The sequence below is a fragment of the Chiloscyllium punctatum genome, chromosome 1 (assembly GCF_047496795.1).
Source record: "Chiloscyllium punctatum isolate Juve2018m chromosome 1, sChiPun1.3, whole genome shotgun sequence".
Taxonomy (NCBI): domain Eukaryota; kingdom Metazoa; phylum Chordata; class Chondrichthyes; order Orectolobiformes; family Hemiscylliidae; genus Chiloscyllium; species Chiloscyllium punctatum.
The window spans coordinates 66,562,700-67,139,415 of NC_092739.1; the positions used below are offsets into that span (position 1 = coordinate 66,562,700).

A 576,716-nucleotide genomic window follows, 5' to 3' on the forward strand; every position below is an offset into this window, starting at 1 on the left:
AGGAAGATGGATTGGTAAGTCAGGTCAAGAGGGTGGAGCCGAGTGGGAGGGTTAGATCTTAATGGGGTGGGGGGAGGGGAGATTTGGAAACTGGTGAATTCAATGTTAAGGCTGTGTAATTGTAGGCTCCCGAGGCAGAAGATGAGATGTTCCTCCTCTAATTTGCAGGTGACCTTTTTTAGGTGGTGGAGGACATGTCTTCAAATGGAGGAGGAACACCTCATCTTCTGTCTCGGAGAGGGTGCAAAGGAGATTTACTTGGATGATGCCTGGGCTGGAGAGTTTTAGTTATGAACAGAGATTGGATAGACTGAGGTTGTTTGCCTTGGAGCACAGGAGACTGTAGGGTAACATTACTGAGATGTATAAAATTATGAGGGGCATAGACAGGGTAGACAACCTTACCCCTTAAGGAAAAAGACCTTACCCCTTGCTCGAGGGATCAATGACCAAGGGTCATAGATTTAATATACAAGGCAGAAGGTATAAAGGGGATGGGAGGAAAAATGCTTTCAATCAGACAGTGGTAAGAATTTGGAATTCACTTTATACTTGCCTCAATTAGCCAAGGCACAGAGTTTAAGAGCAGGGAGGTTATGCTGGAAATGTATAAAATATTGGTTAGGGCACAGTTGGAGCATTGTGTGTAGTTCTGGAATCCACATTATAGGAGGAATGTGATTGCATTGGAGAAAGTGCTGAGGAGATTTACCAGGATACATGTGGGTCTAGATTAACATCACAGGTTATAAGGCTTTTAACAGAAACACGTTGGGTAAAAAGGGAGGAGGTGTAGCAGTCTTGGTCAAAGACAGTATCATTGCCCTTGAATGAGATGTAGTTCCTAAATTAGAATCTATATGGTTGGAGGTGAGAAACAGGAAAGGAACAGTGACTTTGTTGAGTAGTTATTAGTACTCTCTAAATAGTGGGTAGGAAGCAGAAACAGTAGTTGTAGGCAGATTGTGGAAATCTTCAGGACAAGTAGGGTTGTGACAGTTAGTGATTTCAATTACTCAGGGTAGACTTGGAAAAAGGTAGAGTGGGGGGCATGGAAGAGGAGAAAGTCCTGCGATGTGTGCAAGAGAACTTTCTGGAACAGTAGATTTCCAGTCCTACCAGTGAAGGAGCTATGCTGAATCTGGTCCTGGGAAATGAGGCAGACCAAGTGGAGAATGTCAGAGTGAGGAGCGTTTGAGAAATAGCAATCATAGCACAATAAGGTTCAAATGGCTAAAAATCAGTCTGATTAAGATTCCAGACTGGAAAAGGGCAGTTTTGAACTGAGCACGTTGGATTGGAAATGATTTTGGTATATAAAACAGTGGATGAAAAACTGTGGAATTTTAAAAGAAAGATGAATAGGGTGCAAGCTAGGTACATACCCATGAGAAATAATTACGGGGTATCCAAAGCTACAATACGTTAGATGACTAAAGATATTGATGGGAAAATAAAGAAGAAAAAGCAGTCACATGATGCAAGTGAAAGCGAATACTGCAGATGCTGGAGATTAGAGTCAAGAGTGTGGTGCTGGAAAAGCATAACTAGTAAGGCAGCATCCAAGCAGCAGGAAAATCGACATTTCGGGCAAAAGCCCTTCATCAGGAATGAGGCTGGGAGCCTCGGGGGTAGAGAGATAAATGGGAGGGGGTGGGCTGGGAGGAAGGAAACTGAGAGTGCAATAGATGGATGGAGGTGGGGGTAAAGGTGATAGGTCTGAGGGGAGGGTGGAGTGGATGGGGGGAAGGAGGATGGATAGGGTCATGAGGACGGTGCTGAGCTGGACGGTTGGAACTGGGGTAAGGTGGGGGAGGGGAAATGAGGAAACTTGTGAAATCTACATTGATGCCATGGGGTTGGAGGGTCCCAAGGCAGAAGATGAGGTGTTCTTCATGCATACTGGAATAATAATAGCAATAGAGATCAGGAAGAGTATCTCAAATGCAGAAGACTAAAGCTAGAATAAGGAAGTCTATAAGAGGAAGCATGAGGGAAGTATGGCAGGTTGCGCTAAAACAAGTAGTAAAATGTTTTTCAAACATATTAATAATGAAAGATTAGTGAAGAATAGAATGGCGCCCCATAAGGAACAGGTGGGTAAGCTGCTCACTGCAGCAAAGGATATGGCAGAGATACTAAATGAGGGTGGACTTGATTGAGATGTATAAACCTTTGAGGACCATAGACAGGGTAGACAGGAAGAAACATTTCGTTTTGGTGAAGGGACCAATAATCGAGGGTAAAGGTTTCAGATATGGGACAGGAGGTTTAGAGGGAATGTGAGAAAAAAAGAAATTTACTCAGAAGGAGTTGTGAATCTGGAACTGACAGCATGTAAGGATGGGAGAGACAGAAACCCTGAAAACAGTTAAGAAGCGTTTTGATATATACTTGCAATGCCAAGCATACAAGGCTATAGGCTAAGTGCCGGAAAGTGGGATTAGAATAGTTAGGTGGTTGTTATTGACTAGTACAGACTCGATGGGCTAAAGGACCTTTTGCGTGCTGTAAATCTCTATAACTTAACACATAATGCCACTGATGCAGAAGTTATGTTTCTGTTTTCTGCTTTGTCAATGTAAGTGCCAGTGATTTGACTCATATGCTGGCTAACATTGACAATAGACAAATCAAAAACAATATTTCCACATATAGTAGTATTCTGCAAACCCACCCAATATCTGGTTCTGGGCTCCCTGATATCTGTATTTACTGGCATACAAGAAAAGTGGCTTCCAGAGCTATTATTTTCTGGTTCTTTAACATAGTTCCTAACAATATTTGATAGAAAACATTTACATATACAGAGTCTTTATGATGGATAAAAATGCTGGAAATAACAGTACAGAATGCAGCGGCCATCTGAGTGTCACATGCTACAACTCCAGCTGCTTCTAGAGGGAGCTATATGCTGCCCCCCAGACTAAGAATGGCATTCATACAGGGGTTGCTACAGGTGTTAGAAGCCTCTGCACTGGTACTCCCAGAATATCACTCAGCCATACTGGCTTTTTTTGGCTCTATATGAACTTGGGCCACATAAGCCGATTCAACATATTTGCTTGCCTCTGCTGGGAACATACATTCAGCTGCAAGAGGGGCTGATCACTTGCCTTATTTAATGAGGCAGGCCCAAACTTAATAAAGCACTCTTGTTGTTGCAAAATTTGTATTCTTGGAAATGCAATGGTGAATTGCTGAACTTATCAGTGCATCTTTACAATGAGGGCAGAAAAATGGGTGACCTGTACAAAGCAGGCACAAGGAGCATAGCAGCAGTACCTCTGGGTCTGTAACATGACAAGGAGATGGAACAAACACTGCAGAAAAGACAAGTTCTGCACGATGTCCTCTGTCAAGTTAGAGCAGCACTCCTCCTTGTTCCTGACAGTGAAAGGATACTGTCTTGCAGGCTAGGCAACAAAGTCAGCATCTCAGTGTGCATCCTCATTAGTGTTCTCCAGCATACTGTCCCGCTGAGGTCCTCATCTGAGCCTTGGTAGCAGAATTCACCTGCAACTTCTTCATCAGATGAGCTGGTACATGATTTTTTTTTGTTTTTTTCTGATCTCAATACAGCCCATTTATGTCCAGGGGATCAGCTTGCACAGATTCCAACCTTAGCCCCTAAGCTTAGCACAAGTGGAAGAATAGCATTGTATTTTCTACTTACGGACCCTGCAGCCTTCAGGATTCCATAATGAGTTCAATAATTTTAGGGCTGAGCACTTCATTCCATGTCTTTCCTCAATCCCACACACCAGGCCTTATCTTCATATGGGCTGCTTTCACCACAGCCAACCAGTTTTCACCCATGAATGATCTCATTAGCAGCATTTTTTTCCCTCCATTATTTGTTCCTTTGTCTGACCAACTATGTTCTCTCTCTCTGGGCTCCATTTCTAGCTATTGTTTATTCCATCCCCCTCCCCCAACCTACCCACCAAGATCTGATTACAGTCAGTTCTGAAGAAGGATCACTGGCCCTGAAATACTGACTCTGCTTTCTCTCCATAGATAACGCCAGACTTGCTGAGTTTCTCCAGTAATTCATTTTTGTTTCGGGGACCAGGCTATTTTGAATCTGGAAATGAATAATGAGGCTGATTTAATAAATGACATCAGTGTAAAAGATCGCACTCATGAACAGTGAATATAACCTGGTAGAGTTCAGCATTCAGTTTGAAAGTGAGAAAACCAGAAACAGGAACAATTGCGTTAAACTTAACTAAGTCAGTTACATAGGGGTGAGGGCAGAGTTGGTTGGGGTTGCCTGGGAAAGGCGCTTAGCAGAAAAGATGGTGAGGAATAGTGGTAGGTGTTTAAGAAGATAGTCCGTGACTCACAGCAAAGATACATCCCAGTGAGGAGAAGAATTCTAGGAAGGGTTAACCAATGAAAGATTGTATATATTTTTTTCAGTTAGATACTATGTGACAAATCAGGCATTTGGAAAAAACACAACAAAATAATCATAAAAAAGAGTGAAAGTAAACTGAGAGTAAACTATCAAGCACTAATAATACAAGATAATAATAAGAGCCCATGGAGTGGGAGATTTATATTAGCATGGTTAGAGAATTAGCTTATTAATAGACGACAAAGTTGGGATAAAGGGGACATTTTCAGCATGGCAACTTTTAACTAGTGGAGTGTCGTAGGGATAAGTGCTGGGCCACAATTAATTATAACATAATTAATTATTTGGATAACAGAAGTGAATGTATTATCTCCAAGTTTGCAGATGACACAAAAGTAAGTTGGAATGCAAATAACAAGAATGAAATAAAAAGTCTACAGAGGGATATAGACAGGTTAAGTAAGTGAACAAAAACTTAGCAGATGAAATATAATGTGGAAAAGAGTGAAGTTATATACTTTGGCAGAAAAAGTAGAAGAGCTGAATATTATTTAAATGGACAAATGATGCAGAAAGCAACAGCATAGAGAGATTTGGGGGTGAATCATAAAAAGCTAGCATCCAAAGCTCAGCAAGTAATAGGGAACACAAATAAACAATAGGCCTGTATTTCAAAGGGAATGAAGTGTACAATTAGGGAAGTCTTGTCTGAACTATACAATGCACAAGTTAGGAGGATTGGGGAGGGTAGAGTGGAAGACATGATCTATATGGACTTCACTAAGGCGTTCGACAATGTTCGAACTGGGGCTGTTTGCCCTGGAGCGTCAGAGGCTGATGGGTGACCTGATGGAGGTTTATAAAATTATGAGGGGAATGGATAGGATAAATAGACAAAACATTTTTCCCTGGGGTGGGGGAGTCTAGAAATAGAGGGCAAAGGTTTAGGGTGAGAGGGGAAAGATATAAAAGTGACCTAAGGGGCAATTTTTTCACGCAGAGGATGGTACATGTATGGAATGAGCTGCCAGGGGAAGTGGTGGAGGCTAGTACAATTGCAACATCTTGGTCGGCATGAATGAGTTGGACCAAGGGGTCTGTTTCCGTGCTGTACATCTCTATGACTTTATGACCACATCTAGAACTATAGTGAAGTTTTGGTCTCCTTAACTTAAAACAAAGTATACTGACATTGGACTCATACAGAGAAGTTTCACCAGGTTGATCCCTGACATAGACGATTTTCTTAGAAGGACAGTTTGAGCACGTTGGGTTTAGACTCACTGGTGTTTTGAAAAGTGAGGGAACAACTTATGGAAATATACAAGATTCTTAGGGACTTGACAGGCAGATGTGGAGAGGTTGTTTCTCCTTATGGACGAGTCTAGAACCAGAACTGAGAGACCCCCTCTGACAACTCACGTGGCTTGGAGAACAGAGTTTCTTCTCCAAACTGGCTCTTATAGACAAAGATTCTTGGTTCCAGCTCAATTTCTATAGCCATCCCATCATGTTCTCAACTCAGTTGAGTATGTGCCAGAAGGCCACAGGTTTATTTTGTGTTTTAACTTTTGTAGTTAAGATCAAACAAAGAATTACTTTTAATAAAGAAAGAGTATGCAATCATTTTTAAGCAGAAGTGTCACTGTGATATAACAGTAATGAATCTTGGTAACCTTTTCCCACGGGATTGGCTTGTGTTGGCTTTGTGGCTTCCATAGTGCTTGTTTAAGCACTATGTACAATGAGTTTGCACATCAAGTACAATATCATCATATCTACGACTCCCCATTAAACTACATATCACCCAAAAATGGTCGTAAGAGATTAAAACAATACATTTTTTTTTATTCTACACCTCTGAATGGAAACATTCAGGTCACAATATAATTACTCTCCTCTTGAAGCCAGTGTGATGTATTTTTCAGGTTTTCTGTTTGAATTCTCTACATACAAGAAAAATCTTTCAAAATGTACCCTATCTACTTACATGGAACAGACCATATTTAAGATCAAATACACCTTGATATTGCAATTGTTCAGTGGAGTGATAAATGATTGATGTAATACATTGAGGTTAAATTTCAAGTGAAGTTTGGCAGATTCTAAAATTGATTTAAAGGTTGTGTTGCAATCGCTGAGATCATTCAGTCTCACAAAGTAAGTACAATATTTCAGTGTTGACACTGGCTTTAAGGTCCTTTCAGCTTTGTATAATACGGTCATAACTTATAAATGCCTCAGTCCCCTTTTCAACTTTTTTCTCTATCCATAGTACCTTTAAAAACATCTCAGAATAGACAAAAGGGCAGGAACAATATGGAATCACTTGTAGGTTAGATCAGGTAACAATGACAGTTTCCTTCCCTAAAGGACTTTAATAAACCAGATGGATTCAGATATTTAAATTTGTGCAAAAACCTTATTAACTTTGTTTGTCCTTTGAAGATTATTTGGGGTGTTTGACAGTGCTCCGTTAGATATATAAAGTCTCATGTCAGGTTCTGGTCTTGGTCTGAAATCTTGGGCTTCGTACAAGGTTTTTCATGTAGCAGGGTGCTACTTTTCTTCAATCACCTTAGTGCTCATTTTAATGCCAAAACCTTATTAAATTTCATCTATAACCTGAAAGAAACCAAGCATAGAAAAAGGAGTGTGCAACATTTGTTTTTCAGGGATCATTTGGGCCCCCAGTCTTTCAATGTGACAAGCAAGATGTGCAAGTTCATGAACAACTGAAAGCATATATTACCCATTGTATTAGGGTAAGTTAGTCTCTTGGCACTAGGACAGCACTTCAGGAATAATTGAACATGCCAATCAGTTTACTTGCAATTCGGGATGGTCAACAAATTCTGGCCTTGCTAGTGACATGAAAGACAAAAAAAGGCAAAGACAAACCACTAAAGTATTTTGCCCACATGTGTGGGCCAATTCAATGGACATCCAAATATTCTGGGAAATAGGCAGAAAAAGTGGATAGCAAATGAAGTCTTACTATACTATGGCAACTATAAAAGAAAGGAATGGCTTGGCTTTCTTCAATATTCTTTCGTTACAAAAGTGGACTCCAAAGACAGGCACACTCATATTTCAGAGGAGGCTGCATTTGGAAGGCCCAGCCAGAAATATAGAGCTCTTCATAGCATAAAAATGTTTATCAGGAGAAGCAACCTGGCAGTGATTACCACTTCCAGAGGATTTGGGCCAATACTCTTTGAATAGTGAGAGCTTGAGTCAAATTTAAATTTAGGAGGCATAGGTGTCTAGTAAATGAACCTTAGAGGGTTTACATATAGGTACAGCAAGCAGGTACAAATGTGATGGGACATTTTTTTTTTAAATTCGGCATCACTGGCTTTTATTGTCCGTCACTAATTACCTGGGAGGAAGTCATAGTGAGTTGCATTCTTGAACCCCTGCAGTCCTTGGTGTGTAGAAGCATTCGTTGTGATGTTACAAAGGGAGTTCCAGGATATTGACCCTGCAATAGTGGAAGAACAACAAGATAGTTCCAAGTCAGGATGATGCGGCTCGGAGTAGAACTTGCAGGTAGTGATGTTCTGACGCATCTGCTGCACTTGCCATTCTAGGTGAGTCATGGATTTGGAAGATGTTGTCAAAGGAAGCTCGGTGAGTTACCACAGAACATTTTCTGGATGGTACACAATGCTGCCACTCTGCCTTTGTAGTGAAGGGAGTTAACATTAAAGTGGTGAATGGGTGCCAATCAAGCAAGCTGCTTTGTCCTGGATAGTGCCGACCTTCTTGAGTCATGTTGCATCTTTAAACAGGCAGATGGGGATTATTCTACTATGTACTGGATTAGTGGTGCTGGAAGAGCACAGCAGTTCAGGCAGCATCCAACGAGCAGCGAAATCGACGTTTCAGGCAAAAGCCCTTCATCAGGAATAAAGGCAGTGAGCCTGAAGCGTGGAGAGTAAGCTAGAGAAGGGTGGGGGTGGGGAGAGAGTAGCATAGAGTACAATGGGTGAGTGGGGGAGGAGATGAAGGTGATAGGTCAAGGAGGAGAGGGTGGAGTGGATAGGTGGAAAAGGAGATAGGCAGGTCGGACAAGTCCGGACAAGTCAAGGAGACAGTGCTGAGCTGGAAGTTTGAAACTAGGATGAGGTGGGGGAAGGGGAAATGAGGAAGCTGTTGAAGTCCACATTGATGCCCTGGGGTTGAAGTGTCCCGAGGCGGAAGATGAGGCGTTCTTCCTCCAGGCATCTGGTGGTGAGGGACCGGCGGTGAAGGAGGCCCAGGACCTCCATGTCCTCGGCAGAGTGGGAGGGGGAGTTGAAATGTTGGGCCACGGGGCGGTTTGGTTGATTGGTGCGGGTGTCTCGGAGATGTTCCCTAAAGCACTCTGCTAGGAGGCGCCCAGTCTCCCCAATGTAGAGGAGACCACATCGGGAGCAACGGATACAATAAATGATATTGGTGGATGTGCAGGTGAAACTTTGATGGATGTGGAAGGCTCCTTTAGGGCCTTGGATAGAGGTGAGGGAGGAGGTGTGGGCACAGGTTTTACAGTTCCTGCGGTGGCAGGGGAAAGTGCCAGAATGGGAGGGTGGGTCGTAGGGGGGTGTGGACCTGACCAGGTAGTCATGGAGGGAACGGTCTTTGCGGAAGGCGGAAAGGGGTGGGTTTGTAGGGTGGAAGGTGAGCACCAGGGGTGTTCTGTCCTTGTTACGGTTGGAGGGGTGGGGTCTGAGGGTGGAGGTGCGTGATGTGGACAAGATGTGTTGGAGGGCATCTTTAACCACGTGGGAAGGGAAATTGCGGTCTCTAAAGAAGGAGGCCATCTGGTGTGTTCTATGGTGGAACTGATCCTCCTGGGAGCAGATACGGCAAACCTTCGCATAAACCAAATCATCCGCCGACATTTCCGCCACCTCCAAACAAACTCCACCACCAGGGATATATTTCCCTCCCCACCTCTTTCCGCCTTCCGCAAAGACCGTTCCCTCCATGACTACCTGGTCAGGTCCACGCCCCCCTACGACCCACCCTCCCATTCTGGCACTTTCCCCTGCCACCGCAGGAACTGTAAAACCTGTGCCCACACCTTCTCCCTCACCTCTATCCAAGGCCCTAAAGGAGCCTTCCACATCCATCAAAGTTTTACCTGCACATCCACTAATATCATTTATTGTATCCGTTGCTCCCGATGCGGTCTCCTCTACATTGGGGAGACTGGGCACCTCCTAGCAGAGCGCTTTAGGGAACATCTCCAAGACACCCGCACCAATCAACCAAACCGCCCCGTGGCCCAACATTTCAACTCCCCCTCCCACTCTGCCGAGGACATGGAGGTCCTGGGCCTCCTTCACCGCCGGTCCCTCACCACCAGACGCCTGGAGGAAGAACGCCTCATCTTCCGCCTCGGGACACTTCAACCCCAGGGCATCAATGTGGACTTCAACAGCTTCCTCATTTCCCCTTCCCCCACCTCATCCTAGTTTCAAACTTCCAGCTCAGCACTGTCTCCTTGACTTGTCCGGACTTGTCCGACCTGCCTATCTCCTTTTCCACCTATGCACTCCACCCTCTCCTCCTTGACCTATCACCTTCATCTCCTCCCCCACTCACCCATTGTACTTTATGCTACTCTCTCCACACCCCCACCCTCCTCTAGCTTATCTCTCCACGCTTCAGGCTCACTGCCTTTATTCCTGATGAAGGGCTTTTGCCTGAAACGTCGATTTCGCTGCTCGTTGGATGCTGCCTGAACTGCTGTGCTCTTCCAGCACCACTAATCCAGTATTTGGTTTCCAGCATCTGCAGTTATTGTTTTTACCTCATTATTCTACTATGCTCATGACTCACGCCTTGTAGATAATAGATAGGCTTTGGGGAATCAGGAGGTGAGAGTTACTTATTGCTTAATTCCCAGCTTCTGACCTGCTCTTATATCCACAGTGCTTACATATGGGTGCTCCAGTTCGGTATCTGATCAATGGTAACCTCAAGGATGTTGATTACAGAGAAAAGAATTCTTGAAAAGTTAAGGTAATATTACCTGAAGAATACAAGAATGATTTGTTTGAGATATAATTCTTCTTTAAGGGGATTGACAGGTTAACTGCTGAGAAAATGCTTCCCCGCGGGGCTGGGGAATTCACAGTAGAGCGCCACAACCTCAGAACAAGGAGCTGGCCATTCAGGACTGAAATTGGGAGAAATTTCTTCACTTAATTTTGAATCTTTGGAACTTTGTATCCACAGAGCATTAAATTTGCAGATTTTGGCTATAATCAGGATGTAAGATATCAATGGACTATTAGGTATTATGGAAATTAAGAGATACGGGAAAGTGCAGGTAGCTGAAATTAACTTAGATCAACCACGATCCTAATGAATAATAGGGCAGGATTGAAGAACCTTATGTCTCCACTAGTTTCCATTTCTTACATTCTACTGCTTGAATGGTTTCTTGATTTCTCAAATGATAGTAGTCTCTCTTTTCTCATCGATTATCTCCACCAATGACCTCCAAGATAGCATCAGAGAATGATGAGCTCTCCCCAGAACCTTTTGCAGCCATTCTTGGAAATTAAGTGTTTACTTCCTTCAGCAGCAAGATGGTTATTAAAGAGATATTAAAGATGCCCACATTAACTCACAATTAGCATGTAAAGCACAGATGAGAAACCTGCATGATTCTAACTGGCTGATACCATAAATGTAAAAATGCTGCCAGTATCAACAGTTTTCAGCCTTGTACCCTGTGCCACCATTTACAAGTTTCTAGTTTGTGACTTTCAAATTTGCAAATATACAAATTTGCAGCACCCAGGGCAAAACATTAAAAATAAAGTTAATAGCCTTGACACTGAACCTTTCACATCTAATGCAGATGCTTGATAAACACTGTCACTTGAGCGAGCTCCAGAGCATTTTAAACAGATTAATCTAATATAAGTCACCTAGCTGCATAATAATTTAACAATTCACTCCTACAATAAATCAATTGAAGCTGTTAAAAATCACGCTGATTAGTAAACGAGAATATTAATTACAACGCAGTCAAAGGCATCTGGAATCAAGAAGATTAATATTTTAATGGGAATTTGTACCAAATCTTCAAAGATGAAAAATGACTGGAGGAGAAGGAATGACAATCTCCTTCCCTCATGTACACATGATGAAAACTGCTTCATTTTGTTAATTAAACCATTCTAATTGTTATATGTTGCTAGCTGAAATAACTCCATCTACAGTGTCTGCAGTTTTATTCGACAAAATCTTACAATATATTGTCTTCAAAGACTAAGTGTAACTTAAACTAAAGTTTATCACCTTAAGTGAATTCCAGACTAATTTATTTTCCATGTTTTTCTTACAATCATTAAAATGTAACTATTGACCAGATTATTAATTAGACTGCAATCCTATTTGCATCCAATAATTACAGGAAACAATGAAGCACATCACAATGCAGTTTCTATTTCATTCTGTTAACAAATGACCTATTGGAGTACTGCATGTACAGGGGATCAACTTGAAGACTAGCTATAAATAAGAATAGGCTGATGGAATGTGTTCCTCTACGTGGCAACTTCTGAATTAAACAAGTTTGGATAGTGTCAATCTAATTCCTAGAGGAAAAAGACGCAAAAATTAAAAAATGCTAATTCTTAATTAATCAAAAGATTCCTTATCTAGAACTTATGAATAAGCAAACCTGGAGTGGCCAGTTCAAAAACAGACTTGAATGTCAGAAAAGGGCATCAAACCACATTCAAATTGCCAGGGAACAGAACTTGATATCATTGAAACTACAAGGACCCAACTTTTTCTTTACTGATTCAAAACCTATCTATCTCAGAATTGAACCTAAATAACAAACCAGCCTCTACAGCCCTCTGTGGTAAAGAATTCCACAGATTCACTATACTTTGAGAGAAGAAATTCCTCCTCATCTGTCTCATGCAGGCGACCCCTTATTCTGATATTATGGCTTCTGGTTCTATATTCTCCCATAAGGGGATACAATCTCTGTATCCAGGTTCTGGATTAGTGGTGCTGGAAGAGCACAGCAGTTCAGGCAGCATCCAACGAGCAGCGAAATCAACGTTTCGGGCAAAAGCCCTTCATCAGGAATAAAGGCAGTGAGCCTGAAGCGTGGAGAGATAAGCTAGAGGAGGGTGGGGGTGGGGAGAAAGTAGCATAGAGTACAATGGGTGAGTGGGGAAGGGGATGAAGGTGATAGGTCAAGGAGGAGAGGGTGGAGTGGATAGGTGGAAAAGAAGATAGGCAGGTAGGACAAGTCCGGACAAGTCATGGGGACAGTTACTGAGCTGGAAGTTTAGAACTAGGGTGAGGTGGGGGAAGGGGAAATGAGGAAGCTGTTGAAGTCCACATTGATGCCCTGGGGTTGAAGTGTTCCGAGGCGGAAGATGAGGCGTTCTTCCTCCAGGCGTCTGGTGGTGAGGGACCGGCGGTGAAGGAGGCCCAGGACCTCCATGTCCTCGGCAGAGTGGGAGGGGGAGTTGAAATGTTGGGCCACAGGGCGATGTGGTTGATTGGTGCGGGTGTCCCGGAAATGTTCGCTAAAGCGCTCTGCTAGGAAGCGCCCAGTCTCCCCAATGTAGAGGAGACCGCATCGGGAGCAACGGATACAATAAATGATATTAGTGGATGTGCAAGTAAAACTTTGATGGATGTGCAAGTAAAACTTTGATGGATGTGGAAGGCTCCTTTTGGGCCTTGGATAAAGGTGAGAGAGGAGGTGTGGGAGCAGGTTTTACAGTTCCTGCGGTGGCAGGGGCAAGTGCCAGGATTGGAGAGTGGGCTGTTTGGGGGCGTGGATCTGACCAGGTAGTCACGGAGGGAACGGTCTTTGCGGAAGGCGGAAAGGGGTGGGGAGGGAAATATATCCTTGGTAGTGGGGTCTGTTTGGAGGTGGCGGAAATGTCGGCGGATGATTTGGTTTATGCGAAGGTTTGTAGGGTGGAAGGTGAGCACCAGGGGCGTTCTGTCCTTGTTGCGGTTGGAGGGGTGGGGTCTGAGGGCAGAGGTGTGGGATGTAGACGAGATGCGTTGGAGGGCATCTTTAACCACGTGGGAAGGGAAATTGCGATCTCTAAAGAAGGAGGCCATCTGGTGTGTTCTGTAGTGGAACTGGTCCTCCTGGGAGCAGATCCGGCGGAGGCGGAGGAATTGGGAATACGGGATGGCATTTTTGCAAGAGGTAGGGTGGGAAGAGGTGTAATCCAGGTAGCTGTGGGAGTCGGTGGGTTTGTAAAAAATATCAGTGTCGAGTCAGTCGTCATTAATGGAGATGGAGAGGTCCAGGAATGGGAGGGAGGTGTCAGAGATGGTCACGTAAATTTAAGGTCAGGGTGGAATGTGTTGGTGAAGTTGATGAATAGCTCAACCTCCTCACGGGAGCACGAGGTGGCGCCAATGCAGTCATCAATGTAGCGGAGGAAGAGGTGGGGAGTGGTGCCGGTGTAATTACGGAAGATCAACTGCTCTACGTAGCCAACAAAGAGCCAGGCATAGCTGGGGCCCATACGTGTGCCCATGGCTACCCCTTTGGTCTGGAGGAAGTGGGAGTATTCAAAGGAGAAATTGTTAAGGGTAAGGACCAGTTCGGCCAAACGAATGAGAGTGTCAGTGGAAGGGTACTGTTGGAGATGTCTGGAGAGAGAAAAACGGAGGGCTTGGAGGCTCTTGTCATGGCGAATGGAGGTGTAGAGGGATTGGATATCCATGGTGATGATGAGGCGTTGGGGGCCAGGGAAACGGAAGTCTTGGAGTATCCACCCTATCAAGTCCATTGTATGTTTCCAGTCATCTCTCATTCTTATGAACTCCAATGAGTACAGGTTCAGCATTCTCAACCGCTCCCCATAAAACAGTCTTTCAACACTCAGGATCAATTTAGTGAATGTTCTCTAACTGGCCCCAATGTAAGTATATCTTTCATTAGATAAGGGGACCAAAACAGTTTTTCAGGTGTAGTCTAACTAGTACCTTGTGTAGTTTTACCAAGACTTTGTTATTTTTATACTCCATCCCCTTGAAATAAAGGCCAACAGTCCATTTGCCTTCCACATTACCCCATTGAACTTGGATGCTAGTAAATTTGTGTTTTATGTACAAGGACTCCCAAATCTCTCTGTATTGTAGCCTACAATCTGTAGTCTGTTTTCTCCAGTCTTTCTCTATTTAAATAATATTCAGCCTCTCTATTTTCTCTGCCACATATTTAACCTCACATTTTCCCACAGTATATTCTCAAGTTTTTGCCCACTTGCTTAAACTGCCTGTATCCCTTTGCACACTCCATGTGTCATTTTCACTACTTTCTTTCCCACCTATTTTATGTCATCCGCAAAAGTGCTTTGCTCAAAGTCATTCATACATATTGTAAATAATTTAGGCCCCAGTACTGATTTCTGTCGCACACCACCAGTTAAAGGTTGCCAATTAAAAATACTCCCTTTATCTCAACTGTCTATAATTTCAGTTACATCACACTGTAAACTTTTGCTATAAATTCTGTGTCTTACAATTGTGTACACCACAACCACCTGATGAAGGAGCAGCGCTCCGAAAGTTAGTGCTTCCAATTAAAATCTGTTGGACTATAACCTGGTGTTGTGTGATTTTTAACTTTGTACACCCCAGTCCAACACCGGCATGTCCAAATCTTCACTTTCTCTGTAACCATGTCCTTTAATATTCTAGGGTGCATCCTAGCCGGTCCAAGGGCTAATCTGTCTTTAGTGAAAGTAATGGACATGAGATAAATAATATCTGTTGAACTGAATGGGGAAAAGGGGAAAAGTGGCAGGTTTAACTATGAGGGTGCAGAAAAAAATTCTTTCTTCAGCAGGATAGTGGGAAATTGAATGGCTCTCAGTGAAATTTGATTACAATGAGGGTGGATGAGAGAATGTGACTGGATATCTTTTGAGAAATAGCTGGCAAGTTAGTTTGCGAAAATAAAAATGTCACTGTTTTAAAATTTCACATACGTCATTGTAAAGTGCAAACATGTTTCATTTCTTACATAAAGGATCCCTTTTCTTCTCCAGGAAAGTATTACCCTGAGCCTCACAACTCCATCGCTAGTTTTTCACAATATGTTTCACTGACGTAGTACCTTGTCATAGTAAAACATCCTAAGGTACTTCACAGAATCACTCTCAAATTAAGTTTGATACCAAGCCATACAATAATATAATAGTTTAGATAATCAAACGTTTGCTTAAATAGATAGATTCCAAGGAACATACATTTGGATGAAAGAGAGGTGGTGATGTGAATACAATTAGGGTGAAATTTCCAGATAATTGCAGTGGCTTTCACAACTGATGGTGTGGTGACCAATTATGGACCAAAAAAAATCAAACTCAAATGAGTTGCAAATTGATGAAGTGCAGTTACCTTGGAGAACTGTGGGGTTTATGGTGATCACATGTGAGTATACCCAATGAGGCACATGGTGAAAGTTGGGATTCAGGCAGGAAAAGTTCAGATGAGCTCATGTTTATGTAGGTGGGAAGCTTTCTAACAGAGTGCATTGGATCAGTCAATTCTAGAAGCAAAAGTCGTCCTCATATGACCACTTTAAGGTGATACAAAAGGATATGTACATAACAAAATATCAGATTAATAGATTGGAGGAACGCTGACTTGGAGGGACGGAAAATATAATTTAGGAAAGTAAAATGTGCACCGATATTGGCAAACAATGTAGAACAACATTGGTATTGAACAGAATGCAGGAAAACATATATTCTGCAATTTTAATCTCCCAGTTATGAGAACACTAGACAAAATAGATTTTAATTATATGGTTTGATAGACCATAACTTTTTAAAGATTTGAATGTGAAAGAACCAAGAGTAAGAAAATAAGTTTCAGAATTCCAGGGTTGAATTGAAACACCAAAATAAAATTCTTTATTATACAATCTTGAAGAAAACACACATAAGCAACTAATAGGTATCTTGAACAGGTAAGAAAATGAATCTAGACCATTTACACTATATACACACAACTTAGATTTTGATTTGCAGGATTAACATGAGATAAATATACAAAATTATTTATGATTTTCGAGAAGACTTGTAGCTCAGGTTGTACGTTTGCACGCTGAGCTGGTAGATTTGTTCTCAGACGGTGCATCACCATATTAGGAAACATCATTAGTGACCCTCTGATGAAGCATTGGTATTCTGTCCTGCTTGCTATTTGTGTGTCTTAGTCTGTTGCAGTGGGTTATATCACTTCCAGTTCTTTTTCAAAGAGGTTGGTAAATGGCGTCCAAGGCAAAAATCACACAACACCAGGTTATAGTCCAACATAAGTATTTGAAAGCACTAGTTTTTGGAGTGCTGCTCCTTCATCAGGTGGTTGTGGAGTATAAGATTGTAAGACACAGAATTCATAGCAAAAGTTTACAGTGTGATGGAACTGAAATTATATACTGAAAAAAGACTTGGATTGTTTGTTAAGTCTCTCATCTCTTAGAATGACCATGTTGAATTCAGTTCTTTCATATGTAAATTGCAAAACCTTTTTAAAAGTTACATTCCCAAGTGAACTGTAACAACTGGTGTCATGTCAGCCCAGATAATGCATTTAAGGTGTGAGCTGCCCTGTGTGAGGCTGTCTTTGCCACTATGGTCAGACTGATTCTAATATAAAAATTTGATTTACACAATTTGGTTTCATGCAGTTTTTGAGCAAAGTAAAATGTAATTCTGCAAGTACAAATTCACCCCACAAACTGATATGTGTATGTGTGCAAGTGGGTGTGTGTGTGTGCTATGTGTGTGAGTGTGAGTGTAAAGGGGTGAGAGGGTGCATGTGAGAGTGTGGGAATGTATGTGAGAGTGTATGAGAGACGGTCTGAATGAGCGTATGGATCTGTAGGAGTGTGTGTGCGTAGGAGTGTCTGGGTGTCTGCATCTGTCTCTATGTGTGTGTCTGTCTGTGTATAGTGTGTATAGTGCAATGGGGTCACCTGTAGTGTGACATGAACCCAAGGTCCCAGTTGAGGCCATTCTCATGGGTACCAAACTTGGCTATCAGCCTCTACTTGACCACTTTTCGTTGTTGCCTGTCCCGAAGTCCGAGACCAAGTCAATATGTTCGTTAATGGAATTCCAATTTGAATGCCAGACCTCTAAGAATTCCTGTGCATGTCTTTGTTTAGCCTTTCCCAGGAAGGATGCTTTGTCCCAGTCGAACTGGTGTCCCTCTTCAACTCTGTGTATAATACTAGTGATAATTGATCATGTCTTTTGGTGGCTAAGTTCCTGCCCGTTTGTACCATGTAATGTTTGTTGCAGTCCTTGCAGGGTATTTTGTATATGACGTTTGTTCTGCTGGTTGTTTGTACGGGGTCCTTTAAATTCATCAGGAGCTGTTTCAGTGTGGTGATAGGTTTGCGGGCTACCATGATTCTTATGACTGGAGTAGTCTGGTTGTCATCTCTGAGATGTCTTTGATGTATGACAGGGTGACTAGAATCTCTAGGTATGTTGTCACTTCTTGTGTAGGAATTGGCAAAACTGCGCTTATCGGGTACCTGTTGTTCCTAAATATGGTGTATAGATTATATACAACATATTCAGGAACAACGGGTACCTGATAAGCACAGTCCGCAGATTCCTACACAACAGACCTAAATAATACCTCAAACTGCATTGAACACCACTCTTATCTTAGTAAATAAAGTCACACAACACCAGGTTATATTTTAACAGGTTAATTTGAAAATACAAGGTTTTGGAGCACTGTAAATTTTACTATAAATTCTGTGTCCTATGATCCTGCCCCACTAGCCATCTGATGAAGGACCAGCACTGGTGCTGTGTGTTGTGTGATTTTTAACTTTGAATTATCAGTGGCTCTCAAAGCTTCTTCTTAGCCCTAACCTTTATTCCATATTACAGAGTCACCACTCCATAGAACTTCACCTGAGACTTAATTATTTGGAGTCTGCTAACAGCAGCAATCATTCTGCCTGGAGTCACTCCTTCTACTTCATCTCTTCCCAAGCTCAAAACACCAGATATCTTCCCTCAGCAAACATACACCCAGATAAAACAATAAATCTTTCTTAAGCTTCAGCCATCTCCATGATCAGATAGCCTGCTGCAGACAGTCCTTAATCTGGGTTTTAGAGTTTACTAAACAATCCTAAACTGATTTAGCTCTAACTCCCTCTGAATTCCATTACCTCAAGCTTTGCAGATGAGGATCGAAAATTTGCATTTAGGCTGTTGTCAGGAGCAATCATTTAATGTATGCTTTTATTAACTACAAAATGGCTTCTTAATGCAAGTAACATACAATAACATCACAAAATGGCTTCAAGGAGCAAATTAACAGTTTTGTTTATAATGGCATCTAACTCTACTGAAAACTGCATTCCTGAATTAATTGAAAGAGATTAGCAAACAATGCCCTGTTCATAAAATGAATTAACTAAGTAAGATATGACAGTATTGAAGTATCCTAATCTGACCTTGGAAACCAGGTGTCCCAGAGATAAAGACATGCAAAACAAGTCAGTTCAAAGGAAATATCACTGGCTTAATTTTATGTCTATTTGTCATTTTATTAGATTAATTTTGTAATTAACACTGTTCTGTTTGTTAAGATACCTATGAAGTCTGTGTTTTAAACTAAAGCACACAGCTTTTTCAGACTACACAGAGGTGCTTAACCCATATTGCTGGATAACCTATGCCTGGCATTGTAATAAATTATTAAATCTTGCTGAACCAGACCGAGCTGCTAATGTTTATTTGACTGATTGCAGAACTGAGAGGCTCCTCCCGGGGGTCTAGATCTTCACAGAAACCATGTCTCCAGTCAAGTGAGCCCATCTGCTATTTTAAAGTTTTAACTATTCTATTCTGATTCTATTAAAAACAAGTGGGTAACTTTCTAAACTGCCATTTGTTAACGGTGTTCTAGCAATCATTAAAGTCCTATTTTAATTATACAATTTTCTTAGGTGTTATCTTAAAGAAACATGAGCCCAATCTTTTAAATTCACTAGATTACAATATCCTTCAATTGTATTTATCATAATTACTACTGTTAAACTTTAATTCTTAAAATTAAATATTATACACCAAAACATATGAACTAGATATTCACAACACCTTGTCCAATCCCAAGTTAGTTCTCCACATTTGCAACAATATGCTTCAGATGTCCTTTCTGATGTCAAAAATATCAATTATAATAGTTATTCCCCAGATTGTCTTTTTCACTACTCTGAGGAATATCTATCTTTTTATTGCAACCACCTGGTTCATTGTAACCGGCATTCTATCATCGTATCATTTATCTCTACAGTGTTTCCATGAGTTTGCAAACAGTTGTCTGCTACTACTCACACATTTGTTTGACAACTCAGTCATCACCATAATTGCAGTGATCCTTACAAACTTTATGGGCTTTAAGGATACTGAGAGGATGATTCCTCTTGTTGAGGAGTCTAGAATTAAGAGACATGGTTTACAAATTATGAGTCACCAAGTTATGACAGTGGGGAGGAGAAATTGTGGAATTATTTTCCTTAGGCAGTAGTGGAGGTTGGGTCATTGAATATAAATCTGAATTAAACCGATTTTTGATTGTCAAGGGTGGAGACAGGCCAGTGAAATTGAGGCCACATTATTAGTCAGATTATCCATGATCTTACTGAATGGCAAAGAAGGCTAAAAGTACTGAATAGTCTACTCCTATTCCTAACTTGTGTATTTGTCTCAGAAGTGGAACCTTACTCCCAAAGAGAGGATTTTACAATAAATTCATTAGCACTACACCTTTCTACAGTTTCAAAATCTAACTTAATTTTCACTGCCTTTTAGCATCTATCAAGTATCATTTGTTATTCTCTCGTATGTCCAGCAAGTGTCTGATTCTCTCTTTAAGTTCAAAACTTTTAACAGCCAGCTTTTGGCTTATATGTGGAGAAAGTGAGGACTGCAGATGCTGGAGATCAGAGCTGAAAATGTGTTGCTGGAAAAGCGCAGCAGGTCAGGCAGCATCAAAGGAGCAGGAGAATCGACGTTTCGGGCATGAGCCCTTCTTCAGGAATCATTCCTGAAGAAAGGCTCATGCCCGAGACGTCGATTCTCATGCTCCTTGGATGCTGCCTGTCCTGCTGTGCTTTTCCAGCAACATATTTTCAGCTTTGGCTTATATGTGCCCTCCGCTCATATGCATTGACAACAGCATTCTTCAGTGTGCCATAAAATTAGATATTGCATCTGAAAGTAATGAGTACATTTCTAGTGTTTTCCCCACAAAAATGTTTGGAATAAGATGGTCCAGTTTTTCTTCAATTATTGCAACTCCATAGTAATTTTTTTTTCAAATGGCAAGAATACATTTCAATTCCTTCCAAAATAAGTGAATACTCATTGTTAAAATCAAAACCATGAGTTAAATCTAATTCGTCGAGTTTCCTTGCAATTGCCTATTTGGGAAATGAAACCTTTTCTTTGCCAAGATCCAAATTTCATTGTATCTTTTCTGTTTGGAATTTAAGCTTTGCCCTTTCAAGTTTTTCTCTTTTCCTTTATCTCCTTTTCCATTAAACTGGGGTTCAAGTTCTTATCATTTTCTCTTCTTCTCCTCCTTTTACCTCTCATTCCCTTTGAAATTCTATCTTTTTCCCATTTTTCCTTTTCCTAAATTCAGGTATTTTATTTTTTTCTAATTTCAATTGTTTAATTTGCAATTTAAGATTTAGCACACTATCCTAGCTAACTCACCATGCATGCTATTGGGAACACTATTTTCCTTCTCATTGTTCAAATGTTGAGCTAATGCTTCAAAAATTTCTACATTTTAGCACCTATCTTATTAATTAGTTTAATTTTTTTTAACACCATCTTTAAATTAACATTAATCATGTGACATTCAGAGATATATCCTTTTATTTGAGAAATGCTTCAACAATATTCATAGACATATTACATTTTCAAACGATACAGCAAAAGAAATTCTAAACATCTTCTTTGTTTAAAATCTGTCAATCTTCAACTCAGCCACAGCCACAACAGCCCCCAATTTGTCAAGAGCCCTGTAGTTACTGATAACTTTTAAGGCGGTGAGCTGGTGAGAATAACTGCTGTACAGGGGGACAGATGTCTGCCTCATCAGCCTGGACCAGGAGAAGGCCTTTGACAGGATATCACACATGTAATGTGGGACTTGCTCTCCAAAAAGGATTTTGGGTAGCGAATCTGCAATTGGATCAGACTGCCCTACACCAAAAGTGTTAGTGCAGTCTCAATCACCAGGTGGATATCAAAAGGTTTCCCAATCAGATCTGGAGACAGGCATGGCTTCCCACTCTCTTCTGTCTTGTTTGCATGGTGTATGTAGGCCTTTGCTGAGCCCATCAGGAAGTATGCGAGCCTGAAAGAAATGACTGTTCCAGGCAGGGAAAGCCTGCAAGGTCAACACCTCCCTGTACATGGATGACATCACCGTTTTCTGCTCAAATCCGATATCAGTGCACAGACTCATTAGAATTTGAACTGACCTCAGGAGCCAAGGTAAATCGAGGCAAGAGTGAGGCCATATTCTTTGGGAACTGGGCTGACCAGCCCTTTATTCCCTTCACCATCAGGACAGATTACCTGAATGTATTGGGATTATGGTTCAGAGGGGCTGGGGTATGCACAAAATCTTGGAAGGAACACATCACCAAAGTGAATCAGAAACTGGTCTTTTAGGAGCACTGCTGCCTCTCCATTGCAGCTCTCTCTGTTGTTGCATGTGGCAAAGGTCTGGCCCTTCCTCCAAAACTACTCTGTTTCAGTGGCCCAAGCCATCTTCCACTTAATCTGCAGGTCTAAGATGGACCGTGTCTGTAAGGACTCCAGGTTCAAAACTCTGGATAAGCAGACGGGGTGGGTGGGGGGAGGGAGGAAGAGGAGAACATCCCCAACATCATCCTTATCCTGATGGTCACCTTTGTATGCAGTTGCATCAAGTCATAAATAAATACCAAGTCTCATTGCTTACTGAGGTTCTACCTGTTCTTGGTGTTGTGAAGGATGAAATTGGTCTTGCTACCGCAGAATGCTCCAAGTAGTTAGACCATTCCATATCACCTATCCTTTGTAGAAAAATTTGCAAAGAAAATTACCTTTGATCACCAGTCCGTCAGGAAGTGGTCAGCACACAGTGTCCTTGAGATCCTGAAGGAAATGGAGAGGGTGGGGCCTGTTGCATGGTTCCCTGAATAGACTATCAAAGTCATTTTGCAGAATGCCTCATCACCAGAACATTCCAACATGTACAAAGACAACACTTGGCTAAAAGGGTGAAAAGGGCTTGAAATCCTTCATGTATGCCCAGTTGGTCTGTGTCACTGTACGCTGCCCTTAAAGCAGCTGTGGGGTGATTGAAACTGTCACACATCTCCTGCTGGAACGTGCCTTTGCAAAGGAAGTCTGGAGAAAGATGCAGTGGTTTTTGTCGAGGTTCATCCCAAGCAGCTCCATGTCATGGGACTCTGTGCTCTGCAGTATGTTCCCCATTGCACCTGGAGGACCATCAAATCAGTGAATGAGGCTCTTTGGTCTGCCCAAAACTTGTTGGTCTTCCAGAACAAGGAGTTGACCTTGACCCAATGTTGCAGACTGGCACATTCCAAGATCCAGGGCTATGTGCTGAGGAACACTCTAAAGCTTAGGGTAGCTGCTGCCAAGGCACAATGTGGAAAGACTACTGTCTGAGGTTTTCTGTTGAAGGTAAATGGGGATGTGTTCAGTTACTGGACCTTCCTAGTACCTTAAATATATGTAAATATTAGCATTGTATGTATAGGAGAGTGTTTGTTTGTTTGTTTGTTTACTTGATACGTAACTCTACAGAACCGATCTGTGTTTGTGATAATGTATGCGTATAAAGAGATTTTTTATTAATAAAATACATTTTTGAAAGATAATAAAAGCTGTTACCAACATAGCCACATTTTACTAAGTGTGGCATCAAGGAGCCTTAGCTGAATTAGAGTCAACAGGGATTGGGGGAAAACTCTCTTCTGGATGGAGTCATATTTAGCACAAAGTAAGATGGTTCTGAGTTTTGGAGGTCAGTAATCTCAACTCCAGGATATCTCTGCAGGGGTTTATCAGGTTAGTACCCTTGGTTCAACCATCTTCAGCTGCTTCACCAATGACCTTTCCTCCATAATAAGTGGGGATATTTGATAATGATTGCAGAAAGTTCAGCATCATTTATGACTATTCATGTACTGAAACAGTCCATGGCCCAAGCACTAAGGACTGGATAATATCCTGGCTTGGGCTGACAACTGGCCAGTAACATTCACATCACACAAGTGCCAGGCATGACCATTTCCAACAAGGAACAAACTATTTCCCATAAAAATTCAATTGAATTGTATTGAATTCCCCCCCATCAATATCCTGGAGGTTACCTCTACAGATCATGTAAGGAGCTCAGAATACTGCAGCAAGAACCTCACCTCCTGACTCCCAAAACTTGTCCACCATCAAAGTACAATTTTGGAGTGTGATGGAATATTCCCCACTTGTCTGATTGAGTGCAGCTCAAATAATATTCAAGACTCTATTCAGGACACTTGACATTAGCCAGAACAAAAGCAGCCAGCTTGATTGGTACAACATCCTCAAACATTCACTCCTTCCACTACTAGCAGCTGTGTATACCATCTACAAGATAAATTCAACAAGGTTCCCCAGAGAGCACCCTCCAAACACACAAATGCTACCATCTAGCAGGACAAGGCAGAAGATATAGCCAACACTGTCACCTGCGAGTTCCTCTCAAATTCAGTATCCTGACTTGAAATATATCACTGTTCCTTCACTATCGCTGGTTCAATATTCTGGAACTTCTTTCCCAGTGACAGTCTACATGAAATTTCACTAAATGGACTGCGGCAGCTGAAAGCAGCTGAAACTACTACCCAATCAAGGGCAACTAAGGATGGGCAGTAAATGCTGGCACAGTCAGCAACCACCAACACCTGGATGAATTTTTAAAAATCCTGTAAAATCCTTTTGGAATTGCAAGACAAAATTTCAAGTTTTAATTTTTTTCAGTAATTAACATTCTAAAAGCAATATTTATAAGCCCCAAGTAGGCCACTAATGCTCTAAACTGCAGAAAAGGTAATTTTTAATTTTTAACACAATGCAAAACCCCATGGCAGTTATACATCACTGCCCAATGGCTGCAGAATTACAGCATTTATAGCAAGCAGTTAAACTTCACTCCTAATTTCCAATAGGTTTGCTTCTCCACATTTTGCTGAGTCATAACATCAATTGATCATTAACAAGAACTGACTGCCACAATAAGCTCCTTACTGCCAGTAATTCATTCTATTATCCTTGGATTGTCTCTTTGATCAGACAGCATATTCCCTCCTATATTCTGCCTGGTAGTCCATGGAAAGATGACGCCTTCCTTTCTGCTGACTATACTGGCAGCTGACTTCTCTTTGCAAGACCTCTCTTCAGACAGAGGCCTGGATTTCCACTTCACATTCATGTAATGAGAGTTGTAAAATTTCCAAGCTTACCATAGCACCTTAGGAGAAAATATCCTGAATAGTTGAATTTTCGTTCTTGGGGTGAGGAGGAGCAGGTGTGGTCACCACCTCTCGACGCAATCCAGAAGCAGTCATAGGAGTTCCAAGTGCGAAACCATGTTATTTAAAATGCTTGCCTCTGTTCTCAAGAGACATTATCCTAGTTGTTTCCTTAACTATTAAAGGACTGTGGCTGCCACCCACTCTCCATAACCCTTCATGACATCTCATGGCAACCATGCGCCCATCTATGGTTCTACCTACCCCCCACAGCTATCCATGTACCTCACCCCACTGCCAAATGGCTCCTCATACTCTGCATGACAGCCCAGGCCTTCCACCTAACCCCATTGACCCTTGTGTTCCGGATGACAACTCAGTGGTCATTCATGAATCCCAACTCAATACCTCTTTTTTTCTTAAATTCTCTAAATCAATTCAGCTAGAGCCCACCATTGGCAGGCTTCAGGATCAAAGATGAGAAGAAATAAAATGAATGCCCAAATACCTATTAACACAATATTAAAAGTGTGCATGGGTACTAGTGGATACTTCAAGCAAAAGCCCTTCATCAGGAAGGGCTCAATTCCTGATGAAGGGCTTTTGCCCGAAACATCGATTTTCCTGCTCCTCGGATGCTGCCTGACCAGCTGTGCTTTTCCAGCACCGCTCTGATCTAAACTCTGGTTTCCAGCATCTGCAGTCCTCACTTTTGCCTACTAGTGGATACTTGCCAAGTTAACAATAGAGGAAGGGGGAAAGATGGAACTATTCATTGACACTAAGTTAGCATATGGGCATGAATGGATTGGGGAGGGTCAAGGGATTTAGGGTGGCATAGGGAGTGTAAAGAATTATGGAGAATGCATAAAGAGCATTATGTGGCAGAGGTTTCAATAGATAAGGCACAGGGAGCATGTGGGGTGAGAAGGAGTGAGAGGGCATGTAAACTGGGGAAATATTTTATATTTTATTCTTTCATTTTAACCTTAGGTCAAAGTGCCATATGCTGGAGACAGTTTTTTCTGCTTAGGTTAGCTTGCTTCAGAATACTGCAGCCTTCTCAATTTTTCCCCGAGTCATCTGGCCCAAATTCCAAACTAGCCTGCCATCCTGGGCTGATAATGGGGAGTGCATGTGGACGTTTTTAAAGTTCCGTGGACATTAACTCTGTTCCACAGTAGCCTGCTAAGTTGCTCTAGATCATGTCAATTTAATCATTCTACAGGCATTAGCCATCCTTCAGGAATGCCTACGACAATTCTAAAGATTTGCAAAACCTAACTGTGGAATAAGACATGTGTTACAGCAGAAATAAGGTCCATATGAACTCAGCATAGAGTCGAGATGGCTCTCTTAAATTTGGTTCCATATGTGGAGGCCTGGCCAGGGCTGAAACATTGCTATAATCACTCGTAAAGATAGCTCCTGCCAGATATGGTGATGGAACGTCTGGATCCAGCATGCATTTGTTATTTTGGATGCTTTGCAGTGTCTCCACAGCTATGCAGAATTCCGTTTATTCCATTTTACCTTAAGGGGATAGTTTAAACATAACAATCTTAATAAACACATTTGTAACATAAGTTCAACATAGATAACTGTGAGATAGTACAAATTGCTACTTAGAAAGTACTAATCCAGTTGCAGTGGAGGACCAAAGGGACTTCAGAGTGCAAATACTGCAATCACCAAAAATGGTGCCAAAGTTAAGCAATGTCATAAAACAAGTAGACCAAGCACAAGGCTTGTCTCTAGAAAGATAGAATTGAAAGTGAGGAAAGTTATGATAAACTTGTAGCCAACATTGGTGTAGATCACACAGTATTGCATGCAGTTTTAATCATTGGATATAAAAAGGTATATATACAGAAAGGCCAGGTTTCTGTACTTAACAAAAAAATACTATTACAAACAGATACTCTGGATACAGATAAATATGAACTGTCAACAGTGGGTACAATTACATCATTTAAAAGAATTTGGATAGATACATGAATAGGAAAGGCTTGGAGGGATATGGGCCAGAAGCAGACAGGTGGGACTAGTTCGGGATTATGTTCGGCTTGGACTGAAAAGTCTGTTTCCATGCCATATGCCTTTATACAGTATTACTGTATTAAAACCCTACATTTCTTGCAAAACCTCTTCTACATACATGCAGACAGACCCAAAAACATTGTTGTTATGGATAGAGAGAAATATTAAGAATGCAGTTTAATGGTTTCTATTCACAATGCTTGCTGAAATAGTCCTTTTGGCTGCTCCTCCATCTCTATCTTCCAGGTAATTTGCCCGCAGGAGGCACTGGGTGACTGGTTCACAACTTTATATACTCTTTGACTTATTGGTTAAAAACAATAGCTTATATCAACTGGTAAGGGGAAAGTAAACTTGTCTTTCTTCAAGCTTTAAGTCTTGTTTTTAAACCAGACACAAGGACACTCCCTCCCCTTTCAGAGGTCCGAACACTTCTGGCCATCTTGTTCACACCCACAAGCTGTTCAGCTCACTGGGAGCCAGGCTCATAGTTGTTGGCCTTTGTCATCAACAACTGCTCACCATTTCACTAACCAAACAGCTAGTTCTTGCCCTCAAATTTCCTTTGGTACAAACATATTGGTTCTCGTTTAGCTCCAATAACCTGTTCCCACTGGTTGAAAAGTTGAAACAGCACATACAATAAGGTTTAATATCATTAACTGTGGCGCTAAGTTTGTGATCCAAATTACCTATTTTTCCGTATATTTACTTAATCCTATGTATTTGAAGGTATTTCGAAAATGTTGAAGTGTATTGATGTATATCAAAAGTGATGGATCACAATCCTGCCAAAAATGTACAGCCACATAGGCTCTGAGTGAGACTTATTGCATTTAAGATGAGACAATCAATCACTGCGATTCCTATTTTCTACATAACTCTTCAGTTAATCACCAAACGGCAGTGTCCTTTTTACTGAATACGCACGCGCGCACGAAGCTGCGGCCATACGTCAGCGCAGGAGCAGCGGCGGAAGTGAGCGGCGGGTGCCGTGAGTCGCCGAGTTTGGCTTTTGCTGGATGCGGCGGATTTGAACGTGTTTTCCAACGGTCCAAAACGAAACGGCCGATCCCGCAGTCCACGGCCGTTGCTAAGTGCATGACGTAAGCGCGGTGAGTGCACGGGACGTCGGCGGCTGACGCTCAGTATGAGGGAAATGGGAGTGGGGAGGGGCAAAAGTTGGGCGAGGTGCGGGAGTAATTTTGACTTTGGGCGAGTTTAAATGGGACGTATCAGTTAAAGTCGGAATTATCCCCTATGCTGCTGTTTGCTGCGTGCGGATTGAAGTATGTGTTCACTGACCTGTTTTGAAATGTATTTGTCTCTGTTGGAATGTAAGAGTTCGACAGTTCGCGATTAGGGCGGGACACACTTCGCTGACCAGGACTATAGCGGTGCAGCATCTCCGTCCAAGTCAGGTACTCAGCCCAACGTTGGTGTATTCCTACCTAGAGGCATGCCCTTGTCACCCTGCAGCAACTGAACCCCCGAACACAACCAAACCTTGCAGGAACTTATCCGAGTCTTGCAGCAGTTCTGCCGAACCCAACTTCAACCCAACCTGAACCAGCATCACACCTCAAACCTGCAACATCTCAACCCAAGTCCATACTTGCAGCATCTCAACCCAAATCAGATTACTCGCCATTTCAATTTCCCTAACACCTTCCAGAGTCAAAGACCTCAGTGATCAAACATTTTTTTTAAACAACCGTAGGAGTCCTATAGCAAAAATGGTTATAAATTGTGTTCTGCTGTCGCTAATGCAGTGACTCTTAGTTTCTGTTTGTAACTCCTGAGGTAACTGTTAGCCCGGCTCTAACCGATGCTAATTGTACTTCAGGGCATCGAGTCATTCATAATCAAAAATAAGATGCTGCCAATCTGATATAAAAATGCAAGATAGTGAAATCATAATGATATTTCGCTTAGGTGGTTGGTAGTTGTTATACAGGATTAGTGGTGCTGGAAGAGCACAGAAGTTCAGGCAGCATCCAACGAGCAGCGAAATCAACGTTTCGGGCAAAAGCCCTTCATCAGGAATAAAGGCAGTGAGCCTGCAGCATGGAGAGATAAGCTAGAGGAGGGTGGGAGTGGGGAGAGAGTAGCATAGAGTACAATGGGTGAGTGGGGGAGGGGATGAAGGTGATAGGTCAAAGAGAAGAGGGTGGAGTGGATATGTGGAAAAGAAGATAGGCAGGTCGGACAAGTCAAGGAGACAGTAACTGAGCTATGTAGTTGTTATACAAGTGACTGGTGGAGAATATGCCAGAATATGTGTACTTATTTAAAAGAAGATATAAATATATAATTGTGAAGAGAAAAACTAATTTTCTGTACAAAGTTAGTCCTTGTTTGATTTTTAACAAAATAATATTTGGAATAATTTTGTATGGGTTACATTAGCATGCAACACCCAGGTTATAGTCCAACGGGCTTATTTGGAAGTACAAGCTTTCGGAGTGCTGCTCCCTCATGAGTTAGCGAGTGGGGCAGGATCATAGGATACAGAGTTTACAGTAAAAGTTCAAAGTGCCATACAAACTGATGTGATGTATTAGACAAACCTAGAGTGCTGTTAATTTTTTAATCAATTAGAATGAGGATGTAGGTTTTGATTTGATTATATCGACTGTGACTTGAAAGAATTTCTGCAATTTACATATTAATCAATTGAAACCGGCACCCCATTAAAGACTTAACAGTAATCTAGGTTTGTTCAATACATTGCATCAGTTGTACGACACTTCGACCTTTCACCATAAACTATGCCCTGTGATCCTGCCCACTATATACCTGACGAAGGAACAGCACTCCAAAAGCTTGCTCTTCCAAATAAACCTGTTGGACTATAACCTGGTGTTCTGAGATTTTTAACTTTGCCGACCCAGTCCAACGCTGGCACCTCTATCATGTAATAGTATGGATGGGCAATCATGGCCATGGAAGCTTGGTCAGTTATATTCTTTATAGAACAGATATGTTTCCCATGCCAGCGCTCAGATGTTTAATGTCTAAGTACATTAAAAGTAAATACTGTTTTTTCCATTTCACTATCAATTTCAGCTGATGTTATTCTTCTATGGTCTTAACCAAGTGTAGCCTTACTAACTTTAGGTAGACCCCACCCCAACAAGCTGGCAGGGAGATGTTCATTTTTTAAACTCTGGGATACATTCAAAAAATATTCTTTGGTGTGAAATACAACGTATGGTCCATCATCTTGGGCAATCCCTTGAGAGCAAAGATGGCTTTCTTTCTCTCTGGAATTATAGATTCTGACGTGAGTAAACTATCCACAGCTGATTTGCACAACTGCTGCTGTTGGGAAAGGTGGTATTTGAAGAGATGGTTGGGTGGGATATTCTCATTTTGCATGCTTCTTTCACTGTTTGCACTTGCTCTCCAACTAGACTTATCAGAGATACTCAAGATGGTCGGCATCCTCATCTTCCGTTGGGGAGTATAAGGCAGGAGATTTCCATGAGTCACTGGGGATATTACATATTTTCATGGAGGGTTTGAGGACATCCTTGAAGTGTTTTCTGTGCCTTTTGATGTAAAGGCTTGCTGTGACAAAGGTCTGGGTTAAGACATTTTGAAAGTCTTGTGAGAGGCAGTGTAGAGAATTGAGGCCCTACACAACACAGCTAATTGAGGCCCTGATTATGATAATGCTGGGAGTGTTGGCCTGAGAGATTTTATGCGGGAATTGCTGGTGATATTTCTCTGATGGTATGTACAGAAAATGACATATGACCAGATCATATGACTTGGATGCTTACAGAACGACAGATAGCACTACTGCCCTGTAGACCTAGAGTTTGGTGCCAGATTACAGTACTTCCAACAAAGAATACACTTTATTGAGTCTTATTCTGAAGCCTGTTTGTGCAGGCATGCAAACAATTGGCTGGCTGCTTTTTGACAAATTATAATTGCCTTTGCAAAAAGGAAATTGCAGCCCTGACAGATTCAATTTCATTGGAATTGCACTAATTCCATCAATATTTTTAAGTGGCTGATTTTTTTTATCGAACTTCAAACACTTACATGCTGAACATTTCTGATAGTCTTTCTATAACATCTAGGTCATTCTTGATTGGCAAGCTAACAGCAGAAATGAGAGACTAATCCCCAACAGAGTTTCATGTTATTTCTTTTATTTTCTAGTTCATTTTGCTCTTCTGATGGTTGTACATCAGCGTTTTCTGTCTTTTTTTTGTCTGAGCTTTTAAAGAAAACTTGAGACTCTTGATATGCATGTTGGAAAGTTTCCAGTGCTGACTAAATCTTGGTAACATTTACATTTAAAGGTAATTTTGACTCTTGGGAGGCTAGAGAAGTGATTGCTGGGCCTCTTGCTGAGATATTTGTATCATCGATAGTCGCAGGTGAGGTGCCGGAAGACTGAAGATTGGCTAACATGGTGCCACTCTTTAAGAAGGGTAGTAAGGACAAGCCAGGGAACTATAGACCAGTGAGCTTGACGTCGGTGGTGGGCAAGTTGTTGGAGGGAATCCTGAGGGGCAGGATGTACATGTATTTGGAAAGGCAAGGACTGATTCGGGATAGTCAACATGGCTTTGTGCGTGGGAAATCATGTCTCACAAACTTGGTTGAGTTTTTTTGAGGAAGTAATAAAGAGGATTGAGGGCAGAGTGTTAGATGTGAACTATATGTATTTCAGTAAGGCGTTCGACAAGGTTCCCCATGGGAGACTGGTTAGCAAGGTTAGTTCTCACAGAATAAAGGGAGAATTAGCCATTTGGATACAGAACTGGCTCAAAGGTTGAAGACCATGGTGGTGGAGGGTTGTTTTCAGGCTGGAGGCCTGTGACTCTCTAGCTAATGGCAATAATTTCTCCTATTCTGCCATATCTGTTCTCTTTGGAAATATTGCAAGCCTTGATTAAATAATTCGTTAACCTTCTGAATTTCAGGGACGATAACTCTCATTTATGTAATCAGTCTAATTTAACTTTTGGAATTCATGTGTCATTCTCGTAAATCTAGTGTATCCTTCCTTGTTGTGATGCCCAGGATTTCTCATAGTACTTGTGGCCTGACCACAGCTTTGTATAGCTCTATCATAACTTCTAAGTTCTAAAAGCCAAATGCTATCATTCCAATAGCCAGTTGATAACTTTCTATACTTGCTCATGATTATTAATGATTCATGTACTTGGACCCCCAAGTCGCTCTTGAAAATCCACTGATTCTAGCTTTTCACCATTTAAAAAATACCTAGGTATATCTTGTTTTGTGAATGATATCATGTTTTCCTGCATTAAAATCCATTTGCAGTTAGTTTGCTCAGTCCCTTAATATTTATCAGTATGTCTTTGTACAGTATATTGAAGTATAAAATTACATTGTGTCATAAGCAAGTTTGAATTTGCAGCTTTCTATTCCAATCTGTTGTTTATAAATAGTGGGTAGTTAAGGCCTCAGGTCCGATTCTCGCAGAACACTACTATTTGAATCCTATTAATTAGAATATCTACCTTACTCTCCCCAACATCTGTCTCCTTCCACTCAGCCAATTTTCAAACGTGATCACGAATATACTATCAGTTTCTTGAGCTTCTGCTTCAATCACTTTTGAGGGACTTTATCGAATAACTGCTATAAATTTATATAGATGATGTAAATGCATACATTACCATTCCTTCATGCAGTACTTTCATCACCTCTTCATAAAAATTCAATCAGGTTCATCGGACATGACATGTGCTTTAACCTCTCTGATCAGCTAAAAAAAAATCAATATTTTGAGTACCTCTACCATAACTATGGTCTTGTCTAATTTTCCAAAGCAAAATATTGCAAATTCTGGAAATCTGAAATAAAAACAGAAAATGTTGGACATGGTTCAATGATATGGCAGCATTTGTGAAAAGTTAACATTGTGCTGAAATATCATTGACTTGAAACATTAACTCTGCTTTCTTCTTATGCTGCCAGACTGCTGAATGTTTCCAGTGTTTTCTATAATGAGTTACCAATGATAGATGTTAGGCAAACTAGTCAATATTTCCCTGGGTCCTCTCTTTGAACTTTCTTAAATAGTACAGTGATAATTTACTAGAATGAAACCAGGAATGAAGCACTTTAGATGCAAAGAAAGGTCTGACAGATTGGGCTTATTCTCCTCGGATCAGCAAAGATTAAGAGCTGACCTTATTGAGTTATTCAAAATTATGAACAATTTTGACAGTGTAGAGGAGGATATTCTATTTCCACTAGTTGGTGTGTGAGTAACTAGGGTTACACTTTCAAGATTGTCAGCAAGAGAGCTAGGAGTGAGATGGGGGAAAAAACCTTCTCTACTAGGAGCTGTTTGGATTTGGAATGCGCTGCCTGGGACAGTGGTTGAGGTGGATTCCTTAGGAGGTTTCTTAAGAGAGCTGGATATGTATTTGAATGTGATATGGAGATAGTTCCACCCTCCAGCCCTGTCTGGGTAGCTGTTTCAGGAGCTGGTACAAATACAATAGTTTAAATGGCCTCCTTCTGTACTGTCAGATTCTATAATTCAATATATGCACTTTTCTAACCTGAACAATGGCTCTTGAATCAAAAGAATCTATGGAAGGTAATGTTTGAAGGATCTGCCATGTTCCCAATTAATCTTAAAATCCTGCATATTTGACCTTGTTTAGTGCCATTAATTTCTCAATTACTGTTTTCAGTAATTAATTTTCTAGGTCTTTGTCCTTTATTCAGTAATGGTGCATATGGAATGTCAGCATGCTAACTGACCAATAAAATAATATTTAAAGCAAACATTCTATGTAGTAAAAGGAGGAATTATCCTCTCTGCCATTCCCTGTAATACAATGTTGTACTAAACAGATGATTGGGAAGGAGATTTCAGCTCTTTCTATTTCAGAATGTCTCATAGGTGAAAGGGTAGTAGTTTAAAATTGCAAGTGACCATGTGCTTAACAGACAGATGGTTTCTTGACAGCTAAGAAATCAAACAGGCATCATTAAAAATGTAGAATTGTTTCACATTGCTAATGGAGGAGGATAGACCTCTGGAATAGAAAGTAAAAAGAAAAGTAGTTGACAATGTCAAAAGAAAGACAGATACAAATAAATGGCAACAATTAGAAATGGGGAAATTCTAAATATTTTTTTGAAAAGAAATGGAGTTGAAAATGAAAAGCTGGGGAGCAATCAAATTGGATAACCCTGCAATTGGCACAAGTTTTGAGACTTAATTTTGTTTGTGGGATGTGAACATTGTTGGCAAGTCCAGTATTTATTGGCCTTGAACAGATGGTGATGAGCCACTTTGAATGGCTGCAGTCCATGCAATGTAGATACGCCCACTATGCTGTTAGGGAGAATGTTACAGACTTTTGATAAGATGAACAGGCAGTAATATAGCTCCTAGTCACGATGGTTTTTTGGCTGTTAAGAAACTTACTGGTGGTGGTGTTCCTATGTGTCTGCTATGTTATTCTTTTATTTTGGAAGATGCTGTTGAAAGTTACTGAAGAGCAGTGTAAGTGAAAATGAGAGCTCATTGTAAAGTGAAGCAGAAAGCTGATCCTCTGTCCAACATGTCAGTGAATTACAAGACAGTCGAGAGCTATCCGGCTAAAGAAGAAAGTGATATTGAGGCAATAATCCAATCAGCCACTATCATGTCTAATGGCGGAGAATCTTTAAAGGGCTAACTGGCCTCATACAATGCCTAATTCAGTATATGTATGTATGCAGTCCTCACTTTCTCCTAGTATATATGTATATGTACATGTACCACACATTTCCCAGTGCTATTTTAAAAACTGAAGCAGAGGGCAAAAAAAATACTAATTATGAACAAAATAAATTGCTTCCCAAAATAAATTGTAAAAACATTTGCTGACTCAGTACTGAGCTTAGTTAAATTAGCTAATAGCTTTGTTTCCAAAAGTACAACTTTGCTTACACACCATTTGGACCATATGCTTTTTTTGTACTGATATTTATAGATACTAAAAATACTATGTCTTTAAAGACCTGAGCAGTTTTGATTGCTATGGAAACTGAAAGATTTAAGCCTATAGCTGCTGAGCACTTACCCCTACACTTATAAGGCTGTCATTGGCGTTAAGATTTTGAAAAGACCTTGCAGCTGATTTTTCTTTCAACTTTAATCTTTCCAGTGATGAGTGCATTCTGCTTTGGAAAGACTCAAGGCAACTATAATAATGCTTTTCTCTTGCTGATAACATTGAAATGAAAATTCTGTGTTTTCCTTCCAATCTCTGTAGAATGGTTAGACCTTTATTTAACAATATGTGGATCATTATGTAACTTCTGGTCATGGTTGACAAAGAAGATATTTTTATCTAACTTCTAGGTTGTGCAGTAAATAATTCCTTTGATAGGTATTGATACACTGCATGTATTCATGATTTTCACTTGATATTTGATAAAGTTATGACTTAGCTATTTTTGAAAGCGTCTGGAATGTTGCTAAATGCACTACCACCCTATACCATGTTTTTAAAAACTAAGTTAGTATATGATATTATTCATTTGTTTCTGGATGATATGGAGGATTATAGTTTCCTTTGGTCAGAAAGTATCAATAAGAAAATGCTCCAGTTTATTGAAAATCAATTTCATGCTCACCTTTTGATGAGTAGGGCCCATTTGGTAATATGCAGATTTATATGGCTGCCTTAAAGGTGTATTTTACATTTTATTGACCATCCAGAATGGAAGAACTTGATAAATTGCCTTCTTTAATCACTCTTGTCTGTGTGCTGAAGGTGCTCTTACAATGACAATAAATTATGGCATGTGAATTTGAGGAAACTTGATGTTCCTACAGCATAGCTATTGATATCCTTCTTGATGTAGAGATCTGTAGGACTAGATAATCTTGGTGAATTGAGACTGCGCATCCTATAGCTAATATGAACTACTGTACTTTGGAGGAGATGAACATTTTCACCTCTTTTAGTCAGAAAGATATCTCTGAATTGGAGGCTGTCCAATATATGCCCATGTAGACAAATAGTGAGAATTTAATCAAGCTCCTGATTTGATAGTCATAGATTGTGGATGTTGGAGATGCATTTATGCTCTGGGACCCAGTTATTAGAGTATTGAATCTTACTGCTCCAAACTTCTTGGGACTGCCAACATTTAAATAGAAATTTTCACGAAGTAATCCTCCAAATTCTCTTTAAAGCAACTGTAGACTCTTCTCAAAATTAGGCTTCACTGTATTCCCCAAGCTAGTTGCTGGTTTTCGCAATGTGAGTTACTGTAGATTTCTTCCTTTAGCTCTAAACTAATCAAATCTCCCAGGTTGTTTACCGCTACCACCACTATGATGTTAATTATCTTTCACTGCAACAACCACTGAAGGATTTGTCCTCCTAATTTCAAACTGGGCAAACTTCCAGCTGCATTTTCCCCCCTCAAATCCACACTGAATTTAAGTCTCATGGACTCAGACAGCTCAGAATATTGAAGCACAGGAACAGGCTCTTCAACCCATGATGTCTGAGTTGATCATGATGCAATTCTAAATTAATGCCATCTTCTTGTAAGTGGTTCATATCCCTCTAATTCCTCTTAAATATTGCTATTGTATCTGCTTCTACCACCTCCCCGGGCAATGTTCCAGGCACCTACCACCCTCTGCTTGAAAAAAACTTGCCTCTCACATCTCCTTAAACTTTTCCTCCTCTCACCTTAACCCTATGCCCCTAATATTTGACATTTCCGCCCCGGGAAAAACACTATGCCCCTAATATTTGACATTTCCGCCCCGGGAAAAACACACTGACTATCCACCCTATCCTTGCTTCTCATAATTTTATATACATCTATCAGGTTGCCCCTCAGCCTACAAACATTCTAACAAAAACAATCTAAGTTTGTCCAACCTCTCCTTGTAACAATAAACTCCAATCCAGATAACATCTGGGTAAATGTCTTTTGCACCTTCTCCAGAGCCTCCACATCCTTCCTATAGTGTGGTGACCAGAACTGCACAAAATACTCCAAATATGGCCAAACTCCAGTTTTATGCGCTACAACATGATTTCCCAACTTAGTAGCCAACTGAAGAAGGCAAGAATGTATGATTTGGAGATGCCGATGTTGGACTGGGGTGTACAAAGTTAAAAATCACACAACACCAGGTTATAGTCCAACAAGTTTAATTGGAAGCACACTAGCTTTCGGAACGCAGCTCCTTCATCAGGTGATTGTTGTATGCCTTCTTTAATGCCTTATTTCACTTGTGTTATCACTTTCAGGGAGCTGTGGACTTGCACCCCAATACCCCTCTACATTGGGGCTCCAAAGGGTCCTTCAATTTACTCTATACTTTTCTATTGTTTTTTTAGATTAATCTAATCTAATAATCTAATCTACTTAGTGTGGAAACAGGCCCTTCGGCCCAACAAGTCCACACTGACCCTCCGAAGAGCAACCCACCCAGACCCATTCCCCTACATTTACCCCTTCACCTAACACTACGGGCAATTTAGCATGGCCAATTCACCTAACCTGCACATTTTTGGACTGTGGGAGGAAACCGGAGTACCCAGAGGAAACCCACGCAGACACTGGGAGAAAGGCAACTCTCTGTGTGGAGTTTGCACAGAGGCAGAAATTGAACCTGGGTCCTGGAAAGATGTTGTGAAACTTGAAAGGGTTCAGAAAAGATTTACAAGGATGTTGCCAGGGTTGGAGGATCTGAGCTACAGGGAGAGGCTGAACAGGCTGGGGCTGTTTTCCCTGGAGCGTCAGAGGCTGAGGGGTGACCTTCTAGAGGTTTACAAAATTGAGAGGCATGGATAGGGTAAATAGGCAAAGTCTTTTCCCTGGGGTTGGGGAGTCCAGAACTAGAGGGCATAGGTTTAAGGTGAGAGGGGAAATATATAAAGGAGACTTAAGGCGCAACTTTTTCATGCAGAGGGTGGTACGTGTATGGAATGAGCTGCCAGAGGATGTGGTGGAGGCTGGTACAATTGCAACATTGAAGAGGCATTTGGATGAATATATGAATAGGAAGGGTTTGGAGGGATATGGGCCAGGTGCTGGCAGGTGGGACTAGATATCTGGTTGGGATATCTGGTCGGCATGGACAGGTTGGACCGAAGGGTCTGTTTCCATGCTGTACATCTCTATGACTCTGGCGCTGTGTGGCAGCTGTGCTAACCACTGTGACCTCCCAAAATGCATCACCTCACACCTGTCAAAATTAAACTCCACTGCCATTTATCCACCCAACTTTCTAACTGATTTATATCCTGCTGTATCCTTTTGAGAATCTCCCTAAACTTCTCCAATTTGCCAGTCCTACCTTTTATTCCACACAAGTACAACAAACTTAGCACTGTTTAAGCTGAAGGCCTGACTAACAATTATCTCTTAATGGTTTTCTCAACCCAGTGAGATGTATTTACATCAAAGCAAGACTGCAATTATCTGCTTTCTGTGCAAACATTCAGATAACTTAAGCAAAAGAACCTTCTAACCCCATAACCCGTCTCTGAAAACATGAAAGACTCTAGGATTTTCTCAGAAAGAAATGTAAATTACTAACTTTACCTTCAGTATAATTTTGATTCTCCATTCTATATGGATAATTTATATTGTTAATTAAAGTTACAAACCTTTTACCAGAATTAATCTCTATCAAGGAACTCTACTTTGACCAACTGCCCCAACCCCTCTTATTCAAGAACTATGTATTTGATTTGAAAATGCTTTATTGAGGTAAACAGCAATCTATTGGTTCCAGCACAAGTTTAATGACTAGTCAACTGTTGTTCAGGTATTTCCACTATCAACTTTAACTATATTGAATAAAAGCTGGATTATTTGAACTGCATTTACATCAGAGTCGTGTTTGTCAGTTTCTGAACTAGATGCTTCATTTATCCACGGTTAAAATTTAGACTGCTAAAATTATATTCTGAAACATGTGAATAATTATGAATTAGATATTTACAAGTTGTATTTGTTTCAAATTTACCCTTCACTTTTTAAATTCTTGCTCAGGCAACATTTCTCTGTTTTGAGTTACCCAAAGTAAAATGCTTCAGGCCAGGAAGGAAGTACAACTTGCTCTGTTCTAAATGCATTTTCAGCAAAGAAGGCATTTTCTAAACAGCTCAATTTGTTTCTTACATCCCATTTCTTGCCGCCCTTTTTTAAAAGCATTTTTATGGCCTCTCTGACATGACTATATGAAAAGAGATTAAAACTATTAAATATTGATATATTGTTGCCTGTGGAGCTATTGCCCATTCCTATCTGAAAACTTCAACTGTATGAAAGGTTGATAAATACTTAATAAGGGGAAGATATACTATCAAACATGATAGATGTTAATTTTATGTTTGGGTCAAAGATTTACTGTTTTAAAAATCTGATGTGAAAGGTACTACTATTACATGAATTCTGATGTCTTTTGTTCATAAAAAGACTAGGTGGTATTTTTCTGCTTTTCCAAATAAAATCAATCTGGCAGTGAATGCAATTAATTAGATATTGACATAGGGGAAAAACATGAGATCTGTTTGGTAATGCAGAGAAACTGAATAAAGAATGAGCTGTGACAATTGAAGGGACTGCTTTTTGAACTCTGGAAAAGCCATTTATCAGTGAGTTGAAGGAAGATTGAATTTCAAAAGCATAGCATTTAAGGGCTGATTTGACTAAGGGTTAAATTGACTATGCGAATTGAAAGAAAGCGTTATGCCAATGATGGGAGGTCAATTGAAAGGGAAATAATTTCCTGAATTACAATGGAGGAATTCTTAAACATTTTTTCACATATACAGTCCACTAGATATATGTACTGTACCTCAAACTAAGCATCATAAAAACTGAATATTTTTCTCCCACCATACAGAATGCAATGAATAGAGAAAATAAATTAATAATTGCAGACTCTTGACAGTTTTGTGAAGTTTATTTAAATCACATCATTGAAATAATTGGAACAATTGAACGGTATTCTTAATACCCTCACTCTGAAGCCTAGGCAATAAATATAGGGATTAAATTCAAGGAGTTTGCCTCAGCAAGAATATCTCTTGTTAGTACAGGTGTCCTGGAGGATTTGCCAAACTTAAAACATCAGATAGAACAGCCTCAGTCCATTTAGAAGCTTTGAAGTAAAACTCTTTCTTAATCACCTGCTTGTTCCCATCTGATCCACCACTTAATCCAAAAATAGGGGAAAATCTGAAACTCAGCATGGTGTTTGTCCTGAGGATGCTGAATTTTGAACATCGGACCTGTATGGTATAATTTTAACATTCAAAAGTTTAATGTACTACAGCATCCACCTTTTTCCTTTGTTAGAATACAAGATGCAATGTGGCAATATTGTAAATCCACTAATGTTTTAGATCTGTTTCTCTTTAAGTTATATCAGCTATTGGTTAATGTGAGATGCTATAATTGTTAACTAGGCTTGGAAACCGTGAAATATCAAAACAATAAGAAAAGGGACAGTGACACATACCACTCTCAAAGATACTAATGTATCATGGCATAGTTAAATCAATAGTATTTTTATGACCCCTCTAACTGAAACAAATGTATCCAATTATCACAAGAATAAAGTTTTTATATATCTGTTAAAATGGGTGAAAGTTTATAGGAAGAAGCAGTTTATGTGAGGAATCATGTTTATTGGTTAGGAATAATTTAGGTAGATGTAAACTTTCAGCTGCAATAGCTTTACACTTCCAGTAAGTCTATATAGGCTTTCAAACATAAGATTTCCCATAGTTTGTAGACAAGGGCATGCTTGTAGCATTTTAACTACAGTGTGTGCTCGTTCATGTGCAAATATATTTCAGTGGAACCTGATCAACACAGTTTGAACCCAAATTTCTGACTCGGCCCAAAGTGAGAAAAATTTGCCCAAATGTGTTTGTCCCCCACCACATTTTTTTTCCACTCCCTCTCAACACTGCTTTAACTCCTTAAATCAGGTTTTTACTCCTCCCAAAGCGCACACATGTCCAAATTCACGAGTGACATTTTCTATCCCTCTTTTTTTTTTCTGGAGATCTTTGCCAACTGCATACAACCAATCACCCCTCAGCCTTTTTATGACTTTTTTTTCTGTTAAGCAGTTCAATTAGTATTGCCCTCACATTACATAATTCAGCATTTATCTATTGAAACAGTAAAAGCATATCTTATGATGGCTTCTCCTCTTTATCTCCTTGTCCCATTATTTTGGAAATCTCTAAGGATTCCCCTCCTCTTGTCATTTACTAGCTTCCCCTTGGTGAAATCTTTGCAAATATGTGGCCATATCACAGGTAGGCAGTTGACAGCTAGCTCTGTTTCTCCATAATGTCATCGAGATGTACAGCATGGAAACAGACCCTTTGGTCCAACTCATCCATGCGGACCAGATATCCTAAATTAATCTAGTCCCATTTGCCAGCACTTGGCCCATATCCCTGTAAATCCTTGCTATTCATATATACATCTAGATGCCTTTTAAATGTTGCAATTGTACCAGCCTCCACCACTTCCTCAGGCAGCTTCATTTCATACATGTACCACCCTCTGCCTGAAAAAATTGCCCCTTAGGACCCTTTTAAATTTTTCCACTCTCACCCAAAACCTATACCCTTTAGATCTGGACTCCCCCACCCCAGGGAAAAGACCTTGTCTATTTATCCTATCTGTGCCCCTCGTGATTTTATAAACCTCTATAAGGTCACCCCTCAGGCTCTGATACTCCAGGGATAACAGTCCCAACCTAGTCAGCCTCTCCCTTTAGCTCAAATCCTCCAACCCTAGCAACATCCCTTTTTAAGTTTCACAACATCCTTCAAATAGGAGGGGAAAGAGAATTGCACACAATATTCCACTAGCTCTTCTGACTCCTTAATTACTTCTGTACTTTCAGAGACTTCGCTGACATATGTCTTCCATGAATATTGTTTTCTTCATGACAAAAATAGACAATTTTACATTTTCCTATATTATAACTCATTTGTCATATCTACGCCCATTTACTTAGCCTATCCCTTTGTAGCCTCCTTCAGTACTGCTCACAGCTGACTTTTCTACCTCTGTGTCACTAGCAAATTTAGGAACCATGCCTTCAGACCCTTCATCGAAGTAATTTACATAAATTATAAAATGTTGAGGCACCAATGTTGATGCCTGTATCTCTCCACTCATTACTTATTGCTAATCAAGAAAAAGATCGATTTGTCCATTCTGTTCATTTCCTGTTATTTGAAATCTCAAACTTTGAGAGCTGCTCCTTTGTCAGGTGAAGTCTTCTGACTTGTCCTGCAGCCAGTGAGGAAGTAAAAATTCTTGCCAGTGTCCTGGCTATTTCCTCCTCTGCCGCACTCATCAGCTTGGATAAATTTCATCCGACCCTGGAGATTTAACAGTTTTTAAGCCTGCCAGACAATTCGGAACCTCCTCTCTGTCTATGCTAATTCTTTAAGTATATCACAGTCCTTCTCCCTGGATTCTATACCTATATCATGCCTGTCACTAAATAAAATAATCATTTAGAATCCTGTCCATGTCTCTGGCTCCATGCACAATTACAAGATGGTCCATAGACAATCTTAGTTATCATTTTGCCTTTAATGTATTTGTAAAATAACTGAGGATTTTCTTTTATTTTATCTACCATTATCTTTTCTTGCACCCTTTTTTTGCTATCTTAATTTCCCTTTTATGTTGCTTCTTGCACATTTTGTACTCTCCTGGGGCTGTGCCTTTTTGAGTCCTTTGTATATGCCATAAGCCCCTCTTGTTCTCTTTATTCCCAGAGTATGCTGGATCTGTTAGTCTTGCCTTTAATCTTTATTGAAACATGTTGGCCCTGTGCTCTCCCCATTTCCTTCTTGAGTAATCTGATAATCCTAAACACCACGTTCCTGCCTTTTCTCTACAACCCTTGATTGCCTTACTGATGGAAAATCTGTCTGTCTCAGCCTTGAATATACTTAATGACCACATTCTTCTGTGGTAAAGAATTCTAGATTCACTCCACTGTAAGAAATTCCTGTTCATCTTTATCTTAAATGTGTGACACCTTATTCTGAGATCATGCCAACTGGTCCTAGACACTCTCACAAAGGGAAACAACCTTTCCACATCAACTCTGTCAAGTCTCTAAAGAATCTTATGTTTCAGTAAGGTCATCTCTTATTTTTCTATATTCCAACAAGTATTGTAATCTACATGAACTCTCCCCATAAGACAGCCCCTCTATAACTAGTATCAGCCTTGTTTTTTCAATTCAATCACAGGATGTAGACATTGTTGGCTATGCCAGAATCTGTTACGCAAACCTAATTAACCAGAGGGCAGTTAAGAGTCAACCACACTGTGTGTCTGGAGTCTCAAAGACCAGACTAGATAAGGACAGCAGATTTACTTCCCTAAAGAACATTAATGAACCTTCTATGGACTGCCTTCAATGCTAGCATGTCTTTGCTTTTTTAATGGCACAGAACTGTTGACAATGTTGCAGCTGTGGTCTGACAAGTGCCTTGCTCTGGATGTTCTAGGAAGGATTTGAATAGGAAAGGTCTATGCTTGTTTGATCAAACCTGGTCTCCCCTTCCACATCTCCCTTTCTTAATGAACAACAATAATGCACATTACCTGTGCTGTACTTTCAATCCTGACAACTTTGAGGCATTTGTGTTGAAGTGACTGGAATGAAGCAGAGGTCCAGGAGAAGTACTCAATATTCCTAGTACCAAAGCTTTGTCTGTGTTTGTACGTGCAATATATACATGATCAACTCGAAGGATTCATTTGGAATTTATTTGAATACTTCTGATATAAAGCATATGCAAGAGACTTTATTGCCTTCAATGGAAATTATATAGCTGTAGGTTGTGGAGTTTGTGGAATTTTGGGTTGTAAATTTGCTTGTTGAACCATTAGACTTGTTCTCGGACATTTCGTCACCATGCAAGGTAACATCGTCAGCCTCTGATGAAGCGCTGGGGTTCTGTCCTGCTTGCTATTTATGTATCTTGATCTGTTGTGGCAGATGATACCACTTCCAGTTCTGTTTCTGAGAGGCTGGGAAATAGGGTCCAAATCTATATGTTTGTTTATGGAGTTCCGGTTTGAATGCTGAGTCTCTAGGAATTCCCGTGCGTGTCTTTGTTTAGCCTGTCCCACGACGGATGTATCAGTCCCAGTCAAACTGGTGTCCCTCTTCGTCTGTGTCTCTGGATACTACTGATAGTTGATGTCTTTGGCTAGTTGGTGCTTTTATATCCTGGTGGCTAGTTTCCTACCCATTTATCCAAGGTAATGTTTGTTGCAGTCATAGAGATGTACAGCATGGAAACAGACCCTTTGGTCCAACACGTCCATGCTGACCAGATATCCCAACCCAATCTAGTCCCACCTGCCAGCACCTGGCCCATATCGCTCCAAACCCTTTCTATTCATATACCCATCCAAATCTCTCTTCAATGTTGCAATTGTACCAGCCTCCACCACTTCCTCTGGCAGCTCATTCCATACATGTACCACCCTCTGTGTGAAAACATTGCCCCTTAGGTCCCTTTTATTATCTTTCCCTCTCACCCTAAACCTATGCCCTCCAGTTCTGGACTCCCTGACCCCAGGGAAAAGACTATCTATGCCCCTCGTAATTTTGTAAACCTCTATAAGGTCACCCCACAGCGTCCGACGCTCCAGGGAAAACAGCCCCAGCCTGTTCAGCCTCTCCCTATAGCTCAAATCCTCCAACCCTGGCAACATCCTTGTAAATCTTTTCTGAACCCTTTCAAGTTTCACAACATCTTTCCAATAGGAAGGAGACCAGAATTGCACACAATATTCCAACAGTGGCCTAACCAATTTCCTGTACAGACGCAACATGACCTCCCAATTCCTGTACTCCATACTCTTGACCAATAAAGGAAAGCATATCAAACGCCTTCTATGCAACACGACGGCTGGAGGAAGAGCGCCTCATCTTCCGCCTAGGAACCCTCCAACCACCAGGGATGAACTCCGATTTCTCCAGTTTCCTCATTTTCTCCTCCCTCCACCTTGTCTCAGTCCCAACCCTCGAACTCAGCACCGCCTTCCTAACCTGCAGTCTTCTTCCTGCCTCTCCGCCTCCGCCCCCACCCCCACTCCAGCCTATCACCCTCACCTTGACCTCCTTCCATCTATCGCATTTCCAACGCCCCTCCCCCCTACCTTTTATCTTAGCCTGCTGGACACACTTTCCTCATTCCTGAAGAAGGGCTTGTGCCCGAAACGTTGATTCTCCTGCTCCTGGGATGCTGCCTGACCTGCTACGCTTTTCCAACAACACATTTTCAGTTCTGATCTCCAGCATCTGCAGTCCTCACTTTCTCCTCTAAATTGGAGAAAGCCCAATTTTGAAGGTATTAGGCCAGAACATTTGAAAGATGATTGAAGGCAGATGTTCTTAGGTAAAGGGACGGCTGGAGATGGGAAAGCTTCAGAAATGAGATAACAAGAATCCAGAGAAAGTATATTCCTGTCAGGGTGAAAGGAAAGGCTGGTAGGTATAGGGAATGCTGGATGACTAAAGAAATTGAGGGTTTGGTTAAGAAGAAGGAAGCATATGCCAGTTATAGACAGGATAGATCGAGTGAATCCTTAGAGTATAAAGAAAGTAGGAGTATACATAAGAGGGAAATCAGGAGGACAAAACGGGGACATGAGATAGCTTTGGCAAATAGAATTAAGGAGAATCCAAAGGGTTTTTACAAATCTATTAAGGACAAAAGGTAACTAGGGAGAGAATAGGGCCACTCAAAGATCAGCAAGGCGGCCTTTGTGTGAAGACACAGAAAATGGGGGAGATACTAAATGAATAATTTGCATTTGTATTTACTGTGTAAAAGGATATGGAAGATATTGACTGTAGGGAAATAGATGGTGACATCTTGCAAAATGTGCAGATTACAGAGGAGGGAGCGCTGGAGGCCTTGAAATGTGTAAAGGTGGATAAATTCCCCAGACCTCATCAGGTGTACCCAAGTACTCTGTGGGAAGCCAGAGAAGTGATTGCTGGGCCTCTTGCTGAGATATTTGTATCATCGATTGTCACAGGTGAGGTGCCAGAAGACTGGAGGTTAGCAAATGTGGTGCTGCTGTTAAAGAAGGGCAGTAAAGACAAGCCAGGGAACTATAGACCGGTGAGTCTGACATCTGTGGTGGGCAAGTTGTTGGAGGGAATCCTGAGGGACAGGATGTACATGTATTTGGAAAGGCCAGGACTGATTAGGGATAGTCAACATGGCTTTGTGCGTGGTAAATCATGTCTCACAAACTGTATTGAGTTTTTTGAGGAAGTAACAAAGAGGATTGATGAGGAGAGAGGGGTAGATGTGATCTATATGGACTTCAGTAAGGCATTCGACAAGGTTCCCCATGGGGGACTGATTAGCAAGGTTAGATCTCATGGAATACAGGGAGAACTAGCCATTTGGATACAGAACTGGCTCAAAGGTAGAAGACGGAGGGTGGTGGTGGAGGGTTGTTTTTCAGACTGGAGGCCTGTGACCAGTGGAGTGTCACATGGATCGGTGCTGGGTCTTCTACTTTTTTGTCATTTACATAAATGATTTGGATGCGAGCATAAGAGAGGTACAGTTAGTAAGTTTGCAGAAGACACCAAAATTGGAGGTGTAGTGGACAGCGAAGAGGGTTACCTGAAATTACAACAGGATCTTGATCAGATGGGCTAATGGGCTGAGAAGTGGCAAATGAAGTTTAATTCAGATAAATGCGAGGTGCTGCATTTTGTGAAAGCAAATCTTAGCAGGACTTATACACTTAATGGTAAGGTCTTAGGGAGTGTTGCTGAACAAAGAGACCTTGGAGTGCAGGTTCATAGCTCCTTGCTAGTTGCAGGTAGATAGGATAATGAAGAAGGAGTTTGGTATGCTTTCCTTTATTGGTCAGAGTATTGAGTACAGGAGTTAGGAGGTCATGTTGTGGCTGTACAGGACATTGGTTAGGCCACTGTTGGAATATTGTGTGCAATTCTGGTCTCCTTCCTATTGGAAAGGTGTTGTGAAACTTGAAAGGGTTCAGAAAAGATTTACAAGGATGTTGCCAGGGTTGGAGGATTTGAGCTATAGAGAGAGGCTGAACAGGCTGGGGCTGTTTTCCCTGGAGCATCGGACGCTGAGGGGTGACCTTATAGAGGTTTACAAAATTGAGGGGCATGGATAGTCTTTTTTTCCCCTGGGGTCGGGGAGTCCAGAATTGGAGGGCATAGGTTTAGGGTTAGAGGGGAAAGATATAAAAGAGACCTATGAGGCAACCTTTTCATGCAGAGGGTGGTGCATGTATGGAATGAGTTGCCAGAGGAAGTGGTGGAGGCTGGTACAATTGCAACATTGAAGAGGCATTTGGATGGGTATATGAATATGAATTGGAGGGATATGAGCCGGGTCCTGTCAGGTTGGACTAGATTGGGTTGGGATATCTGATAGGCATGGATGGGTTGGACCAAAGGGTCTGTTTCCATGCTGTACATCTCTATGACTCTATACCTTTCTTCACTATCATATCTACCTGCAACTCCACTTTCAAGGAACTTTGAACCTGCACTCCAAGGTCTTTGTTCAGCAACACTCCCTAGGACCTTACATTAGGTCTATAAGTCCTGCTAAGATTTGCTTTCCCAAAATGCAGCACCTCGCATTTATCTGAATTAAACTCCATCTTCCACTTCTAGGCCCATTGGCCCATCTGGTCCAGATCCTGTTGTAATTTGAGGTAACCCTCTTCACTGTCCACTACACCTCCAATTTTGGTGTCATCTGCAAACTTATTGACTTATGCTCGCATCCAAATCATTCATGTAAATGACAAAAAGTAGAGGACCCAGCATCGATCCTTCCTTGCAGGGTATTTTGCATATGATGTTTGTTCTGCTGGTTGTTGGTGTGGGGTCCTTTTAAATTCATAGGAGCTATTTCAGTGTGGTGGTAGGTTTGTGGGCTACCATGATTCCCCAGGGGCTGGAGTCGTCTGGATGTCTTTGATATATGGCAGTGTGATTAGAGTCTCTGGGTGTGTTGTGCCTTCTTGTTTAGGTCTGATGTGCAGGAGTCGCTGTCTGCACTTATTGGGTATCCATTGTTCCTGAAGATATCTCGGAGGTGATGATCAGACTACTCCAGCATCTAGGTATCACGGTAGCCTATTACCACAATGAAACAGCTCCTGATGAATTTAAAGGATCCCATACCAACAACCAGCAGAATGAACGTCCTATACAAAATACCCTCCAAGGGTTGCAATAAACATTACATTGGACAAACGGGCAGGAAACTAGCCACCAGGATACATGAGCACCAATTAACCACCAAAAGACATGACTACCTATCCCTGGTATCCATTCACACAGACAAAGGAGGGATACCAGTTTGACTGGGACAATCTATCAATCTTGGGGCAGGCTAAATGAAGACACGCACGGGAATTCCTAGAGGCCTGGCATTCAAATCGGAACTCCGTTAACAAATATAGATTTGGATCCCATTTACCAACCTCTCAGAAACAGAAACAGAACCAGAATTGATATCACCCACCACAACAAGATTCAGTATGCTTTTCACATGCTTCAGACACACATGTAAAATCTTTTGGCATTTAGACTGAAAATTTGCATTCCCAATCCATTGGTTTTAACCTCAGGGCAAAAAAAAAATTGAGAAGGCACTGCTTATCTTTAATGCATTGGTATTGCTTTAAATGCAAGTGATTTTATTTTTATTTTGGGGGGAAAAAATTCTTTCCAGCTGCTGTTTTAGGTCAAACTAATTTGAGTCATTTTTGCTGTGTCCCCATGCGTATTGACAAACCAGTCTCAGGCAGGGAAGGAAATTAATCTATTAGACATCAGGGCCTACATCAATGAAGGATGGTTGGCTTTCTTTGTGGCAGCTGAAGACACTTTTTGAATCCTTTGGTCAGGAAATTTTAAAAATAAATGTTATTCCCCTGCTCAGTACAACAGCATTGTACTGCCAGGAATTCATTGCTGTTCTAGTTAATGGCAGGAAATACTTTGTATGTTTTTAACTATAATTAACATGTTAATTCCCCTTCACTCCCTTGTGTCACAGCATAATTTTGCTTTCGGGGTTTGGAGCAACTACAAATTTGAAGTCAGACTAGTGAGGATTCTTATACTCTTTTAATTTTGTGTACATATATGTATATGTGTGCATATATGCCACACAGTAGTGGCTCAATTACTTCAGCCTTCGCATAGTAATAGGAATTATCATTATCCCTTAAGTTTGCATCCCTTCGAAGAAAGCGATGTGCTTAATAACCTTTGATGGGTTTCTGCTTCAGAAAATGTCTTATCCATGAGATCTGGCCGGTTGCAGTTACCACAATGTTCAGATACAATAACATGATAAATGCTTAAACAATCATAATGAAAATCTTGATGTTTTGACATAGGGATGCACAATGCCAAATTAATTTGAGAAATGAAATGATTTCAAGACCGGTCTAATATGTGTTGCCAATTAATGCTTTCCTGTGTCCTTATACAGTTTTGTTTGAATAAGTCAGCAGTATTCAGAAGGTTGCCGCTGATATGCATTTGAGGTTCTACTCTACCAGCAGGATATTTATGAAATGAAAAGGGTATGGCTTAATATATGGCAACAAAGATATCATAAACAACATTACACTTCAGGCTGTTTTCATTAGAACAGAGAATGAAACCATTAGAGAGTGCATAGGAGATTTCCAAGAATGGTTCCGACAATGAGGGCTTTCAGTTCTGAAGAGACATTGGAGAAGCTCGCACTGTTCTTGAAAAAGAGAAGACAGAGAGGAGATCTCAAAGTTTTCAAATCCGTGATAGATTGTGACAAAGAAAATAGGGAAAAAATGTTGCCAGTCATGAAATGATCATGAATGTGAGGACATAGATTTAAAGCAATTTGCAAAAGAATCCAAGTACTTTGAGGGAAAGTTTTTTTTTCATAAAGTGAGTGAATAATGTCTAAAGTGCACTTTGTGTGATGGAGGAACTTTCAGTCAAGACTTTCACAGGGGGCTTAGATAGTTCCTTGAATTGAAAATATGTGCACTGTTATGGGGACAACATAGCAGAATGGTAGTAGATGGTTTGCTTATTTGGATATCTATTGGCAGAGACAATAGATTAAAGAGCCTCCCTCTGCACTGTAACAATTCTGATATTTACTTAATATGAATGATTTGTTAGAGATGTTTTAAAATTGTTTCAATCTTTTCATTGGTTTACAAACTTATTAGTGATTAGTGAATCTGTAAAAAGGGATTTGGATATAAGACTAAATGCAAGTTTTAGAACTGAGAACATGAATTTTACACAAAAGGCTATCAGGCTGTGATGTGCACTTCAAGAGTTGGAATTGAAGCAGGAACCATGTCAACAGTTAAGTATGGTTCAAGATGGATGGATGGTTCAAGAAAAAGAGAGCAAAGGGATTTGAGATCAGTGCAGACAACTTTGATAGAGCTACAACTTGAATGGAAGACAAGTAGATTGTTGGTGAAATAACCTGTTTCTATATCATAATTTCTAAGTAATTCTATTCTGACAAGACTTGATTAGTGTCAGGATCAATGCTTACAGGGAGAAGGCAGAGAATTGAGTTAAGAATAATTAGACATGATCAAATTGAGGAACTGACTTGATGGGGTGAATGGTCTAATTTTGCTACTGTATCTTATGGTCTTATATAAATAACAATACTATATATAAAGAAAGGCATTTTTTAAAAAAATCAACCTGAGCCATAATATTAAATTTAGTTAAGCAGCAGCAGTAGGCTTAGTGTACCTGTATAGGTACGAATGTACGTCTGTTTGTGTCCTTTTCATCATGTATGGTTTGATCTGCAAACTTTTGTGAGGCATACTAATTTAATTCTAACTGAAGACCCATATTCCTGTCAGTAAACAGTATTCAAACTTAATTTGGTTTTCTCCTATGAAAACTGGCTGTTCACTATATATTAGTTATACTTGAAGGCTTTTAGACTACCAAAGCCGATGTTCTAGGCACATAGGTTCTAATCTCATTATGGTAGATGGTGAAATTTTAATTCAATCAAATCTGGAATTAAGTCTAATGGTGACCATGTAACAATTTTTGATTGTCATTATGGTTCCCTAAATGCTCTTCAGGGAGGGAAATTTGCCATCCTTACTTGGTCTGACCTATAGCTGACTCCAAATCCACAGCAATGGGTGACTCTTAATTACCTCCTGAAAAAGTCCAGAGACCAAATTTGTTCAACGTTTTATTACAAAGGAATGGAATATAAAAGTTGGAATACTGTGAACAGTTTTGAGCCTCTTCTATAAAGGAGGTGTTGGAAGCAGTCCAGATAAGGTTTACTAAGCTGATGCAAGCATGGAGGGACTGTCTTTGGAGGAGAGATTGAGTATTTTAGGCCTGTACTTTGTTGGTATATAGAAGAATGAGAAGTGACTTTATTTAAATATGATTCTTAGGGGACTTGACAAGGTGGATGCAGAAAAATTATTTTCCTTTCTGGGAATACCATGATGTCTAGCAAAGTAGTATACAGCTGTAACGTTAGCAGAGGGTATGATCTTCAAAGGATTGCATATTTAAGACAGATGAGGAGGAATTTCTTCTCTCAGAAGGTAGTAGATATTTGGAATTTACTGCAAAGTACTGCCGAGATTGGATCATTAAATATCTTCAAGACTGAGTTAGATTTCCAGTCACTAAGGGAATGCCACCCCTTCTATCTACCATGGAAATTTACTGTTGCTGTACTAACTGCTGTGTACATACCGCCACAAGAAATGGTTGAGGAAGCTCTGGATATGATGTACTCCACCACTAAACCCTGGAGACGGAACACCCCGAGGCCCTGTTTACTGTAACTGGCGACTTCAGTCAAGCCAATCTAAGGAAGCTGTTGCCCAAGTACCTCTAGAACATTACCTGCCCCACTAGGGGCCCCAAACCTTTTTGGACCACTGCTACACCATTGTGAAAGATGCTTGCACCCCTTGCCCTCATTTCAGGAACTCCAACCACAAAGCCATGTTTTTTCTCCCAGCTTACAGACAACAGCTCAAGTCTAAATGACTACCACCCAGTGGCCCTAACTTTGGTGGTCATGAAGTGCTTTGAAAGGCTGGTCATGGTATTAATCGTTCCTGATAAAGAGCTTTTGCCCGAAACGTCGGATGTTGCTTGACCTGCTGTATTTTTCCAGCACCACCCTAATCTTGACATTAATCCACGCCAGCCTCCCCACTACTCTTGACCCACTACAATTTGCCTATTGGACCAACAGATCCACATCAGATGCCATATCACTTGCCCTTCACCCCTCCCTAGAACATCTTGACACCAAGAACAGCTACGTAAGAATCGTACTCATTGACCACAGTTCAGCCTTCAACACTATTATCCCCTCGAGACTGATCACTAAACTTAGTGATCTCGGACTAAGCCTCAGTTTCCTGCCCACAGGCCATAATCAGTGAAGATTCAGGACAATATTTCATCCTCACTAACACTCAACACTGGAGCTCCTCAGGGGTGTATACTCAGCCCCCTACTGTACTCACTGTATACCCATGACTGCGTTGCCAAATATCAGACTGATGCCACTTACAAGTTCACTGATGACACTACTATAGTCAGTCGAATCTCAGATGGCGGCAAAACAGACTACAGACGGGAGGTGGAAAACCTGGAAAAATGGTGCACTGAGAACAACTTAGCTCTCAATGCTGGCAAAACGAAGGAACTCATTATTGACTTTCATGGGATGTTACCCATGCCCCCCTACACATTAACAGCATAAAGGTGGAATGAGCGCAGAGAGTCAAGCTGCAGGGAGTGGTCATCAACAACAAGCTTTCTTGGACTGTTCATGTGGACGCATTGGTTACAAAGGCTCAACAACGTCTTTTCTTCCTCGGGCAGCTGTGGAAATTTGGCATGACAGCGAATACCCTTTCCAACCTTTATAGGTGCGCCAACGCGAGCATTCTGTCTGGATGTATTACTACCTGGTATGGCACTGTACCATTCAAGATTGGAGATGGTTACAGAGAGTGGTAAACTCTGCCCGGGCAATCACAAAGGCCAACCTCCCATCTGTAGGATCCATCTACCAGGCCCGCTGTGAAGGAAAGGCCGCCAGCATTCTCAAAAATACATCCTATCCTGGCAATGTTTTTCTGCAACCTCTATAATCGGGGAGACAGTACAGAAGTCTGAACACACGCACTAGACTGTTTCAAAACAGTTTCTACCCTACTGTTAGAATACTGAATGGACTCACAAACTCTTAACATTTGCCTGTACCTGTGTTTCTTTTTGTTTTTGCCACTGTTTACCTGTCATTTACTTATCTATGCTACTTAACTCTGTGATCTGCCTGCATTGCTCACAAGACAAAGCTTTTCACTGTGCCTCTGTACACGTGACAAATGCAGTTCGATTCAATTCATAGGACTGGGGTTGAGGATGATTAGATCAGCCATGATTTTATTGAATGGTGGAACAGTTTTGATGATCTGAATGGCCTACTTCTACACCTATGTCTTATTGTCTTAACAAGAGGTAGTCAACAAATGCCATCCTTGCCATTGATGCCCATTCAAAATTTATTTTAAAATCCCACTGTGCATTCTAACCATTTTTTCCTTTTATGAAAGGATGTGACCTGATTCAAAATAGAATCAGAGGCAGTGTTAACTTGCAAACATTCAGAGTACAGTGACAAGTTAGAGGTTGTTATGATGATTTGCTAATATTATGGCTGTGTACTACTATTTTATACATCCAAGGTATAAACCTTTGAGGTTTTCTGCCACCCTCCTGATTTTTAATCACTCTGGGAAGAAGAGATACGGGTTATGTGTTCCTACCTTCTTTTTCTATCAGAAATTCATGCAAGCCTTTTGTATATGTATTTGATGACAATGACAAGTTTAATTTAGATCAATGTGAGGTGCTGCATTTTGGAAAGGCAAATCAGAACAGGACTTGTACACATAATGGTAAGGTCCTGGGGAGCGTTGCTGAACAAAGAGACCTTGGAGTGCAGGTTCATAGCTCTTTGAAAGTGGAGTTGCAGGTAAATAGGATAGTGAAGAAGACATTTACTATGCTTTCCTTTATTAGACAGAGATTGAGTACAGAAGTTAGGAGGTCATGTTGGGGTTGTACAGGACATTTGTTAGACTAATTTTGGAGTATTGTGTGCAATTCTGATCTCCATCCTATTGGAAGAGTGTTGTGAAACTTGAAAGGGTTCAGAAAAGATTAACAAGGATGTTGCCAGGGTTGGAGGATTTGAGCTACGAGGAGAGGCTAAATAGGTTGGGCCTGTTTTCCCTAGAGTATTGGCGGCTGAATGGTGACTTGATAGATTTATAAGATCATGAACGGCATGGATAGGTTAAATAGACAAGGTCTTTTCCCTGGGATGGGGGTGTCCAGATCTAGAGGGCCTAGGTTTAAGGTGAGAAGGGAAAAATATAAAAGGGACCTCAGGGGCAACCTTTTCACGCAGAGGGTGGCATGTGTATGGAATGAGCTGCCAGAGGAAGTGGTGGAGGCTGGTACAAATACAGCATTTAATAGGCATCTGGATGGGTTTATGAATAGGAAGCATTGACAGGGATATGGGCCAAGTGCTGGCAAGTGGGGACTGGATTAGGTAAGGATGTCTAGTCAGCACGGATGAGTTGGATCAAAGGGTCTGTTTCTGTGCTGTACATCTCTGACTCTTTGACAAAATACTACATTTGCTATGTACCAAGTACCAAAGAATTGCAAATGCTGGAATTCTGAAGAAATATTAGAAATAGCTGAAAAAACTCAGCAGGTCTGGCAGCATATATGGAGAGAACCTGCTTTTGTCCCTGCTACATCCCTCTTCTCCAGCATTCAGGCATCATCACAGGAGGCCTTGGTGCTTCTGAATAATAGGAGATTATACAAGCACTCTCAAAGTAGAATTTGAGTTGCATCAGCAAACATTTTAAGATTTTATTTTCAAACAGCTCAGCTAACATCTCCTGTTCTAGCTGTCATAAGTTTCTAATCGGTCGTGGATGTCCCTAGTTGGGTAACCTTAGCCTATTTCTAGTTATAGTTAATGTGAGACCTTTTGTGCAAAATGCACAATGACATCCTGAAACCATAAATCTGTAGTATTCTCTTCGTATGATTTACAGTTTAATTTCTTTTTGAAGCAATCTTGTGTTTCAGATACTTCCTGCTCCCAGAGATTTAATTTCAGATCCATTTCAATTTTGATACATAGATTATTGGAAATATAAACTGTGCTAAATTGGACCCGATGGTCAATTCAAAGAAGCATCCTGAGAGAAAACATATAAACAAGGCTTCATGGCAACTATAACTTATGTCAAAGGTGACCATAACAAGACTGCAGAGCATTGAATCACTGGATTTAGAGAACAAAAAGTTCCCCTTCAAATACTGTCTGTACCAGTGATTCTTAAAACTGCTTTCTATGCATTCCTAATTGACTGCCTCATCGCTGTACTCTTTTAAACGTTTTCTTTTTAACTATGAGTTTGATAAATATTTGAAGACAATGGGCAAAATTTATTGTCCACAATGGAATGCCTATCAACCTGATAAATTGGTGGTAACCATATGTCAGCCATTTTTGCGAGGCCCAAAGTGATTAGGTCTTGATTGGGTATTTTCCTTGGCACTATTGGTCAGACTGGTGTCAACGGAGGGATTTTTTTCTCCCCAGAGATCTAGTGTGCAAGAAAAGTGCCCTAATCTCAGAGCTGCCAGGCAGCAACTTCCCAGTGTCAGCATAAGAACGGTAATTATTTCTGGTTCTGTAGAACAGTCCAGACTGAGGATCAGCGCTGGGGTAAGGCCAATGGAGCTTGGAGGGCAGGCAGAGTTCTTCATCCATGTGTGGCCCATGATTTCAATTGCTGGCCAAGCAGGAGGGACACCCTTTATTAGACAGACATACCCACCAAGATTTATCTGGTAGGTTGTTCATGTGTTGGAACCCCTCACTGGCCTCTGTAAACAGAGGTGGCAATGACTTCCAAGATGGAAGACTGTCCTTGGACCTATTTGCCTGGACTTAATTTAGCTCAGGTGTGAAGGCAGCTGGGTGTTTCCCCTGCACCTGCCTGCCAAAGAAAATAGTGTCCCAACTTCCTGCTTTCCCAACCCCTCTCTTGGAACCTGCCTCTTGGATCGGGATGGACATACAATGCTGCATTATTAATCTGCATCCATCATTGATTAGGCTGTGATAACAACAGTATGCCGCACATCCCTTATTTGATATTTTGTTAATTAGCTTTAGTTTATTCTTTCATAACTAACTCATTGTCCAATGAATAGGGGTATTTTCTGCAGTAAAAACCCTCCTAATTTTGCATATTCTATCAAATTTCTTATCAGTAATCTGTTATTTTAACAACAAATGCTGGCGATTACAATCAGTCAGACATCATCCGTGGAGAGAGAGCAAGCTAGCATTTCGAGTCGCAATGACTCTTCATCAGACTCATTAGAGTCATCTACACTTAAATCGTTAGCTTGCTGTCTCTCTGTAGATGCTGTCTAACCTGCTATGATCTCCAGCATTTTCTGTTTTCAGTATTGAGTCCAGCATATGCAGTAATTTACTCCTACATCTGTGATTTTTACCTTTTTTATAACCTTTCTATACGTGCTACCACATTCCCTTTAATTCCATGAAGGTGGTCAAGGACGCATTTTATCAACTTCAATCAGTCAGATTTCTATATGATTTGAGTATTTTTCAAATTTCATTAGTCTCCTGACCCACCTAGGGCTTTTTCATTTTTCACTCTGAAAAATTAGCTCTCTGTAAATAGCATGTTACTTTTAATTTTGATTAATGTGTAGAGGCAAGAGTAAGCCATTGATTATGATTGATCTAAACTGTAACTCTAAATTACTGGCCTTTGGTCCGTATCCTTTAATATCTTTTTATAACAAAATCCATAATCTCACTTTAGAAAAATGCATTGACTGCGTATTCTGAGTTTTTGGGGAAGGTATTTTCAGATTTTGCGTTGGGGAAAATTCATCCTGTTTTCATTGCTGACTTTCTCTTTTGGTTTCCTCTGCCAGAGAAAATAGCTCGGCTCAGGGTCTTTCCTATCAAATCAGTTGCTCACTTTAAACACCTCAATTACATTACTTTGTAATTTTCTAAAGTTAAGGCAATTAGAGCTGTGTATGAAACCTGTCCTTTAAAGGTTAAATCAGATGGGGTATTAGAATTAGAATTAGAATCCCTTCAGTATGGAAACAGGCCCAACAAGTCCACGTAGACCTGCCGAAGAGTAACCCATTCCCCTACCCTACATTTAACCCTGACTAATACACCTATCCTATACATCCTTGAACACCTAAGGGCATTTTAGCATGGCCAATTCACCTCACCTGCACATCCCAGTGCCTGCACCCAGAGGAAACCCACGCAGGCACTAGGAGAATGTGCAAACTCCGCACAGACAGTTGCCCAAGGCTGGAATCGAACCCAGACCCCTGGTGCTGTGAGGCAGCAGTGCTAACCACTGAGCCCCCACCTCCATTCCTGAAGAAAGGCTATATCCAAAATGTTGATTTCTCCATCTTCCGATGCTGCCTGGCTTGCTGTGTTCTTCCAGCCTCCTGCTTGTTTACTGCTGAGTTTAACAATTTCTGGTTATGTTTCTATTCTTGGCATCCACAGTCCTTTCAGTTTTTTGTTTTAGACTTTGACTTTCTGCCCTCTGAAGTGGCCTTCTGAGGCACTTGGCAAATTAAACCTGCTATAAAAAAGTTGATCACCCAGTATTAATCTAGGCCCCAGAAATGTCAAAGATACACCTGCCTTGTCAACCCTGCAAATTACACCTCTCTAACCTCTGGCCCTTGTGCCCCACATCCACTAAACCATGCCTGTAAGCCATGGCCTAGACTCAACTATCATCATCTCTGAATGTGCCCAGTTCACAGCAGGACAGTCAGTGGAGATGTTGGCTCAGTGATTTGTACTCAGAAGGGGGGACTTCTGGGAATCTTCAACATTGACTCCAGACCTCATAAAGTTTCAAGGCATTTGGTCAAATGTGGACAAGGAAGCTACCTACCAATACTACTTATTGCCAACCCTCAGCTGATGAATCAATGTCCTTTCAAGTTTAATAGCATTTGGAAGAGGCACTGAAGATAACAAGGGCCCAGTTTGGCTGTGAATACTCCCACCCAATACTGACCAAACCAGCTGAGGTTTGAAGGAATCAGCACCAAGATTAAGTCTGTGCTTGCTGAAAGAACCAGCAATGTGGAGAAACCTGCTTGACTTCATCCTCCCCAATCTGCTCGTCACTGATGTATTTGTGTATGTCTTTGATAGCAAGGATCTCTAGTAAAGTCAATGGGAACAATTGGGAAAACCCCACCAGCCCTTATGGGTGGCACACAGGATGGCTGTGATTATCAAAGGCCAATCATTCAAACCCCAGAACATGGGTTTCTTGGTGTATCCTGGTCAAACTATCTCTAGCTGCTTCATTAATGATCTTCTCTCTGTCATAAAGTCTAAAATGAGGATGTTTGGTGAAGACTGCAGTGTGTAGTATCTTCATATCTCTTGAGATACAGAAGTATTGTGCCCTAAGGCAGTGAGGCCTGGACAGCATTCAGGTTTGGGCTGATAAGTAACAAGTAATGTTTGTGCCATCAAAGTGCCCAACATTTAACTTTTTCCCCAGACATTCAGTGACATGATCATCACTGAATTCCCTATCAGCAATAACCTGGGGTTACCATTGACCAGAAATTGAACTGGAGCAAATACTGTAGATCCAAGAATAAGTCAGAAGCTGGGGCCTCTGACTCCTCAAAGCCTGTTCACCATTGGAAGGCACAAGACAAGAATTTGATGGAGTACTCCCTACTTGCCTAGAGGAGTGCAGCTCCAACAAAGCTCACCAATTTCGACACCATCTAGGCCAAAGCAACCTGCTTCATCAGCATCTCTTCCATCACTTTAATCATTCATTCTTTCTAATACTGACATGCTGTGGCATCTATAAAATATTCCATAACTATTTGTCATAACCAACTAACAAGGTTGCTTTGACAGCAATTTCCAAATGCATCATCTAGAAGCATAACAGCAACAGATACACCATGACCTGCAAATTTCTGTCCAAACCCCACACTGTCCTGACTTGGAACTATATCCATGTTCACACACTGACAATAAAGTACAATTAGAAGTTTCAACAAAGTGACAATCCTATCCCATCCTATGAATGAACAGAAAGCAAAGACCTGGTGTTATGCTGAATCTGCTCTGTGCATCCTTGAGATGGTTACATAGTCATTATGCAGAAGCCAGTAATATTGTGGAGCATGGGTTCAAATCCCAGCTGGTGAAATTTTAAATTCAGTTAATAATCCTGTAATTGAAAACTAGTTTTTGTCGTTCTCATCATGAAACTGTCATCAATTGTCATTAAACCTATCCGGTTTACAATTATCCTTTTTGGGAAAGGAAATCTGCTGTCCCTCCATAATCTCCAGACCTGCAGCTATATGACCGACTTTTAATTGAGTCTCTCCATCTTATTTTCTGTGATATTTTTGTTTATTTAACATGATTTTTTAAAACTGAAACAAAATTACACAAGGCTGTAGATTTGATTTTAATAATAAAACAAGATTATTACTCAAAATTGTTTTAAAAGTAACCTATCTATGTGTAACTCCATTAGAAAGTTTTGAAAACACATGGCAAAACAAAATCCTATCTGCTCTCCACCATCATCATCATCATGCAGTTACTCAAAAATCCAAGGAAGTTCCTTCCTTATCGAATCTTTTAGGTTTGACTTAACTGCTTCTTCTTGGCTGTGATTCTGAGAGCTGTAAGTCCGTGACCTTTTCACACAACTGAAAGCTTAGACACTATCATTTAATAATCTGCATTTAATAATGAACTAATAAATGCCCTTTATTTGAAAGTTTCACAAAACTACTGTCTTTGAGATGACTTACTTCAACTGCTTTGTACAAGAAGAGTCAATACTTGCTTCTGACACTATTCGGACATCCTTTGAACTGGTCAAAGCTTTTGACTCAAATTAAAAAAAAAATTCTACTCCACCTAGATGAGTAATGGCTTAATGTTTTCTCTGTCTGATTGTAACACCTCACAATTTAACAAGCTTCCAATAACACCTCAGGAGACACATCATGATTTAAAGTCATAGCTCTGGAAAGACTGACTTAGTTGATTTTTAAATCCTTTTACAGAAATAAACCAAGATTTATAAGCCACTAGTTTAGTACTTTTTAAATAAGGAAATGTATATGAATCTCCAATCTTTCATCATACCTTCCCACAAGGAGAGAATGAAAATGTATCTTTAAGAGAGATCTTCATTCCCAACAAAAGTCCTTTTCAAAACTATTTCTTTGTCAAAGTAACAATAATACCACAGTGACATTAAACGCATGGTTTTCATGGCAACCAGATTTACAAGTCTATTTGCATCATGATTTTTTTTTCATATCTCCCCTTGAAGGATTGATTATAATATTCCCTTTTCCAGGCACATGAATTATTTTTAAATTGTATGGTTGAATGTTTGAGCTCCTTATGTTCTAGTTTCAAAAGTTTCTGAAACATTTAAAAAAAAATTGTGGTCCATATAAGTAACAGTTTCTTCAGTGTTGCTAATGGAAATTTCAGAATGGTGTGGAACCATTGCAAGACATTGATGTCCTCCTTCACTGTTGCATATTTGTACTGACTTGCAGTCAGTTTCTTAAAAAAAAAACTGGTGAGCTGCTTGATCCCCATCTTATTTTGTAGTAAAATGGCACCCTAACTGATGATTCTGGCACCAACACCAATTTGAATCACTTCTCATAATTTAGAACTGCTAAAACCAATGGGTTTGTTAATACAGCCTTAAAGTTGTCAAAGTCTCTGTGGCATTCTTGTATCTATTCAAATTTCTTGCCTTCCTTATTAAGTTTGTTAGACTTAGCACAAGTGCTGAAGTTTGGAATAACTTTCTAATAAAACCCACTCATGCCAACATGTCTTGCGTTTTGTCCTCAGTATGGGAAAATCCAAAATAGGACTGACTTCACTTCTGTATGTGCTACTTCTCCCTGTGGCCTAAATAAGTCAATTTGACTTTAGAAAATTTAATTTCTGGCCAGATTTATACACACATTGGCCATTTTTGTACTTGATTCTGATGTTAACCAGGGCCCTTTCAAACTGCTAAAAGCTTTTGAAGTAAAATATAAAAGAAAATCTGCTGATCCTAGACTCTGATAGGCTATTCATGTGATTTTGTTTTCTTTCCAATCATTGAGACCCTCCAGTAAAAACCATTTCATTCGCACTCCAGGAGAGACATACTTGTTAAAAATCATGTTTCCAGAAAACTGACATAGTTAATCTTTAAACCTCTTCACAAAAATAGATTAACATGCTGTTAGTTCAAAATCAAATCTCCTATTTATACAAAAAGTATTTATAAATCAGATGCCTTTGGCCTCAACTGGTAGAATGTTTGGTGACTTGAGATAATTAGCAATGGATCCAATAGGAAGTGAAGAGATTGCAGTGAGTTGTTGTGACCTTGAATGCACTTTCTAAAAATGTGCTGGAAGCAGATTTGGTAGTAACTGTAGAGTGGGAATTTATGTAGTTGGAACGGATAACCTAGCAAAGAGCAGGAGAAATGAATTAATTTGGTAGTTCTTGCTAAGGGAACTCACAAATGATTTCTTTCTATTCTTTATAATTCTACATCTCTGATTTGAGATTTGCTCGTTTTCTTCTGTAGTGCTTTGGTTTTCTCATTAATTTTGTTAACCTCTGCATTATCCATACCATCCAGTAACCTTTAAATTATTCATACAGAATCCTGATGGAAGTCCTCTACCCTTAGAAATGTTGAGTTAGATATTGGAAAAATCAGAATATCATCGAAAAATTAAGATGAAACAGATGTTCAAAAGCTACCAGATCATACGTAATGTTCCTATATTGGCTAAAGACTGGTTTGAGAAACATCTAGGAATATTTCTGTTGTATTTGATGCCTTTTTTAGTTGTTTTAATTCTTGTTACTTTTCAGGTATTTAGTCATTGAAGAGTGCCCAAGTTATCAGAGTTCTGAATCATACTGAAGTAGTTGTACTGTTTTGAGAGACTTCATATGAAATTTTCTGTTTTTCAGAATGACTGAAATGATTGCATTAATTTGGGATGCATTTTCTCACATTAAGCTGGAGGAAATTTAAAACCTGAATGTCGGTAAGTGATCTCACCTTTTTTAGTTGAATTGCTTATTTTGTAAGGGCAGTTGTTTATGACTGCATATAGAAAATGTAGTTCTTCTGCAGAATTATCTGAGGGGAGAAAAATCAGGTGAACAAAATCTGAATGCCTGATGAGTCAAACATTGGAAAAATCAAACTTGCTCCAGGACATGGGAGAAACATTTAAAAAGGACGAAGAGCAGGAGCAGTTTTATTTACAGTGGTGTGTGTGTGTGTGTGTATGTATGTGTGGAGTGAACGACCAGAGGAAGTGGGGAATGCAAGTACAGTTACAATATTTAAAAGACATTTGGCTATGTTATGGACCAGACCAGACCCCCTCAACATATTTTAAGAAGGTAGCCCACACCCTGACGTTTGTTATTTTAAAGGTAGATGGGAAGTATGTGTTTCTGATGGGATGTGACTGATCAAGCTCCTCTATGATAAGCAAAGCACTATTTAAACACTATAGTTAAAATACAAACAAAAGAAAGAGAAATTTAGAATAACTTAACTATTGGAGTACCTAACAATAATAGATAAAGTACCTGTTACTAATTAACTATTCCAATATAGTAACATCTCATAAATACACTCCTTGGCAAAAAGGCAAGTTCAGATCTCCAATCCAGGTGGAAAGAACACCGAGAGATTTCAGCGAAAGTAGCAGCTCGGAATCATTCTCTGAAGCTTCCAACACATTCTGAGACCTCATACAGCTGCTGACTGCTGAAAACCCCAGAAATCCTTAGCTACGAGAGCTGGTCACATCCATTCGGGCTGTTAAATAGAAACAAGGCTTCAAGTTTATTTACTTAAGTGGTTCTGATAGACTGCTTGGTACCTCTGCCTTTACAACCTCTCTTCAAAAACAAAAATACCAGGACAAAATAACTCTTTAAAGTGACAGCATCATTACAGATAAGTACGTGAATAGAAAAGGTCTGGGGGGATATGGGCCAAAAGCAGGCAGGTTGGATAAGTTTAATTCGGGAACGTGGCTTAGTTGGACGAAAGAGTCTGTTTCCATTCTGTATGACTCTATGACAGAATTTAAGGTACACGTTAAAAGACAACACAGAGTTGGACAGGTTTAGGGAAGGAATTCCATGCATGGCTGCCAATGACAGAATGGTTAAAATTGGGGCTGCATAAAAGATCTGGCTTGGAGGAGCGCAGCCTATGAAAGAATTTGAAAACTAGGATGAAAGTTTTAATATTGAGACATTGGCCTGATTAAGTAATGTAAGTCAGCATGACAAGTGTGATATGTGAATGAAATTTGATGAAAGTTACGATGTTTTTTTTGAGGATAGAGCAAAACATTGTTTAAAGAAAGTCCCAAGACTGTTGTCATCTGCTTCTACAATTGCTTTCCATTAACAAAAACATTTCCAGCCACGAAGTGCAGAATTTACCACCTTCACTTGCCTCATGTCTCCATCTTCCCCAATTTGAGCTTACCACAGATTTTAAATGGCAAGTTATGCATTGGCTAATCTTAAACTTATGGATAATGGAAGATGATAGCTGGCATGGAGAGCAATGGCATAGTTTTGTCCAAAGTAAACAAAGAGTCATGGATGAGAGTTTCAGTTGCAGAGGTGATGATAAAGGGTCTGAATTGGACCATAGATGTGGATTTGAAACCAGGTGATCTTAGTAATATGGATATGTGGTTCATTTCAATTGCCAAGATTATGAAAAATCAAGTTCAGCTGGAGCAAGCTAGCATAGGGAGGCACAAGGCCCAAAATAGAGATGGTTAGCATTTGTTGTTTGTACTACAGGTGTCAGTTTTGACAAAAATTTGTATCCAGTGCTTTTTCAGTCTTACCATAATTCATGGCTCTATTCCTAATGAAGGGCTTTTGCCCAAAACGTCGATTTTCCTGCTTCTGTGATGCTGCCTAACCTGCTGGGCATTTCCAGCACTACTCTGATATAACCTCATGGCAGAGGTTACCTTTACCTGCATCTTAAGCAGGCAGTAAACATCTTCATTTGTCCATGTAAATAGACTAATGCCTGTTTCTGATTCCTCCTCCAATTTGGTTTACATTCAAGCAGTCAATACTCAGTCTCTGAGAAAACCAATTAACATGTACAATATCCCATAATTTACAATAAATTGAAAGCATTTACCCCATTCACCATCACACCCAGTCGTGAACTCTTCAACTATATTCCTCATTCTGACCTCAAAGCTCCATCCAGATTTCTGCCCCCATGAGGCCATGAGTCATTAGAACCCCTCCTTACACCCCACCACCACTTTGCAATCTTCTTATTTGATTGTGGGTAAGACTAGGTTATGTTGACATAATGATTCCATTATTTGACTAATAATTCCAATCTGTGGACAAATGACTTGATGACATGGATTCAAATTCCACCACAGCGGCTGGGAAGTTCACATTCTATTGATAATTATATCCACAATAAAACAATCATTGTGGTAGTGGTGCTATTGGAACTGCCACTGTTTGTTGCAAATTCATTTCATTTACTCATGTCCTTTTAGGAAAGGAGATCTGCCATCTTTACCCAGTCTGGCCTCTGGTTGTCTCTGGCAAGGAATAGGGAGAGAGGGGAGTTGAACACGTGGCTACAGGGATGGTGTAGGAAGGAGGGTTTTGGATCTTGGATAATTGGGGCTCTTTCTGGGGTAGGTGGAACCTCTATAAGCAAGATGGTCTTCATCTGAACTAGAGGGCTACCAATATTCTGGGGGAGAAATTCATTTAAGGCTATTGGGGTGGGTTTAAACTAATCCAGGAGGGGGATGGGAACCAAAATTATAGTTAGAGTATAGAAAAAGTTGAGATTAGGGAGGTCCGAAATCAAGTTTCAGGGACGCAAGATGGCACTGGCAAGCAAGATGTTGGTTTGAAGTGTGTCTACTTCAATGTCAGGTGTATCCAGAATAAGGTGGGTGAACTTGCAGCATGGGTTGGTACCTGAGAATTCGATGTTGTGGCCATTTCAGAGACCTGGATAGAGCAGAGACAGGAATGGTTGTTGCAGGTTCCAGGATTTAGATGTTTCAGTAAGAACAGAGAAGATGGTAAAAGAGGAAGAGGTATGGCATTGTTGGTCAAGAACAGTATTACAGTTGCAGAAAGGATGTTTGGGGACTCGTCAACTGAGGTAGTATGGGCTGAGGTTGGAAACAGGAAAGGAGAGGTTACCCTGTTTGGGAGTTTTCTATAGGCCTCTGAATAGTTTCAGAGATATAGAGGAAAGGATAGCAAAGATGATTCTCAATAGGAGTGAGAGACAGGGTAGTTGTCATGAGGGCCTTCAACTTTCCAAATATTGATTGGGAACACTCTTGTACGAGTACTATAGATGGGTCAGTTTTTGTCCAGTGTATGCAGGAGGGCGAAGCCACATTAGATTTGGTACTGGGTAATGAGCCTGGCCAGGTATTGGACTTGGAAGTAGGTGAGCACTTTGGTGATAGCAATCACAATTCTGTTATGTTTACTTTAGTGATAGAAAGGGATAGGTGTATACCACTGGGCAAGAGTTACAGCTGGGAGAAAGGCAATAACGCTGCAATTAGGCAAGATTTAGGAAGCATAGGATGGGAAAGGAAACTGCAGGGGATGGGCACATTAGAAATGTGGAACTTATTCAAGGAAAAGCTACTGTGTGTCCGAGATAAGTATGTACCTGTCATGCAGGGAGGAAGCTGTAGAGCGCAGGAGCCGTGGTTTACGAAGGATGTTGAATCTCTGGTCAAGAGGAAGAAGGCGGCTTATGTTAGGATGAGATGTGAAGGCTCAGTTAGGGCGCTTGAGGGTTACAAGGTAGCCAGGAAAGACCTAAAGAGAGAGCTCAGAAGAGCCGGGAGGAGACTTGAGAAGTTGTTGGCGGATAGGATCAGGGTAAACCCTAAGGCTTTCTATAGGTACTTAAGGAATAAAAGAATGATGAGAGTAAAATTATGGCCAATCAGGAATAGTAGTGAGAAGTTGTGTGTGGAGTCAGAGAAGATAGGGGAAGTACTAAATGAATATTTTTCGACAATATTCACTCTAGAAAGCGACAATATTGTCGAGGAGAATACTGAGATATAGGTTACTAGACTAGGTGGGATTGAGGTTCACAAGGATGAGGTATTAGAAATCCTGCAGAGTGTGAAAACAGATAAGTCCCCTGTTCCGAATGGGATTTGTCCTATTTCCTCTGGGAAGCCAGGGAAGAGATTGCCAAGCCTTTGGCATTGATCTTTAAATCGTCATTGTCTACAGGAATAGTGCCGGAAGACTGGAGGATAGCAAATGTGGTTCCCCTATTCAAGAAGGGGAGTAGAGACAACCCTGGTAATTATAGACCAGTGAGCCTTCCTTCAGTTGTTGGTAAAGTGTTGGAAAAGGTTATAAGAGATAAGATTTATAATCATCTAGAAAAGAATAATTTGATTAGGGATAGTCAGCACAGTTTTGTGAAGGGTAGGTCGTGCCTCACAAACCTTATTGAGTTCTTTGAGAAGGTGACCAAACAAGTAGACGAAAGTAAACCGGTTGATGTGGTGTATATTGATTTCAGCAAGGCGTTCGATAAGGTTTCCCACAGTAGGCTATTGTACAAAATGCGGAGGAATGGGATTGCGGGAGATATAGCAGTTTGGTTCAGGAATTGGCTTGCTGAAAGAAGCCAGAGGGTGGTGGTTGATGGGAAATGTTCATCCTGGAGTCCAGTTACCAGTGGTGTACCACAAGGGTCGGTGGTGGGTCCACTGCTGTTTGTTATTTTTACAAACTACCTGGATGGGGGTGTAGAAGGGTGGGTTATTAAATTTGCAGACGACACTAAGGTCAGTGAAGATGTGGATAATGACAAAGGATGTTGTAGGTTATAGAGAGACATAGATAAGCTGCAGAGCTGGGCTGAGAGTGGCGAATGGAGTTTAATGCGGACAAGTGTGAGGTGATTCACTTTGGTCGGAGTAATCGGAATGCAAAGTACTGGGCTAATGGTAAGATTCTTGGTCGTGTAGATGAGCAGAGAGATCTTGGTGTCCAGGTGCACAGATCCTTGAAAGTTGCCACGCAGTTGACAGTGTTGTTAAGAAGGCATACAGTGTTTTTAGCTTTTATTAATAGAGGGATCGAGTTCCAGAACCATGAGGTTATGCTACAGCTGTACAAAATTCTGGTGTGGCCGCACTTGGAGTGTTGTGTACAGTTCTGGTCACCGCATTATAAGAAGGATGTGGAAGCTTTGGAAAGGGTGCAAAGGAGATTTACTAGAGTGTTGCCTGGTATGGAGGGAAGGTCTTATGAGGAAAGGCTGAGGGACTTGAGGCTGCTTTCGTTAGAGAGAAGAAGGTTGAGATGTGACTTAATAGAGACATATAAGATAATCAGAGGGTTAGATAGGGTGGACAGGGAGAGCCTTTTTCCAAGTATGGTGACAGCGAGCATGAGGGGGCATAGCTTTAAATTGAGGGGTGATAGATATAGGACAGATGCCAGAGGTAGTTTCTTTACTCAGAGTAGTAAGGGTATGGAATGCTTTGCCTGCAACGGTAGTAGATTCGTCAACTTTAAGTACATTTAAGTCGTCATTGGACATGCATATGGACGTACATGGAATAGTGTAGGTTAAATGGACTTCAGATTGGTATGACAGGTCGGCGCAACATCAAGGGCCGAAGGGCCTGTACTGTACTGTTATGTTCTATGGCCTAATTATGGCTTCAGACCAAGAGCAACATGGCCTACTCCAACCTGTTGCCTGAAGTGGCATAGCCACTCCACTAATATCAGTTAGGAATGGGGAATAATTGCGAGTCTTATCAGAGAATCCTACATCTCAAATTTAAACAAATTCCCAAAACCGACTAAAGTTTCTACAATATGAGGTATGTGTCGTCTTACTTGATTGTGGGCACTGAAGCACTTCTGTTCCTTCCAGATCCCAAATTTGGAACTTGAAACACTGACCTGTGTAACATCCTACCATAGTATAGATAAGATGTTCAGGAATTTCAAGCTCATTGACTTGGATATACCATTAGGAAAAACGTTAAAATGACTGTTCCAGCAAGGGCCCTAAGGATATGAAACATGAAATATTGAGATTCATTGCACCTATTGTTTGGAGGAGATGGGATTACAATTGTGTTTAGAATTTCAAAATATCAATTGCAGCAGGCACACATTTATGGGCACATTGTGCAAGGTGCCATATTGGTGTGGCATTAGTCACCACTCAGTGAGTATCCACCATAAGAATGGTGAGAAGGCAGAAAATGAGGTCATCTGTGTCACATTTTGGAACTTCATTTTCTAGCTTATTTATGTCTGCTCTTGATAGGAGTTCAGGAGCATGTGGAATTTAACCAGACCATCCAGAAATCTTTAAATTATTCATACAGAATCATGATGGAAGTCCTCTACCTTTAGAAATGTTGAGTTAGATATTGGAAAAATCAGAATATCATTGAGAAATTAAGATGAAACAGATGTTCAAAAGCTACCTGATCATATGTAATGTTTCTATATTGGCTAAAGACTGGTTTGAGAAACATCTAGGCATATTTCTGTGGTAATTGATGCCTTTTTAGTTGTTTTGATTCTTGTTACTTTTCAGGTATTTAGTCATTGAAGAATGCCCAAGTTATCAGAGTTCTGAATCATACTGTAGTAGGTGTACTGTTTTGAGAGACTTCCTATGAATTTTTCTGTTTTTCAGAATCACTGAAATGCCTCATCAGTTCAATTTAAAGGGATTATCATTTTGCATTTTATTTTTTATTGTTGGCTTTTGTTTTGACGCAGAAATTGTTCAGCGTTTTCAATATATGTCTCATGTTATATAAGTGTGCAAGGAGCAGTTTGGTAGGTGCTGAAGAACCTTTGTAATTTCAAGACCTCTGCCCATGTCTGTTGCTCCTGACATGGATGCACAGGAATATGTTTGTCTTAGAATACAATATGTCTTGGGGAATGAACAGAGGTTACATAGCGCTAATCAAATTGTGGGAAGAGGGAGGAGGTGAGGGAGCAAGTCTCTCAGTAGGAGACCATAACCACCCATAGTAGTCATGAAGCAAATCTCAGCAAAGAATTATGCACAAGACTTTTTCACTCCAGTAGGGATGTTAGCTGATACAATCACAAGTGCATCCTCAAAGTGTGGCTAAGACCCCGTTGCTAGTGGCTGTAACATAACTATGTTAGTGCATCAGATTCTTTTCAGGTTGGAGCTGGAGATATTTGGATGAATTCAGCTTGTTAACAATTGATGCATAAGCAAGGTTCTCTGTTCATTTGAAAGTAATTTTTTCATTCTTTTGGATGGAGGTTTGCTCGCTGAGCTGGAAGGTTCATTTTCAGACGTTTCATCACCATATTAGGTAACATCTTGAGTGAGCCTTCGGATGAAGCACTGCTGACGATTCCTGCTTTCTATTTATATGTTTGGGTTTCTTTGGGTTTTATAAATAGAAAGCAAGAGTCATCAGCAGTGTTTCGTTTGGAGGCTCACTCAAGATGTTACCTAGTATGGTGACAAAACATCTAAAAATGAACTTTCCAGCTCAGCGAGCAAACCTACATCCAGAACCTCAACCTGAGCTACAAATCTTCTCCAAAACTCGTTTTCATTCTTTCTCTTGCCAGAGAAGAGTTGCTTAAGTGAGCATGTGGTTTTGTGAGGATTGCATGGTTCCCTGTGATGCAAGATATCATTGATTGTCTGTGCACCACTTTCTGAGCGCTGCACGTCAACTCTTTCTTGCTGGAACCTTAAAGGAATTCTGCTCTCTGAATATCCAGTTATTGTATAACCATAAGCAGACTTACCTAATGGACACCCAATACATTGCCTCCCAAGGTCAATCCCTCCAACACTGACATACAGTGGCAGCAGTACGTAGTATCGACAAGCCTCCTCCGATACCAATTTTTAAACATGCAACCCATACCATCTAGAAAGTTATGGGCAACAGATACATGGGAACATAACTATCTTCCAGTTCCCAACCAAGCAACGCACCATCTTGATTTGGATCCATCTCACTGTTCCATCACTGCTGTGGATCAAAATCCTGGACCATGCTTCCTTGTAACACCGTGAATGCACAAGAGGTACCATGTCCTCAAATGCTGAACTCATTAGTGATACCTGTATTCCATAAGAGGACAAGAATATTTTGTTGTGAGTCTTCATTTCACCATTGGTCCTAGTATGTGCTGATCTCAGTGCTTGATAGCAAAAACTTGTGGTCTCTCACTTTGGTATGCTGAACTTGTAATATGTTTTCCAGGCTTCAGGCCACTTTTATGCCAGAGTCTCACCACAGATCCCACATTGAAATTACATGCAGTATCAGTGTCTGACCTTGTAACTGTGTGTGAAGTTGATGCTGCATTTTCTTCAATACTGTTTCACTAGTACCTGATCAAGATATACATGTTTAAGATCTGAAAGGAGGAAAGCATGAGTAAGTCTTTGGAACAAGGCGGAAGGGAAAATTAAGAGATCATACTTGCACTATCTGTAGTCTATACATTAGATATCAATGTGCGATGAGGGTGAGGTGTGAGAGAGAGAATTAAGTATATATGGATACTTTCGTTTTCAATGCTTTGGCCCCACCACTGACCACAGCTTCAGTCATAAATGTACCAAGAATGACCAGTACAGTCTATATTGAGAGATTTGGAGTGTTTAGCTGTGTCTGACTCTCCAGTTAAGTGTTACTGCCTCCTGGTGTCCTTCAAGAGAGATTTAAGTGTATATTTGAATGATGTGTCATTTCTTTGGCTAATTTGACAGTTAAGGTTGAACAGTTGACAATGCATAGAGGTTGTGAGATGTAGATGATGAGACTTACAGCAGTGCTAAACTTTGGTTGATTGGAGCATTCAAGGAAAAGATCCGAGTGATAGAGTTGGTACATGAGTGTTGGGTATGTAGTAATTTTAGTATTTATCGGAGACTAGTGGTGTAGCTCATGGGACATTACATTTGAAAAAAATTCACTGTCCTTGAGATAATTGCATATTTTATGGCATTTCATATTGGTTCTTGGTCTTGATTGCCATGTCTCTCATCATCTTTTGAACATGTATGGAAGGCGAGTTTTGAGAAGATTTGTAGCTCAGGTTGAGGTTCTGAATGTAGGCATGCTCGCTGAGCTGCAAGGTTCGTTTTCAGACGTTTTGTCACCATACTAGGTAACATCTTCAGTGAGCCTCCGAATGGAGCACTGGTGGTGTAGCTGACTTTCTATTTATATGTTAGGGTTTCCTTGGGTTCGTGACGTCATTTCCTGTGGTGGTGTCATTTCCTGTTCTTTTTAACCACCCCCTGAGAAAAAAACAGGAAATGACCACCATAGGAAATGATGTCACCACAGGAAATTACATCATCAACCCAAGGAAACCCAAATATATAAATAGAAAGTGGGATACACCACCAGTGCTTCATTTGGTGGCTTACTGAAGATGTTACCTAGTATGGTGATGAAACATCAGAAAAAGAGCCTTCCAATTCAGCGAGCAATCCTACATTCATGTATTTAAGGCATCCTGTCCCACCCCTGCTTCCACCACTTTCACAAGGCCTCCAGTAAACACTCCAAAAATCTTGAAACCCACTATCTCTCAGGTTATGTCATTCTTCAGTGTTTCCCAAAAATGAATAATTTCCTCCATGATTACCCACACTGCCGCAACTTTAATGCACTTCCCCTTTTAGAGGGACAGGCTGACTTTGAATGGTGCTAGGAATTTATAGTATTAACTCCATGCTGAGGCATGTAAACAGTGCAATCAACAGAACCTTTTGGGGTTGGCTTGATTCTCAGGTTGTTGAACATGTAACACAAGTCAGCATGCTGCCAGTATTGATATCATCAGGCCTGTGTTAATTGTGGATTGAAATCTCCATGTACTTTTCCAGAAGCCATCGAATTTAGATTTCAGAATTATTTTACTACATGTGGTAACTGAAGTATGTACTATTCAATTTATCAAATTGAACAGTTATTTGTTAGGGAGGAGAGTAAATTAAAATTAGAAGGGCTCAGTAAAGGTATTAAATTGATAGCTTCAGCTTAAAAAAAACAATATTGCAGAGGTGTGATGGACTGAATAGCCTCCAGCTATGTTGTAATTTCTGATTATTGTGCTAGCTGTTTTAATAGTTATTCAACACCCTAGAGGGGATAAATGCTTAACTTTTTCAGCCAGGATTATGAAGAAGCAGAAGCATTGATATCAGTGGCAGTCAAAATATATCAAATAAATCAGTAGTACCTGCAATGGTTTTGGAAGTGGGTTGAAACTGATCAAAATAGCTTTCAATAGACCTCATACTAAGCTCTCGAACTCCCCACTCCAACTATATTCCCCCAGACTTTGACCTGGAACACCCCCCAGGACCTGAACAATTTACCCCTCACCCAAAATCTTCCTCCCCCCCCCCCCCCCCCCCCCCACCACCTTCCTTACCCCACCACTGCACTTGACCCCATTCAGTAGAAAATATGGCAACTGACTGCTGTGAAAAGAGGGCATGGTTTGTCTTCCCCAACTATTCTGTACTACAAGAGAACTGTTGGAATGGAAATGTGTCGCCACATCTCTGAAGGAGCTATGACCAGAATATCCTCTTCTGAATGTAGAGCTCCCTTCTTTCATGAAAGTGAGGGCCAGAGTGGCAATGTGCCACTCCTCAGAAAATCCAGCCCATAATGTTGTGATTTGTTTTTTAATCTAAACTTTATAAGGTCACACCTTAGCTTACGACACTATAGGGAAAATAACCCAGCCTATTCAACATTTCCCTATAGCTCAAACCCTCCAACCCTGGCAGCATTTCTTGTAAATCTTTTTTGAGCCCTTTCAAGTTTAACAACACTTTCCGACAGCAGGGAGACCAGAATTGAATACAGTATTCCAAAGGTAGCCTTACCGATATCCTGTACAGCTGCAACATGACCCCCCAACCCCTACACTCAATGCTGCAACCAATAAAGGCAAGCGTACCAAACGCCTCCTTCACTACCCTGTCTACCTGTGACTCCACTTTCAAGGAACTGTGAACCTGCATTTCAAGTTCTCTTTGTTCGGCAATACTCCCCAGGACCTTACCACCAAGAGTATAAGTCCCGCCCTGATTTGCCCTAGCAAAATGTAGTACCTCACATTTATCTAGATTAAACTCCAACTGTCCCTCCTTGACCCACTGGCCTATTTGATCAAGGTTGCGGAGGATAGCCAAGGTCTTTTCCCCGGGATAGGGGAATCCAAAAGCAGAGGGTGTAGTTTTAAGGTGAGAGGGGAAACATTGAAAAAGGACATGAGGCAATCTTTTCACGCAGAGGGTGGTGCGTATATGGAATGAGCTGTCGGAGAAACTGGGTGGAGGCTGGTACAATTACAACATTTAAAATGCATCTGGATGGATATGAGTAGGAAGGATTTAGAGGGACATGGGCCAAATTAATTTAGGATATCTGTTCGAGTTGGATCAAGGGTCTGTTTCTGTGCTGTACATCTCTATGACTCTGTGTAGGGCTTCCAAAAACTGAAGCACTTTCCACACGCAATTCTAACATTTTGTTTCACCCTGTACAGCTTGTTTACCTTATAACGTTTTCACTTCTACAATATTAAACAAATTTTTATTATACTTCAAAATGCAAAAAATTTGATTACTTAATTTTGAAAGATGCACAAAAACCTGACATTAGTTTTATTGTGTATGTTGCAGTAAAGTAAGGTGGCAAGGAGCATAATCAAAGTGTTAATATAACAGAGATGGGAGTGTGATTGGAAATGATTGTGATAGGTTGCTACATACAAGTTGCTCTTGCATTCATTTGTGGTTCAGAGGAAGGGGAGTGGTGGTGTTCAGCTTTCAAAAAGGGTTTAATGAATGCTGTCACTGTTCTTGAAAGCAGCTGGTCGGGTTATAGAGATGAAGGCGACTTGAAGTGCAATTGATTGTCGTAGTACAGGTTGATTAAGAGTTACATTTGATTGAAGACAGAGGTTTGTCCCTGCCTCCTCTTCACATTATCCTCATCATCATTGTCATTAGTTGATATTCTGGTGGAGCTTTAAGAAGACTTTATTTCCATGTGAAAGCAATCTTGTTTCAGTCAGCCAGAAGCAGGAAGCTGGAAAGCATATCTGTTTAGAGAGAGCTGTGGTATATACTGCTGCTGTCTTACGGTACAGCAGAGCTGCTCTGTTGCCTTGACAATTGTTTAGGTGAACAGAGAATGTCTGTTTCTCGCAAAGAATTTGATGTGAAGCAAATTTTACGCATTCGTTGGCGGTGGTTTGGTCACCCTGCATCCCAGCCTACTACATCCAGTGACAGTCGTCGGGGAGATTTTTGGAACAAAGAGCAAGGCACATCAAATATTGGAAGGAAATTCTTAGACCCTGGGCGCTTGCCTTTACCATTGGCTTCCATTAACCACCAGAGACCTAGCCAACAGGAAATTCAAAATTCACCACCTTGGCATACTCCCAGTGCTCCAGATCTTCATGTCTTTGAGTTTACTACTGACAGTTGTGAGGGCATACATTGGCACAAGAAACATGAAGCTGAGGATGAAGGGAGTGAAGAAGAGAATGAAACAGACAGCAGTTCCTGCAGGTTAGGAATCAAAATTTAAACGAAACAAGTGCCAGTAATGCTAAAAATGTGTTTTATCGTTTTCATCCCATTGTTCTGGAAACCTATAAAATATCCTTTTTTAATACTAGTGTTGTGTTTGCCATGTACCAATATAAAAGCTGAGCTTATACTGAACATTTTCATCTGCCTTTGTTTTTATGGTATTTTATTATGTACATAACCTTATGAATGTACTGTGTTAAATATAATCTTTTATAGCTTGCAAATAAAAATTCAGTTAAATATTTGAACAGTTGTCTGGTACATGAATAATAATTGGCTGTAAATTATATGTATGACAGTAAATAGTTTCTTTTTTAAACTGAGACTACAGTGCAGCAAAAAAAGTGATCTTTTTACTATAGCATATTCGCACCCCATTCTGTGTGTCAGGTGTTAACTATTGTACAGAGAACAATGCATGACTACAATATAGTGCAGAGTTGGGAAATGTCATACAATTTTTATCTAAATGAAATAAACATTTTTCAAGAAATAGATGTAAATGAACACAAGTTCAATTTTATTTACCTTCTTAATACTATATTTTCCCCTGTCTTACAGCAAGAATCTTTTAAAAAATTCTTTGGCTCTAATTTTATAAAGAAAAATAACAGCAGCTTTCCCAAAGTTACCTTGAAATGATGTATAATAGCCATATGTGTTGTGCTGCTTCGATTTTTTTTTTCCCCAAGTGATGTGGGCATTTATTTCCAATCCCTGATTGTCATGACTGAGTGACTTGTTGGGCCATTTCAGAGGGCAGTTCAGGATCAACCACATTGCTGTGGGTTTGGAGTCCCATGTAGGCTAGACTAGGTAAGGACAGCTGATTTCCTCCCATAAAAACGCATTTAATGAATCCAGTGGATTTTTATCATACTTGCTCATATCATGGTCTCCATTTCTGAGACTAGCTTTCAATTCTAAATTTAATAATTGAATTCAAATTACAATGGCTATTGTGCTGGGATTTGAATCCCCAGAGCAATGGCTTGAGCCTCTAGATTACTAGTCCAGTGACATTACCACTGCAGCACCATTTCCCCTAAATTGTGAAATTGTATAGGAAATTATACTTTTTAATAGATATATTTCTCTTTTTAAAACTTGTTCTTTATCTGTTGTTTGAGGCTTGTTGATATACTGTGCATAATGTTAATAATATTACACATAGTGTGTATAGATTTTGAATAAAAATGTGTTGTGTACTTTTAAAAGAATATCTGATTTGTTGAATTAACATGCATAAATTATGCAGGTGGCTTGATGCACTAACTTGGTAACCACTGTAGTGTGATATTTCAGCTCTTCAATCAGTTTCTATTAGTCATTCATTAGACTGTGCAATAGATTTTTGAGACAATTAAAACATATTTTTTAAATCTGTTTCTTTAAAGGAACACATTATTTTAGAGAGAAAAGGTACCAAACATAATTTTCATCATTGCTTTGCCTATGCATTGCCTTATAAAGAACAGATTGCTGTTTTTGAAATACATATTTTCCAAAACGATTGATCTAAATATTGCATTGATCCGCTGTATGAACAACTTTATCAATGCTGTTACTTTTAGAATTGTTTACATGGGCAAGGCTTCAGATGTAAAACAAAGGTTTTTCTCTTCAGTAATTACTGCAATACCTTTTGAATAAGTTTTGCATTTTCATTATTATTTCATAATAATCTGTGGTTGGAATAGTATATTTAGTAAAATGTTAAAAATCAGATATGCTGGTCCAGATATTGTCCTCAATAGTATAGTACTACAAAACCTATTTCATTTTTTATGTTTCAGTGTAGCCTTTGTTTCTGAAAATCATAAATATTTGCAGATCCAAAGACGCACATGATATCAAACAGCTCATAATAGCACAAAATTTAAAGATAACTATATACAAATATGTTTATAGAAGAAATATTTACAATAGTTAAATAATTGGCACTGTAAAATCAATTGTAGTTTTAAGTGATAAGTAGTTATTGGCACAAAACCAGTTTTCTTCAGTTATGTTTCAGACACCGATTTATACTGATTTTCTGATCCATTAGGGCATATGACATATCAATTTATTAAAGTTGATGAATTCATAATTAAGGTCTGCATTGCTATTTTCCAAATCTAATTTCCCCATGATGTAATTCCTGATTTTAAGCCTTTTGATTAAAAATGTAAATACTATTTTTAGTTTGTAGCATACTTGATTTTTGCAAGTCTAGTTATGCTCCAAAACTCTCTCGAACAAAAGTGTTATTTTGTCAGTGGTGGTTTTTGTGTTGTGTTTATTAGTGCAGTGTTGTGGGCAGTCAGCGAAATGTGTCAAGACTGTAGGGAAACGTGCAACTATAGTAATTCCATACCGGTGCAAATAGGCAGTCTAAAATACATGGGGACAGCAGGTGAATATGTCCTAAGAAGTCCCTAAATCATCTGGGAAAATTTTGCTCTCGGGAGCTTCCAGTCAAAGAGAAGTCACCCCCAAAATTAGAATGGAATGAGATGGTGAGGAGCTGCTCATTTAGCCAGAGGCTAGTTTTCTCCTATACATATTACTAAAATATTAATTTATATATGCTGTTTTGTGCCAGTTTAAATTATGTGGTGTCTAGGAATTGAATGCTTTCCTTGTGTGTTATAACTTTAAGTTTTTAATGGACAGTTGATGGATAATTGGGGATTTTGATGAATTATTCTCATTCTTATTTGAGAGTCCAAATATCCCACATACCAATACAAATACAAGAGATATTGTCACTGCATGACTGCATCACATGGTAAATGAGTTAGTTAAAAAGAAAAGGTCGCTTCAAAAACCAAAATGTGGCCCTTGAGAGGGTCTAAAGAGCCTTTTGAGAGGGGAAAAAAATTAATCTTGACCTCCAATGCGAATTTAAGATTGTGTTTTTGGGAGATGCTGTTTTTTTTCTTAGAAAAAACATAATTCATAGAAGTTCATAGAATCCCTACAGAGTGGAAACAGACCACTTGGCCCAACAAGTCCACCAACCCTCCGAAGAATAACCCACCCAGACCCATTCCCCTAGTCTATTACTCTACATTTACTCTTGACTAATGCACCTAAACTACACATTCCTGAATACTATGGGCAATTTAGCAGGGCCAATTCACCTAACCTGCACATCTTTGGAGGAAACCAGAGCGCCCGGAGGAAAACCAGACATGGGGAGAATGTGCAAACTTCACATAGACAGTTGCCTGAAGTTGGAATCGAGCCTGGGTCCTTGGCGATGTGAGACAGCAGTGTGAACCATTGTGCCACCCCCCAATAACCTACCAAAATGCTTAGCTAGTCATCATGTTCAATTGCCTTTTAAGCAAAAAAAGCTTTACCAAGCCCCTTAAAATGTAACACTTTGTAAAATAGACAAAATTGGTCAATTTTCTTCAAGCACATGATCTTAATTATTCATGGGGGAAAGAGCAAATCTAGATTTTGAGTGCTTCAACTATCTTTATGATTCTGTTGCTAACCTTGTCCTAAATGGAACATGGATTTTTGTCATGACTGTTGGTCACTGTGGGACATTTCGAGGATACTATATAAGTAAATGCATTGTTTTAAGTTAGGGTCAAGGTTCAGGGCTAGTGAATATTGACTGGAAATATATAACTTTAACTTTTAATATTTTTCATCTTGTCAATTTTATTGTAATTTTGATCAACACCTTTTTTTAAAAAAACTAATTAAAAATAAGGGTATTGTGTATGAGTTGAGGAATTATCTTCAGTTGAAGTTGCCTCAGTCCTCACTACAATTTAGAAGCAGCAGTCAATTTTAAATCATCTTTAGCCTTAAAATTTTACTCTTTGAAGTGAAATTTTGCGGACAGATTTTGCCATCGGAGCAAGATCAGAACGGGGCTTTCAGTTGCCACCCATCCCCAAATGACCCAACCTAACAACATATTAATTATATAAGGTGGGCTACTGCTACAACCTCCACTACCAAAACAGAATCAGAAGCTCTTGAAAGCCGATAAGACACCTGCCACTGCACCAGAAGGGAAGTCGGACATGATTAAAGGAATATAAATGCTAATAAACCGCTTGGCCAGGAAGATGTGAATAAGGTTTTGGAAAAGCAAGGAGACAAATCTACTACTGAGCCTTGTATCTCCAGAAAACTTTTGGCATTGTACCAGAGTATGCTGCCAATTCCCACCACGCAGTCTTTCCCAATAACTTATGAGTTTGTGCCTTAAAGCTCTGCAAGCAGCTGTACCTTAGGGATCCAGTTAGATAAATGGTATTCAGGCAAAGAACATCTATCCTGTACTAGTTAGATATTAAAAGATTTCCCAGATCAAAAATATGTATTTCTAGTGCTAATGTGTGTCACTTTTGTATGCAGTTTGACCAGTAGCAATGCTTCTTACGAACAGGATCTTCTTTTCTGTGTTTGTACAAAATGGTTTTTGTTTAGGTAGGTGTTTATTTAAAATACCTAAAATGCAAAATGCTTTGGATAACATAAGTATTGGAAAGATTGCACAACATGTGTCAATCAACTTAAGTAAAAGCATGGTTGAATAAGTAACAGATATTTTGAACTTTGCTTTGTTTCCTACAAGGTAACCACCCTTGTCCACACTATTGCCATTATTTCCAAATAATTGTCTCTTGTTGATCAATGAATTCATTAACTTTTTTGTAGGATTTCATTGATCTATTCCATATCTATATCTTTGTGCACTTCACAATTCTCTTATTTTGTCAGGTTGTTGAAATGCCAGTGTTTCACTAGGCTATACGTAGTGTTCCATGATTCGCAACTCTGTCAGTCATTTTTCAATTTCGTGCAGAATATAGCATATATACTTGCCTATAGAGATGGAGGGAAACTTGGTCATTTTTCGTTCATTCTTATGCACATCTTAGTAACTGACTTCAGTATTAGTTGGAGAGGTTAACCGATAGAAACTACCAAAAAGAAACAAAATAAAGGGCGAGAGGTTTAAAATTAATACATTGTGATGTTTGGACAAATCTTGGCCACAAAATTTGATAGCACCATAAACAGGAGGCCGAGATCAGTCATAACTGGTGGACAATTTAAGGATGGCAAAGCCAGAGATGCCCAAATCCCACGAGTGAATTTTTAAAAATGTAATGAGTGATATGCCACAAAGATCAATGCTGGGATTTTTGCTATTTGTTTAAACTATTTGGATGAACCAACCAAAGGTATGGTTGTGAAATTTGCTGTTGATGCTGAGATAGTCAGGAAAAATAACTTATAAAGAGCATGTAAGCAAACAACAAAAAATGTAGATAGCTTAAATGAATGACAAGAATCTGGCAAATATAAGTATGTATGGAATATAATGTGGGAACATGTTAAGTTCTTCATTTTGGCATGAAGAATAAATAAAGCATATTATTTAAATGACGAGAAATTGCTCTGACGTAGAGGGATTTGGGATTCTTGTGCACAAATTGCAAAAGGTTAGTATGCAGAATAAAGCATGTAATTAGGAAAGTTAATAGAGTACTGTTGTTTGTTGTGAGGGGCTTTGAATCAAACGAAGGGAGGTTATACTTCAGTTATACAGTACATTGGTGACTCCAGATCTGGAATGCTGTCTACAGTATCAGTCACCTTTATTTTTAATTTGAGTTATTATTGTCTCACAAACTTTAGTGCAGTGAAAAGTTTTGTTTTGCGTGCAGTACAGGCAGATCATACCATATAAAGTGCATTAAAGCAGTATAGCAGAATACAATGTTATGGCTGCCAAGAAGGTGCACAAAGAGAAGGATGTAAGTGTGGTGGAAGCAGAAAAGATGTACCAGACCAATATTTGGAACACATGGATTATTTATTGGGGAAAGTTTGGACAGACTAGATATTTATCTACTGGAGTTCAGTAAAGTAAGATGTGACTTGATTGAAATACGTAAGATCCTGGGAGTTCTTGACCAGTTGGAACGGGAAAGGATTTTTCTTCTTTGGTGAGAGACCCTAGAATTAGGGATCATCGTTACAGAGATGTGGAGAAGGTTTTCTGAGTATCATGAGTCTTTGGAACTTTCTTCAAAAGGTGTTGGAAGCAGTGTCTTTGAGCATTTTTGAGGGAGAGGTAGATAGAATCTTGATAGGCAAGGGGTTGAAATGTTATCGAGGTGTGCGGGAATGAATGAATTGAATGAATGTATTAGCTTTATTGTCACATACTGAAATGTGTATGTGAAAATGGGAGTAATCAGATCAGCCATGATGTTTATTGAATGAATGTCTCAGGAGGCTAGATCTGCTGAGCAGCCTATTCCTGCTTCTAATTTCTATGTTTGTGTACTCATCACTTGTGATGGAACTATTTCCTATTAGAAAACTGGCCTGTGTCTCCAAATAGGCACAACTTTTGGGGCCTGCCATGAGCTTTAGAGGCAGTGAACAGTTGTCTGTACTGATGGCTGAAATGATCTTGTCAACTGGCAATTCCTCCTCCTGGCTCTGGATGGCGATCCAGCATGTGAAAATAAAATTCTGGGTCAGTGACACAGTTTAGTGAAAACAGACAGTGTCCAGTTTCTAGTTGGGCACCAAAGAAGCATCTCCAATCACACCTGTATCTATCTGCCAGTGTCATGCAAATGTGGTATTCTTCAGTTGTCTGCACCAACATTGCTAGGGTGTTGGCATTATTTGGGACTGTGTAAGGAAAGTTGTGTTGTGATCCTAGCATGACCTCTGTGGAAGTGTTGAAGCATTTAAGGATGTAGACAAGTAGGTTGTCTTGTTGCTTTAAATAGTGAATATATAACTGGGAGATAGAACCACTTAAAAAAAATTTAAAGTATTTTGGATTTTATAATTAAATACTTGAGTGACTTTTTATACCCAACATGGTATATTTAAAGATAGCCATTGCCTCCCAGCCGCACTGACTTGTCCCCCATTGAAAACCACAGCCTTCCTGTCCTTAGCCAATGAGGCCCTTTAAAAGGGCAGTTATTCCAACTTGACTGCAATTTTTTGGCTAAAGGACAGCAGTCAGCCGAACAGCTTTGAGAGCATGGGCAGTTGTCAGGAGGAAGAGGGGTACCTCCTCTACTCAAATCTCATGTGTCCATCATAGAACTTGCCCTTCACCTGTGCTGCCTATTCACTGCTTCTGTAATTATATTAATTACAATCTGATTTAAATCTCAAACATTTTTAAACTATTCCCTTTCACTTTAAGGGAGCCACTTTTACTGGTCTAGCCTTGTTCTGTTGAACAGATAGATTTAAAGTGTTGGAAAATTTGGTTTCTTACAGTAAACTTATAAGTTATCAAAATGCTTATCCAGCATTCAGTATCAAATGAACAAAAATCTTTTCCAATTAAACATTGGAAGACTGAAGCCTCGTTTACTGTTTTCCCCCTCCATGCTTCATTCCCCGACAATCAACTTCGGGGAAGATTCTAAGATTATGCCAATCTTTTTACAATCTTGGCACATTTAACATTTGATTCTGAAATGAACTTCTAACATCATTTGTACTAGGCTATGATCACCTATTTGCACCTCCATAATTTTGCTGACTTCACCCCCTTCCAGTTTATCGCTAAGGAACCAATCATCGTGCCTTTGTTACTTTTAGACTCAATTATTTTCTCTTGATTGCTCTCATACTAACCTCTGTATGCTTAAGAGCATCCAAAACTCCAAATCCGAGCTAACTAACCAATTTCAAACAAGCCTTTTCTCACCAAGTTCACTAATTGGACAGGTACATCGATAGGAAGAGGTTGGAGCGATATAAGTCAAATGCAGGCAAAGGGGACTAGTCTCATTTGGGAAACTTGCTCGGCATGGGCAAATTGGACCACAAGGTCTGTTTCCACGCTGTACGACTCTATATCCAGGGCCTTGCCTCCCGCCTGCAAACATCTGTAATCTGCTCGACACCATAACCTTTCTGAGATATCTATGCTCCTCTAGTTTTGGCTCCTTGTACATTCCTAATCATAGTTGCTCCACTGTTGATGACTATACCTTCAGGTGTCTAGGCTCCAGATCACCACCTCCTAATGCCTCTCTTCCTTTCTAACTCATTCTCCTTTATGACACTAAGTAAAATCTGTTTTGACCAAAGCTTCGGTCTTATGACATGATACTTATTTCTGCAATTTGGTGCAACATGTTTAATAATGCACCTGTGAAGCCTCTTGGGATGTATCATCATGTTAAAGACATTATATAAATTGTTGTTTTTAGGAAGTACAATAATAATTTTTCACTGTTGCTATTGATGAGTAATAAGAGCCACTTAACCACTGTTAAGGAAATTAAGAATATAGAAGTAATTTGGCTGAGGTTTAAAACATGCAAAAAGTGCATGTGTAGCACGGTAAAACAGTCTGCAAATGAGCTTGTTTATTATTTATTATTTCAGTCACAAGATTATAGTAGTGTTAATATCTGGTTTCTTCATAGCAGGACTTCAAACAGCAGCCAGACCTTGTCCTCGTGCCATACAATGGATCCTTCTGCTCCTGAAGAGTGTTTTCAGGCACTAAACCATGCAGAACAGACTTTTAAGAAGATGGAGAACTACCTTCGACACAAGCAATTATGTGATGTAGTATTGCTAGCCGGAGACCGGAGGATTCCAGCTCACAGGTGAATAGGAAATGTATCAATATCCTCACTGTTGGAAAGTCAATATTAGATCTAATCACTACATTTTGCACTAATATAAGCATTGTGTTTTTCAATCTTTCTGGAATTTGTAGCACTCAGTTGATGTTTGTTGAAATATATCATAAAGGCCATTGCAAACATTTAATAAAGTGCCTTTTGAGAAATAAGTCACTAATAATAAATAGAAGGAGGTTATGATTTTCCTGATCATTTTTATAGAATGTGTCAACAAGCAACCAATTACATTTTTGGAAAGTAGCATTTTACTTTGTGTTCGTAATAGTTCCCTAGACACACATACAACCCTTGTAATCATCACTCTTTTCTAAGTTCTCAAATCCTGTTTTCTTATTTTCTCATTCGTATTCTGTATTTTATTTTGCCACTGTTGTGCTATGTCTATATTGAAAGAAAGCATTTAATATTCGGTTTTTCTTTCCCGTTGGCAATGAGAGGAAAAGATATCTGAAAAATGCATAAATGCTCTGCAGCTTGACACTTCATTTAAGATGGAAGGCTTCACTATAGATAAACCTATAGCTGGAAATTATAAATAGGTTTTCTTCTTGTATTCCCAGGTTGGTTCTATCCTCTGTTTCAGACTACTTTGCTGCAATGTTCACAAATGACGTAAGGGAGGCTAAACAAGAAGAGATAAAGATAGAAGGCGTCGACTCAAATGCATTGTGGGCATTAGTTCAATATGCATATACAGGTGACTACAAGCTACTGGATAAAGTTGAAGTGTCATGTTTGATAATTTTGTAGAATTCTCAGTTTGCACATTCTGGGTGAAATAACTGTCACTATTTTTAGTTTTAAAAATTTTCTGTACAACAAATTTAGTACTGATGGTTTTATATCTTTTGGATAGACGTATTAAAGAAATTGAACAGAAGTTCCCTTTTGTGAAAATATATTAGGAAAAAGAACCAAAGGAGCATATTAGTAAACAAAATCACATTGAAAGCCTATAATTACATCTGACTGAGACCTATATTGCCGATGCCTTTAAGTTCCAAAGAAGTGTCACCTTGGACTCAAAACATTGACTTTCTATCTCCCCTCACAGATACTGCCACACCTACTGAGTTTGTCCAGCATTTTCTGTTTGTATTTTAGATCTCTTACATCTGCGGTACTTTGTAATCTCAGCAATAAAGGTAGTCAATGCAAATGTAATTAGCATCAGGGATTTCCTTATATTTTCATCTGATAGTCTACAATTTATGATAGCAGATTAGAAACTTACTGGTCATGAACTTAAACCTCACCATAATTAGTTGTGAAATTAAATGCATTGGATTTCATAATTTTAGGCATACAGCGCAATATGACTTTTAAAGCAGACGGCTTATCCTTCAGGGAAAGGAACTGTCTGCCACTATTTGGGACTCCGTGCAACCCCAGCCCTATATTGTTTTGTGGACAGATACCCTTACCCTTAAGGGTAGCTATGGTTGGGCAATTAATTTTACTCACCAATATCATTGTATCAAAAGAGCAAAGTTATTTTGAAAACACATAAGGGTCAATGCCTTCTTAAAGCCAACTTCAGGTAAAACTCCTGTAAAATCAAATTCAATAGACTGTATTCAGATGGCTGAAAAGCAGTCCCACGCCAGGTCCTGTTTTCGCAACTCCCAAATGTCCAAAATTTAAGAGGAGATTAATAAATATGTGTCAAAGGTACTCTGAATTTCTTCTTGAAGCATGGGTCCATAAATAGTAATAATTTGGAGGAACCTGTTATCGGTTGTTCAAAATGCCCATTAACTGCATCAAGCTATGAATCCAAATGCCTTAATGATAAAGCAGAGTAGTGGCAGAGAAAGAACAAAATTCCTGTATCATGCAATCCACTACATGCTATGACATCCCGTCTAATGGGCACAAAGATGTGTATTGAGAATTGGCCTGTTCAGTTAGATTAAAACCCAGGAGAGAGTTGATGTCATTCTTAAATTGAGGGATAGTTGGCGATGGGGTCTACTGCCATCATAGCCATTCTGATTTTAAATGGGAGATGAGGAAACAAAATGAGTTTTGTAGAGTCTTTAGAGTTTCTTGAAAGTCAGTCTCACAAACTCCATTTGACCATTCAAGCAGTCAACATATTTTACAATGAGATGGGAGCAGTGTACTGTTGCTGTGGTTCCATTACTCTGTGGCTTTCAACATTAAAGGAAAATAATATATCGAAGTCCCAATATGGCTAATGGCATGCTTTCTCTATAATAGACTTAGAATGAAATGACCAATTAACAAGATTTATTTAATAAACATATAATTATCAACTTGTATGAATAAAACTCTTTCAAGGAAAATTGTGAATTTATCAATACGCACAGTTCTAAATATGAAAATATAAATGCTTATCCCCCTCTAAGTAGCCCAAAATATACATACACACACACACACACACACACACACACACACACACACACACACACACACACTCTGCAGGTAAAGGTAAATAAAATAGATTTCTTCTTCAATTGATATTTAATAAAAAATCAGACAAAATGTTAAGGCAGTGAATGTTTCAAAGTCTTTAAATCCTACAGATATGGTCAACTCACTAATCCTGCATGTTGTCTCTGGGATCTTGGCAGAAACAGCTTGATTAAGAAATACAATATTGATAAGTTCTTTCTGCCACTCTTCCAGAAGAACAACCAAACTTCATCCTGATCTTACAGCAAAGGTATTTCAGAATGAGGAGACAGGAGCTGAGCAGCTTGTTCTGTAGCATGTTTTCTCCAACTGAAATCCAATGATAAAATTTCCTTTAAGGAAGGAAAACTACCATCCTTCCCTTTCTATCCTATGTGTGACTGCAGACCCTGCGAATGTGGTTGACTGCCTGTTATCAATCTAGGAAACAGAAATGGCAACGACAAACGCAGTGCCATCAACCTGCTTCCTTGTACTTTCTGAAGAATTTTATTTCAAATACATCTTGAAAAATCCAGTAGATAATGTTTGTTGTCCAACAATTTGGATGCCAAGACATATTTTTAAAATTAATATCGGTGGATATAAAACTAATTTCTGTTGGCAATGCATTGCAGAATCGAGTTGATGCTGGAAAAGCACAGCTGGTCAGGCAACATTCATGGAACAGGAGAATTGACATTTCCAACATAAGCTCTTCATCTTCCTGATGAAGAGCTTATGCTTGAAACGTCGATTCCCTTGCTCTTCGGATATTGCCTGACCAGTTGTGCTTTTCCAGCACCATACTCTCAACTCTGATCTCCAGCATCTGCAGTCCTCATTTTCTCCTAATGCATTACAAACCCATATCAGCATTGAAGCTCGCTCCTTCAGCATTAACATTTAGGATTAAAACTTGAACATGATATTGTATCAAGTAAAGCTGTTCCCTCTGATTATGATTGAATTTATCGTGTCAAAAATCATCAACAATGAATTGGCTTCCAGCTCCTTCCATAATGTACGTACATTGTGGTTGGCTGCAAGAGTATCCAATAAAAACAGCACCCAGGATATTGTAGAGCAATCAATTTTCAGATAAAACGTTTGAAGGCTTGTGCCAAAAAATAATCTTTGGTTTCATTTTACTCCATTAAGTAGCCAAAACAAAAATCATGAGCAAAAAATGTGTCTAGATTAGCATATGCCTTTGGTAAGACAAGTTAAATATAAGCAATTGAATGCAATACCAATATTTTAAGAATGCTATATAAACTAAAACTATTTCTGGTACCTGTACAACATGTCACTGTATGGAGCCACTGCTGCTTGACACTCAAAATCTGGTTTATTTTTCTTTCCCACTGAGACTAAGGAAGAGCAATGAGCTTTGGAGAGAGAAAATAAGAGATTGATGATAAGCTAGGTATGGCAGACAACAAAGGGATTCAAACATAATGATGAATAGAACGTGCAAGGCACTCATTTAGGGCCAGGGCATGAGCAAGCAAGCTATTACTGAGAGGAGAGGGAATGTAGTGACTAAGAATATACTGGATAGCTGATATGGGAAAAGGGCAACTAATGAGAGTGAGAGAATGTATGTTCAAGTATTGTCAGTAGCAGAAAAAAAGCTGTAATGGAAGATGCAAAGTGAACAGAACATCTGTGGTTAAAATGATATTTGATAAACCTTTTGTAAACATAATGGACCCCTCAAATTTCAAATCTAATATTGATTTTCCTTTTTTTACACCTTCTTTGCAGCCATAACTTTTTATACCTCACTGTGTTCAATCACTGGATGATCTTCATGTCTTTGTATGTTATGATCTGCTGTATTACTCTCAAAACAATCTTTTCACTGTACCTAGCTGCAGGTGACAATAATAATAAATCAAATCAACTTGAACGTCTTAAAAGGTAGATGATTAAAAAGTGCTGATGTTGAAAAGGAACTGTGTCCCCTTATTCATGAGCATCTAAATGCTTGCATGCAGGTTCAGCAAGATAAATTCTATCAAGTAAACCCAAAAAAAAACTGCAGATGCTGTAGAAATTCAACTGGTCTGGCAGCAACTGTGGAGAGAAAAACAGTTACAATTTTGAATCCAGTGATGTATTCTTTTATTAGGCCATTATTACAAAGGGATTTGCGTGCAGCTGTAAAGTGGTCCTGCTGCAATTGTATACTGTCTTAGTTTCCAACTGGAGTATTGTGTACAGTTGTTGCTTCCTTGTCTGAGAGAGAATATACTTTCTATAAGGTGAATACATTTGGAAATCCACTAATCTCTGGGATGGTAGGATTGTTTTGAGAGAGAGACTGAGGACACTGGACTTACATTGACTAGAGTTTTGAAGAATGAGATGATTTCATTGAAACTTAGAAACTTATCAGATATGACAGGATGAATGCAGAAGGAATATTTTCCCTGGCTGTGTATCTAGAACCAGGGGACTGTATCTCTAGAATTGTGACATCATTCAAACTGAGTGAAGAAATTGCTTGTCATGAGTGGTGAATCTCAGAATTATTTAATTAAAGAGGGCTGTGGAAGCTCAGTTATTAGGTATATTCAAAACAGAAATTAATAGATATCTGGAACATATTGACATCAAGGATTTATGGCTAATGCAGGGACAGTGATGAGGTAAATGATCTGGTTGAATGTTGGTGCAGCCTGCTTGGGATGAATAGCCTACCCTTGTTCTTATTCGTCCAGAATAAAGTGATACAAAGAAGCATATTAACAATTGCTGAGTAAATGCACAATCTACATTAAGGTTAAAACCGTATTATGTGCCTTTGAAAAATAGACATTTTGCCACCGATACCACAATATATCCTCAGACATTTTCAGACACTTCCTTCCCATCTTCTACCATTACACGTACTTATTGATGTTTTCATATGTGTTCAGATTAATTCTGCATACTGTTTACAAAAAAAGGCTGTTTACTGAAAAAACAGTTTTTAAAAATATCTTTACTCAGCTGCAATTATGAATTCATGAATGTCGAGATATTTATATTCTGAAGAAGTAAACTAAAGAGGCAACTGCTAAACAAAGTGCTGTAAAATTTATTTTGCATGTGCTGAAATAATTTTGTTACAGTAACACAAATATATCATATATCTAACAAAGAAATTATATTATTTGTTTCTTTTAGGTCGTCTAGAATTGAAAGAAGACAATATTGAGTGCCTATTGTCCACAGCCTGCCTATTGCAACTCTCTCAAGTTGTAGAGGCATGTTGTGGATTCCTGATGAAACAACTGCATCCATCCAACTGTCTTGGAATTCGATCATTTGCAGATGCTCAGGGTTGCACTGACCTGCATAAAGTTGCACACAACTACACTATGGTATGTATCTAGGCTGGATAGTTACTGATAGTCCGTAATTATGGATTAGATAAATCATGGTTTAGTGAAGGAAGCATTTTATTTTAAATGTTATAATTTTGGAATATATTAATCCCTGGGTAGTTTTGCAATCAACAGTTCTTTTGGCACAGCATAATAATAGTTTTAGAACATAAACTACAGTTTAAAGTTAACTAATGTGAAAATTAACCTACTTATGAAATTATTACAATGTTGTTTGAAATTCATATTTTAATCAATAGCTAAAATTAAAATATAATTAAAGGCATCTGCAAGAAATGGTAATGAAAAGTGTCATATTTCTGTCAAAAAGGTATTTGTAAACATATTATACATGTACAATGTCAAATTGCAATTGTGTAATACCCTTAAAATATTCCAAGCCACCTCAAAGGGATATTTTAAACGAAAATGTGACAATAAACTGCCACAGGAGATATTAAGTCAGATTATCAAAATTATTAGGTAGGTTTTAAGTTGTGTCTTAAAGGAGGACAGTAAAATAAAGAAGTGGAGAGGTGTAGGCAGGGAAGGGCATGGGGCCCTGGCAGCTAAAGACATGGGCATTAATGATAGAGCTATTAAAATGTGGGATGCTCAGAGGCCAGATTTAGAGGAGCAACAATATCTTTTAAGTATTGTGGTCTTAAGATTATTAAAATGAGACTGAAATAATGTTAAAAAAGACATGTGCAACCATGGAGGACCTTGAAATCAATGATCAGAATTTTTTTTCAACTTGATAAGGAGGTGACGTAAATCAGTGTGCACAAGGTGATAGGTGACTAGGACTTGCTGTGTGATTTAGGGAAACTGCAGTTCTTGGGGGTAAAATGTGGCAGTCAGTAGTGCATTGAAATTGTCAAGTTTATAAGTAATAAAATGTTGTATGTAAGTCACCACAACTTGCCTTTAATTGCTACTTTTTAATAAATCTCACAGACAACCAAGTACTGAAACAATGAATTAAACTTTATTGCATGTAGCAGTCGAAATAAAACCCCTGAAGCAAGTTAAGCCTCGTAACTCAACTTGGCTATTACTTGATTAATGGTGGAATTTAGCTAAGTTTCCAACTAACAGTGTCTGTCTCTGGAAGTGTCCAGGGTTCAATCCTTGTGCAATGTTGTTCCTTGAAGTTCTGCTGCTGAATTGTTCTGGTATTGGATTCTCATACAGATTTTTATCCTTCATGTCTATGATGTGATATTGATGATTCTTTCATCCACAATGTTACAATTCTGCAGCTTGCCGCCTTATCAGAAGTAAATTCCTTTTGTTCCTTGTTACATTTGGTATTTACTGTTGTTTGATGACACCATGTCCTATGATTAACTCCTTAAGTTCTCCTGTAGGGTAATCAGTTATGTTTGTGGCATAAAGCAGCCAGTTATCAAGCAGATGTCAAAACAGTTTGTTCACATAGTTTCAACATCCTCTTTTCCCAGACATGGCTAATTGCTGTCAATTCCTGTATAAGTTGGTCCCTGTCCATTAATAGTTTATTCCAGATAGAGTTATTGCTGCTTCTTTTCATGAGTAATGGTTTATCTTTGTTTCTTTCAATCCATGGACAGTTATTAAAATTCTGAAATTTATAATATCACAAAAGGCTTTCAGCAGCTGACGAACTGTGACAGGCAAAGTTAACCATTGTCACTGAAGTGGAAAACTTGGCATTAGTGCTGGCATGAATGCATTGTTGGAAGCTTATCTTCAAGTTAAATGTGACATCAAGCTTCTAAACAGACTGGAGAAGATTAATTTTGGTAATTAGGTACCAGAGTTTGGAGCTGGCATCAAAAACAATTGTATCAGTTTCCCCAGTATTTAATTAAAGGAAATCTCTGCTTATCCAGTACTGAAAGTCAGACAAGCAGCCTGGTAATTTCAAGATAACAGAGGAGTCAAGAGAGAAGGTGGTGAGGTAGAGACGTGTTGTCAGCAAACAAACTAAAATTCAGTTTGTGTCACCAAGGGGCAACGTATAGGTGAAAAGTTCAATGAACCAAGGATGCATCCTTGGAAGATCAATGCCAGAGATAATTCTATTGTAGCAGGAATTGAACACATTGCAAGTGATACTCTGCTACTTGCTTGTCATTTGGACATTTAATAAACCAAATGATTAGATTAATCCATTTCTGTTGTACAGAACCTATAGATTGAACAATTAAGGTTGTGTGTCAGATAATTTTTTCAATTGAGAATCAAGCCAAATATAATAACTTGAAAGAGAAAGTAATGAGAAAATTTTGACCAGCAAGAGAGAACACGGAAATAGAATGATATAGAACATAGAACATTACAGCACAGTACAGGCCCTTTGGCCCTCAAAGCTGCGCCAACCTGTGAAACCAATCTGAAGCCCATCTCACCAACAGTATTCCATTTTCATCTATATACCTATCCATTGACCATTTAAATGCCCTTAAAGTCGGCGAGTCTACTACTATTGCAGGCAGGCTGTTCCACACATCTTCTACACTCTGAATAAATAAACTACATCTGACATCTGTCCTATATCTATCACCCCTCAATTTAAAGCTATGTCCCCTCATGCTAGCCATCACCATCCGAAGAAAAAAGCTCTCCCTGTCCCACCCTATCTAGCACTCTGTTCATCTTGTATGTCTCAATAAAGTCACCTCTCAACCTTCTTTTCTCTAATGAAAACAGCTTCAAGTCCCTCAACCTTTCCTCGTAAGGCCTTATTCCATACCAGGCAACATCCTAGTAAATCTCCTCTGAACCCTTTCCAAAGTTTCCATATCCTTCCTATGTTGCGATGACCAGAACTGTATCCAATACTCCAAGTGCGGCTGCACCAGAATTTTGTGCAGCTGAGTTTTGTATACAATATGGTGATCGTCAACTCAGAAACAATAAAAGTAATGAAATTTGTAATACTTCATGATGTTCATTGTATCAGTGATTGTTTTTATGAATGTTTGAAACTGACTGTCAACAGTTTGCATTAATTGTAAACATATTGATTTCAATTTTCTTGAATAACAACTGCTGGTTCATTTGACCTGACATTCTTTAATCTGGAGGCAGTACCACCAAGAAGAACATCTTGGCTAATAGAGTGCAAAGACACTGGCAAGGCAGGAAAGCAGGAGACAGAAGGTTACTAGCACACAAATATGGAAAGAAAGAGAAGCAGATGTGCAAGAGTTGGAAAGAAGTTAAGTAGGAGTCATGACAGAACCCTGTATATGCAGAAATTGCTGTTGTGTGGAATTGATTGACTTCTGAAGATATTGATGTTAAACTCAGAAGATGTGTTTAGATTAAACAGGAACCTACGGACAAACTGGCCTACTAACTCCATTAAGATTTTGTTATTTTTGTAGTCTCCCATGGAATTTATAGTTTGTATTGATTATGATTCACCTAGTTAACATTACTTCTGATTCACATTAATGTAAAACTTGCAAAAAGTGATGGAGGTGGACAGTTCTTAATCGATAAAGAGATCAAGGGTATGAGAAAAGGCAGGAGAATGAGGTTTGAGAATCTTATCAACCATGATCAAGTAGTGGATAAGTATGAGGTCTTGCATTTTGCAAAATCAAATCAAGATAGGAATTTCATGGTGAATGATAGGACCTAAAGAGTGTAGTGGAATACAGGGACCTTAGAGTTCTGGTTCACAGTTCTCTGAAAGTGGAGTCAAAAATACACATGACAGTGAAGTAGGCTATTGGCACACTGGTCTTCATCAGTCACGGGCATTGAGCCTGGAAGCTGGGAAGTTATGTTGCAGTTGTACAGCACATTGGTGAGGCTGCACCTGGGAGTAGTGTGTTCAGTTTTGGTCACCATTTGCCACTTCTTGGCCCACTTACCCAACTGATCAAGCTCCTGCTGCAATTTCTGATAACCTTCCTCACTTAAGTCATTTTAAGAATGCTTGGATAGGACTTTGAAGTTGGAAAGAAATAATTTGTGAATTTTTTGTCACTTGAAAAGCTTGCAAACTGCTGAAACAAGTGACTAGTTGCCAAAGATTTTCATCTTACATTCTTCAGGACAAATACAAGAATGCTAAATTTCAACAATTTATGCTATAGGAGGAATGGGTTGTGATTGTTTGACATATCAATTTTGGATGTAGGTTTGCGTGCTGAGTTGGAAGGTTCATTTTCAGACATTTTGTCACCACAGTAGGTAACATCATCTTCAGTGAGCCTCCACACTAAGCACTGCTGATGTTTCCTGCTTTCTATTTATATGTTTAGGTTTCTTTGGGTTGGTGATGTCATTTCCTGTGGTGATGACATTTACTGTTCTTTTTCTCAGGGGATGGTAAATGGGGTCCAAGGCCATGTGTTTGTTGATGGAGTTCCAGTTGGAATGCCATGCTTCTAGGAATTCTCGTGCGTGTCTCTATTTGGCTTGCCCTAGGATGGATGTATTGTCCCAGTCAACGTGGTGTCCTTCCTTATCTGTACGTAAGGATGCTAGTGGGAGAGGGTCATGTTTTTTTTGTGGCTAGTTGATGTTCAATTAGCCACAAAAAAAATGACCCCCTCCCACAAGTATACTTTCATACAGATAAGGAAGGACACCACTTCAACAGGGACAACACATCCATCCTAGGTCAAGCTAAACCGAGACATGCACGCGAATTCCTAGACGCATGGCATTCTTACTGGAATTCTATTAATAAACACATTGACTTGAACCCCATTTACCACGCCCTCAGAAAAAGAACAGGAAGTGATGTCACCACCAGCAGGAATCACCAGCAGTGCTTCGTCCAGAGGCTCACTGAAGGTATTACGTAGTATGGTGACGAAACATCTGAAAATGAACCTTCTAGCTCAGCGAGCAAAACCTACACCCAGGACCTCAACCTGAACTACAAATCTTCTCAAAATTTGCTAATGTCAATTTTTATTGACTGAGGCATTACAGTGGAGAAAGCAATGGGAACTAGAAGTTCCACAAGCTCCATGATAATTCCAAAAAGCCGCATGGTTTGAGCATGCATCTTTTGTTTGTTGTGAAGGAGACCCTCTGTGTGAATGTATGTCACATGTAGTGTACATAAATGAGCCAATTTACGAGCACAGTGTTTGTCTTTAATTAGCATTAGCAAGTATGTAACCCTATCGTGTGATCATACTTTAAAGTAAAGGCTTTGTTTTGGGTTTTCTAAGTGCAGGCTGGCTGAGTATCGTCTATACTCTGCCCATTGAAAACAACCAAAGGAACATGCATTTGGTCGTTAACAACTCATGATTGAGTTTAGTTTTAAGTTTATAGGTTCAGTGAATACGAATTCAGTAAATGGTCACCTGTCTTTTTTATTGTGATGCAATGCTATGTTAATAGTGTCCGTCAATGGCATGTTTGCAAATGTGGTCACCTGATAGTGAATCTATTTCAAATTACCTGGGAAAAGCAAAGTAGACGGCATTTATACACTTAATGGTATGGACCTGGGGAGTGCTGCTGAGCAAAGAGACCTTGGAGTGCAGGTTCATATTTCCTTGAAAGTGGAGTCGCAGGTAGATAGGATAGTGAAGAGGGTGATTGGTATGCTTTCCTTTATTGGTCAGAATGTTTGAGTACAGGAGTTGGGAGATCATGTGGCTAAACAGAGGCATGCATGAGAATTCCGAGAAGCATGGCATTCCAAGACTTTTGGAATATTGTGTGCAATTCTGGTCTCCTTCCTCTCTGAAGGATGTCGTAAAACTTGAAAGGGTTCAGAAAAGATTTACAAGGATGTTGCCAGGGTTGACGATTTGAGCTACAGGGAGAGGCTGAATAGGCTGAGGCTGTTTTCCCTGAAGCATTAGAGGCTAAGTGGTGACCTTGTAGAGGTTTATAAAATCATGAGGGGCATGTATTGGGTAAATTGACAAGGTCTTTTCCTGGGGCTGGGAGAGTCCAGGACTAGAGTGGATAGGTTTAGGGTGAAAGGGGAAAAATTCAAAAGGGATCTAAGGGGCAACTTTTTCATGTAGAGGTTGGTGCATGTGTGGAATGAGCTGCCATAGGAAGTAGTGAAGGCTGGTGCAATTGCAGCATTTAAGAGGCTTCTGAATGGGTATCTGAATAAAAACGTTTAGAGGGATATGGGCCAAGTGCTGGCAAATGAGACCAGATTAGGTTAGGATATCTGGTTGGTGTGGGAGAGTTGGACCGAAGGGTCTGTTACCGTGAGGTAGATCTCTATGATTCTCTGTTTCTATCTCAAAAATTTGAACAGTAAATTAAGGAAGTAGTTTTGTGCTTCTACTATGCAGTGGCTACACGAGTGGGATTTTCACAAACAGAATGTTGCTATTGGTTGAAAAAGAGCTTCTACCTTCCAAACAGTAACATTATGTATGAATTTGTATCAGTATGAGTGAATCATACAATATGTTCCTTCAGTTGCTCATAACAGCATGATTATTAAACATATTGAACTTGCCCCTGATTGTAATGCCCAAAACTAAATGTCCACTGTTCGATGTGATTCCATAATTGGCAGCACCTACTGAACAAACTTGTGTGCTAAAGCTACACAAACAACAAATTCAAGATAATCAGTCAATCTCCTAAAGTGGGCCATTTATGCTTGCTAAAAGTGACATACAGTCACATGCAGGAATGCATTGGTTGCAAGCAAAAGGTATATATTCAACCTTGGAGCTTTTCTGAACTACCAGGCAGCTTGTGAAATCTATAGTTTGTGTTTTTCCCATGGCAACACCTCAACCAAGCAGAGTAAATTTGCCAGCCAGTCAGCACACACTTTTCTCCTGTAGTTTGAATTGTGATCATTTGAAATTTGGCATTCACGCATGATGAATACAGAACAAGAATATCACGTCGACCAATGTATCTCCTTATATGGGGGAGTGACAAGCTAGTGGTATTATCACTGGATTGTTAATACAGAGACCCAGGGATTTCAATCAGGCCTTGGCAGATGGTAGAATTCCAATTCAATAAAAATCCAGAACTGAGAGTCTAAATGAATCTATGAATCCATTGTCAATTGTTAGAAAAACGCTTCTGGTTCATTAACGCCGTTTAGAGAAGGAAACTGTCATATTTACCTGGTCTGGCCTACATGTGATTACACTACAGCAATGTGGTTGACTCTTGCCCCTCTGGACATACAGGAATACTGGCCCAGCTAGCAATATCGTAATCCTGTGAATGATTTCAGCAATATACTACAAAATATAGGTTCATTTGTTCTGTGCACCTCTGAGCTGTGCTATGACAAATCTCCCAGTGAGGTTGCTCAGTTTGTTTCACTTACCTCAAATCATTAACCTGTCAGGTAAGGAACGATGAACTAGCTCCCTTTCTTTATTCACTCATTCTCTTGTTTGTTCACAACAAGGTTGGTTGACAACTGATCCCTTGTTCTTTCTCCTACATTCTGAATGTACCTTTTTTGAAAGAACCAATTTAACCAGTCCTGAATTGACACAGGAATGAGTTCATTAGTTATTAAACATAAGAGGAAATAACACCACCCCCCCCCCCCCCCCCATACACACACACACACACACGTTCAAACAAAAAGAAAAGAAAAAAGGATCAGTCTGAGTCATTCCTAAAGTGTAGATCTTAGAATATTGCAACCATTACATTGGATGGTATTGGTAACATTTTGAGATTCTTGGCTTTGTAGGTTGATTGAAATTCTTTTATTCCTGTCTGTTTCAATGGTGGATTCCTGCCAGCATTGAGTGAGCAATTGGTATTGCTCTTTGACCTGCAATGCAGGGGTAGATAATGGCAATCCTCAAGCTATGACCTTCATGATAGACTTCACGAGTTTACACACCAGTGTGTTGGGTCACTAACACACAGGTTGTCACTTTGTTTTTAACCTTTATTCTATATACCAGAAGGGTAAAGCACAAATGTGTTCAGGCGATGACTTCCTGCTGCAAAAGAGCTAGTCAGTCTCTTGTTTTTTTTTGTCTTTCTGTTTGATATTTCCATGACTCTGTACAGGTGTGAAATTCCATGGTACCACACAAGACTCTGTCAGTCACTAAATTTATATCCATAATCCTCTTTTGGTAATAGCAGCCACCTTTTGAAAAAGGGAAGAGCTCTTGAGATCACTGTGTGAGCTGGTTAAGAAGTTGGAAATCTGGAAGGCTTTGTGAATAGTTCAGGGATGCAAAATAATTGGGTATTTTACCAGAAATGCCGAAATCAAGAATGAGGATGTTAGCGGTTGGTTAAAAAGGAACACTGGGAAGCTGTATCATCAGCACTGTTTAGACAAGAGGGAGCGGGGCTTCATAGAAATGTGCTTTACTTATGTAATTACACCTGTAAAATGTGATGGTGAAAGCCATTATTGTTTTGACTCTTGACCCAGATTCCATGATTAAAGAACAGCATATTGTGACCAGCTATGTAGTGCCACTTATATGCAGAGAGTGAGTTAGGTGTTCTGTAGTTGTGTATCTTTGTTGTATTGACTTTAAAATGAAATTTACCTTTTTATTTGAAATATCATTTGTCTGTCAATCTGTGCATAATTTATGTTGACTCTGATTCCTATTTCTGTCAATGTTGCAAAAAGTAAAATCTTGTTGGTAACTCTTTCATTTTTGCATCGTTTTGATCGATTTGGTTATTTTGGATTTCACATTCTACCACAGGGATTGTAATACTGTAAACTTCCAATCATCCCTGATGGAAGAAGATGCCAGAAGTCTGGACAGTGACAAATTCAACATCCTTTATTTAAAAAATGGTGTAAGGATTTTCTTCATAATCACAGGTCGATCAGTTTACGTTTAGCAGTGGATGCTTGGATTAAAAAATGGCTTAAGGCCGTAAAACAATGACTTGTGGTAAAATGTTGTTTTCAGACTGGAGGGTGGTAGAACATCATATTCCTAAAGATTTAATACTTTGATATTTCCTTGATCATTGGATATTGGAGTCAAATTTTAAAATTTGACTATGGTACCAAGATGCTGTAGACCACTCAACTAAAGTAGCACATAGATTCATATAGCTCAAAAACAGACCCTTTGGTTCAACCAGTCCATGCCGAATATAATTCCAAACTAAACTAGTCCCACCTGCCTGCCCATGACCCATATTCCATAATCTTTCCTATTCGTGTACTTATCCAAATGTCCTTTAAATGTTGTAATTGTACCCACATCCACCACTTTCTCCGAAAGTTCATTCCACATATAAGCATGTAAAACATTAACACCTTATGTCTTTTTTTACATCTCTCTCCTGTCACTAAAAATGTGTCCACTCATCTTGAAATCCCTCCCATCCTAATGAAAAGACACCTATCATTAACCCAGTCTATACCCTTCATGATTTTATAAGGTCACCTCTCAACCTCCTACATTCCAGTGAAAAAACTCCCAACCTATCTAGCCTTTCTTTATAACTCATACCCAGCAACATCCTGGTGAATCTCTTCTGATCCCTCTTCAGTTAATAAAGTACTTTCTGTAACTGAGCGACCAGAATGGGCAGACAAGTGCACATTAAATGTCTTGCAGAGAAGTGTGATATGATGTGTTTTGGAATAAGGAGAGGCAATATTGGCTAAATAATGAGTGCAGGGACAGAAGGACCTGGGATTCCTGATTATAGATCTTTAAAGGTAACAGAGCATATTGTGAGAGCTGTTAGCAAAGCATGTGGGATCTTGCAAATAGAGGTATTGAATACAAAAGTAAACATGTTATGTTGAAACTTTATAAAGCTGTGGTTAAGCCACATTCCGAGGAATATGTTCAATTAGGAAGAATGCAGAGGTCCTTGAAAGGGAGCAGTAAAAGGATATTAGAATGCCTACAGCTGTAATACATTATAGTGGCAATATTGTTAGAGATGGAGGGGAGTTGTCAGTTGAGGATGTAGTAACATGATTATTTTACTGAAACCAAGGACTTCAAGGGGAATTTCAACAGAAATCTGGAATTGATTCAGATAAGGTAGATGAAAATTTTCCCATTGGCTGATGGTACAAGGACTAGTGGGCACAATATAAGGAATTGGGCAAGAGATTGAAGCGGAATACACAACAAAGACATTTTTTAATAAGAGGTAATGACCTGCAACTTGCTGTCTATGATGGGGTATTGAAGTGGAAATGTAAAGAAAATTAGAAGGAGAGTTGAGGAAAATAAGCTTGCAAGGCTACTAGGATTGACTGGATTAATTTACAGAGAACCAGCATGGGCTTATGGGCAGTATGAATGCTGCTGTGCTGTAATGACTCTGTACAGCTCCAATTATTTTCATAAAGTTGGCTGCGGCAAAATAGGTGCCAAATAGTTTCTTGCTATACAGAGGAACCTCGATTATCCAAACGAGATGGGTGGGCACTATTTCGTTCGGATAATTGATTATTCGGTTAATTGATTCAATGCCTTTCCTCTGGAGCTTTTTGATAAGTCTGCTCCCTGTTCAGGAAACTAGGCAGCAGCACACCGCTTGTGACCACACCCCCTCCAACTCTCTAACACCGCACCCTCCCACTGCCCCCAACCCTTATAGTACTGCCACCCCCCAACCCTGTCTACCACCGCCCCCATCCAACACACCTGCCCCAACTCTGTCCAACACTCCTCCTGCTTGCCCAAACCCTGTCCAACACTGCCCACTGCCTGACCCCACAACCCCATCCAACACTGCCTCACCCACCCCCCAAGCATATCCAACACTGCCCCCCAACCCCCTCCAACCGAGTCCAACACTGCCCCCCTTCCTGTCCACCCAAACCCCTCCAGTGCCCAAAGTTTGTGCGAAGATTTGTACCTCGGGTGCTCGTTGTTGTGGTTCTGTTCGGTGAACAGAACCACAACCCTCCAGTACCGCCCACCTCCAACACCGACCCGATCCGCTCCCCGTCTGCCCCCGTCCCCTCTCTGGGGCAGCCGAACTGGACACCAACAACAAGACTGCTGCTGCTGCTGTTGCCTTTTAGGGGGTGAGTCTCTAAATAGCGCACGCACACAGCCCCGCCCACAACGTTTTACTGTAACGTTTTGACAAGTTCCACCCTTGCCCTGTACAGGACAACGCTGGAGAGATTATCTGGGGAAGCGGGGGGGGGGGGGGGGGGGGGGGGGTTAGGGTATACCCCTGTGTAGAACTCCAGGGAAGGTGGGGTGGGGGCGGGGAGCAGGCTGTCAGTCATTTGGAGAAGGTGCCTGGGCTCCCATCGATGTCTAGGACTCTGTTCAGCGGCATTTCAGTGAGCCAAGTTCATTTTTAATCCCTGTAAACAAAAGACGCAATCGGTGTTGAAAACACGTCTTTGATGTAATGTTTCTATCGAAACCTTGATCTCCTTTGGGTAATCCGATGCTCAGATAATCGAGGTTCCTCTGTTGGTATGCAAGGATATGGGGACAAGGTGGGAGACTGGCATAGCTAATAAAACTGGTGCAGGCAGAATGCATCGAATGGCCTCCTGCATCATAACCATTCTGTGATGTCACTCACATTTGATTCGATCTGACTTTGAGTAATGCAGAAAAAAAGGAATGTTCTGTCAGCTCTTTGTCTTGCATACTATTAAGGCATTTTTCAAGAATACAAATTCAAGGGGAAAACCAACATTACTGCAAGAAAGGAAAATGCTGATAGTTTGATAAGTGGTCTCTGGTAAACGCATTGCCATAGAGGTATACCCATTAATGCTGATCAACCATTAAGAGTGTGGCTTTGTGGGCAACACGGTGGCACAGTGGTTAGCACTGCTGCCTCACAGCGCCAGAGACCCGGGTTCAATTCCCGCCTCAGTCGACTGACTGTGTGGAGTTTGCACATTCTCCCTGTGACTGCGTGGGTTTCCTCCGGGTGCTCCGGTTTCCTCCCACAGTCCAAAGATGTGCAGCTCAGGTGAATTGACCATGCTAAATTGCCCGTAGTATTAGGTAAGGGGTAAATGTAGGGATATGGGTGGGTTACGCTTCGGTGGGTCGGTGTGGACTTGTTGGGCCGAAGGGTCTGTTTCCACACTGTAATGTAATCTAATCTAATCTTGTTAAATTTTAAAACAGACAGATTGATTCTGACTAATCAGAATCATTGTCCTGAGAAATGATTTGATTTATTATTGTCACATATCTAGGTACAGCGAAAACTTTAACGTGCAGTACAGGCAGATCATATCACACAAAGTGCCTAAGGATAACAACAGAGCGGACTACAATGTTACGGTCACAGTGAAAGCGCACAAAGAGCGAGGTCAACATTAAATTTGAAAGGCCCACTCAGAATTCTAACAGTGGGGGTGAAGCTGTTCTTGAATCTGTTGGTCTGTGTTTAAGTTTTGTATCTTCTTCCCAACATAAGGGGTTGGAAGAGATTATAACCGGGATAGGAGGGGTCTTTGAATATGTTAGCTGCTTTTGAGGTAGTAAGATATAGATGAAGTCAAAGGATGAAAGGTTGGCTTGCATGGTGGACTCTGCTTTGTTCACAGCTCTCTCAAGTTTATTACGGTCCTGGGCAGAGCAGTTGCCATATCAAGGCAAAGAGCATCTTTTGTACTTAAAGGTAGCTTTATGCTAGTGGCAATCACCAATACTGGTCTTACTCTATTCTAGCACCATGAAACAGCTAGCTCACCTGTTACTCAAACTCCTGAGAGACCTTACCCTTGCAGAGTAATCTGAGGGAGACTGGGCACTTTTAAGGACTAAAAGTAATCTTGCAGCTTTCCATGCGTTTGCATGATGTTCTGTGATTGATTTTGGTATATACACCAACTAATTAAGACAGGTTTGTGGTAGACACTAATGGAGAATCCCCAGACCAATTTCTCAAATAGGACATCAAAGAAAGGGAGCTCATTTCACTGTTCCACCTCAAACATGGTTAAAAATCATGCAACACCAGGTTATAACCCAACAGGTTTATTTGGAAGTACAAGTTTTTGCGGCTAGTGCTTCCAAATAAACCTGTTGGACTATAACCTGGTGTTGCATGATTTTTTAACTTTGTCCACCCCAGTCCGACACTGGCACCTCCAAATCATGGCCTCAAATTTGAATTTGAACACAAAACGGAACCTATTTTGTGCAGCTTTGCAATGCAGAATGACACCACCAGCGTGGGTTCAATTCCCACACCAGCTGAGGTTACCCTGAAGAACTCTCCTCCATGACCGTTCCCCTCATCTGAGGCATGATGCTTCTCGGGTTAAACTGTCACCAGTCGTCTTTATCTAATGAGAGAGCAGCCCTATACTCAGGTAAGACTATGGCAGGCTACTTGACCTTATATTGGAAGTATTCAAGGAATGGAAAGTTAGGTTTCATACAATCAAAGGCATGTTTCTCATGAAATCCAACAAAGAATTTTATGAGCACTGGACCTAGGGGAGGTCCTACAGCAACCTCATCTATGTGGACATATGTGTTGTTGCAACTGATTCCATCTGCATGAGTTTTAAGTTCATAAGTTCAACAAATACTGATTCATGCAATAGTGGCAGGTCTGGATTGCCAAGATATAGTGCTGCAGTTCACATTTTATGGCTTCTTTGTGTAGTACATTGATAACTGAGCTATCAATGTCAAAGAAACACATGGACAATGCTTTGCTGTTCATAATCAAGTCCAGTATGGTACTTGCAAAAGGCAAGGAATCATTCTGCATTTAAGTGGCAACACCTTTACCAGTCAGTGTCCACTTCCCAAAAATCAGCACTTCCCTCTCATACAGTATAAATGTTGGTTTTTGTTTCAATTTCTATTCTTTCAAAATATTTCACTGAGTGCAAGACGAGAAGCTTTTTAAAAATGTCTTTTTCAGTAATATTCAAGTTCTATATTACCAAATTACTATTTCATTTTAGAGCTCAGCAAAAATGTCGATAATGTGGTGCCACTGTAAATTAAGTGTCTTCAACTCCAAGTTGAATGCTTTCATTCAGTGAGTGGGCCATATAAAAATCCTAAGTAGAAATGTATTTTTAGAAACTCATTTCCACAAATAATTACCCTTGTCAGATGGGTTCTTCTTGGAGCCTAGTCTCCAATCGTGATTCGAAATTGCTTTCCCTAGTAGTCTTCAATATGTAGTCAGAGCTATTCCTTTACAGCAGCGGTTGCTATGGAAACTGCTTGAACCTAGCTATTCGAGTTCATTTAAATTGCATTAATCTCTCAATAATTAAATCAATTGATAGGGATTCTGTAATAAGATGTGTAGTGTTTCTTTCAAACAAATGAAGGAAAACTAAATGTCCACTTGCAGTACTTTATATTGGGACCAATATGTCAAATATAAATATAAAATTATAATTAGAAACATTTTCAATTATTTTATGGACTGTTTCACTTTTACATTAAGCTTATTGTTCAGGACTCCACCAGTTCAAAGCTACTTTTATCTTTTCACGACCTGCTAAATCTTGGAATGATTCCATTCATCTTAGTGAGGGCCAGAATACCAGATTGGCCTAGAAGCCACCTGACTCCAACAAATGTGATGCCAATTAGAAAAAGTCATTTTTTTTTCTGCTTTTTTTTCACTTCAGATAATGATCCAGTTGCCATTTGAAAGCCATGATTGAACCTGCTTCCACCACACTCTCTGGCAGCACATTCCAGGTCCAACCAGTTGCTGCATGAAAAGTTGTTCCATGAAAACCATTGACTCTATTGTCAATTGTCTTAAATTTATGTCCTCTTCTTACCCCCTTTACAATGTGATTTGTTCCTCTGTATCTATTCTGTCCAAATTTATCATCATTCTGAACCCTTTTCAAATTACCTCTTAATCTTCTCCGTAGAGAACAGCCTCTAGTGTCTACAATTTGTCAACTTAACTGAAGTCATTCACTCCAGGGACTATTCTCATAAGTTGTTCTGTACCACCTATGATACCTACATAAAGTCTAATGTACAGGGTAGGTTTACTTTTCAACAATCAGCACATCACTTGCACAAAAGGAAACAAAATAAAATCACGATCATAGAGAAAATGTTGTGTTCAGTTTCGCTCTTAGTTGATGAAGCCTATTGTCTTTGGTTGTCAGGCATTTTAAAAAGTAACCAGTAAATAACTGCAATGCATGAGAGCTGGAACATTCTATGAAAAAAATACATTTTCTGGATTTGTGTTTCTGTTGGGTTATTGCACAGAGCTTGAAGCTGTTACTTTTATTAAAACTATTCGTTTTTACAAAAACATGTTAAGCTGAATTCCCTAAATGAACGCTCCAGTTGTTAAGGCTGCATAACAAAGATAGATCAACAAAGCTGCAATGCTTTCACCAGTTTGGTCTGAGTTACCTGGTCTTAGCCACTGCAGTTAGTTGGGCAATACAACTACACTCTCAGGATTGAGAGGGGGAAAAGTCCAGCGATATCCCCATCTGTAGGCTGATTTGAGCGCACTCCTATCTCAATGTAAGGCTATCAGTTAGACATTCCACTGGTCCTACCACTTTCATTTGCTTCAAGTCTGCCTATCCATATCCTCACAGACTGACTGGCAAGTGAGGTTAATTAAGAGTCTTTCCTCCATCCTATAACCTTTGACTTCTGAATCACATGTTCTCACCTTCTGATACTGTCTTTTGTGGGTTCTGGGACTGTATCTGGTCTTTGCTTTCAATGCTTCTTACTCCAGGATAATCAGCTTCTCCCCTCACTGTCCAGTGTAATGCACAGGCCATTCCATATAGGTACATAGCTTTCCATAGAAGGGAACCGATGAATCAAGGAAATGGATCAACACAGGAGTGACAGAAACTATGATTACAAGAGCACCTCCTCACAGATTCTGTCTCCAGCATTTCTGTTCCTCCATCTAACACACAGGGTGACAATACATGAGCTTTTCACTGTTATCATTGTGGTTTTTTTTAGATTAGACTTAGTGTAGAAACAGGCCCTTCGGCCCAACAAGTCCACACCGACCCCCCCGAAGCGCAGCCCACCCATTCCCCTTACGTTTACCCGTTAACTAACACTATGGGCAATTTAGCATGGCCAATTCACCTGACCCTGCACATCTTTGGACTGTTGGAGGAAACCGGAGCACCTGGAGGAAACCCACGCAGACACGGGGAGAACGTGCAAACTCCACACAGTCAGTCGCCTAAGGCGGGAACTGAACCCGGGTCTCTGACGCTGTGAGGTAGCAGTGCTAACCACCGTGCCATTTACTGTGGCTGCTTGTGAGAATTTTAGGGCAAATTCACCTGCCCCTTGTATTTTGAACAATTGTTGGAATGCAATGTGCTCAGATTATAGTTCAGGGGATCTGCATGTTTAGGTCAAAACTGTCCAGGTTATTTAGAGTCATAGAGTCATAGAGATGTACAGCATGGAAACAGATCCTTTGGTCCAACCCGTCCATGCCGACCAGATATCCCAACCCAATCTAGTCCCACCTGCCAGCACCCAGCCCATATCCCTCCAAACCCTTCCAATTCATATACCCATCCAAATGCCTCTTAAATGTTGCAATTGTACCAGCCTCCACCACATCCTCTGGCAGCTCATTCCATACACATACCACCCTCTGCGTGAAAATGTTGCCCCTTAGGTCTCTTTTATATCTTTCTCCCCTCACCCTAAACCTATGCCCTCTAGTTCTGGACTCCCCCACCCCAGGGAAAAGACTTTGCCTATTTATCCTATAAATTAAAAAAAATTTTTTAAACCTCTATAAGGTCACCCCTCAGCCTCCGACGCTCCAGGGAAAACAACCCCAGCATGTTCAGCCTCTCCCTCTAGCTCAGATCCTCCAACCCTGGCAACATTCTTGTAAATCTTTTCTGAACCCTTTTCAAGTTTCACAACATCTTTCCGATAGGCAGGAGACCAGAGCTGCATTCAATATTCCAACAGTGGCCTAACCAATGTCCTGTACAGCCGCAACATGACCTCCCAACTTCTGTACACAATACTCTGACCAATAAAGGAAAGCATATCAAACGCCGCCTTCACTATCCTATCTACTTGCGACTCCACTTTCAAGGAGCTATGAACCTGCACTGCAAGGTCTCCTTGTTCAGCAACACTCCCTAGGACCTTACCATTAAGTGTACAAGTCCTGCTAAAGTCCCAAAATGCAGCACCTCGCATTTATCTGAATTAAACTCCATCTGCCACTTCTCAGCCCATTGGCCCATCTGATCAAGATCCCATTGTAATCTGAGGTAACCCTCTTCGCTGTCCACTACACCTCCAATTTTGGTGTCATCTGCAAACTTACTAACTGTACCTCTTATGTTAGCATCCAAATCATTTATGTAAATGACAAAAAGTAGAGGACCCAGCACCGATCCTTGTGGCACTCCACTGATCACAGCCCTCCATTCTGAAAAACAACCCTCCACCACCACCCTCTGTCTTCTACCTTTGAGCCAGTTCTGTATCCAAATAGCTAGTTCTCCCTGTATTCCATGAGATCTAACCTTGCTTATCAGTCTCCCATGGGGAACCTTGTCGAACGCCTTACTGAAGTCCATATAGATCACATCTACTGCTCTGCCCTCATCAATCTTCTTTGTTACTTCTTCAAAAAACTCAATCAAGTTTGTGAGACATGATTTCCCACGCACAAAGCCATGTTGACTATCCCTAATCAGTCCTGGCCTTTCCAAATACATGTACATCCTGTCTCTCAGGATTCCCTCCAACAACTTGCCCACCACTGAGGTCAGGCTCACTGGTCTATAGTTCCCTGGCTTGTCCTTACCATCCTTCTTAAACAGTGGCACCACATTTGCCAACCTCCAATCTTCCGGTACCTCACCTGTGACTATCGATGATACAAATATCTCAGCAAGAGGCTCAGCAATCCCTTCTCTAGCTTCCCACAGAGTTCTCGGATACACCTGATCAGTTCCTGGGGATTTATCCACCTTTAACCGTTTCAAGACATCCAGCACTTCCTCCTCTGTAATCTGGACATTTTGCAAGATGTCACCATCTATTTCCCTACAGTCTATATCTTCCATATCCTTTTCCACAGTAAATACTGATGCAAAATATTCATTTAGTATCTCCCCCGTTTTCTGTGGCTCCACACAAAGGCCGCCTTGCTGATCTTTGAGGGGTCCTATTCTCTCCCTAGTTACCCTTTTGACCTTAATATATTTGTAAAACCCCTTTGGATTCTCCTTAATTCTATTTGCCAAAGCTCTCTCATGTCCCCGTTTTGCCCTCCTGATTTCCCTCTTAAGTATACTCCTACTTTCTTTATACCCTTCTAAGGATTCACTTGATCTATCCTGACTGTACCTGACCTATGCTTCTTTCTTTTTCTTAACTAAACCCTCAATTTCTTTAGTCATCCAGCATTCCCTATAGTTACCAGCCTTCCCTTTCACCCTGACACGGATATACTTTCTCTGGATTCTTGTTATCTCATTTCTGAAGGCTTCCCATTTTCCAGCCGTCCCTTTACCTGCGAACATCTGCCTCCAATCAGCTTTTGAAAGTTCTTGCCTAATACCCGTCAAAATTGGCCTTTCTCCAATTTAGAACTGCAACTTTTAGATCTGGTCTATCCTTTTCCATCACTATTTTAAAACTAATACAATTATGGTCACTGGCCCCAAAGTGCTCCCCCACTGACACCTCCGTCACCTGCCCTGCCTTATTTCCCAAGAGTAGGTCAAGTGTTGCACCTTCTCTAGTAGGTACATCCACATACTGAATCAGAAAATTGTCTTGTACACACTTAAGAAATTCCTCTCCATCAAAACCTTTAACATTATGGCATTCCCAGTCTATGTTTGGAAAGTTAAAATCCCCTACCATAACCAGCCTATTATTCTTACAGATAGCTGAGATCTCCTCACAAGTTTGTTTCTCAATTTCCCTCTGACTACAATCCCAATAAGGTGATCATCCCTTCCTTATTTCTCAGTTCCACCCAAATAACTTCCCTGGATGTATTTCCAGGAATATCCTCCCTCATTACATCTGTAATGCTATCCCTTATGAAAAATGCCACTCCCCCTCTTCTTTTGCCTCCCTTTCTATCTTAGCATTTGTATCCTGGAACATTAAGCTGCCACTCCTGCCCATCCCTGAGCCATGTTTCTGTAATTGCCATGATATCCCAGTCCCATGTTCCTAACCATGCCCTGAGTTCATCTGCCTTCCCTGTGAGGCCCCTTGCATTGAAATAAATGCAGTTTAATTTATTAGTCCTACCTTGTCCCTGCCTGCCCTGACTGTTTGTTTGACTCCCTTCTGTTCTCAGCTGTACCCGTCTCGGATTGATCTCTTTCCTCACTATCTCCCTGGGTCCCGGTCCCCCCCCCACCTCCCCCCAACCTTACTAGTTTAAATCCTCCCAAGCAGTTCTAGCAAATTTCCCTGCCAGTATATTAGTCCCCTTCTAAGTTAGGTGCAATCCGTCTTTTGTATACAGGTCACTTCTACCCCAAAAGAGATTCCAATGATCCAAAAATGTGAATCCTTCTCCCATACACCAGCTCCTCAGCCATGCATTCATCTGCTCTATCCTCCTATTCCTGCCCTCACTAGCTCGTAGCACTGGGAGTAATCCAGATATTACTACCCTTGAAGACCTGAATCCTGTCAGAAAAAATGATTACAATTTCTCCCAACAAGACACTGGTTCTTAATGTTAGACCTCCAAAGGTAGTATGCCTTGAAGAATCTAACAAAAGTATGTCATTCCATGTAAAATGTGTTTACTGTTTGACCTCATTAACTGTCAGATTTCATTTTACAAGTACTTGTAAGGTCTTGAAATGGTAACAGCCATTTCAGGAGCCCATTTTAAAGGAGTCCTCCTTCTGAACAGGTGAGGAAATCACAATATGATTCTTCGAATCCATGACTTGGAACTGCTACTCAAATCCCCATCCCCCTGCATTTTTTTCCACGTCCAGGCAAACCTGTTCGGAGTTTTCTGAATCTTGCTAATGGTAATTTTCTTTTAAAGGCAGTTTTCTTTAACAGCTCATGTTCCTCCAAGCCCCAGAGCAGATAAGACGGCTGCTGTGACGCAATTCCCAGGAGGGCAAGTCTACAATTCGCCCTGATTCTTCACCCCTCTGGTTGAAAACCCTGAAGAGGAGCTATGTTCACAAGTGACATATAGTCTATGATCTTCCGCTGTTAGACATGGCCTCCAAGCTGTTTGATTTTTGTTCTTCTCTAGCTCTTACTGTCCATTGCACACTGCCAGGAAGCTGATCAGAAGGATCCAACTTGCACACCTACGTGTATTTGCAGTTTGCTTCCATCATCCTCCTGCCAAAAGTTACAATTGATCCAAAGTCTACCCAATGATAAATCCCTATCACTTGAAGAAATAGAAATTGAGACTGAAATCCCTTGGTTACTGATTCACAAATTAGTGGAAACAATTTGTTACTGTTGACCTTTAAAATCAAATCTGAGAGCAGTCGCCAGCTCTGTTTCAAAGTGAATTTGAGCATAGGAAGAATCACGTTAAAGGGTATAAGGAGATATTTCTAGTAGATATATTCATGAGCATTAATCTGCAGCTGCCTGTGATGATTTCTTTACCTACGACTAACTTTCATCAGCACTTTCTGGTGCCAACCCATAAATTATCAGTGAATTCAATTTCGCAATCAGCATGCTGCAATTTTAACTTGGAAGTTCCAGATTGCTCACTCCATTCCGTATCCACTATTTATGTTTCTCTGGGCCTATATTTTCTCCCACTGTCAACTCTGTTTACTGTGAATCTAAAAACAGTTCTCAAAGTGAGTTAGTCAGCCAAGTTATAAACAATAGCTGTATGTCCTTGTGTGCAAAAGAGCAGGCGCCTAAATGTAAGATCGAATTTCTTTCATAACCCAAATCAGATAATGCGTAACTTCGTTTTGATAGATTAAATTTATCAGCTGAATTCTCCTATCAAAAATGGAACATTTTCCACCATTAACTAATTATCGTGATCGCAACTGCATTAAAAAATCTCTCACCTTTGGCCATGGTTCCATTACAGACTTATTTAAACATAGAAGATTTGATTCAATCAATCACTGTGCTGCTGACAATCTCAAACAGCCAAAGATTGATAGAGATGCAACGTCCGCAGCTGTTTCCAAATAAATGGGGCACATGTTGGTATTTCATCACTTTTCTTGTTTGAGTTAACCCTGATTTACTGGCACTCTGCTTCTCCTTTTAAAAGGAGCGATGTCTAAGCTTGCAGCCAAAGATTTTTAATTGCATGCCACCCATTTCCTGCATATACAGTGATGGTCAGCAATTGACCAAAGGATTCATGAGTAGGCTTTTGGCCCAAAAAATCTGTCCTGCCACTTAGTGAAATCATAGCTGATCTGATCATCCTCAACTCCAGTTTTCTGTATTTTTCCCATGTCCCTTACAGGAAGGGACACTACGTTGTGAAAACAAGTGCATCTTCTAATTGAGATTCATTAGTAGTTCACCCTCTATTATCGTTAACTAAATAGGCGCTTAGACTGGGCAAATGGGACGGGTTGGCCTAGTGGTAATGACACCAGACTCATAATCCGGAACCCTTAGCTGATGTCATTATAGATCGTGAGTTTTTACTGCACGGAAGGAGGCTCTTTAAGCCCATGTCCACACTAGTCCATTTTTCAGCAATTGGCCAGTAAAATTGAAAGCTGTTATTTCAGGCATTCAATGAAATAGTCTTTAAATGTCTTGACTGTTTGTCTCTACAGTGAGTTCCAGGTACCCACAATTATCTGAGTAATAAAGTATTTTTCTCAAATCCCATCTGAGCTGCATACTCCTTATATTTTAAACTGTCTCAGTTATTAACCTCTTTAAAAAGGGAAACAATTCTCTCCATCTCCTGTACGCCCCAGTCGGTTCTCCCCTCAGCCTTCTCTGCTGTAAGGAGAACAACCCCAGCTTATCTATTCTGTTTTCATGGCTGAATTGCTCCAGTTCGAGGCAACGTTCTGATCTGTACCCTCCTCCATAACCCTTCCTAGTGCAATCACATCCTTCCTTTTGTGTGGTGACCAGAACTGCACATCGTCCTCCAGCTGTGGCTGAACAGTACATACACCATCATCTCTTTGTTCTTCTATTCAGTGCCTTGTCCAGTAAGGTCCCATATGTCTCTTAGCCACCATATCTAGCTGCCTTCTAGGATCTGTGGACAAGCATACCGAGGTCCGTCTGATCTTCGACATTTCCTGTGATCTTACCTTTCAATGTGTACTCCTTTGCCTTGCTAGCCCTCCTGGCTTACATCAGGAGGCTAATTTGACAACAATTTAAACATACAAATCAAATTCTTCCACTGTTTTGGGCAAAAACAAAAGACCCACCTAAATATATCTTTCTCACCAATATGTAGTAAAGATGCTGGCTCTGCAAAATTGCTTACATATTCTTCTTTTTTAAAATATTCATAAATCTTTTCTGGAGACATGTAGTACTGTATTTGTGATGAGTAGGCAGAATATATTGAAGCATATTCTGCAATATAATTATCTTTTGTAATCAACAATATAATATGAAAGCTTTGAGGAATAAAATGGAAGATGTTCCGGCTGTAATTTTCATACCTCTTTATATGATTTTAATTTAAAACCAATCTCAAATTGTCACTTTTTCATGTTGCGAATTTTCTATGTGTAAAGTTGATGGGATCAGAGCAGAGGGATTTTTTTTTCAGGCACTGTCAGCATCAAGTATTAGTTACAGAACAACAAAAACTAGATGTATGGTAACACTTTCTCTACATAATCTTTAGGTAACTTTACTCAGCTTTCACCTTCAGAAGACCATTTACAAATCTGCAAATTTCACACTTCTTTTTATAATGACAGGCATTCTTGTGCCATGAGAGTTGAGGCATCGACTAATGTCAAATTCTAATACTATTGGCTCCTGCCTAGTAGTAATTGGTAGAAAATTTGAATAAACATTTGTATTATTTTTTCCTTAATATATAAATAAATCTTAGTATATCTCTGTCACACAAGTTTTCTTTTCCTCCTTTAAAACTGCTGGCAGATGAGGCATAGGGCCAGACATTTGCAACACTTTCTGGAACACCATCCAGCAGGAGTCCATCAGAGCAGATACAAGTTTGTTCATTTCCTGAAAATGTACGTAGTTTCGGGAAGGTCAAAGCCTCTATCCACCCATATAGAGCTCTTACAATTCAGAAAGTGGACATTCAGCCCATTGTATCTGCACTGATCCTCCAAAGAGCATCCCATCAGTTCCCACACCCTACCATATGCCGAATCCCCACATTTATTAAGGCTAATCCACCTAGTCTGCACAGCCAGGGAGACTATGGGGCATTTTTGCATGGCCAATCCACGCAGGTTGCACATCCTTGGAGTGTGGGAGGAATCTGGAGCACCTGGTGGAAACTCAGAGACATGAGAAGAACACGCACATTCCCCACAGATAGTGACCCAAGGCTGGAATTGCACCTGGGTCCCTGCAATGAGGCAGCAGTACTAACCACTGAGCCCAGTTACTATTACTCAGTAGCTTTTTCAGAAGGTGCTCAACCAAGACTTGCAAGAAAAAAAACAAGAGTTTCCCATTGTTGTGCTTTTCTTTTTCTTTTTTTCTCATCACCAGGAAGATAGGAAAACACCCGAGTGGCCAGTGAAAAGCAGTGCCCTTCACAAAAGGGCAATGCTGTGTGATCAACTCCTGTTTATTTTTTTTTTAAACCCCCCCCCCCCACACTACCACCTAACTGCGGTAGTGCTTATTTTTCCCCAGCACCCATGTTGTGTGCGTGTGTGCAGGTCATTGCTGTGCTATTATTCAACTTCCAGCAATGAATTCGTGCGGAAATGTCTGGTCTTAGAAATTAGGTAGGGAGGTTGATCACGCTAATGATGATCATCGGTGATCACTAGCTAACAAGTATCATTCTCCATCCAGGAAATTCCATGTCACTGGGTTCTGGGCCTGTAGGTCCTTGCATGGTTGATGACCCCGATCCTGCAACCGCATATGTGGCAGGTGTTTGTAGGAGGTGGGATTGCACATTGGGCTCAAGATCACCGACATTCCTTTCTCAGGCTCCTTTTCCATACCTTGCCTTGACGATGGGTAGTCGCAAAGAATTGTATCCCTTTGAATATCCTCCAAATCGGATTCTTCTGAGCAAGGATCTCCCAGCTACTGATGGCACTTGAGGCAATTTTTCAGGGAGGAGATTTTGAAGCACTTCCTTCGTCCTTCTCTTGCTAGAGTACTTTCCTTGAGCTGGACGAAGAAGACTTGCTTTGGTAGTCAGAACTTGGGTTTCCTAAGCATGTGGTCAGCCCGATGAAGTTGGCGCTGAATGATCATGGCCCTTACGCTGGTGCTGTTGGCTCCATCAAAGTTGCTGATGTTAGTAGACCTGTCCTCCCAGGTGATGTGGAGAATCCATTTCGAACAGCATTGGTGATACTTCTTTAGGACCTTGAGGTGGTGTCTATACATGGTGCAAGTTTCTGAGCCAAATTGAGACTTATATATGTGGATCTTCATAACAGCACAGCTGTTGCCATTGTTGAAAACTCTAATTCTTTAGATGTTCAACTCACAGATTGGATCTCCGCATCATAGTCAGCTTTAGATGAGTGATGGCACCCTAGTTAGGGAAAATGTTCTCCATTTGGGTGAATTCCTCTGTTGATTTTAATGGATGAATAGACTGAAACTTGTCTTGGGATGAGTTGCTAAAGTACTGGAGTCTTCTTGAGTTTAGGGCTGAGACCAATTCTTTAGTATGTTTCTACAAAAGGCTTTAAGCGAGGCTTGAAGATTGACTTTTTTTGAGCACAGAGATGACTTTCTCATCCACATACTGAAGTTCCACAAACTGTATCAGTGTTGTTTTCTTCTCTGATTTCAGCAGGTTGAAGTTGAAAAATTTTCCATCCATCCTGTAGACAATGTCCACACCTCTGGGAAGCTTTACTTGGAAAAAATTTTCAGTCTGCTGATGTTATAGTCTTGTAGAAGTGTACTATGAAATTGGGCAGTCATGTTTGTAATTCCAACATATACATATATTGCATGAACATCAATTATTTGTATATGATTTCAGGTAACAAAATATGGCAGAAGACCTTTTCAATACATTTTAGATGCAGTGACTCCTGCATTTCACATTTTTAGTGTAAAATGCTGATATATCCCTGTTAATCCAATCGTAAAATAATTGCAGACAGTTGACCTTGGGAGAAATGTCAAATGATATTTCTTCTTTTGTTCTAGGAGCACTTCATGGATGTGATAAGGAATCAGGAGTTTCTACTGCTGCCAGCAAATGAGATAGTTAAACTGTTGGCTAGTGATGACATGAATATACCAAATGAAGAAACCATATTGAATGCACTGCTTAGCTGGGTTCGGCATGATGCAGATAACAGACAAAAAGACCTTAGCAAATTGCTGGCTTACATCAGACTTCCTCTGCTGTGCCCTCAGGTAAATTACATATTTCTTTAAACTATCACTTAGTTGATTCCGTTAATTCATGGCAAAGATATTTGGCAAACCTTTCATTTCAGAACGAAGAAGAACCATTAACAGATTTATCATGAGAACATCCACAAGTGACACGTGGTGTATTAATTTGACTTGAGTCATGGAATCTGTGGGGCTGCTGTTCATTTGAATTTTCATCATTCTCTTCCCTGGAGAGACAACTCAGATGTCTGGCACACCTCTTCTAGGTGTACTCCAGAAGTCCACCTGGTCTTCTGGGATGCAGGCTGTATGGCTGCATGTCCAATAAGGAATTCTCCAGGGATACAATCTCAGGCAATTACGTTCCCTAAACCCAAAAGTGGGGAAAAAGTGGTACCCTGGCGTCACATAGCCCAACTGGCTAATATTTTATAAGTTCATCTACGGAATGAAAGTACATATGAATAATTGATGTTCATGTAATATATGTCCATGTTGGTATTCCAAATTTGGACAACATGGGTCTCGCCAGTAATGTCACCGTCTGGTCTTGTTAAAAGTATAAACCAGCAAGAAGCATCCTACAGTAGCAAAAACAGAAGTTGCTGGAAAAGCTGAGCTGGTCTGGCAGCATCTATGTAAAAAGAATTAGTTAACATTTTGGGTCCAGGTGACCCTTCCTCAGTTTTGAAAAAAGATCATCGGACCTGAAGGATTAATTCTGATTTCTCTTCACAGATGCTGCCAGACCTGCTGAGTTTTTCAAGCAATTTATGTTTTTGTTTCTGATTTACAGCATTGCAGTTCTTTTGGATTTTATCATAGAGTAGCATCCTGATTTCAGATAAGTTAAGATTATGGATTTTTAAACATTGTATATATCTGAATATTTGCGTTCAGCAATTTCTAAAATGTTGCTAAATCTTCTCAGGGTTTGAGGAGTTTTTTTTATTGGTTTAGGGGATATGGTCTTCTTTGGCTATGCCAGAATTTATTGCCCATTCCTAATTAGTCTGGAGAATATGCTGGTGATCTGCTTGAAACATTGCAGTCTTTGGGCTGTAAGGAAGTCACAAGGCTGTCCGGAAGGGCATTACAGGACTTTGATCCAATGGCGTCGAAAGAGTAGTAGTATAGTTCTATGTCAGGATGGTGAGTGACTTGAAGGGTAATTTGTAGGTAGTGATGTTATCATGCATCTGCTGCCCTTGACTGTGCCCTTGAGTGTTAAGGTAGGAACATATAGCAGGAGCATATCCTCATTCTCATTGTGATCAATGAAATTCAATGCTGCAGGCCCATTGTAACCATATTGTGATGCAGGGACCATTCCATTCTAGGTAGCTAAAGTGATGCAAGTTTCCTTTATCTGCTAGTTTTACTCTGCCTCCTCTACTGTGTGCCATTTTGTCCTGCAAGAATAAGAGAACAGAATGTCAGAGAATTGGTAGCACCATGTTCTGCCTCGGTCAAGTAGCATGAAATATATGAAGACAGAAAATGGTATGTGTGAGAAGGAGTGTTGGGATATATAAGAGAGTGAGGTGGAGTATACAGATACCTGCAGGAAAACTCATTTCTAGGGAATGCTGCTGGATGACTGATGCAGTGATGATGCACTTAGCAGCATGAGAGGATGATGATGTAGCAATTAGACATCATATGAAGATGTACCACTTACCTTTGACCACTTGCTTGAACTCATTAGACCTAAACTTTGTTTGATGGTTTTCATGGTGAGGCCATGAACCTTGAGTAGGATTTTATTTTTGTGGTCACAGAATATAAAATTTGCTCTGAAAAGAGTCCATCAAAAAACTGAGCCACCTGATTTGTGTAGTGTTCTCTTGCCCATCCTCTGGAGAAACACCTGGAATAGGTGAAAGAGACCAATATAGATAACTGGTTAATAGGAAAGTCACTGGGTCAAAATCCCACAACCCCTTTCCTAACACCCATTACTGAAGCAATTGAAGAAGGCAGCTCATGATCATTTAAGGGAAGTTAGGGATCTGCAGTAAATACTGACCTGGCCTGTGTTGCCCACATTCATTGAACTGAACAAAAATAGATGGGATCTTACTGCTGATTGTGCAAGCTATTGTGGTTGTAATAGATCAGTGCATCGTAATATTCTTACTGCTGGTTTGTTGTCTGCTTAGAATTAGTGGGGTTTTTTTTTGCAGAAGTTATCCAGGAGGCTGCTGTTTTGGTGAATGATTGTGTCTTAGTAGCCTCCTTGATGTGTTTGTGCCAGTGCATGATGGATGGGATGAAACTAGAGATGAGTCACTGGGTTTGGTGATTATTGAGTTGAGCATGTTTGACAATAAGGGAAAGTGAGGACTGCAGATGCTGGAGATCAGAGTTAAAAAGTGTGGCACTGGAAAAGCACAACAGATTAGGCAGTATCAAGGAGCAGGAGAATTGATGTTTCAGGAATTTGGTGGTGGGAAAGGGGCTGAGAGATAAATAGGAGGGGGGGGATCTGGGGAAAGTAGGTAGGAAGGCAATAGGTAGATACAGCTGGGGGATGATGGTGATAGGTCTGAGGGGAGGGTGGAGTGGATAGACAGGAAGGAAGATGGGCAAGTAGGACAATTCAAGAGTGTGGTGCCAAGTTTAGGATTGGATCTGGGATAAGGTGGGGGGAAGGGGAGATGAGGAAACTGGTGAAATCACTGTTGATGCCATGGGGATGGAGAGTCCGCAGCAGAAGATCAAGCGGTCTTTCTCCAGGCATCTGGTGAGTTGGATTTGATGGTGGAAGAAGCCCAGGACTTGCATGTCCTTGGCAGAGTGGGGGGAGTTGTAGTGGTCGGCCACAGGGCAGTGGGATTGTTTAGCACATGTGCCCCAGATGTTCCTTGAAACATTCCGTGAGTTGGTGTTCTGTCTCCCCAGTGTAGTGGAGACCACATCGAGAGCAACGGACGCAGTAGTTGAGGTTTTTTTGATGTACAGGAAAATCTCAGCCAGATGTGGAAGGATCCTTTTGGGTGGTATGTTGATAAAGGTGGGGAGGGAAGTAAAACTCTGCGGAATGCTGATAGAGGTGGAAAGATGGCCTACTATTTCAAGGACTGCAGTTTCCCCTCCCACATGGTCAACAATGCCCTCCAGTGCAGCATCTCCTCCTCTTTCCGCACCTCCGCCCTTGAACCCCACTCCTTCAACTGCAATATGGTAAACCCCCCCCCCCCCCCCCCCCCCCCCAACACCGGTCCTCACCTTCCACCCTACTAATCTCCAGATGCAGCGCGTTATCCTCTGCCATTTCTGCCACCTACAATAGGACTGCACCACCAGAGGTATATTTCTCTCCCTTTCCTATCAGAGACCATTCCCCCACGACTCCCTCATTAGGTCCATGTGCTGCCCCCCACCCCCACCAACGCATCCTTACTCCTAGCACTTTCCCATGTCGCTGTAGGAGATGGAAAACCTGCACCCATACCTGCCCCCTCACTTCCAGGTAAAAACAATGACTGCAGATGCTGGAAAGCAAATACTGGATTAGTGGTGCCGGAAGAGCACAGCAGTTCAAGCAGCATCCAACGAGCAGCGAAATCAATGTTTCGGGCAAAAGCCCTTCATCAGGAATCAAGGCCCTACCTACTTATTATGGCACAATTCCTCCTGATTGCAGGCAGATTATGTTGCCCAAAGTGTCATGGTCTATGAATCGTTCTAAACAGTATTTTGAAGATAACAAGTATAGTGTAATAGTAAAATAATTTTAATGTTTTCATTTGGTCACTTCTGACACTGCTACCAGCTCATCAGATCCAGACTCCAATAATTAACCTTCCTGGTAATCTGTTTCCACTGCCTTCACAAGGTGATCACTGAGGGCCTTCTATTCTATCAACATACTAGGACATCTCTTTTCCTGCCTACCTGCACCATCTTTCATCAGTCACTATGGAACCTCTGTCTGCCTTAGTGTTCAGTTTCCAGAGAATTTCAATGCAGCAATGTTTTTGTCCAGCTTCTGTTTAAGAGATGTACTGTTTTTAAGAAACAGCAGGCTGCTTATATCATACAATCAGCAAGTGATGTTGCAGGGGCTTCCTGCTGTGTAAATAGGGCTCTAGATTTCTCCAAGATCAGAAAAGCAGTCAGACAGCTGCTTGGCGCAACACTACAATTGAGGAAATGAGGTGAATGCATCAGAATTGCATTGTTCCTAATTCATACACTTTCCTTCCTTCTTTGCGGGCACAGCATGTGGGAGGTGGGGTATCTCTTGGTTCATTATTTACCTACGTCAGAAAGCAAGTTACATTTCTAGGCACTTTGTATTACTATATAAAGAGCATTCTAACTGGGGATGCTGCTCAGCCTGTGAACGTAATGAACACTTCTGCAGGCGAGTGAAGTGTCGGGTTAAAGAGAATCCACACATAAAGGATAGAATTATCATAATATTTAAGTGAAGTAAGACTTTTTCCAGCCTTTATGCCAGGTACCACACCAACTCCAATTTATGCCCATATAAATGGGTGTCCAGGATTACTAAGCACTGAACTATTATGTAGAAAGAAATTTAAAAGGCTAATTGGAAGATCTGAATGAAATTAATTGACACTTGTTTTATACACAGTTGCTATTCTTGGCATAGTTGTCAATACTTAACCATTCAACGTGGCTCACAGCAGCAAAAGAAATTCAGCTGCTGTGTCCTCTCTCTTGATTGATATGTGTCTGATACTGGAGTTGTTTGCCTCATAAAAGTAAGTAAATATGGGCTCTGTTAGTTGCTATCTTTAGCTTTACCTAGACAGTTGTAATTCACATTGACTGCAGTCTATGGACGATTAAAGGTCATATTCAAAGTTGTATCCTTTATGTCTAATGGTAAGCAGACTGTTTGATTTAAGTAACCTCAAAGTTTAGCCTGATGCTGTCTTGGTATACACTAAAATGGACACAAATTTACAACTTGTTTATGCTGTATATTTGTCATATGAGATTTTAGCTAGATTGTGTATTGGAAATCTAACCTGAGTTCTATTTGCACTGTTTGAGAAAATAAATGTTGCTTTTGTGCATGGAAGAAGCGAGGCAAATGGACAAAGTTTGTCTCAAAGCGTTGGTTTCGCTTCAAGAAAACGGAGGTCACATCTGTGTCATTACTATGAAGAAGTCGTATCAATGCACAGTTTTCTAACTATTGCCTCAGGTCTCTCTAAATGTAATTTACTTAAGTTTGGTGCTGTGATGGGAAATGCAGTTCATAAACTGTGATTGTCAATAACATTGAAGCTATTGTAGGACAGTTAGAGGCTCCAAAGCAGTTATGTCTTGCATTCTTGAGAAAACTAAATTGGGGTGATTTGAAGATATCTGACATCGTTGCCATTTTCTTCAGTGTCCAGAATGACTTATCATGGCAGTTTTTAATCTTGAAGCATGCTAAACCAATCCATTGGTAAGATCATAAATTGCTGTTTACAGGCAGCATGTAAAAATAAAAATGAAGATTCTAATGTCCCTCAGCTGGTCAGGCAGCATTTGAGAAGGGAGAAACAGGGTTAACATTTTAAATCAGTGACCGTTGTTTGACAAAAGGTCATCAACCTGAAATGTTACAAATAATGTTAAGCCTGCTGAGTATATGAGTTATTTCAAGGTTCAGGTGGTAGTATTTTGCTTGCTTTTGTAGACAGCATTGAAATGTAAATGAGAATTGTTTTATTGTGAGCAATTAAATAGGGTTTGGGAAAATCCTTAATTTTAACTACATACTTTCCAGAGAAATTTTGAATAAGAGTAGGAACTCAGTTTGATTTTTTTTAAAACCTTCTGTTAGCCAGGGAGCACTGGAGCTAACTTAGTAACCCCACAGCTACACCAGGTAAGATCAGTAATTTAAAATAAAACTGGCAATGGAACATAATAGAACATAGAACATAGAAGAATACAGCGCAGTACAGGCCCTTCGGCCCTCGATGTTGCGCCGATCAAAGCCCACCTAACCTACACTAACCCACTTTCCTCCATATACCTATCCAATGCCCGCTTAAATACCCATAAAGAGGGAGAGTCCACTACTGCTACTGGCAGGGCATTCCATGAACTTACGACTCGCTGAGTGAAGAACCTACCCCTAACATCAGTCCTATATCTACCCCCCCTTAATTTAAAGCTATGCCCCCTTGTAATAGCTGACTCCATACGTGGAAAAAGGTTCTCACTGTCAACCCTATCTAACCCCCTATCTAGCTATTAATGGTTAGATGTTTAGTTATGAGCTACTTTCTGGTAAATCTGCTTTAGCAGACCAATCAGGTCCCAAGATAAATTGGGAGGAAATAACATGCAATTCCAAAAATAAAACAAAAACAAGTTGCATTTATTTCCATTCTTATCACTTCCTCAGGACACCCTGAAGGTGTTTTACATTAGTAGGTTAATGTTGAAAGTTGTTCTGTAGATACATACTGCATCAGACAACAGAACCCCACAAACAGAAAATGAATGATCATCTAGTAAATTTATTTTGTAAGTCAGAAGTGTGTGAAGAAGGAATGTTGAAAGCTCATAGAGCAACAAGTTCTCTTTGCTCTTCGAGCAATAAGACCATAAGTTGTTCAAGCAGTGGGTCATTCAGCCCATTGAGGTTGCTTCACCATTCGATGAGACCATGACTAATCTGATCATCCTCATCTTGACTTCCCAGCCTTTTTGCAATAGCCCTGGATTCCCTTAAGTATTAAAACTCTGACTATCTCATCTTTGAATAAACCTAATGACCCAGCTTTTACAGACTTCTGTACTAAAAAAACACATTGATTCACTGCAGTTTAACCAAAAACAATCCTCCCAGTCTCTGTCTTAAATCAATGCCTCCCCCACCCCTGAGATTTTGCCCTCTGGTCAGAGACTCTCCCATAACGGGATACAAACTATGTTTACTTACCCTGTCAGGACCCCTAATAATATTCCTTATTTCAACAAGGTCACTACTTATTCTTCCTCACTGTAATGAATACAACTCAAGTCTATAAGTGTCTGAGGATCAGGTGTGTCCATTTGAAGAGGCAAAATAAGAGTTCAGTTCGCCATCTCAACTAACAATGCAACATTTCCTCAGTTCTACATTGGATTTTCAGTATAGATTAGTGCAAGACTTTGAGCAAGAATTCCCTCTCAAATCTGCTGTACCCTTAGTGGATTTCTGATGTTTCCACCTAATGGCAAACTGAATTTATTCAGTCAGTACACAATTGCTGCCTTTGGTGTTTGAATTCATGTATCGCTGGAGATCAGAGTGTGTCTGGAAAAATTAACAAAGTGAAATTCACAACTGATCTTGGAGGAACCTGTTTGGGAGAGGTCACAGCACAGAGACAGATAAGTGGATGTTTTAAGCATGGCCTTACAGTAAGGCTACAGTAAGAGTAGAATGGGTTCTTTCTTTATTAAATGTTTTATTATGATATTTCTCTTGATTAAACTTAAAATATAAGCCATAAGTATTTTGTAGAGGGATAGGACAGTGCTATTTTCTGGATCTGTAGATTGAAAGAAGTAAAAAGTGGCCTTAAGTAGAGTAATATGCTCTTCGTGTCAGATGGGAGAGTTTACGGGTTACTGAGGATTTTATCTGCAATAAATGCCATTGTTGCAAATCCTGTCAGATCGAATGGATCAGTTGGAGAGACAGTTAGAGGCAATGAGGAATTTACAAGAGCATGGGGATATGATGGATGGCAGTTATAGGAAGGAGGAAAAGTCGCAGATACAGTCACAAAGATGGGTTAACTCTAGGAAAGGTAAGAAAGGTAGGTAGTTATGCAGAAGTCTTCTGTGGCTATCCCCATCTCCAACAAATATGCTGTTTGGAAAATGTAGGGGGTGATGGATTCTCAGGGAACATAGCACAAACAGCGAAGTTTATGGTGTTGAGACTGGCTCTAATGCAGTGAGAGGTACGTCGGGTTACAAGAGATTGATTGTGTTAGGGGACTATCTAGTCCGAGGTACGGATAGATGTTTCTGTGGCCAGCAGCAAAAAAGCAGAATGGTGTGTTGCTTCCCTGATGCCAGGATCAAGAATGTCACTAGAGAGTGTACAGAATGTTCTGAAGGGGGAGAGTGGCCAACAGGAGGTCATTGTACACACTGGAGCCAATGACGTAGGAAGGGAAAAGGTTGAGATTCTGAAGGGAGATTACGGAGAATTAAGCAGAAATTTAAAAAGGAAATCTCAGAGAGTAGTAATATCTGGATTACTCCCGGTGCTACGAGCTAGTGAGGGCAGGAATAGGAAGATAGGGCAGTTGAATGCATGGCTGAGGAGCTGGTGTATGGGAGAAGGATTCACATTTTTGGATCATTGGAAGCTCTTTTGGGGGAGATATGACTCAATTTAGGATTGCACCTCAATTGGAAGGAGACTAATATACTGACAGGAGGATTTGCTAGAGCTGTCGGGAGGATTTAAATTAGTAAGGCGAGGGGGTACGACCCAGATAGTGAGGATGGACAGGACTGGCAGTTTAATGTTCGCGGATACAAATGCTACAGGAAGGACAGAAAGGGAGGCAATAGGAGAGTGGCATTTTTGATAAGGGATAGCATTACAGATGTACTGAGGGAAGATATTCCCGGAAATACATCCAGGGAAGTAATTTGTGTAGAACTGAGAAATAAGAAAGGGGTGATCACCTTTTTAGGATTGTATTATAGACCCCTTAACAGTCAGAGAGAAATTGGGAAACACATTTATAAGGAGATCTCAGTTAACTGTAAGGATAATAGGGCGGTTATGGGAGGGGATTTTAATTGCCAAACATAGACTGGGACTGCCATAGTGTTAAGAGTTTAAATGGAGAGGAATTTGTTAAGTGTGGACAAGAAAATTTTCTGATTCAGTATGTGGATGTACCTACTACAGAAGGTGCAAAACTTGACCTACTCTTGGGAAATAAGGCAGGGCGGGTGACTGAGGTGTCAGTGGGGGAGCACTTTGGGGCCAGCGACCATAATTCTATTAGATTTAAAATAGTGATGGAAAAGCATAGACCAGATCTAAAAGTTGAAGTTCTGAATTGAAGAAAGGCCAATTTTGACAGTATTAGGCAAGAACTTTAAAAGCTGATTGGGGGCAGATGTTCGCAGGTAAAGGGACGGCTGGAAAATGGGAAGCCTTCAGAAATGAGATAATGAGAATCCAGAGAAAGTATATTCCTGTTAGGGTGAAAGGAAAGGCTGGTAGGTATAGGGAATGCTGGATAACTAAAGAAATTGAAATCTTGGTTATGAAAAAGAAAGATGCATGTGTCAGGTATAGACAGGATAGATTGAGTGAATCCTTAAAAGATTTTAAGGAAGTAGGAGTATACTTAAGAGAGAAATCAGGTGAGCAAAGAGGGGAAGTGAGATAGCTTTGGCAAATAGAATTAAGAAGAATCCAAAGTGTTTTTACAAATCTATTAAGGACAAAAGGGTAACTAGGGAAAAAAATTGGGCTCCTCAAAGAACAGCAAGGCAGCCTTTGGAGCCATAGGAGACAGGGGAGATACTAAACAAATATTTTGCATCAGTGTTAAGTGTGGAAAAGGATATGAAAGATATAGAATGTAGGGAAATAGATGGTGACATTTTGAAAAATGTCTATATTAGAGAGGAGGAAGTGCTGGATGTCTTGAAACGCATAAAAGTGGATAAATCCCCAGGACCTGATCAGGTGTACCCTAGAACTCTGTGGGAAGCTAGGAATGTGATTGCTGGGCCTCTTGCTGAGATATTTGCATCATCGATAGTCACAGGTGAGGTGGCAGAAGACTGGAGGTTGGTCAACGTGGTGCCACTGTTTAAGAACAGTGGCAAGGACAAGCTAGGGAACTGTAGACCAGTGAGCCTGACATTGATGGTGGGCAAGTTGTTGGAGGGAATCTTGAGGGACAGGATGTACATGTATTTGGAAAGGCAAAGATTGATTAGGGATAGTCAACATGGTTTTGTGTGTGGGAAATCATGTCTCTCAAACTTGATAGAGTTTTTTGAGGAAGTAACAAAGAGGATTGATGAGGGCAGAGCGGTAGATTTGATCTGTATGGACTTCAGTAAGGTATTCGACAAGGTTCCTCATGGGAAACTGGTTAGCAAGGTTAGATCTCACGGAATATAGGGAGAACTAGCCATTTGGATACAGAACTGGTTCAAAGGTAGAAGACAGAGGGTGGTGGTGGAGAGTTGTTTTTCAGATTGGAGGCCTGTGACCAGTGGAGTGCCACAAGGATCATGCTGAATCCACTACTTTTCACCATTTATGTAAATGATTTGGATGTGAGCATAAGAGGTATAGTTAGTAAGTTTGCAGATGACCCCAAAATTGGAGGTGTAGTGGACAGCAAAGAAGGTTACCTCAGATTACAACGGGATCTTGATCAAATGGGCCAATGGGATGAGAAGTGGCAGATGGAGTTTAATTTAGATAAATGTGAGGTGCTGCATTTTGGGAAAGCAAACCTTAGCAGGACTTGTACTTAATGGTAAGGTCTTAGGGAGTGTTGCTGAACAAAGAGACCTTGGAGTGCAGGTTCATATTTCCTTGAAAGTGGAGTCGCGGGTAAATAGGATAGTGAAGAGGGTGTTTGGTATGCTTTCCTTTATTGGACAGAGTATTGAGTACAGGAGTTGGGAGGTCATGTTGCAGCTGTACAGGTCATTGGTTCAGCCCTTGTTGGAATATTGCATGCAATTCTGGTCTCCTTCCTATGTGAAAGATGTTGTGAAACCTAAGGGTTCAGAAAAGATTTACAAGAATAGAGGATTTGAGCTATAGGGAGAGGTTAAATAGGCTGGGGCTGTTTTCCCTGTCAGAGGCTGAGGGTGTCTTTATAGAGGTTTATAAATTCATGAGGGACATGGATAGCGCAAATGGACAAAGTATTTTTCTTGGGGTTTGGGAGTCCAGAACTAGAGGGCATAGGTTTAGGGTGAGAGGGGAAAGATATAAAAGACGCCTACGGGGCAACTTTTTCAAGCAGGGGGTGGTACGTGTATGGAATGAGCTGCAAGAGGAAGTGGTGGAGGCTAGTACAATTGCAACATTTAAAAGACATTTGGATGGGTATATGAATAGGAAGGGTTTGGAGGGATATGAGCTGGGTGCTGGCAGGTGGGACTAGATTGGGTTGGGATATCTGGTTGGCATGGACAAATTGAACCGAAGTGTCTGTTTCCACACTGTACATCTCAATGACTCTATGACTGTCTTGTATCTGACTGAAATAACTCCATGGAGGCTGGTGTCTCGACACCAGGTCACCCTTTATTTGCACGATTTGGAGATGCCGGTGTTGGACTGGGGTGTACAAAGTTTTAAAATCACACAACACCAGGTTATAGTCCAACCGGTTTAATTGGAAGCACATTAGCTTTCGGAACAACGCTCCTTCATCAGGTGATAGTGATGAAGGAGCGTCGCTCCGAAAGCTAGTGTGCTTCCAATTAAACCGGTTGGACTATAACCTGGTGTTGTGTGATTTTTAACTTTATTTACATGAGGATAGTATGTGGACTCTGATCAGCTTGCCTAGAGCTTGTCCCTAGAATGAGGAGAATCCCTGTCACTCCTGTTTTTTTTTTTAAAATCTTCATTGTGAAGCACTCCAATTATGGACAAATTCTGTTGATGTTGTTATGTTAAACAATTGGTATCACTGTCCCAGATCCAGGCTTTTCTTTCATTTAACCTACTCTCTTAATCTGTTCAGAGATGTTATTACACACCTCTGGGGCAGGTAGGACTTGAACCTAGGCCTCCTGGTCCAGCGGTAAGGATTGTCCCACAAGAGGGCCCCAATTTAACAGAACATGCAACCGCACTTTCCACGACTGGGTCGTGGTGGTGAAAGCATTGAATCCTAACCACTGGATCACCAGGGAAGCTGAGAATTCTGCTTATATCTGTAAACCAGAGTACCCTGATTGGGACTATTATCCTGGGACAGTCAAGGAACTCCTACTCAATGCTATCCACGAGGCCAACCTCATTCCAATCACCACATTGACATCAGTGAGGATTAACTTGACTAATGTTTGGTGAAACTGGCTGTTTTTTTTTATTGGAGGTGTCCATTGTTCACTTGCTGCTTATCAGGCCAGTCTGTGAATGGTGACAATGTCCTGCTGCAACGTGTCCTACACTGTTTCTTCATAAGACCTAGTTGGTACAGTTATTATAAAGTGATCAAACCAGCCACTTGTGTTAAACAAGGATCAATTATTATTAAGGTAGCTAAAGGTAGTTGTGTTGAGTTTTAACCTGAGAAATTCCAGTAGCCATGTCCAAAGGACACTGGTAATTGGTGGCTGGTAATAATATTCACCTTCCTGTTAGTCATGTGTGTGGGTTTGATAACTATACTGTCTACTTCTTAACATTGCCCTCTTTTTTTTTCTGCCATTGATCTAATTTCAAGCTTCTTGAAGCCATACTTGTGGAATATTTCTTGATTTGGAGACAAAGTTCTTCACTATTCCTTTTTTGTCAATGTCAGGATTAAGGTAATGATGATGTCTGAAGTTGAGTGGCAGTGGCAGAACCTAACTGAGTGCACTGTTGATTCCTTCTGTCACTTTGATTGGGAGAAGGTTGATAAGTTGGTCAATAATGTTAAATGTATGCTATATCTTGTACAATGGAAAATAACTGGATATTTTCCAAATTATAGAGCATTTTACATATATATTCAGTGCAAAGGAAGCACATATATATGTAACCAATAGAATGTAACTATTTAGGAATTAGGAGTTCCTTGAGCCCCTCCCTGTCGTCTTCATGTGGACCTTCAAAGATAGCCTGTCAAACCCATTGATATTCCCACTGGGTATATCAATCCAGATTATGAGAGAAGGCTGTGATAATTGATAGAATTCTTAATCACAATACAATCAGTTGTTACAGCAGTAATCAGTGAAAATTAGCCATTAAAACTGAAATTCATGGTCACAGATGCCCCTTGCACATTCCAGCTCTGATTAATGGGTTTATGTTGAAGAAAATTTATTTTTGAACAAGTTGCGACTTTTTTCTGAAGTTGTTTTTAACCTGCAATTATTCTGACAAAGATGATAATGCCAAATTTCATATACCATTGCAAGTTATCCATTAGGAGAAAAACTTCTGATTGGCTGAAAATAACCTAGTGAGTGTGGCTTCTCAAGGTCTAGGGTAATTATTTTTTACATGCGCAGGCTTGAACATATGCCTTCTGTTTGTAATATGAGCGTATGCTGCTTATAGAAACCCCTGACAAACCCAGACTGGAGTTTTACTGATGATCTTGAATTGCTTGATAGTGAATGCACTCAACAATGTTTGGCAAGTGTTGCCCAACCACAAAATCACATCTAACTGTAAGTGTTTTATTTTGGACTTGTCATGAGCAGATAGGCCGAGTATAATCTGTACTTTGATCAAATTTTTCCTTTGATTGTTCATAATAAGCAATCTGTCAGTACCTGTCGTACTAGCACTGAAATTCATTCATAACGTTGCCAGATCGTACACTGAGGAGAATGTGTGTTGGATTACAAGCAACATTGTATTGATGGAAAATGCCACACATGTAGTTGTGTATTGTAGTGGTGCGAAATGGCTTCTCTTTAACCTGTTGTTGAAATTTTTGAGATACGTTATCTTTCCAGGGTATTCTGAGGTAGACTTTTTAAAAATGTAATATTAAAGTTTAACCAGGTTCTGCCTCAAATTCTGAACATCACCACTGCAGCCCTATCTAACCTAGAGATTTGGGACACTATATCTAGTCTTGTAGTATGATCCATGAGTGCACAGATGCTCAGTGGAAAAAATTCAACTCATAAACAGATTGGATCCAGCTACTGAAATTTTCAGAAAATCCTTTCTGCTGATGCATGACAAAAACAAGGCATCCTGGGCTTGAAGTGTGAATGACGTGACAGGTGAGTTATTGTTAAACTCCAAATTGACAGTTTAGCAGGTAATTAAAGCTCTAAATGCAGACTTTAAGTCAGCTAGCTGCATTTATTCCAAAATCAATCTCTGGGTTTCCTAAATGTGACAATAATCAGCACCATTACAAACAGAAGCCACAGCTTTTGGCTCAAACTATTGCATATTTCAGGAGGTTAAATATGAAACAAAGCCATTTAAAAGCAATCACCAAGACAAGTAGCAGTTTGGCAATGCATGTGAAATAGTTTAATAAAGACTCAGGCCAATGTGCACTATGACAAGATTTGTGGCAGAATCAGATGAGAAGTCCAGTAAGGCCTATCATGATGTCAGGAGCATCTCACTCCATCTTTTATGCATTTGATTTGCGGTGTGGTGAGTAGCCAATTAAGGGGGTAATTGATTGTTAAACACTTGGCTAACAGGCCAACTCACCTCATTAATATTCAACTTGCTGTTTTACCAAATGTGCCAAAAATGCTAAATGCCGAGCAAACTCGACCTGAAAATCAGAGCGATTACCTGGCAAATTAAAGCAAAATACAGCAGATACTAAAAATCTAAAAGAGACACAATGCTGAAGAAACTCCACAGATCTGGCAGCATCTGCAGAGAGGCATGAAGTTACCATTTTAAGCTGTTATGAAGCTTCTTTAGCACTCTGTTTCTGGAGAACTCAAATTCAGTTTGTCACTTGCTCCAAAAGACCTTTGTGTCTGCTCGGACTAAACTACATCTTGGCACAATCCATGTGCATCAGCCACATGCACTCTCGTCTACAGACATTAACATCCAGCATTTGCCAACCATCATGACCATTCTGGTGCCTCTCCGACACACTGGCAGGCCTCTTAGGAAGCAAAGGCCCATATTACTGGGACAAACATTGAAAGGCTGCAACAAGGAAATTCTGCATGTAGGGGCAGGCACCAAGCTGGTGGACTCAGCTTCATCTCAGAGCTATTCACTGGCTGTTGTCACGCACTGTCATTTAATGTCCACCTGTAAGTTCACAGGATCCATGCCTTGTATTGCCTGGCCATGTCATGCCTGTTAGCATATTTGTGCTTCGGGCAGAGTCAGATGCTATTGGTATTGCTGCTTAGCACATCAAAACCTCAGTCTTTACACCTGCAGCATTTGCCAACTGTCTGCATGGCAAACATACTGTACATTTATTCAACCAACTGGCCATGTTGGAAATGAATGTGGGCGAGTTCTAAGTTCAATAAAGGGGCCACTGGTCAGGGATCCTGGTACCGGTCAGACTCTGCACACAGTCGAGAGTTTTGGCTGTAGTCAGTCGTCCACTTCAGCTGCTCACGATGGAGGGACTTGTAAGGTCAGCAGTGAGATCACTGCCAAAAGGGGTCGGGAGTCAAGTGGGGACTGGTGGAATCTCAAGGTAAATTGAGTATGCATAGAAAAGCATCCGATGGCATGGTAAGCTACAGGAATGGGGTTACTGACAGTGACCACCACTTTTCCCTCAACAGACGGAATACAGAGTGAAAGAGTGTACATCATAAAGTCTAATGCTGGGGTTCAGGGGGCAAGAATAGTTGTCCATGATGTTCAATGTGGTGGTCTCTATAGAGGGAGGGGGTGGAATGAGTTGAAATGGGCTGTCAGGATAGTGTGATGTAAAAGGGGAGATAGTTGGGCTATCTGTCAATCACACAGGGTGCAATGCTGACATTGTTCACTGTGGACTGCATTTCCTGTCATTACCTTTGGTTCTCTAGGCATGAAATATGACTAGAAGATGCTTGGGACAATGCCCAAGATGGGGAGATTCACTGCCAGTTTGATGGGCGAAAGCATGGGATCCACATTTGCCGGACATTGAAGGAACAAATAAATGTAGCTGAGGTGTGCAAATGTTTTTTTTACGTAAACTACAATTATTTCATCACTCATTTACTATGCATACAGAGTGAAGATGCACAGGAGTTGGATGCTGGGCAAAGGCGATTTGCGTCGTGAAGTTGGTGTTTGCATCTTGAACATAGGCATCTCAATGATGTTGAGGTTAGCAGCAATAGCATTACAGAAAACCCTTGCAACTTTCGAGGGTGTGGGAGCTGTACACCATCATTTTATCATCTGATGTGCAAGTGTATTTATGGTCTGTATTGAATGCACTGAGAAGCAGAAGGGTTAATGTTGATCTTATTGTGGCTCTGAGATAAGGGTCTCGGATCAATGCAGGCAGTCCCTTTTGAGGCATGTGGTCACTGTCAGTGGAGCTCCTTTAAATTGCTGTCCATTCTGAACATTAAGGTGGCTGGATGATGGAGACATGTTCCCTGTTATCAGAGTGCTGGAATATGCCATGCGATTGAGGATTGTGCTCAAGTCTTACCTACAGGGTATGCCACCACCAAAAGTTCTGAGATCTAAGAACCTCTTTTGCTGCTTGTATCCCTAGTTTAGGTCATTTCCAGTGAACATGCTGGGCTCTACCCTGGTGGGATGTTGGGTCTACTCTTCCCTCTCCACCAACCTATCACAATCACCTCTCATCTGCATCCACGTATTGCCATGCCACTTAGCTTCCCTGCCCCAGGCCCACGCCCACCACCCAAGTATTTTTCTGTCTCCTTCCCCCTCTGCATTACTGATGAAGGGCTTATGCCTGAAATATCGACTCTCCTTCTCCTCGGATGCTGCCTGACCTGCTGTGCTTTTTCCAGTGCCACACTTTTCGACCCTGCCTGTGTGGTCGCTTACCTAAGAAGGTGAAGGTGGATACAGGATGTGCACAGCCAACAGCAAACCCAGGAACTGCAGCAGCAGCAGGCCTTGGGATGAGGAGCACCCAGCACCTCCCTGGATGTGTGGAAGGCCCAATGTTTTTTGACTCCTTCTCCATTTCCTGGCCATGGGTGAGGCATAGTTTTGGCTTCGGCTCCATATGTTCCGGGGCATGGTGACTGAGTTATACTGGAATGGAATGCTGTTCTCTCCCAGGGATTGAGAAGGTGACAGCCTATGTTCCTTCTAGAGAGTGATGGGTGAGCTGTGTGGGATATCTCTGTTGTGCACCACAAATAGATTAGGACAGTGACCAATGCCATTTGTGAGGTTGCACTGGATCATTTCATTCCCCAAGATGAGATCAGTGCTACAAGCCAGGCAGTCGGATTTGCAACCTCACTAGGTCCCCCCATGTGCGGCATTCCATTGACTGTATACATGTGACACTGAAAATCTTGTACCTCAACACTGCAGAATTCATCAACAGGGAGGGCTTCCATTCGATTAATGTCCTTGTGATCTGTGATCACTGTTACCACTTGGTGGTGTGTGCTCTGATATTCACAATCACAATGGCAATCTTTGTACCTCTAAACTCAACATGAGCAAATTTCCCTTTTTTTTTCAGTTAGAAACGTGCTGGTGCCACAAATCCACTCCCTATCAATTTTTCAATTATTTTATCTACGGTAAAGGATGTTTCACCCTTGCCATGTACTACTATAGAGAAACAAAATCTGGATGCCAGTCTATAGCATAGAATTAAAGTACTTCTGTCTTTATCCGATAACTTTACATCCATGACAAGCTTGTGAAAATCATGTGCCATTGAAAAACTTAACATAGGATGTCATGACATCATTCAAAACTTTTCACATATGTTATATTTTGTACTTTATCTCTGTGCCTTTATACTCCGCGTCAAGCAAAAAAGTAGGATCATTAATCTGCAGCTTGAAATCGATTTAATTGTAAAGATAAATATTGGCATATGTACAGGAAATTTATTGGGTTAAAGGTGCCTGGGCTAATCAGTTTATTCTTGCATCCTACAGATCATAGAATCCCTAGAGTGTAGAAACAGGCCATTTGGCCCAACAAATCCACATCTATCCTCCAAAGGGTAACTCACCCAGACCCAATCCCCTACATTTCCTCTAACTAATGCATCTAACCCACACACCTCTAAACTCTATGGGCAATTGAGTATGGCCAATTCACCTAACCTGCATATCGTTGGACTGTGGGAGGAAACCCAAACTGACACTGGGTGAATGTGCAAACTGTGCACAGACAGTCACCTGAGGCTGGAATTGAACCCTGGTGCTGTGAGGCAGCAGTACTAACCACTGAGCCACCGTGCCGCCCAATATCTATCTATCCTATATCTATTGTTATATTTTTTCTGAAATTGCTACAGCAAAGTGCAATCAAAAACAGTTTGGGTAGTCAAATTGCATAAAACAAACTAATTTATTATAGGCTCCAATATGTCACATGATGCCAGTTGACCACATTTCAGTAAAGTAGATCAACAAAAGCTTGCCTTATCCTCCAGAAATATCACACTCCTTGCTTTTCGTAGACATTTTAGTCAAGCCACAGAAAGGAACTGAAGATGTGATACCTATGCCAACCAGTTCTGAACTAAGGAGGAGCTATTGAAGCTGCTTATGTCTGAGATTGCACTATGACCCTGCAGTTATCTGTTATGACAAAATAGTTTTTCACCAGATTCATCAAAGCTGGCTTGTTAACTAAATAATTCAGTCAGCAGCCCCAATTCACACAACTAAAACAACTGGCTTTTAAAAAGATAATTTTGTAGATATGACCTCGTTCCTCGATCTGATTTTTCCATGGCTACAGTCCAACAACATACCAGCTCCAAGCTTAGCTACAGCCTGCCTCCTGACCTCTCTAAGTCTTACTTCTAGATAGAGTTATGTCTTTCACTAAAAAAGTTCCCAACCTTGAATTATATGATTAGATTAGATTCCCTACAATATTGCTGCATCTCCAACTACAGTCCACCTTCATCTAAACTACTCAAAGGAATTCTGCCAGACCAGCCAAATGCAAAACTTGACTGGATGTTAACTTAGTAGATTCAAAATTATGTGAATGAAGTGCTGATATCTTTGCCTTTGAATTAATTTATGATAGCAACTGCTTTTTTATTTCCTTTATTCTCTGTATGCTTGTGTGTATAAATGTGCATTGAAAGGCATTTCCATGGATTTTGAATGCGCGAATAAACCTTTATTAGCTTTAACCCTAAAGAACGTACCGGGGTCATTTTCCAATTAGACTTCACAAATATGGTTTGTGGAAAACAGACCAGCGTCTAGATTTTGTAAGGGAAAAGAAACAAATTTTAAAATTACTTCTGTTTTGTGCCGGAGGGAAGAACGTTAAATTAATGAAACTCACTTTTCTGTCTTTTCTGTGACAAATAGTGAAATATTTTACCTTTACTATCAAATTTATTTGATTCAAGATCATCCCGCTTCCACTTGTTTATGCCACTTTTGTTTTCTTTGAGGAGCATAAGATTTGCTAGGCAAAAAGGACATCAACTCCATCTAGGTCATTTAATATCTTTCTGATAGCCATGTGATCAAATGCCTACTAACTAGTTTGCAAGTACCGAGGCCTGAGGAAAGAAAACTTTCAGATGTGGAAATCTTTAGGAACTGTCGGTTCAAAGTCCTTCTAAATACATTTTAAACATTCTGCACTTCGAATGTATTTTGTCACAACTTACACATGTACTGTAATCAAACCTTTCTTTACAAAAGGAAGATGTCTTATTTGCATTGATTAAATAAATCAAGCCTCTATGTTCCCTCAGTAACCTAACCCATAAGTTTGCCGCTCACTTAGTGAAATAATAGGAGTGATTTTAAACCAACCCAACATCAGGAAATTGGCAAACCGAGTGAAAAGTTTTACACTGATCCTGATTTCACTGACTGTTGAAATGAATTGTATCCTTGAATGTATGTAAGTCCCAGCTTCTACAGCCCTGGGCAGTAAAGAGTTCCACAAATTCATTACCATCTGAAAAAATAATTTTTTCCTCATCTGACTTGAAAAATGATCCCTTGTTCAAAGAATATGCCCTCTGGTCTAGACTCTCCCATGAGGGGAAAGAATCTATCAAGAGTCTCTCATTCTTCTACATTCTAATGAATACAGGCCCAACCTACTTACCCTTTCCTCATCAGACAGTCTCTCTATACCCAACATCAGTGAATAGTCTCTGAACTGTCTGCAATGGCAGTATGTCTTTCATTAGGTAAGGGACCTAAAATTGTTCTCAGTATTCCAGCAGTATGTAGTTTGACTAGTGTCTTGCATGATTTTAGCAAGACTTCCCTACTCTTTTATATTCCACTCTTTTAGAAATACAGGGCAACATTCCATTTGCCTTTCTCTTACCTGCTGAACTTGTATACCAGCTTTTTGAGAAATGTAGGAACATAGAACATAGAAAAAGTAGTGTGCTATTCAACCCTTTGAGCCTGCTCTGCCATTCATATGATATTGCAATCATCCAACTCTCAGTACTCTGTTCCTGCTTTTCCCCATACTCTTTGATCCCTTTAGTTCTGGGAACTATATCTCCTTTTTGTAAACATTAAATGTTTTGGCCTCAACTGCTTTTTCAGTGGCAGAGAATTCCACAGGCTCGCCACTCCGTGGGTGAAGAAGTTTCTCCTCAACTCAGTCCTAAATGGCCTTCCCCATATCCTCAGTCTGTGACTCATGGTTCCGGACTCCCCAGTTATTTGAAGCATCCTTGCTGTGTTTATTCTGTCTAGTTCTGTTAGAATTCATGTATGTGGACTCTCAAATCCCTCTGTGCTGCAGCTTTATGCAGTTGTCCTTTAGTTAACTAATAATCAGCTTCATTATTCTTCCTGCCAAAGTGCATACCTGACATTTTCCCATATAACTTTCCATCTGCCAAGTTTTTGCCCAATGGATTAACCTGTCTGTATGCATACCTCTGTACACTCTTTCTGCCGTCTTCAACACTTGCCACCTATTTTGTCATTTGCAAACTTGCCTACAGTCATTAACTTTGTTCATCCAAGTCATTAATGTACATTGTAAGTAATTGGGGCCCCCAGCACTGATCCCTGTGTGGCACACCATTAGTTACAGGTTGCCATCCTGAAAATGTTCCCCTTATCCATACTGTCTGTCTTCTATTAGTTATGATGTGGAAGTGCTGGTGTTGGATTGGAGTGGACAAAGTCAGAAATCACACGACACTAGGTTATAGTCCCAATGGGTTTATTTGAAATCACAAGCTTTTGGAGCATAATCCCTTCGTTAGGTGAGGTGAGAGGAAAACACACAGAACACAGAATTTATAAGAAGAGAGACCAAGGGCAAAGAGATGAAAAGATCATACAACCGATGTGAGCGGAGTGTCAAATAATAAGTCTCTTCAGATGACCAAGAGTATCAGACAGTGAATGTAAAGTGTCAACAGCTGAATAACTAGTGAAAGGATGACCTATAATCCAATTAAATGAGGCAGAGAGATAATTACAAACTATTAAAAATAAGGTGGTGTTGGACTCGAACTAAATTACTGGAATAACATGATACGTGTAAGATTTGCATGCCAAGCGTCTAACCAAAGTAATAAGTAATGCAAAACTGTACAAACTAATTAAGGTAGTGAGATCATAACAATTTATCAAGGTGATGGTGTCAAAACAGGACAGTAAGGAAGATTTTACAGATACACAACAGAGTGGTGGTGCAACATGAATCCAAGATCAGGTTTGTAGCCGTCTTCATGGGTACAGAACTTGGCTATCAGTTTCTGCTCAGCAATTCTGCATTGTGTTTCTCAAAGTCCACCTTGGGGGATGCTTGCCTGAAGATCGGCGGCTGAATGTCCTTGACCGCTGAAGTGTTCCCCAAATGGGAGGGGGCATTCTTGTCTGGCTATGGTTGCATGGTATCCATTCATCCATTTTTTTTAATATAGCATCTGCATGGTCAAGATTGCCTCCTTAAAGTATTCTAATACATTTGTCAGTTGTGTTTCCCTTTGAAGTCATGCTGACTCTGCTTGACCATTTTATGTATTTCTAAATGCTCTGCTCTTACAACCTTTAAACATCCTTAATACTGTACTCCAACATTTTCCCAACAACAGATGTTAAGCAATCTGGCCTATTTTCTTGTCTGCTTCTCTTTTTAAATAAAGATATTACCAAGGTAATTTTCCAATTCTCTAGATTCTGGAAAAGTCCCAATATAAGAATTCTTGGATGATTTCATTCGTTCATGGGATGTGGCTATCATTGGCAAGACCAGCATTGGTTCCCTAATTGATCTTGCAAATGTGGTAGTGAATCACCATCCTAAACTTCTGCAGTCTTCCATGTGGTATTTAAGAAGGAATTTCATGACTTTGGTCCAGTCATATTGAAGGAATATACTTCAAAGTAAGAACAGTGTGATTTGCAGAACTTATAGCTGGTAATGCATGTTTGTTTTGTCCTTTTGTGTGAAAGAAGTCACAGATTTGGAAGGTACTGACAGACAAGACAGGTCAGTAGCACAGGTCTGATAGGAGCTAAGTTTCTTTTAATGAATTTTAATGTTTTTCACAAGGTTGTTTGCTTTCTTTCATTCATTGGTTTAGAATTTGTCTTTTCATTATTGTTGAGGGCATTTTAACCCTCCATTAACAGGAGATTTAAAATGTGAATGGAAGCTATTTAGCTGTTACTGGAGACATTCTGGTATCTTCACACAGCGGAGAGATCCTCTTTGCAGGCTACGTATTTTTCAGCTGCACTGGCCACACTCAAGCCCATGGCCTCTTAGAGTCATAGAGATGTACAGCATGGAAACAGACCCTTTGGTCCAACTCATCCATGCTGACCAGAAATCCCAACCTAACCTAGTCCCACTTGCCAGCACCCAGCCCATATTCCTCTAAACCCTTCCTATTCATATACCCATCCAAATGCCCTTTTAAATGTTGCAGTCATATCAACCTCCACCACGTCCTCTGGCAGCTCATTCCATATACGTACCACCCTCTGCGTGAAAACGTTGTACTTTAGGTCTATTTTAAGTCTTTCCTCTCTCACCCTAAACCTATGCCCTCTAGTTCTGGACTCCCCCACACCAGGGAAAATACTTTGTCTATTTGACTTTTCCATGCCCCTCATGATTTTATAAACCTCTATAAGGTCATTCCTCAGCCTCCAGCGCTCCAAGGAAAACCGTCCCAGACTATTCAGACTCCCCCACAGCTCCCCCTTTTTTCACTGTCCACTACACCTCCAATTTTGGTTTCATCTGCAAACTTACTGACTGTACCTCCTATGTTCACATCCATATCACTTCAATAAATAACAAAAAGTAGTGGACCAAGTACCAATCCTTGTGGCACTTCACTGGTTAAAAATGTGTTGCTGGAAAAGCGCAGCAGTTCAGGCAGCATCAAAGGAGAAGGAGAATTGACGTTTCGGGCATAAGCCCTTCTTCAGGAATCCACTGATCACAGGCTTCCAGTCTGAAAAACAACCCTCCACCACTACCCTCTGTCTTCTACCTTTGAGCCAGTTCTGCATCCAAATGGCTAGTTCTCCCTGTATTCCATGAGATCTAACCTTTGCTAATCAGTCTCCCATGGTGAACCTTTTCAAATGCCTTACTGAAGTCCATATAGATCACATCTACCACTCTGCCCTCATCAATCCTCTTTGTTACTTCTTAAAAAAAACTCAATCTAGTTCCTAAGACATGATTTCCTATGTACAAAGCCATGTAGCCTATCCCTAATCAGTCCTTGCCTTTTCAAATACGTGTACATCCTGTCCCTCAGGATTCCCTCCAACAACTTGCCCACCACCAACATGCCCACCACCAACATCAGACTCACTGGTCTATAGTTCCATGGCTTGTCCTTACCACCTTTCTTAAACATGGCACCACATTAGCCATCCTCCAGTCTTCTGGCATCTTACCTGTGACTGTTGATATTTTGATTGGCTGAGATATTTGTATCAATGTGAAGCAATTGTTTCCCTAGTTACTTATCAGCTCTGTGGTGTCTGCTTTTTCTGTTACTGTTTCAGTGAAAAGTGACGTTGCTTACAACTCACAATGTACTCCACTTAGTAGGATAAAACTGCAGCCATTTCTTTGCACTTTGCCACTCAGTTCAAGGACATATAAGCTCAGCAATAATTCTGTGTCTTGCCAGAGATACCCACATACCATGAAAAAGATTTAAAAGAAACAAAGCATAATGATTGAGGATCAAGTTTTATTCTTCAGTTTTTAATAGCATTTTGATACAACAGAATAGTTTTCTAGGCCAATACAAAAATCAGTTAAGAATCAAGAAAATTACAATGGGTCTGGAGTTATATAAAGGTCAGACTGGATGAAGGCACAACACTCCGAAAGCTCGTGCTTCCAAATAGACCTGTTGGCCTATAACCTGGTGTTGTGATTTTTAATTTTGTCCACCCCAGTCCAACACCAGGACCTCCTCCTCAAAGGCAGTAATAAACCAGATGAGTTTTGACAATAGTCCAGTAGTTTCATGATCACCATTATAGATACCACCATTTATTCATTCCTGCTTTTCTGAATTAATTGAATTTAAATTTCCCAGTTGCCATGGAACTGGGTACAAAGACATCATTCCCCTTCAAGTGTACTCTGGTTGCTAGTTTCTCTATTTAAGTGTAATAGCCCCAGGGCTATTCTAAATGTTCACTGTTCAGTGTACTGTATCTCTCTTGTGAATCATCTGCTGATTGTTTACCTCCTTTTCTGACAAGCATCACAGCCCGTGCTCTATTTTCTTTTGCTTCCCTTTCTTGCTAGCTGTTTTGAGCTTGATTCTCAGCTGTCCCCTTATGTGTTGTAAACAAGTTTAAAATGACCATGTATTTTCTTCATCGTCTTAAGCAGACATCTGGAGAGTCCTTTAAAACTTTATCCTTTATTATTTCACACAAGTGATCTCTTAAGATGGACATAAGTGTGTTCCAGTACAAAGCAAAAATGCATTATTTCATCCATCAACAAGCTATTTTTACTTTGCATGTGAAGAGTGCATTTTCCATAGGAGAATTGGCAAAACTGAACATTTTTTATGCTTTTGATCATTCATCTGCAAGAATGATTAGGAGACAAAGTTGATAGTTTCATGCCCTCCAAATCTTGCTGTAACTCGAGAGCTGAGAATCTGTTTTCCTAATAGAATTGGGTTAAATTTTCATCTCTTTTGACATGTGATGTTTAAAGTAACATTTGGAAGCACATACTGGAAATCCATAGTGCTAGATCACTCTATATATTTGATTTATTACACCCAGGATGAGAAGTGACAACAATCATCCATCACATTCTTTCGATCTGTAAGGCAGATTTCAAATGCAGCTTAAAAGTTTCCTTTCATTTTCATTTTGTTTTTTAGTAGACATGTCCAACATTGTGCTTTCGGCAACAGACTATATGCAATGATCTGGTTCATTGGCTGCTTGAAGCTTCAGTAATGGTCCACTGGCCAATGTCAATGTCAGCTATTCATTAAAGATTTTAATTAAAATTGAGAAAGTAAAAGCTGCATGTCCTTAAACTGAACTTCAGCTTTATTTTAATTGTGTTGCAAAATAGTTTAATCATAGTTACAAAGAATAACTCTGCTTTCAGCTTCTGACTGTAATTTATTATTGCAAAGATTAAAGAAGACTTATTTGGTTATTGACAATATTCTAAAAATATTTAACTTTGTTGTATCTAGATTTTGCTGAAACTAAGAAATTGTTTTGAAACAACGTAAAATTATTTACCTTACAGTTTAAGTTAAAAGTTTGCATGTGTTTTAGGTCACACCTGAAGTTTGTTGAATTTGAATTGGTCCTGGTAGTTTCTTGCAGATATGGAGAACAATATGCTATTTAGAGATGATATTGAATGCCAAAAACTTATCATGGAAGCAATGAAATATCACCTGCTACCAGAGCGACGAAACATGCTGCAGAGTCCTCGGACTAAACCTAGGAAGTCTACAGTAGGTGTGCTGTTTGCAGTAGGAGGAATGGATGCAACAAAAGGTATTGAGTATTAAATAAACTTGACTTAAGATAAAATTGTAAATCTTATATAGATGTTCAATATCCTGTCCAATATTGGGATGCATCTGAGAGAAGTGCTGCTGATTACAGCACCATATGCTACCAATCACCTTATCCCTCAAATATTTACTGTACCTAAGTATTGAGCCATAAATATTACTTTAGTGTAAGCTGAACCCACTCAGTACACGAATCACAAAAGAAAAACATATGCACTCTGGTTCAGCGGGTAATAGGAAAGGTAAATGGAATATTGGCCTTTATTTCTAAGTAGCTGAAATTTGAAAGGTGGGAGGTCTTGCTAAATCTATTATGCAAGGCACTTGTCAGACCACAACTTGAATGCTGTGAATAGGTTTGGCCCCTTATTAAAGAAAGACATACTGGCATTGGAGGAAGTCCAGAGAAGGTTCACAAGAATGGTTCCAGGTTTAGAAGGATTTTCTAATGAGAAGTTGAGAATGTTGGGTGTGTATTAATTGGATATTAGAAGAGTAACAGGTGACTTCATTAAAACATTTTAGGTTCTTAAGGGGCTTAACAGGGCAAGTGCAGAGAGGTTTTGTTTCCTGCTGGGAGGATCTTAGACCAGAGGGCATATTCCTCAAAGTAAGGGACTACCCATTTACTACTGAGAAGAGGAAAAAATTTGTATCTCTCAAAGGAAAGTGAATCAGTGGAATTCTTTACTGCAGAGATCTGTCAAGTCTGGTTCACTAAGTATATTCAAGGCTGAAATGGACAGATTTTTAAGCAGTAAGGAAATCAAGCATTACAGGGCAAAGACGTGAAAGTGGAGTTGAGGATTATCAGATCAGCCATGATCTCATTGAATGGTGGAGCAAACACAATGGACCAAATGGTTACTTCTGCTCCTATATCTTATGTACTTTGGTCTATCAAAACATAGGAATGGAGCTGTACAGTAAGCAATCAGAAGCCTCAATTTAGCAACTGCAAAACCTTGAACGATGGTATATCTTTCATTTGGGCTGTTTAAAGGATTTTTTTTGATGTACAGTTAAAATGTACTATATTTGACCTGGAACTGCTCATTGCCTGCAGTTGATGCCAGAAATGAGAAGCTAGTTCTATTCTTCAATGTCCCATTTTTGAAGAATGCAAGATTTACTGTAGGAGAAAACAGTAGTGCCATTTAGCAACAAAGCAGTTTGCACTACTTTATCAGTCTGCAATAAGGTGTGTCCTAATAGTGGGTAGCAATTTCAGCAGGTACTGAGCTAATACTTCAAAATGAACAAAACGTCACTGAAAGTAGCCAACTTGTAGCACTTTTGTTGGATTTATGTCTATTTTCTACCAAAAACCATCAGCATAATAAAATAATGAAATTTGAAGTAAACAGTTTGGCGATATTAGTTAAACTGCAAAGACTTGTGGTTAAACAATATATTTATCCACTTCTGTTTGTTAAACTAGAAGGAATATTTAATTTCTCAATGCACAGAAAGATGCCACAAGATTTAAAGTAAGAGGCAGGAGGCTTAGAGGGATGAGAAGAAAATATTTTCATCATGATGGGCATCTGTAACTCACTGCCTGTAAGCATGGTAGTGGCAGGAATGCTCATAACATCTAAAATTTATTTACATTTACACTTGCGATGCCAAGACAAAAATGGCTATAGCCAAGTTCTGGAAATGGGATTAGAATGGCTAATTGGTTGTGTTTACTGGCGCTGATTTGATGAGCTGAAAGGTTTTTGCCGTGCTGTAGACCTCTGTTACTGATTACTAGCTTCACAGATCTGAGTTCTGATAAAGGACCTGCAAAGGTTATCTTTTCAATTTGGAAAAGAGATATATTACATTAAACCATGTAGGAAATGTACATATAGAACACTGAAACACCACCGAGAATGCTGAAGAAACTCATCAAGTCTGCGACACCTGTAGAGAAACAGAGTTGATATTTTGAATCTAGCTTGACCCTTCAGAATTGACCAGTTGTGAAGAAGAATCATACCAGACACAAAACATTAATTCTTTTTCTCTCTGTTTTCAATTTTTTGTGTATTGATTTAGATGTATTCAATTTGTTGTTTTACAGGTGCCACAAGCATTGAAAAATATGATCTACGTTCCAATACATGGACACATGTAGCAAATATGAATGGGAGACGACTTCAGTTTGGTGTGGCAGTGCTAGATGACAAACTTTATGTTGTGGGTGGTAGAGATGGATTGAAGACATTAAATACAGTAGAGTGCTACAATCCAAGGAATAAAACCTGGAGTGTAATGCCTCCTATGTCTACACATAGACATGGCCTTGGTAAGTCACACAAGTCATAGAACACTGGAAAGGACTTAAAAGCAATCAGTTTTCCAACCAATTTGGACAACTTTGTTTTATTTCAACTACTTTATCCTCCCGGTCAAGTAATTGATTTTAGCAAGAGGGAAAGAATGTCAAGAGGGAGAACTAATTCAAAGTTTGGTAGAAGATTTGTAGCTCGGGTGCTCGTTGTTGTGGTTCTGTTCGCCGAGCTGGGAATTTGTCTTGCAAACGTTTCGTCCCCTGTCTAGGTGACATCCTCAGTGCTTGGGAGCCTCCTGTGAAGCGCTTCTGTGCTGTTTCCTCCGGCATTTATAGTGGCCTGTCTCTGCCGCTTCCGGTTGTCAGTTCGAGCTGTCCACTGCAGTGGCCGGTATATTGGGTCCAGGTCGATGTGTTTGTTGATAGAGTCTGTGGATGAGTGCCATGCCTCTAGGAATTCCCTGCCTGTTCTCTGTTTGGCTTGCCCTATAATGGTAGTGTTGTCCCAGTCGAATTCATGTTGCTTGTCATCTGTGTGTGTGGCTACTAAGGATAGCTGGTCGTGTCATTTAGTGGCTAGTTGGTGTTCGTGTATACGGATCGTTAACTGTCTTCCTGTTTGTCTGAGCATGGCTGTTGGTTTGTGTGCTGTTATGAGTCCTAGTGGTCGCAGTAGTCTGGATAAACAACACACTGAGGAATCTTTTAAAAAAAACGGACAGATAACCAGGTTTGACCTACAAAGAATGAAACCTGATAGCAACACCACCCCCAGATTCTATGGACTACCCAAAGTGCACAAACCAGACATCCCACTCAGACCCATAGTATCACTACCAGGGACACCATCACACAAACTGGCTAAAGAACTACAGCAGAAACTGAAACATCTGATCAGCGGATCCAGACAATCTATACAATCGACACAGGAATTCTTGGACATCATCAGAAATATACACATAGACAAGGAAGAAACTATGGTCTCATTCGATGTAACAGCACTATTCACCTCCATCGACAAAACACTAGCCAAAGAAACAATAGCCAACTTGCTGGACAGACATAACAGACAACAGGACGTTGAACCTATCAACAAAGATGGCATATTTAAACTACTGGACTTGTGCCTCACAACACACTTCACATTCAATAACCAAATATACGAACAAATCAACGGAACACCCATGGGCTCACCGATCTCTGGACTCATAGCAGAAGCAGTAATGCAAAGGTTAGAACAAACAGTCTTACCACAACTTCAACCCAAACTCTGGGTCAGATACGTGGATGACACCTTTGTAATAATTAAAAACACAGAAATAGAGAACACACACCAGATCATCAACGCCACACTCACAGGAATCCGATTCACTAGAGAGGAAGAAAAGGACAGCCAACTCCCATTCCTAGACGTGATGGTACAGAGAACACCGAACGGAGAATTCACCACAAAGGTTTACAGGAAAGCCACCCACACAGACCAAGTCCTAAACTATGAAAGCAACCACCCCAACACACACAAACAAAGTTGCATCAGGACACTATTCAAAAGGGCCACAACACACTGCAGCACACCAGAACTACAAAAAGAGGAAGAGGAACACCTATACAAAGTATTCGCCAAAAACGGATACCCTCGCAATTTCATCAACAGATGCCTAAGGGAGAGACAACGGAACGAGGACATGCCGCAACCCAAAGGACTAGCCACACTACCATACATCAGGAGCTTTTCTGAACTGACAGCCAGACTACTGCGACCACTAGGACTCATAACAGCACACAAACCAACAGCCACGCTCAGACAACAACTCACCAGAACAAAGGACCCGATACCCAACATGAGCAAAACTAATGTAGTGTACAAAATCCCATGCAAGGACTGCACAAAACACTACATCGGACAAACAGGAAGACAGTTAACGATCCGTGTACACGAACACCAACTAGCCACGAAACAACACGGCCAGCTATCCTTAGTAGCCCCACAAACAGAACACAAGCAACATGAATTCGACTGGGACAACACTACCATTATAGGGCAAGCCAAACAGAGAACAGGCAGGGAATTCCTAGAGGCATGGCACTCATCCACAGACTCTATCAACAAACACATCGACCCGGACACAATATACCGGCCACTACAGTGGACAGCTCGAACTGACAACCGGAAGCGGCAGAGACAGGCCACTATAAATGCCGGAGGAAACAGCACAGAAGCGCTTCACAGGAGGCTCCCAAGCACTGAGGATGTCACCTAGACAGGGGACGAAACGTTTGCAAGACAAATTCCCAGCTCGGCGAACAGAACCACAACAGGGAGAACTAATAGTGATGTGAAGTACAGTTCAAATTGACTGAAATAGAGTACTATTAATGCAGCAACTACAGTTCAATTGAAGAACAATACAGAGACAAAGAAAGGCATATAGTAACAGAAAATTATTTAAATGAAACTGTCAAACAGCTATCTGTCAACACTAGAGTTTAGATGTAACAATACTTTGCACTGGTTGCTAATTTCAAAAATTGAAATAATTAGACTGTTTTATATTCATAAGCATAATATATAATATATTAAACAGTTACAATTATTGTTCTTAAATTATTTCCAAAGTTAGATTTATTTTCTCGTTGTGGCTTAACTAACAAGCAGTAACTGCTTGATTCTCCGGTGATGTATGTGTGTGTCTTCTGACTTCGGAGACCTGCTCAGCCTGCAGTCAGCCAATTAATATTGAAAACTACGTGTGCTCTAAATGTTGATGACATTGTAAAATTAACAAAAAAAAATGTAGGTACCAGCTGCACAGTTGTGTGTAACTCATAACATTTGTTAAAAATGAAGCCCTGTGTGACACGGTTGTTAGCATTATACCTACTGAATGTCCAATACAGATTGCAAAGCAATTTGAAAATCAGTATTGCATATGCAATGTGAAGGAGATTTTCAGCAAGGTTCCATAGCACATTTTTCCAAAATACAGGTCATTCTGCTTAACACTCATTTCATTAATGCGATTTGCTGTAATGCAATTGACGAATTAGGGACACTGTTTCTAAAGTGTGAACATTTAAAACATGGGTTGGCTGTAACATGATTACATCACCAATACTTTAAGCATTGTTTCTAAAGTGCAATTTTTCTATAGTACAGGGTTGCACAAGAACACAACCATTGCTTTATAGAAAGAACTAGCTGTAAAGTTAAGATGCGCAGTAGAAAATCCCATGTTCAGATTTATTAAAAATAAGTATTTTATATATTTATGTTCAAATCTCGTTTCAGTGCAAAAAGCATAAATTTAATAGAGTAGCTATTGATTCAAAATTTAAGCTCAAGTATATATGTGTTATCTTTTAACAACAATATTGTGCAGAAGAGTGGAATATTGGTAGTGAGAAATAGATGTTTACATTTACATTGGAACAAGAGTTTGTCCTTTATGTCAAAAATGGACTCTTTAAAGAAAAGTTTGATTTTTTTCTTTAAAGAAAGCACCACCTGAACGATGTTAAAAAGTTCCATATACTGATAAAATTTGGGCCTTTACATTGTGCTTTGTGTCTGAGGTTACAACAGAGGATAACATTATAGCTTGTAATAAAGCAGAGGTGAAACGTTTGTTCCTCCTGCTAAATAATGGAATGTAACTAAGATGCTCCTTACAACCTATTTCTTTGACCAGATTTTGGCCAGCTGTCCTGATATCTTTTTGTTTGGCACCTGCCCTTTGTTAAGGGGACACACCAACAGTTACTACACAAGTTGAGAGCACATGGTGTAAGGATAAAGGAAAAATAATGGATTGTTGAGCTTGCAGAGAGAGGAATGAATGAGTTGTTTTCAGGTTGGAAACAAGAATCAAAATGTTTGATTTTGAGGACAACTCAAGATTTTTCTGGGGGGAGCTTTTCATTCTTGCTAACACTTTTATTAAATGATGCGCTCACGTGGTAACATTATTTTCTGTATATTTGCATAATTATAGCATAATTGGATTCACATAGAAGCAAAAGTAGAATTCATCAGTATCTTTAATGATCATCGCTACTCCATTAAATGTTAAGCCACAGCACACAAGGGGAAATTAATTTCCTAAATATGGTAATATTTAAAGATAATTGGAAAAATCAAGGGATTAATGTAATGGAAAAATGCTACTTTCAAAAAATAACTGACACTGTACACACAAAAACCACTACCCTAAACCAGCTTTCCTCAGACTAGTAAGGTCACAGCTACACAGTTGCACGTTTGTCTCTAATATAGTCAATGTACTTCAAGTAACTCAATGTATGTGAGATACATTGGGAAATAAGAGCACATAAATGAACATCTTAATGAATTAAGACTGTTCAATATTAAGTTATGAAATTTTAAATGGGGGCGGCACGGTGACTCAGTGGGTAGCACTGCTGCCTCACAGTTCGATTCCAGCCTTGGGTGACTGTGCAAACTCCACACAGACATTCTCCCCGTGTCTGCGTAGGTTTCCTCTGGGTGCTCCGGTTTCCTCCCACAGTCCAAAGATGTGCAGATCAGGTGAATTGGCTGTGCTAAATTCCCCATAGTGTTAGCTGCATTCGTTAGAGGGAAATGGGTCTGGGTGGGTCACTCTTCAGAGGGTCGATGTGGCCTTGTTGGGCCGAAGGGCCTGTTTCCATGCTGTAGGGAATCTAATCTAATCTAAAACGTTCACTATAGTATTATCCATTACAATATCCTTCCATATAATAACTGTCGAACTACTACAGCCCTAATATAGGGACTCCACATTCATTTGCAACAAGTTCATTACATTAATCCCAGCAAGATTTCATGTTTCCCAGGAACCTGAGGGTTGGCCCTTTGCAGCTTCTCTCTCCCTCTCCTTTTGCAACCTATCTTCACTCCTCCCATTTTTGCATCCCCTCTTCTTCCTTCAGCCCTTTGCAACTACACTCCTCTCTTCGCAGCCTCATCACCCCCCACCCCCAAACAACTTCTTAATCTCATTTGAAACTTTTTAGCCGCTCTTGGCAGCCCTTACTCCTCTCTGTGCATCTTTCCCCACTTTACAGTTCTACCATCATTTTCAGCCCCTTCTCTGACCCCTTCCCCAAGTTTACAGTCCTTCTCCCCACTTTCCAGCTCTTCCCCCTTTGCAAACTCTGTATCCTGTACAGCTGCTCTCCGCACCCAATTTTAACCAGTCGACTCCCACCTGCCCTCCCACCTTCCCTCACCCCATTCCTCAACCCCTCCCTCACCCCATTCCTCAACCCCTCCCTCACCCCCTCCCTCACCCCCTTGCTCACCCCCTCCCTCACTCCCCTGGTGATCATAGGGATCTGGGAGTCAGAGAAAATGAATCACAAGACGTTAACATGCTGGCATGTGTTAGGAAACTGTAATAACTCAGGGCGTTCCCTGGAAAGGACCATGATATATTGTTGAACACCAAAATAGAGCCACTACATATGGCATACATAGACTAGTCACAGCACAAGACTGAGAATTCTCCAGACCTATCTCTGAACATACTTTATTTTCTGTAGATATGTTCTAATCAATCTGTTCAGAAATGTTATTACACCTCTCTGGCGCAGGTGAGATTTGAGCTCAGACCTCCTGGTCCAAATGTAGAGACACTATCACTGCACCACAAGAACTGCACCTGGATCTGCTTTTTTTTTTCCTATATCCAGAAGTGCTATCTCACACAAGTTAACTTTTTTCTCATCACCGTGAGTCTTATTTTTAGCTATTAACTGCCCAGCAGTAGATCAGCCTTGTAGTGAATTAGAATTTACATGCAAAGCCCATGAAGGGCAATGCAGGCCAACAGAGGCGAGAGAGAGAGGGAGGTAAATCAAGCATTGGATGGGAAAATAAAGCATTCTGTCGCCTGTAGTGCCCACCTCTCTCCAAAGGCATCGAGCATTCATGGACACTGCGCTCCCTCTCCAGTAATATCCAGGCTTGAACATCCCTGTTGAAGAGGGACAGACAGTCAACAGAAATGACCCCCTGGATCTATTAATAACCAACTTGGCCACTGATTCTGCTTTTTGTTTAATAAATCTGTCCAAAGAAATGCTCTGGAGCTGGTGGATCTCAGAATCCCTTCAAATGCAGAACAGCATGGATTAGCAAGCCCATCACCCTAACTTGTTGGCCCCCTTGTTACTCTGGATCTGCTTTATTTTTTTAATATATATATATAGAATGCTATCTCACACAACTGAATTTTTTTTTCCATTACAAAATCTTTATGTTTTTAACAATTAACCACCGCCAGTAAATCATCTGTGTACTCAATTAGATATTTACATGCACAGCCCATTACGGGCAATGCAAATCATCCAAAGTGAGGGAACAGTTGGAAAAGCAGGAACGAGCTAAACCAAAATGGAGTTGGTGGGGGAAATAAAGCATTGTATGGATCTGCTTAATGTTTTTTCCCTTGTATCCAGAAGTGTTCTTGCATCAACAGAATAGTTTTATTTCCCCATCACCATGACATGGGGTCTTTTTTCTCATTTCTTTATATATCCAGTAATGTCATCACACACAACCAAATGGCATTCTCACCTGCAACTCTTTTTTTTTTGTTTTTAACTGTCCACTACCATCAATAAATCACCTGTACAGCCAATTAAGGACAATGTAAACAACATAAGTGAGAGAGGGGTAGATAGGACTGGAAGGATTTAAGTCAAAATGGAGGTGGAGTGGAATTAAAGCACTGTATGGGTCTGCTCCTCCTTTTCGTTTCTTTTTCTTATATTCAGAGGTATTCTTACACGCAAGTGAACTTTTTTTTCCCCAATCACCATTACCGTGACATGGGTCCTTTTTTTTCCCTTTTTCCTATTATAGTCATAGAGATGCACAGTATGGACACAGATGTAGGAAATCTAATCTAACCTAATCCTTCAGTCGAACACATCCATGCCAACCAGGTATCATAACCTAATCTAGTTTCATTTGCCAGCACCTGGCCCATATCCCTCTAAACACTTCCTATTCATATACCCGTCCAGATGCCTTTTAAATGCTATAATTGTACTAGCCTCCACCACTTCCTCTGACAGTTCACTCCATACATGCACCACTCTGTGTGAAAAAGTTGCCCCTTAGGTGCCTTTTGTATCTTTCCCCTCCCATTGAAAACCTATGCCCTCTAGTTCTCGACTCCTCCATCCTAGGGAAAAAGTCTTTATCTATTCACTCTATCCATGCCCCTCATGATTTTTATAACTTCTATAAGGTCACCCCTCAGCCACCAACACTCCAGGGAAAACAGCCCCAGCCTATTCAGCCTCTCCCTATAGCTCAAATTCTCCAACCCTGGGATATCCTTGTCAATCTTTCCTGAAACATTTCAAGTTTCACAACATCCTTCCAATAGGAAGGAAACCAGATGGTTGCATGCAGTTTTCCAAAAGCGGCCGAATCAATTGGTCAGCTTTGTTTTTTTCTTCTTCTCCTCAGGGTCTGCTTTATTGGTATTTTCTAATCCACCTATTCATAGATGTTATTACACATCTCTGGAGCAATTGGGACTTGAACCAGGCCTTCTAACACAGAGGTAGAGACACTGCCACTATGCCACAAGAATCCCTCTGTTGGTCTGCCTAATAGATGTGTTCTAAGCAATCTGTTCGGAGATGCTATCACACACCTATGGAACAGGATGGGATTTGAACCTGGGTTTCCTGGTCCAGAAGTAGGGGTCTTGTGGCACAATGGTAGTATCCCTTTGGACTGCTTCATTTTTTTTTTCAAATTTACCTGTTCATGGATGTTATTATACCCATTTGGAATAGGTGTGACTTGAACCCAGACTTCTTGGCTCAGAGGTAGGGACTTTGCCACTGAACGTCAAGAGCTCTTTAAGGTTTTTTTTTCACTCCCAAATTTCAAAGTATTATCACACACAACCAAATGATTTTCCCACCTTCAAATCACCATGACCTGTTCCTTTTGCTATTACCCATTCAGCCAATTAGAAGTTTACAGGTAAAGCCCATTATGGGCAATGCAAACCATAAAAAATGAGAGGGGATAAGGAATGTGGGAACAGACTAAATTTGTACAGGACATTGGTTAGGACACTGTTGGAATATTGCGTGCAATTCTGGTCTCCTTCCTATCGGAAAGATGTGTGAAACTTGAAAGGGTTCAGAAAAGATTTATAAGGATGTTGCCAGGGTTGGAGGATTTGAGCTAAGGGAGAGGCTGAACAGGCTGGGGTTGTTTTTCCCTGGAGCATTGGAGGCTGAGGGGTGACCTTACAGGTTTACAAAATTATGAGGGGCATGGATAGGGTAAATAGGCAAAGTCTTTTCCCTGGGGTCGGGGTGTCCACAACTAGAGGGCATAGGTTTAGGGTGAGAGGGAAAAGATATAAAAGAGACCTACGGGGCAACTTTTTCATGCAAAGGGTGGTACGTGTATGGAATGAGCTGCCAGAGAATGTGGTGGAGGCTGGTACAATTGCAACATTTAAGAGGCATTTGGATGGGTATATGAATAGGAAGGGTTTGGAGGGATATGGGCCAGGTGCTGGCAGGTGGGACTAGATTGGGTTGGGATATCTGGTCGGCAAGGACGGATTGGACCGAAGGGTCTGTTTCCATGCTGTACATCTCTGACTCTATGACTCTAAATTGGAGTTGGAGGGGGAAGTTTGGGTCTGCTTTATGAAGGGCTCAGATAATGAGATCCACTTGAGCAGGTCATTGCCTGTTACGAAGGAAACTCCTAATCAACAAGCTCCACAAGGAGATTAATTAGTGGTTTTCCATGGTTCTTGAAGGAGTTATCACAGAAGGCAAATGGAATTTAGCACTTATTGCAGTGGAAATAGAATATAGCTTTCAAGAAGTTTTACTCTACCTCTCAATGAAGTTGGTGAAAGCACATCTGGACTATCGTGTACAGTTTTGGAAAACAAATATAATTCTCGTAGAAGCTGTTAAGGGCAGGTTCAGGGTTTATTCTTGGGTTGTAGGGTTTACTTAATGAAGAAAGTTGAACAGTTTGGGCCCATACACATTGGAATTTGGAAGAATGAGAGGTGATATCATGGAAACATGTAAGATTCTAAGGGGAGTGAATAAAGTGGATACGAGGGATATGTTTCATGTTCAAGAAACTTAAACTAGGAGACACAGCTAAAGAACAGGAGGTCTTCTTTTTCTTTAAGGGTGGTTAGCATGAGGAACCTTCTTTCCCATAGCGGAGATGGGTCATGAAATTTATTCAGGGAAGAGTTGGATAGATTTTTAATTGACAAGGGAATCAAGGATAATAGGGCATGGTGGACAGGAAAGTGATGTTGAGACCACATCAGATCCATCATGATCTTGTTCGATGATGGAGCAGGCTCAAAGGGCTAAATGGCCTACTTCCCCTAAATTCCCTCTTTAGTCTCAGTAGCGCCAGTAGGGATAAAGGCCACAGTTGGAATTGCAGCAGTCCCAGAAAGAAATTTATTGTGTTGGATCCTGGAGTTTAAAGTAAATGCAGGTTCTCTTTGGGGCTAGGAGGCAAGGGCAGACAGGAACAGGGATAATAGGAAATATCAAGCGGAGGTAAGATGGTGGGGATAGGGGCCTTAATTAGGAAACATAAGGGAGAGTGTACTATCCTCCAAAACCTAGCCTGTGATTTCATTCAAGATTTTAATCATCATGAAAGGAAAAGTTTTTTTTTGACATTCATCCTTACTGGAAGTAGAAGGAAGGGAAGCTCTTTGAACAAAAGAATTTTCAAATTGCCGGACTTTGCTTTCTTTTGCAATATAAAGCATCCTCGATTAGTCGAACGATAAGGGCAAGGAGTATTTTATTTGGATAATCGAATGTTTGGATAACACAGTTTACCCACGCATCAGGACCTTGAGATCTTGTTCGGATAATCTGAAGTTTGGATAATTGACGTTCGGATAATCGAGTTTGTCCAATTTATTTTGTAACCTTCAGTTCTACAGCTGATGAAAATCTTCTGCTTGTTTATAGGTGTGGAGGTACTGGAGGGTCCTATGTATGCTGTAGGTGGACATGATGGTTGGAGCTATCTAAATACGGTTGAACGATGGGACCCCCAGGCTCGACAGTGGAACTTTGTTGCCAGTATGTCAGTGCCACGAAGTACAGTTGGTGTAGCAGTACTTAATGGAAAGTAAGAAGAAATAGTTGTTGTAATTTATTCTTCACTGTGCAATTGTGAAAATCTAAGTAAGATGAATGATCATTTTTCAGGGCTAGTCACCTAAAGTTTTGTGAAATACCAATCCACAATCTGCTCAATTTAAAATAAATGTTCATTATTACTCTTGAGCAATCACCCACTCAAATTGTGTAACTCAGTTTGTTTATTCACTAGATTTACTTTTGTAGTTTGCCTCTTGAGATTTATTTTGCTACTTAACTTGCTTTGCAAAAAAAATTTGCAATTATAACCTCTGGTGAAAAATAACCTTTGTCAATTTCAGAAGTGGTGGTTCTACTTCACATTCTCTCAGTCTATGTCAGTTCTGAAACAGTTCAATCTGGAAATTTGGCACAAGCTAATTATAGCACATAAGTGTGTACAGTACTCCTAAAGGTGCAAAATTCTTGGGAGTTTGATACATTAGGCTCATTTGCTAATTTTAGATAAGCTGCAGGCACCAGACCAAATTTGCAAACTTGACAGCAATAAGTATACAAACCATTACAGGAGTCTACTTTGGATCAGTAGGGCACAGCTGGGCCCTAGGGACATAGGTAAAAGGTAAAAGTCTAAGAGGAGAGTTGAGAAGAAATGTTTTCACCAGAGGGTAGTAGAAGTCTAAAACTCGCTGTCTGAAAGGGATCTTCAGTCAGAACCTCCCATAATATTTAAGCGTTATTTAGATATTCACTTGCATTGCCTCAAAAACTGGAAAAATGGGATTAGTGTAGTCAGATCTCTGACTATCGAAAACACGGTGTGCCAAATGGCCTTCTCCGGTGTTGTAAGTGTCTGAGTCAGAGCTTTAGTTCCAGCAGTAAGAATACTACATTGGTACATGCCATCGTTATTGCCTTCAACTGTAAAGTATTCAGTTCATTCCCAGCTATTGCATATAGTCAGCTAGACTCCAGATTCTGAGTTGTGCTTCTATGTTGAATTTGCTGACTTCTGTTGTTCTTGGTAGTAATCTCTTCCTGTTCGTAGAATATTTGTTGGGCTGAAAACCTCTGAGAATATATTTTTGAGCCTTAAGAAAGGTACTAACATTTCTGATGGAATGTTCAATGTGTCCAGCATTAATGCCTTTCCAAATGTATAGCATGACACTAGTGCCCAAAATCATCACAAAGAATTTGTTCATTGACATTTGTAGTATCCTTAACTTGAAAACTAAGGTTGAAATCAATAAGTGAACAAGATTGTGTTTGAGTATTTTTGTGAAATCAATTGAAGATGGGGCTTTTAGTTGTACATTATCTCATTTTGTTTGGTGTCCTTCATTATGGCTAATTATGAGGTAAAATAATGGAATTATTTGAGGCTTTAACCTGGGCAAGCCCTGGTTCTTGCAGCAAATGCAGGTTTGAATGCTGTGTCATTCCACTGCCTGCCTGCATATCCACTTTGTGTTTTTACATGCAAGTTACTAACTTTTCATTGTTGGCAGCTAATTCTTTCTGTCTCGAAAAAGTTTTGTCAAAGCAAAAAACTTTTTTCAAAGTAATTGCGGCACTTCTTATCTCAATATGATTTAGTGACTGAATACTTTTAACTTCATTCTCAAGTCCGCATGCTCATAATATCCTGTAGTACCACCTTTTCCTTTTCTCTGCAAAAGTTAAGTAGGGGTGCTCTAATAATTTCTGCCACATTCCCCACATTAACACAGTGACTATATTGCATAAACACTTGTATATGTAAAAATATAATTGTAAAAACTATTCTATAAAAGCAGACTTTTATTCTTTTTCCTAATTCAAACTCTTAACATCCAAAAAAGCCAACTCAACACAAGTATAGGAGTCGGCCATTCAGCCCTTCAAACCTGTTTCATCATTTATTGAGATCATAACTATCTGTGGCCTAACTCCATAAGCCTGCTTTTGACCTTTAATACTTTTCCTTAGTATTCCTTAATACTTTTGCTTAATAAATATTTATCTATCTGAGATTTAAAATTAACAACTGATCTAGCATCAACTGCCCATTTGTGCAAGAGAGTTCTAAATCTCTACAATCCTCTGTATGTAGAATTGCTTCCTAACATCTCTCCTGAATGATCTGGCCCTAATTCTCATACTATGCTCCTTAGTTCTAGAATCTCCAACCAGTAGAAATAAGACATCTTTGTCTACCCTGTTTTTTCCTGTTAATATCTTGAAGACTTCAATCTGACCACCTCTTATCTGTCTAAATTCTAGAGAAAACAGGCCTGATTTATATAATCTCATAATTTAACCCCTGAGGAACAGTTATTATTTTGCAAACTTATTTTGTTCTTCCTTCAGGCTGATATATCCCTCCTAAGTGTGGTGCCCAGATTTATTCATTCTGCTTCAAGTGGGGTCTAACCGAGGTTTTGTATAGCTGTACCAGAACTTCTACTTTCTTGTACTCCAATTCTCTAAATATGAAGACCAGCATTCCTTTAGCTTGCTTGATTATTTTCTGCATCGGTTCATCACATTTTAAAGATCTACGCACCTGAACCCTATGCCCCTTTGGATATCCACTGCGTTTAACTTCAGACCACCCAGAAAGTACTCTCATCCACCTATTTTTGGTCCAAAATGAATAACCTTACTCTTGCCTATGTAGAGATCCATCTGCCACAGTTTTGCTCATTCACTTAGTCAATCACTTGGTGGGCGGCACGGTGGCACAGTGGTTAGCACTGCTGCCTCACAGCGCCGGAGACCCGGGTTCAATTCCCGCCTCAGGCGACTGACTGTGTGGAGTTTGCACGTTCTCCCCGTGTCTGCGTGGGTTTCCTCCGGGTGCTCCGGTTTCCTCCCACAGTCCAAAGATGTGCAGGTCAGGTGAATTGGCCATGCTAAATTGCCCGTAGTGTTAGGTAAGGGGTAGATGTAGATCTCGATGTAGATGTAGGGGTATGGGTGGGTTACGCTTCAGCGGGGCGGTGTGGACTTGTTGGGCCGAAGGGCCTGTTTCCACACTGTAGGTAATCTAATCTAATCTAATCAATATCCGTTGGTAATTTTATGATATCATCTGCACTGACTAGAATATCACCTAACTTGGTGTCATCAGCAAGTTTGGATATATGACATTCTATGCCATTATTCAAGTTGTTAAAAATTTAATGTAAATAATTGAGATCCTTAGGGACACCACTCAATAAAATATAACATTATGCTGTCACATGGGTTAGCCTCACAGCGCCAATCATATTTTTAACTTGACTCACTACATTGTGTAACAATAGAAATTTCAAACATTTCAATATGATTGTATGACATTTTCAGCATTTTAATTTACCTAAAACAACTAAGTGAAATGTTGAATCAGTATGCGCAGATAATGCTGTTAGAAAATGTAATATATGTAATAACACCCCTCTGAGTTTATGATTGCATTTTTGTAATATAACAAACAATAAAATATAATTGTTAATTTTACAAAGTTGCATTCTGGATGCTTTCCCTGGGCATTAAAATCATCAAGACCATGCACCTAGTATACAATCCTGATGGGAAAAGCTCTATGCTCAGAAGGTGATGTTGTAAAGTCAGTCTGTAACCATTAAGCAAAAGCATATGATGCTTTCATTTCCGGGGATGTTACATATCATTTTGTTTTATTTAGGCTGTATGCTGTTGGAGGTCGTGATGGAAGTTCTTGCCTTAAGTCTGTTGAATGCTTTGATCCCCACACCAACAAATGGACCCTCTGTGCGTTGATGTCTAAAAGACGGGGAGGTGTGGGAGTTGCCACCTGGAATGGTTTCTTGTATGCCATTGGAGGGCATGATGCACCAGCGTCTAACCTCACGTCAAGGCTATCTGACTGTGTGGAAAGGTAAATAAAGTATTTCTCAGCCATGGCCTACAAGAAATATGTAGTGATCACACATTAAAAACCATATGCAGAAATCCCTAAACCTTTGCAAGTTTGAAATTCCTTTTTTATTTGAGAAAACTCAATATATGGCAAGCAACTTATAGCTATATGGATAATCTTGGGCTGTCCAGTAAGGTTCTTCTGTTCCTAAAGTCAAGATTGTGTTGTATGATAGTGGAAGGGAACCTGATTAAAGAATAAATATGCTTTTAAATTGACAAATTTTAAATTGTGAGTATATATAGATAGGCATGACCTAGTTATATTATCACTAGACTATTAATCCAAAAATCCAAGTAATGTTCTGATGGTCTGGATTTGAATCTCCACCATGGCAGATGCTGGAATTTGAATTCAACAATAATCTGGAATTAAGAGTCTAATGATAACCATGAATCCATTGCCAATTGTCAGGAAAAACCCATCTGGTTCACTAATGTCCTTTAGGAAAGGAAACTGCCATCCTTATTTGGTCTGGCCTACATGTGACTCCAGACCCACCACAATGTGGTTGACTCTTAACTGCCCTCTGGTTAATTAGAGATTGGCAATAAATGCTGGTCCAGCCATTGACACCCACATTACATGAATGATTTTTGAAAAAAATAAGCCCTCCCTCTCAGATAAGTACAATGTAACAAGACCTTAAAAATGAACTCATATGTATGAAAATATGATTAGGATAAAATCAGTTAGGAAAAAAAATCAAATTAATAATTTGTAAATGAAAATGTTATTAAGCAGAAGTGATCATTAATTAGGCTGAACCTCGCAAGAAAATGAACACTTATTGCCCTTTTCTAATTGCCCAGGGGTCTGTAGAATCACATTGCTGTAGATCTGGAGTCACATGCAGGCTAGACCAGGTAAGGATAGCAGTTTTCTTCCCTAAAGGATGTTACTGAACCAGATGGGTTTTTCCAACAATCAGCAATGGACTCATGGTCATCATTAGACTCTTAATCCCAGTTTTTTTATTGAATTCAAATTCCACCATCTGCCATATTGCTATTGAAACCCATGTGCCCAGAACATTATTTGGGTCTCTGGATTAAACAGTCCAGTGTTAATATCACTAGGCCGTCACATCCCCTCATTGATTACCAGAAAACCGCTGGTGGCAGAGAAAGATGGAAATTTGAAATTAATTTTAGAAATTTGAACTGTTCCACTATACACTTTGTTATTTTAGCACAGCAAGTCAGGCCAACTACCAAGGGATAAATCAGTGCATAGTTTACCCATGATGATTACAATGCTATGTTTGTTTTAACCTGACTAAGGCATGTTATTGTACTAAGAGTGTGGTGGTATAATATATGGAATCAATTAATTTAAAAGAAAAATCAATTCTAGTGCTGCATACTCAGGAAGGGCTAATGAAGGCTGATGAATTCCTGATAAGGGGCTTATGCCCGCAACATTGATTCTCTTGCTCCTCGGATGCCACCTGACCTGCTGTACTTTTCCAACTCCACACTCTTGACTCTGATCGCCAGCATCTGCAGTCTCCATGTTATCATACCATAAAGATGATTTTTTTCTTGACTTACAAACAGACATCCGTGAAACCATCCATGTTTTATACACATTTAAATAATGATTATGCACCATTAGAATTGATTTTTCTTTTAAACTAATTGATTCCATATATTATTGCTGGAACCACACTACTCTGCATGTAGTATTAGTGCTATTGCTGGTTAAGCTAATAGAGTTTCTGCTCTTGGGTCTTTGTGCAGTGCATTGAGCTGCATATTTAGTGAGGATATGTAGCACCCTTAATTTACATTAAATCTATTAAAAGGAATAAACTAGTTAAAAAGCTCCAAGTTTAACTACCAACTAAGTACAAGGATCTGATTGTAAAAACAAAACTCACATTAGTTTTGTTTTTAACTTGCTGAATGTAGAACCAAACTTTGTTTGCCTGCAAACACAAATAGTAAGTAAACACAAATAATTGGCATGTCAAATAAACATATTCTTGTTAAATGTTCAACTATATGCCATAGCTATTATTTTAGGGATTAGATTAGATTAGATTACTTACAGTGTGGAAACAGGCCCTTCGGCCCAACAAGTCCACACTGCCCCGCCGAAGCAAACTGTTTGGAGGTAAGGGTTTTAAAGTTGTGATTTGTAGTCTGGTCCAGGAGAAAACATCTGTGGATTAATTATTTGCATGTTTTAAAAGTGCTACTATGGACTGATTCTTTACTCATCATTGTGTTATGATGTAGATAACAATAGAAATTAATCTACATATATGAACATTGGGAGAAAACAGCAGATGTACAACAACAGATGATACAAAGATAGGTGGAGTTGTGGACAGTGAGGAGGGCTGTTGTCGGCTGCAGAGGGACTTAGATATGATGCAGAGCTGGGCTGAGGAGTGGCAGATGGAGTTCAACCCTGCCAAGTGTGAGGTTGTCCATTTTGGAAGAACAAATAAGAATGCGGAATACAGGGTTAATGGTAGGGTTCTTGGTCAAGTGGAGGAACAGAGGGATCTTGGGGTCTATGTACATAGATCTTTGAAGGTTGCCACTCAGGTGGATAGAGTTTGTAAGAAGGCCTATGGAGTATTATCGTTCATTAGCAGAGGGATTGAATTCAAGAGTCATGAGGTGATGTTGCAGCTGTACAGGACTTTGGTTAGGCCACATTTGGAGTACTGTGTGCAGTTCTGGTCGCCTCACTTTAGGAAAGATGTGGAAGCTTTGGAGAGGGTGCAGAGAAGATTTACCAGGATGTTGCCTGGAATGGAGAGTAGGTCGTACGAGGATAGGTTGAGAGTTCTCGGCCTTTTCTCGTTGGAACGGCGAAGGATGAGGGGTGACTTGATAGAGGTTTATAAGATGATCAGAGGAATAGATAGAGTAGACAGTCAGAAACTTTTTCCCCGGGTACAACAGAGTGTTACAAGGGGACATAAATTTAAGGTGAAGGGTGGAAGGTATAGGGGAGATGTCAGGGGTGGGTTCTTTACCCAGAGAGTGGTGGGGGCATGGAATGCGCTGCCCGAGGGAGTGGTAGAGTCAGATTCATTGGCGACCTTTAAGCGGCATTTGGATAGGAACATGGATGGGTGCTTAATCTAGGATAGAAGTTCGGCACAACATCGTGGGCCGAAGGGCCTGTTCTGTGCTGTATTGTTCTATGTTCTAACAGCTGTGTAGTAGAGATGGGTTTGCCAGAGATGGCACAATTCAAGCCTAAAAGTACTTTTCATTTTTTAATAGATCGTTGCTTTTTTACCAGAAATTATTTCTCAGATTTAAGATTGTGTAGACTTTAGTCCTTGTGCTGTGCACTTAAAAGGAGTGTGGATACGAAAATCAGCTGCAAAGCTTAGCATACCTGATTTGCAGCATTTTAAATTTTGTAACCATTAAAAAGCATGACTAGGAAATCAAGAGTACTCTAAATTGATATGATGGCCTCCAACCTTTCCTGTGAAAATGAGATTCCATGCTCCAAGTAGTCCTAGAAAATTGACCTTGTAATCACAAAGTCAAAGTAATGCTGCATATTTCAGAATTTTTTAAACTTCAGGCATACAGAATTAGTTGAAATTTTAAGCCAGTCTCCAATTAACTGTAATCCTAATGGGAATATGTTGATACAGCCTATTAATAATGGTATGGGCCTAGGAGTCAGAACATGTGAATTTCTACTGGGTGAGACAGCTGGTGCGGTCTAGATGATTAGGTAAAATTAAGGACTGCAGATGCTGGAAACCAGAGTCTAGATTAGTGTGGTGCTGTAAAAGCACAGCAGGTCAGGCAGCATCCAAGGAGCAGGAAAATCGACATTTTGGGCAATAGCCCTTCATCAGGAATAGAGGCAGGATGCCTGCAGAGTGGAGAGATAAATGAGAGAGGGTGGGGTGGGGAGAAAGTGGCATAGATGCCCGAAATGTCTATTTTCCTGCTCCTCGGCTGCTGCCTGACCTGCTGTGCTTTTCCAGCACCACTCTAATCCGGTCTAGATGATTAGCTTTTTCACAAAGGTAAAGCCATGATGGGCTGAAGAATTTTCTTAGATTAGATTAGATTACTTACAGCGTGGAAACAGACACTTCGGCCTAACAAGTCCACACCGACCTGCCGAAGCGCAACCTACCCAGACCCATTCCCCTACATTTACCCCTTCACCTAACACTACGGATAATTTAGCATAGCCAATTCACCTAACCTGCACATTTTTGGATTGTGGGAGGAAACCGGAGCACCCGGAAGAAACCCACGCAGAGAATGTGCAAACATCCACACAGTCGCCTGAGGCGGGAATTGAACCCGGGTCTCTGGCACTGTGAGGAAACAGTGCTAACCACTGTGCCACCGTGCCGCCCGTGGTGTAAGATTTTTATAATAGTAGGCTGTATCCATACTTGGCCAGAGAATATGACGTCCCTCATTACAAAAGTAGGTCATTTTGTAAGGGAAGAACTAACTTTGTTTTGATTTTCACTCTAATAATGTACCTCACCCTGATTGTTCCCTCATCTTGTTCAAAATCCAATAAAATAATTTTGGTTTCAGTGGAAATTCTTGTGTTTTTATTATTTTTCATAAAATTTAGTGGATTTTTTTGTTTATGAAATTGGGTGTCATTGGCTGAGCCAGCATTTATTTCCTATCCCTAATTTCCTTTAAGAAGGTGATAGTGAACCACCTTAGAAATACAGAAAATCTTGGAAAGCTTATTGCATGGGAAAGTGCCAATTTCCCTATGTCTGTGCCGATCGAAAAACAAACCATGCAGCCTAATCCCGCTTTCTAGCTTTTGCATCATTGCCCTGCAGGTTACAGCACACAGGGTGCATATCCAAATACCTTTTAAAAGAGACAAGAGGTTCTGCCACTACTGAATTTTTTGGAAGTCTGTTCCAGACCCCTTTCATTCTCTGGATGAGAAGTAAGTCCCCCATCTCCCCTCCAATCTCTCTATCATTCACTTTAAATCTAGACCTGCTCGTCAGTGATCTCTGTTAAGGTAAATGTCCTTCCCATCGTCACAACTTTGTACATCTCAGTCATAAGACATAGGAGTGGAAGTAAGGCAATTCAGCCCATCGAGTCCACTCCGCCATTTAATCATGGCTGATGGGCATTTCAACTCCACTTACCCGCATTCTCCCCGTAGCCCTTAATTCCTTGTGACATCAAGAATTTATCAATCTCTGCCTTGAAGACATTTAGCGTCCCGGCCTCCACTGCACTCCGCGGCAATGAATTCCACAGGCCCACCACACTCGAGCTGAAGAAATGTCTCCGCATTTCTGTTCTGAATTGACCCCCTCTAATTTTAAGGCTGTGCCCACGGGTCCTAGTCTCCCCGCCTAACGGAAACAATTTCTTAGCGTCCACCCTTTCCAAGCCATGTATTATCTTGTAAGTTTCTATTAGATTTCCCCTTAACCTTCTAAACTCCAATGAGTACAATCCCAGGATCCTCAGCCATTCCTCCTATGTTAGACCTACCAGTCAAATCTTGGCCTCCTCTGTTCCAAAGAAAGCAACCTCAGTCCATCCAACTTTCCAATCCAGGCAACAGCCTGAGTAATCTCCTTTGTGACGACAACTGCATAAGCTACTCAAGTTGTGGCCAAGCTAATGATTCATACAGTTCTACCATAACTTCTTATTCTTATATTCTGTATGTCACCTAATAAAGAAAAGGATTCCCTATGCCTTTTTTAATCATCTTCTCAACCTGTCCTGCTATCTTCAGGGATCCGTGGACATTCACTTCAAGGTCCCTCACTACTTCTAGACTTCTGTATGTTCTCCTATTAATTATGTATTCCTTTGCCTTGTTTGACCTTCTCAAAACCATAACCTCATTAATTTCGAGGTGAATTTCCATTCCTCACAACTGCCTAGCTGATCAACCCATTGATACCCTTCTGTAGTCCACAGCTCAATTGACCGCTATCAATTTTTGTGTTATCTGCAATCATATTGATTATCCTCCCTACATTTACAACCAAATCATTAGTAAGTACCTCCAGAAATAGAGGACCTAGTACAGAGCTGTCTTCAATGCCACTGGAAACTGCCTTCCAGTCAACAATTACTTTTGTTTCCTGCCACTGAGTCAATTCTGGACCCAGCTTGCTCCATTTCCCCTGAATTCCATGGGCTTTGTTTGAGTAACCAATCTTCAATGTGGAACTTTGTTCAAAGCCTCGCAAAAGTAAACATTAGCAGTACTCCAATCCTTAAGCCCACCTCTGTATCCAGAGAGGGATAGGGAGTAATGGTCAGATCATCCACCGTTTTCTCCCTGCTTTCTTTCAACAGCCTGAGGTATGTTTTGTCTGGTGCTGGAAAATTCATCCACTTCTTCCTTAAACCACTACAACTCAAGAGTAGATGCGCTAGTGCTATTACGAAGGGAGTTCCAGGATTTTGACCCCATGACAGTGATGGAACAGCAATATAGTTCCAACGTAGGGTGGCATGTGTCTTGAAGGAGAACTTGCAAGTGGTGGTGTTCCTATGCGTCTGCTGTTCTTGTCTTTCTAGTGATTAGAGTTCGAGATTTGGCAACTCCTTTCAAAGGAGTTTTTTGTTCTTCTTTGGATTTCATGGACAAATAGTGTAATAGAACATTTTGAATTAATGTTAGTGTATCAACCTTCTCATTGTAAAATCAACTAAGATTTTGTCATATCCGTCAACTTGCACTTGCTGGTAGGAAAATGCTTATTACTGTACCTTACAGAGAGAGAGAGCTCACTCCGAACAATGAATGTTATGAGCTGTATTTTTTTTAAGAAAATCAATTATGTAATGTAAAACAAAATACTATTTTCTCATAATTTAAGGCATGGTCAGCTGTTGGCATCTTTTCCAAACTTCTAAGTTTAAATAGAAATTGAGAAGTTGATGTTGTTGCAGTAATTCCAAAACAATTATTATTTTAAATCTCTTGCTGCTGGACTAATTTACTAGTATCATTATCCTAAAATTGTTAAATATTTGACCTGATCAAAAAAAAACCGGCTATGCTTATTTGCAGATATGATCCAAAAACCGATACTTGGACAGCAGTCGCACCAATGAGTATCAGCAAAGATGCAGTAGGTGTTTGTTTACTTGGTGATAGGCTGTATGCAGTTGGAGGATATGATGGACAGTCATATCTGAACTCTGTGGAGGCCTATGATCCACAAACTAACGAGTGGATGCAGGTAAGAGTAACAATGCAGCAACTTGCATTGTTTTTTTTAGAAAGTTTGAAACTTTTTGTTGTTGTGACATGCTAAACTTTATAAAAGATGTAAAACCCTGACCAAGATATCTTATTACTTGTAATTATATCTATTAAAACTAGATGTTCCTTATTATGATGTAGATAAATACAAATACTGCCTGTAAAAACAACTTATGCCAAATCACACTGTACTTGCCATGGAACATGTCTAAAAATGTTTTTATAATGAGTTCTCACAATTTATATTGATATAAATGTTGATACAGGTATCACCTACCCACTTCTAGGCTATCTGATGGTTGCTGGAAAGGAAGGCAAAATCTAAGTTCAGTTGTCATGGTCCATATTAGCAGAAATAGTATTGATAGAAACAGAGAGGTATTCGAGCTGGAAGTGTATCAGGTATTACGCTCCAAGTTTAAAAAGTAGACCTTGAGGGATGATTCCCCAAGCCATCTGCAAATTGCCAGAGGGATTGACAGATGGCTAAAGGCTGGTTTTATAAAAACAATGGTTCCTTTTCATTGGGCAGTGACACCAGTACTGGGACAGAAATGAGCTGAATCAAATGGATTGGCTACACCTGAATCAAATGGGATTAGTGACTGAGGAAAATAGTGAATAGGGAGGTGGCAAAATCTAGAAACTACTAAAATATGGAAACAGATCTAAAATAAATGTAAGCAACCTGAATCTAGACAGAACAGGGCAAGTTTGAATATGAAAGCATAGAGTACAGAAACACATTGGTGGGAAGGAAATGAATAGTGTTACAGTGAGAAGAAATTCTATTAAAATGTCTGTGTGGCACTGTACAATGTCTGTAATAAAACAAGGAAGCTGGAGTTAATTGTGTGTTGGGAGGGACTAATGAGATGTTTACAGGAAAATCTGGAGAGGGATTAAACGTTGGCACTAATGACATAGGTAGGAAGAGGGGTGGGGAGATCATTCAGGAGTTCAGGGAGTTAGGCTGGAAGCTAAAAGCTAGGACGGACAGAGCCGTCATCTCTGGGTTGTTGCCGGTGCCACGTAACAGTGAGGCAAGGAATAGGGAGAGAGTGCAGTTGAACACGTAGCTGCAAGGATGGTGTAGAAGGGAGGGCTTCAGGTATTTGGACAATTGGACTGCACTCTGGGGAAGGTGGGACCTGTACAAGCAGGACGGGTTGCACCTGAACCAGAAGGGCACCAATATCCTGGGAGGTAGGTTTGCTAGCACTCTTTGGGGGTATTAAACTAATTTGGCAGGGGGATGGGATCCGGACTTGTAGTCCAGCAAGTAGGCTTGCTGTTTGTCAGGATGTCCAAGAATGTAGGGAGGCTGTGGAGAAGGTAGCACTGACAGGGAATACTTGTGGACACAGAGATGGGTTCAAGTGTGTATACTTCAACGCAAGGAGTATCAGAAATAAGGTGGGTGAACTTAAGGCATGGATCGGTACCTGGGACTACAATGTTGTGGCCATCACGGAAACGTGGATAGAAGAGGGACAGGAATGGTTGTTGGAGGTTCCTGGTTACAGATGTTTCAGTAAGATTAGGGAGGGTGCTAAAAAAGGAGGGGGGAGGCGTTGCTAATTAGAAATGGTGTAACGGCTGCAGAAAGGCAGTTCGAGGGGGATCTGCCTTTGGAGGTAGTATGGGCTGAAGTCAGAAATAGGAAAGGAGCAGTCACCTTGTTGGGTGTTTACTATAGGCCCCCCAATAGCAGCAGAGATGTGGAGAAACAGATTGGGAAACAGATTTTGGAAAGGTGCAGAAGCCACAGGGTAGTAGTCATGGGCGATTTCAACTTCCCAAATATTGATTGGAAGCTCTTTAAATCAAGTAGGTTGGACGGGACCATGTTTGTGCAGTGTGTCCAGGAAGCTTTTCTAACTCAGTATGTAGATTGTCCGACCAGAGGGGAGGCCATATTGGATTTGGTACTTGGTAACGAATCGGGACAAGTGATGGGCTTGTTAGTGGATGAACGTTTTGGTGATGGTGACCACAATTCTGTGACTTTTACCTTGGTTATGGAGAGGGATAGGTGCGTGCAACAGGGTAGGTTTTATAATTGGGGGAAGGGTAAATATGATGCTGTAAGACAGGATCTGAGGAGCATAAGTTGGGAGCATAGGCTGTCAGGGAAGGATGTCGTGGAAATGTGGAACTTTTTCAAGGAACAGATACGACGTGTCCTTGATATGTATGTACCTGTACCTGTCAGGCAGGAAAGAGATGGTCGTGTGAGGGAACCTTGGTTGACGAGAGAGATTGAATGTCTTGTAAAGAGGAAGAAGGAGGCTTACATAAGGTTGAGGAAACAAGGTTCAGACAGCGTTGGAGTGATATAGGATAGCCAGAAGGGAGCTGAAGAAAGGGATTAGGAGAGCTAAGAGACGGCATGAAAAATCTTTGGCGGATAGGATCAAGGATAACCCCAAGGCCTTTTATGCGTATGTGAGAAACGTGAGAATGACAAGAACGAGGGTAGGTCCGATCAAGGACAGTAGTGGGAGACTGTGTATTGAGTCGGAAGAGATAGGAGAGGTCTTGAATGAGTACTTTTCTTCAGTATTTACAAATGAGAGGGACCATATTGTTGAAGAGGAGAGTGTGAAACTGACTGGTAAGCTAGAAGAGATGCTTGTTAGGAAGGAAGATGTGTTGGGCATTTTGAACAACTTGAGGATAGACAAGTCCCCCGGGCCTGACAGGATATATCCTAGGATTACGTGGGAAGCAAGAGAGGAAATTGCAGAGCCGTTGGCAATGATCTTTTCGTCTTCACTGTCAACGGGGGTGGTACCAGGGGACTGGAGAGTGGCGAATGTTGTGCCCCTGTTCAAAAAAGGGAATAGGGATAACCCCAGGAATTACAGGCCAGTTAGTCTTACTTCGGTGGTAGGCAAAGTAATGGAAAGGGTTCTGAGGGATAGGATTTATGAGTATCTGGAAAGACACTGCTTGATTAGGGACAGCCAGCACGGATTTGTGAAGGGTAGGTCTTGCCTTACAAGTCTTATTGAATTCTTTGAGGAGGTGACCAAGCATGTGGATGAGGGTAGAGCAGTGGATGTAGTGTACATGGATTTTAGTAAGGCATTTGATAAGGTTCCCCATGGTAGGCTTATGCAGAAAGTCAAGAGGCATGGGATAGAGGGAAATTTGGCCAGTTGGATAGAAAACTGGCTAACCGGTCGAAGTCAGAGAGTGGTGGTAGATGGTAAATATTCAGCCTGGAGCCCAGTTACAAGTGGAGTTCCACAGGAATCAGTTCTGGGTCCTCTGCTGTTTGTAATTTTTATTAATGACTTGGAAGAGGGAGTCGAAGGGTGTGTCAGTAAATTTGCAGACGATACGAAGATTGGTGGAGTTGTGGATAGTGAGGAGGGCTGTTGTCGGCTGCAAAGGGACTTAGATATGATGCAGAGCTGGGCTGAGGAGTGGCAGATGGAGTTCAACCCTGTCAAGTGTGAGGTTGTCCATTTTGAAAGGACAAATAAGAATGCGGAATACAGGGTTAATGGTAGGGTTCTTAGTAAGGTGGAGGAGCAGAGGGATCTTGGGGTCTATGTTCATAGATCTTTGAAAGTTGCCACTCAGGTGGATAGAGCTTGTAAGAAGGCCTATGGTGTATTAGCGTTCATTAGCAGAGGGATTGAATTCAAGAGCCGTGAAGTGATGTTGCAGCTGTATAGGACCTTGGTAAGGCCACATTTGGAGTACTGTGTGCAGTTCTGGTCGCCTCACTTTAGGAAAGATGTGGAAGCTTTGGAGAGGGTGCAGAGGAGATTTACCAGGATGTTGCCTGGGATGGAGAATAGGTCGTACGAGGATAGGTTGAGAGTGCTAGGCCTTTTCTCATTGGAACGGCGAAGGATGAGGGGTGACTTGATAGAGGTTTATAAGATGATCAGAGGAATAGATAGAGTAGACAGTCAGAAACTTTTTCCCCGGGTACAACAGAGTGTTACGAGGGGACATATATTTAAGGTAAAGGGTGGAAGGTATGGGGGGGATGGCGGGGTAGGTTCTTTACCCAGAGAGTGGTGGGGACATGGAATGCGCTGCCTGTGGGAGTGGCAGAGTCAGAATCATTGGTGACCTTTAAGCGGCAATCGGATAGGTACATGGATGGGTGCTTAAGCTAGGACAAATGTTCGGCATAACATTGTGGGCCGAAGGGCCTGTTCTATGCTGTATTGTTCTATGTTCTAAATATCCCAGGATATAATATACAAAAGGGTAAGTGGAGCAAGCATACATATTACAATACAAAAGCAACAGAAAAAGAGGTGCAGCCTATCAGCAAGGCAAGAATACAGTCTGTGAGGACAGAGATAAAAGATTGAACTCTCTAACTGGTTTAGTCTGCAGACCATAAAGTACTGGAAGAAACATGCAAATAAACCAGCTGGGTAACCATGGTTTACGTAGTGAGGTTAATTGACAAACTTGTAAACTGGTTAGAAGAAAAGTTTAGTTATGTCACAACTAACCATTTGTCTTCAACTGATTGTAAATGTTCAAATCGTCTCTTTAAATAAGTTTACTGCTTGTAATACAATACAGTACAATACAGCAGAGGAACTGGCCCTTTGGCACACCGAGCCTGCACCAATACCTAGTCCATACTTAGACCCATGCTTATTGCCCATACGTAGTTTCTATCCCTCTCTTCGCCTCCTGTTTATGTGTCTATCAAGGTATGCCTTAAACATTGTTAACATGCCTGCTTCCACCAGCTCCACTGACAGTGCATTCCAGGCACCCACCACCCTCTGTGTGAAAACTTCTCTCTACACTTATTCCTTAAACTTTCCCCCTCTCGCCTTGAACCTGTGCCCTCTTGTAGCTGACCTTTCCACGCTGGTGAAAAGCCTCTGAATATCCACCCTATCTATGTCTCTCATAATTTTGTATACCTCTACCAGGTCGCCTCAGTCTCCAGCATTCTAGTGAAAACAATCCAAGTTTATCCAACCCCTCCTCATAACTAAAACCCTTAAGGCCAAGCAACATCTGGAAAACCTTTTCTGCAACCACTCCAAAGTATCCACGTCTTTCCACTAGTGTGGAGACGAGAACTGCATGCAATATTCCAAATGTGGCCTAACTATTTTAGTTAGCAATGTTTTGAGAACTCACACAACTTCATCCTTGTGCTTATCTTTGTGTGAAAGAATTATGTTAAACCATCCAAAACATCAAAGCAATGAACCTCTGTCTGTAGAAGTGCTATCTGTCGCCCCAGGTATATTTTAATTTCCATGCGAGACTAACTGTCTCAAATATTAATCTATGTGATTGGCCATTTGCTTGTATCCTGCTGTCACAGTCAAGCAATCTTTAAATTCTATAATCTTCTCTAGTTAGTGATGCCCTTTTTGGTTTTACAGATACATTCTTCTACATGTACTAGACAATGACACTCCTATGTCTGCTACTGCAAGATTGAGAACTAAACATAAAATTGAAGATCTTAATACACAAAAGAGTTTTTGACACTATTAATTTCTAAAGATATCTCCTCCACTTTAGTGACAAGGCTTAGACAAGTACAACTATTCAGTATTGACATCCAACCTGCACTCCTAAATAATGATCTCTAAATCAGTGGCCAGCACCACATTCTCCACTTTAGTTTTATGGCAGGAAAGGTGGCTCAGTGTTCAGCACTGCTGCCTCACAGCGCCAGGCACCTGGGTTTGAATCCACCTCAGGTGACTGTCTGTGTGGAGTTTGCACATTCTCCCTGTGTCTGCATGGGTTTCCTGCAAGTGCTCCAGTTTCCTTTCACTGTTCAAAGATGTGTAAGTTAGGTGGATTGGCCATGCTGAATTGCCCATAGTGTCAGGGATATGCAGGCTATGAAGTTCCCAGTCACCAATGGATAAAAACTGAAGGACAAGATTTTACTTTTTAAGACTTTTACTTTAGTAAATTAAAATCAGTGTAAATCTAAATTTAATTGGCAAGTAATTAATACATCAAATGAAAGACAAGACACTGTCACATTAACAAATACAAGCAATGTATACCTCACAAAACTCTTTTAATGTACTGACAGATTAATAGCATTAAAGAAACAATTCCAAAATCACTTACAGCTCTCTGTCAGAGATTTTCTTTTCTTCGCCACGACAGCTTGAAACACCTAGTCTGACTAGCAAGGCATACCTCAACAAATCCCTGTTCTTCAAAGTTTCAAGTGCCCAACCTGTTCTGTTCCCTTTCTTTTGAACATCAACTGAACTCCTAGAAGCTTATCTGTTAACACAAAACATAACTCCCTGGATGTTTTCCTTGCTCTTTGAATTTTACCTTTACAGATTTTCCACAGCTCTGACTACTTCAACTCTGCATTTCAGCCACAACTGTCCTATAAAAATTTCAAAAAATTCTGTCACTCCTCGTTAAAGTGTTCCTATTTGAGCTTCTCTCCTTATCACAGTGGATTAAATGGGCATTTCTATGAATTGAGGTGTTTGTTTTTTCCAGAATCCTCCTTTTCTTTAATATTCGAGTTAAAGGTACATTTTAAAACAAAATTGTTTTGCAAAGCTCAGTATTCCTAACAATATTAAGATTAAATACCCTCCTCAGACATCACGTCTCCTGATTATACTCTGCCTTTCACTATAGTTACAGTTGGGGAGCCTAGAAATAACTTCAACAATGCTTCCTCTGCTTAAATATTTCTTAGTTCGACTTGATTTTCTGACACCCTTTCTGTCTACTATCTTCATTGAATACATTATTATCCCAGAACCATCCTCCTTCTGCACTTTGCTTATCTATTCAAGAAATTAAGTATGCTTTAGTTCCCTACTTGGATCACAATGTAGCTACATTTATTAAAAAACTATTGGATCAAACTGAATAATTTATATCTGTGCTATTAATTCATCTAACTTGTTGGAAATATTTTGCACATTCCAAGATGGTGCCATTAATTTTTGATCTTTGTTTTCCAATTTTGTATTCTAAAATCTAGTCATTAATAAGGCGTGCCCAATATCTTTGTTGCATTGACCAGAAACCAAACTGGACGAGGCATATAAAAATTATAGCTTCTAAAGCAAGTCAGAGTTTAGGATTTTTATGGCAAGTAAATTCCTTCCTGTCTCCCCAAAGCCTATCTGAAATCTATGAGTCATAAGTCAGGGATGTGATGGAATAGTCTCCACTTGCCTGGATGAGCACAACTCCACCAACACTTACGCTTGACACCATCCAGGATAAAGAAGCCTGCTTCACTGACACCCATTCATCACCTTCAATGTTTGCTCCCGTCAAAGGATGCACTTTGGCAACAGTGTACACTATCTACAAAATACCCTGCAGCAAGGCTCCTTCAACAGCAGCTTCCAAACCTGCAGTCTGTAAAATTTAAGGACAAAGGCAGCAGATGCTTGAATTTCCACTGAAAGCCCCACACCATACTTATTTGAAGCTATATCACCAGTCCTTCATTTGTCTCTTGGTCAAATCCTAGAACCCATTTGCTCACAGTTACAGGAGTGTCCTTGTATTCCCTCGGACTGCTGTGGATCGAGAAATGAGTTTTTAAAAAAATAATTCTCAGCCTCTTCCTGATCTGCACTGTATAATTTTACCAGTAACACTGCACGTGTGAGTGAGGCCCCTTTCGGTCATGGCTGACCATGGGTTGCATCCTCATTGTTCTGGCTTTCTGCTTCCCTGAAGCAATGTCACTTGTGACTGAAGAGACCAGCGCTGGAGCGACAGTCCTAGTCGCAGAGGTGACATCTGTATGTGGTCGTTGATCTGTGAGAGTTGCTGTACTCCTTCCTTTGTGCCCCTTGTCTGCTGCAGCACTCATCAGCTTCTTTTCTCTTTTTGATGTGTTGGTTCAGGGTGCTTCTCCATCTCATGTGGTCAGCTGCAAGCATTTCCCAGGACTCCATAATGATATCAAGCGCCTTCATGTCCCTCATGCAGATATCCTTGTAGCGCAGCTGGGATTGCCCAGTGGTCTCTTCGCAAATGCAAACTCTGCATAAAAGGATATCCTTTGGAATGCACCTGTCCTCCATGTGGTGGATATGGTCCAGCCTGTGCAGTCTCGGCTGCCTGAGCAGAGTGTACATGCTGAGAAGGCCAGTGTGCGATAGGACCACTGTGTTGACAATCTGTCTTGCCAGGATATGCCCAGGATACGGGGGATACTCCTCAAGTGGAAAGTGTTCAGCCTTCTCTCCTGTTTGTATGAAGTCCACGTTTCACTGCCATACTGCAGTGTGCTTATGACACAAGCATTGTTGAATGATATTTTTGTCTTCACTGTCAGCTTGGGATTTGTCCATACTTGAGGCTGCATTCCCAATCCTCTTGTTGACCTCTGTGTCCAAGGACAAGTTGTCAGTGATGATAGAGCCAAGGTACATAAATTAATGGATGATGTTAAGTTTGTAGTCGTCAATGGTGATGATCGGCAGTGCCTCTGTGTCCAGTCCCAGGACACTCATCTTCTTCAGACTGATACTGCTGCAAGATAGCTTACTGCTCCTATTGCATGTAGTCCTCTGTCAGTGCTGGCAAGAAAGAGCTGTACGACAGGCCATGAGGGGTGGCAAGATCTTTGCCCTCTACAAGAACAAGGGCAAGTGAAGCAACTGCAACACCTACAGTGGCATCTCTCTGCTCAACACTGTTGGTAAAGCCTTTGCTCAGGTCATCTTGATTCGCCTGCATAAACTGGCATGATCGTCTCCCTTTGCCAACTGCAGGAGAAATGCAGAGAACAGAAATGCCCCTGTATGTCACTTTCATCGACCTCACCAAGGCGTTTGACCTGGTCAGCAATGAAACTGCTGAGCATGGTAGAATCCTTCCAATAACATTGCACTATTCCAAAATCTGGATGCTTTCCTTGCTGTTTGAATTTTACCTTGACAGATTTTATTTTCCACCATTGCACTTTATTGGTTTAAAACAATCCCTACTGCTTTAGTTATTTGATTTGACTGATCCTAGTCTAGTTTAAGTGAATCCTGTCGAACATTGTGGGCGGCACGGTGGCACAGTGGTTAGCACTGCTGCCTCACAGTGCCAGAGACCCGGGTTCAATTCCCGCCTCAGGCGGAGTGTGGAGTTTGCATGTTCTCCCCGTGTCTGCGTGGGTTTCCTCCGGGTGCTCCGGTTTCCTCCCACAGTCCAAAGATGTGCAGGTCAGGTGAATTGACCATGCTAAATTGCCCGTAGTGTGTTGGTTAGGGGTATGGGTGGGTTGCGCTTCAGTGGGGCGGTGTGGACTTGTCGGGCCGAAGGGCCTGTTTCCACACTGTAAGTAATCTAATCTAATCTAATTTGATGTAGATTTTATTGTTCAGGACTGCAATGTTACCAAAAATTACTACATGCTTTGCTTTCGACACACCACCTGTCCTGTCTTGTCCTATTCTGCCTTACCACGTCCGTTGAAAATTTAAAAGTAGAATAAGAAGTACCTTTTTCTGTGGATCCCACTTGCAGCAATTCCTAACTTTATTGTTTTGCTGACTGCTATGTTGTTGAGAGTCCTTTTTGAGGTATATTCAGGCCTCTGCTCCTACTGAATTGTTTTCTCTCCTTAGTAAATAATGTTTGCTTGTTTACATCATCATGGTTTAAGTAACACTAGTCTTTTTATTTCTCTGCATTTATCTTGACCATTATCTCCATTTTGAGCCATTTCTTATGGTATTACTTTGCATAAAGTAGACAAAAGCAACATGTTTACTATTTCTTTGTGTTCATATTTGAGTTTGAGTCATAGAGACGTACAGCATGGAAACAGACCCTTCGGTCCAACCCATCCATGCTGACCCGTAATCCCAACCCAATCTAGTCCCACCTGCCAGCATCCAACCCATATCCCTCCAAACCCTTCCTATTCATATACTCATCCAAATGCCTCTTAAATGTTGCAGTTGTACCAGCCTCCACCACTTCCTCTGGCAGCTCATTCCATACGCGAATAATCCTCTGTGTGAAAAAGTTGCCCCTTAGGTCTCTTTTATATCTTTTCCCCTTCACCCTAAACCTATGCCCTCTAGTTCTGGACTCCCCCCACCCCAAGGAAAAGACTTTGTCTATTTATCCTATCCATGCCCCTCATAATTTTGTAAACCTCCTATAAGGTCACCACTCAGCCTCTGACGCTCCAGGGAAAACAGCCCCAGCCTGTTCAGCCTCTCCCTATAGCTCAAATCCTGCAACCCTGGCAACATCCTTGTAAATCTTTTCTGAGCCCTTTCAAGTTTCACAACATCTTTCCGATAGGAAGGAGACCAGAATTGCATGCAATATGCCAACAGTGGTCTAACCAATGTCCTGTACAGCCGCAATATGACCTCCCAACTCCTGTACTCAATACTGTGACCAATAGAGGAAAGCATACCAAACGCCGCCTTCACTATCCTATCTACCTGTGACTCCACTTTCAAGGAGCTATGAACGTGCACTCCAAGGTCTCTTTGTTCAGCAAAACTCTCTAGGACCTTACCATTAAGTGTATAAGTTTTCCCAAGATTTGCTTTCCTCACATTTATCTGAAATAAACTCCATCTGCCACTTCTCAGCCCATTGGCTCATCTGATCAAGATCCTGTTGTAATATGAAGTAACCTTTTTCGCTGTCCACTACACCTCCAATTTTGGTGTCATCTGCAAACTTAGTAAGTATACCTCTTATGCTCACATCCAAATCATTTATATAAATGACGCAAAGTAGAGGACCCAGAACCGATCCTTGTGGCACTCCACTGGTCACAGGCCTCCAGTCTGAAAGACAACCATCCACCACCACCCTCTGTCTTCTACCTTTTGAGCCAGTTCTGTATCCAAATAGCTAGTTCTCCCTATATTCCATGAGATCTAACCTTGCTCACCAGCCTCCCGTGGGGAACCTTGTCAAACGCCTTACTGAAGTCCATATAGATCACATCTACCGCTCTGCCCTCATCAATCCTCTTTGTTATTTATTCAAAAAACTCAATCAAGTTTGTGAGACATGATTTCCCATGCACAAAGGCATGTTGACTATCTCTAATCAGTCCTTGCCATTCCATGTACTCCTGTCTCTCAGGATTCTTACCGACAACTTGCCCACCACCAACATCAGGCTCACTGGTCAATAGATCCCTGGCTTGTCCTTACCACCCTTCTTAAACAGTGGCAGCACGTTAGCTGACCTCCAGTCTTCCGGCATCTCACCTGTGACTATCAATGATACAAATATCTCAACAAGAGGCCCAGCACTCATTTCCTTAGCTTCCCACAGAGTTCTAGGGTACACCTGATCAGGTCCTGGGGATTTATCCGCCTTTATGCATTTCAGGACATCCGGCACTTGCTCCTCTGTAACGTAGGCGTTTTTCAAGATGTCACCATCTATTTCCCTACATTCTATATCTTCCATATTCTTTTCCACAATAAATACTGATGCAAAATACTCGTTTAGTATCTCCCCCATTTTCTGCAGCTCCACACAATGGCTGCCTTGCTGATCTTTGAGTGGCCCTATTCTCTCCCTAGCTACCCTTTTGTCCTTAATGTATTTGTAAAAACCCTTTGAATTCTTCTTAATTCTATTTGCCGAAGCTATTTCATGTCCACTTTTTGCCCTCCTGATTTCTCTCTCAAGTATACTCCTACTTCCTTTATAATCTTCCAAGGATTCACTCGATCTATCCTGTCTATACCTGACATATGCTTCCTTCTTTTTCTTAACCAAACCCTCAATTTCTTTATCCAGCATTCCCTATACCTACCAGCCTTTCCTTTCACCCTGACAGGAATCTACTTTCTCTGGATTCTCATTATCTCATTCCCATTTTCCAGCCGTCCCTCTACCTGCGAACACTTGCCCCCAATCAGCTTTTGAAAGTTCTTGCCTAATACTGTCAAAATTAGCCTTTTTCCAATTTAGAACTTCAACTTTTAGATCTGGTCTATCCTTTTCCATCACTATTTTAAGTCTAATAGAATAGTGGTCAGTTGCATGGCAGATGCAGTTTAATGTGGATAAATGTATGGTTATCCACTTTGGTGGCAAGAACAAGAAGGCAGATTACTACCTAAATGGAATCAATTTAGGTAAAGGGGCAGTACAAAGAGATCTGGGTGTTCTTGTACACCAGTCAATGAAGGTCAGCATGCAGGTACAGCAGGTAGTGAAGAAGGCTAATAGCATGCTGGCCTTCATAACAAGAGGGATTGAATATAGAAGCAAAGAGGTTCTTCTGCAGCTGTACAGGGCCCTGGTGAGACCACACTTGGAGTATTGTGTGCAGTTCTGATCTCCAAATTTGAGGAAAGACATTCTGGCTATTGAGGGAGTACAGCATAGGTTCATGAGGTCAATTCCTGGAATGGCAGGACTATCTTACACTGAAAGACTGCAGCAACTGGGCTTGTATACCCTTGAGTTTAGAAGACTGAGAGGGGATCTGATTGAGACATATAAGATTATTAAAGGATTGGACACTCTGGAGGCAGGAAACATGTTTCCGCTGATGGGTGAGTGCCGAACCAGAGGATACAGCTTAAAAAAACGGGGTAGACCATTTAGGACAGAGATGAGGAGAAACTCTCTGGATTCATTTAAGAAAGAGTTGGGTAGAGCACTCAAGGATTGTGGAATCAAGGGTTATGGAGATAAGGCAGGAATAGGATACTGATTAAGGTTGATCAGCCATGATCATATTGAATGGTGGTGCAGGCTCGAAGGGCAGGATGGCCTACTCCTGCACCTATTGTCTATTGTCTAATTATGGTCGCTGGCCCCAAAGTGCTCCCACACTGACACCTCAGTCACCTGTCCTGCCTTATTTCCCAAGAGTAGATCAAGTTTTGCACCTTCTCTAGTAGGTATATCCAAATACTGAATCAGAAAATTTTCTTGAACACACTTAAGAAATTCCTCTCCATCTAAACCCTTAACACTATGGCAGTCCCAGTCGATGTTTGGAAAGTTAAAATCCCCTACCATAACCACCCTATTATTCTAACAGATAATTGAGATCTCCTTACAAATTTGTTTCTCAATCTCCCTCTGACTATTAGGGGCTCTGTAATACAATCCCAATAAAGTGATCATTCCTTTCTTATTTCTCAGTTCCACCCAAATAACTTCCCTGGATGTATTTCTGGGAATATCCTCCCTCAGTACAGCTGTAATGCTATCCGTTATCAAAAATACCACTCCTCTCTTGCCTCCCTTTCTACCCTTGCTGTAGCATTTGTGTCCTGGAACATTAAGCTGCCAGTCCTGCCCATCCCTGAGCCATATTTCTGTAACTGCTATGATATCCCAGTCCCATGTTCCTAACCATGCCCTGAGTTCATCTGCCTTCCCTGTTAGGCCCCTTGCATTAAAATATTGTGGAAAAATAATGCTGTTGTAAAGAATTAGCTAAGTAAACCTAGTTGAAGATAAGTGAGATGTTGAGGATTGTACATTTAAAGAATATTGTGAATGTTATTTCCTGTGCATCTATTTCTATTTCGACAAGTTAAATGCACTCCTTTTTTTTTAAACAGGTTGCACCACTGTGCCTTGGAAGAGCTGGAGCTTGTGTGGTCACTGTTAAACTTTGATTTTTTTTTAAGTGCAAATTTTGTATTATAACCATTCCACATGTTCATGGAGAAATAAATATGTGACAAAACACCAATTTTACTGCAAAATTAAGGAAAACTAAAAGATTTATCAACTGCTAAGGAGCCCAAAAATTACTGGGACCCCAAATATCTAAATCATTAAACATTTCTTTTGATCCTTGAAGTATAATATCCCAAAAATAAATTGGTGCACACAATTTAAAACACTGATGGCAGAATTTTACTAGCTGCCCATCGACTGGAAAACAGATGCAGACCTGTAAATTAGGATGTCATTGGTGTCATGACAGCTGCCTGCCAGCCCAACCATGCTTCTATGATTTTGAAGAAGAAGGGGGTCAGGTAAGCTACTCATCCATGACCTGAGATAATCAAGTGGGCAATTAATGCCTAATTAAGGGCCTCGAGCCAATATTGTGATTTAATGGGTGGTAGGAGATGCCTGAGCCAAGTATGTAACCTGACAGATTAAACTCTGGGGGCATCTCGTCAGTGAAGTGAGGAGTTGGTTGTGGGGTGCCACTTCCCTGGATATTCTGTGCCACCTGAAGTTCCTCTTCTTTGCACCCAACAGTTTTGCCTCCCCCACATAAATCCTACCTTGCCCTGTCCATTATCATCCCTCTTCCCACTCAAACCCTCTCCTTTATTGGAGATCTGGCACCAACATGATCTCAGACTCACCTAGGTTTGGGGCCATCCATTATTCATTTTCCTCAGTTTGTCTTCCTCCTGAGTTTCCTGCAATTCTTCGCTGCCACTGATCTTGGTGTGGAGCAAATGTCTAAATTCTGATGATTTGATCCTGGAGAATAATTTTTTAAAAAACTGTTGCCCAAAAAAATTAAAGTAGGGTGAGCTGATCAAATGTAGGGAGGATTCACTAGTGAGATCTACATTGGAGTTCAGGCTTTATACTAGTTTACCATATAATCCAATTCAAAACTGAGGCTTACAAGCTACATTTGAAGTGAAAGAATTGTATATTGTGATGGTTCTTGTATTGCCTTCCTAAAATAGGACCAAAAGATTGTGAACTGAAATTTTATTTTAAAATACTTGCCATCTCTTCCTTAAATAAAAGCCAAAAGAACTGCAGATACTGTAAATCAGAAACAAAAAAAAGAAGTTGCTAGGAAAGCTCAGCAGGAATGGTGGCATCTGTGAAGAGAAATCAGAGTGAACATTTTGGGTCCAGTGATCCTTCCTCAGAACTTCCTTAGTTTCTGAGGAAGGGTCACTGGACCTGAAATGTTAATTCTGATTTCTCTTCACAGATGTTGCCAGACCTGCTAAGCTTTTCCAGCAACTTCTATTTTTATCTCTTTCTTAGTGTTGTGTTCTGCTCCTTATATGTGAACGGTTCACTTTTCAAAATATTTAAGTAGCATTGAATTTATGCAGAGAAATTGAGGCTGTTTAAGGCATCCATTACTTTTAACCTATGTGATATTAGTCATCTTCTCCCAACCTCCGTCCTTCCTCTGGACCTTGACACACTTTCTGCTTGTACGTTCTAATCTCTGACCGGTTTTAGGTAACAGTGCACTGTGCTAGGACATTTTTAAAATGATTTTCTTTTCCACTTATCTGAATTGTCTGACGTAATGATGAATGGAAACATGACATATCGGAGTCTAATAATATTTGGGTCAAGGGCACATTAAAAAGGATAATTTACCATTCCCACATTTTCATTGAAGAGCAACACATGTGAGGAGATAGGCTTGAATTGTGGGTGAAAAATGTTGAACAGCCATTCCCCACTGCATCAATTTGTTTCACAGGGCAGATAATGAGATGGGTTGTATGTGTTATTCTAATGTGTACTATTGTGTGTTAAGAACACAAGTGGAAAATTACCCCTTTTACGTTGTATTTCATTGAACCGTTGTCTTAATGGAATCTATATGTTACTTATTGACCATATTCTAATCATATCTTTTTTTTAATCCAAACAGTTTTCATTAAAATAAAGTAAATGCAGGTACATTTTTAATATTCAGGAGAGTTTAATATATAAAAGATGCTGTAAAAGGTTTTTTTGTTTCTAAAACCTATTAATGTGTTGGTTTTGTTGTATATGTGTAGCTTGTAACATTCCAAATTTTCTGCTTTTTGACATTACAAAATTCTTTTGCACATTTTGTGTTCTAAGGCGAGCTATTAACTGACCAAATATAGATTGTGCTCTGCATTGCGATTGTTTTAACTCTGGAAAATATCTGAAACTCCCGTGTCATAATGATGGGTTTTAACTCCTGCCTTAATCTAAATCTGCAGTTTTCCTTTGTTGTAGTTTAGCTTTGGTTTTTGTTCTTGTAAAAAGAGTCTATTTGCTATAATTTACAATCAGAAATTGTCAGCACAGACTTGTAAACCAGAAAGTTCAATACTATCAAAGGAGTATTGATTTTACATACCACACTCCATCTCAGGTGCAATTGAATAACTGATGACTTTTCATGAGTTGTGGGTTTGATTTGAACATTTTTTTAAAATATCTAACTGAAAAGGGCAAGAAAGCAATCAAACACAATTTTGCCTCTGTTCCATTATCCCATCTAATTCATGGAGTTTTTGACTCCCTGCAGGTACAAATTAAAAGCAGTACACCATAATCCTGACAGTAATGGCTTGACTACCAACTATTTTACTTTGTGTTCCAGTTTAATTTTGTCATTTGGTCTTATTATGTTGGAAAGTATTTTATTGTGAATATTTATTTTGGTAGATCTAACTGGTTTAAGAAGTCTGTACAAACCACTTTTTGTGCCTTGATCAGAACTGATAACTTTGTTCAACCAGCTTTCATTAAGGTGTATGTTATTGGGATTACTATTATACCTAACATTTACTAGTTATCATTTATGCAGAACACTGAATTATGAGATATTGATAATAATTTGCTCCATAATGAATTGCATCCTGATGTATGTAATTTTGTTGAATTGTACAGTGACTTAAGTACTTACGTAAGGATTCATTCTTTCATTTATAATTGACAATAATTGGTTCAGTACTTTTTCCTATTTCAGTGTAGATACCTAGTTGACATCCAGGACCAGTGTTTGAACAATCTATTTAAGGTTAACCTGAAAATTGTGAACCACTTTTCCACTTCTAAACTACTAGCTCCTTCCAACTGTGCTCAAATTCCCTTTTTCCGTCTTTAGATTAGATTAGGTTAGATTACATACAGTGTGGAAACAGGCCCTTCGGCCCAACAAGTCCACACCGCACCCGCCGAAGTGCAACCCACCCATACCTCTACATCTACCCCTTACCTAACACTATGGGCAATTTAGCATGGCCAATTCACCTGACCAGCACATCTTTGGAGTGTGGGAGGAAACCGGAGCACCCGGAGGAAACCCACGCTGACACGGGGAGAACGTGCAAACTCCACACAGAGAGTCGCCTGAGGCGGGAAATGAACCCGGATCTCTGGCGCTGTGAGGCAGCAGTGCTAACCACTGTGCCACTGTGCCGCCCGCAATAGATCCTATTGCTCCCTAAATAACACAGATATGTGAGGTCACAAAAAAAAGTCATGTAGTCATGGCTAGTAACTTTCCTTTGAAATTCTGTATTTTTTACTTGTGATAAAACCCAATCATATTCTGCTGTTAATACTTCTGAAGTCATATCCCTTATTTTCTTCCAATTAAGTTTTACTCAGCTGATTTATTTTACGTTTGAATTGTGCATCATTAAGTGTTGCCTTGATCGCATAAAAGAACAGATAACTATTAAATAAGGAATATAAAATTAACAAGTGAAATTCTAACATAAAAGATCCCTTTAGGAGAGTGATGGATTATAGAAAATAAAGCATCAAGGATGGCCACAAACAGTAGGAATTAAATAGTTTTAGGGTGGTTATTGCTGTTAGGAATTAGCAGTATTTTATAACCTAATTCATATTTATGAGTTCATATATTCACATTCTTTCACGGACTTTCTAAAATGACATCCAAAGAAAGATTAGGTAAAAGGAAATAGCATTTCAAAAGCTAATTATTGAGGATAAGCATAACCAGTGTAAGAAAAATGATTTATTCTAAGAGCAAAATTAATTTGAGGAGATAAAAAGGTAAAAAGTAGATGTATTGCAGGAAGTATCTACTTGGTTTTGTTGTAAGGTCAGAAGAGAGGAAGTGAAATCCCACTCGTGAACACATGATCCAGAGTGATACTGAGTATACTCAGTATAGTACTGAGGGTGGTTCTACAGTCAAACTATTGTCCTTTGTATAATGTATTAAAGCAAGGCCCTAACTGTCTTTGAATAATTCAAGTAGCAAACCATGGAAATATTGTAAGATGAGCAGAGTTCTGCCAGTATTCAGCTAAACATTCCTCTCGTAATCATTATTACCAAAAGTAAAGATTAATTGATCATCTCATTGCTATTGGTGGGACCTTGCTGTGTGCAAAATGTTTAATCATGTATCAAAAGTCACTACATTTCAAAATAATTTGCTATCTGTGATAGTGACTTTCAGGTTGTAAACCACAATCTTTGCACTTTTCATGTAAAGATAATATTTTTAAACTTTTATCCATCCACTTTAATGATGTTGACAATGCATTCCTTCAGCTTGTTGATTTAAGAACTGTGGGCAAGCTTTTGATTCTCTACGGACAATCGATTTCTTTCAAAATAAAGGAAAAATACATTGTAGTTTGACATTTTACTGCTATACGTACTGCCAAAGTATGGTGTGATTATATCATCAGATTGTTTGATACCTGGATACACATTTTGTAAATCTCGGATCCCCAGGAAGATTGTATATAAAATTCACAATGTATGGTAGCATGTATTGCTAAACAGTAATATTTGTGATAAAGTATATTCAGTATAAATGTCCTTAATTAAACTAATGTCTAATCTGTTGGTAGACTGATACGTGTTGCTATTGTGTTATAATTCATTCACAATTACACAAACCTCTTGTGTAAGTGCAGTTATTTATCTTACCTCTTTAATTGGCCACCTCATAACAATCATAATTTATGTAACACTCTAGAGCTAAGCTAATTGCAGATAACTGTCACTTGGATGTTGTGCTGTGCTAATTTGAGCTCTTTCACTTTCAAGGATTTTTGCTTAACTGATCATAGCTTGTAGAACACTGCTATTTGACCATGAGTTTAGTTAATGACCTCATAAACACTCTGTTACCAACAGTACCTGCGCTCATCCATTTAATGTTCCTATCTCGTTCTGGACTCGGTTTATCTGCTCTTGAAACCTTCACCCATGCCTTTGAGTTCACTTGACCTGACTGCTCACTCTCTTTCAAAACAAAAATGCAAAATACCATGGATAATGGAAATCTGAAATAAAAACAGAATACTAGAAATTTTCAACAGATGTGGTAACGTATGGAGAAAGGGTTAACATTTCAAATTTAAGAAGGACAAGGCTGAAGAAACCTTTCATCAGTTTGTGACCAGGATGAAAGTGCTCAGGTCTCCTGAGCCAGCATAGTCTTTTTTTCACAGAATTCTCATATGCAGTTCTGCAGTCAGAAGATGGAGAAATGCAAGGAAATGTGCACCTTAATTCTGCCTGAGACGTCAACCTCAACAATTTTATAAGAAGAACAAAGGTGGGTTTAAACTGTTTTCTGTAAAATGACAAAAGATGGAAAGTGTCTAACGCTACAATTTCACCAAAGAAAGTGTAAAAGAAGTGCAGTAGTTTACAAGGAAATTGTATTCAGCTGTGATATTGCAAATGTGCATTGCTTCCTCCCTAGTCTACCAGATGAAGTTTGTGTGTTCTTTAGATTATCATTGCTATTTTCTAAAACATAGTTATGAAATATGCAAAAATATGTCTACATGACTTAGTGGCAGCCTTCCTTCTTCTAAGATATTGTTTTGCACCATGGTAATCAACTGTGTTCAACTTGACTGGCATGGCTTAGAAGAGCCCTTTGTGCAATGGCTGCATCTGTCATATTTGCTGCAGAGGAGGACTAGGCTAAGAACATGTGAGAAATTGTGAGCTTCCATTTTCTCTGGGTCCTCTTCTCGACTGGTTTGAGCTTTATATTTCTGCTTGCCTTTTCCAAAGTCTGTACAAATAGTCCACCTCGGAGAGTAATGTACATCAGTGACCCTCTATCAGTTGTCAGTGTCAATGTTTGCCATATTATTGTGAAATATACTGAGGATGCAGGTTTAGTAGACTTGCAGTTTGATGTTCTCTGAGTTTGCTGTTGTTCCACACACACACTCTGGTTGGACTTAACAGCTGCAACATTTATGATGCATTTGTTCAGTATCAAGCATCAAATTGATAGTGATCATGGAACCTAGATATATGTACTACTACGACTTCCAGCATCAAATTGTCAATGTTGATAGTACGTAGTATGACAACATCCTGGAATATAACTTTTATGTTCCTGATGATGATTGTCAAATCAAGCTGAGAGAGTTTGTCTTATTTATTGAAGAAAGTCTTCCTCACTAAGGAATGCTGGTATAAAGTTTAAAAATCACAAAACAGCAGCTTATAGTCCAACAGGTTTAATTGGAAGCACTAACTTTCAGAGCGCTGATCCTTCATCAGATGGTTGTGTTACAACCACCTGATGAAAGAGCAGTGCTCAGAAAGTTAGTGCTTCCAATTAAACCAGTTGAATAACCTGGTGTTGTGTGATTTTTAACTTTGCATCTCCAAATCATGAATGCTGGTATGGTATTGTTAGCATAAAGCAATTCACTGATGAGCAAATTGATGCATCTTTGCCTTAGATCTGAAAGGAGCAAAGCTGATAGCTTTCATCAATCTGATCAGTAAGTAAACAACGTTTGTAGAAGGAAAATGACACTAACAAAAATAATTAGTTAGTATGGGTCAGTACGAAAACAAAACACTGTTTCACCCCATTGTGGATCACAAAAGGCTCTGATATTGTCATAGCTAACCTTACTTGTCCTGTTCTCCTAGAAAGAGATGACTTTGAGTAGCTTTAGCTGACAGCCACTTTTCTCTAGTAGTTTAAATAGTCTGCCTCTGCTCATATGGTCAGATGTTTTGATGAGATCAGTAATGACAAAATATAGTGGTCACCTTTGTTCACAGAATTTCTCTTCTCAGTGCTCAACTGAGAAAATCATGTCAGTTGCAGGCCTTCCCGTTCTGAAAGCACACTGGGATTTGATGTGGATGTATTCAATCAAGATCCGCAGACTGAAAAAAGGCAAATACATTTTCCACAATTCTAACCCAGGATATGCTCGATTATTGTTGCAGGTGCTATGGTCGCATTGTTCTTTTGCATCGGCAGATTTCGTTATCGTACATTTTGTTTTGACCACTGCTCCCTGCAGATGCTGCAGGAGTGCTAATTTCTCATGCTTGATAATTCAGGCAGTTTAGCATAAACACTTGGAGCTTTTGCCCAGAGCAAGTGAGTCAATAGCTTTGCTAGGCTCTGCCAGACTCTCTGTTGGGTATTCAGCTATGTCATAACAGGCAAACTTAATGTGGTATCTAGAGTTATCTTGGTGACAACTCAGGAAAGTGTTCCATCCATCTCTCCAATTGTTTATCAAATGCAGTGATAGTCACCCCTCCCTTTGTTCTTAATAAACCTTCTTTGCTGAGGGATTTGTTGTCTTTTTAACTTCTACATACATGAGAAGAGTAATATTAAACATTAACTCTGTTTCTCTCAGTGCACATGCTGCCAGACTTGCTGAGTTTCTTGAATATTTTCTGTTCTTAATTCACATTCTCTCTGAGCCAGTCTCGCACCTTAAAATCTTCATAAATTTGAACTCATCTAATTCTCACGTCCATATGCGTACTCTCTCAAAATTCTGTTCAGACATTAGCCCTCAGCCTACTGCCTTATTCTCAGTGCTGCAAACTGGGACTCATAGTCAAATACATCCCTGGCTTATTCTTCCCCACCTTTCTAACTTCCTTCAGCACAGGGGGAAATGTGAAAACATCTCCCTTCAAATTTGCTCTGCCAGTCAATGTGATCATGGCTAATCTAATAATCATTAACTCTACTTTCCTGCCTTTTCCCTATAACCCTCTTTCCTTTCCTGATGGTGTCCTGTCATAATATACGTAATTTGAGAAATAGCAGCAGGTGTAGTAATTTCAACTTCTTAAACCTGCTCTGCCATTCAATGGCCATCGTGGCTTATCCTGACCCTATAACCCTTAATTCATTGTAGATCAAAAATCTGTCTAACCCACCCTTGACTGAATTCCAAAGGTTAATGCCCCTGTAAGTGAAGAAATTCCTCCTTGTCTGTCTTAAAAGTGAAATTTCTTACTCTGAAATGATGCTCCTTCATTCTAGAATCCCTCCAAGGGGTGATGTCCTTTCTCCATTCCCCAATCAAGTCCTCTCCAAATTGTGCATGTTTCAATAAATTTACTTCATTCTCCCAAACTCCAGTAAGTGTTGGTCAAACCTTTCCTCAGGAGGCAACCCTTCAGCCCAGGGATCAAGCCGTGATGTTTTTCTAAATTACCTTCAATACAAGCTTATCCCTTCTTAAATATGGAGAACAAAATTGTACACTGAACTCTAGTTGTGGTTTCACCAATGTCCAGTATGGTTGTAGCAATTCTGAACCTGCTTTTATACTATGTTCCCTGTGCAAGAAAGACCAGCATTCCATTTACCTTTCTAATTATTGCTTCATCTGGACACTAAAGTTCCATGATTCATGTATGAAGACACCCCTCTCCTGCAAAATTTTTAAGTCTTTCTATTTTGGGCGGGTCAAAATCCCAAAGCAATGGCAATAGGGGAATCCAGAGTCCCAGAGCAGCATGAGATGAAGCGAATTCCAGTACACCACGACTTACCTTGTTGCTGCTGAGTGGCATTGAGGAGAGGTCGAGAGGCTGGAGTTATGCGGGACAATTGTTGGACACGAGCCTGGTGCTGTGCGCTGAGCTGCTGCTGTTTGGATTATTTTTTACTGGACTTTAATGTAAATTATTTTCACAATGTTATAATTACCTCATTTCTAACTCATTCTCCTTCACTAAGTAATGCTACTTCTTTCCTTTTAAACATCTTTTGTATAACAACACTTTTTGTTACTCTCTAAGGTTTGTACCGAGGTACTTATACTTAAGATGGCACCATTAAAAGGTAGCCATTGTAAACACTTTTCACTGTACTCCTGTACTGGAGTACAAATGACAATAAAGGATATTCTATTTACTTGCATTGCCTGGGACAACATTTATTGCCTATCCCTGTTGCCCTGGAAAAGGTGGTAGTGACTACATTCTTGAACTGCTGTAGTCTATTTGGTTTAGGTACATCCACAATACTATTCGGGAAGGAAATCTAGGAATTTGACAAAGCTACACCGATGGAACATATATAATAGTTCCATGTCAGAGTCATGAGTGGCTTAGGAAAGAACTTGCTGGTGATGTTGTTACCATGTGTTGCCCTAGTCTTACCAAAAATTTATGTGGGTTTGGAATGTGCTGTCTAAAGAGCCTTGGTTAATTAGTGTTGTTTTTTTTGGATGGTACGCACTGCTTCTACTGAGCATCAGTTGTGGAGGGAGTAATATTTGTGGAAGTTTGCCAGTTAAGCAGATTGCTTTGTCTTGCATGGTGTCAAACGTCTTGAGTGTTGTCAAGCTTGTTAAGTGCTGCACTCTTCCAGACAAGTGGGGAATATTCCATCACATTTCTGACTTGTGCCTTGTAGAAAGTGGACAGGATTCCTAGTCTCTGACCCGCTGTTGTAGCCACTATGTGACTCGACTATTCCGTTTTGGTAAATGGTAACTTCCAGGGTGTTAAGAGGGGGTATTCAGCAGTGATAATTCCCCTGAATGTCAAGGAACTATCATTATATTCTCTCTTGTATGAAATAATCATAGCCCAGTTCAATTTGTTATGAATGTTACTTGGCACTTGTCAGCCCAAGCCTGGATATTGTCCAGGTCTCGCTGCTTTTGGACATGAACTGCTTCAGCATCTGAGGAATTACAAGCGATGCTGAAAATTGTACAATCATTGGCAAACATCTCCACTTTTGACCATGTAATGGAGATAAAGTCATTGATAAAGAAGCTAAAGATGAGTGGGTCTTGGACACTACCCTGAGAAACTCCTACAGAGATGTCCTGGAGCTGAAATGATCAACCTTAACCAACCGCTTTCGTCTTTCCTTGAGCTAGGTATTTCTCCAGCCAGTGTTGAGTTTTCCTCCACTTCTCATTGATTCTAGTTTTGTTTAGGCTCCTGATGCCAGACTCTCTCAAATGCTGCCTTGGTGTCAACTGCTGTCAATCCACCTAACCTCTGGAATTGAGCTCTGAAAGTGGGTACTGCAAATGCTGGAGATTAGAGTGGTGCTGGAAATGCACAGCAGGTCAGGCAGCATCCAGGAGCAGGGAAATCGACATTTCGGGTAAAAGCCCTTCATCAGGAATGGAGATAATGATGAAGGGCTTTTGCCCAAAAGGTCAATTTTCCCGCTCCTCGGATGCTGCCTGACCTGCGCTTTTTCAGCACCACTCTAATCTTGACTCCGTATCCACCTACCAAATATTTGCCCTGTCACTTATTCTATCTATATCTGTTTCGAATCTCTTTGGAAGTTAACTGCTGGTTAACTAATTATTTCCCCTGGTTAGGGTCATTCAGGGCATTTGGAGCATCCTGTCTGCAAGGAACTGATTTTTAGCACTGAGATTAGAATTTTTTTCTCTCAAATTGTTGTAAATCTGGAACAGCTGTGCAATGTCCAGTGCACCCAAACTGTTTCTGGTACATTTTAAATTTGAAGGTTTACCTTGAAAGTGGTTCGTAAAATACCACAATGAGTGTTGACCACAGAACTTCAATATTGTTGTGTAATTACTTTTGAGTTCCTCAGTGATGAGGGAGCTGAAACTTGGAAGAAAAGAAGTATAAAATAACCACAGTTGAATAAAAAGTGCTTAAGCAATGAAGAAATCGAATTAAAAGTATACTTGTTTTGATTGAATTTGCTTAACACAACCATTGTGTTCCAATGTAGTTTGTTTCGTATTGTACCTGGAATGCACTGCCAGTGGAGGTGGTGGAAGCAGGCATGTTAGCAACGTTTAAGGCATTTCTTGATAGACACATGAACATGGATGAACAGAGAGACAGATACCGTGCATGAGCAATGAGTAACGGGTCTAAATAAAGATTAGGAATCGGCACAGGTTTGGTGGGTCAAAGGCTCTGTTCTTGTACTATATTGTACCATTGGTCCATGCTATTAAAGAATACATTGAAAATATTTTTTTAATTAATAAAGATAAATAACTGCACAATTTAAAAGTAAATGTAATGTATTAAGTACTATGTATACTTGTTTGAAACATATACACAATTTTAACAATTTTTTGGAACATTCCTGGTTTGTCCACTGTAAATCAAAATGATATTCAGCTTCCTTTCTTATTGTAAAGTTTATCTAATTGTATTGGTACCAAGAAATTTCTAAATAATAAATAATACTTAGAATAAAATGCTTGTGTTATAATGTTTGGGTTTGTGGAACGTCATGTGAGAGCAACTTTTTTCTTTTCCTACTCTATTAAACAATATGGGTACTGAAATCTGCAAATTAGTATGTTAATAAAAATCTGCATTAATGATAAGAAAATATCTGAAGTTGCTCAAATACACAGTGTTAAATGTATTATGAGATCTCGTTGTACTGTCTTCAAAGCTGGATATGAACTCTATATTGATTATCATCCTGTGATAAATTCCTTGATTAAAACATAATCTGAGTATTACTGAGAAAAGAGACATGCTGTGCAAGCATTTTGATGCAAGAAAGTCAAATTTCAATAAGGAACATTATACTGTGTGAGAAAAGGATGTTGACTGCATACATTTTGCCTTCATATAGAATTTGTCCAGGCATTGCACCTTTTCTTAAAATTAAACAAAAACATGAGAACAATATTGGTTTGTAGTATTGCCATAAAAAATTCAACAATGAGATGTTGGTTTGCCAATCAGAATATTTTTCTCCTGCAGTATAGATTGTTGCTGTCCTTTGAAATTTGATATTCTTGCATCTTTTCTGATGAATGCAAGATGAAAAGTTTTAACAGGATGTCTCTTTTCTTCAGCATTATTTCAAGTTCTGTATTGCCAAGCAACTATTTAAAACATAGCTACTGTCACCTTCCATTTGCTTCTCTAGAGGAGAATGGTACATTAAAATGTGTTCCTTTTTAGAAAAATTTACTGAAGGTTAATTTAGCAAAGATAAGCATAAATTGTAATTCTTCAACTAAACTATTTATTTTTAAAAATACTGAAACAATGTTACTTTCTGTCATTAATGAGCACATTTTTAATCAACTACTAATGCAAAATCAAGAAACAGTTATGCAAATTTGCAGCTGACCACATTAGTCTCTTTTTATTTGTAAGCAAAAGGTTTAAAATAGTCTACTTATTTGATAGTTATAGATCATTGTGGTATGTAGTGCTCAAAGTGTGGAAACAAAATCAGTAATTCACAACACAAGAAAATCCTTACAGTTTAGGAATTTGTTCATTTTGTCAACAGATCAGCAGCCTTCAGCACATTATTACAATTGTGATTGCTTAGAATAGTATTTGTGTTTACTTGCACTGCTTCCATATTGGACTTGGCTAATTGTTATTGTTGACCGAACCTTTTGTAAAAACAATTTGCATTACCTGTCGTACCTTAATTAGTTTCCTGTGGCATTGGAGAATACATGATGTGTCAGCTTCAGGATAACATAAGAACAACCTCAGGAAGGCCTGTACAGATAAATTGTGTTATTTTACGTTCTGTAAAACTTTAACTTCAACATGTATGTTTAAAAGATTCAAATAAAATGTGATTGATATTTTATAAAGTTTGAAGATTTATTGAAAGTGTTGTTTTGGATGCATCATTTCACTTGTTATTTGTTGTAATTAGTAGGTGCTGAAATTTTGATTGTTTGGGCTAAACTGTGCAATAACTCAAAAGTTAGGAGGCAGTCTGATACAACATCGTAGCATTTCAAATTGGGTCATGTTCACTACACTTCAAACATTTTCTTCAGACCGCATGCAAAAAAAAATTCTTTAAAATGATATAAACCTTAATTGATTAAACATCCTCTTTTTTTTACATCACCAACCCAAACATATAAATAGAAGGCAGGAATTTTCAGCATTGCTTCGCATGAGGTCCACTGAAGATGTTACCTAGTAAGGTAACCAAATGTCTGAAAATGGACATTTCAGCTCAGCGAGCAAAGAATCTGAATCCGGCCTATATCATTTCTCTAGCCAACTATTCAGCTGGTATATCCTGTTATTTCTATACTTGCTAGCACTTGTAGTAATTCTGAGATTATCTCCTTTAAGGTCCTACTTCTTAATTTATGTCCTAACCCCCTATATTCTGGTTATAAGACATCACATTTTTATTTAAACTTGTATCCTTGATACAAATGTGAATAATAACAACTGGCTGTTGACCCAACCCCTTCAGAAGGCCCTGCAGCAGTTCTAAGACATTCATGACTCTGGCACCAGGGAGGCAACCTACCATTCTCTTGCTTGCTGCAGAAACAGCTGGCATTTCCCTTTACTATTGAACCGCCCTGGCATTCTTCTTCCTCCCTTATTGTGCATCAAAGTCATTCACAGTGCTATCTACTGCTGTCCCCTGAGAAGCCTGTAAGAGAAAGAGAAATGGCCATAGGGCACACCTGCACTACCTGCTGGTCACCCAACTCCTTTCTGCCTGTTCAGTCTTTACCTGTGGTGTGACCACCTGATTGAACATGCTGTCCATGACGTACACAGAATCATAGATGGTCTACAGTGAATCTCCACACCCACTCCAGTTCTAAAATGTGTTTAGCCAGTAGTTGCATGTGGCCCTATTTACTTTACATGCCATCATCAGCAAAATTAGACATTACCACAGAGTGGGGGAGAAGCATATCTCTGGTAAAAGCTCTGCTACTTTGACTTCCTTTTATTATTAAGCTCGAAGTGTTCTATAGTTCTGCACTTGGTAAGTGGTTTCCCATCCCAAGTGTCTGTTGTTATGGACCAGGCCAAACCCCCTCCTCAAAACATTTCAAAAAAGTAGCCCAGACCTTAACTTTGCTAGTTGTTTTAAGCAGGTACATATTAGAGTGGATATTCTAGGAATGATGCAGCTGGTCAAACCACTCAGTTTTAAATAAATTGTTTTCTTTAAAAGATTACTGAATGAAACACAAACAAGAGACCAGAATATAGAATAACTTTAGCCTATCTGAAAACTCAACAGATTATCCCAACTTAATGATGCTGTTCCAAATACTTGTATCAATCCCCACAGACATCCCTTAACACAAAAGGCAATCTCAAACACAAAAGGCAATCTCAAACACAGGGCCTTACAGGAGAGATGTCAGAGAGAGGATCAACCTGGATTTGCTTCTTTGGGTCCAACAGCTTCACAGTGATTGCCTGCTAAATCCAAACCAAACCAGAGAAAAGCTGAGCTGGGAGAACTGGCCACTCTCTTTTCATTGTATAAGTGTATTTTTTTTAACTTGAAAGCCTTTTGCCTGAGGCACTACCTGTTAGCTATTATCAAACTGGCCCTGAAACCCTTCAAGCCTAGATCTCCTGGAGTCTGAGTTTATGAACTCTTTGGGGGAAAAAAAAAACAAGGACAATATAACCTTGTTAAAGGAGCAGCAGCATCACTATCCACCCTCGAAAAGGCACATGTGATGGAACACTGTCTACTTACCAGGATGGGTATAGTTCCAAAAACCTCAATGCTTGATTTGGCAGCTCCAAACACTGCCTTCAAAATTCACTCCCTTCGCCAACACACAATGGCAACAGTTTGAACCATTTATAAGATGCACTGCACTAACTCACTAAGGCTCCTTTGATAGCACCTTCCAAAACCACAACTTCTCCCACCTAGAAGAACAAGAGCAGCAGATACATTGAACACCACCACCTTCAAATTTCCCCCATAAGTTGCAAGCCATCCTGACTTGGAACAAAATTAGTATCCTTTGTTGTCACTGAATCAAAATCCTGGAATTTTCTTTCTCAAACGCACTGTGTCCCTACAGCACGAGGACTATAATGATGCAATAGGCAGCTCACCAACATCTCAAGAGCAATTAGGAATGACTAATAGATGCTGGCTTAGCCAGAGATGCCCACATCTCATGAACAAATTTAAACATCTCCACCCAGCTCACAGATTATTCTCAAGTATGATGAACTGAAGATTTTGTACTCTATCCTTAAAAGGTGTAGTGCATTGTGCATTTCAAAATTTCAGCATTATGATTGGCAGAGTCAAGTGAAACTCAAAAGGGAGTTTTCTGCCTCCTTACCCACTGCACATTTATTTATAGGTGGCAAGGGCATGTAAAATAGAACAGATTGGTAGCACACAATCTTTCCACAGTGAGCTTGCTTTTTTATTTGTTCATAGGATGTGACAGTTGCTGGCATTTATTGTCCAGCATTTATTGTCCATTCATATGAGCCAGAGGGCAGTTTAAGAGTCAACCACATTGCTGAATTGGATGTAGGCCTGAACAAATAAGAATGGCAGATTTCCTTCCCTGAAAGACATTACTGAACCAGATGGGTTTTTACGACAGTCGATCGCGATTTATATGGTCAGCATAGGTAGATAAAGCGTAAGCCAACCTGCCTGACCCTGAGGCGTTTTAAGTCCCTTAACTGACCAATTAATGGCCACTTAAGATCGTACTTCTGCTCCTGCTGCAATAATACAATGGAGTAAGACCATGCTTGATGCAAAGATGGGTCTTCCCTGCCATGCAGGAAATTTACCAATCAGAAGGCCAGCAGGTCTTTTGTCCCTACAACAGAACAAGGAATAGTGAGCAGGAGGAGATGGTGATTGAATCCAGATTTAAAGATAAATTCTAAGCTAGTAGGCTGCAGGAAGAAGGAGGGGAGAGCAAACCAGGGTGTGGGAAGATACCTCCAATGGGAACATGATGCTTAAAAAAGGCACTCTCCTCTCACTTGTCCAAACACACTTGCTATGTGTAAAATCCCATATTGGTGAGAAGATGTTTTGAAGTGGCCACCCACGATGTCCCCAGAGTACTGGTAAAATCACAGTTGTGCGTATGGTCAGTAGGCATAACTGCAGCTATGGCACTGAACTTTGAGCGCTTCTCGGATGCAGATCAGAAGCTCAGGAATTCTGCAGTGAATAATTCACCTCCTGACTCTCCAAACCAGGACTAAGAAGGATAAGGGCAGATTTACAAAGTCTCTGACTTACTGGTTAAAAGCAACAGCTAATGGAAGCTGGTGAGGGAAAATAAACTGGCTTTCTTCAGGTTTTAGGGTTTTCTTTTTGTTGCATAGAAAAGGATAGTACCTTCCGTGAAGACATCTGATGGCTTCTAGTCATCTTGTTCACACCCCAGGAGCTGTTCAGCTACCAGGGAGCCAATCACATAGTTGTTGGCAGGCGAAAGGCCTTTGTTAACCACAACTGATCATCATTTCACAGATCTAGCAGCTACTTGGCCCTGGCCAAATTTTTATTTTGGACACATTCCAGTTTGGTTTCAACTAAACAGGTCCTACTAGTTGAACAAAAAAAAGTATAAACCATACTTACAACAAGTGTGATTAGTATAATAGGAAAGGTAGGTGAACTTAGAACTTTGGTTAGTAATTGCAACTACGACATTATTGTGAGACTTGGCTGAAAGAAGGACACGACTGCCAGCTGAATGTCCCAGGATTTTAGATGTTTCAGGTGTGATAGAAAAGGGAGGCAAAAGGGGTGGGGGATTTGCATTACTGATAGAGGAATATCTCATAGCTGCACTAAGGGAGAAAAATATCAGAGGACTCGTGCAACAAAGCAGTATGGGTAGAACTCAGGAATAGGAAAGGTGACATCAGAATGCTGGGGGTATACCACAGGCCTTCCAACAGCCAGCGGGAGATAGAGGAGAGATTATGTAGACAGATTTTGGAAAGACGTAAAAACAGCAGGATTGTTGTGGTCAGTGATCTTAACTTCCCCTATATTGACTGGGACTCATTACATGCCGGGGGCTTGGATGGGGCAGAATTTGTAAGGACCATTCAGGAGGGTTTCTTGACACAATATGTAAATAGTCCAACCAGGGAAGGGCTAATTACTGGACCTGGTTTTGAGACATGAACCCAGCCAGGTGAGTGACATTTCAGTGGGGGAGCATTTTGAGAGTTGTGACCATAATACTGTGAATTTTAAGATACTCATGGATAGGGTTAACAGCAGTCCCAGGGTGAAGGTGTTAAATTGGGGGAAGATGAATTACAACAATGTTAGGCAGCAAATGGAGAATTTTGATTGGAGGTGGCTGTTTGAGGGTAAATCTACATTGGACATGTGGGACTATTTCAAATGGCAGTTGATAAGAGTTCAGGAGCCGCATGTTCCTGTGAGAATAAGGGATAGATAATGACAATTTACCTGAACCTTGGATGACCAGGGATGTTATGACCTTGGTCAGAAAGAAAAAGGAAGCATACGTAAGGTCTCGGAACTGACGAATCTCTTGAAGTATATAAGGAAAGTAGGAATGAACTTAAACAAAGAATTAGAAGGGCTAAAATGGGTAGTGAAAAGTCATTAGCAAACAGTTTAAGGAGAATCCCAAAGCTTTTCCTACATATATAAAAAGCAAGAGGGTAAGCAGGGAAAGGGTTGGCCCACTCAAGGACAAAGGAGGGAATCTATATGTGGAGCCAGAAAAGTTAAGTGAAACATTAACTACTCTAACAGGGGAAGTTCTGGTCCTTTTTCTCATCCTACACTGGAGAGCTTCTGGCCAGCTGGATTGCCTTAAGCAGTTCAAGAACATTTCTTTGAGAGTTAGAATTTGGGACATTCTATAATGTTGAATGATTCAGGCAGGTCACATGGTTGCATTTGTGGAAGCTAGAAAAGAACAGGGATCAAGAAAGACACTGAGAGATTAAGTCAGCAAGGGTGGGAAGAGACTCAGTGGTACATTAACACTCAAGGCAGTGGAATAATTGTCCAATTTACTGTTCTTTGAATGCGATGTAATGACTTTTTTACATCTAACTGAAGCAGTGTCTAACTTGTAAGCCCGTGTGAGTCATGCTGTGGTCCACTTAAAACTTGCAAGTTCATTAGGTATGGAGCCATGTTTGTCAGCTGTTCAGTGCCCCATGTGCTTCTGTAAAAGAGTGTAGTAGAAAGATGCTGAAGGGACTTTTCTTCTCTGGTCCAGGGAGACCACAAGTCCCTGTTTATACTCCAGTGTAATCTTAATAGATTGAAAGAAACTTATCTTCCTGAAAAATGAATTTTGAAAACTTAATTTGTCCCTTTTCATTCATGCACAGTCTTCCTCACAGGTTGCAATTCCCTCAAAGTTTTTGTCATCCACAAAATGTGAAATTGTCCTCTGCAAATTTATAGATCATTTATATGTAAATCAGCACAATCAAGAGTCCCATTACCAACCTGTGGGGAACTCAATTACAAACTTTCCTCCAGCATGAAATGTACCCACCCATTAACCATCACGCTCTCTTTCTCAATCTTAGCCAATGTTATGTTCGTATTGCTGCGTTCTCATTTATTCCATGATCTCTAACTTTCCTCGTGAGTCAGTTCTGTGTTACTGTCTCTAATGCCATTTGGAAGTCATATACATCACACCAATGGTACTGTCACCATCACACCTTTGTTATCTCTTCAAAAACTGCAGCAAGTTCGACACATCTTTCCACTAACATAACAAATCAATCCACTTTTTCCATGTAAGTAATAATTCAATTCTGAATAATTATTGGACAGAAGTCTCCCCACCATCAAAGTTAAACTGACTGATGTATAATTGCTGGAGTGATCTTTGTGACCTATTTTTGAACATTCATTGGAATTTAGAAGAATGAGAGGAGATGTTTTTGAAACATGTAAGTTTCTTAGGGGACATGACAGAATAGATGCAGATTGGTTGTTTCTCCTTTTGGTAGAGTCTACAACTGGACCATAATCTCAGGATAAAACAGAGATGAAGAGGAATTTCTTCCCTGAGAGTAATAAGTCTCTGGAATTCTTTACTGCAGAGGGCTGTCAGGCTGGGTATTAAGTTTATTCAAGGCTGCAATAGATGGAGTTTTAATGATTAAAGTAATCATGGTTATGGGGATAAAGCAGGAATATGAAGTTGAGGATTATTGAATCAACCACAAACTGATTGAATAGGGAAGCAGACTCAGTGGCCTGTTTCTGCTCCTACACCTTGTGGTCTCATGGCATAATGTCTGCAATTCTCCAGTCCTCAAGCACAACCCCCAAATCCAGGGAAGATTGAAAGATAATGACCAGTGCTTCTGCAATTTTCAGCCTCCCTTCCTTCAACATTCTTTATTGGTCAGAGTATTCAGTGCAGGAGTTGGGAGGTCATGTTGCGGCTATACAGGACATTGATTAGGCCACTGTTGGAATATTGCGTGCAATTCTGGTCTCCTTCCTATCGGAAGGATGTTGTGAAACCTAAATGGTTCAGAAAAGATTTACAAGGATGTTGCCAGGGTTGGAGAATGTTAGCTATAGGGAGAGGTTGAATAAGCTAGGGCTGTTTTCCCTGGAGCGTCAGAGGCTAAGGAGTGACATTATAGAGGTTTAGAAAACCATGAGGGACATGGATAGGGTAAATAGACAAGGTCTTTTCCCGAGATGGAGGAAAAGAAGTAGAGGCATAGGTTTAGGGTGAGCGGGAAAAGTATAAAAGAGAACTAAGGAGCAACTTTTTCACGCAGAGGGTGGTGCATGTATGGAATGGCTGTCAGAGGAAGTGGTGGAGGCTAGTATAATTGCATTATTTAAAAGGCATCTGGATGGGTATGAATAGAAAGAGTTTGGAGGGATATGGGCCAGGTGCTGGCACGGGGGAACTAGATTAGGTTGGGATATTTGGTCGGCATAGACGGGTTGGACCAAAGGGTCTGTTTCCATGCTGTACATCTCTATGACTCTAAGTCCTAAATGAATATTTTGTGTCAGTATTCACCAAAGAGAAGGAATTGGTGGAGGATGATCTCAGGGAAGGGAGTTTCAAGTTTCCAAGCCAAGTGCTATTAAAAAGAAAGATGTGCTGCCTGTCTTAAAAAGTATTAAAGTAGATCATTCCTGGGTCCTGATAGGATCTATCCCAGAACATTGAGGGAGGCAAGAAAACAAATTGCTGGAGTATTGACAGACACCTTTGGCCACAGGTCGGGTCCCAGAAGACTGGAGAATAGCCAATGTTGTCCTATTCTTTTAGGGTAATCCTGGACATTACAGACTTCTGATTCTCATATTGGTGATAGGGAAATTGTTGGAAAAGATTCTCAGAGACAAGATCAAATGCATTTCGAAGCAAATGGACTTATTAGGGATAGAAAGCCTGGTTTTATGCAGGGGCATTCGTGCCTCACTAAGTAGATCGGGTTTTTTGAGGAGGTAACTAAGATGATTGATAAGGGAAAAGCGGTAGATGTTGTTGATGTGGACTTCAGTAAAGCCTTTGATAAGATCTCTCATAGTAGACTGGTACAAAAGGTGAAGTCATATGTTGTCAGGGGTGAGCTTGCAAGATGGATACAGAATTGGCTTAGTCATAGGAGACAGAGGGTAGCGGTGGAAGGATGTTTTTCGTAATGGAGGGTTGTGACTAGTGGTGTTCCAAAGAGATCATTACTGAGATTCTGCTCTTTGTGGTCTACGAAAATGATTTGGAGGAAAACGTAGCTGGTCTAATTAGTAAGTTTGTGGATGATACAAAGATTGGTGGAGTTGCAGATAGTGAGGAGGATTGTCAAACGATACAGCAGAATATGGATCAGTTGAAGGCATGGGCAGATAAATGCATATACAGTTTAATCTGGACAAATGTGAGGCAATGCATTTTGGAAGGTCAAGTTCACTTGGAAATGATACTGTGAATGGCAAAACCCTTAGGAGGGATCTGGGTGTGCAGGTCCACAGATCACTGAAGGTGGCAACACAGGAAGATAAGTTAGTAAAAGATGCTTATGGCATGCTTGCCTTCATTGGAAGGGGCATTGAATATAGGGATATACAAGTTATGTTGCAGCTTTATCGAACTTTAGATAGGCCACACTTGGAATATTGCGTACAGTTCTGATCACCACGCTACCAGAAGGATATGGATGCTTTGGACAGGATACAGAAAAGGTTTATCACAATGTTGCCTGGTATGGAGGATTTTAGCTTTGAAGAAAGGTTGGATGGACTGGGTTTGTTTTCACTGGAACGCAGGAGGTTGAGAGGCAATCTAACAAAAGTTAATAAGATTGTGAGTGACATGGATAGAGTGAAAAGTACAAGTTTTTTTCCCAGGGTGGATGGGTCAATTACTAAGGGACACAAGTTCAATGTGCACGGACGGAAGTTTAAAAGAGATGCGTGAGGCAAGGTTTTCACACAAAGGGTGATGAATGCCTGGAATGCATTGCCAGAAGAGATAAAGTCATAGAGAGTAGAGTCATAGAGATGTACAGCATGGAAACAGACCTTTTGGTCCAACTTGTCCATGCCGAGCAGATATCCTAACCTAATCTAGTCCTATTTGCCAGCACTTGGCCCATATCCCTCTCAACCCTTCCTATAATATACCCATCTAGATGCCTTTTAAATATATGGTGGAAGTAGACACAATAGCAGCATTCAAGAAACATTTGGCCAAACACATGTAGAGAAAGGGAATAGATATGGATCCTGTAAGTGAAGACAGTTTTAGTATGGAAGGGCAAAATATGGCTGTGCAGGCTTGGAGGGCTGAAGGGCCTGTTCCTGTATGTATTGGTCTTTGTTCTTTGTTTGGGTTCTTTGTGCTTTACTGGTTTTTTTTAAAGTGCAGCAAAGCCTTCCATAATCCTTGGTTTTTAAAACTGTTTCTCCTCAAATACTGAGTGTCCATGCGCAGCAAGACCTGGACAACATCCAGCTTGAGCAAGTATCATTCACACCACTCAAGTGCGAGGCAATGAACATTTCTAACAGATGATGATGATGAGATTGATTAATCCCCTCTATCAACATTAACCATTATCAGTAAACTGAGATTTAACTGGATGAACCATTTAAATACTGTGGCTCCAAAAACAGGTCACGGCCTAGTAGTATGTAATTCACCTCCTGACTCCCCATTGCATGTCCAACATCTACAAAGCACAAATCAGGAGTATGATGGAATAATCTCCACTTGCCTGGATAAAACAACTCCAATAACAATCAAGACATTTGTCATCGACCAGGAGCTTGCTTGAATGCTATCCATCCACCATCTTCAGCATTCACTCCCTGCACTGCCAATGCACAGTCACTGTAATGTCAACCATCTATAAGGTGCATTGCAATAACTCACCAAGACTCCTTAGACAGTATCTTCCAAACCTATGACCTCTATCACCTAAGAAGACAAGGACAGCAAGTGCACTGGACCATTGCCTTTTGCTAATTCCTTTTCAAGTTATATACCATTGTGATTTGGAAATATAATCGCCATTTTTTACTGTCATTGGATCAAACTCCAGGCACACCTTCCTTATCAGATACAATGAGTGTCCTGCTGACCAGATCTGCAGCAGTTCAAGAAGGCAGTTCATCAGCACCATCTCTAGGGCAATTAAGCAATGTGCAATGAATGCCGGTGCGGACAGCAACACACACATCTCATGGACAAATTATAAAATTCAGTGAGGCTCATATTCAATACACTGCTCTACTGCATTGCTGTAGAAAAGCCAAGTAGAGGCCAAACATTTCTCTCAGAAGAATGAAAACGTAGAAAATATGTGGGAAAAGATTTCCCTGAATGCTTTTGAATGCTTCCCAAATGCAGAAGCCTGAAAGTAGCTTACCAAACACAGAAATACATAGTTTTGTCCACCAAAGATTATAGACAGAAATGCTAAGTTTTATACCATGAGAAACTACACATGGGAGCAACCTTAATAACATCAGGAAACAAATTGGAATCATTGGAACCATCAAGAGACTGTACACTGCAACATGCCAGCTGTCAAGGCAAGAGTTCATTCTTGCAAAATGTTTCACATTTCACTCTCAGTTCATCACTCAGTTACGATACTTTGTTAAATGGTGAATTAATTCCAAATAAGTGAGAATGGTAACAATTCTATTGAGCTTCCTCCCAACCACATAACTTAGGTTAATTTCAGATCTTTAAATATATCACTTCTGTTGAATAAATATTGTAAAGTTTTGCATTGCTTTTCAGTTCCAGAGGAGTGAGGGACTGAATAACACCTCCTGTGCTGTAATGTAGACAATCTAAGTTATAGGTAATTATAAGATGTGCTAAAACTAATCTCAGAGTATGAAAGCAAGAAGTGAAGGAAAAAGTAATGCCTACTTTAACTATCAAAACATTTTAAAGGCAGATGTTCGTGGAATAATTCTCCATCCCAACCTTTCTGCCCCCATTGATGATTGGGCCTTGATTCTATTGTATTCTAAAGACAATTTACTGGAGAAACATGAAATTGAATAAAATATGCACTTTAAATTTTGGGGTTTTTTTAACCAGCGGTACTGACAATGTTGTTAATGATGGTCCCTTTAAAACTGAGGATGAGGTGCTTCAGACAAAACAGAGCAGCTGATCCTCTTTGGAGCTTAAATTAAGGGTCTGTTTCCTCCTTAAGGGGAGTTGGTTACGAAGCAGAGAAAGCAGACTAGAGTTTGTATTGAACAATGAAATGCAAATTAACACTTGCAGAAGACAAACTGACTACTACTTTCTGCTTTGGCAAATAGGTGTCTGGCCAATATAACAGCTACATAGATCTTACAAAGCTGAAAATCACTTTCCACATTGATGCTGCTGGAGCACATGATGAGATTCTGTCCTGCATCTTCTTACTTGGTGAAGACAGTTGAAAAGTTTAAACTTGATATTGAGTCATGCTCTCTGCCTCCACGTGTAATCTCCTTTTTGCTCTCTAACCACCCCAACTGCTTTTAACACCAATTGTGACCAGAATGCTTCTAATCTCCAGTATTTATTTTCAGGATTTCCACAGGCCTGGCACTATAAGCACTAGTTTTACAGCCATCATTTTTTTGAAGCAGTGGGAAACAATGTGATAGTGTAAAAGCAATAAAAGAAAGTGCCATGCAGAAATCAGATCAAATCTTGTCTCAGTGAGTATTAAAGCACCATTTTTTTGTTCATGGGATATGGGTATCACTGGCTGGGCCAGTATTTATAACCCATCTCTAATTGCCATTGAAAAGGTGAGCTGCCTTGTTAAGCTGCTGTAGTCAATGTGTTATAAGTCAACCCACAATCCTGTTAGAGAGGAAATTCTGGGATTTTGAAGGAAGGATGATATATTTCCATATCAGGATGACATACGGTGAGTAGTTTGGAGAGGAATTAGGTGGAGGTGATGGTTATCATGTATCCCCTAGTCTTTCTGAAGTAGTCATGGGTTTGGAAAATGCTGTCAGGAGTATGCATTCACAAATCATGCGCTGATATCCACAACTATTATTTTTAGGTACCTTTTCAATGAAACAGCACAGTTTCAGAATGATCAAAAATAGCACTTTTCCTCAATGCACATGCACAATGCTATTTTTCATTAAAAGCAAGATTCCAAACTGGGCCAGAATTCAAATGTATCTTAATCTACCAAATATGGTTTGAGGCAGATGTTCTATTTGTTGGGAATTCCATGATATTCATTCCATTTGGCCTTTTCACTATTTTAGAAGCCAGAATGCTAACCCTTCTTCTCTGAAGATAATCCTAGACGACTCAACCAGCTTTCGAGTGACAGTCATCCAAATCCAGCAATCACATTATTTTCTTATATCACAAGCATGATATTTTTCAGGAGAAAGGATTAACAGGATCAATTATTTCACTGACATTTTCCTGAGAACCAACAAAATACAAAATGTTATATGTATATGAGGCACTGTTAAATGAGGTTGCATTTATATGTTACAATGCATGCACAGGTTTAAATTCAAAGATCTGATATTCTCTGCAGGATGTTTGAATCCCTGTAATAGGATTAGTGGGTGAAAGAGTATTTAATATTTGGTTACATGTGGCATTCAAGTTATAAAACACAATCAAAATTTGCTCATGTAACTTGAATTCCAAGGTATCAGCATCCATGGGTTGTCCCATTTACATGATCTAACTGGTCCCTGTAATCATGGTGGCAGAATTTCAACACTTAAAGGACTGTGGTGCAATTGGTCTTTGCCGTAGGAACATTTAAAATAATATTCAATACCAAACAGAATAACAGGTGGTTTCTGACTAGACAAAATTACTACAGGGAGAAGCACACCTAAGGGACCAAAAGGAAATAGAAAGCTGCTGCTTGATGATATATTGGAGGCATGAGTACAGGAGGTGTATAAGAGGAGAGAGAGAGAGAGAGAGCAAGAATGTTTCAAGAAGAGGCCTTATGGAAACCTTGAAAAGGTTTTAGGTGGCCCTGAGAATATTTTACTATTGCTGCAAGAGGGTGCAAGCCTTCACAAAACTGGTCTCTGTCTGTGAATTTATCTTTGCAAAACATTTCCTGCATAGTGCACCATCACTCAAGTTGTAGATGGATTTCTCCATTCTTCTTGGCAATGAAAACAAGCTGACCAGCAGGCCACCAACGTGCCAAGCATTTTTATTACATTATCAGAGTTTTTCTCTATGTATTCCATTTCCTCAACATCCTCATGAGATTCCTTGCTGCAGAAATTATCTGAGACTTTGCCTTCTGGAAAACTGAACTATTTTATCACCTTGGCTTGTATACACACCAGCCAGTATTTGGTTTTCAGCATCTGCAGTCATTGTTTTTACCTTGTATACACACCACTCATGCTGGCTAATCAATTACATGTTGTTTCCATCTCTCCACTACCCACCAAGGTACAGGAAATGCTAACATCTAAGAAAATGGAAATGGAGGACCAGTAGTCCTGATAATAAAGCAATGGCAGAAGTTTGAGAAGATCAGAAAGTACAATTGTATTGGTGGAGATTAAGAATAAAGAGGGTCAGAAAACTTTGGTAAGAGAAGATCCCTAACAGCAGTTAAACTGTGGGACAGAGTAATATCCAGGAAATAATTGGGATTCGTAGCAAAGACAAAGTAATAATAGCGGCAAACTTTAATCTTCATATAGACTTTCATCCACAAGACAGTTAACGAGTGTCAGGTAATTTCCCAGCTTGGCCCATTCATCTAGAGAGAAAGTGCCTGCAAAGTTGAGATCTTCATTGCTAGGTGTTAGATGCCAGCTGAAGTTGCCCAGGAAAAAGATCAGAGACAGTCATTGGGGCTGAGGCTGGCTGTTTTACAGGTCCACCTCGAAGGCTGAGAAATCTCACCTCAGTAACAATAAAAACTAAAAGACTTTCCAATCCTCACTTCTTATTCCTCACACCCATGGTATGGGCTTCCATGGAAATTCACTTACTTTTAGAAACAATACATCTTCTAGTGAAAGCTGAATGTGTTTTTAAAAAGTTTGTAGAATTCATTAATTAAACCCTTACTCTCTTGCAATACCTATGTCCCTGAATACCTGGGGATGAGGGTCTATAGAAGATGGGGAGGAGGGGCATAATGGCATGAGGGACAATGAGGGTGGAGGAAGTTGCAAAACTTAGCAAGGCTGAAAGGTTTTCAAAAGGTTCCCTCATGGACAATAATTCACAACACTTCTGTTGTGTTATGGAATATAAATGTTGCTTAACTCTTTGAAAATGTTAGAGTGGTTGGCCATGCCTATCTCCATTATGTATCAGCCAGATTGGGAGTGACCATCCTGAACCAGCCTGGAACCTTGAAAGGGCCTGGTGAAAATCAGAAAACCTGAGAACAGAATTGGGAATTTTGGGATCGGGATCCATTCACTTTATTAAAGGGAGAAGCAAATTCCTTCAGATGATGGAATGCTCCAATGAAGAGTCATCTAAACACTAAATGCTAACTTGCTCTCTCTGGATGCTGCCTGACCTGCTGTGATTTCTTTAGTTAGAGGCAAAAAAACTGCAGATACTGGAATCCAAAGTAGACAAGCAGGAGGCTGGAAGAACACAGCAAGCCAGTCAGCATCAGGAGGTGGAAAAGTCAACGTTTGGGGTATAACACTTCTTCAGGAATGAAGGTGGGGGTAGGGGAGATCTGCAGATAAAGGTGGGGATGGTTTTGGGTAGGGAAGGGGGCGGAATGGTGAGCTAGTGATAGGTGAACACAGGTGGTGGGTGCAGCCTGGTTGGCCGATGGGAGAGATGAATACAGTTGGTAACTGGTAAGAAGGGTCGTTAGGTGGAACGGAACGGAGGAGGCGGGGCTGGAAAGTGAGTCGGGGGATAGATGGGAAGGTTATTTGAAACTGGAGAAATGTTGAGTCCTGGCTGTAGGCTGCCCAGACAGAAGACAAGTTGTAGTTTCTCAAATTTGCAGTCAGATTCACTGTGGCAATGGAGGAGGCTGAGGATGGACATGTCAGCGAGGGAATGGGAAGGGGAATTGAAATGGGCGGTGACTGGGAAGTCAGGTTGGCCCTTACGGGCCCAGATGAGATGCTTGACGAAATATTCCCTAAGTTTATGTTTGGTCTGACTGATGTAGAGAAGACCACATTGAGAGCAGTAAGTAGATTGGAGGAGAGGCAGGTGAAACTCTGTTTCACATGGAAGGACTGTTTGGGTCCCTGGATGGAGGTGAGGGAGGTAGCGTGCTGACATTTTTTGCTTCCTTTACAGTTGCAAGGGAAAGTACCATGAGGTGGGGAGAGTAGTGCAAACCAAGAAGTGAGTGATGAAGGGAACGGTCCTTGTGGAAGGCAATGGGGGTGGGGCGGGAGGGGGGAGGAGAAGATGTTCTGGGTAGTGAGGTCTAATTGGAGTTGGCGGATATGTTTGAGGATGATACATTGAAGGTGGAGACAATTAGGGTAGAAAGTGCGGGGGGGATGGTTTAGAGCAGTGGAGCAGGAATGGCGGAGGTGTGGTGGAGGGCGGTGTGGATGACAAAGCAGGGAGAAGCATGTTGTTTAATATTGGTAGACATCTGGGATGCTTGCAAGTAGAACATCTCCTTGTCAGAGCACATGTGACAGAGATGGAAGAATTGGAAAAACGGGATGGAGATTTTGCAAGGTGTGGGGTGGGAGGAGGTGTAGTCCAGGTAGTTATGGGAGTCTGTGGGTCTATTGTAGCCAGTCCATAAACTGTCACCAGAGATGGAAACAGAGAGGTCAAGAAAGGGAAGGGAAGTGTCTGAGATAGACCAGATGAATTTGAGGGCAGGGTGAAAGTTGTTCGTGAACTCGATGAACTGCTCCAGTTCAGCCTGGGTGCAGGATGCAGCACCGATGCAGTCATCAGTGTAACAGGGGAACAGTATCTGTGTACATACTGAAGAGGGACTGTTCAATGGAGCCAACAAAGAGGCAGGGATAGTTGGGGCCTATGTGAGTGCCCATGGCCACCCCCTTGATTTGGAGGAAATTACCTACACCTCCTCCCATCCCATATCCTGCAAAACCTCCATCCCGTTTGCCCAATTCCTCTTTCTCCGTCGCATCTGCTCTGATGTAGAGACACTCCACTCCCAGGCATCCCACATGTCCATCTATTTTAAACAATGTGCTTTTCCCACCTGTTTCATCTAGACAGCCCTCCACCGCACCACCTCCAATCCCTGCTCCACTGTTCTAAACCACCCTCACCTCCCCACAAATATAATTAAGACAGGGACCCCTTGTCCTCACTTACCACCCCACTACTCTCCGCATCCAACGTATCATCCTCAAACACTTCCGCCAACTCCAATTAGACCCCACCACACAAAACATCTTCCCCTATCCACCCCCCACTGCCTTCCGCAAGGTCCGTTCTGATCGTCAACTCACTCCTTGACTCATGCTACTCTCCCCACCAACCCCCCTATCCACGGTACCTTCCCTTGCAAACATAAAAGATGCAAAACCTGCCGGCACACTACCCCCCTGACCTCCAACCAGGGCCCCAAACAGTCCTTCGAGGTGAAAGAGAGATTCACCTGCCTCTCCTCCAACCTAGTTTACTGTATCCACTGCTTGCAATGTGGTCTTCTCCACATAGGTAAGACCAAATGTAAACTTAGGGGACATTTCGCTGAGCATCCCAGCTGCCCATTTTCAATTCCCCTTCCCACTTCCTCTCCAACGTGTCCATTCTCAGCCTCCTCCATTGCCATCGTGAATCAGATCGTAAATTGGAGGAACAACACCTCATCTTGTACCTGGGCAGCCTACAGCCTGGAGGACTCAACATAGAGTTCTTCAGTTTCAAACAATCTTCCCACATGTCCCTTTCCAGCCCTGCCACCTCCCTCCCACTCTACCTAACGACTCTTCCTTCCAGCTACCAACTGGATTCATCCCATTGACCAACCAGATTGCACCCATCACCTGTGTTCACCTATCACTACCGTATCATTCCGCCCATCTCCCCACTCAAAACCCTCCCTCCCCATTTTATCTGCAGCTCCCCTACCCACACCTCCATTCCTGTAGAAGGGTTATACCCAAAATATTGACTTCTCCACCACCTGATGCCGCCTGGCTTGCTGTGTTCCTCCAGCCGCCTGCTTGTCCGCTGTGATTTCCGCATTCTCTTGTATTCAGCACTTGTTAAAGGGTTCCTGGCTCCTCTTAACTCCTCAAAATCCAGGCAATAAACCAAATGGCAAAAGATTACTGGAAGATGAATTTGTAGAATTATTTTGATACAGCTACCTGGAACAATACGCTATGGAACAAACTAGGAATAAAACTATTTTCAATTTATTATTGTGTAAAGAGCCAGGTATAATCATAATCCCATACTAAAATAGCTACTGGAGAAAAAAACTGATCATAATTCAAATTAATTCCAAATTAAAGTTGAGAATGACTTACTCAAATCCAAAATAAGAAACTTAAACTTAAGTAAAATTACTCTCAGATGTTCAGATTCATCCCTTGTAACGTACTTAATTTCAAAAGTACAATAAATCTGGCAAAATTGGAATTTAATGAGCATGGATGACATCTTAATTATAACATAATGCTAATATAATAAATACAGGTTCATGCTGCTTGCTCTCCTGTTGCATGAACCGACCTTAAATCCACCCCCAATTTAATATCACCTTTCATCCTCATTGAGAAGCTAATATGCTGCCTCCTACTCAATTAAGTTATCCACCCACCTCATTCCTCACTCCCAGTACATGATAGGATTCTGTCCTGCATCTTCTTACTTGAAGACAGATGAAAAGTTTTAACTTGATATTGAGCCATGCTCTCTGCCTCCTTTTTGCTCTCTAATCACCCCAACTGCTTTTAACACCAGTTGTGACCAGAATGTTTCTGATCACCAGTATTTCTCTTCAGGGTTTCCACAGGTCTGGCAATATAAGCACTAGTCATACAGCCATTATTTGTTTTAAAAATGGGGAACAATGTGGCAGCGTAAAAGCATTTAAAGAAACAGTGTCATGCAGAAGTCAGATCAAATCTTATCTCAGTGAGTATTAAAGTATCTTTTACTTGTTTGTGGAATGTGGGCTGGGCCAGCATTTATTACCCATCCTTAATTGCCCTTGAGAAGCTGGTGGTAAGCTGTCTTCTTAAGCCTTTGCAGTCAACGTGGTACAGGCCAACCCACAATGCTGTTAGGGCAGGAATTTCAGGATTTTGATCCAGCAGCACTGAAAGGATTATGATATATTTCCAAATTAGGATGGTGAGTGGAGGGGAAGTTGCAAGTGGTGGTATTCCCATATATCTCCTTGTCTTTCTCTCTGATGTGGTGATGTGTTTGGAAGGTACTGTCTAATGAGTCTTGGTGAATTTCTGCTGTGCATGTGTAGATAGTATCCACTGTTGCTACTGAGGGAGTAGAGGGAATGGATATTTGTAGATGTGATGTCAGTCAAGCAGCTGCTTTGTCCTGGATGATATCAAGCTTTCTGAGTATTATTTAACCTTCAACCAATCCAGACAAGTGGGGAGTATTCCATCACATTCCAGACATGTGCGTTGTAGATAGTGGACAGGTACTGGGGAGCCAAGAAGTGAATTGTTCATTGCAAGTGATGCCAGATACTCATGATATTCACCCCATTTAGTGTGGTTTGGATCCGGTTCATGTTCCATCTGCTTGAAAAGTGTGTAATAGCATCTCTGAATAGGTTTATTTTTTAAAATTCTCAGGTATCATAGAAATGGTTAGCAACATGAAATTGGTGTCCTGCTTCTGGTACATCAATGGATTTGGGTGAATAGTGTATCGTGAACCATATGCTCATTTTTGCAGAATGTACATTTAGCCCTTTGTTCCTTTTACAAATTAATTCCACAATTCCCTCCTTTATAGTCAGTTTCTTTGAATATCAATCAAGAGGTGTGATGACCTTTAATATTCTGTTTGATAGTCCATCTTGCTGCCTTGCTCTCTTATGATATCCTTTTAAAGTTTTTTTTGTATGTGGAGCAATTTCTTCCCCTTCACCTTTAAACAATAATTATTATGAGGGAGGCCATCTTCAAATTCATTTATAAATACTACAACAAATAAATAAATAAGGATAGCTGCCATTCCATAATCATTAGTTATTAAATCCTCTTTGGCAATCCTTAGGGAGTCTGCCTGCTCCATTTAGGATAGCAGGATAGGAACATAGAAGCTGGAGTAGACCATTCAGCTCTCAAACCTGATTTATCATTCTAGATTGCGTTTGATCATTTACCTCAATGCTATATTCCTGCACTATCCCCAAGCCCTTTGATGACATTAGTAACCAGACATCTATCTATCTCTGTCTTGAACTTATTCCAAAGGTTTATCACCCTCTATTTAAAGAGATTCCTTCTCAAATCATTCTAATTCAGATGGATTTTATTCTGAAACTATATCCCCTTCGTCTAGACCCCACAACCAGGCACTACGTCCCTTTAAGAAGTTTGCAAATTCCTAAGATTATCTTTTTTTTTAAATCCAGAGAATACAGGCCCAGTCTCCTGCAAAGACAGAGCTACCATTGCAGCAATCAGCCTGGTGAACCTCTGCTACAATTCCTATTTAACAAGTTACATCCTTCTTTATACAGGAAAACATGAGTGCGCACACTATTCCGCGGGGAATATCACAAGTTTTCTATACAACTGAAGCACAATTTCTTTGTTTCTCCACTCAAATCCTCTTGCAACAAAATCTTACACGCCATTTGCATTCCGAATTGCTTGTTGTACATGTATGCTAACTTTCAGTGACTTATGAACAAGTCTTAGGTCTGATTGGGCATCAACACTTTCCAATTTCTCACAATTTAAGAAATACTTGGCATGTTTATTCCTCTTACCAAAATGAAAAATCTCACATTTATCTCATATTGTACTCCATCTGCCATGCTCTTACCCACTCACCCAGCCTGACTAAATCCCCTTGAAGCTACTTTGCATCCTCCTCATAACTAACATTTGCACCATGTTTTCTTTTGTCTGCAAGCTTAGAAGTATTACATTTGGCCTCCACATCCAAATCATTGGTATAGATTGTGAATAGCTGGGGCCAAGCATTGATCTTTGTAGTATCCACTTCTCATGAATGCCAATTTGAGAATGACCCATTTATTCTTCGTCACTGCTTCCTGTCTGTTAGCCAGTCTTCATACATGCTTTAATTTTGTTTACTAACCTCACGTGGAACTTTCTGAAAATTCAAATACTCTACATCCATTGGTTCACCTTATTGACTCTACGAGTAACATCCCCAAAAAACTCTTAGCCGCTTTGATTTTCCCCTTTATAAATCCATGCTAATTCTTTAATCAGAGAATTATATTCTAAAGATCCAATAATCACATCCTTCATAATTGTAATATTTCCCTTACTAATGACATCAGGCTAACAGATCTCTTCCTCCTTTCTTCAGCAATGGGAATACATTTGCAACCTTCCAATCTATAGGCACTACTGCAGAATTAAAAGAATTTTTAATAATGATCTCAAATGCATCCACTATCGCTGTAGTCATCTCTTTCAACACTGAAGGGTGATGGTCATCAGGTGCCAGAGATTTATTAACTTTCTGTGTCATGAATTTCTCCAATAACTAATTTCTTCCAGTTTCACCTTCTGACTAGACACTTGTCTCTTAATTATTTCAAAGAGACCTTCTGTGAAGACAGACACAAAGTACTTATTTAGCTTCTCTGCCATTTCTCTACTTCCCATTATAAATTCTTCCATTGCTATCTATAACAAACCCATATTTGTATTTGCTGATGTTTTCCATTTTATATAACTATAGAAGCTTTTACAATACATTTTGTGCTTCTATTTTACATTCGTATTCTATTCTATCAATTTATTTGTCCTCCTTTACTGAATTCTAAAATTCTCCCAATCCTCAGGCTTACAACTTTTGTAGCAACTTTATAAGCAGTTTCCTTTAACCTAATATTATCTTTAACTTGCCTTGTTAGCCATGACATTCTCACTTTTCCTGTTGGGTGTTTTTGCCTGAACAAATACATGAATATAAAAAAAAAGTTTCTGAAGTAGTCATTCAGTCCATCAAGCTTGCTCCTCCAATTGGTAAGATTATGTCTAAGCTATTTGATTTTTGAATTCCACCTTTCCATCTACCCATGATAACCCTCAATTCTCCTGTCCAACTTTTCTGTCCTAATATTATTCAATAACCCCCTCAACACTGCCGTCTAATGCAGACTTCCAGAGTTGCAAACCTTCTGAAAGAATAAAATCTATCCTCAGCTCTGACCTCAAAGGATAAACCCTAATTTTAAGAGTGCTCTGTAGTTCTGAACTTAACCACAAGAGGAAACATTCTTTCAATATCCACGTTGTCAAGGCCATTCAGGATCTCATACACTTCAGTCAAGTCACCTCTCAATCTTCTGAACTCCAGTGGATGCCAGTTCAGCCTATCAAACTAATCCTCATAAGATAACTTACTTATTTCAGGTATGAAGCTTGTAAACCACTCTGAATCATCTCCAATATATTGACATCCTTCCTTGAATCAGGGGGTGAAGATGTGGTCTCACCAATGCCCATTATAAATGAAGCATAACATGCTTACTTTAATGCTCAATTCCTCTTGTAATAAGGAGTAGCTACTATTAGCCACCTTGATTATGTCCTGCATGCACTGGATCACCTAAATTTCTTTGCAGCTCAGAATTCTGCAGTTGATCTCCACTTTTTATTCTGTCTATCAAAGTGGTAACTTCACATCTTTCCATATTAAACTCCATCTCCCAGATTTAATCTTATTTCTTTGTTCCTAAAATTTTGTACCTAGGTGCCTAAGATGATGCCGGGAATGGCAACTTTGCAAACTTTTCACTCGACTATTGTTTCCCTGTACTTGAGTACACGTGACAATAAAACCCATAATTCTAATTATGCCCATTCACTCAACTTATCTATATCAATCTGCAACTTTCGTTATGTCTTCCTCACAACATATGACCTATTTATCGTCATCTTCAAATTTACCTGCCATACTTTTGCTCTCCTCATCTAAGTCATTCATGTAAATTGTCAGAAGTTAAGGGTGTAGTGCAGAACTCTGCAGGACTCCACTCATAAGATCCTATTTACACATTCTTGCTTTTTGAAAACCATCCTTTAATTATTTAAAACCATTATCTACCTGCTGTCAAATCTTTTAATACATTTTTCTAATTTACCACAGTCAACTTCCTCCCCATACATGTCATTGGTTAGATTTAGGGCCCTTATTTCAGACTGAACAGCATATTTTTCAAATTTAATGGACAATTCTGTCATACAAGGGTCACTATTTATGATAAGTTCCTAATGTTGTCAATGGTTTTCACCAAATGTATAGATTACAAGATTTTTTTTAACATTTGTTAATGAGATACTAATCTCATTAACCCTTAACCTATTCAAATGTTATTCATGTTTAACCTTTCCAATTCCCATTCCTATTTTCAATAGTACTGATAGTTTATGTTTAATTTACAAGGTTTAAAACTTTATCCTTTGCATATTTCCCATTCTCGCCCACATTGATTCCTGCTTACTCCTCAGCACTTCTTATCTGAGGGAATATACATATTCTGCAGTCCCCTAATTATATCTGAATATATTCAATTTACTCTTTGAACATATTCCACAAAGTAATGAATGCCAATCCATCATTCTTAGCATTTTGTATATCCATAGAAAGTCTTATTTTAAGCTCCATCATCTTGAGGTCATTATTAACTAGATATCATGACTTTGACTACAATGGAACTAGGAACAGAAGCTTGTGCCTGGAATGTTGATTCTCCTGCTCCTCAGATGCTGCCTGACCTGCTGTGCTTTTTCAATGCCACCCTTTTCAACTGTGACTTCTCCAGCATCTGCAGTCCTCATTTTCTCCAAGGAACAGAATTAGACTATTCAGCATCTTGAACCTGTTTCAAAGTCATCCAATAGATGTCACTGATTCATCACAAGTATGCCAGAACTAACATAGTTTAAAGCACATGCCTTAATTTTGATCATAAACACCTTGCACACAACACAGATAACTGTATTTCATGGACCTAATTATTAAACATCTACCATGATTAAGTGAAAAAGTTTGCAGTTGTTCTCTTTCATCAAAATTTGGGATTCTGCCATGAATTTATCAGACATGGCACATCTTAATGCAGCTTCTAATTTCTTGTCCACCAGTTGTGGGAGGACTTTGATTTTATCAAGCAATTGCTAAGAATGTTTAACTAACAAATATGTGCCTGCAGTTTCCCTCCTTACCATCCAGAACACAGTTCATTCCCTTTGCTGAGACATACCTCACTACGTCTGTTCATTGTTGGTTTGGTTGCTTTCTTCTCTTGTCCTGGAACACTTATTCTGAATGATTAAATCAATTCCGCTGTCTGCTGTACTGTCCATATGCAGTTACTGGTGTTTCCATGATGCTCCAGTCAATATTTTTATCTGCGTTAGCTGACAACTAACAAGTGCGCATCAACATTTTTTAAAAATTTAATTTGTGGGATGTGGGCATCATTGGCTGGATCAGTATTTATTGCCCATATTTAATTTCCCAGACAGCAGTTTCAACTCAATCACATTGCTGTGGGTCTGGAGTCACATTTAAGCCAAATCAGGTAAGGATAGTAGATTTCCTCCCCTAAAAGACATTAGTGAACCAAATAGGTTTTTATGACAATCAAAAGTTTAATTTCAGATTTTTTAAAAATTCAAATTTCATCATCTACTATGGCAGAATGTGAATTCTTGTCTGTAAAACATGAGCCTGAGGTTCTGGATTCTTCATCTCATGACATTACCACTTTGCTATCTTTTCCAGAATTAAATCATGCATTTCCATAAAATAAGTTTGGGAATCTGCTTCTCATCTTACTACTTTATCATAAAATGTACACTTATGTAATGAGTATGAATATTGAGATCAATTTCCCAATGGTGATGCTTAATGTTCAGTTAACATATTGGATAACATTGAATTAGATCACATCCTATCTGTACCTCAGCACCACAATTCCCTGACAACTGTATAACAGGAAGTCTAGTATTAAACTGCACCTCCACACTTCATAGTTTTTATGACCATTTTGAGATATCATAAAAACAGAAATACTGTAATGTTCTGTATTAATCCTGAGACATTATGATCTGCATTACAATTGTTTTTGAAAGTGCTGCATTGAGAATAATCAAACACCATAATGTCATAACTTGAAATGCACTTTATTGATATCACACTCTCTACAGTTTTACTGTTTTAATTTATTTTTATCATAATGCAAAAGTATCACTTTATGTTCCATATGGTTAGGCAGCTGGATGGTTGACAGTATTGGGACTGTGTTCTGTCAAGATGTCAGTGAAACCGGTGGCAGGGTCTATGAATATTATTCATGTCAATGTGTTCCCATAAACTGGAAAAGACAGCAGCAAAGAGAAATGAGAACAAGAAATGATGGGAGCAGAGCAGTACCAGTTATGAAGAACACAAACCTGAAGACTGTCTAGAAGAACAGATACATGCAGGAGAGGAAGAAACTACATATGATAAAATGACAGGGAAGAATGAAGTAACAGCCAATTGGCAGGCCAGCAGGAGGATTATATCTAGATATACCTCATTCATTAATTTTGCTATATCCTTAAAGAATTTTAGCAAATTTATGCAGCATGACGTTTTAGTTTAATGAACAGCGTAGACTGGAATGGTGGCTGAGGACCATGTGGAATCTCTGATTATATGGGAATTGCTGAGGAACTTGAAATTAATGATAGACAATTTCCCTACTTCTAGAACACTCCTAAAAGGCCCCTTAAAGCCAGAAAATTTATAGGGTTTGGCCTCACTTAAGCTTCGTCATTCCGGAGGAATAGGTTAGGGGAGTAAAAATGCACTTTAACTGTTGGGTAACTATTAAACTGACTTCCAACTCATTACTGATCCTGCCCTCACTCAACTGCATCCCAGAACAGGACACTTCTGGACTGGACACACCCCTATCCCTTGACACAACACCCTCTCCCTGTGATCTGACACCTAGATGATACAAAGATAGGTGGAGTTGTGGACAGTGAGGAGGGCTGTTGTCGGCTGCAGAGGGACTTAGATAGGATGCAGAGCTGGGCTGAGGAGTGGCAGATGGAGTTCAACCCTGCCAAGTGTGAGGTTGTCCATTTTGGAAGAACAAATAAGAATGCGGAATACAGGGTTAATGGTAGGGTTCTTGGTCAGGTGGAGGAACAGAGGGATCTTGGGGTCTATGTACATAGATCTTTGAAGGTTGCCACTCAGGTGGATAGAGTTTGTAAGAAGGCCTATGGAGTATTATCGTTCATTAGCAGAGGGATTGAATTCAAGAGTCGTGAGGTGATGTTGCAGCTGTACAGGACTTTGGTTAGGCCACATTTGGAGTACTGTGTGCAGTTCTGGTCGCCTCACTTTAGGAAAGATGTGGAAGCTTTGGAGAGGGTGCAGAGAAGATTTACCAGGATGTTGCCTGGAATGGAGAGTTGGTCGTACGAGGATAGGTTGAGAGTTCTCGGCCTTTTCTCGTTGGAACGGCGAAGGATGAGGGGTGACTTGATCGAGGTTTATAAGATGATCAGAGGAATAGATAGAGTAGACAGTCAGAAACTTTTTCCCCGGGTACAACAGAGTGTTACAAGGGGACATAAATTTAAGGTGAAGGGTGGAAGGTATAGGGGAGATGTCAGGGGTGGGTTCTTTATCCAGAGAGTGGTGGGGGCATGGAATGCGCTGCCCGAGGGAGTGGTAGAGTCAGATTCATTGGCGACCTTTAAGCGGCATTTGGATAGGTACATGGATGGGTGCTTAATCTAGGATAGAAGTTCGGCACAACATCGTGGGCCGAAGGGCCTGTTCTGTGCTGTATTGTTCTATGTTCTATGTTCTAACCCTCCACTCCACCCTGACCAAATCTTGCAGAAACTGACAATCCTCTGATCTAACATGATCCTCTCAACATGATCCACCTGACCCTGGCTGATCCCAACCCAACCTAACCCCCAGCCACATCCTGCCACACTGGACCCTCCAACCTATTTTAAACAGACATTCACTTACTTGTCATCCTATCCACCTGGCACCCATTTGTCGTCCCAATCTTGTTCCCTCATTTACCTTAAATGCTTACTGGTTCTTCACATGCTGGACATTTAAACTTACTGCTTTAAAAGAGGCCATGATTTCAACAAAAGATCTTTTGCACTATTGGATTCATGAATCCCTGGACAAGTTCATAACAGGACGCCTTGTCCAGGAATCTCCAGTGCAGAAGTAATTTAAAGGTAAGTACATAATGTTTTATCTGATCTTTGTTAGACATAGGGGCCAGAAACTTGTAGAAATCCAAGCAATATGGGCTATGGTGGGGTTTGTGGTCGACAAGCAGGAGGCTGGAAGAACACATCCAGCCAGGCAGCATCAGGAGGTGGAGAAGTCAACGTTTTGGGTATAACCCTTCTTCAGGACTGGGGTGAGTGTAAGGGGAGCTGCAAATTAAGGGGTGGGGGAGTGATAGAGGGTTTTGGGTGGGGAGAGGGGTAGGGCGGTGAGGTAAGCACAGGTGAACACAGGTAGAGGGTATGACCTGGTTGGTCGATGGGAGGAATGAACCCAGTTGGCAGCTGGAAGGAAGGGTCGAACAGAGGAATGAAAGGGAGGGGGAAGGGCTGGAAAGGGAGTCGGAGGATGGGAAGGGAGGTTATTTGAAATTGGAGAACTCAATGTTGAGTCCTCCAGGCTGCAGGCTGCCCAAGTGGAAGATAAGGTGTTGTTCCTCCAATTTGCGGTCTGATTCGTCATGGCAATGGAGGAGGCCGAGGATGGTCATGTCGGAAAGGGAGTGTGAAGGGGAATTAAAATGGGTGGTGACTGAGAGGTCCAGTTGGCCCCTGCGGGTCCAGCTGAGATGCTCGGCGAAACATTCCCTAAATTTATGTTTGGTCTCACCGATGTAGAGAAGACCACATCAGAAGCACTGGATACAGTAAACTAGATTGGAGAGGCAGGTAAACCTCTGTCTCACCAAGAAGGGCTGTCTGGGGCCTTGGATGGAGATGAAGGGGGACGGTGGTGGGTTGGCAAGTTTTGCGTCTTTTATGGTTGCAGAGGGAAAGTATCTGAGGGGTTCATGGTTGGCGGGGGAGTGGGGTTGGTGGGAAGAGTGGCATGAAGCAAGGACTGGCGAAGGGAATGGTGCTCCTCTCTTCCATTCCTCTGATCAACCCTTCCTTCCAGCTACCAACTGGATTCATTCCTCCCATCGACCAACCAAGTCGTACCCTCTACCTATATTCATCTATGCCTACCTCGCCATCCTCCTCCTCTCCACATCCAAAACCCTCCCTCACCCCTTTATTTGCAGCTCCCCTTACACCTACCTGCAGGCCTGAAGGGTTATACCTGAAATGTTGAATTCTCCACCTCCTGATGCTGTCTGGCTTGTTGTATTCTTCCAGCCTCCTGCTTGTCTCCTTCACCCTGACCTCAAATTCACCTGGACCATCTTGGACACCTACCTCCCCTACCTGGACCTTTCCATCTCCACCATTGCCTGACCTTTACCATCCTGGGACCCTGCAACCACACAGGATCAATGTGGATTTCTCCAGTTTCCTCATTTCCCCTCCCTGATATTATCCCAGTCACAAGCCTCCAACTCGGTACTGCCCTCATGAACTGTTCATCACCTTTCCCATCTATCTGCTTCACACTCCTCTCTGACCTATCACCTTCTCCCTCACTTTCATCTACATATCACATTCTCAGCTACCTTGCCTCTCCAACCCCAACCCCCACCCCATTTATCTCTCAGCCTCCGGCCTACAAGCCTCATTCCTGATGAAGGGCTAATGCCCAAAATGTTGATTCTCCTGCTTCTCTGATGCTGTTTGACATGCTGTGCTTTTCCAGCACCACACTCTTGACTCTAATCTCTAGCACCTGCAGTCCTCACTTTCTCCTGCTTGTCTACTTTGGATTCCAGCATCTGAGATTTTTTTGTGTCTAACTATGGTGAGATTTGTGGCAAAATCAGACAGAATTCCATCTTTTGCTGAGCAAGAAGTTGAGTTTCTCACTAGACAGTTTTGAGTTTTTAATTGTTTGTTAAACACTTTGTTAAAGACCCAATTTTCTTTTTTTATTCATTCACAGGGTGTAGGTATCGCTGGCTAGCCCAGCATTTATTGCCTGTTCCTAATTGCCCAGAGGGCAGTTAAAAGTCAATAATGTTGCTTTGAGTCTGGAGTCACATATAGGCCAGACAACGTAAGGAAGGCAGCTTCCTTCCCTGAAGGACATTATTGAACCACATTGGTTTTTCTGACTGGAAAAAAGAATGTGATATTACGAGAAAGGGTGCAAGAGATTCAGTATAATACTGCCTAGGCTGGAGAAATTCAGCTTTGAAGTTATTTTCCTTATAGCAGAGAAGGCTTAGGGGAGAGCTGATTGAGGTGTACAAAGTTACAGTAGATGGAGAGAAAGGTAAATAGTGGGCGGTTCAGAGAGGATTTGAGGAAAATTTATTTTCACCCAGTGGGTTCCCAGAACTCACTGCGTAAAGGGTGATAGAGATAGGAATCTTGAGGACATTTAAGAATTATTTAGATGAATGTTTGAAACACCATAGTGTATAAGGCTATGAACCAAGTGCTAGAAAAAGAGATTATAAAAGATGGAGTTTTGAAGACTGGTGTGAACATGGCTGAAGCATCTCTTTCCTTGTCATAAAAACTGAATAATAACATTAGCTAAGGGTTCTGGACACTAGTCCAGTGACATTACCACTAGGTTATCACCTTCCCCTTGCTGAGTCTAGTTAACAATGGTAGAGGGTGAACCACTAGTTAGTCTTAACGAAAAGAAACACTTGTTTTAACAAGCTATAGTTCATTGCATGGTAGCAACATAAACAATTATATTGGTTGGTTAGACGTGACTAGGGTAAAGGGCTCTTGTGACACTGGTAGTGCCCATCCTTCTGTGCCAGGAGGCCTGGGTTCAAGTCCCACCTGTTCTGGATGTGCCACATGTCTGGACAAGTTCATTTTAAAGACGTTTTGGATACTGACACATCTGTCTACATTGGGATCTGGAGCTAGACACCCCTTCCCTGTCGCGACTGTATGAACATCGTCAAGTTGGGTATGAGTTGAGGCAATCATCAATATTAATTGTTAAGAATCATTCCCTTATGGATGTTCCGTTCTCATCTCCCATTCCAATACTGTCTAGTGTGGGTCACATCAAACATGTTTACCTCCAATTTCGAGCCTAAACAGCGCCAACCAACAGGTAGAACAGAGCTGGTTCTGCAGCCTTTCTCCACGGATTATGACCTGCGTTAATTTTGCGGCCTTGATTTAGATTAGTACTCATTGGAGTTTTTTTTCAGAACAAGCAGCATCAAGTTCAAAGTAATATGTCTTGCAGACGTTCTCACTGGGACTGAGTCTGCGCAGTAACAAGGTGGTGACGGGTTCCGACGGTTGCCGTGGCGACTGGACGCCCCGCTGCGTTGCACTATGGGAAGGGGACGGTTTTGCTGCGCGTGCGTACATGGCCAGCGTGGCTGCCCTCGGAGAAGGTGTTAGCTGAAGAAAATAGAAAGATGAAGGTGAGAGAGGAGAGGAGGGGAGGGATGGAGGCTGCTCCGGTGTCATGACGTCCTCGGGTTGAGTGAGGTGTATTCGCGTTAACAATTTCGGCTTTGTTCCTTACTGTCACTGCTCTCGCTGGCTTGATACACCGCAGTTTGCAAAGGCCGCAGCTCCACTCTCGGTTACTATGGAAACGGAGTTGGCTGATCGATGGACCGTAGTCCCTGAACTCTCTCGACCCAGAAAATATTCCCCCTCAGGCGTGGAGATATTCCCTCCCCGAGTAAACGTTGCTGTAAATGTACTCCCACAGTGTTCACCACAAAACTATTAATACCAGGTTTCACTGGATTCTGCAAAGACTGTAGGCCCTGAGAGCGTTCAGCAATAGTACTGAAGATTTGTGCTCCAGAACTTGCTGCTTGCTTAGCCAAGCAATTCCAGTACAGTTTTAATACTGGCACTTGCTTGTAATGGGCAATCTTCACATTGACAATACATACACAAAAAGCAGGACAAATTCAACCTGGCCAATTGCTACCCCATTAGTCTACTCTTGATCATCAGTAAAGTGATGGGTGGTATCATTAACAACATAATCAATGAGCACTTATCAACAACCTGCTCAGTGATGTCCAATTTGGGTGCAAACATAAAGAAAAGAACTGAATTCCAGTAGTGAGGGTGACAGCTCTTGAAATCAAGACGATGTTTAATGGAGTGTGGCATCAGGAAGCCCTCTAAAATTCAAGTCACTGGGAGAAACTGCTCCATTAATTAGATGTATTCCTGGCACACAGGAAGATGTTTGTGATTGTCAGAGATCAGTCATCTCTGCTGGAGTTCCCAGGATAGTTTCTGGGCCCAACCATCTTTAGCTGCTTCATCAATAACCTTCCCTCTTTAATCAGGTGAGATGTGGGATGTTCACTGATGGTAGCAAACTTATGACTCCTCAGATACTGAAGCAGTCCATGTTCAAATGCAACAAGACCTGGACAGTATTTAGCAGCAAATTACTGCAGATGCTGGAATCTACACTGAAAACAACAAATGCTGGAGATCACAGCGAGTCGGACAGCATCTTTGGAGAGAATCAGAGCATCTACACTCAACATTAGCTTGTTCTGTCTCAATGGATGCTGTCTGATTTGCTGTGAAGCCAGCATGTGTTGTTTTCAAGACCTGGATAGTATTCAGGTTTGAACAGAAAAAGTGACAAGTAACATTCATGCCACGCAAATGCACGCAATGACCATCTCTTAAAAGAGACAATCCACTGACCATTATTTGATACTGAATGGAGTTACCGTCACTGAACCCCACATTATCAACATCCTTGGGGTTACCATTAATCAGAAACACAACTGGACAGACCATATAAATACAGTGGCAACAAAAGCAGGCTAGAGGCTAAGAATACTGCACTGAGTTACTCACTCACCTCCTAACTTCTCAAAATCTTCTACAAAGTCGGAAGTGTGATGGAATACTTCCCACTTTCCCAGATGAGTGTAGATCCAGCAATGCAAAAGAGGCATGGCACCATCTAGGCCAATCAGCCTGATTGTTTGGCACCATGTCTGGAAACACCTACTCCCTCACCACCAATGCTCAGTAGTAACAGTACAACATGTACTGCAGAACTTGGCCAAAGATCCTAAGACCGCACCTTCCATGCCTAAAAGCACCTTATTTAGCAGCATCTGTGAAGAAAAATCAGAGTTAACATTTCTGTTTCTAGACATGGTGCCAAACAATCAGGCTGATTTGTCCTGGATAGTGCCGTGCCTCGCTTGCATTGTTGGATCTGTACTCGTCTGGAAAAGTGGGAAGTATTCCATCACACTTCTGACTTGTGCCTTGTAGAAAGATTTTTTGAGACATTAGGTGAGTAACTCAGTGCAATATTCTTAACAAAGCTCAGCATAAGCTGGAAGAACAACAGCTCATTTGTCTGTTTGGAGACACTGCAGCTATCAATATCGAGTTCAATAACTTTAGGTCTTGAACTCTCCTGTGTCCTAGCCCCCATCCCCAAACACCAGGCCTTGTGATCACATTGTCTGCTATTATCCACAACCCATTGTTACCCATTAACAGGTATTCACCCTCCTAGCCAGATTGTTATCCTCTCCTTGGTCTGTCCAACTGTAGTGCTGTGTCTCATTGAACTCAATGCCCAGCTATTGTTTACTCCTTGCACCCCCCCCCCCCCCCCCCCCCCCCCCCCCACAGCATTAAAAACAATATTTTTCTAGCTACCATCAGTTCTGAGGAAGCGTCACCATAACGTTAATTCTGATTTCTCTTCATAGTTGCTGCCAGACCTGCCGAGCTTTTCCAGCAATCTTTTTGTCTTTGTTTCTCATTTACAACATCCACAGTCTTTCCGGTTTTTACCATTTTTAATTTGGAAGGACAGTAGATACATAAGAACACCACCACTTGCAAGTTCTCTTCCAGTCCACTTACCAGACTTGGAAATATATCATCGTTCCTTCACTGTCGCTGGGGCATAAATTCTGGAATTCCCTTCCCAACAACATTGTGGCAGTACTTACTGCACACGGACAACAGCAGTTCAAGCAGGCAACTCATCGCCATCTTTTCAAGGGTAATAAGGTACAGCAATATGTTGAACAAGTTGATCAAAAAAAGACCCAAATCCCCACCACTTATCACACCCCCAAGGAAGAAGGAAACAGATCTTTTAGCCAAGCTGAATAACAGCTGGTTAGTTTGATCACATTGAGACAGAAGCACTGATAAGAATCGAAGAGAATTATCCTTGATCTTGCTTGTATTAAACCAGTGCAAGTTTTGACTTAGTCAAGTTTTGTTAGCAATTTCAAAATGTATCAATAATCTATCCATGATGAAAACAGCTTTTTTGCATCTCTGCCATATTGTTCATTGACCACCTTAACCATCCTTTGCAGGAGCTCTGCTTCCAGTACTAATGGATTCACTTTATTTCTCTTCTAAAACCTTCTGCTCACCTTAGGATTTCAATCTTTTTTTGTGCTCCAGTTTTCAAAATCTTTGCCACCTGTCCCAAGTCTTTCTCTTTCCTTATCATCACTATAATTGGCATCCTTTCATATGTGAGTGATGATGGGAATGCACCATCTGCTACACCTCTTTTGATAGCAGAACAATTCAGTTCTGGAAAGGCAAAGTCTGCCACGAGTGCTATACATGGAGTTGATTTTTGGTGATGGTGCAGGATGGTCCCTGCTAATTCCTTATTTGTAGATTGTGTTTGCTTTGGATGCTCTGAAACTACACGCTATGACGGTGATATATTACTGCTGTCGTTGATTTATTACTGCTGTCATTGGTGTTGTCCTGTGCATTGATCATCAGTTAAGTTTCTTGCTTATAACTGATGTTGATGCATTTATGTTACTTCTGGCAGCAGACTTGAAGCAGAGTTTTAGGAGCCCTGCTGGTTTTTTGGCACAGGCGACCTATCTGTATATTATATCACTCGGGTTGCAGTTATCTTCCATACTGAGTACTTTGGAAAGAACTGCTTTATTGATGACCTTTTCATGTGCTGTCAATGATGGGTTATATATACTGAACATTAAAATTATTGAGCGTATTATCGTGATGACTTAAAGTTGTTCAAACTTTTGCCTTGATGTCATCAATATACTGAATTCAAAATAGTCTTCCTCATTTGGTGATTTTGCCATTCCATACATCTTTGTTTTCCTCCAGCCATGATACTTCTATTGATTCTTCTAAAAATGTTTTCAGGTCCAGTCTTTTTGACCAAGCTTTTGGTCATCTCTTGTCACTTGTTGCTTGGCAAATATTCATCGTATGTAAAGTGCTTTAAGATATTTCATTACATGAAAAATACCATTTCTCAGAAACCACAGATTTTTAAGAAAAAGTAAAATGGAAACAATCTCTTTTAGAACTGTGAATGTAGTGAAATGAACCTCAATTTTAACCACTATACTTTGAATAAGTTAATGGAACAGTAGGAATAAGCAGCAAGTATCCAGTAAGATTGCGGTTGGTTTCTGAGCCTGATGCTCGTCCATTCTGTCCACGTTTCTTTTTGTTTCTTTCCTTTTTTTTCCTTCTCTCGGTATTTGTTTCCTCCTTATTTTATTTTACTTACCTCTTAGTGAAGATTTTGGTTGCGGCATCAATGGTGAGTAGGCCTAGCAGTGCAGACTCTGGCAGCAGCATCAGAGGCAAACTTGGTTTCCAGCATCTTCTGAATCTTTGAGCTTGGCCTGGCACTGACCTATGGCTGCTGATATGGAGGCAAGTTTGGTTTCCAGGTGGCATTTATTGCCAGCGCAGATTTACGGAGGTGAATTGGACCCTGTATGAGACCTGGCAGCATCAGCAGCGGCTGCATCATCAAGGTGGACCCAAAGTGGACTTGTCGCGGAATCAAGATCAGGCCAATGCAGTACCTGGCAGGATTGGTTGTGTCTGCATTGGTAAGGAGCAGTGAGAACTCATAGTGGCGAAGACATTGGTGGAGGCAAGATGGCACCAAAGAGTGGCGACTTTTGTTCCAGCGACAGCGGTGTGGCATAAGGGGCTTTTTTTTTTGTTTGGCTGATTGATCATTCGGGTGGCTGGAAACAAGCAGTAATCTGAGTGCAGTTCTTCAAGTATTTCTCGGTTATCTGGCAATGCATGCCGTAATGCCATTTAAGTGATAACTGAATGCTGAGTTGCCTGGTGTCGTTTTTGCAGGGCCTTGATCTCTGTTGGGTGGTCTAGGATTGGATGGTTGATGTTTGGATTGTCGAGGTTCTACTATAAATTAATTTTGAGTGAGGTGAGGCTGATGAAAGCATACAGTCAAGCTTCAACACGTGGGACACTTGCTGAAGGCATCGGGTGGGACCGCAGGGTGCAGCTGCAGCTCCCTCGGCAGTCAATAAAGAGGTACCTGCGCAGCAGAACATCGCTGACGAACTGGTGGCGATCTGAGGGATGATCAAGGAGTTGATGGAAGACAGTCATACTCAGCTGTAGTCGATTTCGGTCATGCTACAAAAGCCTGAGAAGGAGTTGGAAGGGCTGGAGAAGTGAGTTGAAGAGGTCGAGCAGTGGACCGTGACGTCACAGACCAAGGTCAAGTCCTTGGAGCAAATCAAGGCCCTCAAAACAGGGCCAGTCCTTAGATTGAAAAGGTCATCTAGAAAATCGAGGTAGGAAGAAACGTATCCGAGTCATTGGGCTGGCAGAGGGAATGGAAGGTGGGCAGCTAGCAAACTTTTTTGAAGACTGGCTACCGCAGTTTCTTGGCTGGGATGCCAAAGCAGACAGGGTGAAGGTTGACAGAGTTCACCAGGTTGCAGTGCGCAGATCCAGTGTGGATCAGCGTCCCTGCCCAGTCCTGGTACGATTCCAAAGCTATAGGAACAACCAGAGAGTCCTGTAATCGTCTAGAAGGATGGGGAAAGATCCACAGGCCCTGATTTAACAGGGAACTAAGATAATGTTTTTCCAGGACTTTACTGCGGCAGTGATCTGTAAAAGGAAATCATTTGAGGTGAAGAGAAAATTTAAGGGACCTTGGTATTCAGTATTTGATGAGATATCAACAGTGCCTCGTGTGACTCATGAGACGGCACAGTCATTTCACTCCTCGAAAACAGTGAAAAATTTCTTGGGCACTTTAAGATAATTTTGATTGATTTATAGACATGGACAATTTTTTCTCTTGCTATGTTTCTTGTAATGTTACCCTTCTCTTAAAGAAGTTGCTGTTGGTGTGTTTTTTTTTCCAAATAGGATTGGTGTTGATGTATAATTGGGGGTGATTGGATTGCTCACTTTGTCTGTTTTCTTCTATTTGTTTGGGTCTAGGGTGTGGCTTGAGCTGGCCGGGGGTGGGGGGGGGAATGGAGATGTGTGTGTGGGAGGTGTAAGTGCCCTCTATGGGTGAGGGTAGAGTCCCCATTAAGTGCCTTTTTGTGTTTTGTCATTAGTTTAGTTTTTTGGGGTTTTTTTTGTAAGTAGACTCCAGCATGCTATAAGTCGAATTCTTCCAGGTCAGAGGTGGTTGTATAGGATTGTGGCGAGCGTTTTTTTTTTCTAAATGGTGCACCTGGAGTATTAGAAGGATCCATTTGCCAGTTAAAAGGAAAAAGGTGTTGTCAAGTCTCAAAAAGGAAAGGGTGGATGTTATCCTGTTGCAGGAGACTCTCACCTTAATGACCAGGAACACATGAAGTTACAGCAGAGCACGTTTTGATCGGGTGTTTTTCTCGTCCTTTAGCACAAAGAGCAAGGGGGTGGCCATACTCTTCCAGAATAATCTGTGTGGGACTGTGGTTAGTAGACATTTGGAGAAGTCTCCACCCTACAGGCAGTGACTTTATGTTCTTTTCCCATCCTCATAAATACCATACAAGGATATTTTTTTCCAACTCCCGCAGCTATTCTAGATTTGGAGGTACTTTGTTCAATTGGGAATATTGCCATCTCTGATCACGCAACAGTATACTTAGTGGTCGAAATTAAAGGTAATGCAGTGAGTTCGTGGTACTGGCGAATGGATCCCTTCATCCGCAAGGACAGCAAATTCATTGAGTACTTTTCTAGGGAATTTGAAGCATTATTGGCCACCAACTCGGGTACAGCTAATAATCCGTACATTCTTTGGGCGAATGGACGATACGAGAGGAATAATTATCTCCTACTCAGTCAGTCAGAAGCAACGGAAGGGAGAGCAGCAGTGTCTGCTCTAGGCATAATTTGAAGGCAGCTGAGTTGGCATATTACAGTAGACCGTCAGTAACTAAACTGCAGTGGATCACAGCCCTTTGTTTCGCTTAAACTCCATGTTTTGCAGGATTAGTGGTGCTGGAAGAGCACAGCAGTTCAGGCAGCATCCAACGAGCATGCTGCCTGAACTGCTGTGCTCTTCCAGCACCACTAATCCAGTATTTGGTTTTCAGCATCTGCAGTCATTGTTTTTTCCATGTTTATGCATACAGCCAGGAAGGAATTTTCCTTTGCAAAGCAAAGGTTGTTTTGAGCATGGTGATAGGCTAGATAAATATTTGACATGTCTGGTTAGGAAGAAGAATGCCTCCCAATCTATTGCTTCTATTAGGGAAGGGAAAGGGACTCTTACTTGTAATGCTAAAAAGATCAGTGCAGCATTTCGGAGGTTTATTCCAAATTGTATCAGTTTGAATGTTGTGAGGATAGATGGGATAAAATTGAGTCGTTTTTTTTGTTTTTTTGGAACTTGGATCTTCCTGGGGAACATTAACAGTTCCAGTAAGAGATGCAGGAGCGGTGAGGTAACTTCATATTGGAAAGGCACCTGGCCCTGATGGTCTTCCCAGTGAGTTTTATAAAGAATTTGTATATAACTATTCATATAGTCGTGATTGCCTCCCATCATCCTTGAGAGGTTAATATCTCTTTCCCTTAAGAAAGGAAAGACCCCAGAGGACTGTGCTTCTTATAGTCCTATAAATTTTGTCTAAGACTTTAGCATTGAGGTTGGAAGGGGTGTTGCCCTTCACAGATCCTCTAATAATGTTGAGAGGTTGCTTAACATGATTCAAGTGTGCCAGCAGCAATCTGTTCAAGGATTGGTTGCCTCTTTGGACGCAGTAAAGGCATTTGATTGAGTGGAATGGACGTATCCTTTTTATACCCTAGAGCAGTTTGGCCAAGGTGTTTACTAGATGGGTAAGGGTCCTTTACTGTAATCCTCTGGCAGTGATTCTCACCAATGGTATAAGGTCTGATCGTTTTAATATTGATAGGGGCAGTTGGCAAGACTATCCCCCTCACCTTTGCTTTTCACATTGGTGCTTGAGCAGTTGGCGGAAGCCATTCGTGGGGACCCTAATTATAGTTGCCTGAAAGATGGGGTCAAAGGTGCATAAGATTACACGACATGCGGATGATGTTCTTATTTTTCTCTACAACCAGGCAGTCTCTTTGTCCTGTTTGATACAATGTGTTAATTCATTTAGTTCTTTCTCAGGTTACACAATTTTTCAAAGTTGGAGACTGTCTGTCTATGGGGGTGTCTTAGGGGAAAACCTGGTGTGGAAGGTCGGTTCCCCTTTAAGTGGGCACAGGGAAGTTTTCTTTACTTGGGCCTCTCTGTTACCCTGAGCTTTGATCAGTTATTCAAGGCTAGTTTTGTTCATTTGTTTAACCTGATTAAACAAGACCTTCAAAGATTTGGGGGGGGGGGGGGCTGGCCCTTCCAATATCATGGTTGGGTCGAGTCTCTGTTAGCAAAATGAATGTACTTCCTCGCTTATTGTACACTTTGCAGATGTACACTTTGCAGATGCTCCCTTTGCTCTTTCCTAGGCAAGCATTTCAGAAAGCGAGTGGCTGGTTTAGTTCTTTTACTTGGCATTATAAGTGGCCCCTTATTAAGCTTGCGAAACTGCAATTGCCCCAGGGATTGGGGGGTGTGGACCTCTCAGACATTAGATGATATCAACCGAGCTCCCTCCTATCTTTGCAAGTGACTGGGCCTGTGGGGATTTGGTGTCAACGTGGCTAACCTGGTGTTTTCAAACAAAATGAGGACCGTTGTGGAACGCTGTTGAAATCCAATAGTTACTAACACTGTCAAAGCATGGAGGGCAATGAGGCAGGTGGAGGGTAGTATGTCTAAAACATTTTTTCTTACTCCCACAGTTAACATGCCAGGTTTCCGGCCAGGGACAGTGGAGTCCGGGTTTAAACGTTGAGTGGATAGAGGAGTTTCTTGTTTGGGTGATTTTTGTTTGAGGGTGAAATGTTGATGTTGTTTGATCAAATAACTCAAATATAGATTGTTGAGAAGGGACCTCCGTTTCTTTCAGATTAGAGATTTTGTCCAAAAAACCACACTTTTGACTGAGTGTTATAGATCTGTTGCAGAAAAGAGGGTGCTACAGGCTAACAGCGCACTCTCTCAGTGAGAACTCTCTATCATTTGTTGGGGGAAGGTTCCTCGGGTGACATCGAGCATCTACGTGAGGTCTGGGAGAGGCAGTTAGGAGTTGACATCACTTTGGAAACATAGGAGGACATTTGTGAGAATGCAAAGAGGATTTTGATATGTAATAGGACCTGTGCTATGCAGTTAAAGATTCTTCATAGGCATCATCTGGCCCCAGATCATCTTGCAAAATTTAAGCAGGGAGCATCTTCTATGTGCACCAAACGTAGAATAAATACGTGTACCCTCACTCAGTTTGTGGTCCCGCCACAGTCTCCACGCATATTGGAGCACTGTGGCAGGAGTAATAGAGAGGGTCATGGGGACCGAGTAAAGGCAGACCTGGTCTCTTTTCTCCTGGGTCTGCTGAATTTACCTGACTTAGATGCACATGGGAAAAAGCTTTTTAACATTCTCATTTTTAACAGGAAGAACAATCTGATGTGTTGGGTGTCTGAGAACCCCCCGGATCTGTCTGGGTGCCGTAAGTTAATTATGGAACACATTTGTTCAGACTTAAAAATATGGTGCACCAGAAAATTGATAACTTTTACAAGATGTGGCAGCCCTTCTTGAATTATGTGGAAGCAGATCTGTCTGCCATTTTGATTGGAGCTTTTGTCTAGCCATGATGGTTTGTTCTGATAAACCTAATGCTATGAAAGGAAGAATTTCGAACAAATGTGGGTTTAATAATTGATGCTCTCGAAGCTATGGTCTTGTTGCCCTGAGCAGCATTATATATTTATTTATTGATTGTTTTGTAATAAGTGTAGTTTTGATTTCTTTTGTAGAGTAGTATAGTAGCTGGTTTATTGTTGTTTTTGATGTTATGCTATATTTTTCATGTTTCTGTAACTTTCTAATTTTGTAAAGAAGAATTTTTCAATAAAATATTCTTTAAAAAGCTGAAAATGATTATCATAAAAATCTTTTAAGTAAGATTTGTCTCACTCATTACTTGTAAGTGCCTAACCTCTACATAATTGAAAATGATTTCAAACACAAAACTGAACAAACAATTTACCGTAACATTTTGTAGAGTTGTCATTAATTCCTTTGGTAAATTTAAAAGTACCAAGCTTGCAGTAGGTGCCTATTAATATGTAAAGTGAAAAGTTTAATTTTAACCTCTGCAAATAAGGGCAGTCAGTGCAAACTTGCTGCAGTGGACAGTTTGGTAGGGCCAGGTATGTACTGCAAAATTTTTAAAGCTAACACAAAAGATTTGTTGAAACTTGGATTGCACTGCATTTAGTTTCTGCTTGAAATTCCTTGATCTTTTGCACTTATGGTAAATTAACCTGGAAATGCTAGCTCATCTTAGTGAAGGTTCAGGCTCCTGGCGTTCACATCCTTAGAATGTTTCAAGGTAATTTACAGAACAGTCATCATTAATGAAAGGAGAAGTGATAGCCAACTTGCATAATATGGCCTTACAATATTTAGGGGAATATATAAGCAAGTAATGCAAACATTCTCCAGCCCCAGACGATCACTTTTTCATAATCTTTTAGGTTCTGACATGAGAAGGTGTAGTGAAGCAAAGATTTTGTAGAATATACACATTATTTGATATAAAGGAAAAAGTTGAAATGTTAACTCTAAAAATAACTTATTTTAAGCATCATAATGAAGAAATGTGGTATTCCACAAATATGAAATCAAGGCTAGAGAGAATTTGCTCAAACATGTCTGAAAATTGAATTATGTATAATTCAGTATGGCTTTTTCAAGGTCTTTTACATTGAGACTAATAGTGTCATGAAGTATATATCAATTCAACATATTTCTAATCTCCCATCTATGGGGAATAACTGACAACAGCTTCTGAATTTCAGTATGTAACTTCTTGTACCAGAAATTGTTTTCAGTTTTACGTTTGTGATAACGAAACCTTCAGTGTTACTTTTATTATTTAATACAGAGATGATAATTGTACAAAAAAACTGGTTGCAATGATAAAGTGAGATAGACCTGCTGGTCAGGGAACTTGGTGATGTGTTGAAGTGGCAGGCAACCGAAAGCTTGGTCATTTTTTGTGGACAGACGCAAGTGTTCTGAAAAGCAGTCACCCTTCTCTCACCTTCGTGAAAGTGAAGACTGCAGGTGCTGGAAAAGCACAGTGGGTCAAACAGCATTTGAGGAGAGGAAAATCAAAGTTTCGGGCAAAAGCCGTTCCTGATGAAAGGCTTTTGCCCAAAATGTCGATTTTTTTTTTCCCTGCTCCTTGGATGCTTCCTGACCTGCTGTGCTTTTTCCAGCACCACACTTTCGACTCACTTCTCTCACCTTCACCTGGTTCATCTCTGACTCCTCCCTTCCCTTCCTTGGTACTTCTGTTTCCATTTCTGGGGATATGCTGGCCACCAATATCCCGTACAAACCCATCAACTCCTACAGTTACCTTGACTATTTATTCTCATGGCCTGCTCCCTATAAAGACACTCTATTCCATTCTTGCAATTCCTCTATCTCTATCGCATGTGATGATGCCAACTTCAACATGGGGGAGGGGGAGGGGGCATCTGAAAATGTCCACCACATTCCTCAACAGAGAATTCCCCGGCATTATAGTTAACAGGGCCTCAGCTGGGTCTGACCCATCTCACACACTTTGGCCTTCATCCCTTTTCTTCCTTCCCATAACAGCGATAGGGTCCCCCATGTCCTCACCCCTCACCTACCATCCCACTAGCGTCCACATCCATAGGATTGTTAACTGCCATTTGTGCCACCTCCAGTTGGATTCTACCACAAGACACACATCTCCTTCCCCTCTTTCGTCAGCCTTCATCAGGGACTGTTCCCTCCAGAACACCCTGGTCACTCATCTTTCATTCCCAGCATGTCCCCATTGTCCCACTGCACATTCCTATGCAATCACAAAAAGTGACTGTTTACTTCCTCCCTCCTCACCATCCAAGGCCTCAAACACCTTCCAGGCGAAGCAGCACTTTGCCTGCACTTCACTCAACCTAGTCTACTGTATTCATGGCTCACAATGTGGTCTCCTCTACATTAGGGAAATGAAGCATAAACTGGGTGGCTGCTTTGCAGAACACTATGTTGTGTCTGCAAAAAAAGAGCCTGAGTTTCCAGTTGCATTCCACTTCAACACACCACTATGTTCCCTGGCTGACATCTCTGTCTTAGTCTTGCTGCAGTGCTCCAACAAAGTGAAGCTCAAGTTTTCAAGCACCTTGTTTTCTGCTTCGGAACTCTGCAGTCTTCTGGACTTAATGTCAACAATTTTAGGGCGTGAGGTACCTTCCCCCGTGTCCTTACCTCAATCCCCACACACCAGGCTTTCCACAGTTCTTTTTTTTTGTTTCTGGAAGTTATAGTCCAGTTAACCTAATGTATTGTTGGGAAGTTTTGAGGGTAATGTGACTTAATGCCTTAAATTTTCAACTGATCATAGAAGTGAGCCAGCATGGATTCATGAAGAGGAAGTCATACCTTACTATTTTGATTGAATTCTTTGAAGCGGTAACTTAAATAGTGGGTAAGAGACTAAATTAGTGGTTACGAGAATGTCTGTCTATCGCTGTTAGTCAATATTTTCTAGATGTACATTTAAATAAGTCCCTCATAAAATTGTTAGCTTATGTTGACACTCAAGTAATTAAAAGCAAATTATTGATCTGGTTTGGAAATTGATTAGAGAGGAAGGAGAGAGAGCATAGTATGGTCCTTTGGGACATTGGCAATTTTACTAATTGATAATCTAATTAGCAGAATGCATCTGGTGGCAGGGGTCTGTGTTGGTGCTTCAGCTGTTCAGGGTTCAATAGCAATTTTAGATGCTGAGATAGAAACCAAATATCTAAATTTGCCAAATATATAAAGATGGACAGAGTTGTAATCAAAATAGTTGGAAGCATAAATTGCGAAGAGATCTTCATAGATTAAGTGAATAATTAAACTTCTCAAATGGATTTCCAACGTAATCAAATTCACTTTGGACCCAAAAAGAGATTGTGAAAAGCTGGAAACATTAGCAGAGGTCCAAAGAGACTTGATGGCTTGATACACAGATGTATCAGAAAAAGGAACAACAACTTAAAACTGAGATGAGCTGAAGTAGGTAGATTCTTGATCCACAGAGAAATTAAAGATTATGGGCAAACTGCGTGAAAGTGAATATGGGCAATGTCAGATCAGCCAGGATCCCATTGAATGGCAGAGCAGGATCGAGGGACCAAATGTCCTACTCCTGTTACTATTACTTATTATGATTAACATGTCATGAAAAGTCCAGAAAATAATCAAGAATGCTAATGGAATTACAGGCCTTTGTATCTCGAAAACTAGAATACAAGGAGGCTGATTTCATGCTTCAAGAATATATTGGCCTTGGAACTGAACTGCAAAGATTAGATTGCATGAAGAAATTGCACAAGCTATTGCTGTATTTGGAAGCTGGAAAGTTAAAGGGTGATTTCACAGAAGCTTTCAAGCTAATTCAGGAAACAGTCAATTTGGAGAAACTACTTGCAGTAGTTGAGGAATCTATGGTAGGTGGGCATAGCCAAAGATATCAAAGCCAGATTTTTTGAGAGTGAAAACAGGAAGCATTTCATTACAAGAAAGCTTAGGGGAAGCAGCCATAACTGAAAGAGAAATTTGTAGTTTTGCTCTGAGTAGTGATAGTGGTAGTCCTTGGACCAAGATTGCTGGAGAGAGCAGTGCTACTGAGAAAGGAATGCTGGATATAGTGATTTAGATTACCTTGGAGTGAAGAGTTAATGTTAGACCCAGATGAGAAGTGTAAGGGTAAAAACCCAGAAATAGTCATTTAAGGTATGTATAATGAAGCTCAAGTATGTGATGCTTCCACATAGAAGCTGTTGCAGTTCCAGCTAAAAGTTGAAGTTGCAAATGACTTAAATCTACCAGGATGTTAGGGACAGGGTATCTAGTTTGAGTATTATGCAAGTGGCGCTTTGTGTTTGTGCCGGAGGTTCGTTTTGGGTACTATACACAGCTGTTTCTTTTCAATTTATAAAGGAATGATTTATACTTTGTTTTTATAATCTTTGAATTTGTATTATAAATAGTTTGGATTGTTCTGTTTTCCCTATTTCTTTTGTAATACTATTTTGCTTCCAAAGGCAAAAATCTGCAGATCGTGTGCTTATGTTTCAGTGAGAGATCACTTTGTTACAATCATAACAAATAAAAACATGATTTGTCAAGCCAGGTTTTATCTGGAATGTGATTTGTCTGCGAATAACATCAGCTGGGATCATAAAATATTGCTTTTTGTTTTACATGCAGCGAGTATTTACCATCTCAGAGAAAATTGTTGCAGGCAATCTTGTACAATACCACTGGCAGAAAACACTTGGGAATTATCTAGCCATCACTGGGTAAGACACTTATATTTTACTGCACGCAATCTGCTAGAAAGTGTTTATGTTAAGATTTAACAGTTAAAACATTACTATTATATAATTAATGGAATTATCTCATTATTATGGTTTTCTAGTGTATTTGTCTCCATTAACAGCAAACATTGAGGGCTAATGTTCGCAGGCAACATGACTAACATTAAATGTTCTCGTTTATTCATTGAATGTTTGGAGCTAACATTACATGCAAGATTACAATGCCTACAAAACAATCTTTTATTATGATATTTGTAAAATGATTGCCATGTGTTTGGATTTGACACCAAAGATATTCTACTCTCTTTTAGTGACACAGACCGTTTCTTTACCTATAATGCAGTGTATCTTAACTTAAAGAATTGCAAGATTATGGATAAGTGATCTCTTTCAACAGTAAGCCAATTTATTGAAATATACCCCTTGCCATTACTGTTCTCCCTTTGACAAACACATATATTTTAATAAAATAAAAAGTAAATGTAAATTTGCCATAGTTCTAGCAGACTGTAGAGCTACTGTCTCTTGTTAGGGAGTGAGATTACTGCTGGTGATTTAACCTGAGGATCACTGCACCTCAGGCGAGTGAAGAGGTTGAGAGCCTGACTGACAGTCCTCAATTGGTTGCTAGCGTAATTCCTCAAACACTCTGGATTATCCAGCAAATGTTGTCCAATTGCAGAATTGCATCTAATTTTGGAAATTATTATGAGTTCTGCAAGCACGGCTGGTTGCTTGTTGTGAATAGCAGAACAGGTATGCTGCTATTTCTTTTGGACAACATACTTGGCATCACACTGACACTGAAGTCCCTATACCACATTACTCATTTATGTAATAGGCAGAATGTCTTGGACGTTCCTGTTAGGTGCAAATGTGTATCATGTTGCTACTGTATATTAATTGTGTAAAACAGCTAGCTGCTAGTCCTTATTGAACCAAATTTTTAAAATTATTTGCAAAGTCTCTCCAGGGGCTATTTCCTTCAGGAATCACCCACCCTAAAGTGTTGTAATGAAAATATCCCATTATTACTGGACTGTCAATCCATATTCTCACTAATACCATATCTTCTATTTTATCCTTGAGGTGGGTGGGTATAATAGCAAAGTCTCTGCAGCAGTGTAGAATAGTACACCACATGTTCTGAATTAATGCGCTGAAATGCAAGCGAAGGAAGTTACTGGATCTCTCGTCAAGCATTGACCATTAACACCATCAGGCTGCATCATTAGCAGGATCCACACCAGGATGTTTGTTTAAGATTGGCCATCATTTTTTAACTGTGGGATAGGTTATTTGTTTTCCAGTTGCTGTGGAAAGATATGGGCCAAACACATGCAAATGGGTCTAGCTTAGTTTGGGAAACCGGGTCAACATGAATGAACTGGGCTGAAAGGTTTGTTTCTGTACCGAATGACTCTGATTATAAAAACTAGTTTAAATTTCAAAACAGCCATTAAAATACAATCAAACAAGTGGACTAAGTGTCTTTATATTCAATTTACATTAAAATTTTAAAAGACTAGTTCAGAGACCACTTGATCTTTCTCTAACATGATGTAATGCATGTTCTTTGTGAATTGGAAAAAAAATCACTGTCCCAATTAATCCTGTGAGCTGTATTTCCAACAATTGAGTATACAAATCCATAAAGTAACATGGAGTAATCGAGTCATATAGCACAGAAACAGAACCTTTGGTCGAACAGTTCCATGCCAATCAAGTTTCCCAAACTATGAGACCCACTTGCCTCCATTTGGCCCATATTCCTCTAAACCTTGTCTATACATGTAATTGTCCAAATGTCTTTTGAATGTTGTGACTGTACCTGCATCTACCACTTCTTCTGGCAGTTCATTCCACATACAAACCACTCTGTGTGAAAACAAATTGCTCCTCAGATCCTTTGTTAAATCTCTCTTCTCACCTTAAAGATAAGACCTCTAATTTTGAACTCCCATACCCTAAGAAAAACACCATTTGCTATTCACCTTATCTATGCCCCTCAGCATTTTATAAACCTCTAAGATCATCCTCTCAATCTCCTAAACTCCAGTGAAAAAAATCCCAGCTGACACAGCCTCTTCTTATAAGTCAAACCTTCCAGTGCAAACAACATCGTGGCAAATGAGTTTTGAGAAGATTTGTAGCTCAGGTTGAGATTCTGGATGCAGGTTTGCTTGCTGAGTTAGAAGGTTCATGTTCAGACGTTTAGTCACCATACTGGGTAACCTCTTCAGTGAGCCTCCAGATGAGGCATTGCTGATGATCCCTGCTTTCTATTTATATGTTTGGGTTTCTTTGGGTAGGGGATGTAATTTCCTATTATTTTTCTCAGGGGGTGGTAAATGGGGTAATTCGGGTCCAAGTCAATGTGTTTGTCGACATAGTTCCGGCTGCAGTGCCATGCTTCTAGGAATTCTCTTGCGTGTCTCTGTTGGCTCGTCCTAGGATGGATGTGTTATCCTAGTCGAGACAAGCAACACTAATATCATTTACAAAATACCATGCAAGGACTGTAACAAATGCTACTTTAGACAATCAGGCAGAACACCAGCCACCAGGATACATGAACACCGACTAGCCACAAAACGACATGACCCTCCCTCGCTAATATCCTTACATAACAGATGAGGAAGGACACCAGTTCGACTGGGACAAGCACAGAGACATGCACGAGAATTTCTAGAAGCATGGCACTACAACCTTAACTGTATCAACAAACACGTTGACTTGGACCCAGTTTACCACCCCCTGAGGAAATAAAAAGGAAATGACAGGAAGCAAGAATCATCAGCAGTGCTTCGTCCAGAGGCTCACTGAACATGTTACCTAGTATGGTGACGAAATATCTGAACATGAACTTTCCAACTCAGCAAGCAAACCTACATCCAGAGCATCCTGGTAAATCTTTTCTGAACCCTTTCTAATTTAATGATATCCTTCCAAAGCAGGGCAACCAGAACTGTATAATACTCCAAAAATGGCCTCACTAATGTCCTGTACAGCCGCAACATGACGTCTCCACTCCTATAATCAAAGGTCTGAGCAACGAAGGCAAGTGTGCTAAACGCCTTCTTAACGAGCTTGTCTACTTGCGATGCAACTTTCAAAGAACAACGTACCTGAACCCCTGGGCCTTTCTGTTTGACAAGATTGTCCAAGGCTCTACCATTAACTGTGTAAGTCCTATCCTTGTTCATCTTACCAAAATGCAACATTTCTCATTTATCCAAATTAAATTCTATTTGTCACTCTTCATTCCATTGGCCCAATTGATCAAGATTCCTTTGTAATCTTAGATAACTTTCTTCACTGTCGCTTTGCCAGCAGTTTTGATGTCATCTACAAACTTACTAACCTTGCTTCCTGAATTCTCATCCAAATCATTTATATAAATGACAGACAGTAGTGGACCCAGCGCTGATCCCTGCGGAACTCTGCTGATCACAGGCTTCCAGTCAGAAAAACAATCCTTCTCCACCAACCTCTGTCTCCTACCATCAAGCCAATTTTGTATTCACCTGGCAAGTTCTCCCTGAATTCCACATGATCAAACTTTACTAACCATGTGGAACCTCAGCAAAGGCTTTACCAAAGTCCACGTAGACAACGTCTTGCTCTTGTCTATCTTTTTGGCCATGTCCTCAAAGAACTCAATCAAGTTTTGTAAGACATAATTTCCCATGCACAAAGCCATGCTGACTGTCCCTGACCAGTCTTTTCATCTCAAAATGCATGTAAACACTATCTCTCAGAATCCCCTCCAACAATTTAGCCACTATTGATGTTAGACTCTTTAACCTATTGTTCCTAGGCTTCCCCTTCCAGCCTTTCTTAAATAAAGGCACAATATTAGCCACCCTCCAGTCTGCTGGCACTTCACCCGCAACTGTAGTTGGTACAAATATCTCTGCTAGGGGCCCCAAAATTTCTTCCTTGGCCTCCCACAGTGTCCTGGAGATTTATCCATCTTTTTTTTGAGACCTCCAGACCACCTCTTCTGTAATGTAGACTGTTTTCAAGACATCAGTATTTATTTCCCAGAGTTCCTTAGCCTCTGTTTCTGTTTTCACAGTAAATACTGATACAAAATATTTGTTTAGTATCTCTCCCATTTCTTGTGCTTCCACACAAAGATGACTTCAGTAATCATTAAGGGCCCTATTCTCTCCATTGTTACTCTTGCTTTTAATGTTCTTGGAGAATCTCTTTGGGTTCTCTGTAACCTTATCCGCCAAGGCTATCTCATATCCCTTTTTTGCCCTCCCAATTTCCCTCTTAATGCCCTTACACCCATTATACTCTTGAAGAGATTCACTTGATCCCAGTTGTCTCTACCTACCATATATCACTTTTTTATTCTTGCCCAGAGCTCAATAGTTTTATTCATCATTGTTCCCTTCTCCTACCAGCCTTACCCTACACTATAGAAGGAACAAACTGCTTCTGAACTCATGTTATCTCACCAAGAAAATCAGCCTTACTCCAGTTTAGAACTTTAACTTTTATACATGGCCTATCCTTTTTCATAATTATTTTAAAACTGGTGGAATTATGATCACTGGTCCGAAAGTGCTTCCCCCACTAACACTTCAGTCACTTAATCTGCCTTGTTTCCCAAGAGGTGGTCAAGTTTTGCTCCTTCTCTAGTAGGTACATCTACATATTGATGAAGTATATTTTCTTGAACACACTTAACAATTTCCTCCTCATCCAAGCCCTTAACGCAATGGCAGTCCCAGTCAATGTTTGGAAAATTAAAGTCCTATACTCTTATAACCCTACTGCTCTCACAGCTATCTAATATCTCCCAACACACTTGCTCTTTAGTTTCTTGTTGATTGTTGTAGGAAGAGGCCTACAAAAAAAAAGCATTTCAAGATCTGCTAGTCTTTTTGTGAGAATTTTTTTGTCTGTTTGTAACTTTAGCACAGGTCCTTTCAAGAAATAACAGGCTAACAAATTTCAATCTTCTATTGAAAAAAATAAAGATAGAAAAGAAACTATTGAGATAGCACTGTGTTCAAATTAGTCTTGTCATTTTATGTTTTCTATAATTGAATGTATATTGGTTCAAACCATTGATTTTATCACTGCCACCTAGACTCTGGGTAAGGTCATCACCATGGATGTCACCTCTGGACTCTTCCCAGTATGTTAATTTAAAAGAATATCATGAATGGCCTTCATTACAAGAAGTGCATTAATGCAATTTCAAATCAGCTGAAGAGACCATGATTGCCACTGCATTCCAAATCTGCAGTATGTTCTCCTGTATTCAGGTTCAACTTGGAGATTTAGAGTCATATAGCAGGGAAACAGACCCTTCAGTCCATGCCAAACATAATGCCAAACTAAACTAGTTCTACCTGCCTGCTCCTGGCCAATATCCCTCCAAACCTTTCCTGTTCATGTACTTATCCAGGTTGAACTCCATCTGTCATTTTTCAGACCATTGACCTATTTGGTCAAAATACCTTTGTAATTTTAGAAAACCTTCTTTACTATCTACTATGCTACCAATTTCGGTGTCGTCTGTAAACTTACTTACCGTGCCTTCTATACTTGTTAGAAGATTGTTTATAGCTACTTTCCTAATATTTTCTTTTGAAACCAAGAAGAAATACCTAGCAATTGCCATCCATCAAATGCCAGCAACACTAGGGCCATTTTCCTGTCTATTTCCCATATCTTGATGTTTTTAAGAAATGGATTGCTTCATAACCAGCATTCATTGCTTTTATACTGTTATGGAGTTGTAGATGTGTACTCTACCTTTTAGGAAGCTGAAATGCCTGGCTGGCACAGTGTGCTACAAAGTTTACAAATGTAATATTTGGTTGTGAAACAAGTAGCTGGAGCTACATTGCCATGGTACACAACAAATTCAAATTCAACAAATCAGTTTAAATTATACCCCAGATACTGTTTTGGATGACATCAAACCAATGAGTTGGTCTGATGTTTTGGGGTATATAAAATCGGGTATTTTGAACAGTTAGGAGAACAGCAAAGAGCAGCCAAGCACCAACAGAATAGCTCCCTGAAAGGCACTTGTCAATAAGTAAGTTGTGCAGCAGAAGACCGAAGACAACCTAGAGGAATCTACAGAGAAAGTTCTACATCCGAAGACGACAACAGGGTTTGAAAATTGATTTGCTCTAAATTTAAGAGGGAACATATCAGACCAGTATTGTCGAGTGGGAGGTAAAGATAGATCTTTTTAAGAGAAAGGCGTTGTAAATAGTTGTTGTTTAATATTCTCTTTTGGACTTAATAAACGTGAAATTTGGGATAGCTCTTTGCCACTCAATTAAACAGATTACAGCAGAAGGTGAGCTTTTGTGTGTCTGGTTTAAATTAGCAGAAGGATTAACCCTATGTCGTAACAATGCAACTATATCCTTTAATTGATTAACAGCAGAAATAAAATGCAATACCCCCCATTATTTTTTATTTTACTATTGTTGTAGAAATAAAAGTAATAGCAAAGATGCATAAGTCATCTGACGATTAAATACAATTAGCCTGTAATTGTTCCTTATTAATTTAATTTTGTTAAGAAATTGCACATTATTGCTTTAAAGTTGACTGGAGTCTTGTTGGTTTGCCTTAGGTCTGACCATACAGTGAAAATCTTTGATCGACATGGACATAAAAGAAATGAAATTAACCTACCAGGGTATGAAGAAAAAGAAGTATTCTACATGCCCAGTTATCAAGTCGTAAAATGCGCAATTTAATTTATTGCAATTACCTTTTTAAATTTTTCCTTCAAATTTGACTACTCGTGGTGGTCTACTTTGTAAGCATTCTAGCAAGATGTTTACAAAATAATTTATGCATTTATTGATCAATTGGGTAAATAAATACAAAAGTTTTATAATTGAAAAGTTTAACAGATGACTTCTGAGAAAAAGAATCAAAAATTATAAAGCTAAAATTACAAGAGTAAACCTGGGTTTTTATTTTGTTATTATGTGTTTTCTAGAATTTGTGTTTCTATGGACTGGGATAAAGATGGAGATGCCTTGGCTGTGATTTCTGATAAATCAAATGCCATTTACTTATGGGATGCAAACACACATAAAACTACACAGTTGGACAGTGGTATGAGGTGAGCTAACAGTTACAGACTTACACAATTATTCTTTCATGTAACATCTTTGGGTCCATGTCCATAGATCCCTCAAAGTTGCCACCCAAGATGATAGGGTTGTTAAGAAGGCGCATGGTGAGTTGGCTTTCATTAGCAGAGGGATTGAGTTTAAGAGCTGTGAGGTTATGCTGCAGCTCTATAGAGCCCTTGGAATATTGTGTTCAGTTCTGGTCGCCTCATAGGAAGGATGTGGAAGCTTTAGAGGGTGAAGAGGAGACTTACCAGGCTGCTGCCTGCACTGGAGGGCATGTCATATGAAGAAAGGTAGAGGGAGCTAGGGCTTTTCTCATTGAAGGGAAGAAGGATGGGAAGTGACCTGATAGAGATGTACAAGATGATGAGAGGCATTAGATATGTGGATAGCCAAAACCTTTTTCCCAGGGGCGGAAATGGCTACCATGAGGGGGCATAATTTTAAGGTGATTGGATAAAGGTTTAGGGGAGATGTCAGAGGTAGGTTCTTTACACAGACAGTGGTGGGTGCATGGAATGCACTGCCAACAGTGGTAGTAGAGTCAGATACATTAGGGACTCTTGGGTAGGCACATGGATGATTGTAAAATGTAGGGTATGTAGGTTAGATTGATCTTAGATTAGGATAAAAGGTCGGCAAAACATCAAGGGCCAAAGAGCCTCTGCTGTGCTATACTGTTCTTTGTTTTATCTTTTTTAACTAACTGACTGCCTCATTTTTATATGAACCAGGAATGTTATTTTTAAGATTTCTGTCTTTGCCAAGGGCTCATCTGGATGCTAAATAAATATATCAAACAAAAAGTTATTCTACCAGTCCTTGTGATAAAGAAATTATGTTGTTGAATTTCTATCCAATGATGTATTTAATCTCTTATTGTTAATAAAATAGAACTATAGCCTTTATCATTAAATAATGTCTCAGGTGAATATTCCTTTTAAGTATGGCAGACTTGAACAGATTTATTACAGTTAATGTAGTTTACCAGCCACTTTTCCTGAAATGAATTTCCTGAAATTGCTAGGAATTTACTTCTGGCATAACAAGTTTAATATCAGTAAAGTCAGTGTTGAATCATATTAATTTTTAAGAGTTCATATTAGTGTAGTTTAATGGAACAGGCTAATGTATTGGTCATGACATTTTGTACTCTACTAGAACTTACGCCGTGAAACATCAGAAACTTATTTTCATTTTTCAGAACATGATGATTGGCTCTGGAGTATACAGTATTTGCTATTGTGTTTTACAGAGTTTTAATAATTCTTGTGATAATGCAATCTCTCTTGTATAGAATATGCAAACAAGAAATACATTTTCTTCCCACTTACGGAGTGGGAGCATTAATGATAAGGCATTTAATGTTCTCTCTTAGTGCCCCTGGGAAGATAACTGTCAACAGCCATTTTGAATTGCAAGTCCTTGTGAAGAAAATACATCCAGAATACTGGTTGGTCAGGAATTGCAAGATATGGAGTGCAGTAGGGCGTGCCGGTAACAACACCAGGCATATAAATGAAGACAGGGAGAAAATGAAGTCTGCAGATGCTTGGGAGCAGAGTCGAGAGTGTGTTGCTGGAAAAGAACAGCAGGTCAGGCATCATCCGAGGAGCAGGATATAATATAAATGAAGACAGAATACAAAAGAACCTCCATAGGAATGGCAGAATCTATGGCGAGAGAGAGGCAAGAGTTAACATTTTGAGTCAATATGGCTTTTCTTCAGAACATGCGGAGCTGTAAAAAGAAGTATGTCAACCAGGTGAAACTACAACAAAGGACTATGTGCATGTTAAACAGCAGAAGCAGCACACTGCAGACAGAGCCAAGTAATCCCACAAAAACAGATCTGATAAAAAGCATTTGCAGTCTTGCTTGCTCAGTCGTGAATGGTAGTAGACAATTAAACAAATAATTTTAAAGAGAAAATACCTTTTTAAGTTCAGGTTCTAGAATGATAGTGAGTATGACAAAGTTCAGTACTCAACAGAACAAACACAAATATATAAATCAAAGTCAACACTCAATCTTTATTGAACAATTCCTACTTTTACTTAGTTATTTCACGTGTGAAGGAAAAGCTCCAGCACAATGTTTTCCTTGGCTAGCTCTCGGGTAGTCTTTTGATGACAACGTGTGGGCTTAGTAGACCTGACCAGATTATACCTGCTTTTTGTGACTAGCTGTAGCTTAGTTAGCCAACATCTCTGCCACCTACAAATGGATCCCACCACCTGGGATATATTTCTCTCCCCACCCCTCTCCACTTTCCGTAAAGACCGTTCCCTCAGTGACTACCTGGTCAGGTCCATGCCCCCCACTCATCCTCCCCTCCTGACACCTTCCCCTGCCACCGCAGGAATTGCAAACCCTGTGCCCACACCACCTCCCTCACCTCCATCCAAAGCCCCAAAGGAGCCTTCCACATCCACCAAAGTTTCACCTGCACTTCCACACATGTTATTTATTGCATCCATTGCTCCTAGTGCGGTCTCCTTTACATGGGGGAGACTGGACACCTTCTCGCAAAGCGCTTTAAGGAACATCTCCGCGACACCCACACCAATCAACCTCCGCCCCATAGCCGAACATTTCAACTCCCCCTCCCACTCTGCCGAGGACATGCAGGTCCTGGGCCGCCTCCACCGCCACTCCCTCACCACTCGACGCCTGGAGGAAGAACGCCTCATCTTCCGCCTCGGGATCCTTCACCCCCAGGGCGTCAATGAGGATTTCACCAGTTGCCTCGTTTCCCTCAATTTTCCTGCTCCTCTGATGCTGCCTAACCTGCTGTGCTTTTCCAGCACCACTCTAATCTTGACTCTGATCTCCAGCATCTGCAGTCCTCTGTTTCGCCTGAAGCATTTGCAAATATATTCATTCAGAATTGTCAAGTGGATGATCCCAGGCCTTCTCAAGAAAAAAATTCACATCACAGATGTCAGTCTAAAGTCAGTTATTTTACTCCAGGTGATATCAAGAAATGACTGAGGGCAAGACTGGTGGACCTAGACAGCAACTTAGGACCAGCATTACTTTCCACTGACTACTTGACCTCCTGAACTGGCCATGCCCCTTGTCAGCTACAGCTATAACATTGACATTTACCTGTCAAACAGGAAAATTATCTGTATGTACTGCCCACAAAAAGCAGGACAAACCCAATCCTGCATCTACCCCATCATTAGTCTGCTCTCAGAAAAATAATGGAGGGTGCCATTACAATACAATCTAGCTGTCAGGATTTATTGCCCAGAGGATTGTTAACAGTCAACCATGTTGCTGTGGATCTGGAGTCACCTGTATATTAGACCAGGCAAGAATTGCAGATACCCTTCCCTAAAGCACATTAGTGAATCAGAAGTGTTTTCATGGCAACCAACAGTCATTAAGTGGTTACTAATGAGCTAACTGTTTAATCCAGATATTTTAATGAACTCAGATTTCACCATCTGCTGTGATGGAATTCTAACCCATGTCACCAGAATATTAAGGTGAGGTTCTGGGTTATTAGTCCAGTGACTTACCAGTACATCACTACCTCCCCCATTGTGTCAAACAGGTACCATGCAATGGCATCTCTTAACAAGAGAGAGAATCTAACCATCTCCCCCGATCTTCAGCACCATTATCATGACTGAATCCCCCACTATCAGCATCTGAGAGTTTAACATTGACCATAACTTGAACTGGATTGTCTAAGTAAGGAGTTTAGCAACAAGAGTGGCTCAGGAGACTGGATATTATGCAGTGAGTAATTCATGTCCTGACTCCCCAATAACAGTCCACTATCTGCAAAGTACAAGTCAGGAGTCACCCCAGTTGCCTAGATGAGTATAGCTCCAATTAATGCAAGAAGTTGAAACCATCCATAACAGAACAGTCCATTGATCGGCACCTCAACAACTACCTTAATCATTTGCTGCCTCCACCATTGATTCACAGTGGCAGCTCTGTGTATCATCTCCAGATGCACTTCAGTAACTTGCCAAGGTGCCAACCCGCAATCAGTACCATCCAGAAGGACAAGGGTAGCAGGTACATGGGTACACCACCACTTGTAGGTTCTCCTCAAAGCTAGTCATTGGCCTGACTTGGAACTGTATTGTTGTTCTATTCTTTTTCTTACAGCACTGTGGGTGCCCCTACACTCCCTAAGACTGCAATGGTTCAAGAAGGTGGCTCACCATCACCTTCACTGGGGCAATAAGAAATAAGCAATAAATGCTGGCCTAACCAGTTGCAGTAAGTCCTCACTGAAGTTGTAGTTCCTGAAAATCACAACTTTTAAGTGAAATAACTTTAAATGCATCAGAGATTTCCATAGATATAAATGTTAAAGATCTAATCAGTTTCCTTGGGATATTTATCATTTGGAAAGAAACAGGGTAAAGCTCAAGTCGAGTACCTAACAAATGCGGAACCATGTGTTCCTAGCTAAAATATCTTTAAAGATAAAATTCATCACTAATCTTTAAAAAAAAAGTACAGGTATGCAAAGTTCCAGTTCTCGGTGAGTAAGCATCACTTACCTTGGTGTGCTTTTCTTTAGACCCATTGTATTTTGAAACCTCTAAAAACAATTAGTCTGAAGCAATGTATCATGATACTAACACATTTCCTATCAAAATTCTGAAATGTCATTTATACAGAGGAACCGCTATTATCCAGCATTTGATTAACAGAATTTCAGATTATCCAAACAAGATTGCAAGTTTCCGATGCTTGGCTAACTATGTTATCTGGCATTCGATTATCCAGCATTTGATTAACTGAACAAAATACTCCCCGCCCATGCCCTTCAGATAATCAAGGTTCATTTGAATGTGTGAACCCTTTAACATAAAATTCCCTTTGTCATGTAATTGGGTTAAGTCTTTGGTGTACTGAGAACTAACTAACTGCTGAAATGCAATTTTAAAACATACTCACCATTCAATCTATTTACATTGACCAGGCTCCATCTAGTGGCAGTAGTTAGTCAGTGCAGGAAGTGGCCCAGGACCTAATCTAAAGATGTGCTGGGCGATGAGGCCAGGGATCAGATCAAGGTGGAAAGCAATGCTGGTTTTTGGCGTAGGCAAAGCCCAGGGAGTAATGAGATACGAGGATCATGGGCAGGGTGCATTAGGGGGTTGCAAGTTGCAAGACTTGGGTAGCAGATAGGAGAAGACCAGGAGCCATGACAGAAAGCAAGGATGCCAGAAACTGAGGGCAGTGGGGTGGGTGAAGAGGGGCTGAAGGAGAGAGCAGAAGTGCTGATGGAAAGGTCATGTGAGCAGAACAGAACTGGAAGACTGCCAAGCAATGTTCAAGTGAAACGAGTAACAATAAACGATTATGCTGACACTACTTTATCAACAACATAAAAATAACAGCATTAAGTGGATTGATTTTCTGCAAGGATTTACTACCATTCAGATCCCATGAAAGACAAAAAGTGCTGTAGGCATGTTTGAACCAACACTCTTTAAGCAAAAATGTTATCAATTTCACCTATTGAAGCGCAAACATAGTTGCATTTTTTTCTCTGGAGTTCTTTTTTGTATCTGGGAAACTACTTATTGTAGCTATTTCAACAACTGCAAGAGTATATCATTCTGTTTGTCTAAGCGTAAAAGTAAGCACTTTACAAGTAGAGGATATTTAAGTCCAAACAAGATACTGCGGATGCTGAAAGTCTGAAACTCAGCAGATCTGGCTGCCTCTAAGGAGAGGGAAATAGAATTAACGTTCAGTTAATGATTCCTTTTCAGAATACTAAGGATGTTCTCAATATGTGAATTTACAAATACTTTAATAACACCCCTTGCTCTCACCCTCACCAACCCAACTTAATAATTCATGCTTGCAATGTGTTTTTATCAGGGATCAGATGTCATTTCTGATGTGGTCAAAAGCAGGATCATTGCTTGCTGTTGGAACAACCAAAGGAAATCTGCTTGTTTATAGTTTACAGACCTCTCGCAAAGTTCCAGTTCTCGGTGAGTAAGCATCACTTACCTTGGTGTGCTTTTCTTTAGATCCATTGTATTTTGAAAGCTCTAAAAACAATTAGTCTGAAGCAACGTTTCATGTTACTAACACATTTCCTATCAAAATTCTGAAATGTCATTTATACAGAGGAAACCTCTATTATCCAGCATTTGATTAACAGAATTTCAGATTATCCAAAGAAGATTGCAATGTCCCAATGCTTGGCTAACTGTTATCTAGCACTTGATTATCCAGCATTTGATTAAGTGAACAAAATACTCTCCGCCCATTCCCTTCAGATAATCAAGGTTCATTTGAATGTGTGAACCCTTTAACATAAAATTCCCTTTGTCATGTAATTGGGTTAAGTCTTTGGTGTACTGAGAACTAACTAACTTCTGAATTGCAAACTTAACCTTGGCTGAGAATTGTTTAAAATTTTAAGTTGAACTTCCTGGTTTTCATCAGGCAGAACTGCTGTATATCCTCCAACGAGCCAACTTGCTTGTGAGATTTTCCAGTCATTATGGGCCAAGTTTCTAATTTGTGCTTTTGAAATATGAAGCTCCATGTCAGAGCAGTAATCATCAAAGATCAAATCAGAAGTGTTTTACGCTCTATTTTTCTTCCAAATTCTCTCAATCGTTTCCATGAAACAGAAGCTAGATGTGTTTAGGATGGAACAGGAAATTATCTCTTACTGATTTTCATTTTTGGCATGTTTCAGGCAGCACATTGGTGCATCATTTTGAAGTATCAGTGTAAGGAAAATTTCTAGTTCCCAACAATAACAAGCCTGAAATTGCAATGGAGAATTAAACTTATGTTTAATCCTGGAACCTCATCCCAAAAAGATAAGAACCGCATTATATTTCCAATTTGGGGTAGTATATGTGATAAGACCATAATTACACATTTCTAGGATTTGTTCTCTTCTTTTGATTGGTAAATATTTCCATCCTTAATGATGGGGGAATCCCAGCACATTTTGCATATGCTAGGTTGAAGCTTATTGTTTTAATTCACTTGTGGCACATGGGGGTCGCTGATTAGCCAGCATGCATTGCCCATCCCTTGCTGACTTTGAGAAGCTGGTGATGAGCTGCCTCTTGACCTCTGCAATAGATGTGCTGTAAGTAGATCCACAATGCCCTTGGGGAGGGAATTCCAGGGCTTTGAGCCTACAATAATGAAGGAATGACCATATGTTTCCAAATCAGGTTGTTGAGTAGCTTGGAGGGGAACTTGAAGGTGGCAGTTTTCTCATGCATTTCCTGCCTTTGTCCTTCTTGATGGATGTGGTCATGGGTTTGGAAGGTGCTGTCTAAGCATCTTCGACAATTTTCTGCAGTAGATGTTGTAGATAGTACAAATTACTACTATTGAGCATGGCTGGTGGAGGGAGTAGATGTTTGTGGATGTGGTGCCAATCAAACGGGCTGCTTTGTCCTGGTTGGTGTCAAGCCACTTGAGTGTTGTTGGAGCTGCATTCCAGACAAGTGAGAAGTATTCCATCACCTGACTTGTGCCTTGTAGAAAGTCGGAGAAAGTGAGGACTGCAGATGCTGGAGATCAGAGTCAAAGAGTGTGGTGCTGGAAAACCATAACTAGTAAGGCAGCAACCAAGGAGCAAGTGCTGCCTGACCTTGTAGGTAATGGGCAGGCTGTGGGAAGTTAAGAGGTGATTTACTTGCCACAGAATTCCTTGACTCTGACCTGAGATGCTTGTAGACACTATTTATTTGGTGAGTCCAGTTGAGTTTTTGATCAATGGTAAACCTCAGAATGTTGATAGTGGGGAAAGTTGGTGTTGGTAACACCATTAAATGTGAAGGGACCATGTTTAGATGATCTCTTATTGGAGATGGACATTGCTTAGCGTTTGTGTGCTGAGAGTATCACTTGTCACTTGTCAGCCCAGACTTGGATATTGTCTAGATCTTGTTGTGTTTGAAAATGGACTGCTTCAAGTGCCTGAGTCATGAATAGTGCTGAACAATTTTTAACTTAGAGGTGAGAGTGGATGACCCATCTCAGACTCCTGACATCCCAGGCATCACGGTTGCCAGTCTTTAAACAATTCCGTTTATTCCATCTGATATCAAGACACAGGATACATTAAAAGCTATGGGGCCTGACAACATTCTTGCATAAAGACTAGAGACTTGTGCTGCAGCATGAGAGATGCCCCTAGCCTAGTTATTTTGGTGCTACAGCATTCATACAACAAAGCACAATACCCACAACCTAGCAATATGGTCAATTTCCTGGGGGCAAATGTGGAGCAAGGTAAAAACCTTTTTGAGCTTGAAGAGATGGTTTTGGTTGTTTGAGGTCCATCTAAGAACATCATGGCAGGTGAACCTCAGGGTAGTGCCCTGAACTTCCTTCTACCATGATGTCAGGTGGGGATATTCGCTGATAATTGCATAATGTTCAGCACTATCGTCAAGTCTTCAGATACTGTAACAGTCCATGCGCAAGTGCAGCAATATCTGAATAATATACAAGCTTGGATTGATTGGTGGCTGATAACATTCACAATGACCAAGTGCCAGATATTGGCCACCTCCAACAAGAGACAATCTAGCAATTATCCTTTGGCATTCAATCAAATTATCATCACTGAACCCCCACTGTCAACATTCTGGGAGTTACTATTTACCAGAAACTGAACTAGTCTAGCCGTACAAATTCTGTGGCTATGAGAGCAAGTCAGAGGCGAGGAATCCTACAGAGTATGTCACACCCTGTCTTCCCAATGCCTATCCACCATCAACAAGGCAGGTATGTAATAAAATACTCCCTAGTTGCCTGAATGGGTGCAGCTCACCAACATTCAAAACGTTTGACATCATCTGGGATATACCATCCTGCTTGAATGACACCCTATCCTCTGTCTTCAACATTCACTCCCTTCATCACTGCTGCACTGTGGCAGTACTGTGTACCATCTACAAGGTATGTTGCAGTAACTCAGCAAGGCCACTTTCAAAGCACCTTCCAAACCTGCAAACTCTGTAACCTAGAAAGACCAGAGCAGCATATGCATGGGGATGTCAGCACCTGCACATCCCTTGCAAGTTACACATCTGGCTGTATTGGAATTATATCACTGTTCCTTAACTGCCGCAGGATCAAAACATGGAACTCCCTTTCTAACACCATGTTATGTATCTCTGCACCCGAAGTACTGCAGTGCTATAAGAAGGCCGATCGCTCCAATTTCTCCCAAGCAGTTATGTTTGGGAAATAAATGATAGCTTGGTCAACGAAGACCACATGCACTTGAACAAATAAGTAAAAGAAATTACAACAAGGCAAACAATTAATCCTAAAGTTACAATACCTAATTTGTGGAGTAGCAATTCAGTGAGTATGCTGTAAAATCCATGTCATGTTTAAGTGCTGTCAATCCAGTGATTTGTTCATTTTATAACATGGTTGTAACTTCCTATGCCATTTGTGAGTTCCTCAAATGCTTCTACCTTGAGAGCTGCAAAGCTGTGAATGATAAGGTCAGGATGAGACCAGGAAAAGGAGGAATATGTACTCTGAATATTGACTTCATCTGTTTGATTTTTACAGTCCCAGTGGCTTGGGAAATGCAGGTTTCAGTATTGTTCCCTCATAAAGGGAGCATTTTTTCATGTTCCATTTTATTTTCCTGGATTTCTTTAATTAGCATGATGCTGACAATTGGTACCTTGTGGCCCAGTCCTGCTCTGTCAACCCTTACAATCATTAGTCTGGGCAATTTAGATGTACCAAAGGTGATATGATAGTGTGTAAAACCACTCTTTCACTGAGTGGTGTCTTGTATTCATTCCAGCAAGAATTAATCTTTTACTTCTCCTTCCTCACCAACATCTCAGGGAAGCATACAAAACGGATTACTTGTGGTTGCTGGAGTTCCCAGAACCTGCTTGCACTGGGTAGTGAAGACAAGACGATCACTGTCAGCAACCAAGAGGGAGATACAATCAGACAGGTGAGTAAGAGAACATTCCAGACTTTGCCAATTGACATCATTTAATTTCTGGTGATCATTTAAAATAGGCTAAATGACACTAAAATAATCCAAATTAGAAAAGCTAAAAGTATACTTTAAAAGCTAAAAGGGAGTGGGAGAGATGGTGGTGGTGGTGGTGGTGGTGGTGGTGGTGCAGTGCAACACTCCACACCTTGGAGTTGGTTTTGCCACACAGGAAGGTGGTGGTGGTTCTCGAAGCTGAGATAACTGACTTCCATGACGCGACTACAGGTGTCCCTCAGGGTATATGTATTTTTTTTACATCAACCTGTTCAGATGAATTTTGACACACGTCTGAACATTAACTTTGCATTTCTAGAGTCTGGAGTGCCTCAGGGTAATGTCCCAGGCTCAATCATTTTCAGCTGCTTCATCAATAACCTTCCCTCCATAAGGTCTGAGGTGGGGATTTTTGCTATTGTTGGAGTAATGTTCAGCACCATTCATGACTCCTTTGATACTGAAGCACTTCATTTCTGAATTCAGCAAAACCTGGACGATACCTCGGTTTGGGCTGACAAGTGGCAGGGAACATTCATGCCCCACAGATGTGAGGCAGTGACCGCCTTCAAAAAGAGTGAAGCTAACTCTTGGCATTATCATCACTAAATCACACTATCAATATCCTAGGGGTTACCATTGATCAGAAACTCAACTGGACTAGCCATATATATGTATAAAATATGTACACACATACAAAATATACTGTGGCTACAAGGGCAGGTCAGAGGCTATGAATACTGCAGCAAGTAATTTGTGTCCTGACTCCCTAAACCCCGTCCACTATCTATAAGGCAAAAGTCGGGTGTGATGGAATATTTCCTAACAGCATTCAAGAAGCTTGAAACTATCTGGACAAAGCATTGTTTGGCATCGCACTCCCAAACTTTCACTCCCTCTAATGTTCAGTAGCCGCAGTGTGTACTGTCTACAAAGTGCACTACAGAAATTCACTAACACTTCTTAGATAGAATCTTCCAAATCCATTACCATATCACCTACAAGGACAAGGGCAAAAGATACATGGGAGCACCAGCATTTGCAAGTTCTCTTCCAAGTCACGTTAAAATATATCAAAATAGCCTTCTGTCATTACGTAATAACTTTCACAAATTTCATGTGAAAGTCTGTCATGTATGGTTAGATTTTTAGTTTTTGATGTTTTTGCCTTGTATATTGATTTTGGTTATCATTTCCTGGCATAAGCTTTCAACTATTTATCTAAAATGGCAAGGTACCAGGCATAATGTCCACTCTAAAGTGATGTGGGGACCAGACAAGTTGAGATGGTTCTCTCAGAGGTATACTTAATGTTAACAATTATTAGGGGCTTTGATGGAGTAATTTGGTGTATGCTTTGTTCACTTCATGTTTCATATGGTAATAAAAACACATCTAGTATCAATACTGTTATGATCCCCATGGTGACCAATATCTTAAAAAAATACATTTATCAAACAACCTTATCGGAAGAGCCTAATGGCCAGGATTTCACATTTTATAACTCGTACTTTAACAAGCAAGCCAAAACCAACATCTTAAACTTGAATAATAGGCAAATTATTTTCAATAAAAACTACAAATTAAACTTCAAATAAGTTATGCAATAAGAATAATTCTCATGGATGTATTGGCTGTTCCCTTAGTACACATAACAGCACATGCACCACAAGTCCTTCAAAACTCTGCCTCCCTTGGGCAGAGTTCCACTTCATATCTCCAGTGACACTTTAACTACTCAATCCTCTTCTGAAAGCTGCTCCCACCCAACCCAAGTCCCATGGGCATAGTCTTCACCAAGATTGCCAGGTGTGGTTAATCAGACCCCGATAAACTGATGGCACAAATGGAAAGAAATGATTCACATCAAAGGACCTTTTCAGAGATATGGTTATATGATGATCATGATTGGGAAAATAAATATTCCAGGATGCACAGTATTTCAAAAAATCATGCAGAGTGGCAAAAGAAGAGGGGTTAACCTTGATAGTCAAGGATGACACAAGATCATGAAGTAGAATCAGTGTGGACTAAGATTATTGATAGCATGGGTCAGAAAAAAGCTCTTACAATATTTTTACTATTGAACTGAGCATTAAATAAGAAATTACTGAAGCTTGTTTTTGTTTAAAAAGCAATGTAGTAATTGTGAGAGACTTCAATCATCATGTATGATTGCCACTTGACAAAGGTTGTCTCTAAAATTAGTCTTTGAAATGTTTGTGTAACATTTAGTGAATTGGCTTATGTTGCAAACAATAGTAGTAAATCTGAGAGTTTGGAGTGTTTTAGAAATAGCAAAGGACACCAACAAAGACTTGATAAAAAGGGAAAAAATAAACTAGCAAGCAATAAAAAATTTTTTTAGGAGTTTTACAGCTGTATAAAAAAGAAGAGTAGCTAAAGTAAACATTGGTCCCTTAGAAGCAGACACCGAAGAAATTATCATGGAGAACATAGACCATTATAGCGCTGTACAGGCCCTTAGGCCTTCAAGGTTGTGCCGACCTGAGAAACTGATCTGAAGCCCATCTAACCTACACTCTTCCATTTTCATCCATATGTCTATCCAATGACCATTTAAAAACCCTTAAGGTTGGCGAGTGTATGACTGCTGCAGGCAGGCTATTCCATGCCCCTTCTACTCTGAGTAAAGAAACTACCTCTGACATCTGTCCTATATCATCACCCCTCAATTTAAAGCTATGTCCCCTCTTGCTAGCCATCTCCGTCCGAGGATCAAGGCTCTCACTGTCCAACCTATCTAACCCTCTGATTATCTTCTATGTCTCAATTAAGTCACCTCTCAACCTTCTTCTCTCTCATGAAAACAGCTTCAAGTCCCTGAGCCTTTCCTTGTAAGTCCTTCCTTCCCTCCATACCAAACAACATCTTAATAAATCTCCTCTGAACCCTTTCCAAAGCTTCCACATCTTTTCTATAATGTGGTGACCAGAACTGTACGCAATACTCCAAGTGCGGCCGCTCTAGAGTTTTGTACAGCTGCAGCATGGCCACATGGCTCTGAGACTCAATCCCTCTACTAATAAAAGCTAACACACTGTATGCCTTCTTAACAACCCTATCAAACTGGGTGGCAACTTTCAGAGATCTATGTACATGGACACCGAGATCTCTCTGTTCATCTACCACTACTGAGAATATTACCATTAGCCCAGGACTCTTTATTCCTGTTGCTCCTACCAAAGTGAATCTTCTCACACTTTTCCACATTAAAATCCATTTGCCGCCTCTCAGCCCAGCTCTGTGGCTTATCTATGTCCCTCTGTAACCAAAACATCCCTTGGCACTATCCACAATTCTACCAACCTTAGTGTCATCCATAAATTAACTACCCCATCCTTCTAAGCCCTCATCTAGGTCCTTTATAAAAATGACAAACAGCAGTGGTCCCAAAGCATATCCTTGCAGTACACCGCTAGTAACTGAACTCCAGGATGAACATTTCCCATCAACCATGACCCTATGTCTGCTTTCAAAGTTAAAAATCACACAACACCTTCATCAGGTGATAGTCGCTCCAAAAGCTTCCAATTAAACCAGTTGGACTATAACCTGGTGTTGTGTGATTTTTAACTTTGTACACCCCAGTCCAACACCGGCATCTCCAAATCATGTCCTTTTTCAGCTAGCCAATTTCTGATCCAAACCGCTAAATTACCCTCAATCCCATGCCTCCGTATTTTGTGCAATAGCCTACCATGAGGATCCTTATCAAACCCCTTCCTGAAATCCATGTACACCACATCAACTGCTTTACCCTCGTCCATGTGTTTGGTCAGCTTCTCAAAGAACTCAATAAGGTTTGTGAGGCACGACCTATCCCTCACAAAACCGTGTTGACTATCCCTAATCAACTTATTCCTTTTTAAATTATTATAAATCCTATCTCATAACTTTTTCCAACATTTTGCCCACAACCAAAGTAAGGCTCGCTGATCTATAATTACCAGGGTTGTTTCTACTCCCCTTTTTGAACAAAAGGACAACCACGGTGGCACAGTGGTTAGCACTGCTGCCTCACAGCGCCAGAGACCTGGGTACAATTCCCGCCTCAGGCGACTAACTGTGTGGAGTTTGCACATTCTCCCAGTGTCTGCATGGGTTTCCTCCGGGTGGTCCGGTTTCCTCCCACAGTCCAAAGATGTGCAGGTTAGGTGAATTGGCCAAGCTAAATTGCCTGTAGTGTTAGGTGAAGGGGTAAATGTAGGAGAATGGGTCTGGGTGGGTTGCGCTTTGGCGGGTCGATCTGGACTTGTTGGGCCGAAGGGCCTGTTTCCACACTGTAACTAATCTAACCTAATTTGCTTTCCTTCAGTCTTCTGGCACCATTCCTGTAGACATTAACAACATAAAGATCAAAGCCAAAGGCTCTGCAATCTCCTCCCTGGCTTCTCAGTGAATCCAAGGATAAATCCCACCCAACCAAGGGGACCTATCTATTTTCACACTTTCCAGAATTGCTAACACCTCCTCCTTGTGAACCTCAATCCCATCTATTCTAGTAGCCTGTATCTCAGTAGTCTCCTCTACAAAATTCTTTTTCCAGTGTGAATACAGATGAAAAATATTGATTTTTCTTCCCCATCTCCTCAGACTCCACACACAACTTCCCACTACTATCCTTAATTGGCCTTAATCTTACTCTAGTTGTTCTTTTATTCCTGATATACCTATAGAAAGCTTTTAGGGTTTTACCTTGATCCTATCTGCCAACGACTTCTCCTGTCCCCTCCTGGTTCTTCTTAGCTCTCTCTTTAGGTCTTTCCTGGCTAACTTGTAACTCTCAAGCGCCCTAACTGAGCCTTCATGCCTCATCCTAACATAAGCCTCCTCCTTCCTCTTGACAAGAACTTCAACTTCTTTAGTAGACCATGGCTCCCTGAATCAACAACTTCCTCCCTGCCTGACAGGTACATACTTACCGAGGTCAAACCTTCACATTTTGATAGTGTCCTGCAGTTTCCTTCCCCACCCTATGCATCCTAAATCTTGCCACTTGCATCAAAATTGCCTTTCTCTCAGCTATAACCATTGCCCTGTGGTATATACCTATCCCTTTTCCATCGCTAAAGTAAACATAACCAAATTGTGGTCACTATCACCAAAGTGCTCACCTACCTCCAGATCTAACCACCTGACTGCGTTCATTACCCAGTACCAAATCCAATGTGGCTTTGCCCTTTGTTAGTCTGTCTACACACTGTGTCAGGCAACCCTCCTGCACACATTGGACAAAAACTGACTTATCTAAACTACTTGAACTACAGTATTCCCAGTCAATATTTGGAAAGTTAAAATCCCCCATAGCAACTACCCTGTTGCTCTTGCTCTTAGCGAGAATCATCTTTGCTATCCTATCCTCTACATCTCTGGAACTATTCGGAGGCCTAAAGAAAACTCCCAATGTAAGCCCACACTACCTCAGTAAACATGTCCTCAAACATTCTTTCTACCATATCCCCTCCTGGCCTTAATTAACAATGCCAAACCTCCCCCTCTTTTACCATCTTCTCTGTTCTTACTGAAACATCTAAATCCTGGAATGTGCAGTAACCATTCCTGTACCTGCTCTATCCATGTCTCTGAAATGGCCACAACACTGAAATCCCAGGTACCAACCCATGCTGCAAGTTCACCCACCTTTTTCCAGCTGCTCCTGGTGTTGAAGTAGACACACTTCAAACCAGTTTCTTGCTTGCCTTTTGAAACCTTATTTCTGACCTCACTACTCTCAACCTCCTGTACACTAACTACAATTTAGGTTCCCATCCCCTGCTGAATGGCGAAGAGATTGAACAAGTATTCTGTGTCTACTGTGACATCCGTATTGATACCAAGATCCTTGTGTATAAGACAGTTGTCCTTTCAACTCGTCCATCTGGCTCAAACTGGGACTACATGCAGACCCCACCTCACATCTCTCCAGAAGTATCATTAATGCTATTTGAGAAATAAAGGGCAAGGCGGCATGGTGGCTCAGAGGTTAGCACTGTTGTCTCTCAGCGCCAGGGACTCTGGTTCAATTCCAGCCTAGGCCGACTGTCTATGTGGAGTTTGCACATTCTCTCTGTGTCTGCGTGGGTTTCCTTCGGGTACTTTTTGGCATCCTGAAGGGAGAGGGTGACCAGCCTCAAGTCGTGGTCCATGTAGGTACCAACGACATAGGTAGAAAGAGGGATAGGGATGTAAGCAGCATTTCGGGGAGCTAGGTTGGAAGCTAAGAGCTAGAACAAACAAATGTTATCTCTGGTTTGTTACCCGTGCATGAGATAGCGAGGAAAGGAATAGGGAGACATATCAGTTGAACACGTGGCTGTAAGGATGATGCAGGAGGGAGGGTTTCAGGTACTTGGATAATTGGGGCTCATTCTGGGGAAGGTGGGACTGTACAAACAGGATGGTCTTTACTTGAATCAGAGGGCTACTAATATCCTGAGTGGGAAATTTGCTGGAGCTATTTGGGTGGGTTTAAACTAGCTCAGCAGGGGGATGGGAACATGAGGTATAGTTGCAGTGCAGAGGGGGATGAGAGTAGGGAGGACAGGGACAGGATTTCAAGGTCACAGGAATGTGCTGGCAGACAGCAAGCTGGTTTGAATTGTCTACTTCAACGCCGGGGGGGGGGTGTGGCCTTGTTAGTCAAGGTGTATGAAAGAACAATTAACGAGGTCTCGTGTACTGAGGTAGTATGGACTGAGGTTAGAAACGAGGAGAGACCACACTGCTTGGAGTTTTTTTTAGGCCTCCGCAGAGTTCCAGGGAGGTGGAAGAGAGGATTGGCAAAATTATTCTGGGTAGGAGTGAAAGGACCAGGGTTGTCATTATGGGGGACTTTAACTTCCCAAACGTTGACTGGAAATGCTATAACTCTAGTACATCGGATGGATCAGTTTTTGTACAATGTGTACAGGAGGATTTCCTGACACAGTATGTCAAAGGGCCAACAAGAGGGGAGGTCACACTGCATCTGGTGCTTTGTAATGAACCAGGCCAGGTGTTTGATTTAGTTGTAGATAAGCACTTTGGACAGAGTGACCATAATTCAGTTACGTTTAGTTTAGTGATGGAAAGGGATAGGTACATGCCACAGGTCAAGAATTACCGATTGGGCAAGGGCAATTATAATGCGATTAGGCAAGAATTAGGATGCATAGAATGGGGTAGCAAAATGCAGGGGATGCAGACAGTGGAAATGTGGGTCTGGTTTAAGGAACAGATATTGCATGTCCTTGATAGGTATGTCCCTGTCAGGCAGGGAGGGAGCGATAAGGTAAGGGAACCGTGGTTTACTACAGTAATTGCACCTCTTGTTAAGCAGAAGAAGGAGGTGTATGTGTTGATGAGGCAATGGAGAGTTACATATCAGCTAGGAAGGATTTAAAGAGAGAGTTAGGAAGAGCAAAGAGAGGACATGAGCAGTCTTTAGCAAATAGAATAAAGGAGAGCCCTAAAGCTTTCTATAGGTATGTGAGGAATAAAAGGATGACTAAGCTCAAAGGGAAGTTGAACGTGGCCCCTGTGGAGCTTGGAGAGGTGCTAAACGAACATTTCTCATTGGTTTTCACTCAGGAAAAGGAGAAAACTGTAGAGGAGAAGAATGAGGTACGAGATGTTAGATTAGAAAGGAGTGAAAGTAGACAAGTCCCCTGGGCCGGGTGGTATTTATCTGAGGGTTCTCTGGGAAGCTAGGGAGGAGATAGCAGAGCCTTTGGCATTGATATGAGTCATCATTGTCTACAGGTTTAGCACCAGAGGACTGGAGGATTGCAAATATTGTGCACTTGTTCAAGAAGGGCAGTAGAGATGACCCAGGTAGTTGTAGACCAGTGAGCCTTATTTCTGTTGTAGGAAAGGTTTTGGAAAGGATTATAAGAGATGAGATTTATAATCATCTAGCAAACAACAATTTGATTTCAAATAGTCAGCATGGTTTCATTAAGGGCAGGTTGTGTCTCATAAACCTTATTGAGTTTTTTGAGAAGGTGACCAAACATGTAGATGAAGGTAGGGCAGTTGACGTGGTATACATGGACTTCAGTAAAGCCTTTGATAAGGTTCCAGATGGTAGGCTGTTGGAGAAAATGCAGAGGCATGGGATTGAGGGTAATTTAGCAGTGTGGATTAGAAACTGGCTTTCTGAAAGAAGGTAGCGAGTGGTGGTTGATAGAAAATATTCAACCTGGAATCCGTTTACTAGTGGTGTGGCACAAGGATCTGTTTTGGGACCACTACTGTTCGTCATTTTTATAAATGAGTTAGACACAAGCATAGGTGGATGGATTAGTAAATTTGCAGATGACACTATAGTTGGTGGAGTGGTGGACAGTTTGGAAGAATGTTACAGATTGCCGGGGGACTTAGATAAACTGCAGGATTGGGCTGAGAGGTGGCAAATGGAGTTCAATGCAACTAAATGTGAGGTGATGCACTTTGGGAAGAATAACAGGAAGGCAGCGTACTGGGTCGATGGAAAGATTCTTGCTAGTGTGGATGTGCAGAGGGATCTTGGAGTTCATGTACATAGATCTCTGAAAGTTACCACCCAGGTTGATAGTGCAGTTAAGAAGGCATACAGTGTGTTAGGTTTCATTTGTAGAGGGTTTGAGTTCCGGAGCCGCAATATTATGCTGCAACTATACAAAACACTATTGTGTACAGTATTAGTTGGTATGTGTACAGAAAAAGGTGCAGAGATTTACCAGAACGTTGCCTGGTCTGGAGGGAAGGTCTTATGAGGAAAGGCTGAGAGACTTGGATCTGTTCTCATTGCAAAGAAGAAGACTAAGAGGGGATTTGATAGAGACATACAAGAGGATTAGATAGGGTAGACAGTGAAAGTCTTTTTCCTAGGATGATGACGTCAGCTTGTACGAGGGACCATAACTACAAATTGAGGGATGATAGATTTAAGACAGATGACAGAGGCAGATTCTTTACTCAGAGAGTGATAAGGGCGTGGAATGTCCTACCTGCCAATGTAGTTAACTCAGCCACATTAGGGAGATTTAAACAATCCTTGGATAAGCACATGGATGATGATGGGATAGTGTAGGGGGATGAGCTGACAATACTTCAAGGGTCAGCACAACATTGAGGGCTGAAGGCCCTGTTCTGCACTGTATTGTTCTATGTTCTACTCCAGTTTCTTCCCACAGTCCAATGATGTGCAGGTTACGTGAATTGGTCATGTATATGTAGGCGAGGTGCATTAGTCAGGGGAAATTAGAGTAATAGAATAGGGGAATGGGTCCAGGTGGGATACTGTTCAGAGGGTTGGTATGGACTTGTTGGGCCAATTGGCCTGTTTCCACGCTGTAAAGATTCTATGATAGACCTTTGCGGTAGACCAAAAGGTTATAGTGCAGGATATTAAGGCAGGCCATGACAGGTTACAATTAGACTCTTTGCTCCGGGACACCCTGGTCCACTCTTTCTTTACTCCAAACACTCCCCTCACAGCCCCACGGTACCTTTTCCTGCAATCACCAAAGGTGTAACAACTGCCCATTTACCTCCTTCCTCTTCAGTCTGTAAGACCCCAAACGTACCTTCCAGATGAAGCAGCACTTTATCTGCACTTGACACAATTTAGTCTACTCCATTTGCTGCTCACAATGTGGTTTCCTCTACAATGGGGAAACAAAGAGTAGACTGGGTGATTGCTTTGCAGAACACTATGCTCTGCCCACAGAAGTGACCCTGAGCTTCGAGTTGCCTGCCACTTTAACACACCACCCTGTTCCCTGACCAACATCTTTGTCTCAGGCCTGCTTTAGTGCTCCAGCGAGCTCGGCGCAAGCTGGAAGAACATCTCATTTTCCACTTGGGGACCCTGCAGTCATCTGGACTCCATATTAATTCAATAATTTTAGGGCCTGAGTTCTCCCATGTGCTAGCCCCCAACCCTACATTACCAGGCTTTGTTATCACACAGTCTGAAATTACACATTACCTATTGTTAGCCACTAGCAGTCTCCATTAACAACCATTCACTCTCCTAGCCAGATTGTTATTCACTCCTTTGTCTGTCCAATTGTTCTTCTCTCTCTTTGGGCTCTATTCCCATCTAGCAACTATTCCTACCATATCTTCTGCATATAAATCAACATTGTCCTAGCTACCATTAGTTCTGAGGAAGGGTCACCGGACCCGAAATGTTAACTCTGATTTCTCTTCACCGGTGCTGCCAGACCTGCCTAGCAACTTTTAGTTGCTTTCCTAGCAACTTCTGTTTTTGTTTCTGATTTACAGCATCCACAATTGTTTTTTTTATTAAATATGATTGGAACCTGATAAGTCCAGAGCTTAACTGGACAACAGTGGAAAGGTGTTGGATGTGAATGATGTAGTTAGACCATAAGACATAGGAGCAGAAATTAGGCCATTCAATCATGTCTGACAAGTTTCTCAATCCCATTCTCCCGCTATTTCCCTGTAATCCTTAATACTGAAGAACCTATCTATCTCAGTCTTAAACATAGAACATTACAGTGCAGTACAGGCACTTCGGCACTCGATGTTGCGCCACCCTATCGTACTAATCTGAAACCCATCCCACCTACGCTATTCCACGTACGTCCATATGCCTGTCCAATGATGACTTAAATGCACTTAAACTTGGCAAGTCTACTACCATTGCGGGCAAAGCATTCCATACCCTTACTACTCTCTGAGTAAAGAAACTACCTCTGACATCTGTCTTATACCTTTCTCCCCTCATATATTCAATGACCTGACCTGCACAGCCTTGTGTGGCAATGAATTCCATAGATTCACTACTCTCTGACTGATGAAGCTTCTCCTTATCTCTGTTATAAAAGACTCTAAGACTGTGCCCTCGGGTCCTAGTCTCTCCTACCAATGGAAACATCTTCCCAATATCATCTCTGTCCAAGCCATTCAGTATGTTTCAATTAGATTCGCCCACATCCCTGTACACTCTATCGCGTGTAGACCCAGAGTCCTCAAATGTTCCTCATGTTAAGGTTTTCATTCCTGGATCCATTTTTCTGAACCTACTCTGAACATGCTCCAAGGCCAGTACATCCTTCCTGAGATAGGGAGCCCAAAACTGTGCCCAATACCCCAAATTGGTCTGACTAGAGCCTTAGAGCCTCAGAAATACATCCCTTCAAGTGTATTCAAGTCCTCTCAAAATAATTGCCATCATTGCATTTGCCTTCCTAACTACTGACTCAACCTGCAAGTTTACTTTGAGAGAATCCTAATCTCAAACTCCTAAGTCTATTTGCACTTCAGAGTTGTGAATTTTCTCTCCATTTAGAAAATGGTCCAAGCCTCTATTCTTCCTACCAAAGTGGATAACCTCACACTTTCCTACTTAACACTCCATCTGCCACTTCTTTGCTCATTCTCCCAACCTGTCCAAATCCTTCTGCAGCCTCCCTGCCTCCTCAATGCTACCTGTCCTTCTACCTGTCTGTCTCATCTGGAAACTTAGTCAGAATGTCCTCATTTCCTTCATCTAAATCGTTAATGTATAAAGTGAAAAGTTGTGGTTCCAAAGCTGAGCCTTGCGGAACACCACTTGTCATCCGCTGCCATCCTGAGGAGGACCCTTTTATCCCCACTTTCTGCTTTCTGCCAGACAGCCAAACTTCTATCCATGCTAGCACCTTGGCTCTGACACCATGGGCCCTATTCTTACCCAGTAGCCTCCTGTGCAGTCAAAGGCCTTCTTGAAGTCCAGGTAGGTAACATCCATTGGTTGTCCTTGGTCTAATCTGCTTATTACATCCTCAAATAATTCTAGCAAATTTGTCAGGCATGACCTCCCCTTGATGAATCCATGCTGACTTTGCCCTATTTTACCATACACTTCCAAGTATTCACCAATCTCATCCTTCACAATGGATTCCAGGATCTTACCCACGACCAAGGTTAGGCGAATCGGTCTATAATTTTGTGTCTTTTGCCTTATTCCCTTTTTGAATAAGGGTGTCACATGAAGTAATTATTCAGTTCCTCAGTGTCATTTTTCAGCAGCCCAATGTCCACTTTTGCCTCTCTTTTGCCTTTTTATATATCTAAAGAAACTCCTACAGTCTTCCTTTATATTAGTGACTAGCTTATCCTCCTATTTAATCTTCTCCCTCCTTATATCATTGTTTGTTGCCCTCTGTTGGTCTCATAAACTTCCCAGTTCTCTGGTTTCCCATTGCCTTCTGCCTCATTATATGCTTCCTCTTTTGCTTTTATGCTATCCCTGACTTCCCTAGTCAGCCATAGTTGCTTCATTCTCCCTGTACCACCTCCTTTTCTCTTGGAATGAATCTCTGCTGTGTCTCATGAATTACTCCCAGAACCTTCTGCCATTGGTGTTTCACTATCTTTCATGCTAGGGTGCACTCCCAGTCAATTCTACCCAGCTCCTCCCTTATGCTCTGTAGTTGCCTTTATTCAGCTGTAATACAGTTACCTCTGGTTCTGCCTTCACCCCCTCAAGTTGTAGAGTAAATTCAGTTGTATTATGATCACTGCCTCCTAAGGTTTCCTTCACCTTAAGCTCTGTTATCAAGTCTGCCCCATTGCACAACACTAAATTCAGTATTGCCTGTTCCCTTGTAGGCACCGCCACAAGCTCCTCCAAAAACAATGTTCTGTGTTTGTTGTACTATCCAAGCTACTTGATCTTTATAGCCATTTGGTACATTATCAAAATAATAAAAGCAAGAGATTGAATAAACATTGCAGCAGAATCTGAACAAGTTGATTGAAAATATCAAGTTTATATAGTCTGTAGCTAAGCTGTACTAAGGGGAGTGAATTCAGCTCAAATCATTGGTTTGTATGTTGACATTGGTTCTTTTGCCCTTCACCTTAAATCAGTGCCATGTGGTTCTCAACCCTGTGTCTATTAGAAGAACTGCTACTGTCTGCCCAGTATAGACCCCTTCAGATTAAATTTAGTTTTGATTGTTTAATGATGTTCCATATACTCTGTTTCGTTTTCTTTGTCTCAACTATTTCTGTTTCAACAGACCACAGTGAGAGCAGAACCAAGTGACATACAGTTCTCCATGATGAAGACGGATGAACGGGCTTCAGTTGGCGAAAGCACAGTGAGTACCCAGGAAGATCTGATTCAAAAGCATAATGCAAGTATTTTCAAACAAATAAACCACTCAGAAAGCAATCAGTAAGGTTATTGAGAAGTTGAACCTTTAAGAAGGTACATAGAACATAAGAAAAACATTGAGACTGTCAATTCTTATTTAGAGGGCACTCCACTATCTGAAATGTGGTAGGGGAGAATTTCCAAAAGCTGGGGTGGAGCTATTAACAAGAGCAGGCAACGTGCTTGTACATTTTTTTTTGATTAGATTCCCTACAGTGTGGAATTGTGGCCAGCACATTGATAGTCAATCTAGGGTTAAGTCATTGGCACTACTTCACTCATGGGATGTGAGTTTCACTGGCTGCATTTATTGCCTATCCCTAGTTTCCTTTAAGAACATGGAGTTGAGCTGCATTCTTGAACCACTGCAGTCCATGTGCTATTGGTAGACCCACAATGTTGTTACAGAGGAAATTCCAGGGGTTTGACTGAATGGCACTGAAAGAATTGCAATATTTGGAGGGAGAAGTTGCAGGTATAGTAGTATTCCCATGTATCTGCAGCCTATGTCCTTCAAGATTGAAGTGGTTTTAGGTTTGGAATATGCTGTATAAGAAGCTTTGGTGAATTTTTGCCATGCATCTTTTAGATGGTACACCAGTTGTCGATGTTGGATTGCGTGGGTGTTTGTGAATGTGGTGTCATTCAAGCAGGTGCTCTGTCCTGAATTATGTCAAATTACTTGAGTGTTGTTGGAGCTGCATTTTCTAGGCAAGTGAGGACTATTCCAGCACACTCCTGACTTGTTCCTTGTAGATGGCCAGGATGTTATTTACTCACTTCAGGATTCCTAGCCTCTGACCTGCTCTAGTAGCCTCAGTGTTTATATGGCTAGTCCAGTTCAGTTTCTGATCAGTAGAAGCCCCCAAGACACTGGTGATAGTAACCCCATTGAATGTTAAATTTGTCTCTTATTGGGGAAGTCATGGCCTGGCATTTGTGTGGTGTGAAGGTTACTTGTCAATTTTCAGCATGTGCATGGAAATTGTCCAGATTTTCTTGCATTTGGCCATAGACTGCTTCTGCGCCTGAGGAATCACGAATGATTCTGAATATTGTGCAATCATTGGCAGACATACTGACCCTAGTGATGGGATGGAATGAAATTCATTGATAAAGCAGCTGAAGCTGGCTAGACGTAGGACACAACCCTAAGGAACTCCTACATAGATATCCTGGAGCTGAGATGATTGACCTCCAACAATCATAACCGTGTTCCTTTGCATTAGGTATGACTACAAACAACAGAAAGTTTTCTCCCTGAATCCCATTGACAAGGTTCCCCATGGGAGACTGGTTAGCAAGGTTAGACCTCATGGAATAGAGGGACAACTAGCCATTTGGAGACAGAACTGGCTCAGAAGACAGAAGGTGGTGGTGGAGGGTTGTTTTTCAGACTGGAGGCCTATGACCAGTGGAGTGCCACAAGGATCGGTGCTGGGTCCACTACTTTTTGCTATTTATATAAACAATTTGGATATGAACATAGGAGGTATAGTTAGTAAGTTTGCAGGTGACACCAAAATTGGAGGTGTATTGGACAGTGAAAAAGGTTATAATGGGATCTTGATCAGGTGGGCCAAAAGACAGATGGAGTTTAATTTGCATAAATGCAAAGTGCTGCATTTTGGAAAAGCAAATCGTAGCAGGACTTATACACTTACTATTAAGGTCCTAGGGAGTGTTGCTGACCAAAGACACCTTGGACTGCAGGTTCATAGCTCCTTGGAAGTAGAGTCGCAGGTAGATAGGATAGTGAAGAAGGCGTTTGCTATGCTTTCCTTTATTGATCAGCATACTGAATATAGGAGGTAATGTTGTGGCTGTACAGGACATTGGTTAGGCCACTTTTGGAATATTATGTGCAATTCTGGTCTCCTTCCTATCAGAAGAATGTTGTGAAACTCTAAAGGGTTCAGAAAAGATTTACAAGGATGTTGCCAGGGTTGGAGGATTTGAGCTATAGGGAGAGGCTGAACAGGCTGGGGCTGTTTTCCATGGAGCACGAAGGCTGAGGGGTGACCTTATAGAGGTTTATAAATCATTAGGGGCATGGATAGGATAAATAGACAAAGTATTTTCCCTGGGGTGGGGGAGGCCAGAACTAGAGGGCATAGGTTTAGGGTGAGAAGGGAAAAACATAAAAGGGACCTAAGGGGCACCTTTTTCATGCAGAGGGTATGGAATGAGCTGCCAGAGGAAGTGGTGGAGGCTGGTACAGTTGCAACACTTAAAAGGCATCTGGATGGGTATATGATTAGGAGGGGTTTGGAGGGATATGGACCAAATGCTGGCAAATGGGACTAGATTAGGTTGGGATATCTGGTCAGCATGGACGGGTTGGACCGAAGGGTCTGTTTCCTTTCTGTACATTTCTATGACTCTATTTTGCTAGGGCTCCTTGTTCCTTAACTTAATCAAATGCTGCCTTGATGTCAAGGCAGTGATTCTCACCGCATGTCTGGAATCCAGCTCTTTTACCCATTGGGCTGCATGAGGTCAGGCTGAATGGCCTTGGCAGATCTCAAACTGGATATCATTGTGCAAGTCATGGCTAAGCAGGTGCTGCTTGAACTTCCATCACTTCACTGATAAACGAGAGTAGACTGACAGGCTGGTAATTTGTTGGGTTGAATTTGGCCTGCTTTTTGTGTACAGGATGTATCTGGACAATTTTCCACATTCTGGACTACAGTGGTGCTGGAAAAGCACAGCAGTTCAGGCAGCATCCAAGGAACAGGAAAATCAATGTTACGGGCAAAAGTCCTTCATCAGGAATGCAGGCAGAGTGCCTGAAGATTGGAGAGATAAATGAGAGGAGGGTGGGGATGGGGAGAAAGTAGCATAAAGTACAGTAGGTGAGTGGGGGTGGGGATGAAGGTGATTGGTCAGGGAGGAGGGTGGAGGAAGATAGCAAAATGGGTGAATGGGGGTGGAATGAAGGTGACAGGTCAAAGAGGAGGATGGAGTGGATAGGTGGAAAGGAAGTTAGGTAGGTAGGACAAGTCATGGGGACAGTGGCTGAGCTGGAAGTTTGGAACTGGGCTGAGGTGGGGGAAGGGGAAATGAGGAAACTGGTGAAGTCCACATTGATGCCCTGGGGTTGAGGTGTTCTGAGGTAGAAGATGAAGCGTTCTTCCTCCAGGTGTCGAGTGGTGGGGGAGTGGCAGTGAAGGAGGCCCAGGACCTCCATGTCCTCTGCTGAGTGGGAGGGGGAGTTGAAATGTTGGGCCACAAAGCGGTGTGGTTGATTGGTGCGGGTGTCCCGGAGATGTTCCCTAAAGCGCTCTGCTAGGAGGCGTCCAGTCTCCCCAATGTAGAGGAGACCGCATCGGGAGCAACAGATACAATAAATGATATCGGTGGATGTGCAGGTAAAACTTTGATGGATTTAGAAGGCTCCTTTGGGGCCTTGGATGGAGGTGAAGGAGGAGGTGTGGGCGCAAGTTTTGCAATTCCTGAGGTGGCAGGGGAAGTGCCAGGACGGGAGGGTGGGTTGTTGGGGGGCATGGACCTGACCAGGTAGTCATGGAGGGAACGGTCTTTGTGGAAGGCGGAAAGGGGTGGGGAGGTAAATATATCCCAGGTGGCGGAAATGTCATCGGATGATTTGGTTTATGCGAAGATTGGTAGGGTGGAAGGTGAGCACAGGGGCATTCTGTCCTTGTTACGTTTGGAGGGGTGGGATCTGAGGATGGAGGTGCGGGATGTGGATGAGATGCATTGGAGGGCATCTTCAACCACATGGGAAGGGAAGTTGCGGTCTCTAAAGAAGGAGACCATTTGGTGTGTTCTGTGGTGGAATTGGTCCTCCTGGGAGCAGATACAGCAGAGGTGGAGGAATTGGGAATACGGGATGGCATTTTTGCAGGAGGTAGGTTGGCAAGAGGTGTAATCCAGGTAGCTGTGGGAGTCGGTGGGTTTGTAAAAAATGTCGGTGTCAATTTTCCACATTGTCAGTAGCTGTACTGGAACAGCTTGAGAGTGGCAAGATCTGACACACAAGTCTTTGGTACTATTGCTGTGAGTTGTCAGGACCATTGACCTTTGCAGTGTCCAGTGACACCACACATTTCTTGACATTGCATAGTGATTTGAATATTCTGAAGACTGGCATCTACAATACTGGGGAACTATAGAGGAAACTGAGATGGATCAACCACTCAATGTTTAGGTGAAAGTTGTTGAGACTTCTTCAACTTTATCTTTTGCACTGCAGTCAATCATATTTATCTAGCATTCTCCTCTCGTGAGTTGTTTAATTGTTGTCCACAGTTCATGACTGGAAAGGACGGCAGAGTTTAAATCTGATCGTTAGTTGTGGAATCACTTTGCTCTGTGTATCACTTTCTGCTAATGCTGTTTGGCACACAAGTAATCCTGGTTTGTGCTTCACAAGATTGAAACTTCATTTTTAGATTTGCCTGCTACTCATAGGCCCTTGTGTACTCTTCATTTAAAGCAGGGCAGATTTCTTTGGTGATGGTGATGGTAGAGTGGGAGATATGCTGAGTCATGAGGTTACAGATTATGTTAGAGTATAATTCTGCTGCTGTTGATGACCCTCAGGCCCTCAGTTTTGAGTTGCTAGATGTGTTGGAACTCTGTCCAGATAGCACAGCAACAGTGCCACACAACATGATGTAAGGTATTCTCAATTTGAAGGCAGAACTTAGTCTCCACAAGGACTGTGCAGTGATCATTCTTACCAATACCATCATGGACAGTTTTGTCTGTTAGCTGACCGATAGGTGAGGATGGGTTCAATGTATATTTTTCCCTCTTGTTTGTTCCCTTGCCATCTGTGAGGTCCTGTAGGACTGCTTCAGCTTGTTAAGTGGTACTGCTGAGCCATCGAAACATTAATTGTTGAAATTCCCCCAGAGTACATTCTGCATCGTTGCCATCCTCTGTGCTTCATCCAAGTGGAGGAGCACTGATTCATCAGCCAAAGGAGGAGGGTACGTGGTAATCAGCAAGACATTTCCTTCCCCATGTTTAACTTGGCGCCGTGAGATTTCATAATGTCCAGAGTCAGTGTTGAGAACCCCCAAGGCAACTTCCTCCCAGCTGTATACCTTTGGCTGCTGGGCTTGGCCTGCTTCTGGAATAGAATACAATATAGTTCTATGTTAGTATAATGTGTGAATTTGAGAGGAACTGACAGGAAGTAGTGTTCCAGTGTGACTTTCTAGGTGATAGGAAGCGCAGATGGTGTTCAGTAATCTCAAAATCTGGGTCCTCACTGCATTTGTAAAGGGCTCCTAAGTTTGCAAGAATCCAGGCCATTAAATATGTTACTCTCCTCAAATGCTATCTGACCTGATGAACACTTCCAGCATTTTGTATTTTTAGTTTCGCATTTCCTGAATTTGCAGTAATGATTTCAAGAAAGCTCTAATTTAATAATAATCAAATTATTTTACCATGCAGCAAAAACAGAAACTGCTGGAAAATCTCAGCAGGGCTGGCAGCATCCCCCAAACTGACCTTTAACCACTCCTTTGTCTGTCCAACTGTTTTTTTGTCTCTTTTAGCTCTATCTCCACCATCATTTTTTGGAAACCGCTCTTTCCCACTCCCCCATATTTTATATTGAAAACCATTCCTTTTCTCACTGTCATCAGTTCTGAAGAAGTGTCACTGCATCTGAAACATTAACTCTGATTTCTCTTTACAGGTGCTGCCAGACCTGCTGAAATTTTCGGCAATTTCTGTTTTTCTTTCAGATTTCTAATATCTGCAGTTCTTTCTTTTTTTTTATTTTCCCTTATTTGGCTTGCAGTTTTCTGTTCTTTATTTCTGAAGATTATTAGTTCTTGGTTGGAGCTTGCCCACGTTTCTCATGCATGAGCTTTAACTGAGAATGTTGACATGTGGCTCAACCACACTTGCAGACATACATGCATACTTCCAGTAAGTATAATTAAGTAACTGTCAAGACTGAAAACCTTGACCAACTTTGGAATGGGCTAAGATGCATTTGTAATGTACTGGCTGAGATCATCAAATTTGGTACAGAGTACAGATCAAACCTATGTTGTTCTGGTCTGCATGGCTAAGCTACCAAAACAGGTTTTTTTAAACTGTCTGCTCCATAATTCTGCATTAATTATTCTAAAAAACACTTCAATGTTTTTATGAACCATACCCTGAGAAGATTACGTAGACTTAAACATATCATCTTTTTGCCTATTTATCACTAGGTAAGTGCAATTGTTGGCAAGAAAACTCTATTCTTGTTTAATCTGAGCGATCCTGATAATCCTATTGAATTGGCATTCCAGCAACGCTATGGCAGCATCATATCTTATAGATGGTGAGTTCAATTAAGTCACAGATAGAACTGTTATTACATTTCAAATAGGTTTTAAATTCTGTAACGGTTAGAAAGGAAAAAGAGTCCATGTAAAATCAAAATGGGCTGAATTGGCACAGATTTAATGACTGTTTTGAAGTCCAAGGGATTCTCTTGCAGTCCTCCTGTGAAGTGCTGCTACACTGTTTTGCTTTGAATTGATGTGATTCTGTTTGAGCTGTTTCTGGTTGGTTGATATTAAAGTTGCGAACATTTTCTTTGTTATTCTGAACATTTTATACTCATATCGGCAATAGCTGCACAAAAAAAATCCTAGATTTCTATATAGATCATTAAAATTGTGACATTTTGTTCCAGCTGTTTTTAGCAATTTGCTTGGTCACACCTGTTTCAAAAAAGAGAGACAAAACTTGAAACAGAATTTCAACATTTAGCACTAACGTTGGTCTGGTATTTTTCTGTTGCTATGAAAGTCCAGTGTTTGATATGTAAAACAGAATTTGCTTGCACTTTTTACTATGGATTTATTGTTTGTCTGTTTGCCGAGGTGGTAGGTTTGTTGGCAGCTGTTTCATACCCTTTTCTAGGTGGCATTATCAGTGGTGTGTTGCCTCCTGTGAAGTGCTGCTGTACTGTTCTGTTTTGAATTGATGTGGTTCTGTTTAGGCTGTTTCCAGTTGGTGCCGGTTCTGGCTTTCCATTGCAGCGGTTTGTAAATCTGGTCCAGGTCAATGTGTTTGTTGATGGAGTCCGAGGACGAGAACCATGCTTCCAGGAATTCCCTTGCTGTTCTTTGTTTACCCTCTCCTAGTATCATTGTGTTGTCCCAGTCGTTCGTGTTGTCCATGAGAGTTCGTCGTGTCACTTATTTGCTAGTTGGAGTTCATGGATGCGGGTCGCTAGCTGTCTGCATGTTTGTCCGACATAGTGCTTCCTGCAGTTACTGCATTGGGTTTTGTAAATTACATTTGTCCTGCACATAGTCGGTATCAAGGTCCTTTATTCTGGTGACCAGCTGTAATTTACAAAATCTCATGCAGCAACCGCACTATGAAATATGTAGGACAAACATGCAGATAGCTAGCGACCTGCATCCACGAACACCAACTAGCAACTAAACGACCAAGTCTCTCTGGTATCCATACACACGGATAACACGAACCATGAGTTAGACTGGACGAGACAGCGGTACTAGGGCAGGCTAAACAAAGAACAGCAAGGGAATTCCCAGAAGCATGGGTAGTCATCCTTAGACTCCATTAACAAACACATTGACCTGGGCGTGTTATATAAACCGCTGCAATGGAAAACCAGAACTGGCACCAACCAGAAACAACCCAAACCACATCAATTCAAAGCAGAACAGTACAGCAGCCCTTCACAGGAGGCAACACACCACTGATGATGTCACCTAGAAAAGGGGACGAAACATCTGCCAACAAATCTACCAGCTCTGCGAACAGACCAACAACAAATCCAACCAGCTTCACAGCTACATAGCTTCACAAAAACTTTAAACGTTTTATTATAATAAGCATTTAAGTAACACCTTGCAAGTGTAAAATGCTGTAATGTACCAAAATAGTGTTGCTGCTTTGAATTAATGCTCAATATTTGCATTTTTGTCTTGTTACGTAGGTGAAGAGGGCTGCCTTTGCTTATCTCCGTTTCCAATCTATATATAGATTAAAAATCTCTCATTTGTAGGACGTCCAAACTCAGCTAAGAGGGGAACAATCATTTGATGTAATCACTTTAGACAAAGGATTCTGGCTAAAAGGATTCACCCATCTATAACCTAATCAATTTACAGCTCTAATCCACTAGGCATGGCTATATTTAGTTACTGGTCAGTTGGAGGAAAAAGGTTCATGTGATGAGCCAGCTAAATGCTCTGTGTTTGGGAAACCTTCTTCAGACCAGTAGAGTCAACCAGACAGCAGGCTATTCTAGATAGTTATTCAACTAAATAGGATTAATTAATGATCTCATAATGAAGTCACTGCTAAGTAGCAGGACCCATTAAATGTTTGAATTTTGCATTCAGTTTGAGGTGAAGAGGAGTGGATCTGAGACTATTTTTGTGCATTGGTTGATATTGAAGGTGATATTTTGGTATGCACAGACGAGACACATTCTAACAAGTAAGAAAACTCTGTGATGAAGTAGAAAGGTTAAAGTTAGTATAAAATTTAAGTAAAAACATATAATTCTGAAAAAACAGGTGGCAGGTAATAAAATTGGGTAGATTGTTAAATACAGCAAAGAATGACTAGAATAGTTCGAGAAGGGAAAATTTGAAACAAACCAGAACAATAAAAACAAATAGGAAGAGTTTCTACAGATACTTATAAAAAAAAGTTAACAAAGTGATTATAAATCACTTTAGAATATTAATCTGCAAAATTGATCATGAAAAGTAAAGTGGCGGATGAGTTGATCAGGTATTCTGCATTAGTTTTCACTGTAGAGGATACAAGTAACATCCTGAAAGCTGCTATAACTCTAAGTTATAAAAGGGAGGAGAGAACTCTGTAAAGTTAGTACCACTTCCTTGTTGATTGTAAGTAAATTGATGGATGTTTGGACTGTTTGAGAGTCTTTGGAAACCCTTTCCTGAAAAGGCAGTGGAAGCACAGTCTTTAAGTATTTTTAAGACAGAAATTGATAACTAGATTCTTGGTAAGAAAGGGGTAAAGATTTATCAGGGATAGGTGGCAGTGTGAATTTTTGCTTTCGTTAAGGTCAGAGCCATGATGTTATTAACTAGCAGAGCAGAGTAAAATGGTCTGCTCTTGCTCTTTGTTCATATGAATGGTGACAGGAGATGTAGCTCATGTGCATTCTTTGATTGTCTGCAGACAGATTTGCTGTACTTAATGGCTTTGGAATTTGTCACGTACCATGATGGAAATATTAAGCCATTATGGAAGCTGTGGTTTCAAGTCACTGGATTCCTTTTTTAATTTTAAAACTTCAATGCATAGTTTTCAGCTGGTAAATACATTATTATTTTAAAGCATGACATTATGTAAGGCTTATTTATAGCATGCTGAATACTATATTATAATTTGAGTAACAGCGTAGCTTTTGTTCTGTTTCAGGTATGGTGATGGGTACATTATGATTGGGTTTTCTCAAGGCTACTTTGTAGTAATTTCTACGCATATTCGTGAGATTGGTCAAGAACTGTTCCAAGCCCACAACCATAAAGACAACCTGACAAGTATTGCCATCTCTCAATCCCTGAACAAAGCTGCTTCTTGTGGAGATAATTGGTATGTTATGTTGTAACTCTGCTTACTATTTCATAGCAGCTACACCATGTAATCTATCTACACATTCCATACTATGATACTACAATAAAATTAATAATGTTTGTGTTCATTTTCAAAGTTCCATGGATGTTTTAAGTAAGGAACATCTGTTTTTCATGACAGTGTAAACTTTGACAGAAAGGTTAGTAATGGAGGTTTGGGCTTTTGGCAGTATGATTGATCATTTGCAGTTGAGCAGTGAATTTGAATAAAACCCAAATATTATGGAGAAGATAAAGAGCTGACTGATGCTTTGTCCCCTTTACAGTCAGGTCTGATTGTTTGAAGGTACTCTGGATTTGGTTTACAGAGGCTGTTATGAGCAACAAAAACTGGGTAGACCACATAAAGATAGTAACACAAAACTGGGCATGTGGGAATGTCACTCCCTCTTCTTTTTGTGGTGTAAGAGCCTGGGCATCAGGTGCTAGGCAGTTTTGGTGTTGCACTATCTGGGCACAGTGTTGCCCATGCCCTATTCATGCATGGTGACAGACATTGAGCCATTCTAAGCATCAAAAATAAACCATATCTGCACAGGAATAATGTACAGATCTCTAGATATAAGGAGTAATTGTACTCAACAGCACCCTTATTCTGATGCCCACTTTTATGTGTGGCTGTATCAAGCTGTACACAGAATCTCTTGATATATGAACACCAAGTGTCTCTGTGTCTGTCCATGGTGCTGTGAAGGACGAATCTGTGTATGCAGTTGCTGAATGTTCCATTCAGTTTTACTGTGCTATGCTACCTATCTCTTAAAATGAGAAAACACCTTGAGCAGACTGTCAAGGCCATTTGCAGTGAAAAGGGTTTTCCTTATTAGCTCCTTCAAGAAAGCAGTGATTGCAGGGTCGGAAGTGTTCGGGCTCTGTGCTCATAAGCGCTCACTCCTGCTCACCTGGCTGGTCACATTCTTCTTTGATTTTTTTTGTTTGTTTTGTTTCTTCATTCCTCTTTTATATCAAAATTCACCTTTTCTTCTTTTCTGCGGTCGCAGTGGAGCAAGGTGACGGAGTTGGGGTGGTGAGTGAGTTGCTATGGCCTGCTGCAGCAGTGGCAGTGTGGTGGACTCATCTGTCTGTTCCTCATGGCCATATTGGCCACAACTGTATCAAAGGCTTCTTCGGTAGGTCTGGTTTGTTCCTTCTGGCAGCAGTGTGGCGGTTTCAGCGGTCGTTCTAGTTCGTTCTTTGTTGCTGTGGTGGTGACTGAAGTGGCAATGGCTTGAACGATGACTTCAGTATTGGCAACTTGATGAATCTGGTCTGTCCTTCATTGCATTGATGTGGAGGTGCCAGTGTTGGAGTGGGGTGGGCAAAGTTAAAAATCACACAACACCAGGTTATAGTCCAACAGGTTTAATTGGAAGTACTGGCTTTCAGAGCACTGCTGCTTCATCAGGTAACTCCTTGCAGTGGCAGCAATGCAGTGTCTTCAGTGTCAGCTTCGGCGATGGCAGCATGATGAGTCCAGTCCGAACATCCTTGTTTTGGTGGCTTCGGCAGTTTCGTCCCGTAGCCTCTCCAGAAACTGAGGAGCTGTGGAGGAAACCAAAGATGGACTTTGCCCTAGCTTTGTCTCAATTATTTCTTTTTATAATTTCTGTAATTAAAGTGGTGCTAAATTGCAGCAACCTATACACACCTCACTGTATTTTTCATAAATAAAAGTAAGAATAAATTGCTATTCTATTTTACTCTATTGCATCCTGTCCTGTGCCACCCTGCCCCATCCCAGCCAACATTCGTACAAAATGGGAAAGTGATTGTTGCCCACTACCTTCTAAAATGTGTCTATGAAAGCAGCTCTGGAAAGAAGTGCACTAGATTTTGTTGAGTTTTATCTGGAATTTCTTCATAATTGAAAATTCTGCTCTGCTATCCTTTCCCAGGGGAAACAGCAAGGTAAAGGACAAGTTGGTGAAAGAAAGAAAAATAAAAATTGCTGGAAACACTTAGTACCTGGCAGCATCTGTGGAGAGAAAGCAGAGTCAACATTTTGGGTCCACTGACCTTTCTTCAGAACTATTCAGAAATATCAACTTGGTGAAAGACAGTAGTTTGGTCTGTCCAAACCCTGCCTGTTGTCCAGTTCAAAGAGCAGTCAAAAACTGAGTTTTGCCCTCAGCACATTCCAAGGTCCAAGCTTTAAAGTAATAAGGGAAAAAACACAGTCTGAACCCAACCTGCTGTGACACACTGAGCAGCTGGAAACTAAGTAAAACCTTTCAGGCTGTAGGTTTGACCTGATGTGTAGCATAAATCTTGTGTAATTGTGATTATATTGAGGCACTTAAGAAAGTTACATGCTGTGTGGTAAGAAATTGAATGCCTTTGATCTTTTTGTAATGAACTATTGTGATACAGTTTTTTTATGATTAAAGTATATCTCTGAGAAAAAATAGAGAAAGTGAAAGAAATAGAATTGATGAAAGCATTTTTTTCTTTGCGAAACATTGTCAATTTCTGTTATGGATGGAATCTGCAACCTCCTCATAAATATCTGAATTCTTGTGGCCGATTTTAAGCCTCACATGAAGCTCCTATTTTAAATGTTCTTCAGATGCTTCAGTGAAATTACAAAACTGTTATAACCTCTTGCCTTTAAGAGTAATTTGGCTGTGTTAAGTTCACTGTTCTGTACTAATAGGTATCTCTTTAGAACCCAGTTAATGAAAAAATATTAATCGTCATACTGAGATTTGCATCTCTTTATGGTAGATATGTGAATGCCAACAAGATAAAAGTAGAACTTGTTTTTCAAAATGGAGCAAGAAATTGACCAGTATTTGATAAGAAAATGGTATTTATTTGTATTGGAGTAGTCCTGGTATTTCTGGAACTTATCTGACACCAATAACTCCATTATTCTCAGACTTCAGTCAAACCTTTTTCAAAAGAAACCCTGGATTTCTCAAGATATTAAAAACTATAATAAGTGTGCAATAGAAAAGGAAAATGGGTGTCTAGTGCAGCACATGGTGTGTAATGTTCCTGCTATCCTGCATCAGTGTACAGTGCATATATGGTTGAAGTTTGGCACAGGAATCTTGTGGTGATTGCATTCGTCTCACTTAGCAAGGAGGTGGCCTATCAATTTAATCAGGTTACCTAGCTGTCATTTTTTTGTTAATTTCAGAAACCACCAGTTAAATTCACAAACACAATTTTGTTTGAATTTTTCTTCAAATACAGGTAGTTCTGCTATAATGCATATTCCATTTAATGTGAATTGGCTGTAACGCGATTTGATGATCAGGGAACGCTTTTACTAAAACATGAACTTTAAAAGTGCATGTTGGTTATAATGCAATTACATTGCCAATGTTTTAAGTGTATTTGTATTGGGTGACTTCTGTATAGCGTAGGATCACTCAGGAAGACAACTTCTACATATTAGCAGAACTACCTGTACTTTAAAAGCAAATTACTGCGGATGCTGGAATCTGAAACCAAAAGAGAAAATGCAGGAAAATCTCAGCAGGTCTGGCAGCATCTGTAGCTTTGACAAAGGGTCAGTTAGACTCGAAAAGTCAGCTCTCTTCTCTCTTTACAGATGCTGCCAGACCTGCTGAGATTTTCCAGCATTTTCTCTTTTGGTACCTGTACTTTAAGGACGTTTTAAGGCTGCTTTTTAGTTGATTGTTCTATTGAATGCCATTTCTGTTTCTTAATTGCATATAAATATCTCTTCTGATGTAATAACCCTAATATGTTTTATTTACCAGCATTAAAATCCATGATCTGTCAGAACTGAAAGAGATGTATGCTATTATAAACTTGGATGATGAAACTAAAGGTAATGACTTTAAATAATACTGCGGGATAACCTCCCAGTTATGACATTATCAACACTGGCTGACTTTTGGGCAACTTTAGAATGCCCAGAGTTAGTGGTGATTCTATGTAAATGCACATCATTTGTTTTATTTTACTTCTTTAAATTTAAGAATTGTCAGATTATGATACTTATCACAGATGTGATTCTGTGATTTTGATTAGGTCAGGCTATTTTCTGACCAGATTGGCTCCACTGTCCTAACCTAGACTATGAGAAGCTAACTAATAGAGGTGATTGGGGGTGAGATAAGCAGCTAGTGGGCAGTTAGTGTAGGCAGGAGACATGTAAGAAAGCAGTGCAGTGCGAGAAGAATGGTGACCAAGATCGGGTTTGTAGCTGGTCTGTGAGCATTGGTGGTTGAGAGTGGATACGTCGTTCACAACTGGCAAAATTAGTGGATAGTTTACAGATCACTTATAACAATGATTCAAAACAAGAAATGATATGAGATAGATGGAAAGTATTTCTTTAATTTAAAGAAAATATTAATTTAGAGCCACAAATAAATCATGCCTGATTGTGTTGGGGGGGAGGAGTCAGTTCTTAGGCAGCTAGCACATTTTGTGTGTTGAAGTAAAAGCTCTGAGTAATGATGCTTCCATTGTACATTGTACAGCTGAAGCATTTGGAACATTCTCAATTAGTATAAGATATGATGTGACAATTCATAAATGCTGACTTAATGGTAAGAAATAATTTTAACCTGCCATTCTGAGGCATGAAAGAAAGTGTAGCACCCAAGTAAGGAACATAGGGCATATATAATGATTTTAATAAGTGATTGGATGGTTATATTTACGTTCTGAATGTTAATTAAAGCTAAATTTGTTTTGAATTCATTTACTCACTAATTAAGCTTCATGTACAATATTCTTGATATTTTAACATCAAATTTTCAGGTCTGGATCGGCTATCTTGGACAGATGATGGACAGTTGCTTGCTGTATCTACACAGCGTGGAACTTTGCATGTTTTCCTTACAAAACTTCCAGTTCTTGGAAATACGTGTGGAACTCGAATAGCTTTCCTAACTTCTCTGCTAGAGGTCACAGTGACCAATCATGTTGAGGAAGTATGTGTGCAATTATAAAAATATTAAATTGGTTGACTAGTTACGAAACTAAATATTTATTGTTTACACCTATATCAGTTTGCAATGTCATGATTTTGAGGTTAGAATTGATTTGTTCCCTACAATCCCATTATATCATTTCAAAGTAAGAGAGACACAAACTTAAGCAAAGTGCATTTGTTCGATAACAAATGTTATGCCCTTTACCTGGTATTTCATTGTTAAATCAAAAGTCTTTTTAGTAGCTATTTGTATGCTGCTTCATATATCAAATGAATTAGTCAGCATTTCTGCAAATTGTATTTTTAAAAGGTTGAATGAATTGTCAGCTTTATTCTATCTGCAGACCAGAAATACTTGTTTGAGCCATCATGGTTAAAAGAGTTTACAAAATAATTGAAATAAACAAGATGCTCATAATATAAGAAGAAATATAATTGCTGGCAATATGCAGAAAGTCTGTCAGTATCTGTAAGGAGAAAAAGATCTAATGCTTGACAGAACTAATTCATAAAATGTTAAGCAAAATGCGACTGTCAAACCATAGATAATTAGGTTCTTGCTGCTGCTAAATATTGAAGTTTAGAAAATTGATGAGATCCATGATCTCTCAGCAGAGCAATTAGTACCAATGGAAGATGATATATTAATGGGTTTCTGAGTCTGGTTGTAGCCATTAGCTACAGTGACCTATTTGTATTGCCTACTTTGGGTTCTATACCAAAAATGTTCCACAGAATTACTTCTCAATAGACAGAGAGGATGAAAAATTTTGGTCTCTTTATGCATTAAATAATGCCTATATTAAATGCACATTTGTAATTCTTCATCGTGAATTATTTATCCAACTAAAGAGTCAAAAACAAAAGAACTGTTGCTATGTTCTGCCCTTGCTGAATGAATGAACTAATTGTAGTTTTATCAGAGAAAATGTAGATAATAGCAAGCCTGTTAAACTTACACCAGACTACATTCTTATTTATCTTCCCCACAGGAACCACAAATCACAGTTTCCGTTGAAGTAGAACCGACCTTTATCGCTGTTGGCCCATATCATGTGGCCGTTGGAATGAATAACAGAGCCTGGTTTTATGCCGTTGGAGAAAATCGTAGGTTCTGATGAATGCTTGGTGTACATATTAAAAATTAATGAAATCTTTCAAAGGATTTACTTTACTTCATTTAACAACAGTGAAGATAAAGCTGACACTGTTTCTATTGTGCATCATTGATGGAGGGACTAATATTTAAGGTGGTGGATGGTCTGCTCTGTTCTAGATTGTGCTGCATTTATGTTGTTAGACATGCACTCATCAAGGCAAGTGGCAGATATTCCATCACACTTCTGATTTGTGCTTTTTAGATGGTGGATAGACTATAGGGAAGCAGAGTTACTTTACTTGCAACAGAATTCCCAGATATTGTAGTCACAATAGTTATGTTGCTGATACGGTTCAGCTTCTGGTCAGTGATGGCCCCCAGAATTTTTACAAGCATGGGAAAGTGGATTCAGCATTGTTGATACCATTGAATGTCAATGGACAATGAGTTGATTGTCTTGTTGGATATAGTCAGTGCCTCCCACCTGTGTTATATGCTACTTATCAGGCCATTCTGGAATCCAAGTCTTGCTGCATATTGGTACAAACTGCTTTAGTATCTGAGGAGTTACAGATGATATTGAACACTGCCTTCATCAGTGAACATCCCAACTTCTGACCATATGATGGAAGGCAGGTCATTGATGAAGCAGCTGAAGATGTTTATACCTAGGATGCTATCCTGAGGAACTTCTGTGGTGATGTTCTGGGATTGAGAATTTTTTTATTCTTTAATGGGAAGTGGGTGTCACTGGTAATGCCAGAATTTGTTGCCCATCTCTAACCACCCTATAGCTGAATAGCTTATTTCAGAATATAGTTAAGAGTAAACCACTTCCTACAGCCACAGTCACTGTCCTTTGTACTTTGTGCTATGCTGATTCCGATTGAATTCTGTTTTGTTTGGGCTCCTTGATATCACACTTGGCCTTGATGTCAAGGGCGGTCACTTTCATTGGACTGTTTTAGTTCACCTCATTTATCCTTGTTTGTAAGGATGTATTGCGATCAGGAACCAAGTGGTGGTGTTATAGAATGATTTTTAAAATCCAAAAAGTCCTGACTGGTTTGTTACTTTTTGAATTTTTAGGAGCGGAGAAGCTAAAAGACATGGAGTATCTGGGCACCGTGACCAGTATGTGCTTAAATTCTGATTACGCAGCAGTGCTTTTTGAGGGAAGAGTTCAGCTACACATGGTAAATATCCACATGTTCAAATTTTGCATTTTTTTCAAACACTGGTTATTTGATTCTGAACTTTGACCTCATGCAAAAATGAATTTTAGTACTTTTCTGTGTAAAAGTAAATTATTCCTTTATACTAGATTTTTGCAGTTTTTTTTAGTTTGATAAAACTATTGTTCAATTGTTTGTCACATATGTACAAAACAATACTTTCAGTTAAGTTTCATTAGACAAACCTAGCGAGAGATTCAGGTCAGATCAGTTTTTGTTTGCTTAAAGTAGAGTGCACACATTTTTGTGAAAAGAATATCACCCTACCTTTCTAGATGTAGAGCTTTAATGCAAATTAAGATTAACCAATGTTTATTAGAAAACTGCTGGAGTTAAAACAGCAAGAAGTATGCACTTTACTAAAATAAAACATAGATAGATAAAGTGACCATAGTCCCAAAGGGTCATCAGGGTATGCTGTCATTCAAGGGGATGGTGGGTGTAACCTGAGGGACACAATGCCACAGGCTAGGGGAGAAGTTGAGAAGGAGGGACTTTCATGGTAATCTTATTCCGTGCTATTGATGCCACTCTGCATCTCAAAACAGCCATCCAGCAACTGAGTTAATCAACCCCCAAATCATTTACCAAAATAGGTAGGTAACAGGCACTGTTATGTTTCCCACAGCTTGTCAACTCAGAATTAACCTACTTATCACAATCTTGGCTTACAGCATCACCTGGAACTACGTGAAATCATTGCAGTTTCCAGTGTCAGATTAAACCCTCCTAGCCATCTGAATGAGCAATCCTTTCTTGCTCATATTTCAAAAGTACTTATGTATACGACATTTATCTTCATCCAATTTATTACCTATTTCAGATTTTATAGTTTGTCCACTGCATTGAATGCAACCAATATCAACATTAAGAAAAGTTCTCTTTTAAAAAATGAATAAAGCAATTTCTAGAAATTAGAATAAAAATTAAACTGGCAGGGATTTTAATTGAATTTTATGTTTATGTACATATTCATAAATCATTCATACATTCACACTTCTTATCAAACATATGAACTGCCTTGAGATACTACCTAGTGAATTAATGACACCTATCTATTTGAATATATATGATGAAGTATACAACTACACAAACAGTCTTGAGATGGAATGCCCAAGGCCTTGTTCATCGTAGCCAGTAACTTCAACCAAGCCACCCTCAAGAACACGTTACCAAGGTACCACCAGAGGTCCAAACGTTTTGATCATTGCTATACAACTATCAAAGATGCCTACTGCTCCATTCCCCATTTGCATTTTGAAAAATCAGATCACAACTCTGCTTCTACTCTTGGCTTACAAGCAGAAATTGAAGTATAAGAACCCAGTACAGAAAGTAGTGCAATGTTAGTCTGAGGCAACGGTAGGGCATATACGGGATTGCTTAGTGTCAGTGGACTAATCCATATTCAAGAACTTCGCAGCCAACGTAAACATGTATACCACTACCACTACAGACTTCATTAGTGCGTCGAAGACTGCATGCTGAAGAAGTTAATCTCAATGTTCCCAAACCGGAAACCATGGATGAACCGGGAGATACAGTCACTGCAGAAGTCTAGGTTTGAGGCATTCAAGATGGGCAACCCTGACCTATGCAGGGAATCCAGGTACGCCTTTGGAAGGCCATCGGAGATACCAAGAGGCAATACCAAACAAGGTTGAGAACCAGAATAATGATATGGACACCCATCATTTGTGGCAAGGCTTACACTACATTACAGGCTGCAAAGCAAAATCAAACAGAATCATGAGCGGCAATGCATTCCTACACAATGAGCTCAATGCATTCTACACTTGCTTTGAACAGAAGGTCAGTGAATCAATATCACCGGTCCCATTAGCCTCAGATGCACCTGTACCCACGGTCACTGCCACAGACATTAGATAGGCCTTCTTGAGAATGAACATACATAAAGCAACTGGTCTAGATGGAGTCCCTAGCAATGCACTCTGATTCTGTGTGGAACAGCAAGCAGGAGTATTTGCTGACATCTTTAACCTCTCCTTTTTTCGATCTGAAGTCCCAACCGGCTTCAAGAAGACCACCATCATCCCAGTGCCAAAGAAAAATCATGCAGTATGCCTCAATGACTACTGTCCAGTGGCTCTGATCTCTACAATTATGAAGTGCTTTGAGAGGTTAGTCGTGGCTCGCATCCAACCTATCAGATTGCTTTGATCCTTTGCAATTTGCCTACCTACACAACAGGCAGACACCATCTCCCTGGCTCTACTCCTCCCTGGAGAAAATGAGGACTGCAGATGCTTGAGAGATAATTGAAAAGTATGGTGCTGGAGAAAGCGCAGCAGGCCAGGCAGCATCCGAGGAGCAGGAGAGTCAATGTTTCTGCCATATGCTCTTCATCAGGAATGCGGAGGGTGAAGGGGGCTGAGAGAAAAATACGGAGATGGGGAAGGGTAGGACGTGATTGTGATAGGTCGGTGGAGAGGTTGGAACAGATGGGTGGGAAGGAAGATAGACAGATGGGTCAGGTCAAGAGGGCAGTGCCAATTTGGAGGGTTGGATCTGGGATGAGATGGGGGATGGGGAGGGGAATGTGGAGATTTGGTGAAGTCAGTGTCGATGCTATATGGTTGTAGGGTCCTGAGGTGGAAGATGAGGTATTCTTCCTCTACTTGGCAGGTGGCTTTAATTTGGCGGTGGAGGAGGCCCAGGATTTGCATGTTCCTGAGGGAGTTGAAGTAGTTGGCCACAGGACAGTGGGATTGTTTGGTGCATGCGGACCAGAGATGTTCCCTGAACTGCTCCGCAAGTTGGCGCACTGGCTCCCTGATGTAAAGGAGACCACATTGAGAGCAATGGATGCAGTAGACGAATGGGAGGATGTGCAGGAAAATCTCTACCAGATTTGAAATGATCCTTTAGGGCCTTGGAAGGAGGTGTGGGGGCAAGTGTGGGTGCAGGTCTCGCACATTGTGCACAGGCAGGGGAAGGTGCTGGGTGTAGAGGGTGGTTTGGTGGAGAGCGTGGACCTAACAAGGGAGTCAGGAAGGGAATGGTCTCTGTGGCATGTTAATATGGTTGTGGAGGGAAATATAATTTTGGTGATGGAGTCTGACTGTCGGTGGTGAAATGTTGCTGTATCTGGAGATTCATGAGATTGAGGACCGGGGGTTTCTATCCTTGTTGCAGTTGGGGGTGTAGGGTTGGGTTCGAGGGCGGAGATGCAAGAAGTAGAGGAGATGTGATAGAGGGCATTGTTCTTCATGTGAGAAGGGAAATTGCGGTCATAGAGATGTACAGCATGGAAACAGACCCTTCGGTCCAACCCATCCATGCCGACCAGATATCCCAACCCAATCTAGTCCCATCTGCCAGCACCTGGCCCATATCCCTCCAAACCCTTCCTATTCATATACCCATCCAAATGCCTCTTAAATGTTGCAATTGTACCAGCCTCCACCACTTCCTCTGGCAGCTCATTCCATACACGTACCACCCTCTGCGTGAAAAATTGCCCCTTAGGTCTCTTTTATATCTTTCCCCTCTCACCCAAAACCTATGCCCTCTAGTTCTGGACTTCCCAACCCCAGGGAAAAGACTATCCATGCCCCTCATAATTTTGTAAACCTCTCAGCCTCCGACACTCCAGGGAAAACAGCCCCAGCCTTATCAGCCTCTCCCTGTAGCTCAAATCCTCCAACCCTGGCAACATCCTTGTAAGTCTTTTCTGAATCCTTTCAAGTTTCACAACATCTTTCCGATAAGAAGGAGACCAGAATGGCACGCAGTATTCCAACAGTGGCCTAACCAATGTCCTGTACAGCTGCAATATGACATCCCAACTCCTGTACTCAATACTCTGACCAATAAAGGAAAGCATACCAAACGCCGCCTTCACTATCCTAACTACCTGTGACTCCATTTTCAAGGAGTTATGAACCTGCACTGCAAGATCTCTTTGTTCAGCAACACTCCCTAGGGGCTTACCATTAAGTGTATAAGTCCTGCTAAGATTTGCTTTCCCAAAATGCAGCATCTCGCATTTATCTGAATTAAACTCCATCTGCCACTTCTCAGCCCATTGGCCCATCTGGTCCTGATCCTGTTGTAATCTGAGGTAACCCTTTTCGCTGTCCACTACACCTCCAATTTTGGTGTCATCCGCAAACTTACTAACTGTACCTCTTATGCTCGCATCCAAATCGTTTATGTAAATGACAAAAAGTAGAGGACCCAGCACCGATTCTTGTGGCACTCCAATGGTCACAGGCCTCCAGTCTGAAAAACAACCCTCCACCACCACCCTCTGTCTTCTACCTTTGAGCCAGTTCTCCCTGTATTCCATGAGATCTAACCTTGCTAATCAGTCTCCCATGGGGAACCTGATCTATCCTGTCTGTACCTGACATATGCTTCCTTCTTTTTCTTAACCAAACCCTCAATTTCTTTAGTCATCCAGCATTCCCTATACCTATCAGCCTTCCCTTTCACCCTGACAGGAATATACTTTCTCTGGATTCTTGTTATCTCATTTCTGAAGGCTTCCCATTTTCCAGCTGATTACCTGCGAACATCTGCCTCCAATCAGCTTTTGAAAGTTCTTGCCTAATACTGTCAAAATTGGCCTTTCTCCAATTTAGAACTTCAACTTTTAGATCTGGTCTATCCTTTTCCATCACTATTTTAAAACAAATAGAATTATGGTCGCTGGCCCCAAAGTGCTCCTCTGCTGACACCTCAGTCACTTGTCCTGCCTTATTTCCCAAGAGTAGGTCAAGGTTTGCACCTTCTCTAGTAGGTACATCCACATACTGAATCAGAAAATTGTCTTGTACGCACTTAAGAAATTCCTCTCCATCTAAACCTTTAACACTATGGCCATCCCAGTCGATGTTTGGAAAGTTAAAATCCCCAACCGTAGCTACCCTATTTTTCTTACAGATAGCTGAGATCTCCTTACAAGTTTGTTTCTCAATTTCCTTCTGACTACTGTGGGGTCTATAATACAATCCCAATAAGGTGATCATCCCTTTCTTATTTCTCAGGTCCACCCAAATAACTTCCCTGGATGCATTTCCGGGAATATCCTCCCTTAGCACAGCTGTAATGCTCTCCCTTATCAAAAATGCCACTCCCCCTCCTCTCTTGCCTCCCTTTCTATCCTTCCTGTAGCATTTTTTATCATGGAACATTATACTACCCTTGAGGACCTCCTTTGTAAATTTCTGCTTAACTCTTTGTAATCTCCCTTCAGAATCTCAAACTTCTCCCTTCCTATATCATTGGTTCCAATGTGGACAATGACCTCCTGCTGGCCCTTTTTCCCCCATGAGAACATCCTGCACCCTCTCTGGGACATCCTTGATCCTGGCACCAGGGAAACAACACACCATTCTGCTTTTTCTCTGCTGGCCACAGAAACGTCTGTCTGTATCTCAGACTACAGAATCCCCTAACACAACTGATCTTTTGGAAGCCAACATACCCCTTGTTGCATTAGAGCCAGTCTCAATACCAAAACTTGATACATTCCCCTGAAAATCCATCACCACCTACATTTTCCAAAACAGCATATCTGTTTGAAATGGGTATATCCACAAAAAACTCCTGCACTAGCTGCCTACCCCTCTTACCCTTCCTGGAGTTAACCCATCCTTGACATAAGAAGACATTTGGGATGTACTGCAGTGAAATTGCTCCTGGGAGCAGATGCGGTGGATGTGGAGTAAGAGATCACGTTTTTACAAGGGGGGCTTTTGGAAGAGGTATATTCAAGGTAGCTGTGGGAGTCGGTGTGTTTGAAATAGGTGTCGGTCACTGGAGACTGAGAGATCCAGGAAGGGAGGAAAGTGTTGGAGGTGGTCCATGTGAACCATGAGGTCAAGGTGGAAGGTCTTGATGAAGTTGATGAACTGTTCAATTGCCTTGTGGGAGCATGAAGTGGTACTGATACAATCGTCGGTGTAGTGGAAGAAAAGGTAGGGAATGATTCCAGTGTAGCTACAGAAGAGGGACTGTTCCATGTATCCTACAAGGAGGCAGGCATAGTTGGGGCCCACACGGGTGCTCTTGGCCACCTCTTTTGTCTGTAGGAAGTGGGAGGATTTGAAGGAGAAGTTGTTGAAGTTGACCAGTTCCGCCAATTGAATGAGAGTGTTGGTGGAGGGGTACTGCTTTGGTCAGCGGGAGAGAAAGAAACAGGGTGCTTTTAGGCCTTCATCATGGGGGATGGAGGCGTACAGGGACTGGATGTCCATGGTGAAGATGAGGTGATGAGAGCTGGAGAATCGGAAGTCGTGGAGGGCATGGATAGTGTCCCAGATGTATATGGGGAGAGTTCATGACCAAGGGGGAGCAGGACTGTCAAGATATGAGGAGCTGATATGAGCCACTTTTTGTTGAGCGTTTTCTGCAGATCCCCCCAATAGCAACAGAGACACGGTGAAGCAGATTGGGAGGCTGATTTTTGAAAGGTGCAGGAAAGTTGATAGGGCTGTCAAGAAGGCTTATGTTGTGTTGGCTTTCATTAATAGGGATTGAGTTTAAGAGCCATAAGGTTATGCTGCAGCTCTATAGAGTTGTGGTTAGACCACTCTCTGACTATTATGTTCAGTTCTGGTCACCTTGTTATAGGAAGGATGTGGAAGGTTTCGAGAGGGTGCATAGGGTTATTGTCATGGGTGACTTTAACTTGCCTAATATTGATTGGAACCTCCTTAGTTCAAATAATTTGGATAAAGTAGTTTTTGTCAGGAGTGTCCAGGAAGGGTTCCTGACTCAATATGTAGATAGGCTGACTAGAGGGGAGGCCATATTAGATTTGGTGCTTGGCAACAAACCAGGCCAGGTGTCAGATCTCTCGGTGGGAGAGCAATTCGGTGATAGTGATCACAACACCCAGACCTTTACTCATGGAGAGGGATATGGGAAAGTGTTTGATTGGTGGAGGGGGAAGTACAATGCTATTAGGCAGGAACCAGGCATCCTAACTTGGAACACATGTTCTCAGGGAAATGCTTGACAGAAATGTGGAGGTTGTTGAGGAAGCACTTGCTTATAATGCTGGACAGTTTGTCCCATTGAGGCAAGGAATGGATGGTCCTTGAAAGAACCTTGGGTGACAAGGAATGTAGATCATCTAGTCAAGAGAAAGAAGGGACCTTGCTTAAGGTTGAGGAGGCAAGGATCAGACAGGGCTGTACAGAGTTACAAGGTAGCCAGGAAGGAACTGAAGAATGGACTTAGGAGAGCTAGAAAGGACATGAAAAAGCTTTAGTGGGTAGGATTAAGGAAAACCCTAAGGCATTCTACACTTATGTGAGTAACAAGAGGATGGTCAAGGTGAGGTTGGAGCCGATCAGGGATAGTGGAGGGAACTTGCGCCTGGTGGTCGAAGAGGTCCTTAATGAATACTTTACTTCAGGATTCACTACTGAGAAGGACCTTGATGTTTTGGAGGACAAAATGAAAGACTGATGTGTTTGAACAGGTTGATGTTAAGAAGGAGGATGTACTGAAATTTTGAAAATCCCACGGGTAGATCAATCTCCAGGGCCAGACTGGGTATACCTGAGGTTATTACAGGAAGCGAGGGAAGAGATTGATGTGCCTTTGGTGATGATGATTGTATCTTAACTGTCTACTGGAGTAGTACCAGATAGTTGGAGGGTGGCAAATGTTATTTCCTTGTTCAAGAAAAGAAATAGGGATGATCCTGGGAACTACAGACCAGTCAGTCTCACGTCTATGGTGGGTAAAGTATTGGAGAGAATTCTGAGAGTAAGGGTTTATGATTATTTGGAAAACTATAGTTTGCTTAAAGATAGTCAGCATTGCTTTGAGAGGGGGCAGGTCATGCCTCACAAACCTGATTGAATTCTTTGAGGATGTGACAAAATTCATTGAAGTAGAGCAATTGATGTGGAGTACAGGGATATTAGCAAGGTGTCTGATAAGATTCCCCATGGTAGGCTAATTCAGAAAGTAAGGAGGTATGGCATACAGGGAAATCTGGCTGGCTGAATACAGAATTAACTGGCCCATTGGAGACAGACGGTGGTGGTAGATACAAAGTATTCAACATGGAGCTCGGTGACCAATGCTCTGTGATTTTTATAAATGACTTGGGTGAGGAAGTGGAAGGGTGGGTTAGTAAGTTTACCAATGATACAAATGTTAATGTAGTGGTAGATAGTGTGGGCGGCTGTTGTAGGTTGCAACGGGACATTGACAGAATGCAGAATTGGGCTGATAAGTGACGGATGGAATTCAACCTGGAAAAGTACGAAGTGATTCACTTTGCAAGGTTGAATTTGAATGCAGAATACAGGGTTAAAGGCAGGATTCTTGGCAGTATAGAGGAACAGAGATCTTGAGATCCATGTCCACTGATCCCTCAAAGTTGCCATCCAGGTTGATAGGGTTGTCAAGAAGGCGTATAGTGTATTGGCTTTCATTAGCAGGGAGATTGAGTTTAAGAGATGCGAGGTTATGCTGCAGCTCTATAGAGCCCTGGTTCGACCACGCTTGGAATATTGTGTTCAGTTCTGGTCGCCTCATTATCAGAGGGATGTGGAAGTCTTCGAGAGAGTGCAAGAAGAGATTTACCAGAATGCTGTCTGGACTGGAGGACATGTCTTATGAAGAAAGATTGGGAGAGCTTGGGCTTTTCCAATTGGAGGGAAGAAGGATGAGAAGTGACCTGATAGAGGTGTACTAGATGCTGAGAGGCATAGCCAGAGACTTTTTTTTTCTCAGGTGGATATGTTTATCACAAGGGGGCATAATTTTAAGGTGATTGGAAGAAGGTTTAGGGGAGATGACAGAGGTAGCTTCTTTACATAGAGAATGGTGGGTGCATGGAATGCATTGCTGGCAGTGGTAGTAGAGTCAGATACATTAGGGACATTTTAAGCAACTCTTAGATAAGCACATGGAAGATATTACAATGAAGTGTATGTAGGTTAGTCTGATCTTAGATAAAAGGCTGGCACAATATCGAGAGCCAAATGGCCTGTACTGTGCTGTACTGTTCTGCGTTCTATGAGATGTGAAGGAGCAGTTCAGGGAACATCTCTAGTCTGCATGCACCAAACAGTCCTAGTGGCCAACCACTTCAACGCCCCCTCACACCCCCTAAAGACATGCAAGTCCTGGGCGGCCTCCACCACCGAATCAAAGCCACCCACCAACTGGAAGAAGAACACCTCATCTCCCACCTCGGGACCTTGCAACCACACGGCATCAGCATTGTCTTCACCAGTTTCCAAATCTCTCCACCTCCACTTCATCCCAGATTCAACCTCCAACTCAGCACCACCCTCTTGACGTGACCCATCTGTCCATCTTCCTTCCCACCCATCCTCTCCACTCTTCCCACTGACTTTCACAATCACCTCCTATCTGCAACTACTTATCACCATCCCACCTACCTTCCCCTTCAGCCCCAGGCCAACTCCCCTAGTTGTCTCTCAGCCCCCTTCCCCCTCTGAATACCTGATGAAAAGTTTATGCCCGAAACATCAACTCCCCAGCTCCACGGATGCCACCTGACCTGCTGTGCTTTTTCCAGTGCCACACTTTTCAATTCCTACTCATCTCTGGAACATCTGGAGAACAAGGATTCCTACATCAGGCTCCTATGTATTGACCACAGTTAGATCCTCAACACCATAATTCCTAACAAATTCATCTCCAAATTTGGAGACCTAGGTCTTGACTTTCCCTTCTGTAACTGGATTCTCAACCTCACCCACAGATTACAATCAGTAAGAACAGGTAGCAGTGCCTGCTCCATGATAATCTTAAACACTGATGCTCCACAAGGTTGTGTACTCAGCCCCCAACTGGACTCCTTAAACACACATGACTGTGTAGCCAAATTCCACCCCAGCTTCATTTACAAGTTTGCTGACGACACTGTTGTAGGTCGGATCCTTAACAAGATTGAGATAGAATACAGGAAATAGATGGACAGCTTAGTAGCATGGTGTAAAGGCAGCAATCTCTCCCTCCATGTCAGTAAAACGAAAGAGCTGGTCATTCGCTTCACGAAGCGGAGTGGATATCGTGTCCCTGTCTGCATCAATGGTGCTGAGGTGGAGATGATCCACAGTGTCAAGTTCCTGGGAGTGATGATCACAAAAATTCTGTCCTGGTCTACCCATGTCGGTCAAGAAAGCACAATAATGCCTCTACTTTCTCAGGATGCTAAGGAAATTCAGCATGTCCACACTGACTCTTAACAAATTTTAAAGATGCACCATAGAAAGCATCTTATCTGGATTCATCACAACGTGACATGGCAATCACTGTTCCCAAGATTGCAAGAAACTACAGCGAGAGTTGTGAACACAGCCAAGAGAGACATGCATTGGTGGTAATGTAAAGAAAATTTACTGGATTGATAGCTGGACTGAGTGGATTGTCTTATGAGAAAAGATTAGAACACTGGTCTTGTTATCACTGAAATTTAGAACAGTGAGGGCTGTGATTGAAGTGTATAAAATCCTAGTTAGTCTTGACAAAGTGGACATGGAGATAATGTTTCCTCTCATGGCTGAGTCTGGAACTCTGGGTCATTATTTGGAAATTAAAGGATGTGCTTTTAGAACAGTGATGAGAGGAGGTTTCTTAGAATTTGGTACATGCTACTTCGGAAGGTGATGGAGGCAGGATCATTGAATATTTTCAAAGCAGATTTAGGTAGATTCTTGTTAAATCAGCGACTCACAGGTTATTAGGCATAGATGGGGATGAGCATTTTGAAATGCAAATAGATCAGCTACGATCTTATTGAAAGATAGTGCAGGCTCAAGGGGCCAAATGACCAACTTTTGTCCTGAATCCATATGTTACCAAAGATTTTCATCTTGCAATAGTCATTACAAAAGCAAGAATGTCAAATTTCAAACAATCAAAACATTTAAATTGAAAAGCTTTGGCCCCGTGTTTCTCTTTTTTTAACCAATATAAAAGTTCAATACTTTTGTTTCTTTACTTGTTTAGTTTTATTTTTGGTAGTTATAATTGCTTTGAATTCAACTGTGGTTTTCGAACCTGTTTGCAGTAACCTCCTGGAGTGATAAATGAAAGACAACTTGCTCTGCTGCTTGTTAGTAAACCAGAGAAATGAGAAACTAATACTTAATGAAAGCTCAAAACTCCTGTCTACATGCCTAAACAATTCACTGACAGCCTCTTTATCATGAAAGCATTGGTGTAAATTTGCATCTGTCTTTAATTGAATCTTTTCATGAAGTTAGGACTTTTTCACGCAAAAAACATACATTTTAACATACATTTTGATCTCAATGATGAAATTAATGTGCTAGACATTAAACATGTCGTCAGAATTTAGTTTTGATTCAAGTACTAAATTAAAATGAATTTTAATTTTAACAAAATAATGCCTCCAACCCAGTAATGTCCCTCAGAAAAGTGGAACTGCTGTCTCTTGGGCAGGCAATGTTATTGACTGTTATCTGATTTCATTAGTCGATTGTTGAGATCAGAGGGACAGAACGTTCAGCACTATGTTATTTTACAAAGTCAACCAGTCCAACGTAAGTACAGAAAGACTGCAGTGGCAACACTGATCCTACTACACCATCAGTTAATGGTGCAAGAGACTAATTTAAAACTGAAAAAGCTTTACATTTATGATTTATATACAATGCTATAGTTAGGCTTAACCTCACCAATGATTTTAGTCCAAGTTCCCTGTAATACATTCTGACTGACACTAAAGCCTAATAATTTTGTTTTTTTCATTTGTAGATCAGTTCCAACATCGATTTTATGCTCCCAGTTACTCAGCAGGTATAATGCAAGTTGTTCAGAAAGCACAGTTTATTGGAATCAGCAAGTCAATAAGTATTATTTTAGTTTAAAGGTGATATTTGTCCAACTGAGTTATTGCATGTTTTTATTTAATGCATTTGAGATAAAATCAGTAAGAAAAAATATTACAATGATTATTCTAATCATTGCACTGTAGGAGCATACCATACAAATTACTTCATTTGTCTAAAATGTGTTTGTTTACTATTTTAGACCAGGTATTAATCAATTTCTTTTAATTAATTCCTCTGAAATAACAAAGAAATTTCAGGTGAATGCATTGACAAGAGTATGTTGTTAGTATACGGTATAATTTCAAGGCCATTACCATATAACTATTTTCACAAAATTTTCTGTCAAAATTATTTTGTCCCAGTTTCCTAATAATTTTAATACAACACTCCTCATTCCTTCCTCTGAAATTTCCAAGCCAGATAATATGATGGCCATACCATATCACTCGTGCGTACCGCTGGCTAAAATGAATCACATGACATTTTCCTCTGATCTATGGCATGTTGGATTCTCCACTTAGACACTGAACATTAACTGTGAAACAAATAGAGGACTTCAGAATTAAGAAATGTTTTTAACATGGTAAATATATAAAATTAGTTCCAGTGGATGAAGATTTAACTAAGTGATTTTTTTTCCATGCAAGTTTATTGAATGCTTTACAAAGTTAACTGTTATGGCAGAGATTATAGCATATTAAATGATTACGTTTTTAAAAGGAGATATTCAAAAAGGCATGCAAACAGTGCAATGAGTATTACCTTCAGTTGAAGACCTAGCACTGGTAAAGGTAATGGGTTGAATAGTCTCCTGTGTTCTTGTTTCTATAATAGATCAGTAAAGGCATGAATTACACATGTTGAAGTAACAGGTTTTAAAATGTATTTACTCATTCTCATTATGGACATACCTATTTGAAAGTGAAAGGTAGTACTGAGCTTCTTTCAGTATCTAAATTCTGCATTCTTTAAATTCTACGTTGTATGCTGCTACATGAAAATTGAAATAACAAAACTGAGTTTGGCTGATGTCATTTCTGTGGCTCTCATTACCATATGCTCACAATGGAGCAATGAATTGAAGCTGAACTTGGACTAGTTGTGAGAGAGTACAGATGGATGAGTTGGAGAATTGAACATATTAGATAAGAGCAATATAAATGTTAAGATTAATTTCTGATCTCCATAGTATTGTATTGGCTACCAAATTGAGTACAGGCATTTTTTTTTGCGTCCGAGGTGTCCATCTGACCATCTTGCACCCTAACATCAGTTATATGACCCTGATTGAATTGTTTAATAGTAGTACAGATCCTTAAAGGTACTGTTGGGTACCACTGAAGTACTGGTAAGAAAAAATTTACATTTGTTGTTCCTGTGATAACCAGGGTTCGCCTTCCCTCAGAGACTGGGTCTAACTGCATTTCACCAAACCCCAACTTGTGAACTATCACTGGATGCCCAAATAGTGTTGGAAGCTCATCTATTCCATCAAATGAAGTCCAATCCTATAATTCAGTTTGTCCTCTTGTCATCAGACACACATTAGAAATCCATTGCCTCTTTTGCAGAAGAAACATGTGCCTATTCAATTTCATGGTCATTATTGATTATACTTCATTTTATATATTTTCTGTTTTGAATTTATGCACTTTATTCTTGATGATTTGCTTAGTAAGCATATATTCTGTTATTGAGATAGACAATTTTTCTATCATTACGGAAATCAAGGGTTATGGGAATAAGGCAGTAAAGTGGAACTGAAGATCATCAGATCAGCCATGATCTTGTTGAATAGCAGAGGCGATAGCCAAATGGCCTGATTTTGCTCCTAATTCTTATGGTTTAATGCAAGCCAGCAGTTGGTGGACAGTTCAGGGCTGCTTTTTTCCTGCCCATAGCAAATTTTCAAATGTAGGCTTAGAATTAGATGTACTAAGAACTTTGCGTTAATTTTTAAAAATTACATTTCTGAACCTACTAATCAAAATTGTCATATAGCATGGAAACACACTCTTCGGTCCAATCAGTCCATACTAAACTTAATCCCAAACTAAACTAGCTCTACCTGCCTGCTCCCAGCCAATATCTCTCCAAACTTTTCCTATTCATGTAATTATCCAAATGTCTTTTAAATATTGTAATTTTACCCACATCCACCATTTCCTCAGGAAGTTCATTCCACACATGAACCACCCTCTGTGTAAAAATGTTGTCCCTCATGTCTTTTTTAAATAGCTCTCTTCTCACCTTAAAAATGCTCTCCATAAACTTGAAATCCCCCATCCTAGGGAAAAGACAACTACCATTAACTCTATACACCTCGTGATTTTATAAATTTCATAAGGTCGCCTCTCAACCTCCTATGCTGCAGTGAAAATAGGCCCAGCCTATCCAGCCTTTCTTTATAACTCTATCCTTTCTATAACTAGGTAACCAGAACTAGACACAGTATTCCAGAAGAGACCTCACCAATGTCCTGTACAACCTCAACATAACTTTTCAACTCCTGTACTCAAAAGACTGAGCAATGAAGGCAAGAGTACCAAACACCTTTTTACCCATCCTGTCTATATGTGATGCAAACTTCAAAGAATTGTGTACCTCAACCCCAAGGACCCTCTGTTCTACAACACTACTGGAGGCCCTATCATTCATTGTATAGGCCCTACCCTTGTTTGTTGTACCAAAATGCAATAGCTCACATCAATCCAGATTGAACTCCGTCTGCCATTTTTCAGCCCATTGATCCATTTGATTAAGATCCCTTTGAAATCTTAGAAAATCTTCTTCACTGTCTCCTATGCCACTAATTTTGGTATAATCCACAAACTTATTAACCATGCCTCCTATATTCTCATTCATATCATTAATATGCATGGCAACAAAAGGGGGCTCACTGTCCTGGACATAAGGAGAAAACAATTCAAAACTAATAAATGGAAGATGTCTAAAACACTGCATGATAGATAAGGATTGTTCGCTTGCTATTATCAGCTTTTGGACATTTTGAAAAATAACACCTGGTTACCCTCTATTGGTAAAAATCAGTTTACAATTAGTACATTGTGCTTGATGAACATTCTGTATCTGTGGTGTAAAGCATCCAAGCCTATTGCATTATTTATGACTGGAGCAGGTAAAAACATTAATTTCATGTACAAGCAAGGTTTGAATGTTGCACTCATTTTCCTGTGAGACAAATGAATCCTTTTCTGAGAACTTTTCAGAAGAAGTGTATCTGATGTTCCTGAAAATTAATGTTTGTTCCAAAGTCCTTTTAGTTGCTCTTTTTATACTGATCAGAAGACCCCAGAATTAAAAGCCATTACTGTGATTGAAGATCTTTCAGGTTTATTGTGGACTTTGTTCAATTTCCAGGAAGAAAGCCCTGTCAAAGCCTTGGGTAATGACATGAACTCACAAATATTGACCAGCTCGGGTTAGATGGAGTATAATTTGGCCTGTTCCCATACCTTTTTTTTAATAAAGTGTCCTTGTAACTTCTGGATATGAGCACACAGCTTCTAGATCATTGGAATTGGTGTATTTTAGAATGACAAGAATTAATTCAGGTGTGTTGACACGTTTTATTGGGGTGCTGCATCAATATTTATTGAAGAGGACTAATATGGGTTAGACAATGATGAATAGAATTATTCAATTTTTTTTCTCAAGGACAGTATGAGTAGGAACTTAGTGTTTCTGACAGTGGGGAATCAAGGCAGTGGGACAGGAGAAGAGGAAAGTCAGAATAATATGCATGGACTGTGGGTGCAGTGGCCTTTAAGGCAGAAAAACATTAATCACTGTATAATTTGGCCCATTCCCATGTGTAGTTTTTTTTAATAAAGTATCCTTGTTATCTCAGGATATGAGCACTCGGCTTCTAGATCGTCAGAACTGGTATATTTTAGAATGCCAAAAAATTATTTCAGCTGTGTTGCCCCTTTTATTGGGGTGCTATGCTGTTCTAAACTCCTATTATCATACAATAAATTTGAGAATTATGGTATATATGTGATGTTGTACTTTTCTTCATTTTAATGTTGGAGGGTGATTTCAATTTATTCAAATTGAAATTCTGCATTCTTGTAGTAAATGAATATTTGGTTTATTTGACATTGAGAAGGTTGTGACCCTTGCTGTCTTGGTTACAGATTGAAATGGAAGGCATTGAAGCTCAGGAGGAAAGGGAAACTCGTCTTTTTCCAGGACATGATGACAAATACCGAGTTACGTGCCACGCACTTACTGCTGATTTCTTAGTCTATGGAACAGATGTAAGTGCCATATTAAACGGTAGAGAAGCTGATGTGTTATTTCGCAAATTTGTAGGTCACCACAATTTAGGGGGTAGAAAATAACTTGCCTAGAAGAGATTGATTAGAGGTTGATTTAATGTCTCATCCATAAGTGACAACTCCAACAGTGTAGCATTCCCTCAGTACTGTGCCAGAATATCTGCCTGGATTTTTGTGCTCAAGTCTCTGAAGTGGAAATTGGACCACAACCTTCTGATTTCAGAAAATTGAGGAGTGATGTGACCTAGATAAATTGGAGTCAAAAGACTGGATGGCAGAAATGTAGCCTTTAAAGAGGGCATTATGTAAATACAGGCTAGGTACAGATGTCAGCAAAGTAATACTGAAGAGTATCCGCTGAACATAAAATGTATATTGGAAAAGTGAAAATAAAAGGTAAGGACATAGAATGCGAATAGATTTGGGGCTAACATGGGAAGGAATGTAAAGGTCTTCTAGAGGCAAATTACCAGTAAACAAATGATCAAAGGAACAGCAAACAAATTAGACACAAAAAAGATCTCCTGGTGGAGGCAGAAAGCATGGTGCAGATTTGTTGGATGAAATGGCTTCCTTCTATACTACTCTGTTCTTTAATCTGGGACACACTGCATTGAAATTTGAATCAGTCGCATTTTTCTGATTTTATTCTTCCATTGATCCCTAATTAGAATCTTGTTGGCATCATATAGTTAAAAAGGAAACTGGAAGAGTCCCTGGTTGCATGCAAAGAGTCAGTTGTTGTATGATGTTTCTCACATTTTTGTGACCACCTTTTGCCCATGGTCAAAAGACAAGGCCATCTTTGTCCATCTCTTTTCAACCTTACATCATCGAATCCCTTACCAGTGGTTCCTTCTATGTCCATCCTTGGTTTAAAAAAAATCTCTCCGTCGCTTTCTAAACCTGAGCTAGATCATATTTGATTCTTCATTTGCTGCAATATTTTTGCAGTTCCCTCATGTCCTCCTATGCAGTTGTCCTCACAAAACCTTTCCTCTCCTGTATTCTGATCAATCCCCTCTGAATGCCAGAAATAACCTGGCTTGCATGACAACAAAGGAGCAGAGCTAATGTCTACTAAGGTGTCCAGCTGAAGTTCTACAAAATGCTTCAGTTAAGAGGAGTGTATATAAGGTATAGTGGATCCGATGTCTTGCAATACTCATTATGTATTTAGGAGCTATAAAATGAATAGTTAAACCCTTTCCTTTAGTCACACTGGATAGTTAGCAATAGAGATCTAGGTGATCAAATATTCTCTGTCCCAGGCCTGCTCCAAGGATGGAATTTGGGCAAGAAGCCTAGTGGAGGTAGGATTTTAGGAGGTAGTAGCCAGGATTATGAGTGTTTTAGCTGAAAATGTGTCGCTAGAAAAGCGCAGCAGGTCAGGTAGCATCCAAGGAGCAGGAGAATCGACGTTTCGGGCATGAGCCCTTCTTCAGGAATGAGGAAAGTGTGCCAAGCAGGCTAAGATAAAAGGTAGGGAGGAGGGACTTTAGGGAGGAGCGTTGGAAATGCGATAGGTGGAAGGAGGTTAAGGTGAGGGTGATAGGCCGGAGTGGGGGTGGGGGCGGAGAGGTCAGGAAGAAGATTGCAGGTTAGGAAGGTGGTGCTGAGTTCGAGGTTTGGGACTGAGACAAGGTGGGGGGAGGGGAAATGAGGAAATTGGAGAAATCTGAGTTCATCCCTTGTGGTTGGAGGGTCCAGCATCTGCAGTCCTCACTTTCTCCTTATGAGTGTTTTACTTTGCCCTGTTGGCAGTTTCATGAAGACATGGTACAGATGACATTGATCAACCCATCACCCACCATGATTCCATGGCAGTTACAATCCCCAAAATCTCAATTCTATTTTGTAACATCAGCTCCATTAAAAAAGGAGGCAGACTTTAAAGAAAAAATTGCTGATGGTGCTTGTTGGCAAATGGCAGGTCAACACTATCTTTCTCACCCACTGTTTCACCCTCTCCTACCTCACCCTGGAAAATATCACGAGGTGCATGCACTCTCATGTTTACATGCAACATAAATAGCCCTAACTAGAAGTACTCAAAGAAAATCAGGAATACTTCTCACACCTGGTACCCACACCATTATACTTCGTCATAATCTTGGATAGTGTATTTTTGTACCTTGCAACTTAACTTCTCGGATACTTTTATATGATTATGTTGAAAAGATTAACAATATTTATATGGCTTTCTTGTTTAGACTGGGATCATCCAATATTTCTATATTGAGGACTGGCAGTATGTGAATGAGTATCGCCATTCAGTCAGTATCCGTAAAGTTTTTCCAGATCCCAGCGGGACTAGAATGGCATTCATTGATGACAAGAGCGATGGGCTTGTCTACTGCCCTGTAAGTAATGTTTTCAGAGTCATCAGGCATTGTGCCACTATCATACTATGCTTTAGTTCTCATTTCCTATTTCATATCTGCGGTGGGATGAGGGGGTTAGTGGCAGATCAGGCAGCAATGGCGCGGGTGTCATTGGTGAGTTAGCTCAGGACTCATGGCAGAGGCGGTGGAAAGAAAATAGAGTGTCTTTCAGTTATATCTTTTTTATTCTTAAACTATTTAAGATGTCACCAAATTGTGGCGATATTTGAAGCTTTTCATTATATTTTGCCTGTATTCACTGTAAAATGCACGTGACAAATTCATTTGTTCATTCATTACTGACGATAGTAATTATCAAATAAAGTTAAAATATTATTGATTATTTATCCACCATATATATGTTTAGTTTGCCACATTTCTTTGTTTGGTATTTTGAGTGGGCTTTAATATTTGTATTTAGAGTGCAGGTTACTGTAATTTTCAAAGGCCTCCAAATTTTTTTGTTCATATGAATATGTGTATTTATACTTGAATAACTTTTTGAATTTCATTGTACTCTTCTGTTAAAGGTGAACGATACTATATATGAGATCCCGAACTTTCCCACCACTGTTAGAAGCATTCTCTGGGAACACTTTACAATGGATAAAGGAGTCTTTATTGCTTATGATGATGACAAAGTCTATACCTACGTTTTTCACAAGGATACGATTCAAGGTAGCATAATTGTAGCTGCATGAAACAAGTTATGCTACACTTCTGTTATCTTCCTTTATTGTTAGGAATAAAAGCATGTAGGAAACCTAAGAAAGTTTAATGAAACCAGTAATTTGTTGATATGAACATAAGAGCAGGACTGAGTTGTTTGGCTTTAGATCTGTTTTGCCATGAGGCAAGGTCTTATTCCTGAACTACCAATACTTAAAATACACAAGTTTGGGGAGGGAGCAAATTGGCAACTTGAAAGTGACCACGTTGCCAAGCGACTAATTAGAGAAAATTTACTGAAGCAGTCAGAATCTGTGAGGAACTGCACCTCTAATCACAAGCTGCTTGCCTACCACTTTTGTCACAGAGAGGATAACAATATTCTGTGTGTGGCAAAAGCAGCAGGGAAGCAGTTTGTGATTGGAAGAGCAGGGAGAAGGTGAATGATAGCAATGAGAAAATAATAGAAACATAGAAAATAGCAGTAGGAGTAGGCCATTCCACCTCGAGGCCTGTCTGCCATTCAATATGATCATGGTTGATCATCCCGCTCAGTTCCTGCTTTCTCACCATACCCTTTGATCCTTTTAGTCCTAATGACTATATAAAACTCCTCTGGAAAACATTTGACATTTTGGCCTCAATGACTTTGTGATAGAGAATTCCACAGGGTCAACAGTCTCTGGGTGAAGAAATTTCTCCTCACCTAGGTTCTTACCCCATATCCTTAAACTGTGACACCTCATCTGGTTTCCCTAGTCATAAGGAGCATCCTTCCCCAATATCCTATCTAAACACGATAGAATTTAGTAGGTTTCTATGAGATTCTCCCTCATTCATCTAAACTCCAGTGAATATAGTCTTAACCAATTCACTCTCTCCTTGTACGTCGTACCATCCAGGAGTCAGTCTGATCAACCTTCGTTGCAGTCACTCCATAGCCAGAACATCCATCTCAGTTAAGGAGGTCACAGTGAGCAAAGAACAAAACAGCACAAGAAACAGGCCCTTTGGCCCTCCAAGCCTGCAATGACACATTTTGTTGTTCCATACTAAATATGTCTTCGTTTATACGATCCATATCCCTTTTTTGCTTTCCTGTTCGTGTATTTGTCCAGGTATTTCTTGAATCTTGCTATTATGTCTACATCCACCACCTCCTCTAGCAGTCCATTCCAGGCACTCACCACCCTTTGTGTGAAATACTTGCCATGTGCATGTCTTTTGAACCCCCCAACTGCGCACCTTGAACCTGTGTCCTCTAGTAATTGACCCCTCCACCTTGGGGGGACCAAGCCTGTTACTTTCCATTCTATCCACGCCAAATTGGCAGACAGGCATTCAAAATGTTTAGATTAGAGTGGTGCTGGAATAGGATTCCTCTATTCCTGATGAAGGGCTTTTGCCCGAACTGTCGATTTTCCTGCTCCTCGAATGCTGCTTGACCTGCTGTGCTTTTCCAGCACCACTCTAATCTAGACTCTGGTTTCCAGCATCTGCAATCCTTGGTTTTACCCTATTCAAAATGTCTATCAGATCACCCCTCTACCACTTCCATTCCAGTGAAAACAAACCAGTCTATCCAACCTTTCTTCATTGTTAAAATCCCCCGTACCAGGCAACATCCTGGTAAACCTTTTCTGTACCCTCACCAAAGCATCCACATCCTTATGGTATTGTGGTGACCAGAACTGTATGCAATATTCCAAGTGTGGCCTAACTAAAGGTATGTAAAGCTGTAGCATAACTTGTCATTCCTTGTAGTCAGTGCTCCTTGCAATGAAGGCAAGCATGCCATTGGTGTTTTTTACTACCTTTTCTGTCACCTTTAGTAATCCTAAAGAAGGGCTTATGCCCAAAACGTCGATTCTCCTGCTCCTAGCGTGCTGCCTGGCCTGCTGCGCTTTTCCAGCACCACACTTTTCAACTCTGGTCTCCAGCATCTGCAGTCGTCACTTTCTGTCTGTAAGGGACCTGCGTTTGACATGACAAATCTTTTTCCCTTTCATATATTTATAGAAGGTTTTATGATCTGTTTTTATCTTCTCTGCAATCTTACTCTTCTCTCCTCATAATCGAACAATTTGCACCCATTTGCTGATTTTTAAAATAGCCCTGTCTACTCTTTGGATGTATAATCTATAATATCCATGGATCCATTATTCATAGTTTATTTTATAAGCAATGGTTCTGTCCTATTTCCTCTTTAATGTGTGTGCCAGACAGGGATAATTTTGTAATTTTTTCAATATTAATTGTTGCTTAGACAGCATCAACTCTTTTAGTAAGATTCCTTACTCTATCCTTTTTAATTTACGCTTCACATCTTAATAGTTCTCTTTATAGGATCCTAGTTTCAGATTCATCTACTTCATCGTCTTTGTGAAGAATTCTACAGTATTATGGTCACTCTTCCCCAAGGGAGCCCACATAACAATTCCTCTTTTCTAATTGCACTGTATAGTCGAGAATAGCCTGTTCTCTGGTTGTTATTAAGAGTGTGGTGCTGGAAAAGCACAGCAGGTCAGGCAACATCCAAGGAGAAGGAGAATTGCCTCTTCAGGCAAAAGCCCTTCATCAGGAAAGGGCTCTCTGATTGTGGTTTTTGTTGCTATTTTTTAATGTGGGTATCACTGGCTGGTCAGCATTTCTTGCTTGCCTTAACAAAGTTAGTAGTGAGCTGCCTTGAACTGGTGCAATCCATGTGCTGTAGGTAGACTTAATGCCTTAGGGATGGAATTCCAGGAGCATCGGTGGAGGAGATAGTAGGTGCTTGTGAATGTTGTGGCAGTCAAGTGGACTGATTTGTCCTGGATGGTGTGAAGCTCCTTGTAAATAGAGAGTTTTCCATCATACTCATAACTTGTAATTTTTAAATGTGGACAGGCTTTGGGGAGTCAGGAAATGTTACTTGCCACAATATACCTCACCTCTGACTTGCTCTTGTAGCTACTGTATTTGTAGGGTGAGTCCGGTTACCTGGAGTCACCTGATGAAGGAGCTACACTCTGAAAGTTTGTGATTTCAAATAAACCTGTTGGACTATAACCTGGTGTCATTGTGACTTCTGATTTGTCCACCCCAGTCCAACACTAACAGCTCCACGCCATGAATGCTACTTGTCACTTGTCAACTCAAATTGGATGTTGTCCAGATCTTGTTGTATTTGAACATGGATGCTTCAGTATCTGAGGAGTCTCAAATTGTGGGTTGGTGATGATTCACCACGACACATTCGCCGCCACCGATTAGCCACTGCTGGTTCGCCACCAGCGTTTCTTCACTGGGGTCATTTGACCTCCGGAGACTATTTGCCACCGAAAAGATTTATATGGACTGATTGTCTTCCCTCCCACCTGTTCTTTCATACTTCTCAGTCCCCCTTATTTATACGACAACATAGTACATATTGATTTTTTAAAAAGTGAAATAAATATCATTTTATTGGTTTATACATAAAAATGAGTTGCAAATACTTGCGGTGGCGAATGGTCCTCAGTGGCCAGTGGGCGGTGGCTAAGCGTCCTTGGCGGTGAAAGGGCAGTGGCTAATCGGCGGCGGCAAATGGTCCCATCCCGCAAATTGTATCACCAGCAAACAACCTCACTTGTGACTTTGTGATGGAGGGACTATAATATCACAATGGGTGTAGCTTTGTAGGGCATAGGACAAAAGAACAGGAATAGATCATTTATCCCAACCAGTGGAAATAGTTTATCTACCCTGCCTCTTCCTGTTATTATCTTGAAGATTTTGATCAGATAGCCTCTTAACCTTCTAAATTCTAGAAAACCAGGCCAAATTTGTATAATGTTTTCTCATAAAATAACCCCTGATGTCCAGGTATCATTCTTATAAACCTACGTTTTACTCCCTCCATGACCATACCCTTCCTGAGGTCTGCTGACTTCACTCTAAGTGAGTGTAACCACGGTTTTGATTAGCTGTAGCATAACTTCTACATCCTTTTACTCCAGTCCTCCAGATATAAACACCAGCATTCCATTAACGTTCTTGATTATTTTCTGCATCTGTTCATGATATTGTAAAGATTTATACACCTGAATGTCCAAGTCTCTTTGGCCATCCAATGTATTTAACTTCATATCATCTAGAAAGCACTCCGATCTATCCTTTTTTGATCCAAATGGATCACCTCAAGCTTGCTTACATTGAACATCATCTGCCACAGTTTTGCTAGTCTATCAATATCCCTTGGTAATTTTGTGCTGTCATTTACACTGTCTCCATGCTGCCTAACTCTGTGCCATCAGTAAATATGGATATACGACTTTCCATGCCATTTATTCAAGTTGTTAAAAATTCATATGAATAATTGAGACCCAACACAGACCCTTATGGAGTGCCACTAGTCACATTCTGACAATTTGAGTACCTACCCATTATTCTTTTTCAGGTCCAGCTATCCTTCAGAACCGGTAGACAGCTGTAATGAAGCAGTCTAGAGAAATTGATATCAGTATCATCAATTTTACTGTGAAAGTTGACCCCAAATCTATGAATTATGTCATCAAAGGCAGTAGTTGGATGAGGATGTGGAGGTGTGGGCAAGGATGGACCCTTGTGGTATAGTGCAAGTGCAGGGGCAGAAAGATAGGGAAACTAAGGAGAATAAGTTCTCTAAATTGGACAGCTGAGAAGAGTTATTGATGTTGGTTACTATTGTCAACTGTGGCAAAGACTGCTGAAAGGTAGAGAAAGATGAGGAAAAGTAATGTACGGAAGTCAAAAATTGTGATTTGTGTTGTGCAAGGGTAATCTCATAAATGGAGTTAATCACTTATGGAGTTGCAAGAAAAGTGCGCACGCGATTTGGAGGGCTACAACTTAATCAAAACCTGAAGAGGAAAGATAGATTCCTCTCAGCATAAAACACAGGAATAGGCTATTCAGCCTCCCAAGCCTGCTCCATCATGCAGTAAGATCATGGCAGATCTGTCTTTGGTCTCAAGTACACATACACCCTAACTCCAGTAACCTTTCACTCAGCACGAGTTTCCAAACGCCATTTTTTTCTCAAATTTTCAAAATTCGACCACCCACTAGCCATGCACACCATGTAATGAATAGCTTACCAGTTAAAATATTTTTTAATCTTTTAATTTGTTCCTAACATACTTTCCTAAACTAATCGTCATCTGACACATCAATCTATTTCTTATCATATTTATTTCACAGGATCCAAAGTCATACTGGCAGGTGCTACAAAACTTCCTTTTTCTCACAGACCATTACTGTTATATAATGGAGAATTAACATGCCAGACACAGAGTGGGAAAATCAATGCTATTCTTTTAAGCACGCATTCTTTCCTCGCTGGATTGAAGGATCTTGGACCGAATGATCTTCAGCCAATGTTGACCCAATGCTTAATGCTGAAAAGGTAAGAGATTTTACAAGGAATTATAAAACCATTCTCGTTGTTTAAATACAAGCAAATTTATGTCACAAGATGTTGTTTGAGTTTTGTAATGTTATTATTAATCCTTTGGTTAAAAGTTGGTATGACGCTGATAGTATCTATAAATGATTTTTCCTTAGCAAGTACAAATAAGTTGATTGTAACAGGAACCCATCTAAGTCGGAATCTAGAATAAAACTACAGTAAATTGGATTGTGTTCCGTTTCTCACAAGCTACCTGTGTGGTATAATGGAGAGAATATGTCAGTCACATTTTCTGGAAAATCTGCACTTTAAGATTGGAAAATTGAGCTTACAAACTTGGAAAGGTGGCGTAACTGCTGAGTACTTGAGTACTGCTGCCTGAACAGCTGCAGAAACCTAAGGATGTAGGGAGAGCAACAACTCCAGCACTGATAATGAAGTTCTGTCATGTGAGTTGACAGTTATCAACCTCAGCACTGGCACTGCGCTTATCTTGGAGACCAGCATGGAATTGACAATAGCATCTGATATGAATTAGGCCAAGGAAAAGAATGGTCATATGCCAGCTCATAAATAGCAACTGGGGACATATCTGGTGAGGTGACGTACCCCAATGCTGGGAACATTAGCAAGCCTGCCAGACAGCTACATAATCTATTAAGGAACATGGAATGTTGTGTTAGAACTTAGCAGAGGGCTTGGCACAGAGCTTGTCCTTCCATAGCCTCTGATCCATCTCTTGGCTCACCCAGGACACTGTTGCTGCTTCCTTCATTCTGGTTGGAGCCTTTAAATGGATGGGTCACCTGTTTCATTGCTGTTCTTGGGAGGAAATGGAAAACTCTGGGAAATGCACCAAAAATGTTCCAAAAGCAGTATGGACACTTTCAGACACATCCCAATAGCTAAAGTTTTCATAACTTGTTCATCATACAAACTATTCTGAAATCATATTGTCAACTTTTCTTCTGACTCTTACAGGTTTAATGAAGCCTGGGATGTGTGCAAATTACTTAATGATCCTTCAGCATGGACTGAGTTTGCTCGTGCTTGCCTCCATCACATGGAAGTAGAGTTTGCGATCCGTGTTTATCGAATGATTGGAAATGTCGGAATGGTAATTTCACTGGAGCAGATTAAGGTTGGTCCTTATGAGGATGTGTGACAATACCTTTACTACATGCTACTGCATAAAATAAAAATGCACATGTCATTTTTTTTATTCTCTTCAATTATCTCAAGTTTCTCTGTGAGGGTGATGGATTTGTGGAATTCTCTACTGCAGTTGTCAAGTCTGAGTCATTAAGCATGTTCTAGGCTGAAATCCAAATTCCCAGTGTCTTAAGGATAAGGCTGGAAAGTGGGCTTTTGGATTATCAGATCAGCCATGATCTCTGAATGGCAGAGCTGACTTGATAGACTGAATGGCTTGCCTCTACTCCTACATCTAATGGTTACATTCATCCATTGAATTATATTTTATTTCTTCTAATGTCTTCATTAAAAATGTTGTTTAAAGGCCTCGGCTTCTCTCAAAACCATAGACTTGAAGTTGAATTTTTTGACCAAAGCTTTGATTGTACAGTCCAGGTGTACATGTCCTAATATCCTTAAGCAAGTTAATATTATTCAGTCAACTACACTGCACCAATATTTCTCTTAAACTTCCAGCATTAGAAACAAAAGAAGGTACATTTCAAAAACTTTATTGAGTTCAGGTTTATGGCTTTTTAAAATGTTTGTTTGAGAGTGAGGGCTGTGTAACTGTCCTATTATACATGCTAGGCTTTTGTTGTATGTGCTATACATTTCAGAAGACCTGTTGAGCTAAGAGAACATCTTCTATTATACTAACGTTCAATTTTCAAAATGGTGAATTATGAAATCAACTTGGTAGGCATCAAGGAAAATTCATTGAGAGATGGCATGAAATCTCAAAAATGCATGAGACCAAGGGAAAGGCAAACAGACTTAATCTTTATTGAATTTTTAATGTTACATTTTGAAGTAAGCAATGCATTTGGAGGGAAACATATACAAATGAAAGAAAGGACGATGGTTAGGAAAAACAGGGCTGAACAGAGAGAGACAGTCACATACGCAGAGCATATTATGTCATTCTATTCTTTACTCAAATTTTGTTTTACTCATTTATGAGATCTGACCATTGCTTGCTGGGCCATCATTTATTGCCCAATTTGCCCACAAGGGGATGGTGAACTACCTTCTTGAACTTTTGCAGTCTGTTTGGTATAGGTAGGCCCACAATGCCAGTTCCAAGAATTTGGTCCAGTGACCTTGAAGGAATGTGTTTTTGAAGTTTTGGCTCAAAAGAAAGCAGCCCTTTGAAGGAAACCTAAAAAAGCAGGAAACTAGTTGCAGATGAGATGTTTTCCTGCCATTTAATGATGAGTGAAATGAGTGGAACTGGAGCTGGAGTGAAAAAAAGATTAAAGGACAAGTAAGTAACAAGGAGGTGTGAATGCAGGGAATAAATAGATAGTGAAGAGTAAGATGTCACAAAGGGAATGCATAATGGGTAGGAAAATTGGAGGATGACAGCGGTATGGAATAGAGGGAACCACAGATGGCCACACCACAAAACTCCACCTCCAATATTAAAAATCGCACAATACCAGGTTATAATCCAACAGGCTTATTTGGAAGCACTAGCTTTCAGAACACTGCTCCTTCAGGTGGTTGTGGGTATAAGATCATAAGGCACAGAATTTGTAGCAAAAGTTTACAATGTGTTGTAGCTGAAATTATCTTTATAATTATTCCTTGCAGAATAACATATTTTATTTTGCTCAAAAACTGCATGTATCCATGTAAAATTCTGTAAATCAATTTTTTAGATTAGAATCAGTTTGAACATTGTGGCACAGACAGCCTCACACAGGGCACCTCACACCTTCAATGCATTATCTGGACTGACATGACACCAATTGTTAAAGTTCACTTGAGAATGTAACTTTAAAAAAAGTTCTGTGATTTACATATGACAGAACTGAAACCAACATGTTCATTCTAAAAGATGAGAGACTTCACAAACAATCCAGGTCTTTTTCAATGTATAATTTCAGTTACAACACACTGTAAACTTTTGCAAAAGGTTCTGTGTCTTATGATCTTATACTCCACAACCACCTGATGAAGGAACAGTGCTCCAAAAGCTAGTGCTTCCATATAAACCTGTTGAACTATAACCTGGTGTTGTGATTTTTAACTTTCTACACCCCAGTCCAACACCGGCATCTCCAAATCATGATCACCTCAAATGAAAATCCAGACTTTGGTGGTTCTTTCCTCATCATACAAAGCTATAATATTTCCAACTTGAAAAGAATGTAAAGCAGAAAACCATTTGCAGAATGCTGTAGATGCATTGTGGCAACTTTACACAAGCAGTTACTATAATACATTTTAAATTTTAAAAATTATAATATATTTATTAAAATAAAATAGATTTCAAAATTGGGTGCAAATTACTAAAGTGACTACAATCTTCAAAATTGTAGCCTATAATTAATGCAATTAAAGACTCATTTGTAATATGATTCCATATATGATACCCACCAGACTGCATAAGTACCAATGTACAGTTAGAGAAAGGTATTTTTATAAGATTAATTGTATAATTCATAGTGAATGTAATGATAGCATTATGTTTCTGTGAAACTCCAAAAGACTCTTTTGTAAGTGAACAAGAAAGCACCAATGAATGAGACTTCCAATGTGCCTTTCTAATCATTTTGTCTTATTGCAAACATATCTGCCTCACAACTACAATCTTACCTTAATTAAGTAATCAGTTATCTAATATTCCCATGTCTGATACTCAAGTATCACAGGTCAACCTGATGAGTAGATCATTAGCAATTTTGAATACTATCAAGACATAGAGTGAAAAGTCTGTTATTGAAATTAATCAGTAAGGAGAAATCAGGGTGTGGGAATTGTAGCCATTTACCAACAAATCAGTAATGCAGCAAAATATACTACAAGGCCTCTTCTCAGCCTGCTTACCAGTGGAATACCATCAAACCTTTGATAATTCCTTGCAGGCTAACAGAAGTTAGGGAAGCACCTTTTTTTAAATAAAACAGCAGATACATTATTATGTATCTGAATGTAATAAATACATTATTACATTCTTTATTTTAACAATGCTCCATCATCTACAAAACAGTACTGTTCAGTGTGCTGTCATTAATATTTCAGGGAATAGAAGACCACAGCCTATTAGCTGGACATCTTGCTATGTTTATGAATGATTTCAATTTGGCACAGGATCTCTATCTGGCCTCCAGCTGCCCGATTGCTGCACTAGAGGTAAGAAGTTGAATACGATTTAATAAAAAATCCTTTGATCTTTCAGCTTAGGATGTTTGCACTTTCAAATGAGCGGTAACTCCTTCATTTAATGTAACTGTTCGTCTTTCTGCTCTTTAGAAAATTTGTTTTAATTCGTAGCAGACAGGATATCTTTCTTAATATCCGCAATCATGAGAACAAAGTTGTTTAAACAATGTAGCTTAAAAAATGATACATTTGCTTTTAGGTGTATACTGTACTTTTAAAAAGGAAGCCTTCATACAAATACACAAAATGCCTCAAAGTATTTTATTGGTAAAGTTTATGGGAGAATCTAGAACTAGGGGTCACCATGTAAAACTGAGCTGAGACGAATTTCTATCTTCGAGAGTTTCAAGTCTATGCTTCCACCATCTTTTCAGGAAGACATTTTCAATATTCTTGTATATTTTAAGGAAGATTATTTTATTAAGTAAGGCATTGAAAAGGTATCATGAGTAGGCAGGAATTTGGATTTGAGTTTACAATCAGATCAGCCATGATCTGACTCAGTGGCCTACTACTTGTCCTGATTTGTTTGCATGTTTGTATTTACAAATGGACAGGGTTCAGTGGAGTTTTTATTTCACTCAAGGTCGTTCTTTTCATAACACAACACAGTAATTGCCAGAATGATGATCATTGAATCTTTTAAACCTGTAAAGATTTTTTAAAAAAGGCGTATAAATAAAATTAGAAAATGTATTAATCATGTAATCTGATAGAAATTGTCTTGGAAGAACTTTGATCATGTATTATCTCATTCTAAAATATTTATTGCTCTTTCTGATGTATGAGTTTATTTCTTGTGAGATGTACTATTATTATTTTGTAGATGCGGAGGGATCTACAGCATTGGGACAGTGCTCTGCAATTAGCTAAACGGCTGGCTCCTGATCAGATTGCATTTATCTCCAAAGAATATGCTATTCAACTAGAGTTCACGTATGTACAAAAGGGATTTTTTAAAATTTGAAATATAATCAGTAAGCTCCATATGTAATATGCAAACTACTGTACAGCGTACCTTTAGTGAGTAATTTGATGGAAATTGCTCATTATTTTGATTTATTTCTGTTGTTTCATTGAATTACTGGATCGTTTGAATCTCTTTCAGTAAAAAGCTACTTTGAATTATCATCCATCTATGTCTTGTAGATTTATTGGTGTAACATACAGAAAAATCTTATTAATCCTCTCTTACTGCGATGTTTATGTTAGCAATTTATTTTAACTTTCCCTTGCCTATTTCGATATGTTTGTTTATCCTCTGTATTTTAAACAGAATTTACTAAATGCATTCATTGTCTTTGATAATTTCCAATTAAGGACTAATTTTTCAAGTACACAGTTTACTTGTTTACATCTTATCAATTTTTATCACTGAAACCTTTTTGCATGCATGCACCTAGGTTTTATGTCAGTATACATTAGATATAAAAATCAGTTGTTTATTTTTGTTTAAATACAATGTTTTTAATAAGCACGTGATCTCACCTGAATATTCATGAATTACATTATATGCAAATGAAGTTATTTCAAAATGGACATACTACTGGTAGAAATTTATATATTGTTCTATTTGTCACATTGACCAATATTTGTTTTCTAGGGGAGACTATGTGAATGCATTGGCACATTATGAGAAAGGCATGACTGGAGACAATAAGGCAAGATCCTCTAGATTAATTTGTCTCAGTTAACGGACAAACAAAACATAAATGACTGCAATAATGTATTTTAAACACCTAACATTATTTTACTCCAGAAATAATCTCAGACAATTTTAAACCTAAAATCGCACTAAATCAACAAATTAATCAAATTATACCAGATTTTCTAACTAATGCAAAATGTTCCTGATTGATTGAGCATTGCTATTTAGTTGTGTGTGTCAGGCGTTACCTCACTGGGTTGCCCAATCCCCTGTAAACTGAAGTGAATTCAAATCCCACTCCACTTGCCTCATTTACATATAAGATGACTTTTACCTATTTTGGAGGTTGGGGAATTCTCCCCAGTATCCGAAGCAATATTTATTCTTCAGCTTTATTTATCGTTGTTCATTACTGTTTGTGTGACCTTGCTCTGGCTGGTGTGCATCCATTACGTAGAAACATAGAAAATAGGAACAGGAGTAGACCATTCAGACATTCAAGTTTGCTCCTCTATTTGTTATGCTTTTTCCCCCATATCCTCTTATCCATTTAGTCCCAAGTGAGATATCCAACTCTTTTCTGAAATCATACAATATGTTGACCTCAACTGCTTTTTGTGGAAACAAAGTCTACAGGCTCACAACTCTCTTGGTGAAAATATTTCTCCTCATCTCAGTCCCAAAAGGTATACCCCATACGTTTTGGGCTATGACCCTTGGCTCAAGAACATCTTTCATGCATCTACCCTGTCTAGTTCTGTTTGGATTTTATCAGTTTCTACCAGATCCCCCTTATTCTTCTGACTCGGCAAATATAAACCTAACCGATTCAAGCTCTCCTTATATTTCAGTTCTGCCATCCCAGGAATCGGTCTGATAAAACTTCCCTGCACTTTTTCTACAGCAAGACCATCCTTCTCTGATAATGAGACCAAAACTGCACCTTGACCACCTGCAGTACCTTGGTGCTTACCTTTTGTGACAAGTGTACAAGGACACCCTGGTCTTGTTGCACATTCCCCTCTCTTAATTTATAGCCATTCAGATAATGAACTAACTTCCTGTTTTTGTTACCAAAGTGGATAACTTCACATTTATTCACATTCTGTATCTGCCATGCGCTTGTCCAAATCATAGTTAAGCATCTCTGCATCCTCCTCACATCTCTCCTTCCCACCCAGCTTTGTGTCATCTGCACATTTTGAGGTATTATGTTTAGTTTTCTCATCTAAATCTTTACTACATATTGTAAATAACAATGTCCTAGCATTGATCTCTGCAGTACCCCACTAGACACTGCCTGCTATTTGGAAAAAGACCTGTTTATTCCTACTGTTTGTTTCTTGTCTACCAACTGGTTTTCCATCTGTGGCAATATCCTACCCCCAATCCCATGCACATTAATTTTATACTCTAATTTCTTGTCTGGGATATTGTCAAAAGCCTTCTGAAAGTCCAAATAAACCACATCCACTGATCTCTTCTCAAAAATTGTATTAGTTACATCCTTGAAGAATTCCAGTAGGTTAATCAAGCATGATTTCCCTTTTTTAAATCCATGCTCTGTCCAATCTTGCCACTGTTTTCTAAGTGCTCTGCTATTAAATTTTTTATAATGTATTCTAGCACTTCCCCCACTACCACATTGGGCCGACTGTTGTATAATTCACTGTTTTCCTACTAACTCCCTTTTTAAATAGAGGGATCACATTAGCCGCCCTCCAATCTGCAGAAACTGTTTCAGAGTCTATAGAATCTTGGAAGGTGACCAGAAAGTGATCACCAATGCATCCCCTCTCATAAGGGCCACTTAAGCACTCTGGGATGTAGATTATCAGATACTGAAGATTTTATCGGCCTTCAATCCCACCAATTTCTCCAATGTCATTTCCCTGCTAGCACTGATTTCACTTAGTTCTTTCCTGTCTCTAAACTGTATTCTGCAATATTTCTGGAATGTAATTTGTGTTCTCCTTTATAAGCACAGAACAAAATGTGTATTTATTTGTTCAGCAATGTCTTTGTTCCCCATTATAAATTCCCATTTTTGAATGTCAGGCAGCTTCATTTGTCTTCACCAAGTTTTGAGTCTGAACATACCTATACAAATGTTTATAGTCCATTTTTAATGTTTCCAAGCCTACTCTCATACACTGTTTTCCATTTCTTAATTAATCTCTTGTCCTCCTCTGCTGAATTCTAAACTGTTCCCATTCCATGATTCTGTTTTTTCCTAGCCAATTTGTATGCTGCTTTGGGTCTAATATTATCAAATTTCCCTTATAAGCTGTGGATTGGCCACCTTTCTCATTTACCTTTGCAGTAGTCAGGAATGAACAATTGTTGCTGTTTACCTATGTACTCTTTTAATGTTTGCTTTTGTCTTTCCACCACCATCCCTTTTAGGCAATGTTCCTTAATCTGTCATAGCCAGCTCACACCTCAAGCCATCGCAGTTTCCTCTACTGAGAGGCCTAGGCTCAGAATTAACTGTGTCACTCTTCACCTTGATGAGGACTTCTATCATTTTATGGTTGTTCATCCACAAGTGGCCTCACAACTAGATTGCCAATTACTCCTTTCTCATTTCTCAGGAGAAGGTGATGGCCTAGTGGTATTATCGCTAGATCAGTAATCCAGAGGCCCACATAATGGTCTGGGGACCCAGGTTCAAATCCCACTACAGCAGATGTTAGAATTTGAATTCAATTAAAAAACAATCTGGAATTAAGAATCTATTGATGACCATGACATCAATGTCAATAGTTGGAAAAACCCATCTGCTTCACTAATGTCTTTCAGGAAAAGAAATATGTCATCATCACCTCATCTACCTACTGTTGCCCTCTGAAATGGCCTAGCAAGCCATTCAGTTGTACCAATTGCAACAAAGTCTCAAAGAATTTAAACCAGATGAATCACCTGGCATCAACATAGGCACCGGGGGGAAAAAACAGAACAGCCCTGATGATCTTGAGGCTAGTGCCAAAATTGGGAAAGCTGTCTCACAGACTATTCATAGAATCACACTACCGTCACCAACCCTGGATATGTCCTCTCTCACCAGGAGGACAGACTTAAGCAGAAGTGGCAGCACAGTGGTCTACAGTCAATAGGGAGTTGCTCTGGGAGTCTTCAAGGACCCCGTGTCTCATGGCTTCAGTACTACTGGTCGGGTCCTAAAGGACATCGTTTCTAGCCTGGATCTGCGGCAGGTTGTGAGGGAACCGTCAAAAGGGCAAAACATACTTGACCTCATCCTTATCAATCTGCCAGCTGCAGATGCATCTGTCTATGACTGTATTTGGTAAGAGTGACCACTGCACAGTCCTTGTGGAGACAAAGTAGCACATTCACATTGAGAATACTTTACTTCGTGTTGTGTAGCACCATCATCATGCTAAATGGGACAGACTTCAAACAGATCTAGCAACTCAAAACTGGGCATCCATGAGATACTGCGAGCCATCAACCCACCCGCTGAGTTGTACTCCAGGATAATCTGTAATCTCCTGGCCTGGCATCACCCCCATTCATCCGGTATAATCAAGCCAGGGGATCAATCCTGGTTCAATGGTAACTGCAGGAGCAGCACCAGGTATACCTGAAGATGAGGTGTCAATCTAGTGAAGCTACCAAACAATGACTACTTGCATAAGTGATAAACAGAGCTAAGTGATCCCAGAGCCAAAGGATCACACCTAATCTCTGCAGTCCTGCCAAATCCAGTCGTAAATGGTGGTGGATGATTCACTAACTCACTGGAGGAGGAGTCTCCAAAAATTGAAGAGCCCAACATATCAGTGCAAACAATAAGACTGAAGCTTTTGCAGCAATCTTCAGCCAGAAGTTGCAAGTGGATGATCCATCTCTGCCTCCTCCAGTGGTCCCCAGCATTACAGATGCCAGTCTTCAGACAATTCAATTCAGTCCATGTGATATCAAGAAATGGTTGGAGGTACTGGATACTGCAAAGGCCAAGGCCCCTGACAATATTCCAGCAATAGAACTGAAGATTTGTACTCCAAACTTGCCGCTCCCCTAGTCAAGCTGTTCCAGTACAGTTTCAACACTGGCATCTAACGGACAATGTGGAAAATTGCCCAAGTATGTTCTGTACATAAAAAGAAGGACTAATCTAACCCGGCCAGTTACCGCCCCATCAGTCTACTGTCGATCATGAGTAAATTGATGGAAGGTGTCATCAGTAGTGTTATCAAACAGCACCTGTTCAGCAATAACCTGCTAGTGATGCCTAAATTTGGGTTCTGCTTGATCCACTCAGCTTCTGACCTCATTACAGCCTTGCTTCAAACATGGTGAAAAAAGCTGAATTCCAGAGATGAGGTGAGAGATTGAGACTGTCCTTGATATCAAGGTTGCATTTGACCAAGTGTGGCATCCAGGAGCTGTAGCAAAACTGGAATCAGTGGGTATCAGGGCAAACTCTCTGGTGGTTTGAGTCATACCTGGCACATAGGAAGATGGTTGTGATTATTAGAGATCAGTCAGCTCAACTCCAGGACATCTCTGCATGAGTTCCTCACAGTAGTATCCTAGGCCCATCCATTTTCAACTGCTTCGTTAATTACCTTCCCTCCATCATTAAAGTCAGAAGTGGGAATATTTGCCAATGTTCAGCACCATTTGTAATTCCTCAGACACTGAAGCAATCTATGTTCAAATGCATCAAGATCTGGCCACTGTCCAGGCTTGGGCTGACAAGTAGCAAGCCAAACACAAATGCCAGGCTATGACCATCACCAATAAGAGACAATCTAACCACCGTCCCTTAACAATTAATGGTGTTACTATCACTGAATCCCCCACTATCAACATCCTGGGTGACTGATCAGAAACTCAACTGGACTGACCACGTACACGCAGCGTCTACAAGAGATCAGAGACTGAGTACTGCAGCAAGTAACTCACCTGACTCCTGAAAGCCTGTTCACCATGTATGCTCCTTGTCAGGAGTGTGATGGAATACTCCCCACTCGCCTGGATGAGTACAGCTCCAACAACACTCAAGAAGCTTGACACCATCCAGGACAAAGAGCCTGCTTGATTGGCACTGCATCCACCCCCTCCATTGACACTGAGTTGCAGCAATGTGTACTGTCAACAACATGCATTGCAGAAATTCACCAAAGATCCTCAGACAGCACCTTCCAAACCCACGACCACTTCCATTTAGAAGGACAAGAGCAGCATATATAAGGGAACACCACCACCTTCAAGTTCCCCTCCAAGCCACTCACTATCTTGACTTGGAAATATATTGCTGTTTCTTCACTGTCACTGGGTCCAAATCCAGGAATTCCTTCCCTAATGGCAAGCCCAACAGGTGGGCTGCAGTGGTTCAAGAAGGTAGCTCACTACCATCTTAAAGGCAACTAGGGACGGATAATAAACACTGGTTTATGGCTATTATGAATGCTAGTGGTCAGAGAAGTCTGGCTGTCACTTCTAAGACATTTTTTACGTAAGGTAGAATGGTTTGTGTGTTGATTCATCCATGTCCTCATCACGTTGTTTGGTTGTAAGGCACCTGTGGATGAAGTTGCGGGATATCCATTCTTGGTGAAGACTCTGTAGAGATGTTCTTCTTTTCCCAAGTCGGTGTGTTGTAGCCCTTTTTGAACAGGGTCCCAATGCAGCTTCTCTTGTATGTATTTGAGTAGTTGCGGTTGTAGTTCAGGGTCTGGTCTGTGTGGTGTACACTTGTGGTGCATTCACAATTCTGTGTTCTTTCTACCATCATGTCTAGGAATGGGAGTTAATTGTCAGTTTCCTCCTGCCTTCTAAATCTGATACCTGCGAACATGATGTTGATAATCCGGTGTGTGTTCTCAGATTTATGTTCTCTTAATATATTGCAAAAGTGTCATCCACGTATCTGATCTAGTCTTTGCATCACGGCTTCTGCTATGAGCCTGGAGATGGGTGAGCCCATAGGTGCCCCATTGGCCTGTTCATATATTTGGTTGTTGAATGTGAAGTGTGTCGTCAAGCACACGTCTAGTAGTTTGAGGATGCAGTCCTTGTTGATAGGTTCCCTGTCATGTTGTCTGTTCTGTTTGTCCAGAAGGCTGGCTATTGTCTCTTTGTTTAGAGTTCTGTCAATTGAAATGAACAGTGCCATTGCATCTAGGAATTCCTGTGATGATTGTATGGAGTTTTTAAATTGATAAGATGTTTCAGTTTTTGTCGAAGTTCTTTTGCCAGTTTATGTGATGGAGTTCCTGGAAGTGCCACAGTGGGTCTAAGCGGTGTATCTGGTTTGTGTAAAAATATTATTTAAAAATGATAGTATCAATATCACAGGAGATTATCTGCAACACCACTTGGCTTCTCTGTCTGTTTCTCTCTCCCTTTGTCATTTCTCCCTTCCTCCCCAATAGAATCTCCAGGGTTGGCCTTATGCACAACATGTCCCATCCCCAGGGCAGAGGAAACAAAAGACAACCTTTTCGCAGCTTAGCCTTCCACTGTGTGACTTAAACATTTCTCAACCAGGGAAATTGCAGTAGATACAATAATAATTTATTAGTATTCCGATTGTGCCCATCTTCATTGTGTTATTTGTCGTCTTCTTACCTCACCCTTTCTTTCTTTGCTATTTCCTGACTCAGATTCTCTGTGTGAGACTCCCAGACGCAAAGAATTATTGTTTTGCATATTAACACATTTCTTATTCATTATGTGCCTATCGAAATAGGTTTCCATGCCCTAATTTGTTTGCTGTAATTTTCTTTTCTTCATAGTATCTTGAACATGATGATGCGTGTTTAGCTGGAATTGCAAGGATGTCAATACGGATGGGTGATATTCGACGTGGTGTCAACCAGGCAATTAGACACACCAGTAGAGTTCTGAAGAAAGACTGTGGTGTTATTCTAGAGAGTATGAAGGTATAAGATGATGCCTGCTTAATCAATGGATTAGTAGAACTAAAGGGTATAAGCAACTTCAAATAGCAGGAATGTATTAGAATGATTAAGACAAACTGTGGGAAATGTAACCATGTTGGAGCCTCTCTTGCTCCTCACAAAGATGAGTGGAGCAGTAATGTTCTGCCATTCAGTAAGATCTTGGCTGATCTGATTGCTCTGAATTCCCGATAATTGTTTGTCCCCTTGCTTATCAAAATGCTCATCCTAGCAAGACCCCTCAGCATCTTTTTTGTTCAATCAAGTTTCCTCTTACTTTCTAAACTCCCAGTGGCTTCAGGTCCAGTTTGTCCTCATGAGACAATATGCCCATTCCTTGTAGTAGCTGAGTAAATCTTCTCTGTGCTTCCATCACATCCTTCATTAAATAAGGAGACCAGTATTGTCTGCAGTACTCCAGATGTAGTCGTGCCAGTGCCTTATATAACTGAAGCACAGTGATCCAAGTCATTTATTTAAAACGGAGACTTGAGCAGTCAGCCCTGTTGAAAGCTTGCCAATCGTCAAAAGACATATTTGTCGCTACTCTGATTCCTGTTAGCTAGCCATTCCTCGAAACATGCCAGTAGATTACCATCCGAATGCTTTTATTTTCTGCAATAATCTTTGATGTGGCTGCACCTTATCAAATGCTTTCTGGAAATCTAAGTACGGTACATTCACAGTTCCACTTACCCACAGCAGATGTTACTTCCTCAAGAAACTACACAAAAGCATGTTTCCTCCTCTTAACTATCTTGAAGTTTTCAAAATGCCGTGCTATGATAGATTTGATAATATCTTCTAACATTTTCTCTGGTCGATGTGAAACTAACTGGTTGGTGGTTTCCTGTTTTCGATCTCCCTTTTTGAATAAAGGAAGTAAATTTCTTATTTTGCAATCTAATGGAAGCTTCCAGAATCTAGGGAAATTTTTGAAAATCAAAACCAATGCATCAATTATCTTACTTTTAAATCCTGGGACGTAGTCCAACAGGGCTACATCTTCAAAATTTGTCCATACTTGTCATTTTTAAGAGTAAAAGAATACTGTTTGACCCTTCTATTGAGTATAAAAGTTAATCATATTATGATCAGTTCTATCTGGGGACACCTTCCATTGAGGTCTTTGAGATCTCATTGCACGATACCAGATCCAATGTAGCCTGTTGAAAGCAATGATCTCAAACATTCTATCAGTTTCTCATCTAGGCTATCTTTGTCCATATGATTTTTTTTCCAGCCTATATGTGGATTAAAATCTCTTATCACCATGCATTTTAACAAGCTATGATTATTTCTTCCTTTATACTCCATCCTGCCATGTGGTTACTATTAGGAGGTCTGTATTTCATTCGCACAAATGACTTCTTGCCTTTATCATTTCTCACTTTGACCCAAACCACTTCTGCATCCTGGTTTCCTGAACTTAGGTCATCCCTTTTTATTGTGCTAATATCACAATTAATTATTAACGCCATTCCTCCACAATTTCTTAACTTCCTGTCCTTTCTAAATGTCACATATCTATCAATATCTCCAATCTGTGTCATCCTGCAGTAATGTCTTTGTAATGGCTACTAGAACATACTTTTTCATTTTGTTATCATCTCATCTCTTTGATTTTGAATGTTCTTTAGCAGAGTAGGAAGAAGTTAGAAAATCGAAGAAGCATTTCCTTCTGTTCAAAGTCACGTTCAGTCAGTTAAGTTTCAATTAACTTATTTCCTTTAATTTTCAAATTTTTCAACCAAAATCCTTAAGATCAAATCTACAAATAGAGAATATCTGTTGGGCAATAACATTTCTTGCCTTCCTAATTTTCAATATTTTCAGGAAGAGCACTTACTTTTCTTCAGCACCTGTAATGCGTTTCATCCACAGTGCAATTTATTGTTAACAACACATAATAATGTCCTGATAACACCAAGTTTATTCCAATGATATACCTGCTTTTTTAAATGCAGGTTTGATTATTGTCTTCTGGAAATGGTATCTTCCTTTAAACAGAATTCCTTTTGAACAGAAAGCTGGTTGTTATTTAATTCCTAACACATTGTGCTACCAACTTCAAGATAATTTGAGGGGTACATTTTAAAAGTAAGCACTCCCAATTCATTGTTACAAGTGGTAGGAATCTTTATCAGAAATTGAGCATTGAAATCAGTGGAAGATTTCCCAATATGCACTCTGATCACCTGCAAAGTACTAAAGGTCTCACCCTTTATGTGGTTTCAAAGCATGTTATTGTGTCAGGTAGTTTACTTATGTTAGTGGTTCCTGGAACAACACAATCACATGTGGATCCTACTCATTTATTAAATCAGAGGCATAAATATTCTGAAAGGACACAGGCTTTCTAAGCACCAAGATCATTGAGATTGATCTTTTCAGAGATTTATTGCAGACCTCTCCCTTATCACTATGCTTTATTGGAGACTTGGGTTTATAGAGCACACCTCCTGTAAGTAGTTTCCTCATGGCACAGTCCTCCTTGACATTAAAGTTGTTGCTGTTCTTGTAATCTGTCACACCATTGTGATTTCCCCTATGAATTGTTTAAATGCAGAACACCACAAAGAAATCTTAAAGAATAGCAATATTTTTAAAAATGTTATTTTTGTTTAAGAAACTGCTGTTTTTAAGTAAAATATAACTGAAACTTCCATTTCTATTGAACAGTAGTTCACTTTTAATGTTACGTAACAAAGTTAAATAGAATTATAAATTAAATTGAGAATCTATGAAGTCAATGTTATAATTCATTTTCTACATTTTGTTAATGTTTTACTCACAGCAATTCTCTGAGGCTGCTCAATTATATGAAAAAGGACAGTACTATGACAAAGCAGCATCTGTTTACATCCGTTGTAAAAATTGGTAAGAAAATATTTACTGATATATCAAAATCCTTTTTAAGAGGAATGAATTATACATTGTGAGCTGTTGGTAATATGTTTGTATCTATAGTGGATAACTCTTGCATCATACAAACTTGTTGACTTATGGTATAAACTGCGGATGATGGAACTTAGAAACGAAAACAGAAATTGCTGGAGAGACTCAGCAGATCCGACAGCATCTGTGGAAAGAAAATAGTGTTAATGTTTTTAGTCTGCTGCCCTTTCATCAGTCCGGACTTGAAATGAAAACTCTGCTTTCTTCCCACAGATAATGCCAGACCTGCTGAGTGCTAAAAATCAAATATTAAGAATAGCATTCAACTCTTTTACAAGTATCATGAGATCTTCCTCTATTACTGGCAAACATAAGATGCAACCTTTTATTTTCCTAGAAGCTTCATTGCTGATGTACCTGCTTTTCTTTGTAATTTGATTAATTTCTGAAAAGCGTTATGACCAACTTAGCTTCCACTGTAACCGGTTTCAGACTGGTTGCCTGCACTCCATTAATTTGTGGTGCTACAATTGTGTGAGCTAGTTGGCATTTACTCTTTCCCAGATATTCATTGACTCTGCAGCTTTGAACTCAAAACAATAATAGGTGCTGCGATTGTTGTACAAGTAAATTTGATGAAGCAAAGAAGGAATAATAGCTAACCCTGTGAACAGATGGATATCAGGGGTTTTTTAACACTGCACTGGAAGTCTTGTTTAAAGGGATGCTCAAGTGACCCAGAAGGCCTCCAGACACATGCTTAAAAGCTGATGACTAAAACATAGATCCAGTGCAAGATTTCTAATGATTTCACATAAACTGTGAAAGTTACTGAAACATCTTCAAATGCCTCACCTCATCATTGGCATCACTGTCATTAGTCACTGCACAATTCAGCTACCTTTGCCATATCACTTAGCTTCCAATTATCTCTCTCAGTTAAGGCACAACTTTAATATCCATCTGCTTCATCTCTTGCTCCTACACTTAATACTTGCAAGCCTGAAACCCACATCTCACAGTTTGCACGCATTAGCAACTGTTCACCCATGGTCACCATGTCAACTATTTTGCACAATGATCATTGACACGCTTCGCTGGAAGAAGGAGAAACTGATGCACAACTGCAAACGGCAGGAGTCTGCAAAAGGGGAACGGGTGTGTTTATATGTTGTAGCTCCCCCCCCCACCCCTGTTGAAGAAATAGTGTTGGCCATAATATAAATGGCCAAAAACATAGCTGCATCTCATCCTTCTTTTCCCATCCCACTCTCGCAACCTCTTCTGACTAAGAAGTAGATGATGGTGTAAAAAGATTTTTTTTTACTTTCTCCTCTCCACTCACCACAACCCAATCCTTATCTCTTTCTTCCAGTTAACAAAACACTAAAAGTGCCCAGACTGTGAACAAAGAGCATGATACAGCAAAGATGGTTGCAAAAGGTAATTCAGTTTCACAAGCACAGCTATCAGTTGACTGCACACTGAAAGTTTGAGAATAGCAGAGAACAGGGATTCCTGAAGTGGGAGTCATGAGCTGAAATTTGGGGTGTTGATATCCAAGGCAATGATAACTGCCATGGAGTCCAGGCAAATTTACAATATTCATCCTGCTGTATTGGTCCTTATTGAATGGTTGTGATTGACAATCTGCAAGATGTTGCAAGTATCTTGAGCTCCAGCCTAAAAGGATCCAGGTGCCTAACTGTTCATCACCAAGGTCACATGCACAGTCATGATCAATTCAGTTGACTCACTGTGCCAGTTGGCAGGTTTCAATAAACATATCTTTGTTAATATCTTGACATATATTATTCTTCGCTGAGTTCTGGACAGAAGAATTGCCCACTAAAATTTTTAGATCCATGTGACCACCTACTGAGAGTCTTTCTCTCCCTCAACCATTCTCTTCAGGCAGCTTGTCTTGTTCTGCATGACCTCTCCCAATTCTGTGCTTGCTGCCTCTAAGGAGAATATCAACTGGTATTTGGGAGCAATTGTTTGTATAGATGTCCAAGTCAACAAAAAGTCCTTCACTACCTTCCTTACAACACACTGTTGAATTTTGCTGATGACAGCACATGTTGATTTTAATATCAGCCAGGAAAATATAGTATTTATTAAAAGGTTTGCGGGTAGAATAGAAAGCCAATATCCATATTTGATTATGGCACAAAGATAAGTCACATTGTAATTGTGGAATTGTAAAGTTACATGAAGATTGGGGAGCTGCCAATAGTGGAAAGGATACAACAGCATATAAACCGACTGAAGAGTTGGGCGGAGATATGGCAGATGGAATTTAATCCCGGCAAACGCAAGATGATATACTGGTCTAATGCAGGAGGGAAGTATACAGTAAATGGCTGTACCCTTAGAGGTATTAACATACATTGAAATCAAGGAGTACAGATCAACAGTTCAGTGAATGTGGCAATGTGAGTGGATAAGGTGCTCAATGAGTATGGCATGCTTGTCTTCATTGGTGGAGGCATAGAGTGTTAAAATTGGCAAGTCACGCTGTAGCTGTATAGACCTTTAGTTGAGCCACATTTGGAATATTGAGTACTGTTCTAGTCACCATCCTACTTTGCAGAGGTTACAGGAAATATTTACCAGAATGTTGCCTGGTTTAGGGGTATTAGCTAAGGAGAGATTAGACAAACTTGGTTTATTTTCACTTAAAAGTCAAAGGCTGAAGGGCTACCTAAAAAAGTTTGCAAAATTATGAGAGGCATAGATAAACTGGGTAGTTGAAGTCGTTGTCCCAAGGTAGAAATGTCAATTTCTAGGGAACATAGGTTCAAGGTAAAAGAAGGAACGTTTAAAGGAGATGACAGCAATTTTTTTTTTAACATGGAGTGTGGTAAGTGCTTGGAATGTACTGTCAGAGGAGATGGTAGAAGCAGATACAATAGTAGCATTTAAGAGGCATCTTGACAGATATATGAATAGGCGGGAAATAGAGGGAGACAGATTAGGTAGAAGCTAAAAGCTCTTAGTTTAGAAAGACAACCTGTGTCAGCACAGCCTTGGTGGACCGAAAGGACTGTACCTGTACTTTACAAAGAGGTATTCATAGATTTAAACGAATGGGCAAAGCTGCAGCAAATGGAATTTAAATACAGGCAAATTGCATCATCCACTTTGGACTTAAGTTTAAAATGTGAAAGTTTAAAACCATGCAGGTTCAACAAGATTTTAGGCACCTAGATACATAGATTCTAAAAATGTCTGAACTGTTGTCGAAAATAATCAAAAAGGCTAAAGGAATTCTGTCTTCTATATCAATGGGGCTGGAAAACATGCATTAATAATACTTGGAGTACTGTGAGCAGTTCTGGTAACCTCACCCTTGGTAGGATATATTCACCTTGGAGTAGTTTAATATTGATTTGCTAAAGTCATATCAAACTGAATGGGTTAAATTAAGAGCAGAGGTTAAACGAAATAGGATTGTATTCCCTAGAACTTGGATATGATCAAAGTTTTCATGATATTCTCAGGGCAGTTCTTCATGGACAAACATGATAGAGAAGTTGTCCCAAGGTAGAAATGTCAATTTCTAGGGAACATAGGTTCAAGGTAAAAGAAGGAACGTATTGGTTGCAAATCCACTGATAGCTAGTTAGACCTATCCATGACTGGCAAATACTTACACAGCAGATTCAAGTGAGGATATAGTCACTGCTGGGGACATTAAGATCTTTCTTCTTTTCTGTATTAGGCTGGCTGTTCACTCAGTCTCAAAGGTACACCACTTAAAGCAGTAGCACTGCCGATGTAACATCTGCAAGCATCGTGATCAATAGCCTGTGTTTCCCACTGGTCACGTGTTGCAAAGAGGGACATCTCAAAGGAGTTTTGCCGCGCCTTTCTGTTCCTTTTACCAGCAAATATCTCTCCATACAATACAGTCTTGGGCAGATAACAGCTAACATTCTGGGCAAAATGATCTGCTCAAAGCAACTGGCAAGACAATGGCCTTATTGCTGGTGACATTGGCAGTTTCCAGGGCTTCACTGTATGTCATATGGTCCTGCCGTAGATCTGAAGATGCTGCAAAGGCAGCACTATAAAAGGTGGTCATGTCAGTGGTATATGATCCATGACTTGGTTACTTGCAAAATGGTGGTGAGGACTACAGATTTGTTCACTTTGAGTTTATTCTGTGCTCTAAATTTCTGGTTACTCCACACTTGTATACAGAGTTGATCACTGTTTGCTTTTGAAAGCCTATTGCCAACTTGTCTATGGTGATATTAAGCAGTATGACCCACCCTATCTATTAAATTGCTTGACAGCTTTCAGTTCTGTTCTCTTGATGCCAATGCATGATGGTCCATATTTCTCTTCGGGGATGTGTAGGTTAATGTAGGGTTCAAAATGTAAGAGGAACAGAAAAGTAGAGAGAACCAACTGGTTGGGAGAGACCAGAATTTGGGGGCAAGGTATAAAATTAGAGTCAAACCTTGCAGGAGTGAAATTAGGAAATATTTCTACATGTTAATATTATTAGAAGTTTGGAACTCTATCATAATATTTGACTTTGGATCATTTATCATTTAATTTAAAAAACAGATTGTTAGAAAGACATGGGGCAAAGGCAAGAATATGGAATGAAGTCACAGATCACCCATGATCCTATTCAATAAGAATATAGGAATAGTGGGGTAATTCTGTTTCTATGTTCTAAATTAAAAAGAATTAGATGATTTGTTAGAGTAACAAGACTGACAGTAATCACAACTTTTCACATTGTGACAATTCCTATCCTTGTTGGTATTTTAAAGTAGCTGATTATAAAGGAAATGCTTCAATGGTGCTGTTAGTACCTCTTAAACCTATGAAACCATAATGGTCCAGGTATTCTGATTGCCATTGGAACAGATTAGACTGTTAATATCTTTAAAAGTACCCACTCACCTGTTGGAGATTTTTCTTACCAACATTCTGAGTCTGTCCTGTCTGGAATGCATCTTTTGAAGAAATCCACTCAGTGCAGGAGTAGCATTGCAGGCTAAGGCATGCCCTTATTCTAACACTTGTTGCTGTATTTCAGGAGTTAAAGGTCCTATGGACACTTTGATAGTCATCGAGAAAAGGTGAGGTATGTAAGGTAAGTGAGGGGATAGGATGATAGGTGTCTAGGTAAAGGGGTTTGAGTTGGGTGGATGAAGGAGTAAGATGCCAAGAAAGAAAATGAGTGCTTACAGTGGGTTGGGGATTGGGGTCAGGTTGGGCCAGGCTCAATGTGAAGGGATGTCCGCTCCAGCAGGCTATAGCAAGTGAGAGCACGTCAGGTCCAGCAGGTTTAGGCTGGGCATTAGTCGGGTCTTAGCTTGAGTAGAGTAAGTTTGGCCCAGGCTGTTGGGTGGGTGAGTGTCTGGTCCAGTGGGGAGTGCCAAGAGATGGGAAAGATTTAGTTAAGTCAATGATGAGTTAGCTGTCCTTTTACTTGGTTTCTGTGCATTATTTAATGGCTGTGTTTGATGCCACCATAGTGCCCTTACACCCCATACATTCATTGTTTCTGTAATGTCACTGTCATTGATACTGCAGGACTTGACTCCTGGCTTTACACTTAAGTTTTTATTTCATATAGCAGCATGATGCCTTGAAATAAATTACAAAACAGTTGACCCAGAGGAACTGTACTTCTTGAGGGAATTGGTAAGCCATGCTTGAAGAGTCAGCCAGTGAGACTATCTGGACAGTGAGGAGAAGGCAACACAACAGGCTCACTACTCTACTTTTGGTTCTGGTTCATATGGTGTGCAGTGGTGATGTAATGGCATTGAAGTTCTGTCCGTGTGCATTCGCTGGAAATATATAATTTGTAAATAATTCTAATATAGTTTAAGGCAATAATCATTGGCCTAGAATATTTTCTAATGCTTGAAAATAGAGGAGATTTCTTTAGGCATCACACATGATGATGAATGTAAAAATGGTCTTACACAATGTGTAAATCCATATGTTTCAGTTTTTTGGAGACTCAGTTTGTTTATGGAAACCCACTTTGACCTACAAAGGCTCAATATTCAACAGCCTGGCTTGTGAAATTCTCAACAGTTAACATAGGTTGTTTTTAGAAGACAAAAGCGCACAATATCACATTAGTACATAAAATGTGGAATTTTAAAAATGGATTGTTGTCATATTGTATTGCACAACTATGTATTATTTCCTATGTTTCTCATCACAAACGTGACTGTCAGTTACAGCCCTTTAGAGATTTCTCTTTGTTTTTTGTAACCCAGGACAAAAGTTGGAGAGCTTCTCCCTCATGTAACATCTCCCAAGATACACCTGCAGTATGCAAAGGCAAAAGAAGCTGATGGCAGGTACGGTCTTGTACAACTGGAGTATAATTACTGTAGGTAACAGGAATGTACTGAAGAGCTTCACCAAGGTAACGTGCTGGTATTCAAGCCCTACTATTCCCAGTGCCATCTTGAAAGTTTTGTCAGAGTTTGCACAATTCTCCAATTTGCCTGTCTTTTTAGACCCAGGATAACAGATAGCATGGATCAAGTTTCTGTACTTCTCAAGAATGACTAACTGTTCATAAAGTCATAAAGTCATACAGCACAGAAGCAGCTGCTTCAGTCCAATCCTTCCATGCTGACCCAAGTTTCCCAATCTAATTTATGGGCGGCACAGTAGCACTGTTGCCTCACAGCACCAGGGTCCCGGGTTCGATTCCAACCTCAGGTGACGGTCTGTGTGGAGTTTGCATAGTCTCCCTGTGTCTGCGTGGACTTCCTCCGGGTGCTCCAGTTTCCTCCCACAGTCCAAAGATGTGCGGGTTAGGTGAATTGGCCATGCTAAATTGTCAATTAGGTGCATTAGTCAGAGGGAAAAAGGGTTTGGGTGAGTTACTCTTCGGAGGGTTGGTGTGGACCTGTTGGGCCGAAGGGCCTGTTTCCACACTGTAGGGAATCTAATCTAATCTAAACTAGTCCCACTTGTCTGTCTTTGGCCCTTATCCCTCTAAACCTTTCATTCCACATACCAACCGCCCACTGTGTGAAAAAATTGCCCCTCTGGTCTGAATAAAATCTTTCCCCTCTCACCTTATAAATGTGCTCTGTTGTTTTGGCCTCTTCTACACCAGAGATAAGACCTTTGCTATTTACCTTACCCATGCCCCTCATGATTTTATAAACCTCTGAGGTCACCCCTCAGCCTCCAATGCTCCAGTGAAAAACGTTCCAGTTTATCCAGCCCCTCCTTATCATTTAGACCCTCCCACTCCAAGCAACCATCCTGGTAAATCTTTTCTGAAACCTCTCCAATTTGATATTCTTCCTATGGTTGGGCGACCAGAACTGTACACAGTATTCCAAAGGTGGCCTCCCCAATGTCCTGTACAGCTGCAACATTATGTCCCAACTCCTATACTCAATGTTCTGAGCAATGAAAGCAAATGTGCTAAACACCTTCTTAACCACGCTGTCTACCTGTGATGCAACTTTCAAAAAACTATGTATCTGAACCTCTAGGAATCTCTGTTCAACCACACTACCCAGGTCCCTACCATTAACTATTTAAGTCCTGCCCTTGTTCATCTTATCAAAGTGCAACATGTTGCATTTATCCACATTAAACTCCATCTGCCACTCCTCAGCCCTTGGCCCAATTGACCAAGATGCCCTTTGTAATCTTAGATAACCTTCTTCACTGTCCACATACCACTGATTTTGTTCAAGTTTAGATTCTAGCTACAGGTAAACACTTAAATTGTCGACATATTAATTAGAACTCTAGCTGCCTTACAAAACTTCCCCTATATACGTATACGGACCCAGACCAAAAAAAGCTTTGTTATGAGTAGAGGGAAAAACTTGGAATCCAGTCCAATGCCCCTTGTCCACATGTTCCCTGAGAAGATTCTCTTGCTTGCCAGGAGTTGCAGTTCTTTGATTTCTCTCCTCCCAGGTACTTTTGACTTTCTTGTCGGAGGCAACAGGAGCACAGAGCAACTAGTTCATAAATTATGAAGTCTCTAATTGGTTAATAGCAACAGCTTACAGCAATCGGTGAGGAAAGATAAACTAGCTTTCTTCAGGATTCAGGAATTTCTTTTATTGCAGATAGAGAGTGAACCACAATATCTGTTTACACCCACAAGCTGTTCAGCGACGTAGGAAGTAATTACATAATTACTGTCAGGCAGATGGCTTTTGTCATCAGTAACTGGTCCCACCTTCACAAATCAAATAAGCTACTTGTTGCTGGCCAGTTTGTGTACGCACACTGGTGCCAGCCCATTTACAGCGAACTTCCCCCCACCCCACCCCCACTAGTTGAACCATAGGAACAGAAATAGGCCATTCAGCTTGTTAAGCTAGTCCTGCCATTCTATACAATCATGGCTGACTGAACATGCCTTTAACCTATCCTATCTCCATAGCCCATGCCACTGGAATCTGAAATTTAGCAATCTCGCCCTCAAACACACTTAAAGACTGAACTTCAATAGCCTTCTGTGGTACAGAATTTAAAAGGTTAACAACCTTCTGAGTAAAATCTTTTCACCTCCACTTGGACTTAAGTTCCCTGGTTCTAGACCCTCCAACCAGTCAAAAACACCTTGCCTTCATCTACCCTGTCTATTCTTTTAAGTATTCAGTAAGTTTCACTCGGATCTCAGTCTTCTAAGCCCTAAGGAATACAAGGCCAGTTTGCTCTTTGTAGGACAGACTTGTCATCCTGGGAACAAGTTTGGTGAATCCTCATTGCACTCTGTCAATGGCAGTATTATGTTTTCTGAGATAAGAGACCAAAACTGTATACAGTACTCCAGGTGCAGTTTAACTAAGATCTTATACAATTGAAGCAAGACTCAGCTATCCTTGTACTTAAGTCCTCTTTCCATAAAAGCTAACATTCCAGTAGTCTTCCTAAAAGTTTGTTGTGCCTGCATGTTCGTCTTCAGTGACTTATTGACAAGGTTACCTCAATCCCTTTGTACATCTTCACTTTCCAACCTTTCACCATTTAAGAAATACTCTGCTTATCTGTTTCTCCAGAAATTTGGAAATATTAGTTTTGGCCTCCACTCCAATTCATTAACATATATTGTGAATGCCAGATGCCCAAGTACTGATCCTTTTGGTATCCTACCAACTGTAGCTTGCTGGCATGAAAAATTGCCCATTTATTCCTACTGTTTTCTGTCTGTTAGCCAATCATTAATGCTTACCATTACCTGCTATCTCACTTGCTTTAATTTTCCTAATTTATCAAACACTTTCTGAAAATCTAAGTTTATGGGCGGCACGGTGGCACAGTGGTTAGCACTGCTGCCTCGCAGCGCCGGAGACCCGGGTTCAATTCCCGCCTCAGGCGACTGACTGTGTGGAGTTTGCACGTTCTCCCCGTGTCTGCGTGGGTTTCCTCCGGGTGCTCCGGTTTCCTCCCACACTCCAAAGATGTGCAGGTCAGGTGAATTGGCCATGCTAAATTGCCCGTAGTGTTAGGTAAGGGGTAGATGTAGATGTAGATGTAGGGGTATGGGTGGGTTACGCTTCGGCGGGGCGGTGTGGACTTGTTGGGCCGAAGGGCCTGTTTCCACACTGTAAGTAATCTAATCTAATCTAATAACTTCAACTTGGATCTCCTTTATCAATTTGTTAGAAGCATATTCAGAAATCTCCAACAAGCTCATCAAACACTATTTCCCAGTTTGTAAATCTCACCTTTTAGAATAGCTTCCAGCATTTTCCCTACAATAATATAAGGCCAGCAGGTCTGTAACTCTGTTTCCTGTCTTCCTCCCATCTTAATACCAAGCAGCAGTGTAAACATTACACTGTGGGTAGCTTGTTTTTAAAAATGTCCACAACGATTATTTTCTAAAATGGTCTTTTTCCTGTGTCAATCTGCAAAAAATACTTAAAACAAGTTACAGTATTGAAAGTGCAAGTAGACCTGTTAGTCTGTTCTGCCATTGAGTTGCTATGACTCAACTTTTCCGCTTTTTTTTTCACACTCTATTTTTGCCTGAAAAAAGTTGATTGTTTTGAATATGCCACTTGATCCAGCATTCACAGCCTTATGGGGGGATACCTTTCCAGATTTGTTCTGTCCTTTATGTGATAAGGTGCTACCAGATGTAACTTATGAATGACCTAATTCTAATTTCAAAATAGTTCCTCCCTGATTCTAAATTCACATATCAGAGGAAATAGCTTCTGTGCACTGTCTCTATCAACTTTCTTTTTCTTTTTAACCACTGTGATTAGATCAGCTATCATTCTTTACATGTCTGACAAGTAGGAATTAAATTTGTGCTACTTGTCTGGGTAAATTAATTGATTCTTAAGACCTCACATGAACAATTTATATAATCTCAAAGGAGTACTTTAGTATATCACTCATTGTGTTAAATTACAGGTGACGATTTGATGCACTCAAATCATAATGAGGGGTTGTCAAATTTTCCTGAGAAGATTCTCTTTCTTTCTCTCTTGAGGATTTGCTTCATACAACCTCTCTGAGCTAACAATGGTAGAAAATGGTTGTCACCAACTAATAAAGGATAACACAACTGGAAGTATTCACCAAAAAGTTAAAAGTATATCCTGTATCTTTGCAACAAAGTTTGATCAAATCATCTGAGAGACAGTCAACAGCTAATAACTGATGGAAGGGTCTCTGGATACAAAATGTCAACTCTGCTTTCTTTCCTCAGATGCTGCCAGACCTGCTGGGTTTCTCCAGCAATTTCTGGTTTTTAATTTAGTTATTTAGTGGTGGAGGCTGATACAATTACAGCATTTAAAAGGCATCTGGATGGGTAAATGAATAGATTAGATTAGACTCCCTACATGTGGCAACACTGTGAGGCAGCAGTGCTAACCACTGAGCCACTGTGCCACCCAATGTTTGTTTTTGTTTTGGTTCTTTGTTTTATTAACTAAACATAATCTTTATAGCCTACTTGTAATTTGAAACACAGAATGGAATTCCCCTCCCCCAACCTCTTCATTCTTAGCTCATCTGAAAACATACTTGATAAGTTAACTTAGCACTGTCCTTTATGTAGGTATTTAGTACTTCCGGAATCAATCCAAAATGCTTCGTAGCTCTCAAGGGTTTAATCCTGTTTTTTTTCCCAGCCTGACAACATGTTAGCTTAGGACTAACTTTCATAGGTGAGGTTTTACTTTTTCGGAAACACTCAGTGTAGCCCAAGTTGGGTGACTCTTCCAACTTTGCTTTCAATTCCCACCAGTTTGGTCATTTCAGTCTGAGGATGAACTTTCATGCACATTCCTGCCTAATAAGCCATAAAGCCTTCTTTGACCTCTGACCGTTCCCCCTCTGCAGGATCCATGTAGACTCAAAAAGCAGTATAAGAACTTCGGAGTTAGGAGAAGGAGTAAGCTACTTGGTCCTTTTGAACCTGCTCTACCATTCATTAATATCATGGCTGATCTGGTTGTGGTGCCTTGTCTAATTCTCTGTTAACTTCAAAATTTATCCAACTCAGCCTTGAATAAACTTAAAGACTCAGCCTCTACTACCTTCAGGGGAAGAGGACTCTACCCTCATGTGAGCCTTTGAGACAATAACATTCTCCTTGTCTCTCTTTTAAAGGGATACCTGTTAATGTTACACTCTGTCTTCTGCCTTTAATCTCCTCCACAAGAGGGAACATCCTCTGGATATCCATCCTATCCAGCCCCCTTGAGATATTATATGTTTCAATAAGGTTCCTCTCATTTTTCTAAACTTCAATGGATATAGGCCTATCCATTTTACATCCATCCTAACCTGTTCCATTTTACTACTTCTTAAGTGTGTTCTGCCTTCAAAGAGCAGGGTCCTTGTATTAATACAGTAAGTAAAGTCACCAAATTCCAGAGGATCATAGGAATTCTCTCTCATTTTAGAGAGAGATGACTGGTGGTGGTTTAACCTGAGGGTCATCATGCCTCAGTCAGGGCTGAGGTTGAGAAGGTAGGACCTCCATGGTAACCCTGTGTATTAATATATGTAGCTTGCCACACTCCAGTGCGTCACACACAGTGAGCCTGACTGACAACCCTAAATTGATTGCCAGTGTAATTCTTTGCATATAGCAGATGTTATCCATTTAATGTTGAATACTGCTGCAAGTATTGGAAGTGTATTCTGGTCGATACAGTCAGTACCTCCCTCAGTACAAATTACAGTACAGCAACAGGGACAGACCTATAAGTCCATCAACCATGTTTCCATTCTAAATCTGCCTGCACATGGTCCATATCCCTCTATTTCCTGCCTGCTCACATGTCTGTCGAAATGCATCTTAAACATTGCTGTTATATGTGCTGCTACCACTTCCCCAGGCACCTACCACCCGATGTGTAAAAACCTTGCCTCTCACATCTCCTTTGAACTTTTCCCCTCACACCTTAAACTTATGCCTTAAACCTATTTGATGTTTCACCCTGAGAAAAAGACTCCAACTATCTACCCTATCCATGCCTCTCATAATTTTATATACTTCTATCAGGTCAGCCCTCAATACTGTATTTAAAATAATGCAAGTCCAACAACCTCTCTTATAACTGATACAATCCAGTTTGGGCCACATCCTGTAAATTTCTTTTGTACTCTCTCCAAAGCCTCCACACACTTCCTATTGTATGGTGACTAAAACTGCACACAGTACTCCATATGTGGCCTAACTAAAGTTTTACACAGCTGCAACATGACTTGCCAACCTTTATGTGCAGTGCCCCAGTTGATGAAGGCAAGCATGCCGTACATCACCTTTACCACCCTATCCACTTGTGTTGCCAATTTTGTGGAGCAATCGACACAAGATCTCTCTTTATATCAATGATCCTAAGAATCCGATCATTTACAGTACACCTTCTTTTTGCATTTGATCTCTCAAATTCTTCATCTCACACTTGAATGGATTGAACTCCATTTGTCAATTCTGCACCCAATTTTCTAGCTGATTTATAGCCTGCTGCATCCTTTGATATTCTTGGTGAGCCAGCTCAGGACTCATGGCGGAGGTGGAACAAAGATATACTTAATTCCAATTATATCTTTTTATTCTTAAATTATTCAGAATGGCACCAGATCGTGCTAACAGTTGAACGTTTGCACTGTATTTTACTGTATTACTCATTGTAAAATGCACGTGAAAAAAATCATCTATTCATATAGTGGGTGAAACGGTGGCACAGCGCCAGAGACCCAGGTTCAGTTCCCACCTCAGGTGACTGACTGTGGCACATTCTCTCCGTGTCTGCGTGGGTTTCCTCCGGGTGCTCTGGTTTCCTCCCACAATCCAAAGATGTGCAGGATAGGTGAATTGGCCATGTTAAATTGCCCGTAGTGTTAGGTGAAGGGGTAAATGCAAGGGAATAGGTCTGGGTGGAGTTCTCTTCGGCGGATCGGTGTGGACTTGTTGGGCCGAAGGGCCTGTTTCCACACTGTAAGTAATCTAATCTACTAATCTAATCCCAATGATCCAGTTATCTGAAACCCGCCCTTCTCCATCAGTTCTTTAGCCACACACACAAATGTATTATTTTCCTATTTCTGGCTTCACTAGCACATGGCACAGGCAGTAACTCTGAGATTACAACCCAAGAAGTCCTGCTTTTCAACTTTCTATCTCACCCACTAACTGCCCTTTGCAGGACCTCATCCCTCTTTCGGCCTTTGTCATTCATAACAATATGGGCTGTGACCTCTGGCTGTTCACTATCCTCTATCAGAATAATAATTGATGTCAAGAACAGTCACTGTCACCTCCCCTCTGAGGTTCAGTTGTTTTGTCTGTGTTTTAACCAAGGCTGTAATGAGCTCAGTAGTCTGATGGGGAAGTAATTGTTGAGTTGGATTTATCTTTCCTTCTGCATACGGGACATACTTGGGAAGTTCTGATTGTCAGGTAGATGCCAGTGTTGTAGCTGTATTGGAACACCTTGGCCGGTGGAGGTCCAGCAGGTTTTGACGGAGTTCTTCAGTCCCTTTACCACAGTATTATCAGGGTCATAGTTTTTGCAGTATCATGTTCCTTCAGCCATTTTCTTAATATCATGCAGAGCGAATTGAGTTGTTTGAATCTACGATGCTGATGGCCTCCTAACGAGAGCTAAACTCTCTTCAATTTTTGAACTAAATGGACACTTTAAAGCAGAATTGTTTATAATCCAGTACTTTCAATACCTTTCTGGAACTTTGGAAGTCTTCACTACGCTGTTGCCATTGTCTCCAATTGTAAATACCTTGCAACCTCTTCCCAATAAAACAATCTAAGCTTTCCTTTGATCTCCATCAATCAAACCTCCTAAGTAGGCAGACTTCAAAACATATCACGTAACACACCTCATTTAACATTATTTTGAGCCTGCATTTGATTAATCTAGCCAGCTGTCATTGTGCTTCCAGCTGTTACTATGGCTGGGATACCTGCACTGCTTCATGTGTGGCATGGTATTTCTCTAGTGCATGAGCACAAAGGAGTACAGTGTGATTGTTATTGTGCAACACTCTGTTCTTCTAAGGCAACATTTAAAGTGTTGTTGTCTTAGGGACCTCTGTGCAATTCTACTTCAAAGATTAAACCTTCCTCACCCCCTCCCTGCCATCTGCTCTGCTTCTTTAATTTTAGGAAACGATATTTTAGGCTTGCTCACTTCCTACCCCTGACTCCACTGCTTCAGAGTGGTAGGTTATCAACTTTGAACATGGAGTAAAATAACCAAAGATGATGCAGCTCCCTGTGACTACCTTTCGTACAAGTCAAAAGACCTCTCCCAGTGAGTCATGTCAGCAACATTTAAACCACCAGCATTCATTTGGCAGGTTGTTGAAGGCAGGGGAAATTTGTGAATGTTCCATTTAGTCGGGTGGGGGAAGGTGTTGAGAAGCTGAATGAGATGCTGGAGATTTTCAGTTAAATTACATGCAAGTGATTTATTATGAAGGTTTATGAAACTCCAGCCAATAATAAGTAACTTTTCACACTAGCTTACCCTCCGCCATGGACATAATCAGAACCGATTTTCCCAGTACTCGGGTTCTGATGCGCAGGGTCCCTGAGCCTGACCATGATCTTGCCTGTTCCGGTTAGCTGTTCAAAATCCAACTCCATTCAGAAGTCTGAGAGCTCAGTTGACAAAAGAATAGCCTAATGCTTACTTTCAGGCCAGTGCTGTCACAGATGGGTCAAATGGCTCCTTTAACGCAATAACAGTTTTGTGATTTTCACTGTTAAATGGCTCATTGGTTTTGTACATAGTATATTCTGGGTGAACGAGCATGGAAAATGCAAAGGGCTATGAGGGGTATGGGTCATGGAGTGGGCAGGTGAGCTGGTGGAACAGTTAGGGCTACAGGGCCTAGCAGTATAATGGGTGAAGGTCCCAGAGGACCGAGGTAGTCCTTCTAACCAGTTAGCTTCCGCATTGGCCCAGTTCCATGGAGATGGAGGCCCCAATTCCAACTGTACCTATCTTCCCAGAATTAAATTGTCATTTGCAGGAGTTAATTTAAAGATATGTGCTGAGTTGGGAAGCTTACTAATTTGCTGTCCCATCATTTCCACAAAAACCCAGCTCCAGGTCTTCACCATTATAGCCAGAATGTCATCCGACCCATAATATTTGCTGAGCCCAGTGCACTCGCTCATTTTTTAATTTCATGGGGGAGTGAATCAAATTAGCTATAATTAGTGGTAACATACAGGCTTCATTTTAAAATCTGATTGCCAATGTTAATATTTCTTGAATTTATAACTAATCTATTTTCTTTTGTGATGGTACTTTAGGTATAAGGAAGCTGCAATGGCTTATGAAAATGCCAAAGACTGGGATAATATGATTCGAATCCAGTTGGATCATCTCAGAAATCCTGAAGAAGCTGTTCGTATCATTCGAGAAACTCAATCAATTGATGGGGCCAAAATGGTAGCCAGGTATGGGGGGGGGGGTGGAGGAGGAGGAGGAATGTTCTCAAATTGTTGTGTCCTAATAGATTTCTATTAAATGAAACTGACTGCTTATACATCACACTAGTTGCGGCACAAAAATAAATATTTGTCTATTTAACTCATTGGGGAAAAAAAATCAGTTGTTTGAAAGTTCTGGATTAAAGCTTTAATGCTTTAAAATGTTTTAAACTTTTAACTTGAGCATGCATTCTCAACATTTCAGTACAATGTTAAGATATTAGTACATTGTCAGAGATGCCATCATTTATATCTAAGTTTAGATGGGGTCCCCTATTCAGATAGATGTACAAGATCTCTCAACAGAATGGCAATAGTCTTCCCTCGGTCATCCAAAGCAGATTAACTGGGCATTATTTATTTATGTTGTATTCAAATTAGTTGCTACATTTATCTGCATAACCAGTGTGTGTACTAGAAAAGTGACTAATTTGGAACATCCCAAATTATGAAAATTTCTCATTTTTTACTCCTTTTGAGTTGTATTTGTATCTGTTAGTCAGGTATATGCTGTGCTGTAATCAAAACTTTAAAACATTAATCCTGTCTAAACAAAACTTCTTAAGATTAAAACTGTGTTGTTTATTACTTGTTCTAATAATAATGTAGAGAAGGTGTTTTTCTTACTAGGTTCTTCCTGCAACTTGGTGACTATGGCTCTGCCATCCAGTTCCTGGTGATGTCTAAGTGTAATGATGAAGCATTTCAACTCGCTCAGCAACACAATCAAATGGAAGTCTATGCTGATATCATTGGTAAGCCTATATTTTGGACAGGAACTGGGTTGAAAATGAGCAAACAGTAGAAATACTAACTCTCACCCAAAGTATTTCTTCCAGTGTCTTAGTTTCATGGTCAAAGAAGTTGAGAGACAATGAATCTGAATTAAATCAAACAAAGTGAAAGAAAATTATCCATCATAGTTGTGAATTTCTACTTTAAAACATTGAAGTATGCAACTAACAGACTTAATAATAATTGTCTTACAGCAGCCATTTAGAATGCATTGCCCAAGTGAACCAAAATAATGTAGAGTCATACAACACAGAAAGAGACACTTGTGACCGAGTTCAATTTGGCCCATCTCCCTCTAAATCCTTCCTATTCATGTACCCATCCAGATGCCTTTTAAATGTTATAATTATACTCACTTCCACCCCCTCCTCTGGCAGCTCCTTCCAGACATACACAGCCCTCTTGTGAAAAAGTTACCCCTCAGGACCCTTCTAAGTCTTTCCCGTCTCATGCCCTCTAGATTTGGACTTCACCCAACCTAGAAAAAAAGATTTTGACTATTCACCCTGTCCATGACCCTCACGATTTAAAAAAAAATCTATAAGGTCACTCTTCAGCCTCTTGTTTCCAAGGAAAAAAGCTCTAGCCTATTCAGCCTCTCCCTATAACACAAACCATCTAGTCCCAGCAACATCCTTGTAAATCTTTTCTGCACTCTGTCAAGTTTGACATCTTTGCTATAGAAGGACAAAAAGAATTGAATACAGTATTCTAAAAGTGACCTCACCAATGTCCTGTGCAGCTGCAGTATAACATTTCAACTCCTGTACTCAAATGTTTTGACTAATGAAGGCAAGTGCGCCAGATGACACCATCTTCATTCTGAATACCTGAGACTGCACTTTCAAGGAACTATGCACCTGCGTCCTGAGGTCCCTTAGTTCAGCAGCATTCACCAAGGCCCTACCATTAACTGTATTAGTTCTGCCCTGGTTTGCCTTACCAAAATACAACACCTCACATTTATCTAAAATTAAACTCCATCTGCCACTCCTCAGCCCATTTGGCCCATCTGGTCAAGATCCCATTGTACTCTGAGGTACAATCTTCACTGTCCCCTACACTAATATTTCTGACATAGAAAAAAAAGTGACAATTTGTGACTTGTGTCTAAATCTCTAGGTCTTATTTGTTTTCTTCTTTTTTCCCTTCTCCAATTTCTCCACCGAATGTCGCCAGGACCTGATCCTCCCTGATAGTTCACTCAGCTGAGAGTCACATGTTGAATTTTTGGACAGAATTTAGAAACAAAAAGAAAAACCTGGCTATTTTTGCTCTGTGCCATGGAGGTTTGACCCCATTTACAGTGCACCATCTTCACCTTGGCTCATTCAGCACTTGATGAAGAATGAATCTGGGACTAGCCTGATCTGTGTTGTTCAGCCATTTACTGTTGTGGTTCTATTCGTCGAGCTGGGAATTTGTCTTGCAAACGTTTCGTCCCCTGTCTAGGTGACATCCTCAGTGCTTGGGAGCCTCCTGTGAAGCGCTTCTGTGCTGTTTCCTCCGGCATTTATAGTGGCCTGTCTCTGCCGCTTCTGGTTGTCAGTTCGAGCTGTCCGCTGTAGTGACCGGTATATTGGGTCCAGGTCGATGTGTTTGTTGATAGAGTCTGTGGATGAGTGCCATGCCTCTAGGAATTCCCTGGCTGTTCTCTGTTTGGCTTGCCCTATAATGGTAGTGTTGTCCCAGTCGAATTCATGTTGTTTGTCGTCTGCGTGTGTGGCTACTAAGGATAGCTGGTCGTGTCGTTTCGTGGCTAGTTGGTGTTCGTGTATACGGATTGTTAGCTGTCTTCCTGTTTGTCCGATGTAGTGTTTTGTGCAGTCCTTGCATGGGATTTTGTACACTACATTAGTTTTGCTCATGTTGGGTATCGGGTCCTTTGTTCTGGTGAGTTGTTTTCTGAGCGTGGCTGTTGGTTTGTGTGCTGTTAGGAGTCCTAGTGGTCGCAGTAGTCTGGCTGTCAGTTCAGAAATGCTCCTGATGTATGGTAGTGTGGCTAGTCCTTTGGGTTGCGGCATGTCCTCGTTCCGTTGTCTCTCCCTTAGGCATCTGTTGATGAAACTGCGAGGGTATCTGTTTTTGGCGAATACTTTATATAGGTGTTCCTCTTCCTCTTTTTGTAGTTCTGCTGTGCTGCAGTGTGTTGTGGCCCTTTTGAATAGTGTCCTGATGCAACTTCGTTTGTGTGTGTTGGGGTGGTTGCTTTCATAGTTTAGGACTTGGTCTGTGTGTGTGGCTTTCCTGTAAACCTTTGTGGTGAATTCTCCGTTCGAGAATATAGCCACACACGCAGACGACAAACAACATGAATTCGACTGGGACAACACTACCATTATAGGGCAAGCCAAACAGAGAACAGCCAGGGAATTCCTAGAGGCATGGCACTCATCCACAGACTCTATCAACAAACACATCGACCTGGACCCAATATACCGGCCACTACAGCGGACAACTCGAACTGACAACTGGAAGCGGCAGAGACAGGCCACTATAAATGCCGGAGGAAACAGCACAGAAGCGCTTCACAGGAGGCTCCCAAGCACTGAGGATGTCACCTAGACAGAGGACGAAACGTTTGCAAGACAAATTCCCAGCTCGGCGAACAGAACCACAACAACGAGCACCCGAGCTACAAATCTTCTCCCAAGCCATTTACTGTATATGCCATGACAATTGTTTTATATTTTATCAGATAAATTAACTTTTTAAATTAAACATTTCTTCCTGAGAATTTAGCAAAACATTACTTTGGATTCGATTAACGTAAGGTTCCATACTGCTTCTCTGCAGGTTCTGATGCCAATAATGAAGACTATCAGAGTATTGCATTGTACTTTGAAGGTGAAAAGAAACATTTCTTGGCTGGAAAATTCTTCATGCTTTGTGGCCAGTATACCCGAGTAAGTACTTGATTACTTATTTGACTTCCCCTTGCAAGCTCAGATGTTTTGAGATGAGTAGATATGAGATAGACACACAGAATGCTGAAGAAACTCAACAGGTCTGGCAGCACCTGTGGAGGCAAACAGAATTTTGAGTCCAGTATGGCTGTTCTAGCGGAAAAGCACTCTGATTTGGACCTAGATGAATGTCACACAGTGAGAGTACTCAATGGATATGCATACTAATTTACCTAAATATTAGACAGCTTTCTGTCACGTTGATGAATATGAATAATTCTGGATCCAACTATGTAGACAGCATCAAGTAAGCTTATTCTTCTTGCAACCTCTATTTCATTTCCATGTCACCTTACAGATCTAGAGGCGTTGTCACCGTTGCCATCCTTATCTATTATAACATTTGATTGGATATTTCTCCCTGTGAGACTGCAGCAACACCATGGAGAAAATCTCACGACTCAGCACAGTACTTCCAGACATTTGGAAAAACTGTCATGAGCTGCTTAACTGCTATTTTAAATGGCTGGCTCTGTAAGAAGTGTTGATGGTGGGTCCATTTTGTGGCCTCATGACATATTTTAAATGTAATAAACAAGATTATTCACAGACTTGGTTAATTCATATTTGGGATCCTAGCAGCGCATCGGTACAGCACAGTTCCCAAGCCTTTCTGCACATTATAGTGAACATGCCTGCGTGTTTCCTTCTCATGCTTTTAAATCTTAACAGCATTTCTCACCTGCCACTTCCAGGCAATAGCAGTTGTGCAATGCTTATGTGACCTAACTTCTAGGCTTTGTTTTTCAACCTACCTTACAGTCATTTCTCCTGATATCTCCCTCTGCAGCTCATTATCAAATTTTATTCAGTAGCACTCCCATGAAAGAGCTTAAGATGATTTACTGTGTGAAAAGTGCTGTACAAATGCAAGTTGTGCTTTTTGCTCCAACATTGACATTTATTTTAAAGGAATGCACACTATTAACTTTACTCTTATCTATATTGTTTAACAGGCATTGAAACACTTCTTGAAATGTCCAGTATCTGAAGATGGCCAAGCTATTGAGATGGCTATAGAAGCGGTAAGAGTATTGAGATGACTGTAGAAGCAGCTCAGTGGTTAGCAGTACTGCCTCACAGTGCCAGGGACCTGGGTTCAATTCCAGCCTCAGGTGACTGTCTGTGTAGAGTTTGCACATTCTCCTGTGTCTGCATGGGTTTCCTCCCACAATCCAAAGATGTGCCGGTTAGGTGAATTGGCCGTGCTAAATTGCCCATAATGTGTAAGTTGGATGTATTAATCAAGGATTAGTGTAGAGTAATAGGAGAATGGGTCTGGGTGGGATACTCTTCAGAGGGTCAGTGTGAACTTGCTGAGCCGAAGGATCCACCCTAGGGATCCTATGATTCTATTCCTGATTAAGGCTTTTGCCCGAAACATCAATTTTCCTGCTTCTTGGATGCAGCCTGACCTGCTGTGCTTTTCCAGCACCACTCTAATTTGTTCTATGATACGATAATGGTATGTGACAATTGTGAGACATGAAGAAAAGACTGTTCTTTAAAGTTCAGCAGAACAGCGATCCTTTGGAGCTGCAGTAATTATTTCGCAACTAGATGGGAGGGCCTTAATATTTCAGTATAGAAAAATACCATAACTTCTCGAAACCAGTACTGTTAGTGCTCACTAGCAATTACATGGTTGATAAGGCATGCTGTTTAAAGCAGTAATAGGCGTTATGCTATATTTATGGAATAATAATGCTGATAAATACATCATAAATCAGCATCTTTACTGGGCAGCAAGTTCCTTTTATCTTCTGTCTTTCAACTATTGCTTGAAAAGTGGAGTGACTCCATCAGGGAAACCAAAACCCTGGAAAGCTCCACAAACAGACTGCCTTCTTATCTTGGGCAGAAATGTAAATGGAATTGAATTTTCAGCCTGACTGTGTACCATGATCTTCTCTCACATAGTATCTTTGCAAATTTCAAACTGAAAGTTCCTTATTAGAAAGTATAGACTTGCTACATCAAAACTCTGAAGGGTTGTATCTGCAATAATAGAGAAAATATAGGCAGACATTTGTCATCCTTGTCGAATTTGTTGCTCTCAGTAGTGACTTTCCATCTAACCAAGATTGATTACAAAATTGTCAAAACACAGCAAGAATTTATATTCTGTAGCTTTCTTTTTCTATTTCTCTTCCTAATGGAGGAAACTATTATAAATGAGTTTCTCATTGGGGAAAAAAATAAAAATATTTCTGTGTATATGGAGCATTACTACGCAATACAGGCAATTCGGAGGACATAGCTTCAGATTGGTTCCATACATCTGCGCAGATGTATGGAACCAATCTGAAGCCCATCTCTCCTACATTATTCCATTTTCCTCCATATGTCAATCCAATGACCAGGTGAATGCCCTTAAACTTGGCGAGGCTACTACTGCTGAAGGTAGTGCTTTCCACGCCCCTACTACTCTCTGAGTAAAGAGACTACCTCTGACATCTGACCTATATCTATCACCCCTCAATTTAAAGCTATGTCCTCTCATGCTAGCCATCGCCATCTGAGGAAAAAAAGGCTCTCACTGTTCACCCTATCTAACCCTCAAATCATCTTGTATGTATCAGTTAAGTCATGTCTCAACCTTCTCTCTAATGAAAACAGCCTCAAGTCCCTCAGCCTTTCCTCATATGACCTTCCCTTCATAAAAGGCCACATCCCAGTGTATCTCTGAATCCTCTCCAAAGCTTTCCCATCCTTCCTATAATACGGTGACCAAAACTATACAGAATACTCTAAGTGCGACTGCACCAGAGTTTTGTACAGCTACAGCATAATCTCGTAACTCCGAAAATCAATCCCTCTCCGTATGCCTTCTTACCACCCAGGTTGATAGGGTTGTTAACTTGCAGGGATTTATGTACATGGATACCAAGATCTCTCTGCTCATCTACCACTACCAAGAATCTTACCATTAGCCCAGTACTCTGCATTCCTATAGCTCCTTCCAAAGTGAGTCACCTCACACATTTCCACATTAAACTCCACTTGCCACCTCCCAGCCCAGCTCTGCAGCTTATCTATGTCCCTCTGTAAGCTGCAACATCTTTCCACACTGTCCACAACTCCACCAACCTTAGTGTCATCCGCAAAATTTACTAACCCATCCTTCTATGCCCTCATCCAGGCCACTTATAAAAATGACAAACAGCAGTGGCCCCAAAAACAGATCCTTGCGGTACACCACTAGTAACGGAACTCCAAGATGAACATTTCCCATCAACCACCACCCTCTGTCTTCTTTCAGCTAGCCAACTTCTGATCCAAACCACTAAACTACCCTTAATCCCATGTCTCCATATTTTGTGCAATAGACTATTGTTGGGAACCTTATCAAACGCCTTACTGAAATCCATATACGCCACGTCAACCACTTTACCCTCATTCACCTATTTGGTCACCATGCTGCCATACCTTAGTTTCTCCAATAATTTCTGTTGTTGTTTCAAACTTACAGCATCTACAGTTTTTTTTTGTTTTTAACTGCATTTTGTAGGTAGGATAGGGTTTGTATTCCCCCAGTGCATCTTTAGAAAGTATCAATTTGTTCTTCATGCTCTTAGAAGATTTTACGTGCTTTTGTGGCAAATGGGGGACATTCATGTAAGGGTAGAGAAGACCCTACAGACTTGGTGATTTATTTTTAAAGTTGTATTTTTACTTTTGCAAGGTTGGACAAGCCAAAGATGACATGCTAACTAGTCAGCTCATAGATTATCTAATGGGTGAGAGCGATGGAATGCCCAAGGTAACTCTGTTTCTGAATTAATAATGCTAGACATTTTCTACTTATTTTGCATATTATATATCAAATTTTATTTTGATGTACTTTCCAACAATATTGTAATATTCAAATAGTTAAGGGGAGGTAATGACCTAGTAATATTATGGCTAGATTGTTAATCTGAGGACCCAGGATTGAATCCCACCATGGCAGATGGTGGAATTTATATTCAATGAGAATCTGGAATTAAGGGTCTCATGATGATCATGAAACAATTGTAATAAAAACCCATCTGGTTCACTACTGTCCTTCAAGGAAGGAAAATGCCACCCTCACCTGGTCTGACCTACATGTGACTCCACTCCCACACCAGTATTGCTGACTCTTAATTGATTCTTAATTTTCGATAATTAGAGATTGGGAATAAATACTGGACTAGCCAATGATGACCACATCCTGTAAATGAATAAAAAAAATCACTTGATGTTTCTTGTGTGGTTGATACAGCACCAATTATATTGCACATTTTTATAAAATATATTTCTGGTTTATTTTAAGTTTAATCACTTGAATGAGGGATAATCTACATTTACAATTTTTAAAAATTGTGATGTGCATCACCTGTTAACTGTTATGAATTTGACAGCTCAGCATGTTTCAAATTGTAATGTTTAGTTTCCTGGGTAAAAAAAATTGTCTGCAACAAAACAACTTTGGTCTGGCTTCCCTGGTTGCTCAAACAGTGAGCTAAATGCAATGCATCACTGTAAAATATATTTAAAATTTCACCAGCAGTGTAGTTTATAATGGAGGTGTAATGTAGAGATGTTATTCTAAATTATTGCTCGGTGTGGCAACAGAACAGAATTCATACTTTGAAATGACAAAACTTGTTTTTTTTTATTCTCTTGTGAGCAACATCAGCATCATCACCATCGCCTGTGCTTTGTTCAAATGCAGGTCCTTGGCTCACAGGACTGTTTCCATACCCCTCTATCCTGTTCTGTTCTTTTAATTTGCCAGTACCTTATTTCAATTTTCAAGCCACTCAATTTCACATGTTGTTCTTTTGTCTTTTTTTTCTTGAAATTTCCCCCTTCATTAGGTCTCTTGAAATTCCATTTCATCTTAAAATGTGCCCTGTCCAGACACACTGTCTTTTCTTCTTTACATTCAGCAAATGTATTTGTTCCTCCATTCTCCACAGCACTTAGTAATTTTTTACTTTATCTGTACAGATCCTTTTCATTCTCCTACGACCCACATTTCAGAGCTGTTTAGCAAGTTAGTTTCCTCATTCCGTAAGGTCCACTCTTCACATCCATATAAAACAACATTCTAAAGTGAACTTTATAAATAAGTCACTTAATTAAGTTGTTTATTCAGTTTTCAGTTAGGGAGGATTACTTCTTACCAAATTAGCTTTTCTCATTGTTATTGTTTCTTTGCTGAATCTTCCCTTTATCATGGAATACATATAATTCCACATTATCTTTTAAATACTTGAATTTTGTGCAGGTTCTAGTCCTCTTCCCTCTATGGATGTATGAATATTTCTAGGTGATTTTGAAATATCCATCAGTTGTTTTATTTAATGTTCAATTCACCCTGAAGTTCGTGTTTGCTATTATTATTCTGTCTGCTGGTTCTGATTCTTCTTTTGTACTGTTACAACTATTTTATCATGATTGGCATGGACTGATTGGATTGAAGCATCTGTTTCCGTGGTGTAGGACTGTATGACTTTATCTGCATATCTGATGTTCTCATTTGTCGTTAATCTTAGCACCAGATTGTGTGACTTCAAATGCTTTTTCGAGCATTCCTGCTGTAGACACATTGAAGTGCACTGGTTAAAAATAATACTCTTGACAAACTGCTTTTCCAATCCACGTCATTCCAACTCTCCTTTGGTTACTTTCGATGCTGCTGTTTGTCCCATGTACAGGTCATTCCGTTATAATGTATGTTTCATTAACACAAATTTGCTATAATGTGACTGATAAATTGGGGACACTTCCTAAAGTGCAAAGTTTTAAAGTGTATATTGGTTATAATGTGATTCTGGCCCCATTAGTTTAAATGGTGCTGCTATTACATGATTTTCTTATAATACAGGATTGCATGCGAACAGAACTACCGCATTATAGCTGAACTGACTGTACAGATCTCTTATGAGTCATTTATCTCTCCAATCTTGTCTAGTACTGCACTGTCAAGAGCTTAATACAGTCAAACTATCAAATTTTGTTCTCAAACTCTACAAAACAAATGAATAATTCCTGTTCATATTCTTCCATGCTTTAAATTTTGATTTTTGTCTCTTATTTTTGCTTTCAGGCAACAACATACTTTTTGAAATTGCATCTTTTGCCTCATTATCATTCCCTTTGAGTCTGTCTACCACCTCCCCCCCCCCCCCCCCCGCCTCATTGCTAACTATTATCCATTCTGATTAAGGATCTTTGCCCTATAATGTTAACACTTGTTTCTCCCTCTATAGATGATGTCTGAACTGCTGAGTGTTTCCAGCATTTTCCACTTTTTTCGGGATCCTTTAATTTGATCATTTATTTTCTAACTATTTAAAATCTCACATTTTTGAAAGTATTTTTTGATGGTGAGGATGGTAAGATGCTTTAAAAATTTCAGAAGTATCAACCTTGAGCAGGTGAGAGTCAGGCTTTTGATTTCCAGTTAAATATTGTTGTCACATTTTTCTGAACTCTGAAATTGTTTCATTAAACCAATCATCAAGCTAAGATACTAAAAAGATTCTGTATGAATTTTATGTGCATTTATGAATTGCATTTAAAATTCAAAACCTTATTTCCCACCTCATCCCTCCCATGACACTATTTCTCCCTTTTCACCTTGCCAATATAGGATGCAAAGTATCTTTTCCGACTGTATATGGCTTTGAAGCAATATCGAGAAGCAGCCAGAACAGCCATAATAATCGCTAGAGAAGAACAATCTGCAGGTATGATCCATCCATACTAAGGGAAAAAAAGCTTCTGTGGAAAAGTAATTTTTCTCTTTCAGCGTGAGCCTTTATGGGATAAGTGTTTTAATCTTGCCTATTGGAAATTGATATGCAAATAATCAGATTTCTAGTTTCCAGTCCTAGAAAGTCAATTCTGCTTTAAAGAATCCAATTGCTTTAAAACCCTAGAATATTTCATGTCTGTCATAGATTAATGAGACAGCTGTGTTGTAAGTCGCGAATAATAAACTGCAAAATTTTATTTTCATAATAGAAATTAAAAAGGCAATGTGGTATATTGTATGTTTTGCCTTGTTTCAGGAAACTATAGGAATGCACACGATGTGCTGTTTAGTATGTACACAGAGCTCAAAGCACACAAAATCAAAATCCCCTCAGAAATGGTGACAAACCTTATGATTCTGCACAGCTACATTCTGGTAAAGGTAGGAAGCTTTTGTGTGTCATGAGCATAGTATTCCATGTTTTTTTCTGGGCAGTGTGATCTAAACTTATGTGCTTAACAGCTAACTCTTAACTGGTGCTTTTTGTATGTATACACTCTTTCTTTGGATAGAAAGTGTTCTATGGCTATCAACAGAAATATGCTTAGGATAGTTGCCCCATTACACCACATGTGCAAATTACTAAACCTTCATAATATACTACCAACTGCGAAAGCCCCTCCAAGCCACTCACCATCTTAACCGAAAGATATCTCAATTTCTTCAGTGCTACTGGATCAAAATCCCGGAATTCCCTTGCTGTTGGCATTTTGAGTCTACCTACATTAAGTGGACAGCAGCAATTCAAGAAGGCAGCTCACCACTACCGCCTTAAGGACGATTAGGATGGGCAATAAATGCAGGCTCAGTGATGACCATATCCTATGATAAATAAAGAAGTATCAAAGTCAGTAGAAATGAGGAAAAGGGAAGATAAATGATTAGTTTATCCAAGATCAGCCATTTTATACCAGCAAGTCTTGGGAATGAGTCATCTGATTTGAGGTCATTCAACCCAATGGAATTCTTCAGAGAGGGAAAGAAAATTCTTCAACAAGTCAAACTCTTGCGCTTCTTAGTGGCCAAATTTGAAGAGATTTGTTCAATATTTAATTGATATATTAAAGCAGGTATATTTACAATATGAAATGTGGTTGCACTAAATGAGGGAAAGCAGGAGTAGAATTAAACTATTCGCAATTAATTAGCTTAACAGGTGCAGGACGGTCATTGTCACTAAGATTGACAGGATTTGATCATTTCACTCTGCAATGCCACTCCCTCCAGCCAAACATCCTTTGATGCTTCCCCATGCCCTAACGCTGAACTGACATCTTCCTCGAATGACTCTCCTGTCTTCCCTCATGCTCAGTTTGATTTCACCTCATCCACACGCTGTGTACCTTTGACTGTATTAAACATCTCCACATTGTCTTCCATCTTAGTCAATGTTGTAACAAGTTCTCTTTCTTTCAGGTGTTATACCTTTTATTGTTTCCTTAAACTTCCATTGTTGTCATCTTATCAGAAACTCAATCTTTGAACTCGAGTTGCAAATTACCAATTATCTCCAACTACCTTCAACCTTGTCACTTCCCAAATCCATTGCTATCTTTCCTGGAATTCCATGAATCTCACCTATCAGATCTTGGAGTATCATGTACCAAAACAACTCTTATCACGTTTGAAATCCTCTGTGACTGTAAATGGAGGTAAGCTTTCTTCATTCATCCTTCTACCTGCAGTTTTTGATGTGGTTGACCTCCATATCCTCCTCCAAAGCCACTCTGTAACACAGTTGAATGGTGCTGCTTTCACCTAATTCCATTCTTATCTAATCACAGCCAGAGAATCACTTACATGATTTGTTGTCACATGTACCTAAGTACAATGAAAAGCTTTGTTTGCAATCACAAAGCAAGAACAACATTGTTTGAAGTTATTTGAAGTCCATTCATCAGTCTAATAATAGCAGAGAAGAAGTTGTTCTTGAACCTAGAACAGTACAGCACAGAACAGGCCCTTCAGCCCACGATGTTGTGCCGACCATTGATCCTAATGTACGAACCCTCAAATTTCTGTAACCATATGCATATCCAGCAGTCTCTTAAATATCCCCAATGACCTCGCTTCCATAACTGCTGCTGGCAACGCATTCCATGCTCTCTCAACTCTGCGTAAAGAACCCACCTCTGACATCCCCTCTATACTTATCTTGTACACCTCAATTAGGTCCCCTCTCTTCTTTCTTTCTTCCAATGAAAAAAGTCTGAGCTCAGTCAACCTCTCTTCGTAAGGTAAGCCCTCCATTCCAGGCAGCATCCTGGTAAACCTCCTCTGAACCCTCTCCAAAGCATCCACATCTTTCCTATAATAGGGCGACCAGAACTGGACACAGAATTCCAAGTGCGGTCTAACAAAAGTTTTATAGAGCTGCAACAAGATCTCACGGCTCTTAAACTCAATCCCCCTGTTAATGAAAGCCAAAACTCCATATGCTTTCTTAACAACCCTGTTGATGTTTGTTCAAGCTTTTGTATCGACTGCCTGATGGAAGACATTTTAGGAGAGCATTACTAAGGTGGGCAGTGTTTTTACTGATATTGACAGCCTTTCCATGACAATGAGAAATGTAAAGTGAGAAGTGGCTTTAGCACTATTACTTCTGGTGTCCTCCAAGGAGCTGTCCATGGCTTCCACCTATTTCTTAACTACTTCCTGCACCTTGATAACATCATATGAAGGTGCAGCCTTACCTTTCACATGCAGATAACTCACAGCTCTACTTCACATTGCCTCTCGCAACTCTTTCACTCTTGCTGTATTATCAGACTCCTCATCCGACGTGTAATATTGTATGAGTAGAAATTTTCTGATTATGTATTCGGAAGCCATTATCAATACCCTCTCAAAACTCTGTCCACTACCCATCCCATCCTCCTTTCTGGCAACAATCTGAGAACAAGCCAATCTATTTGCAAATCTGGTGCTACATTTAACCGCATGATAAGCCCTTGTCCTCCTGTGCCTATTTTCACCTCATAACATCGCTCAATTTCATTCTCAACTCTTGTGCTGCTGAAACACTCATCTGTCTCTCTGTTTCCCTGTAGCCTTGAATTTCAGGAGCACTGCTAACTGGCATGCCACAGTCTATCATCTAAAATTGAGGTCATCCAAAACTTTGCCCATTTAACTTGCAGAAAGTCCTTTTCTCAATTATTCCTGTGCTTGATGATCTATATTTGCTCTCAACCAAGCTGCATGTTGATTTTAAAATTCTCATCTTTGGTTTGAAATCCTTCCTTGTCATCAGCAGTCCTACCTCTGTCCAATCTAACCCTGAGTTATGTACACTCTTCAAATCAGACCTATTGCGCATCCAAAAATTTAACTGTTTGCCATTAGAGTCTAAGTTTTCAGCAGCCTTGGGATATCCTTCCCACAACTCCTGTCTCGCTTCCTTACTTGCCCTCTTAAAATGTACTAGAAGAATAAAATATGTTGAAAAGTCTCAGTAGGCCAAGCAGCACTTGTGGAGAGAAACAGAATTCGCATTTCTGGACAATAACCTTTAATCAGAACTGATGAAAGACAAAAATGTAAGAACCTTTTTAAACCAGTGGAAAAGGTAGGGAGATGTACGAGTTCATGTGCAAGGTTAAATTGTGACAGCAGAGAGTGGTATTGGATATAGTAAAGAAACAATGGTTCTGTCCAAATGGTGTGTGCTAACCACAAAAAAAATCTAAATATAATGTAAAGGGACAAAGTAGGAAACCAAAAGAAGACCAAACAGTAGAGAAAAAAACTATTTTTAAGTGGGGAACAAGACAAACGTAGACCTGCGATCAAAATCTACTGAATGTAGTGTTGAGTCCAAAAGACTCTGGAGTGGCAAGTCAAATGATAAGGTTCTGTTCCTCCAGCTAGTGTTGAAATTCATTAGAACAGTAGCAGGCTATGGACAGAAATCAGCATAGAAGCAAGATGGCGACTGATAATAGCTTCCCAATACTTAATCAAATAAAATTTCTGCTCATCCAGTATTACACATCAATCAAGGAGTCTGATAATTTGCTAAAATGACAAGTTCAAAGTGATGCTTATGGGCTCAATGAAGGTGTTCCAAAAGCTGTCACCCAGTTCGCATTTGGTCTCCCTGATGGATAAGACATCAGTTTTTGTTGGACAGAACACTTCAAAGAACTTAAAGCAGCAATATAATCATGGGTAAGGACGTGTTTGATGAAATCCCCCCCCCATTCTCCACCAAGGAAGATCTTGGACTCCAACCTAGTGTAGCAGAAGATGAAGCCATCATTAAGCAAATCATGAATAGTAAAGCTGCAGGAGTAGATGGGATTCCAGCAGAGATTTTCAAACATGGAGCAGAGCTTACCTGTCATCTCCATCAAGTGTTCCTGAAAATCTGGGACTAAGCAATCTTTGCTGATTTCAAGAATGCTGTCATTGCCACCATCTTCAAGTAAAGAAACAAGTAAACTGTGGGAATCTCCTTGCTCTCCATCCCTGGGAAAATCATTTCCTGAGCTCTCACTAGGCACTTTCTCCCAGTCTCAGAGGAAATCCTTCCAGAAAGCCAGTGTGGCTTCCAACCAAAACATGGAATTACAGACATGATTTTCAGTGCTTGACAATGCAGTGAGAAATGTCAGGATAAGGTTCATAATACGTTATTATTCTTTGGAAACATGGATTCTAAAGTAGTGGTAAAGAGATTTTTGTTTATTTGTTTCTGGGAAGATGAGTATTAAGTGTCAGAAATCTCTTTTCAGTAATGAATCAAAACATAATTCCCAAGAAATTTTCTGACTCTTGCTAAATTATTAAATAAGCTATCTGTTGAGATAATTGCTAAACTTTTCTTCTGCCGATCTACAGAATCTTCTTTTACACTCTCCAGAAAAAGAGGCCAGAAGGAGGTTCAGTTCAGAAGAAAAGATGCATGACAGAAGGCCAGTTTAGTTTTGGTCATCACCAGGTCACCATAGCCAAAACGAAACCTTAAGCTATTTTAGCAGTCCCAAAAGAGAAGCTTGAAAAAAACCCTGAGCTTTCTTAGAGTTCAGTGAGTTAATTTGTGACTATCTCAGGAAGAGAGAGCATTACATCTGGTGAATGTGCAAAAAGCTGCTGAAAGAAAATGCTTGCAATCCCTTCAGATGAATAAGAAATTAAAAAGAGTGAAGATAGGAGTGCTACTTAACCAGGGTTGAATGTCTGTAAAGGATATTGCTGGGGAAAATGGTTGAATTTTTTTGCTGTGTATAAAAACAATAACATCCTTCTCTTTTTATATATATAGCTTTATTTTATTTTTCTTTTGTGTAATAAACCTTTTATTGTTAAAAGTACATTGGCAGCATCTTGTGAATGTGTTCAGTGCCTGACCAATTGGTAACTAAATTACAAAAATAAAAATTATTGTCTATCAAAGAAGATTTCACTCAAGGATCTAACTTGTTCAGTATTATTGTCACCAAAAATGATGATACTTTTACTTGGAAGAAGTTTTTGAGCCTTGTCTTTTCATCTCCTAACTTCTTGATGTTCAAGAATTATGTCATCTACTGTTGCACAGAAAGGTGCCATATAGAAGGGATATAGTGCTAGGCCGACTGAAGACCATTAAAACCTACTCCTTCTCTGACTTGATATTTCATGTAACTTATTATCATATACCTCTGTAGTGAAGCACCTTGGGATATTTAATTACATTAAAGGTGCTATCTCAATATAAGTTATCGTTTCTATTCCTTTCTTAATTGAAGATTTATTTCCTCTTTGTAGACTCATGTAAAGCGTGGAGACCACATGAAAGGAGCAAGGATGCTCATCCGAGTTGCAAATAACATCAGCAAGTTTCCATCTCGTAAGTGTCACATGTGAATTAAAAAGGAACAGTCATATGCCAAAGCTTAAAATTTTTAATAGAAGTCCAAATCTTTCATTATTACAAATTGTTAATATTATGCTGAGGGTAGGCTAAATTGTATAATTTTCAGTTGCAGTACAATAAGGCATATATCCTCAATTAAATGAAATCTTATGGCTTTCACATGAATTTTAGAAAGCCTATGACAAAGTACTGCATAAAATGCTGGTTAACAGAATTGAGGTTCATGGGATAGAAGGGTCAAAATTGGTTTGGTGAAGAAAATGACTGAAGGTTGGTTGGCAACAGTGTTTGCCAAAATACAATGCGAGGACCACTGTTGCTTATGTTTTGTTTTATTTACTGGTGAGACATAGATATCGCTGACAGGGCCAGCATTTATTTCCCATTCCTAATTGCCCTTGAAGGTGAACTGTCCTCTTGAATTGCTGCAATCCATGTGCTGTTGGTACACCAACTCTGCTATTAGGGAGGGAATTCCAGGGTTTTGACCCAGTGACAGTAAAGGAACAGCAATATATTTACAAATCAATAGTGATGGATTGGAGGGGAACTTGCAAATGGTCATGTTCCCATTTATCTGCTGTCCTTGTCCTTCTAGATGGTCTAAGCAATTAGTTGGATTTTGAAAATTATAGTAAAATTTGCTGATGATTCCAATTTTTGGAGATGTGATTGACAGAATTATACCAATCGAATGTAAAAGGTCATGGACAGGCTAACAGAATGAGCAGGCAAGTGGAAAATGGAATTTAATACAGAAGAGTGTGAGGTGATGTACTTTGGCAGAGAAATGTGGAAAGACAATGTACACTACATAGCACAGTTCTAAAAAGCATACAAGGACAAAGGACAGATTTTGAAGGTTTCAGAACCTGCTGAGAGATCAGTTAACAAAGCATGTGGAATCTTATAGGAGAAAGTGAGGACTGCAGATGCTGGAGATCAGAGCTGAAAATGTATTGCTGGAAAAGCGCAGCAGGTCAGGCAGCATCCAAGGAGCAAGAGAATCGACGTTTCGGGCATGAGCCCTTCTTCAGGAATGAGGAAAGTGTGCCAAGCAGACTAAGATAAAAGGTAGGGAGGAGGGACTTGGGGGAGGGGTGTTGGAAATGCGATAGGTGGAAGGAGGTTAAGGTGAGGGTGATGGGCCAGGGTGGGGGTGGGGGCGGGGGCGGAGAGGTCAGGAAGAAGATTGCAGGTTAGGAAGGTGGTGCTGAGTTCGAGAGTTGGGACTGAGACAAGGTGGGGGGAGGGGAAATGAGGAAACTGGAGAAATCTGAGTTCATCCCTTGCAGTTGGAGGGTTCCTAGGCAGAAGATGAGGCGCTCTTCCTCCAACCGTCGTGTTGCTATGGTCTGGCGATGGAGGAGTCCAAGGACCTGCCTGTCCCTGGTGGAGTGGGAGGGGGAGTTGAAGTGTTGAGCTACCACGGGGTAGTTGGGTTGGTTGGTCCGGGTGTCCCAGAGGTGTTCTCTGAAACGTTCCGCAAGTAGGCGGCCTGTCTCCCCAATATAGAGGAGGCCACATCGGGTGCAACGGATGCAGTAAATGATCTGTGTGGAGGTGCAGGTGAATTTGTGGCAGATATGGAAGGCTCCCTTGGGGCCTTGGAGGGAAGTAAGGGGGAAGGTGTGGGCGCAAGTTTTGCATTTCTTGCGGTTGCAGGGGAAGGTGCCGGGAGTGGAGGTTGGGTTGGTGGGGGGTGTGGACCTGACGAGGGAGTCATGGAGGGAGTGGTCTTTTCAGAACGCTTATAGGGGAGGGGAGGGAAATATATCCCTGGTGGTGGGGTCCGTTTGGAGGTGGGGGAAATGACAACAGATGATACCATCATGGAATCTTAGGCTACATAAGTAGAGGTACTGAGTACAAAAGCAGAATGAAGTTGAATGAAACAGTGGTTAAAGCTATGATTAGGCCATTATTAGAATATTTTGCCAGTTCTGGCACCACAGAAGGGTCCTTGAGAGGATGCAGTGGAGATTTACTATGATGGTTTCAGATGTGAAGAATTTTAGGTAAAGGGATTGCATAAAAGTGACAGAACCATAACAGGTTTCGATAAAGTTGACAAAGAAAAGCTGTTCTGTTAACACGTGGTACAAGGACCAAGGGACATAGATTTAAGATGTTGAACCTGAGATGCTGGAAGAATGTAAGAGAACATATTTACACAGTGAATGATAACGACATAGAACCTAATATTTATAATCATTTCAAAAGGGAATTAGAGAGAAAGAATGGATCTGATTAGACTGCTTTACGAACAACAATAGGAACAACGTTAGGCCTTTAGGCCCTTTGAACCTGCTGTGCTATTCAATAAGATAATGACTGATCTGATTATAAGCTCAACTATGCGTTCTTGCATACCGCAGATAATCTTCCATCCTCTCGGTAACTAATAATCTACCCATCTCTGCTTGAAAAAGATTTAAATTTCAAAATCCTGAAATTCCCTCCCTAATGGCATTGTGGGTGTACCTACAGTGCATGGAGTGCAGCTGTTCAAACAGCAGCTCACTGCCATCTTCTCAGTGGCAACTAGAAATGGGCAATAAATGCCAGCCCAGCCAGTAATATCCATGTCCCACGAGTGAAGATAAAAACTTCGCTGAACTGCTTCCAAGGATTAACGTCTTTCAGTAAGTACCGTGATCAGTACTGCATGCCATACTCTAGGTGTGGTCTCACCAATGCCCCATTTAATTAAATTGTAACTCATTACTCTTGCATTCATTTTTCCTCGCAATAAAACATAATATTCCATTAGTTTTCCTGATTACTTGCTGAATCTACTTACTAACCATCTGTGATCCAGATTTCTCTGCAACTTCTATTAAGGTAATATGTTGCACTTTTATTCTTCTTGCCAAAATACACACTTCCATACATTCTCACATTATATTCCATTTGTCAGATCTTTGCCCATTCACCTCTTCCTTTGTAAACTTCTTATATCCTCTTCACAGTTCACCTGTCTTTGTCTCATTAGCAAATTAATCTGCCATATCTTTGGTTGCTTCATCCAAATCACTTAAATTAACTGTAAAGAGTTTAGACCCAGCACTAATTACAACACTTGTAACGTCTTGCCACCTGAAAAAGACCCATTTATTCCTACCCCATGCTTCCTCTTAGCCAATCTTCTATCCATACCTGTATGTGAAATCCAATATCATAAGATTTTATTTTCAACAATACTGTTTGAAATGCTATCTGAAGATCTCAACACAGAACATTTTCAAAGAACACCAATAAATTAGTTAAAGATGATTTTCCTTTAACAAAGCAATGTTGGCTATGCCTGCTTAGCTTGAACTTATCCAAGTTCCCGATTATAGTGCCTTTAATAATAGCTTCTGTCATTTTTCCTATGACAAATGTTAAGCTAATTGGCCTATAGTCCTGACTTCTGCATCCTTCCCTTTTTGAATAAAAAGAGGTATATTAGCTATTTTCTAATCAATAGGAGCTTTCATTGAATCAAATTATTTTTGGAAAATCTTTACAGACATCCATGGACACTGAGGCATAGCAGCCAGTTCTGTACTGCTAAGATTATAGGAACATTTAGGCATTTATTTCAGCCATTTACACCATTTCTTTGATTTTAACTTCACCAGAATACCAATGTTTGGGAGAACCTAGGACCAGTTACTTTTCTAATGAAGTCAACGTTTTCATTGTGCCATATTTTAAAGAAAACAATAGAGATTCCCTTGTATAAATCTGGATTGATACTCGACTACGTATTTTGCTTTGTTTCATGTGCTTATTCATTCTAGATGACCATGTGTGAAAGGCATTTTATGCAATTAGTGATTAGGCACTTTATGCCTCTTAGTTGCATTAACTAGGTGTGGCTCAAAATTTCCAACATCAAACAAATTTCTTCAGAAAATCAATCTCTAAACCATAAATTTTAAAAATCTTGTTTTCCTGTATCATCTTCAGCCCTTTTGTCTACTATTAAAAAAATACACCTGGATATTGGTTAATATTCCACAGGGAAATGCTTAAAGTCTGGACATATTCTAAAATGCCCATTAATGTAAGAGAACACCCAATTTTTCATTCCTTTTGTAGGTTCAGCATCTTGTAACCATAAAAGCAATACAATTTGTAATTTCTACAATGCCTTTCATGACTTCCATACCTCCCAAGGTACTTTACATCCAATGAAAAACTGTTGAATTATAGGCACCATTAGAAATCTTCTCAGCTCCCTGTTCAGATGTTCAGACATGTTATTAGACACTTCTGGAGCAGGTGGGACTTTAATCTAAGCCTCATGGCTCAGATGTAGGGGCACTACCACTGCGCATCACCTTCCTCCCCCCTCCCCCACCACCACCAAATGGACAATATTACGCTGCTGAAGAATATGCAACAGTCAGTTTGCACACAGCAAACTGCTTGCAGTCATTATGACCAGATAATCTGTTTCTGTGATGTTGATTGAGGAATACAAAATGGAGCAAGTGAGGACTGCAGATGCTGGAGATCAGAGCTGAAAAATGTGTTGCTGGAAAAGTGCAGCAGGTCAGGCAGCATCCAAGGAGCAGGAGAATCAACATTTCAGGCATAAACCCTTCTTCAGGAATAAATAATGGCCCCGGCACCAAATGTAATGGCCCTGCACCTCAAAGTAACATCCGTCTTATAGAGCAGATGAAGCTTCAATTTAGTGTAAATGCTTAAAAGGCAGAACATCCAAGAGTGTAGCACTCCCGCAGTATTATATTGGAATATCTACCTGGACTTTTGAACTCAATCTGATAACCATTTGACTAGAAGTGACAGTACCTCAGTACCATAGCTATGAGGGAAAGATCAGTTAATCATACCATGGTGTAACTAGTGTATAAAATCATTTCGTCCATTCACTCAGCCACAAACCCCCTGGATAAAGTGTTAAATAACATTTCACAAAACAGAGCTCAGATTGCATGATATTTCTGCATGACATCATGAATCATCCTAGTTTTAACATTTTGAATTCAAAGACAACTTCAATCTGACAACTTCCAGATACATGAAACCAGATTAAAAATAAAAGCATCAATAACTCTGAGTCTTTATCTCATCTGTATAGATTTTGATTGTTATAATAAATTTATGGAATTGGAAAACTGTTGCAGCACCATAACCATAAAGCAGCTATAACAGTATCTGTTTCATTTGCTGCTAAGGTTGTTTATTTCTTATACTTGCATTTTTTTTTCAGACATTGTGCCCATTCTAACGTCAACAGTAATTGAATGTCACCGAGCAGGGTTAAGGAATTCTGCCTTTAGTTTTGCTGCTATGCTGATGAGACCGGAATACAGAAACAATATTGATCCGAAGTACAAGAAAAAGATAGAAGCTATGGTTAGGTAAGCATTGGCTTCAAAGTGTCAACTTTGAAAATCTTCAGAAGTTTTCACATAACTGTGGTTGTGGCCATTAGTATATTGCATCTTATTTAAAATGCCAAATTAAAAACAGTCACTCCTAAATAAGGCAAAACACACTGAGTATTACATTAGTCTAAATAGACAAGTGTAATCTTACTAAGATCGCCAACTATGATTAAATCTGTTCTTGGAGCTTTATTGCCCTATACTCCAGTCATACGTGAGTTGACGAACACCTCCATCCTTGTGACGCACTGCCTTCATCCGCCTGTTAGATAGCGACAGCATTCATTATCCAATTGGATAATGCTTTACTGTTAACCAGACAGCATACTTCCTCCAATTTTCAATATTTTTAATATGGTAAGGAGAAATGTTTAATGATTATTATTTAAATAATCTGACATTGCTCTCTTTCTCAATTATAGAACAGTATAGCACAGGAACAGACACTTTGTTCACCATGTCTGCAGCAATGATGCCCTTCTAAACTAATCCACCTGGTCTGTATTTCTCTATTCTCTGCCTGTTCATATGCCAGTCTAAAAGCCTCTTATACATTGCTGTTCTATCTGCTTCTATCACTTTTCCTGGCAGTGTGTTCCAGGTACCTACCACCTTATGTGTTTAAAAAAAACTTGCCTCACATCTTTCCTTTAAACCTATGCCCCGTTGTATTTGACATTTTCACCCTGAGAAAAAGACTCAAATAATCCACCCAATCCATGCCTCTCATAATTTATATACTTTTGTAAAGTCACCCCTCAGCCTCTGTTGAAAATAATCAGTTTGTCCAACCTCTCCTTATACCTATAACACTCCAATTCAGGCCACATCCTGGTCAGCCTCTTTTGCATCCTCCTCAAAATCTCCACATCCTCCCTTTAGTGTGGGGCCAGAACTGCACACTATATTCCAAATGTGACCTGAGCAAATTCTTACACAGCTGCAAAATGATTTGCCAACTTTTATACTCAATTCCCAGACTGATGAAGGCATGCATGCTGTATGCCTTTTTCAATACCTTGTCCACTAGGATTGCCACTTTCAAGGAGCTATCGACTTGCACCTAAAGATCCATCTGTATACCAATGCTTCTCAGGGTGCTACCAATTACTGTATAGTTTCCTGTTGCATTTGACCTCCCAGAATGCATCACCTCATACACATTCAGATTAAACTCCACCTGCCATTTTTCAGCCTAACTTTCCAGCTGATATAGATCCTGTTGTATCCTTTGACAACCTTCCTCACTATCCATAACTCCAACAATCTACATGTCCTCTACAAACCTGCTAATCAGAACAGTCATTTTCAACCAAATCCTTTATGTAAATGACAAACAACAGAGGTCCCAGCACTGATCCTCATGGAATACCAAAGGACACAGACCTCCAGTTAGCTAGACCTTAGAGAGGATTAGAGTTATTGTACAGCACGGAAACAGACCCTTCAGTCCAACTCGTCCATGCCAACAGGATAGTCTAAATTAATCTAGTCCCATTTGCCAGGACTTGGCCCATATCCCTCTAAACCCTTCCTATTCATGTACCCATCTAGGTGTCTTTTAAATGTTGTAATTGTACCAGCCTCGACCACTTCCTCTGGTTGCTCATTCTATTCAAACACCACCCTGTGTGCAAAAAGGTTGCCCCTTAGGTCCCTTGTAAATCTTTCCCCTCTCACCCAGTTCTGGACTCCCCTACCCTAGGGAAAAGACCTTGTCTATTTACCCTATCCATGCCCCTCAGCCTCCAGTGCTCCAGGGAAAACAGCCCCAGCCTATTCAGCCGCTTCCTATCGCTCAAACACTCAAACCCTGGCAACATCTTTGTAAATCTTTTCCGAACACTTTCAAGTTTCACAACACCCTTCCAATATGAGGGAGACCAGAACTGACACAATATTACAAAAGTGGCCTAACCTATGTCCTGTACAGCCACAACATGACCTCCCAACTCATTTACTCAGACCAATAAAGGAAAGCATACTAAATGTCTTCTTCATTACCCTATCTGCCTTCAAAGGAAATGTGAACCTGCACTCCAATGTCCCTTTATCCAGTAACACTGCCAGGACCTTGCCATTAAATATATGTCCGGCCCTGATTTGCATTTCCAAAATGCAGCACTTCACATTTATCTAAATTAAAATCCATCTGCCGCTCATTAGCTCATCTGATCAAGATCCCATTATGCTCTGAGGTAACCTTCATTGCTGTCCACTACACATCAAGTTTTGGTGTCATCCGCATCCTTACTAATTACACCTCCTAAGTTCACATCCAAATTACTTGCATAAATTACAAAAAGCCTCCTGTCTGAAAAGCTACCCTCCACCATCCCCCTCTGACTGCTGTATCTAAAAGGCTAGTTCTCCCTATTATTCCATGTGATCTAATCTTGCTAACCTGCTTACCATCACTGTACTCCCCAAGTCCTCTCCTCTGCCCTGAAGCTCTTCAGCCACGTCAAGAGGACTCACTACTACAGCCACATGTCCTTCCTCAGTACCTGTCTACGGAACCATCTGAATCCACATGGACTCCTGATCACGTTCAGACCAACCCAGTTTGGACCTGAACAGGATACCCAGTACTTAACTTTTTTTCTACACCCACGAACACCATCGCCCTGTGGCTGAACACTTCAACTCCCCCTCCCACTCAGTCAAGGATATGCAGGTCCTGGGCCTTCACCACCAAACCGTTACCACCCAACTCCTGGAGGAGAAACACCTCATATTCCACCTTGGAACCCTGCAACCACACTGGATAAATGTGAATTTCAACAGCTTCCTCATTCACCCTCCCCCCACGTTATCCCAGTAGGTAAAAACAAGGACTGCAGATGCTGGAAACCAGATTCTAGATTAGAGTGGTGCTGGAAAAGCACAGCAGTTCAGGCAGCATCCGAGGAACAGGAAAATCAACGTTTCGGGCAAAAGCCCTTCATCAGGAATAGAGGCAGAGTGCCTGCAGGGTGGAGAGATAAATGAGAGGAGGGTGGGGGTGGGGAGAAAGTAGCATAGAATACAAAAGGTGAATGGGGGTGGGGATGGAGGTGATAGGTCAGGGAGGAGGATGGAGTGGATAGATGGAAAGGCAGATAGGCAGGTAGGACAAGTCATGGGGACAGTGCTGAGCTGGAAGTTTGGAGCTGGGGTGAGGTGGGGGAAGGGGAAATGAGGAAACTGGTGAAGTCCACATTAATGCCCTGGGGTTGAAGTGTTCCGAGGCAGAAGATGGGGCGTTCTTCCTCCAGGCGTCTGGTGGTGAGGGAGCAGCGGTGAAGGAGGCCCAGGACCTCCATGTCCTCGGCTGAGTGGGAGGGAGAGTTGAAATGTTGGGCCACAGGGCGGTGTGGTTGATTGGTGCGGGTGTCCTGGAGATGTTCCCCAAAGCGCTCTGCTAGGAGGCGCCCAGTCTCCCCAATGTAGAGGGGGCTGCATCAGGAGCAATGGATACAATAAATGATATTGGTGGATGTGCAGGTAAAACTTTGGATGTGGAAGGCTCTTTTGGGGCCTTGGATGGAGGTGAGGGAGGAGGTGTGGGCGCAGGTTTTGCAATTCCCGTGGTGGCAGGGAAAGGTGCCAGGACAGGAGGGTGGGTTGTTGGTGGGGGGGGGGGGGGGGGCGTGGACCTGACCAGGTAGTCACGGAGGGAACGGTCTTTGCGGAAGGCGGTAAGGGGTGGGGAGGGAAATATACCCCTGGTGGTGGGGTCTGTTTGGAGGTGGCGGAAATGTCGTCGGATGATTTGGTTTATGCAAAGTTTGGTAGGGTGGAAGGTGAGCACCAGGAGGGTTCCGTCCTTGTTACGGTTGGAGGGGTGGGGTCTGAGGGCGGAGGTGTGGGATGTAGACGAGATGCGTTGGAGGGCATCTCTAGCCACGTGGGAAGGGAAATTGCAGTCTCTAAAAAAGGAGGCCACCTGGTTTGTTCTGTGGTGGAACTGGTCCTCCTGGGAGCAGATACGGCAGAAGCGGAGGAATTGGGAATACGGGATGGCATTTTTGCAGGAGATAGGGTGAGAAGAGGTGTAATCTAGGTAGCCTTGTGAGTCAGTGGGTTTGTTAAAAAAAAATGTCAGTGTCAAGTCGGTCGTCATTAATGGAGATGGAGAGGTCCAGGAAGGGGAGGGAGGTGTCAGAGATGGTCCAGGTAAATTTAAGGTCAGGGTGGAATGTGTTGGTGAATGTGTTCCACCCTGTCCTTAAATTTACCTGGACCATACTCCTACTGCCTTTATACTGTTCTAAGGATTCACTCGATCTCTGCTGGTCTACAACTGATATATGTTTCCTCCTTTTTCTTAACCAAAACCTCAATTTCTCTAGTCATCCAGCATTCCCTACCAGCCTTTCCTTTCACTCTAACAGGAACATACTGTCTCTTGGACTCTTGTTATCTCATTTTTGAATGCTTCCCATTTTCTAGCCATTCCTTTACCTGCGAAAATCCACACCAATCAACTTTTGAAAGTTCTTATATAATACCGTCAAAATTGGCCTTCATCCAGTTTAGAACTTCAACTTGTAGACCCTGTCTATCCTTTTCCATCACTATTTTAAATCTAATAGAATTATGGTCGCTGGCCCCAAAGTGCTCCCCCACTGACACCTCAGTCACTTGCCCTGCTTTATTTCACAAGAATAGGTCAAGTTTTGCACCTTCTCTAGTACGTACATCCACATACTGAATTAGGAAATTTTTTTTTTTGTACACATTAAACAAATTCCTCTCCATCTAAACCCTTCACACCATGGCAGTCCCAATCTGTGTTTGGAAAGTTAAAATCCCTTTCCATAACCACCCCATTATTCTTACAGACAACTGAGATCTCCTTACAACTTTATTGTTCAATTTCCCACTGACTATTAAGGGAATCTATAGTACAATCCAGATAAGGTAATCATCCCTTTCTTATTTTTCAATTCCACCCACAATTTCCCTTTACATATTCCAAGGAATATCCTCCCTAAGTACAGCTGTAATGCTATCCCTTATCAAAAACGCCATTCCCCCTCCTCTCTTGCCCCCCTCTCTATCCTTCCGATAGCATTTGTATCCTGGAACATTAAGCTACCAGTGCTGTCCATCCCTGAGCCACATCTCTGTAATTGCTGTGATATCTCAGTGCCATGTTCCTAACCATGCCCTGAGTTCATCTGCCTTCCCTGTTAGGCCCCTTGCATTGAAATAAATGCAGTTTAATTTACCTCATTCTCTGGTTTGTTCCTGCCTATCCTGACTCTTTGACTTGCTCCTTTTTCTAACTGTACTAGTCTGAGTGTCTTTCCTCATTATGTCCCTGGGTCCCACCTCACACTTTACTGGTTTAAATCCTCTCGAGCACTCAAGCAAATCTCTCTGGCAGTATGTTAGTCCCCTTCCCCTTCCACTTCAGGTGCAATCTGTTCTTCTTGTACAAGTCATTTCTACCCCAGAAGAAATTCCAGTGATCCAGAATTGTGAACCCTTCTCCCCTGCACCATCTCCTCAGCCACATACTCATCTGCTCTATCCTCCTATTCCTACTGTCACTAGCTCATAGCACTGTGAGTAATCCAGATATTACTACTCTCAAGGACCTCCTTTTTAAATTCCTTGCTAACTTCATACATTCTCCCTTCGGAATCTCATCCTTTTCCCTTCCTATGTCATTAGTTCCAATGTACACAACAGTCTCCTGCTGGTCTCTCTCCTCTTTGAGAATATTCTGCACTATATCTAAGATGTCCTTGATCCTGGCACTAGGGATATAACACACCATTCTGATTTCTCGCTGTCAGCCACAGAAATGTCTGTCTGTGCCTCCGACTAGGGTGTCCTCTAAGACTTGGAACCTGACATACCCTTCATTACATTAGAGCTAGTCTTGGTACCAGAAACTTGGCTGTTGTGCTACATTCCCCTGAGAGTCCATCACCCCCTACCTTTTCCAAAACCGCATACTTGTTTGAGATGGGAATAGCCATAGGAGACTCCTGCACTACCTGCCTCCCTCTCCTACCTTTCCTGGCAGTAAACCATCTACCTGACTGTATCTGTGGTTTTTCTCCCTTCCTATACCTGCCATCCATCACACCCCTTTGCTCCTGTAAATTCCTCATTGGCTCAAACTGCCACTCCAATAGATCAATGTCATCTGATAGGATTCGCAACCACACACTTACTGCAGATGTAATCATCAGTAACATGGAAATTCTCCCTAATCTCCCACATCTGACCGGAAGAGCACATCAATCTACTCAAGGCCATCTTTGCACCTTAGCAATCTACAGGAAATAGCTCAATCTTACTGCTCTAAAAAACCCTGGTCCAGGCTAACTTAGGACCTATGTTTGATATGCTTAAATTTTAATCAAGAGACAGATCTTAATAAAACATAACCAAAAATAACCTACTCTACTCACCACTTAAAAAAAACAGCAAGGTTACACTTAAAAGTCAAGCATTTATGTGCTCCTGTGCTGTGAGCTCTCCCACACACGTTCCTCCAAGGTCACCTGTGAATTTTGCTGTTTGTTAATTTTTCTTAGACATACTGATGTCAAGAAATACTTGAACTCAAACAGCAAATGCAGTAGCTGTGCAGATTCACTGCTCTGTCAGACAGCAATGCATTTCTCTCTGTCTGCCACCATGTGGTCACTACCTTGTTCATTTCCTCATTTTTAAAGTGCCGTTGTTTTGTTTTTTTCTGTCCCTGAAGTTCCAAAACAATGCAACAGTGTATAATTGTAATTACTGCTCATAGAATTCAAGGAAATCACCTCCAACGCCTAAAATACTTCAAAAAAGGAGCAGCTCTTACAGCCACAATTTTTCCCATCCTCCATCTTGGATTACCCAGAATCCTAGCCCAAAACCCTCCACAATTATCATCTATCTTGTATGAATAAGCCTATTATGTATTCAGTTTACCAACTAATTGTGGATCCTATGTTACTTAATAGTCTAGCCTACCATGAGCAACCTTGCCAAATCCTTTAGTAAAGTCAATATACACTATGTCCACTGTCTAACCTCATCAATCATCTTTGTCACTTCCTCAAAAACTCAAATTTGAGAGGCAAGACCTCCCCTGCAGAAAGCCATGCTGACTGTCCTTACTAAGTCCTTTTATTTCCAAATGTAAGTAAATCCTGTCCCTAAGAATCTTCCCCAACAATTTCCCTACCACTGATATGAGACTCGTCAGCCTCTAATTTCCTAGAGTATTCAATTGCCTTTCTTAAATATTGGATATTCTCCAGCCTTCTAGGACTTCATTTGTGGCTGAAGAGAATACAAAGATCTCCATCAAGGCCCCAGCAATCTGTTCCCTTGCCTCAACTTTTGATTTCTCTTGTCATCCAGGCTTCCCAAATCTTGCCACCCTTATCTTTCATCCTGGGCAAAAGTGAGACTGCAGATGCTGGAAACCAGAGTCTAGATTAGAGTGGTGCTGGAAAAGCACAGCAGGTCAGGCAGCATCCGAGGAGCAGGAAAATCGACGTTTCAGGCAAAAGCTCTTCATCTTTCAGCCTGTCAGGAACATGCTGGTCCTGAACACCGATCAGCTGGCATTTAAGACACCCACATGGCCAATGTAGGTTTACTGTCATACAGCACCACTAATCTAATTTCTCCAGTTCATGCCTAATACTATTGTAATTAGCCTTCCCCGAATTTAACACTCTCATTTGAGAATCAGTCTTATCTATAACTATGTTAAAACTTACGGAATTATGATCACTGTTCCCAAAACACTTGCCCAATGAAAATTTGATCACCTGGCCATTTATTTCCCAATGCAAGATCTAGAATGGCCTCTTCCCTCATTTATATATTTATATATTGTTTTAAGAAACCCTCCTGAATGCACCTAACAAATTCTGCACATCTAAGTCCCTGGCAATAAGGGAATCCCAGTAAATATAATGGAAGTTAGAATCACCCACTACGACAACCCTGTTGTTTTGTAGATTTTTTCATGATCTGTCTACATATCTATCTCCCAATTATTATTGGGAAGCCTAGAGAATAGCGCCATCATAGTGACTGCACCTTTCTTATTCCTGAATTCTACCCATATGTCCTCACTGGATGAGCCCTCCAAGATATCCTGTTAATGCAGCTGTGACATTCCCCCACCCGTTTTACATCCCTATCATGCTTGAAACATCTAAACCCTTGAAAGTTGAGCTGTCAGTCATGCCCTTTCTCAACCAAGTTTCTGTAATGGTTACCACATCGTAGTTCCATGTAATAATCCAGACGGTAAGCTCATCTGCCTTACCTGTTGTATTCCTTGGGTGAACATTCCATTGGTTTTCCTGATTTCCTGCTGCACCTTTTGTGCTTAGAGACTAAAACCTGCAGATACTGGAAGAACACAGCAAGCGAGGCAGCATCAGGAGAGTGAAGAAGTCAATGTTTTGGGTATGACCTTCCTTCAGGAATGTGCTAGCTTTCTGTGTTTCATGCACAGCTACCTCAAAGTCTGTGTTGCAGCTTTCTACAGTTTTTCTCCATTTAAATAAAAACATTCATTTGTTCTCCCTTCCAAAATGAACAACTTCACAATTTGCCAACTTTTTGCCAATTTACTTAGCCTATTAGTTTCTCTATACTGTTTGTATCCCTCTCACAATCTGCTATTCCACCTATTTTTGTGTCATCCACATTCATTTTCTTCCTTCAAGTCAATAACATAGATTGTAAACAGTTCAGTTCCAGACTAATCCCTGTGGAACCCCACCTGTCACTGGTCACCAAAAAAAGAGAACCTTATTTTCACTCAGTGTTTCCTACTTGAGCAGTATGAGAGCTTAGAGTTGCAAAGATAATGGCGATATCCCAGCTTGGTGGTAATGGTAGAGTGGGGATATGTAATGAGGTTACAGATTATGCTTGAACACATCTTCTGCTGCTGACAACCCACAATCCCTCTTGGATTTGAGTTGCAACATCTATTCGGTAGATTTTTCCCTCTTATTGATTGTCTTACTACCTGCCATAGACTCTGTCAAGTTACAAGCTGAAATCGACAAGCAAACTGGTTAGGGAACTACAAACTCTGTGCTATCAAATGTTTAAAATAAACCAGTCTGGCCTTTAATGTGGTCTGACCAAACATTCTTATCTATACTTTAACAGCAGAATAATACTTTGTTCCCAGTTTTCAACTGATGTTTTTTTAGTGATTTTGGTTGAAGGAGATACATTACTTAAAACCACATGATTGGCGAGTGGCCCTTTCATGCCCACCTGCTTGAGTGGTCACCTGCTTCAGTGCGAACAAAGTTGAATTAGAAGCAAAGTTATTAGTGAGGCTACTTTTCTGGATTAGACTGTTTGCATGATTATTTACAGATCCAACTAGAAGTTTGGATAGGTGCTAATGGTATGAATGTAAAATCACGTATTGGTCAAGCAGAAAGGATCTTCTTCCTGCCTCTTTGTACTGCACAGTGCATGGCTCTCTGTTTTTGGTCAGTAACTAAAAGTGGCATGCACCTACTGTAAAGCTGTAAATATGTCACTTCCACAAATCATCTGCAAGTTTCTACCTGTTTCAGACTTTTGCTTGTTAGTCTTGTCTGTTTGCCCAATACAAGTGTACACCGTCATAAAAGTTATTGAAATCTGGCAATATATGAAGATGAAGTCCATTGTGCATTACATGGTTTGTTCTTTAAGATATTTTCTGTGATTAGCACTAAAGAACTGTAAATATTTGTGAGCATGTTATGTAATATATTGTTAGATCTCCTGTGGTACTGCCAAGGATAAAGTTGAGTGAGAAGTGGTTTTAAGGTGGGGTAAAGAGGCTTTAAATGAGGGCTCAAAACCGAAGAGAAACTTACTTGTTACAAAAGTTTACAATGGAAAATAAACTTGCAATGTTTTTGACCAGGCGTCCTGACCAATCAGAAGTGGAAGAGTTTACTTCGCCATGTCCATTCTGTGCTTTTCAGTTACCAGAGTGTGAGCTGCTCTGTTCAGGTTGTAAAAACAATCTGCCTTACTGCATTGTTACTGTGAGTATCAAAAAAATGGCTGGAGCATTTCGAATAGGAGGCAAAATTCCCTTTCAAATTAAAAATTTATTGTTTCTCAATAAGGTCTTTAGTGATTGGCAGCAGAGCGTTCAGGAGTACATGAGAGTTCGGAGCAACAGTAAGGCAGTTGATCATAGAGTCATAGAGATGTACAGTATGGAAACAGACCCTTCGGTCCAACTCATCCGTGCCGACCAGATATCCCAACCTAATCTAGTCCCACGTGCCAGCATCTGGCCCATTTCCCTCCAAACCCTTCCTATTCATATACCCATCCACATGCCTTTTAAATGTTGCAATTGTACCAGCCTCCACCACTTCCTCTGGCAGCTCATTCCATACACATACCACACTCTGTGTGGAAAAAGTTGCCCTTTCGGTCTTTTTTTTTTTATCTTTCTCCTCTCACCCTAAACCTATGCCCTCTAGTTCTGGACTCTCCCATTCCAGGGAAAAGACCTTGTCTGTTTATTCTATCCATGCCCCTCATGATTTTATAAATCTCTAAAAGGTCACTGCTCAGTCTCCAACGCTCCAAGGAAAATAGTCCCAGCCTGTTCAGCCTCTCCCTGTAGCTCAAATCCTCCAACCCTGGCAACATCCTTGTAAATCTTTTCTGAACCCTTTCAAGTTTCACAACATCCTCTCTTGAGACTGCTCCACCATTCAATCGTGTAATCACTTATCTGATTGTAAGATCAAATCCACATTCCCATCTGACCTGACAATGCTTCAGCCCCTTGCTGAGCCAAGAATATATTGATCTTTGTAAACTTAAAAATACTGCCTTTTAAGACCAATTTCAAAAGGCTTATGACCCTGAGTAGGGAAAAAAAAATCTCTATTTAAAATGGATGTCCCCTTCAGTTTTTAGATTCTTCCACAAGTGGAAAAATCCTCTTCACGTGCACCTGGTTACACTCCCTCACGCTCTTGAAAGCTTTAATCAAGTAATCTCTTATTCTTCTAAACTCGAGCAGATGCAAGTCAAGTCTGTCCAACCTTTTCTCATAAGACAACTTGCCTATTCCTGGTATTAATCCAGTACATTTTTCTGAATTGCTTCTACTGTATTGACATGCTTTCTTAAATAAGGAGACTATTCTGTGCACAACTGAAGCATAACCTCCCAGCTTTTATATACAGTTGTTCCCCCAATAAATTAATAAACAATAAAACTGTGGCATAATGGTAATCCTCTTGGATAAATAACTTTGAACTCCAGGCTACTATACTGGAGTGTGGTGGTGGAAAAACACAGCAGGTCAGGCAGCAGCAAGAAGCAGGAGAGTCGATGTTTCGGGCAAAAGCCCTTTGTCAGAAATAGGGCCGAGGGAGTGGTGAGATAAATGGGAGGAGAATGAACAGATTGAGGCAGCAGTTGAAAATAAAGAGATCGAGGCTGGGTAACAGACCAGCATGGGGTGTGTTGGAGACGGGCAAAGGGGTCCTTGGAAGGTGGTCGAGAGTCTTGATGGCAAAAGCTCAGAGGCAGAGGCGGCGGAAGATGTGTTCGATGTCACAACACTTGTTGAATTCACTGATCCAGGAGAGGAGAGGGATGAAGGTGAGGCCTTTGCTGAGGACTGATCGTTCTGCCTCAGTGAGGGGGAGGTCTGGAGGGATGGTGAAATGTTGGTAGAACTGGGAGCTGGAACCTGGGGTAGGGCTGGAGCTGAGTGGGGGTGGAGGCTGTAATTGGAGTGGGCGTGGTAATAGAGGGACAGGAGGGTGATGTCATTTACTGAAGTGACGCTCACCTGGAACTGGTGTTGGTGGTGGAGGTGGGGTGGCAATGTTGTTGGCAGTGTTCAGGTCAGTCAGTGAGGGTGGAAGTGGCTGCGGCAGCGGCAACAAAGGGGGCTGAAGTGGTGGAACACGTGCTGGAAATCACGCCACTCACCTGAACACCGCCAACAGAATCGCCCTCACCTAGTCCAACTTCTCACCCTCGCAATGCGCAGCCCTCCACTTCAATCCCGCCCTCCACTTCAATCCCAACCTCCCCATCAAACCAGCGGATAAAGGGGGTGCAGTGGTAGTTTGGCGCACTGACCTCTACACTGCTGAAACCAGGTGCCAACTTGAAGACACCTCCACTGCCCCCTCGACCACGAACTCACTTCCCATCACCAAACCATCATCTCCCAGACTGTACACAACCTCATCACCTCAGGGGACCTCCCACCCACAGCTTCCAACCTCATAGTTCAGGAACCCCGCACTACCCAGTTCTACTGCCAACCCAAGATCCTCAAGCCTCACTACCCCAGTCTATCCAGCGTCTCAGCCTGCTCCTGCACCACCAAACTCATCTCCACATACCTCAATACTGTCCTATCCCCCCATGGTGTAGGAACTCCCCACATACAATCAGGACATCACCCACAACCTCCACCTCCTCCAAGACGTTTGTTTCCCTGGCCCCCAACACCGAGGCCCTATACACCTCCATCTGCCATGACAAAGGCCTCTATGTTCTCTGATTCTTCTTCTCCCGACATCCCCAGCAGTATCCTTCCAGTGACACTCTCATTCATTTGGCTGAAGTGGTCCATACCCTCGTTAATTTCTCCTTTGAATCCTCCCACTTCCTCCAGGTGAAAGGGGTAGCCATGAGCCCCAGCTATGCCTGTCTCTTTATCGGTTACCTGGAACAGTCCATCTTCCATGGTTACACCGGCACCATTCCCTACCTTTTTTCCCGCTACATTGATGACTGCATCTGCGCCACCTTGTGCTCCCACAAGGAGGTTGAACAGTTCATCAACTTCACCAACACATTCCATACTGACCTTAAATTCACCTAGACCATCTCAGACACCACCCTCCCCTTCCTGGACCTCTCCATCTCCATCAACAGTGACCAACTCAACACTGACATCTTCTACAAACCCACAGACTCCCACAGCTAGCTCGATTACACCTCCTCTCACCCTGCCTCCTATAAAAATGCTCTCCCTTATTCCAACTTGCCACTGCATCTGCTCCCAGAATGACCAGTTCCACCACAGAAGACACCAGATGGCCTCATTCATTAAAGACTGCAATTTCCCTTCCCACATGGTTGATGAGGCCCTCCAGCGGATCTCATCCACTTCCTGCACCTCTTCCCTTAATTCCCATTCCTCGAACTGCAACAAGGAAAGAACCCCCTGGTCCTTACCTTCCACCCTACCAACCTCCGGATTCATCATCCTGTGCCATTTCTGTTACCTACAAACTGATCCCACCACCAGAGATCTATTTCTCTCCACACCCCGTCCGCTTTATATAAAGACCATTCCCTCTGCGACTCCTTAGTCAGGTCCATGCCGCCCACAAACCAACCTACCCCTTCCTGCACCTTCCCCTGCCATTGCAAGAATTGCAAAACCTGCACTCAGACTTCCTCCCCCTCACCTCCATCCAAGGCCCCAAAGGAGCCTTCCACATCAATCAAAGTTTCACCTGCACTTCCACACGTCATTTACTACAACCGTTGTTCCCGATGCAGTCTCTTCTACACTGGGGAGACAAGACACATACTCGCAGAGCGCTTCAGCGAATATCTTTGGGGCACATGCACCAACCAACCCCACCGCCCCATGGCTGAACACTTCTACTCCCCCTCCCACTCTGCCAAGGACATGCAGGTCCTGGGCCGTGTCCATCACCTCTCCCTAACCACCCGATGCCTGGAGGAGGAACACCTCATCTTCCACCTCGGGACACTCCATCACATCAGTCTGGATTTCACCAGTTCCCTCATTTTGCCACCTCCCCCCCCCCCCCCCCCCCCCCTTATCCCAGTTACAAACTTCCAACTTAGCACCACCCTTGTGACCTGTCCTACCTATTCATCTTCCTTCCCATCTATCTGCTCCACCCTCCCCTCTGACCTATCACCATTGCCCCTACCACCATCTACCCATCACACTCTCAGCTACCTTCCCACCACCTCCTCGCCCCTCCAATCCCATTCCCCTCTTGTTTATTTCACCACCCCTTCGGCTCACAGTCCCATTCCTGATGAAGGGCTTTTGCCTGAAACATCAACTCTCCTGCAGCTCAGGTACTGCCTGCCCTGCTGTGCTTTTCCAGCACTATACTCTCGACTCTAATCTCCAGCATCTGCCATCCTCACTTTTCACCTAATTTGCTGGGGGCACAAGTTTGAATCCTATCATGGCAGATGGTGAAATCTGAATTCAGGAAAAATCTGCAATAAAAAGTTCACTTAATGGACACAATGTAACTACAGGTTATTCTGCTAAAATGCTACAGTTATGTTCTTCTCTAACCTTGAACTATAGAAAATCACGCTGTACAAATCGCTATACCTGTTCAGTAGAAAGTTTGCCTTATCCAAACAAATGTTCACAATTCATCAATTACATTATAGCCAATTTGCATTGATGAAACACACATTATGCAGAATGACCTGTTGTTAAAATCCATCTGGTTTATTAATGAAATCTGCCTTTATCTGGCGTATAGGTATCTTAACTTCCCTCTGTGTGATTAGGGATGGGCCAAAAAAATGTCATTAGCTTTCCTGATTAGTTAGTGCACCAGCATGCGCCCAGTGTTGTAATTCATGCATGAGGATACTCCGATCCTTCTATATATTGGAGCTCTGCAATCTCTCATCATTTAGATAGCTTTTTATTGTTGTAGCCAAAATGGGCAGCTTGATAATTTCCTACATACGCCATTTATTAGATTTTGGCCCACTCAATTAAATCCCATTGAAGGCTCATCGTTCTCCCCAAAATTTACTTTCCTAACTATCTTCATCATCAACAAATTTAGCAACCTGTCTGCACTATAAGCATGCTTTTTCTTTACATTTGATAGGATGTTTAACTTGTTTTTTAGCTCATCATGGATGGTGAGTTCACCCCTTAATTTTTCTGTCAATGGAATGTGTTATTATATATTCTGAAACATTCCTTTAAAAGTCTCCCACTGCATCTCTTGATATAATGGCCAGTACATTTTAGTTAGCTTTGTTTCCATACCCTCATAATTGCCCCTATTTAGGTTTAAATACTAATCTTGAACCCGCTCTTCTCTCTCTTGAACTGAATGCAAAATTCAACCATATTATAATCGTTACTGCTGCAAAGTGCCTTCATTATGATATTTATGAATCCTATCAGACTGCACAATACCATTTCAGCATAGAGCTTATTCTGGAGACAACCAGACAGTAGGCTAAGAAACCTATCCCAGAAACTTTGTGAACTCACGTAGATTTTCTTTGCCTATCTCATGATTCCAGCCTATTGTAACTTAAACTCCTGGTAATTATTTCTAAGAACAAAGAAAATGTACAGCCCAGGAACAGGCCCTTCGGCCCTCCAAGCCTGAGCCAATCCAAATGTACTGTCTAAACCTGTCAGTCAACTCCTAAAAATCTGTATTCCTCTGCTCCCCACCTACTCATGCATCTGTCCAGACGCATCTTAACTGAATCTACCATGCCTGCCTCTACCACCTCTGCTGGCAACACGTTCCAGATGCCCACCACCCTATGTGTGAAGTATCCCCTTAAACTTTCCACCTCTCACCTGAAAGCATGACCTTTCGTTATGGAATCCTTCACCGTGGGAAAAAGCCTATACCCTTCATGATTTTGTAAACCTCAATCAGGTCCCCCCTCAATCTCCTTTTTTCTAATGAAAATAAACCTAACCTACTCAACCTCTCTTCATAGCTAGCACCTTCCATACCAGGCAACATCCTGTTAAACCTTCTCTGCACCTCCAAAGTGTCCAAATGCAGCCGAACCAACATTCTGTACAATTTTAACATGACTTGTCAGCTCTTATACTCTGTCCAATGAAGGCAAGCATACTGTATGCCACCTTGACCACTCTATCCACCTGAGCAGCAACCTTCAGGGTACAATGGACCTGCACTCCTAGATCTCTCTGCCCATGAACTTTTCCCAAGACTCTTCTGTTCATTATATAATTCGCTCTCGAATTAGTCTTGCCTAAATGCATCACCTCACATTTGTCTGGATTGAGATCCATCTGCCACTTTTCCGCCCAACTCTCCAGTCTATTTATGTCTTTCTGTATTTTGACAGACCCTTATGCTACTCCACCAATCTTCATGTCATCTGCAAACTTGCTGATCATATCAACAATGCCCTCTTCCAGATCATTTATGTATATTACAAACAACAGTGGCCCCAACACTGACCCCTGTGGAACACCACTGGTCACCTTTCTCCATTTCGAGAAACTCCCTTCAGCTACTACTGTGACTCCTGTTGCTCAACCAGCTCTTTATCTACCTAGCTAGAACACCCTGCACACCACGTGACTTCACTTTCTCCATTAGTCTGCCATGGGGAACCTTATCAAATGCCTTATAAAGTCCATGTATATGACATCAACAGCCCTTTCTTCATCTGTCAACTTGGTCACTTCCTTGAAGAACTCCAGTTAAATTGGTAAGGCACGATCTCCCCCAAACAAAACCATGTTGCCCATCACTGATAAGCCCATTATTTTCTAAATATAAATAGATCCTATCCCTCAGTACCCTCTCCAGCAACTTTCCCACCACCATCAGGCTCACTGGTCTCTAGTTACCAGGAATATCCCTACTACCCTTCTCATACAGGGGGGACATTATGAGCAACCTTCTAGTCCTCCGGCACCTTATCTGTATTTAAAAAGATATTTGTCAGGGCCCCAGCTATTTCCTCTCTCACCTCCCTCAGCAACCTGGGATAGATCTGATCTGATCTTAGGGGTTTGTCCACCTTAATAACCTCTAGCCTTCCCAACACACCTTCCCTACTCATGTCAACATGATCCAGAGTAATCAAACTTCTATCTCTAATCTCAACATTCATCATGTCCCTCTCCTCAGTGAACACTGATGTAAAGTAATCATTCAGAATCTCTCCCATTATCTCAGATTCGACACACAGCCTTCCTTCCTTCCTTATCCTTTAGTGGACCAATCCTTTCTCTAGTTATCCACTTGCTTCTTAAATAAGAATAAAATGCTTTGGGACTCTCCTTAATTCTGCTCGCTAAAGCTATTTCATGATCCCTTTTAGCCCGCTTGATTCTTCGTTTAAGACTTGTCCTACTCTCCCGATATTCCTCCAGGGCCCGTTCTGTTCTTAGCTGCCGAGACCTTATGTACGCTTCCCTTTTCCTCTTGGCTAGTCGTACAATTTCTCCTGTCATCCACGGTTCACGAATCTAGCCCTTCCTACCCTTTGCCTTCAATGAGACATGCCTATCCTGCACTATCTTTGAAAGCCTCCCACATATCAAAATGGACTTCTCTTCAAATAGCTGTGTCCAATCCACATTTCTGAGCTCCTGCCTAATTTTGATATAATTGGCCTTGGCCCTATTTAGTACTCTTCCCTTAGGACCATTGTCACTTTTATCTAGGAGTATTCTAAAACTTACAGAATTATGGTCAAAGTTCCCAAAGAAATTCCCCACCGCAATTCCTACCACTTGTCCTGGCTCGTTCCCCAGTATGAGGTCCAATATGGCCCCTTCCCTCGTTGGACTATTGACATACTGCTCTGGAAAACTCTCCTGGATGCTTCTTACAAATTCTGCCCCATCCAGACCTCTGACATAACGTATATCCCAGTCAATTTTGGGAAAATTAAAATCTCCCATCACGACTACCCTATTGCCTATCTTTCCATAATCTGTTTACCTATTTGTTCTTCTACCTCACACTCACTGTTGGGAGGCCTGTAATACAGCCCCAACAATGTAACTGCACCTTTCTTATTTCTCAGCTGCACCCATAACGCCTCACTACCCATGACCACCATAGTGTCCTCCTTTAGCACAGCCATGATATCATCACTGACCAGCAATGCAAGTTCACCCCCCCCCCCACCCTGTCCTGTCTGAAGCATCTATATCCTGAAACATTTAGTTGCCAATCATCATGCCCTTCCTTTAACCAAGTCTCTGAGATTGCATACTCCCAGGCACCAATCCAAGCCCTAAGTTCATCTGCCTTACACACTATACTCCTTGCATTAAAGTAGATGCATTTCCGGCCACCAGTTCTTTTGCGCTTATCCACTCTCTGCCTACTCTTTCTTTTATTAATGGTACCTTCATGATTCTCACAGTCTCTAGTCTTCACCTCGCTGCCTACTTGCTTTCTCTTCTGGTTCCCAGTCCCCTGGCACCTTAGTTTAAAACCTCCCCAACAGCAGTAGCAGAAACTCACCCAAGGACATTGGTTCCAGTCTGGTTTAGATGTAGACTGTCCATTTTGTAATAGTCCCACCTTCCCCAGAACCGGTGCCAATGTTCAACAAATCTAAATACCTCCCTCCTACACCATCTCTCGAGCCACGTGTTCATCCTGCCTATTTTTTTCATTTCTACGCTTACACATTCAAGAAGTATGTCCAGCTGCAGGTCTTGTTTGATCGCATGACGGCTCTGTACGTGGCACTGGTAGTAATCCTGAGATCACTACCTTTGAGATCCTCCTCTTTTAACTTCTCTCCTAGCTCCCTGAATTCTTCTTTCAGGACCTCCTCTCATTTTCTGCTTATATCGTTGGTGCCAAGACAACTGGCTGTTCACCCTCCCCTTTTAGAATACTCTGCAGCCAATCGGTGACATCCCTGACCAGAGCACCTGGGAGTCAACATACCATCTGGGAGTCCCATTTTCGGTCACAGAACCGCAATCTACTCCCCACAGGGGACATCTGCACTGCCTTCCTACTCTTTTTCTGTCTTTTGGTCACCTATTCAGTCTCCCTCAGCAATTCTAACCTGCGGTGTGACCAGTTCACTAAACGTGCTATCTACAACCTCCTCAGCATCACAGATGCTCCACAGTGAGTCCATCCACAGTTTCAGAGTCATCATGCAGTCAAACAAGAGCTGTAGCTGGACATACTTCTTGCAAGTGAAAGTCAGGAATGTCAGACACGTTCCTAAGCTCCCATATCTATTAAGAGGCACATGCCACAGGTCTGAGGTCCCCTGCCATTGTAAGCTTAGCTTTATATGAACTAACTAAAATCAAACAATGCACTTAAATACACGAAAAAGAATGATAAAAAAATAAAAGCCTTCCCCTACAGAATCGTTTTCTTCCGGTTCGAGGAGGGGGGCAGGAGGGAGATACTACACGTGTAGTGTCTTGAGCTTAACCTCTACCCAAATACAAATAAGCCCTTCCCCTCCCGGCAGCCCTCGCTTCACCTTACCTTCTCTCCTCGTTGCTCTGTACCATTCTGATGGGTGGGCTGCTAATTTGAGGCAGAGTGACATCAATAGTCTACCAGCTGAGGCCACCATGAAACTCCGACCTTCTTGGCCTCACCCTTGTGTGGTAACACTCGGGTTAAACCACCACCAGTTACCTCCCTCTAAGGAGAGCGCAGTCCTCTGGTCTTCTCGGACCATGGTGACTTTACCTTTCTGACAATCTCCAATTATTTCTTACATTATATTCGACCATATCATATAGTTAGTTAAGGGCCCTGTACACAACTCCTAGAAGTGACATCTTGCCTTTATCATTTTTTGTTTCTATTCAAAGCTTTTGTATGTCTGTGTTCTGAACTTGAGTTATCATTCTCTATCATGCTAATCATTTATCTTTGAACTTGTCAGTGTTGATTAGAAAGCAATTCTAGAGCAAGGCACATTTGACTACTCCTAGTTTTTAAAAAAACTTATTCAAACTACTGTTATTTATTCTATAAATTCCTGTTTAATCATTAGGTATCTCTTAAAATAAATCATTTATCATTTTCCTTTATCTTAACTTCTGTGCTGACATTTCCAGTTAACCTGCTCCCACATCTACTGACACTATTCTGAATGACTCACACAAAGCAGCATCTTCACTGATTGATTGGAGAAAAGAGCACTCTGCTCCCCAGTCTCCCAGAAGCTCCTTGTCGTCTCCTATAACAACTGCTGAGTTTTTAAACTTTATTTTTGTTTCAATCCACAGCTAAGGATGGATAAATCAGTAAGGTTTAGCTCACTATTTGCAAACTGAAATTAAAAACATAAAATGCTGGAGATCTGAAATATGAAGAGTACTTTTATGTTTGCAGACCCATGCACATGAGGATTAAATTGGATGATTAAAATCCAAGCCAATATGTAATTAAAGTGCACCAGTTAATGGTAATTTTCACTTCATTCCTAAACGCCTCAATTTTTGTTTCTTGTAATATGTACCCTGGAATATGCCTTTTTTAAAAATTAAGCTGGAGAATTATAGACATCTCAAGTTGGCTAGGTTCCTACATAGAAATGCCATTTGGTACCTCAGTCTATAAGTTCAAAATGTACAAAGGGTTCAAAGCTATAGGAGAATTTGCAGCCTTCGCAGTGACCCCAAAAACATTTTAAAATAAATTAGTAATTGGGTACTTTTCTATGAAGCTTGAATATTTCTTTTTGGACAGTTAGCATTAGATTGTAATAACCTGAAATTTAAAGTGAGTCCATGTGCATACCATTATTCAATGCAAACAAAGTGCAGATTGGAATTTGTTTCACCAGGGCCGCCACATGGTGAAGGATGATTGGACAGTTTGCCCCCATTGCGATTTTCCTGGTTTATACTCAGAGTTCAAAGTGTGAGTAGAAAGCAACACAAAATAATCTCCTCTACTGTGTAAAGTCTCAAGTGGTGGCAGGGTGGGGGGGGGGGGGGGGGTTGTGACCTAACTTGTCTGTTGGTGTAAAGGGAACATCTTAACATTTGGATTTCAAGGGACCAGGTTTAAATCTGTATTCCTACTGTGCTAAATTTATTTAGAGGTATGCCTTCATTTTTAGTGTTTCTAACTTTACCACAGAAAAAAGTGTATTTATTATAGTCAATTGTGTACTTGTTTTCTTTACTAGCCTACTAGCTACTGAGAAAGCTTGCCCTATGTGTTCAGAAAAGCTGTGTGTGGAGCAGCTATCACTTGTTGAGCCAGCACCATATCTACTACAAGATGAGGCAGAATCATGAGAAATGTTGGACGTGCAAAGTACAAGGTATGTGGGTGAAGAGATTGATTGATTGTATTTCATCATTGCTAGTACAATTATCACTATCCACGGAGGCCAGTCGATTCTACCAAGCAATCTAGTCTGCTGTAACCCATAGGTTTATGTTTCCTTCAAGTGCCCAACTACCCTCTAAGATTATTGGTTTCTGTTTTCTTTACTTTATATGACAAAGTCAAAAAAAAAGCCTGGACTTGTTTTAAAAAAAATTCACCCATGAGATGTGGAAGTAGCATTCGTTGCCAATCCCTGGTTGTCCTCGAAGGTAGTCGTAGTTGCCTTCTTGAACCACTGTAGTCCATTTTATATAGATAGACCCACGATACTAGTTCCGGGATTTTGACCCAGTGACACTGAAGGAATGGGAGTACAATTTCAAGTCTGGATGGTAAGCAGCTTGGAGGAAACTTTGCAGGTGGAAGTGGTCACAGTAAAAGCATTTTTCTAAGATACCAAGACCTATTGCAGGCAGTTCATATCACCCTGTTTGTCATAACTCCAAGTCATTTGTACATAGCAAAAACACAGTAGTCCCAGCATGAATCGAGGAATACGATTGTGTGCCATCCTTTAGTATGAAAACTAACTATGAATTTTGTCTTACCGACATTGATTTAATTGTCCTTAAGATAAGCCTTTTTTTGGACACTGACAACATTTCTTAGGTAAAAACAATGACTGCAGATGCTGAAAATCAAATACTGGATTAGTGGTGCTGGAAGAGCACAGCAGTTCAGGCAGCATCCAACGAGCAGCGAAATCAACGTTTCGGGCAAAAGCCCTTCATCAGGAATAAAACATTATTCCTGATGAAGGGCTTTTGCCCGAAACGTTGATTTCGCTGCTCGTTGGATGCTGCCTGAACTGCTGTGCTCTTCCAGCACCATTAATCCAACATTTCTTAGGTGGTGAGTTTTAGAAGTGTTGACGTCCAAAGAATAGCTGATTATGCATTACTATAACCCAACATAGACACAACAGGTAGTTATTCAAAATGTTGTTGTCAAAAAGACTGCAGAGGCTCCATTACTGAGCATGTTCTGAAAATAATTTGGATACTTGAGATATTGTCGATGATCAACCAGTGTTTAAATGTCAGAGAAGGCTCACCGGCGACTATTTCCTATCCATTGCTTCTAATAGAGTTTTGTCAGATCACTCCTTAATAATCACCAATACAAAATTTTAAGTATTCTAGCCTTTAACTGCAAAACGGCTTTGTTTTTAATATGACCCATAGGTATTGTAAACGCCAGTCTCATTTCCACGTAGCTGGTTCTTAATGCGTATCATCTCAGTCTTTCGTTCCAATCAACCCTAGCTAGATCCCTTCTCATTACTTTGAAGTTCGATCTAAACATTTATGATCATCACAAATTTGGGATAACAGCTTCCACTTTTACAGCTGATTTCTCTGTACATTTTCTGTTCACCTCAATGGCTACTCATTTTCTTATTTCCTTCTCAATATATAGTGTTCAGAGAAGAGTGCCTCATTCTCACACTTTGAAGTATGTTTCCATTATTGCCACTATGTCATATTCCTGCATGGATTGTCTGACCCTTCTCAACACTATTTACATAGATGCATCACTCCCCTTCCAGTGAAAATATTCAGACATGACTCAACTACTCAGTCTCAACTTCAGAAAGATGCTGTCACCTATAGTATTACACAGAAAAGGGTAGAAATTAGGTATGATTGTTTGCCTTTCCTTATCCTAAGAAATTTTACCTTCCAAATAAAGTTTTCTTCACTTTACATAGTGTAAATGCTACTGCAGGACATTAACAGCAACTTAACCTGATGTTCCACACATAACCCAACTTTAACTCAAAGCAATAACTTGTTTGAAGTTAGATTCAAATAGTGATTTATTCAAATTTCTCCAGTACCTAGTTTACAATTAATCTTTACTATATTACAACTAGTACTAAATTTCAAAGCTATGAAACAGCTGACAAGCAGGAAATTATTATTTTTCATGAAATCAAAACAAGATGTATACCACAGAATTTCAGAGATGATCAGTTTCCAACTCTTTCTGGGAAGAACCTAGATATGACTTACTACAGTTTTGTTTCTATATCCACTTGGTGGTTTTCAGGCACCTTCAGCTGATTAGCTCACACCACATTCTAAACGTCAAAATCATTCTGTTCTATGGTCCATTCTGAATTGTCACTAGATAAAACACCTAGCTTCTGACCAGATCAAACAATTATTAGTAATTCAAGAATAATTAAATAGTGGGCATCAGATTTAAGCCTATACTCATTAATTTATTTTGAACTGGAAAAAAGGAAAAGCATTGTTTAATACTAAACCTTGAAAGTACATGTCACTATTTCCTCTTTTAGTGTGAAGATCAGATCAGAGTATTAGTTGAAAATGTGTTGCTGGAAAAGCGCAGCAGGTCAGGCAGCATCCTGAAGAAGGGCTCATGCCCAAAACGTCGATTCTCCTGCTCCTTGGGTGCTGCCTGACCTGCTGCACTTTTCCAGCAACACATTTTCAGCTCAGTATTAGTTGAAAATGTCTTATTTTCAATAAATTATAAAAGTATACAACCTACTTAATTGTATTTGATTATTTTCAGTTTTCATACTACAAATGAACTGTAGCAAGATTTGATGAGGGCTAGTGATCCTTTCCGCTAATTTAGAATCCAAGTACACCTTTAATATTGTCAATGCTAGAGAAACTCTAAGTCTGGCAGCACTCTGAAAAATTGTGCTTTTAAATAAATCTGTTGGACTATAACCCTTTGTCATGTGATTTTTAACTTTGTCTACCCCAGTCCAACACTGGCACCTCCCATCTCCACAGATACAATGAGATGGAACAGTCATTGGACTCAGTCTTAATTGTCTGCACCACTTGGGCATTCTGTTTTTATTTAACAATGTCATTTATTTTACAGATCCAGCGTCATAAACCATTGTTGAAAGCACCAGGAGTTCTTCACTGCACGTCTACATTTGAAACATTTCCTTTTTAAGCATTTTTATGGTCAAATTGTAAATGGATTTCATCAAGTATTTATCTTTATGATGAATTAAAGTTCATTGTGAACTCTTAATACATTCAGCATAGAATTTTTTTTAATAAAAGTGATAGTAAAGCATGTAATCGAGCATTACAAAGTTAGCTTTCACAATCTCCCTGTCTATAATCTCTCCAACATACACAAACAGTGGTCTGAATGGCTTGATGAACTCCACGCTGTGTTTTTTTAAAAAATCAACTTGTTCAGAATGACATTACAGACATCTAGAACAGGTCTCCTGCCTCAGGGACACAAAAATCCTCACTATCTTCAGTTTTATTTATTTTTGTTTTACATCATACCTTGATTGACTTTGCAGGTTTTTTGGATTTATTATTAATATTTGAAATCTTAAAGGAATTCCTGATTTATGGGATACTCCAAAGTCGTGATTTCAATGCTCCGTATGTACACTTTCTAAAATACATTGTTTTAAGTTAGCCTAAAAAACTTTCACCAGCAGTTATAATTGTTGTTGGCCATAGTTCAATTTACCAGAAATAAAACTAACCATTGGGCCACCTTTCACAGGAATGAGTTCCCTCATTCTGCCCAAGACAAAAATACATGCCCTGAAGTCACAATGTGTGGTATTAGTAACAAAACTTCCATTTTAAAACAGTAAGCTTTTAGACTTGGCTGTTAGCAATCCAAGTGAACATTTATGACTGCAAGTCCTACACAAAGACAGAGGATTCAATAATGCACAGGGAGAGGTGACATTTCTCAAATACAGCATTGATCTAAAAACCGTTGCACGTACCTCATCCTGTGCATGTTGAAATTCCTACAGAAGGAAGCTTTCTTGCTCATGAAGCACATGCATATTTCTATCAGATATTTTGAAATGCTTCAATTGGATTCAATAAAGTATTAATTCAATGCAAGCCTTACTTTTAACCCAAGTAAATGAAATAATAAGTACCAGCGACCCTTTCTGCTAGTACAGTAAGAAGCCAAATACTTTGGCCTGAAAGTAATACAACAGGTTGCTGTCATGGCTAATGTACAAAACAACTTGACACCTTGCATCTCTGGTGAATGTTATATAACAGAAGCGTGCACCTGCATCCAGGTAATGGAAAATATAGTAACAGACTTTTTAAACTTCAATAATCTCTGGTGACACCACAAGCTTTCAGAGCATTTAATGTAACAAAAAAAACATTTCCACACAGCAACTTGCATGGGAAGGAGCAACAAAAATATTCCATGGAATCAACAAGCATTATATTACACCTCACTAGGGACAAACCAATCAGTGACTGAATGAAAGCTGGGGTATTCAACAGGATCAGGTACCAAGTCTGGACATAAAAATTGCTGGAATATTAATTATAACTAAACTTTTCAAAATATGGCAGCCACATGACTTAGACAATGATACTTCCTTGTTCATTCCAGGATGTGACAACTGAGCAACCTTGCATACATCTCCCTAGTCATCCTGCAAGCAGAAAGTCTTTTGTGAATGAGATTTTTTAAAAAAAACATCAAAATTGCAATATATTCTTGAGTTAATGGCTTTACTCTCATGGGAATAATCTGACATCTTCAGTTTTTGTCAGCATAACACAGTCCTCTGTACTCATCTCATAAAAATAAAGTGCAGAACTAGGAGTCTGAATTTTTCTTTCATTTTGACAGGGCAAGAGAGAGAGAAGGGATGATGGATTATAGGCTCGCAAGATAACTTTACCACATTGGTATTGCTATGGCTATGGACAGAGGGTTGCAAACTAGGCCATAGTAAGAACAGGAACCAATGCTTCACGGATGTCAAAGCTTCAGAGCCCAGTGCAGGGAATAGACCAGCTAATCCACAAATCTTTTCTCATCAGTTATGTCTGCACAGGAAAGTAACACCGGAATCACCTTCCTGTTGCTGATGAGACTGAAAAAAATTCTTTATTTAAAAAAGGAATTTGTGCCAAATTTTGTTAATGTACAGTTTCAAAAAATACCTAAAAGGGTAGTTTTTTTGCATTGCATATATACAGTGAATAATTCTCACATCTCTACTGCAGTGAGTAAAGACAGTAAATATAAGTTTATAGAAGCTGAAAGGAATTACACTTTTCCTTGAACTGTCATATTAAGCAGCAGACATTGAGATTGTAGCTCTGCTGATAGGAAACAATTGTAGAGACCAACCAATCAGACAATATCATTTGGTTGCCTTTCGTTTCCCTTTATCTTTTCTTCCTTTCTGCTGTGGTAATTGTTCTTCCATTTTGTTCTTTGCTTTTGGTTTCTTTGGCTAAAAAGAAAAACAATTGTGAGCAATCTTAACCATGAAAACATCACATTAGATAAAAACTGTTAACCAATCAGGAAATAGTTCTGAGGGAAATTCTGGATAATATTTAAAAGGAAAACACTACCTTCACTATTCAACCTGGCTTCAGTCAACACTGTTCTCACAGATGTTTCACCAAGTCTCAAATCCTTTTAATTCATTCATAGGACGTTAGCACCACTGGATGGCCAGCATTTATTGCCTTTGAGATAGTGATTGTCAGTTGCCTTCTTAAACCGCTAGAGTCCACATGAGTTGACCCACAATGCCCTTCAAGAAGGGAATTCCAGGGTTTTGCCCTAGTGACACTGAAGGAATGGCAACATATTTCCAAGTCTGGATAGTGAGTGACTTGTGCAGGAACAATCATTTTTAATGGACTCAGTGCCCAATTATTTACATTTATTTCAATCAATTGTGCCTTCATTTTCAACTAGGTACAGTCCTCAATGCACACGTCTAGTCTAATCTATAAATTATGGCCCAATCATCTATTATTCTTGGAAATATACTGTCTCAGTTTTCACACAAAATTTCTGGAGCTGGGTCAACAGCCAAAGTCTTTCCTTTCCTTTAGACTTGTCCACACATTACCCTACTTCATTTCATTCGTCAAATGTCAAACATCAAATCATCCCAGGTAAAATTCTTCCACTGATATTTTAGCTCAAATCATTTTATGCAACAAAATGTCCTGAATGGTTTAAACATTAAATAAAATTAGATGTCAAACCTTAATCATTCCATCTAATTCCAAATTATCCTCAGTCTCTTCTGACTGTACATCCTCTGTCTGCAAGTCATCATTAAGTTCAGTGTCCAGTGATGATCCAGCTGTACTTCCACGTTTCAATTTCTTTACAGCTTGTAGTGCATAGGGAGTCAAATGTGTCTCTCTGTTATAGGTCCGTGTAAATGCAGCTTTCACCTGACGGGTGGAAGCACGGGGTAGAAGTTCAAAATGCTGTCAATAATCTAGATAAGAATACAGTGTACTGTGATCTATCACAGTTGAGCAATTTAATAGGTTTGTCACATGACTTGCTTAGACTCAGAATAAGTATAGAGTTCAGTTCCACTAGAAACACAGTCTATCCAAAATGTGATTGGAGTTACCTTAGGATCTAGTTTTGAGAAAGGATCAGGTCGACCAGCCCAGCTGCTAATCTCCATGATACTATCTACATCCTCTTTCATCAGATAATATGCATTCATCGTTGCAACTGCCTCCTGAGCACCATTTGTTCCCTGAAGTGTTAGAGGCTGCACCAAAGCATCCCGCAGGTAAGGAAGATAATCCAAGTTTACAGCTCGTTTACTGGCATGCGTCCTTAAACAAATTTTAAAGGAAGTATTAAATGAGAGATCGGAGAAAGTTCAACAAAGACAGCACAAATTAAAGATCATCTTTATCTAAATAAGTAAATTTATCAGTAGGCATTTTATTTCTGTTTGATCATGGTATTATCTATAAATACAGATTGCATGTTATTCAGCAGGCTGTACATCAGACAAAAGCCATCACACAATCAACTGACCAACACTTCAGTCTCTGTCAGACTGCGAAATAAAGTTGAACATTTGTCCACCTTAAATTTTCTACTTCCCACTCAAAGTACTGACTAAACATTGGGTAAACTGGAGTGGGTGTTTGGTTGGTACATATCCCAAGTTCCATTCTTAGTGTTTGAACCTAAACCTTGAGCTCTCCACACCAAAAGATCATTAAGCAATTAATTATGACCAGCCACCCACACACATCCATTTTCTAGTAGGGGTGACAAAGTTCTCAGGAGAAATAATCCTGTTGGATTCCCGTCCCCACATCCCCCTCCCTCTTCCATACAGAGGTACCAGAACCTGTTACAATGCCGCCACTGCAACCTCCAATGTCAGCTAACTTTTGGGAACTGAATGCAGACTTATATGGCTTAATATCATTCCCTCCAATAAGCTTCTCAGAAATTCTTACAAGGTGATCCCTATTTTTAAATACAGCACACCATATATTGTGTATAAACAGGCTGCTCTGTTGAAAACTCATCTCCATACCTTAGGCACATGTGCCTGGTAAGTTCTTGCACAACACGATCATGTTTATTAGTGGATGAAAATTTTCCCAACCAGCTTGGGAAACTTGGAAACTGTGACATGTATCCCCTCATCAATTCACCAGGGATCACACTGGCATAAATGGCCTGAAAAGTAACAAGATAGTAAGATTTCAGTTGGCTGCAGCATTTCATTTAAACATTGATGACATTTTCACCACTTTCCTAAATTCATTTACAGCATCCTTCCAATTCTGGACTCCACTACTTCAACTTGTCATAACTTTGGAGTTTGGAATACTGTTACTGTTAGACTTTTCAATGCTATTTTCTGGCCTTACAACAGGAAGTACAACTCGATCAAGGAAGGTTAAATGTCTTCAGTCACATATTGCTTCATTTCAAATGAGAAGTAATGGACTGAAGCTCATGTTTCTGACAAATACAAATCTCAGATGAGGAAAGCTTCAAACTACTTCAAAGTTTCAGTCAAAAATGTATCGGGTTCATCTTGAACATGAGCACACATATATTCTACAATTGTTTAATACTTCATGATCAAATGTAGAAATTGTCCTTCAAAGGGTTTGATCCATTAGCCAGGTTACATGCAGTCAGAATTCCGCTTTAATTTATTTCATGCATTTGCAGAATCAGAATTTCTGCTCGGCTAGCAGGTCATTTAAAGTGATTGATATGAATGGTGACATCTTCATGTTGTGCACAGAAAACCCAACTAGGCAAGTTGCAGAACAGGGAGATACCGGACTGATGGCACTTTATCAAAAGTTCATTACAAAAAAGGTGCAACTCTTAAATCAACCTTTCCCACTCATAGAAAGGGTGGTAAAAATGGAGAATATTAATATGCGATTGCCACAAGCCACAATTTGATGGATGCGAGGAGATAGATTCCTGTTGTAACATATTACACATAACGGGGGCCAGCTCTTGAACTCCAGCACTACCAAAGCTCTTCCTTTTGCATGAACATTGCAACCTTTCATCAGGTTGTGCACGTGTGGCTGTGGGCTAAGAGTTAAGTATATCTGTTTTTTTGTTTCTGAAGCTGCACAAAAGCATCCAGGACAAAATAGTCTCTAATTGGTACCTCAACCATAAAAAAACATACAAAGGCAGCAGTGTGTGCCATCTACAAGATGCACTGTAATTCATCAGGGCTCCACCAGGACTTTGCAAAACCCATGACCTTTACTACTTAGGGCTTGTGATATATGGAACCATCTGCAAGATCCCCTCCAAGCCTCACATCTTCTTGACTTGGAACAATACTGCTGTTCCTTCTCCTAAACTTGGTTAGGATCCTGGAATTCTTCTGAAAAGCGCAGTAGATGTACCAACTTTACTTGGACTGTCGTGATTCAAACAGTTCACTATTACCACCTCAAGAACAATAAATTGTGGCCTAGCCAATGATACTCATGCAAAGAAAAGGCATATTTTGGGATGTGTAACAGGCAGGAATAAGAGAAAATGCCTTATTACTCAACACAAGTCTCTTCCCAGCACTGACCTGAGTAGGGAGGAGATTCCACGACTGCAGAGAACGAATTCTTTTATCAACAAGATCCCCATCACAGATACTTTCTGCTGTCTTACTCAAGAGCATGAGGTGCTTCTTCATGTTTGTTCTAAAACATAAGCACAGAACAACACTACTAACAGCAACAAACAAAACTATTTCTATTCACCACAAAATGGACAAAAAGTGAATAAAATTCTGGGGAAGGGAGCATCCAAATCAAGAATTCAGTAAAAGATTTAAAACAATGAAACCCAACAACTATCTAAATTACCGCAAGGGTTTAGACACCAAACTACGTCTATTATAAACTGTCATTCAGTACTGTAGTTTTATAGTTCATTCTGTGCAAATGGATAGCCATTAAAAGAAAGCAGTGAATTTAATAAAAATAGTGAATTCCTGTTATTCACCCCAAGACAAAACTCTTAGGTACACACTGCAGTGAAAAGCTCCAGCTTGTAGTTTCATAGTTCAAGTCCTGCACTACATTCTGAGCAGGATAACATCACTATTAAAACACAGCATGTTATCCAAATATATTAGTGATTTTTAAATGTTATACAGCTCTGTCTAGCTGAGATGGTCATGATGGTCACATGAAGTCAATGATTCAAAAACTTAGTAAAATCATATTTAAACACCTTAAAGTTTCTATTCCTAACAACTGAATTGCCTTTAGACAAAGGTTCCTCTGATACTATTTCCTTTGTGGTCCTTACAGTATTCTATTGCTTTATTGGATCATCTGCTTTTAACCTTCATCAGTAGTTAATTTAACCAGCACAATATTCCAAGTTAAGAGATAATCTCAGATAACTGTATTATCACACCCAGAATAACTTCATTCAGAAAACAACTGAGGCGAAAACACTATATGCTTTCAAACAAGGAATCAGATATAGCTCTGAGGATTAAAGGGATCAAGGGTATGGGGCAAAAATGGGAACAGGGTCAGGTGATCAGCCAGGATTGTATCAAACGATGGTGCAGGCTTGGAGGGCCAAAGACCCCACTCTTCCTATCTTTCATACTCTAGGATTTCTTTTTGTACTTCATTAATTTTGAACACACTACCAACAGCCATGAGTTGAGGGAACACAGCATTCCAGCCTGCGCAGTACTTAATCATTTTAATACAAAAACAGAACATTCAAAATAAAAATAAATCCTAAAGATATTCTGTGAAATGTAAACTGACTGAGCAAAGGGGAAGCAGGGTCAATATCCCGCTACTTACCCAGCAGCTGCGGGCTTCACGTGCAAATAGTTTTCTTGCACAAAGAGCGGTGCTATTGAGTAATCATGAAAGAAAAGGTCGGACTTGTCTATCAGACTCATGTGGGCCGCCTCCTCTCCAGTAGCAAATACTTTCCTCACAACATCAAAGGGACCCTGAAATAAGGAAATTGACTACTTTGTAAGAAATATCCATAAGGATTTTTTTTAAGTATATGGCAGTAAAATAGAATATTTATCTAATTGAATATCAAAAAGGTATTGTGTTTTTCAAGATTCAAAACATGCTCAAAATTTTAAGATCATCAAAAATACGACTCAACATACTTCATAATTGTACTAAGCAAGACTAAAAGTGCAGCGTGATTTTCCAAAACACCTTTTGTTCAGCTTATATCCTATTCCCCTTTGCAGTTTTTCCTGGGAATACTGGCGCTTGATCCCAAAGCTGAACGCACTAAATTGGGAGAAAGTAGCTTAGCAGTTGCGTGACTGGACCAGTCATCCAGAAGCCCAGACTAAATGATCTGGGGACATGAGTTTAAAACCTCATCATGACAGCTGGTGGAGTTTAAATTTAATTAATGAATTGAAAACCAGTCTGAGTAATGGTAACCACTGCTAATTGTCATAACAATCCTATCTGATTCACTGATGCGTTGGAAGGAAAGAAAGCTGACAATTTTATCTGATCTGGCTTTCTCATGACTCCAGACCCACAGCAATGCCACTGACCCTTAACAGTCTAGCAAGCCATTCAGTTCACAGACAATTAGAGAAAGGTAACTTGCTGCCCAGTGTTAACATCAATACTCCTGAGCAGAAACCCCATAAATAAGACTTAAATTATACTAATGAAAATCAAATATTAATCAGTACTAGGACACAAATTCACACAATTTGGGAAGCCCAAACTCTAAAGATCATACCTAATACAATGCCTTCCATCATCTGTGCAACAATAGAGAACAAACCGTCTAAAATGATGGCCTCACCAGTTTAGTATCTTTTCTCGTCTTGCTGCCATTTTCTTTTGCCTGATCATAAGTCAAAGTCTTGTTTTCTGCACACCACATACTGAGATTATGCAGAACCTAGAAAATGTGGGGGAACAAAGACACACAAGTGACAAGGTCAATGATATCTAAATATTCAGGAATCATGCTGAGCTTTGGACAGAGGAAAGCTTAAAATAAACTTAAGGACACTTGAAACAGCTCAAGAGTCTCATTTCAGGCTAGAAGGTGCAGTCTGATGAATTTAGAATTATTTCCTCTAACCCACCAGTTTAGCCACACATTAGGACCATGGAACAGACCACAGCTGAAGGGGATGGAGGTGGGCTTTGATCCAAGACTTGCTAATATCCCCCAAATACCTTCTAATGAGAGCTGCCGGACGGAGTGACAAGACTACCTGACACCTGTTGACAAAGATCAGAACTTCAGAAACAGTGAAGATAGCAGCCCAGAGAGAGAAGCAGGATGGTAACATCGGATTTGTTTTTCTTCCCCCAAAATAAATGCAACATGCAGAGAGGAGACCAAAAACAGTAGGTGCTGGAAAAGCTCATCAGGTTTGGCAGCATCTGTGAAGAGAAATCAGATTTAACATTTTAAATCAGGTGACCCTTCCTCAGAACTCAGTTCTGAGTCACCAGACCCAAAACGTTAACTTTGATTTCTCTGCAGATGCTGCCAGACTGGTTGAGTTTTTCCAGCAACTTCTGTTTTTCCTTGATTTACAGCATCCAACGTTCTTTCAGTCTTCATGCAGAGGGGAGAGATGGAATACGTGCCAACAAGTATCAAATAAAACGCCTTTGTAAGCCTCAATGTCCAAAATTTTAAATCTGATGACTGCGTGGTCAGTTGTCTTGAATGCTTTGAGTACCCATTTGTTGAAAAACAAACATGTGAATTGCCCAAGACACTAGTGCCAGATCACACTCAAGACAGACTCAATATTATAAGACTTGCTGGAAAGCAATAAGGAAAGTAAATTGATTGAAATTCATAAATATGATTAGTAAACAAGGAGCTTGCACTGTTAGAGGAGCAAAGAGATTTGATGTCCAGATACACACATCACTAAAGGTTGACAAAGTGGTACAGAAAGCAATCAAAAAGGCTAATAATATTTATCAAGGGTGTTAACATCAAAAGGTGGGAAATGTTTTTCTACAGTTGCACACAGCCCTGATCTGACCCCATCTGGAATGCTGCATCAGCTTTAAACATTACATCGCATTGCCTTGGTTTGGCACAGATTCACCAGAACGCAAACAAGGTTTGGACAATTAAATTACAAGGATAGGTTGCATAAGCTTGGTTTGTAATCCCTTAAGCAGAGGAGTCTGATCGTTATATAACAATTTTGAGAGGGTTGACAGAGAAGCTCTTTCCTCTAGCGATTATATCTTTAGCACATGTGGACATAAGCTAGGAGCTAGGCAATGAAGAAGTGAAATTAAAAAAAACTTTTTCTACAAAAGGATAGCAGATATTTAGGCTTAGCCCTCCCAAAGGTCTGTGAATTGTTGTGGTTCTGTTCGCCGAGCTGGGAATTTGCGTTGCAGACGTTTTGTCCCCTGTCTAGGTGACATCCTCAGTGCTTGGGAGCCTCCTGTGAAGCGCTTCTGTGATGTTTCCTCCGGCATTTGTAGTGGTTTGAATCTGCCGCTTCCGGTTGTTAGTTCCAGCTGTCCGCTGCAGTGGTCGGTATATTGGGTCCAGGTCATTATTAAGCACATCGACCTGGACCCAATATACCGACCACTGCAGCGGACAGCTGGAACGAACAACTGGAAGCGGCAGATTCAAACCACTACAAATGCCGGAGGAAACATCACAGAAGCGCTTCACAGGAGACTCCCAAGCACTGAGGATGTCACCTAGACAGGGGACGAAACGTCTGCAACACAAATTCCCAGCTCGGGGAACAGAACCACAACAACGAGCACCCGAGCTACAAATCTTCTCACAAACTTTGAAGGTCTGTGAATGCTCAACACAGCTGTCAAGGGATACAACGCAAAACTAACAAGTAGAGCTCAGGGACAGACAAGTCATGACCAAACTAAATAGTAAAATTGGTTTGAGCCTAAACAGCGTCCTATTATGTCAATTTACACTGCATAAACAAGCTCAAAGATCCTCAGCCCTTGGCTCAAACCCCAGCTTCTTTTTAAATGAAAAGAAATTGCCTTTTTTTGAACTGTACCTTTCAGAATTTTGTTAGTTTCTATTTTCAGTTGATTCTGGAGAGTTATATACAAATGACAAGTATTGTGTTTTAAGCAATTAAACAATACTGAAAACTAAGTGTAGGAACAGTCATGTTATGAAGGACTTGCAGCCATTAGTTAGTAACAATGGCACAGATCCAGTTAAAACAAATTGAGGCAACAAGGAGGTTTCTGCAACCTATTATTTTACAGACTTGCACTGCACAAAATACAAACATTCTGATACCGATTCCAGTTCACTAACCTGTCTGATATCCTGATTTGCTGCAAGTATAATTTCATTCATAGCAGGAGGGGGAATCTTCAAGCCTTCTTTAAAAGCAACAGTCATCATTGCTCCCTGAAAGAAAGAAAGTGTCTTAGAGAAGTGATCAGAGGGTCATATATATAGGATTTTCTTCAGAAACAATACAGAGTGAATTTAATTTTTGATATAGTTATAGGATGACGTAAAATAACTATTCTGTAATACAATGCTGCCTTGTCCCTACTAAAGCAGCCAGGCCTATGAGGTTCACTGAATACAATGGATAACTAATTTCCAGCTCACTTTTCATCACTATTTATGCCCTCATGTAGAAGTGAGAGAAGGGTCACTTCTGCCAGTTTCTCAACAGCACAGCAAGAGGGGCGGCAAAAATCCTATGGTTAAGAATGAAGGCGGAGTTGAGATTGCAAGCACAATATATAGAACCACCCAAATATTTGGGTGGTTAAATAAGATAAAATCATAATTGCTACCTTCAAAGCAGAACAACCAATATTAAAATTGAAACTACCTAGAAACCATGCAATGGCAGAATACGTATCAATTGACAAACAGAGAAACAACTAATCCAATCCCACCTTGATTTGTTCTACTCGAGGCCGCTGAAAGCGGAGGTCAAAGCAGTAATTGGCCAGTGAGCGGATCTTGGGATGATTTCGGTCATTACATATACAGAGAATAGGAACTTTGGTCCGTTTAATGAGAGAAATCATTTCCTAGAAAAGAAACAAAAAATACAAAATTACAACTAGTCAGTCAGTCAGTCAATCAAGGTCTACATCTCCACTGAACTCAAAGCAGTCTTCATCCCCAGTCCAAACATACAAAGGTATCTAGGAAAGGAATTTCCAGATATTCTATTCCCTATTTTTTTTAAATCAGGAGCGTACATGGCTTTTGGATGGAGTATATATTGTGGAAACACATTGGATGGATCTGTGGTTTTTTTGCTTTTGTCACAACTGCAAGTTTAACAGCAATTGCTAAATACAAATCAGGAACAGAAATACAGGTGAATGCGATAAATGTGTATAATACATAATAATAATTTGGAATGTGGATTTTAAAGTACAGAGGAATATAAATTATCCAAATATCAGATTACCTGAAGGAGATCGAGGTTCCAATTGATATACTGTTTCTAAGACCTGTTTCCAACACTGATCGTGTCTTTTATTTAGTGATTAAAAGTGAATTTGGCTTACTGAAATGCTGCCAAGTCCTGTACATCGATGGGAGCCCAGGCACCTCTCCAAATGACTGATCTCCCGCCCTCTCTCCCCACACTTCCCTGGAGTTCTACACAGATTTATACCTTAAAACATCCCCCCCCTTCCCCAGATAGTGTCTCCAACATTGTTCTGTACAGGCCAAAAGTAGAACCTGTCAAAAAGTTGCAGTAAGAAGTTGTGTGCGCGCGCTATTTGGAGACTCACACCATCCCCCCCACCCCAAAAGGCAGCAGTTGTTGGTATCCAGTCCAGCTGCCAAGGAGAGGGGGCAGGGGCACGTGGGGTGCATGGGGGTTTTTCTTTTGGGGGGGGGGGGGGGGAGGGGGGAGGAGAAGAAGGTGGTGACAGTGTTGGACAGGGTGCAGGGGGTGGGCAGGGGTGCAAAGGCTTGCACGCACTTATGCTACTGCCTAGTCTCCTGAACAGGGCGCAGACTTAACAGAAAATTCCAAACCCCAAAAGTAAATTATTGAATCAATTAACCAAATAATCAATTATGCAAATAAAACAGTGCCTGCCCATCTTGTTCAGATAATAGAGGCTCTTCTGTAGAAGCAAACATGGTTTTTGTTTTAGGGTTTCTACAAGGGTAACTATTTCTCAAAAAAACCGTCAAAGTCATTTGGAACAGTGAATTAAACAGAAATTACAGGCTTTCTTGGAAGTTAAGTGCCAAGCAAGATACTCTTAAAATTAGTTGAAGAAACGCTAATGTGTTTAATGACATACAAAAATTATAACAGTCAAATGCTACTAGTAGTTTGAGAAGAATTAGGTTTTATTTCAGAACAGCTGCTTCATATCTGCAGAAAGGCAATTGTTAGTTTGTAGAGAGAATCTGTAGAAATTTTCTGGCTATCAGAACTGAAGGAATCTGGGAAACAAAACTGGAAACAGTCAAAAATAGAAGACAGATAAAAGCGTCATACCAGATGCAAGTGGAGAATACATTAAAAAGACAGTATTAAGGAACTCCATCTGAATGCATGTGGTATTACAACAAAGGCTGATAATTTGATTGCATAAATTAAGGTAAATGGACATGATTTAATTACTGTTAAGACGATATAGCCAGACAGTGAACAAAAATATCCAAGGATATTCTACATTTAGGAGGCATAGTCCAAAAAAGGAAAAGGAGAGGTAGCACTCTTAACATGAAACAACATCAGAACACCAATCACAGAGAATTTTCAATCAAGGGATCGAGATATAGAATCAGTTTGGGTGGACATAAACAGCAAGGGAAAACAAACACTAGTACCAAAATAAAACAAAGAACTCAGATCAAAGTTTGTGAGAAGATTTGTAGCTCGGGTGCTCGTTGTTGTGGTTCTGTTCACCGAGCTGGGGAATTTGTGTTGCAGACGTTTCGTCCCCTGTCTAGGTGACATCCTCAGTGCTTGGGAGCCTCCTGTGAAGTGCTTCTGTGATCTTTCCTCCAGCATTTATAGTGGTTTGTCTCTGCCGCTTCCGATTGTCAGTTCCAGCTGTCCGTTGCAGTGGTTGGTATATTGGGTCCAGGTCGATGTGCTTATTCATTGAATCTGTGGATGAGTGCCATGCCTCTAGGAATTCCCTGGCTGTTCTCTGTTTGGCTTGTCCTATAATAGCAGTGTTGTCCCAGTCGAACTCATGCTGCTTGTCATCTGCATGTGTGGCTAAGGATAGCTGGTCGTGTCGTTTCATGACATAGGACAAACAGGAAGACAGCTAACGATCCTCATCCGTGAACACCAACTAGTCTGCAACACAAATTCCCAGCTCGGCGAACAGAACCACAACAAAGAACTCAGATGCTGAAGATGCGAACCAAAAAACAGAAATTGCTAGAGAAATTCAGCAGGTCTAGCAGCATCTGTGCAGAGAAATCAGCGTTACCAGTGAGCCCAGTGACTTCTTCAGAACTCAATCTAATACTAATTTTGGACACATTAGAAATCAGGAAATTAGAGATGTGTAACATGGGTAATACAGTAATAATGGTAGACTTCAATTTGTATATAGACTGGGTCAACCAAATCAGATACGAAGGATGAATTCCTAAAGTGTGTACAAGATGGATTTCAGGAAAAGTACATTCCGAAGTAAATTGGGGATGGGGCTACTTCAGATATGGCATTGCGTAATGAGAAAGGACTAATTAATAACTTTACTGTAAGCTACCTTCTGGCAATACTGACCATTATATGATAGAATTTTATAGTAAGAATTAATACAACATAGCATATTCTGAAACTAGGATCTTAAATCTGAGCAAAGGAAACTATGAGGAACAGGTTAGGTAAGGTGGATTTGGAAAATACATGAAAAAAAATGATAAACAGGCAATGGTTAGCAATTAAATATGACAAGGTCTACAACAGATATACACTCCTCTATAGAACAAACTCCCAAAGGGAAAGGCGAATTCTTGGATCAAAGGAACGGGACTATAAGAATATCAGAAATAATGATAAGCCTGAGGACTGGGAGCAATTTAGGACCAAGAAATTAATACAGCAAGGGAAAACACAACACAAGTGCAAGCTAGCGAATCACAAAGGAGTCTGCAAAAGCAGTCTATTGGCATGTAGAAGAAAAAGGATAGATATGGGCCTATTAGAGGCAGACACAGGAGAATTTATTGAGGAGAACAGAAAAATTGCAAAGAAATTAACAGCTACTTTGCACTTGGCTTCAAGAAGAAAATCTCCAAAAGTACTCAGCCTCCAAGGAATTTGTTAAAGTGGAAAGCTAAAATAAATTAGATTAGTAAAGAGGTGGTGGTTGACAAATTAGCTAGATCGAGGGGCAATTAATCTCCTGAACCAGATGAACTTCATCCAAAGGTGTTGTAGGAAGTAGCAAAAGAGATGCATTGGTAGTTATCTTTCTTAATGTTATAGACTCTGAAAATGTTCCTGCTGACTGGAAGATAGCAAATATAATTACTATTTAAGGAGATAGGAAGACAGAGAATGGAGAACTACAGACCTGCTGGCGAAGGAAGGATATTAGGATCAATTAGAGAAGGATATATTAACTGAACATTTACCAAAAAAAAAGACAGAATCAATGGATTTATGAAAGGGAAATCATATCTGACAAACTTGTTGGGATTTCCTTTTTCAGGATTTACCTACAGCATAAACAATGAATGCTGTGTATTTGAATTTTCAGAAGGATTTTGATAAAGTCCCACAGAGGAGGATAGTAAATAACATTAGAGTTCATGGGAGTTGGAGAAATACACGAGTTAGATTGAGAATTAGTTAACAGATAGAAAGCAGAGTGTAGGAACAAATGAATTATTTTCAGGATGATTTGCTGTTTAGTAGGATACCACAAGGGTCAGTGCTGAATCCACAATCCATAATCTGAATGTAGGGACAAGCAGCAAAGGGCCTTTGAATTGATTTGATTTATGCACTGTGAAATGTTTGAGAACTCTTGTGGCGCAGTGGCAATGTCCCTATGTCTGTGCCAAGTGGCTCAGGTTCAAATCCACCTGATCCAGAATTATGATCGATTTGAAAAGGAGTACGTGGGGACCAGTTGCAATATTTCTACATTTGCTGATTACACCAAACTGGATGGGAATTCAAGTTGTGGGGAAGTTTCAAGGGGACTTGGAGAGTAAGTGAATGGGCTAGAGTATGACAAATGGAATATAAATACAAGTATGAAGCTAGTCACCTTGGTAGAAACAAAAACAGAAAAGCTGTTCTGTGACATCCTTGACTTAGCCCTTCTTTGAGCCACATCATAATTCTGCATGGGAATCTGCATCTGCATCTGCAAATCCCCAATCTTATTTACCATACGCAGGGCATTTATATACAAACCCTGTAACCCTGATTTGCTTCTCGTTACCTTTGCCTTTATGCAAGACTCACCTATTGACTTACCTACTCTAGTGTTGTCTATATCCCTCCCAGTATTCCATCATTTGGTGTTCCTTTTTGAAATTCTCCTCATTCCCACAAATTCCCAGAATTTTTTTTCCAGTTGAGTATAATTAATTCCACTACAGTAGTTTACAGTGATTACGGTATGTAGGTCAGTTGTTCAAATTCTTGATTCATGGGCAAAATGTGAATATAATTAATTTTGTCAGCAAACAACTGTGCCAAATCAAAAAATTCAACTCTGTCATAATGGGATGGGAACCAGTAACACTCCCTAGTCTAAACTACAGGTGACCAGAGTTACATTACTTCATGATTGATTCTCAACACTGCAGTAACGATAGAAACTAGCAGTAAATACTGGAGAACAAGAATGAAAATCCCAGAGTGGGCAAGTGCACTTTAGCAGGAATTTAAGAATTAAGCAATCTACACTTTAAATATAAATTTCACTGAACAGTCTCCTGTTCTTCTTTTAAATTATTTACTTACTCATGGGATTTGGGCATCACTGGTTTGCAATGGCAAAAGCATTTTATTGCCTGCAATGAGCTACTCCTGAGGTGGTGATGGTGAGCAGCCTTCTTGAACTACTGCAGTCCATGTGCTGTGGGTTGACTCACAATGTCCTTAGGGAGGGAATTCCAGGAATTTGAGCCAGTGACAGTAAATATTTCCAAGTCAGGACGTTGAGTGGTTTGGAGAGAAACTTGCAAGTAGTGCCATTCCTGAGTATCTGCTGCCCTTGTCCTTCTAGATGGAAGTGGTCATGGGTTTGGAAGGTTCCTGCTGTCTAAGGATCTTCGGTAAATTTCTGCAGTACATCTTGTAGAGAGTACACACTGCTGTTACTAAACTTCAGTGGTGGAGGGAGTGGATGCTTGTGGATGTGATGCTAATCAAGTGGACTGCCTTGTTCTGGATGGTGTCAAGCATGAATGTTGTTGGAGCTGCACCCATCCAGGCAAGTGGGGAGTATTCCATCACACTCCCAACTTGTGCCTTGTAGATGGTGGACTTGCTTTCATGAGTCAGGTGGTTAGTTTCTCACCACAGTAATCCTCACCTCTGACCTGCTCTTGTATTTATATGGAGTGTACAGTTGGGCTTCTGGTCAATGGTAAACCCAAGAATGTTAATGGCTGGGGGGGGGGGGGGGGGGGGGGAGAGATTCAGTGATAGTAACACCATTGAATCTCAAGGGGTGGTGGCTAGACTGCCTTTTATTGGAGTAGGTCATTGCCTGATATTTGTATGGCACAAATGTTACTTGTCGCTTGTCAGCCCAAGCCCTAACATTGCCCAGGTCATGTTACATTTGAAAATGTACTGCTTTAGTATCTGAGGAGTCACAAATGGTGCCGGGTAATGATGCAATAATAAGCGAACACCCATTTTTGACTTTATGATCGAGGGAAGGTCACTGATGGAGCAATGTTGATGGTTGACCCTAGAAAACTACCCCCTAGGAACTCGTGCAGAATTACCCTGCAGCCAAGGTGACTGACCTCCAACAAGCAGCTTCCTATCTGTGACTCCAACCAACGCAGACTTTGTTCCGATTCACATGGATTCTAGTTTTTCTAGGGCTCCTTGATGCTACACTCAGTTGAACGCTGCCTTGATGTCAAGGGCAGTCACTCTCACTTCACCTCAGAAATTCAGCTCTTTTGTCCATATTTGAAAAGTAATGAGGTCAGCAGCTGAGTGGCCCTGGCAGAATCCAAACTAGGCATCACTGAACAGCTTATATCTGAGCAGGCACTGCTTAAAAAGCACTACAGATGATACCATCCATCATTTTATTGATAATTGAGAGTAAACTGATATAAACATATATAAATACTGTATACCATTGGAAACACCATCCTGCATGTACAACAGTAAAGAGCAGTTCCCCTTTTCGCAGTCACTCAATACACAAACTAGACTCGGTATTTCGTCAAAAGTTGCCTGGGCATTGTTTAAACACATCAGCTTCCACATTAAATAAAGCAAACTGTTACCTGTATCCCTCCCCTGTCCTCATTGCCAGACATTCCATCCACCTCATCCATGATTAGCAAGTGTTTAGTGCTTACTGATGGTGCTCCTGAAAAGAAAAACGTAATTTAGAAAAAGCAGAAAAGCTGGTTAGCTATTGTCGAATGGTGCCAACAGCTTACTGGAAAAACTGATGCAGACCCACTCCATTTATCAGCACCCACCTGATGAGAATCCTTTGATACTTGTATTGTTCAGTGACTCTGCTATCACTTCCTTTAGTGTGTTTTTGCTGCGAGCATCACTGGCATTAAGTTCAACATAGCTGTAGCCCAGATCCTTCCAGACAAAAAAAAATCTTTGAGTACTTCTGAAAACATATTTTTGAAAAAGCAACCTGTTAACACAACAAATGTTTAAGTCTGCAATGGACTGCAGGACAGCGTACAGGAGGCAGGTCAAATCAAAGCATTTAATGTGAACTTAGACTGTTATTTGTAAAGGAAGAAAATACAGTGGTACAGAGAGAAGTCAGGAGAATGGCACTCTGCAAACTGCTGACATAGTAAGCCAGCGTAATCCCAATGAGCCTAATGGCCTCCTTCTGTACTGTAACAATTCACAATTGTGTGAACAAACCATATAAGGCTCAGATGAGCAAATATTTGGTCAAAGAAGTAGGTCGAAGGTGTGTCTTTCAGGAGGGACAGAGAGGTATAGAAGGTATTCCAGAGCTACGCTGGAGTAGTTAAAATCAAGCATAAACAAGAGGCCAAAATTAGGAACGTAGAGGGTTTAAAAGATTATGGGGAAGAAAAAGATTAGTGGTAAGAAGGAGTGAGACCATGGTAAAGATTTGAAAACAAGGATGAGAATTTTAAAATCAAAATGTTGCTTGATTAAGAGTCAATGTAGTTCAGTGAGCACAGAGGTTACAGGAGAATTGGACTTGGTACAAGTTAACGTGCAGGCAACAAAGTTTTGAATGACATCAAGTTTACAGAGCTCAGCAGGTAAGAAACCAGCCAGCAGTTCATTACAATGGGCCAATCTAAAGGTAATGAAGCATAAGAAAGTTTCAGATGAGCTGAAACAGGGACAAAAGTCAGACAAATTTACAGAAGTACAAGCTATATATTAATACAGGATCAGAAATTCATTTTGAATTAAATAGGACATCAAGAGTTGCAACCAGACTGGCTTCGTATCAAATGGTTGCCAATGAGAGAGATGGAAACAGTAGGGAACAGATTTCAAATCAGAAACCAAAAGCAATGTTTTCTGTCCTCCCAATATTTAATTGGAGGTAATTTCTGTTCATCAAGTAGTGGATGTCAGATAAGTTGCCGGGTAGTTCAACAAAAGTGGAAGAGTTGGTAACTTGCAACTAAGGTTCTCACAGTGTACACACGAAAACTAATGCCACACATTTGGATGATGTTGCCAGAGGCAGCACATACAGAAGAAACAGGAGAGGACAAGGATATTTCCTTGGGGAACCTTGGACTGGGGTGGAGACATCAGAAGTAACAGTGCAGAAGCCATTTCAAACAATTCTCAGACTATTTATATTGTATTTATTCAACTATCAAACATTTTCTGAAATCAGAACAACTGGAGGCAGAGACATAAGTAGAAGTAGCAGTAGGCCATACAGCTCTTTGAGCCTGCTACACCATGAAATATGATCATGGCGATACTTTGCTTCAACTCTGTTTTCCGGTCTTAAATGGACTTTTCCTTAGTCCACAAGTGTGCACAAATGTTTTTACATTCCCCAGTCAGCAGACAGAACATCTGTCTCTGTCAACCTCTTCAGTATCTTGTACATTCCTTTGAGACGATCTCTCATTCCAATCAATGCAAAAGATATAGATCCAATCCACTCAAACTCTCATCACAGAGCAATCCTCTTATCCCAGGGGTCAATTTAGTGAATGATTGTTGTTCTGCCTCCAAAGCATGTCCTCCCTTAAACATAATGACGAAAACAGCACATAGATCAGCAGTAGTCTCATCAAACCCTGTACAAGTGTAGCGAAGTTTGTTTATCCTTATACTCCAATATCCTTGTAAATAAGGCAAGGATGTAATTTGCCTTCCCAATTGCTTACTGCATCTATACACTATGTGCTCCCTGCACAAGTACATGCAAATCCCTCTGAAAAACCAACGTTTACAATTTCATGCCTGAGCATGCAAAGGCATTTGTAAAATTTGCATTTCAATGTTGATTAACATATTCAATGTATACATTTTATGACTACTGCTCCCTTGAATACCAAAATCAGTTTCATCTTGGATTTCAGAACTACTATTTCACTGCTCTAAGGAATGCAAGAGGAAATTTGAATAAGGTATTTAATACCATAAGGGTTTAGATAAAGTAACTTTTTTTAAAAATGGCTTAAGGGTAAATATCTGGAGGGATAAAGGTTTCAGGAAAGGTGATAGAACAATGAAAATGATATGAAAAAGATTATGCAATAATTTTGACTGCAATTCATGATGGGGACAGGGTCCTAGTAGGGTGGAGGATACAGATTAATTAGGAAATTGACTAAGTATATAAGCGAAACAAATCTGGGGACAGAGTGAATAATTGGAAGTAAGAAGGGTCATTCAAAAGAACAGTGACAAAATGATCTGCTTTGTGCTGTTCTAGGATTCCAAAGGTCACAGCACTTAATGAGTCACAGCAACGGGTAATGGTGACAACAGGACAGGCCAACATCTCTCTGCCCATTTTCTGCACAAAGCTCTCTTTAGATACATTTTGGGGCACAATTCCACAGGCTCCAATGGTGCTCTAATACCTCACTCAAAAGGTATTTCTTCACATGAGCCTTAACCAGGATTGCTGGCAGGTTAATTCACTGAAGGAAGCATGACAAGCCAATCATTTTCTGTCGTTCCCCAACCATGTAGCTCAACTCATGAGATAAATTGATTTTGTCAACAAGAGAATTTTCAGAGGATTTTTTTTTACCCATTTGATCTTGGTATTGGTTTGGTTAGGATGTGTGTACCAAACAGCCCAGCATTTAAAAATCAGAATTTCCCCAGGCATCAACATTACTTTTAATAAGCTGGAAACCAGATGCAGCTCTGATATATGAGCTCCCATGAAAATCTGTCACTTTTGAATTATTCTTCCCAATGAATAATAAAATTAACTCATGACTCATAGCAAGGTACCAAGCAAAATAATAAAGTGGGCAAATCATCCAAGTGAGAAGAAACCAATTCCCTTAGCAAGCATACCAATAACTATGGACATTGATTCAAAGTACTTAGCAAAAAAAAATGGAAGGGGAGTTGAGTTTTTTTCCATTCAGAGGGTGGCAGATGCTGGAACCCAGATTCTGGAAGGGTAGTAAAGTCAATGAGATTTCTGTATGAAGAAATACTTGATGAAAATTATTTCCAAGAACCAAGTTGGCATGATATAAAATGCAATTAATGCTTTGCGTGAGAATTGCTTGCAAGGTTGCATAGACTGCTTGAAATATATATCAATACTTGCACATTTTTCAAAAGCTGTAAGAAACTGTGAAACATCCATTAATGACATTTTATTAATTACAGGAAAATGAACAAAAAGACAGCCTAGCTCTTAATGTGACAACTGCTTATAATAAAACACAAGATAACAGGAGATTACAGTAGTTGAATTTCTACATTAAGGAAGTTCATTGCACTAAATGTTAGTGCATCAATCCTTTGATGTGTTTGTACTACCTGAAATTACTGTTTTCAGCTTTCATTCCAGCAATTAAAATGTAAATGCTTGCAATTAGGATATTGTTGCTTGCAAACAAGATCTGTATGCTCAACATAAATAAATTCAGACAGATTAAAAGGTGCCCCAAAAGTCCAAGAGGCTGACTGGCCACATCCTAAGGTATTAATCCAGCTATGATTTAAGAAATGTGACATGATCTTTTCAAGGTATCAAGTTACTTCTCCCAGGCTTAATACTACAACTTCAGTATTACTGTAAAATGCAAAAAACTGCATTAAACATACACCACATGCTAATCATGGAAAGGAAAATACATTTTATCCAAGCATTAAGGTGTTCTTACCTTACAGACCAGAGTAGCTGTGGTTGTTTTACCTACACCAGGAGGACCGGACAGCAGTGCAGCTTTGAAACTTGAACCATCATCCTTTCCACCAGATTTAGTGAATTTTGCTGGACAAAGGGACATTAAAAATATAACTGTATGCTCTGCACTGTACAGACAGAACAGTGCACAATTATTACAAGAAAGCATATGAGAGCTATTTTCATACGTTGTAAATGATCTTGAGAATCCCTCATTAGCAATTATTTCACAATCTCTGTATCGACTTGTGCCTGTAGCTGGCAATACAAAAATGGAACGGAACATAATATACAAGTTTACTGAGAAAAAGGGAATAGTATTGACAATAGCTCTTTCAGTTCAGGCATGATGGACTGAAATGGCCTCCTCTATGCTGTATCATTCTATGTCATACATAGTTATTGTGAAACATCATACAGTATTAACCAAAAATTATGCTTCCAAAAAATAAGATTGAGATGAATGGAAGAGATTAGATTCTTATGCCCAATTGGAATCTACGTACCTAAAAACACAAATGTTTCTTGCCAAAAAAGAAAATCCTGATTTGAAGGGAGCAAACTGTTGTGTGAAGATCAGTATGTGGTTAAAAACAGCGGTTGCACTCATGAGAAATCACTGGATAAAATAGAAGGAGGACTGTCAACAAGTGAAAGGACCTTAAGGGTGTTTAAAATATAAGGAAGAATAAAAAGACATCAAGGGTTGAGTTTAGCTTTCAATTATAAAAACTTGGAAAGTTGATTATTAAAGTCAGTAGAGAATAGGTGAACTGCTTTCTTCAATCAAGTAAAGGCAGAAAGGCTGCATAATAGAAAACTTGACAGAATAATCAGGTCCCAGAGGAGGTTCTCCAAGAAGAGCAAACTGTTGAAACATTAAACAATAAGTTGACTTGAAACAAACCAAAGTCTCCATTTCTAGATCAGATCAAAACCAAATAAATACCTAGAAAACACTAAAGCAAATTGCCACGGATGTTGAACATCTCAAATAAAACCAGAAATGCTGAAAATATTCAGCAGGTCTGACAGCATCTGTGGAGAGAGAATACAGAGTTTCCTCACATACAAACTTTCACCAGAACCCTAAAAGTCATAGCCTGTTTCTCTGCATGGATGCTGCCAGACCTGCTAAGTATTTCCACCATATTTTATTTTTATTTCAAACAACCAGATGAGTCTGCTAACCAATCTGGGTCATGTAACTTCATCAGTCAGAACAAGCTAGTTCTACCTAAACAGTTATTGACTAGCATTTGTCCAAGAAACATAGGTTTCCAATACATACCCAGTATGCCAGTAAACTTAAAAAGTTGCTGTTTGTCTTAGGGTCTACTTTGGATGTTGTGACCTTGTCATTTGCTGCAAGAATTTCATTCATTTGTTTGCAATTAATTGCTGAGACAGTGCAAGAATTCAGAGAAAACTGGAAGAACTCAGTGGATCGTATGGAGAGGAAGTGCAGCAATTGATAGTTCCTCTAGAGATGGAGCAGTGAGTTGCTCCTAGCCTATATTTGTAAGTGGCACATCTTGACATTCTGAAAGAAATCTTTAAATAATGTAGTTAAATGAGAATTCATTGATGTACTAATTTATTTTTCACCATGTGACATGCAGAACAACTTTGGCATATTTCAAATTTTGATGGCCAATTATCTCTATGCTCTTCAAAGTTCCAAAGCTTCAGTTTAGCTTAATGTGCATGAAAAAAACAATACAAAAGAGAAGCAAAATTTGAACTAGTAAAGTTTCTCCAGCATTAAGCACAAAAGTCATTTGGGGAAGCGAATACAAGGTGGGCCTGGAACCTAAAGAGCAAAATGAAGTGGTTCAGGATGTGGAGGATCTCCCAGTGCAGGCTGGTATGCAATGCAGATGTTTATTCTTACTCCCAGTTATTCACATGTTCATGTAGTCTAGTCATTCTGACGAAGAGTCAAACATTAATTGTGTTTTTCTCTCCCCACATACACTGCCAAACCAGCAGAGTTTTTCAAGCATTCTGTGCACGTTTTAGTCATTTGCAAATTTTGTAGGCATTACAGCATCAAAGCACACTAATTATTGTCAAATCACACACAAGGGGCTTGTCACTGATAAAAGAATAACACCTGTTACACTATTGTTTCTATACAGAAAAAATCACTGAGAAACAGCCATCCACAGCCTCAGGATATGGAGATGATCGCCACCTGTCAGTGTCAGAGTCAAACAGCACAAAACAAACCCTTCAGTCCAACCAGACCCAAACTAAACTAATCCTACCTGCCTTCACTTGGCCCAGATCCCTCCAAACATTTCCTATTTGTGTACTTATTCAAATGTCTTTTGAACATTGTAACTGCATCCACATCCAAACACTTCCTCTGGGAGGTTCATTCCACACACAAACCACCCTCTAAAAAAAAAAAATTTGCCTCATGTCTTTTTCAAATTTCTCTCCTCTCATCTTAAAAATGTTCCCCCTGGTTTTGAAATCCTTCATCCTAGGGAAAAGACAACTACCATTAACTCTATCTATACACCTCATTATTTTGTAAATGTCTATAAAAGTTACTTCCGAACCTCCTAGGCTCCAGTGAAACAATGCTCCAGCCTATCCAGCCTCTCCTTATAACTCAGACCTTCCACACCCAGCAACGTCCTGGTAAATCTCTTCTGAACCCTCTCCAGTTTAATAATATCCTTCCTATAACTGGACAACCAGAACTGGACACAGTATTCTAAAAGAGACCTCACCAATGTCCTGTACAACCTCAACTTGACTATCCAACTTCCCTTGGAGTTTGAAGGTCTGAGCAACGAAGGCAATGTGCCAAACTCCTTTTTAACCACCCTACATGTGACGCAAACTTCAAGGAATTATGTACCTGAACCCCTAGGTCCCTCTGTTCTATAACAGTACTCAAGGCCCTACTATTAATTGTGTTAGCCCTACCCTGATTCGTTTCACGAAAATGCAATACCCCTTGCATTCATCCAGTTTGAACTCCATCTGCCATTTTTCAGCCCATTAATCCATTTCATCAAGATCCCTTTATATTCTTAAAAATCCTCCTTCTCCATTGTCTACAATGCCACAAATTCTGATGTCATCCATAAACTTACTAACCATGCCTTCTATATTCTCATTCAAATCATTTACATAAATGACAAACTAGACAGGACCACGAATCGATCTCTGTGGAACACTGTGATGGGCCTCCAGCCTGAAAAGCAACCCTCCACCACCTCACTGTCTCCTGCCATTAAACCAATTATATATCCAAATGGAAAGCTAACCTTGAAGTCCACATGACTCAACTTTATTAATTAATCTACCATGAGGGACTTTATCTTAGGCTTTACTAAACAACATCTACTGCTTTGCCTTCAATCTTTATGGTAACTTCATCAAAAATAATTCAAGTTTGTGTGACATGATTTTCCTCACACAAAATCATGATGGTTATCCATAATGTCCAAAAGATGCTACCTTTTAAAATCACTTCAAACTGTTTACCCAAAACCAAAGTCAGACTCACGGGCCTATAGTTCCCATGTTTCTCCTTACACCTTTTTTAAACAAATGTACAACACCCTCCACTCATCAGGCACCTCCCCGTAGTTGTGGATGATGCAAATATTTCTGTAAGGGGTCTTGTAATTTCCTCCCTTACTTCCCACAATGAACTGGGATATATTAGATCAGATCCCAGAGATTTATCTACCTTTATATTCTCTCAAACTTTCTCTTCTGTAATATGAACTGTTTATAAAACATCAAAATATATTTCTCAGCATTGTCTAGCCTCCATTTCTTTCTGCACAGTAAGACAAATGCAAAATATTCATTTAGTATCTCTTCCATCGCCTGGAGTTCAACACAAAGATTACTTTGACCATCAAGGGGCCATACCTTTTCTCTAGTTGCCCTCTTGCTCTTAATTTATTTGTAGAATCACTTTGGAATATCCTTAACCTTATCTTCCAATGCTATCTCATATCCCTTCTTTGCCTTCCTGAGTTCTTTCTTAAGAATGCCCCTACACTCTAAAAACCAAAAGAACTGTGGATGCTGTAAATCAGAAACAAAAACACAAATTTATAGAAAAGCTCAGCAGGTCTGGCAGCATCTGAGAAGAGAAATCAGAGTTAATGTTTCAGGCCCAGTGACCCTTCCTCAGAATGTTCTTTATACTGATTAAAAGATTCAACTGAACCAAGTTAGTGATATCTAAAATAAGATTAGTTTATTCTTGACTAGAACCTCAATATCTTTACTCATCCATCGCTCCTTAATCTTAGCAGCCTTACCCTTCAGCCTAACATTAATACAATGCCTCTGAACTCTCGTCAATCCTTGAAAGCTTCCCACTTGTCAGACATTCTTTTACCTGGGAACGGTCTACTCCAATCAACTTTTAAAAGTTTGTGCCACATCCCATTAAAATTTGCTTTATTCCAATTAAAAACTTTAACTTTTAAAGGATGCATATCCTTTCACATAACCATATTGAAACTAATAGAATTATGATAGCTGGACCCAAAGTGCTCCCCCACTTTTCAGTCACCTGCCTTGCCTTATTACCCAAAAGGAGGTCTAGTTTCACTCCTTCTCTAGTATGAGCACCTACATATTGATAGAGAAAATTTTCTTGAACACATTTGACAAATTCTTCACCATCCAAACCTTTAACATAATGGTAGTCCCAATCATTGCTCACTTACGTCTCTCCCCACCTCCAAGAGTCAGCACAAATATATTCCCTCTAAGATTCAGGAGAGAACACTAGCGAAGCACACAGGCTAAGTTAGGACATGCAAGTAGCATTAGTAGAAAAGTAGGAACTTGCTGACATAAGTGTCAAATCAATGCCCCTTCAGCTTCCTGTCCATTAGCAGGGGTTAAAAGTATTCTTGGCAATGTCCAAAGTAGGAGCTAGTGCCCATGGGTCTGCTCTGTCTGAATTCACCAAGCAGAGAAACTGGGGGATTGTATCCTGATGCAGGACCTCATTCTAATGCTGTGAGATACTGACACACAGATCTCAGGACACAAAGTTGGAGTAAAAGCAGGGGGAGATTTGCCTGCTTATAGAAGTCCAGTGATTTAAGGTTAAGATTTTCACCCTCATGCCTATTGGTTGTACTTTTCCAACATTCTCCTACAATCTTCTAAGATTTTTACATTCCTCTAATTACCACCTTTTACATATTCCCAATTTCCCTCACCTCTCCAGTAGCAGCTGTGGCTGATTCTAAACTGTTGCCTTCTCCTTTAAAAGGATCTTTCAAAACTAAATTAAAGTTTTGGTCATGTTACTAAAACATATGCAGCTGGGCAAGTCAAATTTTCATTTATTACAAACCCGCTTCCATGAACGAAGCCTTAGAATAACTCACTTTGCTTACGCTTCCATATAAATGGAAGTTGTTGTGCACATGCTCACGACCTCATGATATGATAATATTAACTCTGCAGAAGTCTGTTTGCACAGATACAATACACTGGTATATTTCTTCATGACTATCAAAGAAAACATGTCACCCTTCCGAAACAAACAGCTAAGTGACAAAAACAGAAATTGCTGGAGAAGCTCAGCAAATCTAGCAACCCCTGGGAAGAGGAATTAGAGTTAATGTCCCAGGTCCACTAACCCTTCCTCAGAACTAGAGACTTCTAAGTGACTCTGGAAAGAATTGGATAGTCCAAGTTACACAAGGAACAGGGATGGCTACAATTCTGAAAGGACAGACCTAGATAGTGATTTGACGCAATCATACATAAAGAAATAAAACCTGACTATTAGCCACTTCTGAGTCAACAGACACTGCATCAAGTTAAAAATAAATATTTGTATCATTCTCACCTGTGGGTTTGCTATCCCCAGAGTTGTTCACATGCCATCGTTTCAACCAACGAACTAGTTTATTTGCACAGCTCTGTTCCCCTTGCTGTCCTATTATATTCTTCAGCGCTGCAGGTTTGTATTTATCCACCCACAGCAAACTCTGCTCTTCCTTCATTGAAGTTTGCAACTGAGGTTCACACTTCACTTCAGGTTGATTGCTGAAAGGATCTGCTTTGAACAAAATACTCCTCTTTGCACATCTTGAAGACTCGCCGTTTTCAGGTGTTGATGGACTGCCCTTGTTATCTTCACACTGTTTCTTCGATATCGGTGAAATCGTCTTGCTATGGTGTTCGCCTTTCTGCATGATCCTGCCACCCTCTCTCGCATTATTTGATTTCTTCACCTGCAATTTTAAAAACAAGAATAAAATCTCTCTGCATTAAGTAAACAAAGCAGTTTAAATTAAATTAACCTTGATAAAAACGGGAAAGATGATCCTACAATGATTAAATCATCTATAAACACTATCAAACACATTCTGAAATTTTATGGGTGAGCTGCCTCATTGATTTGAACATGCACAAGTATTTACTTCACTTAAGTAGTTAATATGCAGTACTAAAAGCATTAGTCACTCGATTTGATTGCCTTAAATTTATTGTTAAAATGATAACTAAACCAGTAGACATTCTTGTCAGAGTCTCACAATTTAAATCTTAAAGGATTGAACTGATACCTACAACACTAAAATGAGTCTCAACAGTAATTTCAGTGAAACATATTCAGCAACCATCAGTAACTTTATGACTTGCTCAGGAGGAGTTAAACAAAGAATTCAATGAGGCACTTACAAGTTAAATTGCTGCAATTGTCAACTCTGAAGAGGAGCCACAGCACAGCTTGCGTCAGATTGCAACTTCAAGATTTCAAATCGCACATACATGACACCTCAAAGTTATGATCAGTTTCAGAGAAGTAATAATAGCAAACACTGCCAGTTTCCCATGAGTCTCACAAAATACAGCCCATCATGTGCAGGGATGAAACAACTGATGACATTAGGGTAGGTTGGGGTAATAGTAAGTAGATGAGATCTAACAACATCAGATCTTGTCTGGAATACACTTAAAGCCATTGTATCATCACAACTGGGGCTAAGTGTATTTTGTCCTGCTTTTTTATTAAAAAGAAGAGGCTGAGACCGAGGTGCCAAGTGGTCTCATCCAAGTCAATAAAGTAAGCAGCTTGAGAGGCCTTGGGTTTTTTTTAAGTTGGAACAATAGGAGCATTATGTAGGGGTGGGGTCAAACTCCCACAGAACCAGGATTTTAATTTAACTTTCAGCAGTTGCTGGGTCTTGAAGCTAGAAGTGAAAGCTGTTATTCTTCTGTTCAGCTGAAAGCTTGAGCTTTCTTCCTGCTGCTGGAATTACATGTGAGACAATCTACTTTACTGAATTTGTCTTTGCTGAGTGTGTGTGTTTATGGAATGTTACTATATTAGAAAAGTTACAGTTTAGTAACTAAATAATCTACTTTTCTTTTGAGTTTTCCAATAGAGTTAATTTATTCCAATGCTTCTTTAGTTGGTTTGTATTTAACTGTTGTGTAAAAGTAAAGTGTGTTTTGCTTCAAGCCTGGTAGTTTGACCAATCAAATTGTATCTGGATTACAATGTCTTACAACTGCCTTTAAAACTAAGAAAGTTGGGATATAGATTATCTTCTAAATATATTTTCTGGGGATTTGGTCTGGTCTGGTCCATAACAAACTGAGGTTCATCCAGGATCAAAATCTCTAACCCCAGGTTGGGTTTAGCATTACTGTACTCAAAGAGTGGGTAGTGAGTGTTGGTGTTCTCTTTTCAGATGGTGCATTCAGTTGGTTTAAATAGGGCGTACCTTGCATAGTAATAGCTCTCTCTCAGTCAATAAGAATTTCCTGGGGTTGGAAGAAGTCATTTCAGGGGTTTTACAGAAAGTGAGCAAGGCAATGCTTTTGGAATTGGCAGACAAACTGGAGTTGGGGTTGCCTTTGTCAGTGTGAAAACAGGAGGTAATTGCAGCAATAGCGCAATGTTTAAGAATGCCAGAAATGTACTCTGAATCTTTGGAAATGGCTAAACTTCCACTGCAAATGAAACAGCTTGAATTAGAGGCAGTGGCAAGAGTGGAACTGAAAACTCAAATTCAACTTAAAATGGCAGAAGTAGAGGTGAAAAGGAGTAGTGATGAGGACAGTGAGGGAGAGGCCTAGTGTGGATCTGTTTAAACATTTCCAAACATTGCCCAAGTTTGACAAAAAAACACTGAAGCTTTTTTCATTACATTTTAAAAAGTGGCTAATCAAATAAAATGGCTGATAACCATGCGGGTATTGTTGATCCAAACAAAGTTGGTAGTAGACCTAGTGAGGTATTTGCAACACTGTCAGGAGGACATATCGGGGGAATATAATGAAAATAGATCAGACGCTCTTAGAGATGATTTTTGAATTCTTCTAAAACACTTTACTTCCTGAAGTGAATCATTTGGAAAAGCACAGAGTTAATACTGTAAGATTAGCAGCAGAAACAGATGTTTGAGGTGGCTTGTAAATCAAAGTTTGGCTTCTGACATCAATTTCAATCTTTGAGGAATAAAAATTGGGGAAAAGGAGAAATCCTCAGGTGGTAAGGGAAAAGGAGATCTCATTGAAGATAGTAAAGATAGTTTTTAACCACATGGGAAAAAGGAAACCCACGAGGGGGAAGTAAAAAAAAACTCAGGTGTTTTCACTGCAATAAAACAAGCCACATGAAGTCACCGAGTTGATGGTTTAGAAAAAGCACTGAGATGACGGATGTGAAAAAACAAGATAAGCCAATGAGTTTTGTTGAAGTGATTAAAGAGATCCCAGTGCAAGCTAAAAAGCTGCAAAAGCATCTACACCTGATCATGGGTTAGTTAATAAGAGAGTACCTGATCTCTTTAAAGAATTTACTTGTGCAGATAAGGTTTACTCAGGTGTTCTAGAAGTAAAGAAATTAAAATTTGGAGAGATATGGGAGGAAGTCAATCTTTGATAGAGAGAGATAAGGAGATATTTCAATTCAATACAGGTATTGCAAGAAAAGGTTGCAATATGTGGACTTCCATTATTTTAGATGAGGTTGGAGAGTCCGGTGAGAAGTGGAGAAGTGTTAGGAAAATTCTCTGTTCCAAACACACATTTATCCTTGGTAATAACATACCATATATACTCTTGTATAGGCTGAATTTTAAATACTTTTTAAAGCTGAAATTAGGGGGTCAACTAATACATGAGGTATTGTTTTAGAGGGGATGCAATTCATGCGTAGTTTGAGTCAAAATAAAAAGGACAAACAAGAGTCAGACCTCTATACAAACAAAAGAAAAAAGAATTATGGCAATTATTGAATATTTATCTACAAAATAACTGTCTCCATTCTGCCTGCTACAGTAGTTCCCCCAAACACACAGGTGTACATTCCAAGACGTACCGCAGAAGCCCAAAACCACGGATAGGTGCAAACTCATTCATTTAAATGGGAGATTAACCTTTCCGGCAGCCCCTGGTCCCTGGTTCTGGAATGTTCCCTGTAATATGTTCAGACCACGGTAAGCCACAGGTAATTGAAACCATGGAAACTAACACCACAGATATGACAGTTGCCCTGTACCGTCATACAATTACAGTAATTTTGAAAACCTGCAGCAGAGCTTGACGGTGAATTGGAAGACGCGCAACGGAGCAGTATGGCCAGCAGATTGGAAAGCCAGAGCAGAGCGCAACAGGCAGGCACACCGACTCATAAATGTTGATCTCTGTGAAGAATTAGGGTTGACTTATACATGAGATATATGGAAAACACAGGATGTTTTGGCCAAAGCAAGCAGTTGGCTTATACATGAGGCCGACCTTTATACGAGTATATACGGTAAATGGATTATAGGTGGGAGTGATGCCTATTGTAGTTGAAAAGCGAGTGGAAAATCAGACAACTGAGGTATTATAGGAAGTATATCCTGTGATTTTTCTTGACTGTATGGTTACAAAGCTACAGATTGACACAGCAGAAATCAATGAGTAAAGATAAGAAAGTTGAAGTTCAATTATCAGAAACAAGGTTTGGATTAAATGGTCAAGAAAAAAAACAAGAACAGATGGAGGACAAAGTGGACATTTTTAGTTCAGAGAAATTAGCTGAATTACGATAGAAAGTTGAAAAAGTGTCAAAAGCATATACAGAAGAATCCAAGTCGATCCCAAGAATGTTACTACCTTAAAACCAAAGTCTTGATGAGGGAATGGAGACCATTACATATTCAGGTGAATGAAAAATGGGCAGGTCATCAAGTTGTATGACCAATGGGTTATAGAAAGTGGTTAGCACTGCTGCCTTACAGCACCAGAGACCAGAGTTCAATTCCCAACTCAGGCGACTGTGTGTGGAGTTTGCACAGTCTCCCCGTGTCTGCATGAGTTTCCTCTGGGTGCTCCGGTTTCCTCCCACAGTTCAAAGATGTGCAGGTCAGGTAAATCGGCCATGCAAAATTGCCCGTAGTGTTAGGTAAAAGGGGTAAATGTAGGGCTACGGGTGGGTTGCACTTCGGCAGGTCCGTATGGACGTGTTGGGCCGAAGGGCCTGTTTCCACACTAAGTAATCTAATGTAATCTAATCTAGAAAGGTGGTTTTTGTGGGTAGCATATGAATTACCAGTAGGTGCTCCTTTGGGAGTAAGGAAAACATAAACCAAAATACAAAAGCTTTTTTTTTGGCCCGGACTGCTTAGGGATGCAGCCAGCTTTTGCTAGACTAGCCAAACGTGTCAGGTAATAGAAAAACCTCAGGCAACTATAACACCAGCACCCTTAATACCCATTCTCACTATTGAGAACCTTTGACAAGAATCTTAATTGATTGTGGAGGACCCCTACCTAAAACAAAAAGTGGGAATCATTACTTATTGACCATAATAGATGTGCCTATTAGATTTCCAAAGGCAATTTTAAGCAGTATCACAATTAAAAGGATTGAAAAAGAAACTGCTCAAATTTTTCACTAGATACAGATTACCCACAGAAATACAATCAGATCAAGGACCAAATTTTACAAAGCTATCCAAGGAAGTTATGGATAGCTTAGGAATAAAACAATTCATATCCACCATGTAGAATTGCAGCAAGCCGTTGGAACAGGGGCATCAAACTTTAAACAGCTCATTAAGGACCTGTAGTCAAGAGAATCCAGAAAATTGGGATAAAGGAATTCCATTTGTACATTTTGCAATTTGGGATTCACCTAATGAATCAATTAAATTCAACCTATTTGAATTAGTTTTTGAGCAGGAGTTGAGAGGACCACTGAAATTAATTCAGAGGAAATTGATAAGTCAGAGTTCAGAGACCACATAGTTGGACTGTGTGTCAAATTTTAGGGAAAGATTAAACAGAGTGGGTGAGTTGACTAGACAGCATTTAAAGGTAGCACAGCATGTGATGAGACAGATTAGATTCCCTACAGTGTGGAAGCAAGCCCTTCGGCCCAACAAATTCACATAGACTCTCTGAGGAGGAAGTCACCCAGACCCATTTCCCTCTGACTAGTGCACCTAACACGATGGGCAATTTAGCATGGCCAATTCACGTGGCCTGCACATTTTTGGACTGAGGGGGGAAACCGGAACACCCAGAGGAAACCCACACAGACATGGGGAGAATGTGCAAACTCCATAGACAGTTGCCCAAGGCTGGAATCGAAACTGGGTGTCTGGTGCTGTGAGGCAGCAGTGCTAACCACTGAGCCACCGTGCCGGCCTAAACTAGGCAGGAAGGAAACAAGATCAAAAATTCGCAATTTGGCTGGTGGAGATAAAGTGTTAGTGTTTTTTAAAATATATTCATTTGTTGGATTTGGGCATTGCTGGCTGACCAGCATTTATTGCCCGTCCCTAGGTGCCTTTGAGTAGATGATGGTGAGCTGCCTTCTTGAATCGCTGCGGTCCACCTGCTCAGGGTTGACCCACAATGACATTAGGAAGGAAATTCCAGTATATTGACCCAGCAACAGTAAAGGAACAGCAATATATTTCCAAGTCAGGATGGTGAGTGGCTTGAGGATCTTTGGTGAATTTTTGCAGCGCATCTTGTAGATACTACACTCTGCTACAGATTTGTTGGTGGGGGAGGGAGTGGATGTGGTGTCAATCAAACATACTGCTTTGTCCTGGATGGTGTCAAACTTCAAGAGTGTGTTGTTGGAGCTCCACCGATCCTGACAAGTGGAGAGTATTCCATCACTTGTCTGACTTGTGCCTAGCAGATGGTGGACAGACTTTGGAGAGTCAGGTGGTGAGTTACTCACCACAATATTCCTAACCTCTGACCTGCTCTTGTAGCCACTGTATTTATGAGGTTAATCCAGCTGAGTTTCTGGTCAATGGTATGCCCCGGGATATTGATAGTAGTAGGCTAACCCTTAAAGACAAGGTTTACTGAGCCTTGTCAAAAGGAAATTGAGTGAGGTGAATTATTTCATAAGAATGCCAGATAGAAAGACTCACTGTATCATGTGAATACACTCAAAAGGTATTTTGATAGGAAAGCAAAAGGAGAATAAGTTACTAGTTAAAATAGAGTGAAGAACCAAGTTCAGATGATTCTGAATTGGATTGAGTGTGCCTCAAATTCAATTGGACAATGAGGAAGTTCTCAAAAATTGGGATAAATTACTGAGTTACCTTCCAGAGGAAAATTAAAATGACCTGAAAGAGTTATTACAATCACATGGAGATATGTGGGAATAAGCTGGGAAGTACTAAACTAATTACGCATAATATAAATATAGAAAATGCAATAGATCCAATTAAGCAACATCCTATAGTCTCAATCCTCTGAAGTTAGCACAGGTTCAAAGAAAAGAGATTGAAAGCACATTCAGATGGTACCCAATTAATTTCACAAAGTCAACGACATTACAAAATGAGACTCCTATCCTATCCACATTTGGAAGACTATACTGAGAAGGGGGGGGGGGGGGGGGGGGGGAAAGTAACTTATATTTCTAAGTAGGACTTACTCAGAGGATACTGACAGGTATCTTTATTCAAAACAGCAACGATAATTTTAGCTTTTGTGACACCAAATAGACTGCACCTGTTTAAAGTTATGCCAATTAATAAAAACTGCACCAGCCACATTTCAAAGACTAACCAATAAAGGTTATTTCAAGATTACCCAATTGTGTGGTGTACACAGATGATCTGGTGATTTTTAGTCACACATGGAGGAGCTATTGGAATTGTTTAAATCGATTTCAGGTGGTGGCTTGGTGATAAACCTGCCTAAGAGTGAGTTCACAAAAGCCAGATTCACTTTCCTGGGCCACATCTTCGAGCATGAATAGATGGCCCTACAGGATGTGAAAAGGAAAGGTTTATTAGGGAGTTTCCCAGACCATTGACGAAGGACATATTATGATTCTGGGGTCTAGGTGGTTTTTAATTGAAAATTCCTCCCAAATGTTAGCAGTGTGATTGCTCTACTGACTTGAAGAAATCTGAGGACTTTATAAACTGACCTCATTTTCAGCTGCAATCTCATACTTGGATCTCTTTCCTGGCAATCTACGAATTAGGTCCAGCAGTCCATCTTCATCAATTTGCTTTGTTCCAAGACTCTCAGCCTAAAAAAAATTAAAATTCAATGAATACACTTTCCAGAAAGATCAATAAAGCAAAAAACAGAAATTTTGAAGATGTTGCTAACATCTGCTATTATCTCATTAGAAAATATTAGTTTCATAATTGCGGTATCACAAAGGCCACTGTTAATGCCACAGAATTATTAGCACTCAGAACAGACTGCATCAGTTGTGCCTCATTTTAAGACTGGAGGGAACAGTGCTCAGCACATTGCACTGACAGATACTCACCTTGTCCAGTTTTGCTCGTCCACCTTCGCGACCAGTTACCAAGTAATTGGTTTTCTTGCTAATATTTCCTGTCAGCTTCCCTCCATAACGTTCGATTAAAGATTTAGCATCATCACGTTCCATGGACTCCAGGACTCCTGTAATAACGAACGAAAGTCCTTCCAAGCAGTTCTCAGCTCCCTTAATGATAAGAATTTGAACAATCATTCTAATCAGAAGAGAAAGACTCTTTGCACAAGGTATTTTTGATATCTGAGAAGGCAGAGTGTGAAGGGCAGCTACAGGTGTAATAAGTGTTCAGCTGACAAGTTTCATCTTCTATCCTGTCCAGGAATACAGGTAGAGTATAAACAAACCCTACCCATGTACAGGAGCAATAGATGGAATGGTCCTTAGCACAGAAAATTCAGTGATGACAACGGGAAAGAAACAGAGCCCCATTTGAGCATACTAGAGATACTAAGTCAGTGTATGACTAAAAACTAGGGAAAAATCAAAACGATAAGAATTGCTACAGATTGGTTTTGATTTCAGAGAGGTGACAATGCAAACTCTTTAAAGAATGTAAAGAAACAAGACATTCTTGATCTTTTGAAGAACAGATGCAATTGTTCTAGTCTGGCATTATGAAAACACCAAGGATTATTACATCAAATACACAGCACAGAAAGAGACCACTCAAATGTTAATGCTCCACTTGAATCTCTGCAGAAAGGCTATGAAACCTAAAGAACCCTGATACACAAGTTTCAGAGGGTTAATAGTATTGGATTTCAAGAACAATGAAGCTCAAGTAGTACACTCAAAAGTGTAGCATTACAACAAACACATTGAAACATTCAATGTAATTACTACATCAAAGCATACTACTCCTTTTTCATTTAAGTAAAACTTTCCTGCAAGTATCCTTACAAATCATGGTCACCAAAATTTAACACAAATGCTGACTGCCAGCTATTGATCAGTGATTGGACATTAATGACAAATGCAGAGGTGCGAAAGTAGACATCCTTTCTTCCCTTCCCTTCCTCAGTGATGCCAATTCCCCAGCTTGACTGTAACCTTCAGTTCAGAATGGAAGTACAAAGAATTCAGTTTTCAGCTTGTACGTGCCCAATGACATCTTGAAATTAAATAGCAAAGAGGAAAACAAAGTAGATTCTCTTTAATTAATCTCACAGATGCAACTACAGGATAGGATGAAAATCAATAGCTTACAGCACCTCAGAGGCTAAGCAAGTATTTCCAGTTTGCAAATCCTACAATGTAGAAAAGTCCTCTCTCTATAAAAATTGGAAGGTGCTTAATAAATCAACCGAGCCATATTCCACACACAAGTAAAAAAAGAAACTGTTGGAAAAATTCAGCAGGTCTGGTAGCATCTTAGAAAGAAAGCAGAGTCAATGTTTTGAGCCCAGCTGTCACATTAGACCTGAATTTTTTCAGCAGTTTGTGTTTTTCTTTCTGATTTTCAGCATCCAGGTTTTTTAAACCATATGTCATGTCTTTCCTAAGTAATTTACAACAGTACACAGCTCAAGTGTATTCTATTGGCAAAGATTGATTCTCTGCCTATGATTGCATGTCACTTCTATCAGGAACAACTGAGCCACTTTATGAACTTGACAAGAGAATATTAACTCAAATGTTAGAATAGGTGTTAGGCACTCAGGGTTGTACACTTCCCAACAACAAAAACACATGTGATGTCATAAGTTGACTAATTTGACATCCATTCATACACGAGTACTCACTAGCTGTGAGCAAAAGAAACAGATTCAAAGCACTTGCTTTTTCTTTTAAATTGCCCAGGATCTTGGGAAGCCTATAGTTATGTATTGTTTTCTTCATGGAAAAGTTTCAGCCAATTGATGTCAACTTACTAACCAGTCAGTACCTTTTCATCTTTTAATATAAATTATAGCAATCACTTGCAATTTAAATTCTTGCACTTTGTGATAATTGCAAGATAGAATGCTTTGGAAACATGTTTTAGCAACAGAAATTCCCCAAATATGTTATGAAATATTTTCTAAAATACCATTAATACCAATAATAGCAGGGGGAGGCACTGGTGGAATTATCACTGGATTGTCCAGAGACCCAGGTTCAAACCTTGCCACGGCAGACAGTGGAATCAGAATTCAATAAATAACTGGAATTAAGATGATGACCATGTTTCCATTATCAATTGTCAGGAAAACCTCATCTGGTTCACCAATGTCCTTTAGGGAAGGAAACTGCCATCTTTATTTGCTTTGGCCTACACATGGCTCTAGACTGACAGCAATGTGTTTGAATCTTACCTGCCCTCTGGGTAGTTAGGGATGGGCAATAATTGCTTGCCTAGCCAGCGATATCTTTATTTCATGAATGAATAAACAATACAACTTTAGTTCTTAAACTGTCTTATAGACATTTGACTTCCTTGCTGAAGGAAGGTTAAATCTGTTCTTAACCAACAACTTGCACATATAGGGCTTTTTTGTGATGCACTTCATTAAAGATTTAAATAAATGAACCTCTAAGTGTCATCTCTCAATTCAAAGTAAGCTAATATGTACATTGTCCACTAATATCTACTTCCATATTTAAAAACCTCACGTCGTCTTGTATTGTGCAACGTCCATCATGCCCATCAAATCAATAAACGCCTTCAATTTCAAGTCTCTTTCTAGACCTCTTCAGTTTATCCTAGAGACCTTTTTGGTGCCATTTTTTAAAAATTCATGCACAACATATGGGATTCACTCAAGATTAGGGATTCGCTCAAACTGAGCCAGCAACTTTCTGCTTTGATTTAAAAATGCACAAGAGTTGAATTTCAGAAGTGACATTTGTGCCACAGAAGTGCCAGGCAGTGCCCATTTTAAACGAAAGAAAATCTGACCATTACCCTTTGACATCAATGGCATTACTATTGCTGAATCCTACACCATCAACATCTTGGGGTTACCACTGAACATAAACTGAACTAGACCAACGATATAAATACTGACGCTGTAAGGACAAGTTAAAGGTTAGGCATCCTGAAGAAAATAACTCTGCTACTGACTCTCCAAAGGCACATGTCAAAAATGCAATGGAATGCTCCCCACTTGTTTGGATGAGCGCAGCTCCAACAATACTCAGGAGGTTTGACACTATGCAGTACAAAACAGCTCACTTCATTGGCACCACATCCAAAAGTATCCATTCCCTTCACCACAAATACTCAGTACACTGCTGCCACTATCTACAAGATGCACTGAAGAAATTCATTTCTGTTCCCTTGACAGTACCTTCCAAATCCACAATGACTACCATCCAGGAGGACAGAGCAGTTGCAAGTGGTGCTGTTGCCATGTAGCAAGTTCCCTTCTATGTCACTGAGCATCCTGCCATGGAAAAATAATACCATTCCTTCTGTGTCATTTGATCCAATTCCTGAAACTCCCTCCCAACAGCACCAAGAGTGTAGCTACACAAAATGGCCTGAAATGGGCAGTCAAGAAGGCAGCTCACCACCACAAGGTGAGCAATAAATGCTGGCCCAGCCTGCAATGCCCACATCACATGAATGAAAAAGATCTTGTTTCACATTGAAAAGTAACCTACTACCTTGGTTAATTGTATATAAATAAGCCATAAAACCATGCCATTGCAATTAATTTTAAATAACTTTTTAAGTTCATACATAATTTAATATCTACAAATTAAGAATGCACAGGCTTATGGGAAGTCATCAGGAAGAATAGCACAAAGTGAAATGCTTAATTGGAGAGTTGGTGCAGACACAGGACGTCAGCACTCTAACAACTTTCATATACTGGTACAATGACAATATCACTGATCATAAAAGAACAACAGCATGTACTGGCTTCCAAACACATTAGTTTCTATTGAAGTTACAAAAATGAACTCTTACAAATACAAACCATCTTTGGTTCATTTGTTTCCGCATCTTTTCAACCAATATACCTGAGGGATTTCTTTAGACCCTAGAGCTCGAGGACCATCACGGTTCAGGAAGCTACGGTAGGCCAGGTAATTCTGACGCTTCTTTTCAGCAGTCTCTGGGTTCTCAGACTAGAGAATAAAGATACATCGAGTGCACTGTCAGAAGCTGTCTTCAAAATACCAAGTGACCCACAAAAAAAACTACTCAGACTTAAATGGCATACTTTTCTGATTAATGTGTTCAGCAGAAGTGTGTTAAGGCTGGAAAATAGAATCAACTACAGCAACCGTTTTATTAACTGGCACCTTTGGGACCAGGAGTGCGTTGAGTGATCTAATATTCCACATAATCAATATAATGCACAAGGTATACACATCAATTTTATCCTTTATTCATAGCATAAATAATAATGCAACTTTGTTTTAAATAAAACTTAACAGCAGACAGCCTTCTCACTCATACCCTCAACTGACTGCTCAGACATTGCATTAGATTACAGTATTTGAGAATTAGACTCAAAATTGAATCAACTGTTAATATTTTATGCAGCCATTCCAGTGAAGTATATTTACAATGACAAAAAAAATTAAAACACTATCATAAATGCACAGAATAATACAGTAAACTTTATCATCTTTGCCAGTTTATCAATAGTGCCAGTCCATAAGGTGCCAATTAAAACAAAGATTGCTGTTTATCGATCTATTCCTTTAGACAGCAGAATATCCAAGTTGCAAAATAAAATGGTCTCGCCAAACAGCTGATATTTTAATAAAATACACCTAGTGTGGTTGACCCAACTCTTTCCATTCTTTCAAACTTATGAAATTTAGTCAAACCTGTCAACCTAGTTGAGATGATTCCAAATAACTTGCTAAATGAATAAGTGCAATGTGGGACAAAACTTTTACACAGACTGGTTCAGGCTTGAAATGCACCACCTGAAAGTGTGGTGGAGACAGGTTCAATTGAAGTATTCAACTGTGTATAAGATGATTACTGAAATATAAATAATGTGCATGGTTATGGAGCCAATGGCTCAGTGATTATGCTCAGACAGCTGACATAGACATGATGGGCTAAATGGCCATGAGTTGTACCAAAATACAAAGAACATTACGGTGTAGGAACAGGCCCTCCAAGCCTGCTTAGATATAGATCCTCTATCTAAATCTGCCGTCTATCTTCTAAGGATCTGTATCCCTTTGCTCTGTGCCAATTCATGTATCGGTCTAGATACATTTTAAATGATGCTATCATTCCCACCCCTACCACCTCCAGATGGTGATTTCCAGGCACCCACCACCCTCAACGTAAAGAACATTCTACGCATATATCCCTTAAGCTTCACCCCTCTCATTTTGAACTAGCAACCCCTAGCCTAGTAATTAAGTCCTCCACTCTGGGGAAAAAGTTTCTTGCTATCCACCCTGTCTACACCTCACGAATTTGTAGGCCTCAATCAGGTTTCCCCCTCAACCTCCTCATTTCCAATGAAAATAATCCTAGATCTACTCAACCTTTGCTCATAGTTCGCACCCTCCATACCAGGCAACATCATGGTGAACCTCCTCCATATCCTCTCCAAATCACCCACATCCTTTTGGTAGTGTCGCGGCGACCAGAACTGTACACAGTATTCCAAAAGTGGCCGAACCAAAGTCTTATACAACTGTAAGATGACCTGCCAACTCTTGTACTCAATAACCCATTTAATTAAAGGAAATCATGCTGTATGCCTTCTTGACTACTCTACTGACCTGCGCTGCTACCTTCAGAAAACAATGGACCCGAACACCCAAATCTCTCTGGACATCAATTTTCCCCAAGACTTTTCCATTGACTTTGGAATTGCATCTTCCAAAATGCATCACCTCGCATTTGTCTGGATTGAAAGCCATCTGCCATTTCTCTGTCCAACTCTCCAATCTATCCATATTCTGCAACAGTCCCCTTCACTATCTGCTACTCCGCCAACTTTTGTCATCTGCAAAACTTGCTAGTGAGACAACCTACACATTCCTCCAAATCATTTATTTATATCACAAACAACAGCGGCCCCAGCACATATCCCTGTGGGACACCACTGATCACAGGTCTCCATTTTGAGAAGCTCCCTTCCACTACTACTGTCTCCTGTTGCCCAATCAGTTCTCTATCCATCTAGCTAGAACACCCTGGACCCCATGCAACTTAACCTTCTTCATCAGCACACCATGGACAACCTTATCAAAAAAAACTTCTGGGATTCTGGGAAAGGTTTAAATATTTATTAAAGCTTTCAACAAGGTTCTGCATGGCAGACTAATTAGTAAAGTTACATCACATGGGACTCAGGGCGAGCTTGGCAGTTGGATACAAAATTGGCTTAACGGAAAGTGACAGTGTGATTGTGGAGGGTTGCTTTTCAGATTGGCAACCTATGACCACGGTACCCCACAGGGATTGGTGCTCTGTCCACTTTTAGAGTCATAGAGTCAGATGTACAGCATGGAAACAGACCCTTCCGTCCAACCAGTCCATGCCGACCAGATATCCCAACCCAATCTAATCCCACCTGCCAGCACCCGGCCCATATCCCTCCAAACCCTTCCTATTCATATACCCATCCAAATGCCTCTTCAATGTTGCAATTGTACCAGCCTCCACCAATTCCTCTGGCAGCTCATTCCATACACTTACCACCCTCTGCATGAAAAAGTTGCCCCTTAGGTCTCTTTTATATCTTTCCCCTCTCACCCTAAACCTATGCCCTCTAGTTCTGGACTCCCCGACCCCAGGAAAAATACTTTGCCTATTTACCCTATCCATGCCCCTCAATTTTGTAAACCTCTAGAAGGTCACCCCTCAGCCTCCGATATTCCAGGGAAAACAGCCCAAGCCTGTTCAGCCTCTCCCTGTAGCTCAGATCCTCCAACCCTGGCAACATCCTTGTAAATCTTTTCTGAACCCTTTCAACTTCACAACATATTTCCGATAGGAAGGAGACCAGAACTGCACGCAATATTCCAACAGTGGCCTAACCAATGTCCTGTACAGCTGCAATATGACATCCCAACTCCTGTACTCAATACTCTGACCAATAAAGGAAAGCATACCAAACGCCTTCTTCACTATCCTATCTACCTGTGACTCCACTTTCAAGGAGCTATGAACCTGCACTGCAAGGTCTCTTTGTTCAGCAACACTCCCTAGGAGCTTACCATTAAGTGTATAAGTCCTGCTAAGATTTGCTTTCCCAAAATGAAGCACCTCGCATTTATCTGAATTAAACTCCATCTGCCACTTCTCAGCCCATTGGCCCATCTGGTCAAGATCCTGTTGTAATCTGAGGTAACCCTCTTCTCTGTCCAATACACGTCCAATTTGGGTGTCATCTGCAAACTTACTAACTGTACCTCTTATGCTCACATCCAAATCATTTATGTAAATGACAAAAAGTAGAGCACCCAGCACCGATCCTTGTGGCACTCCACTGGTCATAGGCCTCCAGTCTGAAAAACAACCCTCCACCACCACCCTCTGTCTTCTACCTTTGAGCCAGTTCTGTATCCAAATGGCTAGTTCTCCCTGTTTTCCATGAGATCTAATCTTGCTAATCAGTCTCCCATGGGGAACCTTGTCGAACTTTGTTTGTGATTTATATAAATCATTTATATGAAAATATGAAAATCATGTTTAGTAAGTTTGTGGATGACACCAAGATTGATGGTGTTGTAGACAGTGATGATTATCTAAGATTACAAAGGGATCTTGATCAATTGGGTCAATGGGCTGAGGGGTGGCACATGGAGTTTAATTTGGATAAATGTGAGGTACTGCATTTTTGTAAAACAAACAAAGGCAAGACTTATATAATTAGAAGTCAAGTCTTGGGTAGTGTTGTAGAACAGAGACACCTCAGGGTTCAGATACATAAGTTTTTTGAAGTGTTCAGTCTTCCTATTATAGGAAGGATATTATTAAGCTGCAGAAGATTTGGAACACATTTACTAGAATGTTTCCAGGAATGGAGGGCTCGAGTTTTTAGCAGAGGCTGGATAGGTGAGGACTTTTTCCACTGGAGCATAGGTGGTTAAAGAGTGACCTTGTAGACGTTTATGAAATAATGAGGGGTACAGATAAGGTATCTTTTGCCTCGGGTGTCTTTTGCCGAGGGTGGGTGATTTTTAATGTTAGAGGAGAAAGAGTTAAAAAGACAGGAGCGCATATTTTTCTTTTTGAACATAGAGGGTGGTTCGTGTGTGGAATGAACTTCCAGAGCAAGTGGTGAATGCAGGTATAGTGACAATGTTCAAATGACATTTAGATTCGTATATGAATAAGAAACATTTGGAGAGATATGGGCGAAGTGCAGGCAAGTTGGACTAGTTTAGTTTGGGATTATAGTCAGCATGAATTGGTTGAACCAAAGGATCTATTTCCATGCTGTATGGCTCCATGACTATAACTCTATTTTCTCTTCAAAGATTTCCTGTATTTCTACTCTCAAACCAAACAGTGACTCATAACAGTATACATAAATTAATCCTGGTTACAACTGTTCTCAATCATTGGCATATAAAGAGAGGGAAGTTCCCAAAGCAGGAAATCTGATATTTTCTCCATAAAGATGTAAAATAGATCTGCAATTTTAAAACTGATTTCCCCTATTGACAGAAAGAGGGAAGACTTTGAACAGGAATTTCCCATTTTTACTTGAAGGCTTCACAACCTAAAACGAGTTACCATGCATCAAACCCAAAATACAGCAAATGTTACCAAAATGCTTTCTACCTCAGATTTATTTGGGGATATTTTCTTTTTGTTTGGAGAAATCTTCTCTTTATTTGGAGAGACAGTTCTTTCTTCTTTCTTAGGAGAAATTTTGGTTTGACCTTGCTTTGAAAATCCAGTTTTCTCCTCTTTCCTTGGCGAACTTCTCTTCTCTCGGACTGATCTTACTGGACTGTTTCCTATCACGTGCGTTAGTTCTTCTTTACGTTTCATGATAGCAAGTTTTGTACTGCTTTTGACCGGAGAGGATTTACTAAATGAGTTTTCCACTTTAACACTGGAAGATTCAGGTGAGTGTTGGGAGGAAGTCCTCAGGCTCTGTGATTTGCTACTTACAACTTTCTCAGTACAATTTTTCACATTGCTGTCAGTTCCACTCAACGTCTTGGCTGAAAATTAAGGCAAAGTTTAATTAGTGAAATACTTTTTAAAACGTGCACATCAAGATAAGGCTATCTTGGAACAGAATCTTTCAGGGATCTTATTAACATTACCTGACATTGCATGGCTAGCTCAAGAATAAAGTTAACATCTTTAAAGCCTGTTCCCCGAGCTGGGAATTTGCGTTGCAGATGTTTCATCCCGTCTAGGTGACATCCTCAGTGCTTGGGAGCCTCCTGTGAAGCGCTTCTGTGATGTTTCCTCCAGCATTTATAGTGGTTTGTCTCTGCCGCTTCTGGTTGTCAGTTCCAGCTGTCCGTTGTCATAACATGCATGACAAGCAACATGAGTTCGACTGGGACAACACTACTATTATAGGACAAGCCAAACAGAGAACAGCCAGGGAATTCCTCGAGGAATTCATCCACAGATTCAATCAATAAGCACATCGACCTGGACCCAATATACCAACCACTGCAACAGACAGCTGGAACTGACAACCGGAAGTGGCAGAGACAAACCACTATAAATGCCAGAGGAAACATCACAGAAGTGCTTCACAGGAGGCTCCCAAGCACTGAGGATGTCACCTAGAAAGGGGATGAAACATCTGCAACACAAATTCCCAGCTCGACAAACAGAACCACAACAACGAGCACCCAAGCTATAAATCTTCTCACAAACTTTGAATCTTTAAAACCATTACTGAGAGTTGACAAGAACATATCATTTATTGTCATAGTTGCCTAAAATATAAGCATAACATTCACAGACTAACACGATGCACATCCAAAATCAGAAAAGACCTTTCTGCAATTGTCCCATCTTTCTTTTTCAAGAATAATTTCACCAACAATGATTGCTTTCTCATGTCTCACACAGTGATTACCTTAAAATGTTTGAACTCAAGGAATCACTCTCAGCATGTATGCCCAACTCTGCATGTGCAGTTCAAGCAGGAGGCAGAGGCACCTATATTAAGCTCAAATCAAACAATTAGATTGATTCCAGAGAGGAGGGGGTTTGTCTTATGAACAGAGATTGAACAGTTCAGACCTATACACTCTGGGGTTTACATAATGAGAGGAGATCTAATTGAGGTATATAAAAGCTAAAAGAGATTGACAAAATACTGTCAAAATTGAGAGAATGTTCCCTCATGCGGGGCAATCCAGAATGAGGGGTCATTGTTTTAAATCTAACCCCTTACCCAAAAACTGAGATGAGGACAAATTACTTCTGTCAAAAGGATCGTAAATCTCGAATTCACTAGCCCAGAATGTGGTGGATGCTGGGACAGTGAGTAAATTTAAAAGTGGAGACAGACATTTTAATTAGTAATGTGTTGAAAGGTTATGGAGAGCAGGCAGGAAAATGAAGTTGAGACAAAGAGGAGAATGATGGTATTAAATAGCAGAGCAGGTTTGAGGGGCTGAACTGCCTCTTACTCCTCCTAGCTTTTTATGTTCCTATGTAAGTGGAACACTTAATAGCATGATCAAAAGACTGAAATAAACCATACAACCATAGCGCAAGGTCATTCAGCACATTACACCCACACCAGCCCTTTTTAATGCACTCCCTAAACTAACCTGGTAGCCTGTTCTCCATCCCTCCCAATCATAAATTATTGAATCAGAAGAAAATCAGAGACGTTCAAAATTTTAAAAATCAACTAAATCTCTTCTTCGCTTTTATTGTTTCAGTTATTAGTCCCTATTTTCAACTATACTTTCTTAACCCTAGGATCATTCTAGTGAATGCATACTTATCCTGTTATGTCTTTAGTGTCATTTCCTTCATGGAATGCCTGACACAGCATACATTATGACTGAACCAATGTTTGGTAAAAAGTTTCTCAGGTACTCATAAGTTTTCATTTATAAAGCCAACTTTTTTTTTAAAGAAACAGAATCAGCCATTTCCACACACACTTGCAAGAAACGAACAGCTTTTCAACTTCTCTGCATCTATGGTAAGTATACCCTTTACCCATCACCTTCTCACTGTCTGGGGTCCAAATACTCCTTCCAGATGAAACAGAAATTTCTTTCAAGTGTGCTAGATTCAACAGTCACCTTTATTTTTCTGAACACTTCCATTCAGATCACAAGTATAAGCTTCTAGTCACTTGCCATTTTAATTCTCTGTTCTAATATCCGCTTGGCCTGTGCACTGCCATTTTGATTCTTCGTTTATGGTTTTCAGAACTAAATGTGTTCCCCGTAAGCTGGTTTTTCAAATGCACAGGGCTTTCAAATTCATAGACTTACTTCTCTTGCATAGCTGTGCAAATTCGGTAACTTAACAGGATAACCTTCTGAGTTGCCGCAAGGCCACGTGAACATTACAATCTTTTATCAGAAAATCTGAAATCTGAAAAGCCTCAAAATCTGAAATTTTGGAATGCGGACAAGTGACCCAACTCCACATCCACTCAAACCGTGTCACTCAGGTGTGGTGTGGTGGCATGGCCCAGCACTGGCTGGTGTCATGTCTCAGCGCTCGTACTATTCACACGCGCATCTGCTGTTCGGTAGTTTTTTTATTTCACTGTGAAAATGTCATTTAGTCCGAAATTCAAAAAATTCTGAATTCTGAAAAACAACTGTGCTAAGGATTTCAGATAAAGGATTGTTTATCTGTATTAAACATTTAGTTCAACAATTTCCAATTAAAACCACTGTTCCCATTGTTGCAGCCACCAGGCACTAGTTACGATTCTGCTGTTGCCACTTATGGTTTCTCCAGACGCTTTGTTTCATTGCTTGCCCCAATATCATCTCCTTTGGCTTTGCACCATAACTTTAACATTTCTCAATAAGTTAACTGAAATACAGAATCCCTACAGTGTGGAAACAGGCCATTTGGCCCAACAAGTGCATACTGATTCTCTGAAGAGTAACCCATCCAGACTGATTTCCCCTATCCTATTACTCTACCCTGTCATTTAATCACATTTGCATCCCACCCCATCACAGATCATGCCTTTTGTTTGTTCATCGTTTAGCCCTTTTTTCTTCTCTTTGTAATTACTTGCCACATCTCTGAATTTTTACAATTCAGACAATAGGTTATTGACAAAGAACATTAACTCTTTCTTTCTCCACAAATACTGCTCAACCTATAGAGCATTTCCATCCGCTACTTTGGAAATCTCTGTTCATCCACACCCTACAGCATCGTTCCACTCAAGAGTCAGCTTATGTTTCTTGCCTTTTTCCCCCTCCCAATGCCTTGCCCTTCCCTACAATACGTTGCATCATGTACCTGCCTTTTCCCTCCATTAATCGCTGTCTTCAAAAGGTTTCTTTTCCAAATTAACAGATTTGCAAAAGTGCAAAAATGTAGGGGTCATCAACCAATTCTAGCATCATGTTGCCTGTATATAGCAAAAATAGTGAACACTTGAGAAACCAATACTTTCTACAAACAAATTAGTATCCATTAACTAACTTTTTATTTCATATCTATCAGCCAAGTTTTGTCTAAATTATCCTTTTAACACACCTCAATACTGTGACTTGTTTAATGCTTATTGTACAATAAGGGAAGACAAAAAGTATCATATCAACCACCAAAGGTTAACTTCATTTGTTGTTAACCTCACTTGCAACATTTGAGATGCTGCAGCAACACAAAAATACACCCAAGCAAAGCAATTTTAATAATTGCCGAAAATTTATAATAAGGCAAGCTGGGGGGATAAAAGAAGACACCAAAGAAAACTACTTTTAGCATCAAATTACCATTACCCTACTCTTAGGATTTAATGCAGCATAATCCAAGAACAATTAACAATCCTCAGGCAGTTAGAAATTTCTTGAAAAAGTCAGAAATTTAAGGTTTTAACAGCATTAACACTCAAACTTGAAGTTTCTGGAAAATGCACAATAACATTTTTTTTCAAAACACACCTTTACCAGAATGTTCCGCTGCCTGCTCATCTGTTTTTCTGGGTTCAGCGTTTACAACCAAGGATAAGGATAGTTCCTGACCTTCAGAATCAGTACGTGCCTGAAAACGATTGGAACAAAGTCAACTTTCCAAGTAGAAATCAGGGAACAGCTCTACAATAACCTTAATTCAGGTATTGGTGACTGAATGATAAACGTGATCCAAAACTGGCTTGAATACCATTCCAGAGAGTTAGTCTAGTTTGGCCTTCTTTGGACTTTTTTTTCCCCCCTGTATTTTAAGAAACTAAACCCATAGTTCCTTCCACATCAATAACTGTTGCATTAAGTACACAAATCTATTGCTTGCACAAAACTGCCCAAGAATTTTAAAAGGCTACTTTTAAGATTTTGCCACTTATGGCAAATTAGTAATTTCCAACTTCAGTAACACAATGAAATACAAATTCTTTAAACTTTGTAATTATTTTAGCAATCACTATTGCTTTAGTTTAATATGATAGATTTTTATTAAGTTACCTTTTTACTTCTTGGCAACTCATCCAACATGGCCAGTGTTTTAGCAAATTGTTCATCCTCATGTAGCTGCCTCTCAAGCTAAACAAAAAGGTAAGAACAACATGTTTTTTATTAAATATATGGATGAAAAAAAAACAATAAGTACAGAGACTATAGGTTATTTGCAATTATTTTCCACAGATAACAAGTGAGAAAGCAACGTCAGCAGAAGATGAAAAGCACCGCAATAAACTAGGGCAGAATGCTTTGTAAAGGAATCTACGTATGAAAAGACTAGCACAAAGGAGAAAATGGATGCTGTCAGACCAATCATTTCTGTCAGACCCCAACTGACAAAGGAATGGGAAAGTCTCAACCAATGGGAAGGAGAATGACTATAGCAAAGAAGTGGCATTATGAAATTTACAGGCTAATTTTATCCAAGCAATGCTTCTGCATATCTAATGCAATAATCACATTTTTATTTATTCATTGGATGAGGGTATTGTTAACTGGACCAGCATTTATTGCCCAGCCCTTATTGCACAGAAGGCAGTTAAGAGTGAACTACATTACTGTGGGTCTGGAATTACATGAAGGCCAAACCAGATAGGGAAAGCAGTTTCCTTCCCTAAATGGACTTCAGTGAACCAGATGGGTTTTTCCAACAATGGTTTCACAGTCATCAATAGACTTCAAATCCTACACTTTATTGAATGCAAATTCCATCAACCCCATTGCAGAATTTGAACCCAGCTCCCCAGAATATTACCTGGATCTCGGAATTAACAGTCTAGTGACGATATCATTAGGCCATCACCGCCCCCACATGGATGTGGAAGGAACAAATTAGCTTAGTTTCATAAAATACAGGAACATAAATCCAAGGAAGTTTGAACTAAACTAAGTCAGTGTGAATTTCAAGTTTGATCTATTCTAATCAGTTTCCGATTTATCACCATCAACCCCCCACCTCCATCTACCCATCACCTTTCCCCAACCCCCACCCTCCTATTTATCTCTCCCCTCCACATTCCGGATGAAGGGCTTAAGACCAAAATGTCAAGTCTCCTGCTCCTTGGATGCTGCCTGACCTGTTGTGCTTTTCCAGCACCACATCTTTCGTTTATGTTACAGCAAATCAATTTAGCTGGCACAAGTACTTGCACCACATCACGCTGGAGGGACAATTCTGATTGGAGGTATTATTGTCCAATGTAAAAGGGATCAAGTTCCACATTCAGAATACTTTATGATAGGAGCAGAAGTAGAACATTTGACCCATGGCTGATCTGATGAACCTCTACTCCACTTTCCTGCCTTATCCACATAATCCTGAAATCCTTACTCAGCAAAAATCTCAGTTCTAGGAACAATAAATTCTGTGGGAAGCAAAACCGTAATACAACATTCACCAAGTTAACCTCAATTTTAAGCAAATTGCTAAATATTTTTTAGCAATAAAAACAGACATGGATATGGTTAAGATCTCTTGTGGTATAATGGCAGTGACTCTACCTCGGAATCAAGAGGCCAGGGTTCAAGTCCCACCAGCTCTAAAGGTGTGCAGTAACATCTCAAAACAGACTGATTAGGAAAACAGGTTAAATAAAAGAGGAGTTAAGCGTCCTAGTGGACTGTTTGGGTCTCAGCTATCATTTTGGGGCAGCACAATGGCTCAGTGGTTAGCACTGCTGCCTCTCAGCGCCAGGGAGGTTCAATTCCCGCCTCTGTGTGGAGTTTGCACATTCTCCCCATGTCTGCGTGGGTTTCCTCCAGGTGCTCCGGTTTCCTCCCACAGTCCAAAGATGTGCGGGTTAGGTGAACTGGCCATGCTAAATTGCCCGTAGTGTTAGGTGGATTAGTCAGGGGTAAATATAGGAGGTGGATTTCTCTTCAGCGGGTCAGTGTAGACTTGTTGGGCCAAAGGGCATGTTTCCACACTGTAGGTAATCTAATCTAAACAGGAGGTGGTCATTTGGCTATTTAGGTCTGCTCTGCCTTTCACTAAGATCATCCAACTTAGTGTCCTGTGCCTGCTTTCTCTCCAAATTCTTAGTTTTGGCTCTTATGGCTAAAGGGATCAATCTCCTTTTTTAAATCTCATTCAATATTTAAGCCTGAGCCACTCTCTGGGTGATGAAACGTCTCATCTCAGTACAACACAGTCTACCTAGCTCCCTTAGATTATGACCCATGGTTCTGGACTCCCAATCAAGAACATCCTTCCTGTGTTTAACTGTCACATCCTTTCAGAATTTTACAGGTTTCAATGAGATTCCCCCTTCAATATTCTCAACTCCACTGAATATAGTCTGAACTAAACTCGTCTCTCTTTATATGTCAGCACTGTCCTCATGACCTGTCCTACCTGCCAATCTCCCTTCCCATCCGCTCCACCCTCCTCTCTGACCCATCACCTCCATCCCCACCCCCATTCACCTATTGTACTCCTTGCTACCTTCTCCCCGTCAATAAGAAATGTCGCTTTTCCTGCTCCTCGGATCTAAACACTTTATATGTCAGTCCTGCCATTCAGGTATTAGTCTCAAACCACTGTCCCTCCATAGCCAAGACATCAGTTCTCAAATAGGGAGATCAAAACTGCACACAATGCTCTAGAAGTGGTCTCACCAAGGACCTGCAGCAAACATCCCTGCTCCTGTATTTAAATCGCCACACTATGACGGTCAACATTCCATTTGTTTTCTTCACTACTTATCGTGGCTGCATACTTACTTTCAGCAACTGCTATACAAGGACAACCAGGTCTCGTTGCATCCCCACCTTTCCCAATGTATTACCATTCAGAGAGGCTTCATGTTTTTACTACCAAAGTGGATAACTTCACATTTTTCACATTATACTTCATCTGCCAAACATTTGCCCACCCACTCTACTTGTCCAAATCACACAGGAGCATCTCTACAACTACCTCACAATTCACCCTCCCACCTAGCTTTGTGTCATCTGCAAACCTGGAGATTTTACATTTAGTTCCCTCATCGAAATCATTAATGTACATTGTGAATAGCTGAGGTCCAAGAACTGATCTTGCGGTACCCCCATCAGCCACTGGCTGTCATTCCAAAAATGACCAGTTTATCCTTACTCTGTTTCCTATCCACCAGCCAGTTCTCTATCCAGGCCAGTTGGTTACCTTTAATCTCATGTGCTCTAATTTTACCTGCTAATATCATTGTCAGAAGTCATACAAGACCAGGTTATAGTTCAACGGTTTATTTGAAATCACAAACTTTCAGAGTGCTGCTCCTTCATCAGGTAAATCTTTCATAATGGACTAACATTTTCCCGGCTACCAATATCAGGCTAACTGCTCTGTAATTCCCTGTAGTCTGCCTACCTCCTTTTTAAAAATGCAGGGTTACATTAGCTACCTTCCAATCCATAGAAACGGTTCCAGAGTCTGCACAGTCTTGAAAGCTGACCATCAACACATCCATTATTTCTAGGGCCACTTCCTTAAGTATGATTGAGTTGGAGATTATTGGGCCCTGGGAATTAGTCAGGCTTCAATCCCATTAGTTTCCACAATACAATTTCCATACGAATACTGATCCCCTTCAGTTCCTCTCTCATGAGACTCTGTATTCCCCCAACATTTTGGGATATTATTCGAGTTCTCCTTTGTGAAGCCATAACCAAAACATGGCACTTAATTGGTCCACTATTTTTGACCCCATTATAACTTCTTGAGTTTGACTGTAAGGGACCTACATTTGTCTTCACTAATCTTTTTCTCTTCACATACCTACAGAAGCTTTTACAATCAGTTTGCATGTTCCTCATAGGCTTACTCTTATATTGTATTTTCCCCCCTCTTAAATCAATCCCTTTGTCCTCCTTTGCTGAGACCCACACATCTCCCAATCCTCAAGCTTGTTGCTCTTTTTGGCCAAATTGTATACCCCTTCCTAATTTAATACTATCCCTATCATCCCTCATTAACCATGACTGCGCCACCTTCCTCATTTCATTTTTATACCAGACAGGAATGTCGTTCTTCCATGCACTCTTTAAATATTTGCCATTGCCTATCTGCAGTCATCCTTCTAAATAATGATCACCAATTTACCATAACCATCTTGTGCTTTGTACAATTGTAATTTCCTTTATTTACATTCAGGACCCTAGTGTTCAGAATCAACTACGTTACTCGCCACTTTAATGAAAATTTCCATCATATTATGGTCACTCTTCCCCAAGGGGTCTCACTCAAACAGACTGCTAATTATTTCTCTCTCATTACATGACACCCAGTCTATGATGGGCTGTCCCCTAGTTGGTTCATCAACATACTGATCCAGAAAACCAACTCATACACACTGTAGGAATTCTTCCTCGCTCATATTTCTATTGATTTGATTTACCAAATCGACTTGCAGATTATAGTTATTCATAATTAAAGCTGCACAGTTATAGTTTGTATCCCTATTTTCCTTTTTAATGCCTTCCCCAACATTACCACTACAGTTTGGTGGCTTATATATAATCCCCAATTTCATACTCTGCCCTTGGTGTTTCTAGCTCTACCCATACAGATTCCACTTCACCAAAGCCAATATCCTTACTAACTTTTTATGTTAATTTCCTCTTTAACCAGCATTGCTAACTACTTCCCTTTCCCCTTCATCTGTCCTTCCTAAACATTGACTACTGTTGGATTTTCAGTTCCCAATCCTGATCACCCTGCATCCATATCTCCACAATCACAATTTTCTCATATTAATTTACACCTATTTGCACAACGATTTCATCCATTTTGTTGCAAATGCTCCATGCATTAAGACATGAGGCCATTAATCTCATGGCCTAAATGTTTTTAGTCCTTTTCACATTATTTTGCAATATGGCTTGAATTGTCTTAAACAAAAACCTATGGTTAGTTTTGATTCTGTTTTGTGTATTTTTGCCCCTGCTCCCTCTCTACTGTCCCTCTGTATAGGTTCCCACCCACCTCCATTTTAGTTTAAATCTTTCTGAAGCACATTAGCAAATAAGACCATAAGACCATAAGACATAGGAGTGGAAGTAAGGCCATTCGGCCCATCGAGTCCACTCCGCCATTCAATCATGGCTGATGCGCATTTCAGTTCCACTTGCCAGCATTCTCCCCGTAGCCCTTAATTCCTCTAGACAACAAGAACCTATCAATCTCGGCCTTGAAGACATTTAGCGTCCCGGCTTCCACTGCACTCCGTGGCAATGAATTCCACAGGCCCACCACTCTCTGGCTGAAGAAATGTCTCCGCATTTCCGTTCTGAAATGACCCCCTCTAATTCTAAGGCTGTGTCCACGGGTCCTAGTCTCCTCGCCTAACAGAAACAATTTTCTAGCATCCACCTTTTCAAAGCCATGTATTATTTTGTACGTCTCTATTAGATCTCCCCTTAATCTTCTAAACTCCAACGAATACAATCCCAGTATCCTCAGCCGTTCCTCATATGCTAGACCTGTCATTCCAGGGATCATCCGTGTGAATCTCCGCTGGACACGTTCCAGTGCCAGTATGTCCTTCCTGAGGTGTGGGGACCAAAACTGGACACAGTACTCCAAATGGGGCCTAACCAGAGCTTTATAAAGTCTTAGTAGTACATCTCTGCTTTTATATTCCAACCCTCTTGAGATAAGAGACAACATTGCATTCGCTTTCTTAATCACAGACTCAACCTGCATGTTTACCTTTAGAGAATCCTCGACTAGCACTCCCAGATCCCTTTGTGCTTTGGCTTTATTAAGTTTCTCACCATTTAGAAAGTAGTCCATTCCTATATTCTTTTTGCCAAAGTGCAAGACCTCGCACTTGCTCACGTTAAATTCCATCAGCCATTTCCTGGACCACTCTCCCAACCTGTCTAGATCCTTCTGTAGCCTCCCCACTTCCTCAGTACTACCTGCCTGTCTACCTAACTTTGTATCATCGGCAAACTTCGCTAGAATGCCCCCGGTTCCCTCATCCAAATACTCCACTTAAGATATCAGTTCTGACCCTGCACAAGTATAACCTGGTGTATCTCACCTAGATGCAGTTACAACGCCTCATGAACCTGAAACCGTAACCCTCTCCCTCCAACCACATATTCATCCGCTATATCCTGTTATTTCTACTCTAGCACATAGTAATCTTGAGATCATTACTTTTGAAGTCCTATTTTTAAAACTTGTTTTCTAACTCTCTATATTCTGTTTTCAGGACCTCACCCCTGTTCTTACCTACGTCGTTGGTACTGATGTGTACCACGACAATTTGATGTTCACCCTCCCATTTCAGAATATCCTGTAGTCACTCCGAGACTTCATTGACCCTTGCACCCAGGAGGCAACATACCAATCATAAACATAAACATTTATTCACATAGACACAATTATTCTACAGAGATTAGATAAAACTGCATTAATTCTAAAAGATAAGTGTTGCTTTAGAAAGAAACAGCTTGGAACCTGAATTGTCGGTTTAAAATGCTTAATAAGTCTTTCAGCATCCATTACCTCTGCATCCTCATCAAGTTGCAGCTGACGAGCCAGCTCCTCATCATCAATTGTGGAACCAGCACTGCCTGAAGGCTAGAACAAGTGGAATCAAGTTAAATCATTTCAGGCCTTCTCAAGTGCACTGTTCCACACACAACATTCACCAATTTCCTCACCTAACTGGACACAATCAGCTATAAACTGGAGTAGGACAGGTCGTCAGCATATTCAACAGCTTACAGTAAGACAACGTAACAGACAAGACTCGCACATGTGTTATCACAAGAATATAATTATGATCAAGAGTAGCAACTACAACCAATGCTGCCCACACCCATGCAAGTGTGGGGCAATTGACTGCAGTTACTTTATTGGTGCCTCAGCTGAGATCAACGTCTCTGTTCAGAACAGATCTTAGAGCTGGACTGTACCTGGTAATACAGGCTCAAAGGCAATGATTCTACTGCCAATGACTTTTTTAAACTCCTAAGAACCAATGAGATTATCAAGTGGACAAATGAACTCTGCAAAAGGTTCCAATCCAACTCCCATTCTTTGCTCACCAACTGACAACCCCTGGAGAACGGAGTGAAATTAACTTTAGGGCTATAAATCCATTGGCCAGGATGGTAAGGAACCATACAAATCAGAGGTAAATATGAGTGAAGCCCAAGGCAGAGAGTTTATAGCCTTTATCACGGGTTGGGGGAGTACGGATGGTGGTGGTGGTTAGAGATGTCATGACTTTCAAGGCCTTATCAAATCTGCATTAAGCTTTTGTTTGCTCCAGCACCCTTGGCTACAGAAAGGGGGGCACAGGAAAACATCATAAAGGATTTTCCCCTTCTAGATACACAGTTAAAATTTTGCAACCAAATATCTCATTAATACAGTTTCTAAAATTGTGAAGCATGTCTACAGGAAAGGGTCAAAGATTTCAGGAGGAAAAAAATGCACACGGAGAGAAAAGACAGACTAACATTTAAAGTTCATAAGCAACCAAATCATGTTGACTTCACACAACTCGACAACTGCAAGAAGGGAGAAGAAAGGAGTTCAGAGTAATACTCAGACTTTTAGTAATAATCTAAACAGTTCTATTTTATTCAAACAATACAGTTCCAAACACAACCAAGGTTAAATGATAAACACAGGGATTGTAAATGTACATGTTAAAAAAAAATCCTTACTGCTTTCCTTTTGCTAGCCACCAGTTTTTTATTTGATCTCTGAACGGTGCTTGTGCCAAAGTAATCGCGCACAGATGTGCAGGTGAATTTCTCTGGACTCGCTGGTTTAGGCTGTGGCGATTTGACCTGCAATTTATTGTCTGCAGACCTTCCAGAGCTAGATGTTCCAGGGTGACCACCATTTTCTTGATACCTCTGGGCAATCTTCCTACTTTGTTGAAAATCTTCCTCTTCGTCTTGACAAGTCATCAAAGGAGGGTTTTTAGGGACATGGGGAGAAGAAAGCGAGAGGGGAAAAACAAAATGCCAATTATCAATGTGTGTTGCTGGTATCCTAAGCAGTACCAAGACAAGCAGTACCAAGTGTCAGACAGCATCATCACTAACCCAATACAAATGCCACTTTTGAAAATTTACTTTTAAATGCAATCAACTTATCACTATGCAGAACACAATCTAATTAAGTGCAACAGATTAATCCACTGCTTGTGAATTTTGTGAAGAAATCTTCCATGAAGCTTTGAATCTCTCGATTTCTTTCATAACCTGGCTGTTCAGAGAGAATTTAATTCTGCAAATGTCATGACTTTAGTGAACAGATGAATGAAAGAGCACTTTAAATATATCCCTGTATATTTACTCAGGCAGCGGATGCTTGAAACAGAGGATGGCTGAAACAGTGTTACTGGGGTATCAGTGGGGAACCCCTATTGGTCCACTATCAATAGCAAGGTCTGTGCCTCTGGGCCTGACTATTCCTAGGCTGACTGCCTTCTCCTTTTTGTCACAAAGCATAGAGCAGACTGTCTTTAGCCTCCTACACTGTCCCAATAAAGTTCAAAGCAATTTTAAGCAACAGTACCTTACTTTTCCATTGTACTTTATAGCCTTCTGAGGTCAACATTGAGTTTCACAAGTATGGATCATAACTTCCACCCCTTTTTCCCCCCTAGATTATTGCTGCTGGTCAGGATTGCTTTTCTCATTTCCAATTCCTCTAGACCCATGTTTTGTTTTGGTACTAGTCCCATAACATTTCATTTTATCTTATGCCTTTCATCATTTAACAATATTTCCCTTCTGTACTTGGTTAAACTGATTTTTATGTTCCAATTTCATTGAAGAACAACAAAAAATTTTAATTGTTTACTCTCTCTAGATACTGCCTAACCTGAGTATTTTTAGCATTTTCTATTCCTAATTAGAAGTACCATTTGCAACTAAAATCAATTTTTCTAATGATTTGGCACTTCACCTGCTCCCAAATCCATTACTGTAGTCAGACGCACCTAAGAGGAAACCTGACCACCTGGCATTAACAAGCAGCACTATAAGCAAGTATTTCAAAATAAAAAACAAACAAACTTACATAAATTCTTCAATTAATCTGTCACGTCCAGTTATGCAGTCTCACCAAATTTCAAAGTTAAAAAACAAGCTTATCTACTATTGTAAAGCCATTATCCATTCGCTGCTCTAATGCTCTCCTAGTCACCCACCCCTCCTTCATAAAATTTGAGCTCACCCAAATTCTGTTTGCAACACAACTCACACCAAGTCCTATTCATTTATTAGCCTTCTGTTTGCTGACTTATATTGGAACCAACCAAGCAAAGCTTTGATCCTAAAATTCTCATTCTTATATTCAAATTTCAGTTAAAAATCACAACACCAGGTTATAGTTCAGGTTATAATCACACACCTGGTTCCAGTCAACAGGTTTATTTGGAAGCACTAGCTTTCGGAGCGCTGCTCCTTCATCAGGTGTCAGGTAGAGCCACAACTACCTGATGAAGGAGCAGCCCTCTGAAAGCTAGTGCTTCCAAATAAACCTGTTGACTGGAACCAGGTGTTGTGTGATTTTTAACTTTGTACACCCCAGTCTAATACCGGTGTCTCTAAATCAAATATCTCTAACATCCTTCAGCTCTAGCAGAACACAACATAAAAAATAGCAAATGGTCATTTAGTCTTACAATGATCATGTTGACGTTGCTTCCAATCAACCTACGCAGATGTTATTACACACCTCTGGAGAGACTCAGACGAGACTTGAACCCAGGCCTCCTGATAGAGTTAGGGACACTACCACTTCAACATCCTGACAAGTTGCCATGTTGAATTTATACCCTTAGAGATATTGTTGTTTCTTCAATTCTGGCCTCTTCACAACCTTGATCCTTATCATTCCACCACTGCAACCATCTACGAATGCTCTAAACCTTTGAATTCTATCTCCTAACCTCCTCATTTTTCCATCCTGCTTTAAATTTTTTCAACCTACCCGTGACTAAACTAATATTTTTGATCACCTGTCCAAATATCTTCTTGGGATTCAATGTCAGATTTTGTTGGACAATGGACCTGAGAAGCATTTTAGGATGTTTATAATGTTAAAATAAGCTATATAAACTCAAGTGATGATAATCACCTTTACTTTTTCCTTCTGCACAGTAGTAGTTTTGTCAGCCTGGATCCATGGGGAGAAAAAGCCTACTCCAAAAGCAAAATTCCAAGCACAATATGATGGACAGGAAAGTTCAACTTGTTCTTGGGGATGGTGTTCTCTTGACACCATCTGAGGGCATTCAGAAATAAACTTAGTATGTCACTCAGATTACAAGATCCTAACTTCATTTAATTGTGAAGCAAATGAATGTTAAGCATTTATCATGGGGGTGGTATGAACAGGTCAATTTTAAGTGACATTTTCTGGATCATTTCTATGTTCAAAATTAAAAGGTCCCAATGAAATGAGATAATTGGATAGGAGGTTTATCTCAAATGTCTGACTATTTTTCTGAAGCAACCATTACAGTCACAATGACATGGTAGATGAGCAACTAAAGACTATACTCATGTTTATTACATCAACATTTAACCTTGACACATTATGCAGTGTCTTTCCATACAGTACAATGGTTTTACAAAAAAAAGTACACCCCAGTCTTATCTAGCCTAATAACACAGAGTAACTCCAAATATCAAGGTCAAAAACATTTGTTTGCAGAGATACCAACACAATGGTAGCAGGAACAAAGATGGAACATTATACAATTGGAATGGGTAATTGTTCCAGGTTTCACAGTTCAAGGATTCTCTTTTACTGTTCTGGAATCTCAGAGCAAAAGTAACAAAGTCTGAAACAATCCCATTTGTCTGCCCTCTCAGATAAGCAATTTAGGAGAAAGGGCTATGTTCCACAATTTTTAGTGTTACGGTCAACTTGAAATAATTTCTTCTGGTTACTTATTATCCTAATTGGCAAATCCATTTTACATCTTTTACTCACAGTCTTTTGTCAGAGGCATCACATTGTGAAAGTCTGTATACTGGACAGCTTTGCGTATGCCATAATCGTGAGGCTTTAGAAACTGGTTATGTTTTCATAGAGTCAGAATCTCTCATTGTTACAGCACAGGTTAAGGTCACTTCGTGTCATGTCTGCGCTGGCTCTCTGAATAAGTATATCTCCCAGTGCTATTCCCTTCACAATTTGAATAACTCTTCAAATCTTTTCACAACATTTCAATTACAATTCTCTTCAAGATAAAACGGAGTAATGAAAAAGATCACATGATTTTTGTCAACTGCCTAACAGTTGTGTTTTGGCTTCCTTGCAGACAGAGGGTCACTGGTTAAGACTTAGTGGGAGCAAGGTATAAAAATGTTCAAACCTGAAACCAATGACAGGAACAGCTGAGCAGACTGTGCAGAGACCTTCAGTTTCTGTGAGAGAAAGATGAAAAGCCTACTGGTGTCAGAGATGACAGCCTTGCAGTAATTATGACAATCAATCTATTGCAATTGTCCATAAAACCCACATGACTCACTAATGTCATTTAGGAAAGGAAATATTCCACCTTTACTAGTGTGGCCTGCCATCCGACTCCAGATCCACAGCAATGTGGTTGAGTGCTAACTGCTTTTTGAAATGGCTGGGCATATCACTCAGCTCAAGGACAATTAGGGATAGGCAACAAATAGAATAGAATTTTAGCCAACAATGCTCACATCCATGAAAGAATATAATACCACACCATAGTGTTTTTTTATAAGTAGCATTGAAAAAAGAATAATATGCAGTTTCTCTGCCAAGTAAAGTTTGGCCAGTGTTGTAATAAGTTGGCTTGTTACAGCAGAACTGTTAAGACTTAAAATACTGTCATGCAATCCCTTAATGTCAATCTCTGGGAATTCAAATATCTTTTTAAAAGCTTTTGATTTAGGCACGATCATAATAGAAGCACGCAGGAGACAACACAAGATGGGGGGAGTGCATGAGGGAAAGAGGGAGGGAGCGCGTGAGCACGCACTGGGGAGAGGAAGAGACACAGACAGACAGACACACACACACACACACACACACACACACACACACAGTAAAAGAAAATTAGATTGAAAGGTGCTTTTGACATCAGACAGAAGGCAGCAGCAGGCAATAGTTAAAGAATGTGGGCACGAATTAAAGCAATTTTCAATTCCTGCCTAGCATATAAATAAATCAGGAAAGGGGTCATAATCGAAGCTTACTGAAGATATTAGGATTGCAGTAGATCCAGAAAGGAGACAAAATTGCCAGAAAAAACAGCAAGCCAGAACACTGAGAACATGGAATTCAGAAAAGACAAGATGCTTGATCCAGAGGGAGAAGAGCGTATGGGAACAAAGAACAAAAACTGACTGCAATATCTTCTATAAAATCAAAGGGAAAAAAGGTTTCTAAAGATAAAATGTAGGTTCATCGCAGTCAGAAGCCAGCAAATTACAATAGGAAGCAAAGAATTAGAAGAATGAATGCATACTTTGGTTCTATCTTCACAATAGTACACATATAACCTCCCAGAAATGTTAGGAAACCAGTGACAGGGAAGAATTGAACGAAGTCAGTAAGAAGAGTGCTCAGGAAATTAACGGGGTCACAGACTGTCAAATCACCAGGGTCTAATAAGTGACATCCCAGAATATGAAAGGAAGTTGTTCCAGAAACACTGGATGCATCTTCCAAAATTATACAGACTCTGGAGCAGTTCCTGTAAACTGACTAGCAAATATAATCCCACTATTAAAAAGGGGGAGGGAAAGCGGAAAAAAATTACTGTCCAGTGAGCCAAATACAGTATCAGTACTTTGAGAAATGCTGAAGCCTAGGATAAAAGAATGTTTGCAAAGCAGTTAACACATTTGACAAAGCCAGCATGGGTTTATGAACTGCAAATCATGCTTAACAAATCCATTGGGAGTTTTTGAGAACATAACTAGGAATTAGATGAGGAAGAATTAGTGAATTTATATTTTCTGAAGGCTTCTGATAAGGGCCCATGGAAGAGGTTGAATTGAATTGAATTGAATTGAATTGAATTGATTTGAATTTATTGTCAAGTGTACCTCGGCACAGTGAAAAGCTTTGTCTTGTGAGTTATGCAGGCAGATCACAGAGTTAAGTAGCATAGATAAGTAAATAATAGGTAAACAGCAGCAAAAACAAAAACACAGGTACAGGTGTATGTTAAGAGTTTGAGAATCCATTCAGTATTCTAACAACAGTAGAAACTGTTCTGAAACGTGTTCAGGCTTCTGTACTTTCTCCCTGATGGTAGTGATTGTAGAAAAACATTGCCAGGGTGGGATGGTTCTTTGAGAAGGTTGGCGGCCTTTCCTTGACAGTGGGCCTGGTAGATGGATTCGAGAGATGGGAGGTTGGCCTTTGTGATTGTCCAGGCAGAGTTCACCACTCTCTGTAACCATCTCTGATCTTGAATGGTACAGTTGCTACACCAGGTTACCATACATCCAGACAGAATGCACTTGATGGCACACCTATAAAAGTTGGCAAGGGTATTCGCCATCATGCCAAATTTTCTCAGCTGCCTGAGGAAAAGGAGACACTATTGGGCCTTTGTAACCATTGCGACCACAAGAAGAGTTCAAGAAAGTTTGTTGCGGACAACCACTCCCAGCATTTTGACTCTCTCCACTCATTCCACCTTTGTGCTGTTAGTGTGTGTGTGTGTGTGTGGGGGGGGGGGGGGGGGGGGGGGGGCATGAGTAACATCTCGCCACAAGTCAATAACGAGTTCCTTGCCTTTGCCGGCATTGAGAGCTGGGTTGTTCTCAGTACACCATTTTTCCAGGTCTTCCACCTCCCGTCTGTAGTCTGTTTCGTTGCCATCTGAGATTTGACCGACTATGGTGGTATCATCAGCAAACTTGTAAATGGCATTAGTCATGTATTTGGTGACACAGTCATGGGTATACAGTGAGTACAGTAGGCTGGCTGAGTACACACTCCTGGAAAACTCCAGTGTTGAGTGTTAGTGATGATGAAATATTGTCCCCAGTCTTCACTGATTGTGGCCTGTGGGTCAGGAAACTGAGGATGCAATAGCAGAGAGTGGGGCTCAGTCAGAGATTGCTTAGTTTAGTAATCAGTCTCAAGGGGATAATAGTGTTGAAGGCTGAACTGTAGTCACTGAGTAGGATTCTTATGTAGCTGTTCTTGGTGTCAAGATGCCCTAGGGAGGAGTGAAGGGCAAGTGATATGGCGTCTAATGTGGATTTGCTAGTCCGATAGGCAAATTGGAGTGGGTCAAGAATATTGGGGAAGGCTGGAGTTGATTAATGCTATGACCAGCCTTTCAAGCACTTCATGACCCCCGAAGTTAGGGCCACTGGGTGCTAGCCATCGAGACAAGCTGCATGAGCGTTCTTAGGCACAGGGATGATGTTGACCCTCTTGAAACAGAGGGGGACAGTGGCCTACTGCAGGGAGAGGTTGAAGTTGTCAGAGAAGACCTCTGCCAGTTGATCTGTGCATGCACTGAACGCACGGCCTGGTACTCCGCCTGGTCCCATCGCTTTCCTTGGATTCACACGAAGGAAAACTGATCCTTTGCCTGTAAGCTGGAAGAAGAAACACAGCATTCTGGTCGGAGTCCCCGAAATGAGGACAGGGGATGACGCGGCAGGCATCTTTCACAGCAGTGTAGCACTGGTCTAAAATGTTCGGGCCCCTCACGGGGCAGGTAATGTCCTGATGGTACTTGGGCAACACCTTCCTATGACTGGCTTGACTGAAGTCACCAGTCACAATAAACCAGGCCTCGAGGTGTTCCGTCTCCAGGGTGTTAGTATTGGAGTACAGCACATCCAGAGCTTCCTCAACCTTTGCTTGTGGCGGAATTTACATAGCAGTTAATATAGCAGCGGTAAATTCTGTGGTAGATAGAAGGGGCAGCATTTGATAGTGAGAAATTCAAGGTTTGGGGAGCAATGACCGCCCAGGGAAGCAATGTCCGTGCACCACAAATTCTTGATTAAAAGGCAAACCCTCCACCCTTTGTCTTACCCAAGGACATTGCACGGACCATATGATGGATAGTTACAATGATTATGGGCAAGACTAAAGCACATGGGATTGGAGGCAATATAATGGGATAGATTGAGAATAAATTTTTTTTTAAAATGAAGGGAACTTAAGTACAACATTTCAGGTTGACTAACAACACAAAATTAAGATCGAGATTTCAGAAGATGCAAGGAGGCTTCAGGTGACTTAAGACAAGTTGAATAAATGGGAAAACACATGACAGACGCAGTACAATGTGAGTAAAGATGAGGTTATACACTTGATAAGAAAAACAGTACGGAAAGATTATTTAAATAATGATTCATTGAGAAATATGGATGTACAAAAGGATCTGATGTCTTTAAACAACAGTGAATCAAAGTAGAAAGTAATTAGGAATGTAAATGGTATACTGGCCTTTGCAAGAGGCTTTGAATTCAGAAGGAGGTGGTCTTACTGCAGTTAAACAGGGCTAGGATGAGACTGCACCTGGAACACTGCATGCAATTTTGGTCTCACTACTTAAGGATGTACGTGCCATACAGAGAGCTCAACAGAAGTTCATGAATATAATACTGGGGGGTGCAGAGTTGTTCTAAGAGAAGAGATTGGTTTTACTGATGATTTGATTAGATTAGATTCCTACAGTGTAGAAACAGGCCCTTCAGCCCAACAAGCCCACACCGACCCACTAAGTAACTCAACCAGACCCAACTCCCTCTGGCTAATGTACCTAACACTATGGACAACCCACCTGACCTGCACATCTTTGGATTGTGGGAGGAAACCACAGCACCCGGATGAAACCCACGCAGACACTGGAAGAATGTGCAGACTCCACTCAGATAGTCGCCCAAGGCTGGAATTGAACTTGGGTCCCTGGCACTGTGAGGCCGCAGTGCTAGCCACTGTGTTCACTAGACATTAGAAGGATGAGAGGGGATATAATTGTAAAATAAAAAATTCTACAGGGCTGAACAGACTAGAGAGGACATTTTCCCCAGCTGGGAACCCAGAGATCAGTCTTAGGAAAAGGGGGCAGGCTATTTAGGACCGAAATGAGGAAAAGATTCTTTATTCAATGGACAGTGAACTTGTGCAATTCTATCATACAGTATCACTAAGAAAGAGTTAAATAAGTCTTCAGATTAAAGGCATCACAGAGAGAGCAGGAATATGGCATTGAGAAACAGAATCAACTGTGGTCATATTGAATGGTGGAGCAGGCAAATGGCCTACTCCTAGCTTTTATGTTTCTAATGATCCACATAAAATGCAAATTACTCAGACACTAAACCATCTGAAGGACATCTATCTAATCGTCACCTGAACGCTAATATCTAAGTGCTGCCAGTAATCACAGAACCGTGTCTCAGCAGAATTCATCACTTTGTAAAAAGGAAACTTCAAAAGAACTGTAGCTTAAAGCAACTGACCTGCTGTACATGTTTTACTGCAAACGTGCACCTGTCACACAGAGCCATATCTACAATTCCAGTTATACAAGTTCATAAGAAATGAACATATATCACAGCATATAAAAACAAAATATTGCTACAAGTCTGCAATTGTGCCATAAAGTGATTATTTGCCAAACTCTGTCAGGAAAGGTCACATCAGATTACAAGCTGATAGTGTATGGGCACATTTACATCACAAACTGCTTTTATGGTGTTCAGCACACCCTGTATGTTACCTACAGCATTGATACTTATGCCTAGTGACATGAGAAAAAGTCACTGCTCTGGTTACAGCACTGGATAATTAATGGATTTGTGTTGATATCTTGTAGTCCATTTTGTGACCTTTAAGCTAAATGTTGTACAAACTAAGTTACAAACTTCACCAAATCCTGTAGAACATATATTGGATTTGTTACTGACCCAATGAGTTGTTACAAAGATATGCTCATGCCAAATATGGTTTCTGAACTCATCAACTGGAGACAGACAAATGAACTTCTAAAAGACAGTTTTTAAGCCAAAACGGAGACACCAATCCAAACCAAAAACCGCAATTTCTCCTCAGCAAAATAGGAGCACTTTATTCGAATTGGCTTTCTGACATTTACACAGAGGGTGCAGAGGGAAGATAGCAAATTACCAGAATGAGCACAGCAATGTTACAAGGTCTGCGTATCAGCTTTTTACCATCTTTATTAATGACTAGAATATTCAATTTTGGACTTTCATTTCAGTTTGTGGATGACACTAATATGAGATGGACAGCAAGTAATGCAGATGGGATCAATGGAGTTGCAAAGAAATGAAGTTCGATTAAGTGTATGTGTAAAAGAGAATTTAATATCCACTTCAATTCAAGATAGATAACTCATAGTATTTTCTGAATAGTGAGAGATACGAATTGTAGACAAGCCCCAAGATGCAAGAGAAGCACACCAGGTACATGAAAGAATTGAAGACTGTGGCATTCTATCATGCCCTGCTTTTTCACAAAAACGAAGAACAGGATTACATAAAAGGAAAAAGTGGTCAAATCAGTTTCTTACCAGTTTCAGAAATAATTGTAACAGTCTCTAGTTTGGAAGGCTTCACAGATTTGGTGGTGCAAGAGTTTTTCTTAGATTTCTTGTCTGGAGGAGTCTCTTCAGATTCAGAATCTGCAAAGTAAAACATGTGTTTTACTAAATCTATCTAACCAGGAACACACTATTATCCCATGGAATATGAGCAAGGTCAGCATTTAGTGCCTCCTTTGGGAGGTAATGGTGATGAGCAGTTAACTTTTTGAATTCCTGAAATCTATCTGGTGCAGGTGCACCTACAGCACTGGAAAGGAGTTCCAGAAGACTGACCCGCCAACATTGCAGAAACAACAAATTTATCTTCCAAGTCAGGGTGGTGTGTGGCTTAGACAGTGAGTTGCAAGTGGTGGTGTTCACATGCACCTGCTACCTTATCCATTGAGGTGGCTGTGGTCACCAATTTGTTAAGTGCAGTTTAAGGAATCTTGGTGAATTGCTGTATGTATCTTGATGCTGGCACTGTACATTGTTGAAGAAGGAATAAAATGGTGGTTGAAGTATGGATCGAGCAGGCTTGTTTTCTCCCGAATGGAGTCAAGCTTCTCAAGTATTGGAGTTTCACACATCTAGTCAAATGGAGAATATTCCATATTTTCCTAAGCTGTGCTTTGTAGATGGGTTACAGGTTTTGAATGATGAAGCGAGTTATTTGCCATAGAATTCTGACCCTCCGACTTTGCTCTTACTGCTGCAATGTCTACACGGCTGGGCCAACTCAATTTGTCATCAATGTTGTTGTTGATAATGGGGGAAATTCAGCAACATTATGATCATTTAATATCAAGGATAGCTTGTTAGATTCTCTCTTTTTGGTGACAGCCATTCCTTGGCACTGGCACGACCCAATGTTATTTGTCACTTACCAGCCGAAGAATTGATTTTATAAATCACAAAAAAACAACTTTACCTGAATCATAAATAATGTGTTTTTTTCTGTGCACTGGCTTTTGCTTTCCTGATATTGAATTGCATGAATCCTTTCCCTGAAAACACAAAGCAAATAAAGAGTAAGCCATTAGCTCAATAATGGACAGCTTTATCATCATTTAAAGCTGTGATACAAATTGGCTGTTTGTGTACCTGCACATTATTTCATTGAAATATTAGAGTGTGAAACACTCAGAACTTTAAAGCAGACATAAGGTAACTGACCTTGGTATCAGTTTTCTTCTTTGTATCTGAAGTTCCCTTGCCAACATTTTTAGCCCGATTCCTTTCCAAAGTCTCACTCCCAGGTTTCTTCCCAGTAGAAAGGCCACCAAAGAATCTTCTGATGTCCTAAGAATATAAAATAATAAAATTCTTAAACACAACTGGTAAACTTACTGAGAGATAATTATGTTACCACAGAAGTATAGGTCAGTGCCCCAAAGTTCAGAATGGGTTAACAACATATGCACATTCAAAAATACTATCAGTCGCAAAACAAAACAACACATTTGAATAAGTAGGAATATTACAAGAATAATATTATGTTGAATATAATTACACGATGGGAAGAAATCATGACTTATAATAGCAAAATACAAATATAGAATAGATTAAACAAACAAAATTCTCCACACAGGGACCAATATCAAATAGACCTCCAGGTTACTATAGACAAAAAAACTTAGCCATCAGTAATTAGATATAGCAGTTGTACAGTATTACGCCTTTCTATAACAAAGAGGCCAAACCAGGCAATTTTAGAACTTATTCCAGAAACATTTCTGTAAGCTCAAACTAATTTGTATCACTAAAACCCCCAGATTTGAATGATGCTTCCGCACGTTTTTTTTGTCAATAATCTGTGTTCCCTACTGAAAGTTATAACTATTCAAAGTTTGGGAGAAGATTTGTAGCTCGGGTGCTCGTTGCTGTGGTTCTGTTCGCCGAGCTGGGAATTTGTCTTGCAAACATTTCGTCCCCTGTCTAGGTGACATCCTCAGTGCTTGGGAGCCTCCTGTGAAGCGCTTCTGTGCTGTTTTCTCCGGCATTTATAGTGGCCTGTCTCTGCCGCTTCCAGTTGTCAGTTCGAGCTGTCCGCTGTAGTGGCCGGTATATTGGGTCCAGGTCGATGTGTTTGTTGATAGTGTCTGTGGATGAGTGCCATGCCTCTATCAACAAACACATCGACCTGGACCCAATATACCGGCCACTACAGCGGACAGCTCGAACTGACAACTGGAAGCGGCAGAGACAGGCCACTATAAATGCCGGAGAAAACAGCACAGAAGCGCTTCACAGGAGGCTCCCAAGCACTGAGGATGTCACCTAGACAGGGGACGAAACGTTTGCAAGACAAATTCCCAGCTCGGCGAACAGAACCACAACAGTTATAACTATTCACCAAGAGGCAATTTTGCAAGTGTATGTCACTACCTAACACCTGCAGTATCAGAAAGCACTCCGATCAGGAGTATCTCAGCCAAACACAGTGCTAATCTCAACTAATATTTGTACATGCATATTTTTAAAAAGAACAAACCGCGAGCAAAATAAATCCATGGGAATGTTTCCGACAACAAATCAGAGGAAACACGATCAAATGTAATGTTCTTATCAGCATCTCAGCCAAGATGAGCTGACTCTACACCAGCCCATCAAGGATATTGAAGCAAAGGAGGCCAGTTGGGCGATTAGATCTAGGTTAGCTCTTTGGCAGAGCTATCGAATTCATTAGACTCCACAGCATTCTCCCGACAGCCCTGTAGGGGTAGCACAGTGGCTCAGCAGTTAGCTTCACAACACTAGGGACCTGGGCTTGATTCCAACCTTGGCATCTGTCTATGTGGAGTTTGCACATTCTCCCCATGTCTGCATATGTTTCCAATAGGTTCTCTGGCTTTCTCCCACAGACTGAAGACATGCAAGCTAGGTGATTTAGCCATAGCAAATAAAGGGTTGGGGACTAGGTCGGGGGGGTGATGCTCTTCAGAGGGTCAGTGCAGAGTCAAATGGGCTGAATGACCACTTTTGCCACTGTAGGGGTCCTATGATCAGAGCCCCGTCAGCATTTTTTCCCTTCAAATATTTATTCATACTTCTTTTAAATGTTATTAAACCTATTTACAGCACATTTTCAGGTATTGCATTCCAGATCACAGCCTACAAAAAGAAATTTCCCCGTTAAGTCATCTCTGATTATGTTGACAATCACCGGATATCACTAAAGAGAATTGGCTCATGGATGGACAGGACTGGCAGCTTAATGTTCCAAAATACAAACGCGATAGGAAGGACAGGTGGGGGCAGCACGTGAGAGGAGGGGGAGTGGTGTTTTTAGTAAGAGATAACATTACGACTGTACTTAGGGAGGATATTCTTGGGAATATAACCATGGAGGTTATTTGGGTGGAACTGAGAAATAAGAAAGGGATTATACTGTAGACCTTCCAATAATCAGCAGGAAATTGAGAAACAAATTTGTAAGGAGATCTGTTAACTTTAAGAATAATAGGGTGGTTATGGTAGGGGATTTTAATTTCCCGAACATAGACTGGGACTGCTATAGTGTTAAGGGTTTAGGTGGAGAAGAATTTGTTAAGTGCGTACAAGACAATTTTCTGATTCAGTATGTGGATGTACCAGGCAGGACAAGTGACTGAGGTGGTCAGTGGGTAGCACCATAATTCTACTAGTGTTAAAAAAAAGCGATGGAAAAGGATAGACAGGATCTAAAAGATAAAAGTTCTAAATTGGAGGAAGGCCAATTTTGATGGTATTTGGCAAGAACTTCCAAAAGGTGTTTTTTTTTGGGGGGGGGGGGGGGCGGGTTGGGATGTTCGCAGGTGAAGGGGCACCTGGAAAATGGTTAGCCTTCAAAATTGAGATAACGAGAGTCCAGAGACAGTATATTCCTGTTAGGATGATAGGCAAGGTTGGTAGGTGCAGGGAATGCTGGATGACCAGAGGAATTGAGGTTTTAGTTAAGAAAAAGAATGAAGCAAACATCAGGTATAGACAGCAGAGATCAAGTGAATCCTGAGAAAAGTATAAGGCGGTAGGAGTATACTTAAGAGGGAAATCAGGAGGGAAAAACAGAGACGTGAGATAGCTTTGGCAAATAAGGTTAAGGAGAATCAAAAGGGATTTTATAAATACGTTAAGGACAATGGGTAACTAGGGAGCAAACAGAACTCCTCAAAGTTCAGGAAGGCAGCCTGTGTGGAACCACAGGAGATGGGGGAGATACTAAAATGAGTATTTTGCATCAGTGTTTATTGTGGAGAAGGATATGGAAGGCACAGAATGTGGAGAAGCCAATGGTGGCATCTTGAAAAATGTCCACATTAGAGATGGTGGTGTTGGATGTCTTTAAACACAAACGTGGATAAATCCCCAGGACCTAATCAGGTGTACCCTAGAACTCAGTGGGAAGCTAGGGAAGTGATTGTTGGACCCAGTCAAAGGTGAGGTGCCAGAAGAGAAAGGAGGTAAGGAAGAGCCAGGGAACTATAGAACAGTGAGCCTGACATTGATGGTGGGCAAGTTGTTGGAGGGAATCCAGAGGTACAGGAGTTACATGTATTTGGTAGGCAAGGACTGATTTGGGATAGTCAGCATGGCTTTGTGCATGGGAAATGTCTCAATAGCTTGATTGAGTTTTTTGAAGAAGTAACAAAGAAGATTGATGAGGGCAGAGCAGTAGACGTGATCTATATAGATTTCAGTAAGGCGTTTGACCAGGTCCCTCATGGCAGAGGAACTAGCCAATTGGATATAGAGCTGGCTTAAAAGGTAGAAGACAGAGGGTGGCTTTTCAGACTGGAGGCCTGTGATCAGTGGTGTGCCACAAGGATCAGTGCTGGGTCCACTGCTTTCATCATTTATATAAACGATTTGGATGAGAACTTAGGAGGCATAGTTAGTAAGTTAGCAGATGACATCAAAATTAAAGGTGTAGTGGACAGCAAAGAAAGTTACCTCAGAGTACAATGGGATCTTGATCAGATGGACCAATGGGCTGAGGCATTGCAGATAAAGTTTAATTTAGGTAAATGTAAGGTGCTGCATTTCAGCAAAACAAATCAGGGCAGGACTTATACACTTAATGGTAAGTTCCTGGGAAGTGCTGCTCAACAGAGACCTTGGAGTGCAGGTTCATAGTTCCTTGAAAGTGGAGTTGTAGGTAGATAGGATAGTGATTAAGGCATTTGGTATGCTCTCCTTTACTGGTTGGGAGGCTGGGGCGGTTTTCCCTGGAGCGCCGTAGGCTGAGCAGTGACCTTATAGAGGTTTACAAAATGAGGGCCATGGATGTGGCAAACAGACAAGGTTTTTTTCCCTGGGTAGGGGAGTCCAGAACTAGAGGGCATAGATTTAGCATGAGGGGGGGAAAAAAGATTTAAAAAGACCCAAGGGTGGTGCATGTATGGAGTGAGCTGTCAGAGGAAGTGGTGGAGGCAGGTACAATTACAGCATTTAAAAGGCATCTGGATGGGTATGTGAATAAGGGTTTAGAGGGATATGGGCCAAATGCTATCAAATGGGACGAGGTTAATTTAGGATATCTGGTCGACATGGGCGAGTTGGACCAAAGGGTCTGTTTCCATGTTGTACACTTCTATGACTTTAAATCTTTCACTATCAACTATTGTTACTGAACATAATTGTTATTTACTTACTCAATCAGGAACATCCTCTATCAAATCTCCTTTTAACATTCTCTGGTCTAAGAATAGCCTCAAATCACTCTACATAACCGCTCTACCCTATTGCCTTTCTACTAATTCTCTACCATACCCCTTTGAAATGCGGGGCTGAGCTAAGGTCTGCCTTGTGTTTTATAAATGCTTCAAACCAGAGATTCAAGAGAGTCGGGGGCAGAGGTCAGTACTGTGTCCATCACTAAGGAGAAGGTGCAAGGAAGCTGAAAGGTCAGGGAGGGTCCCAGAGGTCTGGCAAATAGCTAGGGTAACACCTACAATTAAGGAAGGAGGGAGCCAGAAGACAGGAAGCTATAGGCTCTTTAGTCTCACCTCTGTCACTGTTAAGATTTTAAGAGTCCACTATTAAGGATGAGAAGATCGCAGAGTGCTTAGAAGTGAATGGGACTGAGTTAGCACAGCTTCATAATGGGGAAGTCGTGCCTGACAAATCTATAAAACAAGTTAGACATAACACAGCCAGTGGTTATCTTCTATTTTGATTTCCAGAAGGCGTTTGACAAGATGTCACACAGGTGATTGCTAAGAGGCCAAGGTGTTAAAGGGAAGGTACTGGCATAGAGGATTGGCTGACTGGCAGAGGGCAGAGAGTAAAAAAAAAGAGAAAAGGGATTGTTTTTCAGGATGGCAGCAGTAACCTGTGGAGTTCAGCAGGGGGCCATGTTGGGACCATAGCTACTCAAGTTTTACATTAGCAATCTGGAAAAGGGAACTGAGGACATTGATGCTAAACTTGCAGCTGATAAAATATACAGGGAAATGTTGAGGTAGCAGGAGGCTGCAAAAAGGACTTGGACAGGCTAGGAGAGTGGGCAAAGAAGTGACAATAGAATATAATGCAGACAAGTGTGAGGTTATTCACTATGGTAGGAAGAGGAGGCATTGACCATTGTTTTCAACATGGGAAGACTTCAGAAATCTGAAGCACAACGGACTTGAGAGTCCTAGTTCAGGATTCTCCCATGGTCAAGATATAGTTCAGTTGGTAGTTAGGAAGGCAAATGCAATGTTAGCATCCATTTCAAAACAGCAAGAGTACAAGAGCAGAGATGAACTGCAGAGGCTCCACAAGGGTCTGGGCAGATGGCATTTGGAATAAGAGAGCAGTTTTTGAACACCATATCTAAAATATAAAGGAGGATAGTAAAAGCTTTTTTAGGTATGTGAAAGGCAAAAAAATGGTTAAGACTAAAACTGGGCCCTTGAAGACAGAAACAGGAGAATATATTATGGGGAACAAAGAAATGGCAGAAGAATTGAATTATTACTTCAGATCTGTGTTCACTGGGGAAGACACAGGCAATCTCCCAGAGGTAACAGTGGCTGAAGGGAATTTATATTTGCCAGGAATTGGTGTTGAAGAGACTGTTAGGTCTGAAGGCTGATAAGTCCCCAGGGCCTGATGGTCTACATCACAGGGAACTGAAGGAGGTGGCTCTAGAAATCGTGGACGCGTTGGTGATTATTTTCCAGAGTTCAATAAATTCAGGATCAGTTCCTGCGGATTGGAGGGTGGCTAATGTCGTACCACTTTTTAAGAAAGATGGGAGAGAGAAAGCAGGAAATTATAGACCAGTTAGTCTGACCTCAGTGATGGGAAAGATGCTGAAGTCAATTATAAACTCTGAAATTACGACACATCTGGATAGTAGCAACAGGATAGGTCAGAGTCAGCATGGATTTATGAAGGGGAAATCATGCTTGACTAATCTTCTGGAATTTTTTGAGGATATAACTCTGAAGATGGACAAGGGAGATCCAGTAGATATAGTGTACCTGGACTTTCAGAAAGGTTTTGATAAAGTCCCACATAGGAGGTTAGTCAGCAAAATTAGGACGCATGGTATTGGGACAAAGTACTGACTTGGATTGAAAATTGGTTGGCTGACAGGAAACACAGTAGTGATAAACGGCTCCTTTTCAGAATGGCAGGCAGTGACCAGTGGGGTACCACAGGGATCAGTGCTGGGACCGCACCTTTTTACAATATATGTTAATGATATAGAAGATGGTATTAATAGTAACATTAGCAAATTTGCTGATGATACTAAGCTGGGTGGCAGGGTGAAATGTGAGGAGGATGTTAGGAGATTACAGGGTGACCTGGACAGGTTAGGTGAGTGGACAGATGCATGGCAGATGCAGTTTAATATGGATAAATGTATGGTTATCCACTTTGGTTGCAAGAACAGGAAGGCAGATTACTACCTAAATGTAATCAAGTTAGGTAAAGGGGCAGTACAAAGAGATCTGGGTGATCTTGTACATCAGTCAATGAAGGTAAGCATGCAGGTACAGCAGGTAGTGAAGAAAGCTGATAGCATGCTGGCCTTAATAACAAGAGGGATTGAGTATAGAAGCAAAGTGGTTCTTCTGCAGCTGTACAGGGCCCTGGTGAGACCACACCTGGAATATTGTGTGCAGTTCCAGTCTCCAAATTTGAGGAAATACATTCTGGCTATTGAGGGAGTGCAGCGTAGGTTCACGAGGTCAATTCCTGGAATGGAGGGATGACCTTACACTGTAAGACTGGAGTGACTGGGCTTGTATTCCCATGAGTTTAGAAGACAGAGGGGATCTGATTGAGACATAAGATTATTAAAGGATTGGACACTCTGGAGGCAGGAAACATGTTTCCGCTGATGGGCGAGTCTCAAACCAGAGGACACAGCTTAAAAAACTGGGGTAGACCATTTAGGACAGAGATGAGGAGAAACTTCTTCACCCAGAGAGTGGTGGGTGTGTGGAATGCTCTGCCCCGGAAGGCAGTGGAGGCCCAGTCTCTGGATTCATTTAAGAAAGAGTTGGATAGAGCTCTCAAGGATAGTGGAATCAAGGGTTATGGAGATAAGGCAGGAATAGGATACTGATTAAGGATGATCAGCCATGATCAGAATAATGGTGGTGCAGGCTTGAAGGGCAGAATGGCCTACTCCTGCACCTATTGTCTAAGGATGAACGCGCTGGCTTCAGATGGGATCCAGAGGAAGTATACAAGAATGATCCTGGGGATGAAGGGCTTGACATATGAGAAGTGGTTAAGGGTCTGTACTCAATGGAGTTTGGAAGGATGAGGGGGAATTGAAACATACAGAATAATGAAAGGTCTGGATAGAGTGGATATGGAGAAAATGTTCCCAATAGTAGAAGACACTAAGACCAGAAGGCGCACACAGTCTCAGAGTGAAGGGATGACCATTTAAATGAGGGATTTCACCAGCCAGAGAGTGGTTGATCTGTGGTACTCATCGCCACAAATGGCTGTGCAGGCCAAGTCATTGAGTGTGTTTAAGTCAGGAATAGATAGGTTCTTGATTAGTAGGGGGATCAAAAGTTATGGGGAGAAGGCAGATAATAAGATTTAGAAACGTATCAGCCATGATCAAATGGCAGTGCAGACTCAATGAGCTGAATGGCCTAATTCTACTCCTGTATCTTTTGGTCTAACCTTTCTATTTCCTTGGGCAGCCATCCAGGTAGGAGTGGGAGTGGAGACAGAATTATAAAGCTGCATAAATTGGACACACTTTCTGATAGTGTGGGAAAGTTTTCTTTATTTATTCACAGGATGAGGGCCTCGCTGGCTGGGCAGCATTTATTAGCCATCCTTAAAAGCCCAGAGGGCAGTTAAGAGACAACCATTTGCTGTGGGTCAGGAGTCATGTAGGCCAGACCAGGTAAGGATGGCAGTTTCCTTCCCTAAAGGACATTAGTGAACCAGATGGGTTTTTCCGACAGTCAACAATGGATTCATGGTCATCATTATCTGGAATTAAGAGTCTATTTACTGAATTCAAATTCCACCATCTGCCATGGCAGGATTCGAACCTGGGTCCCCAGAATGTTAACTGGGTCGCCGAATTAACAGTTTAGCAATAAATACAACTAGGCCATTGCCTCCCCTGCCAAAGTAAAATAAAGCATGGTTCTTTGGAATGTACATATTGGGGAGAAAGATGGCAACGGGAGGAAACAAAGTCTGGCACAGCTGCAACTGTCTTTTGCTTTTGTCATGTCATCAGCCTACTAAAACTGCCTACTGTTGAGTAAAGATTTCCATTAAATATTGTTTTTCAATCAGAGTTACATTTTGGTAGCAGCATTAATGAGATGGTGCTGCTTCTTCCAGAAGTAGAGATTCACCTTAATGATTCCACTGGCTAAAACACGACTGGGGTTTCATTCCTTTGGGACAACACAGATAGTAAAATAGTGCTCAGCAACTTGAGACAAAGAAAGTAAGTAGATGAAGAGAAAAAAAAATTAGAAAAAAAATCTTGTAATTGTTTCATTATGATCAAATGAACAACCTGCTTTGCTCACCACTGCACATTTCATAGCGTCATAGAGATGTAAGGCACGGATACACACCTTTTGGTCGAACTCGTCCATGCCGACCAGATATCCCAACCAAATCTAGTTACACCTGTCAGCAACTGGCCCATACCCCTCCGTTCCTATTCATATACCCATCCAGATGTCTTTTAAATGTTGCAATTGTACTAGCCTCCACCACTTCTTCTGCCAGCCCATATCACACACACACACCACCCTCTGTGAGGATGTTGCCCCTTAGGTCTCTTTTATATCTTTTGCTTTATTTTCTTGTGGTTAGCAGCTACAGTCCAAAGACTGAAGTAAAACATTGTTATACAGGTATCATAAATCCTAAGAAATCCTGAGACATCTGAAAAACACTGACAAAGTGGAGAAAGCATAACATCATATTTTCCAAAGGTGCCAAAGATTATTAGCATCCCAGCAATCAAATAGATTAACCATCTCCTAGTGTTCAATGAAACCACACTGCCTCCCAGGGCTTCCCTTCAGAAATTTTTATTCATGCCAATGATGGGAGAATTCCAGGATCTTCCTGTTTGAAAGATCACCATAGTGTATCCTACTGAAGTAACCAAACATATTTCAAATCAACTCAAACAAGCAAGAGGTCAAATCTAAACAAAATTTAAGTCTAAATCAATGAGACATGAGAAAACCAGTCCCTCACTTCTGGAGTATTTCTGACAGAAGCCAATCACCACACACATGCAACTAAAGCCAACAGTCAAAACACCACATTTAAGTAGCGTATTAAGTTAAGGAAAAATGTCCAAACCACTTAATGGGAAAGTTATTGTACTACATTTGAGAGAAGTGACCAAAATCTTGTTACAGAGATAGGTTTGAAGAAGTGTCCATAAAAAAGCAAGCATGATTTTCTTTTGGCAGGGAAGATTTAGGGAGAAGAGCTTAGACATCAGTCAGCATAACCACAAATGGTCAGGCAGATAAAAATCAAGGTTGTGCAAGAGATCACAGTTATAAGAACGTAGAAGAAAGTGAGAACTGCAGATGCTGGAGATCAGAGTCAAAAAAATCTGCCACTGGAAGAGCACAGCAGATCAGGCAGCACCCAAGTAGCAGGAGAATCGATGTTTCGGGAATAAGCCCTTCATCAGGAGTGAGAGATGAAGGGCTTATGCCCAAAACTTCAATTCACCTGCTCCTCGGATGCTGCCTGATATGCTGTGCTTCTCCAGTGCCACACTTTTGATTTATAAGAATGCAGTCAATTCAGAGTTAAGCTTGATGGAGAATGTGCAGAAAGGAAAGAATTGGCCCTTGGAGGGACATGACAACAAGAAGAATGGAAAATTCTGAAGCCGCAGCCAAAGGTCACCAAGTACATGTAATGTCTGAATAGGGTCTGGCAAGAGTCAGGATCTGGGCAGATGAGCTCAAGTTTAACAGAGCAGAAATAGGTGGTTGGAAAGGAGAGCAAAGAAGTCAATCTGTTTCCTCTTCCCTCTCCAGGAAACCTGATAAAACAGCTTCCAATTACACTGTCAGAGTAATATCCGCGCAACTATTCTTTCCTGAGGTAGCCATTGGCAATAACGCACATCATTTTCAGTACATCTACAGAGGAACTTCGATTATCCAGAGGACACGGACAGGGAATATTTCATTTGATTAATCGAATTCCAAACAATCGAATGCCAGATAACGTAGTTTAGCAGAACATCGGGACCACGTCATCTTGCCAGGTAATCCAATATTCGGATAACTGAATACCGGATTATCGATGTTTCTCTGTACTCTCTAGTTGAGCATTAAAAATTAATAGGTCCATTCAAAAATGATTGAACTCTATGCAAGTAGAACATAATTACAACTGATTCGATTGCTCCTGTTTCAAGCACTTGAACATAATTCCTAGCTGTAATTTAGTCTTTTTCCAAAAACATCAACAGTTCAATTAAAAAAAAGGGTAAATTAATATTCCCAAGTACTTTGTTATTGCTAACATTTATTGCAAGATGCACTCTTACTCAATAATCTTATCAACAACACATGCGGTGGCATTGTCAACCAACAGTTGAATTGGTGTTGCATGGTGCACTACAACCCAGTTAAGCCTAGAACTTATCATACTGGTAAAGAGAAAGAATCCACAGCTCAAGACTCCACTTACAAATGCCATTAAATAATGCATAAACCCACAATTGCATTATATTTCTCACAGAAACTAACTTCAACCTTCAAAAGATTAATCAAAGCCAACCTTTTAAAAATAAAAATTATTCCAGCAACTCAATAATAATCCACAGCAGTGGCCAGGAACTGACAGGATTTCAAATTGCTAGCCCCATACATTAGCGTTTTGTTACATTAAAACAAGATATTGATTTGATGGGATGGATGAGTAAATTAAATCCAGCCATGTAACCAACCAGCTACTTCAAAAATGGAAGGCAGGGCATTTTGAGAGCATGAGCACAGTAACAGTTATTTAGATTACTTGCAAAATCAAGGGAGGTGGTTAATCATTATGAAAAGCAAGTCCAGTCATGAAGCAAAATTGTGAGAGAAGGATTATATGGCAAACACAGAAGCACATATAAAGGCAAGGAGGGTGTTTGGTGGAATTCATTAACAAGTACACAATGCAATGTTTGGTTGCAGTACGACAAAAAGAAAGGTGACTGGTGGAATACCAGAAAGGGATCACAATTAAGAATGAGTGACTACACTGGATTGTTCCCTACTTCTATTGGTGCTTTGCTTAAAAAGGCAAGAAAACTCTCATTTATAAGACTTGCATTTATCATAATTCAGGATTAATTCAACATAGCTGAAAATGTGTTGCTGGAAAAGCACAGGTCAGGCAGCATCCAAGGAACAGGAGAGATCCTGTTCCAGCATCTGCAGTCCTCACTTTCTCCTCGATTAATTCAACATAGCCTACTTACTGCAAAAGCAAAAATAAACAAGCTGAAAAGTTAGCAAAAAGTAATTTGATGACCTGCTGGATCAGTTCAGTGGAACGGAAAGATTCAAATAAATTCCAGACCCAAACAAAAAACAAAAAGAATTGCAGATACTGGAAATCAGAAAGAAAAAGAATTGCTCAAAAAGCAAGCATCTGTGGAGAGAAAGCACAGTTAATGTTTTGGGTCCAATAATCCTTCTTCAGAATGTTAACTTTGAATTTACTTTGTGGAGAGAAAGCAACGTTCAATACTGAATTTGCTGATTCAGCAAAGACAGCATTAAGACCCCGCCACATAACCTTTTTTCACTTCTGCCCTCTATCACCTGCATGGATATAGACATGAGATGAAGATACACCCAACTGTGATATCCGACCTGCTCACAATGAATAAAAAAACCACTGGGCAAAGCATAAAACAGTAACCAGCCATAACCTACTGAAGTGTCTACATCAAAAGAAGAAAGAAAGGATCAGCTTAGTTCACACTTCTGTCCCAACCTTAACTGAATGACCTCACTGATGCATATTAAAATATAACCTTTTGACTGAAAACATAAATCTGGTCATCTGCTATTCCTGGCTTGTGTAGCCCTCAACTGCAGTTCTGGTATGAAAAAGAAAACAAAAATTTTAGTTTTTCTAATCAAAACATTTATTTAACATTTTGTTACAAGAACAGCAAAATGTGTTACAGCTGACCACAAAATGCACGTACATCAAGGTAAACTTTCAAACTGGAATTATGTAAGGCTTATAACAAATTCTTAAATCAGGTGAAAGCCTACACTTTAGTCAAACTGATAACTACACCCACATAGCGAAAGCAGTCAGTGCCCCTACACGTCCATCTTCCCTCCTTTTTACACAAAAGCAGTTCCACCAATCTAGCTCCAACCAGATTTCTGTTCTGCTTTTATGTAATCCATTGCCAACTTAATCCACAATGGGGATGTCACCTCAGTTCCCCCTTCAGACAATAATTATTTCACCAGGAAAACCAACATGCTGCTTGGTCCTAAAATACAAAAGTTCACAAAATTAATCCCATCAATTCACAGATACACATTCAACATTCATTGAATATTTACATAAACTTCATAGAAGCCCTATGGGCTTAATGTCAAAATAAAAGGAGCTACCAATTTAAGACTGAAATAACAAGGAATTGCTTCAATCAGGGGGTTGAGTACCTTTGAAACTCTGTGCCCACAGTTCTCTGTGGCAAAGAGTCCTTGTGCATATCTAAGGCTGAGATAAATACATTTTTGATCAGTGTGGGAAATAAAAAGTTATGGGGAAAACAGAGGAAAATGGATGTGAGCATGTTGGATCACCATGATCTTATCGAATGGCAGAGCAGGCTCAAGGGTCTGAACAGCCTAATCCTGTTCCTATTTTTATGGTTTTAACTGCCTGCCAACAATGCCATATTTTTCCATTAATCTTGAAGAATTAAAAAGGTAACATTTAGGCCAACTGAAGTAGGTACAGGGATTATCTGTCTTTTTAAAAAAAATAACCTAAGAGAGAGGAAAAATAAAACTGCTGATTTATTTTAAAACACAATCGCAAAAATTAGACACTTACAAATACTTAAATTTACTCGACTCAGGTTTGATTATGAACCCCTCCAGCTGATATATCTTCTAACTTAGATTAGTAAGAACACTGTAACAGCACTTTTGGAAACTGTATCGTTTACAATCCTACCTCATCATGTGCATTTCATGTCAGTTGCTGTAATGGTTCAATTCTGCATTGTCATGATGTTAAAATAGGCTCATTTTCTGCACAGCACCTCTTGTTCAGCATGGGATGTTGCAGTTATGCCACAGCAGAATAAAATTAGAAGAGAAAGCAGGTTTTCATAGTGGCAGTCTTTGAAGTTATGAACAATCGAATGTTCCTGACCAACATATTGTACCGTCATGCACAGAAACCGCAGTTTAAGGTTTTTGTTCAGTACACACACTTCCTGTCTGCACAGGTGCAATGTGTTTAGCACAAGTCAACATCAAAATATACTTTTTTGGGTCACTTTGTAGCCTCAAAGAAAGAAGCAATAAAAAAAGAACAAGGAGAGAAACAGCAAGGATGATCATATCTAAAAAATCCAATTTCTGTCTTCCTTGGACTGACATTCTGCACAATAATGGTCAAAGTATATTAATCAACTTCATCCTCCAAGAAATACTTGACATGACATCCTCAAGTCTTGCAACTTAATGCATTGGTCTCATTCTTTTTTTAAAAAAATCAAACACACCACAGCAAGCACATCTCCTGTAAGGCATTCGCTTCCAAATTCCATGGCCTTATCACTTTTTAAACACACAAGCAGGCAAAATACTCATGAATCCAGAAAAACACAGGCATTCACATAAGCCGGCCTTTAAACCAACTCCTGAACCTAGGTACAGAACTTAGTGTAAATGTTTCAGCCGTTTCTATCGCCGAAATGATCTCTCCAATTTAGCTTGACATTTCCTTCGCTGCCTCACATGTTCTGTGCACCTGGAGCAGCGAAATCTACCAAACGTGGAGCCAAGCATCACATTCAGTAAAACCAATCACTTCCCATCAGATCAATTGCACACCCGGGTGCGACGCCACAGATCAACGGCTCAATGAAGAGTCAGTCTTTATTCGCCATCCCAGTGAACCAGAAACTCAAGGCAGGTTTAACAACACCCCTCCCCCCGGGAACCTTTCCCCTGAAACCGGCACCGGGGGGAGGGGCGGCTGACCCCGGTACAGCCGGCAGTCACCCGAGGCCGAGCCCTCCACCCCCCACCCGCAAAACTAAAACAGAAGAAAATATTTTCTCGGCCGGGGGGGGGGGGGGGGGGGGAGTGTGATGCAACCGCGAGCGAGCAGCCCCGGGGGGGGGGGGGGGGGGGACCGCACCGTGGACTGTCCGCCCCTTTCCTTGGGGGGGGGTTACTCCCTACCCTCCCGGTGACGATGCTCCCATTGCCCTCTCCGCATTCACCCCTGAGCCTCCCTCACTATGGCGGCATTCTCTCTCTTACCCCCCCCCGTGTAATAATAGTAGTAGTAGTAGTAGTAATAGTAATAATAATAATACTGCTGCTGCTGCTGTCGCCTCCTTCACCTTCCCCAGCCCACACTCACCATGGTGGTTTATCTCCTCTCCTTCGCCGTTACATTTGGCGCCAACAATTTCAACGCGCAAGCGTGCGGCGCGCGGAGATGAGGTCATGCGGGTGACCAGGATGTGGGTGAGGTTTGATTGACGGGTGCAGCGTCCCCCCTGCAGAGGGGAGTCAATAGGCCAGTCGCGGTGTGCACTGACTCAGGGAGGCTCACTCACATTGTGAAATATTAAGTTCTATCACCGGAAACAGCTGCAATTAAAGCTGTACTTTAACATACTCGCGCAGGTTCAATAGAGGAGCAGCGCTCTGAAAACTAGTGCTTCCAAGTAAACCTGTTGGACTATAACCTGGTGTTGTGTGATTTTTTAACTTTATCCACCCCAGTCCAACACTGGCACCTCCAAAAGGTATTATTGTATTACCTTAAAAAGGATAGACTAAGTTAAGGTACACCATTTTACTCCCAGTGTAGCCTTCAGCTCCTGGAAACTTCTATTAATGAATAAGATCATTGCTCTTCTGCAAACCTGACTTCACAAAACCACCCATATCCCTAAATATTTTCACATTACCAGAATCACGGGAATTCACCTGATAAAGGAGCAGGGCTCTGAAAGCGTGATTCCAAATAAACCTGTTGGACTATACCCTGGTGTTATGTGACTTCTGACTTTGTCCACCTCCACTTCTTACAATATTTATGTACTTGAACTGCCAAGTTTAACCCATTCTCATAACGTATCTCTCAACTAACATCACAAAACAGATTATCATGCATGTTGATTGTGTGGAAATTGGCTGCCATGTTTCCTACAACAGCAGCTACAATTGAAAATATTACTTCACTGGCTGTAACGTTGACATGTCCTGTGGTTGAATGGTGTTACACAAATGCCAGCTGTTTCTTCAATAATCTTGTCTAATGTCACATTTCTATCTACAATGCTCACAGTGACACCTCAATGTTACTGGTAAACTTGGATTTGTGGTTGTCTATCCCAACATAAAACAAAGTGAATATCTGAGGCACTACATGTATCCCACTGGGAAATTCTGCCAATTTGAGAAGAGTCATAGAGCATGGAAACACACCCTTTGGTCAAACTCTTCCATGCCAACCAAGTTTCCTAAACTAAACTAGTCCCATTTGCTTGCAATTGGTTCATATCCCTCTAAACCTTTCCTATTCATGTACCTATCCAAATGTCTTTTAAACGTTGTAACTGAATGTGCATCTACCATTTCCACTGGCAGTTCATTCCACATACGAACTACCCAGTTTGTGAAAAAGGTGCCCTTCAGGTTCCTTTTATATCTTTTTTCTCTCACTTTAAAATTATGCCCTCTCGTTTTGAACTCCCCTACATGAGGGAAAAGACCTTTGCTACTGATCTTATCTATGCCCCTCATGATTTTATAAACCTCTATAAGGTCACCCCTCAGCCTCCAGCGCTCCAGGGAAAACAGCCCCAGCCTGTTCAGCCTCTTCCTATAGCTCAAACCCTCCAACTCTGGCAACATTCTCGTAAATCTTTTCTGAACCCTTTCAAGTTTCACAGCATCTTTCCTGTAGGAAGGAGACCAGAATTGCATGCAATACTCCAAGAGTGGTCTAACCAATTCCTGTACAACCTCAACATGACTTCTAACTCCTATAATTAATGCACTGATCAATAAAGGCAAGCATACCATACACCTTCTTCACTATGCTATAATTATCCCACAGCAGATGCTAGGCTTACTGGGCTATAATCTCTAGATATTCACCTTCACCATTCTAAAGGAATCAAAGGGTATGGGGAGATAGCCAATTTGGATGATCAGCCATGATCATATTGAAAGACTGACCAGATTCAAAGGGCCAGATGACATACCCCTGTTATTTTCTATGTTTACACTGTGGAGTGAGGTACACAATTTCCCATGGGTCCCACATCAAAAGATGGAAGTCACAGTTAAACTATTTTGCATTGTTCTCACATAATTTAAAATTTCTCACTCTAAAACCATCTAATCTAGGGAGTATATATTTTAATGTTATTGTTTCCATCACTAGTATTATTTTGCTTTTATTAATTTTATTGAATCCCTGTCCTTAATACTAGTTTCCTTGGAATTTACAAAGCAGCTGTTTCTTGGGAACACCAACACAAAGTAAGTATTCACAATGTCCTGCATTTCCACGTCCTTGTTCTGTTTTGATCATGTGGAGCTGCAACATCCTCATCTCAGGTACTTAAAGAATTATTCTATTGATTCCTGCCTTATAGCCACTTTGGTATACATCCTTGACGTGAACTTAGTTCTAAAAGGCATAATTATCAAGTTTGCAGAAGCACAGGCTTGGCAATGTATGAAATAGCAGCAGACTTAAAGGGAACATAATGCACAGACAAATTTAATGCAAAGTGTGAATAGATTAAAGAAAATCAGGAAAAGCTATACAATTTAAATGATACTGTACCACTTTAAAATTACAACAGCTGGCACTCCAATACTTTTTTTTAACATGGCCGGATAAATTGTAAAGAGTAGTAAACAAAATAACGTGATTCTTTATTGCTTGATAAATAGGCGCAAAGCGTGCACAGCAAGGGAAGTTAAGATAAAACCTTAAAATATACTTATTAGGCCTCTGTAAAAGTACCATGACCGCTCCTAGGAATCAGACCTCGGGAACTATGTCAAGGTTTCAGTGGTAATGCAGAAGACATTTATTGAAATGTCACAGGGATGAGAGTTTTCAATTACACGTGCAAAATTATATTATCCAACTGAGGTATAATCGATTCTTTCAGAAGTATGCGTGTGTTCAGGGAGTAAGGACAAACTGATTGCACTTGCCTGCTGCACACTCATTGGCCTGGATTTTCACAGTTGAAGCTGGTACAGAAAGGCACCACTCCACGTTCAGAAACACTGCCTTGAGCAGATCGATTTTCCCCCTGGCAAGGGGGTGAAATCTAGCCTACCGACCCTGGAAGGAGTAGAAATACAGATGCGGACCCTGAGTGAGGAACATGTCTCAGCTGCAAATCTATAAGGAATTCCTGCTGTGATCCCGGAAGTTGACACATAAGCTAAGGGGAGGCGTCAAGTGAACATTTGTCGCAATAGTTGTCCAACTGATTGCTGACACTGGAAGCAATGGCCCATCATGGGTTTTCCATAGAAAACTGTAGAGTTTGCTTTGCTGCCCCTAATGAAGGAGCACTTTTTAGAAAGTTAAGCTGACAAAATTTCAGACCATGCAGCATTAACTGCTCACAACAGTCTGACTCAGATTAGCATAATGTCTTGAGGAATGACAGACATCACACGCAGAAACTTTGTCCTTTCTACTCCATCTATCTTTCAAGATGAAGAATGTGATATTTTCTGATAGTATAATGTTTTATCTGATGTAGCAATGTTAACGTTATCTCCCGTAACATAAGAGACTAAGTGAGGCTAACATGGTATTGAAGAATTTAACGGACGTTTACTGCAGCTAATTATTATTTACAAATATTCTTCAGACATCCAAGTCTATGCTAACTTTAAACAATTAGATTACAGCAGAGAAGCATATTTGGAGTGATCTTGAAATCAGATGAAGTATGAAACCTTTATACCGTCACATGCTATAATACAATGGCAATATATTAGGGCAGCATGGTATCTCAGTGGTTAGCACCACTGCCTCACAGCACCAGAGATATGGTTTGAATCCAACCTTGGGCAAGTATATGCATGGAGTTTGGATGTTCTCACCGCACCTCTATGGATTTCCACCGGGTTCTCTAGGTTCCTCCCACAGTCCAAAAATGTGCAGGTTAGGTGGATTGGTCATGCTAAATTGCCAATTGGGCCCAGGCCTGTGTAGGCTAAGTGGGTTAGCCATGATAAATGCAGGGTTATGGGATAGAGAGGCGGGGTAGGATGTCTTCAGAGGATCGGTGCAGACTCAATTGGCCAAATGGCCTCTGCCTATGTTGTAGGGATTCAATAAGTATCTCTCATTAGGCAATACTGATATACTGATGATGAGATATAACACATCACCTTTACCTAAAATTTTAAAACATATCTCAAGCAGAGATGTTGTACATAGGCATATGTTGTCAATTCAATAATTGTACAAGAGTTTACCAGGCTAACATTTTAAACCAAAAACAGAAATTGCTGGAGAAATTCAGTAGACCTGGCAGCATCTGTGGAGAGAAAGCAGAGTGAAAGTTTCGGGTCCAGTGATCCTTCTTCAGAACATTTCATAGTTCAATGTAAATCTTTGGAGGTTTGACAACTAGTCCTAATTTAGTGATTGTATAACCATCCAGAGAGGCAGTGTTGTTATCTGCTGTACTTGTTTGACAACTTGGTGTCTTCCTGCTGGTTGCTGTCACTCAATAGTTTGACAGAATCATCATCATCCTCATTCTTCATGTGTGATTGCTGTACCATACATCAATTTGAGCGGGTTTCTGTCCTTCACTATGTAGCACCATTATCAGTAATTACTTTGTATGATCTGGACTGGTTGCATATTCTTGAAACCTTTTGTATTTGGATTTCTTACTTGCATTCCCTGCTGAATGACAGCCTCTACAGTGTTCTGCAGTAAAGAATCCCACAGATTAAGTCCCATCTGAGAGAAGAAATTCTCATATCTATCTTAAATGTGTGAGCCCTTATTCCACGATTATGCCTTATGGTCTTAAACTATCCCACAGCCAGAAGTATCCTTTCCATCTCTACTTTGTCAATTCTTCCAAGTCCCCTATGCCTCAATTAGGTCACCCCTCATTCTTCTAAATTCCAAACTACTCAATCCCCCCATATCTGGGATCAGCCAAATGAACATCTCTGGATTGCACTCAATGTCAGTATATCTTTCCTTAAATAAGGGGACCAAAACTGTTCACAGAATTCCAACTGTGATCTGACTAATGGATTGTACAGTTTTTAACTAGACCTCCCCAATATTATAAAACAAAGAACTGTGACTGCTGGAGATCTGAAACAAACATGACAGAAACTGCTGGAGAAACTCAGCAGTTCTGGCAACATGTTTGGAGAGAGAAACAGAGCTAACATTTTGTTTTGCCGTGAATGCTCATCCTGGCCTAAAACTTCACTCTGCCTCCTTCTGATCAGGAGGATAATCTCTGTCAACATGATGCAAAAGTAGCAGTTTGACTTTGACAAATGTACATCCAATCTTCCACTAAAACCAGTGTATTAGGATTATTTTAATGCTGGTCTAAAGTTTTATTCTAAAATACCATTCATACAAATGAAAATTTTAAAAATGAAATATATTCTAAGCTAACAAACATGCCTTAACAGTTCCACATTAACATGCATATAAGATTCACTTGTGGTTCAAAAAGTTTCAAAGGGCAGAAAGGTACATTTCTAATCCTCAGTCTGTGCTGTGATGATCAATCACATGGCTCACACTAGGAATATGCAAAGGATCTGATTTAGCAACAATGCTCCTGCCAGAGTACACAAATATATAGAATGTTGCAACCAAGATGAATCAATATCCTCAAAAGACAAAGCAACTTTCAAGGACTTCTCGTTTCAAAAAGATATATTCCCTCTATCACAGTTGAAAGTTATTGTTGACTAGCCTATCCAGGTTTACGTGAAAATAGATTTATCTCATTATCTTATTTCAGACTTGTACTGCAGAACAATTTTTTTTAGATATTACTTAAGAGCCATTTGTACTCTGCCATTAGTACTAGAATTATCCTTGGAAATATCAGTTTCAATCTGATTTCAGAATGTTATCTGATGATTTTGCATTTGTTCACATTCTTAAAATCTGTATTGTTACCAGTGTTCTGGTAATGCACCAATTTATTGTTGAACTGTGTTTTGTTATGGAGTCTGGTATGGCCTTTGCAACCAGATTCCGTGACACGTGCCTTACAGAAGTAAAGAGAAGCTGGACGAGATTTGGACAAGTGCCACATTTTGTTTTGGTGTGTTTTGCTGACTGTAGCAATAGTGTTGGCTGCACCTAAAACGTGTAAGCATTGCTGACTTCATAAATCCATTCATCCGCAAGTAATGCATCAATGACAATAAGGTCAGCTCTCATTCTTTTAAATTTCAATGAATACAGGCCCAAACTACTCAACTTATCCTCATAAGACAGTCCTTCCAAATGTGTATGAGCCTACTGAACCTTTTCTTATGACTGCTTCTAATATCAGTATATCTGTCCTTAGATAAGGGGCCTTTAACTGTTCGCAGTATTCCAGCTATGGTCTGTCTACTGCCTTGTACAGTTTTAGCACTACTGTTATATTTTATTTCCTCTGAAATAGATGCCAGCATCATTTGTCTTCCCTATTACCTGTTGAACTTGTATTTTAGCCTTTTGACATTTATACAAGAGTACTCCCAATCCCTCTATTCTCTAGCTTTCTGCAGTTTTTATCCAAATAATAATTTTCATTATGTGTTATTATATTAAGGATATATTAAATTTAATAATTTAAAATATTCTTCTGGCTAATCTGCATATGTCTCTTTGCCTTTTCATTGTGTCATCCTTACCACTTAAGAATAGGAGCAGAAATTAGGCCATTCAGCCCATCGAGTCCACTCCGCCATTCAATTAATGCTGATACATTTCTTAACCCCATTCTCACACTTTCTCCCTGTAACCTTTGAACCCCTTGACCCATCTACCTCCATCTTAAATACACTCAATGACCTGGCATCCGCAGCCTTCTGTGGCAATGAATTCCATAGATTCACCACTCTCTGGCTGAAGAAATTTCTCCTTATCTCCATTCTAAAAGAGCTTCCCTTTACTCTAAGGATGTGCCCTCAGGTCCTAGTTTCTCCTACCAATGGAAACATCTTCTCAAATCCACTCTATGCAGACCATTCAATATTTTGTAAGTTTCAATTAGATCCTACCTCATCCTTTTAACCTCCATTGAATATAACCCAGAGTCCTCAAACATTCCTCACATGGTAAGATTTTCATTACTGGGACCATTCTCGTGAAGCTCCTTTGAACACATTCCAAGGCCAGTATATCCTTCCTGAGATATGGAGCTCAACATTACACTCAACGCTCCAAATGTGGTCTCACTAGATCCTTGTAGAGAGCCTCAGAAGTACATCCCTGCTTTTATATTCAAGTCATCTCAAAATAAATGCCAATATTGCATTTACCTTCCTAACTACCAACTCAACCTGCAAATTTACCTTGAGAGAGTCCTGGACTAGAACTCCCAAGTTTCTCTGCACTTCAGACTTCTAAATTTTCACCCCATTTAGAAAAGAGCCCATACTTCTATTCTTCTTACCAAAGTGCATGACCTCACATTTCCCCATGTTGTACTCCATCTTCCACTTCTTTACCCATTCTCCTAACCCATCCAAATCCCTCTGGAGCCTCCTCACCTCCTCAATGCTACCTATCACTCTACCTGTCTTTGTATCATTTGCAAACTTAACAGAATGCCCTCAGTTCCTTCATCTAAATCATTATTGTATAAAGTGAAAAGTTGTGGACCCAACACTGACCTTGGCGGAACATCACTTATTACCGGCTGCCATCTTGAGAAAGACATTTTTATTCACACTCTCTGCTTTCTGCCAGACAGCCAATCTTCTATCCATGCTAACATCTTGCCTCTATCACAATGGGACCTTATCTTACTCAGCAGCCTCCTGTGCGACACTTTGACAAAGGCCTTCTTGAAGTCCAGGTAGATAATATCCATTGGCTGTTCTTTGTCTAACCTGCTTGTTACTTCCTCAAAGAATTCTAGCAGACTTGTCAGACATGACCTCCCCTTGATGAAACCACGCTGACTTTGCCCTATTTTACCACACACTTCCAAGTATTCAGAAATCTCATCCTTCACAATGGACTCTAAAATCTTACGCATGACTAAGATTAGGCTAATTGGTCTGTAATTTTCCATCTTTTGCCCTACTCCTTTTATAAACAGGGGTGTCACATTAGCAATTTTCCAGTCCTCTGTGACCCTCCTTGTCTCTAGCGATTCTGAAAGGCCACCACAAATGCCTCCACTATCTCTTCAGCTATCTGTTTTAGAACACTGGGGTGTAGTCCATCTGGTCCAAGTGATTCATCCACCTTCAGGCCAGTCAGTTTTCCAAGCACCTTCTCCTTGGTGATGGCCACCATCATCAACTCTGCCCCCTTACTCTCTTGAAGACTGACATGAAGTAATTATTCAGTTCCTCAGCCATTTCCACTACTATCACTCCAACATCATTTTCCAATGCTCAAACGTCCATTTTTGCCTCTCTTTTACCCTTTATAAGTCTAAAGAAACTCCCATAGTCTTCCTTTATATTACTGGCTAGCTTAGCCTCATAGTTAATCTTCTACCTCCTTATTTCTTTTTTTGTTGCCCTCTGTTGATCTTTGCAAGCTTCCCAATCCTCTGATTTCCCACTGCCTTTCACCACATTATATGCTTTCTCTTTTGCTTTTATGCTATCCCTGGCTTCCCTAGTCAGCCACGGTTGCCTCATCCTCCCTGTACCATGCTTGACCATGCTTGTGTCATCTGCAATCTTGGCTATAGTTCATTCATTTACCTCAACAAAATTATTAATACTTTTATTGGGAATCATTTGTTGCCCCAGCACCTATCCCAGTAGCGTTCCACCAGTCACAGCTTACCATCCTGAAAATTCTCTCCTTATCCCAACATTTTGCCTGCTATTAGCCAATCGTCTAGTTGTGCTAAGATGCTACTTCCAACATTATGGGCTTTTCTTTTACTACATAGCCTAATGTGTGGTACCTTATCAACTGCCTTATGAAAATCCAAAAATATTACACCAACTGCTTCTCCTTTATTTATCCCGTTTGTTACCTCATTAAAGAATTCTAATGAAAATGTCAGGTTTAATATCCCCTTCATGAAACAGCATGGTTGTTCATAATATGTATTTCTGAATGCTCTGTTGTTGCAACCTTTAGAACAGACTCTAACATTTTCCAATATCAGATGTTAAGCTAACTGGCCTATAGTTGCCCTTTTCTTGTCTCCTTTCTTTTTTGATTAAAAGTGTTACATTAGCATTTTCCAATCCCCTGGTACATTTCCAGTATCTAAGAATTCTTGGAGAATTGTTTGGAACATCTGCAGCTTATTTGTGGACATCTGCAGAGTTCCCTGAGGCACATACTGGGTGTGAAGGAGTCCTCTATGGTGATAAGCTTTGCCTTGTCTTGTATCTCAAATGCTTGTTGTTCAACCAAGAATGAAAGGCCAATCTTATGGAAAGACATGCAAAGTACCACTTGAATTAGACTAAGAAGGAGCATAGCTCCCTGCCATGGGCACAAGGCTCACTCTGCAGACTGATGCCGTCAGTGTATTGTATGAACACTGATCACCAAGAAATAAACGTGTTCCTTTAAGAGAATGTCCTTACCTGGCAGCATAAATAGACGATTTCTGTGCCCCTGCAGTCAACTCCAGCTATCCAACCTGTAAGTCAGCCTGGGTCTGTGGAGGGTTACTGAAAACATAAAGGCACTGAAATGATCTCAGCATCTTCATCTTCTTCTGACTCGCCAGCCTCTTCTCGACCTCTCATCTGAGTTACATATTTCTATAGCAATGGCTAGCCTGGCAGAAATGCTGAAGCTGCAGTCTGTGGTCAGTGCCCAGCAGGTCCCTGCATGATGAGCTCAGCCACGGTACTCTTCAATGCCATATAGCAGGAGAGGTGAGAAGCTTGTTTTCATCACCTCTAGCTAACATAGTGAACATATCCTGTGTTGTAGTACCAACAACTGGTTGCATGTTGCCACCATTGAGAAGAGGCATTTATCTTCATACTAGATGTAGTTTACTGTAAGATGACAATAGATACTAAGTACACTGGCTAGTTAGGCATAATTACATAGAGTATTAGGAGCCAGAGAAAACACATCTGTCTCCATCAGGATCTCACACTAGAATACCTCTTCTCCACCCAAGTGTGACTTCATCAGACTGACGGAATTTAAAACAATTTTCAACATTAACTCTTTCAGAATTATTACCTGATACATTTCCCCCAGACTTTCTAATCCCAACACTGGGAATATCAACAGGTTGTTTTCTCTTTTTAGGTTCTGCCATGTTTCCATTCAGCCCAACCAAATCTTCTAACAGTTACTTCATGAACAGTTGATTGACAATCGTTTGTTTCTGAACTTTTGCATGTCTTGGAACTAGTTGAACTCTTTCTCTGCATCGCAAACCAGCTCTCCGACCAACTGAGCTAACTGATCTTCTCGCAGCATGGGTTCAATTCCTGCACAGGCTGAGATTACCATGAAGGTCTCTCCTTCTCAACTTCTCCCCTCACCTGAGGCATGTTGACCCTCAAGTTAAATCACCACCAGTTATGTCTCTCTCTCTCTCATGAGGAAGCAGCCACATGGTCTCATAGGACAATGGCAACTTTACTTTTTTTTAAGGAACTCTTTAAGTTACCTAAAAAATACCAAGGTCAAATCATACGTGCAGGCTCAAAAGTTAGACATGTTCATTATGAGGCACATACACATTTTTCAACTGTCTTACACTTTTGTGTTGTAATGTTACTTGCAGAAGATCTTTGTCTGTGAAAGTTAGTCCATCTGCACCATATACTCTCATATCTTTAGGCGTAACTTCTTTTTCTTCAGCCATGATATTGATCTGCTAGGATATTCATTTCTGTATCGAGCTGAATAAACTTTACTAAACCAAAATAATATTATCCAATCACCTGTGGTGCCCACCAGTCTCTAAAAGCCTCTGTCAATAATTGATTAATTTTGTGGACCCTACATTCTCTCTCTCAACATTTACCCAAGCACAGACAACCATGAACCATGAAAAATCTCCTTTCTATGCTGAGTTTGTGATCCTATCTAATTAGCGGTTATAAAGAATAAACTACTATTGTGTCTTAGCAAACACAATAGAAATAGATAGGAGTCACTTTAGTCAGTTAGGCACAGTAAAAAGACTATCAAGAGCCAGTATTTGTCTCCATTGAGGCTTTGTGTCAGACTAACACTTCTCTACCTGTGATTACTGTGTCATCAACATAAGTTATAAGGAGAGGCTGGAAGGCTGGGACTTTTTCACTGGAGTGTAAGATGTTGAGGGGTGACCTGATAGAGATTTATAAAATCATGAGGGGTATAGACAGGATGAATGACAAATGTCTTCTCCCTAAGGTGGGGGCTTTCAAGACCAGTGGCATAATTTTAAGGTGAGAGGAGAAGGATTTTAAAATGACATGGGGGCAATTTGTTTACACAGAGAGTAGTTCATGTGTGGCTTGAACTTCCAGACGAAGTGATTGGTGCAGGTACAGTTACAACATTTAAAAGACATTTGGATTAGTACATGAATAAGAAATGTTTGGAGAGATTTGGGCCAAGCTCAGGCAAGTGTGACTATTTTCCTTTTGGAAAATTGGTCAGCATGGACTGATTAGACAGAAGGGTTTGTTTCCATGCTGAATGACTCTATGACTTTATAATAGATGGGGTGGAGTCTAATCCAATTTCCAAAATTAACTTTCTTTCTTTTCATTCACTTGTGGGATGTGGCCATTTCTGGCTGGCCAGCATTTATTGCCCACTCCCAGTTGCCTTTGAGAAGGTGATGGTGAGCTGCCTTCTTGAACCGCTGCAGTCCACATGCTGTGGGTTGATCCACAATGCCACTAAGGAGGAATTCAAGTTTTTTTACCCAACAATAGTGAAGGAATAGTAATATATTCCAAGTCAAGATGGTGAGTAGCTTGGAGTGGAACTTGCAGTTGATGGTGTTCCTATGTATCTCCTGACTTTGTCCTTTGAGATGGTTATAGAGTTGGAAGGTATTCTCTCAGAATCTTTGGTGAATTTCTGCAATGCATCTTATAGATAGTACATAATGCTTCTACTGAACATTGATGGTCAAGGAAATGGATGCTTGTGGACATAGTGCCAATCAAACTGGCTGCTTTGCCCTGATGGTGTCAAACTCCTTGAGTAATATTGGAGATGCATCCATCAAGGCAAGTGGGGAGTGTTCTATCACAGTCCTGAGTTGTACCTTCTAGATGGTGGTCAGGCTTTGTGGAGTCAGGGGGTAAGTTACTCGCCACAATATTCCTAGCCTCTGACCTGCTTTTGTGTTTATGTGACAAGTCCAGTTGAGTTTTTGGTCAATGGTGACCCCAAGGATGTTGATAGCAGGGGATTCAGTAATGGTAACACCAATGAATGTCAAAGGACAATGGTTAGATTGTCTTTTATTGGAGATGGTCATTGTCTTTCTGAATTATTTATGTAAGCGTTTTTGGGATTGGAGGGCACACTGTCACAGAATACTGTTTCCTATGATCCTGCCCCACTAGCTATATGATGAAGTAGCAGAGCTCTGAAAGCTGGTACTTTCAAATAAACCTATTGGACTATAACCTGGTTTTGTGTGATTTTTAATTTTGTCCACCCCAGTCCAATACTGGCACCTCCACATGATGGATTCATGTGGTTTTAGTGAATAACAATTTGGTAAGATCATAACTAATCAATTTGTAAATGTAAATATCTAATACAAAGAATGTTTTGGTAAGTTTGTACATAAATACATTGAGTTAGGAATGTTAACAGAAAACATGAGTTTCTTACTTTTGGCAATGAAATTGTATCCTGATGTCCATTTCGCTCCAATGCCATTAAAGGTCATTCTGCTATAACGCATGTTTCGTCAGCGCAAATTGGCTATAACGCAATTGACAAATTGTGGATGTTGTTTGGGTAACGTAAACTTTCTACAGAAAGGTATAATGATTTTCTATCAGTGATCTTATATAGCGTGATTTTCTGTAGTGGTTTCCCAAAGCGCAATTTTCTATAGCATGATGTTGCAGAGGAATACAACCGTCACATTATAGCAGAACAACCTGTGTAAACAAAGTGTATCCTTCAGCCTGACCAGTACTGACTCTAGTCCTTCAGATAAGGAAATGATAAACCAAGGGTTACAAATTAAAAAGCTCCTTGCAACATACATTGCTGATTGCTTTTGAAGGAGCATCAATGATTGGACCCAATGCTCAAATCCAATTTCTCTGTGGCACTTGAAACACAAATGCTCAGAGACTGAAGTGGATTCCCTACATGTCGAGATGTGATCTGTGTTCTAGGGAAGAAGGAGCTGAATTGTTTGTCAGTGCTACATATTAAAGATATTAGACATTGCTAACATTGGTAGCCAGTGGTAGATGGATCATGCAGGAGGTGGTTGAAGGAGTGATGAGCATGTTTGGCATCACCCTGCGCAATGTGTACTCCAGTATTTTTTAAACTATTCCCAGTGAGATCCCAAATTATTGCCTCAGATTTTGACTGACCCTGAGATTTGGAGTTCTAAGAATTGCTGAATGGGAATGGCCAGGTATGGGGTGCAGGTTCAGTTGTTGATAGGGTGGGAAAAGAGATAAGCAAGCCCCATTTTTCATTCCTTTATGCTGCCTCCCCCTCATTTCACAAATCCATTTTCCTCTTCTTCATCCTCCTCACTCCCTCCTCAACCCATTGCCCCCACCGCGCTTTATCCTCCCCATGTGCCCATACAGCAGCAGCTGTAATTCCTCAGTGCAGCTACTTATGGAGAGCATCTGTGTCAGAAGTAAACAGCAAGATAATACAGGGTAGGCAGTGACGTAGTGGTAATGTCACTGGACTAATAATCCAGAGTCCCCAAGGTAGATGGTTGAATTTGAATTCAACAAGAACCTGGAAGAAAGGGCAAGCCTAATGGTGACTACAGAACATAGGAATAGAGATAGGCCATTCAGCCCCTCAAGCTTGTTCCACCATTAAATGAAATCATGGCTGATCTGTGGCCTAACTCCATATACCTGTCTTTGGCCCATATCCCTTGATACCTTTGCTTAACAAAAATTTATCTATCTCAGATTTAAAATTAACAACTGATCCAACATCCACTTCCATTTGTGCAAGTGAGTTCCAAACCTCTACCACTTTTGTGTGTAGAAGTGCTTTCTAACATCTCTTCTGAATGGTCTGGCCCTAATTCTCAGACGATGCCCTCTAGTTCTAGAATCTCCAACCAGTGGAAACATTTTGTCTTGATCGACCCTGTCTTTTCCAGTTCATATCTTGAAGACTTCAATCAGATCACCCCATAACCTTCTAAATTCTATAGAAGTTAGGCCTTATTTGTATACAGGTTATTCTGCCATGATACACGTTTCGTCAGTACGATTGGCTATAATTCGATTGATGGAGTATGCATGTTGTTTGGATAATGAGAGCTTTCTACTGAATGGGTACAGCGATTTTCTATTAGCAATCTTCTACAGTGCAATTGTCTATAGCGCAAGGTTGCAGAGGAACACAATAGCAGAATGATCTGTAATATCTCATAATCTAACCTCTGAGACCAGATATCATTCTTGTAAACCTACATTGTGCTTTCATCAAGACCAATATATCCTTCCTTCCAATTATTATAAAAAACATCTTCATTAATGTCCTTTATGGAAGAGAAATTTGCCATCTTTACTGATTTGGCCTACATGTGATCCTATACCCAGAGGAAGGCTCTTAACTTTCAATAAGGAATGGGCAACTATTGCTGGACTAAGCCGGTTTCAATGGCTTTACAATTCTATGATTAGACAGTGGCACCCACATCCCATGAATTATTAAAAAGAACCTAAAATTAGTATTGTTACAACCAAATCCTGGTTGAGAGATTTCCCAATTCATTACCATTCCAGGCAGGATGCTCCAAACAGTTAAGCTCTCCTGAGGAGGGATGAATTTATTCCCCTTTCATTATAACCCCCTAAATTGGTTGCTACAAAATTAATTTAAAAAGAATCCCTTCCTTGTAGATACACTTAAAATGAACTTATTTTAAAAGAAACTAATTTAACCAAACAATCTTGAGTTAACGAAAGGTGAGTTCATTAATGATCTTATGCTTGAAACATCGATTCACCTGCTCCTCGGATGCTACCTGACTAGCTGTGCTTTTCCAGCACCTCACTCTCAACTCTTAACAAAGGGTGAGTTTATTAATTATAAAATGCAAGCAGAATTAGAACCACACAACACATACATAAGGATTAGAAACAAGAGATAAGACCAAAAAGATAAAAGTCAAAAGTAGGATCAATTGCTAAATTGCTTGCAAACAGCAAATAGTTGAATGTTGCTTATTTTACAGTGAAGGTTAGCAGTAGCATTGATGTTGCTGGTTAAAAAATAGTTTTCATGATCCCTACTTTTGCTGATTAGTTAAGATTCTATAGTTCTGATTCCTTTCAATTGCAATTAAATTTCACCATTCTGAGTCATTTGTTATCTTCCTATTACCCGACTGTTAGCTGGCTGACTTCCAACACTTGCAGTGAGAGAGAGTTTTTATTTGAATCACAGGGGTGACCTTCACAGCATGCTAACACTCAAATCCAAGCTAATACACAAAAACATTCAGTCACACTAGCACACTCCAGCAGAGTTGAACCTAGCTTTTAAACTCTAGCCTTGTCTATTCTTCAAAGGAAAAAAACACAAAACACTGCCTGCAGTTTGGGGCATAATACATTGGGGCTGGCTTGTTATTGAGCAGAAGTCATCAGCTTTTCATCATCTTTGGAGTCCCCCTTTTGAAAGACTGTTGTTTGAAGTTCCTTTACATCGTAGATGTGACACTCCATGGGTCTTTTTTCTCTCTCTCGTTCCAGACAGCCACTTAATTTACATTTGCAGCCATTTTCACCTGCAAGTGCCCTCTTTCAAAACTGTACATCTTGGAATTATAGATTAAGCATATTCACAATACTTTAGACTTTTGATCCATTGTTATGACAATATCCAGATAAGTATCATGCAACAGCCCAAATCTCTGACTCAGAGGTTGGAGACATTTTCAGAGAGGTCCAGGCATCAGAAACTTATCTGATGGAAGTCTAAGCTTCTTGGGCAATAATCGCACGTGCACTGGTCAGGATTTCCAAAAGATTGCAATGCATAGCAGCTACAAATGTCTTAACATTCGCCAATGTCAGCACTGAAAGATCTAGCCTGTTAGAATTAGAAGCTGAAGTAGTATCACAGTGAGCCTCCTCAGAACCTCTTGTCTTAAATAAGGTGACCAAAATGATGCACAGTATTCCAGAACTGGCCTCACCACCATTTTCTACAAGTGGATCAAAACATCCTCATTTTTATATTGCATTCCCCTTACAATAAGCAACCACATTCCATTTGTAATTGAAGTAAAATTTATCTTGGATCATTTACTAAAATATTTTTCAGCTCCCCTAGTGGTTAGTAGGTTTCAGAACCGAACGGTGTCACTAAAATTAAACAGGTCCCAGGTTTATATTATGTTAAATTTTCCAATGTCAGCTAGGAAAGGGAAAGAATTAAAAATCAGTCGGGTGCTCCTGAACACTGTATGAAAGTGCATAGGAATTGACTAGAGTGGAACGTTCAGCATTGACAAACAGCCTTGGCACATATTCAGCCAAATACCGAGTGGCATCTGGTACCAGTGCCACAGCTAACAGCAAGAACATTCTCCATCAGTTAGTACAGGATATCTAAAACATCATTCAACTTAATCAACTAAACTTACAGATGATCAAGCAGTCTGAAAGAAACTGGTGTCAATGGGATTCGGAGCTATTTGGAGTCATAGCTAACACAAATGATGATGGCTGTGGTTGTTGTAGGTCAGCTCCTGAACATCTCTCAGGATAGTGTCCTTGGACCAACAAGATTCACCAATGCCCTTCCTTCTATTATAAGGTCAGAAGTGTAAATATTTGCAGATAATTGCACAATGTTCAGCACCATTCATGACTCCTCAAATGCTGGAGCAGCCCAGCAGCAAGAATAATATCCTGGTTTGGCCTACATGTGGCAAATAACATTCATGCCATACAATGGCCAGGTAAATACCATCTCCAGCAAGAAGTTACACCCATCCCTTGACATCTTGCACATTAACATTGAATGAAAACTTAAATGGACTACCCAGTCAGGAATCAGGAGAGTGTTGGAATGCTTGCTAATGAGTACAGCTTCAGTATCATTCCAGAAGTTGGACAATTCCTTCAGATGAGACAGAACATCTTAAGATCTCATGGACTGAAGAATTATATGTGTTCATTATCTGAGCACAATGTCTAACAAACTAATCTAACTTATGACCTGCTGCGCTTTTCCAGCAACACATTTTTAAGCTCTGATCCCCAGCATCTGCAGTCTTCACTTTCTCCTAATCTAACTTATACCTAATTGCAATCGTGAGCGAAACTATATCTTGTTAAGTCAAGAATCTCTTCTTCATAAGACTGATTTTTGACTAGGCCAATTTATGAAGCAGGTAGGGCCAAACTGGCACCTTGTAAATGGAGGCACATCAGGGTCCAATGGTATCACTAGAAACCCACTGAAATTATAATCACTGATTAGGAAGTGAATGTCCTGAAAAACAAATGTTAAATCCGCAATAATGGGATATAGAGGAGGCTGTTCACAGAATTTCTGACCTTACAGTGTGCTGGGAATCCAACCCCCAACCTCCGTATTGCAAGGGCCTGCCTCTAAACTACACACATTCATTCCCAAATGGAGTAATCTGAGAGAGACAGCACAGCAGAAAGAATATTGACCCCACCCTGGATAACATACCTGAGTGTCAGGCAATCTTTGAACCAACTGATTTTTGCCTGTCAGATGACTGTTTCTGTCCACTTCTATCTTGTGGGATGTAACTGAATCGAAATTGCCCGAGCCTCAAAGTAATGACATGTTGGGGAAATTAACATTTGCCATATTGCCCTTGCCTGAATCTAATTAAATTTAAGCACTGAATTTTTTTTATCTGTAGCTGTCATTTATTCGGGTGCTACAAGTACAAAATAGAGTGCATATGTATAGTTCTAGTGCAGGTCACTCTGCTGTCATTTTAGTGAGGGCATTCATGTGTGTAGTGAGTGATCACCAAATGTGTGGAGAGTAGACAAATTGTAATGTTTATTTGACACCATTGCAGCAAATGCCCCTCTTAAACCATACAGCTGATTCAGCAGGATCATTCTGGTTAACTGCTGCTTGATTTTGACTGGCTTTTGCTATGATTGTATAAGTGGTTGTACAAAGTTCTCAAAAGTTGTTCAAGTCTTCAAAGAGTAGAGTGTCACCAGCTCCAGGTCTTTGCCCTGACTTCAGGATTTCTGTGCAAACTAATTCAAAAACACATGCAATATCTTTGACTTTGCAATGCAGCATGGTTGAGAATGAGTTGAGGATAGACAAAGTGGGACAAGCTGTTGGCAGTTGGAAAAGGAGAAGGGTTTTCACAGAGGGATATATCAACCATGATGTCCAGGGAGCAAATCTTCAGGATTACCTGAGGAACAGAGTGTCAGACTCTGCATTAAATAGTGTATGAGGTTAGTGGTGCTATTGGTGGGGGAGGGCATTTGAAGTCACATTCTCGGAACTTGACCAATTATGTGAGATCCTTGCATTTGTTTGCTGAACTGCATCTGTATTTACTCAGTTTGGCTGGCATTGACCACCTGAACTCACTGCCTTTCTCTGGAGAGCCTCAAGTGAAGCATGTGGAAACACTGGAGGAGGCTTCCCACTTATTGAGTCATTATGTCAGTGACTTAAACAAAGGTTTCTAACCTGCTCCACAGTACACTTATTATTTGTGAATTCCAGGCTAGACTTAAGTGGATTTTCAAGAAGTAGGTCCACTGTTGAGGTATGCAGTTAGTGGGCCAGCAATTTTTGCCTGTCCCCAATTGCTCCTTATATATAAGACTATTTCAGATGGTGGTTGAGGAGTCACATGTAGGTCAGAAGACAAATTTCCTTCCCTAAAGGGCATCAGTGAACCAGGTGGGCTTTTTATGACAAAAGTTACATGGTCATCATTAGGCTAGCTTTTTAGTCCCAGGCATGTTCACCCTCCAACTGAATTCAAATTTCACCCTCTTTCATGGCAGGATTTGACCCATGTACCCAGGACATTAGCCTGGATCTCTGGATTATTAGTCTAAAGACATTACCACTACACCCTGGCTCCTCATTGGTATCTGTACTGCTTGAAAATGTCAAGTCTAGTAGGTTATCAGGAACACAGACCTTAACTGCAACAGTGCTGACATGACAGGAATTCACCAGCATCTTCTACCCCTCCATCTCTTACATCACATTGCAGTTCACTTAATTTTCACTAATTTCACACAAGAACATGCCTGAGTAACACCAGAAAATCTGTGTGTAGGTATGAAAATGTGCCTCATGAGATAATCCTGTGCATGTCTGTTCTCAAGAAGAAAATGCAAGGTACATTCTAACATGCTGAAATGCCTGTTGGAAGAGTTCCAAATTAGTTACACCACATCTAATCTCTGTCCATCCCTTTGCCATCAAAATCCAGCAAAGCCCGGAGACACTGCCTAAAAATTTCAAATTACGTTGACCTCAGAGAATTGTAACCATGTAGCATATAGAACTAAGCCCTAGACAAGATGCATATAGATAACTCAAGAGTTATAAATGCAGGCAGGTGTACTTTATTTAAAAAATATTTGCACAAAACACTTCAGTTAAAGTTATGTTATTTTACTCCACTGCATGAGGCTGAAGGATAGCAATTATGTTATAGAGTCATAGAGATGTACAGCATGGAAACAGACCCTTCAGTCCAACCCGTCCATGACAACCAGATATCCCAACCCAATCTAGTCCCCCTGCCAGCACCTAGTCCATATCCCTCCAAACCCTTCCTATTCATATACTCATCCAGATGCCTTTTAAATCATGCTGTTGTACTAGCCTCCACCACTTCCTCTGGCAGCTCATTCCATACACACACCACCCTCTGCATGAAAAAGTTGCCCCTTAGGTCTCTTTTATATCTTTCCCCTCTCACCCTAAACCTATGCCCTCTAGTTCTGGACTCCTCCACCCCAGGGAAAAGACTTTGCCTATTTATCCTTTCCATGTTCCTCATGATTTTATAAACCTCTATAAGGTCACCCCTCAGCTTCTGATGCTCCAGGGAAAACAGCCCCAGCCTATTCAACCTCTCTCTCTATAGCTCAAATCCTCCAACCCTAGCAACATCCTTGTAAATCTTTTCTGAACCTTTTCAAGTTTCATAACATCTTTCCGATAGGAAGGAGACCAGAATTGCACACAGTATTCCAACAGTGGCCTACCCAATGTCCTGTACAGCCGCAACATGACCTACCAACTCCTGTACTCAATACTCTGACTAATAAAGGAAAGTATACCAAACACCTTCTTCACTATTCTATCTACATGTGACTCCACTTTCAAGGAACTATAAACCTGCACTCCACGGTCTCTTTGTTCTCCCTAAGACCTTACCATTAAGTGTATAATTCCTGCTAAGATTTGCTTTCCCAAAATGCAGCACCTCACATTTATCTGAGATTCTGTACCACTGACATAAAATTGTAGAATTGGAACAGCACAGAATGAGGACATTTGGCCTATTGTGCTTGTACTCACCCATTGAAGTAGCACTTTACCGACTGTCATTTCCCTGTCTTTTCCCTGTAGCCCTTCAGATTTTTCCCTTTCAGATAATGACCAACTTTCCTTTGGAAAGCATCAGTTTACGCCCTTGAAGTTCAAATTACATATTTTGTAAGTACTGCCTCTTTAAACCTCCCTAAATCTCTGAAAATATTTATTGTTCAAAACTGTGGAAAGGAAACGTACGGTAAAGCTGTTTTCTGCAGCTTTTCGGGTTATACAGGACAGTGATGTTCAATTGTCATTGTCACCAATCTCTACTTTTTCTCTGTACTTTCCCTAGAGACCATTTTGCGGCAAATTAGTCACATTTTCAAAACATAACACTAATGTCCATTTTTGTTGATGGCTTCAGCAAAAACTCATTTCCAAAAATAATTCAGACTATTACCTGTTTTAGATATTAGGCAGAAAAACAAACCAGAAAAGTAGGACAATTGTGTTCATAATATCCTGCCCAACTGCCACTTTAACAGTTAAAGTGGCCCTCTGTTAAGCAGTAACCAACAAGGAAATTTTAGGAACGTGTTTTCCTCCTGTCTCCACATGAAATGAGTGGCGGTAGCCAACAACTGCTCCTCTTCACCCAGTTGCCACTGATCACCTGACACAGTGCTCCTCATTCACTTGCACCAGTAATGACCCAATCTTCAGTCAAGCTTTCACCAGCAAGCAGTCATTAATTTCTGCAGCTCACGGACTCTGGAGAAATGAGAACCGAGGTCCGACTTCCAAGGGTGGCTTAAGACCTGACTGTTCAGGAGGAGTGACTGAGAGTTGCACACAGGTTTCCAGGCCCTGGATGCATTGCTGAACCACTCATTACATCATACTGACACTTTCATGTATTACTGGAGATATTGTATACTCGTGTTTACTATGGAAACATATAGTCATGTTGTGCAAGGCCTATCCATATCATTCACTGATAAAAATCATCAAGCCCGGGTGTTATCTAGGCCGCTAGTCAAGGGTAATTACAAGGATCAAGGTCAAAATCATACGTTAGTATCTCTGTAAACATTCACCTGGCAGTGGCAACAGAACAAAGAGAAATTGCACAACTGGAGTACATTTGGTGCCAAGTGTCACAGTTCAAGGACTGTCTTTTACTGTTCAGGAATTTCTGAGCAAAGGTCATCAAGTGTGAATAAATTCCATTATACACACCCAATTAGGTGTGGATCTCGAAACTTCTACCATAAACAACTATTCACTTCCAACATGCAGATCAAATTAATAACTTGTTCCTGGCTGCTGCCCAATATTGTCTTTGTGGAGGCTGAGACATTCTTGGGAGACTCAACATTAGGAGAGCTGTCTCTCAGACTAGTCAAGCAACAGCCTGACATAGTCATACCCAAAGAATCGTACCTTTCAGATGATGTTCACTAGGTTAATTCTGGAATTGAGAGGGTTAATTTATGATGACAGACTGAGTAGGCTGGGATTGTATTCATTGGAATTTAAAAGAATGAGGGGAAATCTTATAGAAACATAAAAAATTGTGAAGGGATCAGGTAAGGTAGAAGTAGGCAGACTGTTTCCACTGGCAGGCAACGCTAGGATTAGGGGATGTAGCTTCAAAATAAGGGGGAGCAGATTTAGGACTGAGTTGAGGAGGAACCACTTCACCCAAAGGGTTGTGAGTCTGTGGAATTCTATGCACAGAGAAGCAATTGAAGCTACCTTGTGAATGTTTTAAAGACAAAGCTAGATAGATTTTTGAACAGTAAAGGAATTGAGTGTAATGATGAATGGATGGGTAAGTGGAGCTGAATCCACAAAATATCTATGATCTTATTGAATGATGAAGCAGGCTTAATAGGCTAGATGGCCTACTCCTGTTCCTATTTCTTATGTTCTTATGACCCAGATACCACCATGACCATCCCTGAATATGTCCTGTCCCACCAATGGAGATGGCAGCACAGTGGTATACAGTTGTGAGAGAGTTGCCTTCAGAGTCCTCAACATTGACTTCAGACTCCATGAACTCTGGGCAAGGAAACCTCCTGCTGATTACCCCATACTGTCCTCCCTCAGCTGATGAGTCAGTACTCCTCCATGTTGAACAACACTTGGAGGAAACACGAAGGGTGGCAAAGGCACAAAATGTACTCTGAGTGCGAGATTTCAATGTCCACCACCAAGAGTGGCTCGGCAGCAGCACATCTGATTGAGATGATTAGGTCCAAAAGGATATAGCTGCTAAACTGGGTCTGGGGCAGGTGGTGAGGGAACCAACGAGAGGGAAAAAATACCTAATTTCAATCTTACCAATCTGCCGGATGCAGATGCATCTGCTCATATTGATAAAACTGACCACTGCACAGTCTTTGTGGAGATGAAGTCTCACCTTCACTTTGAGAATACCCTCCATCCCATTGCTGTGTGGCACTATCACCATGCTAAATGGAATAGGCTTCAAACAGATTTGGAACTCAAGACTGGGCATCCAGAATTGTACTCCAGCACAACCTGCAACCTCAAGGCCTGACATATCCGCCACTCAACTATTACCATCAAACCAGGGGATCAACTCTGGTTCAATGGAGAATGCAGGAGAGCATGTCAGGAGCAACTCCAGGCATACTTAAAAATGTGATGCCAGCAAATGAAACTTCCAAACAGGACTACTTGCATGCCAGACAGTATAAGCAGCAAATGATAGACAGAGCTAAGCAAGCCCATAATCAATGGATCAGATCTAAGGTCTGCAGTCCTGCCACATCCAGTCATGAATGGTTGTGGACAATTAAACAACTCACTGGAGGAGGAGACTCCACAAATATCCCCATCCTCAATGACAGAAGAGCCTAGTACAGCTGAGCAAAAGATAAGCTTGAAGCATTCACTGCAATTTTCTGCCACAAGATGTTAATAGAATCATGAGGGGCATGGATCAGGTGAATAGCCAAGATCTTTTTCCTAGAGAGATGGAGTCCAAAACTATATGGCATAGGTTTAAAGTGAGAGGGGAAATTTTAAAAGGACCTGAGCAGAACTTGCCATTCCCCTAGCCAAGCTGTTCCAGTACAGTTATGTGAAAAATTGCTCAGGTATGTCCTGTGGCTCAGTGGTTAGCACTGCGGTTTCCACACTATAGAGGTTCTATGATGATACACAAAAAGCAGGACAGATCCAACATGGCCAGTTACTGCCCCATCAGTCCACTCTCGATCATCAGTAAAATGATGGAAGCTGTCATCAACAGTATTATCAAGCATCATCTGCTCTTCAATAACATACTCAGTGACACCCAGTTTGGGTTCCGCCACGGCCACTCAGCTCCTGACCTCATTACAGCCTTAGTTCAAGCATGGACAAAAGAGCTGAGTTTCAAAGGCTAGGTGAGAGTCATAGCCTTTGACATCAAGGCTACCATTTGACTGAGTGTAGCATCATAGAGCCTTAGCAAAACTGGAATCAATGGGAATCACGGGGCAAATACTCCACTGGTTGGAGTCACACCTGGCACACAGGAAAATGGTCATGGCTGTTGGAGGTCAGTTATCTCAGCTCCAGGAATCTCTGCAGGAGCTCCTCAGTGTACTGTCCTAGGGCCAACTATCTTCAGCTGTTTCACCAATGACATTGCCTCCATCATAAGGTCTTAAGGGGGGGATGTTCACTAATGATTGCACAATGATCAACATTGCTCATGACACCTCAGATATTGAAACAGTCATGTTCAAGTGTAACAGGATCCAGCCCTATGCAGGCTTGGTTTGACAAGTAGCAAGTAACATTCATGCCACACAAATTCCAGGCAATGACCATCACCGATAAGAGACAATCTAAAAAACACCCTGTGACATTCAATAGAGTTATAGAGATGTACAGCACGGAGACAGACCCTTCGGTCCAACTTGTCCATGCTGATCAGATATCCTAACCTAATCTAGTCCCATTTGCCAGCACTTGGCCCATATCCTTCTAAACCTTCCCTATTCATGTACCCATCCAGATGCCTTTTCAATTTTGTAATTGTACCAGTCTCTATACTTGCACCAGCCTCTGTGTGAAAAAGTTGCCCTTTAGGTCCCTTTTAAATTTTTCCCCTCTCATCCTAAATCTATGCCCTCTAGTTCTGGACTCCCCCACCCCACAGAAAAGGCCATGTCTATTTACCCTATAAACCTTTATAAGGTCACCCCTCAGCCTCCAATGCTCCAGGGATAACAGCCTCAGCCTATTTAACCTCTCACTGTAACACAATTCCTCCAATCTTGGCGACATCCTTGTAAATCTTTTCTGAACCCTTTCAAATTTCACAACATCTTTCCAACAGAAGGGAGACCAGAATTGCACACAATATTCCAAAAGTGGCCTAACAAACGTACTGTACAGCCGCAACATGACCTCCCAACACCTATACTCAATGCTCTGTCCAATAAAGGAAAGCATACCAACTCTTCTTCACTATCCAATCTACCTGTGACTCTACTTTTAAGGAACTATGAATCTGTACTCCAAGGTCTCTTTGTTCAGTGACATTCCTCAGGACCTTACTGTTAAGTGTATAAGTCTAGCTCTGATTTGCCTTTCCAAAATGCAGCACCTCATATTTATCTAAATTAAACTCCATCTGCCACTCCTCAGCCCATTGGCACATCTGATCAAGATCCCATTGTACTCTGAGGTAACCTTCTTCACTGACCACTACACTCATGGTGTTATTCGCAAACTTACTAACTATACCTCCTATGTTCACATCCAAATCATTTATATAAATGATGAAAAGCAGTGGACCCAGCACTGATCGTTGTGGCACTCCACTGATCACTGCTTTTCAAATCTCCAGTCTGAAAAGCAACCCTCCACCACCACCCTCTGTCAAGCCAGTTCTGTATCCAAATGGCTAGTTCTCCCTGTATTCCATGAGATCTAATGTTGATAACCAGTCTATCATGAGGAACCTTGTCAAACGCCTCACTGAAGTCCATATGAATCATGTCCACCACTCTGTCCTCATCAATCCTCTTTGTTATTTCTTCAAAAAATTCAATCAAGTTCATGAGACTTGATTTCCCATGCACAAAGCCATGTTTACTATCCCTAATCAGTCCTTGCCTTTCCAAATGCATGCAAATCCTTTCCCTCAGGATTCCCTCCAAAAACCTGCCCACCACCAATGTCAGGCTCACCAGTCTGTAATTCCTTGGCTTTTCCCACCATCTTTCTTAAGTAGTGGCAACACGTTAGCCAACTTCCAGTCTTCCGGCACCTCACCTGTGACTATTAATGATACAAATATTTGGCGTTACCATTTCTGAATGCCCCACTATCATCATCCTTGGGGTTACCATTGACCATAAATTCGTGGACTTACCACATAAACACAGTGGCTATAAGAGCAGGTCAGAGGCTAGAAATACTGCAGCAAGTAACTCACCTCCTGACTCCCCAAAGCCTGTCCACCATTTACAAGGCACAAGTCAGGAATGTTGTAGAATACTCTCCGTTTGCCTGAATGGATGCAGCTCCAACAAGATTCAAGAAGCTCAACACTATCCTGGACAAAGCAGCCCACTTGATTGACACTACATCCACAAGCATCCACTCCCATCACTCAGTAACAGGAGTGTCCTATTACTGCAGAAATTTACCAAAGATCCTCAAACAGCACCTTCCAAACCTATGGTCACTTCAATCTCAATGTCAAGAGCAGTAGGTGTGAACACCACCATCTGCACATTTTTGTCCAAGCCATGCACCATTCCTTCATTGTTACTGGATAAAAATTCTGAATTCCCTCCCTCAGGGCACTGTGGTCAATATACAGTACAGGGATGCAGTGGTTCAAGAAGGCAGCTCTCCACTGCCCTTTCAAGGGCAACTTGGGACAAGCAATAAAATGCTGGCCATCCACCAATGTCCACATCCCACACACGAATAAAACAACCTTACTGGCCAGCTGACTCCACCTCTAGGCTCTATTTGGGCCAGTGGTCTGCAGGGCCACTGCTCATGGCTGGCTGCAGGTCTAGATGGAGTTCCACAGTTCTCTGACATCATGTCACTAGCTGTGGGCCACAGGAATTGGTCCATAGCACTAACCCTCTTATCAGAGGGAGGGAATGTCTGTCATGGAGCTCAGACATGAGCTTTGGGGTCATCAGTGCACCCCAGGACCAATGGTGGAGGAGATGTTGCCAAGAATAAAGTATCTGGTGTCCCACTGGCTCTATCATATCCTCACAGATCCTGGGATCATGGCAACCTCTCAGGGAGAGGGAAGGGGGATTGCTGTTGAGCAGTGATTCCAGTGGTTGATCTGGGTTCTGCTGGCTGGTGGGGCCCCATGGTGAAAAGTCTGAGGGAGCAGCAATAACAGTAAAGGCTGTAACTGGAAACGCTTGGGAGCAGCCTCAAATGTGCAAAAGCAAGAAGTTGGTGCAGATTAGATTAGGATATATACTGCCATAAACAACATTATAACAAAATCATGATGCTCATTGAGATTTCCAGTCCTAATAACTTATCAATGTTCAAGTGAAAAAGTGCTAAATGGGGCCACTTTAAATGGAAACTGTATCTCTAACAAGGTCAAAGGCTTAATTCATAATATTTGGTGACTAGCTGTGTTGGTAAAAACGCTGCAAAACTGCTTTTTCTAAAACTGCCCCACTGGAACTTTTAGCTTATAAAACAAAGAACAAAGAATGAAGAAATTTTACAGCCCAGGAACAAGCCCTTTGGCCCTCCAAGCCTGAGCCAATCCAAATGTACTGTCTAAACCTGTCGGTCAATTGCTAAGCATCTGTATCCCTCTGCTCCCCACCTACTCCTGCATCTGTCCAGACATATCTTAAATGAATCTACTAGCCGCGTATCTCCCCCTTAAACTTTCCACCTCTCACCTTGAAAGCATGACCTCTCGTTATCGAATCCTTCATCCTGGGAAAAAGCTTGTCTCTATCTTCTTTATTTCCTCAGGAGTTGAAAACTCCCAGCATTTTGTGTTTTTAATGTTCAATATTTTCAGGATCAGACACTTTAGTGGAGAAAACTGGAAGCCCAAGAACAGTCATCCTCCCCAGTGTTAGTTATTCAATCTATTTTTCAAGTGACAAATGAAATACAAGAACGGACACAAACTAAATCAATTAAAGTTGTGAATAGATTGTAAAATAATTTTGACTTACTTTTAAAATATATTCAATATTTAAATGTGCTCCAATGTTTAAACTCTACATTAGCCTTTGATGTTTCAAGGCAGGCAGAACATGTTTATTGCAGTGTTACTTATCAGTTCCATACAATCAACTTAAACAAAATATTTGAGTTCAATTAATCAATGAAGTGGGTGGCCAGCTAATCCCTGACCTTGCCATGTTAGATAATGGCACACACAAACAAAAGGCTGCTGATTTATTCCAGAGCGAGTCGCGCTCATCAGAAGTAAAAATGTGGCGCAGCCAACTGCTGAACTGAATACAATTTGTCGCTGAGCACATGTTTTACATATTTAAAACAAATGTATCCTCTTCACAAACCTCGGTTAAAACCCTTGGGGAGGAACCAGTTTAAAAATACTTGTAACATATTCAACAACAATGTTTTTGAATCACGGTTGCCCAATAATAGATGGTTTAATTTATCAATAACAAGCTTCCAATCCTGCAAATGTACAAACATTTGTAGTACCAGCTTTGCACTGAAAAAGCTCAAGGTTGCAGTTCACTTGAATCTGTTTAATCTGTATTGACAAACTACTGTTCTTAGATAATTGTGAACCTGCCTCATATCACTCACACTATGCTTTTGTTACCAATTGCTTAATTTGAAAACTTTTAAAATTGTATCTGTAAAAGGTCGCAGCCAAAGCCTCAAAAGCATCTTTTCTTTCTAAATTAAAATGAGATAACTCATAATCTGAATGTTCTGGCTGCAAACATAAAATCTATAACTTTCATTCTGTTGTCAAATCCATCTCTCTTTGTAGGTATCCAACTGCATGCCTGAGCAGCCAATTCTTATATGGAAGCCCGAACAAACAGTAATAAGAGCTTATGTTATTGCACGAACAATTAATACGTATCCTGCCTTCCTTGCACAATAGGGTGGCATGGTGACTCAGTGGTAAGCACTACTGCCTCACAGTGACAGGGATCCAGGTTCAATTCCAGCCTCAGGTGACTGTGTGGAATTTGCACACTCTCCCTGTGTCTGTGTCGGCTTCCTCCGGGTGCTCTTGTTTCCTCTCACAGTCCAAAATGTGCAGGCTAGGTGGATTAGCCATGTGAAATTCAGGGTACATGGAAAAGGTAGGAGAGTTGTGTCTGAGTGGACTTGATGAGCCAAATGGCTTGCTTCCATACTGTAGGGATTCTATTAAAAATGGGGAACGTTTTTACTCCCAGCTCTATAAACCACAGCAACCAGAAGCAAGAACCCCAGCGTTAATGTTTTACATTGACTTTGTACTGATGAAATCTCATCAGACTAATATTTAAAGTGATTTCTCTCTTGACAAATACCTGCCAGTTATTTCAAACACTCGGTTCTCATCCTAAGAGGCTGTTTGCTAAAGATGAAATTTGGAATTGAAGATAAATTTGTGATCTAGTCAGAAAATTGGAGGAACAGAAAGAGACATGGAGGAGGGACAATACAGGTGTTATAATAAGCAAAATGTGATTTGTGGTGTTCCACAAACATTTGTGTTGGGGTCTCAACTATTCACATGTATTAAGGATTTCAAATACAGAACCACATATTAAAATTTGATAGAGAATATTACTAAATGAATTGCTCATTTGGTGACCAGTGCATGAGGTATTGAATGGTGATCTTCTGTCTTATAACTATTCTGTGATTCTGTGTTTGTTGTGAACATTACTGCTTTAAAATGAATACCCAAAGGGAAAGCCCCATTCCACAGAATTGATGCCCTGAGTGAGGGGTGGCAGTAATGGTTTACTTACGACCAGCCTCACCATCACAGAGCTCCCCCCCATATGTGATTTATAAAGCTAAACACAGATAATTTTAGTCTGGGCTGTTAAAGTGAAATTTGATATTTGTCATGTTCATATTTGAAGCAATGGTCCAAATTTGCAAATGACACAATTATTGGAAATATAGCAGACAATTCAGAGACCAAAGAATCCTGCAAAGGGATATCATTAAGATGATAGAATGGGTTAAAAAGGGACAGATGGATTACAATGATGGTAATTGTATATATTTGATCAATAAAATTGAAGGAACAAGTATACTTTGCCTACTGTTATGGGACTTTTATTCTGAGATATTTTGAGGGTCACAATAGCATCTGGGAGACCATTTGCATTCAGTTCTGGTACTTGTAGTGTGTCTTTTTGGGCTCTGAGAAGAAACAATGTTGATGGTAGTACTGGAATCTCTCAGTGAGTAAATGTGGGCTATTTGCCCTTTACCTGCCCTATTTTTAACACTAATTTATTTAGGATTGCTCCTCGTATGTATAGAACCTGCTCAGGAGCATTGCCTGTAAATCTGGAGCAGGTCAAAGCATTTATGCACACCGACACCTGGCTCTGCTCATCCCCAACTGCCGCAAACTGACACAACCAGCTTTACTCATGCCCTTTAACATCTCTGGCTCTGCACACTGGCAACCCAGCCTCAGCATCTAGGCCTTGTTCACACCCATTCTCCCATCCCCGATGCCATACCACACTTCCACATATCCTTACCTCTTTAATCCTGTCAATGGACAATCTGATTGTGGCCTTAACTCCATTTTTCTGATGATTCCCACATAAATTTTCACTCCATTTGTCAATCAAAAGTCTACCTACCATGGCCTTGAAAATATTCAATGATCCAGTCTTTACTGTTCTTTTTGCAAAAGAACTGCAAAGAACAGTGACCCTACAAAAGAAAAAAACTCCTCATAATTTGCATCTTAAGTGGGACACTCCTTATTTTTAAACTATGTCTCCTGGTTCTGGATTCACTCACAAGAGGAAACATTCTCTCAGCACCTATTCTGATGAAGGGCTTTTGCCCGAAACGTCGATTTCGAAGCTATTTGGATGCTGCCTGAACTGCTGTGCTCTTCCAGCACCACTAATCCAGAACCTATTCTGTAAAGCCTGCTCCGAATCATAAATATTTCAATGGGTTCACCTCCCTGTAATAGGACTCTCTTGTGCCTATTTGTATATATTTTTATATCAGAATAAACTGGTTTAGTTTGATGTTGACGCTCTAAGTCTTTTACGTACCTTGCAAATATATCACATTTGGCAACGAGATGGAATTACAAGTGTCCCTAGCCAAATGAATTTGGCTTGGATGATCTTTCAGAAAGCCAGTAGAAAATTGTGAGGATTTATTTTTGGTGTGAAATAGATTTTAAAATGTATTCCTCATGGAAGGGTTGTTTGACTGGGTGGACTGGGGTCCAAAGGTGGCTGTATCATTTGATATTATTGGGAGACTGGGAGAGTATGGTTTATGATCAAGAGTTTTTCAATGTATATTTGCAATAGCTCAAGAATCTTATCACTGCCAGTAATATTTTGGACATTCTGGCTGTTAATCAGGGAGAACAACAAAGGCAAAGGGCAATAATTTTGACCTACACAGGCCCAGAATTGAATAAAACAATCAAATATATGCTTGTCACTATCAGACATTTTGTATAAACCTGACAGCGCTACAACTCCAAACCATTGAAGGTTTCAGAAATCTGCAGATTTGAAACAAGGGATCAGTTACTCAGTGAGGAAATTGGTGAGTTTATTGTGGTTTTGTGAAGGAATTTCAAGAGTGCATTATAAGACAGATTTGAGTGTGGTTTAAAAAGAAATTAGGACACTTATAGTAAGTTGCTGACATTGTCAAAATTAACCTACAACATAACTCATTAATCAGCATTGTCCATGAATATGGCAGAAGGTAACTCGAGTCAGATTTAACAACTGCCAATCATCCACTGCAGTAAATAAGCTGCAGTTGAGTCATTCAAAGGCAGTTACAATGTTAAGGCCTAGGATTGGCACAGAATTGTCCAGTTGCAAACGATAGAATTGTTCCATTTGCTGTAGCTGCAATGAGAAGATCCTTCTCACCAAGGCAGGTTGGACAAGGTACACTGAGAAAATATCAGTGGAAAGAAATGGCAGTACTGCAAATGGTTGTTGAACAGCAGCAGATCCATACTGGATCAGTTGAGATCTATACAGGAGAAGTACAAAACTGTCCAATGATAATTCACAGGGCATCAATATCTAAGTAAAGTGGGATGCAGCCTTGGTGGACTTGAAGGTTGACACAAGGGGATCAATCAGCATGATTCCTGAACTGTCATACCATCAAAAATGGAGCCAGCATCAGTTAGAAAAATAGAAAAGAGTTAAGAATTTATGGAAACAGTGAAAATCCTCAAAATAGGCAAGGTGAAAGTTTCACTCACCTACACAGAGTAATGAGCAAAATTACCCATTATCATAATGAAGGGTCAAAAATCAGCATTGCTTGGAAAGAACAATTAAAAACCCTGAAGTTGAACATGAATGAGAATTTTCACACATAAACAAAACAAAAAATGCAAGTCAATATGATTATGAAGTATCCTCAAGGGCTTAATAAAACTAGCACACAGTATAAAATATTAAATAATTTTCTTAAACAATTGCTAGATACAATATAGAAGAAATACCAGCTGGAAACTGGTAACTTATTTTTATTTATTTATCATGACACCCCTCATGCTACTACTGGCAGAACCAGCTCAAGAAGTGCCCACTATCCATTACTTCCTATGTCCTACCTCAGCCAATTTTGTATCCACAAGTAGAGAAATACTTCTTCCAGTGGCAGAATGGTTAGCATCCAGAAGAAATTGATTGAAAGTGATTGCAAAAGAACCCACATGAAAACTGACAGAATGGGATTCACTGCATAGAGAATTGGAAAAATACTTCAAGTGAGGTCTGTGAGATGAGAGGTCTATGAAGGAAGAGCAGGAAAGTGGGACAGCAGGAAAGTGGGACAATTTGAATAATTCCATCAAAGAGCAGGTGTATGCATAATGGACACAATTACCTCCTTCTGTGCTATGTTTCCATTGGTGACGGACAGATCTAAAACAACAGAAAATGAACATAAAAGGTGTAGAAGAAACCTTTTTACTCAAAAGGGTTGTGAAGTAGTGGAATGCATGACTGGAATTAATAATTGAAGGAGGGACCACATCAGTGAACTCTATACACTCAGGATTTCAGCTGCTCTACTGATAGAAATCTGTCTATATGTGGAAATGCATCAACACATTGAAAGTTATAGTTCCACGTCAGTGCAGCAATCCTCATTTTTGAGCTGAAGCAGTATTCGAAAAACTATTTGACCATGGACATTGCCAAAGCCAAGCCCAATCTTGTATTCGGCTGTCTTCCACGTAAGTGTATTTTTCAGCAGAAAGTATTACTGAATCATACACAAGATAAGGAAAGGTAACTGGCTGATTATTTTCTCTTTCATAGTTCAGTGTGACATGACTATTATAACAATAGTTTGTCGGCCAAACACAGACCAGGATCTGGCGCAGAAGCGCATTGAACAGTACCTATATCTATGTACTCATTAACTAGGACAGCTATAAAATCCTAGATATAACAAGGACTCATTCAAAAAGCAAGGCCAGTTACATACAAGTACGGTCAACCTTGCCCTGTTTGAGGACCCTGGCCTTGACCTGTGAATCGTCAGCACTTGGTCCTTTTATTCTCACCTCATTTGTTATCGATCAAAATGGTGCTACATCAACAACAACCAATCAGACTGTGGGAGTCAATCATCAGATTATAGAACCTGCCCATAGAAATGAACAGATGATTAGGTTTGGTTTAATAAAGTGTAGGCTCAAATTAACATTGTCAATTATACTGCAAGTAAGCACACAAGTGAATAAAAGCACATCTAGTTGGTTTTAACTAGGAATGAGTTTTTAGTAGTTAAGATTTCATTCCATTTCAATTCTAAATATACCTCCTTTGAAATGGAAGAAGCTGGCACTATTTTAACACCCGGATGATACTTAACCAACACATTATGACTTTCCAACCATCACAAGACAGCGGCAAATGAACAAAGTAGCAGGGCCTGAAGGTTTGACTGCTAGAAGGTACCACTGCGGTCATGGAAAGAGAGGTGAGATTGAGTCAAAGGAGATCCCTGATTTAATTGTGAGGCACAGCTAATCTCTCCTATGTCTTGTGTGAATACAAGAAATATGAACAGGAAACATAAAAATCTTTGAGCCAACTCCACATTTAATTTGGGGTGGCATGTTGGCTCAGTGGTTAGCACTGCCGCCTCACAGCACCAGGGACCTGGGTTCAATTCCAACCTTGGGCGACTGTCTATGTGGAGTTTGCCCATTTTTCCTGTGTCTGCGTGGGTTTCCTCCCACAATCCAAATATGTGCAGGTTAGGTGAATTGGCCATGCTAAATTGCCCATAGTGTTCGGGGATGTGTAGGCTACGTACATTAGTCAGGGGAATGGGTCTGGGTGAGTTACTGTTCAGAGGGTCGGTGTGGACTTGTTGGGCCAAAGGGCCTGTTTGCACACTGTAGGGATTCCAATCTAATAAGGTCATTGTTGATCTGATCTTAGCCCAACTTCACTTTTTAAAAATTCATTTTTATGGGATATAGGCATTGCTGGCCAGCCAGCTTTTATTGCCTGTTACTAGTTGGTCTTCTGAAGGTATGGTGAGCTGCCTTCTTGAACCACTGCAATTCACCTGCTAGGGGTTGACTTACAGTGCCAATAGGAAGGGGATTCTGGGATATTGACCCAATGACAGTGAAGAAACAGTGATACATTTCCAAGTCAGATTGGTGAGTGTTTGGATTGGAATTTGAAGTTGGTGGTGTTTCCATGTATCTGATGCCCTCGTTCTTCTCGATGGAAGTAGATGTGAATTCAGAAGGTGCTGCCTGAGAATCTTCTGTGAATTTCTGCAAAGTATCTTGTAGATAGCGTACAGTGCTGCTATTGAGTGTTGGTGGTGGAGGGAGTGGATGTTTGTGGATGCAGTACCAATCAAGCATGCTGCTTTATTCTTGCTTCCCTTCTCCTCAAAACAATTAATTTCCCAATTGTACAAGTTTTTGTCCATCCCTGCAAAAATACATTCAAAGCTTGCCCACTCTGGGGTTCATGGCCCTCTGAGATAATTCCTCTGATCTTTGTTTTAAATGAGTGACCCTTATTCAGAAATTAGGGCCCCCACATTCTAGATTACCCCATGAGGAAAACATTTTCTCAGCACCTACCCTGTCAAAACCCTGAGGTAGGATTTAAATTCAGTTAACCAAGAAGAAAAGTTACTTTAATTAATAATAATGATAATGAAATTAAAGCCCATTTGATTCTTAATATTCTTCAGGGCAGAAAATAAGATGTCCTTACCTGGTTTGGCCCACACATGTCCAGATCCACAATAATGAGGTTGACACTCAACAGCGGTCAAGATAGTTGGATTTCTGACTCACATTTGGATGACATTTACTAATCAGTCTTGATTGTGCTAAGAATTACACTAATAACAAATTTAAGATTGCATGTTGACTTGGCCCCTTTGTGGTGCAATGGTAGTGTCCCTACCCAAAAGACCCAAGTTCAAGTCCCACCTGCTCCGAAGTATGTAATAACATCTCTCAATAGATCGGGCGGCACGGTGGCACAGTGGTTAGCACTTCTGCCTCACAGCGCCAGAGACCTGGGTTCAATTCCCGACTCAGGCAACTGATTGTGTGGAGTTTGCACATTCTCCCTGTGTCTGCGTGGGTTTCCTCCGGGTGCTCCAGTTTCCTCCCACAGTCCAAAGATGTGCAGGTTAGGTGAGTTGGTCATGCTAAATTGCCCATAGTGTTAAGTAAAGGGGTAAATGTTGGGGAATGGGTGGGTTGCGCTTCGGTGGGTCGGTGTGGACTTGTTGGGCCGAGGGGCCTGTTTCCACACTGTAAGTAATCTACTCTAAAAAAAACTCATAGACAGGATCCTGTCCTAAGGGGACTGAAGGAACATGTCCATGCATTGTGCCTTTTTGAATTAAATAAAGTTTGTGGGACAAAACTACCCCACACAATCCTCATGGCAATGTTTTAACACACCAATGTCAACTTGCCTGGTTTGATTTTGAATGAAAGATTAGATTTTCTACAGTATGGAAACAGGCTATTTGGCCCACCAAGTCCACACCAACCCTCTGAGGAATAACCCACCCAGATCCATTCCCATTCCCCTCTCTTTACTTCTGACTAATGCACCTAACACTATAGAGCAATTTAGCATGACCAATTCACCTAACCTGCACATCTTTGGACTGTGGGAAGAAACCGGAGAACCTGGAAGAAACCCATGCAGGCATGGAGAGAATGTGCTCATTGCCTGAGGCTGGAATTGAACCTGGGTCCTTGGTGCTATGAGGTAGCAGTGCTAACCACTGAGCCACTGTGCCACCCTGGTGCATTCTCCATGAATCATCTGTCCCTCTTGGAAAAATGTGTGAAAGAAAACCGCACCATGGCTCAGTGGTTAGCATGCTGTCTCACAGTGCCAGGGACCCAGGTTTGATTCCAGCTTTGGGCAACTGTTTGTGTGGAGTTTGGACATTCTCCCATGTCTGCATGGGTCTGGTTTCCTGCCACAGTCCAAAGATGTGCAGGTTAGGTGAATTAACAATGCTAAGTTGCTCATTGTGTTCAAGGATGTGTATGTTAGGTGCATTAGTCAGAGTTAAATATGGGATAGGGAAATGGGTCTGAGTGGCTTACTCTTCAGAGGGTCAGTGTGGACTTGTTGGGCCGAAGGGCCTGTTTCCACACTGTAAGGATCTTATGGAAACACCTTTGACCATAAGTTTATTAGGCAGTGGTCAGCACTTAGTGTCCTTGAGCGCCTACGGGAAAAGGAGAGGGTTAATCCTGTTGCATGGCTCCCTGAGCAGACTGTCAAAGTCATTTTACAGTATGCCTCGTCACCAGAATCTTTCAACAAGCACAAGACATCACTTGGCTCGTTGCAAGAAAAGTATTACCTGTGAGATCCCTACTGCATGCCCAAACTCTCTGCGCCACCACACATTACGCTCGAAGTGGCTACAGGAGGGATGAGACTGTCACACATCTCCTTCTGGAATGTGCCCAGGCAAAGGAAGTCTGGAGAGGGATGCAATGTTTCTTGTCGAGGTTCGTCCCAAGCAGCTCTGTGGCACAGGAGTCTGTGTTCTATGGTCTCTATAGCTGAAGCATGACTACTATTCTCTTGTAAACTAGTCTTCTTGATAAACTGGCAAGCATTCTATTCCCTTTTCAATTAATTGCTGTGGCTTGGAGCATCTGGTGACTGGTTTGCTTTTAGTTAAAATCACCCAAAAAGTGAAGTTCGGTGGGTCACAGAGATATTGTACATTGTGAAGTCAATATTCTGATGCATAATAACAGCAGATACACCTGGTGGATAATTTTAAACTCCATACTCCTCTAAACCTTCAATATATATTAATTATTCCATAGGGGAGGAGTTGGTCTACTAAGTGCAAGAACATCTGCTTTGTGTTTATTTCGGGAGAAACACAAAAGGTGTCTCTAAAATCTACTTTTTATTAATCTATTGCTTCATTTGATCAGTAAATATGATGTCTGGAGTAAATATTTTTCATTGTCCAGGAAATAACTATTAGTCTCTTTAACAGGAAGTTAACAGCCTTTGTTGCTTGGTATCCATGCTACAGTGTTTACTGTCACCATAAGTACAAGAGAATTTTGTTCAATGTATTTTTAAATGACAGCTTTTTCTTTCAGCAAAGTGCAAAGGAGAGATTAGACATCAAAGCATTTCTGATAAAAATCCATAAGAAAAATATGGAATTTATGAGTTTTCTGTACACAGAGGTTTTAAGTCAATATATTGTAACAACAGTAGCAAATCCCATGATGTCAAATGACAAATTACTGTAAACAATCATAATTAAGTCCAACAAAAGCACAATAATGTGAAAGTTGAAGATCTGAAATGAGAATAATTAGTGCTTAGAAACTCAGCTGTTCTGGCATTATCTGTGGAAAGTGACATAGAGATAACATTTCAAGTCCAATGTGAAGAACAGTCAACATACATAATATAGCATATATTTTCCAAACCAGGATGTTCAAGGAAAGATTGTCTTTAATGGTAGAAATCACAATAAACAGGGTGGGTGCTATCAGAGTAACACTGATGTGATGTGTATCAGTGCATCATATAGATTGTAGCATACTGTGGTCACAATGTGCCAGTGATGAAAAGAATGGGTATTGAGTTTAGTGGGAGATATATAGGATCATGGAAAATTATCTTCCAGGACAGTGTGGAGGTTTTTGAATGTTGTGGCAGTTGTGTCTATTCAGATTTCTGCCAGAAACCGATGCCAATGTATATAGCCTGAGTGCTGAATTCATGTAAAGATATCTAGCAAGATGAGAATATTGATGGATACTATTAGAGGCAATTTACGTTGGTGTTGGGGAGTTTGGGTGGGGTTAGAGTGGTAGGATGGCAGTAGAGTTTCAGATAGGAAAGCTAGACTCCTTACATGCTATTTTAACTCTTTAGTCTTTTCACTCCCACAGGTTCCTCACTCAGACATCAGCCTGAGTGACAGACCGAGCTTCCAAGTTGGAGGGAGATTGGTGGGGGTGGGGTGGGGCGTTAGGTCAGACTGTAGGAATACTGCTGCATGTAGTTCACCTCCTGACTCCCAAAGCCTGTCCACCATCTCAAAGGCATAAGTAACAAATGTGATACTATATTTTTCACTTGCCTGGAAAAAGTGCAGTTTCAACAACACTGAAGAAACTTGATGCCATCCACGATAAAGCATTGACCGGCACCACACATCCATAAACATTCAGTCATTTCACTACTGACACTCAGTAGCAACATTGTGTATGATCTTCAAGGTGCATCATTTTCTGAAGAGCACAGGCCCTGCTAGGTATATTTATAAAGCTGTTTCCACAATAGCAAATATTTCATATACTAAGGAACACCAATTAAACTGTTCACTGTTTCAGTGTATCTTTTTAAAAATTTTTTTTGGTTGTTTTAAATCAGTTTGCACATGTGTGGAGAACCCTTTTTTTAAAAAAAAAATGCTCATTTATAGTGATAAACCCATCACTGACTCTACTTCATAAAACTACAATGTTGCCATTCTTAAAAACGTAAAAGAATACTGCTTTTATTTAATGGGAGAACAAAAAATGATTACATTTCATGATATTTCGGGATTCGTGGAAGATTTTGGCCATAAAGTATGGTTGAGAGGTAGTTGCATTTTCAAAGTTAGAGGCTCTAGAACGGTATTCCCAATGTGCTCACACATCTCAGCTGTGAGCCATAGCGGATTTCAGCAAGAATTGGATTTGAGCATTGGCACAGGACATGGGCAGTGAATATGTGCACAGTCATGATGTCAATTGGTCTGTGGTACTTGTCTATATGTTCAGCAACAGAAAGGTAATCCTGCCAGCTCTGTGTAAAGGAATTACTTCCCGGTAAAGTTGGAGTTACTGGCTCATGCTGATTTTCTGAAAGGGTTCAGTGGTTCGTGCTGTCATTTAACATTTCTGAAATCTACAGCAAATGGTATGCTGGTGCTGAAGGACTTCAACTTGACTTTAAGATTTCTGTTCAAGTCACTCATTCCCAGACAAGGGTACACTAATTTACATGTTATATTTGTCTACATTATAAGTAACTTTGATGGCAGATGTGTACAAACTGCAGGAAGAGGGAGGAGAAGAGTAGGTAAAGGATTCAGTGCAGGAGGTCATATCCACACAAGTGAGCAATGTTCCTACCTCAGTTTCATTAAGTTCATCCTCATTGAATTCTGCCACCTACGGTAGATACCCTTGTACAAGTGGGACATTTTTGAGCTCTCTACACTACTGTACATCAGATCCATGGACTCAAATGTAATCAATGTTGCATGTTAACAGTAAGCATACACTTGTCTGTTTAGTGTGCGAGTCATGTCACAATCATAACAAGTTGCTCTTTTGACGTTGACTTAAGGAATTTACCAGTTGCAAAGCACAAATATCAAATCACCTTTTCGATCTGACAACATTGAGTGATACGTAATAAGCTAGTCACCTAGAAGCTGTTATGTTACGATTTTACAGCCAACCCCCAATTTTCTGCTGAACATCCAACAACATAACATCAATGCATTAGGAGGAACCATGAGGAAATTCACCTTTCAAAGTCACGCTTTCAGAAATGAAGATGGATGTTTTATATTCTCAGATAGTTGATATCATCCAGATTTATATCATTTGTATTTCATTATTACCACTTTCAGGTGTGTACTAAAATTCTTATTCTGAGCTGTCTATTAGTGGATTTACATTGCAAGTTTTTTTTGGTTTCTCTTTTGAAATTCTTAATGATCCCTGGGCCTGTGATTAGATTATAAGAACCTCCCTCCTATCCAAATGAGGAGTCCTTGAGAGACAATGACTTTGGATTTTAATGCCTTTGGCTTAGCTAGCAGTTGCAGTTTAGTTCAAAGTACAGCAATTTTTTTCTTTATTGGGTGAGTATCTTTGTCCCTGGTGCAAGTCTTGTATTTACAACTTTGTTTTAAACACATGGGAGCAAAACAGCTAGGACTTTGTAACAAATAACCAGGATTTACACTCCAGGACCTCAACACAAAAATCAAGCCTCCACTTGAGACCAGAGTGTGGGAAATAGTTATCTCTGTAAGTCCAGTCATGGAGAGTCATAGTGTGTCAGTTAGGGAGTTGTACAGGTACTAGACAGGAGTCCAGTCATTCTACAGTCAGGGCTGCTCACCCAGGTTAGTCAAGGGTGTGAGCCATAGTCAGTCCCGGGGATCAGCTCAATAAAAGTCCAAGTGGGGTTAACAGGGGTCACTGCTGTGGTAGGGAATTTGCGGAATTCAGTTGTACAGATTGGAGGAAATTGAGAATCATGAAATTTTCTAATACAGAAGGAGGCTATTTAACAGACTGTGTCTGTACCAGCTCCTGAAAGAGTTATCCAGCAAGTCCCATTCTCCAGCTTTCTCTCCACAGCCCTTGAAACTTATCACTTTAAAATATATATCCAGCTTTCTTCAGAAACCTCCTATGGAATCCACTTCCACTACTCTCCCCCGCAGCCCATTTCAAATCCTAACAATTCTCTGAGTAAAGAAGTTTCTCCTCATCTCACTCCTCACCTTCTTGCTAACAATCTTGAAATTGTGAACCCTACTGACTAATTAGTGGTAACAGAATATCCTTCTTTACCTTGTCAGAATTGTTCATAATTTTGAATACTTCAATAAACTCATCTCTTAATCTTCTCTGCTCCAAGGTGAATAAGTCTGTTTTCTTTAATCTTCCCTTGTATCTAAAATCCCTCATTCCTGGTATCATTCTTGTAAATCTCCTTTGAACTCTCTCCAGGGCTGTAATGTTCCTCCATAAGTAAGTTGCATGGAACTGAACACAATACTCCAAGTGTGGTATGACCAATGATTTGCAGAGGTGTAGCATCACTTCCTTGCTTTTATACTCTAATACCTCGATTTATAAACCCAGGAATAAGTCACCTTAACAACTGTTTCAACATGCCTCTCCATTTTCAGAGAATTATTCACTGCATTACTTCATATTTCTCTGCATTGAAACTCAACTGCCAGGTGTCTGCCCATTTGACCAATTTCTCAATGCCCCTCTGAAGTTGCTCAGCATCATCCTCACAATTCATTATTCTCCCTAGCTTAATGAAATAAAACTCTGCAAGTTTATAGATTTTGCCCTCAACATCCATCTTCAAATCATTTACATAAATCAGAAAAAAACACTGATCCCCAGGGATCACCACTTTCAACTCAACTCCACGATGAGAAATGCCCATCTAGACCTACCTGTGTTTGGTTTGAGCCAAATTCTAATCCGTGCTGCCAAGGACCCATCAATTCCAATTTGCTAAACAACCTGATGTCGCACCAGTCAAATGCTTTATGAAATTCCAGCCATGTTTTCAAAAAATCTAAACTTAGCATGCTGGGATGCAGACAGGAAAATTGTGATGGGAGCTGATTATTCAAGGATATACATCCTATTGAAAACATAGGCAGGTGGGCAGAGGGAGCGGGGTTGCCTTATTAGTATGAAATGAAATTAAATCAATAGTAAGAAACAAAGTAAGATCAGATGGTGTAGAATCTGTGTGGGTAGAATTGAGGAACCACAAAGGTAAAAAAAAAACATAGTTGGAGTTATGTACAGGCCTCCAAACAATAGTCAGGAGTTAGGGCGCAAAACACACCAGGCAAATTTACAGTGATCATGGGGGATTGCAATATAGAGGTTGACTGGGAAAATCAGGTTGGTAGTGGATTGCAAGGAAAGGAATTTGTAGAATGTCTACAAGATGGCTTTTTGGAGGACCTTGTGGTGGAGCTGGATTTAGTGTTGTGCAATGAGGCAGACTTGATAAGAGAGCTTAAGGTGAAGGAACCCTTAGGAGACAGTGATCATAATATGATTGAATTTATTCTGCAATTTGAGAAGGAGAAGATAGAACCAGAGGTTACAGAATATTACAGCTGAATAAAGGCAACTACAAAGGCATGAGGGAGCAGCTGGGTAGAACTGACTGGGACAGGAGCCTAAAAGGAAAGACAGTGGAACAGCAATGGCAGAAGTTTCTGGCAGTAATTCAGGAGACACAGCATAGATTCACCCTGAGGAAAACGAAGCATGGTACAAGGAGAATGATGCAACCGTGGCTGACTAGGGAAGTCAGGGATAGCATAAAAGCAAAAGAGAAAGCATATAATGTGCTGAAGAGCAGTGGGAAACCGGCAGTCTTGGGAAGCTTAAAAAGATCAACAGAGAACAACAAAAAAAGTAAGGAGGGAAAAGATTAAACATGAGGGTAAGCTAGCCAGAGTGGCAAGGTGGCTCAGTGGTTAACACTGCTACCTCATAGCACCGGGGAACTGGGTTTGATTCCAGCCTCGGATGACTGTCTTTGTGGAGTTTGCACATTCTCCCCGTGTTTGCGTGGGTTTCCTCTGGGTGCTCTGGTTTCCTCCCACAATCCAAAAATGTGCAGGTCTGATGAATTGGCCATGCTAAATTGCCCATAGTGTTAGGTGCATTAGTCAGGGGTAAATACAGGGTAGGGGAATTGGCCTGGGTGGGTTACTCTTCAGAGGGTTGGTGTGGACTTGTTGGGCCAAACGGCCTGTTTTCAAACAGTGGGGAATCTAACCTAATATAAAGGAAGACTGTAGGAGTTTCATTAGGTATATACAGGGGACAAGAGAGACAAAAGTGGACATATGACCACGGAAAATGACACTGGACAGATAGTAGTGGGGAACAAGGAAATGGCTGAGGAATTGAATAATTACTTCATATCAGTCTTCACAGTGGAAGATACGAGTAATATCCCAAAAATTCAAAAAAGTGAGGGGGCAGAGCTGAGTATGGTGGCCATCACCAAGGAGAAGGTGCTAGAAAAACTGATTGACCTGAAGGTGGATAAAGCATCTGGACCAGATGGACGAAATTCCAATGTTCTAAGGGAGATAGCTAAAGAGAGAATGGAGGCATTAGTGGAGATCTTTCAGGAATCGCTAAAATCAGGAAGGGTCCCAGAGGACTGGAAGATCACTAATATGACACCTCTGTTTAAAAAGGGAATAAGGCAAAAAAATGGAAAATTGCCTTAGCAATTCCAAAATGGAAACTGATTAGCCCAACTTCAGTCATGGGTAAGATCCTGGAATCCATTGTGACAAATGAGATTTCTGAATACTTGGAAGTGTATGGTAAAATAGAGCAAAGTCAGCATGGATTCATCAAGGGGAGGTCATGTCTGACAAATCTTCTAGAATTCCTTGAGGGAATAATGAGCAGGTTAGACAAAGGAGAGCCAACTGATGTTAACTACCTGGACTTCAAGAAGACTTTTAATAAGATGCCGCACAGGAGACTACTGAGTAAGATAAGGCCCCATGGTGTTAGAGGCAAGGTGCTAGCATGGCTTGGCTGTCTGGCAGAAAGCAGAGTGTGTGGATAAAAGAGTTCTTTTCAGAATGGCAGCTGGTGACAAGTGATATTCTGCAAGGGTCAGTGTTGGGACTACAACTTTTCATTTTATACATTAATGATCTAGATGAAGGAACTGAAGACATTCTGACTAAGTTTGTAGATGATACAAAGATAGGTAGAGGGACAAGTAGCATTGAGGAGGCAGGGAGGCTGCAGAAGGCTTTGGACAGTTTAGAAGAGTGGGCAAAGAAGTAGAAAATGGAGTACAACATGGGAAAGTGTGAGGTAGAAAGAATAGAGGCATGGACTATTTTCTAAATGGGGAGACAATTCAGAAGTCTGAAGTGCAAAGAACTTTGGAAGGTCTAGTCCAGGATTCTCTCAAGGTAAACTTGCAGGTTGAGTCAAGGAAGACAAATGCAATGATGGCACTTATTTTGAGAGGACTTGAATATAAAAGCAGGAATGTACTTCTAAGGCTGTATAAGACTCTGGTCAGACCACATTTGGAGTATTATGCACAATGTTGGGCCCCATGTCTCAGAAAGGACATACTGGCCTTGGAACGTGTTCAGAGGAGGTTAACGAGAATGCTCCCAAAACTGAAAATCTGACCATATGAAGAATGTTTGAGGACTCTGGGTCTACATTTAATGGAGTTTAGAAGGATAAGGGAGGATCTAATTGAAACATACAGAATACTGAATGGCCTTGACAGAGTAGATGTTGGGAAGATGTTTCCATTGGTAGGAGAGACTAGCACCTCAGGGCACAGGCTTAGAGTAAAGGGAAGGTCTCTTAGAATAGAGATAAGGAGAAATTTCTTCACCAGAGAGTGGTGAATCTATGGAATTCATTACCACAGAAGGCTGTGAAAGCCAGGTCATTGAGTATGTTTAAGACTGAGATAGATAGGTTCTTAGTTTCAAGGGGATCAAGAGTTACAGGGACAAAGCAGGAGAAGGGTTGAGAAATGTATTGGCCATGTTTCTTTGCAGAGTGGACTCGATGGGCTGAATGACCTAATTTCTGCTCCTATATGTTATGGTCTAATGGTCTAATCTTGCTCGTACACACAAAGAAAAACATTCTGTGAAATTCTTCAAAATTGAAAGTTAGCTGATTTCGCAAAAAATTCAGCCTATAAGATAACAATTAGTCCTCCACAATTAGAAGCAACGTCCTAGGGCCCCTCTAGTGGCACCGTAGAAGTGTCCCTATCCCTGGACTGGAGGTCTGCGTTCATATTCCACCTGCTCCAGGTGTTATAACATCGCCGAACAATTTGACTGGAAAAACGGGTTAACTAAGGGAAAAAAGGAGTGTTACGGGACACTTGTGCTCTGGGTTCAAGTCCCATCTGCTCTAGAGGTGTGTCATAACATCCCTCAACAAGTTGGTTAGAAAATATTTAACTGGAGTGTTAAGTTCTGAAACGAGACCACAAGAATGACTGGCGATGCTTGCTGTGATGTTCTACCTATTCTGCCTGCTTCTGGTAGGCACAAATGCTGTCATCACCATGTCATCCATCATGGTTTTTCCCACAAATGTATCTACTACAAATAAATTTGAAAGCCTGTGTATACTCATAATACCCCAACAATGAAAGAGCCAAATTCTTGCCTTTTAAGTTTTACTGTGTCTGGCATGCTTTTATTAAATAATATTCCTGCTTGTTTTTCTCTGCCCTTGGCCTAATGATTTAGAGTCCTAATGATTAATGAATTCAAACCTATGTAATTTTAACTGATTTCCTGAAAATCATCAACATGCTGACATTGTTAATTTTCTGACCTACTCCTCACATTCAGTGACCTCTTTGAAATGATTACCATTTTTCTAGATACTGCTCATTGTGATATTCAACCTGGAGAACAATAGCTTTGTGTTGGAGTTAATAGTTTATATCTCTGATAATACCTATTAAAAATACCAGATCTGTTTAACCTCTTGGTCTCCCTAAGTTCCAAAAAGTGAATCTTTTGAGTGTTGGACATAATGAGTTAAGAATATGGTCTCCCTTTGCCTTTTTCTCATTTTGCCATTTCCCTCTTCAGTTTCCCTTACTGTCATCTGCTTACTTAGCTTTTTTTTAAAATTAGATTAGATTACTTACAGTGTGGAAACAGGCCCTTCGGCCCAACAAGTCCACCCACCCATACCCCTACATCTACCCCTTACCTAACACTACAGGCAATTTAGCACGGCCAATTCACCTGACCTGCACATCTTTGGACTGTGGGAGGAAACCGGAGCACCCGGAGTAAACCCACGCAGACACGGGGAGAATGTGCAAACTCCACACAGTCAGTCGCCTGAGGCGGGAATTGAACCCGGGTCTCCGGCGCTGTGAGGCAGCAGTGCTAACCACTGTGCCACCGTGCCGCTTTGTCCCTGCTTCTGCTTCTCTATCCATATTCCTCTCTTACAAATACTCATGCTGTTGTACAGAACTTGAATATTGCCAAGAAAAGTCACAATTTGTTGAAACTTTTCATCTTTAACACATCAGAACAATTCACAAGAGGTGAGGTGAGAATGATTTGACCAAGTATAGTATCAAGGAGCCCAGCATAACTAGAGTCAACTGGAATTGGAGGAAATCTCTACTACTTTTAGTCATAGCTGGCACAAAATAAGATGCCTTTTGTATCAATTTACAGTATTGTCAACTATGTTGGTGACTTGAGCTCTAGCTGCAGAAGTTCCTCATAGTAATGTCCTAGGTCCAACCAGCTTCAGCTGCTTCATAAATGACCTTCCCTCCATCCTAAGGTCAGAAATGATGACGATTGCTGATGGTTGCACAATGTTCAGCACCATTCACAGCTCCTCAGATACTGAAGCTGTCCATGTTCAAATGCAGCAAGGCCTGGACAATATCTAAGTTTGGGCTGACACGTTTGGCAAGTAACATTCAAACTACAAAAGCACCCATCATGGATTCGACCAGTGTGCCCCTCAGGGATCCTCGCTCGCCTTCTTACTGCTTACTCACTTTGAGCCTTACTCACCTAGCTGCTCACAGCATTTCGCCCAGCTTTGCCCCCTCAACCATACCTTAAATGTTCTCAGTACTTCATTCTGGCCTTGCTGTTTAGAGCAGACACAAAGCCAGGCAGTTTATCATAGTTGTCAGCAGAGATCAGTCCAGAGGGTGGGCAAATTGCAGTACATAACTGTGCTATGCCAATCTCACACTAACACCATGCCAACAAATATTTATGTGGCAAATACACTGCGTGTGCATCAATCAAATGGCCATGTATCAAAGTATACATGGAATGCTCCTCAGTCAAGTCAAGAAAGGAGTCTTCACAATAAGGAGTAAAAGTCAATCAACAGCATCATCCAATATCAGTCCTAACAAATAGTGCAACCTTCACTTCACCGCACCAATTCCACTTTTGCATTTTCATCTGTCCTGTCTGAAGATCCTATACCCCAGAATGTTAAGTTACCAGTGTTGGCTTTCCCACAATCTCATCTCTGATTTAACAACAACATCACAGTTCCATGTGTCAGTCTTTGACCTTAACCTATCTGTGTTACCTCTAATACTTCTGGCATTAATGTAGAGGTCAGCCAGTCTCACCTTACCCCTTGAGAGACCACACGGCTGAATTCTCTTTGCATTCATTCCTTTTCTAAATTATGCTGTGTTGCTGTGAACCAATGCACTGTGACCCCTGGAGAGAGTCCAAGATAGATTCAATACCTGGATTCCAAGAGTTAAGCTTTTGAGGAGTGATTGAATTAATAAAGATTGTAATTTCTGGAATTTAGAAATTTAAGAAATGACTTGATTTTTTTTAAGCTATTATAAGAAATATATAGCGTAGTTAAGAAAGATAATTTCCACCATTTTGGAAGTCGCAAATGATCCAGTTCAAAATTTCGACCTAGGCACTTCAAGTGTAATGTTGGGAAACACTTCTTTATGCAAACAGTAGCAGAGGTTTGGAAATTTATTCTGCAAAGACCAATTAATCTCGGATCAATTATTAATTTTAAAACTGAGATAATAGAGTTGCTAACAAAAGGTGTTAGGGGATATGGGCAAAGGCAGACATATGGAGTTAAATCACAGTTCAGCCACGATCTCACTGAATGGTGGAAAATGGTGGAGAAAATTTGAAAAGATTAAACAGATTGTTTTTTTTTCAACATACAAATTGCCTTAGATGTAATGGATTCACTTTTCTTTTCACTTTGTATGGATCACATTGTGCAAGTGGAAGGAGCAGTGTTGTTAATGGAGAGGAAGTGGTACGTATACACATATGAATCAGGAGCAACAGAGGTCATTCAGCCCCTTTAACCGGCTCTTTGACAAAATCATGGCTGATCTAACTGCGGCAGCAACTGTGGCACTTTCCTGTCGACTCCTACATGTTTTGTCAATGAAGGAGCGATATAATTCAGCTTTAAAAATATTCAATGACCTGTCTCTATGGGTTTCTGCTTAGAGTTCAATCCAGAGTCTAATAGGAGTAATAATGTTCTAGAGCTGCTGAAATGGGTGGGAAGGGGATAGAGTCAGGGGCTAAAAGGAACAAAGTTTGTTTTGGAGGCTGAAGGTAACCTTCCCACAATGTTGAGTTGGAGGATCCTGTCAGTCAAGCAGGATTTCATTACACAGGCTATTTGATTGATGGTTACAACAGAGAGCTCAAAATATAAGGTGGAAAAAAATGATTAGCAAACTCTCACCTGCAAAGATACCACAGGTCAACTTTCTAATTACCCCGTGAATGCAATTGTTCATTTATTTAAAGCGTCAATCCCTTCCATGCCTCCTGGTCTCATAGCCTATTTCATGTCTATGTGCAAAACCTTTTTTAGTGTTCCCAAAACCTAGCCTTCCCTAAAATACCAGGAATATTCTCAAATATTTACACCTCCATCACTGAGCTTAGTATCTCAGCGGATTGAGAAATAACCACCAGGTGCTCATCATAGTTTCTGTAACTATGACCATCATTTCAAAGTAACCTGTGACCAGTTCCTAACTCTATACTTTGTTCAATACAAGAGCCTCTGATAGTTAGACACAAAAGTGGTTCTTCTCTACCACACTAGACCAAGCAGGTCATGTAAATCCCTACACTTAAAGATGATGGAAGCATCAAGTGTATTACATGGCAAGGTGTGCCTTGGTTTGACCGCACATACAACAAATACTTTCTGAATGAACTGTCCATGTAGTAGACATTGAAAATGGGAAGAGGAGTAGGCCATTCAGCTCTTCAAGCCTGCTCCACTTTTCAATATGATGATGGCAGGTCGTCCAGCTCAGTAACCTGTTCCCGCTTTCTCCCCATACCCTTTGACTCCTTTTGCCCCAAGCATTACTCTAACTTCTTCTTGAATATCTCTGAAGAAGCATCTTTCAATCCAATATCAGTTGATTTCAAATTCCTGTTTGCCTGATATCTAAAAGAGAAAAAAGAGGCATGCTACAGATAATTTTATAGTTTAGCCCTATTGACATAAATTAAAGTGAATGCACTGGGTTTTGTGCTGAATTCCTGTTATTATTATTATCCGAATCAGTTTGTTCAGAGATGTCATTGTAGACTTCTGGAGCATGTAGAACTGGAACCTGGGACTCCTGGCTCAGAGGTAAGATCACTATAAGAAGCGCACCACAAGAACCTTGAATTCCTGTTGTGTGCTTATAGCAGGCACATACCTATACCAACAATACAATTTTTTATTAAAGACTCAGTAGAGGAACATGATTGAGAGTCACAAAGAGATCTCAGAGGCAAACAATACGGATAAAAGACCAAAGGGAAGAGAAACTTAAGATTAATAATATAGAATCAATAAACTAAAATATTTGGGATGTACAATCCTTCAGGCTGAGAATCTGCATCACATCCTCTGCACTTTGGCAACAATTCAGATGACAGTTCAATGGAACCATTCAAAGACAGACCACATGCTCACTGCAGTTTGGAAATTGCAATTGGTTACGTAATGGGAAAAGCATCCATCAGCATCTCAAGCTATATCAGAAGGTTTGACCAATGGATCAATTAATGTAGAGCAATTCCAGGTCAAAGGAGTGGCCCCATTAAACACCCTACCCTACGAGGCCAAAGAATAATAATGAAAACTCCTGGGAGGGTGCCTGACCATTCACCCTCATTGCAGTCAAATCCTGGAGATTCCAGCAGCATGGAACAGGCTCCCCAGCTGCAGAGAATCCCATCCATCCCCAAGTCGTTCTGGTCTTGTTCAATTACTCCAGCAGGTTGAGTGTTAGGGGACACTGGCAGATACAATCCTGATGGATCTGTCAGGATTATAGCCTGTGCATTTTCAGGGTCCATGGTGACAATCAAAGAAAGAGAGAACAAAACACCTACAGTACAGAACAAAAAAGAATTGATAGTGAAGAAAATCAGAGAAACAATGCAGAGAGATTGTATTTTGTTTGCACAAGATGTCAACAGAGATCAGTTCTTGTGGGTGTAGGGAGAGGCTTCAGAGATAATATACAATATATCAACACACCTATCATTTCACAAGCTATGCAATGGGGTTCCGTTTGGTTGACAGATCAGTAAATAGATAGACATATAGATAATAATACATTGTCAGTTGCTTACATTACTTGATATGGATGTGTTTTTTTTAATCCAGTATTGTTGTATACCGTATAGATAATGAATTCTGACACGAACCTATCCAATGTGCTGTTTCAGCAGCAGTGTTTAAACAGTCCATAGCTAGAAGTCCAGAAGAAGCTAATCATTGACAGAGATCAGATATAACCACGCACTTAAACTAGCGCTTGGTTCACTTTTAATGGAACCAGACTGTTGTGTTTTAGTGTTGTTTCTAACAAATATGAACTGAACCGGGTCTGTTTTGAAGCCCAGATACACAGGATGTGTGACTGTGGACTCTTCATAGCTCTCTTTTTCCTTTATACTGGAGCAAGTGTTACCGTTCAAGGAGATCCAGGGGCAGGAAAAGTTGTCTGGGAAAGCAAATGGAGTCACAACTATATGAAGAATGGCGAACCTTTCTTGTATGACACTTTTCCTAGAAACTTTATGTGGGGCGTTGGAAGTTCTGCGTTTCAGATCGAAGGAGGTTGGAAGAAGGATGGCAAAGGACCTTCTGTCTGGGACCACTTTATCCACACTGAATACTTCAGATCCAACAACTCAACTGCAGATACTTCCAGTAATAGCTATACATTCTTCGACAAGGACTTGGCAGCTCTCAAAAGCCTGGGAGTCACATTTTATCTCTTCTCAATCTCCTGGCCCAGGCTATTTCCAAATGGAATGGTGGATTCTGTCAATTACAAGGGTTTGCAATACTACAACACATTTATCGACTCCCTGTTAGAGAGAAAAATAATACCCATTGTCACCCTCTACCACTGGGACCTGCCTTTGGCATTGCAAGAGCAGTATGGTGGCTGGACCAGCGAGGCTATGATTCAAATATTTGATGAATATGCTAAATTCTGCTTTCAGGCATATGGGGATCGTGTTAAGTTTTGGATCACAATTTACAATCCTTTCCTAATTGCCTGGCATGGATACAAAACAGGGAAATATCCCCCTGGATTAAAGGAGAACGCTGCAGCGATGTATACTGTAGGGCACAACTTGATTAAGGTAAACAAAATTTACATTTACTTGTGTCACTTTTTTTGTTAGTATTTTGGAAATTTTCCAAATTCTGCAAAATGAATGACATGTTACTGAAATTATTGGAGCACTGATTTTCTGTAATTTTACCTTGTTAATGAATCATTAATTATGGAGAATTGCACACATTCTCCTGCTATTTATGAAAACAGAAAGTGCTGGAATTATTCAGCACATCTGCGGAGAGAGAAACAGAATAAACATTTTGAATCAAATACAATATTTCTTCAGAATACCTTGCAATTTCCAGCAGCCCCAGTATTCTTGTTTTTATTCTCCTGCTTTTCACTGAGAAAGGATTTTACCCCAGATGATACTTTGTACTTCTTCACTTGTTGTCATCTTCAATGCTCTCAATAGGCTTCAAGTGTATCACTGCTTTTCTCGCTTATTTTATCTTGTGAAGCTCATGTGTATTGCTTTCTCACTTTTAAGGCGCTACATAAATTCAAGGAGTTCCTCAACTCAAAGATTGAAACTGCTCACTCTGACTCACCTCTCTCAGCCTTTCATGATATTTAGATTACTATATAAATACGAGTTATTCTTTGCTAGATGACCTTATTCCAGACAAATATTAATACTGTGTAAAAAAAATTCAAGATTTGTCTTGTGTAACTTCTAAGTTAAATAAGAAGTGTGAAGTGAATCCTTCATTATGGTATTTATTATTTGATTTCTAGATCTATCGATGTTTATTTTTCTGAAAGCAGTCAAAGGGTTTTTACAGGGTTATAAAGTGTTTCTAAACTGACGTAATTACAGCACGTAGGCCCAACTTTCTTAAATTAAATCTCATTTAGATATGTAGCCTGAAATCTGCCTGTTTGTAATATGAATGTTCTTTATTTTTTTGGGGGATAAGGGCATCACTGACTAGACCAGCATTTATTGCCTATCCCTAATTGCCCAGAGGGCTATTAAGAATCAACCATATTGGCTTGGGTCTGGAGTCACTTGTAGGCCAGACCAGGTAGATCTCCTCCCCTGAAGGGCATTAGGAACTAGATTTTGATTACAATTAACAGTGGTTACATAGTTGTCATTAGGCTCATTTTAAAAATTTTGTTCAAATTTCACCATCAACCATGGCAGGATTTGAACCCATGACCCCAGCATATTACTACAGTACTCTATTATTAGTCCAGTTACCATCACCATTAGCCCAGCCCCTCCCCAACGTCCCAGTTTTCAAATACGCACCTTGCAGTAGCCAGGAAATAGTTACTACAAATTTGGAATGGAGTTTCTTTACGTAGCACTTCTGTGCATGAAGTAGTTCCATGGAGGCTGGTATCCCCTCACCAAGTCACCCTTTTTTCTCATGTGCATAGTACATGACATTGATCCAGCTAGCACGTACCCAGCTCCTAAGAGTGAACAGAACCCCTGATACACTTGTTTATATTTGTCAGCCAGGGCTGTTAACCTGGTCCAATTAGGGAGCTCATATTCTATGAGATCATCCTGGTTGACCTTGTTGCAGTCACTACATTCCTCCCCCTCTAAGGCCTGGAATGTAGGCCCATTCTTTTTCCTGTAGCTTGCCCTGAGGCGTTTTTGCACCAGATCCGGTTTGTCCAATCTGCCTCAGATACTGATGGCGTAAATCCTGACTGCAGCCTGCCTCTTGCACCCAGAGCACCTTGGAAGAAATTGAATCTTTTTCTTCAGGTAATAACCGCGTTGAGGTTGTGACATCTACCATGTCAATCACATCCTCAGAGCACTGTGGTTAGCACTGCTGCCTCACAGCGCCAGAGACCCGGGTTCAGTTCCCGCCTCAGGCGACTCTCTGTGTGGAGTTTGCACATTCTCCCCGTGTCTGCGTGGGTTTCCTCCGGGTGCTCCGGTTTCCTCCCACAATCCAAAAATGTGCAGGTTAGGTGAAGGGGTAAATGTAGGAGTATGGGTCTGGGCGGTATACGCTTCGGCGGGTCGATGTGGACTTGTTGGGCCGAAGAGCCTGTTTCCACACTGTAAGTAATCTAATCTAATCTAATCAGGTATCTTTGATGCTAGGAGGAGGGAGTGGACCCACAAGTTGTGACAGCTTTGCCAGATGTTCTGAGGGGCCAGGTATTTTTTTGCCCTTGCCTCATTTGCAAGATAGCAGCTTTCATATGGTCAATGTGCTTGTTCAGGACCACCTCTCCTATCCAAACTTTGTACATCACAGTACCTGGACCTCACATCAACCATGTCTCTTACTCATGCAAGGCCATTCCTGTGGTTTCGACACCAAACCTCATCTCCTGAAATAAACTGCCTCGTTTGCTTCAAGAAATCTTGGCACTGACGTACCTGATGCCGTTACATTCTCGGCCCCAAGTCAGGGAAGATCAGGTTTAGCCTGGTGCAGAGTCTTCCCCCCCTTTAACAACGCTGCTGGAGTGGTCCCTGTAGTTGCATGAGAGGTGGCTGTATCATGAGACAGGAACCAGGACAGTTTGGTATCAATCAAAGCTGGAGGCTGTTTCCTTAAACCTACCTTAAAATGTTTTACTGGTCTTTCCGTCAGACCATTGGACGATGTATGGTTCCTTACATGCCAAATGTCATTCGATTTTAGAAAATACTTGAATTCCCTGCCGGTAAATGGCAGCCCGTTGTCTGTGACCAAGACCTCTGGGAGTCCGTCTATTGCAAAAGATGCTTGCAACTTTTCAATTGTCATTCCCATGTTTGACAAATGAACTCTGTGCACACTCAATCACTTTGAATGGACATTCACAATGACTAAAAACATACAGCCCATGAAAGGACCAGCACAACCAACGTGTAGCCCACTGCAGGGTTTATCCGACCATTCCCATGAATGTGAGGGAGCTGCTGGCAGTAATTTTTGTCCTTGTTGGCACTCTGGGCACTGCCCCACCAACCCGTCCAGTCCTGGCCACCAGACATAACTTTGCGCCAACATCTTCATTTTGGAAACCCCAGGATGACCCTGGTGATATCTGGCAGCAACCTTAGCTCGGGAAATCACTCTTGCTCCCCAAAGTAATATGCCGTCCTCTACTGTGATCTGGTCTTGTTGTGTCCAGAAAAGTTTCAATTCTGGTTGTGATGGCCCTTTCGATTCCCCCATCAACACGAGCTGTTTTAGTTTTGCCAGAACGTGATTTTTATTTTGTCCACACTCTGCTATTGTCAGCAGTGACCAGAAAGGTGTCCAGAAAGTTTAAAACCAGAATGGACTCTTCTACTGATAGCACTACCGGTGGTTTATCCGCCAGTGGGAGGTAGCTCAAGGCATCCGATATTGTCACTTGGCCTCCCAGACTGTGTTCCATCTTGGAATTGTACAAGAGCCCTTGTACAGAACGAGAAGCCATTGCTGAATTTGACCTGAAGCTATGGGTGACACGGCCCTGTCCTCTTTAAGCAGTTCTAGTAGAGGTTTGTTATCCATTACTATAACAAATTTACATCCATAAAGGTATTAGTAGAACTTTCTCACACTAAAGATGAATGCCAAACCTTCCTTCTCTATCTGGCCATATTTGTGCTCTGCCTCAGCCAAAATCTGGGAAGCATATGCTATTGGGTGTTCCTCTTACCTGGGATATTTGTGGGCCAACACTACCCCAATACTGTACAGTGGGACATTTTCAATAGCAAGTGTAGGGATCCCAAGATGGAGACAAGGTTAGATATGAATTTCCCACAATAATTCATCAACCCATGGAAAGACCTAACTCCAGTGTAGATGTGGAGCCGGGGCACCTTTGATGGCACTCACTTTATCTTCCAACTTGTGTAACCTGGTCTTGTCAACTCTGTACTCCAAGTAGGTCACTTGGGGTGCCTGGAACACACAATTTTTACCTCTTAAGGCATAGCTCCATCTTGGAGAAACTTTTAAGCACTTTGTCCAAGTTCTCCACGTGCTCTTTAGTTCTCTTCCTGGTTATTAGCACATCATCCAGATAAATGGCAACCTTGTAAACCTTGCAAAATGTACTCTATCATCCGCTGGAGAATGGTGGAGGCTGATGATATCCCAAACGGCAGTCCCATATATTGGTGCAAACCCTCATGAGTATTAAATGAAACACAGATTGTATAAGATTCACCTGCCTGACCTCATTCCAATCACTACAGTGCAGACTGTATATTCCCTATTTGAAAGTACTCATTCATAATGGGGTATACAGAGAATTTACTCTGGTCCTGTGATTTTGCAGCAGCACAGTAATAAGCTGGGGGAGTGGGAGCTCCTGTTCATTTTAAGCTGCTCAGACTCTTTGTCCTGGGATTCTTTTCCCACATTTTCTAGGGTACAATCATTGGCATGTCAAATAGGAGGATATTCCAATCACCAGACTCTGACCTTCAATGGTCCTAAACAAAAATTGACCAAAGTAGTGACTTATTTTACTTTAAAACATACTGAAATTTCCATTTCACATTTTTCAAGTTTTAAAAATATCTAAAAGATTGATGCATCCATGCAGACTTAAGTCTATCTTATTTTTATTAATTGCTGTTTAATATCTGTCACACCTCCAAAACAAAACTGTTTTTCTCTTTATTAATCATGTTTTCGCTTTACTCTGTTCCCCTCCCCCACAAAACTGTTGCAAAACTTTATCACTGGTTGAGAACTTTGCACAAGTGACACTCACCCTCTAACCTTCCACAATATATCTTATATTGTTCCTTTCTCCATAAAGCATTCCAACTGCCAACATTTAACATCTTCATTAAATAACAATTAAGGAACATCGAGAATTGGTACATGAGAGAATAAGTCCCAGTACATGCCATCAATCATGTCAGGAGCAATGGTTTTTGGAGTAGATAACCAAGTCTCATGGACCACATATAACCCAAATTATAATTTGAACATTTATACACCAAGGAGAATCTTATGAAAGATGATAGGTATGAAAATTCATAGTTACTCCATGGAGGAGACCAACAAAATCACCACAAAATTTCACGCCCCTAGTGTTTGGGTTAATGCTTCTCCAAGTCAGTTGATAGTGAATCCTGCTGAATATGGGAACTGAGCCATTAGACAAATTTCTCAAGGTGGTGTTATCAAAGGACATTAAGGAGAGAGATTATGGGAGGTGATTGATGGCTCTGTACAGTTACGAACACAGTTTTAAGCAGTTGGTGCGAAAAGTTACCTAAAGGAACAATTTAAAAAGGATGAAAAAATATTTTCTTGCTCTCGCTTCAGAGAATGCCAAAATGCTTCTAATCCAAAGGAATTTTTTGAAGTGTAAACATGTAAATCTGAAGGCAAAAAGCAGGAAGTCAATATTCATACAGGAAGACCTCAAATAGTAAACTGAAAGGGAAAATCTCCATATATCAGGAAACCTAAATAAATGGAAATATTTAGAGACACACAGGGGGCAACCAATGCCTGAGTAGTGAATAAAACAGGTTATGATGTTTCAGATACACAATCTTAGTGAGTCTCCAACATTTTCTCTATTTGTCCTCTAAATGACAGGAATGGCTATTTAAGCTGTTTAATTCATGGCAATGGTTGTGGAAGTGCATGGCAAAATAGGACTGAGTCAGAACAGCTTCATCAAAAGGAATCTGTTAGAGTTCTTTGAGGAGGTAATGAGCCAGTTAGGTAAAGGAGAGCAAGTGAACATGATTTATTTGGATCTCCAGAAGGGCTCCCACAACATGCTGTAGACTATCAGGTCCAGCGATCTTGCTAGTGTGTAGTCCCCTAAGTTTGCCTAATATGTTTTCTCTAGTAATATTTAAATTCCTCTCTCCCTTTTGCCCCAGCCTTCTATTATTAAGATTAATTTACCAGTTGATAGGCCAAGTAGTGGAGTCATGTAATCTATACTCATGACTTAGGCAAAGAGACAAAGAATAATGTATCTTTACTTGTTGACAAATCCAGGTGAGAATGAAAGCTATAAGGACACAAAGAGGCTGCAAAAAGAGGTTAGATGAATAGGCAACAAAATGGCAGATGGATTGTGGAAATGTGAGGTTATTCATTTCTTAAGAATAGAACAGCAGATGTTTTTTAAAAGTGTAAAACCAGTAAATGTTGATGTTCTGAGAGACTTATTTGTCCTTGTTTAGGTAAAAGAAACGTTAGCTTGCAGATACAGGAAGCAATGATGAAGGCAAATGATATGTTGACCCTTAATGCAAAGGGAATGGAATACATTGCATTTTAGCATTCATGATAAAACAATGATAGCTAAGTCAGGCTAGCATACGATGAAGAGAGAATTTGCAGGTGATAATAGTCCCACGATATTGCTGCTTTTGCTATACTCAATTTTAGAGGCCATAGGAGAAGGAGATACTGTTGAAGTAAACTTGATGACTTGCTTGTTGCAGTGCAACTTATAGATTGCACATACTGCAAACAGGATGAACTGGTGATGAAAATGAAGTCCAGTGTAGTGGCAATCACCAAACAAATTGTTCATTCCTAGATTGTGTTTGAGTTCTTTCAGTATATTGTATGGTCATACTCGCCCAAGAAAGTGCTGAGTACTCCATCAAAATTCTGCCTTGAGCCTGGTGGCTAGCTGAGAGGCTTTGAAGGCCAAGCGGTGAGCCACACATCACAGAGTAGCCATGTTACTGTTGCAACTGATCCAGTTCAATTTCAGGTAAATGGAGATCCTCAGGATGTTTACAGTGGAGGATTTAGCTACATGGTGCCTGCATTGAAGGGGGTCACTGCAATAGAATGTAAAGTTAAGCTGCCTGCAAAACGTGAGGTAAATATAATCTTGATCATTTTCTGCAGGCATTAAGGTTAAAATTGCATCCATCCTGTTCTCCAGGTTGCAATTTTGGTTCTTGTCCTTAGTCCACGTGGTCAATCAGCTGTGATCAGCTTCAGTCAAGATTAGAGTGGTGCTGGAAAAGCACAGCAGGTCAGGCAGCATCCAAGGAGCAGGAAAATGGACGTCTCGGGCAAAAGCCCTTCATCAGGAAAGCAGCTCCAATCAATTTACCTGGAGCTGTACCCATCACTGCCTCCTGAGCACTGCCCACCTTCAATTGAATCAGTACTACAATGTCTGATACACAAAAGTACTATTCGCTTTTTAATTTTAACAATATTTTGAACTTAACCATATTCCCACCACCACAGCTATGGAGAAGCTAATGTCCTCAGCTTATATGGTGCTGTCAAAACACTGCTATAAATAGATGGAGAGTACAAATGTTTTTGCTCAAAATCCAAATGGAGGAACAGACATAAGAATAGTTGTTAACATGCTGTGCCATCACATGCAGTATGCTTCATCTAACCTTATATTTTTCATTCTCATCACAAGCAGTAATCATGCAGTAATTGTTGGGAGGGAAAGAAGGTTGTTGAGGAAGGTTTGTCTACTGAGTCAGTATGGGTGGAAGTTAGGAACAGCAAGGGAACAGCCACCTCATTGAGGGTTTTCTACAGATCCCCTAATAGCAGTAGAGAGATTGAAGAACTCATAGGCAGGCAGATTCTGGAAAAATGCAGATGTAACGGGGTTGTTGTTATGGGTGATTTCAACTTTCTACTGGAAACTCCTTAGTGCAGATGGTTTGGATGGAGCTATTTTTGTCAGGTGTGCTCAGGAGGGTTTCCTTACTCAGTATGTCGACAGTCGGACAAGGGAAGAGGCCATTTTAATTTTGGTGCTCGGCAATGAGCCAGGCACAGGTGTCAGATCTCGTGATGGGAGAACACTTTGGTGACAGTGATCATAACTGCCTCACATTTACCATAGACTTGGAGAGGGAAAGGAACAGTTACCGAGGGAAGATATTTATTTGGGGAAAAGGAAAGTATAACGCTATCAGACAGGAGTTGGGAAGTACAGACTGGGAGCAATTGTTCCACAGAAAGGGCACAGCAGACATGTGGAGACTGTTTAAGGAGCAATTATTGCAAGTGACGCATGAATTTGTTCCTCTGAGACAGTTAAGAAGAGGTAAGAAAAGGATCTTTAGATAACGAGAACAGAGGAGCTTCTCGTCAAAAGGAAGAAGGCAGCTTACGTAAGGTGAAGGAGGCAAGAATCTAGCACAACTTTAGAGGATTACAGGCTTGATAGAAAGGAGCTCAGAAATGGTCTGAGGAGAGCCAGGAGGGGGCACAAAAAAGGCTTGGCAAGAAGGATTAGGGAGAACCCAAAGGCGTTTTACTCATATGTGAGGAATAAGAGAATGATCAGGGAGAAGGTAGGGCCGGTAAGGGATAGCATGGAGTCTGGGCAGATAGGAGAAGCCCTAAATGAGTTTTTTTTGATTAGATTAGATTACTTACAGTATGGAAACAGGCCCTTTAGCCCAACAAGTCCACACTGACCCTCTGAAGAACAACCCACCCAGACCCATTCCCCTACATTTATCCCTTCACCTAACACTATGGGCAATTTAGAAGGTAAAAACAATGCCTGCAGATGCTGGAAACCAGATTCTGGATTAGTGGTGCTGGAAGAGCACAGCAGTTCAGGCAGCATCCAAGGAGCTTCGAAATCGACGTTTCGGGCAAAAGCCCTTCATCAGGAATAAAGCTTTATTCCTGATGAAGGGCTTTTGCCCGAAACGTCGATTTCGAAGCTCCTTGGATGCTGCCTGAACTGCTGTGCTCTTCCAGCACCACTAATCCACTACGGGCAATTTAGCATGGCCAATTCACCTAACCTGCATATTTTTGGACTGTGGGAGGAAACTGGAGAAAACCCATGCAGACACGGGGAGAATGTGCAAACTCCACATAGACAGTTGCCTGAGGTGGGAATTGGACCCAGATCTCTGGCACTGTGAGGCAGCAGTGCTAACCACTGTGCCACCGTGCTGCCCTGTTTTTTGCTTCAGTTTTCACTAAGGAAAGGGACTTTGTTGTGAATGAGAACTTTGAGGAGCTGGGATACAGTCTTGACCAGATCAAGATTGATGAAGTTCATGTGCTGGAAATTTTGTCAAACATTACGATTGATAAATCCCCAGGGCCAGACCAGATTTATCCCAGGCTGCTGCGGGAAGCGAGAAAGGAGGTTGCTAAGCCACTGGCGAAGGTCTTTGCCTCCTCACTCTCCACAGGATTCGTACCAGAGGATTGGAAGGAGGCGAATGTTGTTCCTCTTTTCAAGAAGGGTAATAGGGAAATCCCTGGCAATTACAGGCCAGTCAGTCTTACGTCAGTGGTCAGAAAAGTTTTAGATAGAATTCTGAGGGACAGGATTTATGACTATTTGGAAAAGCATGGTAGGCTCATTCATAAAGTCAGGAAGTATGGAATACAGGGAGATTTAGCTATCTGGATTCAGAATTGGTTGGCTGTCAGAAGGCAGAAAGTAGATGTAGTTGGAAAATACTCTGCCTGGAGGTCAGTGTTGAGTGGGGTCCCGCAGGGCTCTGTTGTTGGGCCTCTGCTCTTTGTAGTTTTTATAAGTGACTTGGATGAGGAGGTTGAGGGGTGGGTTAGTAAATTTACAGATGACACAAAGGTTGGAGGTGCTATTGATAGTATTGAGGGCTATTGCAGGCTGCAGCGTGACATAGACAGGTTGTAGAGCTGGGCTGAGAAATGGCAAATGGAGTTCAATCTGAATAAATGCAAAGTGATGCATTTTGAAAGATTGAACTTGAATGTTGAATATAGGATTAAAGACAGGATTCTTGGCAGTGTGGAGGAACAGAGGGATCTAGGTGTGCAAGTACATAGATCCCTCAAAGTTGCCACTAAGTGGATAGGATTGTTAAGAAAGCATATGGTGTTTTGGCTTTCATTAACAGGGGGGTCGAGTTTAAGAGCCGCAATGTTTTGCTACAGCTCTGCAAGTCCCTGGTGAGGCCATACTTGGAATATTGAGTCCAGTTCTGGTCGCCCTACTATAGGAAAGATACAGAGGCTTTGGAGAGGGTGCAAAGAAAGTTTACCAGGATACTGCCTGGACTGGAGGGCTTGCCTTATGAAGAAAGGTTGATTAAGCTCGGACTTTTCTCTTTGGAGAGAAGGAGGAAGAGAGATCACCTGATCGAGGTATACAAGATAATGAGAGGAATGGATAGAGCCAGAGACCTTTCCCCAGGGCAGGATTGACTGGCACGAGGGGTCAGAGTTTTAAGATAGAGGGGACGTCAGAGGAAGTTTCTTTACACAGAGAGTTGTGAATGCATGGAATGCATTGCCAGCAGTGGTGGTGAAAGCAGAGTCATTCAGGACATTTAAGCGACTGCTGGACGTGCACATGGATAACAGTGAATTGAGGGGTGCGTAGGTTAAGTTATTTTATTTTACATTAGGATTAATGCTCGGCACAACATTGTGGGCCAAAGGGCTGTACTTTTCTATGTTCTGTGTTCTAAGCGTTTATGCAAAAAAAGCCTACACACTTCTGTTGTATATAGGAGGGGTTTGGAGGGATATGGGCCAGGTGCTGGCAAGTGGGAAAGATTAGGTTGGGATATCAGGTCAGCATGGACAGGTTGGATTGAAGGGTCTGTTTCCATGGTGTACATCTCTATGACTCTATGTAACTGCAGATACTTTCACGTTCCACTAAACTGAACTGTGTTCAAAGTTAACTGGTTAGTTTCAGCTTAAGTGCACCACCTAGTGGTCAATCCTGAGAAAATACCAATCACATGGGCAGAAATACAGTATTTCTGAAACAGAACCAGAGATGATACTGCACAGGAGGAGGCCACTCGGCCCATCTTGATCATGCTGACCCAAAGACACCCAGATGCCCTTTCTAATTCCATCTTCCTGCAGCTTATAACACTTAATATGCGAGATTCAGCTAATTTTAAAAGAATTTAGAGTGTGTCTCCACTACCAACTCAGGCAGTTAACTCTAGACACCCACCACTCTCTATGTAAGAAAGTATTTCCTCATGTCCCCTCTATTCCTTCTGCCACTTAGCTTGAATCTTGAAACCCCAGACTTTTGAACTCTCTGCCAAGGTAAACAGGCTCCTCCTCTCTGCTTTACGTCCACCCCTCACAATTTTGTATCCCATGATCCTGTCATCCCTTAGCCTTTTCTTTTCCAAGGAAAACAACCTCAACCTCTCCAATCACTCCTTGTAGCTACAATTTTTCACTCCTGGCTACATTCCAGTAAATCTTCTGTGCACTCTCTTCAGAGCAATTATGTCCTTCCTGTAATTTGGTGACCAGAACTGCATACAATATTCCAGCTGTGGCCTCATCAGTGTCTTATACAAATTCATCATGATATCCTATTTTTATATTCTGTACCTCTGCCAGTGAAGAAGAGCATTTCATATGCCTTCTTTACAACTTGATTTATCTATACCATTACCTTTAGAGACCTGTGTACTTGCACACCAAGATCTCTCACTTCATCTACACATCTCAGTAGATTCATGTTTGTTGTGTATTCCTTCTTACTGTTTGACCTCCCTTAATGCATTACTTCACATTTATCAGAATTGAATTCCATCTGCCCCTTTCCTGTTTTCTCCCCTAACTCATCTATATCAGTTTGGAACCAACAGCTATCCTCTACACTGTCCAATAAATGGCCAATTTTTGTGTCATCTGCAAATTTCCCATTTGCCCCCACTATGTTCAAGTCCAAATTGTTAACGTGTAAAACAACACCAAGCTCTACAGACGCCACTTGAAACAACTTTCCATTACATGGGCAGCCATCAAACATTGCCCTTTGTTACCTGTTACTAAGCCAACTTTGTATCCAATTTGACACATTACCCTGTATCCCATGGGCTTTTACATTTTGATCAGTCCGTCATGTGGGACTTTGTGAAATGCCTTCTAAAGTTCATTTAGATAACATCCATTGCATTACGCTCATCGATCCTCCTTGTCACTTCCTCAAAGAATTCAAACAAATTTGTAAGGCATGACCTTCCATTAACAAAACAATACTGACTATTCCTGACTAGTCCATGTCTTTCTAAGTGACAGTTTATTCAATCTCTCAGGATTGATACTAACAATTTGCCCACAACTGAAGTAAGACTAACTGGCCTATAATTGTTTGGCATTTCCTTTGTACTCTTTTTAAACAATGGAACTGCATTTGTATTCCTCCAGTCCTTCAGCACCTCACCTATCTAGTGAAGATTGAAAAATAATCCTCAGAGCATCTGCTATTTCCTCCCATACCTCCTTTAAAGTCCTAGGGAACAATCCATCCGGCCCTGGTGACTTATCTACTTTCAAGGATTCCAACTCCTCTAAGACTTCCTCTCTTGTTCTGATTATTTTGCCCAATATTTCACACTGCTCCCTTTCCTTTCTGAATACGGAGTCAAAAAAACATAACTTTTTCATATGTCCTCCTCACCTTCGCACAACTTCCCTTCTTCATCTCTGATAGGTCCCACTTTTACATTAACTATCCTTTTGCTTTTTATATACTGGTAAAACATCTTTGTGTTTTTGTTTATGTTGCTTGCTAATATTTTTTCATGTCCTCTCTCAATTTCCTTATTTCGTTTTTTTTAATTTGATCCATGAGAAACTGCAATTATCCGGCATTCGATTATCTGAATATTGGATTATCCAGCAAGATCTGAAAATGTGTTGCTGGAAAAGCGCAGCAGGTTAGGCAGCATCCAAGGAACAGGAAAATCGATGTTTCAGGCATGAGCCCTTCCTGAAGAAGGGCTTATGCCCGAAACGTCGATTCTCCTGCTCCTTGGATGCTGCTTGACCTGCTGCGCTTTTCCAGCAACACATTTTCAGCTCTGATCTCCAGCATCTGCAGTCCTCACTTTCTCCTTATCCAGCAAGATCGCAAGGTCCCGATGCTTGGCTAAACAATATGATGTGGCATTCGATTAACCAAACGAAATACTCCCTGCCCGTGTCCTTTGGATAATCGAGGTTCCTTTGTACTTTCTATAGTCCTCTAAAGCTTACCTGTGGTGTTGAGATTTTTGTGACTATCATAAGCTTTCCTTTTCTGTTTAATTTTCCCCTGTATTTTTCTAGACAACTATGGTGGTCTGGATTTGGCAGTACCATTCTTATTTACGGAGGGGACATGTCTGCTTTGTGTTCCCCCCACTCCCCAAGGATCTCACTTTTTAGTGCCTCCCACTGGTTCACCACTGATTTATCCTTCAGCAGCCCTGTCCAATCCACCTCAACCAAATCACTTCGCAGTTTTGTAAAATTTGCCTTCTCCCAGTTTAAAACTTTTAAACTTTTACTCCTGATTTATCTTTAGCCTTTTCTACAATAGTACTAAATATAACCAAATCCCTGATATGGTCGCCCACTGTCACTTTACCCACTTGCTCATCTTCATTTCCCAAAACTAAATCCAGAATTCCATCTCCTGTCATTGATCTTGTCACATATTGTTTAAAAACAAAATTCCTCAGCACACTACATGAATTTTTCATCCTCAATGCCCCTTATTTTGTTTAAAACCCATTTGATATTGGGATGGTTAAAGTCTCCTACTATTATTGCCCTCTTATTCCTATAGGCAGAAATTTGTCTACATTTATCTTCTTTTAACTCCCTCCTACTATTTGGGGATCTGTTGTATACTTTCAGTAGTGCGACTGCCCCTTTTTTAATTCCTAAGCTCAATCCATAAACTTCATTCATTAAGACATTTAGTACACCTTCACTCCTCACAACTGTAATTGATTCTTTAACCAATACTGCTACTCACACCAGCCTCTAACCTGCCTGAAAATTCTATACCCAGTAGTTTTCCCCTCCTTTAGCCTTTTGCTATCCATTACAGCAACGTTGTTGTGATGTATCTGTCTGTGCCCTTAGTTTATCTGCCGTGTTTGCAATACTCTTTGCACTGAAGTTCTGCAAACTTTGTTTTAACCAGCACCTTATCAACCGACACTCTTGATAAGCCAGTAAAAACCATATTCCTCAAATACAAAAATCTACTCTGGTGCCTATGCATACCACAGTTGCTGGCTGTTCACTCTCCCGATCCAGAATGTCCTGCAGTTGCTCTGTGATGTCCTTACCCTGGCACCTGAGAGACAACATACCATCCTGGATTCACATCTGTGGCCACAGAAGCGCCTATCTGTACTCTTTACTATTGAATCCCCTGTTTTTATAACCTTGCTACTCATTTTCCTCCCATTCTGTGCATCATAGCCACCCGTGGTGCCATGAACTTGGCAGATGCTGCTTTCCCCAAGAAGCCAGCCTCCCCCAACACTATCCAAAGTGGTATATCCATTTGAGACCACAGGGGACGCCTGCACTTCCTTTCGGAGCTTTTTACTTTGTCTGATGGTCTCCCATTCCCTTTCTACCTGTGTAATCCTCACCCATGATGTGACCACCTACCAAGTAGGTGACCGCCCACTAAAACATTCTCAACATTGCGGATCCAGTGAATCCACTGTGAATTCACCTGAAGTTCCTGCTCTGAAAAGTCAGTAGCTGCAGCTGGATATACTGGAAGTGTTCTTTATTTTGTACATTGCATAACAGGAGCAACCACAGGTCTGGGGTCTGCTGTTATGACTTCTCTCGAGATTAAGCTAGTTAATCCCTTTAAGAAAATTTAATTAAGCGAAGGACCTTCCTTTGTTTCAAACACTTGTATTATAATTGAAAGTCACTACCTTTATTCAAGATAATATATAATGTTTTTAAAACTGTAAGAAAATGCTCTGCACGTATCACTTACCAACGGCTGTAGCCATTGGGACCATGTCACCTTCTGAACAGCCCAGGCTCAGACTGAGTACCATGCTGTCTTTCAGCATTACCTACTCCACATCTCACCAACTCCCTGCTTTCACCCAAGTCCAAAGCACTCTCATTTAGACAAGCAACACTCACAGTGCAGCATAGAAAATGTCATTCCTAAAAGTCTCATTGCAAAGTGTAACTCAAGATTCACACAGTGGCTGATCATTTTGCTTTTTGAAAAACGTTGTGATACAGTAGAAATGTAACTAATCTAGTAATCTGGTGGCCCAGGTTCTAGTGGCTTGGGTTCAAATCCTGTCACAGCAGCTGGTGGAATTTAAATTCCAATTAATATAAAATCTGGAACTGAAAGCTGGCTTCATTAATGGTGATCATAGTCTATTTACAGTCGTTTTCAAAATCCATCTGGTACACTAACGTCATTTTGGGAAGGAAACTGCTATCCCTACTTTGGATTAGTGGTGCTGGAAGAGCACAGCAGTTCAGGCAGCATCCAAAGAGCTTTCCTTACTTGGTCTGTTCCACGTTTGACTCCCAACCTACAGTAGTGGTTGAAGCTGAAGTGCTCTCTGGACAATTAGGGATGGGCAGTAAATGCTGGCCTAACCGGGATGCCAATATCCTGTGAATGAATAATAAAAAGAGTTTGTCTTACATTCCTCACAAGTTCCTACTTTCTCCCTCCATCTGTTACACACTCTATCTCTCTCTCCCTCCCTCACGCTCTTTCTCTTCCTCACACACTCTCTCTCCTCACTCCTCCCCTACATACATACAAACTTTCTCTCTGTTTGCCTCACTCATTGACTGACCCACTCCCTCACTCACCCACTGCCCTTTGCCCTATGTGGTTTGAACATTCCCATGTTATTGATGCACTTTCACTCTGCCCTGTCTCATGCTGGAGCTTCCCCTAGTGCCAGAGGTAGTTGCTGCTGCTGTTGGTTTGCCGTGTCCTCCCTGGCTCGAGCTGCTGTTGCGTGCTCCTTAAGTGGGTGACAGAAATGGAGCAGCTTTGCTGGGCGGGAGAGAGGATGCACTCTGCAGAAACTGAAGAGAAACCATTCACCTGCACACTGTTGCTCAACAATCGCAGACTGTTTCTCTCTGATAAGTGTATGAACAGCAAATATAGAGAGAAAATTCCACTTCAAAGAATGATGCAATCCTGTTTTAAAAGCCATGATTGAATGTTTCTCCAACGCACTGTCAGGCATTGTCCAAACCCTAACTTCTCACTGCTGACAAAAAGCTTTCTTCATGTCGCCGCTGCTGCTTTTGCAAATCGCTTTACATTGGCTTCCTCCATTTCTAGTTCCTTCCCATTTTAGGTGGTGTTTTTCCCTATTAACTCACACAACCACCTGATGAAGGAGCGGCGCTTCAAAAGCAAGTGCTTCCAAATAAACCTGTTGGACTATAACCTGGTGTGTGATTTTTAACTCTATCAAATTTCTCTTTTTCCCCTTTTCTGCAATGAGGACAGTGCCAACTTTCCCAATCTATCTACAGAACTGAAGTTCATCATCCTTAACTCTCATTAATCTTTTCTGCACTCTAATGTCTTCACAATTATACAATCATCAGTGTAGGTTTCTGGAGTTGATATCAATCTATAGTGACATATACCTGTAACAGCAAAATATGCTGCCTTAAAGAATAGTCACAACGTCATATATTTAAAAGTAGTGGAAGCATAGTTAACGTTTCAAGTCAAGTCTTCAGAAATGGAAATATGAATTTGGAGTTGCTGGCGTTGGACTGGGGTGTACGAGGTTAAAAATCACACAACATCAGGTTATAGTCCAACAGGTTTAATTGGCAGCACTAGCTTTCGGAACACCGCTCCTGATGAAGGAGCAGCACTCCAAAAGCTCGTGCTTCCAATTAAACCTGTTGGACTATAACCTGGTTTGTGATTTTTAACTTTAGAAATCTGAAGAACGGTTACTGGACTAGAAATTTTAACTGTTTCTGGTCAACAGATACTGCAAGACCTGCTGAGTTTCTCCAGCAATTTCTGTTTTTTTTTGTTTCAGACTTACAATACCAGCAGTTCTTTGTTTTATTTAAAAGTAGTGTTGATTCTCTGGTCTGATTTGCTATCATTGATTTTATTTATCTGACAGGCACATGCAACAGTCTGGCACACTTATGACAGGCAATTTCGCAAGTTGCAGAAAGGCTTTGTGTCCATGGTATTGGGCTCCCATTGGCTTGAACCAAAGAATAGCAACTTCAACTATAAGAGTTTCCAGACGTCCATGGACATTGTATTAGGGTGGTTTGCTAAACCAATCTTTGTGGACGGTGACTACCCTGACAGCTTGAAAATGCAAGTCACATCTTTGCCTACATTTACTGAAAAAGAAAAGAGCTTCATTAATGGAACAGCAGATTTCTTTGCATTTTCTTTTGGTCCAAATATCTTTCGATCACTGCCAGACAGTCTCAAACTTAAAGATTGTGAATCTCTTCATCTTGGGCGGGTCCTGAAGTGGATAAAGTTGGAATACAACAGTCCCAAGATCTTAATTGCTGAGAATGGATGGTTTTCTAATAGCTATGTTAAAACAGAAGATACAATTATTATTTATCTTATGAAAAAATTCATAAATGAGTTATTAAAAGGTGAGTATATCTTGCTGTGTTGACATTTTTACTCTGTGTATCCATTAGGCTATAGACTACCTTGTTATTTTTACCTCCATTTTAATTAATGATCAAAGTAAAATTATAATGTAAATACTGTAAAAAAATGTTACATTTTTGTTATGGAAACAGGATTGAAATATTACTTAAACTTTTACACATAGGTGTTCATAGAATGTTCCCAGTTTACATTGTGTGCAAAATTGGGAGCAGAAGATCTAATGAGTTTTGCAGTGAATTAGTGTGTTCTCCTTTGACTTTGGGTTCAAAACTGTACCAGAGTTTTTCTTTGATTTTTTAATGGGATGTTGGCATCCCAGTAAAGCCAGAATCTATTACCCATTCCTAATTGTCCTGGAGAAGATGGTGGTGTGCTACCTTAATGAACCATTGCAGTGCTTGGTGTGTAAGGACTGCCACAATGGTCTTAGGAAGCAACTACCAGCATTTGCATCCAATTAATGATGATATATTTCCAAGGCATGACGGTGGATGGCTTGGTGGAGAATTTGCAAGTGTTGGTGTTCCCATATACCTGCTGGCCTTGTCCATCTATGCGGTACAGTTCCAGGTTTGTATGGGGCTGTCAAAGTACCCTTGGTTAGTTGGTACAAAGCACTTTTCAAATACTTTATATATTGCTGGCACTTTGCCTCAGCAGTGACAGTGTGACTGTTAAAGGTGATGAATAGATTATCTATCTGGTTGTCTTGGATCATATTGGTATCTTGTTGTCAGAGCTGCACTCATCCAAGCAAGTGGAAGGTATTCCATCACTGATTTGGATCTTGTAGATGGTTGACAGGGTTTGGGGAGTCAGGAGGTGATGACTCACTGCACAATTCCTAGCCTTTAATCTGTACTTATAGCCACAATACTCAAAAGATTGGTCCAGTTCAATTTCTGGTCAATGGTGGTCCCCAGGATTTTGATAGTGGGTAATTTAGTGATGGTAATGCTTTGAATATTAAGGGGTGGCATTTGAATTCTCTCTTTTTACAGATGGTCATTGCCCAGCACTTGTGTGGCACAAATGTTACTTGCCACTTGTCAGTCCAAGGTCTTGCTGTAGATAGACACAACTCTTCCAGTATCTGAGATTCATGAATGGTGCTGAATGTTGCGCAATCATTGGCAAACATATCCACTTCTAACCTTCTGATGAAGGTACAGTTATTGAGGAAGCAACTAAAGATGATTGGGCCTAGGACCTGGGAGGTGATTAACTTCCAACAACCACAACTGTTTTCCTTTGTGCTAGGTATGACTCCAACCAGAGGAGAATTTTCCCCTTGACCTCCATTGATCCCAGTTTTGCGAGGGCTCCTTCACGCCACATTTGGTCTTGAGTTCAGCTCTTTTGTCACATTTGGATCAAGGCTGTAATGAAGTCAGGAGCTGAGTGGCCCTGGTGGAACCTAAACTAAGTGTCAGTGAGCAGGTTATTCCTGAGCAAGTGCTGACGATCACAGCATCAATGCTGCCTTCCTTCACTGTTCACCTCTGCTTCTTTCCACTGCACACTCTGTTAAAAAAAACAGAATTACCCTAACCCACATCATAATGGTCAGTGGCCCACTTCAAACAAAGCATTATATTTATCAGTATCCCTGGGAGATGCATAACAGACTGTTACGATAGGGATTGCTGAATGTGGGATGCTCTTCTAAGGTTGGAGAAAAAGCCGTTGCACCAGCAGTCCAGTCCAACAGAGTGGGAGAGAATGCTGTCTGCTCTAGACTGATGTATTGAGAAATGTCAGAGACACAAGGATTGTGAGCAGACATAAGCCATTCCTCCCACTGAGCCCAGTCCATCTTTCAATAAGGCGACAGCTGATCTATTTGTTAAGTGATCTTAACTCCACTTTCCTGCCTGCTGTCCCCCTCCACAGCCCGTGACTCCCTTATCAATCAAACATCTACCTAACTGAGCCTTGGATATTATTCAATACTACATCATCACCCAGTTTCTCTATTACCCACTGCCACACTCACCAAAGCTCGCTTACTATCACCCACTCTCACTCCATCACTCACTCCCCATCCTATCACCCCAATTCCTATTCTCATCATTATCCACTCCCCATTCTCACAATCACTCACTATCACCTATTCCCAAAGAAACTTAGAAAATAGGAACAAGAATAGATCATTAACCTCTTTGAGCCTGCTACACTGTTGGTTATGGTCATGGCTTATCATCCAACTTTGTACTCTGTTCCCACTTTCACCTCATCCCCTTTGATACCTCTAGCTGACTCCATATCCTTAGCCTGTGATTCCTGGTTCTGGGCTACATTTTGTCATCAGTTCCCACTCTCACTATCATCCACTGCCCAATTTCTCTATTGCTCACTTAGTATTACCCATTCTCCCTTCTCACAATCGTTACTTACTATCACCCACGCAGCTTTTTTGGGGGGAAATCTACAATAGTGAGTAGAGTAGGTTCTTTTGATAATAAGTTTTTTATTGAGATCTGTCTCTTGATTAAACTTAAAAAATATAAAACACAGGTACGAAGTTAGCATGGAGAAGTGTCTTTAGAGCTGTAAGATTGGGCTATTTTCTAGATCTGTAGATTGTTAAGGTGCAAAGATGGCCTTTAGTAGATTGATATGCTCTTCCTGTCAGATATGGGAGATTAGGGAGGCATTTCATGTTACTGATGATTATGTCTGCAGGAAGTGTGCTTGGTTGCAAATTCAATTGGATCACATGGATCAGTTGGAGTAGCAGTTAGAGGTAATGAGGAATTTACAGGAGCCAGGGCGTGTGATGGAATGGCAGTTGCAGGAAGGGAGATAACCTCAAGATACAGTCAGGTAGATGGGTGACCTTCAGGAAAGGTAGGAGAAGGAGGCAGGTAGGGCAGGAGTCTCCTGTGGCTATCCCCATCTCAAACAAGTATGCTATTTTAGAAAATGTAGGTGTGATGGACTCTCAAGGGAATGTAGCAATGACAGCCAGGTTTCTGGTACCGAGCCTGGCTCTAATGTAATGAGGGGTACGCCAAGTTCCAAGCGATCAATTGTGATAGGGGACAGTCTCATCAGAGGCACAGACAGATGATCCTGCAGCTGATAGTGAGACATCAGAACAGTAGACAATAGGTGCAGGAGTAGGCCATTCTGCTCTTCGAGCCTGCACCACCATTCAATATGATCATGGCCGATCATCCTTAATCAGTATCCTGTTCCTGCCTTATCTCCATAACCCTTGATTCCACAATCCTTGAGAGCTCTATCCAAACTCTTTCTTAAATGAATCCAGAGACTGGGCCTCCATGGCCTTCTGGGGCAGAGCATTCCACACAGCCACCACTCTCTGGGTGAAGAAGTTTCTCCTCATCTATGTCCTAAATGGTCTACCCCAGTTTTTTAAGCTGTGTCCTCTGGTTCGGCACTCACCCATCAGCAGAAACATGTTTCCTGCCTCCAGAGTGTCCAATCCTTTAATAATCTTATATGTCTCAATCAGATCCCCTCTCAGTCTTCTAAACTCAAGGGTATACAAGCCCAGTCGCTCCAGTCTTTCAGCGTAAGGTAGTCCCACCATTCCAGGAATTGATCTCGTGAACCTACGCTGCACTCCCTCAATAGCCAGAATGTATTTCCTCAAATTTGGAGACCAGAACTGCACACAGTACTCCAGGTGTGGTCTCACCAGGGCCCTGTACAGCTGCAGAAGAACCTCTTTGCTTCAATACTCAATCCCTCTTGTTATGAAGGCCAGCATGCTATTGGCCTTCTTCACTACCTGCTGTACCTGCATGCTTACCTTCATTGACTGGTGTACAAGAACACCCAGATCTCTTTGTACTGCCCCTTTACATTGATTCCATTTAGGTAGTAATCTGCCTTCCTGTTCTTGCCACCAAAGTGGATAACCATACATTTATCCATATTAAACTGCATCTGCCAATCATCTGACCACTCACCTAACCTGTCCATGTCACCCTGTAATCTCCTAACATCCTCTTCACATTTCACCCTGCCACCCAGCTTGGTATCATCAGCAAATTTGCTAATATTATTACTAATACCATCTTCTATATTGTAAATTAACATATATTGTAAAAAGCTGCAGTCCCAGCACTGATCCCTGCGGTACCCCATTGGTCACTGCCTGCCATTTCGAAATGGAGCCGTTTATCACTACTCTTTGTTTCCTATCAGCCAACCAACTTTCAATCCAGTACTTTGCCCCCAATACCATGCGCCCTAATTTTGTTCACTAACCTCCTATGTGGGACTTTATCAAAAGCTTTCTGAAAGTCCAGGTACACCACATCTACTGGATCTCCCTCGTCCATCTTCAGAGTTACATTCTCAAAAAATTCCAGAAGATTAGTCAAGCATGATTTCCCCTTCATAAATCCATGCTGACTCTGACCTATCCTGTTGCTACTATCCAGATGTGTCAAAATTTCATCCTTTATAATAGACTCCAGCATCTTTCCCACCACAGAGGTCAGATTAACTAGTCTATAATTTCCTGTTTTCTCTCTCCCACCTTTCTTAAAAAGTGGTACAACATTAGCCACCCTCCAATCCGCAGTAACTGATCCTGAATCTATCGAACTCTGGAAAATAATCATCAACGCATCCACGATTTCTCGAGCCACCTCCTTCAGTATCCTGGGATGTAGACCATCAGGCCCCGGGGACTTATCAACCTTCAGACCTAACAGTCTCTCCAACACCAATTCCTGGAATATATAAATTCCCTTAAGTGCAGGTCCTTCAGCCACTGTTACCTCAGGGAGATTGCTTGTGTCTTCCCCAGTGAACACAGATTAGATTAGATTACTTACAGTGTGGAAACGGGCCCTTCGGCCCAACAAGTCCACACCGCCCCGCCGAAGCACAACCCATCCATACCCCTAACCTAACACTACGGGCAATTTAGCATGGCCAATTCACCTGACCTGCACAGCTTTGGACTGTGGGAGGAAACCGGAGCACCCGAAGGAAACCCACACAGACACAGGGAGAACGTGCAAACTCCACACAGTCAGTCGCCTGAGGCGGGAATTGAACCCGGGTCTCTGACGCTGTGAGGCAGCAGTGCTAACCACTGTGCCACCGTGCCGCCCACAAGTAGTAACAATTCTGAAGTAACAATTCAATTCTTCTGCCATTTCTTTATTCCCCGCAATATATTCCCCTGTTTCTGTCTTCAAGGGCCCAATTTTAGTCTTAACCATTTTTTTGCCTTTCACATACCTAAAAAAGCTTTTACTATCCTCCTTTATACTTTTGGCCAGTTTACCTTCGTACCTCATTTTTTCTCTGCGTATTTCCTTCTTAGTACTCCTCTGTTATTCTTTAAAAGCTTCCCAGTCCTCCGTTTTCCCACTTATCTTTGCTATGTTATACTTTTTCTCTTTTAACTTTATATTTTTCTTAACTTCCCTCGTCAGCCAGTGCATCCCATGCCTCTTCCTAGGATCTTTCTTCCTTTTTGGAATGAACTGATCCTGGCTCTTCTGCATTATACACAGAAATATCTGCCATTGTTTCTCCACTGTCATCCCTGCAAAGGTATTGCACCATTGAACTTTGGCCAGCTCCTGCCTCATAGCTCCATAGTTCCCTTTATTCAACAGAAATATTGTCACTTCCGATTGTACCCTCTCCCTCTCAAATTGCAGATTGAAGCTTATTGTATTATGGTCATTACTTCCCAATGGCTCCTTCACTTCGAGGTCCTGATCAATTCTGGTTCGTTGCACAATACTAGATCCAGAATTGCCTTCTCCCTGCTAGGCTCCAGCACCAGCTGTTCTAAGAATCCATCTTGGAGGCACTCCACAAAGTCTCTTTCTTGAGGTCCAATACCATCCTGATTCTCCCAGTCTACCTGCATGTTGAAATCCCCCATAACAACTGCAGTAACATCTTTGTGAAAGGCTAATTTCAGCTCCTGATTCAACTTACATCCGACATGCAGACTACTGTTTGGGGACCTGTAGATAACTCCCAAGAGGGTCTTTTTTCCCTTAGAATTTCTCAGCTCTATCCACACTGACTCCACATCCCCTGATTCTAGGTCCCCCCGCGCAAGGGACTGAATATCATCCCTTACCAACATGGCCACCCCACCCCCTCTGCCCGTCAGTCTGTCCTTACGAAAGCACGTGTAGCCTTGAATATTCATTTCCCAGGCCCTGTCCACTTGAAGCCACGTCTCAGTTATCCCCACAATATCATATCTGCCAATTTCCAAAAGAGCCTCAAGCTCATCCATCTTATGTCTAATGCTTTGTGCATTCATGTATAGTATTTTTAATTTGTTACTGCCCTCACCCTTCCCATCAACTCCTATTTCACTCAACCTTACAGCATGATCCCTTTCTGAGTTTTCTGCCTCATTGATACATTTGTCTTTCTTGACTTCCCTTGTTCTAACTTTCCCTTCAATTTTCTTCTTAAACATCCAGTTTGCCCCCCCCCCCTCCCCCGCTCACCCCGCTCCACTACTTAGTTTAAACATAGCTGTGTTGCAGTAGCAAACCTGCCTGCCAGAATGCTGGTCTCTAACCTATTAAGGTGCAAACCGTCTCTCTTATATAATTTATGCTTACCACAAAACATACCCCAGTGATCCAAGAATTTAAATCCTTGCTTCCTGTACGAGTTCCCCAGCCACACATTCAAGTCCATTATCTCCCTGTTTCTGGCCTCACCAGCCCGAGGAACTGGAAGCAAACCAGAGATAACCACCCTGGACGTCCTCCTTTTCAGCCTTCTTCCTAGTTCTCCGAGGTCCCGCTGTAGTGTGTTCTTTCTCTTCTTCCCGACATCATTTGTGCCGACATGTACCACCACCTCTGGCTCTTCACCTTTGCCCTTGAGGATTTCCTGCACTCTGTCTGTGATGTCTTCAACCCTGACACCAGGAAGGCAACACACCATCCTTAAGTCCCGCTTGTTGCCACAAAAACCCCGGTCAGTTCCTCTCACTATGGAGTCCCCTATTACCACGGCTCTGTGCGATGTCCGACTCTTCCGCTCTGTCTCCACGCCAACTTTTGATTGACAGACTTGGCCACCTCGCGGACTGGCAGTGCCATCTGTCTTTACTGTTTCCAAAAGATTCAACTTGTTCCTGATAGGTACTTCCCCCGGCATCTCTTGCACCTGTCTCCTCTCTGCCTTCCTCATCGTCTGCTCTCTTCTGCTATGGTTGGTGTAATAACCTCACTGAAGGTCTTGTCCAGAAAGGCCTTGTTCTCTCGGATGAGCCTAAGATCCTCGAGTTCTTTCATCGGTGCTGCAATATGCTGTCAATATCTGAACGTGCACACACTTTCCATACTTATACGAGCCAGACACACCAGAGTCATTGACCTCCCACATCAAGCACGTAGCACACTGAACCAGCTTGGCAGTCATGTCTTCACCCTCTTCAACTGTGGCATAATCACTTCACTCAACCTCCTTGCCGAAGACTCCTGAGCTAAAGCCTCACTCTTCAATCCACAGGAACTTCCTTGGACCCTCTTTTTGGGGCAAGTCTGTGGACTTTTAATTTAGATTAGAGGAGGAGGGTGGGAGGGAGGCCCTACTTTGTAGGACCTGGGGTCTAGAACACACCCACTCAAATAACAATCACTTACCTTCCTGACCGGCTTTGCGCTCCGACTTCACTTCTGCCCAGCTCCCACTGCTCTCTGCTGCGAAAAGGACGCTGTGTTGCATCCCTGGTGCCAGGATCAAGGATATCTCAGAGAAGGTGCAGAATTCTCAAAGGTGAGAGGGACAGCAGGAGACTGGTGTACAATTTGGAACAAACAACATAGGAAGAGATAAGGACAATATTCTGAGGGCAGGATATAGGAAGTTAGGCAGGAATTTAAGAAAAGACGTCCACGAGGATAGTAATATCTGGATTATTTCCAGAGCCACGAGCTAGTGAGAGAAGGAACAAGAGGATAGAGAAGAAGAATGCGTAGCTAAGGATCTGATGCAGGGAAGAAGATTTCACATTTTTGTATCATTAGACTGTCTTCTAGAGTAGAAGTGACCTGAACAAGAAAGATAGATTGCACCTAAATTGGAAAGGCACTAATATACTGACTGCTAGAGCTGCTCAGGAAGATGTAAACTAGTAAGGTGGTGGGGCAACAAAGCAGAGAACGAAGTAGGACTGATACATTAAACTGCACTTATTTTAATGCAAGAGGCCTAACAGGTAAGGTAGATGAACTGAGGACATGGTTGGGAACATGGGACTGGGAAATCATAGCAATTACAGAGATGTGACTCAGGGATAGACAGGACTGGCAGCTTAATGTTCCAGGGTATAGATGCTATTGGAATGATAAAAAAAGGGAGCAATACAGGAGGGGTATGGCACTTTTGATTAAGAATAACATTAGAGCTGTACTTCAGGAGGATATTCCTGGGAATATATCTGGGAAGTTATTTGGGTGGAAGTGAGAAATAAGAAGAGGATGATCACCTTTTTTAGGATTGTACTATAGATCCCCCAATAGTCAGCAGGAAATTGAGAAGGAGATCTCAGTTATCTGTAAGAATAATAGGGTGGTTATGATAGGGGATTTTAATTTTCCAAACATAGACTGGAACTGCCATAATGTTATGGGCTTGGATGGAGTGGAATTTGTTATGTGTGTAGTAGAAAAGTTTCTGATTCAGATGGAGATATACGTACTAGAGAAGGTGCAAAACTTGTCCTACTCTTGTGAAGGGTGAGGCAGGTGACTGAAGTGTCAATGGGGGAGCACTTTGGAGCCAGTGAGCATCATTCTATTAGTTTTACAATGGTGATGGAAAAGGATAGATTGGATCTAAAAGTTAAAGTTCTAAATTGGAGGAAGGCCAGTTTTAACAGTATTAGGCAAGAACTTTCTAAAGTTGATTGGGGCAGATGTTTGAAGGTAAAGAGACAACTGGAAAATGTGAAGCCTTCAAAAATAAGATAACGAGAATCCAGAGATAGTATGTTTCTGTGAGTATGAAGGGCAAGGCTGGTAGGTATACGGAATGCTGGATGACTAGAGAAACTGAGATTTGGTCAAGAAAAAGAAGGAAGCCTATGTCAGGTATAGATGCAGGGATCAAGTGAATCCTTACAAGAGTATAAAGGCAGTAGGAGTATATTTAAGAGGGAAATGAGGAGGGTAAAAAGGGAAAATGAATTAGCTTTGGCAAATAGAAATAAGGAGAATCCAAAGGGATTCTACAAATACATTAAGGACAAAAGGGTAACTAGGAAGAGAGTAAGTCCCTTAAAGATCAGTAAGACCACCTAGTGGAACCTCAGAAGATGGAGGAGATACTAAAAAAGTATTTTGCATCAGTGTTAACTGTGGAGAAAAAAATGAAAGATATATAACATGGGGAAATAAATACTGACATCTTGAAAAATGTCCATATTACAGAATAGGAGATTCTGGACATCCTAAAACACTTAAAGGTAGATAAATCCCTGGGACCTAATCAGGTGTACCCTGGACCTCTGTGGGAAGCGAGGGAAGAGATTGCTGGGCCCCTTGCTGAGATATTTGCATCATCGATAGCCACAGATGAGATGCCGGATGACTGGCTCATGATATGCCACTATTTAAGAAAGGTGGAAAGGAAAAGTCAGGGAACTATAGACCAGTGAGCCTGACATCGGTGATGGGGTAAGTTGTTGGAGGAAACTCTGAAGGACAGGATTTACATGTATTTGGAAAGACAAAGACTGATTAGGGATAGTCAACATGGCTTTGTGAGTGGGAAATCATGTCTCACTAACTTGATTGAGTTTGTTAAAGAAGTAACAAAGAGGATTGATGAGGGCAGAGCAGTGGATATGATCTATATGGACTTCAGTAAGGTGTTTGACAGGGTTCCTCATGGTAGACTGGTTAGCAAGGTTAGATCACACAGAATACAGGGAGAACTAGCTATTTGGATTCAGAAACATCTCAAAGGTAGAAGACAAGAGTGGTGGAAGGTTGTTTTTCAGACTGGAGGCCATAACCAGCAGTGTGCCACAAGGATTGGTGCTGGTCCACCAATTTTTATCATTTATATAAATGATTTGGAAGTGAACATACGAGGTATGGTTGCATATGACACTAAAAGTGGAGGTATACATGACAGCGAAGGTGATTATGTCAGAGGACAAGATCAGATGGGCCAATGGGCCAAGGAATGGCAGATAGAGTTTAATTTAGATAAGTATGAAGTACTGCATTTTAGAAATGCAAATCAGGGCAGAACATATAACCTTAATGAAGGTCTTGGCGAGTGTTGGTGAACAAAGAGACCTTGGAGTGCAGGTTCATTGTTCCTGAAAAGTGGAGTCGCAGGAGGATAGGTTAGTGAAGAAGGCATTTGGACCTTTATTGGTCAATACGTTGAGTGTAATAATTGGGAGGTCATGTTGCAGCTGAAGAGGATATTGGTTCGGCCACTTTTGGACTATTGCATGCAATTCTGGTCTCTGTCCTATAAGAAGCATATTGTGAAACTTGAAAGGGTTCAGAAAAGATTTACAAGGATTTTCCACAGTTGGAGAGTTTGAGCTATGGGGAGAGGTTGAAAAGACTGGGGCTGTTTTCCATGAAGCATCAGAGGCTGACACCTTATAGAGATTTATAAAATCATGAGGGGCATGGATAGGGTAAATATGCAAGGTCTTTTCCCCAGGGTGGGTGAGTCCAAAATGAGAGGGCATAGATTTCAGGTGAGAGAGGAAGAAAATAAAAGACATCTTAAGGGCAACTTTTTCAGGCAGAGGATGGTGCATGCATGGATGGAGCTGCCAGAGGAAGTGGTGGAGGGGATGAATGCTGGTATGGTTATAACATTTAAAACTTATCTGGATGAGTATATGAGTAGAAAGGTTTAGAGGGATATGGGACTAGACTTATGGTGGATATCTGGTCGGCATGGATGAGTTTGACCGAAGGGTCTGTTTCCATGCTATATAACTCAATGACACGCACCTCTCATTATCACTTATTTACTCTCACCCACTCCCCATTCTCGCTATCACTCACTTAGTATCAACCATTCCACACTTAGTTATGACTCGCTAACTATTACCACTCCTGAATCTACCATTCATTTCCCACTTTCACAATTTTCCACCATTGACAATCCTGCACCTTCACTATCATTCACATCTCTAATTCTCATAATCACCCACTGTTTTACTATTTCACATGCTTGATGTTTTCCAGTCTGTGATTTCTCTATCATCAGTAGATGGTATATGAGGTGTTCCAATCAAAGCAGGAAAATGGTGGAAGTTAGAAACGTTCCTGACCAAAAGAAATTTGGGGCATCAGTGACTCTAGATTAAAGATTTTTTAGTTGAAAAAAATAGAATAAAAGTTGTAAGTCTCTTGATAATTGTTCCCTGAGCCTCTTCAGTGGCTTAACTGATGACAACTGTAAGGAGAGAAGTTATTTGGTGTAAGAATATCTTCAATGACAGATGGTGTGTTACAGTTGGTCTCAATCCCTCTGGGTTAGAGTGTAATGATATGCCAGTGTCCCAGTCCTACAAATTAAGTGCTGCTCTAAGTGCATGTATTTAAATTTTGGGTGAGGACAGGATCATGCTCAGTTGTAAGGAAATCAGAAATTGCTGGTTCTGTTCTGCAGGGTCACTGGATCTGAGACATTAACTCTGCTTTCTCTCCACTGATGTGCCAGACCTGCTGAGTTTTTCTGTCAATTTTAAATTTTGTGCCTGATATCCAGCATCTGCATTTCTCTGATTTCACGCTTAATTACGTTGCATCCCACAGTTGAACAACTCACAACATTCACTATCACACAGGAATAAACAGTACTTGGATAAGAATGAGAAATTGCCTGGCACACACAGGAACTAGACTCTAGAGAAAAAAAATGTTTTCAAACATCAAGGGGAGGAACTAGTACAAAGTGAATTTTTGTGGAATGAAAACCAGACAATGTGAAATTGAGAACAATGTGGCAAAGAAAGCTAAATATGTAAAATACATCAATATTCCCAAATACCTTTTGATATTAATTTGATTTGTTTTGTTCTGATCAGCTATTCGCTTTGATGGAGTCAATGTGTTTGGATATACTGTTTGGTCCCTACTAGATGGCTTTGAATGGCAGTTTAACTATACTATTAGAAGAGGATTGTTCTATGTGGATTTCAACAGCAAGAACAAGTCTAGGATTGCAAAGTCCTCTGCATTCTTCTATAAACAGATTATAGAACAAAATGGCTTTCCAGTGACTGAGGTTAGCCAAAGAGTGAATGGACAATTTCCATGTAACTTCTCCTGGGGAATTGCAGAAACAGATCTGCAGGTAAAAACAAACTTTTTTTCTCTGATTTACAGAGGTCATTTACAATTTCAAGTTGTGAACATGGATCTTTTCTCCCTGAAATTTTGATATCAGAAAATTACAAGGTTGTTCATCACATCCAAAACTGTAAGCCTCCCATTTACTTTATTTTTTGATTTCAGGTAAACAATGTGGTTTTATCTCCTGAATTTGTTGACAACAACCTTTACCTTTGGAACCGTAGTGGAGATCAGAAACTATACAAAGTCAGTGGAGTGACTATGTGGCCTCATCCATTTAAGTGCACTGATTTCAGGAACTTCAAGCACCATGTAGCATTGGTGAGGAAGATGAATGTATCTCACTACAGCTTTGCTTTCAAGTGGGCCAAGATTCTACCCAATGGTGATCCATCCAGTGTAAATAGAAGTATTCTAACTTATTACCATTGTATTATTACAGAACTTTTAAAACTGAACATTGCCAGCACTATCACTTTGTATCATCCAGTATCTGGTGATATTGACTTACCTGCACCACTGCTGAATAAGGGAGGATGGCTCAACAGAGAGACTGCTGTTGCTTTCAATGATTATGCAAAATTATGCTTTCAAGAATTTGGCAACTTGGTCAAATTGTGGCTCACTATGAATGAACCAAATATAAATGTTCAGAGAAGCCCTGACACCTACAGGGCAGCACATAACATGATCATTGCTCATGCTCTAGCCTGGCACACCTACAATAGAGACTATAGAAATAAGCACCATGGACTTGTGTCTCTGACATTGCGTGCTGACTGGGCAGAACGAGCAAATCCCTTCATTGAATCCCACCACAGAGCTGCTGAGAGGCTCCTGCAATTCCAAATAGCATGGTTTGCAGATGCCATTTTCAAAACTGGAGATTATCCACATAAAATGAGGGAGTACATCCTCTTTAAAAATAAAAAACGTCTCTCCAGTTCGTTCTTACCATATTTCACTGATGAAGAAAAACAGATGATTAAAGGAACTGCTGACTTTTTTGCAATCAGTCATTTTACCACAAGGTTAATCTTACATCAGTCCAAAAATGGAACCAAGTATGAAATGGACCACGATGGGAGTTTGTTGAGAGACGTAACATTGTTGACATTTCCATCCCCCTCCCATTTCTTCTTTCCTTTTCTTCCCCATCGTCAAACTCATTCTGAAATGGCAGTTGCACCATGGGGGATACGTAAAGTCCTACAATGGATTAAATCACGCTATGGAAATATGGACATTTATATCATGACCAATGGAGTTTGGGATAGCTCCAGTGTCAATGATGCATTTCGAATATATTATCATAAAAATTATATCAATGAGGTTTTAAAAGGTGAGTCCTAATATTTATAGATGTTTTCTAATCAACATGTTCAGAAATGCTGGTACACATCTCTGGAGCACATTAGACTTGACATAGACCCCCCTGAGCCAGACGTAGGGACACTACCATTGCACTACAAGGGCCCTGCCTACTATTTATATACTTAGGAAGAAGCATTGTTAAAAATTGTGACCCATGGTTTATGTCTTTTAGATAGTTGAAATCATAACTCAACTGACAAAGTTTATTGTATTGATGCCAATAGCTAAAAAATGTATTAAATAAAATAGGTATTCAGAGTTTCCCTGAGGCTTAGTTCTTAAGTGGTCCAAGAATTCAGAGTTAATGATTTCAGCTCTGATTGGCTTCAGCTAGTTGTGGTAAAGGTCAGTCAGCGTTCCTGTTCATGTTTGTTGTCTAGGATCCTGCTGGGAGTTACGTATGGTTACTGATCTCAGTTACAATAATAGATAATACATGGCGAATCCATCACTGGTCATGGGATGTGGGTGTCACTGGCTGGCCAGCATTTATTGCCTATTCTTGTTGTCCTTGAGCTGCCTTCTTAAAGCCACCACAGTCCATGTGTTGTAGGTAGACCCACAATGCCACAAGGGAGGGAATTGCAGGATTTTGACCCAGTGACAGTGAAGGGCGGGGATATATTTCCAAGTCAGGATGGTAAGTAGCTTGGAGGGGAACTTGCGGTGATTGTATTTCCATGTATCTGCTGCCCTTATCCCTCTAGATGGTAGTGGTCATGAACTTGGATGGTGCTGTCTAAGGAACCTTGGCGAATTTCTGTAGTGCATTTTATAGATAGTACACACTGCTGCTACTGAGCACCAATGGTGGAAGAAGTGGATGCTTATGAAGGTAGTGCCTATCAAGTGGGCTGATTTGTCTGGGATGGTGTCAAGCTTCTTGAGCTGCACCCACCCAGCAGGCAAAAATGCTGACATTATGAGATGGGAAAAGGGAAGAAAAGGGAAAACACTTGAAAACATTCAAATACAGGTAGAAAGTTTATGTTCAATGCTTCAAGGTACTGCTCCATGTTTGGTTTCACTGCAGCTAAGAAAGTTCAAAATTAGATTAGATTGCCTACAGTGTGGGACCAGGCCCTTCGGCCCAACAAGTCCATACCGACTCTCCAGAGTAAGCCATCCAGACCCATTTCCCACTGACTAGTGCACCTATCACATGGACAATTTAGCATGGCCATTTCATCTTTGGATTGTGGGAGGAAAGAGCTAAAAAAATGTGTTGCTGGAAAAGCGCAGCAGGTCAGGCAGCATCGAAGGAGCAGGAGAATCGACGTTTCGGGCATAAGGCCTTCTTCAGGAAGGAGGAAGGTGTGCCAAGCAGGCTAAGATAAAAGGTAGGGAGGAGGGACATGGGGGAGGGGCGATATGTGGAAGGAGGTTAAGGTGAGGGTGATAGGCCAGAGAGGGGGTGGGGGTGGAGAGGTCAGGAAGAAGATTGCAGGTCAAGAAGGCGGTGTTGAGTCCGAGGGTTGGATCTGAGATAAGGTGGTGGGAAGGGAAATGAGGAAGCTGGAGAAATCTGCATTCATCCCTTGTGGTTGGAGGGTTCCTAGGCGGAAGATGAGTCGCTCTTCCTCCAGGCATCGTGTTGCCATGGTCTGGCATTGGAGGAGGCCAAGGACATGTCCTTGGCGGAGTGGGAGGGAGTTAAAGTGTTCCGCCACAGGGCAGTTGGGTTGGTTGGTGCGGGTGTCCCAGACGTGCTCTCTGAAACGTTCCGCAAGTAGGCGGCCTGTCTCCCACATCAGGTGCAGCGGATGCAGTAAATGATGTGTGAGGAGGTGCAGGTGAATTTATGATGGATATGGAAAGATCCCTTGGGGCCTTGGAGGAAAGTGAGGGAGGAGGTGTGGGTGCTGGTTTTGCATTTCTTGCGGTTGCAGGGGAAGGTGCCAGGAGTGGAGGTTGGGTTGGTGGGGGGTGTGGACCTGACGAGGGAGTCGCGGAGGGAGTGGTCTTTCCGGAACGCTGATAGGGGAGGGGAGGAAAATATATCCTTGGTGTTGGGGTCTGTTTGGAGGGGCGGGGTTCAGGGGCAGAGGAGCAGGAAGTGGAGGAGATGTGGTGGAGAGCATCGTCAACCACGTCTGAGGGGAAATTGCGGTCTTTGAAGAAGGAGGCCATCTGGGTTGTTCAGTATTGGAATTGGTCCTCCTGGGAGCAGATGCGGTGGAGGCGAAGGAATTGGGAATATGGGATGCCATTTTTACAGGGGGCGGAGTGGGAGGAGGTGTAATCTAGGTAGCTGTGGGAGTCAGTCGGTTTATAGTAAATGTCCGTGTTGAGTCGGTCGCCTGAGGTAGAAATGGGGAAGTCTAGGAAACCGGAGCATCCCCACACAGACACGGGGAGAACCTACAAACTCCACACAGACAGCCGTCCAAGGCTGGAATCGAACCCGGGTCCCTGGCGCTATGAGGCAGCAGTGCTAACCACTAAGCCACCGTGCCGCCCAGTAGCTCGTGCAACTTGAGTTTAAAATCTTTACATTTGGATTTTCTCCTCAAATTAATTTTCAATGGAACAATTGTTGCTTGACTACAAAGAAAATATATCTTAGTCATAGATGTTGCAGCATTGAACTAAGTAGAGCAGGCATATCACATAGTCTATCTTTGATCAATGTTGAGTCAATGAGCAGAGGAAGGAGAACTAAGTTAGAGAATTTGTGTTTCTAAATTTTAGGTATCAATTCTTTCAGGAACAAACCACGTTTAAAGAATAAGTGAAGGCAGGAGTCAACTCAGAAATAACTCCCCCTGCTTCTACAGAAAAATGATGGGCTGTCATGGAGAAGGTTCTGAGTAGTCTGGCAATCTTAAACTTAGATAAATCTCCAATGCTGGATGAAATGTATCACAGGCTAATGTGTGAGGCATTGCGGGAAAAAGCAGGGGTGCTGGCAACAATTTCCCATTCCTCCATGACCATAGGAGAGGTGCTGGAGTACTGGAGGACAGCCAACGTGGTATTGTTATTCCAGAAGGGAGCAAAGGTTAAGCCAGGAAACTACAGGCTAGTCAGCCTGACTTGAGGGACAGAATAAATCTGCACTTGGAGAGACAGGGATTAATCAAGTGTAGTCAATATGATTTTGTTAGGGAGACATTATTTCTAGGAGAAAGTGAGGACTGCAGATGCTGGAGATCAGAGCTGAAAATGTGTTGCTGGAAAAGCGCAGCAGGTCAGGCAGCATCCAAGGAGCGGGAGAATCGACGTTTCGGGCATGCGCCCTTCAGGAATAAGGGCTCATGCCCTTCCTGAAGAAAGGCTCATGCCCGAAATGTCGATTCTCCCGCTCCTTGGATGCTGCCTGACCTGCTGCCCTTTTCCAGCAACATATTTTCAGAACGTTATTTCTAACCAAATTTACTGAATTTTTCAAAGAAGTAACCAGATGCCAAGATAAGGACAATGGATTTGACACAGTCTGCTTGGACTTCAGGTTGGCTTTTGATAAGGCTTTTGATATGGGAGAGTGACATCAAAAGTAACTGCAAGGAAATTTGACAAATTGGATCCACAACTGGCTGAATGGAAGAAAGCTGAGGATGGTCAAGGCATGTTTTTGTGACTAGAGGCCTATGTTCAATGGAGCTCTGTGGGATTCAATGTTCAGGCCCTTGCTGTTTGTGATATATTATTCACTATAAATGATTTAGACTTGAATGTAGGAGGGTTGATCAGCAAGTCCACAGGTGGTAAGAAAATTGATGTGATGGTTAATAATGGCGAGAATAGTCTTAGATTAGAGGGGGATATAGTCGAGCTGGTCAGATAGATTGATCAATGGTAAATAAAATTCAATCCTGATGAACATGAGGTGATGCACTTGGGCAGGACAAACAAGGCAAGGGAATACATGATGAATACCAGGACCCTGGGAAGCACAGAAGATCAGCAGGACCTTGGTATACAACTCACTCATCCCTTAAGGAAGTGGGACAGATGGATAGAAGTGATTAAGAAGGCATATGGAATACTTGCCTTTATCAGCTGAAGCCAAAAGTTTAAGAACAGGGAGGTAATGCTGAGACTGTATAAAAGGTTGGTTAGACCATGGCCAGAGTGTTGAGTGGAGTTCTGGAATCCACTTTATAGGAGGAATGTGATTGCACTAGAGAGGCTGCAGATGTTACCAGCTGTTCCTTAGGGAGGCAATGGTCTAGTGATTTTATTGCTAAACTATGAATCCAGAAACTCAACTAATATTCTGGGCACCCAGTTCAAATCCCATCATAGCAAATGGTGGAATTTCAATTGAATGCTTGTTAAAATCTGGAATGAAGAATCAACTGAAGATCATGAAACCATTGCTGATTGTCAGAAGAACCCATCTGGGTTACTAATGTCCTTAAGGTAAGGAAATCTGCCACCTTCACCTAGTCTGGTCTCATGGCTTCAGACCCACAGCAATGTGGTTGATTCTAAGCCACTCATAAGAACATAAGAAATAGCAGGCTCGATGGGCCAGATGGCCTGCTCCTGCTCCGCCATTCAATAAGATTATGGCTGATCCTTTTGTGAACTCAGCTCCACTTTCTTGTCTCCACTTACCCCTCATTCTTCTAAATTCCAATTATGGTCCCAACACTGATTCCTGAGACACACCATGAGCCACTGATTGTCAGCCAGAAAAGCATTCATTCAACCCCACTCTTTACCTTTTGTTAGATTAGATTCCATACAGTATGAAAGCAGGCCTTTCGGCCCAACAGGTCCACACTGAGACTCTGAAAGGTTACCCACCCAGACCCATTCCCCTACCCTATATTTACCCCTAACACTATGGGCAATTTAGCATGGCCAATTCACTGAACCTACACATCTTTGGATTGTGGAGGAAACCGGAGCATCCGGAGGAAATCCATGCAGACACGGAAAGAATGTGCAAACTCCACACAGACAGTTGCCCGAGGTGGAAATTGAACCCGGTGAGCCACCATGCCATTAGTTAACCAATTTTCTATTCATGCTAATACCTTACCCGTAACACCATTCACTTTCATCTTATGCAGCAGCTTTTTGTGTGGCACCTTGTTGAATGCCCTCTGGAAATGCAGATATACCACATCCACCACCGTGCTCAAAATGTTCTCAAAGAATTCCAGTAAATTAGGTTAACATGACCTGCCTTTCATAAACCCATTCTGCATCTGCCCGATGGGACAATTTCAATCCAAATGTCTTGCTATTTGTTCCTTGATTATAGATTCAAGTATTTTCCCCCAACAGAAGTTAAGCTACAGGCTCATAGTTATCAGCCTGTTGTTTACCTCCTTTTTTAAACAGTGGCATTACTGTTTTCCAATCTGCTGAAACTGCCCCAGAGTCAAGTGAATTTTGGTAATTTACCCTGCCATCTCATTTAGTACCCTGGGATATATTCCATCAGGACCAGGAGACGTGTCTCCCTCCAGCCCCATTACCTTGCTCAACACTACCTTGTTTTTTTTACTTTCTTTTTTTCCCCCACACTACCGCCTAACTGCGGTAGTGCTTTTTCCCAGCACCCATGGTGTGTGTGTGTAGGTGTGAGAAACAGTGAGAAACACAAGGTGCATGATTTTTTATTCAATTTCCACCACCAGGAAGATAGGAAAACACCCAAGTGGCCAGTGACAAGCACTGTCCTTCACATCAAAGGGCAATGCTGTGTGATCAAAACAGTGAAGGGGAGGGTAGGGACTAAATCAAAATAGAGTAGGAGGGGGAACACTACCTTGTTAGTGATTATGGTCATTTCTGAGTCCTCACCTGCCATAGCCTCCTTGTCATTAATTACGGGCATGTTATTTGTGTCTTTCACTGTGAAGACCGACACAAAATACCTATTCAACGCCTTGGCCTTTTCCTCATTTCCCATTCTTAAATCTTCCTTCTCATCCTCTAAAGGATTAATGTTCACCTTAGCCACTCTCTTTCGTTTTATACATTTGTGTCTGTTTTTATATTCTGAGCTAGTATATTCTCATAATCTATCTCACCTTTCTTCACAGCTTTTCTTGTGGCTTTATGTTGACCTTTAAAGATTTCCTAACTCTCTAGTTTCCCACTAATCTTTGCCACATTGTATGCATTAGCTTTCAATTTTATACCCTTCTTTATACAGAACATGGAACAAGTAGTGCCAGCCTTTTATTCTATTCTAAGACCAGACTAATCTACATATCCTATATTTTACTATCTTCCATGTGCCTCCCAAGAGTCGTTTAAAAGTCCCTAATGTATCTGACTCTACTACCACTGCTGGTAGTGCATTCCACATACCCACCACTCTCTGTGTAAAGAAACCTACCACTGATATCTCCCCTAAACCTTCATCCAATTATCATAAAATTATGCCTATCATGATAGACATTTCCACTATGGGCAAAAGTCTGGCTAACCACTCTATCTATGCCCCTCAACATCTTGTACATCTCTATCAAGACACCTCTCATCCTTCTTCACTCCAATGAGAAAAGCCCTAAATCCCTCAATTTTTTAAAACGTGCCCTCCAGTCCAGGCAGCATCTCCTGGTAAATCTCCTCTGCACTCTCTCTAAAGCTTCTTTCCTATAATAAGGCAACCAGAAATGGCCACAATATTCCAAGCATGGTTTAACCAGGGCTCCTCAACCTTAAGTAAGCTTCCTTCTTCCTCTTGACTAGATGTCCCACAACCCTAGTCACCCAAGGTTCTTTCACCCTACCATCCCTTCCTTGCCACTGTGGGACAATCCTGTGCAGCACTATCAGCAAGTGCTTCCTAAACAACCTAATAAACAATCTCATGTATTTCCCTGAGAACATCCATTCCCAATTTAGGTGCCCCTGTTCCTGGATCCTGTCTGAATACAGCATTGTAATTCCCTCTCCCCCAATTACTTTCCCATACTGTCTGCTCCTATCTCTCTCCATGAGTATAGTAAAGGTCAGGGAGTTGTAATGACTATCACCGAAATGCTGCCCCACCGACAGATTTGACACCTGGTATGGTTTGTTGCCAAGCACCAAATCCAATATGGCCTCCCCTCTGGTTGGTCTATCTACATATTATGTCAGGAACCCTTCGTAACACACCTGACAAAAACTGCTCCATCCAAACTATTTGAACTAAGTAGGTTCCAATCAATATAAGGAAAGTTAAAGTCACCCATGACAACTACACCTTTCCAAAATCTGCCTCACAATCTGCCCCTCCATTCCTCTGTTGCAACTTGGGGGGGCCTGTAGAAAACTCCCAATAAAGTGACTGCTGCTTTCCTGTTTCTGACTTCCACCCTTACTGACTCTGTAGGCAAACCCTCCTCAACCATCTCCCTTTCTGCAACTGTGGAACTATCCCCGATTAGCAATGCCACTCCTCCACCTCTTTTACCTTACCAAGCTTCCACACACTGTCTTTTTTTGGGGGGGAGCAGGACTATTTCCTTAGTTGTCCATGATTGATTATCCCTTTTCTTACAGTCCACTCAGTTCAAGGGCAGCTAGAGATGGGCAATAAATGCTGGCCAGCCAGCGACACCCATGTCCCATGAGTGAATGAAAAATGAAAAATAAAGAATATTACCCAGGCTGAGGAGATGTATGAAGAGAGATTTGACAGACAAGCGTTGTCTTTCTTGGAGCAGATGTGACTGAGGAGGGACATAATTGAGATATATAAAATTATGAGGGGCCATAGACAGGGTAGACAGGAAGAAACATTCCCCCTTAATGGATAGACCAATGACATAGATTTAATGTGAAGGAGATTTTTGAGGGATGTAAGGAATTTGTTTTCACCCAGATGATGGTGGAACTATGGAACTCACCGTCTATAAAGGTACAGAGGCAGAAACATTTATAAAATTTAAGTAGTATTTAGATTTACACTTGTGATAACAAGACACACAAGTGATAGAAAATGTAATTAGAACAGGCTGGGTTGTTTTTGTCCAGTGCAGACTCAATGGCTTGCAGGGCCTTTATTCTGTGCTGTAGACCCCTATGACTCTAAGAATGAGCACTCACTCAGGCTATAGGCATCCATGCATTCTAGCATGGGTCTTCAGAACAGGGACTGATAGCAATCTTGTCCAGTACAAAGAACATCACTATGAAATCCAATTCAGGCTAATTCTGATGTTTTCACAACTGGTCTGCGTGGAATCAGCAAACTGCGTACTGACCAGGAGTCAACTTGGGTTTTCCTGGTTTATTGAACTGCTGTGTAAGAAATGTAGTTTTAAATAAACTTTATTGAAGTCTTCCTCGTATAATGATTTCCAAGACTTGGCTGACCTCTCGCAGGGAGTGAGGCAAATAGATAGAAGTAAGAAGAAAAAGCAGAAAGCAAGTTAATCCAGTGTTACTTTTGCAAACTTTGTAAATCCTGCTACAGACTGATATAAGTAGACGCAGCCTTCTATTAATCTATGAATGCTATCAAGGATTAAAGTATGGGTGGAGAAAAAAAATTGAGAGAAGTTTTGCTATGCAACAATCAATTTCTTTTTTTTGTCCACAGCACACCTACTAGACCACGTCAATGTCAGAGGATACTATGCCTTGAAATCAAAGGATACAAATCGAGATGACCAACACCAAAGTCTCCTCAATGTTTTTGAACCAAAGACTTCAATTGAGTTTTACAACAAACTGATCAGGGCTAATGGATTTCCTTTGGGAATGTCAAGCAAACAATGTCCTATGGACGATAGACCAAGGCATTGTCCTATGTGTATACTCATAAAGGAAAAAAAAGTATTTATATTCTTTGGATTCTGTCTTCTGCTCACCACTGCACTGCTTGCTACAATAATTTTCATACACAAGAAAAGACAAAGAAAACCATGTTGATTCAAATGTTTTAACATGCAGGTGTACTTGGTCTTTACACCTTTACATTAGACTGTATTGTATCTACACAATTTTTTAAAACTTGTGCATGGTGGCTGATGTATTTCTTCATATGAAGTGACAATTTAATATATTGGTAAAACTTGGATGTAGTATTTACATCACTGTTGTTTTTCATATTTTACTTATTGAAATAACCTTAACTTGTAAAATCCATTTTCCCTCTCTTCCAAAAGGACATAAGCTGGAGCTATTCCATGGCTACCATCAGCCTTCTTACTCACAGACCCTCTCGACACAGGTTTTGAGTTCGTTACTCACAGTCCAGATGGGAATATTGCCTCTTTAACAGTTTGATAACTTGTAGGTTCTTCTCCTGTCCAACCGGCACATACTTGTCAAAACACTCTGTAGCCATTAAAGTCCAAACATGTCTTTGTTACTCCATCTGGAATAAATTAAGTAAATACATTTCTTAGTGTCATACAACATGGAAACAAACCTTTCAAACCAATTCATCCATGCCGACCAGGTCTTCGAAATCGAACGAGTCCCATTTGCCTGTTTTTGGCCTATATTCCTCTAAGCCTTTTCTAATTATATACCTGTCCAAATATCAATTGAATGTTGTAATTGTATTTGCCCCACCACATCTCTGGGAACTCATTTCACATATGCATGAGCCTCTATGTGAAATAATTGCCCCTCAGGTCCCTTTTAAATCTTTCCCCTCTCATCTTATACCTATGCCCTCTAGTTTTGGATTTCTCTACCAGGAGGAAAAGACCTTTGCTATTCACCTTATTTATGTCACCCCAATTTATAAATATCTATAACATCACCCCTCTGCTTTCTATACTCCAAGAAAAATCTCCCAGCCTATCCAGCTTCTGCTTATAACTCAAACCGTCCAGTCTCAGTAATATCCTTGTAAATCTTTTTTGCACCCTTTGCAATTTAATATAACAGGGTGACCAGAATTGTATGCAGTACTCCAAAAGTGGCTTCATCAATGTCTTGTACAGACATAACATGACGTCCCAACTCCATTTTCAAGAAACTATGTACATGCACCCCAAGGTCTTTCTGTTCAACAACATTCCCCAGGGCCCTACCAATAACTATAAATCCTGCCCTGATTTGCCTGACCAAAATGCAACACCTTGCATTTATCTAAATTAAACTCCATCTGTCATTCCTCAGCCCATTAGCTCAGTTGATCAAGATCCTGTTGTAATCAAAGGTAACCTTCTTCACTGTCCACTATACCACCAATTTTGGTGTCATCTGCAAACTTACAAGCCATACTTCATATATTCTCATCTAAATCATAAATGACAAAAAACAGTGGACCCAGCACCAATCCTTGCAGCACATCGCTGGTTACAGGCATCCAGTCCAAATAGCTACTCTGTACCACTGCCAATTTTGTGTCTAATTGGCTAGCTCTCCCTGGATCCCATGTGACCCAACCTTACGAAGCAGAGTATCATGTGGAACCATTTCAAAGGCCTTGCTAAAGTCTATGCAGATGTCTACTGCTCTGCCTTCATCTATTTTCTTGGCCACCTCTTCAAAAAAACTAAAGTTTGTGAGACACGATTTCCCACACACAATGCTATGCTGACTATCCCTAATCAGTGCTTGCCTTTCCAATGCACATAGATCCTTTATCTCAGAGTCTGCTCAACAACTTTACCACCACTGATATTGGGCTCAGCTTGTCTGTAGTTCCCTATCTTCTTCTTGCAACCTTTCTTAAATAACGACTCCAGTTTTCGGCATGTCGACTGAGGCTGTCAATGATACATCTCAGCTGGAGCCTCACAATTTTTTCTCTAACCTCTCAAGATGACCTGGGATACACCTGATCAGGTCCTGGGTATTTATCTAACTTTATGTGTTTTAAGACTTGCAGCACCGCCTCTTGTGTAATAGAGTCAGAGATGCACAGCACAGAAACAGACCCTTTGGTCCAACTCCTCCATGCCGACCAGATATCCTAAATTAATCTAGTCCCATTTGCCAGCATTTGCCCCATATCCCTCTAAATCCTTCATATTCATATACCCATCCAGATGTCTTTAGATGTTGTTATCATACCAGCCTCCATCACCTCCTCTGACAGCCCATTTCCATACATGCACCACCTTTATCTGAAAAAGTTGCCTCCTAGGTCCCTTTTAAATCTTTTCCCTCTTACCTTAATTCTATGCCTTCTAGTTTTGGACTTCCCTAATATGGGGAAAAGACCTTGGCTATTCATCCTATTCATACCCCTCATGATTTTATAAATGTCTGTAAGATCACCCCTCAGCCTCCAGGGAAAATAGCCCCAGCCTGTTTGGCCTCTTCCAATAGCTCAAACCATTCAATCCTGGCAACATCCTTTCAAATCTTTTCTGAACCCTTTCAAGTTTCTCACCTTGTAGCAGGGAGCCCAGAACAGGTCACAGTATTCCAGAAGTGATCAAACCAATGTTCTGTACAAGCACGACATGATCTCCCAACTCCTATATTCAATGCACTGACCAATAAAAGCAAGCATACCAAATGCCTTCTTCACTAACCTTCTCCACTTTCAAGGAACTATGAACCTGTACTCAAAGGTCTCTTTGTTCTGCAACACTCCCATGGACCTTAGCATTAAGCATCCAAGTTCTACCCTGATTTCCCTTACCAAAATGCAGCACCTCACATTTGTCTGAAATAAACTCCATCTGCCACTCCTCGACCCATTTGCCCACCGGATCAAGACCCCGTTGTACTCTGAATTTCCCTTCTTCACTTTTCACTATAGCACCAATTTTGGTGTCATCTGCAAATTTACTAACGATATCCTCCTATATTCATATCCAAATGGCAAATATCAGTGGGCCCTTTACTGGACTCGTTTTAAGACATCACTACTTATTTCCCAGAGTTTCCTAGCTTTCATGTCTTACTTCACAGTAAATACTAACATAAAATCTTTGTTTAGGATTTCACCCATCTCCTGTGGTTCCACACATACATGGCCTCATTCATCTTTAAGGGGCCCAATTCTCTCTCTAGTTACTCTTTTGCCCTTAATATACGCTTGTGGAATCTGTTTGGATTCTCCTTAACCTTAACTGCCAAAGTTTTCTCATGTCCAGTCTCTGCTCTCCAGATTTCCCTCTTAAGTGTACTCCTATACCCCTATACTCCTCAAAGGATTGACGATCTCAGCTGTCTATACCTGAGAAATGCCCTCTTCTTTTTCTTGATCTGAGTCTTAATATGTCTAGTCATCCAATGTTCCCTACTTCTGCCAGCCTTATTCTTCACAAACAGGAACATGCTGGCCTTAAACTCTCATTATCTCACTTTTGAAAATTTCCCACTTGCCAGACATCCCTTTACCTGCAAACAGCATCCCTCAGTAAACTTTTGAAACATCCTGTCTAATACCATCAAAATTGGCGTTGCCCCAATTTAGAACTTTAATTAGTGGATCAGACCTATCCTTTTCCATAAATATTTTAAAACTAATAGAATTATGGTGTTACTGGTCCCAAAGTGCTCCCCTAATAACACCTCAGTTACTAAACCTGCCTCATTTCCCAAGAGGAAGTTGAGTTTTTCCCCTTCTCGAGTAGAGCTATTTATATATTCATTAAGAATGTTTTCTTGAACACACATAAGAAATTCCTCCCCATCCAAGCCCTTAATACTTTGGCTACCCCAGTCTAAGTTTGGAAAATTAAAATCCTATACTACTACAGCTCTATTATTCTTAGTTATCTGCTATCACCTCACATATCTGCTCTCAATTTCCAGCTGAATACTGGGAGGATCTATAGTACAGTCTCACCCCTCTTATTTCTCATTGGATTATCCTCCAGGAATGTCCTCTCTAAGTACCACCATGATGTTTTCCCTATGCAAAAATGCCATTCCCACTTCTTTCTTGCCTCCCCTTCTATCCCTCCTTTAGCATCTGTACCTGGAGCATTGAGCCACCAGTTGGGTCCCTTCATTAGCCATGTTTCTGTAATAGCTTAGAAACACCAGTCCAATTGGTTATCTGCCTCCAGTGTGGACAATTTCCATCCTTTAGGAGAGACATTAATGCCATCTGACTCCAGTCAGAACTTCTTCAAACTACTCCAAACCTTTCCCAACACTGGCTTTTTAAATGCTAAAATTAATTCTTGATTATTCTGAACCTAAACGCCTGCAGTCCCCCTGGTCCCCGACACAAATCCTGAAAAACTGACCTAGTTAATTATTAAATCTTTTCATAAAAATAAGGCTCATATGTTACTAGTGTAATATCCACACTCTAAAAAAGGTGTTAACATATACAACAGTCACCTTTAATCATAACAGTAATTTCTTATAAAGTAATAAAGAGGAAATTTAGAAGAGTTACATTTTATTTTATTTCTTTTGAGAATGTAGATTTTAACACTGACAAAGTCAGCATTTATTGAACACCTTCATGAATACCACTGAAATAGAAGTTGGGCTTAGTATGCTGCTCTGAGAAATATCTGAATAATGGCCAGGATAAGAATTTTAAAAAGTCACAATCCTTTGTGTAACCAATTTTCTCATCTCAGTTCCAAATGACTGATTCTCCCATGTTTCTATACTCTGAGCCAGTGTTCTAAACTCCCCAGCCAGGGAAACCATTTTCTCAGCACATATCCTGTTAAATCTCATTTGAGTTGTATGTTTCATATAGTTCTAATCTCCTATATAGAGCACAGCCATACTTCACTCAATCTCTCTTCAAAGAAAAATGAAAGAACTACTCGAATGATGTTTTAATAGTATTTCTTAAAGGGCAAGAATTCCACCCTTCAGGGGTTCATGTTGAAAGAATGTGGTCAGTACCTTGACAATCTCCCCCAAACCCCATATCCTCAAATTCATACCTTTTTTCTTTCCTGCATATCATAGATCAAGAAATATTAAACAGTTGTCCTAACCTTTTTTGAGCCAGATCCCCTTTACGTTCGTAATATCATAATCCCATGCAGTTGTCGATTATGCAACTCCATCTCATTAATTTGTGCATTTATATACAAATACCATAAGTCAAATGTATTCTTTATTGCATTCCCTCTTACTGACATTCTTTATATCAATTTACTGCTATTTCCTAATAATGGGTACTATGTCCTTCCAAGTTAATTTAGCCAACAACATTAGCAAGGCTCTATACTAGCCCTAGTTTTGCTGAGGTGGACCCCTTCTGACCTATAGATCCTATCACCCCAGAACCATCCCAATGTTTGAAGAACATATCATCTCTCACCATTCTATCCTCCCACATCTGTACTAACCACTGTGTAGGAGAATACGGTTATTTTAAGATTACTATCTTTGATGTTCTTTTTGACATTGTCTGCCTAACTCCACCAAAACCTACAATATAGTTTAATTCTGTTTGTCAATGGCACTGACATAGGCCATGAACTTTCCTCCTCAGTGGGCTTTGTGACTGCTCAGTGACATCCTTGATCTTTGCACTAGCAAATTAAGGACATTGTAGATTCATCTCAGTGGCTGCAAAAATACCCATCTGTTCCTTAAAAAGTCACACATCACTGTTGTTTTCCCAATCTTATATTAGAACATTACAGCACAGTACAAGCCCTTTGGCCCTCAATGTTGTGCTACCTGTGAAACCAATCTGAAGCGCATCTAACTTATACAATTCCATTTTCATCCATATGTCTATGCAATGACCATTTAAAATGCCCTTAAAGTTGGCAAGTCTACTACTATTGCAGCAGGGCATTCCACACTCCGACTACTCTGAGTAAAGAAACTACCTTTGACATCTGTCCTATATTTATTACCCCACAATTTAAAGCTACGTCCCCTCATACTAGCTATCACCATCCGAGAAAAGGCTCTCACTGTCCACTCTATCTAACCCTCTGATTATCTTCTTTCTGACCACCAAGGGTGTCATGGACTTGATTCTAACTGCACTCCACAGATGAACCATCACTAGTACAGTATTCAGAACTGAACATCCTGCATCGTCCTCCTCAACTGCCTCGCGGCCACCTAATCTGTAAACTTGTACATCCTTCAGCTGAAAGACGATCAAATATGGAAACGTTGAATCCACGTGACTCTCAGCTTTCAAGATATACAGAGGAGCCTCGATTGTCCAAAGAACATGGGCAGGGAGTATTTTGTTCGGCTAATCGAATACCAGATAACATAGTTTAGCCGAACATCAGGACATTGCAATCTTGCTGGATAATCAGATATTCGGATAATTGAATGCTGAATAATCGAGGTTCCTCTGTATCGCAGTGCCAAGAGCTGCTGCTCAAGTACTGAAAACATCCTGTATGTGCTCAGCTGAGACACAAAGTCCTGGAATTGCTGCATGGAATAGGATCTGCACACCACAGCACTGAGATACTAGGTTATATACTTTACCAAACAAAAGACCAAGCTGTTAAATCACCACCTTTCTTTGTGCTGTTTATTGCGGAATGATGCGTAGGTAGATTAATTGGGGTTGGGGGAGTGAGCGGTAGAGACACGCACTTCAGCATTACTATACTGATAGTTACTAGACTAAGTTCAAAATCACAACACCTGGTTATAGACCAACAGGTTTATTTGGAAGCACTAGCTTTCGGAGTGCTGATCCTTCATCAGACCACAGTCCAACACTGGCTCCTCCACATCATGGTTACTAGTCACAGATGCTCCACTGCAGTTTCAAGCACTCTCCTTCCTTACCTCTGGGCTCTCCAAATACCTACGCACCTACCTACTGTGCTGTGACCCTTTTGATTCATTTTCAGTTCTCCCCACGGCTCTTTAAATTCATTGTGCTCTTGGACATCACTGATCACCAGCTCAATTAAATTTGGAGTGCTGTTAAGAAAGTACATACTTACTACACAAGTATGCTTGTATTCCAGCAAAGATAGCTAGTACAAGTTCTTGAGAAAATCTGCAAAGAAGGGCATTTAAAAGTGGAATTGAAGATGGTGACCATAAGATGTAGGAACAGGAAAAAAATCATTTGTTCAAGTTTGCTCCACTATTTAATTAAATCATAGCTGATTAAATCCTTTGCCTGTACCGCATGAAAAACACTTCACAGTATCTCAGAACATGTGACAACAACTCACTTTCCTACCTTATCTGGGAATCCTTGATTTCTTTTTTTAATAAATATTTTTATTGAAAACTTTTTAAAATCTTTGACAAAAGATCTATATACAAAAAAGAATAACACCATCAAATCAGAAAAAAGGCAGTACCATTGTTATAATGCAGTACTAATGTTAATGAACAACCTATCATTCTACCAGAACAAACATATTAAATAAATACTAACTTAAAGTAAAATCAAATAATTAAAACTAGTGGGTGGCTCAGTAGTTAGCACTACTATCTCACAGCGCCAGAGACCTGCATGTCCTTGGGGGAGTTGAAGTGTTGAGCCATGGGGTGGTTGGGTTGGCTGGTCTGGGTGTCCCAGAGGTGTTCTCTGAAACGTTCCGCAAGTAGGTGGCCTGTCTCCCCAATATAGAGGAGGCCACATCGGGTGCAGCGGATGCAATAAATGATGTGCGTGGAGGTGCAGGTGAATTTGTGGCGGATATGTAAGTATCCCTTGGGGCCTTGGAGGGAAGTAAGGGAGGAGGTGTGGGCGCAAGTTTTGCATTTCTTGCAGTTGCAGGGGAAGGTGCCGGGAGTGGAGGTTAGGTTGGTGGGGGGTGTGGACCTGACGAGGGAGTCACGGAGGGAGTGGTCTTTTCGGAACGCTGATAAGGGAGGGGAGGGGAATGGAATGGAATATATCCCTGGTGGTGAGGTCCGTTTGGAGGTGGTGGAAATGACGACGGATGATAAGCTGTATATGGAGATTGGTGAGGTGGTAAGGGAGGACCAGTGGGGTTCTGTCCTGGTGGCGGTTGGAGGGGCAGGGCTCAAGGGCGGAGGAGCAGGAAGTGGAGGAGATGCGGTGGAGGGCATCGTCGACCACGTTGGGGGGGGAAAGTTGCAGTCGTTGAAGGAGGCCATCTGGGTTGTACAGTATTGGAACTGGTCCTCCTGGGAGCAGATGCGGCTGAGACAAAGGAATTGGGAATATGGGATGGCGTTTTTACAGGGGGCAGGGTGGGAAGAGGTGTAGTCTAGGTAGCTGTGGGAGTCAGTCGGTTTATAGTAAATGTCTGTGTGGGTTTCCTCCCACAGTCCAAAAATGTGCAGGTTTCGTGAATTGGCTATGCTAAATTGCCCATAGTGTTAGGTGCAGGGGTAAATGTAGGGGAATGGGTCTCGTCTGGGTGCACTTCGATGGGTTGGTGTGGACTTGTTGGGACTAAGGGCCTGTTTCCACACTGTAAGTAATCTAAATCTAAGTAATCTCACAACTTTAGTCTATTTCACTCATCACACCTGCACGGAGGCTCCCATCCCTGCTGATGCTCCTCACTTGAACCTCCCTGGCGCCAGATGAGCCCTGTGTAAGATCTTCAATTGCATGGCCTGTGCTCTGTTACATACTGAAATTTTCCTTACATTTCCCCATACCTCCAATGAAATATCCTCTCCTGACTCTGGATTCCAAGTTCGAGAGTCCTTCCATGTCCCCTAGGGCACGACCTTTCTGTAAATGAATAAAGTACTGAGTGAAAGAGCACCCATACAGCGGAGTACTCTTTTCTCTACGTCTGATTTTTAAACACTGAACCAGGAGCATGGTCTTCCTCTGAAAGTATTGGAAAAGGCCCCTCTTAGACAATCTATATTTCTGACTTAACTGACTAAATGACATCAGGACCTCCCCCTCGAATAAATCGCCCAGACAGAAGGTTCTCTTATTCTCCCATGCCTTAAAGCCAGAGTCCATTGCCCCAGGTTTAAATCCTTGGGCTCCCACCAACAGGGTAAATGGCAAAATCTTAGAACAATTGCTCTCGTCTTACCTCATTATCCTCCAGACTCTCATCGTATTTAAAATAATTGGGCTCTTACAACGCTGTCACAGATTTCATCTTATCCATAAATAATACATTAATTAAAGAACATCTCGATTGCGAGGCATCAATATCAAGCCAAATGGATTCCGAATTCCCCTGTACCCAGTCACCAACATATGTTCACAGGGCGCTTATTTGGTATTTCTTCAAATCTGGAAGATCCACCCTCCCCTCACCATAGTGAATTTAATTAGAGGATGCCTGTGGCACCAAATACAGGATCCTAGCCAACCACTGATCCTGACACTTGTCTAGGTAACAACAACGGGTGCATTCTCATGGGGTACAACAGGCGTGGAAGAACGTTCATTTTAATCAGGGCTATTTGGCCCAATCATGACAATGGTAACCCTCCCACCGCTGCAAGTTCTGTTTTATCCTCTCTAGTTGTGCATAGTTAGCTTTATACAGCTGGTGGAAGGAAGGGGTAATAAAAATTCCCAAATACAAAAACAAACCTTTTGATGACCATTAAACAGGAACTGCATTCCATCCTTCAGATTAGGCACCTCCACCAATTCCCCCTATCGGCGTGGCTTCTGATTTTGTAAAATTGATCCTATAACCCAAGAAACCACTACGAATTAATTGCTGGTTTCAGTCAAGGAACAGACTTTTCGGATTGGCCAGAAACAAAAGGACGTCATCATCGTAAAAGGTGATCTGATGGTCCCTCATTCCCACCCTTGGCGCTACTATTTCAGGATCCCTCCTGATGGAACCGTTAACCGAACCTATCACCAAGGTAAATGACAGCAGTGATAAAGGACACCCTGTCAGTGGTTAGCACTGCTGCCTCACAGCGCCAGAGACCCGGGTTCAATTCCCGCCTCAGGCGACTGACTGTGTGGAGTTTGCACGTTCTCCCCGTGTCTGCGTGGGTTTCCTCCGGGTGCTCCGGTTTCTTCCCACAGTCCAAAGATGTGCAGGTCAGGTGAATTGGCCATGCTAAATTGCCCGTAGTGTTAGGTAAGGGGTAGATGTAGATGTAGGGGTATGGGTGGGTTACGTTTCGGCGGGGCGGTGTGGACCTGTTGAGCCGAAGGGCCTGTTTCCACACTAAGTAATCTAATCTAAACTACCTCTCCCAATGTTTTTGCTCAGTCTACATCCCTCTGCAGGGTTTGTGTCATCCTCACCAATTGCTTTCCCATCTATTTTTGTTAACTGCAAGCCTACTGACAATACATTGGCTTTCATCACCCAAGCCTAGGTCACAACACATGGTACTCCACTAGTTAGTGGCTGCCAATCCTGAAAATGCCCCTTATCCCAACTCTATTCAATTAGCTAGACAAACCTCCCAACATGTCGCTTGTGAAGTATCTACCAGTGGGATACCTTATCAAATGTCAAGGAAGGAAACATACTTCCAAGTACATACAAGAAAGCTGGGATGCAGTTTCTTCTACAATTAGACTAGTGTGGTGCTGGAAAAGCACAGCAGTTCAGGCAGCATCCGAGGAGCAGGAAAATTGATGTTTCGGGCAAAAGCCCTTAAATCAGGAATAGAGCCTCTATTCCTGATGAAGGGCTTTTGCCTGAAACATTGATTTTCCTACTCCTCGGATGCTGCCTGAACCGCTGTGCTTTTCCAGCACCACACTAGTCTTGAATCTGGTTTCCAGCATCTGCAGCCCTTGTTTTTACCTAGTTTCGTCTATAACCACTATCCTGTCTCCACCTCAAGCAAACGAAATAGTGGGATAAGGAAGACGAGGAAGGTTTAAGTAGCTTTGTACCAGATGAAGAATCTCATCATAATAATTCAATCTGTATTAGCAGTGAGAAAATCATATTGAAGTGAATGCAATGCTGTTCAAAAAGTGTTTAAAAAAAAAATCAACAAGCAGCTGCACAACAAAATAATGACAAGGCCATCTTCAGTCCATAAAATTTATTCTAAAGTTACAATCTGAGTGCTGAGCATCACAAAGAGCTGAGCGTTAATCACTGAGCTGTGGAACAACAGTGGTCTTTTCGCTCACATAGATGCCATCCAAGAACTTACGAATATCCTTCTTTTTCACTGTTGTTGCTTGTTGAATAAGAGCAGCTAAAAGATAAAACAAACTGAATTAGAACAAAGATGGAGCATGTCCAAACCCCCCCCAGTGTGAAAACAAGCAGCAACTCAGAACTCAGTTTAATATTTTAGTACTTTTGGTGTCCCTACTGTCTGATCACTACTAAAATGAATAAGCTGAAAATTGACTTTTAGAGGCATTGAGTCACAGATGTACAGCATGGAAACAGACCCTTCGGTCCAACCGGTCCATGCCAACCAGATATCCCAACCCAATCTAGTCCCACCTGCCAGCACCTGGCCCATATCCCTCTAAACCCTTCTTATTCATATACACATCCAAATGCCTCTTCAATGTTGCAATTGTACCAGCCTCCACCACATCCTCTGGCAGCTCATTCTATACACATACCACCCTCTGCGTGAAAAAGTTGCCCCTTAGGTCTCTTTTATATTGTTCCCCTCTCACCCTAAACCTATGCCCTCTGGTCCTGGACTCCCCGACCCCAGGGAAAAGACTTTGCCTATTTACCCTATCCATGCCCCTTAATTTTGTAAACCTCTAGAAGGTCACCCCTCAGCCTCTGACGCTACAGGGAAAACAGTCCCAGCCTGTTCAGCCTCTCCCTGCAGTTCAGATCCTCCAACCTTGGCAACATCTTTGTAAATCTTTTCTGAACCCTTTCAAGTTCCACAACATCTTTCCAATAGGAAGGAGACCAGAATTGCACACAATATTCCAACAGTGGCCTAACCGATGTCCTGTACAGCCACAACACTACCTCCCAACTCCTGTACTCAATACTCTGACCAATAAAAGGAAAGCATACCAAACGCCGCCTTCACTATCCTATCTACCTGCAACTCCACTTTCAAGGAGCTATGAACCTACACTGCAAGGTCCCTTTGTTCAGCAACACTCCTAAGAGCTTAGCATTAAGTGTCTAAGTCCTGCTAAGATTTGCTTTCCCAAAATGAAGCACCTCGCATTTATCTGAATTAAACTCTATCTACTACTTCTTAGCCCATTGCCCCATCTGGTCCTGTTGTAATCTGAGCTAACCCTCTTCACTGTCCACTACACCTCCAATTTTGCGGTCATCTGGAAACTTACTAACTGTACCTCTTATGCTCGCATCCAAATCATTTATGTAAATGACAAAAAGTAAAGGGCCCAGCACCGATCCTTGTGGCACTCCACTGGTCACAGGCCTCCAGTCTGAAAAACAACCCTCCACCACCACCCTCTGTCTTCTATCTTTGAGCCAGTTCTGTATCCAAATGGCTAGTTCTCCTTGTATACCATGAGATCTAACCTTGCTAATCAGTCTCCCATGGGGAACCTTGTCGAACACCTTACTGAAGTCCGTATAGATCACATCTACTGCTCTGCCCTCAATCCTCTGAGTTTTTTGAAGAAGTAACAATCAAGTTTGTGAGACATGATTTCCCATGCACAAAGCCATGATGACCATCCCAAATCAGTCCTTGCCTTTCCAAATACATGTACATCCTGTCCCTCAGGATTCCCTCCAACAACTGGCCCACCACCGAGGTCAGGCTCACCGGTCTATAGCTCCCTGGCTTGTCTTTACTGCCCTTCTTAAACAGTGGCACCACGTTTGCCAACCTCCAGTCAGAAACTGACTGCACTAATATGGATCCTCTTGTATCACTGCTGCTTTTTTTCAAAAAGTGAATATTTAGACACCTTGCCAGGTGTCTGAATATGAGGATTCTCCTCTTGCACAATCCTCCAAAAGAGAAGACAATACTTTTTAAGCACAAATTCATTACGTCTATTCTGTGATTTCAACAACTGCACCCTTTTCAGATAGACAAATACCATTAAAGAAATTTTGGACATCACCCATCCAGAAAAATTAATAAGAGATGCATCATGTAAATAGGAACTGGAAGAGAAATTAAAAGGCAATACAAATCCACAAACCACGTTGCAGCAATGCAATATTAAAAAGTTGCCCATTAGAAACATTTAGTATAAATTCAACAGGAGCTCAAGGTTACACAAGTAAAAACAGCTTTATATAAAAAAAAAGCCAAGCTGAATCTGACTGAAGCTTTCATTTTTCTGAAAAGTGATCACACCCAAGGGGGGAAAAAAAGTTTTAGTAAGAGAGGAAGCAAGCAGTACAATCTTGTTTACGTTTTGAACCATTCCACCAAGAATCAAAATCCAACATAATTGAGGCTTGGCAACAAAGACTGATCTTTCTAAATTTGGATATGGTCTCATCTCTCTTTTGTCTGCACCTAATATCAATACCACTTTCCAATACCATCATTTGAGAAGGACTGTAGAGATAAACCAGAAAACTACAAATCTGTGAGGTGAACATCTGTGGTAAGAAAACTATTGCAAAGAATTGCAAGGGACAGAATTAAGTTCCACGTCGAAAGTGGATTAAATCAAGGACAGTTAGCATGGCTCAGTGAAGCAGAGATCATGTCAAAACAAATTTAGTTGAATTTTATATGACTGGAAGCCTGTGCCCAGTGGTGTGCCACACAGTTCTGTGCTGGGTTCCTTTATTTTTGTTGTGTACATTAATGAGCTCGGCATGAATTAGGAGATACGATCAGCATGTTTACAGATACCAAATTTGTTGTGGTAAATGAGGAAAGTCTTGGGCTACAAGATTAGGAACGCTGGCCAGTTGAGCTGTACACTGGCAAATGGAACTAAATCCTGTAAGTGATGCATTTTAGGAACTAAAAACAAGTGAACAAACTGAATGGTTGACCCTAGGATGTAGAGAGGATCACAAGCATCTCGACATGTGTCTCCAAACATCCTTGAAGGCAGCAGGTCAGGTAGATAGCAGGAGGTGGTCAAAGTGACAAACTAAATTCTTATCTTATTAGTCAAGACAGTGAATTTAACAGCAAGGAAGCTGTAATGTAATATTAGCTGGAGTACTGTGCCCAATTCTAGTCACCACACTATAACAAAGATGTGATTTCACGAAAGAGCATGCAGAAAAGAGTCATGAGGATGTTGCCCGAGCTAGAACAATCTAGCTGTGAAGAGACTAGATAAGCTGGGTTATTTTTCTTGGGTAAGGAAGTCTGACAGATGTATATGATAGAGGTGTACAATGTTCGAGTATTGACAGGTACAGACACTGTGAAACATTTCCTCTTACTAGGGAGGTCACTAACTATGGTGCAGTTTGAAAGCTAGGAAGCAGCCAATATAGATGAATTTAAGGAAAAAAATACCTTCACCCAGACAGCTGCCAGAACGGAGTCAAGAGTGTGTTTTTGGGGGGGGGGGGGGGGGGGTACCTGAGGCGACAATAGATGGATGAAGGGGAGGGAGTAGGTGATACGGAGTGGGGGGTGGAGCGGTTAGATAGGAACGGTCATGGACAGGTCACGAAGGCGGTGGCGAGTTGGAGACTTGGGACTGTGATAATGTAGGGGGAGGGGAAATGAGGAAACTGTTGAAATCCACATTCATTTGGTGTGGTTGCAGGGTCCCAAGGTGGAATAGGAGGCTTTCTTCCTCCAGGCATCGGGTGGTAACAGCTTGCCAAGGACCAGAAATGTCCTTGACAGAGTAGGACGGAGAGTTGAAGTATTCAGCCTCTGGGCAATGGGGTTGGTGGGTGCGGGTGTCCCAGAGGTGTTCTCTAAAACGATCCTCAAAACAGGTGTCCTGTCTCCCCGATGTAGAGAAGACCACATCGGGTGCAATGGATACAGTGCATTACATTGGAAGAGGTACAGGTAAATGTCTGTTGTGTGGAAGGATCCGTTGGACGCTTGGATGGAGGTCTGGAATAAGCAGACATATGAGAGCTATTTAGATGATCATTTGAAACACCACAGCATACAAATCTGGGAAATGGAATTAGAACAGATAGATATTTGATTCACTGGGCCAAAAGGGCATTCTTTCTGTGCTGTAAAAACTCTTGATGCCCTCAAAAATTTAACTTTGAACTGATTTAAAAACCAACTTCCACTACCTTCAGAGGAAGAGTAATTCACACCAAAGCACCTGCAGGGAAAAATAAAACTAATCCTCACCTGTGTTTTTTCAAAAAACAAAAGGGAGATATATCTTACTTAAACAGAAGAACAGTACAGCACAGGAACAGGCCGTCCGCCCACTAAAACTGTGACAACATGATGCCTTTCTAAACTAAAAGCCCAATGCCTCGACATTATCCGTATCCTTCTATTCCCATAACTGTCAAAACGCCTCACATGTTACTACTGTATCTGCTTCTATCACTTCCTCAGGCATCATATTCCAGACACTTACCCCCTCAAAAACAAACTTGCCGTTCACATCTCCTTTAAACGTTGCCATAGTTAACTTAAACCTATCTCCTAGTAATTAACATATGTACACTGAGAAAGAGACACCAACTATCCACACCTCTCAATTATATAAACTTCTATCAGGTCACCCCTCAGCTTCTGACATTCAAGTAAAAAACAAACCAAGTTTTTCCAAACTCTCATAACTAATACCTTGCAAACCAAGCAACATCCTGTTAAATCTTTTCTGGACCATCTCCAAAGCTTCCACATCCTTCTGGTAGTGTGGTCAACAGGACACCAATGCAACATGCAAAAAGTGGCCTAACTAATGTTTGATACCAGTGCTACATACACTGTGCCAGATGTGGTCTTACCAAAACAGTATAGAAAAAGATAGGAGTAGCAAGTCATCTGGCCCTTTAAGCCTGCTCTGCAATTCATTTTGGATTACAGCTAATTGCTCAACTCAATAGTCCCACATATCTCCCATGTCCTTCATTCCTTTTAGCCACAAGGGCTATATATAAAACATTCATGAAACCCTACCTTGTTTTGGCCTCAGCCACTTTGATAACAAATTCCATAGGCTCACCAATTTCTGGGGGAATAACTTTCTCATTTCAGTCCTGAAAGTTTACCCCATATCTTTAGACTGTGACCCCTAGTTCTGAACTCCACAATCAGCTACCCAGTCTAATCTAGTTGGACTGTTATAGGTTTCTAAGAAATTTCTCCTCATTCTTCTGAATTGCAGAAATTATATACCCAAATGATTTAAGCTCTCCTCATAAGTCAGGCCTGCCATCTCATGAATCTGTTTGGTAGGCCTTCATGACTGCCCTTCTATGGGCAAGTGTATCCTTCCTTTGGTAAGGAGGCCAAAACTGCAGATAATATTCCAGGTCTGGTCTCACTAAAGCCCTAATTGCAGCAGGGCATCCCTGCTTCTATAGAAGCTCTCATCTCTCTGCAACCTCACATACTCACATGTTCTGCAATTGCAAATACATCACCTGCACTGGGTCTTTAATGGGTTTTGCTTAATGAATGAAAACACTTCATAAGAGGGGAAAAATAAAAGTTAGAGCTTAGTTCAAACATTCCCTTTTAGGATAACTCTTTATTGCTACATGCTACATGTAGTCATGAAAATTTAAAGTAGATTTTTGACTCTTGTAAGGTAGTTAATAAAATATAGCAACACGCCAGTCAGCAACGTAATTCTTATTCTATTCCCATGTGTTTTCAATAGCCAGCCTTTCAAGTTGACTACAAAATACTAACCAGAGTTTGACACCAACTCAATGTCGTTTCCCTCAAGAACAAGCTCATCTTTCTGGGCCTGGGAAACTATACATGAAACACCTGATGGAAGGAGAAAGAAATAGGGAATTACATTGAAGTACATTCCTCATAAAACATTCGCAGAAAATGCTTAACGCTATCTTTACTTACCTGGCTTCATACGGACTCTACGAATATACTTCTCTCCAAGGAAGTTACGGATTTCTACTAGAGATCCGGAATCCTGAACAACCACATTAATGGGGAAGTGAGCATAGACTGATCTCATCTTGTAACGGAAGCCCTAATTTTGGAAAATGGACAAAAATGTCAGGACTTTGCACATTTTTAGTACAAAATTGCTAAATGAAATAAGTTACAATTAAAAATGCTCCTCATGTGTCAAGAATTTACATTTTAATCTGCTTATCAGAATTTAAAAGTTGACCATCTGGTTTTAATTAAAAAATATATATATATACTGATGACAATAATGCTCCAAATTCAGGGAGCTCAACAAAATCTGCCACTTTCATACTGCAGTGAAGTTAAGGAACTCCCATAATTTCAGAGCAAACCACTGCAGAGGTTTGAATGTTAACCATTGTTCCTCTGCTGGATTTCAGTATCTTGCTTTTATTTAGAATTCTTTTTGGCCTTAATAAGTGACACATTTAGGCAAAACACAAGAAAACACTCACACAGACAGGCAAGTTACTAAAGATGCAATGACTGCAGCTGCTGACTTTATTCAAGGGCAAAGTAGGAACAATGGTGATTCACAACGTATCACTCAGTTCTTCCACAGCAGCAAAACAAGTTGAACTTTAACTTTGATGACATCTTTCAGCAATTACAGCAGGATCTGCAGGACAATGGATGCTTCTTGTTACTATTCAATGAATACCATTGCCAGTTCCAACCTAGATTTTTTTATGCATGTTGTTTTTAAGGTCATAACTAAAGAACGATCTTTTCCCATTTTTGCCACTCAAGGAAAAGAGGGGATATGAATATATACAAATTCAAAGGTACATTCTTGAGAAAAAGGGAACTGATTTTCATCACAATTGATGGCGTTCAGCCATGTGCAAAATGTGGGCGTTGTTGCATTTTGCAGAAATGATCTAGTTTTCTCAAGTCAATTCCTACTATAATCCATCAGCAAGCACGAGTAAGTTTTAGACATCTCATTTATTTAAAGCTGTTTTAAGATGATGAACTTGATTCAAGCAAAAGCCCTTTAGCAGTTAGCACAGTTGTTAGCACTGCTGCTCAAGAGAACCAGGGACCCAGGTTTAATTCCAGTTGTCAAGTTGAGGGAAAAATCCTGCGAAGATTTAAGATTGATGCCTGAAATTGCCATTTTTCTAACATTAGGGAATTAAATGTGCAATGAATTGTCAGATCAAGTGTGGCTTTCAACTTCAGGTTCCTTACAGACAGTACATCAGCACTGAACAAGCTGAACTGTGAAGTGGAGGGAAACAAGAGAGCATATATGATCAGTGCCGTGAATGCATTCAAGTCGAAACTGGGTCTGTAGTTCTCATGATTTTTAAATAAACTGCAGAGTCTCGAGAAAACACCAGAAAAAAAAAATCAAAGACAAGGGAAAGATTCATCAGTGAAAGTTTGTGTACAATTGAGAGAAAGATTACAGGGGAATGGAAGAAATCATGTGCTCAAATCCATTTGCTCAGCTGACGCTGGCAGGATGGTTACTAAACTTCATCAGTTGTTTGATTTTAAAAAAAGTTGAAATGGAGATGATTAATATGGAAACAGCTGAAAGTCAGATCAAAGGACAGATTTTTTGAGAATGTACAAGCCATCCTGCACTTTTAAAGTGAAAGCTCACTTTGGCTCCACATACCTCTATGAGAGATGTTTGCCCTAATGAAAATAATCAAGACAATTAATCACAC

General features: G+C 40.7%; 5 protein-coding genes and 1 long non-coding RNA gene across 19 annotated transcripts in view; 3 read left to right on the forward strand and 3 right to left on the reverse strand.

The window, feature by feature from the left end:
- The first annotated feature begins 27,955 nt into the window (after positions 1 to 27,955).
- Positions 27,956 to 178,048, forward strand: LOC140474277 (kelch-like protein 5). 8 transcript variants are annotated; one of them, XM_072567700.1, is made up of 12 exons: positions 27,956 to 28,111; positions 62,312 to 62,388; positions 83,501 to 83,686; positions 84,286 to 84,422; positions 89,321 to 89,517; positions 114,744 to 114,956; positions 140,588 to 140,774; positions 142,866 to 143,090; positions 153,087 to 153,249; positions 156,892 to 157,104; positions 164,182 to 164,353; positions 177,915 to 178,048. In XM_072567700.1, exons 3-12 carry the CDS (start codon positions 83,544 to 83,546, stop codon positions 177,969 to 177,971), a joined length of 1,707 nt encoding a protein of 568 aa, XP_072423801.1. In that variant the 5' UTR covers positions 27,956 to 28,111; positions 62,312 to 62,388; positions 83,501 to 83,543; the 3' UTR covers positions 177,972 to 178,048. The 8 variants fall into 8 exon arrangements, with proteins under 8 accessions (XP_072423801.1, XP_072423829.1, XP_072423814.1 ...); XM_072567728.1 differs by having other exon boundaries at positions 83,504 to 83,686; XM_072567713.1 differs by lacking the exon at positions 27,956 to 28,111 and adding an exon at positions 28,172 to 28,285.
- Positions 178,049 to 220,235: 42,187 nt separating this feature from the next.
- Positions 220,236 to 384,237, forward strand: wdr19 (WD repeat domain 19). Of its 7 annotated transcripts, XM_072567800.1 has the most exons (39): positions 220,240 to 220,314; positions 222,042 to 222,187; positions 234,540 to 234,631; positions 241,272 to 241,337; positions 241,647 to 241,772; positions 247,657 to 247,772; positions 251,640 to 251,755; positions 264,823 to 264,903; positions 271,166 to 271,278; positions 274,383 to 274,556; positions 278,329 to 278,399; positions 279,341 to 279,513; positions 280,508 to 280,622; positions 281,704 to 281,810; positions 293,595 to 293,636; positions 297,832 to 297,954; positions 300,189 to 300,338; positions 300,890 to 301,037; positions 306,228 to 306,432; positions 307,417 to 307,576; positions 310,660 to 310,770; positions 311,627 to 311,736; positions 312,404 to 312,461; positions 319,216 to 319,362; positions 322,178 to 322,260; positions 328,542 to 328,625; positions 338,072 to 338,218; positions 338,882 to 339,006; positions 341,843 to 341,952; positions 342,969 to 343,037; positions 345,698 to 345,775; positions 348,638 to 348,734; positions 349,059 to 349,183; positions 354,557 to 354,638; positions 359,896 to 360,046; positions 369,975 to 370,098; positions 380,657 to 380,733; positions 381,005 to 381,142; positions 384,079 to 384,237. In XM_072567800.1, exons 5-38 carry the CDS (start codon positions 241,660 to 241,662, stop codon positions 381,114 to 381,116), a joined length of 3,897 nt encoding a protein of 1,298 aa, XP_072423901.1. In that variant the 5' UTR covers positions 220,240 to 220,314; positions 222,042 to 222,187; positions 234,540 to 234,631; positions 241,272 to 241,337; positions 241,647 to 241,659; the 3' UTR covers positions 381,117 to 381,142; positions 384,079 to 384,237. The 7 variants fall into 7 exon arrangements, 6 of the variants coding, with proteins under 6 accessions (XP_072423863.1, XP_072423892.1, XP_072423906.1 ...); XM_072567762.1 differs by lacking the exon at positions 222,042 to 222,187 and having other exon boundaries at positions 220,236 to 220,314; XM_072567791.1 differs by lacking the exons at positions 222,042 to 222,187; positions 241,272 to 241,337 and having other exon boundaries at positions 220,236 to 220,314.
- A 1,085-nt stretch (positions 384,238 to 385,322) lies between these two features.
- On the reverse strand, positions 385,323 to 467,097 carry rfc1 (replication factor C (activator 1) 1). Its single transcript, XM_072567807.1, is given in 26 exon segments — positions 385,323 to 386,464; positions 387,237 to 387,431; positions 387,620 to 387,833; positions 388,556 to 388,701; positions 390,089 to 390,206; positions 391,338 to 391,492; positions 392,332 to 392,430; positions 394,828 to 394,923; positions 395,430 to 395,567; positions 401,980 to 402,065; positions 402,181 to 402,295; positions 406,045 to 406,154; positions 411,925 to 412,312; positions 419,491 to 419,595; positions 419,845 to 420,024; positions 423,805 to 423,912; positions 428,561 to 428,949; positions 432,859 to 432,958; positions 433,378 to 433,455; positions 439,868 to 439,942; positions 441,040 to 441,275; positions 450,897 to 451,007; positions 451,840 to 451,915; positions 452,085 to 452,210; positions 466,995 to 467,004; positions 467,006 to 467,097. Coding segments are annotated over 26 exon segments (3,624 nt in total). The 5' UTR covers positions 467,083 to 467,097; the 3' UTR covers positions 385,323 to 386,371.
- On the reverse strand, positions 464,488 to 466,647 carry LOC140475720 (uncharacterized). Its single transcript, XR_011960217.1, has 2 exons — positions 465,570 to 466,647; positions 464,488 to 464,874 (listed from the first exon to the last, which is right to left on the reverse strand). It is a non-coding gene; the product is annotated as an uncharacterized lncRNA (long non-coding RNA).
- A 50,400-nt stretch (positions 467,098 to 517,497) lies between the features above and the next one.
- LOC140475731 (beta-klotho-like) lies at positions 517,498 to 558,312 on the forward strand. Its single transcript, XM_072567808.1, has 5 exons — positions 517,498 to 518,312; positions 535,134 to 535,635; positions 547,710 to 547,978; positions 548,140 to 549,319; positions 557,852 to 558,312. The coding sequence occupies exons 1-5, from the start codon at positions 517,569 to 517,571 to the stop codon at positions 558,181 to 558,183; spliced, it is 3,027 nt and encodes a 1,008-aa protein (XP_072423909.1). The 5' UTR covers positions 517,498 to 517,568; the 3' UTR covers positions 558,184 to 558,312.
- Positions 558,313 to 569,064: 10,752 nt separating this feature from the next.
- rpl9 (ribosomal protein L9) overlaps positions 569,065 to 576,716 on the reverse strand; it is a 15,686-nt gene continuing 8,034 nt past the window's right edge. Inside the window, exons 5-7 of the mRNA XM_072567810.1 lie at positions 574,960 to 575,092; positions 574,789 to 574,869; positions 569,065 to 569,238 (exon numbers count right to left, since the gene is read on the reverse strand). Of these exons, the coding sequence (XP_072423911.1) occupies positions 569,129 to 569,238; positions 574,789 to 574,869; positions 574,960 to 575,092 (324 nt within the window). The 3' untranslated portion in view covers positions 569,065 to 569,128. The remainder of the gene's footprint in view (positions 569,239 to 574,788; positions 574,870 to 574,959; positions 575,093 to 576,716) is intronic.

Excerpts from the sequence above, each read along its gene's own strand:
- LOC140474277 (XM_072567748.1), top strand. The coding sequence starts at position 74,650 with ATGTCTGTTTCTCGCAAAGAATTTGATGTGAAGCAAATTTTACGCATT. Across the intron at positions 83,687-84,285 it reads CGGAGGATTCCAGCTCACAG|GTTGGTTCTATCCTCTGTTT; the intron begins GTGAATAGGAAA and ends TTGTATTCCCAG. Across the intron at positions 140,775-142,865 it reads AGGAATGGATGCAACAAAAG|GTGCCACAAGCATTGAAAAA; the intron begins GTATTGAGTATT and ends GTTGTTTTACAG.
- LOC140475731 (XM_072567808.1), top strand. The coding sequence starts at position 517,569 with ATGTGTGACTGTGGACTCTTCATAGCTCTCTTTTTCCTTTATACTGGA. Across the intron at positions 518,313-535,133 it reads TAGGGCACAACTTGATTAAG|GCACATGCAACAGTCTGGCA; the intron begins GTAAACAAAATT and ends TTTATCTGACAG. Across the intron at positions 549,320-557,851 it reads TATCAATGAGGTTTTAAAAG|CACACCTACTAGACCACGTC; the intron begins GTGAGTCCTAAT and ends TTTTGTCCACAG.
- wdr19 (XM_072567762.1), top strand. Across the intron at positions 348,735-349,058 it reads TAGAGAAGAACAATCTGCAG|GAAACTATAGGAATGCACAC; the intron begins GTATGATCCATC and ends GCCTTGTTTCAG. Across the intron at positions 349,184-354,556 it reads ACAGCTACATTCTGGTAAAG|ACTCATGTAAAGCGTGGAGA; the intron begins GTAGGAAGCTTT and ends TCCTCTTTGTAG.